A 565,206-nucleotide genomic window follows, 5' to 3' on the forward strand; every position below is an offset into this window, starting at 1 on the left:
ATACAAGATGTTGAATAATCAGGCTCTGTCTTACTTCCAGGCGGGACTACTGTAATTCATTATTATCAGGATGTCCTAAAAACTGCCTGAAAAGCCTTCAGCTAATCCAAAATGCTGCAGTGAGCGTACTGACGGGGACTAGAGAGAGCAGATTTTGACCACACTGGCTTCTCTTCCTTTTTGATAAAGCCCACAGGGCTGTGTTAGATGACCTTGAATTCTCCGTCAGTTACCCTGCAATAGGCCTATATTTATACACCACTCTGTATTTAACCATTAATCTGTGTCTTTGGTCCCGTCTCCGCCCCCTCAGCCCCTCGGCGGTCGGTCAGATTGAGCCTGGTTCCGGTGTTTCTGTTAACAGTGAGTTTTTCCGTTGTACTCTTGCCACGTATGTGCTCATAGGGACTTTTCTGATTATTGTGGGGTCTTAATAATATAAAGTTTTCTAAGGCAACTATATCAACTAACGGTGTGAGCATGTCGCGCGCTCCCTGTACGCACGAGCACTGGGCATGTCCCGTTGCCATAGCACCGCAGTAGGAAACCCACAACAGCAGGCGCACTGCAGCGATGTCTGCCACGGGGGGGAAAGAGGGAGGAAAGCGGCGATGCCCCCTGCTTCTGAGACCGTACGTTAAGTGTACTCTTTTCACTGCAGCTGTCTGCACGTACACGCAGCCACGGTCACTTGTTGTTTTGCTGCCTTCCAGCTCCTCTCGCACCACCTCAGTCTCACACGGAGGCCCACGCGGAGCTCACCAGCGTTCCAGACAAACCACGAGTGTGCTGGGCTGTCACAGCAGGCGGAGCCTCGGGGGCAGCAAAGTCCTGGAGAAGAACGTGGCTCAGACTCCCAGACAGGCTGTTCGGGTACCTGAACATCACAGGGACACTGTCCTCACAGTCTGTGGGTCCTCTGAACAGTTTGTAAACGAGAACACCAGTCACAGACTCGGTACTAGATTCAGATTAGACGCAGTTTCTCAGTTTCACAGAGTAAAGACCCGCGTCGTAGACTGTGTTTAATGCATTTATATACTGAAAGTTTAAAGAAGTAGGCTTACATCAAACTCAGGCTGTAGTCACAGTTTTATTTTGCAACCCAGACAAAAACACAAGACTTCATTTTGTGGATTTGTTTTCATGACTGATTATTCTGATGCCTCTAAAATTAATTACATTCAACTACCACTCACCAATTTTTTATAGCAGTTACCTGAGTGCTTTGTGAAAAAGGCAATAAAAGGAGAGATGCAGGTAGTGGAGTTAAATACCATGATGTAGCAAACATGTAGTGACGTAGAAGTACCTCCAGTGTGCCCTTGGGTGCAGTACCAAGTTAGCTGTAGCTGGCTTCTGTGTTTCTTGCAGGTGTTTGATGAAGTAAACAATGATGTCACTCCTCAGCCGCTGTACCAGGCTGATCCAGGAGCAGTGCAGCCCATGCTGTTTGTGGATGAAATCTCTGTGGGCTCAGCATCAGACCAGCCAACAGCCACGGGCAGCTTCACTCTGCCTTTCTCCAGGTACCAGAGTCTGAGGTGATGCAGCTGGAGCTGCTCTGTGTGGCTTGAATGTGTGGAGTGCAAATGTTAAAGCATTGCTTGAATTTGAATATGAGTTTTTTCTGCAGGCTTTTCCATGTATTATCTTTTCTAGTAGCCAAGTTCTCATCGGTACGTCGTTGTTCCGCCATACCTCACGTGGCTGTTATTAAGCTCGGTGACGTCCACGCCGGTGTGGCTTGTCCCTCGCTCGTGTTCTGAGGTTGGGCAGCATTGTGGTTGTAACCTGGGGACCCTTGAACCCTGACCTATCCTCTTTTCTTTTAAAATCTTTGATATGTGAACGTGATTGAATCAGTCGGGGAACTCCCAGTGATACAGGTTTGGGTGGAAACCATTACATTACATTTAAGCTCAGTAATTATAAAACAGTAGAAGTTTGAATTAACCAGGGCTGCTGAAGCACAGCTTCTTACTAACTTGTGCCACTAGTTAAGCAGGTCCATGGTGCAGGGAGACAGCCAAGCACTTCCTGGAGAGAGCGAGGACAAACTGTCTAAAGTGACTGCAGGTTACACACTTCACCCTGTAAAAATGTGCTCGCAATGTTTCCAGGTCAGTATTTGGCAGCAGCAGAATATCCAGCCAGTCCACCACAGAGTCCGTGGATGACGAGGACATGTTTTCTAAACGTGACATTCCCATCAGTTTTCCAGGTGTGTTTTTGAGTACAGCGTGCATTGTTTTTTTAAATGCACGCTGTATGTTTTCCCTTTATCCTTTTGATTACTGCGTTCATGGTGTTTGAGCTTGTGTGGTGGTTAATGAGCACAGTTAATGCAAACTAAATGTTTTTTTAAATCTCCACATATTACTGTGACTAAAGCTCTCAGTTCTCGGTCACACCTACAACGTATCTTTGTGGTGTTTATAAGAGTTTGTTCATATATTTTCTTGCTAGATGTGAAGGTAAAAAAGGACACGGAGAAAGAACAGGTGACAGAGGACATGTTGAAGGACATCACAGAGGTCTTTATCTCTGAGACAGACACCTTTTCACTGCTGGACATGCCCAGCACCTTTGTGTGTGTGGATGCTGATGAGGCAGAAGCTACCATGTGGGTGAAGTGTTTCCCATATCTGACTGGTTGAGACGCTTACATATGCACCTGAAATGTGCTACTGGCACGTTGTGATTTTACCTCGTTTTCACAGAGCAAGAAACCATCAGTACGAGGAGGTCTGCAGGAACAGAGTGAGCAAACATGTGGAGCGATCAGTGCAGACGCTGACCGCAACAACAAAAAACAAGCATGTCCAGAGTAACGGGCTGATGGTGGTGGATGCAGGTGAAGCTGTTATTCTAACGGCGACTTTTATAAAAGTTTTAAACACACCCAGGTCAGTGTACCTAAACATGAAGCTGGACTAACTTAATTTTTGGCAGCTTTATTTAGAACATGGCCTTCTTTCATCTCAAACTGTGCTTTTGGACTAAGTCTATTTAAAGTGTGATGAATATTTGGTTCCCAAACTTTGGTGTGTGGAAGTGCGTCGCTGTCTTAGATGTGTAGTGTTCACAGTGTGTTTGTTTTAACTCACTATGTTTATATCAGAGTAGTTCATTGTTACCTCTTCTCCATTTGAACTATTTATCTGCCATTTTTAGCCAAATGTTCTGGCTAAAAATGGCTAGCTAGAACATTAAGCTAGCCTCTTTCCCAACAATTTATGAACCGCAGATTAGCATTTACCTTTTTATCTGCATTAGTGTCTATTTATCTGATGCTGAAGGTGCTGCAGAGGTTTTGGTCTGCATTGACCTGATAGCTTAATGCAGTTGCTGCAGATTAGTCGGCTGCAGCTATCTGATTATCCACTCATGTCCCAAAGGCTTCCTTGTGACTGTGGAGACCACTGAAGTACACTCAATTCATTGGTATGATCAGGAAATTCTTTTCAGATTATTTGCAGTTATCAGAGGATGGGTAGGCTGTGGTCAGCAACAATATTCAGCTAAGCATTGAAATGATGCTTGGTGCGAAGGAGGCCCAAAGTGTGCTGGGAAATGATCCCCCACACCATCACACACCCACCACCAGCTTCACCTGTTGGTATCAGGCAGGATGGAGCTGTGCTTTCATATATGTTTACACCAAATTCTGACCCTACCCCACCCTTCTTTTTAGCTCTTTACACACTCTCAATAGTAGAACCCACCATTCACTATATCCCTATATTGTTCTACTTTCTACTTTAGTTCTACTTTCAGCAGTTCACTTCATCCATAAAACAGAGGATGGAGTGTTGAGCTTTTATAAATGCACAGTGTTTTCAGATGTTTGCATGTCCACAGCCACAAATGTTACCGTCTGCGACATGTATGAGCCTTTAAGTGATGCTGAGCAGGAGGAAACAGCAGGTATCTGTAACCCAGTGAAGACTGACCACTCAGAGGGTGTGATGGACTCCAGCAGAGGTGCAGACAGGAGTGTGTCAGTGGGCAGCACAGCCACTACAGGTAACAGCATCCACTGTTTCACTGTGCTTCATTCAAACAGGGCTCAGGGTTCGTCATCATTCAGAAGTTTTAACAGTTTCATTCTTTTTACAGTACAGAAACTGTTTTCTTGTATTTGTCTTCAGTCAGTGCCTCTGGTTCACTGAAAGAAGTGGAAGTGAAAGCTTTAAACGCTGAGACGCAGTGGAAGCTCATCATGCTGTCAGACAAGTTTCAGCTTTGCTTACAAACAGTGGAGAGAAGCATCCTGCAAAACAGCTTCCACCCTCAGCTGGCTGCTTACAGGCAGCTGCCTGTGCTGGGAGGTAGTGCTCACAGCACCGTCACAGCACCATCACAGCACCGTCACAGCACCATCACAGCACCGTCACAGCACCGTCATACCATCGTCACAGCACCATCACAGCACCATCACAGCACCGTCACAGCACCGTCACAGCACCATCACACCATCGTCACAGCACCGTCACACCACCGTCACACCACCGTCACACCATCGTCACAGCACCATCACAGCACCATCACAGCACCGTCACAGCACCGTCACAGCACCATCACAGCACCGTCACAGCACCGTCACAGCACCATCACAGCACCGTCACACCACCGTCACACCATCGTCACAGCACCGTCACAGCACCGTCACAGCACCATCACAGCACCGTCACAGCACCATCACAGCACCGTCACAGCGCCGTCACAGCGCCGTCACAGCGCCGTCACAGCGCCGTCACAGCACCATGGTAACATTACTACTAGATGAAGCGTTAAGATTGTAATGAGTGAAATCATTTTTTCAGACCCAGAGTGTCCAGTGAAGAATGAGATGGTGGAGCAGAGGACGGGGGGCACGGACGGCGGTCCGTCTCTGCAGTGTCTCTGGGTTTTCAGCTGTGAGCTCAGCAGAGGACGCAGCGTGAGCTGCATGACCTGGAACAGAAAGAATCCGGTAACAACAAAGATCAACTCCGACTCACAGAAACTGATTCAAGAGCAAAGGGCTTGAAGTTAGTGTACATTTCTGTGCAACACAAGTCTTTTGTCCTTGTGTCATTCATGTGTGCCACTAATGTTGCTGGACTGTTTCTCAGTCTGAACGGTGAAGTCAGAGTGAGCTGGGTTATAAAAATAATCTTTAAATATACAATTCAAAGGTAGTATAACCAAGTACAGTTAGCTAACTTTCAGACACACCTGCAGTGTGGAGAGAAGGCCGTACCTTTGCTCAGTTAAATGCTGAAGGAGCCTGGCTAATATTGGGTCTGTCTCTTCTGATAATATTGTATTGAAGCATGCTGATCACTTGAAAGAACTGAACATGATTTATTGAGATAGAGAAATGAATGTGTTTGGCGATTAGACTGTGGTGACCCATCAAAGCAGTGCCAGGGTTTAGGACAGGACCCCCCACAGCTGAGACTCTGGTGGTGATGATGATGAAGACGGCTCTGGCTGAGGGTGGGGAGGTGGAGGTTTGCACAAAGGAGAATCTGAAAGGAAGAATGACAGAGAGCACACATGTAAACCGTGCAAAGTGGAAGCTGATTGGTTCAAAGAAAGACAGCGTGGGAAAGCGGCAGTCGTGTAGGAAGCAGACTAACACCCAGGAAAGCAGGCAGACGACTGATTACAGATCCTCCTCGTGTCGCTGTCTTCTAGGACCTCCTGGCTGTGGGTCATGGCGAGTTTGACTCTGGGAACCAGAAACCAGGTCTGGTGAGCTGCTGGTCCATCAAAAACCTCAAGGTATGACTTTGCTTTGGACTGGATTTAGTCAGCTCCCCTCATCATCATTGTCGCACAGATTGTTGAGTGAGGATGTTCTTCCTCCTGCAGTGGCCGGAGCACGTTATCCACTGTGACAGCGCCGTGACCGCTCTGGATTTCTCTGCTAACAGCCCCAGTCAGCTGGCTGTGGGCACACATGACGGCAGCATAACAATCCACAGTGTGCACAGTCAGGACAACAGGCCACGTGGTGTCAGCAGCCGGTGAGGGGCGTGTGCAGTGGACAGTGCAGGTCGTTTACTACACACTGAAAGTAAACCATGCTACTGCTCTGTCTTTGTTTCATGTGCTCTGTGTAGGGAGAGTCCCAACAGACACCTGGGGCCAGTGTGGCAGCTCAGGTGGACCCAACAACAAGTGAGCTCGACGGGGGAAGAGAAGGTGGAGGCCCTCCTCTCTGTGGGTGCAGACGGCAGAATCAGCAAGTGGTTTTTCTTCAAAGATGGCCTCGACTGCATAGGTACTCAGCAGCCGGCTCAGTGCAGTCAGCTGAGACAGCATACAGGTCATCGTTGTCTCTCAGGATAGTTCCAGCCTTGGAGAACTTCACCTCTCTCTTTGGCCTTTAAGATTTTAGAAGAAATTCAGGAAAAATGTCCTTTTCTAAGTGAATCTTGGCAGTAATGTTAAACTCTAATGGGTGAGTATTTTGTCAAAGGTGTGCAGAGGAGAAGCAGAGCTTTTATTTCAATGGTCACAGGAAATGAAAAGTCCAATCTGACAGAAATACTCAACAGATGCTGTGCTAACTCCATAGATACTCTAAGCTAAGAAAAAGTACACAAAATCCAACAACAACCATGGACTAGAACATGAAGACATGCCTGGCACCACAGAGACGAACACAGTGCAACTCAGACTGACTGTTGCTCTGTGGTGGCTTCTGCATGCTCTTGCTCACAGACAAACAGACAACAGGCAATGATCAAATAACTCCTTCTCTGCTCTCACCTTGGTGTCAGGTAAATGATATAAAATGATCCATTTCTTGCCGTAGACTTGATGAAGCTAAGGCGGATTCAAAATACAGAGAAACAGACTGGAGGGAAGAGGACCGAGATGATGACAGAAACTGTCCTGACAGCACTGACTCCTGGGCTCTGCTTCGACTTTCATCCCACAGTAAGTTACTGTTGGGTCTTAAAGAGATAGACCCCGCTGACTCAGGGACCAATCACCAATCAAAGCAAGACGACCACAGCGCTCTTTGTCTTTTACTTGCCGCAAGGGGAGTCGTCAGGGTCTTAGATAAGATAAGATAAGATAAGATAAGATAAGATAAGATAAGATAAGATAAGATAAGATAAGATAAGATAAGATAAGATAAGATACCCTTATTAGTCCCACAAGGGGAAATTTCATGTTTCATGTTTCCCCTCACAGTCCTTTTATTGACAACAGAAGTTACACAAACATCTCGTTAGTCATGTGACAGATAAGGCACTCACACGTGAACATGTGATATGTGAACATGTGATATGTGACATTGTGTGCTACACCACACATCACTGTGACCTTTCACCAACATCTCCAGTCACCCCACATATGGCGTAACCTTTTAGCATTCTTGCTAAAGATCTAATCGTCTTGGCCTTCCTGCACAATGACGACCATATTGATCCACAGTTCTCTAACAGAGATTCATGAAATCCCTGAGATGTGACCAATGTATCCCACTGTGTTCCACTGTTCCTGCAGGACTCCAGTATCTACCTGACTGGGACATGGGAAGGTCTCATCCACCAGTGCTCCTGCTCCAACAGTCAGCAGTTCCTAGAAACCTACAGGAAACACTTTGTAAGTTCTTCAGAGTAAACGCTGCCAAAGACTTCTGGAAAAAACATCTGTTTACTCCCCAAAAGCCTTTTTATTCCAAACTGAAACTCCAACTGCAGTATAACGGCTCTGTAGGGACACTGCTCATTTGTCAGTTAACTTCATTTAAAGGAAAACAACAGATAAAGTAAACTGACACCTACCGGTCTGTCTCTGTAAGTCCTCCTGGACTGACTCAGCCATACTGGGATCAGGGGATTGGTTTTGGACTGGTTTGTAGTCACCTTCATAAATGGTATGAGTCTAATTTTAGGCTTAGGTAAAGTTTTGGACCTGATTTCAGAGTGGATGTGGTGTAATGTGAATTGGGTTGAGACTGGTTTATGTCTCATTGTGGTTTTAGAGTTTCTTTCTGAGGTTTATTGTTTAGATTTTGTGTCAGCATATTCCTTTATTCTTCAGTCAATTATGCTGCACACACAACTTGGAGTCATTTTCACCGATTCTTTGATTTGCAGTGTATTTTAAACATTACAGATTCTTCTCTGTGTGAATGTGATGTTAAGCCTTAAAACTTACTAAGTATTCTTGGTATGTGAAGGCAGCGCTACATTGTTACAGTAATGTATAAATGTTGTCCACATACCAAGAATCCTGATTCAGTCAATGAAATGAATTTCACTTAGATCTGTAAATAAAACACAAACTGGTTTGGAAATGAAAATGTGATATTGAGCCATTTGAGCAGGAGAACATATATACACACATATGCTGCGATCTTTGTAGAAAGATTCTGAGTGAGTGAAGTCTGGCAAAATAATAACTTCACTGTTTGTTACCAACTGCTGTTCTTATGGTGCTGAATCTTCTTCGTGGGTGTGTGATATACACTCAGACACCTCTTCTTCTTCTTCGTCAGTGTCCTGTAAACTGTGTTGCGTGGTCCCCTTTCAACCCTGATGTGTTCCTGAGCTGCTCATCTGATTGGACCATCCAGCTGTGGAAGCAGCACCACTTGAAGCCTGTGTTGGGTTTCACCTCCGCCCAGAAGGCCGTCTACGACATCAAATGGTCCCCAAAGTGGCCTACTGTATTCGGAGCTGTCACCGAAGGGCAGCTAGAAATCTGGGACCTGAGTTTGAGCATGTGGGTACCTTTGGGTGGCGCTGTCACTCGGTGTTCCTGTTCCAACACACAGTGGTGTGTTTGTGTAGCTTATCTGCCAGTTGAAAACCTTTAGATAACTTCTTATTTCATAGCAGTAATGATACATGTAATCAATGTAGCCTATTTGCAGCTCTGAGGGCCAGGATCACTGATTCACCCGTAGCTAGCCAGGCCCCTGTAGCTGCTGTAGCCGAAGATAGCGTAGGCCCCGCTAGCTGTTCCTCGGCAGACCCCAAGCAGCTGGGGAAAGAGGGTGGCTGGGTGACGGTGAGGAGGAAGCATAGTCTTAAACAGAAGCCCCAGGTACACCACCAACCATGTGTCTAACTGTTTTTCCCCACTTGGTGACACACCCGCCGGGGGTCAAACTCTGGTAATTGGCGATTCTGTTCTCAGACATGTGAAACCTTCTGGAGGAAACCTGGTCTTGTTAGGAGAGATGGCATCCATCCCACTTTGGATGGAGCAGCTCTCATTTCTAGAAATATGGACAAATTTATTAAACCCCCCAAAATATGACTATCCAGAGTTAGGACCAGGAAGCAAGGAACAAATCGATTTACTCTGCCTTACAGAAACCTGGTTGCAGCAGGATGATTATGTTAGTTTAAATAAATCAACACCCCCGAGTCATTCTAACTACCAGAAACCTCGAAGCACAGGCCGAAGACCCAGACAGACTTTTAATTCATTTGAAAGTCTGGTGCTTAGCCTCGTCCACCCCAGCTGTAAAACTGAGAAACCGGTCTTACTTGAAAACTAAGGTCTCTAATCAGAAGTACCTGACTCCGTGGTATAATTCTCAAACACATAGCCTAAAGCAGATGACTCGTAATCTGGAGAGGAAATGGCGTGTCACAAATTTAGAGGATCATCATTTAGCCTGGAGAAATAGTTTGTGCTTTATAAGAAAGCCCTCCGCAAAGCCAGAACATCTTACTATTCGTCAGTGCTAGGACCAATTCTGTTTACATTATACATGCTTCCCTTAGGTAGCATCATTTTCACTGAAAAACTAGGTCATGCATGTATTATTCTCAACTATTGTGATTCGTTACCATCAGGTTCTTTTAAAAACTCACTGAAAAGCCTTCAGTTAATCCAAAATGCTGCAGCAAGAGTACTGACAGGGACTAGAAAGAGAGAGCAGATTTCTCCTGTTTTGGCTTCCCTTCATTGGCTTCCTGTTAAATCCAGAATTCAATTCAAAATCTTGCTCCTCACATACAAGGTCTTAAATAATCAGGCTCCATCTTATCTTAATGACCTTGTAGTACCATATCACCCTATTAGAGCACTTCGCTCCCACTCTGCAGGCCTACTTGTTGTTCCTAGAGTATTTAAAAGTAGAATGGGAGGCAGAGCCTTCAGTTTTCAGGCCCCTCTTCTGTGGAACCAGCTTCCAGTTTGGATTCAGGAGACAGACACTATCTCTACTTTCAAGATTAGGCTTCAAACTTTCCTTTTTGCTAAAGCATACAGTTAGGGCTGGACCAGGTGACCCTGAATCCTCCCTTAGTTATGCTGCAATAGGTGTAGGCTGCCGGGGGATTCCCATGATGCACTGGGTGTTTCTTCTTCACTCACTATGTGTTAATAGACTTCTCTGCATTGAATCACACTTGTTATTAGTCTCTGTCTCTCTTCCACAGCATGTCTTTATGCTGTCTTCCTTCTCTTTACAGTATAAAGCACTTTGAGGCGACTGTTGTTGTGATTTGACGCTGTATAAATAAGATTTAACTGAATGTGAGTCAGACTCCACCTGTGCTGCTCTCTGTATCACCTGTGTCTTGTCCATATATTCATCTATTTCCTCCAGTCTGGACCCCGTCATTGTGCAGCCTGCAGCCCCTGGTGTGAGGATGACGTCCTTGCTGTTTTCCTCTCAGGCTGACTGTGTTGTGGTAGGAGACAGTGATGGTCATGTGACTGTCTACCAGCTGAAGAATCTCAGTTTAGGAGAGCAGAGCCAGGTAACATTAAGCTGGTAGAAAGGACGGGCTGATTGTAGTAGTGGGAAAGAAGCAGTAAGGGAGACGTCTCATTTGGAGTGCTGTCTGCCTGGTGTGTGTTCGATAGCAGAGACAATGACGTGGTTTTAAATTTTGTTCCGGATGTTTTCTTACAGGTGGATGTTCTGGAAGACCTCATCTGCTCTGCAGCATCTAGATAACTTTATGAAACAAACACATGTATGTCCAGTCAGCCTGAGGTTGGCGACAGAGTCGTCTGTAGAAATCTACATATGACACAAAGATAGCCACGGTCCTGTTTCCATTGGCTGCTGCTTCATGAGCAGCTGTAGAGGTAGACTAGCTTACAGATAAGACAGAAGAATCAACAGCTAGAAACACGTTCGTATGGCTGTTTATAGGTGAGACACCTGACCAGTGTTGGTCAAGTTACTTGAAAAAAGTAATCAGTAACTAATAACTGATTACTTATTTTCAAAAGTATTTAGTTACTTAGTTACTTAGTTACATTTTAAAACATGATTTATCCCCTAAATTGGTGACAAAGCAATAGATCTTTTAGCCCAATTCTACTTTTTCTGCATAATCCATCATATAAAATGTAATCAAATGGAAAAGTCTCTTTTTAAAACTTGTTTTATTAGTTTTAATCTTTTAACTTTATGCATCAAACAAACATTAAATTATATGCAACATTCTCTGACTGGAGGAAATTTGTTTAACATTTAAACCTATTTTCTGCACATTCCAGCACATAAAATAAAATTGTTTTTTGTGTTTACACTCAGTCTTTCAAATAGATGCAAGTGAAACACAACAAGTGAAAAAATAAAAAAAGACTAGCGGTCCTGTTGCTCTATTTTCACCTGTAAAGCAGGAGTGGGGCAGGCGGAGGTTTGCCCTGGTGCAGGTGTGCCGCAGCGGTCAGTGGAAGGATACGCCAGTTTCTCTGTGAATGTCACATTCCCGTGGCAGCGCACTGTCGGTGCTTGCTCGGACGTTTAGGGGTTTTTTCACTATTAAAAGAAGTTTTCTTCCCACGCAGTGAGCAGAGGACGCTAATGTTTTTGTCACTTTTTACGGAATCAAACTCAAAGTAAGGTCAGTACTTCCACGCTTTAAACGCTGCACGCTCTTACTCTCTGCCACACTCGTTATATTATCCATTTTTGATCTGCACACAGCTGTTGCCACGAACGCCGCACTCGCTTACGTCACTGTCACGAGACACTCTCGCAAAAAAAAAAATCACAGTTTTAGTAACGCAGCGTGCTTACGGGAAAGTAACAGTAATTTAATTACCTTTTTTGCAATAGTAATCCCTTACTTTACTCATTACTTGAAGAAAGTAATCAGATTAAAAGTAATCCCATCTCTGCACCTGACAGTACAATAAGTGTCCCAACCAGACAATGATTTGGATACTATAGAGGACCTATTTAACTTAACTACAGTGAGGCCTACATACAGCCAGGATTTTAATTTAAGAGGCCCTATTATGCTTTTCCTTATTTTGGTAATATACGTACAGTACTGTTTCAGACATGTAGTGTTTCATATACGTAGGTCAGTGTATGTGCAGGTAATCCATGTAACTCAGTTCCTTATACTTTTGACTCAGTACAGTGTCAACAGAAGGGATTCCCTTATAGAGTCGCCTCAGTTATTTCTGATGTTTTGGTCATTAAATTCCCAAAATCATACCAAGCACATGGAATCCACAGTCTCAGCATCCCACAGCAGTTTGTGTCAGGTGACTTTCAGTGAAGGTTATGAAACAATGACAGTGTGATGATAACAAAGAGAAGCATGAGTCATTATCTCGTCATTACTTGGACTTTATTGTTGATTTTAGCACTTCACACTACCGTTAGCCATCATCTCAAACTATGTGTCACCACTAGGCACCGGTTCTGTCATAAACGGTAGTAACCAGAACGAAAAGCAGCGCACATATCGGTGCTTTATTTCGGTGCTTTTTTTTCCCTGAGATGTCATACACTTTAGATTCTAGCCAATCATTTTACGTTTCCGAGGATAGTAGGCGGGCCCAGGTACGTACGTTCTTTTAGAGCAGAGCTACAGATTAAAAATGCCCAAGGTGAAGCGGTCAAAAGTCTGGCTGTACTTCACAGCAAAAGATGCAAACTCAGCAGCCTGCAACAAGTGCTTTAAGGTGATACTGTGCAAAGGAGGTAACACCTCAAATCCGATGAAACACCTGGCGACGCATAGCGTTTTTTTTAAAAGCCAAGAAATGCGCCGTGTGCATACGTGTGTGTGTGTGTGTGTTGTGATTATATCGTATGATATTTTATCGTGATGTGTTTACTGTTTTGGTTGTGCTGCATGAAAGACGTTGAGTGTGTATTAGGGAAGGTTAGTTACCGGAGCTGGAGAGTGAGTTATTCAGGCGAACTATCAACAGCATCAACTGCCCTGTTACTGTACCACCTTAATAAACCTCGGTGAAGCAAAATGTCTTGCGCTTAAGACTCTACATGAAAGTTAAAATATATATGTTCAGTGCACATAGATATATAGTGTATATAGTTATACATATCACACAAAAATCCACCTCAAACCTGTGAAATAAAGTGTGTGTGCGCCGTGTTCAGTCTGATACGTTTGACATGTATGAAACATCAGAATCTCTGTCTTCATTTAATTGATTTCCTCTAATGACTCTTTGTGTCTTTTATTGCTAGCATGTGTGCTCAGAGGTTTTCAAAGTGCATTATAAGCATGTCGTGGCTTTGTGTCCCTCGCTCTGCATTATTAGAACATTAAAAGACCAACAAATATAAGTTTGTCATACTTTATCGATGAAATAGTCTTGGAAAATATAAATAACATCTATAGCAGAAACAGTGTATCACTCTTGGTCTTGCAAGACAATTTTGTGTCCAGTTGTTAATTCTTGAACAATGTGCACCAATCTCTTACAAAAGATGTGGTTTGCTATGGTTCTCTAACCCAATCAGGTTACTAAAGTACTGAAAATGAGGAGACAACATTACAACAACTTCCCAAAGTTTAAGGCGTGGATTTTGGTACGACTTTTAAAGGTCTGTGTTTCCGCAACCAAGACGTTGCTTCAGGCCGTCTACATCCTGTGGTTCTGAACTTCGGATGGACAAATGGCAGCAGCCGTTTATCAGAAGCACCCAAACTGTTCTTGGCGATGGTCTGACTCAGTCCTCGGGCCACAACCTTTTATTCCCTGTTAGCGTTGTTTGGTCTTTGCACCTGCACGTGTCCTTTGCTTCCAGCAAAATGATTGTGACAACGGGACATTCAGCATCTAGCAGATGTTATATATGCAATATGCAGCAGCAGTTTTTTACAGTTACCTGCCTGCTATACCCAAGAGACGTGATGATTTATGGTGTCAGTCCTTTTATCACAGAATGGGCCACGTGACCAGTTAAAGTGGTGACAAACTGTTGGCTCTGTCAAAACGAAAAGTAGTTATTGGGGCTAAAAAAGGATTTACAGCCTATTAAACGTGCAAGAGAGCTGATCCAGTTTCCAGCGAGTCCATCATCAGCTGGGCTGATTCATAACCAGAACGTGCCAAGTGTGAAGTCAGTGAATCAGTGCTGGCCTGGTGCTGAACAAAGTGAGGCTGAAGGGACTGTGGAGACATCAGCACATCACATTTTATATTGGTTTTATTATAATGTTCTTCTAATAAGGAACAAAAGCACAGACACCAACCTCCTGATCTGCAGAGCAGTGGTGGTAGAGGAACTTGGTCTCAGCTTTTTAGTAGAAGAGGGGGTGAGGGAAAGGTGGACTTTGGAGGGCTTCGGGGGAGGGAGGATGGAGCAGTGTGAAGTCTTGGACAGGTTTAACCTGACACAGAAAACAAGAACACGTCATATTTGTGTGTATATGTGATCCAAGAGCAAATACTAACCTTGATCCTTCACAAAAACAACCACAACGAACAATTTCTCTAAAAATTCTTCTGATGATTTCTACGCTCACTGCAGGAATCAACATCTGCACATACACTCTGTACAAGAGACAAGAGACAAAATACAAATACGCTTCGACGTGTTGGAGGTACCTCGATTTAACTCCCGTGGAAGTAGCCCAGTTCTTGGTTGTGTCAGGTTAGCAGTTTAGTGATGTTAGTTTACAGGAGAAGCCGGAAGCACGTTGTGAGTTTGGTTCGTGGTCGTCCTTCACTTTTGTTTCTTTTTGCCGCAGCTCCCATATCACCGATTTGTAACTATTTACTTTTTATAAAATGTTTCTAGAACTATGGCAGCATCTTATATATCTTCTACATTTGGGCCGTGGATTCAGGGACCAAAACAAAAACTGTAATGAGCAGAGGTATTATCTACTGATTGTGTGTCTGGCGGCAGCCAAGGGTGGAGAGCAGAGGCAGCGGGCAGGCCAATCGAAACGCAGCTCAGGCCGCGGCTGCAGCAAAAACTTGGCCGTAGGAGGAGCGATTCTGGCAAACCGTCAGGAGGGGGAAGTGGTGCTCTACCAACACGGTGTACAGTAAAGATGGAGGCCTGCTGACTCCAACTGAGGACACTGTCAGGCAGTAGAAGGAATACTCTGACAACCTCCATAACCTTAATCTCACTCATAATTAACTAAAGTATCCAAAAGACAAAAACTTCTCTTGTTGCATTTAGGTTCCAGTTTAACCAAAGAACAAAAAAGGATACATGAGCTCGAGCAGGTTATACACAACATTTACACTGCACAGATGAGAACACAGCACGATTTCATTCAGTCCAGTCTGTCTGTCAGACAGCGTGCAAACAAAGCGTGTGTTCTTTGTAGCATTCAACAACAGAGTCACTTATGTACTTGTTTTCTGACATCCACAAAAACATATTGGTGTCTATTATATCTCCTTGTTAATAGAAACTTTGTTTCCAGCGTTTGAGATCATTCTCAACGTGTCTCTTGCACTGACCACAATAACCATTTATCATAAATTAAATTACAGCAATTGGTACCTTGAGCAGGATGACGCTGATCTTGGTGGGCGTTTTCCCTTCAGTGCTCTCAGTTTGTCTCCCTGTGTCAGACTGACTTCTTTGCAGTTATTCTGCACAGACACAGAAAAAAAGACACAATTAGCAGCATGAAAACACAACATTGTGATCATAACTCAGTAGCCTGTTTGAATTCTGCAGTAACCATTAAAAAAGGTCATGTTGATGCTATGAAGTCACACCGCTGACCTCATCCAAGCTATATGACTTGCAGAGCACGGTGTTGATTGACAGATCATCCATGCTGGAAAGCAGCGAGGACACTGCCTCCTGTTTCCCTCCCTGCACAGAGTCAGAGCGGTAAAGCTGCTGTTGCTGCAGCTGCTGCTGCAGCTGCTGCTGCCGACTCAGTCTCTGTTGGACCAGCTTCTGTTTAGACCGATGCACATCACCCTGAACCCACAAACTGTGCTGCTTCCTGCACACAAACATCAAACACACGCCACAAACTAACTGTGATATCATGTTTAGCAGGTATAACATTCAACATCCTAGTTTAGCGTGTAAGTAGACACACAAAGCTAGTAGCCATTAGCAACAGAGCACTACTGTGGCGTAAGGAGGAAGTGTGCGTCCGGAGCTGAGGAGAGAAACCAGCTGCAGCTGAACACTGACTGCAGTCTGCAGCAGTAACACAGTTTTCAGGCTTTTTTTTAAAATTACATTTGATTCATCATCCACCAGTTTCCCACTGCTGCAGTCACCACCACCACCAGCTGCACATGGGCACACTGGGGAATGCCCCACCCTGACCTCCACCTTTTGCTTCTCTTCTAACTTTTACTACATTTCCAGCATGCTCCAACCATGACCTCAGCATGGAGAAACATCTTGTGTGGTAACAGCAATACATGCCACAGCCTAAGGACAGACGGGCCTTGTTTGTCCAGCACATCTCACAGATGCTCGATGAGATTGAGATCTGCCGAAGTTGAAGGCCAAGGTGACACCTCAAACCCTTCCTGATCTACTTGTGCTTTGTGTGAAGACTCCAGCGACACTCGAAGTATTAGGGAACAGCTGTACTCATTGACCAACGTCTTTTGGGTCATTGCAAAATGTCAAACAGTTTGTGTTTAAATAAAAAAAACTGGAAACAGAAAAGATCCAAGTGGACCAATCACACCTTCACAGGTAAACGCAATGACCCTGATGAAGGCCACTAACACGTTATTGTTCCCTAATACTCTGTCACTGGAGTCTTCACCTCATCAGATCTTTGTCTTCTCCGTGCACCTTGGAGGTGAAGTTGCGGTCTGCTTGTGTTTTGTGACAGGGCACATTATCCTAATGAAGTGTTGCAGACGTGTCTGTGTGCACATCATTTGGAAAGCATTACTCCTGTACTTTCATAAACGGCACTAAAGGTTAATGATTGTCTCCGACTGATACCTTTGCCCTCCAAGGTGCTCAGGAACTTTTACTTGTGCACCATAGAGAGCATCCTGACGGGAAACATCTTAACCTGGTTTGGGAACAGCACCATGCAGGACAGACGAGCTCTACAGAGGGTTGTGCGACCAGCTGAGCTCCGCTCCGAGCTCCCTGACCTGCACTCAATCTACAGCAGGCGGTGCTGGACCAAGGCCAGGAAGATCGTGAAGGACCTCAGCCATCCCAACAACGGACTGTTCTCTCTGTTGAGGTCAGGAAAGCGATTCCGCTCCCTGAAGACCAACACAGAGAGACTGAGGAGGAGCTTCTTCCCGCAGGCGATACGGTCTCTCAATCACACCACCACATAATACTGACCCACACATATGGTTCTTACCTTTGCCCTCCAAGGTGTGTTCATAATGTTCATATTCTTCTGCACTGAACCTTTCAAAATCCAGGAAACCATGTTGTAATGCCTGCAGAGGAAAAGAGCAGAAACAGATTTTCACAACAAAAGCATTCAGAGCATACAACTCTGCAGTGGTTTCACAGATTCAGTTCAATTCAGTTTTTTTTAGCACCAAATCACAAAAAGGTCACCTAAGGGCAGTTAATATTGTATGGTAAAGACCCTACAGTTATACAGAGGAAACACAATCAGACCACCCCCTATGAGCAGGCACACTGGTGACAGTGGGAAGGAAAAACTCGTTTTTAACAGAAACACATGTTCACCAGAACCAGGCTCAGGGAGGGGCGGCAATTTGACTGCTGAGGGGCTGAGGGGACGGAGACAGGACCAAAGACACACTGTGAAGACAGTGTGAGATTAATAACAAGTATGATTCAGTGCAGAGAAGTGAGTGAAGAAGAAACACCCAGTGCATCATGGGAATCCCCCGGCAGCCTACACCTATTGCAGCATAACTAAGGGAGGATTCAGGGTCACCTGGTCCAGCCCTAACTATATGCTTTAGCAAAAAGGAAAGTTTGAAGCCTAATCTTAAAAGTAGAGATAGTGTCTGTCTCCCGAATCCAAACTGGAAGCTGGTTCCACAGAAGAGGGGCCTGAAAACTGAAGGCTCTCCCTCCCATTCTACTTTTAAATAATCTAGGAACAACAAGTAGGCCTGCAGAGCGGGAGCGAAGTGCTCTAATAGTGTGATACAGTACTACAAGGTCATTAAGATAAGATGGGGCCTGATTATTTAAGACCTTGTATGTGAGGAGCAGGATTTTGAATTCTGGATTTAACAGGAAGCCAATGAAGGGAAGCCAAAACAGGAGAAATATGCTCTCTCTTTCTAGTCCCTGTCAGTACTCTTGCTGCAGCATTTTGGATTAACTGAAGGCTTTTCAGTGAGTTTTTAGGACATTCTGATAATAATGAATTAGTCGTCCAGCCTGGAAGTAATAAATGCATGAACTAGTTTTTTAGCATCACTCTGAGACAGGATATTTCTAATTTTAGAGATGTTGCGCAAATGGAAGAACGCAGTCTTACATATTTGTTTAATATGTGCGTTGAAGGACATATCCTGGTCAAAAATGACTCCAAGGTTCCTCACAGTGTTACTGGAGGCTGAGGTAATGCCATCCAGAGTAAGAATCTGGTTAGATACCATATTTCTAAGATTTTCAGGGCCGAGTACAATGACCTCAGTTTTATCTGAATTAAGAAGCAGAAAGTTAGTGGCCATCCAGGTCTTTATGTCTTTAAGACATTCCTGCAGTTTAACTAATTGGTGTGTGTTATCTGGCTTCATGGACAGATAGAGCTGGGTGTCATCTGCATAGCAGTGAAAATGTATGCTATGTCTTCTAATGATGCTGCCTAAGGGAAGCATGTATAATGTAAACAGAATTGGTCCTAGCACTGAACCCTGTGGAACTCCATAATTAACCTCAGTGTGTGAAGAGGACTCTCCATTTACATGCACAAATTGGAGTCTATTAGATAGATATGATACAAACCACTGCAGCACACTACCTGTAATACCTACAGCATGTTCTAATTGCTCTAACAGGATATTATGGTCGACAGTAACGAACGCTGCACTGAGGTCTAGCAGGACAAGCACAGAAATGAGTCCACTGTCAGAGGCCATAAGAAGATCATTTGTAACCTTCACTAAAGCTGTTTCTGTGCTGTGATGAGCTAAAACCTGACTTCTTTGAGCAGTTTTGTAGGAATGGGGTCTAAAAGACACGTTGATGCACTGACTATTTCTTCTTTAGTCGTTTGTTTTCAATTCCTGTGTGTTTGTACATCACTGAAGTATTTAATCATTAGTAATTATTAAACTCCTTTGTAGTTCTCTCTGCTCTCTTCTCTTACCCCTCACTGCTAACCTGTCACAGTGAATTGCTGCCTCCTTAAACCTGGTTCTGTTGGAGGTTTCGTCCTGTTGAAAGGGAGTTTTTCCTTCCCACTGTTGCCAAGTGTATACTTCTAGTGCTGTAGGGTCTTTACCTTATAAGTTAAAGTACCCTGAAGTAACTGTTGCTTAGAATTAGTGCTATAAATAAAACTGAATTCAATTACTGTTGTTACAGAATAAGAGGGGAACAATGTCAAATGTGGCTCAAACAGGGATTTTTGCGTTAAAATGAGGTATGACCAAAATGAAAATTAATCAGTGTCATTTTAATTTTACTAAAATCATCTGTGTTAGACGTTGTTGCTACCTTGTGGATTCCTTGTAAGCAGTCTAGGACGGTGAGGTTAAATGAGCACTCTCCGACCGCTGCGTCTCTGTGGCACACACACACACGCGCACACACACACACACACACACACACACACGCACACGCACACACACACACACAGTGAAAGGAATACAGTAATAGTAGTGTAGTTATAAACAAAAGCTTTTGCAATAGGATAGGGTTCAGATCATATCTGTTCACATATGGTCTCAGACTTGTTTGCACTGTAAATAAACATAAACCATCACTAAGAGTGTAAAAACTAAGCAGCACCTGTTTAGCTGAGCTGAGCTCAGGACTGGGAATGGGGGGAAACACGTTCTTAGCTCAGTCTAGATGAATGAAATCAACCCACTGGCACCGCTAAAGCTCACTAAGAGCTCATAAACTGTTAACAATTCATTCAAATTTCTGAATTCAGTTTTATTTATATAGTGCCAAATCACAACAGCAGTAAAAACCCTACAATAATACAGGAAAATGTTCCCATCCCAAACTTAAAAGTGTGGGTTTGATGAGGTTTCCTGACTTCCTGGAACGTTCATGCCAAGGTCGCCAAATAATTTCCAGCTAGGTGGAGTTTCTTCTTGTTACCCCTGCTTCCAGTCTTTATGCTAAGCTAAGCTAAGCTAGATTTAACAGACAGAGAAGAATAGTGTCTCAGTAAATGTAATGACAACAGCCCCAGCATGAAGTGCTGTTTCATAGAAAGCAGCAGCCTGTACCTAAACGGCATGTAGCCTGTGTTGTTTCCTGCTATCAGAGTCCTGTAGGCATCTTCTGGGCTTCTCTTCAAATACATCACCTACAGGGCAGAGGTTAAACTACATAACTAATAATGGACAGACAGACGGGCAATCAGATGATGTGATGGACAAATGAAATGATATTTACAGCATAGGCACCAATGAGAACAGCAGCATTGGCTCTCTTCTTCTGGTCATAGCTGGTGTAGTGAACCAGTCTCTTTCTAGACATTGTGAAAGACTATAAACCAATAATGATAATCAATAATCAGTGAAAACAGCACATGTGCATTAATACATTTAAAATAAGCGTCTACTGTCAGAGGAGTGCACACACACCATCAGAGCAAAGACCTTTCAAAATAAGAGTGTAACGCATTTTCTAAATGATATCTATACAGCATACAAAGCCCTGAGTCTGAAGTACAGACCTTCATCTGCATTACCTTCAGCTTCTTGTTGAGTTTCCAGCAGTATCTGTACAGCATGGGCAGGTTGAGGGGCCCAAAGTCTGCATGAAAACTGCAACACACAGTGAGAGAAATGTCAAATAGGAGCTTTCAACAATTACAACACAAAAACAACACACACACAAATCAGCCACAAAACTAAACCCACTGACAGGTGAAGTCAGTGACATTGTTCATCTGGTTATAATAAAATGCTCCGTTAGAAAACCTTGGGACATTTATCTGGATGTTTGCACCCACACAATGCAGACATGGAGTCAGGTTAAAAACACATCTGTGAAAACATTACTGGCAAACTTCATGTAATATTACGTTAAAGCAAATGTAAATTTATTATCAAATCAAGAATGTTTCAATCTGACCACAAACTTTTGAGCAGTAGTGTGTATTGTGTACATGTGTCTGTATCTGATCAGGATTTTTTTTAGTTGTGTCTATCATCAAAAATTGAGTTGAAGTGTTTTAAGTCAGATGGCAAACTCTGCCTAACAAGTCCACTTTATTGCGTGCTCATTTTCTCCTATTACTGGCTCATAGAGATTGAAAATGTGACATCATTCTGGGGTAAAGGATTCTGGGAACTCGTGGCAAGAGGTACTAGCGTATGCAGGCTTTCAATTGAAATCAGTCACATAGCGATAAAAAGAAACACAAAAAATGGCAAGAAGCTGTTGTATTATTAACTGCAATAGCCGGTCGCACGACAGGCACGGGAAGCCGACGGGTAAAGAGATCGGTTGTTATCGGATTACGTCGTTGAAGAGAAATTGTTTGAGCCATGTTTCCGAAGTAACAGACGGACGGCCTGGATTGCAGCCATTCAAAGACCAAATATAACGTCCCAGAACACTCCAGCTCACATGTTAGTCTGCTCCAAGCATTTCCACAAAGGTCAGTCTTTTGTTGTAGTTATTACGTAATTTTTCTTAACATAATTGGTGATATAGGTTACAAGCAAGTCTGGCGCTGAACAGAAATTGTCGCGCTATGCTCCTTTGTTTATTGTGCATAAATAGTGAATTGTCCTGACAGAATATTGTGTTTCGCTTCTGTTATTACCATGGTACATTGACAAAAACATATACTTTATTCACAGGATAAAACAGTTGTTTTGTATCACTAATTGCCCAGTACGATTACAGCACACAATATTATTGCCACTGCTACATTTCTGTAATGCGAACCAGAAATTATTTCCACTACTAATTAATTACCGTTGAGCTCAAAGGTCCTATTAATAAACCGTTAACGAATGTGTATTTATGAAGACGATTTGTGAGACTGGTAAACTTATGATACGTACGATGGTCTTTCGTTCTACACGGTGCATTTCAAGGTCCTGTACCCATCCGTCGGTAAACTGTACCTGGGCTTGTTGCAGTGACCTGAAGTTACTAAACTTCACGAGTGTATGCACTCACTCCAAGAACCGTATAATTATAAATATGAGCGTGGTGAAAGTTGGGCAGCACGCTAACGTCTTTTGTCCACTCTGTGCTCATAAGGGTCTAACCCAGGGGTCTGCAACCTTTAACACCCAAAGAGCCATTTGGACGCGATTTCCATGCAAAAGAAAACACTGGGAGCCGCAAATACTTTTTGACATCTAAAATGAAGATAACACTGTATATATTGTTTGTTTTTTTTTACCATTATGCTTTGTGTAAACAACTAAGGCGTGTTGCTTGAATCCATGAAGTGCTACAGAGAAAATTACATTTTATTTATGTTATTAACACATTTTGAACTCTTAAAGAAATATAACAAAAGGAAAGACACCCAGCTGAACTAAAATGATCCATGTAGCAAACAAAAACTGTTGTGAGCCGCCACCTTTATATCGCCTTTGGGCTTTTGGAGCCTTGACCTGACTTTTAAAAAATATAATTGGAAAAAAAAGCACTATGCTGCTAAAAAATGAAAAATAGATGTTTCTGTTACAGGTACCGGGTGGCAGCACCTGTAGACAGCTATATATGTGTCCTGTAAACAGGAAAGAAATGATCAGACAGAGAGACGTGGCTTGCCGTTTCCTGAATACTCCGCCATTATTTATTCAAATTCACAATTATGCACTCCTTTTATTACTTTTACAGTATTACAACTGTGTATTTACTTATTCTTAACATAGCTCACACATTCTCCATATATGTTACCAACTGTTACCAACTAGACTAAAGGGAATTAACACATTCCAATGTCATAAACATGACCAATTTTCTTGTAAGACTTGGTTCAAAATGAATTTCAACAGGACAAATCTATAAATCTCAAATAGTTTGAAAGAATGGTGTAATCAGCACCATCTTGACATGTGCACTGAATTCACGGAAACACTTTATGGCAGAAAACAAGATACTAAAACAATACAGAATAACGGTGGAGCCGATCGCTAACATCACAGAGCATAGGAGGTGTGCGACCCAAACTAACATGCTAACCATAGCATGCTGCTAAAGCCGTAAGCAAATACTTACAAAAGTCTAATTTACTGTAATACACAATGTTGTACGCTTTCACTTTCCAACCGTAATGGTTAATCTATGCATGGATGTGATTGCTATTATATTCTGTTTTGGGCACGATACGAACCTGTAAACAGGAAAGAAATGATCAGACAGAGAGACGTGGCTTGCCGTTTCCTGAATACTCCGCCATTATGAGAAAACGGCGCGGAGCATGCGCCTCAGGCTGCTAACAACAGGCCAAACCATGGTCTCATACTGCCACCTACTGGTATAAAAATGGAGCGTCCGCTACAACTATCCCAGGGTAATTACCAAGTTTCCTGTTAAAATTACAGTAGTTATTTAGGGCATTCCCAAAAAGGAGATATCACTTACATTGAAAGTGAAATTACTTAAATTAATTCACATAAATGTGATCACACATTAGTGGGTATCACATTTGCAAAATTCAGCCTAAATATGTATTTTATCTGATTAATGTGTGTGGCGGGGCGTGGTCTGCAGCGCCGCTGCAGGGGAGGCGGACGCACCTGAGTCTGCCATACGGGCTGTACGAAGTCACTTTCATCTTCACGCAGGAGTGTAAGCTGTCATCTGTGAGGCGTGAGCGGCAGGGGCGATTTTAGCCCATTTTTGGGGGTGCTTCAGCACCCCCAAAATGAATCAAAGCACCCCCAAAGATTTCTTACTTTTTTTTGACAATATTTGCTGTTTGTGTGACACACTACTAAAAATATAAAAAGCATACAGTACTGTACTTGTTTGAGACGTAACATTTTAACAACAAAAGTATAGATAACCCCCCCTCCCAAAATGGTTTGTTCCAACTCTCCCCTGCTCTGGCTCTAGTGCTCTTGCTGCCAGCGCGATGGTGGCTGAGACACAGCGGAGAGGAGGTGTGAGTGCCTGGCTTAAAACAGGACATGTTAGCTGCATTTAACCTTCAGTTACTCTTTATATAGTTAGGTAGGAGTCGGACCATGTTTCTTTTTAGCTGAAAAACATTACACCAGGTAACCTGCAGTGTTGAAAACGTGTTTTCTGATGATGTTTGCTACCCTACAATCCGTCCTGCTCTGTAGTAAATTTCACATTCTGTCTGGTGTGACATTTCACCGTCCTGTTGCTAACATTGAAATGTATACAGCCTATTTAAAATCTGAAACTTTAAATTCTCCGTAGCCTACGGTTGTTACCACTGTCCTGTTTGTAATGAATACTAACTAGCTAACTGACTGGATGCCCATTAACCTTATAACTCCTGTTGTGTGTGTGTGTGTGTGTGTGTGTGTGTGTGTTTGTGTTTGTGTGTGTGTGTACAGAGAGACAGCCAAGTTCATAATGGATATGAGGAAGTTTTTTCAAAAAAAGGAGCCACATTCAGGTAAAAGTGTAAGATCAAATGATCCATCAATCAAGAATAATGTTGGATCAGTGTTTCAATATTTATATCTTTTATTAGATGTTCATGTGGTTTGGTTATTTGCCTTATGGTTGAAAGTAAATTGAGAGAGGACTTTTTTATTAGTGATCTTAATAGTATTTTTTCATATTAATTTAATTTTTCATCTAATTGAATCTATTTGTGTGTGATTGTCAGTCCAAAGAGGGAGAGAGGAAAGAGGGGAACGTGAGGAGAAAGTACAAGGTCAGGAAGAACCAGGTAAGAAAACAGACAGGGAACAGTGACAGGCACAACAGAAACTCACACAATCTGGAAGTTGTGTCCTCCCTATATTAAAGCTGTTATACAGAATCTGCAAAACAAACTGGGTTGAAACATTTTAACCCTCTTTAACAACATTCCAACATAACATTATCATTGATCGGGGAGATTAAAATTAATTATATATTTTTATGTGGTTCAGCCACAACTCTACTAAAACCTCAGCCAGTAATAGGTAGGCCAACTTTTGGACCATCCAGTTGTCTGTATGACTGCCGCAGTACGTACATCACATTTGCACACTATCAGTGCCAAACAGCCCTGGTGGAGTGAGGAGCTGTAAAGAGAAGCAGATGCTCTGTTTCTAAACATGTTTTAAGCTTGTTTCAAAGATTCTGTACAGCAGCTTTAAATGTTTTCCAAAAGCACACATACACTTATCAGTGTTTCTCAAACTTTTTACAGTGTGTACCACCTGATAAAATGTCAAGCTCTCCTAAGTACCACTATGAAAGCATGAAACTCATAAATCTTACAACACAAAATTAGTATTGTTAAATTAGTCAAATTAGTATCTGCAGTAAAGATGTTTTCATACATTGTATACATTCTACCACATGCAAGGTTGCGTCCATTTTTATAGTTTTTATTAATATTATGTAATAATTTATTTGTAATAATTTATTCTGTTGTGGGAGTGTTTTTGATGTATCTGTATTATATTATACATACACATTAAAAGTGAATCTCTGTCCAAAAAATGCACTCAGTTTACTTCTTACTCACTATGAGCATCATTCATTATTCTCCCCCAGTAATTAAGGTTAGGATATGTATTTATTTATTTTTATTCAAATCCATTCTTCTTTAGCAGCATTTAAATAACCTTGATCAGATTTGATGGTTTTGTTACAGACTTTTCAAAAAAGTGTTTTGCTTTTCTTTCACAAATGTGGGGATTAAATTGTGTTAAAATGTACAAAACAGTGATGTTATGTTTTGTGACGAGGACCCAGGCACAGAGAGACGTGATGAATTTAAGAATCTTATGATTTAATAAAGAAATTTGCAGACTTACACAGAGATGGTAAAATTATGATGACTGATAACGGAGATGAAGACAACAGACGATGAGGACAGGGAGGAACAGGGTTTAAATGCACCAAAGTGACAGAGAGAACTCGGGACAACATTTAAGGATGCAGGGACTGACAGAGACAGGTTTATCTTGCCTGGCTGGGCAGCTCTCTGGGTGCTCAGCACCCCCAAAGCTCTGATTCTAGAATCGCCCCTGGTGAGCGGTGTTTGTTTTTAACATAGTTCACGGTGGAAAACAGCTGCTGACATAATGTGGATCTGAAGATCCATAATTCGCTTACCTTGGGTTGAAAGTCTCGATAAAGGCACGGCGTTTCGGCGGGTATATCGGCTTCCGCAAGTGTGACGCTTATTTTGAACGATTAAAAAAATAATAGAATATAATTTTATTTTTATATTTCAATATCACAATAATCTTCCAATTTAGAACTACAAGTTAAAAAAAAGAGCTAACATAAATAAAATACACTTCAGCTAATTACTTAAAAAAAAAAAAATATTTTCCCAAACCACGCGGAGCCGCACTAAAAGGACTAAAGAGCCGCATGCGGCTCTGGAGCCGCAGGTTGCCGACCCCTGGTCTAACCCTTTCACTCGTTTGATTTTTTCCTCGTGTCTTTTCATCAAGTCTGTCTTTGTACGGACCGGCATTGTTCTCCTTCGTTTTGTACATAACTTTTTTGGTGGGCAAAGAAAAACCAAGAAGGCATTGGAACCAGAGAATGAACGTTTTGCGTTGCTGCAAATGCTTGCATTTGATGCTGTACTTGGATTGTTTTGCCACGAGTTCCCGGCATGCAATGCGCGAAAGTCACGTGGTCTGTCAATCTCTATAGGTGTCTAACTTTATGCATGCTTCCTAATCTGTCACGCTCATCAGTGGCTCATGGTTGACTGTTGTTGTGATTTGGCGCCAGGGGCGATTTTAGCCCAGTTTTGGAGGTGCTTCAGCACCCCAAAAATGAATCAAAGCACCCCCAAAGATGTCTTACTTTTTTTGAAAATATTTGCTGTTTGTGGGACACACTACTAAAAGTATAAAAAACATACAGTACTTAATTGAGATGGAACATTTTAACAACAAAAGTATAGATAACCCCTCCCCCCTCCCAAAATGGTTTGTTCCAGCTCGGCTCTCTCCTACTTGCTTTAGCGCCGTTGCTGCCAGAGCGATGGTGGCTGAGACGCAGCGGAGCAGAGGTGGAAGTGCCTGGTTTAAAACAGGACATATTAGCTGCATTTAACTTTCAGTTACTCTTTATATAGTTAGGTAGGAGTCAGACCATGTTTCTTTTTAACTGAAAAACATTACACTAGGTAACTTGAAAATAGGGCTGCCACGATTAGTCGACTAGTCACGATTACGTCGACTATCAAAATCATCCACGACTGATTTAATAGTCGACGTGTCGTTTGAAGCTTTGTAAGATCACAAAAGACGCAGGAACAAGTAGAATTTAAGAGTGTAATAACGGACTGAAACAGAAGATGGCAGCACTGCATGTACAAGGATGCCAGCTGCCGTTAAACCCCGAAGAAGAAGAAGGAGCTGTGTCCCAGAATTCATAGCGCAGCCCAGCTCAGTTTCCAACAATGGCGGCAGCTAGTTAGTTTTAATATTACTCTTATTATTCTTTCTGGGTCACAAAATAAACGTTTAGCATATTTTCAGGCGAGAATGTAGCTGTGTAAACCTCAAATATCTGCTCAGTTTATCAAGACACCACATATTTTCAAAAGCGCTCCGACGTTTTCGGAGGCGTCTGTTACCCACTAGCTTGATAGCTAGCCGGGGGCAAGGCTCACTAGAGCCCGTGAGAACACCGGACTCCGGCAAATCGTTTTCAAACCCACTGCGGTCTTTCGCTACTCAGGTTAAACATATATAAGTCACTTAGATAACTTAAAAATGTTATTGTTTGGCTTTTTTTAGTATTTTATTTGTTCCTGAGTAAATCGGTTAGGCTGAGATTAAAGTTATAGTTTTTACACAGCTGAATAAACGTCAAGCAGACAACTGATTATCAGAAGTGTGAGATTCTCGAGAATATACTCCGGTGTCCCGTTATATTTTAGATAACAATGAGTTTATTAAACTTCACCGAAACAATCTGCAAATTTCATTCAAATTTAATAAACTATCATCTTGTCTTTATTTTTAGTTAGCACATAACTTAAACACTTAGAGCTGTAAGATAATGATAGTTATATGAGAGCAGATGCATGCTGGTGCAATAAGCTGTACGCTGTACATCCAATGGATGCATGATCTGATTAGTCGACTAATTGCAAAAATAATCGGTGACTAGTCGACTATCAAAATAATTGTTTGTGGCAGCCCTAGTTGAAAACGTGTTTTCCGACGATGTTTGCTCTGTAGTAAAATTAGCGATATTTGACTGCCCTGTTGATCTCATTGAAATGTATACAGCCTATTTAAAATCTAAAATTTAACATTGTCCGTAGCCTGCTGTTGTTACCACTGTCCTGTTTGAAATGTAATGAGAGAAACTGGTTATTTTGCCACATGTGCATGTGCCGATATTGAACCCAAGGTACTAACTAACTAACTGACTGGATGCCCATTAACCTTATAACTCCTGTTGTGTGTGTGTGTGTGTGTGTGTGTGCGTGTGTGTGTGTGTGTGTGTGTGTACAGATTGTCAGTCCAAAGAGGGAGAGAGGAAAGAGGGGAACATGAGGACAAAGTACAAGATCAGGAAGTACCAGGTAAGAAAACAGACAGGGAGTACTAACAGGCAAAACAGTAACTGTTTAACTGGCAAAGAAAAAGAAAGACAAACAACTAATACAAACAACTCATACAATCTGGAAGTTGTGTTCTCCCTATATTAAAGCAGACTCCAGCACCTGGCTGTGATGTCAGTTGAGAAAGAGATGCGTGAGAGACTTGACCACCAAAATGTGATAGACAGATTTACCAACCTCAAGGTGAGGCGACATAGGTTAAAAGAAAAGAAAAAATCTGCAGAGCCATAGTAGTATCTGCAGTAAAGATATTTTCATACATTGTATACATTGTACCAAAGGCCAAGTGTCTCCATTTTCTAATAATATTTTGTATATTTCAAGGACTCTTCTATTTTTGGAGTGTATTTTTTATGTATCTGTATTGTATTATACATACACTTTAGAAGTGAATCTCTGTCCAAAAAATGCACACAGTTTACTTTTTACTCACTATGAGCATCATTTATCATTTTTCCCCAGTAATTAAGGTTAGGATATGTATTTTTTTTAAATTCCAATCCATTCTTCTTTGGCAGCATTTTAATAACCTTGATCAGATTTGATGGTTTTGTTACAGACTTTTCAAAAAAGTGTTTTGCTATTCTTTCAAAAATGTGGGGATTAAATTGTGTTAAAATGTACAAAACAGTGATGTCATGTTTTGTGACGAGGACCCAGGCACAGACAGACTTGATGAATTTAAGAATCTTATGATTTAATAAAGAAATTTGCAGACTTGCACAGAGATGGTAAAATTATGATGACTGATAATGGAGATGAAGACAACAGACGATGAGGACAGGGAGGAACAGGGGTTTAAATGCACCAAGGAGGCAGTCAGACAGAACTCGGGACAACTGGAGGCATTTAGGGATGCAGGGACTGACAGAGATGGGGAAGAAGTCTCATTGTGATGAGTAAAGTTTACCTTGCCTGGATGGGCAGCTCTCTGGGTGCTCAGCACCCCCAAAGCTCTGATCCTAGAATCGCCCCTGTTTGGCGCTATATATATTTGCTACCTTTTTTACTGTCATCAAGACAGACAGTCTTCAGCCTTTTGCATTGTCTCATTGTAGTCTTGGGGTAAACTTGCTGTGACTTCCACTCCTGGGAAGTGTGGCAACTGCCTTGAAGGTTTTCCATTTATGAATAATCTTTCTCGCTGTAGGATGATGGACTTCAAATTGTTTGAAAATGGTCTTAAACCTCTTCCCAAAGTAATGGGCAGCAGCAGTTGCTGCTGATGTCTTTCCTACTTGGCATTGTTGTGGAAGTTTTCCACTTAAATAAAGCCTGCAGACGAGCGGTGAGCGGTAGCTAACATTCTTTTAATTCATGCACACAAAGAACAGACAACCAAGCTTGTGGAGCCCTCCATGGCCGCGGGACAGACGGACAGCAGAGTTCTCCCTGAGCCAAAGTCAACCTCTCAGTTAAATACCTTCTCCAGGAACAAAGGCAGTACACAGCTGTTTCACACCTTAAAGTTCACACTCCCTTGCTACTTCCCAGAGTCCTCAAGAGACAAAAGACTGGTCCTCTGGAGTTCCTGTTTTCCCCCCAACATCCTGACTACACCCCCTACCATTTGTCTTAAGTATGAGTGTCAGACATGTTAATACAATAACATAATGTGATTAAATACCTAGGTAAAAGAAATTCCTCTACAATCCCACCCTTTGATTCTAAAATCAAGAATCACATTAAAACCAGAATTTCTTTCCTGACATTCTGTATATCACATCAACATTATTGTACACTTAAAAGGAGTTTCACACTGTGTATCCTCACTTCACTGTTCTCCCACCACCCTTTGTTCATCTTTAATCTTCCCCACAATCTAAGCTCTCACATGCAAATGGAAACAACAATGATACAGAGGAAAGGTCTTCTCCAGAGTGTCAAAGTACTTTGCATGGCAAAGTGGAACAGCATTAGGTGGTCAGTCTCAGTCACAGTCATGGCTCCTGGTGTCTGTGCCATTTACAGAGTCATAATTCCAACGCTGATCTTCCTTGCGCTGTCACTTTTGGAGCTTAGCACGCTCTCTCCATCCCTCGATTTCTGTTCCAACGCGGCTGTAGATTTAAGGCAGAGCACGTCGTACACCTTAGTTGTCTTCCTCAGCGTCAACGTCGAAACTCTTTCATTTTATTTTAAGATTTTGCTGTTCAAAATCTCCTCATGACAATCCTTTGGAAGCCCACTGTCGTTTGTCTGTTGTCCTGCAGATGGTCCCTGCTTCTCACTGGTCCACTTGAAGCGTTCTCTCTTAGTCATAGTTTGCATCTGCGCCTCAGTCAATCCTTCCATATCCCTCATGTCACGGTTCCTGCAATTTAAAAATGAAAACTTCCCCGGAAAAACACTCTTTTGCCCTATGTTAGCTTATCGCAATTAGACATACACAATAAAGTTGTGCGTTGTCTCTTAAAAATTCTCAGGGCTTCTCCCCTGAAGTAGCTTTACTCCAGGCCCTGTCGTAAGAAAAAAAAAAACATTAGCCAGTGGTGTGTCCTGCTGTAAATCACGTGATTAGATCATATGATTATGCTCTCTGCTGTGGAAAAAGTGATATAGATGTTAGCGCAGCGCGTCTGTATGCACACTTTCTCACAGTGACCTCTGCATTGTAAACAATACAAGGTCATGAATAACACACCGCTGGTAAATTCACAAAGACACAGAAAGTGGCAATTAAAAGGTTAAGTCAGCACGGCTCAAAAGCCAATGCAACCTGTTGCTGTCACCTTTCTGCTCCTGTAAAAAGAAACATACATATATACATCCACCCTTTTGTCTCTCTGGATGGAGGTGCAATCTTGCATATTGGTGTCAAGTCAGTCAGGTTTTTGTCAGTCCAGTCAATCCCCGTGTTTATTGCTGATAGCAGAACCTCTTGTGTCGCAATACGTTTCTACTGCCAGCAATGACGTCATTTCAAAAAGGAAAAAAAAGAATTTAGACTGGATTACCTCGCTGAATCCTTTTTGCCAGGGACTTGTTTTCTGATTGTCCCAAATAAGTGGCTTTCTCCCGAGCCCATTTTAATTTTGGAGAAGCTCACTTGCGATTGATCAACATGTTGTATAGCGCTTTCGATTCCGATCTTGCAGGCCTGCTTGAAAAAGAGAAAATTGCCAAACAAAAATCTCAGTGCACTGTTAAAAATCAAAAAATATGAAGGCCTCTTTTAGAAGTTGTCTAAGCATACTCCCTTAGAATGATAGATCAAAACAACTAATTGGCAGGTTCAAAGTGGTACCAAAAGAAAATGCATCAGCCAAGTAAATCCCCAAAACTTTCATCCATCAGTCACACACCTCACACAACAGCAATATTCTATTAGAAAATGAGTTTTTGTTTTCCCCATGTACCCAGATGTGTGTCATGATAAGACCTCCCTCACACATCAGAAACAAGAAACTCAATAATCTATTAGTCCCCACTCATCTGACCCTCCCGCAGCATTCTGTTCACCGCTGATTCAATCATCCTTCCCCAAAAATAACACTAGTTCACTAGTCTATGTATCATTTCTTAACCTACTAAGTGAACCGGACAGATGATGGTAACAGAAATGCTTAAAATGCTATTTGGTCTTCATGAGCTTCATTGCATGTGTGTTTGTGTTAGTAGGATTAATGCATTTTTCTGTTTGTGTTATTTTTTGTGTACCTCTCCTCTTTGCGGTGCTCCAGACACTTTTCAATTCTCCACGCAAGGCAATCGTTTTTCTTCCCAGTTTCCTAAACCCAAATTTTATTCCCACACTACAACAGCATTCCTCCATGTTGTCCCCTTCTCCTTTGACTGTGGTCTCATCTCATCTCTCCTCCTTGCAGCAGTCCAGTGAGAGTCAGTTGTCTTTCAGCTTTGTCCTGTGTTTTCCACTGTCTCATTTTGCCATTTTTTCGCCGAAAGTGGCAAATGTCCAACTCAGGCAGTCTTTTCAAAAGTCCATTCACACACAGTGAAGGTGCAGCTCGTTGGAAATGCACATCCATCCATCCAGTCATGATGATGCCATTTTTCTCCTTGCTGTCGCTGTCTTGCACAGCTGTTGCTGCTGGACCTTTTCTTCACTGCTCAGGATTTGCTGTGAGCTCTTGAGATCCATCTCGTTGTTCTGTAACTGCATTTCTTGTCTTCAGGGAGAGATTCTTGGAGCTTGTGTTCTCAGGGTGACAAACACATGGAAGTTAAGCTGTAAAACAATTCAGCCAAAACTTGGCTTGAGTGTTTCTAATGGTGTTAACCTATAATTTTCTTCCGACTGCTGCATGTGGAAAATTGATCCAGGTCTGCTCTTCACCTGCAAGTGACACACTGAGACATTTTGATCATTCTTCTCATTGCTTAAAACAACACATCTCCCCTCTCTGGTTCTGAACTCCCCTTTCTTAAAAACCCAGAGAGATTGTAGTTGTTTTACGTTGAAAAACAACCAAACCCTCTTCCTATTTTTGCTTATTTTTATCAACAATTCTGCTAAAAACAATTTTTTTACGTGTGTCCACCCTAGGGGAGCTGGTGGCCTGCAGTACCACCTTCTCCCTCTAGTTGGAAACAACTTTTACACACATTTCTACACTCCTCTCCTTTCTCTCTTTTTTTTTTTTTTTTTTCTTGTTTTTGTTCCCCATTTTCAACATTTTGTAACCCAATTTTTACTGTTTTTACACACACATCAACGTTTCCCACACAACCATTCTCTGCAATCTTACACACCACACATTTACTCAATTCTTACCATACAGTCACGTATTGAGTTTTGTCTCTGGCCGCCTGGTGGAACGTCTGCCGATCTACTGGATCTAGATCCCATTTTACTACACGAGGCGTCCCCCGTGAGGCCCTTGCCTTCTACGGACCAAGGAACGAACACCGCCACTCCGTGCACTATAGTACACGGAAATGGATTCCGACAGTGTACCCGAGTTGCTGTCCCTGTGACGTACTTGGACCGAACACAGGTCTGGGCCTGCTTCTCCCCAACAACGCGCTCGAGCCAATGTCCTTGTGATGAGCCGTACCCAACACAAGCCTGGGGCCTCAAACCACCAGGTTTTCCTCCCGGAGACTCGAACTCCGGGGTCGGCCAGCGTTCCCCCCCTCGGCCAGACAAAAAACTCTCCATGACTGTATACAAGTTAGCTACAACTCACCCATCTGCAGAAGTCCCCTCAAAATCGATGATCTCGGTGGTAACTGAAACACACGGCTCCGTGACTCCTCCATTTCCTTTGCTTCAACAGCTGGTAGGACAAAGGTACCTTTTCCCTCAGGGGTGATCAGCCCGTCCACGGAACCGTTGTTCAGCGACCACACGGACCACCCTGCTCGCAGCGCCATTTTGTTGTGGAAGTTTTCCACTTAAATAAAGCCTGCAGACGAGCGGTGAGCGGTAGCTAACATTCTTTTAATTCATGCACACAAAGAACAGACAACCAAGCTTGTGGAGCCCTCCATGGCCGCGGGACAGACGGACAGCAGAGTTCTCCCTGAGCCAAAGTCAACCTCTCAGTTAAATACCTTCTCCAGGAACAAAAGGCAGTACACAGCTGTTTCACACCTTAAAGTTCACACTCCCTTGCTACTTCCCAGAGTCCTCAAGAGACAAAAGACTGGTCCTCTGGAGTTCCTGTTTTCCCCCCAACATCCTGACTACACCCCCTACCATTTGTCTTAAGTATGAGTGTCAGACATGTTAATACAATAACATAATGCGATTAAATACCTAGGTAAAAGAAATTCCTCTACAGCATTGTGTTAACATGCACCTGAATTATGCAGACCAGCAAACTACCCAAATTTCTACTTTGATAGAGGAGCTCACACTTGTCGATAATCAATGAATCTAGTATATATGAGTGGATGCCAGATGGCTTCCCATTTTTGAGCCTAGTTCTGCACTTCGCACTGTTGCCATGTACTTGTTCTATGGGTGTTGGCTGATTGTTGAGGTCTTCTCTCTATTATTGTAGGGTCATTACCTTACAATATAAAGTGCCTTGAGTCAGCTATTGTGATTTGGAGCACAAAACCTGTGGCTATAGAAGTGGTTGGAACACCAGTATTCAATTATTTGGATGGATGAGTAAATACTTTTGGAAATATAGGGTATATAAATAAACTTAAATTAAAGTCAGGGGCAAGCAACCTGCTCCATGATCCTTGAGACTCTAGTTTATTTCTGCTTCTGTTTTATTGTTTGAGAAAGAAGTTTCAGAAAAAGCAGCAGAAATTTAAACCATTTAGGTTTCAGTAAATTAAAAAAAAACAACTGCCTTTTAACATGGTTAATTTTATGTTTTAGTTCTATGTGGATGCTGGCAACTTAGATTGGGTAGACTGTGTACAACTCTATATGCACATATACCATTTGACTTTGCACAAGCATCCCCCTTCGCATTTGTGTCTGTTTTGAGCTCTGTGTGCTCTGGAATTTAAAATGTCAACAAACCCTACCTTATTCCCTTTGTAACATGTACTGTATTTCCACACTTATTAATTGTTGACTGTGGTCTTTAAAACATTATTTAGATCATACTGAATGACAAAGTCTGTTGTGGTTACCCACATTAACATTAATATTTTATAGCTAATGAAAACATTACATAACTTTTTCTTGAGTTGTGTCTTGATTAGGATGTTCAATGTGTAAATTAGTGGCTTGTGTGTCTGATACCAACTAAAAAGACTGAAGTGCAGCTGTGTTAAAATGATGCAGATAGTTGACCCTGGTTTCGGTGAGGGCAGGAAAGACACTACTGTTGAGAAATATTGTGATAACGCTGCCCTTTGAAACTGCATTAAAGCCACAGTACACTCTTTGATGATTGCTTTAGATTAGCAGGGCTACTCCTTTCACCTAGATTCCCAACAGGATGGACTTTGAACACACACAAATCCAATCTGCTAATTCACTGAGGAATTCAAACAACTTATTCAGAGGAGCCTGCAGGTAGAGCAGCTTGATTCACAGCTGTAGAACTTAAAGCTCAGAGAAGGGGGTGTTTCCTTTGTCATTCCCCCAAAACTTTCTCTGTGCTCAATTCAGTTAGCGGTTGGTACACTGACGAGAGAACAATGAGGACAGCAGGAGTCTTTGTGTTTTTGCTGCTTAACGTGGTCACGGAAATAACTGGTGCTGTGGATAATACGAAGGGATCTAGTTCAGAAAAGTCCAGTCCCAAAAACAAGCTGAAGACAGAAGAGGCTGAACTTCCTCACACCAAGCCTGCAAGTTTTTCACAGTTTTTAGGCAAACTGCTCGTGGTGCCCATGGATGGGAGTCATTGGATAGGTCTTAAAGCCATTGCCCAGGAAATGGGTCGCCGTGGACACAGAGTTACGGTGGTGATGCCAGAGACCACCGTACGAATGGGTCCGGGGAAACACTATGACACTTTGACCTATCCTGTACCTTATGACAAGGCTTACATCGACTCTGTGATGTCCACACACAAAGACATCATGAAAAGATCTGCGCAGCCTTTCATGGAGAAGATCAAGAAACGGTTCACACAGTTCCAGGCCATTTCTGATTTTCTGCACATCACTGCAGAGAAGTTGCTCTTCAATGCCAGTCTCATATCACACTTGTCCCAGCAGGTGAGTACAAATACAGAAAAGGAAAACAACTTTGGTATCAGCTGCAAAACCAACATTGGAGCTTAAGCTTTGCAAATTGTACATGGAGGGTCTTTTGCTTATGCTGTGTAAGAGTGTTGGGATGGAGGTTCTCTTCTACAAGTTGGCAGTCCAAATTTCTCATCATGTTGTACATCTATTAATGTAACTGTAGTGGTCGACTGTGTATATTTCATAAATTTTTAATTGTATATTATTATTAATAGATCCATGGAAAATAAAATAAAAATAAAAAACATGCCACGCAGCCCACCCTGACACTGAGGTTTTACACATCAGGACATTAAAAGCTATATAGGCTTTATCAGGTCTCAAAATCGGGCCACTACAACTTCACATGAACTATAAAACATATTACACCATGTCATTGTTTATTTAAGACCTTTAAAACCTCTTAAGGACCAGATGATGTTTATTATGTCCTAATATGTGAAACCAAAGACAGGAAAACAGGTGCACTTTCTTTTTACCATATCTGTATGTGAACAGTGGTGGATGCTCATATTAAACTTAAAAGCTCAGGTCAGTACATGTGCAAGTAAACTGTAGACATCTAAATGCTCTGTTTCTGCAAGTGCTTTTTCTTCTCTTGACTTTGGATGAAGTCAGTGAGAGAAGATATGCCAAACATAAATGTACAACTCTGGCTGGCGTAGCATGCACCTGGTGTTCAAATCTTCTGGTTATGAGCAACAGCCAATGAGAAAAAAAAGTTTACTTAAAGGGGGAGGGGCTATAAAAAAAAGCTTCTGCTAGACTGATGATGAACTAGGGAGCTGCACAAAGGTCCAATAAAGGATAAAAACTGAACTGTGAATCATGCAATGCTGTCCTACTTTCAAAGGAGCATCATAGGTCCAGTTTAGCCACTTTATACCCACAATCTGTAAAATCCTCCATGTGTGAACCATGTATGCAAGAGACTGTAGTGCTGAAACACAGTGGAAGATTGACTCCTCTCTGCTTTTCCACCTTCTTCCTGTTTCACTTTATAGGACTTTGATGCCGTCTTGACAGATCCCATGGTTCCCACGGGCTCATTAATAGCTCGAAAATTAGGTGAGCTCCTCTGCACTCAGGTTATCTGTTTGCTTGTACACCTGCACATTTTCTCACCTATCATTACTCAATCACTTCCAGGTCTCCCTACTGTCAATCTGCTGAGAGGAATACCGTGTCACTTGGACATGAAGTCTGCTGGCTGTCCATCTCCGCCCTCATACGTTCCTCGCTTTTTCACTGGATACACGGATAAAATGAGTTTCAAGGAGAGACTTATCAACACTTTGGTGAGCCAGGCAGAAGTTAGCATATTCAAGCCTTAAAGCACAGCTTTTCCAGGAATGTTATTTGCATCTTCTTTCAGACAATGTATGGTCATGAACAAAACACTGGTGGTTTGTGACCATATTGCTCAGGAAATATGTGCTGTACCTTCAAATTATCTTTCCTAAATGACTCTTCATACTTTATACTCACCTCATTTGTGGTCATTAGAGTATTATTTATTCCCTACAACTAGTGCTGGTGAAGTTACTTGAAAATAATAATTAGTTACTAATTACTGATCACTTCTCCAAGAAGGTAATCCCATTACTTTACTGATTTGTTATTTTCAAAAGTAATGAGTTACTTTAGTACTACTTTTAGTTACTTTTAAAAACACGATACACAACAATACATTATAAAGCCTATGAGCCCCGTTCGATTTTTTCTGAATATTTCATTTTATAAAATTGAATCAAATGAAAAAGTCTCTTTTAAAACTTGTTTTATTCATTTTAATTTTTTAACTTTATGCACATTGCACCAAGCAAAAATTAAATTATATGCAAGAGTGTTTGACTTGAAGAAATGTGTTTAACTTTTAAACCTATTTTCTGTATATTCCAGCATGTAAAGTTTTAGTAACGCGGTAACACAGCGTGCTTATGGGAAAGTAAAAGTAATCTACTTTCTTTTTTTTTGCAATCGTACTGCTTTAATTTACTCAATACTTGAAAAAAGTCATCGGATTACAGTAACGCGTTACTGCCCATCTCTGCTTACAATGAGGTTAATTTGGGACAAACTAGCATGTCAGTGTTATTAGTATTACAGTATGTCTTGGATTTATGTCTTCAGTTTTGGTGCTGTATTACTGTCCTGTAATGCCTCTGACCCACAGGTGGCATTGGTGGAGCCGCTGTTTTGCAGACTGCTGTATTGGCGCTTTGACCACATAACCCGTGACTTCCTTGGAGAGAACGTGGGCGTGGCTGAAGTGCTTTCAGACTCTGATATCTGGCTGCTGAGGTAACACACGCAACGTCTGTGTATTGTTGACATTTGCTGCCTGTGTGAGTGTAAAAAAACAAAAAACTGTTGCTGTATTTAAACAGGAATGACTTCACGCTGGATTTCCCACGCCCACTCATGCCCAATATTGTACTGGTTGGTGGAATCAATTGCAATGTGAAACATCCTCTGCCCCCAGTAAGACTTTATGAGTTTTAGACTCTAAATGCATTTATGAACATTCTGGTTGACACCACTTACCGTAAGACTGTAAGACCAATCAGGTAAGAGTGATAAATGCAAAGTACTTAAGCAAGTTTGTGTTTTGTCAGGATCTAGATTCCTGGGTGTCTGGAGAGCACGGGTTTGTAGTGTTTACTCTGGGCTCCATGGTGTCAGATCTGCCAGAGGAAATCACCTCTGTCTTTCTGGAGGCCTTCAGACAGATTCCACAGAAGGTATATCAGCATACAGCTTATCTTGTGTTATAAATAAATACAGCTAATCTTAATCTACAATAAAACTATGACAGGTCATATGGAGATACACTGGAAAGGTTCCTGACAATGTCCCGGAAAATGTGAAGATGATGAAATGGGTCCCGCAGAATGACCTGCTAGGTGTGTGTCTGCAGCAGCACATCCTGAAATGTGAAACACGCTGATGTGTCATATATCAAAATATCTGATATTTCTGCATGTTTTGTGTCTTAGCTCACCCAGGAGCCCGTGCATTCATCACTCACGCTGGCTCACATGGTCTGTTTGAGGGACTGTGTCACGCCGTTCCCATGCTGATGGTGCCGCTGAACGGGGACCAGCCGGACAACGCTGCGAGGATGGCCAGCAGAGGTGTAGGAATTGTGTTGAACATTTTAGACATTAATACAGAAACTCTTCTGAAGGGACTGAAGGAGGTCATCAATGACAGCAGGTGAGGGAGTCAGCAGACAGCTCACAATGTCACGTTTGCAGATCTAAATGATTGTCATTCAACCAAAACTTTCCACTTTGGTCTACAAATTTTTATTTTTTTTTTCAAACTAGCACGTCTTTAGCAAGCAGGTGACAGTCATGGGCATTCTTTATGGAACATGAGGGGTTTCTATTTGCAGGACCACTGTGCACACCACAAACATCTGAAGGAAACTGAATGCAAAACCTTTCCAGGTGCCTGTGTATCATGTGGTTTTTAGACTCAGTGAGACTTTCTGACCTTAACCCAACGTACTTGCCCTCTCATTTCACAAATGACTATTCTATGTGTAGTGATGATTGCAGCTACATGAGGGTGACTCCTTGGTGGTCACGCACACCAAAGAGTGTAACACTGGCTCTGAATTTCCTGTATTAGCACAGTCTGACTTTTATCATTTTTTCCAGCCTCAGCATCAGAAACTCTTTTACTGATGTCCTCAGAAATGTCCTTTATTTGTGCCTCAGTGTATTTCTGAGTGAATATCAGATCCCTGTGCTTTAAACTAAAACAGGGTGCAGGCTTTTACTTTCCCCCTCACAGGTATACAATGAGTGACTTTTTCTTAAGTAAATAAAAGGTTCAATTGGGTCCACATCACATTATCTAATTTTAGGACTTGTGTTAAACTTGATGGTGGTCACATTAATTGCAAAAAATAAAAAACTCTAACAAACCTTCAAACACTGAACCACTGTACCATCTGTTCTTGAAAGAACTTTACATATGATCTAACTCAGCTGACTGTCATTTAAAAAAAAAACAACTGCCCATTTATCTGTGTTTTCAGGTATAAAGAGAACGTGAAGAAGCTGTCAGATCTTCATAATGATCGGCCGTCGGACCCGCTTGAGCTTTCAGTGTATTGGACAGAATTTGTGATGCGGCATAAAGGGGCGAAGCATCTCAAATCGGCTCTCCATGAACTCTACTGGTTCCAGTACTTCAGCCTGGATGTAATAGTGCTGCTAACTACTGTGGTGCTTGTCTTTGTAATGCTGACAGCAAAATGTATGAAGCTGTGCTTCCGTAAACTGAGACGAAAGTGGAAGCAGGAGTAAGGACAGTTTTTTTACTGGAAGTACTGTGATGTTGTAATTGTATTCTCATCACGGTTTAAAGGATGTTTTGATAAAACATCAGTATCGATAAAACCTTAATGCAAAATGTTGATTAATTCTAATTGAATACACTTAAGAAGCCTTGTGTGATCACAAAGATATTTAATCTAGAGAAAACACAGAATATAATTAGATTCCATTACATATGCTCTGGGGTTGAGGGGCAATGATGAACATTAGTGGCCACCCTTCTTTGGAGGGAACATGGTGTACTCTATAGCCAGAGCTACAGTAAAGGCAGCAAAGCCCCACTTGAATCCTCTCAGCAGAACTTCTGACAGAGTCACAGCACGAGCGAAGCCGCCTGAATACCTCCACGCCTCGTTGCTGCAGAGAAAGGGAAAGTGACAGAGAAGAAAGACGGGCAGCAGTGTCAGATCACACAGAATATAAGGAGATGTCAGAAATATATCATACGTGGGCAAAAATACTGACCGTGCCCATGGGTCCTTCAGACCCCGTGCAGCCAGCCTCTGCTGTGTGAACTCCAGCGGCGTTCCCTGTGTCTTCCACTGTCGCCAATCTGGCATGGAGAGCTTGCTGTGGCCGTGGTCACCTCCCATACTGGAAACATAAGCAAACAGGCCATTTTTTAAACCTTCACCTTACTGGCAGACTTTGTTTTGCTTCTTGTGTCATCTGTGTTTTACTTAATGAAACACGCTCACTTTCAGTAGGTTCAGCAAATGGCAGCAGCTCGCTTAATACAAACATGTTCAAACAGAGGAACTTTTATTTTAAAACAACAGGACGAAGTTCATTGTAGCCAAATCTGCAACTTATTTCTGGTATCTGGGTGTAATCATGCAAATGGCTAATGTATTCAAAGGATGATTACATGAAAGCCACAAATAAGCTTAAGGAAATGAGTCCTGTCATTCTCTGTGAAACTGTACAGTAACTCTTTCTGTCTGTGACAGGTGAACACGCCTGTCAGGAATAAAAATCCACTTAACCTAATTTTTTGTTATTGGTTTTTTTAATCACTGTTGTATAAATAAAATTTTACATAAAATCTCATACTATAAGGCTCACTGTGTGCTTGTGGCAGTGTTACTTTCCCTATGCTGTTTATTTATTGTAGACTTTACTATTTTTATTATATAACCTGCTGCTGTAACACAAACATGTCCCCTGTGGGATCAATAAAATATCTGTCTATCCATCCCCTTTAGGGTGCTTAGCTCTAGTTAAAAAGTTAGTCATAAAATTTAAGCTTTATTTACATTGCACACTAAAATTATTATGCACTATCGACTTATTTAACAAAGGAAACAAAAGCGCGAGAATCATCAGGATAAAATCTAGTGACTGTAACGACTATCGAGTAAATTCCGAATTATTAAAGATGTGTTTAAGTGCCGTGTCTTTATTCTGTCCCACAAGCCATATTTGCTGCTAGGCTAAACGACACAAACACAAAAATGTTAACCTCGCTATTTACACTTCCTCGAACAAAGTTATCAGCGATTAACTCCCTTTAAATAGTCAACATTATTACTGTGTAGCCTGTCTGGTTAAACCCACCGACCTATTAGAGGATAATATGTCAATTAAACGTCAACTTCACACATACAAGGAGGCTAGCATTACGTTAGCAATGCATTTCTGTTTGCAATTCTTCTAACATTTATTTTCAAACGCCTCTTTCCTGGTGAAAATATTGCTTTCCTATCACCTGGTGTGAGAAAGAAGCACAAACGACTGTAATACAGAAACACCGAAGATTTTAAAGAGGAATAAATCCGGTACCTGAACAATTGTTGTGACCTCTGCTGCTGAGATAATTGTTACGACAGTTGACGCAGGAATACGGCAAATTATGGCACGGCATTAGGGACAAAACTCCGTAACGCTTTTTTCACTTTTAAAGAACACGCTGTTTTTTTTAGTTCGGTGCCCGTGATCAACAAAATAACGTTATTTAATTATAAAGATATGATTGATTTTCAACATCAAACACAGAACAACTACATAAATTCACAATGTAAATATATTTACGCCTAATGACACTTATTATTATTAACATGCGGTGTTACCATGTTGAAACAATTACTATCGTCTGAATGTCTTTTTGTATTCCTGGCAGCCAGCTGCAAGATAGACATTTCATTTGCAAATGATTAGATGGTCTGAAACCACAGGAGAAAAAATGTCTGTACACACAAAGGCCAAAACTGTGAGAGCCGTTTGTAATCATATACATGCTATCTATATAGTGAGGATCACATTCTTTGGTTTCTCAAGTGCATTTAACACAATTAATCAAGAACAGATGCAGGAAACGTTTGATACCACATGCTGTAACCTTCTATAATACAAAATGTCTACCAGGCAGAAAATCAATTTCCATATATTATCATTATTAGTAGTAATATCATTTCATATTCCTGTCAACTGCTGTAAGAAAAGAATTTCCTAAATATGGCATAAAATATTTTTCCTTCCATCTGTTCAATATATGATCAGACATCTTTTTAGACTTTTTTATGAGATAATTAGTTCAAAACAGACACAGAGATGTTAAATGAAAAAAGAAAATTATATTGTTCTGTTTTACAGTTTTATTAAATTTTACTCACAGACTTGTTGACAAGAGAATTGGAGAGAAATATGATATGTACATTTCAAAAGTTTGCATGTTACAAATCTTTACCTCTGGACACTTCTCGTACTATTAATTACATACAATTATGTGCAAATTCTTAACAATCAGTCACACACTACATATACAGACTTTCTGTATATGGGGATTTTGTGCTCTTGAACGTCCCATGAGTGAATCAGAGTTTGCTTTTTGGGTTGACCAGTTCATTCAGAGCATCCAGGTTCTCCCCCTCTGGAGCTTCAGGCCATGCACTGTGGTCTGGAGACAAACACAAGAATTTAGCTCCTCGTACTAAATCTAATATATACTGGGAAGACTACAGTGCAGTTGTGTTAGAGAGCTATACGTACTCGGTATCTCCCACATGGACTTATACAAACTTTGTCCCGCATCGACCTTCAACGTGGCTCCAGAAATGTAGGAAGCAGCAGGAGAGAGCAGGAAACACACTGCAGATGACACCTGGACAAAGACGGCAATTCATAAATTGTTCAGTACAGTTGTGCTTTAACCTTTCTCCTTCTATTGTATGGCTTCATAACTACTTCTTTATATCCTCTAATATTGTTTATGGAGCACTGTGAGACCTTTGTGGTCTGACTTCATTTTTTTTTTTTTTAACAACACTAAGGGGAATTTTCAGGAGACTCTTTTTTCCTCTAACAAAACTGGGAACTGGGTTGCAAACCTCTTCGGGCACTCCCAGCCTCTTCGCAGGAGTGAATGGAACGGACATCTTGAAAAGATGTGGTCCGTACTCTTTATAGTTCTCCATCGCTGTTTTGGAAAAGATTGTACCCTGCAGCCAAACAGAGAGATGAAATTCATACGCATCTTGAAAAACTGAAACAAAACGGATTACGTGCTGAGCTGTACGCACAGGTGCAAGAGCGTTGATTCGGACCCCCGAGGCTGCCCACTCGATGGCGAGACTCTTAGTTAAGTTATCCACCGCTGCCCTCGCTGCTCCTGTGTGGCTGTCGGGGAGGAGGAGACACACCACGCAGCAGGCAATTTTTTAAAAAAAACCAACTATGTGCCTTTGCACATTCGTGTGTATATAATGGGGGAAACTGTTCTTACGCCATGCCCGGAAAGCCGTTCCACATGTTGGCAATGATGCTGACGATGGCGCCTCCGTGCTCCTTCATCCATGCTGTGTAGACTGGAGGGGAGAACAACGACGGTCACGCTGAGAGACCAAACCACAAACACCAAAGCCTGTGTTATCTGTGCCCGGCTCACCCTCCTTGCAGCAGTGGAAGGTTCCTGTCAGGTTGGTGTCTACCACAGCCTTCCAGCCCTTAGAGGACATGTCTTCTGCAGGGCTGCTGAACTGACCTCCTCCGTTGTTCACCAGAAAGTCTATACGGCCATATCGCTTCAGCACTGATGACACAAGAGCCTTCACCTTCAAATGACAGAAAGACAAAAAGAAAATCAGCCACTTACGCACTGAAACGAGCAGCAGATGCAGAGCTGCTCACCTCCTCCTCGCTGCGGATGTTACAGGGCAGAGCAGTGACACTTGCAGGACTGGAGGGAGGGATTTTCTGTCTCATCTCCCGAGCTGCTGCCTCCAGCCTGTCTGCCTTTCTGCTGGAGATCACCACACTGCAGCCTGAAGACCAACAAGTGAGCCACGAAAAACAATTACAGCACTTTCCGAAATAAAGCTTCGAGTCAATTTACTGTGAAACAACACTGACAGCCACCAGATGTTTGGTGTTTCCAGCTGTTAGCGAACACTCACAGCCACACTTTCACAGTGTCCCTGCGCGCACTTGACCGCGGTCACTGGTGCGACTCTTACAGACTTGTTTGTATCTGTGTCGAAGTTCACTTGCTGTCACTCAGCTGCTCCTCACTTCAGACTCTTTGCGCTACAACAACTATTAGAACTCACTCACCCAGCTCCAGCAGCTCCGCAGAGATAGCTTTACCGATCCCGGTGCCTCCACCCGTCACTATTGCAACTTTATGGTTGAACAAGCCTGGTCGGAAAACACTGGAAGCCGCCATGCTTGTTTCTGGTAGTGATGTGACGTTCTGTATGGAGGCTTCAAAGCTTGTGTCGAGTAATTTAGGGGGCGTTTCCGCGATGCGCGTATTGAGGCTTGCTTCATTTATGGGAGGAGCTGAAAATGATGACGTCCGAAGCCTCGCTGCCCGGTTGTACCATGTGACTGGTTCATGAAGCGGTTCGAACTTTGCCGCGAGCTATGACAGCGATATAAACCCCTCAGACTTCATTCAAAATATGGGTGTTTGATGGAGAGTTGCGGTTAGTGAGAGTTTGGAGACAGTTTGGAGGTTTATGAGAGTGAGGAGAGAAAGTCAGGAGAGAATGGAGCCAGCTAAGAAGAGGAGGATGTCCTCCCCTGTGTGGGAACATTTTGATTTTATTCCTCCCAACAAGGTATGTAAATTTCTACAGAAGATGTATTTTCATAATACTGATGGTGCAATAAAACTTATGTTAAGTTGTCTGTACTTTTGTACAAGGTGAAGTGTTTGCTATGTGCCAGGGAGCTGGGATATAACAACACCTCATCCATGCTTAGGCACTACAGAGCTTTGCATGAGAATAGGGGGAACACCGATTGTGGAGCAAGACCAGGTGAACCATCAAATGCCATGATAATATAGCATGCAGTAATGTTACTAAATGATATAACAATATTATACAACTGTAATAAGTTATGTGTGTGATATTTATATTTGTGCTTTGTTTTTGTTGTCTTTCCTCAGGAGAACAATCTCAAATAGATGAAGACCTGGTTAGCATGGTGATTGAGGACTCCCAGCCATTTAGCATTGTGGAGGACAAAGGATTTAAAAGATTTGTTAAATCATTAAATCCTAGCTATGTTCTCCCCACTAAAAAGGCCATAAAAGCAGTGGAAATTTAGTGTTTACAGAATAAAATGTGGGCAGGACTGAGGCTCAAAGCCTCAGTGTGTAGCTGTCCATACCTCAACGTTACAAAAGCACAACCACTGTCCACACCCCAACCACACCTCACCTCACAGTAAATGATCATTTCCATTTTAAGCATTTCCAAATAATCATTTTCTATACTGCCAGTATAAATATACACAGTATACTGCCATCACTACAACATACATGTTTTACACACTCCTTTTGTTGTTGATATTTACAGGCTGTGTGCAAAAGGCCACACTCTTCAAATTCATGCCAACTAATATTTTTACGTCCAGTAGGTGTCCTACTAGATCAAATGAAGCTTCAAGAAGCTTTGCGCTGGGGTGAACCAATTGGATGAAAAGCTTCAGTGCTTCATGAAGCTTCATCTGCTCATCACTAGTTTCTGGGCCCCGCTGAGGAAAACCGAGGGAGCGTAGCACCAGCAGCGCCCTCTTCTTGATGTGATTTTAATAGATTTGAAAGAATATTGATTCCTAATATTAAATGGTCAGAAGGCAAATACTGATGATTTCTTGAATCATCAGTATTTGATCAGTATTTGACAATGTCAAAACACATAAAGATTTCAAGTAATCAGTTGGAATACAGTTTGATAAAACATTGAAACATGGAGACGGATGATAATTTTTTTATAGTTTACCCCAGAGGACAAAAGGAGTATGGCAATCAGGAGGACATCACAAGGTTTAATTATTAAAAATAATGGGAACATGATGACTTACCTCAGTTTTCTTTTTCTTCAGTGGCAGTTCTGTCACTAACGGTGACATGTACACACCTTTTCATTTATTGCGTTTGTCTTTCCATTTCTCCATTTCCACGCAAAAAGACTTTTAAGATCATCTCTTAATTCTATAGTCATAGCCAAATGTTTTCACTTTTTCTTAGTTTCTTGTTCTTGTTGTATAAAACACAATTTTCATTATTAGGAAGTTATTCATACCTTTTGTCTTGATTTTTTCATGTCTGCATATTCAAGCAGGAGGGCATCGTGCACTTTTTGATAAATTTCCACAAAGTCATCGAGCCTTGTCAGTCTCCTTCTCTGGATACGGATTTTTTTTCAAATCCCACTGGCTTTTCTCCACGATTCCTTGGGTTCTGTTGTCTTGTGTAAAATTCTTAAATGCAATAGTACATTGTTTAAGCCAGTATCTATGTATTGTAAATTTATGTACAATTTATGTTTCTTCTTCACTTATTCTTCTCGCTATGATACCTGGTTCTTGGATTGCTGAATGTCACCATAGAGTTTACTGAGCTGCTGGTAAGCAGGACCAGTACCATGACGTCCAAGATCCCCTAAGGAGAATACAAGCAATTCAAAAACATAATTAAAATAGATAATTCAACATTTAGCACATTTACATTAATGAATAACTTACAATTTAAGATAGTAATACAACAAATAAAAAAACGTACCGAGCATCATTGATGACCACAAAGTTGCATGTGGTAGAAGGTGATTTACCAGACCGGCAATAAATTTGGGTGCATGAAAGATGTTTCTTTCGCCCTCACAGTCCAGTGTTGCATTGTCAACAATTGCCTGGGAATGGGTCTTCAAGGGGGCATTCTGAACATCAGTCTGTAAAACAGATATATATCTGTATTCAGCAAGTTATCAAACCAAAGAAAAATTAATTATGTAAAATGTTATTGTGGTTTAAAATATATATTTTTAAAATAATGTGAATTCATTAATTCATTTGGGACAGACACAAGTAAAAAAGTTATTAATATGGTTACTTAAAAAATAAATCTTAGCTAACCTTGTAATCTTCAGCAATCACAGTCTTTTCATCCAAATCCAGAGTCCCCCGTTTTTACATAAGGATTTTCAAGTTGTTGTAGTGTTTTGTTACGTTCCTTCCACTACAAGGACTGCAAAACACTATTGCTGCACTATGGACAACATCATCCATGTCTTTTAAGTTATCACAGCATGCAAGGAGCCCAAACACATGCATTCCAAGCCTGTAGTTCTCTGGGATGCTGGGAAAATGAATGAATGAAATCACTGTTAGTTTACATTACAAATCTTGTATTCTTTTTTAATTATTGATATAAATGTTTTTTTTACAAAGGTCCTTGGCATTTTTCATGACATGGCTCAAACATCGATGAAGAATGGGAATGTTGAATTGCTGGCCACTCAGTAAGACATAGTACTTCTGCAGCAGATCCTCTAGACTTGTTCTGCAGAATGTCATGGAAATGGATCGGAGGAGTACCAGGGATCCATCACACATGAACATGACAGGCCTGTTGTAGGCCCGATTACCAAATGCTCTTACCAGATCAGTCTGAAAGGCCTGCAAGAAGTATCACAGGGTGCAGAGTGGAGATGGCCAAGATTCAGAATCCAGTGAAAATATCCTCTTACAGTTTTTCTGTAATCTGAGGTCAAAGATGAGAATATGTAGAGTACAGTAGAGTAAATTGTGCAAAGTTTACGATCAATTTTCTGGAAAACCGTACAGTAATTTTGGCTGTGGATGACAGGGTGAAGAGTGGGGGTCACCCAGAGTCAGAATCCAGTGAAATATCTGCGTCACCTCTTACAGTTTTCCTGTAATCTGAGGTCAAAGATGAGGACATTAAAAGTACAGTAGAGTAAATTGTGTAAATTTTATTGTTAATTTTCTCTGAATCATACAGTAATTTGGGCTGTGGATCACAGGGGGGAAAGTGGAGATGAACCAAAACTGGGAGTGGATTGTGAAGCAAAATAGTGTCAGGACACAAAAGACTGCGTTTCTAAGCCAGTCGGCACCGATACCGTAATATGCGTAAGAGTAGTGCAACAACATTTTCGGTGCGGCTGGCGGTGCGGCTAGCTTGACTGTGACTTCATAAGCGAGGGCTCACTTGACCGCAGTATGGGGGAAAGGGGAGGCGGAGGTGGAGAGACCCAAGGCGGCTGCCAGTCCGACTGTCAGGTGAAATGAGCTTCAGGTACGAAGTTATGACCTGCAGTCTATCTGGGTCAGATATAAACCAAGTTTTGGTGTAGTTTATTTTCGTTGTGCTAACTTTTTAAAGTCAGTTACAATAACTCGTACTGTGTACTAGCTAGCATGACGGAGTTTCTATACAGTTGGGTGGGTGCTATGATGTTACTGGAGAACTTTATGGTTAGTTAGTAGAGTTGCCTACCATCCTGTAAAAAACGGAATCCTCTGGTATTCAGAGTTAATATTAAGCATTTCGTATTGAGCTGAAAATAAATACGATTTGTCCCGTACTTCAGCTACAATAAAGAAAAGGACAAAAAGCTGGAGTTATTCTGTGTCTTTACGCTGTCAGCTGCCTCTTCTTCTCTCATTCTCCCCCCTCCCTCTCCTGCCGCTACTTCAATCGTGAAACTGATCAATGATCAGCTGATCAGCGTTTCTGCCGCCTCTCTCCCGTCTCTCTTGCTTGTTTATCTCCCGCTTTGCGCCAGAAAGAGGAAACTAGCGGAGGTCGCGTTAAACAGCAGAAGCGCCTTTAAACTTGATCAGCTGTTGTTAGAATTTATTTAATATTACTTTCTAGTATCAGCTGATGTTTGTTGGAGCTGTAAAAGCTGCTGGTCATGATATCGGTTTGGTTATCTGGTGAGAGGGAAACATGAAGAAGAAACCAGGAGATGTCCTTACTGAATCACCAGAGCTGAACAGGTGATGGAGAAACAGGTTTACCTTTTAGGTGACATGAATGAGTTGAAGGGAAGCTATGAACTGTTTCTGATAGACAACTTACACCAGGATCCTTTTCTATGTAGCTGACAGCTGGTAACTGTGCAGGGGCAGGTCTAGCAAAGTTTTGCCATGGGGCCAGGTAGAGCATTAACAGGGAAAGGAGGGCAAAAAGAAATACTTTTCTTTCTTATTCTCATTTAAAATTTCTAGCTTTTAACAAATAATTATCTGAATCTTACAACCAAAGTTTTCATCTGATGTCAAATGTATAGAAATCCATTATTGTACATAGTAAGTTTTTTCAGGGTCCCAACATAATTCCTTCAGAAGAAAGTACTGTACATGATGCCAGTATTTTCCCACATTTTCTAGATACTGTACTAGTACTTTGTGTAAAATGCCATCAAAAAGTCAGTTAAGTTTTATTCTTTCTCACCTGTCTTTCTGTCTCCTTTCACGTTTTAAAGGTTGCCATGTTAGAAAACATATTTTGCCCTGCCATGCTGTTTATTGATGTGGTAAATAAATAGTTTATGAAAATATCACTAAATCTGTCATTTATTATTTTTAATATTCAGTAATGGTCATGTTTTACCTCTAGTCTGCTCTGTCTTAATTTCAGGTTTCCACCATATGTTGTAGATAGTTCAGGAAGTTAACTCAACCAAGCAGTCTTTGGGTTTCGGCTAAGTACTGTTTAGAATACCAGTATAGGGAGCCTCCAGCCTCCAGTCCCTCCTGCTCAGACTATGAAAACTTCCAGATGGTTCCCACTCTGGAGACCTCCTACCTTGCGCGGGCTGCAAAGAACGAGTTCCTCAACTTGGTTCCTGATATTGAAGAAATGCGACCAGGGTGAGTAATGCCATATTAACCTAAATACTGTCACTAAGACATGTGTCTCACAGACCAAATGTAAGTCGACACTCATGTTCTCTAGTTCAAGCAGAAATGATGTGGATTGATTCAAATTCCTGAGCCTGGATGATTTCAGCTGGAAACAAACCAACTCTGCTTCTTCCTCAGAAAAACAAGCGCTCTCTTAAAAAATAAATAAATGAATAAAATCACTTCTTTTCAGATCTGTTGTGTCCAAGAAGGGTTTTCTAAGCTTCATGGAGCCTCGCTCTAACTCATGGGTGAAGCATTTTGTGGTTGTTCGCCGGCCCTACGTCTTCATCTACAACAGCGACCAGGACCCCGTGGAGCGAGGCGTCCTCAACCTCTCCACAGCACAGGTGGAATACAGCGAAGACCAGCAGGCCATGCTTATGGTTTGAGGCAGGATAGGGAAAGGCTGGATGTAACACGCTTGTCTTTAATGAGAATTCATTCAAATTGTTTTGGTGCACGTTGGCCAGTTTTGGACACATTGATTGATGAAATGGCAAAGGGACTGGGATTTATCATTTGAATGAACATAAATATAATGTGATGTTTTCTTTTCAAACGCCCAACACATTTGCAGTGTGCACAAAACATGGAGGCATCCTCCTGCAGGCCAACAACGAGAATGACATGAACGACTGGCTGTACGCCTTTAATCCTCTGCTAGCAGGAACAATAAGGTACACACACACAGACACACATGCACCTCTCACACCACAGTCAAACGTACAGCTTCTGCACCCTTCAAAAACATTCCCTTCTCCTCACAACGTAAAACTCTCCCCACAGATCTAAGTTGGCGAGGAGGAACTGAGCGGGCGGAGCAGTACGCGGGAAAACCACCGCTTCCATCCTTTATGAAAAGCCTTTGAAAATACCAAGTGTTAAAACGTATTAATCATTGTGATTCTTGACGGTTTTCTCTTGTAAGTAGACTTGTGGCTTAAGTCTCTTTTCATGCGACTCAAACGTTTAAGTTCCACAGAACTTTTGCCTCCCCGCTTCCCTCCAGCAACCCCGCTGCCAACTTAGCTTTCCTCCTCTCTATTCCCTCCCCTCAGCTTTTTGTGTTTTTGTTTCGATGACAATGTTTGGGTCTAAATTTGTTCCGCTTGGTTGTCATTCCCAAACTCCCCTAACTAAGTAGCATGTTGTAGTAGTCTACTTGTGTGTGCACGACTCTTTAGAAACTTTCCGTTTGCCAATCATCTGTACAAAAAAATGTCTCTATTGTGGTGGACCACTGGAGGGCTCCACTCACACCCAGTTCTCAGGAAGTGTTGTTGCTGTGTTTTGGAGGGAAAAGAGTTCAGTTGTGTGGTGATAAGTAATAAACGAGCAGTGTCAATCGAGAGCTCTCGTGTCGTCTGTGTTTACCTCCACATTGGTGACCCCTGACTTGAACATGTTGCAGTCCGATGGTGGCACCGACTCCGCTCTGGATGCATCAGCAGCCGCCAGCCCTCTGCCTCCGGCTGCAGCTACGTTTGCTATGGCGCTCGAGCTGCCGGACTTTTGGCTTCACGATCCCCCGTCGTGGTTTGTGCACGTGGAGGCTCAGTTCGCCCTTCGTGGCATCTCGGCTGACGACACGAAATATCACCATGTAGTGGCTTCTCTCGACCCGCTAGCCACCCGTCGTGCGTTGACTCTCCTCCGGGACCCACCTACCCGAGGGAAGTACGCCGCCCTTAAGGAGCTGCTTCTTCGGCGCTATGCCCTCTCCGACGCAGAGCGAGCTGAGAAGCTCCTCTCCCTCTCAGGCCTGGGTGGCGGTACGGCTCTCGAACTGATGGAGCACATGCTATCCTTTCTCGGACCGGACGACGGGGGATTCCTCTTCGCCCACATATTCCTCCGACAGCTGCCGGCGCCCGTGAGAGCCGGCCTCGCCAACTCTCCGCTTCTGGGCACGAAGGATTATCGCTCCCTGGCTGAGGACGCGGATCGTATTCTCCTGGCTACCCGCACTTTCCACGATCACGACCTAGTTCCAGCTTCGCCGGCGACGCCTTCCACTCCCCCACTGACCTGCCCCGACGTCTCCGATCCTTCGCTGACGGCAAAGATCGTGGCACAGCGACACCACGGATGGGACCTCTGTTTCTACCATCAGCGTTTTGGCGCCAGAGCGCGCCGCTGCCTGCCGCCTTGTGCTTTTCCGACCCTGGGACATGGACCCCGCCAGCGCGCTGTAGCGGCCGCGACCGCTGGCGACAAAGAAAAACTGCTCTTCATAGAAGACTCGCGCTCTGGGAGACGTTTCCTGGTCGACTCCGGCTCCCAGAAGAGCCTCCTTCCCCCGTCCGGAGCCGACAGTTTAGCAGCGGGCTGCGGACCGCAGCTTATTGCGGCTAATGGCTCTCCCATCGCAACGTTCGGGGAAAGGTTCGTGACTGTTTGTTTTCATGGTCAGGATTTCCAATGGAACTTTGTTGTTGCCGCTAGCTCTGTACCTATTTTGGGCGCCGATTTTCTTTGTGCCCACGGACTGCTGGTCGATGTCGCTAACAGACGCTTAATCGATGCACTGTCTTTTTCTTCAATACCCTGTTTCACTCGCGCCATCGAGCCCCTGAATCGGGCTAATTTAGTGACTTCAGGGAATGTTTTTCAGCGTTTGCTCTTGGAGTTCCCTTCACTGACTGTTCCTAATTTCTCGAACACGGCAACGAAGCACGGGGTTGAACATTATATCCCGACGGTCGGTCCCCCGGTGTTCGCACGCGCGCGTCGCCTCGACCCGCGAAACTCTCCGTCGCTTGGGAAGAGTTTGCCGCAATGGAGCGCCTCGGCATAGTGCAGCGCTCGAATAGTGCCTGGGCTTCTCCGCTACACATGGTGCCCAAGTCAGGCGGTCGGTGGCGGCCGTGTGGGGATTTTCGCCGTTTGAATAATGTCACGGAGAACGACCGTTACCCCATTCCCCACATCCAGGATTTTTCCGCCCACCTCGCCGGCACCTCGATTTTTTCTAAAATTGACTTGGTGCGGGGGTATCACCAGGTTCCCGTGCGCGCCGAAGACGTCCCCAAAACTGCCGTTATTACCCCTTTCGGCCTGTTTGAATTTTTGCGCATGCCTTTCGGCCTGAAGGGTGCCGCCCAGACTTTTCAGCGGTTGATGGACTCTGTTTTGCGCGGGCTGCCCTTCGTCTTCGTGTACCTTGACAATATATTGGTGGCCAGCTGCTCTGAGAGTCAGCACGCGTCCCATCTACATCAGGTTTTCCAGCGCTTGGCGGCACACGGCCTGATCGTCAACCCCTCCAAGTGCCAGTTCGGCTTGACGGTTCTGGATTTCTTGGGCCACCGCATTTCCGCTGACGGTGTGGTTCCGTTGCCAGACAAGGTCCGGGCCGTTTCGGCTTTTCCGCGTCCTGCGTCCGTTAAAGCGCTGCAGGAGTTCTTGGGGATGGTCAATTTCTACAACCGCTTTCTCCCCAGAGCTGCGCACCTGCTGCAGCCTCTCTATGCTGCCTTGAAGGGTAAAACAGCTAATTGATTGGCTCCCTGAACGCATCCAGGCATTTTCTGGGGCCAAGACCGCGCTGGCAAACGCCGCCCTGCTGGCCCACCCGTTTCCGTTGGCGGAGATTGCGTTGACCTCCGACGCGTCGGACGTGGCAGTGGGCGCGGTGTTAGAACAGCGGGTCTCCGGTGTCTGGCAACCGCTCGTTTTTTTTAGTCGCACGCTTAGGGACAGTGAGTGCAAATATAGCGTTTTTGACAGGGAGTTGCTGGCCCTGCACCTCGCGACACGGCATTTTCGGTTTTTTCTCGAGGGTCGGAGCTTCACCGCATATGTCGATCATAAACCTTTGACATTCGCGATGTCCAAGGTCTCTGATCCGTGGAGCGGGCGCCAGCAGCGCCAGTTGGCAGCCATTTCAGAGTTCACAACTGACATTCAGCACGTGGCTGGTAAGTCCAACTGCGTGGCTGACTGTCTATCCCGTGTGCTGGTCTCTCCCGTTTATGTTGGCATAGACTTCGAGGCTATGGCCGCTGACCAACAGGCCGACCCGGACGTCCTTGCCCTTCGGTCTGCGCAAACGGGCCTTGTATTGGAGGACAGACCCGTGTGGAACGGTGGGCCCAGCCTGCTTTGCGATGTTTCCACCAGCCGTCCACGCCCTGTAGTCCCCCTTTCGTGGCGTCGTCGTGTTTTCGACTCCGTACACGCCCTCTCTCATCCAGGCGTCTGGGCCTCGGTCAAGCTGGTCAGCTCTAGGTTCGTTTGGCCGGGCCTTCGTAAATCAGTGAAAGAGTGGGCAGCCGCGTGCATCCCATGCCAACGTGCTAAGATCCATAGGCACACACAGGCGCCCCTCGAATCCTTCCGCGTTCCAGGGAGGCGTTTTGATCATGTGCATGTGGATCTGGTTGGTCCTCTGCCTCAGTCACAAGGTTTCACGCACCTTTTGACTGTAGTGGACCGCACAACCCGCTGGCCTGAGGCAGTGCCTCTGGCGTCCACTACAGCAGCAGCAGTGGCCAGGGCATTTTTGTCAACGTGGGTTTCGCGTTTCGGTCCCCCCGCCGACATCACCTCAGACAGGGGCCCCCAGTTCGTTTCCGAGCTTTGGTCTGCCATGGCTGACGGCCTGGGGGTCAAGGTCCACCGAACCACTGCGTACCACCCGCAGGCCAACGGGATGTGCGAACGTTTCCACCGGTCGCTTAAGGCCGCGTTCCGTGCTTCTCTCACAGATGGCAACTGGGTTGACCGCCTTCCATGGGTTTTACTGGGGTTGCGCTGCGCGGTTAAAGAAGACCTTGGGGTTTCCCCGGCTGAACTGGTCCTCGGTCAGCCCCTCCGGGTCACCGGGGAATTCTTGCCTGAGAGCCCACCCCCGTGCTTCGCTCCATCTGTGCTGTCTCTCCGTCCCCCAAGAGACTCGTTTTCTCTTCCTGGCCCAGTGTACCATTGTGTGCCCGACACCTTTGTTCCAAGGTCGTTGGACTCCTCACAGTTTGTTTTTGTCAGGCATGACGCTCATAGGCCTCCGCTGCGTCCACTGTATGATGGCCCCTTTAGGGTTATTCAACCGGGCCGGAAGTATTTCCTTTTGGATTTTGGGGGTCGACAGGAGGCTGTTTCTATTGACAGACTTAAACCAGCACATGTGCTTCGGGATGATCAGGTGGTGCCGGCTCAGGCCCCCCGCCGTGGCCGCCCGCCTTCCACTGGACCGGACAATCCTGCTTCTTCCTCTGGGAGCGCCCCCCACCTGGCGGGGCCCGAGCTGTCTTCAGTTTTTCCTGACCGCCCATGCCAGCCTGGCCCTCAGGCTCGTTTCCCCTCCACCAGCTCTCCACCTCCCCGGTTCAGCCGTTCTGGACGTTTAATTAAAGCGAGGGTTCTGGACTAGGGGATGACCCTACTGGGTGTTCGGGGGGGGGCATGTGTGGTGGACCACTGGAGGGCTCCACTCACACCCAGTTCTCAGGAAGTGTTGTTGCTGTGTTTTGGAGGGAAAAGAGTTCAGTTGTGTGGTGATAAGTAATAAACGAGCAGTGTCAATCGAGAGCTCTCGTGTCGTCTGTGTTTACCTCCACACTATCAGTTTTATTTGTCTCCTGAAATGAGTTTCATTCTATTTTGGGGGTTTTTGCTGTTGGTTTTTTATTAAATTAACATGCTCGCATGATACCTGCAGCAGTCCTCAGGAGAAGACCAGGTTTGCTCAGTTTCAAACAAAAAACAAAAATGAACCAAATCAACCAGCTTACATTTGAAACCATGAAGGGAAAGTCTACAGATATCTCCAAGTGACGTGTTAGTTTACGCTCTGCTACCTAAACTATAGCTGCTAATAGATTTATAGGGTATTTTTCTTCTCGCAGTGAATTTGCATCAGGCTGAACCGTCTCTGAAACAAAAACTCAAAATGGGAATGAACTTTGACAGGAGGGCCACGCCCAATTTCCTCTGTCATCCACGTCATACTTAGATCCTCCTCAATCTGTGTACATACGCCGCCTCTAACCCCCGATAGTGCCAGTCAGTTAGTGAGTCAGTAAAATACTGACTCACTAACAGGGTTACAAGGAGATGAGGAGGAGGACTAGGAGGATGAAAACGAACTAAGGAGAGAACTTGATTTGTACATGCAGTCTGTTCTGGGATGAGTGTGGTAGTTAACCCTCATTTAACACATCCCTCTCTGCTCCTCTAGCTTGCTCTATCTCACTGAGAATCAGAAAGCCTTGACATTTACTGCTATTAACTTTACACTCTTGTTGTAAAGATGCAAAGAAAACACAGTGAAAAGGTTAGAAGGACGTAAAGAAAAAGAATGAATGAATGGTTTAATAGAAGGAAAGAAGTTAAAGGGACTACATATTCAAAGGTCTTATTTCTGATACTACCCCATGAAAATATTTGCTATTTTAGTGTGAACTAAGAGAGGGTTTGAATGTAAGAGAGAGGAGGAAAAAGGAAAAGGAGACCTAAAATGTAACCCCCTGCAGCTCGACTGAGGAGGTGAGTTACATTAGTGCTTCCTCTTTATTAGAAAGCGGTTTAAGTGAATTAGAAGTCTGTTGTTTTTTTGGAGGAGATCTACTCATTAGTCATGCTAGACATCCATCTGAACTCTATCAAAATAAAGGTGTATTTTAACTCATTTTTATTTTTTCTAATATCAGAGGTCTAGGACTATACAAAGTAGCTGGTGAGATCTAAAACGACAGCAGACTTATTGTGTCTTTCTTCACCTCATCACTTTTTTCTGTGTGTGTTTTTCTGTCGATGCCTTTCAAACAAAACTAGCCATGATATTTTCCACCTTCCCCCTCTGACAATTAATATCAGTTAACCCCGCCCCCTTTCAGATTTGTTCACCAAATGAAAAGAAAAAAAAAATGTCATTAACGCTGTTTATTATTTGTCAGACCGGTTTTATTTTCATACTTTGTAAATATCTATGTTGTATGGAGCTTGAACTAAAATGTAAATATGTTTACTGTATTTGTAATAATTATAATCCATTCGCTGTACAGCATAGATGTGTCATGCAGATATCCTAATTCTGTGTATGGTAATCTTGCACCATTGAACTGTTAGTGAATGAGGCAACAATAAAAGTGGGAAACGTGCATTAGCAGATCAAGTGCTGCCTGCTTATTTCCTGCTTTATGTGAGCTTCTGCTGTAGTTTATTATGTGCTTTAGTCCCAAGAAACCACCCTTTTACTGTGGCGCACAATAAGATCTTCTGATGTTTGGTGTCATCTTCCTGTGATCTCCTGTGAACAGGTGGATTAATTCATTTCAAGTTTATGTATGTAGCACCAAATCACAGCAGGGGCTGACGACTGTAAAGACTCTAGAATAATTATGGAGGCACAACATTTAAAGCTCCCATCCTTCCATCCCACACACCTAAAAGTTAGTTATATGATAAACAGCCTCGTGTTTGTTTGCTTGATTTGTAAAATGCAAAGTGGTGACGTCCTCATATGGAGACAGCTTTTTTAATAGGCCAAAACAAGTCATTGTTTACAAAAATGTACATTTTATTGGGCAAAATGAGGTAAACAGTGAAGAAAAGTATGAGAAAACGGAGCATAGGATCTCCGGAGACTGTGGCAACTAGAATTATTGTATACATGTGTGTGTATTAAGGACTGACACAGACAAAGAATGAATCAGACAATGAAGCAATGTCCTTTTTAAATGTTTATTTATAAACAGGATAAAACCATTCAAGTATTGAGTCATGAATAAAACATCAACCTCTGATCTGCTAATTGGGAAACAGAGGATGTCAGTGTATTTTTCAGTGCTAGTCCAAATTGAGTGAGATGACTTTACATTTGAATAGATTCGATTACAAGTTATATTTGGTTTTAATTGAATGAGTTCAATTTGATTTAAATCAAGCCAATTCACAACATATAAACTTGAAATATTTGATAAAGATAAAGGTTGTGCAATAATACAGAGAAAGCCCCAACAATCAAATGACCCCCTATGAGCAAGAACTTGGCAACAGTGGGAAGGAAAAACCAGAATCAGGGAGGGGCCATCTGCCTCCACCGGTTGGGGTAAGAAAATGAAACTAAACTATAGGGAGACAAAGAGGAAAGATGTTCATGATATATATGAAACTTTCCACTAGCCTTGACTAAATTATTGTTTTTGACAGGAAAGTATTGTTTCATTCATGTTTATTCCACGAGGTGGACAGCAGGAATAAAACAAACCAGATACTAAGAAATAAAGTATACAATGAAATTTTCTCGATATGCTAAAATTCCCACTGAGACTGGATAAGATTATTCTAAAACTGGTCAAAATACAATTCTCTTCATGCACAGAAATCCCACCCAGTCCCACAACCCAGGACGAATATTCCTTGTGTGTTCTTGAGCTGGACAGAAATTCCTCTTGCTGAGCGGGGTCCACGCCAGCCTCGTGTCAGGCAGACGAGGAGCCTCCTGTCCCAGTCTCATCCGTCCACTGGGCCCATCACATCCCAGCCCAGTTCGCATTCTGCATTGGAGTCCGTCGCTCGATACCACCGCGGCTCCCCTCACATCATCACCTGTAAGTAAAAACAAATAGGAGCCAGAACCATCATCCCGGAAGCTGCCCTGGCTTATAGCCATGGCGACCCTCTCCCAACACGGCTGCACCCAGTGAACAACAGTGAGACGCTACTGACAAATGCAGGCAGTGGTATACATCTGCCCTGATGTCAATCACACACGTTGTCTCCTACTGTCGCCGTTCCTGCTGTCGGGACTGGGTCACCATATCACGCTGACCGGTCTCCAGAAAAGGCATCGCACCCCCCACGATCACGCAGCGGCTCCCTCTTTTCCACCTGGCCTTCATGCGTTCCTCTTCCAGTGCTCAGCTTGCTTCCTTTTAATACGACCTTTAAACAGCTGAAAGGACACCTCTGGATACACCCATGCCTCAACATGGTAAATGGTAAATGGACTGGTTCTTATATAGCGCTTTTCTACTCATCTGAGCACTCAAAGCGCTTTACACAACTTGTGCATTCACCCATTCAGACCCATTCGCACAAGCACATCTTTCTAAGTGCTTTATAGCTAACATTCACACACATTCATACTCCGATGGATGCATCGGAGAGCAATTTGGGGTTAGTATCTTGCCCAAGGATATTTGGCATGCAGACTAGGGGAAGCCAGGAATCGAACCACCAACCTTCCGATCAGTAGATGACCTGCTCTACCGCCTGAGCTACAGCCACCCACAAGTGTGATCACATGTGATCACTATCAGCTAATTTTTCCCATGCCCAGCTAATCCACAGTGGATTAAAACAACGTAAAATGACACACTAAAAACATGCGATACAAACAGAATAAAATCATGCAAATAAAAACTACACTCACAAATAGATACTAAAATCAGAAGAAAACCAAGATAAACGATGAATACAAAATTTCTACTGTGTGCAACTCTTTCAGTCTTTGATTATTTTTCATTTCTTACAATCAGAATTCTCCAATAGATTTGTAGAAGAAAATTATTTTCTTTCATGCATCACCAACTGAACCTGTTATGTTAACGTCTCAAGCTCCAGCCTAACCTCATTGAATTTTGCTTAGCAAAGTACTTTTCAACTCTAATAATTAGTAAGATTATATTTCTATCATCTGTTGGTCGTCTGACCTGATAAACTTCAATGAACATTATGACACAGGAGTGATTGTCTCTAAAAATGGGCTCCTGCACGCTTGCAGACATTTTTCCATCACAACTTATGGATGATGAAGGATTTGATTAAAAGCTGTGAAACATTACTGATAAACTGCATGTGATGTTACATTAAAGCCAATTTTCTATTAAAATCAGGGACTTTTCTAACTGACCTCTGACCTTTGAGCAGTAGTGTGTACTGTATGCTTGTATGTAACTGTATCTGACCTGGATTTTATCACCAGTTTCAAATAAGAATCTTCTTTAAAGTCTGTCTTTCAATACAAAATAAGTTAAACTTTATCGAGGCTGATGGTAAACTGTCCCTAACAAGTCCACTTTATTGCGTGCTCATTGACTTTCTCCTATCAGAGCTGTTTAACAAGCCCACTTTATACATGCTTATTAATCTATCACGCTTATCAGTGGCTCATGGTTGCTTAAAGCCTATGTCTGAACTTGACCACAGAGGCAGAGCATCATTCAATCTTGGCAGCAGCTCCAGGATGACAAACTCCACTTTCTCTGCATCAAGACAGCTCATAACTTTTTAACAGTCTCTCCTGATAGTCTCATATCATCTGCTCTAATCAATAACCATACACTATCATTACAATGTAGACTACAGCTCAAAAGTCTGAGGTGAATTAGAAATGTCTTGTTTTCAGAATAGACTCAAATTTGGTTTCAGATTGAATCACAGCAATTTATCAAAAATAATCATATAAATGCTTAATATTAACACTGATCACAAATCATGAATGATTTTTAATAGAATATCTACAGAGGTGTTCAGAGACCCATTTTCAGCAATAATCCCTCCTGTGTTCAGTGGTACATTGTCTTATCTAATGCAAGCTTAACACATTAAAGCCTAACTTATCACTCAAAACAGCTTTTTAAAGATCTTTGCACAAACTGAAACTATTGTGGTGATTAAAGAAACAATAAATGTGTCTGGATCATCCCAGTGTTTGTTTTTAACCTCATGAAACCAAGTTTCCATTTTCCTCTAAAGGGGCTGCAACACCCAGCTGCACAAAACCTTCACGTTTTTTAACAGTTTCACTCTTTGAATATTTTTCATTTCTTACAATCAGAATTCTCCAATAGATTTGTAGAAGAAAATTATTTTCTTTCAGGCATCACCAACTGAACCTGTTATGTTAACTTCTCAAGCTCCAGCCTAACCTCATTGAATTTTGCTTAGCAAAGTACTTTTCAGCTCTAATAATTAGTAAGATTATATTTCTTATCCCTCCCTGATCTGAACCCGAGCGGTGCTTTGTTATTGGACTTCTGTGCTAATCACAGTTTGGCCATAACGAACACCTTGTTCGAACATAAGAGTGTCCATAAGTGCACGTGGCACCAGGACGCTCTAGGCCGTAGGTCGATGATCGATTTTGTAATCGTATCACCAGACCTGCGACCATATGTCCTGGACACTCGGGTAAAGAGAGGGGCTGAGCTGTCAACTGATCACCACCTGGTGGTGAGTTGGATCAGGTGGCGGGGGAGGACACTGGACAGACCTGGTGCACCTAAACGCGTAGTGAGGGTGTGCTGGGAACGACTAGCAGAGGCCCCAGTCCGCGAGATCTTCAACGCACACCTCCGGCAGAGCTTCAACAGCATTCCGAGGGAGGCGGGGGACATTGAGTCCGAATGGACCATGTTCAGCGTCTCCATTGCCAAAGCTGCTGCATTGAGCTGCGGCCGCAAGGTGGTTGGTGCCTGCCGTGGTGGTAATCCCCGAACCAAATGGTGGACACCAGAGGTGAAGGGAGCCACCAGGCTGAAGAAGGAGTCCTATCGGGCTTGGTTAGCCTGTGGGACTCTGGAGGCAGCCGACAGGAATCGACAGGCCAAGCGGAATGCGGCTCGGGCAGTGGCTGAAGCAAAAACTCGGGTGTGGGAGGAGTTCGGAGAGGCCATGGAAAAAGACTTTCGGACTGCCTCGAAGAGGTTTTGTCAAACCGTCAGGCATCTCAGGAGGGGAAAGCGGTGCTCTACCTGCACTGTGTATAGTGCTGGCGGAGCGCTGCTGACGTCGACTGAGAAAATTGTCAGGCGGTGGAAGGAATACTTCGAGGACCTCCTTAATCCCACTGACGCGTCTTCCGAGGAGGAAGCAGAGTCTGGGGATGAGGGGAATGACCCGCCAATTTCCGGGGGCGAGGTCACTGAGGCAGTTAAACAACTCCTTGGTGGCAGAGCCCCTGGTGTTGATGAGGTCCGCCCCGAGTTCCTGAAGGCTCTGGACATTGTAGGGCTGTCCTGGTTGACACGCCTCTGCAATGTTGCGTGGAGATCAGGGGCAGTACCTGTGGACTGGCAGACTGGGGTGGTGGTCCCCATCTTTAAGAAGGGGGACCGGAGGGTGTGTTCCAACTACAGGGGGATCACACTCCTCAGCCTCCCCGGGAAAGTCTATGCCAGGGTGCTGGAAAGGAGAGTTCGTCCGCTAGTCGAACCTCGGATACAGGAGGAACAATGCGGTTTTCGTCCTGGTCGCGGAACACTGGACCAGCTCTTCATCCTCTCGAGGATACTTGAGGGTGCATTGGAGTTTGCCCAACCAGTCTACATGTGTTTTGTGGACTTGGAGAAGGCATTCGACCGTGTCCCTCGGGGTGTCCTGTGGGAGGTGTTGCGGGAGTATGGGGTGTCTGGCCCATTGCTACGGGCCATTCGATCCCTATACAACCGTTGCAAGAGCTTGGTTCGCATTGCCGGCAATAAGTCGGACTCGTTCCCGGTGGGTGATGGGCTCCGCCAGGGCTGCCCTTTGTCACCGGTTCTGTTCATAATTTTTATGGACAGGATTTCTAGGTGCAGCCAAGTGGCGGAGGGCTTTCGCTTTGGTGGCCTCAGAATCTCATCTCTGATCTTTGCGGATGATGTGGTTCTGTTGGCTTCATCGGGTGAGGGCCTCCAGCTCGCACTGGAGCGGTTCGCAGCCGAGTGTGAAGTAGCGGGAATGAGAATCAGCACCTCCAAATCTGAGGCCATGGTTCTCAGCCGGAAAAGGGTGGAGTGCCCACTCCGGGTCGGGGATGAGTTCCTGCCCCAAGTGGAGGAGTTCAAGTATCTCGGGGTCTTGTTCGCGAGTGATGGGAGAAGGGAGCCGGAGATCGACAGATGGATTGGGGCTGCAGCTGCAGTAATGCGGACGCTGCACCGGTCCGTCGTGGTGAAGAGGGAGCTGAGTGTAAAAGCGAAGCTCTCAATTTACCGGTCGATCTACGTCCCTATGGCCACGAGCTGTGGGTAGTGACCGAAAGAACGAGATCGCGGATACAAGCGGCGGAAATGAGCTTCCTCCGAAGGGTGGCTGGCCTCTCCCTTAGAGATAGGGTGAGAGGTTCGGCCATCCGGGAGGGGCTCAGAGTAGAGCCGCTGCTGCTCCACATTGAAAGGAGCCAGCTGAGGTGGTTTGGGCATCTGACAAGGATGCCTCCTGGGCGCCTCCTGGGTGAGGTGTTCCAGGCATGTCCCACCGGGAGGAGGCTCCGGGGCACACCCAGGACACGCTGGAGAGATTATATCTCTCGGCTGGCCTGGGAACGCCTTGGTGTTCCCCCGGATAAGCTGGAGGAGGTGGCTGGGGAGAGGGAGGTCTGGGCCTCTTTGCTTAGGCTGCTGCCCCCGCAACCCGGCCTCGGATAAAGCGGATGAAGATGGATGGATGGATGGATATTTCTTATTATCTGTTGGTCGTCTGACCTGATAAACTTCAATGAACATTATGACACAGGAGTGATTGTCTCTAAAAATGGGCTCCTGCACGCTTGTAGACATTTTTCCATCACAACTTATGGATGATGAAGGATTTGATTAAAAGCTGTGAAACATTACTGATAACCTTCATGTGATGTTACATTAAAGCCAATTTTCTATTAAAATCAGGGACTTTTCTAACTGACCTCTGACCTTTGAGCAGTAGTGTGTACTGTATGCTTGTATGTAACTGTATCTGACCTGGATTTTATCACCAGTTTCAAATAAGAATCTTATTTAAAGTTTGTCTTTCAATACAAATGAAGTTAAACTTTATCAAGGCTGATGGTAAACTGTCCCTAACAAGTCCACTTTATTGCGTGCTCATTGACTTTCTCCTATCAGAGCTGTTTAACAAGCCCACTTTATACATGCTTATTAATCTATCACGCTTATCAGTGGCTCATGGTTGCTTAAAGCCTATGTCTGAACTTGACCACAGAGGCAGAGCATCATTCAATCTTGGCAGCAGCTCCAGGATGACAAACTCCACTTTCTCTGCATCAAGACAGCTCATAACTTTTTAACAGTGTCTCCTGATAGTCTCATATCATCTGCTCTAATCAATAACCATAAACTATCATTACAATGTAGACTACAGCTCAAAAGTCTGAGGTGAATTAGAAATGTCTTGTTTTCAGAATAGACTCAAATTTGGTTTCAGATTGAATCACAGCAATTTATCAAAATAATCATATAAATGTTTAATATTAACACTGATCACAAATCATGAATGATTTTTAATAGAATATCTACAGAGGTGTTCAGAGACCCATTTTCAGCAATAATCCCTCCTGTGTTCAGTGGTACATTGTCTTATCTAATGCAAGCTTAACACATTAAAGCCTAACTTATCACTCAAAACAGCTTTTTAAAGATTTTTGCACAAACTGAAACTATTGTGGTGATTAAAGAAACAATAAATGTGTCTGGATCATCCCAGTGTTTGTTTTTAACCTCATGAAACCAAGTTTCCATTTTCCTCTAAAGGGGCTGCAACACCCAGCTGCACAAAACCTTCACTTTTTTTAACAGTTTCACTCTTTGAATATTTTTCATTTCTTACAATCAGAATTCTCCAATAGATTTGTAGAAGAAAATTATTTTCTTTCATGCATCACCAACTGAACCTGTTATGTTAACGTCTCAATCTCCAGCCTAACCTCATTGAATTTTGCTTAGCAAAGTACTTTTCAACTCTAATAATTGGTAAGATTATATTTCTTATCATCTGTTGGTCGTCTGACCTGATAAACTTCAATGAACATTATGACACAGGAGTGATTGTCTCTAAAAATGGGCTCCTGCACGCTTGCAGACATTTTTCCAACTTATGGATGATGAAGGATTTGATTAAAGCTGTGAAACATTACTGATAAACTTCATGTGATGTTACATTAAAGCCAATTTTCTATTAAAATCAGGGACTTTTCTAACTGACCTCTGACCTTTGAGCAGTAGTGTGTACTGTATGCTTGTATGTAACTGTATCTGACCTGGATTTTATCACCAGTTTCAAATAAGAATCTTCTTTAAAGTCTGTCTTTCAATACAAAATAAGTTCAACTTTATCGAGGCTGATGGTAAACTGTCCCTAACAAGTCCACTTTATTGCGTGCTCATTGACTTTCTCCTATCAGAGCTGTTTAACAAGCCCACTTTATACATGCTTATTAATCTATCACGCTTATCAGTGGCTCATGGTTGCTTAAAGCCTATGTCTGAACTTGACCACAGAGGCAGAGCATCATTCAATCTTGGCAGCAGCTCCAGGATGACAAACTCCACTTTCTCTGCATCGAGACAGCTCATAACTTTTTAACAGTCTCTCCTGATAGTCTCATATCATCTGCTCTAATCAATAACCATACACTATCATTACAATGTAGACTACAGCTCAAAAGTCTGAGGTGAAATAGAAATGTCTTGTTTTCAGAATAGACTCAAATTAGGTTTCAGATTGAATCACAGCAATTTATCAAAATAATCATATAAATGCTTAATATTAACACTGATCACAAATCATGAATGATTTTTAATAGAATATCTACAGAGGTGTTCAGAGACCCATTTTCAGCAATAATCCCTCCTGTGTTCAGTAGTGATGGGATTTCCGGCTCTTTTTAGAGATCCGGCTCTTTCGGCTCTGAACCGGTTCTTCAGCTTGTTTTGTTGCTTTAATTATTTAATCATTAACACTAATATAAAATTATGCAGAAAAGGAATTACTAATGTAAAAGAAAGTGGTTTTATTTATATATGTTTATATATAGCCCCTAGAGACAAAGCACGTACAAACTCCAAAACACATTTCTAGCGTTTACTGAACTTCCAAAACAGAGCTACCCAGATCACTTAAATTACACAATTGAAAGCATGTGTGTATCGTTTGTGTATTTATAGACAAGCACTCATATTTATTCAAATAATTAAAAAAAAAAAAAAAAAGTTCATTTACCTGTTACTACCACACACCAAATCCGGTTGTTGATACTTCCTGGCTTGTGTAGCCACTAGGTAACAAAAACTCAACACTGCGCCCTGCATCCTGGAGCACTTCTGTTGTCTTTTGTACGTGATTCTGAGATTGTACGTGTTTTGGAGTTTGTACATGCTTTGTCTCCAAGGGCCACCGTAAATATACTTTATTTATTCACTCCACATAAAATGTAATAAATAAATCATATAATACAAAAAACAACTATTTACATTTTAAACTTTTAACTATTTAAATTTTCAGCTTTTTCCTTTTAAACAAATTTAACGTGAAACAACACAAAACACTGCAAACCACAACACAATTAAATATAAATTAAAATATTAAAACAAAAAGAAGATGCACATTCTCTGTCATATGGGCCTGCATGATTTCTGAATCCTTTATCATCTGCAACTGAAAATAGTGGATGATTACTATACCTTTCTAATGTGAAGTTGTTGTCCCTGGCTCTCTTTCTCTCTGGCTCTGTTCCTGTGCTACTGCGAGTGTAACTAATGCCCCTCCTCCCTCTGCCCAGCGCAAAGTACAGGCCGCGCGCGGAGTTTAGTGGAAAAACGGGCGAGAGAGAGGGTGAGAGTATGGAAAAAAAAAAAACCCTCACGGCTCCCAATAAAGAGCCGGCTCTAAGAGCCATTTCGTTCGCGAACGACCCATCACTAGTGTTCAGTGGTTCATTGTCTTATCTAATGCAAGCTTAACACATCAAAGCCTAACTTATCACTCAAAACAGCTTATTAAAGATTTTTGCACAAACTGAAACTATTGTGGTGATTAAAGAAACAATAAATGTGTCTGGATCATCCCAGTGTTTGTTTTTAACCTCATGAAACCAAGTTTCCATTTTCCTCTAAAGGGGCTGCAACACCCAGCTGCACAAAACCTTCACTTTTTTTAACAGTTTTACTCTTTGAATATTTTTCATTTCTTACAATCAGAATTCTCCAATAGATTTGTAGAAGAAAATTATTTTCTTTCAGGCATCACCAACTGAACCTGTTATGTTAACGTCTCAATCTCCAGCCTAACCTCATTGAATTTTGCTTAGCAAAGTACTTTTCAGCTCTAATAATTAGTAAGATTATATTTCTTATCATCTGTTGGTCGTCTGACCTGATAAACTTCAATGAACATTATGACACAGGAGTGATTGTCTCTAAAAATGGGCTCCTGCACGCTTGCAGACATTTTTCCATCACAACTTATGGATGATGAAGGATTTGATTAAAGCTGTGAAACATTACTGATAAACTTCATGTGATGTTACATTAAAGCCAATTTTCTATTAAAATCAGGGACTTTTCTAACTGACCTCTGACCTTTGAGCAGTAGTGTGTACTGTATGCTTGTATGTAACTGTATCTGACCTGGATTTTATCACCAGTTTCAAATAAGAATCTTATTTAAAGACTGTCTTTCAATACAAATGAAGTTAAACTTTATCGAGGCTGATGGTAAACTGTCCCTAACAAGTCCACTTTATTGCGTGCTCATTGACTTTCTCCTATCAGAGCTGTTTAACAAGCCCACTTTATACATGCTTATTAATCTATCACGCTTATCAGTGGCTCATGGTTGCTTAAAGCCTATGTCTGAACTTGACCACAGAGGCAGAGCATCATTCAATCTTGGCAGCAGCTCCAGGATGACAAACTCCACTTTCTCTGCATCAAGACAGCTCATAACTTTTTAACAGTCTCTCCTGATAGTCTCATATCATCTGCTCTAATCAATAACCATACACTATCATTACAATGTAGACTACAGCTCAAAAGTCTGAGGTGAATTAGAAATGTCTTGTTTTCAGAATAGACTCAAATTTGGTTTCAGATTGAATCACAGCAATTTATCAAAATAATCATATAAATGTTTAATATTAACACTGATCACAAATCATGAATGATTTTTAATAGAATATCTACAGAGGTGTTCAGAGACCCATTTTCAGCAATAATCCCTCCTGTGTTCAGTGGTACATTGTCTTATCTAATGCAAGCTTAACACATTAAAGCCTAACTTATCACTCAAAACAGCTTTTTAAAGATTTTTGCACAAACTGAAACTATTGTGGTGATTAAAGAAACAATAAATGTGTCTGGATCATCCCAGTGTTTGTTTTTAACCTCATGAAACCAAGTTTCCATTTTCCTCTAAAGGGGCTGCAACACCCAGCTGCACAAAACCTTCACTTTTTTTAACAGTTTCACTCTTTGAATATTTTTCATTTCTTACAATCAGAATTCTCCAATAGATTTGTAGAAGAAAATTATTTTCTTTCAGGCATCACCAACTGAACCTGTTATGTTAACGTCTCAATCTCCAGCCTAACCTCATTGAATTTTGCTTAGCAAAGTACTTTTCAACTCTAATAATTGGTAAGATTATATTTCTTATCATCTGTTGGTCGTCTGACCTGATAAACTTCAATGAACATTATGACACAGGAGTGATTGTCTCTAAAAATGGGCTCCTGCACGCTTGCAGACATTTTTCCAACTTATGGATGATGAAGGATTTGATTAAAGCTGTGAAACATTACTGATAAACTTCATGTGATGTTACATTAAAGCCAATTTTCTATTAAAATCAGGGACTTTTCTAACTGACCTCTGACCTTTGAGCAGTAGTGTGTACTGTATGCTTGTATGTAACTGTATCTGACCTGGATTTTATCACCAGTTTCAAATAAGAATCTTCTTTAAAGTCTGTCTTTCAATACAAAATAAGTTAAACTTTATCAAGGCTGATGGTAAACTGTCCCTAACAAGTCCACTTTATTGCGTGCTCATTGACTTTCTCCTATCAGAGCTGTTTAACAAGCCCACTTTATACATGCTTATTAATCTATCACGCTTATCAGTGGCTCATGGTTGCTTAAAGCCTATGTCTGAACTTGACCACAGAGGCAGAGCATCATTCAATCTTGGCAGCAGCTCCAGGATGACAAACTCCACTTTCTCTGCATCAAGACAGCTCATAACTTTTTAACAGTGTCTCCTGATAGTCTCATATCATCTGCTCTAATCAATAACCATACACTATCATTACAATGTAGACTACAGCTCAAAAGTCTGAGGTGAATTAGAAATGTCTTGTTTTCAGAATAGACTCAAATTAGGTTTCAGATTGAATCACAGCAATTTATCAAAATAATCATATAAATGCTTAATATTAACACTGATCACAAATCATGAATGATTTTTAATAGAATATCTACAGAGGTGTTCAGAGACCCATTTTCAGCAATAATCCCTCCTGTGTTCAGTAGTGATGGGATTTCCGGCTCTTTTTAGAGATCCGGCTCTTTCGGCTCTGAACCGGTTCTTCAGCTTGTTTTGTTGCTTTAATTATTTAATCATTAACACTAATATAAAATTATGCAGAAAAGGAATTACTAATGTAAAAGAAAGTGGTTTTATTTATATATGTTTATATATAGCCCCTAGAGACAAAGCACGTACAAACTCCAAAACACATTTCTAGCGTTTACTGAACTTCCAAAACAGAGCTACCCAGATCACTTAAATTACACAATTGAAAGCATGTGTGTATCGTTTGTGTATTTATAGACAAGCACTCATATTTATTCAAATAATTAAAAAAAAAAAAAAAAAGTTCATTTACCTGTTACTACCACACACCAAATCCGGTTGTTGATACTTCCTGGCTTGTGTAGCCACTAGGTAACAAAAACTCAACACTGCGCCCTGCATCCTGGAGCACTTCTGTTGTCTTTTGTACGTGATTCTGAGATTGTACGTGTTTTGGAGTTTGTACATGCTTTGTCTCCAAGGGCCACCGTAAATATACTTTATTTATTCACTCCACATAAAATGTAATAAATAAATCATATAATACAAAAAACAACTATTTACATTTTAAACTTTTAACTATTTAAATTTTCAGCTTTTTCCTTTTAAACAAATTTAACGTGAAACAACACAAAACACTGCAAACCACAACACAATTAAATATAAATTAAAATATTAAAACAAAAAGAAGATGCACATTCTCTGTCATATGGGCCTGCATGATTTTTGAATCCTTTATCATCTGCAACTGAAACTAGTGGATGATTACTATACCTTTCTAATGTGAAGTTGTTGCCCCTCGCTCTCTTTCTCTCTGGCTCTGTTCCTGCCTACTGCGAGTGTAACTAATGCCCCTCCTCCCTCTGCCCAGCGCAAAGTACAGGCCGCGCGCGGAGTTTAGCGGAAAAAAGGGCGAGAGAGAGGGTGAGAGAAAGGAAAAAAAACCCCTCACGGCTCCCAATAAAGAGCCGGCTCGCGTGGTTCACTTCAAAGACCCGGCTCTAAGAGCCATTTCGTTCGCGAACGACCCATCACTAGTGTTCAGTGGTTCATTGTCTTATCTAATGCAAGCTTAACACATCAAAGCCTAACTTATCACTCAAAACAGCTTTTTAAAGATTTTTGCACAAACTGAAACTATTGTGGTGATTAAAGAAACAATAAATGTGTCTGGATCATCCCAGTGTTTGTTTTTAACCTCATGAAACCAAGTTTCCATTTTCCTCTAAAGGGGCTGCAACACCCAGCTGCACAAAACCTTCACTTTTTTTAACAGTTTTACTCTTTGAATATTTTTCATTTCTTACAATCAGAATTCTCCAATAGATTTGTAGAAGAAAATTATTTTCTTTCAGGCATCACCAACTGAACCTGTTATGTTAACGTCTCAATCTCCAGCCTAACCTCATTGAATTTTGCTTAGCAAAGTACTTTTCAACTCTAATAATTAGTAAGATTATATTTCTTATCATCTGTTGGTCGTCTGACCTGATAAACTTCAATGAACATTATGACACAGGAGTGATTGTCTCTAAAAATGGGCTCCTGCACGCTTGCAGACATTTTTCCATCACAACTTATGGATGATGAAGGATTTGATTAAAGCTGTGAAACATTACTGATAAACTTCATGTGATGTTACATTAAAGCCAATTTTCTATTAAAATCAGGGACTTTTCTAACTGACCTCTGACCTTTGAGCAGTAGTGTGTACTGTATGCTTGTATGTAACTGTATCTGACCTGGATTTTATCACCAGTTTCAAATAAGAATCTTCTTTAAAGTTTGTCTTTCAATACAAAATAAGTTAAACTTTATCAAGGCTGATGGTAAACTGTCCCTAACAAGTCCACTTTATTGCGTGCTCATTGACTTTCTCCTATCAGAGCTGTTTAACAAGCCCACTTTATACATGTTTATTAATCTATCACGCTTATCAGTGGCTCATGGTTGCTTAAAGCCTATGTCTGAACTTGACCACAGAGGCAGAGCATCATTCAATCTTGGCAGCAGCTCCAGGATGACAAACTCCACTTTCTCTGCATCAAGACAGCTCATAACTTTTTAACAGTGTCTCCTGATAGTCTCATATCATCTGCTCTAATCAATAACCATACACTATCATTACAATGTAGACTACAGCTCAAAAGTCTGAGGTGAATTAGAAATGTCTTGTTTTCAGAATAGACTCAAATTAGGTTTCAGATTGAATCACAGCAATTTATCAAAATAATCATATAAATGTTTAATATTAACACTGATCACAAATCATGAATGATTTTTAATAGAATATCTACAGAGGTGTTCAGAGACCCATTTTCAGCAATAGTCCCTCCTGTGCTCAGTAGTGATGGGATTTCCGGCTCTTTTTAGAGATCCGGCTCTTTCGGCTCTGAACCGGTTCTTCAGGTTGTTTTGTTGCTTTAATTATTTAATCATTAACAATAATATAAAATTATGCAGAAAAGGAATTACTAATGTAAAAGAAAGTGGTTTTATTTATATATGTTTATATATAGCCCCTAGAGACAAAGCACGTACAAACTCCAAAACACATTTCTAGCGTTTACTGAACTTCCAAAACAGAGCTACCCAGATCACTTAAATTACACAATTGAAAGCATGTGTGTATCGTTTGTGTATTTATAGACAAGCACTCATATTTATTCAAATAATTAAAAAAAAAAAAGTTCATTTACCTGTTACTACCACACACCAAATCCGGTTGTTGATACTTCCTGGCTTGTGTAGCCACTAGGTAACAAAAGCTCAACACTGCGCCCTAGCATCCTGGAGCACTTCTGTTGTCTTTTGTACGTGTTTTGGAGTTTGTACGTGTTTTGGAGTTTGTACGTGTTTTGGAGTTTGTACGTGCTTTGTCTCTAAGGGCCACCGTAAATATACTTTATTTATTCACTCCACATAAAATGTAATAAATAAATCATATAATACAAAAAACAACTATTTACATTTTAAACTTTTAACTATTTAAATTTTCAGCTTTTTCCTTTTAAACAAATTTAACGTGAAACAACACAAAACACTGCAAACCACAACACAATTAAATATAAATTAAAATATTAAAACAAAAAGAAGATGCACATTCTCTGTCATATGGGCCTGCATGATTTTTGAATCCTTTATCATCTGCAACTGAAACTAGTGGATGATTACTATACCTTTCTAATGTGAAGTTGTTGCCCCTCGCTCTCTTTCTCTCTGGCTCTGTTCCTGCCTACTGCGAGTGTAACTAATGCCCCTCCTCCCTCTGCCCAGCGCAAAGTACAGGCCGCGCGCGGAGTTTAGCGGAAAAAAGGGCGAGAGAGAGGGTGAGAGAAAGGAAAAAAAAACCCTCACGGCTCCCAATAAAGAGCCGGCTCGCGTGGTTCACTTCAAAGACCCGGCTCTAAGAGCCATTTCGTTCGCGAACGACCCATCACTAGTGTTCAATGGTTCATTGTCTTATCTAATGCAAGCTTAACACATTAAAGCCTAACTTATCACTCAAAACAGCTTTTTAAAGATTTTTGCACAAACTGAAACTATTGTGGTGATTAAAGAAACAATAAATGTGTCTGGATCATCCCAGTGTTTGTTTTTAACCTCATGAAACCAAGTTTCCATTTTCCTCTAAAGGGGCTGCAACACCCAGCTGCACAAAACCTTCACGTTTTTTAACAGTTTCACTCTTTGAATATTTTTCATTTCTTACAATCAGAATTCTCCAATAGATTTGTAGAAGAAAATTATTTTCTTTCAGGCATCACCAACTGAACCTGTTATGTTAACGTCTCAATCTCCAGCCTAACCTCATTGAATTTTGCTTAGCAAAGTACTTTTCAACTCTAATAATTAGTAAGATTATATTTCTTATCATCTGTTGGTCGTCTGACCTGATAAACTTCAATGAACATTATGACACAGGAGTGATTGTCTCTAAAAATGGGCTCCTGCACGCTTGCAGACATTTTTCCATCACAACTTATGGATGATGAAGGATTTGATTAAAGCTGTGAAACATTACTGATAAACTGCATGTGATGTTACATTAAAGCCAATTTTCTATTAAAATCAGGGACTTTTCTAACTGACCTCTGACCTTTGAGCAGTAGTGTGTACTGTATGCTTGTATGTAACTGTATCTGACCTGGATTTTATCACCAGTTTCAAATAAGAATCTTCTTTAAAGTCTGTCTTTCAACACAAATGAAGTTAAACTTTATCAAGGCTGATGGTAAACTGTCCCTAACAAGTCCACTTTATTGCGTGCTCATTGACTTTCTCCTATCAGAGCTGTTTAACAAGCCCACTTTATACATGCTTATTAATCTATCACGCTTATCAGTGGCTCATGGTTGCTTAAAGCCTATGTCTGAACTTGACCACAGAGGCAGAGCATCATTCAATCTTGGCAGCAGCTCCAGGATGACAAACTCCACTTTCTCTGCATCAAGACAGCTCATAACTTTTTAACAGTGTCTCTCTGTCCTCATACTTCTATACATTCTTCTGTAATAGATAATTATATGCTATCATTGTAATCAATCTACACTACAGCTCAAAAGTTTGAAGTCAGTTTTCACCTGGTTTATAATCATGTGATTCGTCCACACATTAGTGTCTAAAAAAACGCTCATTTTTATCTGTGTCTGTCATCAAAATTTGAGTTGATTGCAATCTCTCCCTAACAAGTTCACTTTATTGCGTGCTCATCAATCTCCTCTACAGCTCAGCTAACTGAAGTCAGTTAGAAACGTCTTTTTATCTAAAAAAAAAAACAAGATTCTTTTTTATATTTTGTAAATTGGTTTTGAATGCAAATAAATATAATTGCTTAAAACTTGCATTGATCACCAATTATGATTAATGTTTGATAAAATATTTGCTGGTGTGTGGATTACAACAATAATAGCGAGTGTGCAGATTATATTACCTTCCCTCAGTTTATCACATTAAATCTCATCTTACTAGTGACCCAGCAGTTTTTCCAAATACAGCTGCACTAACAACATCATTTTTTCAAGTAATATAAAAATCATTTTTATATATTACCTTTTTAAACATTCCAGTTTTTTCTTTCTAATGTCATTAAATCAAGTTTGCACATTTGTATAACAACATTTGGACGTCCAGATCTTTTTAGCTTTCAGTTTTTTCTCAGTGTCACACATGGATTAGTTTTCGTCTCTTTCAATAGGAAAGTCAAATTTTCAGACCTTAAAGCAATCTTTGTTTCTTTCAATCATTCTAATATTTTTAATCTCCTGTAATATAATTGCAGTTAACCAGAGCTTAGCTACTCTGATCTACAGTGATTTTGGGGGTTTGGATTTGTTTTTCACAGGTGCAGAGCCTTTTTCTACAAAATTCCGAATAAACTGCATTTTTTTAAAAATACCATTAACCATGTAGACTGACAAGTAACTAACCATGTAACATAGTGATCAGTAGAGAAGAAAGAAAATAACCCATTTCAACATTTCTAGTTCAGATCAAAATTATTGATCTGATTAAGGAAACAGTAAATTTGGCCACATTATTGTCCTGATCCTCCAGTTTTCCCTTTCCAATGTGACTAAATAAAATTCAACTGTTTTTTTAAATAAAAGCAGATGCACATCCATATATTTCTTACAGTAAGAATCTTCCAACAACCTTTCAAAAGAAACATTTTTAGTCTTTCCTCAATTTTGAGAGTAACTGAAGCCACAAACCTGAAGCTCGAGACCCCAAACTAACCAAATTTAATGTTTCCTTAATCAGCACAGTAATTTTTAACTCTTTGTGTGTTATGTTTACTCACAGTTTTGATGCTTGCTTCTTCGACTTGATCCACGATTAGCTCTTCACCATCGCTCTGCTGTTTTCTCTCTCCTCGTGCTTCTCCTTCATGCGTCCTGTCCTCAAATATAATCCAACCTGCCTCCTTGTTTCCTCCTTGACTTGTATTAGCAAAATTTCCAGTTAAATTAAGAGAAATCCAGAAAAGTTTTCCTGCTTCAAAAGCTCTTCCAGTTGCCTGTCTTCTTGTCCTCCTTTAAATGTGCATTTTTCTACATTTGTATTTATTTGACTTCATATTGCCATGACAACATAGCACAGAGCATCATGGTAGATTAAGGCAGGGGGTTCTGTCCTCTGCAGAAATGCTGGTGTTCCATAGTGATGTAAAAGTATGTTAATAATCTTTAAACAGACACTCACTGATCCTGTAAGAGCAGGAATTTAACTGCAAACCCTCACAGTCCCCATCAGCATAGCTGGACTGGCCATCGGGCATACCGGGCATTTGGCCGGTGGCCCGATGGTAATTTTTTGTTTTAAATGGGCCGATGTTTTGTTGTTGTTGTTGTCTTTTTTTTGTAACCGTGTAAACAGTGAAAGGTGGGGATTGGACAGGTGCTGGCAGACGTGTAAAAATAACTCAATTGTTTGGTAGTAGCTATGGTGGAGCTTTCGCAGATTCAGTAAAATTAGCAAGTGGTGGAGGCCAGCAGGTGGATGGGGGAAAGGGGAGGCGGACAGACCCAAGGCAGCCGCTGGTCCAACTGTCAGGTGAACTGAACTTCAGGTAAGAAGTTATGACCTGCAGTCTATCTGGGTCAGATATAAACCAAGTTTTGGTGTAGTTTATTTTCGTTGTACTAACTTTTTACAGTCAGTTACAATAACTCGTACTGTGTACTAGCTAGCATGACGGAGTTTCTATACAGTTGGGTGGGTGCTATGATGTTACTGGTGAACTTTATTTTATTCATATGGTTAGTTAGTAGAGTTGCCTACCATCCTGTAAAAAACGGGTATGGGGCGCCGTTTGTAAAGTGAAACATGCTGAAATTAACGGCAACATTTTTCCACATTTAGCTCAAAACAAGTCCTTTTTTTACAACATTTAGTAAAATATTTGTAACTTTTCATATTTAAAACAGAATTTTAAATGTTAAATATAAATGTTAAATATTCAATCTAAATGTTAAATGTTAAATCTAAATATTATATTTAAATCTAAATGTTAAATGTTAAATCTAAATATTATATTTAAATCTAAATCTAAATGTTAAATCTAAATGTTTAGGCTAACATGCAAATTTATCGCACGGATCAGCGGAAATACCAAAATAAAAGCTTTCCGAAAACCACTGGTGCAAAAGTGTGCCGGTAGTGGTAGTAATGATAACAGCAAATCCTTATTTGCCTAGTATCATGTTTTATGTTGTTAATACTCCTAGACTGTAGGGGGAGCTAGAAAGCCAGGGGAAGTTACCTCGGAGTAGACTGTGATGGCGAAGCTTTGTTTACATGTGAACCACAGTTCGATAAAATACCTTCTCTTCAAGTAATGGTGTCATTCTTAAGAACCCACAACAACATAAAGAAACAAGACAGTGGTCAGACACGTTCTCACTCCCTAAGCGTAATAATTTTAATTTTAATTTAATAATTGTCAACATTTTATGCTTTCGGGTACCCAACACGTTCCTAAATGACGGCATCGGAAAAAGGAGAGCACATGAGAACCGTTTGGACTCAATCTACACATGTTCGTTCATTTTCTAAAAAACTTTGGAAAACACTATTTTACGTCATTTAACTGCTAGTCAAGGTTAGGGATAAGGTTAGGTTTAGGGCTGGAACGTCTATTATGGCGGGACCGTCATTCCACTGGAATTCAGCCATAACCCGGAGCCGACCATGAGAAAGCACGTCCGGCGATTTAGCTAAAAAAACATCGGAAGATCCGTTTTGACGGCTATCCAAAGGTTCAGCAGTAGTGCACTCTTAGCAGCTGCAGTCTCCACTTCACAATCGCTGCAGCACATGTCCAGCAAAATCGCTGGACATGCTCGTAGGCAAGAAGTGAAGCAGCACATGGCGGGAAGAAGTGAGGGGGAGAGCAGACACAATTTTGCACCGGAGGTTTTCGGGAAGCTTTTATTTTGGTATTTCAGTTGATGCGTACAATAAATTTGCATGTTAGCCTAAATATTTAGTTTTCTGTAACATTTACATTTAACATTTAGATTTAAATATAATATTTAGATTTAACATTTAGATTTAAATATAATATTTAGATTTAACATTTAACATTTAGATTTAACTTTTAACATTTAGATTTAACATTTAACATTTAGATTTAAATATAATATTTAGATTTAATATTTAACATTTAGATTTAATATTTAACATTTAGATTTAAATATAATATTTAGATTTAATATTTAACATTTAGATTTAATATTTAACATTTGATGAAAAGTTACAAATATTTTACTAAATGTTGTAAAAAATTACTCGAAAAAACATGTTTTAGGTAAGGTTTTGAGCTAAATGTGGAAAAATGTTGCCTTTAATTTCAGCATGTTTCACTTTACAAACGGCGCCCCATATTTGTAGACCTGTTGACAGGGAAAGAACTGCGAGTGCGACTGCCTTTAGAAGAATTGGACATACTGCTGGAAAACTGAGCACACTCTTAATTCAAGTGTGTGTTCAAATTGTCAAATTTGATGGGAAGAAAAGGATAAGCACAAAGGCAAACTCGACACATATACAGCTGCAGTAATTTGAGCAAAGAGCTGGGTTTTGGTTTTTTGGAGGGGGTTTTGTATAAAGTGACACAAAATGCTTTAATTGCCACAACAAACCACGAAAACTGTATTCCCTTTTACTTGATATTGTCAATAAATACAAGATTGATCTATGTGACATGCCTTAAAAAAACGAGTAAAATTGACAGTGTTTATACCGGAAGTTGTTACATTCCAACTTATTAAGAAAAACTCTGTGGAAGTGAGAAAGGAAAACGCTGCCACTCGGCATATTACCATGTTGCCACCTCTTAAAGAGTTTTTAATATTTTTTTTAATCATAATAAATCAAGTAAGGATTATATTTTCTTTTCTTTGTTAAAACATACTGGACTGCGGAGTAAATGGGGACAATTTTGCAGGATAAAAAAAAGACGAACTCTGCTGTGTTTCCGAGTAACCGTGTTATGGAGAGAAAAAGAGCAACAAAATTCAAAGTGCGGCCGACATGACCGCAGCCGAACACGTGAGAGCTCACTGGACCAGTTTCTCATTGATTCACAAGTCCAAATATTTAGGAAGACATCCCTCTTTTTATGTATTCTCCTTTGAACTTGTACAGTATCTTAACTCAATTAAGAACTCCACTAACCCAAAAGCTATAAAAACTATTGGTGTTTGTGGAAAAAATTAAGATATTTCAATCACTTTATTCTTTGGCTTGATCAGTTACTTTCCCCCTAGCATATTTATATTGTTGTTTCTGAATACTGTTCTTGTATTTGTTTATCTATGCATACAATTCTTTTGTAAGTACAACACCATTATTGTGGTACTGTTTAATTCAATTTTGTATTGTACTGATGTTTAAATAAAGGTTTGAGAAAAAAACAGTTTTCTTCTGCCATGCGCACCCGAGTTACGAGCTTAACGCGGGCGTTTGCGCATGCGCGAATTCTCGTGCATTCGAACGACTTACCTCATAGAAGGTTTTGATGTGTTACGTCAAAGAAGTCCTTTAATGTGGTTTTCCTTTGATCCGGGAAAGTCCTTAAATAGGAGCCAAGCTCAGTCAAAAAGTTATCACTACCAGATACCCCCTCGACAGTAGTTACATGTCAAACTTACCACGCTCTTTCAATTCAGAAAGTTTAGCATTTCAGGAAGATTTTAACAGAGAGAATCCGTGTGAAATAACAATGTCTGCAACACAGGATTATAATACTCAAACCTCACTGGTCGTATCACCAGATGAGCTGTTACCGATTATCGATAACGCCTTCAACAAACTCGATGATGTACAGTGGACTTTAATAGAAAATGGAGCTTGGGATTCTGATATTCAAGCAGTTTTGGCTGATATGATTTCTGAAATCATACAGATCACCTCAGCCAACATTTTGAGACGTGCTCTTCCCGTCATTCAGAGCGATGCATCTGCAGAAATAGAAACAAATCCATCATTTGGTGACTCCATCTCAATCACTATTGCAAACCTGCTCAATATCCCAAAGCAGATATGTGGCAGTGCTAAAAAGCTGACAAAGATGGTTGAGGAGGAGATTTCAAATAAGGTCAAATATATAGTCGCCCTGGTCAGAGAGCACTTTAATTTACCATCAGACCCCGCTGTTTACGTCAGTGGGGCAATTCGGAATATTAGAAAACTGCGAGTCATGGTTTCTCATGCTCTCTCATGCTTGAAAAGATATGCAAGTAAACTGAAATGCCCGTGCATGGAAAAGGAAAGTGATTCAAGTAAGTCTGAGTCCAGCAAAGATAGCATTGAGTCCAGCATCTCAGTCAAATCAGCCACCCAGGAGGTTAGTGAGATTCTGACCAAATGGTGTCAAGATTCAGATTTTACAGATGATGAATTATCGGATGATGACAGCGATATGGAAATTGAGCCACCCGCTAAAATAGAGCAACTTTCAGAAAAGAAAGAAAGTTCAGAAAGTGGCGAATGTGCAGAAGCTGAAAGGCAGGCAGAAAGTATTCCACCTGAGACTCCAGTAGAAAAAATTGCAGCTGACATTGTCAATATTATACTTGACAATCTCCAGTGCACTGACACTGATTATTCGTGTCACAGTGAGAAATGTACCTCACCCAAATCTGGATTCAACGGGGGAATCATCTTTGATAAAGTGAGAGACTTTTTTACCTCACGTGCTCGTTCCGCACCGCAAAAATCACGCAAACTGCATTTTTCCAAGATTGCAGGAAAACATTTTGAAAAGATGAAAGGGGAGCTGAAAACAACAGTGAAGAAGAGCAAAGACTATTTTATTAGTCTGTCAAAGGTAACCCACTCCCCTGAAACTGAGAGAATGGGTTCCCACGACAGTATGAGTGTCAGCCTCCCAGGTTCAGCATGCGAAACTCCTCGTTCAAATTCTAGCATGTCTGTCCGTGCCCCTTCTAGAAGCTCATCTACTCTGGGAAACATGATAAAATCTGCTACTCCAACTAGCTTTAATGTCATCAAATCTGAAATTAGTGACATATACAGCGAGTTCACAAAAGAGAAAGAACATGACATTATCCAAGAAAGGCTTGAAAACATTAAAATAAGCGAGAAAGTGAAGAATTTCTCGAGAGAATTGACAGAGAAACTGTACGACCATTTAATGATAAGTCGTATATACCAAATTCCCACAACTGTTATGGGTAGAAGTCTATCAGACTCCGTCATCTCCAAGACACCACAGCAAGTAGCTGAATCGAGAGTTTTCTTTTCTCCTGAAGTCCTCTATGTAATCATAGAAGACGCAGTTGGAAAGTTTTTGCAAAAGATTCTGCTTTTGGTTGATGGTGAAACAATAGATGAAATTGTTCAGAGCGAAAAAGTGTCTGATGCTGTTGAAGAGATCCAAAAGGTCATTGCAAAGGGACAGAAACGGGCAAGAGACACAGAATCAGACTATTCTCAGAAAAGTGTCAGAGAATCTAAAAAACCCTGTCCTTCTAGACCAGCGTCTCTGGAAAAGCAGGTCAAGTCACCAGAGAAACGCTCAACATCCTCTTGTTCAAGTTCAACACCAGTTCTCGAGAGGATGGAGGAGGAAATGTCTGGAAAGTCAGAGGACAGATTCTCAGAGGACATACCCTCGGAAAAGTCTGAGGAGAAATTCTTGTCTGAGGAGCAAACCTCAGAAAAGTTAGAGGAAAAACTGTCTGAAATGTCTAAAGAGAAACCCTCAGAAAAGTTGGAGAAAAAGATCTCAGAAGTGTCAGTGTCATCTCAGGCAGCATCCGAGAACCTTGCCATGTGTCTTATAGCTAGACTCGTGGCTCAGTACAAAAAGAGCCTAAAAAAGCCGCTTTCATTACCTAACAAAACTTTAGGAGACATCATTGAACATCTCAACAACTTGGTACAACCTGAAATCAGCATTGAGGAGTCTATAACAAATCTGGACAAGAATGTGAGTCAATTGACCAAAAAAATGTTTAAAGGACTCGTCAAGGAGTTTGGCTCCACAGAACAGGTCATGAATGCTGCTTTTGCAAGTGATAGTTCATTTGATGAGGCTATTTTGAAGCATTTGAAAATCAATTTGGGTGTCCTCACAAGTCCTCCACAAAAGTCCAGAATTGCCAGGTTCTTTGCAGCAGTGGGAAGAGCTATTATGTATCCCTTCAGATGCTGTTTTAAGGGCAGCGATGACTAAAGACCTTGACTTTTCCACTGCCTTGCTTCAAATCAAAATTCCTAAAAGTCTTTACAGTTTTCCTAAAAAACCATTATATCTTCACTGTGTCTCCTTTGTGTTTTCCATCGTACCCAGCCAGCCGCAGCAGATGGCTGCCCCTACATGAGTCTGGTTCTGCTGGAGGTTTCTGCTTTTTAGAGCAGTTTTTCCTCCCCACTGTCGCCAAGTGCTTGCTCATAGGGGATCATTTGATTGCTGGAATTTTCTAAAGATGGTGTTTTGAACTGTAAGGTGGAGGTCCTACAGGCGGTCCTACAGGCCTTACAGTTCAAAACACCTTCGGGAGACTTTTTAGTTAATTGGCACTAAAATTAAATAAAAAAAACAAAACAAATTAAAAACAAGTTGACTTTTGTTGTCTTTTCTTGATGTCAACCACAAATTAAAAAAGTGTAGCATATGTGTACTCTGGTCATCAGTACTTGTATTTTAATGTATTACAGTATAATTTGATATAGTGATCATTCTGTGACAAAACCAAACCTTCTGCTCAACTGTTCACAATAGAAAAGTTTAACGTTTATAATGATTGCTGTAAATTTTAGCTTCATATATCAGATACTTTCCTGTTTTCAAATATTGGTTTAATGTTAAGAGATATATTCTAAAACACTTCTTCAGCTGAGAATCAGAGAGGAGAAACACACAGTTTTACTTGTTGCTTAGCAAGGGCAGCTCTGAGCTCTCGCACGAGAGTGAGGGCTCAGGGACTCGCAGCTCTGAGACTGCCCTGGTCTTTATTTTATACATCAGTGGGTGTTTGTTCCTTACATTGGAATGTGGATGTGTGTGTGTGTGTGTGTGTGTGTGTGTGTGTGTGTGTGTGTATGTGAGATCAGGGTTTGTATATGGACGCAGTGCAGCTGTTCCCTGATCACCTGCAGGAGTTTGTAGACCTGTTGACAGGGAAAGAACTGCGAGTGTGACTGCCTTTAGAAGAATTGGACATACTGCTGGAAAACTGAGCACACACACAATCTTAATTCAAGTGTGTGTTCAAATTGTCAAATTTGATGGGAAGAAAAGGATAAGCACAAAGGCAAACTCGACACATATACAGCTGCAGTAATTTGAGCAAAGATCTGGGTTTTGTTTTGTTTTTTTGTATAAAGTGACACAAAATGCTTTAATTGCCACAACAGTTGTAGGGACCCACCAGTTGTAGCATGGGAGGTAGCCCAATAGCTGTAATGTAGTTCCGCAACTACAGTTTTTCAGGGTCGCTGAGTAGCTTGTGCTGTCTGAATAGTCTTTCAGTACCCTGTTAAGGTGTTCCACACCTCCGTTCACCTGAGGATGGTACACACTTGTCGTCATGTGATTAATGCAACGTTCAGTCAGAAAATAAGTAAAGGCAGTGGATGTGAACTGTGGACCATTAATGGTGGTAATGGTGCAGGGGTTTCCTTCACAGGCAAAAACAGAAGTAAGGAATGCAAGCAGTTGCAGTTGTGGCATTTGGGGTGAATGCAACTTCAGGCCACTTACTAAAATAGTCAGTAACAAACCTGCAGTCATAGGTCCCATGTTCAAATGGACCAACAATGTCGACCACAACATGTTTAAATGGACCTTCTGGAAACTTGATGAGTTGCAGTGGAGCGGGTGAAACAGTAGCCGTTTTATAACAAGCCTGGCAGGACGTGCAGAATTGTGTGGACAGTTTCATCTATGTGTGGCCAACAGCGCAGTTCTCTAAGGCGTCGTTTAGTGCGAACTATGCTTTCATGCTCTTCTAGGCTCTTGACTTCGTGACTCTGCTGCCAGTTCATTTCGGAAGAGGAAGTAAGGTTTGACTTCATCTAGAAGGGACTTTTTCACTTTCGAAAGAACGGTCAGTCTCAGTTTTGTTAATTTGGGGCAATCCTCACATTCTGCTTTAAAATCAAAAAGTGGAAGTGATGTTAAGAGAGGAGAGATTTCAGCTAGCTCTGTGATGAAATCCTGTTCAGCATCTTCAGCTGTGGTGTGCAGGGGAACACGTGACAGGCTGTTTGCCATGATATTCTGGCTTCCAGGACGATACTCCATGTTGTACTGGAAAAACATCAGTCTAGTTGACCAATGTGCAATCCTCCTGCCAGCTCTGTTCATCTCTTTAGTACTTAGCAGAGTGGTGAGAGCTTGATGATCTGTTCTTAGGGTAAATCGGTGTCCCCATATCTACGTCTTTCATCTTTTAACTGCCCATACTCAGGCGAGGGCCTCTTTTTTTATTGTTGAATATTTCCTCTCAGCTGGAGACAGGGTGCGGGAACCAAAAGCAACGACGCGCTCCATCATGTTGGCAGCATTGGGTTGTAGATTGCAAGTGCTGGGCTTTTCAGGAGCATTTCTTTCAGCTTATTTAAGCTTTCATTTGCTGCATCGGTCCATTATAGTTTAGCTATGTTATTTGTTCAAAGTAGCTGTCGCAGTGGCTCTACTACTGTTGCATAGTTTGGTAGAAATTTTCTGAACCATGAAGTTAAGCCTGCACCTTTGGTGCAGAAGCTTCAGAGATGCCAGTCAGGTGGTCTGGGTGAGGGTGCAAGCCCTCCTTTGAAATGACATGTCCCAGGAACAGAATATGTATCTGCCCGAATGAACTTTTACTGGATTTGCAGTGATCTGCAGACCAACATTGGTTAGACGCTGGAGAACAGCCTGTAGATGTTCATCGTGTTCTTCCTTGGAATGCCCGTACACTATAATGTCATCCAAGTAGTTCTGCACTCCTGGTAGATGTTTCAGAGCTGTGTGCATCATCTTCTCGAAGGCAGAGGGTGCTGAAGCAAGTCCGTAACACTGCGACTGTCAGGGTGAAGAGGCAGTTGATAAGCTCAGGTTAAACATTCTGGCTATAGTGTGTAGCACCAGCCAGTTTTGTGGACAAATCCTCCATATGAGGAAGTGAATGACCGTCCATTATTTCACTTTTATTAGGGTTCTCGCAGATCCATGCCAGGTCCTCTTTTTTGTATGTAAATTTCTCATCTATATTGTTAATCTTAAGTGCTTTAATCAGGTCAAGCTCCAACAAAGTGGTGGCCTTCCAAAATCTGATTCACATCCAACTCCCTGCATTGATGACATAGTTGAGCACCTTGGGAAGGCAAGATATCTAACAATAATAGACCTCTGCAAGGGTTATTGGCAGGTACCACTGACTGGGCACTCAAAAGAGCTGATTGCTTTCCGGACCCCGCAGGACTTGTTCCAGTTTAAAGTCGTGCCTTTTGGACTGCATGGTGCCCCAGCAACGTTCCATACACTGATGGATCAGGTACTGTCTGACATATCTGATTTTGCTGCAGTTTACCTTGATGAAATAGTCATGCTATTCCTTTAAGTATTATCTTCTTGGATGGGAGTTCATATTGGAAACGGACCACAAGACTCTTCAATGGATAGAGAAGATGAAGGATCACGGGATGGTACCTTGGAATCTAGCCATTTGGATTCACCATCAACCACATCTCCTGCAAGGATAATTGCTCTGGATTTCTTTGTTTTCTAAGTTATCTTAGTAGCAGCTGCTCAAAGTCCCTTTTGTTGATGAGCTAAGAAGTTGAAAAGGGGCAAAGCAAGACTATATGGAGGTTATACCACAACTGCGGATCATTGCGGGGTGGAATTGAACTTTAGTTTCCGTTAGTTTCTTGCGTGTTCTACCTCTTGTGGGCTCGTTAGCCACTATTTAAGTTTCCCCTTTGTCTCATTTAAGTAGGTCCGTTTGTTTGAGTTGGTAGTAGTGTTTGCTGCCTGCTCTTGACTGTGTGTGTGTGTGTGAGTGTGTGTGTGTGTGTGTGTGTGTGTGTGTGTGTGTGTGTGTGTGTGTGTGTATTGGTGCTGTATTATTGTCCTGTAATGCCTCTGACCCACAGGTGGCATTGGTGGAGCCGCTGTTTTGCAGACTGCTGTATTGGTGCTTTGACCACATAACCCGTGACTTCCTTGGAGAGAACGTGGGCGTGGCTGAAGTGCTTTCAGACTCTGATATCTGGCTGCTGAGGTAACACATGCAACGTCTGTGTATTGTTGACATTTGCTGCCTGTGTGAGTGTAAAAAACCAAAAAACTGTTGCTGTATTTAAACAGATATGACTTCACGCTGGATTTCCCACGCCCACTCATGCCCAATATTGTACTGGTTGGTGGAATCAATTGCAATGTGAAACATCCTCTGCCGCCAGTAAGACTTTATGAGTTTTAGACTCTAAATGCATTTATGAACATTCTGGTTGACACCACTTACCGTAAGACTGTAAGACCAATCAGGTAAGAGTGATAAATGCAAAGTACTTAAGCAAGTTTGTGTTTTGTCAGGATCTAGATTCCTGGGTGTCTGGAGAGCACGGGTTTGTAGTGTTCACTCTGGGCTCCATGGTGTCAGATCTGCCAGAGGAAATCACCTCTGTCTTTCTGGAGGCCTTCAGACAGATTCCACAGAAGGTATATCAGCATACAGCTTATCTTGTGTTATAAATAAATACAGCTAATCTTAATCTACAATAAAACTATGACAGGTCATATGGAGATACACTGGAAAGGTTCCTGACAATGTCCCGGAAAATGTGAAGATGATGAAATGGGTCCCGCAGAATGACCTGCTAGGTGTGTGTCTGCAGCAGCACATCCTGAAATGTGAAACACGCTGATGTGTCATATATCAAAATATCTGATATTTCTGCATGTTTTGTGTCTTAGCTCACCCGGGAGCCCGTGCATTCATCACTCACGCTGGCTCACATGGTCTGTTTGAGGGACTGTGTCACGCCGTTCCCATGCTGATGGTGCCACTGAGCGGGGACCAGCCGGACAACGCTGCGAGGATGGCCAGCAGAGGTGTAGGAATTGTGTTGAACATTTTAGACATTAATACAGAAACTCTTCTGAAGGGACTGAAGGAGGTCATCAATGACAGCAGGTGAGGGAGTCAGCAGACAGCTCACAATGTGATGTCTGTAGCTCTACATGATTCTTGTAATTTACCCAAAACCTTCCACTTCGGTCTACGAAACATTTTTCTCAAACAAGCAAGTCTTTAGTAAACAGGTGACAGTCGTGGGTATTTTTTATGGGACGTCAGGTGGTTGGGTGGGGTTCTATTTGCAGGACCACCGTGCACACACAAACATCTGAAGACTATGGTGACTTTCTATTTGAAAGTACTTAAATTATACGATCAAAACTGTTTTACTTCAGTATCTTTAGTCATTTTATATTTTTGGTTCATTGTTTTAGATTTAGGTTCTTATAAGGATGCAGGCTGGAAATCATATTTAATTTCATATACATTATTGAAGTGTAGATGGCTTTTGGGGTGTCTCATTTCACAAATGACTATTCTATGTGTAGTGATGATTGCAGCTACATGAGGGTGACTCCTTGGTGGTCACGCACACCAAAGAGTGTAACACTGGTCCTGAATTTCCTGTATTAGCACAGTCTGACTTTCATCATTTTTTCAAGCCTGAGCATCAGATACTCTTTTACTGATGTCCTCAGAAATGTCCTTTATTTGTGCCTCAGTGTATTTCTGAGTGTTTTGAATATCAGACTTGGACAGATCCCTGTGCTTTAAACTAAAACATGGTGCAGGCTTTCATACTTTCTCTCCTGATATGCAATGAGTGACTTTTTTCCTAAATAAATTAAAGTCTGTCATTTGTTCAACTGGGTTCATGTATCTAATTTTAGGACTCGTGTTAAACTTAATGGTGGTCACATTAATTGCAGAAAATAAAAAACTCTAACAAACCTTCACTGTACCATTTGTTCTTGAAAGAGAATTACATATGATTTAACTCAGCTTTTTGTCATTTTTAAAAACCTGCCCATTTATCTGTGTTTTCAGGTATAAAGAGAACGTGAAGAAGCTGTCAGATCTTCATAATGATTGTGTTTGTGTGTGTGTATTTTTTACTGGGGTTGCTGTAATATATGTTGTAATTGTAAACGACACAAAAATGCTATTTTCACTTCCTCGAACAAAGTTAACAGCGATTAACTACCTTTAAATAATTAACACATATTATCCCCCAATTAGTGGATAATATGTCAATTAAACCTCAACTTCACACATACGAGGAGGCAAGCAATACGTTAGCAAGAGTCGTTTTTCTGTTTGCATTTGCTCTAAAAGTTATTTTCAAACGCCCTTTTCCTGGTGAAAATATTGCTTTTTTGTCGCCTGCTGTAAGAGCGAAACTAAAACGCACACAGGCCAAAACTACGAGTTTGCAATCATCTACAAGCTGTCGAGAGCTTACTCCCATTTATAATAGTGGGGATCACATTCTTTGGTTTCTCAAGTACATTTAACACAATTCCCCAAGAACAGATGCAGGAAACCTTTGATACTACATGCTGTAACCCTCTAAAGTACAAAATATCTGCCAGTCCAAGAATCACATCAGTAACTAATCAGTAATTAGTTACTGATTACTTTTTTCAAGTAACTTGACCAACACTGGTCAGTACTAATGTCATTTCATATTCCTGTCAACTGCTGTAACAAAAGAAGTGCTAAATATGATATTAAGTATTTCCCATCTGTTTAATGTAATCAGGAATCTTTTAGAGTCTTTTATGAGATAATGAGTTCAAAACAGACACGGAGATGTTAAATAAATAAAAACACCCACAAGTGATATTGTTCTGTTTTACAGTTTTATTAAATTTTGCTCATAGACTTACTGACAAGAGCATTGGAAAGAAAAACAATATGTACATTTCAGCAGCTGGAATGTTACAAATCTTTACCTCTGGACACTTGTAGTGCTATTAATTACATACAGTTATGTGCAGATTCTTAATAATCAGTCACACACTACAAATACAGTGCTTGATAATGCTTGTGGCTTAGAGTCCACGATGCCTTTTGGCGTGGGGATTTTGTGCTCTCGCACGTCCCATGAGTGAATCAGAGTTTGCTTTATGGGTCGACCAGTTCATTCAGAGCATCCAGGTTCTCCCCCTCTGGAGCTTCAGGCCATGCACTGTGGTCTGGAGACAAACACAAGAATTTAGCTCCTCGTACTAAATCTAATATATACTGGGAAGACTACAGTGCAGTTGTGTTAGCTGTACGTACTCGGTATCTCCCACATGGACTTATACAAACTTTGTCCGGCATCGACCTTCAACGTGGCTCCAGAAATGTAGGAAGCAGCAGGAGAGAGCAGGAAACACACTGCAGATGAGACCTGGACAAAGACGGCAATTCAAAAATTGTTCAGTACAGCTGTGATTTAACCTTTCTCCTTCTATTGTATGGCTTCACAACTTCTTTATATCCTAATGCTGTTTATGGAGCACTGTGAGACCTTTGGGGTCTGGGTTCTTTTTTCGTTTTTCAGAATTAGAATTACTCCGACTTATATGTTAAAGTGATTCTGTCACAGACTTTTTTCTCTCTAACAAACCTCTTCGGGCACTCCCAGCCTCTTCGAAGGAGTGAATGGGACGGACATCTTGAAAAGATCTGGTCTATTCCCTTTATAGTTCTCCATCGCTGTTTTGGAAAAGATTTTACCCTGCAGCCAAACAGAGAGATGAAATTCATACGCATCTTGAAAAACTGAAACAAAACTGATTACGTGCTGAGCTGTACGCACAGGTGCAAGAGCGTTGATTCGGACCCCCGAGGCTGCCCACTCGATGGCGAGACTCTTAGTTAAGTTATCCACCGCTGCCCTCGCTGCTCCTGTGTGGCTGTCGGGGAGGAGGAGACACACCACGCAGCAGGCAAATATAATATAATACAATACAATATTTTATTTATTTATTTATTTACTTTTAGTTTTTAACTGTGTGACTTTGCAGGTTTGTGTGTGAATAATGAAACTGTTCTTACGCCGCGTCTGGGAAGCCGTTCCACATGTTGGCGATGATGCTGACGATGGCGCCTCCGTGCTCCTTCATCCATGCTGTGTAGACTGGAGGGGAGAACAATGACGGTCACGCTGAGAGACCAAACCACAAACACCAAAGCCTGTGTTATCTGTGCCCGGCTCACCCTCCTTGCAGCAGTGGAAGGTTCCTGTCAGGTTGGTGTCTACCACAGCCTTCCAGCCCTTAGAGGACATGTCTTCTGCAGGGCTTCTGAACTGACCTCCTCCGTTGTTCACCAGAAAGTCTATACGGCCATATCGCTTCAGCACTGATGACACAAGAGCCTTCACCTTCAAATGACAGAAAGACAAAAAGAAAATCAGCCACTTACACACTGAAACGAGCAGCAGATGCAGAGCTGCTCACCTCCTCCTCGCTGCGGATGTTACAGGGCAGAGCAGTGACACTTGCAGGACTGGAGGGAGGGATTTTCTGTCTCATCTCCCGAGCTGCTGCCTCCAGCCTGTCTGCCTTTCTGCTGGAGATCACCACACTGCAGCCTGAAGACCAACGAGTGAGCCACGAAAAACAATTACAGCACCTTCCAAAATAAAGCTTCGAGTCATTTTATTGTGAAACAACACTGGCAGCCACCAGATGTTTGGTGTTTCCAGCTGTTAGCGAACACTCACAGTCACACTTTCACAGTGTCCCTGCGCGCACTTGACCGCGGTCACTGGTGCGACTCTTACAGACTTGTTTGTAACTGTGTCGAAGTTCACTTGCTGTCACTCAGCTGCTCCTCACTTCAGACTCTTTGCGCTACAACAACTATTAGAACTCACTCACCCAGCTCCAGCAGCTCCGCAGAGATAGCTTTACCGATCCCGGTGCCTCCACCCGTCACTATTGCAACTTTATGCTTGAACAAGCCCGGTCGGAAAACACTGGAAGCCCCCATGCTTGTTGCGTGGTACCGCTGAGGAAGGCCGAGGGAGTCAGAATTTGTGATGCGGCATAAAGGAGCAAAGCAAGTCAAATCGGCTCTCCGTGAGCTCTACTGGTTCCAGTACTTCAGCCTGGATGTAATAGCACTGATGACTACTGTGGTCCATGTTTTAGTAATGCTGACCGCAAAATGTATGAAGCTGTGCTTCCGTAAAGTGAGACGAAAGTGGAAGCGTGAATAGGGACAGTTTTTTGCTGGAATTACTGTGATGTTGTAATTGTAACAAACCCAAAAATGCTGACATTGACGATTTTCACTTCCTCGGACAAAGTTAACAGCGATTAACTACCTTTAACTAGTTAATTAACATTATCACTGCATTACCTGCCTGGTTAAAATCACCGACCAATTAGTGGATAATATGTCAATTAAACCTCAACTTCACACATACGAGGAGGCAAGCATTACGTCAGCAAGAGGCGTTTTTCTGTTTGCATTTTCTCTAACATTTATTTTCAAACGCCCCTTCCCTGTCGCCTGCTGTAAGAGCGAAACTAAAACGCACACAGGCCAAAACTGCGAGTTTGTAATAATCTACATGCTGTCGAGAGCTTACTCCCATTTATAATAGTGGGGATCACATTCTTTGGTTTCTCAAGTGCAATTTACACAATTCACCAAGAACAGATGCAGGAAACCTTTGATACCACATGCTGTAACCCTCTATAGTACAACATATCTGCCAGGCAGAGAATCCCTTTTCACATATTATCATTATTAGTACTAATGCCAATTCATATTCCTGTCAACTGCTGTAACAAAAGAAGTGCTAAATATGATATTAAGTATTTCCCATCTGTTTAATATATAATTAGACATCTTTTAAGACTCTCTTATGAGATAATGAGTTCAAAACAGACACGAAGAGGTTAAATAAAACAAATAAAAAATACAAGTGATATTGTTCTGTTTTACAGTTTTATTAAATTTTGTTCAAAGACTTACTGACAAGAGCATTGGAAAGAAAAACAATATGTACATTTCAGCAGCTGGAATGTTACAAATCTTTACCTCTGGACACTTGTAGTGCTATTAATTACATACAATTGTGTGTAGATTCTTAATAATCAGTCACACACTACTAATACAGACTTTCTAACCAGGCCAGCACGGTGTGCTTAACAGTGTTTGTGGCTCAGAGTCCACGATGCCTTTTGGCATGGGGATTTCGTGCTCTCGTGCGTCCCATGAGTGAATCAGAGTTTGCTTTTTGGGTCGACCAGTTCATTCAGAGCATCCACGTTCTCCCCCTCTGGAGCTTCAGGCCATGCACTGTGGTCTGGAGACAAACACAAGAATTTAGCTCCTCGTATTAAATCTACTGTGAAGACTACAGTGCAGTCGTGTTAGAGAGCTATGTTTGTGAAGGTTCTCAGTCATCCAGGTCATCGTAGTCAAAGGAGCTTGCAAAGAAAAGCGTCTGGACTTCTTTAAGTTACTTGAAGACGTCTCACCTCTCATCCGAGAAGCTTCTTCAGTTCTAAGGTCAAATGGTGGAGAGTCCCAGATTTAAACCTAGTGGGAGTGTCCCCCCACACAGGGACAAAAGGACCCCCTGATGATCCTCTAATCGCCTGAGCCAAGGTGTGAAACTGGGTGCGGGTCCCAATCAGCCAGAGTTTCGGGTGAGCTCATTGCTCTCTCCTCTTTCAAACCATCTGTCCTCTCTGTCCAAAATGTGAACATTGGCATCCTCGAAAGAGTGTCCTTTATCCTTAAGATGCAGATGGACAGCTGAATCTTGTCCTGTGGAGGTGGCTCTTCTGTGTTGTGCCATGCGCTTGTGAAGTGGCTGTTTGGTCTCTCCAATGTAGAGGTCTGGGCATTCCTCGCTGCACTGTACAGCAAACACCACATTGTTAAGTCTGTGTTTTGGAGTTTTGTCTTTCGGGTGAACCAGTTTTTGTCTGAGCGTGTTGCTGGGTCTGGATGTCATGCTTGGAGAAAACTCTCCTGAGTTTTTCTGATACACCGGCTACATAAGGGATGACAATGTTTTTGCGTCTGTCCTTCTTATCCTCCCTCGCTGGTGTCTGATCTTCTTTTCTGTGCCTCCAATCTTAGAAGAGGTTTGCAAGTTTGTGGACAAGGCTCAGCGGGGCCAACACTTTAAAGGAAAAGAAAGACAATGCAGGAAATTTCACACCTTGCTTTCAAAAACACACACTCCTCATGCAGATTTGTGTGTATATAATGAGGGAAACTGTTCTTACGTCGCGTCTGGGAAGCCGTTCCACATGTTGGCGATGATGCTGACGATGGCGCCTCCGTGCTCCTTCATCCATGCTGTGTAGACTGAAGGGGAGAACAATGACGGTCACGCTGAGAGACCAAACCACAAACACCAAAGCCTGTGTTGTTTCTGGGCCCAGCTGAGGAAAACCAAGGGAGCGTAGCACCAACAGCGCCCTCTTCTGGATCTCTTCCGGTAGCTTTTTGCTTTATCTCTGTAACCTTTGAAAATACTGCAGACCAAATACCAGTTTCCTTCACTTCACTGATGAGTCTTCTGAGGAGGAAATGGATATTGAGTCTAACAGAATGAGCCCCTCTTACTGCTCTAGCCACAATATTCTGAATTAGTCAGCCAGGGCTTGCACCTGGGTTTAGTACTTTCTCCCCAGTAAATGCATGGAAGATGTTCATGTCTGATAATTTAATAGAAGAGGTGTTGACATGCACAAACATAGAGGCACAAAGAGTAGCCACAGACAGGGGAAAAGAGTGGAAAAATGTAATCAAACATCCTGGCGTTCATTTGATTGACCATTCTTGCAGGAAGTGAGAAGAACTGGGATGTACCAGTCGGTGTGTTTTTTGGGAGTCCTCTGCATAACCAATTGTTCAAGGCCACTATGTCAATTCAAAGATTTAAACATATTGACCGTTTCTTGCACATTGATGACAAGAGGACCAGAGCCTACCGACTGAAAACAAACCACATGGCAGCTTTCTGCTACATATGGGGCCTGTTCCTGGTCAACTGCAGGCAGAAATTCATCCTCAGTGATTGTGTTACAGTGGATGAACAACTTGTGCCTTCCAGATGGAAGGCCCAGCTTCTGCAGTATATGCAGAGCAAGCATACAAAAGTGATACAAAAACTGCAATTTCTTAAAATTAATGAAAAAATAAATAAAAATGCAAAATGTTTTATGAGGAATACCTGGAATATGAAAATATAACAACTCTTCGTTTTAAGGATTTTGAAGAATAACAACCAAGTTTATAGCAAAACGCATTGTTTCTATTTGGGGTCATTTTTGACCCCACTCGTGGAAGAGTGTAGGTATTGGTAGGTTGTGCATCCAAGGGTTAAATACCCTTTCTTATGATTGGACACATCTGTATTTAAAGTTCAAGACTTAACAAGCTAATTTTGTTGTGTACCCGATTTTTTGCACAGCAGGTTTTTATATTAAATTTCATACAAGTAAATACTGCTTCACTAAAAATCTTTGTCTGGAAAACACAGCAGTACTCAGATATTGCTAGAAAATAAAAGACATACCACTGTCATCTTTTTTGGTGAAAACAGAGTGAATTATTATGATGCTGAGAGGGGTTACCAAATGTTTCCGTGAGTGTAAATACTATTTAATTCATTTAAATAAATGTTTCTGAGCTCCATGGAACAGGTTGGATCAGTGTTAGATTTTAGTTTTTTCCCCTTCCAGCCCAAAAAGTTTCGATTATTTTGGTTTATATTTACTGTTCATCATCTTATCAACAAATTTGTGTATATTTTCAACCTAACCATTTGATTCATTAAAACTGTATTTTTGAGCTATGTCATTTTTCTCAACAAAAGGGTCCTAATACAAGTCCCACAGCGATGGAGCAGTCAGCAATGTTGACTTGTCGCAATAAAACTTAAACCAGTTTGGCTGGGCTCTTTCTGCGTGGAGTTCACAGGTTGTATGTTTTCTCTCACAGCACCAAGACGTACAAGGTTAACTGGTATTATTCTAAAGCGATTTTACAAGGATGGATAAATTGACATCCTGCCTGGTAATCAAAGGTGTATGGGTGTAACACACATGTATTTGCAGCTGTTACAGATATAGATTAGTTATAATTTCACATCAATGTTTCCTTTAACTTTGCAGAGATATTCCCACGTGATGCTTCACTGAAACCAAAATGTTACCCATAGATCTCATAGACCCCCTGTGGTTTCTCATTTTACCCCCCACCCAAAAAGACCTGCTGTTTCAGAGGGTTTAGAGGTAACCTGAACTCCACCGAAGTATCCTCAATGAAGGGCTATTGATGAGTCTTCTTGCAGGTGACAACTCTCGCACTGTCTATTTTACAGCTGCACAGTAACAAACGTACAAAGACACAAACTCCGCTCCAGACTGTTTTATTTTTGGATGTTGAGGACATGTCCAGCTCGGTTAAATGATAGAAAACAAAGTCCCAAATCCACCAGCTATCATGGTCGCTGGTTTACTGGTCCTTCAACTCCTTCAGCCTCCTGATAGCGGACTTGACTGTGACAGCAGATGTTGTGCTGCAAGAGAAATATGGGGGAGGGGGGGCAAAGAAAATTATTAGCTTCTACAAACACAACATCTTAATGTTTTTGAAGGACGGACACGTTGCTCTGTAGTGAGAACCACTTTGGTTTTTGTGAACTCGCCGAGAACATGAACATTCACTTTTCTTTGAAGCCTTTTAGCATCAACACAGAAACAAGCATTTCCACTTAAGTTATTGTTTTGTTACTTATTAAACTGAATGCAGTGTTGCTGTAATTCATTTTTATTTTTTAAACTTGCTGCTATCTATCCAGCCTCTGCATTTACTACCTGCTGGTTTCTGTTCAGGTTACTACTGTGCCAGTTCTTGATATTAGTAAGCTCCTTCTCTAGAGAAGACCTTGGCCCACAGCCTGATGCACTCAAGCACCAAATTCTTGGACTCAAATTGTTAACAAGTCTTCCTCCTGCTATCTGGAATCTAACGAAACCATGTGGAGAACTGGTTCATGTGCCATAGTCGAGCAAAACGCCTACCATCACCAGCAGCAGGCCAAGATACGTAGAGCTGGAGTATCAGAAGCTCACCGGAGAGGGAGCTGGTTATATAGCTACATCACATTTGTCATGCACCATATAAATGCAAACTGCGTGTAAGAAAGTGTGTGCACAGCACAAAGCTGGACACATACCCTTTAAATGATCACTCAGGCTGAGCAGATTGAATTTCAAAGTTTAATTAGGTCTCTAAGATGACTGGAGACTTTTCAAAGTAATGTAGTGAGTGATATGAATGTTCACCGAGTCAACTCTGGCTTATTTATTTTAGATGGACACAATTAAATACACCTGATGACATTAAAGGCTTTAACACCAGCATCAAACGGGTTCTGAGTGTAGAGGGGCACAATCAATGCAGGTGGAGGGTGAGCAGAAAACAAACAAAGAATCCTGCTTTCTCCGTGGGCACACTGTCACCCAAGTTATAAAAACTTAATGATGGGAAGAAAAAAAAAAGACAAACAGCTGAGGGAATTTTTGAACCCCTTTTCTAATCATGACTTCAGCGTCTGCAGCAGTCGAATGACAGAATTAGACCAAAGAGGGAAAGTAACCTACTTGTAAGTCCAGGCACCTCCAGCCACTGTCTTTCTACAGGACCCACAGTGCCAGATTCCAACAGCCCTCCTCTTCATCTTGGTCTGTAAATACAAATTTGCATAGTGAGAACACAAAAGTGGAAACTGTCAACTTATCTGGACACAGATTGCTACTGTACATTATGTGGGTGGTCTCCACTGTTGTCCTTACCTTTCCGCAGAAAGAGCAGGTGTACTTAGCATGCTGGGAGATTTCAATTTTCTTCACCATCTTCCTCAGCGATGCGCCATAACGTGTGCCATATTTACCAACGATCCCCACCTTCTTGGTGCGCTTGGCCTGTGGATAACATGAACACACAGTGAGAAAATACAGTAACCATGGGATTTTGTGGTTTAAAACTACAGGCAAATGGCTTCAGCATTCTGACGTTACTACTACAGGAACAAGTGTCAGGAGAAGCGCCCAGGGTGGCCCCAGAAAGTGAAAAAAGTTACTTCTGACTATAATCCTGCAAAATCTGAGCAACAAGGGTGAAGAAGCTGCTGTCACCATTAGCCAGCCAACATAAGCTTCCTTTCAGCAGGTTAGCCAAAATGCTAACTAAAGTCAACTGAGCAGTTCTCGTTTAACTGTATCAAACGACCACTTTTTGGTGGGGCATTACACATTTCAGTTCAGACTTATTTAATTGTGGGCGCTCAATAGAGGACCGGGACTTAAGGAGCTAGTATCACTAGCCTGCCCGGTACTTGGAGCTCACACAGTTTAGCGATGGTGGCCGCCATTTCTGTCTCAATGGAGAATGAAAACATCGTTTTTACTGCTGATCCAATCCCAAAACGGACATAAATGAAGGCTAGGTATGGCAAAAAAGGTCAACACGAAACCTCCTAATAAGCGATTATATCATTTATAGCAGTGAAACTGTAAGATTGACAAGGATTAGGAACGGAACAAGCTCTGCTCACCATCGTTTCAGTGGGAGACGTAAGTCCAAAGAGGGATTGCTTAACGCGCAGGCGCGATTTACTCAGTCCGTTCACGCTGCATTCTGGGACTTTGAGTTTTCATACAACGCAGACGTTGTACAAAAACGTAAGAGTTCGCTTACGATAATATATATAAATATATTTTCTAGCTCTGGTATTATAGCTAAATTAGAATATTTGAGAAAACAGCGTATTTTACAGAAAACTATAAATAAAAGATATTAACCCGTTACTATGGACGCTTAAGCTGATATGCGCATGCGTATTAATGTGGCGTAGGACAACATCCCTGCGGCTGCGAGTTGAAGTGTTTGGTCAATTAGCTTGTCACGATGTGGCTTTTGTTGTTTGTGAATATTTAGCCCATTGAAAATATTATTAATTTAAAAGGAAGTTAAATGTTTTGCTATGAAGCTAACACGGAAACTGGTTCTTGCTAAAGCGAAGGCCTCCGACTTGGAGAGCGTGAAAAAACTGAACTGCTGGTAAGTGCATCCATTTTGGCATACCAGTAATTTTGTTGCCCTTTTAATTACATAGTGATCATTGACGTGAACAGGTACCATTTGTGTTGTGTCTCCTCCTGTGGTAACGTTAGGTTACATTTTATTTTTGCAGGGGATGCAACTTGACTGATGTGAGTAGCAAACTTGGATGTCATGTTTACTCTGACAATTAATTTAGTGTTCATACTTAATGAAAGTTGCATGGATTCATGTGTCTTCTCAGATTTCTATCTTCGCTCAGATGCCAAACATTGAAGTGCTGACACTGAGGTAGGTCCCTTTGCCACACACATAAAATCATATCACAGTCACAAATGCACAGACTCATTTGGGACGACCCAGTAACACCAGGCTATGATTCTCTCTCATCTGTCTGCAGTGTCAACAGCATCTCGTCTCTCTCTCCTCTGGCTGGCTGTCTGTCTCTGAGTGAACTCTACCTGAGAAGGAACATGATCCCCTCGCTCTCTGAGCTCTCTCACCTGAGACCGTTAACTCGTCTCAGAGTGCTTTGGCTAGCTGAGAACCCGTGCTGTGGAACTGATGCCACCCAGTATCGCCTCACAGTGCTTCGCTGCCTCCCTCGTCTCCAGAAACTCGATAACCAAGGTGACTGTGTGATGTTTTGGGGCCACACTACCCTCTGCTTACCTCGACTGTTTAAGCACTTTATTAGCAGCCACTCATCTTCCTCATGAAAAAGTTGAGGTTGAAAATCAGTGTCAAATCTAGGAAGTTGAATTGAAGTCTGACTCTTACTGTAGCTATTCTTCTATGTTTCCTGTGTACAGTAGTGACAGATGATGAAATTTCACTGGCTCTCATGGAAGGTGAAGAGGTCACAACACCCCCGGGTAGTATCCAGAACCAGCATACAACCAACGGACTTCAGGATGCAGAGACAGAGAACGACCCTCTAAACTACAACATGGAGGAGACAAAGTAGGTCTTGTGGCCTGAAACAACTTATAGTTTGCAGAAAATGCGGAAACTGTAAAGTAAAATTAACAGAAGAAGATATTTCTGTTAACTTTTGTTTCTAGCAAAATCAGAGAAGAGCTGGGAATGAAGCCACTTTCCAGAGACAAGTTCTCTTCCCTTTCCTCTCCATCAACCAGAGAAAGCAAACCAATCAAAAAGGTAGCTCCTCTCATCACTGTGTCCCTTAAAAGTTTTGCGGGCCTATTATGCTGATATCCAGCTCCATATGTTTTTTCCTGGACTCTACTAAAGTAGCTTTGTATGTCACAGTTCAAACAAACGCTCTTCTGTCTTAGGCTGTAGCTTAGTGCCGCCTTTCAGTTCACTGAATGTCTGAAACGAGCTGTTAAGCCAGCTTTCTTCTGATTGGCCACCCCTCATGATCAAAACGTTCAAGCATAGAAAGTGTATAAGAGATGTGTGTAACCGCCTCAGTTGTTTTCGGGACTCTGTATTTTGGAGCCTCCACTTTAGCTCTATGGCGATCTAGATTTTTCCACCATTTGGTTGGCATTATCAGCTGATGCTAGCAGCAGCATTTATAAGCTGTACATGTGTATCTCACAAAAACACATAACAAAAAACGAGCATTCAGTAACAGACTAAGAAAACTGTGCAATTTACTGTGCTAGCTATATCTTCACAGCAGACCATATCATTTTTTCAGACAATTTATTTAATTATGGCAACAACTGACCAATACAATAGAAATGTACAGTTTAGTGTCCCAAACTAGCAAAGTTGAAGTCTAACCAACCGAGTCCATGCCACTAACTTAAGGCCAAATGCAAATGGGTGAGTTACTGTTGGGTACTAGATTAGTCAATACTGCCATAACAGTACTACTGTGCCTTTGGAGCATATTACCCTCCTAAGACCCGAACTCTTCCACGGCATGCATTTTTAACTTCTCTTTGATATTCGGGCATATTGGGACACGATGAATATAAAAACAAAAAATTACCAGATTTTTTTTTTTTTTAACCTAATTTTTGTTTCTAAGTGAAATGAGAGCCACATATGAGGATATTTAAAAATATACGTTTAAAATTTCGATAGAACAGCAGCAGTATAATGTCCTCGTAAGTGGATATCAGGCCCTTGTAGAGCAAAATTGAGTATTTTGGTCTAAATAACCCAAAATGTGATGTCCACATATGTGGATGCCAGGTCCTAGGAGGTTAATGGTATTATCTAAGAAATAATATGACCTGGTGCATAGTTGCATAGCACTAATTAGCAGTTATGTGTTTCTTTGTGGTGCACTCATACTGTTTATGGATCCAGTTTGCTAACCAAGCTTGGTAGCATTAGATGATAACTTGGCACTCCATCCTGTTGGTGGAATAATATCACTTAGAGTAGTATGAAGGCTGAGCTTTAAGGTTATAGGACTGCATGCCCAATGCAGATGATTACTTGAAACTGACCTTGCCTAATATTAGCATCCAGCACTGCAGGTGTGTACATAGGACAGATGATGTGGAAAAGCATAATAGAGCCCATAGATCTATTTATATTGTGAAATTCATTCAAACCTGGAATGTTTGGTTTGTAATCTGCCAGCTAACAATAAAACTTGTGCTTTCAGTCGCACGCTCTTGATGCCGTTTTGCTGCTGCTGAAAGATTTGGATGAAGAGGAGCTTCATGTTGTACACACCGCCACACAGAACAGACTTCAGATGTACACACTGGACTCAGAAAGGCTTACAAAGACAGAGCAAACACAGAAAACAGCTGAAATCCAACATTGATACATTTCGCAGCATGCACTCAGGGCTAACCCCATCCTTCTACATTTAACACCAAGCTCAGGTTCATAAAAGGTGCCCACTTTGTCCCATTAACATCTGCCTGCAATATGCATGGCATATGACTACTTCAGTTCCAGCTTTCATGTGTGGACTCATCAGTTCCCCTGCTGTTTTTTTATAGCTGCATGCCTTATCGCTTTGTAAGAACAAAAGATTATGTTTTGCTAAATGTAAATCTATTTCTGTAAAGAAAATAAACAGCAATGCATTAACTTTAAATGTTTTTATTTACATAGATGTTGGCTGTATATGTGAATGTCAGAGGTACAAAAAAATACATTTAATCTATAATTTAAACTGTTCAGAACCCTGGGGCTCACATCTTATTCAAATGTAACTGTGCTGCTGCACATCTGCAGAGAAGAGATGATTCATAAGTCTGAAGTCTCGTCCACTCAGTCACCCTCTTCGTTCTCCAGGAAATCCATCAGTGTGCTTGCATCCACAGCAACAATCAGGTACTCTACTCCATCTGCTCCCTGAAGCAAAGCAAATAAATGTGATAAGCACCAGGTACTGCAGACACTTAATGAATGAGAGTTGGGGAATTCTAAAGTGGAAGTCCACCTTGCGTGTCCGTATCAGTTTGTGGTCTCTGAACTCGGTCAGCTGAGTCCTCAGCGTGAGGTCAGAGTTCACCAAGAATGCCTCTCGACATCGCTGGTAGAAATCCTGGAATGACAATCCTGCACAGAGGACAAACTGTGATTACAAACTGCACTAGAAAACGGAGACATAAAAGCCAAATGTGAATGCACCTGTGTATGAAGGATTATCTTTGTTTTCCAGCTGGAACTTGACCAGCAGTTTAAAGATTCCTCTGCAAAAAGAAAAACAAGCAGTTAAGTTTTTTTTCCCCCAACAGCTCTGTACATAACGAGAGACGTCAGACTCGAACAGAAATCGGAAATGAGTGAATAAAGTCACAGCAAAGACAATGGTTGTGCTGCCCTTAAGCCAAAAGAAACTATCATTCTCAACAACAAACAACCACATTCCCTATGAGTATATACTTACTATTTTTCTTGGCTTCAGTGTCCTGGTAGAAAAACACTTGCTGTGTTGTCACTCTTGAAATAAAAGCTTCATAAACTCTTTAAAAGCTTTGAAAAGCTAAAAGTTTTGAAGCACTTCTCACAATAAGATTTGACTGTTGAGTCTGTACATGCAGTTTTTTGAAACTGGTCTGGGCCCATCTAAGACCACAGATGAAAACACCTGTTGACCTTCTGCAGTTTGCACACAGACCAAGGCTGTATCCCAATTCAGGGTCTGCAGCCTTAAAGGCCGCATTTTAAGGCCGATTACGTCACAGCGACGCGACGAAGGCTGTCCCAATTCGAAGGCTGCTTGAAATGCGGCCCTCAAATGCGTCCTTCATTTCCCTGAATTTTAAGGATGTGGCGGTGTAGACTTCGTGGCCCAACACATCCCAGAATGCATAGCGCGGCGGTGGGTGTGGATAATTTTGCCGAAAAAAAACGGCGGATGAGGGGCGCCTGAAGAGTAAACTAAGTAAGTACTGAATATTATGTCACTTATTTATGTGCAAATGTTTACTAACGAAGAACATTAAAACATTCCTGTTGGCCACATGTCGGCAGTTATGTGACATTAGTGACGTTTGTACCAACTTGGTTTCAAAGCCTTTACTTTAAAATATACGCCGTTCAATAGCTGAGCTTAATCTTACAGAGAATGATCAAAGCTCATGTAGAAACAAACAAACAAATGAACAAAAGATTTTCTCCTTCATTTCTGTCAAACAAAGCTGTATGAAACGTTTCCAGCTGTTAGTATCATGGTTGCTAGGCAACCTGGGCAGCGCGACGGAGGCTAGACAGTCTCATTTCACAAGCCTTGCACTTAGCGGTCTTTGAGTACGCGGCCCTTGAGGACCGTTAAGGCTGCGTACTTTAAGGCTGAAGACCCTGAATTGGGATACAGCCCAAATCTGGGAGTGGATGAATGATTGCAATCATCTAGATTTACTCCCAACTAGATAATAACAGCTGCGTGGTGAAGATAACCTTTCTTTGATTTCTCAAGTGCCTTTAATATATTTCAGCCACTGCTACTCAGAGACAAGCTACAGGAAATGTCAGTAAACACGTTCATCTCATCCCAGCCTGTGACTGCTGACCGAGGCTTTGGTTCAATCATCTTTGCAGAATTGTTGTAAATTCAGCCAGGTAATTTCACAGCATCTGTATCGGATTCAGGTCAGTCTTCATTTTGTTTTTCTGAAGCCATTTGGATGTGGACTTGCTGGTGCGTTTTGGATCATTATCCTGCTGCAGATCCCAAGTGTTCTTCAGCTTGAGGTCATGAAAAGATGGCCGGACATTCTCCTTCAGTATGTTTTGGTACACAGCAGGATTTATGGTTCCATTTACCACAGTAAGTCTTTCAGGTCCTGAGGCAGCAAAACAGCCCCAGAGGATCACACTTCCACCACCATACTGTTGGTATGATTTTCCTTTTCTGATATGTTGTGTTACTTTTACACCAGATGTAATGGAACACACACCTTCCAGAAAAGTTAAACTTTTGTCTTTTGTCATGGACTGAACCACCACTCACAACCACTAGCCTCTGTAGAAATGATCCACATATCTCACTTATCTTAACTGCACTACTGTATAGCTCTGTGTAAATAATCATTCTGTACATACGATAATTTTTAATCCTACAACTGTTTATAACTTGCATAGTTCACATTTCTGTATAACTGTATATCTCAGATTTCTGTATAGTGTTTTTTTTTTTTCATATTTATATCCTGTTCATAACCTGTACATAGCTTGTACTCACTACAGCCTGTACATACTTATAGTTATAGAATATTCACAACATACTTCATACCGTGTACATTATAACATACCATAATAGACCCATTTCTGTAATATACTTACATATCTATATTATTGCTAATATATATTGTAATATATCTATATCACTAAAGCACTTCTGGATGGATGCAAACTGCATTTCGTTGCCCTGTACCTGTGCATGTGCAATGACAATAAAGTTGAATTCTATTCTATTCTATTTTCAGTCCACAGAGTATTTTTCCAAAAGTCTTGGGGATCATCTGGGAAAACTGAAACAAGCCTTTACGTTCCTTTTATTCAGCAGTGGTTTTCGTCTTGGAGCTCTGCCATGCAGCCCATTTTTGCCCAGTCTCTTCCTCATGGTGGAGTCATGAACACTGACCTTAACTGAGGCAAGTGAGGCCTGCAGTTCTTTGGATGTTGTTCTGGGATCTTTTGTGACCTCTTGGATGCGGTGCTCTTGGGGTAATTTTGGTAGGCCGGCCACTCCTGGGAGGGTTCACCACTGTTCCATGTTTTTTTGCCATTTGTGGATAACAGCTCTCACTGTGGTTTGCTGGAGTCCCACAGGTCCCACCTCTTCCAGACTGAGAGATCTGAATTATTTCATTTCTCATTTGTTCCTGAATTTCCTTGGATTGTGGCGTGATGACTGGCTTTTGAGGATCTTCTAGTCTGCTCCACATTGTCAGGAAGGTCCTATTTAAGTGGGATTGGATTTTTTTTCCCCTTAATAAAGAAAACCTTGATTTTGAAAGTGCATTTTGTATTCACCTGTTTTATCTTTGTCTAATATTGAAATTTGTTTTATGATCTGAAAACTTTAAGTGGGACAAACATATAAATAGGAAATTAGGAAGAGGGTAAACACTTTTTACACCACTGTATTAGTGATGGGCAGGAGTGCAAAACACTATTGGATGATTTTGTGGAGTGGACTGGGAGGAATCACAAGGAAGCTAATATGCGAGCTAATATTTCTCATCTGATATGTCATATTTAGATCCTAGTATTTCAATAACTCATTAGCACCTCATTAAGATCCTCCCATGGCTCTCTCCTTGTTCATTTAGACAGAAGATTAAAAACAGTAGGTCTTTGGAGTTACCTTGCATTGGGTGTTAAGCTGCGAAGCACATGTGTGAGGGAGGACAGAGCCAGAGCGCCAGTCTGCTGCACCAGGAGGGAGTTTTCATACGATGTCTCCTCCGAGTAGTGCTGGAATGTCACACATTCCCACCACAGCCAGTTAAACTGGCTCTGCTTAAACTGGTCCCACACTGAAAACAAGCAGGATGTATTCAGGATAGATTTCAACAGAATTACCACCTCAGTGCAGACTATTATGAACACCCACCCAGTGGAGCATTGATGTGGTCTAAAGAAGCCACCATGTGCAAGTTTGGCAGGGATGCCAGCTGCCCCAGTGCACTCTGGGTCTTCTCTCCTCGCAGCATGGGTCCGTCTATATTATGGATGAGCAGGTACACGTGCAGATCTGGGCCTGTGAGGACATTGGTGTAAAACATGCGGTACAACCACACATGCTTGGGATGCACAGGAGTTTGATGGGCTTACTGTCTTTTAAGGTCTGGGAGATAAACTGGATCTGGTCCGAGGGGGTTCGGAAAGTTCCCTGGTGATCCAGAACCTCACACGTCAGCGCGTTTAATATCTGTGAGAATTTAATTTTCATGATCAGGGATATTTATTTTATTATGCAATTTATGCAAAATATTTTCATGTGTGTGTGTATACTGACTGATTTAAGAGTAATGGAAGGGAAAAATCCATTAACCACAAGGTGAATTTCTTGCGACAGATGAGACTCCCTGAAGTCTTCCAGCAGAGCTTTTTTGCTCCCCAGACCGTAGACCAGCACGCTGAATCCCAGCCTACACACAGACAGGCACAGACACTTTGTACTGCTCTTAAAACACCAGAAAATTCACACAACTACGTTGCAACCTCACTTACTGTAACTGTAACATCCATTTGCTAAAGTGGATTCTGTGTTTGTCGTGCAGCTGCTGGATCTCTTTTGAGTAGCAGGATTGTTTCCCCTCCAGAAGTCGGACCAACGTTTCCTGCAAAAATAAAGATAAATTCACACTAAATCTATTAGGAAAGCAGCTCATTTACAATGTTTCAAAATGCAGTTAAAAACAAACCCTGTCAAGTTTAGGGGTGTTCAAACGCTCCAGAGTTCGGTCTGACGTCAACACTTTCGAGCTGCCGTGAGCTTCGAAGTACTCCTCAACCATACTGGGCTGGTTCTGAGGTTCAGGCGTGCTCTTGCTCTTCTTGGCAGGAGTCTTGTAGAGAGCTGCTGATAAACCTTTACTGGGAGTTCTCGGGGTGGTCACGTTCTCTTTATCCTCTTTCTTTCCTTTCTGCTCTTCCTCCAGCCCATCTTCATCATCGTCCTCACCCGAGTCAGAGGGTGAAAGCTCGCTGTCGCTGTCTGACCGCAAGCTTGGAGCTAAAAAACAAACAAACAAACAAAACATTTAGATTAGAGGAAAGGTGAAATTTTACTTAGAATGAATTGAATTATTCCCAGTCAGACTCACTTGCTATTCTCTTCCTGAGCCTGTGTGGTGTTGTAGAGACAAACTGGACCTTTTTGCTCTGCCGTTAAGTAAAAATAAAATAAAATTCTTAAGTTGGCACCAGAGGTTGCTGGCTTTGGACTTTAAGAAGTTTAAAGGTTTCTATGGTCTCACCTTCTGTGGTGTTCTGCTTTCACCTCTAAGGTCTGAAATAGAAGAAAAGAAAATACTTAACTGTGAGAAAATGAGCAAAAAGATGAGTATACGGAAAAGGTGATGAAAGTTTATTGTACTCACTCCGCCCCGTTCGACTGGGGGTTGAGGGTTCAAAGTTTGGAGTCGCGCTGAAGTTCACGCTTTTTCCAGGAGTCCGAGCCAGCTCACTTGCTGTTTATGAAAAGTGTGCAACAAAAAATGAGCATATACGGTGTCTAAAGAAAGAACTGGTAGGAGATGTATAATGTGCAAATGTTTTCCGATCTATGTGAGAAGAGAATGGAGGCTCTCACCGGTTTGGGCCATGCTGTGGCTGCGTTTGACTTTCTGAAAGGTAAAGATGGAGGATCCAGCCACTCTTGACAAGCCATCTTCATCTTCTGTAAATCCAAGAGAAAACTGGTCAATTTAAAATGAATTTAAAAAAGGAAGAAAGAAAAAGCCTCAGATATTTTTCATGCATTTATACAAAGCTAAAATTTCACAGCATTATGGATGTTCAAATTTCCCACCAAAAATTATTTTAGAAAGATTTTTAAACTCATGTAATCAAACAACCTATATGCCAGTATTGATAAGCATATAATATGTCAATATCAGCGATATAGTCACTCTTACAAACACACTTAATGTGTGCAATGGAGTGAAACTGAGGTGTACAGAAAGTCTCCTGCCATAATCATAAGTACCTCTGTGACATGAATATTTTTTACAAGGCTTTTGTAGGGATTTGAGCTAACTATATGCAATCTGTCACTAAATTGAATTTCAGCTGGTGAACCAGCACTTGCTAAATTCCACATTTGTACTTTGCTTGACTGTGTAGACTTAGAAAATCAGCCAACATCTGTGTGCATTTTTCCAAACGTATTTGGGTAAATCTACAAAGAGCAGTAAACCTGAGTCAGCAGCATCGTCAGCTGATCACGGTCTGTCTGCAAAGAAAACAAACCTCCCGGTGAAGAAAGTCATTACCGCTGCTCAGCACTCACCTTCTGCGTTATCTGTTCCTAAAGCTTGGACATAATCCTGCTCATCGTGGACTCCATTTTCATCTCCATCATGTTCCGCATCCTCTCTGCATCCCCGTCGTCCAGCCGGGCTCTTAAACTTTACCATCTTCTGAACGGACCCGGCGATGCTCTGCGCACCTTATGGAGGTACGCACAGTACGGAAAGCGGAGTCAGAGATACACAGAAGTGCTCGTAAACTAACATTTCTACAGTAGCAGAGCATCCATACCATCCTGCTTGTCCACGATGTGCTCCAGGACATCGCCATCCCCGATGAACTTCACCTCCAGCACACTCATGACTAAAGATAACAACGACAACCAGCGCGACTTTAGTTAGTTGCTCGTAACACTACAACATATAATTTGCTTTTCAGAGGTGTAGATGCTAACGCAGGTTTTCAGTCAGTCCGTTTCTATTCACGAACAGTGTGGGGCGGCCATTCTTCTCAAACAGCGAGAAGCAGCCCTGCTTCAATCAGCGGCCACACGCCGAAAGTCCAAATAAAAGTGGGAAATAAAAACAGAAACAAAAACGCGTCTAAAGCGACACAACTTACTGTACAGCGTCAGTACCGCCACACAAAAATGTAAACACAACTTTCACACAGTGACAGCACGGCAGTGTGCTGCTGGGACAAGTTTCCGCGCCATCCCGCAGAAGTTTTTAAACCACGTGACAAGTGAAAGGTCATTCAATGGCCAACTGGAACGCTGCTTCCAGCTAAAACCACATTTCCCAAAATGCACTTCGAACATCAGCTCAGTCTGTGCGGCTAAAACCCTACAGGGGAAGGGTTTTTACCGACTGATTAATTATTATATTTTCAATAAGTAATGTAGGTTACTATTAATGCGAATGATGTATTTTCTGTAATATTAAAAAAATAACATTTATCACAAAGATATTTTTTACGTGTCCGTTCAAACGCTGGCACTTATTTATTCATAGATTACAGAAAAATAGAAGATTAAAGGGGGCCAAGAAATTTTTTATTTTGATAGAAAAAATAAATCACAAAAGTTTGCAGTTGTATATAAAAGGTCATTCATACACATTTATTAGCATTGGTATTAATAGCTTATAGCACAAGTGATATGACTTTCTATGAAGTCATCACTAGGTAGGCAGTGAAAAAGTGACAAAACAGGTGCAGAACACAAAAATTAATTTTAAAGACATAACATTAGTGGAACATGGTTTCTGTTACAGTATGAAACTTCTGAAGCCCACAGTAAGAATATTTTCATTAATTATGTTTTACCATCAAGATGGCACATCTCACTAACAAAGAAGGAATCGCTGTATGTGTTTCTAATGTGTAAATAATTTGGAATGAGTCTCTATATATCTCATCTGTCCCAAAGAGACAAGAAGGGGGAGACATCGTCCAGCTCTTCACCACCCGCGAGTGGGCATCCACTTCCCTACCAGACGACCCTTGGAGTGTACATGGTACACAGGATGCATCGCTGCTGTTGCACATGACTGCAGAAAAAAGGCATTGTCTGACAACAGGAAAATGTACAATAAAACTGATGTGTCAATAAGATGTGCTATAAATCATTCAGTACTAACGTGGTAGGGAATCAGTGTGAGCAGAGAGCCCAGGGGGTATTTGCTGTAGTCCAGTTGTCCTGAGATGGGCTCCACTCGTCCATGCTCCTGGGTCATAGACAACAACCTGGAGGGACACGCCAGTCACATTTAACATTGGTACTGAGAGTAAAAGAGAAAAAAGATACTAAAATAGACTGAGTTTTTTTTATTTTTTCTAAAGCATTACTTGAGGTTTGGAAGCCCCTCGATCACAGCGTATCCAGTGGGAAGTTTTCCAGCTCCGTCCAAACTGAGAGAGACAAGCAAGAGTAGGTGAAAGGTTAAGTTACATGGTTGTTCCAAAACAGAGCTTACACTGATGATAGCAGTGATGAGTAAAACAAAAACAGAACTTAGGGGATAGGTATTAGCTCCCATTGAATGAAGTTGAACCCACCTAATTCCAGCCCATCCACAGTCAATCAGGAGCTGGTTCCTGTGTGGACAGTGACCGATGACTCTTGTGAGAACCCTCACAGCCACGTCCTCCAGACAGCATGAGCCAATCATAGACTGCTGCACATCTGCATGCCACAAACATACATTTAAAAGAAATTGTTATTTAAAGGCCCTTTTGAAAAATATATTTTAAGTGTGACATGTCTCCCGACTATTCCTCAGCTCAAAATAACAATAAGGTCATTTATCCTGCCATACCTATAGACTGTTTAATAAACCTCCGCTCCAAACAGGCTGTTTCACCGCCTGTAGCTTTAAACGTTGTCGGGTCCCGAAGTCAACTAGAAACATGTCGGGCAAGCAGACAAAACTAAGAGGCAGCTATATCATGACCTTAAGAGGACAGTACTGTCGGGGACTGTTTTTATAGGGCAAAGGGCTCTTTTGATTCTACGCTTCCCATCTGATGTGAAGTCAAAGGGCATGGTCTTTGTCACGTTTACTGAGTCACGCTGGGGATATTGAATATACACAACAAATAATGAAAAAGTGGATTTTACACGTCACCTTTAAACTAGCAAACAGTGGGTCTATGTGTACACACCATAGAAGACGTAGTTTCCTGGGTGGACCTCGCTCAGCTGCGCCATGTCTTTGACTGGGTGGCTACAGGAAGGGGTGGAGCCAATGCTCGACTTACAGGTGATGCCAACAGCCCTCAGTCTGACACAAAAAAATCCCAAAACAAACAAACAAAAAACCAGTTGAAATGCAGAATTATTCTCCCAGGTGGCTCCAAAAGAGAGTCAATCACACCCATGAGAAAATGCTCAAATTTAGAGCAGAAACATGTTTACAGTCTGGTGCAAAACATGGGATACATCATTTTTAGATATGATGTATGATTTATTTGTTGCTTCTGGAAACAAAGCTGCGTGACTCAATACAAAAAACCTGTGGGCTGTGAAACCAAAACAAAGATGTTAAAATTGCTCATAAAAACTAATTTTCAAGAGTATGAGCAACAGCTGTTATGTCGTGTGCGTTCTTAAATAGCCAGTGAGATAAAATTATTGATTAGAGCAGCTTTAATGAGTCAGTGTATTTTTTTAAGCTTTCAGCTTACTTTTCCATGAACTGCAGAGTCAGTTTGGTGGTTTCCTGGGCAACAGCTTGTATTTGCTCAACTCCTGTGCAGTAATAGGTATTCCCACAGTGGGCGTACACTCCTGTCAGTTCCACGCCCTCCGTCTTAGCGATGGCTTCAGCCAGTTTGAGCGCTCCTGGCTCCGAGTGCAGGACGCCAGCTATGACAAAGAGCCGACACATGATCAATCCTCGTGTTAACAGAGAAGTGAAGTGTAGCTCAGGCACTTATGATTAAATCTATTGCGGTTTCCCTGCACGTTTACCTCTCCCATTGCCACAGTCGAGTTTGAGCCAGACGTGCCACTGCCGGCCATCTTTCAGGGGTCTTTTTCGGAGCTGCTCCAAAGCATCAGGATGGTCCAATAAAATCTGGAAGAGATCCAGTCTCTCTGACAGGGCTGCACAACGCTCTACCTAAAGACACACAGAGACATACATTAGAAATGGCACAGAGAGCACAGCTGGGACATTAACAACTAACAAATATAAAAGTAATGAGAAATTATGTCAAAGTAATGGCATAGAACTGGAGCTATTTTACATGCAAGTGCTATGGCGATATACATGTATCATATATTTACATATATGTATTGTTGCTAGTGATAATATTACTAAGTATGATTCATAGTTGATACATTTTCAGCAGGCTCAGTTATTAATAATATATTTTTCCATTTCTAATGTTTTACAGCTTTTATGATTTCACAGAATATAAAACAAGGACACATTTAAAGTGTGAGCTGAGAGAACCTTATCAAAGGGAATAGAGTAGGCATAGAGGATGTCCTCGTATCCATGGTCAGCATAGAAAAAGGCCTCTGCCAGGGTGGAAACCACTATGCACCTCTGTGATCCACCCGTCATAATGTCAGCACACTCACTAGACACACACAGAGACCTCATCAGAATCCTGTATACACAGCAAGTCTGTAAGCACGTGCTGTGTGCGTGTCTATGCATGAGCGTATGAATCCATACAGGGTTTTGTGGGTCTTCATGTGTGGACGAAGCTGGACTCCCAGTTTCTGGCAGCGCTCGAGCATCCTCTGGGCATTCCTCTTCGCTTTGTCCACATCCACCACAAAAGCAGGAGTACACAGGGCTGAGAGAGGATCTCCCTCCATACTGGCAGCACTGGAGTGCACACACACACACACACACACACACACACACACACACACACACACACACACACACACACAAAGCACTTCAGATATTTCCCATGCAATTAAATTCTACTGCATGATTGACTCAACCAGCATATTTCAACAGTTATATTTATAAGTATCTGCTATACATGCATGAATCAGCAAGTAAACTTCATTACACTTGGGTGTAGTTTTGCAACGTCTGATTATGTAATGCAGCGCACTTTGAACTTTGACAACACTAACTTAAACACTAACATAACAAATGCACTGCAACTCATCAAATCGTATGTGATCCAATTCACTCTTTAAGCAGTTTTTTATTCCTCCTCTTTTTGGTACTATAAAGACCTTCCGATAATATTATCGTGCATCATAACGATAGATAGAATAAAATCATACTGCTTTCGAATCTGCATAATAGAGTTTGTGAAACAGTGAGGGAACCATCAGCACATTAACAAGCATCGGAAACAACAACAATAACAACAAAAAATGCAGACAAATGCAACACAAACCACAGTTTACCTTTTCAAAAGAGCGAATCTGTTTTTGCAATGAAGTTCCGATCACATTACTACGGTGTCCTCGAGGAGTCAAAAATAATGAAAAAAGTCCATTCAGGGAGAACCTTTTGCAAATCATAAAATAAATCATAGAAAAAACATCTAATATAGTAGCATAGTAGCATATAATACAGTAGCAGGAACAGAGCGGGAGGGAAATAGAGAGATAGCGAGCCAGGGACAACAACAAGAAACAACATCGTCACGTTGGAAAGGTATAGTCATCATCCACAACTATTTTCAGTTGCGGATGATAAAGGATTCAGAAAGTTTATCCATGCAGTGAATCCTATGTATGCGATTCCAAGCAGGAAAACACTCTCCCAAAAATCATCCCAGACCTATATGACAGAGAATGTGCATCTTCTTTTTGTTTTGCATATTTTCATTTATGTTTTATTGTGCTGTGGTTTGCAGTGTTTTGTGTTGTTTCACTTGAAATTTGTTTAAAAGGAAAAAGCAAAAATTTAAAAAGTTAAAAGTTGAAATGTAAATAGTTTTTTTGTATTTTATAATTTATTTATTAGATTTTATGTGGCGTGAATAAACAAAAGTATACTTACGGTGGCCCCTAGAGACAAAGCACGTACAAACTCCAAAACACAATGGAAATGCTCCAGGATCATAGTGGCTACACAAGCCAGGAAATACTAACGACCAGATTTGGTGTGGTAGTAACAGGTAAATGGACTTTTTTTTAAATCATTTGAATATATATGAGTGTTTGTGTATAAATACACAAACAATACACATATGTTTCACTTGTGTAATTTAAGGTAGCTCTGTTTTGAAAGTTCAGTTAATGCAAGCAACGTGTTTTGGAGCCTAAGGTCTGTTGATGGCTGCATCAAAGCATTTTTTTGTTTTTGATGCAAGCTACCCAGAGTCATGCGCCCAGCTTGGGAATTCCTTCACACTGTCATCTATCCCAGGAACAGATGAATCCCAGGACATGAACCAAATATGATCAAATGAATGAGGGCTCATTTAGCTATGATGTAAGTGTAAAATGTTGCTCATAAAGGTGCATGAAATGATCTTAGAGGGCGATTCCCTCTTGCCACTTTTCCAAAGTGTTGATGTATGTGCTGAGGTAATCATCAATTCATCATTTTTTTAAAGTTGAGATTTTTTTTTAAATTTGATTTGCTCTAAGAACAGAGCAGGCATTACATACCATGTCTTCATCTGTGTTTACATGCATTTGCATGTGCTGTAACCAAAAGACTGATTTGAAGTAATGGATATAATATAATGAATTATATACTTTTTTTAAAGTTGTATTTTACTTTCATTGATAGATTTTTATGAATTTGCTGTCTATGTTCAGGTATCATATGGCAATAAAAAGATTTTTTGAGAAAATCTGTTTTGAATCTAGTTTTTATAAATGTAATTTTATAATAAGAAGAAATCTTAACCCAAACATTAATGGTAATTTAACCCATGTGATGGGTTCTGACTTTCAACACAATTTTTGGTAACCTCAACTTTACAGATTGGTCAGTTTGGCAACATTTAGGAGATTATATACCAATATATGTGGATATATGTGGATTCTAAATATCACATTATAGTTTACATACAAATATCCTGTCATCCTGTATCAATGTGAGGTCAGAGGTCAAATTTACAAATGAATACCTGTTATCTGTGACCTACTCCTACAGAGGCTGTGTGTAATCAGAGTAAAACATCTGCCATATACAATAGTTGCTACTAAAATCTTTGATTGAATACAATGACACACACACGTGTTCAGTCTAGGCTGAAAATGTAGACATTTGTGTGACAATAAAAACAGGCAATATTCACAATATAATCTTTTTAGGATTTTATTAATTAAAAAAATCAATTTAGAGTGCCCAATAAGATAAGCTGTGTATTAGTTGACAAAAAACAAAACCCGATAATCTGACAATTCCCTCTGAGCAAGCACTCGGCGACAGTGGGGAGGAAAAACTTTCTTTTAAAGGAAAAACTTTCTTTTAAAAGAAAGAAACCTCCGGCAGAACCAGGCTCAGTGAGGGGCGGCCATCTGCCTCGGCCGGTCGTGGGGTTTATAAAATGACTTGTTAGCCAATTTAAAGAGTTTGATGTCAACTAATACACTTAAACTGTCCAAATACTTTTAAATAAATATTTACAGTCAATCCTGATGGATTGCTTACAGAACATTCATTTTGTTTTGTCTGTGTGCGAACCCGTAGCTTGAACCCACAGAGGAAAAGAAGCTTGTGATGAAAGGTTCACTTTCCAATATAGTTATGGCATGCTCTCTGAAGACCTGAATAATGAGATCATAAACGTATTTGTGTTCCGATGACATTAATATCAGAATCATAGCTGGGTCTTTCCATTTCTCTATGAGAGACTTGTAGACCATGTCACTGAGGAATGTCACATATTCAGCGGGGATTTGAATTTTTTTGATTCGCGGCCAAACTTTACCGAACAGCCGTTTGGAGATGGCATCGGCTTTTTCAGGAGAGCAGGGTATCTCGGCATATTCAACGACATGCTTCACCAAGTCCTCAATACAGACTTCCACAGAAGACCTGTATTTTTGAACTACTTCAGCAGCGCTAAGGGCTGGATTCTCCATCAACTCGATCAAGTGCTTTTTAATTATATCGATCGTCAAGTTTTGCAATACTGGGTCCCTGTCATTCAGTAATACGATCAAGTGCTTGTCTTCACAGAATGCTTTGTTGCGGAGCTCTTGGTAAATGGCCTCATCGAGACCTTTTAATTTTTTTTTATTAATATGCAGGTCTTTGATGCGGTAATCAGACATCACCTTGTCAAAGAGTAGTTTGTGAAGTTTAACTGAAGGTTTGTGGTGGGAAGGTTTTGCAGCATGTGAGAGCACAGCATGAATAAGTGTGCTCACAAGCTCTTTTTGGTCAGCATCATAAGAGCTGCTTCTAACACCAGATGGTGAGTTTTCCTCCGGTATTGGAAATATATTAGCTTTAAAGTCCTGTAAAAGTGTTTTGGCGATCTTCTTAGTTTCTGATGGCTGGTCTCCATCATCTTCAGTTTTTCCAAACCAAGCGAATAGCCTTCTAAGTAGGCTTCGCTTCTTTCGGAAGAGGTGATCTTTGAATACAGAAATGACCACTTCTTGAGCTAGTGGTAGCGCAATGATAACGAGATTAGGTGGAATATCCAAGACCTTTGTAATGTCTTTGAAAATTGCTTTTTCAAGACTTTTCACTCTATTTTGTTTGATGTTTAGAGTTTTTTCTTTAATTTGCGCCCACAGAGCCGGGAAGAGTTGCTGTTGAATTAAATCTGTTGGCGGCACCATTGCCTTTCTCGAGGCGCGTGCAATTACAGCATTTATGAGCTCTTTAACGAGCAGCTGTTGGTCCAAAAGTTGAGCTTTGGAGTCCTTGGTGGGCTCAGCCACTGGTCCATTTTTTGGCCCCTCTGCTAATTCTGAATCTGATACCAGATCAGCTAACTGTGGATCCTCCCGATTCATGTGCTGGGTGCACGAACTGGGGCAGCACGCACAGTGCGTCGATTTCTCCCCGACTCCCTGTAAACTCGTCTCCCCCAAGTTGACACTCTCCCCTGGGTCGACATCACACTCAAAGTCATTAATCATTGGCATGACTTCAGACATGGTGATATGAAACAATTCAGATGTAAACATGCCAAGTACCTGCTTGGTGTGTTCATCTGAGCTCCCTTTTTTCAGTGCATTCCACTGTTCTTCTGTGATCTTCATAAGGAAGTGTCTAATTCTGGATTTTATATTTTCGCTAACTTCAGTCAAAGGATTCATCTCTGTATTTGTATTCATGTTTTCTGTTAACTGATACGCTCGGCTGTGAAACGATGCTTCTTACTAAACTGAAAGGGTAACTAACCCCTACTTAAGGATTTTTCTAACGCAACGTCACATAAGACATCAAAGGATCAAAGAGATTCTAGCGCTAAGCTCCGCCCACATCCGGGATGACGGCGGAACTTAGCTCTAGCGTTACCTAGCAACCGCTATACACACAACGACGATCCTCTGTTGTTGTGATTCAGTGAAAGTTGTGTGGATGTGAAACGTATAGCCTACTGGTGCACTGCTTTAACCCACACCAAATAGTTTTAAAATCCTTCGTTTAAAGTTAGAATGTGAAGCGACCCCCCACTGTGTTGTTATCGGTTTTCCATGATGGCTGGTGAGCTATGCTAATTTAAATGGCACACAGCTATCAGAATGGTCACGTGTTCGTCTTATTAAAGAACATTACAGGTGATCACGCGCGGTGAGTTACAGCCAGCAAGGAGTCAGGCAGTTTTTGTGTGCATGTCTGTGCACGTGGACATTTTTATAGCTTTGTTTTGTCTTCACAGAGTCGTTTTATCATTCATCCAGTGCACCGCCCACCCTTTTTATTTATTTATTTATTCTTTAGCTTTTTTAAATGCTGATGGAAATAAAGCATTTGCCAGTTTCCCACAACTGCTTTTACTTTGAAAGCTGGGCCCGGAAGTATTATTTTATCCTGCAGTAATCCACAGGTCACATCGCTGCTTGGTGCCAGAATAATTATGCCGATGCACTAACCAAAAATGAAACTCAATGCTTTACAATCCCGTTGCCTCCATATATGAAAACAGCCCTTTAAGGTTAAATATTCAAATCTCAGACACGGATTCCCTGTCAGAATAAACATTTCAAGCTTTCAGTTAACCTGTCACCAAATTTACATTTTGAACATTTGATTTTCAGTATGATTGTTCAAATCTATAGATTTTGCATCTCTATCATAGATAGCTTGGCCAATAAAGGCCTGAAACTGTTCCCCAAGTGACTCCCCCCCCCCAAAAAAAAAAGCAGCACAGAGAAACCTGCAGCACCTTTGGCAGTAATCACACTGAACACTGGTGCACCACAGGGGTGTGTACTGAGCCCTCTCCTTTACTCACTCTACACCCATGACTGCACGGCCACTAACAACTCCAACATCATTGTGAAGTTTGCGGATGACACTACAGTGGTGGGTCTTATCACCAACGGTGATGAGACGGCTTACAGGGAGGAGGTCAGCGCCCTGACCCACTGGTGTCAAGACAACCATCTCACCCTCAATGTCGCAAAGACAAAGGAGTTGATAGTGGACTTCCGGAGGTGCAGAGAAGTACACACCCCCATCACCATCAACGGCGCTGCTGTGGAGAGAGTGAGCAGCTTCCGCTTCCTTGGTGTACATCTGGCTGAGGACCTTACGTGGTCAGTACACATAAACAAAACAGTGAAGAAGGCGCAGCAGCGCCTCTTCTTTCTCAGGAGACTGAAAAGATTCGGCATGAGCCCCCGCATCCTCAGGACCTTCTATCGCTGTGCCATTCAGAGCATCCTCACCGGATGCATCACCACCTGGTACGGCAACAGCACCGCTTACAACCGCAAAGCTCTCCAGAGAGTAGTGCGGTGCTCTGAGCTGATAATTGGAGGTGAGCTTCCCTCCCTCCAAGACATCTACAGGAAGCGGTGCCTGAGGAAAGCGTCGAGGATCATCAAGGACTCCAGTCACCCCAGCCATCAAATGTTCAGACTACTTCCATCAGGAAGGAGGTTTTGCAGTATCCGGTCCCGTACCAGCAGACTGAGAGACAGCTTTTTCCATCAGGCCATCAGACTGCTGAACACTTCATAGACACCTCACCTCCACTACTGGAACTTCAACATTATGCACTACATACTGTACATTAATGCCACTGTTTTGCACAATATCCAACTACAAACCTCTGTATATTTTATTTTATTGTTTACTCTATTTAATTTGTAAAATATGTATACACACACACACACGTAGAAAAACATATTTAGTATACACATCCAGTAATGCATATACTATTATATATTGTACATATATTTATTAGTCTCAGATTTAGCCATTCTTATATTTTGCTTGTTTTACGTTATTGTATTTTTGCACAACTCTGTTGCTTGTGAAGCTCGCACACAAGAATTTCACTCACATGTACTGTACCAGTGTACCTGCACATGTTACGTGACAATAAAAGTGATTTGATTTGATAACTTGAAGCAATGGTGTTCTGTATGATTTTATTGCTGTTTCATATCACTGTGGAGGAATTTCGGTCCACTCTTCTTTACAATGTTGCTTCAGTTTATTGAAGTTTGGGGGTATTTGTTTACGCACATCTCTCTTAAGGTCGCACCAACGGATTTCCATCAGGTTAAGGTCTGAACTTTGTCATTGCATTGAACTTCTGGAATACTCTTCCCCTGTCAGTGAGGGAAAGTGCAAGTCTCCTTATCTTTAAGAGTCACTTAGAAGGGTGGCTGAGGCACACGCAAACATGTGATCATGTTTAATTAATCATGCTTTATGTTGGACGTGAAAAAGAGTTAGTGTATTACAAAAAGGGAAACAACTATTAGTGTAATGGGTCAGTGCAATATCAGGACAGTCAGGGCATGTGTGGGGTTTGTGCAATATAACTGATGTGTTTCCGTTATTGTTATCTGTATTGTCCTCTGTTTTCCACTCTTCTTGTCATTGTTTGTTCTAATTTAATGTGATCACTGTTTTTGTCCTGTTATTGTTGTCTCTGTATGTTTTTACTAACTTGTGTGTAACACCAACCTGCCAGAGGGTCTGCAGATGGAAATTAGCCCAAGGCTATAATCTGTATTAAACTGATGAGAAGCTGTGTTCACCCTCTGCCAGGGTGGAAACCACTATGCACCTCTGTGATCCACCCGTCATAATGTCAGCACACTCACTAGACACACACAGAGACCTCATCAGAATCCTGTATACACAGCAAGTCTGTAAGCACGTGCTGTGTGCGTGTCTATGCATGAGCGTATGAATCCATACAGGGTTTTGTGGGTCTTCATGTGTGGACGAAGCTGGACTCCCAGTTTCTGGCAGCGCTCGATCATCCTCTGGGCATTCCTCTTCGCTTTGTCCACATCCACCACAAAAGCAGGAGTACACAGGGCTGAGAGAGGATCTCCCTCCATACTGGCAGCACTGGAGTGCACACACACGCACACACACACACACACACACACACAAAGCACTTCAGATATTTCCCATGCAATTAAATTCTATTGCATGATTGACTCAACCAGCATATTTCAATAGTTATATTTATAAGTATCTGCTATACATGTGTGACCCGTGGTAGGTCCCTATTTAAAATAGGACAGAGCCGTAGGCGCACAGTCAGTTAAAAAAAGAATTTAATTTTTAATACAAAATAAAAGTAACAGTGTAACAGCGGCACATAAAAACAATTAAAAACTTTACCTTATTAAAACCAATAAAACTGTATGATTGCCCGTGAGACGGGACAAGCGCTGCGGGGAACTGTTTAAGAACAAATCGACATAATACACTGGTTAATAAAGGACGGCAACTCACATCACCCCAAATGGGCAAAACTCTATAAAAAAAGACAAATCTTCAGTGCCGTCTTCACTCAGGCCCACCGCTGGGCATGCAAAAGCGGTGAGACAAAAAAAGGATTTGTTTTCCCTGCAGCGCCTTCACCGTCTGCGACAATATATATGTATAAAAAAAAGGGTTAAAATACTAAAAGAATCAATCTCTATGGTGCCTACTGATACAGAAAAATAAAACAAGAAACAAATAAAATCGACAGCCGCAGCAGTCAAAATTACATCAGAATAAAACAAATTAAAACACACTGATGTGTCGGGTCCTGTGCCCGCAGCCAGAAATCCACTGGGCAAAGCAGCAGCTCGGTACTCTGTCCACAAGTTCGCGTCACACCCTAATAAATGTGGGTCAGTGGCGGTGAAGTCCACTACACTGTTCTGACGGGAACGCAATGTTTCCCACCGTTCTGACAGAGTTTCATGGAAAGAAGTTAAAAACACAAACTTGCCCAACTGGGACCAAGCACTGGCAGCTTCAGGTTTGCTGAGGTATACCTAATTGCCCACACCTGAGCTTATAAAAGGAGCGAAGACCAGCTCCGCCCACCAGGGGCGGTTCCCAGACTAAGGTCACACCTGTCACACATGCATGAATCAGCAAGTAAACTTCATTACACTTGCAAGTGTAAAAAAAAATTCCGTAGAAAAACGGAAAATGTCCTGGTAATTTTCTGCCAGTACATTTTCTGTTTTTTTACGGATGTTTGACGGAGTTTTCTGTAAATGATAAAATGGAAGATTCTGTAGATTTACAGTATACTCTCTGTACTATTTACGGACATTTCCTTCAGCTATAAAATGGAAAATTCCGTTTATTCACAGTATATTTTCTGTATCATTAACTGATATTTTCCGTTAATAGAAAAATTGAAATTTCTGTTTATATTACTATTTCCAAGCACTCCTTTTCACTGTAACTCATTAAATATAGTTCTTTATATCCTTAAACGTATATTTCTATGCAATTACAACCTAGTACACCATGTACTTAAAAATTTACAAATTAAAACTTAAATTAATTTGTGCTTCGTGCACAACAACATTGGTACAATGAATGTTAAATATTCTTTTATTCTCCTTAACTCAAACACATTATAAAATATAATGACAGCATCCATCTTGTCATAAAACGACTAAACAGCTGATACATGAACAAAATAACTCACAAGTTTTCAAATTTGAGCATTTTTATTTCCTTGGAATCAGGTTGCCCTCATGTAAATGTGTTTATTTACATTCATTCAAGTGGCTACCAAGTGTTTTCTTCAAACAGGACACCTGACAAACAAAAAATGTCATATTTAACGATATGTTTATATTTAATAATATCCAGAGTACCTTTTAGTTAGGATCACTGCCTTGTGGTAGTTTTGCCTCAGCCAAATGGTTAAGGTGTGGTTTACATCCATGTCTGTCCACTTATGATACAGTATACACATGTAGTCAGTTATAGCCAAACACCTTTGATTACTGAATTACATTCACTTCATTAATGAACTGAATGTAATTCACATTTGTGTGAACATTTGTCTGAGATTAACTCTTTGGGGTCTTTACCTTACATACTATAACATACTTGAGTCAAAATTTGTTGACTGTTTAAGTGGTGCCAAAACTGAACAGATCTAAAGAAGATGTTCCTGAACTTTGGGTTTATTCGAACAGGACGGATGGATAACCACAGGACTTTTCCCCATATGATAACTAAAACACAAAATAAATTAAGACAGATTACTGTCCCAAACTTAAAGAGAAAAGTGTATTTGCTGGACTTGTTTTGTCAGTGAGGAGCAAAGTACAATTAGTAGTGCTTGTTCTGATGAAAAGTTAAACTGTAAACAGCAGCGTAGTGAATAAGGATCTGTGTCCACGAATCCTCAGCAATGACAACACTTAAACATCATAGTTCAAAATCCTTAATGCACACCTTTTTCTCCACAGTGTTCAAATGCTCTTAGCTGTTTAAGTAGAGGAAAAAGTCTGACATATTTCATGACCATTAGATGTTAGACAAGGCTCTGAAAACAAGGTTACGGTTACAAACAAAAACCTCTGCTTGTGCGCACAGACCCTAAATCACAACAAATAAGACAATAGTAAGACAAATTACTACAAAGTCTTGTTACCACTCTTCATATACCAGTGTGACAAAGTCCTGAATGCAGCCTGCATGTTAGTACATCAAGGTCCATCTGACCTTTAAATAAAATACACTCAGCTTTTCCTTGGATTTTCAGAGTTGCTCAGTTCATACAGAAACTGCAGCAGTCGGGGTTAACGTGTTGCTCCTCCATGTCAGCCATTGAGACTAGTTGCAATTTATTCTGAGGAAAAAAAGAGAAACAACAAGACATTTTTAAAAAGTTTGTATTTTTATATTTTTTTTTACCTAGAACATAAACAACATAAACAAAAAAGGATTAGGGCTGTGCGATATGACGATATATATCAGATGACGATATAAAAAATGTCTATTGTTTCATATTATACACTATTGTTTGTTTTGTGGTGTTGCAAAATAAACTCTTTACGGCAATATTTTTTTCATGATTTTGATGGTCACTGTAGTTGCTATATTATTTCTTAAAGTTCTCTCTTTCTCTTATACTTACAATAACCACACTATGGACGGACAAGTGACTGTTTTTACGCGTACTTTCGTTACAAACAATGACGGTAAAACCATTGTGTGGCTCCACTGTCCGCTTGTTTATTTTCCACATAAACCTTTCACAATAAAGCTCAAGTTTTTGTTGAGACTTTTCAAAATAAACTGAAATGATATACATTATTCTCAAACAAATTTTCAGAATATGCATCAAACAAATGACCTCAAATAAAAACATCAAGTAACTATAAATGGCGCTTACAGTCACCACGCAGATGAAGGCACAGAGAATACCAGCATGGCCAGCAAGGATGAGGCAGAACCAGCTAGCTCCAAACAGAAGGACCAGTCAAAACAAGTCGAGGACCTTATTGTTAAACGAGGGGCAATGGAAATGGTTTGGTTATGAAAAGTCTGACACACCCCAGAAAACTGTACTATGCAAATTATGCCACAAACTGGTCCCCACCACCACTCAAACACGACAAACCTGTTTAACCACCTACACAAGAATCACATGAAAGAGTTTTGAGAGAGTTTACGAATGAAAAGCAAAAAAGAGCTGTCAGGTGCTCAAAATAATCCTTAGACTCAAACGTTAGAACAGGCTTTTCCTCGCAGCACGCCGTGTAATAAATACTCGGAAAGAAAATGGCGGCCGTTTAAACTTATGTCTAAATATGTATAGTTTCACGCATCGGTCAAAACACTCAACTCCAGGTACACGACGCCCAACTGAAAACACTTCACATAAGTCGAGTTGCCCAAGAATCACAGAATTTACAGAAAATGCACTATTTTGTGATATATATCGTTATCAGGAGAGAAATGTCTTATATTGGGATATGAGATTTTGGTCATATCACACAGCCCTACAAAGGATTATAATTCACGTAGAGTTGCATACATATAACACCATTCGGTTGCAACAAAAGCAGTTTATAATTAAAGTAACATACATACCTTGAAAAACTAAATCAACCACAACATTAAACTCACCTTGTTTCTGTAGAGATGGTGATCAGGGTTTTTCTTCATTTCCTGAGACCAGCTGCTCTGGATCATCACCAGCTTGTATCTTCATCTTTTTTTTCCACTCGGGGAAGTCTTTCCTTTTCTTGGCCATTGCTCTGCACTGGAAAACCAAAGTGTGTGATCAAAGGTGAAATAAGGGATATTTTTCCACTGCAGGACTTAGAGTGCTTCAAGTAGTGATAGCTGTTGATCCATTTCTCAAATAATCTATAAGGATCTGGATTTTTAAGAAAGATACAAATATCTCTGCTTATATTTGGCTAAAAGCTTGATATAGACACAAAGGTTTATAATATGTCAGCATCCCCCACAAGGCATATAAATACCCTGCACACCAGCACTGCGCTTACATTATAGTTCAATCAAGAAATAGTTATTATTGATTTATTATTGAATTTTTTTTAGTAATAATTATTAGTATTTAATCACATTAGCACAGTGAGTGACAAAAATATTCCACATACTAGAAATGCTGCTCAGCATTTCATAAATGACATTTTCAACAAATGTTGGAGTAAAAACACAGTTACAGGGAAAATGTGTCTGTCTGTAAATATTAACTAAACATTTCTATGTGCTACAAAATAGACATAATTGTAAATGTGCTGAGGTGAAATTATACTTTCAATAATATTACCACTACAGTCTGTTAACCACCGAAATAATCTATGCTGGTCAGCTAGCTAAAAGTATTTACTTTAGCAGCCCAAATCAGAGGCTAACATTAGCATTTGCTAGCGTCAGCCAGGAAGGTCTGAGGCTTAAACTAGGGTTAATGTAACTTTGCCTGAAACCCTTTAAAGTGTACAGTAGAGCCAACTGTAAAACACAGGTATTGATACAGTACTTATTAGAGTCCTAGAATAATTTCTAGAACCATAAATTTCTCACTTTTCCCAGTTATCCACATCGCTGACTTTCGCTAATTAGCTAGTTAGCAGTCACAGCTGTGTAATACCCAGAGAGACACAGACAGCTAACTATAATATGAAAACTTGTTCAGCCACTGAAGGGAAAAACTGGCGGTATCACAGTAAAAATAATTTTAACATTAACTAAAATGGAAAGCTTAAGTCATGTTAAACCTAAATAACAATTATTTTAAAAAATGAGTCAGCAAAATATTCCTGACTTGTCTGGAGACAGCCGAAACCAGTTAACAAATAAATTAACATTTCTTTCTAAATAAAAACGTGGAGTCTTTTAAAAAACCTTATTTTAATAAAAGGAAACATGAGTTTTAATACTTACCACAGAAATTTGAAGGCAGTTTCTCCAACTTCAGAGTCCAAAATCCAGATGAAGCCTGAAAGAAGCCTAATGGTTGCTCTTGCGCTTACTTTTCCCTCCTTTTCGGGTTCTTTTTCCCACAATGCATTGCAGTAGTTGAGAAATACAGAAAAATACCTGTAAATTATTAATACGGAAAATTCCTTCACGTTTATACAGTAGATTGTACTGTATTTTTACGGATTTTTTTTACAGTGTGGGTGTAGTTTTGCAACGTCTGATTATGTAATGCAGCGCACTTTGAACTTTGACAACACTAACTTAAACTTAAACACTAACTTTACAAATGCACTGCAACTCATCAAATCGTATGTGATCCAATTCACTCTTTAAGCAGTTTTTTATTCCTCCTCTTTTTGGTACTATAAAGACCTTCCGATAATATTATCGTGCATCATAACGACAGATAGAATAAAATCATACTGCTTTCGAATCTGCATAATAGAGTTTGTGAAACAGTGAGGGAACCATCAGCACATTAACAAGCATTGGAAACAACAACAATAACAACAAAAAATGCAGACAAATGCAGCACAAACCACATTTTACCTTTTCAAAAGAGCGAATCTGTTTTTTCTATGGAAGTTCCGATCACATTACTACGGTGTCCTCGAGGAGTCAAAAATAATGAAAAAAGTACATTCAGGGAGAACCTTTTGCAAATCATAAAATAAATCATAGAAAAAACATCTAATATAGTAGCATAGTAGCATATAATACAGTAGCAGGAACAGAGCGGGAGGGAAATAGAGAGATAGCGAGCCAGGGACAACAACAAGAGACAACATCGTCACGTTGGAAAGGTATAGTCATCATCATCCACAACTATTTTCAGTTGTGGATGATAAAGGATTCAGAAAGTTTATCCATGCAGTGAATCCTATGTATGCGATTCCAAGCAGGAAAACACTCTCCCAAAAATCATCCCAGACCTATATGACAGAGAATGTGCATCTTCTTTTTGTTTTGCATATTTTAATTTATGTTTTATTGTGCTGTGGTTTGCAGTGTTTTGTGTTGTTTCACTTGAAATTTGTTTAAAAGGAAAAAGCAGAAAATTTAAAAAGTTAAAAGTTGAAATGTAAATAGTTTTTTTGTATTTTATAATTTATTTATTAGATTTTATGTGGCGTGAATAAACAAAAGTATACTTACGGTGGCCCCTAGAGACAAAGCACGTACAAACTCCAAAACACAATGGAAATGCTCCAGGATCATAGTGGCTACACAAGCCAGTAAGTACTAACGACCAGATCTGGTGTGGTAGTAACAGGTAAATGGACTTTTTTTTAAATCATTTGAATATATATGAGTGTTTGTGTATAAATACACAAACAATACACATATGTTTCAATTGTGTAATTTAAGGTAGCTCTGTTTTGAAAGTTCAGTTAATGCAAGCAACGTGTTTTGGAGTCTAAGGTCTGTTGATGGCTGCATCAAAGCATTTTTTTGTTTTTGATGCAAGCTACCCAGAGTCATGCGCCCAGCTTGGGAATTCCTTCACACTGTCATCTATCCCAGGAACAGATGAATCCCAGGACATGAACCAAATATGATCAAATGAATGAGGGCTCATTTAGCTATTATCTTAGAGGGCGATTCCCTCTTGCCACTTTTCCAAAGTGTTGATGTATGTGCGGAGGTAATCATCAATTCATCATTTTTTTAAAGTTGAGATTTTTTTTTAAATTTGATTTGCTCTAAGAACAGAGAAGGCATTACATACCATGTCTTCATCTGTGTTTACATGCATTTGCATGTGATGTAACCAAAAGACTGATTTGAAGTAATGGATATAATATAATAAATTATATACTTTTTTTAAAGTTGTATTTTACTTTCATTGATAGATTTTTATGAATTTGCTGTCTATGTTCAGGTATCTTATGGCAATAAAAAGATTTTTTGAGAAAATCTGTTTTGAATCTAGTTTTTATAAATGTAATTTTATAATAAGAAGAAATCTTAACCCAAACATTAATGGTAATTTAACCCATGTGATGGGTTCTGACTTTCAACACAATTTTTGGTAACCTCAACTTTACAGATTGGTCAGTTTGGCAACATTTAGGAGATTATATACCAATATATGTGGATATATGTGGATTCTAAATATCACATTATAGTTTACATACAAATATCCTGTCATCCTGTATCAATGTGAGGTCAGAGGTCAAATGTACAAATGAATACCTGTTATCTGTGACCTACTCCTACAGAGGCTGTGTGTAATCAGAGTAAAACATCTGCCATATACAATAGTTGCTACTAAAATCTTTGATTGAATACAATGACACACACACGTGTTCAGTCTAGGCTGAAAATGTAGACATTTGTGTGACAATAAAAACAGGCAATATTCACAATATAATCTTTTTAGGATTTTATTAATTAAAAAAATCAATTTAGAGTGCCCAATAAGATTAGCTGTGTATTAGTTGACAAAAAACAAAACCCCAATAATCTGACAATTCCCTCTGAGCAAGTGTAGCCCAGATGGAAAAAACAACACATTTACACCAATAATAGAGAAGAAAGAGTATTTATTCTCTTTATTTTAACTGTCCACACCAACAAAGCGTCATATTTCCTATGACCATTGAATGCACCTCTCAGTTCACCCCACGTGAGGGCAACTAGCTCAGCAACCAATCAGAGCCTACCCAGGCCGCATTGACCCTGTCAGCCAGGAAGTGAGGTGAAGGGGCATGGAGTTCCCGGGTTTTTTCTCATCTCAGCAAGAGGAGTGGAGGCATCTGCTACTTAAATCGAGAAATCCACGGACAAAAGAAAGGGAAAAACTCAGAATTGAGAGGAAAGGAAGCCAGCATACTTACCTGCTGGAAATCCGGAGTCGAGTGGCTGGATGAAGGAGAGAAGCAACGTCGGTAAGAGAAGTGTTATTCCGAAGGAAAAAAAAGTTGTAGAGACTTACCGTCGTGATCACGCTAATGCTAGCTTGGTGTCTCACAGGCTAACCACTCACCTTTCATCCGGAGAGCTGCTGCAATTCCGACACCAGTGTGTGTTGGGCTTTTGTGAAACAGAGCAACGGTGAGCAACATGTTCTTAGCCGCTCTAAAGCTAATTTTTGGCAGTTCACTGTGAGTTTAAAGTAACCTAGAGGGTAATTTTTAGTGCATTTCTCTCTCACGAATAGGCCTATAGTGTGGAGAAATTAAGCACACTGCTTTAATACCTCTGAACTGAACTCACATGTATATTTTGTTGCTTATTTGCACATAGTTCTGAATTTGTTATGGTGTATTGTATTTTGAATGTCAATGGTTACTTACCATAAGTATTGTTTAATTAATGTTTACGTGAATAGAGAAATTTGAGCAACTTAGATGTTTAGTTCTCATATTTGATATACTTGAAAATTGAATGTTGTACAACAGAACTGTGAGATTTGATAAGATTTAAGATGTTAATGCAATGAATATGAGGTTGATGCAATATTTTGATTTTGTATTTTAACCTTAAACAATGCATCTGAAACAGACTGATTAGAATGTACATTTTATGACCTGGATTATAGGTCAGGTTTTTTGGAGAGGACAGAAAAGTCCAAGGACCAGGACGATATTCCGGTTGTGATAGATGGCGAGCCAACCACTTTGAGGACGATCTACCCCAAAAGAAGATACACACCACACACTCATACATTCCAATTACACTCACAAGGACCTTTGAAGTCTGCTATCGCCAGCTTAACTCTAAATTCTTAAAGGGCCCCAACGAGTACTTTTATTTTGTTTGAGTGTGCACACTATTTATTTTATTTTATTTTATTTTTTTTCTTTATCTGTACAAATTGGACAAATATCTGTTATACCTTGTAACAATACAAGAGTGGCTACTCAAAAGTTAACATTGTGTCCAGGTCATTATTGCTGCTCAATACTTTGGCTCCATACGAATTTGGTGTCTTCTGATTCTGGCCAGGGTCTTATTACGAGCCCAAGTAATTATTGCGCTGTAATTCACCTTTATACCTTAAAGTTGGTTACAGAAGTGGCGAGCCAGCCAGGAGCCATTTGATTTGAGCATCAATATTGAGGCGATGACCAGCATGGATTTCATACAAAAGTCTGGTGTCAAAATACCTAATGCGGTTGTTGTCGCTGGGATAACACACGTATCTGAGAAAGATGAACACGTCATTGACTTTTTGAAACAGTATGGTAAAATCGCAAGAGTCCTTTTTGTTGATGATTCACTGTCCGACTTCTACCAAAACCTGATCGTTGAATACTCTAGCAGTTCAGCCTTAGAAGGTTTAGAACCTTGTTTGCCATACACGTACACAGCACAAGTTGATCCCAGCGTTGTCTATGAAATTAAAACACTCAGTAGCATGTACACTACCAAGGTTGGGAGTAATGTTACAAAGACCTACTTGGCTGAACTCAAGGAACTAGCCAAGCTGAGTGGCAAAGACTACGGTGAGGTGCTGAAGGAGATGATGTGTCAGATTGGGGAGGATGTTGAAGCCATGCGACCTACCACTGAAGAACCTTCTCCCACGTATGTCGAGACCACTGTTGTATCTCCGCCCGCTCCTAAAGAGCGACAGTGTCACACCTCACATTCAGATGTTACACCAAATGATATTGGTGCTACTGATCATGTTCCCCTCACTAATGGAAGGAGAGCAGCGTCCCTTTCAGTAAGTGACTTGAACCCACCTGACATTCAGAAGGTCGTGGTAGAGCATATCGTACGAAGGCAAGATGTGTTCCCACACATCCAGTCCCAGGTGAGACTCCGTTCCTTCTCCGGTAAGGTTCCCAGACCTAACAACGAAACTGATTATGACACATGGCGCACACAAATTGCACTGCTCCAAAATGATCCCAGCATGTCCCCCCTGCAAATATCCAGAAAGATCCATGAGAGCCTGCTCCCACCAGCAGCTGATATAGTTAAGAGTTTACGGCCCGAGTCACCACCTGCAACTTATTTGCAGCTTCTAGATTCTGCCTTTGGCACTGTAGAAGATGGGGAGGAGCTTTTCGCTCAATTCCTGAACACCCTTCAAGATCCAGGTGAGAAATCATCCACTTACCTTCACCGGCTACAGCTAGCATTAAACAGAGCCATGAAGAGGGGGGGAGTCGCATGTGAAGAAGTGGACAAACACCTACTTAAACAGTTCTGCAGGGGATGTTGGGACAACGACCTACTCAGCGCCCTGCAACTTGAACAAAAGAAGAGCAGCCCACCCCAATTCTCAGATCTGTTGTTAATGATTCGCTCTGAGGAAGATCGACAGCAAGCAAAAACTAGTCGTATGAGAAAACACATTGGCACCACAAAGCAGAGAACTCAGTTACAGTTCCAGGGTGCACATGTTTGTGAACCAGAGGAGAAACATGAGAGTGGCATTGCTGCTATTGAGGATCTGCGAAAGCAGGTGGCGAGTCTGCAAAGTCAACTGACTACATTTATGTCACAGAAAAAGACAAAATTTGCAAACAGCAAGGGATCTGTAGGGAAGCCGCAGAGTAAGATGTCAAAGCCACATGATGTAGATGGACGTATGCAAAGACAGACTTCAAAGAGGCAAACAGGCAGACCCAAGCCCTGGTATTGTTTCAACTGCGGTGAAGATGGACATATCGCTCCATGCTGTGTTGGCCCTGCTAACCCCAACCTAGTAGCAGAAAAAAAGAAGCAGTTGGAGGAGAAACAACGCCAGTGGGAAGCGCGACATTGTACAGTTTCACCTTTAAACGACTAACAGTTCCTGTTGTGGGACAAACAGGAGCTGAGGAGAGTCAACAACGTCCCTCAGACGTAAACAATGGCGACAAAATCACAGCTGAGGTTAACAAAGTAAGTACCCCAGAAAAGATTGTCAAAGCACAAACATGTTCTGGCTTAAACCATTCAGAGAAGAAACAATCTTTCCAACTCCCTAAACAGCTGATTGGTGCCAGAAGTACAGCTAAAGTGACTGTGAGAGGTGAAGAAGTCAACTGTCTTCTTGACTCAGGCTCCCAAGTTACCACTGTTCCTGAGTCATTTTACCAGCAGCACCTTTCAGAGCAGAAGATCAAGCCACTACATGACCTCTTAGAAGTGGAAGGTGCGAATGGCCAGCTAGTGCCTTACTTTGGCTATATAGAAATGACCATAACTTTTCCAAAGGACTTTACAGGTGTTCCAGTAGATGTAAACACACTTGCTTTAATCGTCCCTGACACTTCACAATCCCTCATGCTCATAGGCACAAACACCCTAGATGTACTGTTCGACATCTACTCAAAGACTGACTTAGCCAATCGTCAACCCTTCCCACATGGCTACAAAGTAGTTTTCAAAATCATTGAGTTGAGACGGAAGCAGACAAGTGACAACCATCAGGGAGTAGTGAAGCTACTAGGCAAAATGCCTCAAGTCATTCCAGCTGGTTCAACTGTAGTGGTGGAGGGAGTCGCCCTTGGCAAGGGCCTTCAGGATGAAAAATCAGTTGTCATTGAGTACCCGTCATCGTCCCCCTTGCCCGGTGGCCTGCTACTTAAAGCCGGTTTGGTTGACTTTCCCCAGCGGCGGCCCCACAAGTTGCCAGTTATTATAAGCAACGAGTCTGACCACGACATTGTCATCCCTGCCAAGTGTACTATTGCAGAGGTTAGTGCTTATCAGACCATCCTATTAAAGGAACACAACAAGACCAAACAGTCAGAACCACCCCAGAGAACTCCAGAGACTCCGTCTTTCCAAGAGCCCACCATAACTTTCAATTTTGGTGACTCCCCAGTTCCACTGGAATGGAAACAGCGCATCACTCAGCAGCTCAGTGGCATGCCTGAGGTGTTTGCACAGCATGACCTGGATTTTGGCCGGACGGACCAGGTGCGACATCATATAAAACTTTCAGATGACACGCCTTTCAAACTACGTGCCCGGCCAATCCACCCACGGGACATTGAGGCTGTCCGGAAGCACATTCAGGAACTCCTTGATGCAGGAGTTATTAGAGAGTCAGAGTCCCCATTTGCGTCACCCATAGTGGTAGTCCGGAAAAAGAACGGCCAAGTCCGGTTGTGCATTGATTATAGGCGTCTAAACCTCCAGACTATAAAAGATGCGTACAGCCTTCCGAAGCTAGAGGACACGTTCTCAGCCCTCAATGGTTCACAGTGGTTCTCTGTTCTTGATCTAAAATCAGGGTACTACCAGATCGAAGTCGAAGAAGCAGACAAACCGAAGACGGCCTTCGTGTGCCCTCTCGGCTTCTGGGAGTTCAACAGAATGCCTCAGGGTGTAACGAACGCCCCCAGCACGTTCCAGAGGTTAATGGAGCGGTGCATGGGGGATATGCATTTGAAGGATGCATTGGTCTTTCTTGATGACGTGATAATATTCTCCCGAACCCTTGAGGAACATGAAGAAAGACTCATGAAAGTGCTCACTCGTCTAAAAGAGTTTGGGTTAAAGCTGTCACCAGAGAAATGCGTCTTCTTCCAGACTTCAGTCCGTTATCTGGGACATGTGGTCTCCAGAAATGGTGTTCAGACTGACCCTGAGAAGATTTCGGCTCTTAAAACATGGCCTGTCCCAGAGACTCTGCGAGAGTTAAAGTCGTTTCTTGGTTTTGCTGGGTACTATAGAAGGTTCGTTAAGGGGTATTCCAGCATTGTGAAACCTCTCCACAACTTAACTTCAGGGTACCCACCTAGCCACAAGAAATCAAAAGTAAACACAAGACAAAATGCACATCAGTACCATGACCCAAAAGACCCTTTCGGAGGTCGCTGGACACCAGCTTGCCAGCAAGCCTTTGAGTCAGTCATCCAAAGTCTCACCACTGCCCCTGTACTTGCCTTCGCTGACCCCCAGAAACCCTATATACTGCACACCGATGCCAGTACCACCGGGCTCGGTGCTGTATTGTATCAGGAGCAAGAGGGACAACTTAGAGTCATAGGCTATGCAAGTAGAGGGCTGTCACGGAGCGAAAATCGCTATCCAGCGCACAAGTTGGAGTTTCTGGCGCTCAAGTGGTCAGTTACAGAAAAGTTCAGCGACTATCTCTATGGCAACCACTTCACCGTTGTAACGGATAGTAATCCGCTGACTTACATTTTGACTTCAGCAAAACTTGACGCAACTAGCTATAGGTGGCTAGCAGCACTGTCCACATTCTCTTTCAAACTCCTCTATCGTCCAGGGAAGCAGAATGGAGATGCAGATGGATTATCGCGCAGACCACACGGAGGGCTAGCGGACGATCTGAAATCACAAAAGGAGATTGAACGCATTCAACAGTTCACTCAAGATCACCTTTGTGATCCAGACAACATCAATGCCGTAAATCAGTCTGTGGTGAAAGCAATCTGTGAGAGGCAGTTCACCTACAGCGTCAGTCCTGACAATGAAAGAGAGGCAGATGCAGATTGTGTTGCCTTGGTGGAGGTGCTTGCTATGTCTCCTAGTGCTGTACCTGATAGCTATGGGCAAGAGGAACAGTTTGGAGGTCTGCCAACCATTCCCCATCTAACAGAGGCAGAGCTGGCAGACGAGCAAAGAGCCGATCAGTGTATAAAGCATGTTATTTCCCAGATCGAATATGGGGACACACCACCTCCAACCGTGCGTACACAGCTCCCTGAACTTCCACTGCTCCTCCGAGAGCTTAACCGTCTTGAGCTCCACAACAATGTCTTGTACCGGCGACGCCAAGAGGGGTCCCAGACAACCTACCAGCTTGTACTTCCAGCTGAGCTTCGCAACACAGTCCTCACCAGCCTGCATGACCATATGGGTCACATGGGAGTCGATCGTACACTGGACCTTGTAAGGACAAGATTTTATTGGCCAAGGATGGCTTTGGACGTGGAAAGGAAGGTGAAGACGTGTGGCAGGTGCGTGCGGAGGAAGGCACGGCCTGAAAGAGCGGCCCCCTTGGTCAACATTAATACGACACGACCTCTTGAACTCTTGTGCATGGACTTCTTGTCCCTGGAAGCTGACAAGAGTGGAACCAAGGATATATTGGTGATCACGGACCACTTCACTAAGTTTGCAGTTGCTATCCCAACACCTAATCAAAAGGCCCGCACAGTAGCAAGGTGTCTGTGGGAGAACTTTATGGTACACTATGGCATCCCAGAAAAATTGCATAGTGACCAGGGTCCCGATTTTGAGTCCCGCACAATCAAGGAACTCTGTCAGGTGGCTGGTATCCACAAGGTGAGGACAACCCCATACCATCCTAGGGGCAATCCTGTGGAACGATTTAATCGTACCTTGCTTGACATGTTGGGCACTCTCCGTGATCAAGATAAGTCCTGTTGGCGTGACCATGTAAGACCCCTGGTCCACGCTTATAACTGCACCAGGAATGAAGTGACTGGTTTCACCCCGTACGAACTGATGTTCGGACGCCAACCTCGGTTGCCAGTTGACCTTGCATTCAACTTACCAGTACAAGAGGAACAACACTCATCTCACTCTGAATATGTGCAAAAGCTCAAGTCACGTCTCAAAGAAAGCTACAAGTTAGCTATGGACAAGGCTGCAAAGATAGCTCACAAGAACAAAATGAGGTTTGACAGATATGTAATTGCCTCAGACTTGGAAGCTGGAGATCGGGTACTGGTCAGGAATGTCCGTATCCGGGGGAAACATAAGATTTCAGACAAGTGGGAACACACTGTGCATGTAGTGGTGAGAAGGGCAGGTAACCTCCCAGTATATACGGTTAAGCCTGAAAACAAAGACGGTCCCCTAAGAACACTACACCGGGATCTGTTGCTACCATGTGGCTACCTACCTGTGGAGGAAAGCAGTGAGCATGTACAGAAGCCAGTGTCACGCAGGCCAAGAACCCGTGCAAATCCGGAGCTAGAGGAAGAGAACCCCTCAGACGAAGAAGATGATCTGCTTATTCCTGTTTGGTTGAGTCCCCCTGTCCACACAGTGAGTGAGAGTCCTGTAAATGTTCCTGATATTGACAACCCACCTGTTTTTGACGGCCAATCTGATTTTGGCAACATACCTGATATGCCTAACAGTACTACAGATAATACTGAGTACTTATCTACCAATGGAGTCACACTGACCGAACAAGTGGATGAAACAACCTTAACTGAAAATGACTCACCTGTTGATGACCCAGACGTCCAAGAAAGGCAACTTCCATTTCAGGAGGCTGGCACCAGAGGTGTGAATCCTGAGGAGAGAATGGAGGAGACACTCCCAGTGGATACAAGGGAAAACGCCGATACAAATGATTCTGTAAGGAGATCTGAGAGAAACCGTCGTCCGCCACGACGGCTTGACTATACGGAACTAGGCAATCCTCTGATCACTGCAGCAAAATCATTCTTGCAAGGACTGTCTTCAGCTTGGGAAGATGTCATCAGTGATGGTGAAGAGCCTGTTCCGCCCTCTTCCTTGACCCGTCAAATAATCATCATTTAACTGTCTACCATGCACAGGGACGTGCATGAGTTCAGGAGGGGAGGGTGTAGCCCAGATGGAAAAAACAACACATTTACACCAATAATAGAGAAGAAAGAGTATTTATTCTCTTTATTTTAACTGTCCACACCAACAAAGCGTCATATTTCCTATGACCATTGAATGCACCTCTCAGTTCACCCCACGTGAGGGCAACTAGCTCAGCAACCAATCAGAGCCTACCCAGGCCGCATTGACCCTGTCAGCCAGGAAGTGAGGTGAAGGGGCATGGAGTTCCTGGGTTTTTTCTCATCTCAGCAAGAGGAGTGGAGGCATCTGCTACTTAAATCGAGAAATCCACGGACAAAAGAAAGGGAAAAACTCAGAATTGAGAGGAAAGGAAGCCAGCATACTTACCTGCTGGAAATCCGGAGTCGAGTGGCTGGATGAAGGAGAGAAGCAACGTCGGTAAGAGAAGTGTTATTCCGAAGGAAAAAAAAGTTGTAGAGACTTACCGTCGTGATCACGCTAATGCTAGCTTGGTGTCTCACAGGCTAACCACTCACCTTTCATCCGGAGAGCTGCTGCAATTCCGACACCAGTGTGTGTTGGGCTTTTGTGAAACAGAGCAACGGTGAGCAACATGTTCTTAGCCGCTCTAAAGCTAATTTTTGGCAGTTCACTGTGAGTTTAAAGTAACCTAGAGGGTAATTTTTAGTGCATTTCTCTCTCACGAATAGGCCTATAGTGTGGAGAAATTAAGCACACTGCTTTAATACCTCTGAACTGAACTCACATGTATATTTTGTTGCTTATTTGCACATAGTTCTGAATTTGTTATGGTGTATTGTATTTTGAATGTCAATGGTTACTTACCATAAGTATTGTTTAATTAATGTTTACGTGAATAGAGAAATTTGAGCAACTTAGATGTTTAGTTCTCATATTTGATATACTTGAAAATTGAATGTTGTACAACAGAACTGTGAGATTTGATAAGATTTAAGATGTTAATGCAATGAATATGAGGTTGATGCAATATTTTGATTTTGTATTTTAACCTTAAACAATGCATCTGAAACAGACTGATTAGAATGTACATTTTATGACCTGGATTATAGGTCAGGTTTTTTGGAGAGGACAGAAAAGTCCAAGGACCAGGACGATATTCCGGTTGTGATAGATGGCGAGCCAACCACTTTGAGGACGATCTACCCCAAAAGAAGATACACACCACACACTCATACATTCCAATTACACTCACAAGGACCTTTGAAGTCTGCTATCGCCAGCTTAACTCTAAATTCTTAAAGGGCCCCAACGAGTACTTTTATTTTGTTTGAGTGTGCACACTATTTATTTTATTTTATTTTATTTTTTTTCTTTATCTGTACAAATTGGACAAATATCTGTTATACCTTGTAACAATACAAGAGTGGCTACTCAAAAGTTAACATTGTGTCCAGGTCATTATTGCTGCTCAATACTTTGGCTCCATACGAATTTGGTGTCTTCTGATTCTGGCCAGGGTCTTATTACGAGCCCAAGTAATTATTGCGCTGTAATTCACCTTTATACCTTAAAGTTGGTTACACAAGCACTCGGCGACAGTGGGGAGGAAAAACTTTCTTTTAAAGGAAAAACTTTCTTTTAAAAGAAAGAAACCTCCGGCAGAACCAGGCTCAGTGAGGGACGGCCATCTGCCTCGGCCGGTCGTGGGGTTTATAAAATGACTTGTTAGCCATTTTAAAGAGTTTGATGTCAACTAATACACTTAAACTGTCCAAATAATTTTAAATAAATATTTACAGTCAATCCTGACGGATTGCTTACAGAACATTGATTTTGTTTTGTCTGTGTGCGAACCCGTAGCTTGAACCCACAGAGGAAAAGAAGCTTGTGATGAAAGGTTCACTTTCCAATACAGTTATGGTATGCTCTCTGAAGACCTGAATAATGAGATCATAAACGTATTTGTGTTCCGATGACATTAATATCAGAATCATAGCTGGGTCTTTCCATTTCTCTATGAGAGACTTGTAGACCATGTCACTGAGGAATGTCACATATTCAGTGGGGATTTGAATTTTTTTGATTCGCGGCCAAACTTTACCGAACAGCCGTTTGGAGATGGCATCGGCTTTTTCAGGAGAGCAGGGTATCTCGGCATATTCAACGACATGCTTCACCAAGTCCTCAATACAGACTTCCACAGAAGACCTGTATTTTTGAACTACTTCAGCAGCGCTAAGGGCTGGATTCTCCATCAACTCGATCAAGTGCTTTTTAATTATATCGATCGTCAAGTTTTGCAATACTGGGTCCCTGTCATTCAGTAATACGATCAAGTGCTTGTCTTCACAGAATGCTTTGTTGCGGAGCTCTTGGTAAATGGCTTCATCGAGACCTTTTAATTTTTTTTTATTAATATGCAGGTCTTTGATGCGGTAATCAGACATCACCTTGTCAAAGAGTAGTTTGTGAAGTTTAACTGAAGGTTTGTGGTGGGAAGGTTTTGCAGCATGTGAGAGCACAGCATGAATAAGTGTGCTCACACGCTCTTTTTGGTCAGCATCATAAGAGCTGCTTCTAACACCAGATGGTGAGTTTTCCTCCGGTATTGGAAATATATTAGCTTTAAAGTCCTGTAAAAGTGTTTTGGCGATCTTCTTAGTTTCTGATGGCTGGTCTCCATCATCTTCAGTTTTTCCAAACCAAGCGAATAGCCTTCTAAGTAGGCTTCGCTTCTTTCGGAAGAGGTGATCTTTGAATACAGAAATGACCACTTCTTGAGCTAGTGGTAGCGCAATGATAACGAGATTAGGTGGAATATCCAAGACCTTTGTAATGTCTTTGAAAATTGCTTTTTCAAGACTTTTCACTCTATTTTGTTTGATGTTTAGAGTTTTTTCTTTAATTTGCGCCCACAGAGCCGGGAAGAGTTGCTGTTGAATTAAATCTGTTGGCGGCACCTTTGCCTTTCTTGAGGCGCGTGCAATTACAGCATTTATGAGCTCTTTAACGAGCAGCTGTTGGTCCAAAAGTTGAGCTTTGGAGTCCTTGGTGGGCTCAGCCACTGGTCCATTTTTTGGCCCCTCTGCTAATTCTGAATCTGATACCAGATCAGCTAACTGTGGATCCTCCCGATTCATGTGCTGGGTGTACGAATGGGGGCAGCACGCACAGTGCGTCGATTTCTCCTCGACTCCCTGTAAACTCGTCTCCCCCAAGTTGACACTCTCCCCTGGGTCGACATCACACTCAAAGTCATTAATCATTGGCATGACTTCAGACATGGTGATATGAAACAATTCAGATGTAAACATGCCAAGTACCTGCTTGGTGTGTTCATCTGAGCTCCCTTTTTTCAGTGCATGCCACTGTTCTTCTGTGATGTTCATAAAGAAGTGTCTAATTCTGGATTTTATATTTTCGCTAACTTCAGTCAAAGGATTCATCTCTGTATTTGTATTCATGTTTTCTGTTAACTGATACGCTCGGCTGTGAAACGATGCTTCTTACTAAACTGAAAGGGTAACTAACCCCTACTTAAGGATTTTTCTAACGCAACGTCACATAAGACATCAAAGGATCAAAGAGATTCTAGCGCTAAGCTCCGCCCACATCCGGGATGACGGCGGAACTTAGCTCTAGCGTTACCTAGCAACCGCTATACACACAACGACGATCCTCTGTTGTTGTGATTCAGTGAAAGTTGTGTGGATGTGAAACGTATAGCCTACTGGTGCACTGCTTTAACCCACACCAAATAGTTTTAAAATCCTCCGTTTAAAGTTAGAATGTGAAGCGACCCCCCACTGTGTTGTTATCGGATTTCCATGATGGCTGGTGAGCTATGCTAATTTAAATGGCACACAGCTATCAGAATGGTCACGTGTTCGTCTTATTAAAGAACATTACAGGTGATCACGCGCGGTGAGTTACAGCCAGCAAGGAGTCAGGCAGTTTTTGTGTGCATGTCTGTGCACGTGGACATTTTTATAGCTTTGTTTTGTCTTCACAGAGTCGTTTTATCATTCATCCAGTGCACCGCCCACCCTTTTTATTTATTTATTTATTCTTTAGCTTTTTTAAATGCTGATGGAAATAAAGCATTTGCCAGTTTCCCACAACTGCTTTTACTTTGAAAGCTGGGCCCGGAAGTATTATTTTATCCTGCAGTAATCCACAGGTCACATCGCTGCTTGGTGCCAGAATAATTATGCCGACGCACTAACCAAAAATGAAACTCAATGCTTTACAATCCCGTTGCCTCCATATATGAAAACAGCCCTTTAAGGTTAAATATTCAAATCTCAGACACGGATTCCCTGTCAGAATAAATATTTCAAGCTTTCAGTTAACCTGTCACCAAATTTACATTTTGAACATTTGATTTTCAGTATGATTGTTCAAATCTATAGATTTTGCATCTCTATCATAGATAGCTTGGCCAATAAAGGCCTGAAACTGTTCCCCAAGTGACTCCCAAAAAAAAAAAAACAGCACAGAGAAACCTGCAGCACCTTTGGCAGTAATCACACTGAACACTGGTGCACCACAGGGGTGTGTACTGAGCCCTCTCCTTTACTCACTCTACACCCATGACTGCACGGCCACTAACAACTCCAACATCATTGTGAAGTTTGCGGATGACACTACAGTGGTGGGTCTTATCACCAACGGTGATGAGACGGCTTACAGGGAGGAGGTCAGCGCCCTGACCCACTGGTGTCAAGACAACCATCTCACCCTCAATGTCGCAAAGACAAAGGAGTTGATAGTGGACTTCCGGAGGTGCAGAGAAGTACGCACCCCCATCACCATCAACGGCGCTGCTGTGGAGAGAGTGAGCAGCTTCCGCTTCCTTGGTGTACATCTGGCTGAGGATCTTACGTGGTCAGTACACATAAACAAAACAGTGAAGAAGGTGCAGCAGCGCCTCTTCTTTCTCAGGAGACTGAAAAGATTCGGCATGAGCCCCCGCATCCTCAGGACCTTCTATCGCTGTGCCATTCAGAGCATCCTCACCGGATGCATCACCACCTGGTACGGCAACAGCACCGCTTACAACCGCAAAGCTCTCCAGAGAGTAGTGCGGTGCTCTGAGCTGATAATTGGAGGTGAGCTTCCCTCCCTCCAAGACATCTACAGGAAGCGGTGCCTGAGGAAAGCGTCGAGGATCATCAAGGACTCCAGTCACCCCAGCCATCAAATGTTCAGACTACTTCCATCAGGAAGGAGGTTTTGCAGTATCCGGTCCCGTACCAGCAGACTGAGAGACAGCTTTTTCCATCAGGCCATCAGACTGCTGAACACTTCATAGACACCTCACCTCCACTACTGGAACTTCAACATTATGCACTACATACTGTACATTAATGCCACTGTTTTGCACAATATCCAACTACAAACCTCTGTATATTTTATTTTATTGTTTACTCTATTTAATTTGTAAAATATGTATACACACACACACACGTAGAAAAAATATTTAGTATACACATCCAGTAATGTATATACTATTATATATTGTACATATATTTATTAGTCTCAGATTTAGCCATTCTTATATTTTGCTTGTTTTACGTTATTGTATTTTTGCACAACTCTGTTGCTTGTGAAGCTCGCACACAAGAATTTCACTCACATGTACTGTACCAGTGTACCTGCACATGTGACGTGACAATAAAAGTGATTTGATTTGATAACTTGAAGCAATGGTGTTTCTGTATGATTTTATTGCTGTTTCATATCACTGTGGAGGAATTTCGTTCCACTCTTCTTTACAATGTTGCTTCAGTTTATTGAAGTTTGGGGGTATTTGTTTACGCACATCTCTCTTAAGGTCGCACCAACGGATTTCCATCAGGTTAAGGTCTGAACTTTGTCATTGCATTGAACTTCTGGAATACTCTTCCCCTGTCAGTGAGGGAAAGTGCAAGTCTCCTTATCTTTAAGAGTCACTTAGAAGGGTGGCTGAGGCACACGCAAACATGTGATCATGTTTAATTAATCATGCTTTATGTTGGACGTGAAAAAGAGTTAGTGTATTACAAAAAGGGAAACAACTATTAGTGTAATGGGTCAGTGCAATATCAGGACAGTCAGGGCATGTGTGGGGTTTGTGCAATATAACTGATGTGTTTCCGTTATTGTTATCTGTATTGTCCTCTGTTTTCCACTCTTCTTGTCATTGTTTGTTCTAATTTAATGTGATCACTGTTTTTGTCCTGTTATTGTTGTCTCTGTATGTTTTTACTAACTTGTGTGTAACACCAACCTGCCAGAGGGTCTGCAGATGGAAATTAGCCCAAGGCTATAATCTGTATTAAACTGATGAGAAGCTGTGTTCACCCTCTGCCAGGGTGGAAACCACTATGCACCTCTGTGATCCACCCGTCATAATGTCAGCACACTCACTAGACACACACAGAGACCTCATCAGAATCCTGTATACACAGCAAGTCTGTAAGCACGTGCTGTGTGCGTGTCTATGCATGAGCGTATGAATCCATACAGGGTTTTGTGGGTCTTCATGTGTGGACGAAGCTGGACTCCCAGTTTCTGGCAGCGCTCGATCATCCTCTGGGCATTCCTCTTCGCTTTGTCCACATCCACCACAAAAGCAGGAGTACACAGGGCTGAGAGAGGATCTCCCTCCATACTGGCAGCACTGGAGTGCACACACACACACACACACACAAACACACACACACACACACACACACACACACACACACACACACACACACACACACACACAAAGCACTTCAGATATTTCCCATGCAATTAAATTCTATTGCATGATTGACTCAACCAGCATATTTCAACAGTTATATTTATAAGTATCTGCTATACATGCATGAATCAGCAAGTAAACTTCATTACACTTGGGTGTAGTTTTGCAACGTCTGATTATGTAATGCAGCGCACTTTGAACTTTGACAACACTAACTTAAACTTAAACACTAACTTTACAAATGCACTGCAACTCATCAAATTGTATGTGATCCAATTCACTCTTTAAGCAGTTTTTTATTCCTCCTCTTTTTGGTACTATAAAGACCTTCCGATAATATTATCGTGCATCATAACGATAGATAGAATAAAATCATACTGCTTTCGAATCTGCATAATAGCGTTTGTGAAACAGTGAGGGAACCACCAGCACATTAACAAGCATCGGAAACAACAACAATAACAACAAAAAATGCAGACAAATGCAGCACAAACCACATTTTACCTTTTCAAAACAGCGAATCTGCTTTTTCTATGGAAGTTCCGATCACATTACTACGGTGTCCTCGAGGAGTCAAAAATAATGAAAAAAGTACAATCAGGGATAACCTTTTGCAAATCATAAAATAAATCATAGAAAAAACATCTAATATAGTAGCATAGTAGCATATAATACAGTAGCAGGAACAGAGCGGGAGGGAAATAGAGAGATAGCGAGCCAGGGACAACAACAAGAGACAACATCGTCACGTTGGAAAGGTATAGTCATCATCCACAACTATTTTCAGTTGTGGATGATAAAGGATTCAGAAAGTTTATCCATGCAGTGAATCCTATGTATGCGATTCCAAGAAGGAAAACACTCTCCCAAAAATCATCCCAGACCTATATGACAGAGAATGTGCATCTTCTTTTTGTTTTGCATATTTTCATTTATGTTTTATTGTGCTGTGGTTTGCAGTGTTTTGTGTTGTTTTACTTGAAATTTGTTTAAAAGGAAAAAGCAGAAAATTTAAAAAGTTAAAAGTTGAAATGTAAATAGTTTTTTTGTATTTTATAATTTATTAATTAGATTTTATGTGGAGTGAATAAACAAAAGTATACTTACGGTGGCCCCTAGAGACAAAGCACGTACAAACTCCAAAACTCAATGGAAATGCTCCAGGATCATAGTGGCTACACAAGCCAGGAAGTACTAACGACCAGATTTGGTGTGGTAGTAACAGGTAAATGGACTTTTGTTTTTTAATCATTTGAATATATATGAGTGTTTGTGTATAAATACACAAACAATACACATATGTTTCAATTGTGTAATTTAAGGTAGCTCTGTTTTGAAAGTTCAGTTAATGCAAGCAACGTGTTTTGGAGTCTAAGGTCTGTTGATGGCTGCATCAAAGCATTTTTTTGTTTTTGATGCAAGCTACCCAGAGTCATGCGCCCAGCTTGGGAATTCCTTCACACTGTCATCTATCCCAGGAACAGATGAATCCCAGGACATGAACCAAATATGATCAAATGAATGAGGGCTCATTTAGCTATGATGTAAGTGTAAAATGTTGCTCATAAAGGTGCATGAAATTATCTTAGAGGGAGATTCCCTCTTGCCACTTTTCCAAAGTGTTGATGTATGTGCGGAGGTAATCATCAATTCATCATTTTTTTAAAGTTGAGATTTTTTTTTAAATGTGAATTGCTCTAAGAACAGAGCAGGCATTACATACCATGTCTTCATCTGTGTTTACATGCATTTGCATGTGATGTAACCAAAAGACTGATTTGAAGTAATGGATATAATATAATGAATTATATACTTTTTTTAAAGTTGTATTTTACTTTCATTGATAGATTTTTATGAATTTGCTGTCTATGTTCAGGTATCATATGGCAATAAAAAGATTTTTTGAGAAAATCTGTTTTGAATCTAGTTTTTATAAATGTAATTTTATAATAAGAAGAAATCTTAACCCAAACATTAATGGTAATTTAACCCATGTGATGGGTTCTGACTTTCAACACAATTTTTGGTAACCTCAACTTTACAGATTGGTCAGTTTGGCAACATTTAGGAGATTATATACCAATATATGTGGATATATGTGGATTCTAAATATCACATTATAGTTTACATACAAATATCCTGTCATCCTGTATCAATGTGAGGTCAGAGGTCAAATTTACAAATGAATACCTTTTATCTGTGACCTACTCCTACAGAGGCTGTGTGTAATCAGAGTAAAACATCTGCCATATACAATAGTTGCTACTAAAATCTTTGATTGAATACAATGACACACACACGTGTTCAGTCTAGGCTGAAAATGTAGACATTTGTGTGACAATAAAAACAGGCAATATTCACAATATAATCTTTTTAGGATTTTATTAATTAAAAAAATCAATTTAGAGTGCCCAATAAGATAAGCTGTGTATTAGTTGACAAAAAACAAAACCCCAATAATCTTACAATTCCCTCTGAGCAAGCACTCGGCGACAGTGGGGAGGAAAAACTTTCTTTTAAAGGAAAAACTTTCTTTTAAAAGAAAGAAACCTCCGGCAGAACCAGGCTCAGTGAGGGACGGCCATCTGCCTCGGCCGGTCGTGGGGTTTATAAAATGACTTGTTAGCCAATTTAAAGAGTTTGATGTCAACTAATACACTTAAACTGTCCAAATAATTTTAAATAAATATTTACAGTCAATCCTGACGGATTGCTTACAGAACATTCATTTTGTTTTGTCTGTGTGCGAACCCGTAGCTCGACCCACAGAGGAAAAGAAGCTTGTGATGAAAGGTTGACTTTCCAATATAGTTACGGTATGCTCTCTGAAGACCTGAATAATGAGATCATAAACGTATCTGTGTTCCGATGACATTAATATCAGAATCATAGCTGGGTCTTTCCATTTCTCTATGAGAGACTTGTAGACCATGTCACTGAGGAATGTCACATATTCAGCGGGGATTTGAATTTTTTTGATTCGCAGCCAAACTTTACCGAACAGCCGTTTGGAGATGGCATCGGCTTTTTCAGGAGAGCAGGGTATCTCGGCATATTCAACGACATGCTTCACCAAGTCCTCAATACAGACTTCCACAGAAGACCTGTATTTTTTAACTTCTTCAGCAGCGCTAAGGGCTGGATTCTCCATCACCTCGATCAAGTGCTTCCTAATTATATTGATCGTCAAGTTTTGCAATACTGGGTCCCTGTCATTCAGTAATACGATCAAGTGCTTGTCTTCACAGAATGCTTTGTTGCGGAGCTCTTGGTAAATGGCCTCATCGAGACCTTTTAATTTTTTCTCATCAATATGCACCCCTTTGATGCGGTAATCAGCCATCATCATGTCAAAGAGTAGTTTGTGAAGTTTAACTGAAGGTTTGTGGAGGGAAGGTTTTGCAGCATGTGAGAGCACAGCATGAATAAGTGTGCTCACAAGCTCTTTTTGGTCAGCGTCATAAGAGCTGCCTCTAACACCAGATGGCAATTTTTCCCCCGGTATTGGAAATATATTAGCTTTAAAGTCCTGTAAAAGTGTTTTGGAGATCTTCTTAGTTTCTGATGGCTGGTCTCCATCATCTTCAGTTTTTCCAAACCAAGCGAATAGCCTTCTAAGTAGGCTTCGCTTCTTTCGGAAGAGGTGATCTTTGAATACAGAAATGACCACTTCTTGAGCTAGTGGTAGCGCAATGATAACGAAATTAGGTGGAATATCCAGGAGCTTTGTAATGTCTTTGAAAATTGCTTTTTCAAGACTTTTCACTCTATTTTGTTTGATGTTTAGAGTTTTTTCTTTAATTTGCGCCCACAGAGCCGGGAAGAGTTGCTGTTGAATTAAATCTGTTGGCGGCACCATTGCCTTTCTCGAGGCGCGTGCAATTACAGCATTTATGAGCTCTTTAACGAGCAGCTGTTGGTCCAACAGTTGAGCTTTGGCGTCCTTGGTGGGCTCAGCCACTGGTCCATTTTTTGGCCCCTCTGCTAATTCTGAATCTGATACCAGATCAGCTAACTGTGGATCCTCCCGATTCATGTGCTGGGTGTACGAATTAGGGCAGCACGCACAGTGCGTCGATTTCTCCTCGACTCCCTGTAAACTCGTCTCCCCCAAGTTGACACTCTCCCCTGGGTCGACATCACACTCAAAGTCATTAATCATTGGCATGACTTCAGACATGGTGATATGAAACAATTCAGATGTAAACATGCCAAGTACCTGCTTGGTGTGTTCATCTGAGCTCCCTTTTTTCAGTGCATGCCACTGTTCTTCTGTGATGTTCATAAAGAAGTGTCTAATTCTGGATTTTATATTTTCGCTAACTTCAGTCAAAGGATTCATCTCTGTATTTGTATTCATGTTTTCTGTTAACTGATACGCTCGGCTGTGAAACGATGCTTCTTACTAAACTGAAAGGGTAACTAACCCCTACTTAAGGATTTTTCTAACGCAACGTCACATAAGACATCAAAGGATCAAAGAGATTCTAGCGCTAAGCTCCGCCTACATCCGGGATGACGGCGGAACTTAGCTCTAGCGTTACCTAGCAACCGCTATACACACAACGACGATCCTCTGTTGTTGTGATTCAGTGAAAGTTGTGTGGATGTGAAACGTATAGCCTACTGGTGCACTGCTTTAACCCACACCAAATAGTTTTAAAATCCTTGGTTTAAAGTTAGAATGTGAAGTGACCCCCCACTGTGTTGTTATCGGTTTTCCATGATGGCTGGTGAGCTATGCTAATTTAAATGGCACACGGCTATCAGAATGGTCACGTGTTTGGCTTTTTTAAATGCTGATGGAAATAAAGCATTTGCCAGTTTCCCACAACTGCTTTTACTTTGAAAGCTGGGCCCGGAAGTATTATTTTATCCTGCAGTAATCCACAGGTCACATCGTTGCTTGGTGCCAGAATAATTATGCCGATGCACTAACCAAAAATGAAACTCAATGCTTTACAATCCCGTTGCCTCCACATATGAAAACAGCCCTTTAAGGTTAAATATTCAAATCTCAGACACGGATTCCCTGTCAGAATAAATATTTCAAGCTTTCGGTTAACCTGTCACCAAATTTACATTTTGAACATTTGATTTTCAGTATGATTGTTCAAATCTATAGATTTTGCATCTCTATCATAGATAGCTTGGCCAATAAAGGCCTGAAACTGTTCCCCAAGTGACTCCAGTCACCCCAGCCATCAACTGTTCAGACTACTTCCATCAGGAAGGAGGTTTTGCAGTATCCGGTCCCGTACCAGCAGACTGAGAGACAGCTTTTTCCATCAGGCCATCAGACTGCTGAACACTTCATAGACACCTCACCTCCACTACTGGAACTTCAACATTATGCACTACATACTGTACATTAATGCCACTGTTTTGCACAATATCCAACTACAAACCTCTGTATATTTTATTTTATTGTTTACTCTATTTAATTTGTAAAATATGTATACACACACACACACACACGTAGAAAAAATATTTAGTATACACATCCAGTAATGTATATACTATTATATATTGTACATATATTTATTAGTCTCAGATTTAGCCATTCTTATATTTTGCTTGTTTTACGTTATTGTATTTTTGCACAACTCTGTTGCTTGTGAAGCTCGCACACAAGAATTTCACTCACATGTACTGTACCAGTGTACCTGCACATGTTACGTGACAATAAAAGTGATTTGATTTGATAACTTGAAGCAATGGTGTTCTGTATGATTTTATTGCTGTTTCATATCACTGTGGAGGAATTTCGTTCCACTCTTCTTTACAATGTTGCTTCAGTTTATTGAAGTTTGGGGGTATTTGTTTACGCACATCTCTCTTAAGGTCGCACCAACGGATTTCCATCAGGTTAAGGTCTGAACTTTGTCATTGCATTGAACTTCTGGAATACTCTTCCCCTGTCAGTGAGGGAAAGTGCAAGTCTCCTTATCTTTAAGAGTCACTTAGAAGGGTGGCTGAGGCACACGCAAACATGTGATCATGTTTAATTAATCATGCTTTATGTTGGACGTGAAAAAGAGTTAGTGTATTACAAAAAGGGAAACAACTATTAGTGTAATGGGTCAGTGCAATATCAGGACAGTCAGAGCATGTGTGGGGTTTGTGCAATATAACTGATGTGTTTCCGTTGTTGTTATCTGTATTGTCCTCTGTTTTCCACTCTTCTTGTCATTGTTTGTTCTAATTTAATGTGATCACTGTTTTTGTCCTGTTATTGTTGTCTCTGTATGTTTTTACTAACTTGTGTGTAACACCAACCTGCCAGAGGGTCTGCAGATGGAAATTAGCCCAAGGCTATAATCTGTATTAAACTGATGAGAAGCTGTGTTCACCCCAAAAAGCTCCCAGAAATTTGGGCAAATGTCTGCTGTGAAATTTTTAGCCAAACCAAATTGCAGGTCAGTTTCAAGCTGAAAAATATGCAAGTAGTCCAAACCGTTGCTGAGATGCAGAAATGTTTTCACATACACAAAATTCAACGATTGTGCCTCCAAACAAATTACACTTACAAATGCTTGTACCACAAACGATGAAAACAGTAACTGCAAAGTTGAGACTGAAAAGTGTTACAGTTAAAGTGATAATGTGACAGCTAGCCATTCAGCTGACTCATTGGTGACTGTAATAAATGCAGGTTTCATTATAGAAGAATATCGAGGAGAAGACAGATGGCAGGGAGTCAGAAACGGGGGATGAAAGTGCAAGATGTTGAGGACAACTTATGAGGTGGCACGCTCAGCACACTAGACATTTCTCAGGAGGGTTGAGGACCCTGTTGTGTGAGCGAGGCTTGGGTCTCAGACGGGGCTGCTGGTTCTTCAGGAATGTGTCATCAGGAAATGAGGAAGGCATGGGCTCAGGCTCTGAGGGTGCCAAGACAGCAGCGGCAGTGGCAGCGGTTGGCTCTTCCTTGGCTGGTGCATTGGCTGGTGGTGTTGTTTGTCTTTCGCCACAGGCTGGCTGGCTTTGGCTTTGTGAACTTGAGGAACTGAAACAAACACGCTGACATGTGATGTCAAATTGGATACAGCCATCGTGACCTCATCCCCTGGTTATTGCACTCTGTGTTGTGTGTAGTGTGACGGACACCACCATGTTGATTTTTTGGACACAGAGGTGATCATAATTAGGTGGACCAACCAGCAAAATATTTGGGCCTGCAGGCACTGCACCTGCCCAAAGTCAAGTCCAAGCCTACAAAAGATACAAAGTCCAAGCCTAAATGGAGGGACGCAGTTACTTGTAACTCTCACAACCCCGAATTCCAACATTGGTTTTGATTAAATGTAATCTTTTTTTAAATTAAACTACATATGCTGTATGCATTTTGTTCATTTCTAAGTTGCATCAGCCAAAATACTGTCTTTAGTTAATAACATTTGAAATGATGAAGGCACTTGAAAAGTAACACAAAATTAGCTGTCTTTTCAGAAAAATACAAAAAACTTTTTGTGAGGGCACAAAACCCTGTTTACTCTTTCCCTCCACACTACAGTACAGCTTACTTACTAGACCATTGCTATTGCCTAAGTTAAAGGCATTCATGAATATCTGGATAACATAAGGAACTTCCATTGGACAGAGACCTTCCATGTTTTTTGAAAAGTACTCACGAAGCTGCAAATATCGGTTAAAAATCATTTTTATCCAAACCATGTTTCTGACACAAGTCATCAAAACTACACAAATCCAACCCCTTGATAATTAAACATATGGAGATAAGACCTTATGTCTTATAATGGTGTCTTAAAACCAGGATCATAGGCAGCCCACCTTAATAATTTTATCTCTTTTTGCAGTTGTAATCATTGAGCATTTTAACCCACTGACTTACTGCTTTGGCTGTGTATTTCTCTGGCTGTGTATTTCTCTGGCTGTGTATTTTAGGGATTTCCCCCTCTTTTCTAATCAGCCAAGTACTGATTGTAATGTGTGCTCATTGAGGATAATTCTATTGTCTTCTATTGGAATGACACCACTGCACTTAGCTGGCCTGCTAAAAAGTAGTCCTTTATGGGAGGGTTGCAACAGGATTGGCTTCTGATGTAAAAACTTTGAAAGCCCTTTGTAACTATAAGAAACAGCCCAAACTACATTATTGGTAAAAAGGCATTACACTGTTATTGTGACAGCCATTCTACTGTTACAGTTGCTAACCAACTGCAAATATGAAAAACAAAAGAAATGGAAGAAATAATTAAGCTACTCCTGAAAACTCTAGGATATGGATGTAAATGTTGCTGGTGTGGTCCATACATTTTTTATTTTTTAAATCCACATGGAGTGCTAGAGAAGCTGACCCTGTCTTTTAATGTCTCACCTGCTCTGGGTGAATGGGGGAAAAAATACAACCCGTTGTTAGTTACTAGAGATGGGATTTCCGGCTCTTTTTAGAGATCTGGCTCTTTCGGCTCAGCTCACTAAAAAGAGCCGGCTCTTTCGGCTCCGAACCGGTTCTTCAGGTTGTTTTGTTGCTTTAATTATTTAATCATTAACAATAATATAAAATTATGCAGAAAAGGAATTACTAATGTAAAAAAAAGTGGTTTTATTTATATATGTTTATATATAGCCCCTACAGACAAAGCACGTACAAACTCCAAAACACATTTCTAGCGTTTACTGAACTTCCAAAACAGAGCTACCCAGATCACTTGAATTACACAATTGAAAGCATGTGTGTATTGTTTGTGTATTTATAGACAAGCACTCATATTTATTCAAATAATTAAAAAAAAAAGTTCATTTACCTGTTACAACCACACACCAAATCCGGTTGTTGCAGCACGGTGGCACGGTGGTTAGCACTGTTGCCGCACAGCAAGAAGGTCCTGAGTTCAATTCCACCATCAGGCCGGGGTCTTTCTGTGTGGAGTTTGCATGTTCTCCCTGTGTTTGCGTGGGTTCCCTCCGGGTACTCCGGCTTCCTCCCACCGTCCAAAGACATGCATCTTGTGGGGATAGGTTAATTGGATAATCCAAATTGCCACTAGGTGTGAATATGTGAGTGCAAATGGTTGTCTGTCCCTGTGTGTTGGCCCTGCGAAAGACTGGTGACCTGTCCAGGATGTACCCCGCCTCTCGCCCTATGACAGCTGGGATAGGCTCCAGCGCCCCCCGCGACCCTGAAAAGGATAAGCGGAAGCGAATGGAGGGATGGATGAAGTTTGTACGTGCTTCTGAGTTTTTACGTGTTTTGGAGTTTTTACGTGTTTTGGAGTTTGTACGTGCTTTGTCTCTAAGGGCCACCATAAATATACTTTAATTATTCACTCCACATAAAATGTAATAAATAAATCATATAATACAAAAAACAACTATTTACATTTTAAACTTTTAACTATTTAAATTTTCAGCTTTTTCCTTTTAAACAAATTTAAAGTGAAACAACACAAAACACTGCAAACCACAACACAATTAAATATAAATTAAAATATTAAAACAAAAAGAAGATGCACATTCTCTGTCATATGGACCTGCATGATTTCTGAATCCTTTATCATCTGCAACTGAAACTAGTGGATGATTACTATACCTTTCTAATGTGACGTTGTTGCCCCTGGCTCTCTTTCTCTCTGGCTCTGTTCCTGTGCTACTGCAAGTGTAACTAATGCCGCTCCCCCCTCTGCCCAGCGCAAAGTACAGGCCGCGCATGCGGAGTTTAGCGGAAAAAAGGGCAAGAGAGAGGGTGAGAGAAAGGAAAAAAAAAACCTCACGGCTCCCAATAAAGAGCCGGCTCGCGTCGTTCACTTCAAAGACCCGGCTCTAAGAGCCATTTCGTTCGCAAACGACCCATCACTATTAGTTACGGAGAGTTATGAGCATGAAAGCTTCCTGTTCTGCAGAGTGTCAGTCTGGCTAAGCAGTTTGTTTGTGAGTCAAAGCTGTCCTTCCTTTATACAGGCCTTTATAATTAAAATACATAAAGCAAAATACACAGCAAATGAGCAGTAGAAAATATATTTTCCTTTACAATATAAAGAACTACTTTATTGGTTTGAATCATTATCCAGCAGTTCCAGCAGGAGGCAAGCTGACTAACAGTTACTGCGTAAAGCTGAGGAAAGTCACTGGTGTCAAAGAAATTACAAACAGGCTGGCAGACACAACAGACAGTGCTGGGATCACAATATCAGGCTTTATTTGGACGTCAGGTTTACACATTTGGTTCATTTAGGCTTGCGTGTTAATCAGTGTGCAATTATCTACTGAATATGTGTTTGTGTGTAATTTGTGTTTGAAACATGTCTACATGTTTTTATGCCCTGATCAATCTACAATTACAGCATAACATGAAGTAAAAAACACATTCAATACCAAATAAAATGGCTTTGTCCTTGTTTTTCTACTTTAGCACCTTTTAAGTAAATACTGACTTCCTGGAAAAAAGGACTGTGTGTGTGCACACGTCTGTGAGAGAGGGAGGAAAAATGTGTTTCGGCAAACTAAAAATTAATACAAAATAAAGCCTACTAATAAAGTGGTACACATTCAGAAATCACATACCTCTCCTTTGGGAGGTCTTTGGCTGAAAATATAGATTTGAGATTAAAAGAAAAACTGTGATACAAATGATACTGCATATCTTTGTGTGTGTGTGTGTGTGTGTTGGTCCTGCATAGACTGCTTTTGCTTTTGGTAAATTAATTTTCTCCCATAATGACAGGATATGTAGCCCCCTCAGTGCCTTCCATCCAGTAATGATAGTGACCACAGAGGTGTGGTCTGTGAGGGTGTGTTTACATGTACGCTGAAGGAGCTGGTCCTTCTTTCCTCCCATGAATTCTCGTTCTAGCTTTACAGTTCCTTTCTAGCATATCCAGCGGATGAAGCGCTCAAAGAAGGCCGGCTTGTTCAGCATGGCGTAATCGTCTCCCCTAAAGATGGCTGACGTGTCTCCGAGCGCCACCTTCTTTAGCACCTCCTCATCAGTGTCGCTTCCCATGGCGATCACCGTGGGAACGCCTCCCTTTATCTTCATGGCGGTCACACCTTCATCCAGCTGCTCTCTGGCTGTGACGCCATCAGTGATGAACACGAAGGCCACCTCAGCATTGCGGCGTGACAAGCGACTGTTGCCCTACAAACACAACATAAAAACAATAATAATAATAATAAAGTCGCGTATCATTTGAGCATTTGTTGCTCCATACTTGCGACAGTAGTGATGCCATAAGATTGTCAGTTATTCAGTGAAAACTCCAGGGAGTCAAAAAGACAACCACTAGGATTGCAAAATAAAATAACACACCAAAATGCCAAAAACTGCAGTACCTCATCTGGCCACATGAGGCAGGCTCTAAAAGTGAGTCAATCCCCACAGACTCCCTTGTTAAAATGCTGAGCTTTACAACAGAGTTAACAATGCTACAACAGAGTAAAAAACAGTTTTGATCTCTCAAGCTGACTTCACTGACTTCATCCTTCAAAGTCTCTGTGTTTAGGTTCATTTTTAAGTAACACAACAATTTAGACATTAAGCACCTTCAGCCATTTACAGTTAGAAGCGGGTGTTGGCTAGCACACAAGCTGCGTGTCACCTCAAACAGCTGGAGGGAGTGGTCTGGACTTCTCAAATGAAAAAAAAAAAGTAAGATGTGTATATTTGTTATACCTTAAACACCAGATTGTTGACAGCATAGATGATAGCGTGGCCCAAAGCAGAGGAAGAATCCATGTAGGTGACGCCTGCTAGTGAATCGGAGATCACTGTGAGGTTATGCGTCAGTGCGAACTCCACCCTCTGCTCCGAGGGGCTGCCGTACTGTAACAAAGCCAGGCGGGCATTCCTATCGTCATCTTCGCCGGTAGCCAGGACAAGACGGCGAGCCACATTCTCAATGAACTCTTTGGCCCTGCGGTGGTTCTCCAGCCCCAACCTCTCAGAACCATCCAGGAGGAACACCATATCCACTGGCCGCTGAACACAAGCAGCCACAGCAGGCTCTGGAACAGACACACATACATACATAGCAGGGTGTTCGGTGAGCTACAGCTGGAAAACAGATGCTCAAGAGTCAAAGCCCGCAACAACAACAACAACAAAAATATATATACACATATCAACAACAACATGCTGTAATTCCATGCATGCCAGCTGCAGTCCGGCTCTTTCAGTATTTCTTTGAGTAGCCTTCCCAGATTCTGACCGGCCTTGTCAATAAAGCACTGTTTTAGTTTGCTCGTTGAGTTTATTCTCTTTAGACATTAAAATAAAATAAAAAAATGAATATATCCCATTTTACAGGAAACAAAGTGAACAACGTGAACAATGTTCACATCAGCAAGTTGCAGTCACAGAGCTAAAACAATAACATGACATTGGATTGAAGCCACTCTGTGGTCCTTTTCTTCTAGTCATCTTACTTTGCAAGCCAAGCCACATGCAAAAAAAATCCCCCCCCGAAAAACATGCACCAGTCAAGGGCACATACAATAGTTCCCTCACAGTCGGTGCCAATTCATTTAACCAAACATTAACATACACCATCCTCTGACTCACATACAGTATACTGTGAATTGTGTAAAACCAGATATTTCCCACATGTAACAGCCTTTCACCGACGTGATTCATTCACAGGGGAAAAAACATAAAGGCTGTAACCATGGATACGTGCAAAACAGCAAAAAAACTGTCATCGGAGTGATTCACAGTGAAAATGAGGCTCCATCAACTGTAACCGAATAACAAGAACGGCTCTGTAGACAAATCTGCCTCCAACAAATGCATGACATTCATTTTCCATTTCAATTGAAAATGTTCTGAAATACGTGATATGTACATATTACTAACAGACAGACTCAGGATGACTGTGCCATATCCATAAATGTTTATATTTATATTCTGAGGCCAGAAGGGATCATGAATCCACATTTTGACTGAAGTCAATTCACACAAAGGGTTCTCTGAAAGCTTAGTAAAAGACCAGTTTCATGCAGTTCAGCCCAGGTGTATATTTCACCTGCATAGTTTAAACAATAAAACAATGCCCACAGTTTGAATAAATTCTATTCTTTCTCCAGCAGTAAGCTTATTAGTCAATGGCATCCATAATGGCGAGGTAGCATGGTTAGCATATTAGCATTAGCAAAGTCCTATGGCTTTCGTTGGGTCCCCCATAATGTCCCCATAGACATATTTGAAGGAGTCGATGAACAGCTGGGTCCACTGCTGCCTGTCCGCTCCTTGGGCGAGTTTGGCTCTCTGGGCTGTGTACGCCATGGTCGCCACACCAATCCCATACTGTTGCTCGCTCAGGCCGTTCAGCAGGCTGGTCACACCCTCCAAAGAGGTGGGGACCAATGAGGGGCTGCCTTCCTCGGCTAGTGGCTTCCAGGGGGGTGGGGCTTGCCCCACAGAGATGCCCCCTCCTGCAACGAGTGGGCGGAATAACATTGTGGGCGTGGTCCCACAAACACGAGGCACCAACAGAGCCAACTGAGATGTCGGAGGTACACTGAGTTGCTTGAAAATTCTTAGATTGAGCCAAAAAATGTAATTGCACCAAAACAAAGGAGGTGTAATGATCTCTACTGACCTACTGCTCGCACGGTTTAACAAATTGCAACCAAATCCTAATGCAGTCTAACGGGGCAGCTTCAAAAAGAAGGCAAATCTATTGGTATTTAAGTTGTAAATGGCCACCACTGAAGTGAAATGCAGGGCGATTTGTATAAATAGGTAAAAGTACTTCGATGGAAGAACTTTCAATCAGGCAAAACAAAAAGTAACTTAATTTGAAGCATAGTATAAATGTTATAGGAATAAGTGAGGCTACAACAGGACACTTAGATTTATACAAAAAATCCTACCTGATTTACAAGGCAGATCAGGGCACACGATGAAAGGATCTAAAACAAAGATAGCGAATATGTCAAACCATGAAGAACAAAACAAGATGCTTAGTCCACTACATGCTGCACATAATGAATAATTCTGTGTATTTACCTGGGCAGAGCACGGTCTTGATCTCGTCAATGAACTCCTCTGCCACTAGGTCTGCAAAGCGTCTCATTCCCATTACTGTACCATTCTTCTGGCAGGTGATGCTCTTCAGACTCTCATTCTCCTCGATCTGCTCAAACATGTCTCCGATACCAATGGCGCGCACGTCAACGTTGGGATCTCTACTCACACGCATTGGTTCACACAAACACAATCGATGAGATAAAAATGATCCTTTTCACAAAAAACGAATCTCAAACCACAGCCCCAGTAGCACCTGCAGAGGTAGGGCAGCAAATTGTCGTCATCTCTGGGGTCAAAGCGTCCGTCGGTGATGACGACGACAGTGACGTTGGCTTTCGCTCTGTGGCTGTCCCTGATCAGGTTGTCGTAGGCGTACTTCAGAGCAGACGGCGTGAACGTACCTCCTGCGATCCACTCCAAACGCTTTACTGCATCCTGAGCGATGGAGATGACAGTATGAGAGTTGTTTGCCGCGGTGTATTATGTCACATCACCACCATTATTTTTACAAAGGCGCTTCATGTCTGACTACGGCCTTGTTCTATAAAAACAATTATGGTAATATGTGCTGAGGTGAAATTATAGGCTGTAATGACACCCAATGGTTTGTTGAATCCCTTTTTTTGTCAGTTACTGCCTTGGTTTTTTTTTTAAATGAAACAAGCAAAAGGATGGATGTCGGTAAGAAACTAAGCATTCTACCTTAATTATGGTTATAGAGGTTACAGTAGCTTGCAGATCAGAAAGGCACTATCCCTAAATTATACCCTGTTTTATTATCTTTTTCACTCTTAGTGGAACCATAAATTACAAAATGAACACTCTGTATTATTAAATAGGACTTGAAACTAGCACACAAGACCATGACTTTGACAGTGAAGTGATTTTCAAGGCTATGAGTCAATAGATAAGTGGATATATTTTCCCATAAACATCCATAGAGTCAGATTTGTTTTTGCAACCAGATGAGTCGCCCCCTTCTGGCCATTAGAAAGAATGCAGGTTTAAGGTACTGCTGCGTTGACATCACTGTTCAGATCCAGAAGTTATTTCCATTTTTTTCAGACACACCCTAATGTAATAAAATAGGATAAAGTTTGCACTGACCACATTCAAGTTCAAATTCTAAGCCTCAATTGTGAAGAGGTCTGGAAAAATTACTCTGCTTTTTTAAAATTCGATTTATGATGTCTGGAAAACACTTTCTTAACTAGTTTAAAATCTCAGTACTAAGTTTCAAATCTTCCATCCAACGTGCTGTTGGGTTTGTTGATTAAAGCTTTAATGAAAATGAAATAAATGAGGCGTGGTAGCCTTCTAACTTGCAAGTTGCTTCAGTATTAACTTGAAATCCAAGATCTGAGTCTGATCCATCCCTGGCCTGGGACATGTGCTTTTAAAAAACTGAAATAGCACTGTCTAAAATGTAAAACTGAAAGCTTTAAAATGAGAGCCCCCAAGTCAATGGATGACATCACAGTGGCTGATCAACCTGTTATATGCAGTGTATCATCGTTTTTATTGTTTTCTGATTTGTTTATAATAAGAAAAACATCATATGTGGGCAGACACTTGCTTTATGATGGTGAATTCCATCTTCTGCAGCTCAGACACTACTAAGCAACGTACTGAGAGGAACATGTGCAGACTGATCAGCCTAGTTCATTAAAAAAACATCTGGTGTAAAGAACAATCTCCTCTCTACTCTAAAAATAAACTGACACATGTGTTTGTGTCCGTCTGTGTGAGACCTTGAAAGCAGCCAATGAATCAATCTTGGGGTCGTTGAGCCGGATGGCCTGGAAGGTTCCATTGTGACTGTACTGAACCACTCCCACCCTAGTGCCTGGAAACAAGCGTGGCTATCTTATTAACAGGTGTAATTGGGAGTTGTCTTGTAAAGATGTGAACTTAAAGCCTGACAACTGTATCTACCTGTGGCTGACAGAGGATCTTTGGCAAATGATCCCAGTCTGCTGATGGTGTTGATGACAAAGTTCTTCTCCAGGGTGAAGTTGGTGAGACCCACGGACTCTGAGCTGTCGATAACAAACACGATGTCCAGCGGTCCGCAACGTTTCTCACAGTCTAGAGATGAAAACGCAGCACGCTGTGAAGGTCTGACAATCTGACAGAGCAGTCTGGTGTCATGAATGTTTAGAGAGGGGCAAACAAACTCACCACAGCAGCCACACGTCTCTCTGATGTAGTTCATGACGTCACATTCCTGCAGGAAAAGACAGGAAACATCATTAAATCACCATCATGTGTTTGTGCTGACAGAATAAAAGTGTAGTTGGTTGCAATATTCTCACAGTGAGGCCGGGATCCCCCTCAGGGCCAGGATCTCCCTGCAAAAAGACAATGCGAAATATCACACTGCGAATGCAACTACATTATGGATCTGTCTGTTTGTTTTTTTGTGTACTCACATCACGCCCAGCTTCTCCTCTTGGGCCTCTTGATCCAGGTTCACCCTGGGACCCTGGCTCGCCCTGTTGGAAGGAAATAAATCACACAGCTTTCCTTTGAGCGAAAGAGAAACTTCAAACTTCATCCGAGGTGCTACTTACTGGTTGTCCTGGAGTTCCTTTAAGTCCAGGTTCACCCTTTTGACCACAGTCACCTCTGGTGCCACGAGGTCCACGCTTACCCTTGTCTCCTCTGTCACCCTGCGTATTATCGGGGAAAATTTCATCACCTGGCCATGTCAGGCAGAAACTATAAGCAGTGTTAACGCATTGATTCTAAGTTACCGGTTCTCCTCTTGATCCCGCATAGCTAAAGCCAGCTCTTCCCTGGTCTCCCTGAGTAGCGATAAAACAAAGAGTCAAAACAAGGAACTGCAGCTATGAAGACAGCTAACACAGAAACAAACGTGGAGAGTCTAACCTTTGGTCCGAAGTTTCCAGGCTCTCCTCTAGGTCCAGCATCACCAGGGTCACCTCTGCTACCCTAAAATACAAGCAGAGTAAATGGAGAGTGGATTAACATATATGTCTTTAAGGGACTTTTTAAATATAGTTCTCAAATGTGACTTTTAACCCACGATTCTTCCTTTCTCTCCTAGTGGGCCTGCTGGTCCCCTAGGTCCTGGCAAGCCAATGTCACCCTGTTCAGAACAAAGAAAAGTGCACATGTAACAAACTCAAGTAGATTAAAGAGCTCAAGACTGTATAGTGTTCAATGACAATGAATCAATGAATGTGACACCGCAGTTCATATTACCTTTGCCCCATCGCTTCCTGTTTCACCGGGAAGTCCCCTCTGGCCCTCAGGCCCACTTTCACCCTGAAACACAGTAAAAAACGCCCTTCAGCCACCCAGTGGTGGAATAATAAAACCGATTTAAGAGCCAAATCATTTGAGGATATGCGAATAATTCATCACGTAGGTGATGTAAAAGTTAGTGGGACCTCAGACGATAAGACCAACCACAGCGCTGTCCTGGATGATTTAGTAGATGTCAGTGTGACATGTAAAAAAACAAAAAAATATTTACAAAAAAGTCTTGTAAAAATCTTGGAGCCTTTACTGACTGATTGGACTGTCATTTCTGAGGAAACTCTTTTTCCTTAGTCTATCCTTTTCCTTGTTGGCGCAGGTCAGATGCTTATTTGTAAGCAAAAAAAACCTCTCAGTTAAGTTGTTGACTGGTCTAAAAGGCTGATTGGTGAGCCACAGCTGAGGCCAGACAGTTCCAGCGGTCGGCTGCTTCGATCTTACTTTGACCACTCGCATCCTTTGCATACTGACTTTCAGTTTCTTCCTTCTTGATGAAGGCTGGCAGTGTTCAAAGTACAAAACAGCATTCATTTCTTTTGCTTATCTGTTGTTTTGTGTTTTGCATGTGCACCTTTAGCTACAAATAAAGGAACCTGAATCTGACATTTACGATTTGTGTCAGTGTGTACATAAAGACATACCTTCTCTCCCTTAGTGCCTGCAGGCCCTTGTGAACCCTTTGGACCATAGTCTCCTCTTCTACCCTACAAACAAAAAAAGGCATGGCAGCTGTGATGCCACATAAAGACAAAGCTCGCAGGAGAACGACTGTTGGCAAATGAAACAGGTGTTCTCACCTTCTCGCCTCGAACACCTGGGACTCCAGGGGTTCCCTAAAAACACACAACACAGCAATCAGCGCCTTGAAGCAGGTGAATGAGTGTGACTTTGTTATTTATGTGGGGATGCATCTTACAGTGTTTCCTTTCGCTCCAGGAATACCAGGTGATCCAGGACTTCCCCTCTCTCCCTGCAGATGAAACACCAGCGTTTAGTCTATCACCTCCAACAGTGATCATACTAATTTGACTTCTATGCTGCTATTCTGTCTGTTCGCTTAGTGCGATATGACCAAAATCTCATATCCCGATATAAGAATTCTATCGTCCCGATAACGATATAAATCACACATATGTAACATTTTCTGTAAATTCTGTGAATCTCGGGCAGCTCGACTTGCGGGAAGTGTTTCCAGCTGCGCGTTCTTTACCCGCAAGTCGAGTGTTTTAACAGATGCATGAAACTATACATTTTTAGACATAAGTTGTAACAGCCGCCGTTTTCTTTGTGAGTATTTATTATACGGCGTGCTGCAGGGAAAAGCCTGTTCTAACGTTTGAGTCTAAGGTTTATTTTTTAGCACCTGGCGGCTCTTTTTTACTTCTCCTCCGTAAATAGTGATGTGACATTCTGTATAGAGGCTTCAAAGCTTGTGTCGAGTAATTTAGGGGGCGTTTCCATGATGCGCGTATCGAGGCTTGCTTCATTTATGGGAGGAGCTGAAAATGATGACGTCCGAAGCCTCGCAGCCCGGCTGTACCACGTGACTGGTTCATGAAGTGGTTCGAACTTTGCCGCGAGCTATGACAGCGATATAAACCCCTCAGACTTCATTCAAAATATGGGTGTTTGATGGAGAGTTGTGGTTAGTGAGAGTTTGGAGACAGTTTGGAGGTTTATGAGAGTGAGGAGAGAAAGTCAGGAGAGAATGGAGCCAGCTAAGAAGAGGAGGATGTCCTCCCCAGTGTGGGAACATTTTGATTTTATTCCTCCCAACAAGGTATGTACATTTCTACAGAAGATGTATTTTTATAATACTGATGGTGCAATAAAACTTATGTTAAGCTGTCTGTACTTTTGTACAAGGTGAAGTGTTTGCTATGTGCCAGGGAGCTGGGATATAACAACAACACCTCATCCATGCTTAGGCACTACAGAGCTTTGCATGAGAATAAGGGGAACATCGATTGTGGAGCAAGACCAGGTGAGCCATCAAATGTCATGATAATATAGCATGCTGTAATGTTACTAAATGATATAACAATATTATACAATGCAATAAGTGACGTGTGTGATATTTATATTTGTGCTTTGTTTTTGTTGTCTTTCCTCAGGAGAACAATCTCAAATAGATGAAGACCTGGTTAGCATGGTGATTGAGGACTCCCAGCCATTTAGCATTGTGGAGGACAAAGGATTTAAAAGATTTGTTAAATCATTAAATCCTAGCTATGTTCTCCCCACTAAAAAGGCCATAAAAGCAGTGGAAATTTAGTGTTTACAGAATAAAATGTGGGCAGGACTGAGGCTCAAAGCCTCAGTGTGTAGCTGTCCATACCTCAACGTTACAAAAGCACAACCACTGTCCACACCCCAACCACACCTCACCTCACAGTAAATGATCATTTCCATTTTACGCATTTTCTATACTGCCAGTATAAATACACACAGTATACTGCCATCACTACAACATACATGTTTTACACACTCGTTTTGTTGTTGACATTTACAGGCTGTGTGCAAAAGGCCACACTCTTCAAATTCATGCCAACTAATATTTTTACGTCCAGTAGGTGTCCTACTACAGCAAATGAAGCTTCAAGACGCTTTGCGCTGGGGTGAACCAATCACCTTCATCTGCCCATCACTATCCGTAAATAATCTGCTCTTTCACGTGATTCAGTTTATTTTGAAAAGTCTCAACAGGATATTGAGCTTTATTGTGAAAGGTTTATGTGGAACATAAACAAGCGGACACGCGATGGTGTTACCGTCGTTGTTGCTAACGACAACGCATAAAAACAGGCGCTTGTCCGTCCATAGTGTGGTTATATTATATATAAGAGAAAGAGAGAACTTTAGGAAATGAATATAGCCACTACAGTGACCATCAAAACAAAAAATATTGCCGTAAACAGTTTATTTTGCGACACCACGAAACAAACGATAGCATAAAATGAAACGATAGACGTTTTTATATCATCATCCGATATATATCGAACAGCCCTATGTTCGCTGGTACAGAATTTACCTTTGGTCCACCATCTCCGTCTGGGCCAGGCGGACCAGATCTTCCAGGGCGCCCAGGATCTCCCTAAAGACAATTAAGCAGACTTTCATCACCTCTTGAACAAATTATAGATTTTTTAATTTTATTATTTTTACAGCAGGAGCGACCATCTACCTTGTCTCCATCAGATCCGGGAGGACCACGTTCACCGACATCTCCAGGGTGACCGTCAGGACCCTGCAAACCATCAAAAAACAGACCATAAATAGATAGCATGTAATAATAGTTTTGAATAGTAATCAGTGACGTGACATACCCTGTCGCCTGGGTCTCCTTTGCAGCCTGGAGCGCCGATTCGCCCAATTTTACCCTAAAGACAACGACACATACATCAGAAAAGCATCCCATGATCAAAAAGTGGGAGCTTCATTTCAAAATAAGAGCATTTAAGGAAAGACTGCTTGAGTCCTACCTTCTGCCCATCTGTCCCGTTGCGTCCTGTGACGCCAGCCACACCCTAATGAGAACAAAGAGGAAACAGATGAGAAAAGCAAATCACCTTCCAGCATTAATGATTATTTAGAGATGACGTTAGATTAGACATACCTTTTTCCCCTGAGTTCCAATCTCTCCCTGTAGTCAGACAAAAGTCAGTAGTCATTATATGTATAAGAAACACAGACGTTACTTTCATTCATTTTCAAACATCTCCATAGGCCATTTATAGTTGAAAAAATCCAAAAGCCAAACCTTCTCGCCTTTGAGACCTGGTTCTCCCTACAGAGACGAGACAAAGAAAACCATGTGTCATTATAAAGCCTAAATCAATGTTAAGAGTTGCACTGATGAAGTTGATGGGTAGGCGAAAGTGTGGCTTCTTACTTTGATACCGGGCTGACCGATTGGACCTTCGATACCGGGGTCTCCTTGGCGACCTCTTTCTCCTTTTATTCCTGGCTCGCCATTGTCTCCTTTAGCTCCCTGCAGTCATCGAGTTCAGACAAGAAAACATTTGTGAGGATCAAAGTCCCATAGGTGAAAGTGCTCTAAGCATGAGTGTTTGTGCGTGTGTTAAACTCACTTTTTGTCCCCTGTGGCCTTTTGGACCAGAAGGCCCTTTTGTCTCCAGACAGGACACATTGTAACACTGCGGTTCACAAGACACAAGGAGAGACAGTCAGTGAAAAGGAAGGCAGCTCATAAACTGATCCTCTTCTGATTCTCAGGTGTGTCTTACCTCTACATATGCCAGATGTTTCTGTGAAGACAAAGGAAACAAAACGTTAGCAGTAGCTGTCAGTAGCTGTGACTGTTTATGCGTGTGTGTTTGGAAGTTACCATTGTCTTGATGATTCGATCAATAGTTGGGGTATCTATCGTGACTCTGTTCTGGCTGAAGTTCACAGCTGCATATTCATTCCTGTAGAGGGACACTGGAGAGCTGGCGATCTCCCTCAGCCCAGTCTCCTCTATGTTATTCGATGCTGCCACAGCAAAGATATGGATGCCCTGGTCACGAGCCTCCTCTGCTGCCACCTTAATACCCCCACACGGGTTTCCAGTCACATGACCATCAGTGATGACAACAGCAAATCGGAGGGCCCTGGGGTATGAGGGTGAGCGCTGTATCTCCTTTGCCATTTCTCTGAGGGCACAATCGATGTAGGTCCCTTTACCCAAATAGCGGATTCCCCTCACACCCTGGAAACATAGAAAATCAGAGGCGTTATCATGAAGGATGAGTTACAAAATTTGTGTTATTTTATGTTATTTACAGTGCTTTCAGCAGAAACGTTAAAGGAGAAGCCTGATAGGATGAGGCTTACAACCTTCCTGTTTTAAATGTTCACAGTTAACGCTGGATCAGGTGACCCTGAATCCTTGCTTAGTTATGCTGCATTCGTCCGAGGCTGCTGGGGGCTTCCCATGATGCACTGAATGCTTCTTCTTCATTCACTTCTTTTCCCTCACTATGTGTTTATACACCACTCTGCATTTAATCATTAGTTATTATTATTAGTCGACTCTCTTCCACAATGTGGTTTTTGTCTTGCCTACCTCCCCTCAGCCCCAGACAGGGAGGGCAGACGGCTGTGCCTCCCCGAGCCTGGTACTGCTGGAGATTTCTTCCTGTTAAAAGGGAGTTTTTCCTTCCCAGATGCTTTCTCATGGGGAGGGGGTTCTTTATTGTTTTTCTCTGTATTATTGTAGGGTCTTTACCTTACAATATAAAGCACCTTGAGGTAACAGTTGTTTTGATTTGGTGCTAATACATAAAATGAACTTGAGCTGAATTGATCCGTCTCTGTGCCAATTAGGCCAGCTGGCTATTGGACAAAAAGTGAACAGGTGTATTTAAAAGACTCAAGGTTTTTGAGGTGTGCGTCACTCACTGTGATGAAATCATTCTTGGATGCAAACCGACTGAAAACCCTTTGCGTCTGGGAGAAGTGCAGTCCACCGATTTTCCAGGTGATCTGCACGACGTCCCTGAGCTCTTCATCGTCCAAACGCTGTGCAAACTGCTCCGTGAATAGCTACAGCATCAACAACATTACACAACACGGCTGTTACTTTTACTAAATCCAACAATAGGGATTGTTTTAAGCCACAGAGTTGTAAATAAATGAGCAACCTTGATACTCTCCACAAGTGCTCCAGGAGGCGGCTCCTGCAGGGCGATAGTCTCCGACGTGTCTATGGTGAAATACACGTCTATGGGACATTCGTTTTTTTCTAGAAGGGAAAAGATGAGAACACAAAAACACAAACTTAAACCTTCCTTCCTGTTACATCACAGAGTACTTGAATCAGACAAATGTTCCATGTTGTGTTAGTGAAACTGTGGCTGTTCAGCTTTGTCGTGCTCACTGCTGCAATCGGCTTTCTGGGCACGAGTCAGGGCTCCAAAGAGAAGAGCGAACAGGACGAACTCTAACCCCACCATCTTCTTCTTCTCCTGTCATTGAGACATTGAGACACACTTTTCAGTTATTGCAGTTGGGAAATTAATTCGGCAACTGCTGGATAAAACAGCAAAGAAAGGCAAAGACAAGCATGATGAGATTATTAAGATGAAAAAAGAAATGATGAGAGAATAGCCCTTAATATATAAAACATTATAAAAACCCTGAAAATGCACGCTTCACTATATGAATTTTTTGTATCTGGAGTGCTTTTTTCCTGCTTAAAACTGAACTTATTTTTTTTTTCATTTCTTCATCCAACATGAGTGTCAAACAAACACATGCAGGGACTGTTGTACAGTGAACAAAATGGCTGCCGTGCAGTTATGTAAGAGGTTTGAAAGCATCACATGAGTCAAACTTGTTTTTTGTGTGTCCAAAGACAGAAAAGAAAAGCTAAAAAATGTAATAACTGTATGACTGTGTCGCTGTAGAAACGTAACCCGCTGCTAAACCACAACCAGATTCCATCAAAGTTCAATGAGAACAACAAAACTTGTGCAGGAGTGAAGTAGTTCAGTTCAAGCTCAAAGCTACGAGGTATTGACCTGATTATATTCTCAAAACAAAAAGCACGAAACCTCAGCCTCAGTGAACATCAGGATCAGACTGGCTGCATCTGGAGACCAGAAACCAGGCTGTTGATTGGATAAAAAGAAAGGCACACATTTTTTATCACAAACCAAATTCTTTCAAAGGTCTCACTCTACTGCCATCAAGAGGATTTCTCCACTTTCACATAAAGCCAAAGCTGTCACACCAAGGTTAACCCATTGAGGGCAGGCTCAGTGACCTTATTTGCATCACACACTTTACAGCTTTGACAGGACATGTCTCTGCCAGTCAAAACAAATGTACAGAAACCAGTTGCACATTGGGCCTTGTGGGTGCTCTTATGATCTGGGCAGAAGCAAAATGAAAGAAGCTAAGAACTCTATTGTCCATCACTCCATTTAAACTAGGAACTCCAGCTAAAATAATGTCTACAAGAGCACAGTATGAAAAAACGCACACTAACGGCGCAAAACAGGAGAAAACAGCTTCCGTCTGAGAACAAAGAACTTTCAACACAATTTCCAATACTACATGTGTCATTCATATATGTCATTCTACACAGCTCAGCTGTTCTGCCGGTGGAGCTCGTATCTGTGAAACAAAAATGATTTTCCCCACCAGCGCTGCTGAGTGAGTTTTCATACAGGCCTACATTTTATTTTAATGCTGGAATATCAGCCAGAACCTCGTCAGCGACGCGCTTTGCTGCGGGTCCCTCTAGCGGACAAAAGGCTGTGAGCTGCGCAGGAGTCCTGCAGCTTCTGCAGATGTTCCTACTCCTCTTCCACTGCCCGGGCCACGAGCGAGTGCTCACAGCTCAGAGCTCAGTGCGGGTGAATATCGTGCAAAAAACCCAGAGATTACGCAAATATACAATCCACTCTCTGATATTTTTATTTGTTTGTTTAAAGTTTGTGAGTTCTCAGAGAAGGTTGACGCTCTGAGAACTCACAAACTTCTCGCCTGAGAGCTAGAGTTCGCACAACAGTTTTCGTCGGCTGAGAAAACACCGTCCTTTCAGCTCGTAGGACTAAATTACAAGACACAGAAGGAGAGAAGAGGGAGACAGGCAGGTTCACGAGAGAGACACGGGGGGAGAGCGAGAGAGAAACAGAGAAGCAAAAAGAGTCTGTGCGTAAAAGTGCAGCTTACCCAAACTCTATACAACTTCAGAACCTCGTCAGCAGCTTATCTTTTGATTATCTCCTCATTTCCACAGGGGGGGGAAGCCGAGAGAACGAGTGATACAGGAAAAGCGAGTGGGAAATGACACCCTGGATGCGCGTTTGCTTCCCGCAGAAGAACCGTCCGTTCGCCCGCCGATCCAACCCCAGCTACGAGCTCTTGAGCCCTCCTCCTTCTCCCAGCTCAGCTCAGTGCGCAACGCCGTCCGCTTGGAGGCGCCGTGGCTTCGCTGGAACCCGTGTGTGTGCGCGTGCGTGTACCAAGTGCCTGCCGTGCCAACAGGTGGTCGTTTGCCAGTGTTTATATGTGCTCTTTATTTCTAATGTATTTACTTATCCTGGTATAAAGTCTGCAGTCAGCATGTATTTATGAAGAACTCATATATAAAATAAAGAAATGACCTGATATGGAAATATTCTTATGATTCTGCATTATCATACAAGCTCCGTGTTCTACATTTTTGGCCACTTAAACGAATTAAATTCTCTTTACAGAAGTGTGATGTTATATTTGGGCTGATCAATCTTCTATCTTGTCATATGAATATTCTTCTGGCTCAAAATGACTTGATATCATTGATGAGAGATATATTTCCGATATGCTTGACAGATTATAGGCCAACAAGTCATTTACAGCATTCAAAATTCTTTCCCCAAGCACCAGTAATTTTGGATGCCAAGACTTGTTTCTGTCTTAAACGCCACAGATTTTTTTTATCATCACCATTCCACAGAACACATGGTGAAAACCTGAGGACACGCTGAGCTTTCAGGTCCTCAAGCTAAAGCATTTAGGAGGTATTTACAGTTTATCTCAGACATGTGGCAGGTCAGAATGAAATAAAACAGGATAAAGAGCAGACTCACCCCCCCTCCATACTCCTAACCCACCGTTTTGCCTGTTCCTGGTGATCTGCTTGCAATTAGTAGGCCAAGCTCTGTAGTTTATACCTGGTGTAAACACAGGCAGCCTGTGCATGACTTTGCGCACCATGTTTACATATTTTGAGGGACTTAAAGCGAACTATTTACCTACTTGTATGTATTAACGTAGTGGGAGTTCTCCCCTTTTTTAGTGAATTTACCCTGTCTGTGCACATCTGCACAAACACTTAGATTTACAGTGTGAATGGAAAGCATGTTAATTTACGTTATCATTGCAGATTATGCTGCTGGAGCTGCCTTTGCAGTGAAGACTAACACTGCCACTAATGTGTAATCCAGCACAGAACACAGGAGGCAAATCAGGAACAGAGTTGAACATCCTTTACATGGCAGAGCCAACAATGTGGAAATGAAGCAGTCATGTGAATTAACTCACTTTGGAAGGAAGATGCTGTAAAAAGTAAAAATGAAAATCTGGAGTTTTATTTTGAAGCTGTACAAGGATCAACATAAAATACCTCGTCAAACTTTAGACGGAGTGACACGAATGAACACGTAACGCATCTGTGAAAGGACATTTTTGAAGACGTTACTCTTAACTTTACCTCGCATACAGAGGTTTCTGGAGGTGAGGCAGGAATCAGCATTCTGCCGTGTGGGAAGATGAAAAGAGAAGTGCTGAGACAGAAAAGAGAATGACGAGGGGGAGAAGGCCAGCTGCTGACCAGAGTTATTACTATGTGAAGCTCTTCTCTCTGGATGGGGAAGGGTTTTTCCTTAAAAAGAGAAGAGTGGAGCAATGTTTGTGAGTGAGTGATGGAGAGATGGGGGTGTTCTGTTCTGGTCTCTCTTAAAACTGGGTGACTCACAGGATAGGAATGACCTTACACACACACACACACACGTTTTCATATTTTAATGAGGACATCTATTGCTTTCCGTAACCTAACCATCAAAAATTAATGCCGAACTCTGACTCTCAGCCTAAACCTAACCATGACCTAACTGTAGCCCTTAAACCACATTTTGAGCCTCAGAAATGCCTTTAAACCTGTACATTTTGTCCTCATAAGGGGTGTTGGTCCTCACAAGTATAGCTGCATGCAAATTTTCTGTCCTCACAAAGATATCTAAACATGGTACACACACACACACAAACACACACACACACACACACACACACATTAATTTTTGTCACATGGACTGAAAGAGAGTTCTGTAGAGGGATTTCTGTAGAAAAGTGTCCAGTAAACTATCATACTCAGACACTGCTGCAGCTTATTTTCTCACAGTTCCATGGAAAAGGTCACAAGGAACAATTTATTTGTGCCTGTTGCAAACAACTGCAAATGCACATGAAGGGTGTGTGAATGTGAGGCATTCTTTCAAGAGGTTTTCCAGAGCAGTTCTTGATATGTATATACATATGTGAACAAATGCCAGGATATTACATGTAAACATTACACAAGTTAACATTAACCCCCATTTTTTGCTTCTTTTGGCAGTCTCTCTCTTCATCCAGATGTGCTTTGTCTTTAGACAAAACAGTTGGTAGTTGTTACCTCTTTGCATCTCTCTCTCTCTCTCTCTCTCACACACACACACACACACTTAAATTTCTTCTTCTCTGTTTTTTTCTTTTTTTAATTTCTTTCACACTCTGAGGAGGTTTAATGCATAACCATTTCCAGAGTTTTAGAGAACTATAATAGACAAACACTTTTTTGCTGCTTTTTTGGACACATCTTGCACATTAATGATCAAAAAACATTTTCTGCACTTGCAGCGAATTTCCTTGGAAAAAGTCTGTACTGAGGTCTGAGGGCAGGACAGCACAGAAAGGTCCAGTCCCCTCAGAAAACAGAAGGAGCACGGGAAATTGCAGAAAAGCTGCAGAACAGCCAACACAAGCTATGTGCTTGGCACCACTGTGCAAGTGCATAGATGCATGCATGCAACAGATTTAAAAGGTGCATGCAAATGTAAATCATGCATGGCAACATGCAACTGGACACACCCATGCATATGTGCACAAAAGAACATGCACACTGGGGAAAGATCTGTGGAACAATCTGATAAGTACAGTTCGGGCTCAGGTCATTTTAAAATTACTTGGACACAGGAAGGGATGTACCAAACAGTACAGAGATACACACACCCCGAACAGAAGTGCATGTATGGTGCACACATAAATGCTGCACAGTCAAGATCTGAACAAAAAAATCAGGATCACTGGAGGGGAAAACAGCAGATTTAGTGAGGCAGTCTCAACGAATTTCTCCTGAATTCTGACTAAGGAGATTTAATTTAAAACATGTGCTTCGCATTGAGCAATAGAGAAGAAAAACAAAACATTTGTGTGTCTCTGGATACAGAGTGATGAAGAGGCAAATATTTTAAATAAATCATGGACAGTTTTTGCTAGACGAATTCCTTCTCTTGTCCTTTTCTGCAAAGAGGTCAGCAGTCCTGTATCTTGTCTTGCTAGGGGCATTTCAACAGGCTGATACATGCCGTCACAACGGGTAGCACTTTGGAAGCTGTACAAGACTACTGGCCTGTTACACTGAGAGATGGAACATTAAGCTGTCTTCAAATGGGAAATGGTGACATTAGCACTTGGACATTTAGCAGTGTAAAACAGGCTGAAAAATTCTCCCCACTCTTTCCTGATTATCTATCTAAATTGTTGTTTTATTAAAAAAAAAATTAAATATTGTTGCAAAGAACAGGTAAAAAAAAAGACATGTCTACAGCACAGCTAGCAACTCTTGGAGAATTTCCAGAGCTAATGGGAATGCTGCATGCTAATTTGCTAATCTCACAACCGCACTTTTATCTAAGTAAAGTTTCACAATATATTTTTTTAGTTTTGTATGAAATGAAGATTAAACTCTTATGCATGAAATTTTTCATGTTCCACCAGGAAGAGGCCTTAGGACACACCGAGGAGATTACATCTCTCAGTTGGCCAGGGAATTCCTCAGTGTTCCCTCAGATAAGCTTGAGAAGGTGAATGGGGAAGGTCTGTGCTTCTCTGCTTAGGCTTCTGCCTGGATAAGTGGATGAAAATAGATGGATAGGTAGATGGGTTTGTGTGGATGAAAATCCTTTGCACTCAGTAATTACTGATACATAACCCATAGATATCACCAAATGCTGGTTCCTCCTTTGAGATGCTCTTCAAGGCCTTTACCATAGTCACCTTCAGGTTGTTGTTTGTTTGTGAGTTTTTCTGCATTTAGATTTGTATTTAATAACTACAAGACACGCTCTGCTGAGTTGAGATCAGGTGACTGACGTAGCCATTAAAGAAGATCTAATTTCTTTGCTTTGAGAAACTCTTGGGTTGCTTTTGCAGCACTATTTGGATCATTATCCATTTGGACTATGAACTCCAGGGATTCTCGCAAGGATTTAAATTCCCGGTGAAGAATCTTCACCAAGGACAGCCTCGCATCGAAACTGGACAATCGTTGGTTGATTGACTCCAGTATGTCGGCAATATCTTTGCCGGCTGGCGATGTTCTCAGACTTGGCTGGGGAAGATGCACTCTGAGCCTTCTTCATTACGAGATCCTGGAAGCACTGATCGATGTAATCTTGGAGAACCTCTAAACTCTCCCCGTTGTTCTCCAGGGTGTTGGAGATGATTTAGACAAATGTTGTTAGTTATGAGACAATTGATAAGTGTATTTGGTAATACTGAAGCTTAAAGGAATTTGTTCAATTCTAAACTACCATTCGCTTTAATTTTCTGCCAAAATTTCCGGCGTCATGAGTCGCTTACCTTGTCCGTCACTTTCGTCACTTCCCTCCTGACACTACCCTGACACTTTGACACTCTTGTTTTTGTCTTTCTTTATTCTTTTCCCTTTTTCCCAGTACTCTCCAGACTCTTTTACATGTTTTCTGGCAAAATCGAATCTGGCCTACCTGTTTTCGAGTGCAGCCAGTAGTTTGCGTCTTGTTGCAAACCCTCTGTATTTCCATTCTTATTTTGTCTCATTTTCATTATTGATTGTATAAGATCTCTATCTCCTTGACAGCGTTGTACACTTGGTAGGATGTTATGAAGACATTCTTCTTAACCGTAGAAATAATTCTCTCAGTTGTCTGCAGTTTAGTTGTTTTCTGTCTTCCAGATGTTTTGGTGTTGCTGAGCTGACCAGTGCGTTGCCTGTTGATTTGACCACTCCCAAATATTTTTGCTATCTCCCTGATGCGTTTATGATGTTTTTTAAGCCCGATGATGGATTTGCCCACTGATATCTCTTTGGTCATCATCGTTACTGAAAATTACATTAATCAGCTATCTGCTTAATTTACCATAACCAGGAATAACAAGGAAACAGGCCTCACCTGTTAGTGGGAAAGGGGAACATTAAAAAGAGAAAAGAGAAATTAGAGCAAAATACAAACTCTCAGAAAGAGAAGACCGCAATTAAAGAGTAAAAAGAGAGGTACGAAAAAGACATCGTGGCGGAGGTGTGGTCCCGGGCGCGGCTGCAGGGGAGGGGTGGTGCGGTGAGCTCAACGGGGCGGTGCTGGAAACGCAGGTGAAAACAGCTGATGGCGTTTTGGACTGATGATGCTTTCCTTACCCTTTATAGTGAGACGGGAGAGGAGCGGAAGGGGGCCGAGAGATCAGCTGTGTCCGACAGCTGTCAGACTGTGGTCGGTCATCACGTATAACAAGAAATAAAGCTGGTGTCTGAAAACAAAGTCCTGTGCCTGTGTGTAGTGCATTCCACAGACATCTAGCAATCTGAGCTTAAAGCAGCATAGCTAAGGGAGGGTTAAAGGTCACCTGATCCAACCCTAACTATATGTTTTTATATATATAAAAAAGAAAGCTCTAAGCCTAATCTTAAAAGTAGTGAAGGTGTCTGTCTTCTGGATCCAACTCGGAAATTGGTTCCACAGGCCCGAAAGCTGCAGGCTCTGCCACTCATTCTACTTTTAAATATGGCCTGTAAATGGTAATGGTATAGCGCTTTACTAGTCCCTAAGGACCCCAAAGCGCTTTACACAGTCAGTCATCCACCCATTCACACACACATTCACACACTGGTGATGGCAAGCTACATTGTAGCCACAGCCACCGGCCACGATCAACATCCATAGTAAATACCATAGTAACCACAAGTGAGCCAGCAGTCTGAGAACAAAGTGCTCAGTTAGGATAATAAGGCACTATGGCATCTTTAAGTTATGATGGGGCCTGATTATTCAAGACCTTCTATATGAGAAGGATTTTAAATTTGATTCCCTGATTTAGCAGGGAGCAAATGGTGAGAATATAATATGGGAGAAATATGCATTTTGGATCAACAGAAGACTTTCCAGGGAACTTTGAAAACAGCCTGACAGTAATGAATCACAGTATTCCTGCCTATGAGTAACAAATAATGTGTATGCGTTAGTCCCCGTAGGGAAATTACTCCTCTGCATTTAACCAATTCACCCAGTGAAGCAGTGGGCAGCCACCAATGCAGCGCCCGGGGAGCAGTGTGTAGGGACGGTACCTTGCTCAGGGGTACCTCAGGGTAGCCGTTCAGTGGAGTCAAAACCCCCGACCTTCTGATTATGGGGCAACCACTCTACCTACTGAGCTATCCCTGCCCCAAATGGACTAGCTTTTCAAAAATGACTCCAAAATTCCTCACACTGTTAGAAGACATCAAGGTAATGCCATCCAGAGTAGAAACCTGGTTAGAAACCACGCTTTCCAAGATTTTTAGGACTCAGGTACAATAACCTCAATTTGTTGGAGTCTAGGTGAAGAGAAATTCAGTCAGGAAATTCAGTCATTTGTGTACTGTAGACTTGTCTGTAGTTTAACTAATTACTGGCTTCACAGATAAATATGATTGAGTATCATCTGCATAGCAATGTAAATGTATGCATTGTTTTATAACACTACCTAGAGATGTAAAAATTATTTTTTCTCCTCAATGTTTTAATCTGAACCAAAGAATTGTCAGTAGAGGTACATGAACATGTGTGAATGGATTTTTGTAAACTAGCTTTGCGAGTGTGTGTGTACAGGACAAAAACAATCACACTTAGGTGCAGCAACCTTTATTGAAGGAGCTCTTATGAAACTACTGCGGCTGTGCATCCCCACGGTAAAAATATCTTCTTTAACAAAAAGGGTAGAGGCTGATACACTGAAACTAGTAGCACCACAGATAACAACAACAGCTCAGTGACTCTGAGCCAATGAAGATAACAACAACTTTGAACTTCCACTTAAGGTGATCTAAAAAGCTGTGTGTATTTTTCTGTGTGTGGGTAGGTGTGAGAAGTGCCATGTTTATTTTCAAGGTTTCCACCATGGCAGATTCCAAGGTCACTGAACCAATGTATGCGTGTAAGCGTATGTGTGTGTGAAACGGAGGCTTTTCTGATCCACAGACAATAAACAACAGTTTTTTGTCATTACTCTATTATTTGAACCAGCGACCATAGCACAGCTGTTTATGGACCAACGCCCCGAGGCTCTGTGTAGAACACACATTTACATGTAAATGATGTCCACACACTGAGAGGGTTCACACATGCTCACAGACAGAACCACACAGGTAAGGTCCAGCTGGGGAGTTCTGGTGAAGCAGGCTATCTGATGTCACATCCTGTTTTGGTGATTTAATATAACTTTGACATAATGAACAGAGTGAGTTTTCTCCAATTGTGGACTAAGTTAACACTTAAAGATCATGGAGGTGGAGTTTAAAATAAATCATTTCACAGCTGTGATTGGTCACTTCATTTTGCGTTACTGTCACACAACAGATCTGACACCACTTGAAAGAGTGGCTAGAGCTATAATGAAAATAAGAAAAAAGAATCCACATTAGACTCTAAACACAATCCTTGAAAGGGAAGGAGGTCTGGTCCTGGAGAGGCAAGTAAGTGCCGTTTCAAAGAGCCTTGTTTAAAGCTGAAGTCAGAGCTGACAGTGATACAGGGATACCTGAGTAGAAATCAGCCTAATGCAGATGAAAGCTAGAAATAGACACGGGCTAATACTGATGGCTCTCCAGGACCGGAGTTACCCATTTATTTGGCACTTTTTTACCCTGAACTTTACCTCCAAGGCAGAAAGTTCTAAAAGTGGGTGGTTTAGGTCAAATACCTTCGTTTGGTTATGATCTCAGTGAAGGCACCGGGGTTTGTACACAGCCTAACATGGTCCGCCTTGGAGGATCAAGTTGGGTTAAAAAAAAAAAAAGTTTCTGGGTAATCTTTTGAAGAAATTTACATTTTTTCAGCCACACAATCATTAGTCGTTTTGCGACTTTCTTTTCTTTTTTAAACACAGTGTACTGTAAATGAGTGAGACTGAATAATCATTGGACTAAAAATGTAAAGCGTATTAGTCCTGTTGTATGGTGTATGCCCATTCAGGGCATGGACACCCTGCGGGAGACGGTTTGGTAAAAGACCCCACGGAGCAGAGATGGGTAGTCTGGGAGACGGAACAGATGGCGCTGAGCGTATGTGATGTCGGCCAGCCGTCCTCTGCTCACCAGAGTGCGCAGGTTAGCCTCGTTGACCTGGGTGCCAGCTGAGATGACATAGAGCTCAATACCAGCATCCGCCACCTCGCGAACACGCTTCTCCAGGACAGGCTGGGTGATGCCCTGAGACCTGCCGTCAGAGAAGAGCACCAGCTTCTTACTGCCTCCTGATACATTCTCCGGTGGGGTTAAAGTCTTGATTGCAAACTCCAAGGCCTGGGTCACGCTGGTGTCATTGTTTTGGAAGGTAGCTGCTTTGATTTTCTCAGACAACACCATCGAACTGTTATCCAGCGGCGCGTCCAAGCGAGCATTCCGACTATACTGGCCCACACCCACTCTAATCTGGGCACCACGCGGCTTGCTTGCGTTCAGGAAGCGATCAACCAAGTGGTGGACAAAGGTTTTGCTTATTTCAAAGTTCTTCTGGCCTACGCTGGCCGAGCTGTCCATCATCACCAAAATATCGGTACTTTGAGGAAAAGAGACTGCAATATAAGCAGAAATAATACACGCAACACATCTGGTCAGAGATTTACAACACAGGAGAGAGAAACACAGCATTTATTTATGATGTCTTTAACATCCAGATTCTAATTTATTGTTGGTCTGGGTTTTTTCGACTTTCATTCACTGAATAACGCGACTGTGTTGAGATGTATGTTTTTCAAACAATCCTTAAAATAATATAGAAAAGGTGAGGCAGAGGCAGAAGTAACTAAAACTAAATTTTAGCCTAAAGCTAAGAGACGGAAACAGAAAAAGGGAATTCGTTCAGAGTTACCTCTAGCCACTCTGATCTGAACGTCAGGGCTCATATGGGGTCTGTCACTTAATCTCCTTCCTTCTGCTTTAAATTGTGTGACCTTTTCTAGGTCTGAGTAACACAAAGAAACTGATAACATGCTTTTATGCCAACCAAGCTGGATAATTGTAATGCCCTGCTATCTGGTCGACTTAAAATGTGTTACATCAGCAGAAGTTAGATCATTTATTTGGAAATAAGAGAAAGATTATATTGATTCTGACGTCTATACTGGCTGCCTGTCAGTAGTGAATTCAAAATCATTTTACTTGTTTTTAAAGCACCTCGTGGCCTTATTCCAGTATCTATGTCTCACGTGCTGATGGCATATAAAGTATTTCAGGTCTTTTTCTTGTTCCAGTGTGGAGGAAGAAAATGTTTAGAGGCAGCCATGAGGTTTTACCCACATCGCTAAAACAGCAGGAGGTTTTTGAAATTGCTAAAAAGAAATTTAAATCCAATCTTTTATGCTGAAAAGATTGGATTTGGGGTTTTCTTACATGTCCTACTGATGTTTTATTTGATTTTTTAAAATAACTTTCTATGTTTTTAACTATATCTTTAACTTTGTATTTTTGTTGCTATTTTATTTGTGTTTATTTTTTTTTACATTTTTAATGTAATATTTTAATATCTATTTTTAAATTGATTTAAGCTTTATTTGACTTACTCTTATCTTACCTATAGGCCATTTCAAATTTAGATTTATTTCTTGTCTGGTGCATATTAATTTATTATATAATTTATTTGTTCCTCCTTATTATGTCTTTTTGACAGTTGTGAAGCACTTTGACCTGCACTAACCTGCACGAAAGGTGCTATACAAAAATAGCTTTGAACAACTGATTTCTGAATGAGGGACGTAAGACATTGTCAAACCCAGTAAAGTAGTACAAACATAATACAACCCAGTGTAACTGTGTATTGGAAAAGAATATCAGACTTACTGGGACATCTGTAGTCTGGGCATTTCTTCTCTGTAACAGAAAGCACATGATAAGTCAGTTTATTTCCAAATTACTGTTTCCAGCTGGTTAAATAACTGCAAGATCAGATACTGGCGTGTTGTTTTGTTACTACAAAGAAGTCTTTAATGTTTCTCTGTCACCGCAACTGACACAGACGCCTGGATATCGCTGTATATCGTGAATACGGTGTTGCTAAAACAACACTAATAACTAAATAAGAAGTGCATTCATAGGTTATTTAAATATGTGGAGCTGTGCTGTACCTTTACAGATTGTGTCTGTAAGGTTCTGCAGGAAATTGTCGTCGAGAAGTTCAGCAAAGTTATTCAGCACGCGGGAAAAGCCTGGTTTGGGGTCACTCTTACACGCCAAGTCGTCGAGCTGCTCTTTGTTGGGCTCACGGCCTGAGTAGTCCTTTACTCCTAAACCACCAACCTGGAGATGAAGCAGGGACCTTTTAGGTTTGCCTGTACAGGGATGTGATTTAACCTTCTACAGTGTGTGTTTCAAAGTGTGTCACACTTGCCTGGAGGCCTTTACCACAGAGTACGTTGAGGGGGGTCTTGTCTCTGTCGATATCAGAGCGTCCATCAGTGAGAACGAGAACGACTTTGTTCTCTTTCCTCATGACATTGATTGTCTTGCTCAAAGCAAAATCAAGGGCCTCGCCTGTGTACGTGGCCTCAGCTAGCCACTCCAATTCTCTCACTGCCCTACACACACACACACACACACACACAAACACACACACAAAGAAAACGTGCTTAACATTGAAACATAAGGCAAAATATACAACATGCTGTATTCAAAGGTTCTTTCATTTTATACATTTAAACAGTTATTTCTGTTTCCAGATAAGTAATTACCACTTAGAGTGTATTTAACTTAACAGCGACAGATCTATTTCTGATCAGATCTTTAGTGCTGTTTTTTAGGATAGAAAAGTCCCTCATTGTCCATTATTGCCATTGTTTGTATTGAGAGCATCATAAAGGCATACAGGGGACGTTACTTTGGACCTCTGACCTGTTCGTCAAACTTTCTAATTTTATCTTTAAAAACGCTTTAAAAACGACTTACATATATCCACTGCTTTTGTTTATATTGGCAGAATTTAGGGAATAATCCTGGTATATGGGGATTTGAAATATACTATTATCGTTTGCATCTATTTCTTTCAAGTTGACCCGAAAATGTCTTATAACTTTAAAGAAAATATTATCAAGAGAAAGAGAATGAGCGGCCTTGTTAGTTAGAAATCTAAGTTATACAGGAAAATCAATACCTATTATCTATTACCTGCTCCTGCATAATGTTTGTGTTATCAGCGTAAACATCTGCAATGCTACCCTTGTCTCATTTTTTACTGCACTGCAAAATTCTTAAAGTACATTTATAAAGAACAAAGAAAGCCAGAGACTCCTGCCGCACGGGTGTGTGAACTCACTGTTTGAATTCGATGAGGCTTGAGGCTAGTGTGACAACTTCTTGGGCTTTCGATCCACTGTACTGGACAACACTCACTGTGGACTCGTTGACGGCAAACTGGAAAGAAAAAAACCCCAAAGCACTGCATGGTGACTGTGTGTTTTGGTCTGTGTGTGTTTTCCTCTGTCAACATTTCTGTGTCCCACCCATCCTGACTAATTGCAACCAAACTGGGAGAGGAGAGTCACTGGAGACACGTAAAAGCATGTTCCAAACCCAAGAGAATATCTTTCATTCACACTTTTCTATTTTGAGGTTTGTTCTCGAGGCGAGTATTTCGTAACATCTCTGAAAAATAGCTTTAGCACCATTCTTGGAATGATTTTAAATAAACAACAAATCCCACAAAGGTCAAGCATGTGGCTGACAGGTGGTGGTAGAGGAAAAAGGTGAAGAATATGAAATGCTATGCTGTCAAAACAGAGGATAAATTAAAGGAGGATGTTACCTTGACTTGCTGGTCTTTTATCAGCCTGTCAATGACTGTGATGATAAAGTCTTTGGCAAGAGCAAAGTTTGTAGAACCGATACTCTCTGAGCTGTCCACGATGAACGCCAGGTCCACTGGTGCACACTTACACTCTGGAGACACACACATGAATAATTTCATAAAGGCTAATCGTCAAAGTAGCCACAGACAGTGGAGAACAATATAGGCAATGACTCCAAACTCACCACAACAAGCTGGGGGTGATTAGAAGAGCATGGGGGGGAAAAAACACAAATCAAAGTTAATGAATGTTAAATGTAGCATGATACAAGCTGCTTGGGTTTTCATTATGGTTAGCCTAGCACTGAGCTAAAGAAGGCCATCTGTTTAAAGTGGCCCTATTATATCAATTTCCTGCACCATATTTGTATTTTAAGACTGTGTAAGATCAGCTTTGCTTTGGTTCAGTTTTAGCTGTTCTTTTCTTAAACTAAAAACTTGAAGCTCTCAAAATGCAATAAATGCCATCTTCTATTAAAGCACTAGCTTAAAATACCTGAAATACTCTGTGAAAAAAAGTGAAACAATCCTCAATGTTTACTCCATATTATGACCTAAGGAAAGCTGCTGTTACTTTTTTTCCGGGATGATGATTTAAACTCAAACGCTATCATTACAAGTGTCTGTGCCACACTGCTCTGCATCTGGCTTTCCAGTTGAAAGGAAACAAAGGAAGCAATATTAGCCTTAACATCTTTCCTGTTGTGAAGAAACAGAGGGACTGTGGCTGTGTTTTGAGCACGTCTCTTATGATACTTTTGCTGCATTGATGGAATGAATATACCAATGGCGCAGCTGGTTATGAACAATGAATAAATCAAAAGGAATCAATGGTTTTGGACTTCATGTCAACAATGGTAAATATAAAATCCTCTCATGCTGGGCACAAAACTGTCCAATACATCCAACACTTACAACCTCCGAAAGCAAACATTTGGTCATGATCCTGTTCAAATAGGAAGATGACAACCGGCCAGTTCAATCAGCTCAGCAGTCCATAAGTGACCAGCAACCTCCAACTAAGACCAGTATGTCAGATGTCTGTCCATCATCCAGGTCATGGCAGTCTTAAGAGCTTGTCTTAACTTCTTTAGCTTGTCAAAACGTTTCACCTCCCATCATTTCAACAGCACAACCCTCAGGTGTACACTTGTACTTAAAGGACAATGACAATGTTCATATTTTGGACCGAGTAGACAGATGGTTTGTAAAACCAGTAAAGGAGGCCACCTATGTCCATTGCTACATTGTAGCCACTGTCTTGAGATCCCTTCCCCGTTGCTTCAACCCCCACTCACCTCACCTCAAGTGACATCAATAGGTCACATGAAAGAGGAGGGCAGGGTCTCACAGTAGTTTCAGTCTTAAACACCGCTGATGGCATTGACCAATAGTCAGTAGCAGGTCAAGTAGCAGAACAACAGCTCTCAGGATCATTTCCAAAGGAGACAACACTCAGTAGACATTAAATACCTGAGACTCTCCACCTTTCGTTTTTAGCGATGAAGAAGCGTCTCTAAGTCCAGTTGTGTTCTTTTTTTCAAGCTCTTAAGAATATTTCAGATACAGACCTATGATGGCCAGCAGATGTGCATAAACAGATGTTTGTGGACCATGTCTAACTGTTTAAACACAAAGTTTATTTGGATTTTTTTTTTTTTTTAAAAAAAGGAATGATGGTAGAGGACTATATTACCAGTAGATGCTTATTTCGTTAAACACTGTTAGTGGAGCAACATCCATTCATTCATTTTCCAACACTTTTCAGGGTCTGGGACACAGGGTCAGCAGTCTAACAGAGACTTGGACTGCCTCATCTTTGCAGTAGCCTAAGCAATGATGTGGTGGCAGCACTCTGCACCACTCCTGATGCTACACCAATCCATCTGTCCATTTCCCTGCGATACCTGAGCAGCAACTCCTTTGTGACCTGGAATGAGCACTCTACTCTTTTCCAGCTGAGAACCATGGCCTCAGGCTTGGAAATGCTAATTCTCATTCCTGCTGTTTCACACTGGGCTATAAACTGCAAAAGCAGAGGAGATCCCGAGGCCACAAAACCAGAAACCCTCCTCTGCTTGACAATAACCAAAAATTACCTATCCATAAAATTTATAACTAAAATCTGTGTGCAAACCTGCTGGTTCTTACCTAGCACTGGCAATGCAAACCAAGCTGTTACTAAGGTTGTATAGGCACAGAATGGCCCATGACAGCAGGGCAGACACTTCATACTACTAAAGCAATCCCAGAGGACACACTGAGGACACACTTATTGTTTTATTGTCCATAAAATACATGCAATATCCTTGAGAAGAAAAGGAGTTGGTCATATGTTCAACAACCAGGATGAAAATCAAATTGTTCCTCGTGGATCTGAGGTTCGACCAATGGACAGACTCTCCCAAAAGCACCCTAACAAAGAACATCCCAGAGAGCTGAGGTTTGCTGATTCTGCTAAAGTTGGACCACAACCTTGTTTTCCCTTCTTAAAAAGAAGAAACATCACCCCAGTTTGATAAACCAGAGGCACTATTGTTGAGTTCCATGCAGCTTTGCGTTGGTGTATCAACCTAGACAGCCCTCCAGTCGAGAAAGTTGCCCAGTCTACATGACATTGAACCCCACTGAAGTCTAGGTTCCTCAATTTTCTTTTTCAGTTTTTCACAAACCTACTTTTTCACAGTAGGTTTCTAAATTCCCCTCTGTAAAACATCACCATATCATGGTGGAGAGGATTAGATCCTATACTGGGATGGGAAATTAGTGCTGGATATGGATGTCCAGTTTGACTGATACCCAGTATGGTTTCCTCCTCAGTTACAGTACAATCAGCTTGAAAAGCATAAACAGAATAACTCCCTGTTTATCTTAATGTAAAGTCCAAGACTGTTCCAACTGTTCAACATCACTACCCAGACTGCACTGAGACTTTTTAAAAATCAGATTTAAATGGATGACGTTCGTTTTTAATCGAAGAGGCTATACACGTGTTTTTAGTTAGTCTAGACTTTAAGCCATCCTTTTTTCTGACTGGGTGATCCTGACAACCAGAAGCTTCGAACAGCAGGTCTTCTGTTCTCTTAGTCAGAGCTGTTTGCCTGAGATGACCACATTAGGGAGATCCCCTGTTTATGACATCATACAAACCAAGACTCTGAAACTGACAATCTGAGGTCTTAACTTTTGGCTCACAGGGATTACTTGTACATATGCTGACCTCATTATCTGAAACATCTGCAATGTTTAATATTCGCACTCACCACTGTAACTGTAATGTATATATATATATATATATATATATATATACATATATATATATATATATATATATATATATATATATATATATATATACATATACATACATATGAATGACAGAGAAAACTTTAACATAAAGAATTTAAATTCTGTGAGTGGGTGTTCAAGAATGCAAACCGTTAAGTCATAAAACTTACAGCAGAGCTTCATAATGATATCCAGAATTTCACAATCCTGAAGAGAGAGGCAGAGGATACATTACAATATGGCCGCAGACCTACATCACATTACATAATATACAAACACGACACACAGCCAGCTCCCTGACTGCTTTTGAGCCGCTCCAAAGGAGAAGAAAATGAAAACATGACTACGTGATATTTTACTTAGAAGCCAGTGAGCGGCTATGGGGTTTTGTGTTCAGGAAATTGGTTGTGTGGCTTTGGACTGAACATACAGTATCAGTTGCAGATGCAAAACTTGCACAGCCTCAAGGGGGAATTAAGTGTGTTAGCATTCTGGTGCTACGGCTAAATTGAGGGCGAAGGCTCACATTAATTGGATTGATTCAATTTTTATCTTGATACTCACATCGGCTCCTGGTGGTCCGGGAGGCCCTGGTGGTCCCTGAAAAGGAGATAGGGAGACTTGAGTGATTTATCCTCCTGAAAAATGTCTGGGTTTTTTTTGTTTTTTTGTTTTTTTTTAAATCTGTCCAAAGGTCTATCTGGTCTGGCTTCAAGATGACAGAGGAAAGTTTTTGTGTTTTAGTTGGAATTAAAAAATATGGGGGGCTTCTTTGAAAAAGACGTTACTCCTCTGACTGTACGCAAGGTTCTCACCATGACTGAACCCACAATCCGCGCCCACACATTTCGTGCTCGCCACTGTCGTTCTGCAAACATCTGAAACGTCCAAAAGTTCACTGCCACAGAATTTTGGGAGTTGTTTTTTTTTTTTTCTCGACTGTAGGAAAACCATCTGTTATGTTTTAGCCGACATTAAGCTCCGTTTAAGAGCACTCGTTTCTGCCTAAAAGACACCAGACTAGCACACACACATTAGAGAATGTGAAAGACAGGAAAAGAGAGCAAGGGAGAGAGACAGCCGTTAATTGTAGAGGAGAAGAACAGCACTCGGAGCACATGACGCAAACTTTTCATACAAAATATGCACAGAGACACAAGACAGAAAACGGAACCGGTGGAGAAGAAGACATAGAAGACATCATGGTGGAGAGGATTAGATCCTATACAATGTGTCCTGAGACATAATGTGTCCTGAGTAGTGGACATAATGTGTCCTGAGTAGTGGTTCCTCTCAGAGAGCGTGCGATCATTTAGATTAATGTCATATTTAGATTAAGCTTTGTTTATAGTTTCACATGAAGCAACACCACAAAGTTTAAGGTTTCAGGAAACAGCAATGATTTTTTTTCCATCTCTTAGCATGTGGTTTGGTGTTGTGGTGTCTGTCTGAAACATGGAAATGGACAGAGTTGACAGCTGGCTGTGCTCTTGTTAGCTCACTTTCTTAAAGGCCTGCTAAGTCTGTATTTCTTTCCTATTAAGAAGAATCAATGTTTTAATGAATTAACTAATCAAGTGCACAAATAACATTAACAGAAAAAATATTATGTCGGCATTGCTCATGAATCTATGTTTTACACATTCATTCACCACAAACATACGTGCACACTCAGTGGATATTCTTACCGGCCTGCCCTCGGGCCCTCTGTGACCTTTGGCCCCTTTTGGTCCTAGACGCCCTGGTTCGTTATTCTGTCAAAAAAGAGAAAATGAATGGAGATTAAAAGAAAGGGTCACACCTTTGTTTTGTTTTTCTCGTTTGAAATAAATGATTGTAAATCTTTTCAAATTACAGGATGAAAAGCTATTTAAAGAAACTAAGTTGATTTACACACTACCCATATGGAAAAGAAATAGTAAAAACTTATATGATTTACTCATGAAAGTGGCCACTTTCATGTATTGTTTTAGTAAGTATCCAAAACATACAAGTTTCATTATATAATTTTTCAATGGATCTTATATCTGTTTTCACTCTTGTATGCTTTTCATACAAGTTTCACACAAGACAAATACAAACTTTATAAGATTTATACATATCTTTTCCATATGGGTAATCACAATGAACGTGCAATGCTGTGTGGCAAAGCACTGCTAAACAATAACCACAGCTCATAGTTTTGTCCAAACTGGAAACAGCTGCAGTGGCACACACTTTTAAGATCCAGAGTCCAACTAAAACCTTCTTACTGACTTACTGTATAAGTGATTATCTGACTGCAAAACAACCTGATTAGTGTGTGTGTTCATTTGTTTACTTTTTTATGACTCTGTGCTTGACTATGGAAATAAGTAATAAATGTAAAACTTCAGAAGAGTTTTGTCTCTGAGTGTGGTAGTTTATATCATAGAAGTGGAGGAGAAGGAGAAAGTGGAGCACCGTCATTTATTTTTGTGTATACAAAGACAATGCATTCCTGCCTGCTCCACACACAGTTTCAGAAATTGTAAGCACGAGTTTGTTGCCTGATCTTGGAGATATCCACTGAAGTGCTGTGCCATGTCTCATCAGGGCCAGCTACCTAACTATGCAGCGGGATAAAGGAGCCAAAGCCCCTGCAGCTGCTGCACCCTGACCCACAGCTGATCGCTGTGAGATTGTGGCCCGGCCTGCAGAAGCGCAGAGAGCTAAACAAATTGATTTAGGACAATGACCACATCGTTCCCACAGATACTTTTACACACTTAAAAATTTGAGAATGATGGCAGGCAGCTGAAATGAATTTCACAATAATCCAAAACTGAAAGCAGACACCAAAATAAAAGAAGATTTAAAAAAAAAAAATCTTTCAAACACACGAGAAGAGCAGAAACTGTTTTAAAGTGGGTGCTTGTGTGCTTTAAAGGGATTTTGGATAAAAGTGTATTTACTCTCCTTTTTTTTTTAAACGACTGCATAAACAATGTGAATGAAAATATTACAGATCATTATTGGAGAAATGTCTGTCCTAGAAACACTCTGATTGGGAGTGACATGTAAGGCAGGAAGCAGTGTAAGCAAAAGGGACTAGCTCACAGTGTAAAGTCACAACCAGCAGATCTGCAGTCCTGCAACACAACCATCTACCTACAGTGGACAGATACAGCAGAGACACAAGGGCTGTTGGGGAGATGGTAATGACAACCATCTGGCTTTTTAACACACATGCCAACAGATGTGAGCCTTAAATAGGAACACACGTGTGCACACACACACGCATATATATCTCAACATACATGTGCGCACAATGCATGTGACTCCAATTACTGCTCAACTTCAAATGCTAGGATGTAATGAACATGAACTACATCATCCATAGTTACACAAACAGCCAGACAAATCATAGGCTTGATTTTATGGCGTTATATTTAGCGATCACATCCAGATGCGACTGTTTGTCATACCTTTTGCAGGATATGATCTTAAAAGTATGTTAGCCACAACTTTAAATAGGCGGGAAAGCCACACGCCGTTCACAGCCTTCCACCATCCAACAAAAAGCTTTTTTGTGAACAGCTGAGAATTTGTGGAAACAAGAAAGTCACTGTCTAGGAAGAAAGACATAAGAAGAAAACAGAAATGCATGCATGCCTCTGAGAATGAGTGGAACATAATAACTTCTTTCTGTTCACTGAGATATATAAAAAAAATGGCATCTAATTATTTTAACTATGTTTTTTTTTAGTCTACGATTTTGTCATGGACCGATACAGGGTGCGGTGTGGAAATTAAACCATTGTTAAATGGTGCACCATTTTGGTAACTAACTGGACTTGTTTTGCAAACCTATATGAGAGAACAGTCACCACTGGACCACTGTCCAAATACAAGGCTGCAGGCAACAACAGGTTAGCTTAGCAGTTAGCACCAATTCTGCTAAACTAATTCCTGTGTGTTCAATGACAGCATGCACCCACTAGCACTTCTAAAAGCTCATATATATCTATCTTTTGTGCAGAATGCTGATCTATGTACCAGGTTAGTCCCTAAAAACTATAAAATTTGAGCTCTTGTTGAACTTTTTGCATACCTCAAACAAGTATCATTGGGTTGAGTTAAGCTAGTCTTCATGCTTTATGCTAAGCTAACCAGATAATTTGGGTTGCCTCATGTATTCATTTAACAGAATATGCCCATTACTCTGCTGTCAGAGTGAATGTATCATGTACATTACTGACACATTACTACAGTACCAAGCAAATTTTAGTAAAATATTGGGTGACTGGGTGAATTGTACGGCATCTTATCCTGCCCTGGCTGCAGTAACAGAAAGCTTTGATGAGTGGTAAACTGATCTGGCACTGTAAATCCACAGCTCACAGAGTGTGACTGTTCTGCAGGAAAAGGTCAGGGTGCACCGACGTATGGATAGAAACTTTTAAGCTGTGAAACTCGAACCCTGGAAGTGAAATTATTTAAATGTAAACACGGCCAAGTTGAACCAAGGGTTACAGAGGACAGGAATAATCTCTCTCTCTCTCTCTCTCTCACACACACACACACACACACACACACAATCCAGAAAAAAAGTAATGCAGTCCCCTCATCATCTCTGCTCACTTCCTAGTAGCCTTGACAACGACATATACACAGCTGCATCAGCTCAAAGCCCTCATCCCCAATGTGTTCAAAAGCACTTAAAGCATTTCCAGCTGCTGAACAGGAGGAAAGTGTGGGAGAAAGACAGAAAAACAAGAGCAGCAAAATACTTCTAGACTACAAAAGAAAAAAATTATGAAAAGCAGAAAAGACAAAAAGTCACTTTGTAGTATGAGACGTGTTAAAAGACGGCAAAAAAATAAGGAGATATGAAAATATGTTTAAAATAGTAGCCGTGTGACTCATATCCTGTCAGCTCTCTGCGCCAAGAAAGGAATGGAGGAAAGATAAAATGAGATCAAGAGCGAGTAGCAACTCAAAAAGGGAAAAGAAGTCAGAGTTGGACTTACATCGGGGCCTGGATTTCCGGGCTCGCCATCATCTCCTTTGGGTCCAGGCGTCCCCCTGCCACCCTGATAAATGCACGGCAGATATAAACAGTTACAGGGGAGCACTGGCAAAGACAGATAATGATAATGATGATAAAAGGGCTAACAAAGCACATCAATTTTAGCTCAGTTAATCGCTGCCTCTAACAAACATGCATACCAAAATCTGATCTCAGATAAAAAAAAAAAAGTGCCCTGATTGTCTATGTAAAAAAAAAAAAAAAAAAAGAACCTACCGGCTCACCCGGGTCTCCACGGGGCCCAGGATAACCCTAAAAAATAAAACCACATAAGCATCAAAAATATACATAGTTACAGCGAGAAAGCTGCTCCACACTTGAGATGCCCTAACTACCTACCTGGAAACCATGACAACCTTCTGTGCCATTTCCTAGAGCGCCATCCTCTCCCTGAAAAGAAGAAAGAGAGACACTTACAGCTCCATCTGCACATACACATGACCGGAGTTATGATTGATAGCACACATCTGTCTCCGCCCTTTCTGACTCACCCTCCCTCCCATAGGGCCCCTGTCTCCTGGAGCTCCTTTGATTCCTCTCGGCCCTTTGGGTCCCTGAGAGAAGAAAGGAATGAGGAGATTAGAAACACATGAAATGCAACATGAAAACATTTGGATATTGCTGACAGATACTGAGTGTGTGTGTGTGTGTCTTTGAGTTAATGTGTGGACCAAGACTGTGAACCAGTTCTATTTCTTGAAATTTCCATCTGAAAAACACCCAAAAAACTCTCCCTGATCACATCAGTGGGATCAGACTGAAGTTCAAATTCTAAATCAGAAAGTAAATGGCAGCCTCTCGTGATGATAATAATCATGTGGCGATCGTGGCTCAAAGAGTTGGGAATTTGCCTTGTAATCGGAAGGTTGCCGGTTCAAGCCCCGGCTTGGACAGTCTCGGTCGTTGTGTCCTTGGGTAAGACACTTCACCCGTTGCCTACTGGTCGTGGTCAGAGGGCCCGGTGGCGCCAGTGTCCGGCAGCCTCTGTCAGTGTGCCCCAGGGTGGCTGTGGCTACAATGTAGCTTGCCATCACCAGTGTGTGAATGTGTGTGTGAATGGGTGGATGACTGGTTGTGTAAAAGCGCTTTGGGGTCCTTAGGGATTAGAAAAGCGCTATACAAATACAGGCCATTTACCATTTACCATGTGATTCAGTGAGCTCTAAAACCAAATGTGATTAATCAGAAAAGAAACACAAACAAAAGTGCAGCATCTGTCTGCCTAGACTGTGTGATAACGAGCATCAAACCACCAACAGACATGACAAATGAAAACAAAGCTGATTCACAAAATTTTTATGGATTTAAAGCTACATCAGCGGGTTTGTAGCACTTTAGCCTTTGCTATCTGAAAACACAGTGTCAAATCTTTACTATTACTTTGAATGACATAAAAGTATGAGACAGTCCCAGTTTGTTTCTGACGTTCGTCAACTTTAAACAAAAAGGCAGACCAAAAAAGTCTCTCATGTAAAATTACAGTTTTAATTTTGGCAGATAAAGGGCAGTTCAATTAGGAGCCTCTCGCTCATGGAGGAACAACAAACTCTTCAAACACTCCTGCACTTTCATTATAACCTGTACATTTGTTTTGTTGGACTCACTTCTGATCCGGCTTGGCCTTCATCTCCTCTGTACCCGGGAGGCCCGGGCTTGCCAGCTTCACCCTGGAAAACAACAACATTAATGACAAACTGTTTAAACACTTTTACTGTACATAACAAAAAGGGGGTTTTAAAAAAAATAAAGTTTTAACAGTGTCACCATTTAACAACTACACTTCCCATGAGTCTTTGCCTGAGGAAAAGTTTCACAATTTACTCAACTCTTCCCATCTCTGTGTCTATGTGAGCAGATAATCGCCTGGAGATCAGTGAAAAAAGAAATTATGTTCTCTGCATTGTAACATTATTCAGTAGGATGTGAAACAATTAAAAGTCACTGCTAAGATCTGGTAACATCTGGATCAATCTGAAATGCCGTATACGATATTTAGGTTTTGGACTTTCAAGCAATAAGACAAAGACACCACAGCGCTTCTTTATATTCTAGTTAACACACAAAAAATACTGTTAAACACTCCTGTAGAGTAATGCTATGCCGTTATTCCGGTTGTCCGTTATTCCATGTTTTCCATACTAATCATTTCCTTAGTGTTCACTGACAAGGAAAGTAGCACAGTCAGAAGCACAAAAGAGCCATTGAACGCTCTGACATCACTGAGGTTGCCACGGCTGATGCTTGTAACGTATTATTATTATTACACTGCCTGGTGCCTTATTAAGAAAAACCATGGTGAGGCTTTGGCTTGAGAGGACGGAGAGAAGAACTGAGTCAGAGGGGAAAGAGTGACTGTTGATGTTCCCAGGAGGAGTAAAACGGAGAATAAGAGGAGGGGAGTTGGGGTTAAAGCAGGGAGGAGTGGGCAGCACTGCGGGGACACAGCCAGGTCTTACTTCTGGAAAACCTGGCCAGTTTATCCCCACTTAACATGAAATATGCACAACTGCTCACATGTGCGCATGCACCCACTAACATGTTCCTACGAAAGGAAAAAAAGGATAATTCCAGAGAAAGAGCGAGTGGTTTATAGTTGGGGCTGTGCCGTGCTACACCACGCAGCATTGTAAGCAGGGCCGCTCACTGCTCGTGCCTGTTTGAATGCCTGCATGGTTGCTCATATTTGAGTGAGTGTTTCTGTCTTACGGGGGCGCCGTTGGGGCCAGTTGTGCCCTCCCTCCCTTGTTCTCCGCGGGGTCCTGGATCCCCCTGGCAAGGAAAAGAACAAATATATAAATTAGACTAAAGGCATTCAAGACAGTAACAAAACACAATGAACGCAGACAGAGCCAGGCTTTAAAAAACAGTCAGCTCAGTGGGAGTACATGAGGAATTACATAAAAACTGTTCCATTAAGGTCAGTGTGGTTACAGTGGACTCACTATACACGTGCCAAACTGAATTTCCCATGAATTTCTGAGGAGAAAATGCTGAACTGGGGAAGGCCCGTGAGGGACTGGGGCTAAACCTTTTATCAGCACTTACCGGTTCCCCTCTTGGGCCTCGGTTTCCACGGGAACCTTGCTCCCCCTTCTCTCCAGGTAGCCCCTACGAGAGATTTTCGAGACGGTAACGTGCATTTTGGTAGCTGTCACACACAAAAACACCATTTTAAAGTCAATATATTTACTTTCTCGCCCGCAGGTCCATCATTCCCTGGTAATCCCTGAAATGCAAACATAGCAGAAAGTTATAGAAGCTACAGTGAAAGTCATGAACTTCATTTTTTTTTTTGGTTTTATCCAGCTTTATCACTTACATCTTCGCCGCGCTCTCCTTTGTCCCCGTCAGGACCACGAGGGCCTGGATCACCCTGTCACGACAAACATGGTTAATTTTGTATCAAAGTTCCTGCTTTGTCATCTCTCGTCATTTCTGTGTTTCTCTGTACGCTGACTCACCTTTGGGCCCAATGGTCCATAGTTTCCAGGTCGTCCTGGTTCGCCGTCCCTCCCGGGATCTCCCTGGAATGAGCACACAGCACCTTAATACAGGGCGTTAAAGGCCACACAAAATTCCAGCACCCAGAACTCCTTCTCTCTTACTTTTCCTCCTTTAATTCCATAAGAGCCAGGGTCTCCCTTTGGTCCATGCTCTCCCTGCGAGCCCTGGAAACACACAACACAGAGACAGTTTCAATGCATGATCAGAAGCAGCTGAGGTAACACTCCATCTTGGAGGCTGCCGTACTTGTAAGCTCATGTATGTGTGTGTATGTTTACAGTACAGCTATATGGACTCATCCAAACAGTCTGACAGAAAAGAATGTAAACTAAGTCAAAGATTAAGTAGCACATGCTCTGGGTCTGCTGGCTTCAGAAGATACCAGGCAGAATTAGTGTTTGGACCAAATAAAAAGAAAGAGAGCGACATTCCTAGGCATGCACACAATAGCTAACGGCTAATCTGTAAACAAAGACGCTGAAAACAGCATTGGCTTATCTGAGGGTGTGTTAAAGTGTTCAAGAGTGTAATTGAGACAAAACATAAACTCTGTTTGTCCCAATATCTACACATCTGATTGCACATTTCCAACTTTTCTAATTAGTGTCATGGATCTCATGATTAGCTCCCATTTGCACTTGGCCATGAGTGTTAATGGTGCTCGATTAAAGGTCATAACAGGTTCAATGTATATATTTAAACTCACGTCTTGTCCAGGAGAGCCTTTACAGCCAGCAAGTCCAGGGAAACCAGATTCACCCTAAAGGAGAAAACACACAAAAACATCTAAAAAACGGATGCATCTGAGAGGAGAAAGATGGATGCATCAGATGGCCGGACTTTACTCACCTTGCGTCCGTCGATTCCATCCTTTCCCCTTTGACCTTTGTCTCCCTGAGAAGATGGAACAGATGGAAAGAATAGAAAGAATAAAAGCGACAGGAAACCATAAGATTGCAGGGCAATCGTCGGTACAACGGCCTCTCTCTCTGAAGACAAGAAGTCAATATTAGCTCACCTTGTAGCCTTTGTGTCCTCTGTCACCCTGCAGAAAACACACAAACACAGAGTCAGTCACTCGAGAATATTAAAGCACAGAACTGAATCTTATTAAAATATATATTTTGGGGTATCTGACAGTACCTTTCCTCCTCTCGGGCCACGGTCTCCCTAGAAACAGAAACACATACATCATTATTATTACACAGCATGGGGGATGAGGTGAATGATAAGGTGGGAAAACTGACTGGGGGTCAGCGGTCGTGACTAGACAAATATACACATACTCGAAGTTACCAGACAGCCTCCTCTTGAGAAATCAATATTAATTTACTTGGAGCAGGACTAATATCCTTCTAGTTTACTTCATAGTGCAGAAAATTTAAAAAAACAAGTAAATACTTTGCTTCAAAATATCATGAAGGCTCCCTTAGATCCCAGCTCCAATCTATCAGCATGTTTTATTAAGTGCACTGTACCTTCATTCCACTGTAACCGACAGGACCAGAGTCGCCAATCCTGCCCTGTAAGAAAGAAATGGGAAAAACAGACAGTTTTTTCAGCAGGTGCACCAAGTGTTGGATGTCACATACTTTTTATGCTTATTACTGGAGGAAGCCACCTACCACTTCACCAATATCTCCCTTCTCTCCTGGCATCCCTGGTCTACCTCTTTCTCCCTGTAGAGAGAAGGGGAGGATGGAGGTTAGTCAACAAAGTTTAAATGGGACGGTTGGAGATCTGTACATAACTACATCTCTCAATTTTCCCAACAGCTATCCCACCTCAGAGCCAGGTTCTCCATCTGGTCCTTTGTCCCCTCCAGGAGCCTGTAGGCAAACAAAAGTTAGCTCCAAAAATATAGTCCAAAGAGAAATCATGCTTGTGACTTATAAAATAAAAAAAGTAGTACTTACAACGCAGTCAAACGAGCAACACTGGAAAAAAAGAACAAAAGATCTTAAAAAATGAAAAGTGTGTCTGTGCGTTGACATTGGATATTTGTTTTGCTCAAATCAAAGTAAGACATGCTGTTAGGCAGGTGCAATCACACTGGAAATACAAAAAAACTGTTTTCTGGTGTCACCTGAACCTCTCACACACACAGCGGTAAAAACCAAAACAATTATAGTTTTAATAGTAATCGCAGTAATCTCAATTAGCTTTTGGATGTGGTGACTGTAGCATCTAGTGTGTGTCCTCAGTGACCTCTCCTAGTTTCCTGTTTAGTGAAGTTGTTTAGTGAAGTTTACATCTCAGTGAAGATACTATAAGCATCCAAACATCCAAACTTTAACCCTGGTTTTTAAACACTGCATTTTGACTCAAAATGAATCAGCAGAGCTCATCAGATACAAATAAGATGTCAGGCTGTTTCTTTAAAAGCAGAGTGCTTAATATTTACTCAGCCAAAAATATGTTTGAACAAACAAGAGCTTAACATTATTGGTGACATTTTTTTTTCTAGCCAGCCTTCCCAGCCCCAAACATGAGAAAACCCAGGCCGGCTTCTGCAGCAAAGCATGCAGCAATCAGTGAAGTTAACTTTATCTGAATAAAAATAAATAATTGGACATACCACATCCTTTGTTTCATTTGTCTGGAAAGAAGAGATAAACCAGGAGTTAGTTTGAAATCCAAATGTTTAAATGTTCAGAGAAGAGAAGAGAAGAGAAGAGAAGAGAAGAGAAGAGAAGAGAAGAGAAGAGAAGAGACGTACGATCATGTTAACGATGGTTTCAATGGTTGCCATCTTGCTGGTTTTGATGTCATCAGTTGCAGCAGTGAAGTTCTGTCTGTAGTTGCGGTCTGTGGCGATGAGAGACAGCCTGGCTTCCTGTAAATCAAACACAAACATCTTTATCTACAAGCCGGAAAGAAGCATCGATTTTCCCTTCTGGCCACACTAGTATCCGAATGATTAAGATTAACATCTGCCAACATGTTCTTCCTGACATTAGCCGGTAGAGGAAAATTGTGAAATCCACCACGCAGAGACATGGTATTAAGATTAATAATACTTGTTTTTAACTGACTGTGAACAGAACACATTTTAAAAAAGCATTTTCAATACAGTGCATGCAGAGTTTAATCTGTATATCTGTTTAATCTAAAGAAGCCATGGTGGAATCAAAAACATTTGGAAAGATAATAATTTGTTTTTCCAGAATTCTATTTTCTTCAATTCACTTTTTCTTAAACTGTTTCACTGTGCTGTGGGGTTTACACTTGAGTTATGCTGGATTTGTCTTTAAAGCAGACCTTTTATGCTCTTTTTTTTTTTTTTTTTTGCTCCACGTTTGCATGATTCATAGTCTAAACAAGCCTTGTTTATCTTTAACCGAGTCATCCTACAGCCCACCAATTCAATGACCTGTCTGAAATTAAGCATCCCTCCCGCCTCCTTACTGCCTGTTCTCTTCTTATTGGCTGGTGCTCAGAAACAGAAACAGGTGGGAGGAGCTTCTGTGCTTACAACTAGAGCCATGAGCCTGATATAACCATATTAGAAGTTTCATCTTTTACTGATATCCAGCAGAGCCTAGAGCTGCCTTAGCTAACACTCTGACCTCATTATCTGAACACTTGAGAAAAAGAGAAAAAGTGGAAAAAGTGGACTACGCTCTTTAGCTTCACATGGCATCAGAAAGCTGAGTTGACCAGATCATCCAAAGAAAAACATCTTCTTAGTATGACATTTCTGTCTTAATGCATTTGCAAACAGGATTTGGTTTATAATCATAAGACTTATCCCTTATATTTCACAATTTAAAAAAACAGAACAGATGTTTTCATCAGAGATCAAATAACCTTTATCATGTACACATGGCTATGTAAGTATAAACCTATGAAAAAAAGACTGAAACTGATTTTAGTGAAAATGAAAGGCCAAACCTTAACTCCCCCAAAATGTATTTGAGCAATGCACGGCTGTGCAAAGTTTAAAAAATTATCTGTGTGTGTGTGTGTGTGTGTGTGTGTGTGTGTGTGTGTGTGTGCGTTGTACCTCCTGGTCAGGTGAGATGGCGACAGCGAACACTTTGACCCCGTGTAGCTTGGCTTCGTTAGCTGCCTCCTGCACACCTCCACATGGCTCTTTGTAACCAGTAATAGGATGTCCATCAGTCACCACCACCAAATACTTGTTCTCATGGTAATGGGATCCCCTGAAAGCAGGTACACACGTATGCAAACACATTCAGAAATGTTGTCAGCGTCTTTATTATTTCAGGATGAAACTATGCGTGTGCTGTTATTACCCAATGAGCAGCTCAGCGAGGCCCCTCTTGATGGCACAGTCGGTGTACGTGCCCTTGCCGATGTACTTGATTTCGTCGATGGCTGTCTTCAGGGCATTGCGTTCGGTATTCAAGTCACTCAGCTCCTTTACCAGTATGACTTCGTCACTGTAGTGCAGCGCTCCTGAGTTCCATGTCAGGATGCGGTCACACCGGTGGCGCCTGGATAAGCAATGGTATTAAAATCAAACATGGTACAGACAGGCAGGGGTGGACCAGAACTATGCAGATTCAATCACAGTCATAGTCAGAGGGAAGTATTTCTTTTTCATTCTGCTTCACACTTTCATCCCATTATATTTCATATAAAAGTGATTGGCAGAGTTCTTTCATTTGATTAAAAAAAATCTAAGCCCAGGTGTTTAAAAGTTACTCTATGTTACATTTCCCCAACTGCAGCCACTGTAAGTGGTGGGTGTGGTGGGTAGGTCAAAAGGGCTCTGCACCTGTAGCCACGCCCACAGTGTATCCGAGTATGCTGTACAGTGCTCCTTACTGGTACCTGAACACTTCCTCCAGAACTGAAGGTAATTTGTGTGTGTGTGTGTGTGTGTGTGTGTGTGTGTGTGTGTGTGTGTGTGTGTGTGTGTGTGTGTGTGTTTCTTACATGTCTTTGAGTTGATCTATGAAGTCCTTGGTGAAACCTTTGATCTGGTCAATATAATAGGAATCTGGTGTCCTTCTGAGGGCAACACTCTCAGATGTATCCAGGACGAAGAACAGGTCAACAGGACACTCTGTTCACAAAGCAGATAATCAATGACTGTGATCACCAAATATAATCCCACGATTTAAAAAAAAAAATGAAGAAGAACGAAAAAATGATCCAACTAATGTGATTTCTAGCTGCTTAGATTTCTCTAAACGTGTTAACAATCAGCTTCAAGACTGGTGAAACCAGCAGAAGTCATTACTTCAGCACCAGAGGCCTACAGATCATTATAATGAGCAACATTAGATCATTTCATTGGCTGATCTTGTCATACAGGTAGGAAACCTCAGCAGACTATCTGCATCTATAACATGGCTGTTTGCACAAACACCTGTCCTATGACTCCTGTCACCTCGGTGGGGGAGCCGGCCTGAGGTTCTCAGCTACTCTGACATCACATATCAGTCTGCTTTACAGCCAACACCTCACATGACCATTAGGTAAAACGATAGCGGACTAGGATTCTATCATTTTAGTTGTTAGTGCACCAAAATACAGCAAACACACGACTTCATTGCATTCGACATAATAAACACACTTCAAGTGCAAAAGAATCGCACTAGAACATCTGCTTGGAAAGCACCAGATGTTTTCAGCAAACCTACCAGCAACTCTGCGCCGTTGGTCCTGCTGTAGTTGCGCTCCAGCCATGAAAACGCACAGCAGCGCGAGGAGACTTCTGAGAGTCTCCATGATTAAACTGTGAAAGAACAACTAAATCACGACACCCCAACCCCCGACAAAAAACAACTGCGGCCCCAAGCCCGACACCTCTAAACTGATTTGGTGAAGTTTTGGCGATCCAGAGCTCCGTCGGAGTTTCTCCGAGGCGAAACCCAAGAGCGCGCAGAGGAGGACCAGAGCGCACGGTGAGGGGAGAGGAGGAGGGAGCAGGAGGAGGAAGAGAAGGAGGAGGAGTTCGTAAAGCTTTCTCTAAGGAAGCTGATGAGAAGCAATGTACCAGAGCGCGCATGGACCAGCAGTTTACGCCAATTACCCAGATGTGCACGCTTCCTTAAAAGGGGTCAAACAATAAACTGGTGACTGTCAGCGAGACTTCAGCATTCACAGAGCTTATTCTTTTTATTTTGGCATAAAGAGAAAATGTGGAAACTGGACATTTAGTTTTTCAGTTTCACATCGTTTATAGAGAGCGCCCCTTTAATGTTATTTGGTCACTACGCGGCTGCCCCTTCATCAAACTGCCTACATGTCACCCACAAAAATCAAGAAATGCAAACCAGAATAGATGAAGCTGAAATCACTTCATGTTGCTTAATGAAAACCATGTGGCGCACATCTTGGAAGCATTTTGAGCTCTATTCCTGCAGAAATCTGCGGAAGATGGGGTGGGGGTTGGTGGGTGGAGCTTTAACACATCTGGTTCATTTTAAAAGTCCAGACCCAACCTGAACATAAAAGCAAGACGAGAAGGGCGTGGGAGCGCGCTGCGGTGGGGTGGTGTCTCTATTGACCCTTTGGAAGCAGCGCCATCTAGCGCTCGTTGAGGGCTGACCTTGGAAGCTACTTTGGAAAGAGGGGGCGTTCATTTGGCAAGGTGTTGATGGGGGGTGGGAGGTGGATGCTGCACAGTTGCTGCCGACATGTGTGTGTGTATGTGTGTTTGTGTGTGTGTGAAGGCATCGAAGGTCTGGCCTGGACTCAGATTTTCCACTGAGATCACCGAGTTAGGGAGAGAAGGAGAGCAAAGAAGGGAGAGGAGGAGGGACTAGGAAGAGAGAGGGGGACACATCTGGTTACGATCTGTATTTATTAGCAGGCTCTCATTGTAAATCTGTAGGATTTTTGGCAGATGTGGTGCTCAGCATGAAGCGTGATGCGTGCATTTCACAATTCGTGCCTTCATCAGGAATACATTATTCCATAATAAAACTCAGAGGAATGCACCAACAGAGCTCTGCAATAAACTTTGTTTTTGTGAGTTACACAACCCCCCGGAATTTATGAATCTGACAAGTTGGACTGAAATCTGTTTCATTCACTAGAAGCAAAAGATTAAGCTATACATGTGAAGAAAAAGGAGACGAGAGGCTCGGGGTGAAGCCCAATGTTCACAGGAAATCAGTAGGATTTTTTAGTGAGCTAGAATGAAGGCAGCCAACGTACCTCCAGCCAGAAGATGCTAACATCTTGCAACATTTAAATCATTACGACAGCCAACTTTGGTGGTTGCACCTCCCTGTGAATGGCAGAGAAGTGGGTTTGTTTTGAGAGAGAATAAAACTCAAAGGTTGCTATGGACGAGTGAGCATGGATGAGATGTAACTGGGATGGGGATTAAAAAAAAAAACTGAAGTTGAAAAAAGACAAACAGAGCTTCTTTTTTTTTCCCTCAAAGAAAAAAAAATCCCATAAAACTCAGCACAGATGGAAGAAATTAATGGTAATGCGTCTCTTACATAATGACACATCATGTTGGCCTGAATTTCAAGTTAAAACACAAAACTGGGAACAGAAGTGGTTCGAATCCAGCTTTTTTTAGCTGGACGCAAAGTAGAGAATTGAATTAAAAAGCTAGATAAAAATGTGGTGATGCTTTTTACGCCGCCTTTAAACACTTCAGAAATGGCGGGACCCCAGTGAGGAAATGAGGAAACGGGAAGAAACTGTGCTTTAATCAAACTTCCAAGCCGTGCCAAAGAAAGCAGATAAAGGAGACATGGGCCACAGCTGCAAAGCTGTATTTGTTTTCCTGACAAATAAATAATTTGATGATAGACAGTCATTATATCAGCTCTGCTGGTTAACTAACACACGTCAATGCATGGCAAACTGCTTAATAGTCACCTACTGCCATCTAGTGAAACTGAAGTCTAATACAGACTACCTTTTGTTTTTCTGAGAAAGAAAAAAACTTAACAGGCATAAGGAGTAACGAAGGGAATTTAATCTGAAATTCACAAACCTTTCAAACCACAGAGAGAATACAAAAGGCTTAAGGAGAAAAAAAACAAAACAACAAAAAGAAAATGGGCTTTTTAACTTTTACAAACTCACACTTATTTGTCATCCAGCATATTTACAGAGAACCTTTTTTTCCACCTCTGCAACTTTTACCTCCTTTTCCCAAAATATATCTTCATCCACTTCAGACATACAGCACATGCCCCCCACCCCAATCATCTCAGTGACAAAATATTCTCTGAACTCCTTTTATCCGTCTCCCCTGATCCATGTGAAGCAGAGCTGGTGTTTGTGTAGACCAGATATAATGCTTAAATGCTCTGGCAGCACCTGAGGTGACACTTCACATGGCACATTCTTAGCTGACTCTTAACATTAGCCAAGAAAGCACTGACAATCCACACAGGACCCGACTCTGCTGCAGCTCTGTTCAGTATTTACTCTAGCTTTTACTGCAAACATTTACTAAACAAATGAGCCTCGCCTTCTAAAAATTACACCCCTCGTACGACAAACTGCAATCTCAAATAATCACATTTGCCCTTTCGGTCTCTGGCATTCCTATGACTGCTTCTTATTAGACAACCAATATATATTAGACGTTGCGGTTACTCATGACTTAGGAAAGGGAGGAGAAGCTTCTGTGTGATTACAATTGTAAAAAAAGGCCAATTTAAACCCAAACCGCGCTGCTTATTTTAAAACTGAACCAAGCCGTTTTGGGTCTGACACTAACCAAGGTTTAAAAAAAAAAAAAAATCATAAAACTAAGTTAACAAATACAAAGGGCCAACATGTGAGTCAAATTTCCTGGCTTAAAGTCTTGTGGCTCCAGCTCCAAAGATGTATGCCTCTGTGCTCTCAAATGTGCAACGTAGCAACAAATCTCTGCTGAACCTTTTATATCTATGCTTTGTCATCCAACTTAACTGTCAGCTTAGCTGCAGGGGGATTGTGATGTTTAGGAGACAGCGTTGAATCTTATCATCATCAGAGCTGCAGTCTGCCCGGGTTAGTTAATCACAGTAACCTCATCATTTTCACAAGTGTGGTGATCGAGAGCTGGGTCTAACAACTGTCACAACCAACTGTAGCACGACACTAAGAATCAGGATCAATAATCAGAAGTTCAGACAAATATTTATCTCTGTAACTATTAGGGAGCTCTGGAAAAAGTAAGCTCCAACTAACATCTCATTGCATTCACGCATGAGAAACTGATGTACAGAAGAAAAAAAACAAAACAAAACAACCAAAGCCAGATGGGAAAAGAGGGAAGAATTTGTTTGTGCTGGTTGGAACAATCTCGAACTAATGGATGAAGAACAGGAGCCGAATCTCCTCGCCTCACTTTCTACAACAGCCAGTCGGCATCATTCCCGTATTGCTTGGTTTAGTTGGTCCATTGAAAGTTTCTTAGATAATGTCAGTTTTCCTTCATGCCTGCTTCAGCTCATGTTCGAGTGGCTTTTCAGGTGCCTCCTCAGGTGGTTCAGACAGGTGTAAGTCTTGGGGCAGATCTGGCAGTGATACGGTCGCACCCCCGAGTGGTTCAGCATGTGCTGCTTCAACACGCTTCCGTCTGAGAAGGCCTTCCCACACTGGGAGCACACGTACGGCCGCTCCCCCGTGTGCACGCGCATGTGAACTGTGACTTTGTGCGCCATTGTGAAACCTTTGCCACAGACCGTGCACTTGAACGGCCTCTCTCCCGTGTGAGTGAGCCTGTGCGTGCGCATCGCCCCCATCTGGGAGAAAGCCTTCCCGCAGTCTGGGCAAACGTGCGGTTTCTCGCCCGTGTGAACCCTGGTGTGACTCCTCAGTCCTCCGGCCGTGGAGAAGCACTGCGAGCAGTGAGTGCACTGGTAGGGCCGCTCTCCCGTGTGAGTGCGCATGTGCTGCTTCAAATCATAGCGGTTTCTGAAGCCGCGGCCGCACACCAGGCAGCTCTCCGGTCTGTCGTCGTTGTGGCGGAGCTCGTGATTGGCCAGGCATTTTTCGGAGAGGAAACATTTGCCGCATTCCTGACACTGATACGGTTTCTCGTGGTCGACCCTCTGATGGTACTTGAGCTCGCTGATCCCAGGAAAGGTCTCGTTACAGTATCTACACCTGAAGCGATGGTTGGGGCTGTAGGGGAGCTGATGTTCACTCATCTGATGGTTCCTCAACAGATGAGCCATCTTGAAGGTCTTCCCACAATGAGAGCATTCATATTTCGTCAGCAACTGGACACACTGGTGTCTGACACGCTCGTGCATGGACCTGAACTGGCACCCACACTTGGTGCAAATGTGGGCGGCGTTTTTACACTTCCTCTTCCTGTGCCCTGACAGGTGAGCCTCGGTGCGGAAGGCTTTTCCACACTGAGAGCATTTGTAAGGCTTCACAGCTGTGTGGAATCTCTGGTGTTCAAGAAACTCAAAGCGATATTTGAAGCTCCTGCCACACAGCGGACAGTTATGGGTGACTCTTCCTCGCTGGTAGACTGCTTTGACGGACCTCTTCCTGGAGGAAAGAGACACTGATGTCCGATGGCTCGAGCCACTTTTCCTGTGTTTATCTCCACTCATTAACTTGAGGGTGTCCATTTCACCAACCTCTTCATGCCTTTGTTGGTGTTTGTCCAGACTCTTTGAGGAGATGAAGCTCTTTCCACATTGCTTACACTGATAAGGCTTCTCATGATCAACTTGCTGATGGTACTTCAGGTCACCTATTCCTGAAAAACCAATCCCGCAGTGGCTACACTTGAAAAGGCGGCTTTGAACATGAGTTAGCAGATGTTCCTTCAGGCTGCTGGACTTTGGAAAACTCTTTCCACACTGCCCGCAGTCGTAGTTACGTCCCCGTTTCGGGCAGTGATGTCTGAATTTCTCCAGCGATGTTGGAAAACTGTTCCCGCATTTGATGCAAAGATATGCCGCATTTTTGCATTTCCGCAGCCTGTGTCCAGCAAGCAGAGTGGCTGTTCGGAAAGCCCTCCCGCACTCAGAGCAGTTGTAGGGCTGCAGCCCGCTGTGGACTCTCTGATGTTCAATGAGCACAGAGTGATGCTTGAAGCACTTGTCACACTCGGGGCATTTATGGATTCCTGACTGCTGTCTCCTGCGTGGAGACGAAGTAACATCGGCCCTTTTAGGAGATTCAGGAAAGTCAACTGAGGTGGAAGGGTTTGTGGACAGCTCTTCGTCAAACATGACAATCTGAGGGACGTCATTATTTTCATCATCACAAGCGCTCGGGTGGGAAGCGATGGCTACTTCCAGAGATGGAGGGAGAGACAGCGAGGGGATCAGAAGATCATCTGACTGAAATGGAGCTGCAGTAAAAGAAACAGGAAACAAATATTAATACAGTCCCACATCTTGAAATAAAAGAAGATGCACTGACTAGTATATGCATACCAACGCTGCTCTTTGCTAATTTCCCGTGGCACTGTTTACTCTGGAGAAGAAATTTAAGGTCCTCTCCGTTGGACACGCACTGCATATACTCCTCTAGGACTGAAGGGGCCGCGCTAATCCAGGATGCAGTCTGTGAGACACATGCACAAAAAAAGCACATTTAAAAGCGCTCCTTTATTTTATCATCTTAAAAAGATCCTCTCTGTACCTGTTTGAAATCTGGTATTGGCAGCAGCTCCTCGAGTCTTGTGAAAAACTCACAAACTAGGGTCTCGAGCGCCGTATCAAAGTCAGGGCCGTACTCCACAGGAAACACATTCTGCCACATGGGGGGAAAAAAAAAAAAAAAAAAAAAAAAAAAAAGGATCTGTACTGTCAACATACAACCTCGTCTTTTGACACATGTTATTATAATCACATTTTTAAATGTGATTCAAACACTGTCAGTCCCAACTTTACCTTGAGAAAGTGTTCTCTGCCATCCGTGTCTTCAATGAGGCCTTGCACCAACTTCATAAAGTTTGCCTCTGGTGCTTCAATTACAGGATCATTGGTCTAGATAACCACAGGACAGGTCATAGGTCAACAGCTAATAATTATTTTCATTATTACTGTTGAATTACTTCTTTAAAAAAAATCAATTTGTTTGAACAATCCTGAAAACAGTTATGTTTTCATCATTTTTTGATTTTTACAAATTAGCCATTTATATATTCCAAATTAAAATATGCTAACAGGCTCACCCACCTCCTCGATGCAGGAAGATTGGATTCGGTTAAGGTGGCTCTGAACAGCCTTGAGATCTTCAGGGTGTTCAGAACGCAGCAGTTCAAGAGTTGTCTAGAAGAAGCGTAGTTTATAATATTAACTTGTGCCTCGTGTCCTCGTCTCATTTGAATCCTTTTACACACATCATGCGATCCAGACATTTCACTTACCCTTGCTCTCAGACCCAGTGAGAGCAGCCTCCCTTCCCTCTTACTCATCAGTTCAGGAACTGCATCTGTTACCATGGACACAAACTCCTCCAGTTTCCCATAGTGCTTTATGTTCCGCTGGCGCACCACTTCCCACATCACAGCAGACATCAGCCGGAGTGGTGGGACCAGGAGAGCCAGCGAGGACAGGGGAACACTGAATTCTTTCGAGAGAAAACAGACTGGGTCAAACAGGCTGTCACTCAGGTTAATTAAGAACCTGGTACACCTCTGTGGACCCGAGTTTACACGAGAATATTTAATTTTGAGGCAGAACAGAGATCCCCTTCGTTGTTTCAAAGGCTAGATTAAATGTTATTAATGTAAACAGTTGACCGTGCCTTAAATATGTCAATAGGAAGAAGGTAAATGAGTGGGAGATGTTGTTTTTTGTACAATAAAACCACTTAAGTCAGCACCGTCTGTTCACCATCGCTACTGTCCATCCATGAGCTGCAGAAATACAGTACGACAGTCCGTCCTTAGCCTAAAGCACCAGGTTTGTGTGCATAAATAGGATAAGATTCAGTTGTTTTACACTAGATTAACCACAAAGACAAAGAGGCGATGTGCGTTTATTACGGAGGCATGAGCAGGTTAGATGGGTAAACAGCTAAGTGGTAGCTTAACGCTAGTTACTTTATTTAAAAGGAATCGCGTTATTAATGCCTATTAATAGACCGATATTTTAACCGCATTTGATACACTGAAGCAAGCCTTTTCATGCAAATAAAATGTTTGGAAACGCGGACAATCCCCACTGTTTCTTCCATGTCTAGAGCATCAGCTAACTTGCTGGCTACAGGGCATAACCCGGCTTAACAGGGAGCAAAACAATTCTTGTTCCAGAGATTAGTCGAGGCCTCCTCAGCTCCCAGTAATCCTTCTCTTTGGCTAGTCGGCTAACCACATAACAAGCGAAAATACAACATGTTGTTGCTCTCCACGAGGTAACACTTACCCATATCATTCATTGTAGAATTCATTAGCAACGATGGAAGGAAAACGCAACATGAACAGCTAATTCGTTCATAATATCGGCTAGTGTAGTAGCTAACCGAATATACGGCTTCAGGCGCCAACTTCTTCCTGAAGCACGCTGTTCATATCGCGAGGAGCGTTGGGCCAGTAGGGAGGTTCGTTTTGTTTTACGGGGCAGCCCGTACACGAGTCCCATTTACTTTTGTAAACGCACCACGCCTCCGAAAAATCTAAATAAAGGGTAGCGTAAAGACCTGGCTCAACTGTATTTTATTACACAGTTCGTACACTGTTGTTATGCTCATATTTTAAGTTCGGAACAGACGTTACAACGTAAAGTGTAAAACAAGAATCAACAACTAAAAAATAAAAACACAGTAAACAAAGTAATTAAAAAACTACTGCCATTTCAGCTTTGGAATAAGAGTTAGAAATTAACTTTTTACTTTCAACTAAACGTAATTTTTCATTTGTTTCGACGGTGTGACTTTATTATTTTAAACACAGAAACACATTAAACAAACCCACAGCAGGATGTTTAACCTCCTAAGACCCAAACTCTTTCATTGCATGTATTTTTAATTTCTCTTTGCCATTTGGGCTGATGAATGTAAAAACCTTATTTTTGTTTCAGAGGAAAATAAGATCCACATATGAAGATTTTTTTTAAAAAAATTTAAATAGAACGGTGACAGTATAAGGTCCTCATAAGTGGATATCAGGCAGTTGTAGAACAAATAGGACAAACAGGTGGCAATTATCTAGTTTATTCTGTGCTTACAATATTGAACAGTGTCACTGGTAAATAATGCTACTCCAGTAAGTGTTACCTCAAAGATGGAAAAAAATAATAATACAGGCACTAATAAACGCAGAAGGACACTGTTTTCTTGGATGATTTCAAAATCACATTTTAGGATATCAGAAAACAAATAAAACAAAAACAACACAACAAACAAAACATCTGTATGTCAGGAACAAAAGCTGCACTTGAGGGTGACATTTTAAATGGACGATAAGGAATGAGTCTGTAAAAAAAAGTCCAAATCCTATGATGCAGTGCATGAAGTCAGCAATAGTGTGTACAGAGTCACTGCACAGAGACATCATCAATGGCAAAACACCAATATGATAGTCTGTAGAATCAGGTCTGAGACTGGACTACACTGTGAGATTTTAAGTGTCTTTTCAGGTGACCGAGGCACGTGTACGTTTTTGCACACAGCTGACAGGCGTAGGGCCGGACTCCTGTATGGCTCATTGTGTGTTTTTTCAGTTCGCTGCCACGTGAAAAGCCTTTCCCGCATTCAGAGCACTCGTAGGGGCGTTCCCCAGTGTGAACACGCATGTGGAGCGTCACTTTGCTTGCCTTGATGAATCCTCTCCCGCACACCGAGCACTTGTACGGCTTTTCCCCCGTGTGGGTGCGCCTGTGTATCTGCAGCTCTCCGGCCGAAATGAAAGCCTTGCCACAGTCGGAGCACAGGTACGGTTTCTCTCCTGTGTGAATCCTTATGTGTATGTTCAAGTTTCCTGACACGGAGAAACGCTTCCCGCAGTAGGTGCACTGAAAGGGCCTCTCGCCTGTATGACTGCGCATGTGAAGGTTCAGCTCGTGCTTGAACTTGAAGGCTTTGCCGCAGCGTGTGCAAATCTGCGTTCTCTGCTGGGTGTGGCGCAGCTGGTGAGCAGTCAAACACGCAGCCGAGCTGAAAAACTTCCCGCACTGCTGGCACTCATTGGACAGCAGAGGAGGATGGGTCCTTTGATGTGATCTTAGCTCACTTATACCCGGGTATACCTCCCCGCACTGTCTGCATGTGAAAGTGTGGTTCTGGTTGTGAGTCAGCTTGTGCTTAGCCAGCAGGCACATTTTCTTAAAACCTTTCCCACAGTAAGGACAGTCAAACTTGTGGATGCTATGAACACACTGGTGTCTACATTTTTCCTGCATAGACTGAAAGCTTTTCCCGCATTTGATGCAAATGTACGCTGCTTTTCTGCACTGTGTTCGCCTGTGACTTGATAGATCAGAGCTCTGCCGAAAAGCTTTCCCACACTGAGAGCACTTGTAAGGGTTTTCTCCGGTGTGCAGCCGCTGATGCTCCAGGAGTTCATACCTGTAAATGAAGCACTTCCCACACTGAGTGCATTTCTGTGCAACTCTCTGTCTGAGAGAGCCGATCACAGAGCTGGATACCACATGACTCTCAGCAGATGAAGAGGGAGCTTGGCGAGTTGTTGTTGTAGCTTGGTCACCGCACTCCTCCACAACATGTGTGTCAGGAATGCTGTCGGTGTCTTTTCCTCCCGCCTCTTCTTCTGTATTGTGAGACTCTTCCTCATGTGGCCATCCTGTATCCAACATGTCACCATCTCTGGGCTCTTGAAAGGCAGCTGCTTCAGACACTCTTTGGTTTTTGAAAGTTTGTGCATTTGATTCCACATCTTTGGCGCTGTTGTCTATCAGGGAGACGGGGAGTGACAACGAGGAAAAAAGCCGCTGCTCTGAGGGAGATGGCACTGTTTGAAAGAGGAATTAAGAATTCAAAAAGAAAAGGGTCAATAAAAATAACTGCGTCCAATACCAATGCATTTTTATCTTTTTCAATTAACTGAACGTATTTGGCTATAGAAATCCAAAACACAGCTCCCAATGTCAATCACAGGACCAATAGAAATACTGCATCTGACAAATGCATAACTCTGATTAAGTGCACATATACACTTCAATTTTATTTATAGAGCATCAGTTCAGCAACAGCAGTGATTTCAAGGCATGTTATACTGTAAGTAGCATACATTATGAACCCATTACAGACTGTCAGGTAAAGATCCAGATCACTCTCTGTGTGCAAGCACTTGGAGATGCTGAGGAGGAAGAACCCTTTTAAACAGGAAACTGGCTTAAGCATCATTAGTCTGACTATGGTTGCGGGGTGATGTGAAAGAGAAAAGAAAGGCAGACAGACTCACCACTCGAATCTATCGTGGCCATTTCACTATTGCGAGGCCTGGTTCTGAGCAATACTTTGATGTCATCAGCTTCAGTTACACAGTGCATGTACTCCTCTACCTCAGCTGGTGTATCACTGATCCACAAAGCAGCCTTTATCAGATAAATAATATGATTTTAATGCACAGGCCTTAGACTGCTAATCTGTGAAAACACCCTAAAAATAGTTCTTTCTTACAGGTAAAAGACTGTGGACCTCTACCTGTTTAAAGTCTGGTACTGGCAGCAGCTCTTCCAGTTTGGAGAAGAAGTCACAGAGAAGCTTTTCCAGTGCTGTGTCAAAGTCGGGCCCATACGCCACAGGAAACACATTCTACCAGGCGAAAAATTATTATTAAACACCCTCACCTATTTATATTTAGACTAACTGTAAGACAAAAGCAGAGACACACTTTGAGGAAGTGTTCTCTCCCTTCTGAGTCGTCCAGGAGTCTCTGAACAATGGTGACAATGTTGGCTTCAAGAGGGTTACCTTCTGGATAGACCTGCAGAGTTAAATAAACACAGTTAAAGTCAAGCAGAGCTTCTAAATCAGCCAATAACCAACATCCAGGAACGTTAAGCGCTACACACCTGTCGTGAGCGAGTCTGCAGCAGGCAACCCAAGTGTGTTTTAATGCCTCCGAGATCCTCAGAGTTTAACATTTCCAATATCATCTGGAAGAGACATTAAGGCGAGTGCCTCACTCATGTTATTGCCTGGCCCTAGACGGGTCGTAACACCTCTGTATCTACAAATGTGACACTAAAGATTTAAGAAAAAGTATTATGTCTATTTGTTACTCATATCATCTTCAAGACAAAGTAAAGTCTTGGAGTTTGTGATCAATGCAATGCTTTTATTTTGTTGTTAGATTAACAACTGCACGAGCCAACATAATCCTTGCAAGTTAGTAAAATGAGAAATTCCACAGTCAGACAAATATGCAAATACCTAAGAAATTTTAACATGATAGAAATGTGACTAATATATGTGGAGACTGAATCCACAGTATGTTCCCTTACCTTTGCCCTCAACCCCAGCGTGAGCAGTGTCACCTGATGGCTTGTTAAGATGTCGGGAATGGCTTCAGATACCAAGGACACAAATTCCTCCACTTTCCCATATTGCTTGACGATTTTCAGATGAACCACCTTCCACATCACAGCCGACATCACCCGCAGTGGTGGAACCAAGAGCCTCAGCGATGATGGAGGCAAGGGCCCCTCTGTACGTGCTAGAACAGTACATTGATCCTGTCAATGAATCTGTAGAGATTCCTACAGCATCAATATTCTTCACACTTTGAAAAGTTGGAATGAGAAAACTATTCATAAAAACACAGTTCTGATAGGACGCAACCTATCTGCAAACAGTTGCAGTCTGATTTGGACAGACAGCAATCACTCAGAGAGATTATTGAAAGTTTCTAAATAATAAGTGTCAGATTGCCAACATGCTGCTATCAGTCTGAATGAGCCTTTGTCAGTGAGCACAACTCAAGGGGACCCGAGTCCACTGGCTGTCCGCTGATTGTATTCTGGTTATATTCCTACAGAGCAGGACGGTTGCTGATCGCAAAGGAAACACTTAAATGTAAATTTCCATCGATACAGTAAGCAACAGCTGTGATTTCCCCACAATTTATCACAGTTAATAGCTGTATTATCAGAAACTTAATTGCATGGAATTGTTTTAGGTTCAGTGTTGGGAAGGTTACTTTTAAAATGTATTCCAGTACAGATTACAGAATACATGCCCCAAAATGTATTCTGTAACGTATTCCGTTACGTTACTCAATGAGAGTAACGTATTCTGAATACTTTGGATTACTTAATATATTATCATGCTGTTTACAACTACATGAATGTACTATTGCTGTGATTTATTACTGTTACTGAAGGTCCGCGGCTCCGAACCGTAGTAAAGGGACCTCTGGCTAATACGGTGGGTTCTGTGTCGGGCTCGTAGCCGAAAAATAGCTTTACTTTATTGTCTGGGTCAACTTTGCTAGCGAGAGACAGAGAGAGGCGTTGAAAGGCTGCTCCAACGGAACTTATTGTTTTTGGAGGAAAACACGAACACGTGTACAGTCGAGTCTTAATAGCTTACTTACAACTGGGCTCGTCAGGCACTCTTCTTGGCTGCAGTGGTTATTATTATATTTACATGCTTCCAGCTCCCGTTTTTCCTCGATGAGAGCTCATACTTTTCCTTTTTCTCCCTCCCTCGCTCACAGACACATAACGGGTATGGCAGTCCATTCTCCCTGCAGCACGGACTACACTGCCTATGATGCTACATTCTTTAGAGCTATACCTGTAGCATTCTGCCTATTAGCTTAGCACAACAACAACAACAGGCGCTCTCTCACCCAGGAAACACGCAGAGAGAGAGCGTCACCCTGTAACCATGGCAACCGTAACGCTGCCGCCTGGAACAACAGAACGTAGCTGTCAAACAAAACCCAAACAGTCCTGACCCGCCACAATATGAAACAGGGAAGTACCGCCGTGTAATCCATTTATTTCAACAAAGTAACTATATTCTAAATACCACCTTTTTAAACGGTAACTGTAACGGAATACAGTTACTCATATTTTGTATTTTAAATACGTAACGGCGGTACATGTATTCCGTTACTCCCCAACACTGTTTAGGTTTTAGTGACAGTATTGGTACACTTGACAATCTTATTGTCATAAAAAAAATGAAGTGAAATATTTTTTTCTTCTCATTGGACAAAACAAATAATGACAAAGTTTAACTTTAAGAGCATAATTGGCAGTTGAAAAAAGGTGATAAGTGACAATATATGTCATTGCAATACCCAGCATATTGCAAAAATGTCAAAAATCACAATAATGTTGTTTTGTAAATTAAGTATCGATAATACTGTATTGTGGGGTGTCTGGTAAGTCCCACCTCGAGCTTCTAGCTTGTGTTATCTTTGTGATGTGTGATATGAATGTGTGCTTAGGATTGGTCCACCCTTTAATTTCTTATCTGTGTATGACACTACTACCTTTCTGTGTAATTAGGATCTATCTTATGTGTCATCTTTCATGTGAACAAAAAAAGACTGAAGGGGTACTACCGAGCAAAAACAAACCAAAAAACTTTCATCGTCTGTGATTTATCGGCAGGAAATTTACTGAAGATTTTTCAAAGTGCAGTTTAATTTCTTCAACTTTTTTTTCATAAGCTGTCGAAAACGAGTCAAAGAGAGGAAGTTAACGTTAGCGGAAAAAACGTTAGCATCAAGACAAAGATAACCGATAAAGAAAATTAACTTTTACCCATGTTGTTATCCTGAAGAGCTAAAGCTGTTCAGCGGACACTGAGGAAGGCTCCCTCATAAAATAATCTTCCCGCTGGGGTAACGCTGACAATAAGCGCTCGCTTCAACACACCTCACCGTTTCCAGTAGGCGGACAAACACAGCAGAGTAACTTCCGGACTCTTCTTCGTGGTGCATATGTTGGGCTGACAGCTCTAGCGCCCTCTACTGTCTGCTGCAAACAGCTCAATAACAGCAATTACACGCAGCCAGAGACGTTTCTGCCGGTTTATTCAAGCTGTAAATGAGTAATATTAAAACCCTCTCTGTTATACGTCTTTAGTGGTAGTTTATAGCCTAAATGACAGTAGTATGAAAATGATTAATAGCATAACATTTGGATAAACAAAAATAAATAAATTTATAAAGAGGAGGGCGAGAAGATAAGCAGAAGCGATCAGAAGGCCATAGTAAATCACCAAACCTTTATCACATGTTCTCTAGTTTTTCATTAATACAAGATGTTGATGGGCCTTGTCTCCTTTCCAAACTAAATCTGCTCATCCTTCAGACTCATGTGTAGTTGCATGAACCCCCTGGTGGTGGCAGTGAAGGATATGAAACAGTCATGGCTCAGTAAGTATTTTTCAGAGGCAGAGGATCCATGGGACAAGTAATTAGATAGTGCCTCATCAGAACATCTGGGCAGTATAAACCAACATGACTAAGTAAATACCCAGCAGCACATGTGGTGACTGACAGACGCAGTGCCTAAAAAGGCTATTTCCGCTCTTTTCTGTTTTTTGTTTTCTTTTGTTTGTTTGTGTTCTTTATGTGTCTCTCAGTCCTTTCAAAACAAAACACTAAATTAACCACAAAGACAAAGAGGCGATGTGAGTTTATTACGGAGGCATGAGCAGGTTAGATGGGTAAACAGCTAAGTGGTAGCTTAACGCTAGTTACTTTATTTAAAAGGAATCGCGTTATTAATGCCTGTTAATAGACCGATATTTTAACCGCATTTGATATACTGAAGCAAGCCTTTTCATGCAAATAAAATGTTTGGAAACGCGGACAATCCCCACTGTTTCTTCCATGTCTAGAGCATCAGCTAACTTGCTGGCTACAGGGCATAACCCGACTTAACAGGGAGCAAAACAATTCTTGTTCCAGAGATTAGTCGAGGCCTCCTCAGCTCCCAGTAATCCTTCTCTTTGGCTAGTCGGCTAACCACATAACAAGCGAAAATACAACATGTTGTTGCTCTCCACGAGGTAACACTTACCCATATCATTCATTATGGAATTCATTAGCAACGATCGAAGGAAAACGCAACATGAACAGCTAATTCGTTCATAATATCGGCTAGTGTAGTAGCTAACCGAATATACGGCTTCAGGCGCCAACTTCTTCCTGAAGCACGCTGTTCATATCGCGAGGAGCGTTGGGCCAGTAGGTTCATCAGGGAGGTTCGTTTTGTTTTACGGGGCAGCCCGTACACAACGAGTCCCATTTACTTTTGTAAACGCACCACGCCTCCGAAAAATCTAAATAAAGGGTAGCGTAAAGACCTGGCTCAACTGTATTTTATTACACAGTTCGTACACTGTTGTTATGCTCGTATTTTAAGTTCGGAACAGACGTTACAAAGTAAAGTGTAAAAAAAGAATCAACTAAAAATAAAAATACAGTAAACAAAGTAATTAAAAAACTACTGTCATTTCAGCTTTGGAATAAGAGTTAGAAATTAACTTTTTACTTTCAACTAAATGTAATTTTTCATTTGTTTCGACGATGTGACTTTATTATTTTAAACACAGAAACACATTAAACAAACCCACAGCAGGATGTTTAACCTCCTAAGACCCAAACTCTTTCATTGCATGTATTTTTAATTTCTCTTTGCCATTTCATTTGGGCTGATGAATGTAAAAACAAAGAATTACCAGTTTGTTTGTTTGTTTTACCTTATTTGTTTCAGAGGAAAATAAGATCCACATATGAAGATCTTCTTTTTAAATTTAAATAGAACGGTGACAGTATAAGGTCCTCATAAGTGGATATCAGGCCGTTGTAAAGCAAGAAATAGGACAAACAGGTGGCAATTATCTAGTTTATTCTGTGTTTACAATATTGAACAGTGTCACTGGTAAATAATGCTACTCCAGTAAGTGTTACCTCATAGAAGGAAAAATAATAATAATACAGGCACTAATAAACACAGAAGGACACTGTTTTCTTGGATGATTTCAAAATCACATTTTAGGATATCAGAAAACAAATAAAACAAAAACAACACAACAAACAAAACATCTGAATGTCAGGACCAAAAGCTGCACTTGAGGGTGACATTTTAAATGGACGATAAGGAATGAGTCTGTAAAAGAAAGTCCAAATCCTATGATGCAGTGCATGAAGTCAGCAATAGTGTGTACAGAGTCACTGCACAGAGACATCATCAATGGCAAAACACCATTTGATAGTCGGTAGAATCAGGTCTGAGACTGGACTACACTGTGAGATTTTAAGTGTCTTTTCAGGTGACTGAGGCACGTGTACGTTTTTGCACACAGCTGACAGGCGTAGGGCCGGACTCCTGTATGGCTCATTGTGTGTTTTTTCAGTTCGCTGCCACGTGAAAAGCCTTTCCCGCATTCAGAGCACTCGTAGGGGCGTTCCCCAGTGTGAACACGCATGTGGAGCGTCACTTTGCTCGCCATGGTGAATCCTCTCCCGCACACCGAGCACTTGTACGGCTTTTCCCCCGTGTGGGTGCGCCTGTGTATCTGCAGCTCTCCGGCCGAAATGAAAGCCTTGCCACAGTCGGAGCACAGGTACGGTTTCTCTCCTGTGTGAATCCTTATGTGTACGTTCAAGTTTCCTGACACGGAGAAACGCTTCCCGCAGTAGGTGCACTGAAAGGGCCTTTCGCCTGTATGACTGCGCATGTGAAGGTTCAGATCGTGCTTGCTCTTGAAGGCTTTGCCGCAGCGTGTGCAAATCTGCGTTCTCTGCTGGGTGTGGCGCAGCTGGTGAGCAGTCAAACACGCAGCCGAGCTGAAAAACTTCCCGCACTGCTGGCACTGATTGGACAGCTGAGGAGGATGGGTCCTTTGATGTGATCTTAGCTCACTTATACCCGGGTATACCTCCCCGCACTGTCTGCATGTGAAAGTGTGGTTCTGGTTGTGAGTCAGCTTGTGCTTAGCCAGCAGGTACATTTTCTTAAAACTTTTCCCACAGTAAGGACAGTCAAACTTGTGGATGCTATGAACACACTGGTGTCTACATTTTTCCTGCATAGACTGAAAGCTTTTCCCGCATTTGATGCAAATGTACGCTGCTTTTCTGCACTGTGTTCGCCTGTGACTTGATAGGTCAGAGCTCCGCCGAAAAGCTTTCCCACACTGAGAGCACTTGTAAGGGTTTTCTCCGGTGTGCAGCCGCTGATGCTCCAGGAGTTCATACCTGTAAATGAAGCACTTCCCACACTGAGTGCATTTCTGTGCAACTCTCTGTCTGAGAGAGCCGATCACAGAGCTGGATACCACATGACTCTCAGCAGATGAAGAGGGAGCTTGGCGAGTTGTTGTTGTAGCTTGGTCACCGCACTCCTCCACAACATGTGTGTCAGGAATGCTGTCGGTGTCTTTTCCTCCCGCCTCTTCTTCTGTATTGTGAGACTCTTCCTCATGTGGCCATCCTGTATCCAACATGTCACCATCTCTGGGCTCTTGAAAGGCAGCTGCTTCAGACACTCTTTGGTTTTTGAAAGTTTGTGCATTTGATTCCACATCTTTGGCGCTGTTGTCTATCAGGGAGACGGGGAGTGACAACGAGGAAAAAAGCCGCTGCTCTGAGGGAGATGGCACTGTTTGAAAGAGGAATTAAGAATTCAAAAAGAAAAGGGTCAATAAAAATAACTGCGTCCAATACCAATGCATTTTTATCTTTTTCAATTAACTGAACGTATTTGGCTATAGAAATCCAAAACACAGCTCCCAATGTCAATCACAGGACCAATAGAAATACTGCATCTGACAAATGCATAACTCTGATTAAGTGCACATATAAACTTCAATTTTATTTATAGAGCATCAGTTCAGCAACAGCAGTCATTTCAAGGCATGTTATACTGTAAGTAGCATACATTATGAACCCATTACAGACTGTCAGGTAAAGATCCAGATCACTCTCTGTGTGCAAGCATTTGGAGATGCTGAGGAGGAAGAACCCTTTTAAACAGGAAACTGGCTTAAGCATCATTAGTCTGACTATGGTTGCGGGGTGATGTGAAAGAGAAAAGAAAGGCAGACAGACTCACCACTCGAATCTATCTTGGCCATTTCACTATTGCGAGGCCTGGTTCTGAGCAATACTTTGATGTCATCAGCTTCAGTTACACAGTGCATGTACTCCTCTACCTCAGCTGGTGTATCACTGATCCACAAAGCAGCCTTTATCAGATAAATAATATGATTTTAATGCACAGGCCTTAGACTGCTAATCTGTGAAAACACCCTAAAAATAGTTCTTTCTTACAGGTAAAAGACTGTGGACCTCTACCTGTTTAAAGTCTGGTACTGGCAGCAGCTCTTCCAGTTTGGAGAAGAAGTCACAGAGAAGCTTTTCCAGTGCTGTGTCAAAGTCGGGCCCATACGCCACAGGAAACACATTCTACCAGGCGAAAAATTATTATTAAACACCCTCACCTATTTATATTTAGACTAACTGTAAGACAAAAGCAGAGACACACTTTGAGGAAGTGTTCTCTCCCTTCTGAGTCGTCCAGGAGTCTCTGAACAATGGTGACAATGTTGGCTTCAAGAGGGTTACCTTCTGGATAGACCTGCAGAGTTAAATAAACACAGTTAAAGTCAAGCAGAGCTTCTAAATCAGCAAATAACCAACATCCAGGAACGTTAAGCGCTACACACCTGTCGTGAGCGAGTCTGCAGCAGGCAACCCAAGTGTGTTTTAATGCCTCCGAGATCCTCAGAGTTTAACATTTGCAATATCATCTGGAAGAGACATTAAGGACAGACAAACAGTGAAAGCTACCTGCTGCCTCTTTCTCTTCTACTTACAGAAAGACTTGCCTTTAACTACCTCTGTATCTACAAATGTGACACTAAAGATTTAAGAAAAAGTATTATGTCTATTTCTTTTATCATTGTTTTAACATTATAGAAAGGTGACTAATATATGTGGAGACTGAATCCACAGTATGTTTCCTTACCTTTGCCCTCAACCCCAGCGTGAGCAGTGTCACCTCATGGCTTGTTAAGATGTCGGGAATGGCTTCAGATACCAAGGACACAAATTCCTCCACTTTCCCATATTGCTTGACGATTTTCAGATGAACCACCTTCCACATCACAGCCGACATCACCCGCAGTGGTGGAACCAAGAGCCTCAGCGATGATGGAGGCAAGGGCCCCTCTGTACGTGCTAGAACAGTACATTGATCCTGTCAATGAATCTGTAGAGATTCCTACAGCATCAATATTCTTCACACTTTGAAAAGTTGGAATGAGAAAACTATTCATAAAAACACAGTTCTGATAGGACGCAACCTATCTGCAAACAGTTGCAGTCTGATTTGGACTGACAGCAATCACTCAGAGAGATTATTGAAAGTTTCTAAATAATAAGTGTCAGATTGCCAACATGCTGCTATCAGTCTGAATGAGCCTTTGTCAGTGAGCACAACTCAAGGGGACCCGAGTCCACTGGCTGTCCGCTGATTGTATTCTGGTTATATTCCTACAGAGCAGGACGGTTGCTGATCGCAAAGGAAACACTTAAATGTAAATTTCCGTCTATACAGTAAGCAACAGCTGTGATTTCCCCACAATTTATCACAGTTAATAGCTGTATTATCAGAAACTTAATTGCATGGAATTGTTTTAGGTTTTAGTGACAGTATTGGTACACTTGACAATCTTATTGTCATAAAAAAATGAAGTGAAATAATTTTTTCTCATTGGAGAAAACAAATAATGACAAAGTTTAACTTTAATAACATAATTGGCAGTTGAAAAAAGGTGATAAGTGACAATATATGTCATTGCAATACCCAGCATATTGCAAAAATGTCAAAAATCACAATAATGTTGTTTTGTAAATTAAGTATCGATAATACTGTATTGTGGGGTGTCTGGTAAGTCCCACCTCGAGCTTCTAGCTTGTGTTATCTTTGTGATGTGTGATATGAATGTGTGCTTAGGATTGGTCCACCCTTTAATTTCTTATCTGTGTATGACACTACTACCTTTCTGTGTAATTAGGATCTCTCTTATGTGTTATCTTTCATGTGAACAAAAAAAGACTGAAGGGGTACTGCCGAGCAAAAACAAACCAAAAAACTTTCATCGTCTGTGATTTATCGGCAGGAAATTTACTGAAGATTTTTCAAAGTGCAGTTTAATTTCTTCAACTTTTTTTTCATAAGCTGTCGAAAACGAGTCAAAGAGAGGAAGTTAACGTTAGCGGAAAAAACGTTAGCATCAAGACAAAGATAACCGATAAAGAAAATTAACTTTTACCCATGTTGTTATCCTGAAGAGCTACAGCTGTTCAGCGGACACTGAGGAAGGCTCCCTCATAAAATAATCTTCCCGCTGGGGTAACGCTGACAATAAGCGCTCGCTTCAACACACCTCACCGTTTCCAGTAGGCGGACAAACACAGCAGAGTAACTTCCGGACTCTTCTTCGTGGTGCATATGTTGGGCTGACAGCTCTAGCGCCCTCTACTGTCTGCTGCAAACAGCTCAATAACAGCAATTACACGCAGCCAGAGACGTTTCTGCCAGTTTATTCAAGCTGTAAATGAGTAATATTAAAACCCTCTGTTATACGTCTTTAGTGAGAATTTATAGCCTTAATGACAGTAGTATGAAAATGATTAATAGCATAACATTTGGATAAACAAAAAAAATAAATTTATAAAGAGGTGGACGAGAAGATAAGCAGAAGCGATCAGAAGGCCATAGTAAATTACCAAACCTTTATCACATGTTCTCTAGTTTTTCATTAATACTGCATGTTGATGGGCCTTGTCTCCTTTCCAAACTAAATCTGCTCATCCTTCAGACTCATGTGTAGTTGCATGAACCCCCTGGTGGTGGCAGTGAAGGATATGAAACAGTCATGGCTCAGTAAGTATTTATCAGAGGCAGAGGATCCATGGGAGAAGTAATTAGATAGTGCCTCATCAGGCCATCTGGGCAGTATAAACCAACATGACTAAGTAAATACCCTGCAGCACATGTGGTGACTGACAGACGCAGCACCTAAAAAGGCTATTTCCGCTCTTTTCTGTTTTTGTTTTCTTTTGTTTGTTTGTGTTCTTTATGTGTCTCTCAGTCCTTTCAGTAAAGCCAGCCTTGGATTTTACTTTGCTGTCACCCACAGCCACTTGGTCCAGGACTAAAAAGTTACAACAACATGGAAGCTAGCTATAACTTTGTATTCCAATATCAATAAAACTGGGTGATAAACTACTAAAATACACGTGTTGCAGTGTGGACATCAAGTAAGAAAATCTAACTCACTGTGAACAGATTTCAGGTAAGAGGATCTTTATCAAAAAACCTGACCGTTTTAGTCCATAAAGTTTATTTTGTTTAGTTTTTTTAAGGCACCCAAAGTCTGTAGGATCATTAAAGAAGGCTTTAAAATCAACTTCACATGCAGAACAATTTGATCTATTTTCTTTTAGAAAGAAAGACAGTAATTTTAAATAATAATAATAATTATTATTATTTAAAGTATTTGAGGCTTAACATGAAAATACCAAAAGCAGTATATACACAATTTTAATTCCAGAGAAGTTGGAACAGATATTTAAACTGTTTCATGAAAAATATTAGCTCAATTTCAATTTGAAAGCAGCAACAAGTTTTAAAAACGATGGGATGGGGGCAACAAAAAGGCTGGGAAAATAATTAGTATTACAAATACATCTGCAATTGGCAGCCTGTCAGTAACATGATTGGGTATAAAAAGAGCATCTCACATATAAAGATGGGCAGAGGTTCACTGGTCTGTATAACAATGTGTTTACAAATGACACATGATACAAATCTGATTGTGTGTCATTTAAAATGGAATTTGGCAAAGTGGTCAGACAAGTCAGAGATTTCAATTCTTTTTGGTCCTTCAGACTAAAGAGGAGAGGGGCCATCCAGCTTATACTCAGTTCAAACGCCTCCATCTCTGATGGTCTAGATGTGATTAGTGTTTGTGAAATTGGCAGCTTGCGCATCTGGAAATGCACCGTCTATGCTGAAAGGCGTATACGGGTTTTAGAGCAACCACGCAGACCACATCTTCTTCATTGAAGGCCTTGCATATTTCAGCAAGACGAACTGCATACTACATCTATTACAACAGCATAGCTTTGTGGTAGAAGAGTCCAGTTATTTGCACAAATGAACAAATGAACTTTTGTTGAGCCTTTCACTTCCAAATAACTTTTTTTTTTCTTAAAATGGTGCATTTTCTTATGTAAACATTCATATCTTCTGTGTTCTACTGTGAATAAAATATGGGCTTATAAGATTTGGAAATCAATGTATTCTGTTTTACTTACATTTTACTGCACTGTCCCATTTTGGAGGGGGGGGATTTGGGTTGGATGTAGTTAACCACTGCAAAACTTTAGAAACTTCAGACTTTAGAAGGTCCATGCCAGGAAAAAAAGTGTTAAGCTTGATAAGTCGACCACCTATTTAAGATCTTTTGAAGTGACATTTTCCCATAACTATATAAAGCTTTAAGCTCATATTCTTCTCAATTTTTTGCTCACAGTGTATCAATTTTTCCAGTATAACAGCATAAGTTTTTCTTTTAATTTTTATTACTTTTTTCATTTTTCTTCTCTTTTTTTCTTTGGCAGAGACAGGCTTCCATAAGAACCACAAAACCAAGAAGTCAGAGATTCATTAAAAACAGCTGAAGTGTAAATGTTTGTACTCCAAGAGTGGAGAACCAAGATTGACCTTAAAGACTGGCGATGATGATGAGACACAACATGAATCATGACCTTTTTTAAATTTATTGTTATATATATGTATGTATGAATATACTGGTACCATATTCATCATATGTCCCTTGTATTAGGTGTTCACATCATATGCAGTCAGTGTTTTTAAAGCATTACGTTGACGTCGCTTCTTTTTTATTTATTTATTCTTACTGTGGCTGTGCATTTTGTAATTACACATAGTGCCTTTTTAATCTTTTAAAAAATATTTTAGTTTCTCTCCGTGATGAAGCTTTAATCTCCGCCACATGTCCCAACGCTTAAAAAAAATCAGATCAATTACCAAGTCACATCCAGTCACGTCACATTTTTTTCCCTTCACGCATAAAAACCCAAATTCAATTTAAAGCGAGCATCTGTCTGTTACCACGGTCGAAGGGTATAGTGTGCGTATGGCGGACATGTTAATGCATGTGTGCACGCAAGTGTGTAAGAGTGCGAAAGACAGGAAGAGAGAGAGAGGAAGACTGTGTGTGTGTTTGTGTGTCTGCGAGTGTGTAATTAAAACAAGTGAACCACCCCCCACCTTTTTTTCTTTTTTTTTACACACAGATTATCCCTCCATCCCAGCTGGTCAGAGTTGGATTTGACCACCCGACAACGAGAGAGAGGAAATCTCTTTGGAGCTAAATCCAAATTGGCACCCTTGATTTTTTTTTTTTTTTTTTTTTTTTTAGCAAACTGAAAATGTTGGCGTGTTTAAACAATGAATTTGACACTAATATCTAAAACATATTTAGTAGAAAAACACACTGACGTCTCGAGGTATGAAAACTGTAAAACTGGTTTTGTAGTTAGTTTTTGTGGCTCTTCAAAGTATTGCTAAATTCTTCGCATGTGTTATAAATCTCCCATCACTGTGTGATCACATCACATCACTGACACATGATTCTGTGTCAGAATGAAAAAACTAAAATAAACTAAAAAAAATAACAATGAATGGAAATGATCAGGCTGGTTGTTGAGGGGTTTTTGTGGTCATGTTGCTTTTGTGCTGCCATTATGAACAAATTTAAGCTGCAAAGGGCAATACGAGCACACTCACAAGGACAGCACAGTGATGCAAAGGTTTCTGCACATCTGTTTGGCTTTTTTTTTTTAAACACATGGACTGTGAGAGAGATTGAGAGAGAGAGAGAGATTTAATATCGCCCTGACTTGTAATGAGGTCAAATCAGTTAACTGGTTCCTCATGTGAAAATGAAGATGCTGGGATGCTGCTCGGTTCTGAGCGCAGCTTTAACCGTCCACTGTGTGGTCAGTAAAAATCCACAGGTCTGTAAAAGAGCTTTATTATCATTCAGTAAAACAACCGATAAAATGTTTAACCTAAGTGCATTACAGACAACCAGGTCCTCAAGGAAAGTCTTTTATATAAAAATGAAGATATTATATTTTTATAGTTTTAACATATCGTATAATGGCCACTATGAGAGTCACTGAAACGGTCTTTAAATATAAATATATCACAAAAAATATGTAAAAATTAGCTTTACACTCATTATACAGCCTAGAAGCTGTTTACGCGCTCAATTACAAAATGAGCTTTCAGTGCATGCATGCTCTTCAAACCCACATCAGTCAGATCAAATTAAACGGTCTAAAGAGATTCAGAGTGTGCGGACAATAATCAATATCAGGCACATGATTCAGGGATCATCAGTACACACAGCCCTTCTTAGTAACTGACACACAAGTTAAATGTGCAATGCAGTATACATGACAAAATAGCTGTAAAAGGTTTCATTGTAGTATATATATATTTTTTTTATAATGAATATGAAATACTGCTTGTTTTCTGTCATCTGAAAATGCATATATCACCTTCATTTAATCAAAAATGATATAAAAAGTAGTAAAATGAATGTCATTTTATGGGTTTGGCTTGGCTATGTTTTTCCTGCATTTGAGATGAGCAATTGCTAAAGTTGTAAGCTTTGGTTAAAACTGTAGTATGGTAGTATGCATTAACATATTAAAACCTGAATTAGCACATTAAAAGTGCCACAGTCAATTAAAACTAGAAACATTAGCCTGCAGGTGAGACTGACTGACATCAAAACATTTGGACATTTCTATCAAATTTGTATTTGTAGAAAATAACTTATTCAACAAATATATATTTTTAACTTCATGAAACTTTTAGCCAAATCTGTTTTTGATTGTATCGTCAGTTTGTTACTTAGATGCATTCTTTAATACCTTTCTTTAGTAATTTTTAATTTGCTGCATATATCTTGCATTTCTCAGTTTGAGAAACCAATTTCTTTTTTTGTCTGCTGTTCTCTCGGGGGTTTTGCTTGTCCATTTATTATGCAATCAGAGAGAAGCTTTTCACTGCAGGTAACAGTTCTTGGCCTTGAGGAGGGATGTGTTGTTTCAGACACTGGTTTTAGCAATAGAAATGTATTAGTGTAAACTACTGTTGTAAATTCCTTGAAGTCATGATGTTGTTTCATTGGCATCTATCAATGGATAGTTTTATTAATCTGCAAGTAAACACTCTGTTCTCTAATGGCTCAGTCACACTAAAGTAAAAGTAGGATGGCAACCTCCTTGTGACTAGGAAAAATCAGTGATTGCATTTCATTTTTTTTGGTTGTAAGGAGTTGTGGTGGCCAGTTGCTTGCCCAGAGGGTAAGAGATTGTGACTGCACAGTTTGCCTGGTGGGCAGCAACCTGTCTCCAAACAATTGTGGTTCAATTTAGACGGACTGCAGTCACTTTCAGACAGATTGTCGAAGGTTTGCAAATAAATGATTTATAAAGGCAGACAGACTGCATCAGTCACACCCGACTTTTGTGTGAGCGCAACTCATCTGTGAGCAATCTCTTTGCTATGGGGACTTGACTCAAATGTTTGCCAACTGGTTGCAGCAAGTGCAGTGTTTAGTTCCCTTATAAAGTGGTGGATAAACAAATCCATTCAACGGAAGACCTTATTCTAAATCTGATTAATCTGCTTCTAACAACTTGGTGCCAGATATCACAAATGACCTTTACAAGTCTTGTGGTTTCCTTACTTCAATGACTCAGAGTTGTATTTGCTGCACAGTGAGGACCAATATGATACAAGGGAGCTGGTTTTAATGTTGTGGCTTTGTCTTGATAGGTCTAGGTCGATATTAAAAAAGAGTGCGTGATTATGTCTGATGCCATATTGTGATATTTTTAAGATGACGTTTAACTTCAGAGCTGTCCATGGTACTCTTTTGAACGTTGTGACATAACTGACATCTTCCATTAAGAAAATAGAGGCCGAGTTACCTAAAAACATTGCATATTCCCTCCATATCTGTTAAAATATAAAAGCTTTTTTTTTTCTCTTAGACCGTGAGTCATTTCAATGCATATTCTCTGCTGTAAACAAAACAGACAAAAGCAATACAATCACCCTCCATTCAACTGACTCTCAAAGAAATGTTTCCTCATAGTTTTCCCCAGGCTCCCTGAGTTCAGAGTCTCTGGATACTGATCGGGTCACCTCAAAGAGGCTCAGAGAGGCTGCCCTGGTCACACTATCGTAAGATGGTGGGGAGGATGTTACAGTGTTGTCTGCTGTCTCTGCAGCCTCCACAGGCCCATAATGCTGGATCATGGTGGCTATTAGACCCTCTGTTTCTGGAGCATTCTCCACATCCACGACTGTCTCGTAGTTTATCTGTCTGTAGAGGTAGGACGCCTGCTTCATCTGCCGGCGCACAAGATGCCTCCTGTAACACCTCTGGATGACGATAGCGGACACCTCCTCGAGTTTGCGCCGCAGTGTGGAGGTGATGGGCTCGTGGGAAACTTTGGACGGGTTGGTCATCATGAACTTCTCCTCCATTTGCTGTTTCAGGGCATCCATTTCCCCCGACTCTCCCAGGACGCGCTTTGTGAAGGCAAACAAAATATCCAGGCAGTGGATTCTGTCCCCACTGACCATAGGGAGGTCCATGGAGATCAGGTGGATTTTATTGGGCTTTGGGATACGCAACGGTTCCGACAGAGTGTCAGCAAAGTTCGACAGCATGGAGAACTCAATGAACTGCGTGGCCTCTGAGTCAAACTTCTCCCAAACCTCGTAAAACATTTCAAAGTCATCCTCGCTCAGGGGCTCTGTGCTCTCCTCTGTGGCAACACTGAAGTTCTCCAGAATGATAGCTATGTACATATTTACCACAATGAGGAAAGAAATGATAATGTAACTGACAAAGAAAGCTATGCCCACCGAGGGGTTGCCGCAGTTTCCTCGGGTGTTGGTGCCTGTGTTGATGAAGTTGAGGTCACACTCATCTGGGGGGCTGGACATTATAGGGCTGAGCAGGTTGTCCCAGCCTGCCGAGGTGCTGATCTGGAAAAGGCAGATCATACTATTCCCAAAGGTCTCGAAGTTAAACATATCATCAATTCCATCTTGTTTCTTCACATAGGCAAAGTTTGCCATGCCAAAGATTGCATAGATGAACATGACAAGGAAAAGTAGGAGACCAATGTTGAACAGTGCTGGCATGGACATCATTAAGGCAAACAGTAAAGTCCTTATTCCTTTGGCTGCACGTATAAGTCGGAGTACACGTCCTATCCTTGCCAGTCTGATGACTCGAAACAGGGTCGGTGATACAAAGTATTTCTCAATAATGTCAGCAAGAACAATCCCTGAAATGAGAGCAGACAGGAAGTGATTTGTCTCATTGCACAATGACACACTCAAATTAACCTGCAGCACTGTAATTCACATATACTGTTCAAAAAACCCTTTTTAATCAGAGTATAACATCAAGTGAATTAAACTTGTGGGATATTGATGTGGTCAGCTGTAATTGCAGGAAAAGGTGGTTCTACAAAGTATTTACTCAGGGGACTGAATAATTACGCACACCTCACTTTTCAGTTATTTATTTGTAAAAAATGTTTGGAATCATGTATGATTTCCGTTCCACTTCTCACGTGTACGCCACTTTGTGGAACGTGGAATTCCAATAAAATTAATTCATGTTTGTGGCTGTAATGCGACAAAATGTGGAAAAGTTCAAGGGGGACGAATACGAAGCCACTGTATTATGCTAACCATAGCTCTGTGGCTAGCCACCACTAGCTGGTACATCATTATATACCAGCTAGTCCAACTTCAGTAATCCTACAAACGTCACTTCTGTTTAGTTTTCTGTCTTCATTTATTTTGGAACTGTATTTTGGAGCAGAGCTGTACATTTTAATTTTTTCAGAAATCCCTCAGTCACAACATGCTATATCATGTTTAGGTAGAAACTAGCGAGCTAACTCCCTGCTAACTTCTAACTCATTTCATAAATTCTGTTTTCATGGATGCCTGGATGTTAAACTCAATTGTTACTCCTGGTAGAGCAGCCACACAGATCATTTTATTAAAGATGAAAGAATTTAGACAGTGTTTAACTCTCAGCGATGTTAAAATGACTGTGGGACCTGAAGCAAAGTTTGGACCCGGAAATGGCTAATGTCAGACTTAAAGACTGGGTTGCTTAGATGTTAATGAAATAACAACAGGACAACAATGAGACAACACCCAAAACAGGTATGTTTTTACAGGTGGACACTCACAATTTTCCCTCCTACGGAGCCCCGCAGGGGACATGGGAGAAAAAAAAATTAAGACGGACTTTTGCGAGATCTCGCAAAAGTTTTGCGAGATCTCGCAAAACTAACTCGGGATCTCGCAAAACTTTTGCGAGAGCTCGCAAAACAAACTCGGGATCTCGCAAAACTTTTGCGAGAGCTCGCAAAACAAACTCGGGATCTCGCAAAACAAACTCGGGATCTCGCAAAACTTTTGCGAGATCTCGCAGAAGTTTTAGCCGCATTCTTCCCATTAGCTTGAAGCTAACGGGAGGTCGAGACGTCCCGTTAGCTTCGAGCTATCGGGAGGTCGAGACCTACTACAGCTGGGAGGAACACCGCTTTCCCGGCACATCGTGCCTCGACCTCCCGGTCGGCTTCGAGCCAGCGTCCGAAGAATGCGGCTAAAACGTTTGCGAGATCTCGCAAAAGTTTTGCGAGATCCCGAGTTTGTTTTGCGAGATCTCACAAAAGTTTTGCGAGATCCTGAGCTTGTTTTGCGAGCTCTCGCAAAAGTTTTGCGAGATCCCGAGTTAGTTTTGCGAGATCCCGAGTTTGTTTTGCGAGATCTCGCAAAACTTTTGCGAGATCCCGAGTTAGTTTTGCGAGATCTCGCAAAAGTCCGTCTTAATTTTTTTTTTCTCCCATGTCCCCTGCGGGGCTCCGTACCCTCCTTATCTTTTCTGACTGCTTTTTTCACTAGCTTGGCATTTACAAAAATTGTAAACGAAAAGATTTTTTTCACTTCTTACCGACAATAGAGAGAATTATCACCACGAAATCAAAAATGTTCCATGCAACGGTGAAGAAATAACAACGGAGGGCAAAGATCTTGATCAGGCATTCGGTGGTGAAGATCACAATAAAAGCCAGGTTGATCTTGTTGAGGATGGACTCCATTCGCTCTGACTGCTCATCGGTTTCCACCATCATGGTCACCATGTTGACAATGATGAGCATCATGATCATAATGTCGAAGGCTTGCTTAGACACCAGATCAAAGAAGAAGGCTTGGATAATGTTCTAGGATCAGGAAAGAACAAGCAAGAATACAATTTAATTTATATAATCCTTAACAAGGTTTGCAAGCTTAATGATACCACTTCAAAAAAATACAAAATATTTTAAATGTATATATATATATATATATATAAAGTGTACAGGTAAAAATCTGTATCTTAAAAATGTGCTACATTTGCAATTTACATAGCTTTACCGTGGGTCTGGGTATTGGCTTTTGAGGTTTTTTACTTCCTAACTTCTTCATAGCATTGTAGTACTTCTTCTGCTCTTCAGTCATGAAGATATCTTGTCCTCCTAAGTGGAAAAGAAAAATATCTCACGTTACTTTCTTTCCTAAAACAATGACAGGAGTTGTTTTCTTTTAAATGTTCAATCTGGGGGAATTAAGACCAAAAATCCTGCCACCTTATTATTACTATAGAAAATTTTCCTTTGTACTTTTATTGGACTATTCATGCATTTGTTTCTGCAGCTTCAAATAATAAGAACTGCACGCAAATATCAAGTGATCCCAGCCTGAAATCAGCATTTTTAATACTCATCTTTCTTTTCTGCTGATTGAAATTGTCAATGATGACACCGATGAAGAGATTGAGGGTGAAGAAGGAGCCAAATATGATGAAGACTACAAAGTAGATGTACATGTAGAGGTTGATTTCTTTTATCGGTTGTTCCTCCACCTAAAAACAAATGGGTTCATTAGTCAGTTAGTTAGTTAAAATTTTCATGGTATAGGTGTGGAAGAAAATAATATACTTACTCCTCTTGAATCAACAGCTGCATACATTATTTCCATCCATCCTTTAAATGTAGCCTGTAAATAAGAGAATATAGTACGATGTCATAGTCCAGGCGCTGCATTGTAATGTTATAGTAACAGCTGATTTCATTTTTAGAAAGAAAACAACAGTGAAATGTCTTTTATGATCTGCTGTAAATATCGCAACGAGAGAGAATGAGAGAGACTGATGTAAGTGTCTGGACAGAACAGGAGAGGAACAACACAACAATATGAGTAGTGAACAAGTTCTCGAGGTGTTTATTAGCAAAAACAGGCTGGCATCATGTTTGACAGGTTCAAAATAAAATCAACTTACCACTTGCAAAAGAGAAAGGTAGCCAAGCCCCACATTGTCAAAGTTGACCTTGACTTTGGTCCAGTAGAACTGGGTGTCATTCATGGTGAGGCAGTCTGACTTGTTGTTGACCAAAGAGACACTGTGGATGAACCCCGTTCGGTTCACGCACTTTCCAAATTTGCCGGCGAACAGATTGACTCCCATGATACTGAAGATGAGCCAGAAGATGAGACACACGAGCAGCACATTCATAATGGAGGGAATAGCTCCTATGAGGGCGTTCACCACGACCTGATGAGCAAACAAGAAATCAGGTCAGTCCCAGAGAAATAAAGTATAATCTATTGTTGTAAACAGCTTATCTTTGTGATCTCTGCAGTGCACACTAGTCTGGTAATCTTGTTTTCTACAGATGCTATGATGTGATAGTTGAAGTTTAGTTTCCCAATTCTAACTTGAAGCCAACCGGACAATTTTTCCCAGTGATTTACGTTATGACAATCCCTTGTATGATAATACATGTGCTGTGTGTTGATAATCAATTTCACTCTAAATCACATGTATGTTTTTTGAAAGTACAGGAAAAGTCAGTGGGATACATAACAGTGTCATACAAATTCAGAGTATATGGAGAGACACACGTTTATACACATGGCCACTTTATGAGCTACACCTTGCTAGTATTAGTGTGAGACCCCCTTTGTTTTCAGAGCCCAAATCAAAATCACTCAAATTATCTTCCCCCACATTCTGGTGCTTGCTTTGAACCTAAGCTGGTCCTTTTACCATGTCTCCATACCTAAATGAATTGGGTTGCTTCCATGTGATTAGGTGTTAGTAAGCAGGTAAAAAGATGTACCTAATAAAGTGGCAGTTAAATAAACGGGGTGGCTGTAGCTCAGGCGGTAGAGCAGGTCATCTACTGATCGGTAGGTTGGTGTTTCAATTCCTGACTTCCCCTAGTCTGCATGCCAAATATCCTTGGGCAAGATACTAACCCCAAATTGCCCTCCAATGCATCCATCGGAGCATCAGTGTGTGTGAATGTTACTTAGAAAGCACCTAGAAAAATGTGCTTGTGTGAATGGGTGAATGCACCAGTTGAGTGCTCAGAAGAGTAGAAAAGCGCTATATAAGAACCAGTCCATTTACCGTTTAAACATTAAATCACAATCACTAAAACAAAAGTATAACAGCTACTGTTATAAAAGTATAACAGTACTGTAAAGTTTACATTTAGTATGGCTCGGTACAGCATGTACCCTATAAAACACATATACTGCTGGAAAATCTAGTTGTCAGAACTTTACAGTAATTTACCAGGGACATTTTTTTACAATAAGACTGGAAACTATACATGTTTGCACAAAGTTTAGGGCTAATCTACCAAGAAGCTAAAGAGCTGCTGTCTTTCGCTGGATAAGTAAAGACTTTACATGTAACAAATCCCTGAAATACTACAAGTCATTCACGGTGACATCAGTTCCAAAGTTTTATCCACTCAGCAGCTGTTGAGACTTTTCTACCTTGTAGAAAACTACTAACCAATTAAGCTGTTGTGGTAGTCCCAATGCTAAAGTTGCTTTATAACTAAGGGTTTATCCATAAGTGAAAGTATATTAGTGAGATTAATCAGGATGTTAGTAGCCGACAGTGACAGCAAAGGACAGAAAACATATTTCTCACCCTCATGCCCTCAAATCTGGACAGAGCTCTGAGAGGTCTCAAAGCACGGAGGGTCCTCAGGGACTTGATGGCAGTAAAGTCAGAATATCCCAGTGAATTCGCTACCAGGCTTATCAAGGACACCTATGTGGAGTACAGAAAGGTGTATGAACTCTGAGAATCATAAAACAGATATCTGTGCTTAAACCTTTGAGAGGAAACAGCAAAAAGTACTGAAAAAAAAAACAATATCAACTGGTCTTATCAGCACATTTGCCAAGAAAGTGAGTATATTTTTAGCAACTGTTATAAAGAATCAAAAAAACGGAGGAGAGTCGTAAGAGACACATCAGAAACATTTAAAGAGCCATAGTCACATTTTTTGTGTGTATTTTGGGACATTCCACAGTTAGGAACACAAATATTGTATTTTTGAGGTTTAGATTTGGTTTTTGAATCATCGTTTCAGCAAATTTAGACTTCCACTCTATTCTACATCCAAAAGAGACAAAACAAAATGGTATTCCGCTGTTGAATGACCCTTGGATGACAGCTATGGATGAAAATGGCATGAAAGATATGTGAGAAAGTCATGTCATGAAGGATGATGAAAAAACACAGACAAGTATGCACATATGGTAAAAACTGTATCCATGCATGCATACTCAGCTATATATGCATATAAATATGTATATATATCAAATAGAGTGAGTTTTATAAAGAAGTTTAATCTTTCTTTGCCAAATTTGTTTCCCATTTTGTTCCAAATTGATCCAATAAGTTCATTCAAAACAATTTAGGGCTAATAAGGTCCCAATGATCTGTATTTCTTTATAAAAGTCCTTTTACAGATGCGTTTGGCCAATATATCTAAAGAAGATACTCAAAATCAATTTCAGGACTACAGAAGTCTTTGGCTCCACCACAATACAGACGAAAAAAAATACAAAAATAAAGCAAAAGTAGGAAAGAAAAGTTTGCTAGCACTTCCTTTAAACATAAAAAACAGAGAACGCTCGGTACCTGAGTTACACCAAACAGGTCACACATGAATTCAGCTGGTGCAGTTCGAAAACAAGACTTTACGTTCCACAGTAAACCAGATCTTCTGTAGATAAGCCTCAGATCACATGAAACTGAGTTTGTTTTTGATATAAAAGCCAAGGTCCTGTACCCAAGCGGTTCAAATGATGATTGCTGAGAGCGTTTTTTAAAATTATTATTTTAAATCTCATTTTATATGAAAAGCATTTGTTTGGAAACAAGACGGTGGCTTTTGATATCGCAACAAAAAGCGCTTACGAGTGAAGAAACACAGAAGCATTTGTGATGCGGATGCAAGTTTCCAGTCCCAGACTCCATACTCACCTGGGACCTGCTAACTACAACTTACCCTAACAATAGAGCGGTCTGTGGCAATCTGTGTAACAGCAGGTGAAATCAGAGGAAGTCAAGGGCTGCATGCCTCGGGCACTTTGAGTGACTAAACACTTACAGAACCGCATCCAGTTCCTCACAAATGTGTGGCAAAATCCTACTGGGGAACGGCCAAATCCTGACATGAGAGCAGCTGCAAAAATCTACACCGTATCTACTGTTTCAGTGTGAATTAGCGCTTAGTTCTGCAGCGAACAGGTTCAGGTATTGAAAATGTTGTCTAGAGCTAATTCACGTGCTCTCCTGTGAAAAGTCTGGCATCATTATAGCTATAAATCCCACAAGCACGGCATACATTCAGCTACTTCCTTTCACGTAATATGATTTGAAAACCAAAGCAGCAAAGGGTTAACTTACATCCACAATCAGAAAGTCGAGCCAGCACCAGTAGTTTGTAAAATACTTCTTGAAGCCGTATGCAATCCACTTGAGGAACATCTCCAGGACGAAGATGTAGGAGAAGACTTTGTCAGCGTACTCCAGCATCACCTTTATGACTTTTCTCTTTTCAATGTAAATGTCTTCAAATGCCTGCAGTACAAGAAAACGCAGCATTACATTTCCAGCTCAGCATAAAAAAAAAACATCTGTGATAAGTTTTTGTCTTTAAAACTACACAAAAGGCACAATTTGGACATCAGCCAGCTCAACGTCTCATCAAATCTACTGCTGACACTGTTGGTCAATCCAGACGTTAATAATTAATATTGGTATTGGATCAATATTAATCTTTCTAATTCCATCTAGGACCCTTACCAGAGCCCCACTGCTGAGCAGGATCATGAAGATGATGAATGTCTCAAACCAGCTGTGCTCCACAATCTGGTAGCAGGTCTTCCTCAGCCTCCACCAGGCCTGTCCTAGTCCACGGCTGGTGTTGATGTTACAGCACTGGCAGTGTCTCATGCAGACTGATGACCGTGTCAAAAAACAAAACAGGATTTATCACAGCATGAAGGAAAAAAGAAACATTTTAAATGAATGCACGTTAGCAGATTTAGTGAGGTTGCTACTTTCGCTCACATTCAGGAAAACATTCATCAGGCTCCATACTGTCTTCATCCAGCACTGACAAGTTATCCTCTTCCTCTCCGGGCTTCCTTAGATCCACTGTGCTGCCCTCTGACAGGCTTTTCTTCTCCTACAAAATAAAGTCTGAGTGTTTACAATCACGTGCCCTCGTATGGAAACAACCCTCAGCTCTTTGACATCTGCATGTGTAAATACAGAATATGAATCTATATTAAACTAGCAAACAGCGATCTGTTCTGGTTGTGTTCCCCAGCCTGTTGTGATACTGCTGATGCTGTTGTCATACATTCATGTCACACATTAAGAGTTTTTTTTAAGAAAAAGAAGTTGCAGCACATTTTCCTGCTCCACATGAGCCTGCGTGCATTCATCCCATCAGAGCCGGCGCACCTTGATGGACTTTCAATCTCCTGTGAGGCTTACTGCAATTTTGATGAGATTTTCATGTGTTGTAACAACAACATATTTCATATGATTTACAGGACAGAGGTGCAGCTTCAATCTCGTAAAATGGTACGAAATTTAATCCAGCATTAAAGGGCATGCACGGGATCTGGAAACCAAATTACCAGCATTGCTCATCTTAGAGTTTAAAGACAGTGAGAAACATAATGGACTGATGGCACATCAGAAAGTAGTAATTGATCCCATTTAAGCAAAGGCGATGTATTTACACTCTAGAGAAGACTCAAATACTTAACTATAGGATTTCTTTTTAACAATATTCTTACACATAATATGTTTATCACTTTTGTGTGTGTTTAAAGCTCTGCATATGCAGAGCAGCTGCAGATGCCCAGTTAAGCTGATGGACGATTGGAGGTCCCCCCGCCCCCGTTTTTCATGATGCCTAGTTCTAGTGTGGTGTGCAGCAGTGCATGGGAGGGAAAGAGGAAGAGAGAGCACCAGACTGCAGGCTGCCCAGTTCAGCTGTGTCAGTTTAATCTGCTCTACAGCGCCTGGCTCCACATCTGGCCTGCTCCTGTTTTTCTGCCAGACAGGACAGGAACGACACATCCTCCGCCTCAACAAACGCCCGATCTGCAGGACAGTCTGACTCTAAAGCTTTCGATTGAACACAGTCAAATCCAAATCTATACAAAAACTGAAGAGTGCTATTGCACTCTTACTGTTGCGTTTTCATGCAAATTAAAGCAGCTATACACACGCTGTTAGTTATTGTTGCTGAGTGCACGGTAAACTCATTTCATATGTACAGAAATGCAAACAAGAAACAAACTGTATCTCAGTCATTGCAGCTTCGTCCAGTGTTTGTGTGTAAGTTAGCTGTCTAATGCTGGGCAAATAATACTAATGCACCTACGGATCAGGGGTGAGCTTTTCAAGCTGCGATGCCTGACCCGTCGAATGCTCGGTGTGCTTCCCTAAGATTCCCTAAGAGGCTTTCAGAAGTGTGCTAAAGACATATCTGTTTAGGCAGGCATTTCAGCGATGCACCGTCTGCTGTATACGTCCCGCGTTTCAGACACTGAAGTCTTGAACTGCTTTAATCCCAGATTCTTTTGTTCAGTTGTTCATGTTTTTATCATTTTGATTTCTATAAACACATTCTGCTTTCCATTGCAATTTTCTTTCCTTTATATTTTAATGATTTCAATTATGTGTTCTTCCAATGTTTGTACTCTTAATAATCATATAATCTTACAGTACTCGTTAATGGGTGTAAAGAGTGCTGTGGACAAAAGTACAGGGAGACCTAAACATCAAACCTACAGGAGTTGCTCAGCCATCCAAACACATGAAGCTGCCATCACACAGTTTTTGTGCTGATGTTAATGCCAGAAGAGGTTTTGAGTCAGAAGAGCATTGGTGACTTTTACTCACTTTGCACCTTACCACTTGGCAACCTGATACTGTAACTTTAAGTGGGCTGTAACTCCATGGGTCATTGCTGTGGCTCCTAAAAGCTTTCCCTTTGTAATAATAGCACTTACAGTGGATCGTGGAATATCTAGAAGGGAAGAGATATCGAATGCTGACTTCTTGCTACAGTGACATCCTGTGACAGCGCCACCTTCAAATTCTGTGAGCACTTTGGAACGAGCCATTCTTTCTCAAATGTTTGTAAAGGCAGACTGTGTGGCTAGGACCCTGATTTTCTACACGTGTCTCAATGGGACTGAAAACCTAAATTCAAAGGATAAGATGTGTGGCTTAAATAGTAATGCCCTCATTTTCCTGTTAGTTAGGGATAATCAACCCCTTTAACATGTGTGTACTAAATATAGCTTTAAGCATAGCTCGGCACACATTCAACCACGTCTCATTAACATGTGTGTGGGTGTGCAGCACTCTATGACAGACTGATTCCATAGCATCATCATCATCGTCATCATCATCAGAATTAGAAAACACAGATGTTACTAATAATATTTAGGCTACCAGCACAAAACATATATGCTTAAACATACACACATATGTTAAACAGTATAAGCTCTGTTTTAGCCACAGCTAGTTTTGAAAGTGTGCAGCCCTTCTGTGTCCAGTCATTAAACATGATAAACTAATCCCACCATTTTGATATCATGTTCATTCTCATACAGATCCTTTGTAAAAATGAAAAGCTTCTGAAAAATCTTTGAAAAAACTTAAATTATTCCAGCACATCTCAATTTAATAGGTAGATCAGACAATAATTTCAAAATCATAATTTGTTGTCAACGTGGACTTCTGGAGTTTATCTCAGCATACAACCAGCAAAAAACCAAGTAATTATTAATTTATATGATAAGAAACACAAGCCAAACAATCAAGTTTCAGTGTTTCAAATGACAAGATGAGATTTCATTCTTAGCAAAAAGTATGCCGATAAAATCACATTCTCTAATGTAATGTAAGTTCAGAGAGCATTAAAGCCTAAGTTAAGCCCCAAACATGATTCTGGGCACGACATACTTACCAGTTTGTTTTCTTCATCCTCTGATGACTCTGAGATCTCCTCCTCCTCCAAAAACTCCACATCTGACTCCCCAGGCGCGATAGGAACAATGACAGTCAGGTTTGGGTTGGTCATGTAGCTGTCCTCCTCTGGTACGATGTACTTCTCTCCATAACGTCCAAAAATCCCCCCATTGCTCTCCATGTGATTTCCGACCGGCTTGAGGGCCTGACTGGTTTCCTTGGGTTTGTGTTTTCCACGCTTCAAGCTCCTGTTGCAGAGGTTGATGACGCTTGTGACAATCCAGGAAATGCCGGAATGGATGCGAGCGATGGCAATCTGAATGTTATTCAAGTCCCCGTCTTCGTCTGGAGCAGAGAGATTGTCTGAGCTGAAAGAGCTCAGCAGCAGGGCCAGAAAGAGATTCAGCACCTGTTGACATACCAAAAAATGTATGTTTACTTACATCTGAATGGATGAAACTATTAAACTCGTTTATAGCTATTTAGCCGTAACCACTTAAGCCCTTAGTCCCTTTCTCTCTTTTTTTTTGCATCTACATATAAAAAACACATTTCAACCAAATTTGCTTATGCACAGAAATGCTACATCCCATTTCCACACAGCCTCTTCAATATGTCACACTCCACAATAATAGGTGGTGGTGGGTAGTGTGTTAATATGGCCTGGAGCAAAGATCCTTGGTGTGAAAAGCAGGACATTGTATAGCCATATTATGCTTGTATCACCATCTGATGCGCAAAGCTCTGAATTGTTTAGTATGTATGTATGCTTTATCATTTCACCTAATGCCTGACATGATGTCCCATATATTTTGTCAACATTAGCAAATCCCACAAAGTTCTGCAACAATGACACGCTCAGGCACATATGGCTGATGTTTCAGGCCTCCTGAAGTCAAGGTTCAAAGCATCCAACTCCTAAGTAATCTGTCTGCTAGCTTAGAGAGCAGCAGCACGGGGGCATAACACTGCACATATGTGTGTGTGTCTGTGTGTGCGTTCCCTTCATGGGTGATGTGCACAGTTGGCAAGGATCATCTTTAGCCACTGAGCTAGTCAGAGATGGGGAGCATGAGCAGATGATTAGTGATGAATGCCCTCCGACCTTCTCACCCCTAAGCATCCTGGATAATCCCACAGATAAACTGCTTTCCCACGATTCATGTGCACAGACAGGTTTCTGTCCATTAAATTGCATCGGGAGCGCTGTTGTGATCTGATCTTTAGGCTAACAAGGCAATACAGTCAATGAAAGTGTCTCTATCCACTAATAGCATCTATGTGATACTTGAGAAACTGCTATCTACACCTAGAAATATCTAGTACCTTTCTTTTGACTGGGTTTGAATTATGCAAATCTCTTGCTAATTTTTTGTCAAAAGAATTTAAACTTATCCTAACTACAAAAGTCGAGGGGAGCAAGTGAACAAGTAAATAAAACTAGATTTTTACTGGGTTAAAATAGTGCTATACCAAAATACAAGTATTTCTGCATGTATTTCTATTACCAGGATCACCACTGGAACGACACCACATTCAAAGCAAAACAACGTTGACTATAAACAAATCCTGCAAATTCAGAGTGCTTTTGTATTCTTTAATATCAGCTCACAGGAAACCACAGGAGCAGTGAATGTGGGAGTGGGCGCATACAATTAAAACTGAATTAACTGCTGGTTTTTTTTACCGCTGCATGTGTTGGCTTGCAAAATGAGCAAAAATCAGAAACTTGGTGTTAAACGGGGTGAAAGCTCTGCGGTGTTTGTGCAACACTTGGGTCCCCATTTCACCCGTAAGGCTTAGCTCATTAGTGGTGGATAAAAGGGCAGTAAAGCTGCTCCAGCACTGAGTTTGTCTCTTGTCGCTTCAGTTTGCACGGCAACATGTGTAGATAATACACATATGATGCAGCACAAATAACAGAGGGTTTTTAAGTTGAGGTGATGTGTAAAATGCAAATGAAAATAGAACAAAATGATCTGCACATCTCATAAATCTATAATCTATTAAACTTGGTAGAAACTCTGCTAAATCTAATCTGACGCAAGACCATGACACTTTCATTTAATAGAGCATGCTGAAGAGTTGCTCATTTACAGATATACAAACTAATACAGCTTGCAAATTTTAACATAATTAACTTGAAGGATGGTCCATTCACATAATACACAATCAGCAGTCCTCTCTTGTGCCACGTAATCCCAGATTACTTGTGACATCACCAAGTGGATTTGGTAGCATTGAAACGCTACTGCGTCGCTCTTAGTCATCAAATACTGTTTAAAGGATAACTTTGCCTGTCCAATATCAAAAGCACTTCTTCTGTTAAAGACTCATACCCTCCACATATCCTCCATTTTTTAAATCTTTATTAAGGAGCAATGGATTCAATCATTTTGTAATGCTTACAAAAATCCAAACTTGATTTATAGGATTTCAATATTTTTAAATAGGCTGAGTAATTCCACGTACTGCCTGGACACCTTTTTTTTAACAAGTCTGTTTTCAGAGTAGTTCAGCCACTGACCTAAGTATTTAAGGTATGTTCAAAAATAACAAACTTTAATTTTCTCAGTCTCCCCTTCCAGGTAATTTCCTGGGGAAGTGCTGCCCCAGTTCCTGCACAGTTGGTAATTTAACTGCACAGTTGGAGGCAAATCTCAGGGTGGTGGGGAATGACTGCGTGGGTGTGGCTTGCTACCACGTGGTGATGTGACAGTAATTTCCACACTGAAAGTTTGACTTTGGGGTAGTTTATGGTGAACAACCATGTTGACTGTGCTCCTGACATGATGTGAGGATGCTCTCTGAGTTGGGTGGCTATGACTTTGAGATCACTGCTATGAGCAATGTGACGGTTGCGGCATGAAAGTTGGTCAGTTTGTAACAGAAGTTGATGTTTGCTCTCTATGCAAGCGCAGCTGATCAGAACAGGACTTCCAGTGAAAGCTTTCCAATGAAAGAACGTGAAGGAGGGATCAGACAGTTTAAATTAGGACTGGATTCAGTTTTCAGCTTTTTGACTGCACCTCGTGCCTGATCCTGTAGTTGGCATTTGCAGAAGCAATGTGGTGCATGTAGGACTGAGCTAAATGTCACTCAGTGCAACACTGTGGTTGACTCATTTCTACTGTCTGAACTTTGCAGCACAGAGGAACAGGGGAAAGGCCACACAGACACTTCTCAAAAGAAACTCTTGTTGAGTTTAATCTTTTTGTGAGCTTTGCCGGTACAAAAAATATAGACTATCACTCAACATAACCTTAAACAGGTTAGAGTTTAAATGCCAAGTCATAATAACTTACCACCAAGTTCCCTATGACCATGACCAACATGAAGACCAGGATGCAGAGGGGCTGGCCAGCCACTTCCATACAGTCCCACATGGTCTCGATCCACTCGCCGCACAAGACCCTGAACACAATCAGGAAGGAGTGGAAGAAGTCCTTCATGTGCCAGCGAGGCATCTGACAGTCAAAGGAGATCTTACAGACACAGTCCTGATAGTTCTTGCCGAATAGCTGCATTCCCACCACAGCGAAGATGAAAACAATGATGGCCAGCACCAGCGTCAGGTTTCCCAGGGCGCCCACCGAGTTGCCGATGATCTTGATGAGAGTGTTGAGAGTGGGCCAGGATTTTGCCAGCTTGAAGACTCGCAACTTATGATAAGAGAAATGTGAAGACAAATGATGCTGCATCTTCAGAATAGACTGACTATTACACTATACAAGTTGTACAAATTAACTAGACTTTAGAGTTAAAACCTTAAGAGACTTTTATGTTTTTAGATGTAGTCTGATTATTAGATATAATGTGAAACTCTGACAACACTGTTCCTAGGTATCATCATTTTTTAATGGACATATTTTGCTTTGTCCATACTTTTATCTTAGACTTCACCCATTTGAGGACCCTTAGTTCATCAGCTGTCTGTTTCCCATTGCAAATAGTTGAATCTGCTCCGTGTCTAGGTTTTGTCTTCTGTTCATCAGGAGCTGATCAATCGGAAATAATTACTAAATTTTCTTCAAAGTAACGCAGAGAATGAACAAGATTTCCCTCACCAATCTGAAAGATCGCAGGACGGACAGTCCCTCTACATTGGAGAGGCCCAGCTCCATTAAACTGAGGCAAACAATGATGCCGTCAAAGATGTTCCAGCCCTGTTGGAAGTAGTAATAGGGGTCCATGGCAATCAGCTTCAGTACCATCTCAGCTGTAAATATACCAGTGAACACCTAGAAAAAAACACAGTGACAAAAAGACATTTAGAGGTGAAAAATCCAGCAAAACAATAGGAATATTATAGCTACAGCTTAATTAGTAGAGCATTCATTGTCTTTTAGATGAGTTGTTTCTCTTTTGTTGACCACAAATAAACAATTTTACACAACCGCCTTCAAAAGATGTGTAATTTGAATTTTATTAATGAGAGAACTGAAAACATTTCAGTGAAGGTTTCTGCACACAAACCTTAGTTCAACAGAAAATATAACAATGTATTTCAATATGTTATTTCATTTTTGTTGTTGTTTTTAATTTATTCATATAAAGGTACATATAAAGTTATATAATTTTAAAATTACTTAATATATTAATGTATTTATTTATTTACCAAATCTCTGTCAGAGTCTAAAATTCACCGGTAGGAAGAGATTTCAAAACAGAACTACAGGAAATCAATTCCACCTCTTGCTAAAAATACTCCATGTTATTAAAGATAATCACAAATAGTCTAAAACAGAATCTTTGACAGCGGATCAGCATCACTGTATTTGACCTCCTGTCCTGCACCTGCTTTAAAAAACAACCTGTCTGCAAACAGAGACGGATTATCTGAATGCCGGCCAATTCAGTTTCCTCTCTGTTCTACTCTCCTCTCCTTATCTAGCACCCGACAGCACTTATAGAAAGTGTGTTAAAAGCTGGAAACATCCCTCTGGTATCATTAAAACCCTCTTACCAGATTGCCCACTGAGAGCATGGTGTTGAACTCATCAGTCATGGGGTAGTGTTCAAGTGCCATGAAGAGGGTGTTCAGCACAATGCATATGGTGATACCGAGATCCAGGAAAGGATCCATCACCATTAGCTTCACATACTCCTTCAGCTTCAGCCACCAGGGGCAGCAGTCCCATATCAGATACTTCTTGGCATACGTGTACCAGCAGGGATGGCACTTTTGCCTCGACTCCTGCAGCTCTGCAGAGACACCACACGGAAATGTTTCATATCTGCAGATAACTTTGATTTTTGATCATTTTTGAACAGCTAAAACCTGAAACCAGTGGCGATTCTAGGGGCCTTTGGCGCTCTAGGCAAACATCGCTCCAACAATCATAATGTTATATACATTAGGCTGCTCTGCTAAAGTTAACTAAAGTTAAATGTTATTTGGGCAGGTGGAGGGTTGGTTGAGAAAACCAGTTCTAATTTCTTCTACTATGCCTCCATTATAACAGCTGAGCATAAATACAGAAATCAGGGGGAAAGCTGGTATGGCTTTGTTTGGGAAGTAGCAAAATCCCCCTGCTGGGACCTTAAATATGTTAGGTGTCATCTGCTTAATGACACAAAACAGTACTAAAGAAATAATGGGAGATATATGCATTTGTTACACTATTTTTTGATGTAATAACTTCCTGGAGATGTTATTTAGCGACCTGTAGAGGATCTTGTAACCTTCAGACAAGACCAGGCTAGCTGTTTCCAACCCTTTTGCTAAGCTAGCTTTATATATCCCCAAAAAGTGATGTAATTTCTGAACACTTCCTTAAACAGTGAAATGGACGCACCGTCCATGGCATCACTATAAAAGCTGACAGAGCTCAGGCCCCTTTTCCTGCACACGGGGGATGGATCTGTCACTGTGGGGGAAGGTTGCAGGAGAGGCCTTGGAACTGTCTCCTCTGTGCTGGAGGGCTTCTGGCAAACAGAAAATATCTAAAAAAAAAACCAAACAAACAAGGCTGTATTGTCATGTTCTTATAAACTCATATTTAAACTTTTCACAACAGTCTCATAACAAAGACTCCGTCACTCACTGTGTCTTCCCTGACTCTCTCCATGCTGTGAGCTGGCATGGACGTAGGGGTGAGCAGACCCATAGTCATGACTCCATTGTGGTCGAGGGAGATGTTCAGTCGACCGTTGACATTGAGGCTGGGGGTGAAGATTTGGGAGCAGTGGCTTCTCACGCTGCCCGTTCTCCTCTTCCATGGCGTCGCTGTCGAACTGGTGCGACTCCTGAAGACGTCTCCGTGAACGCTGTACTCGTCGTCCGCGAAGTCGGCCTCTGAGTTGTTGCGAACACGGAAGGAGCTGAAGATGCTGTTCTGGCTTCCTCGTCTGGTGCTGAGTGGGTGAGAGGATAGCGTGGCCAGCAGAGGGTGGGCCGGCAGGGGGGACAGGGGAGGCTACAGAAATATGGAAGAACGCATTAGCTTCTGTGGTTTCAACCATTAACAACTCGACAGCGCGCTCCTTAAGGTTACATACCATTACTTCTTCCAGGGGCTCCATCTTCTGTTCTGCAGCTTCTTCTGCCATTTCTTCGGACAGCATCCTGTGAGATCTTCTTCTTCTGCTGCTGCTTCTTCGTATACTTCCTGTATACTTCACACAGAATGGAGACAGCTCCGGGGACAACACTGAGTCAGTCTCCTGTGCTTGTCTTTTTGCTGCCAGCTTCACATGGGATGAAATTGTTTGAAAGAGTTATGGTTGTGTCTGTCTTCAGCTGAAGGTGCAAAAGAAAATATGACAATGCACCGCACTTACTCTTTGCTCTCTTCTCAGTTGTTCCATGGCCATCTGAAACTCTCTCTCCTTCTGCCAGGCCTCAGCGATGGTTGCCTGATTCTGCTCCTCGTAGGCCATGGCCACCACAGCCAGGATAAGGTTGACCAGGTAGAAAGAGCCCATGAAGATCACTAGAACAAAGAAGATCATGTAGGTCTTCCCAGCTGAGCGCAGAGTCTGTGGGAATCAAAGAAAGTAAAGGCAATAAAAGCAAATTCACCAGAGTCACTGGTTCAGCACTGTGTATAGTTATAAGGCAGATCATATGCTAAAGCTAAACAACACAGTTCAGTACAGAAAGCAACACACAGTTAATTTATTAACACTTCACAGTTTCTCCCTGCTCATCCAAATATCTTATTTTGTATATTACAGTATGAACTACTAGTGAACATCTGACATGGCTGCAATTTTAAATCTTTGCTATATGTCAGCAATGTGAGCGCATGTCAGCGCATTTCAGCATGGCACCATAGCCTTCATATTGTTAAGGGATTGATTTAAGTGACTAAAATGAATGGAAAAACCTACATCACAGCCACGGTTTTAGCAGTTCAGCACATATTTATTAGCTGTGAAGTCAGCTGGCCTTCATTTGTTTTTAGGTTTCTGGCCACTTTGTGAAGTGACGTCTTATTCAATATCCGTTTAAGTATGTTAGTTGTGTTTCTCCACTATGTGACCCAGTTACTGATTCTTTGTGAAAGTGAAAACTACTTTGGCCCCAGAGAAGACCAGCAAATAGAAAAACGCTCCAAAAGCTCATAAAAAGACAACAGAAGTCGAATAAAGAACAAAGGACATGGGAAAAAAACTAAACAGAAGGAAAACAAAAGGAAGTAGAAAAGAACAAATCTGGGAGACAAAGTGGTAAAACATCTGGTTAAGTAACAGAAACCAGAACATGTGAAAGACTGAATGAGGCAGAAGATGCAGGTAATCTGTGTTTTAATAGCAAGACACTGTAAATACATGTTTGCTCGTACATTCAGTGTTAGCTCGTCACTTCCACAGCTGTTCTGTCCCCAAAAATGCTTCTGTTGTGTTTTCTAAGGGTCTTTTCTTTGTGAGCATTTGAGTTGTTTTTCTGTTTCTATTGTGTTTTATTCAACTTCTATTGTTTTTTTGTGAGCTTTGGTGACGTTTTTTTGTTTGTTGGTGTTTCCTTAAGTTGCAATGTGTTTGACCTCTTAGAGCCACTGCTGAAAACACTGAACCTATAAGAGGAAAATTGAACTTTTAAGTTGAAGGTTGTAACTACAGGATGCTGATAGATGAAAAACCAAAAGTAGAAAATTGCACCTGGTGAAACAGTTTTTCCCAGTAGTCCTGTGTCATGAGACGGAAAAGTGCCAGGAACGCCCAGCCGAAAGTGTCAAAGCTGGTGTAGCCGTAGTTTGGATTCCTCCCTACTTTTAGGCAGTCAAATCCTTCTGGACACTTCCTGTAATGTGCAAATGATTGAGAGGTAGAAGATAAACGATTAGAGGCCAGGACTGATAAACAAAGGCCGAACACAGGAAATTAAAAGCAGCTGTGGAGAGATATAGCCGTGCCGGTGTGCGTGCTGCTTTCCCAGAGTTAAAAACCTTCTACATGTGGCTCTGCGGCCTTTGACTCCACAGAGAAAACTGGGAGATGAGTCAGTAAGTACGTACTATCATCACCGTTATTTCAAAGAAGACGGCACTTGAAACCTGTTTCAGACAGGAGCACTAAAATGCACTGGAGCAAAAAGAGATTAGCCAGATGGATATCAAATTGCAGCAGGAAAAAAAAATCAGCTCGATTCCAGCGTCTCTGATCTTCATTGTCAACATAGTGGCATTACAGCAAATATTTAAGTCCAGCAGCTGAGAACAAGCTGGACTGCCATGTCAATCTCAGTGTGGAATAATTTCATAATGGCAGGCAAACAGCTGGGCGGAAAAGCGCTGCTGTAAGAACAGCTGTGGATCTCACCAACACGCCAGCTAAGCAGCAATGCTCACTAATATCCAGCAGCGAGGACAGAGGATGCTGTGTGAGGCCAGCGACATCTTCCTGTCAGGCTGGCCCTCTGCTACATCACTCACACCAATCTGTTCACCTCTGTTAATCAATGCACGTTTAGTTTATTTCACATCTCTCATTACTGAGCAAAATTAGCAAAAATCTTTCTGTCGTAAAAAGGGACGATTTAATCAACTCGGCATCTAAACAAATGTTGTGATTTAAAAATTTGACTTTTGTCAAAAGGAAAACTTTATTTTAAAAAAATGCACACTAACTGAAAACAGTATCATGCCTGTAAAAAATAACTGACTGTCTTTAGTTTTAGTCTTTGTCAAGTTTGTCAGCTTAAAGAGGCTTTCAGAGCACGTGCTAATGGAGACTGTGATTTCTACAAGACTCTGAGTGTACTCCCAACTGTAAAGTTTATCCAGGAAATTTCCACCTTGTGTTTGCTTGAAGAAGCAATTGATTTTCTATTGTCTCTGGTCACAACTGCAAATCACTTCCTATGTGCACTATGTGGAGCTTCCTATACACTGCAGCTTAATGCGTCTTCAAGCAAACATGCCAAGTATACTGCTGAGTTCCTGTCAACTAAAGCTGCTTCCTGACAGGAAGTGATATACGGCAATGTCCAATGAAAGACCATGTTGGGTCTAAACTCATACCCCGCTGAACAATTCACTTTAACAGACCATACAACCTCAATGACATTGAGCGACTAGCTGGTGATGTGACGAGGGCAGATCCGAGATAAATTTCTGAAAAACCACCAAGGAGAGTATAGGTTACTGATGATTGACATCCAGGTAAAGCGGCCCTGGTGTGCTGGTGATTAATTCTTATGTCTGAGATAATTTTCAGCACAGTACTTATAACTTGACTTTGGAACATTTTATATACTTTACACATGAAATGACTAGTCTGGAAAATAAACTGCAGCTTAATTAAAAATGTTAATAATAATAATACAATGGTAAACAATGCATGGAAGGTGTCATATCACTAAGTTTAGCTAACAATATTTCCTGTAATCATCACTATTCCATGTTTTCATCGTGTCATTCTGCAATCAAGTCTGAGCAACTTTCTGTAGGTGCTCAGACTAGGTGCCTCTGTATGCAGTTTATAAATGAATAAACTGCACTCAATGATATGCTTGTTAATCCACTGTTGTCCATTAAACAGCTACAAAAATGTGAGAGTCCTTTTGTACTTTTGTAATTGTGAACAAGGTGCCTGCAGAGTTCATGTCCCATTAGTCTCTATAGCAACTGCCCAATGGAGGGCTGCTGATACACACAGATATAACTCAGCTGTGCATCACATCTAAGTATTCTGCAAGTTTTTTTTTCATGCATTTTTACCACTTGCTATTAGTACTATTACTATATATATCTGTTCTCAGGCTCTAGGAAGTTATTTTTATATGAATGCTCTACCATAGTACACTGAGCAAAAATTCCCTTTTATTTTTTTACTTTATTGTTTGGGGGCTTTTGCCTTGATTAGATGGGAAAGCAGGGAATGAGTGAGTTGGGGAAGACAAAGGTAAAAGCACCTTGGGTCAGAGTTGAACCTGAGCTGAATTTAGCCTTGGGGCATATGGTCAGCTGCTCAAACTATGAGGTAAAGCAGTTACCCCCATTTCATTCTTTTAACCGCACGTCATTAAGAACAAACCCATGGCAACAGTGGCGGTCTACCCCAACTTCCTCAAGAGGCTTTGAGGAAAAAAAGAGCTAAAAAGGACAACAGTGATTGATTTTTTAAGTTAATCCAAAGAAGAAACCCAGGGAGCTGAAAATGAAGCCACTGCTGAGTGATGCAATCTGCAGTTCCTCCAGTTGAAAAGGCCTAATGACCTTATTAACCTGTTGCTTACTGGAATTATAGGAAGCATGGAGCCAAAAATCTAAAAAGCGACAGCATGTGAAAAGAAAGGCAAAATATGAATATTAATTGATTTTACAAGTCGTCTTGCACAATCATTGGAGCACAGCTAACACAGGGTCGGGTGTGTCAGATCTCTATTAAAGCCCTTTGCTACATGTTTGCTACATGTTTACAATGTTTGTTTTTAATATTATATATGTGAGGACAACATCAATTTCCTGCTGTTTGTATAACAGCAGGAAATAACATCTGTCAGTGGCAACAGTTTTTTTTCCTGGGTGGGGCTAAGGTGGTGAGTTTCCTGCCTGCATCGCTCCAGCTCAGGGCAAAAGTTGAAACTTTCAATACAATCAGTCATAATCCTTAATGCATAGTGGTTTTAAGATGTAAGGGGATAAGCACTTGCCTCGACTCTACAGTAGGCGTGATGGGGGCTAGTGCGCATGTGTGTGACTGTGTGTGTGTGTGTCATCATAACGTATCCAAAGCTTTAATTTGGAAATCTACTCAGGGATTACTTGTTGGAATACACTCAAAAGATTAAGCATCCTCTATGTTTTACGTCCTCCATCCTGACCTGCTTAATATCTTGCTCTCCTCCACAGCCAGCCTCAGAAAGTTCCATCTGAAAATGTCGCACAAGTTAAGAGGCCATCTCAGTTATCTGCCAGTAAAACCATAAGCTACCTTATGGTATCTTTAACCTGTCAAGCATGTCACGAATCTGTGCCGCTCTTGCTTTAGCTGCAGTTTAGCTGGAGAGAAAGTTTTTTAAAAATGCAGTAAGTGCAACAAAATGCATTTTCTTGATGATGATGTAGCAATGTTAAAATAAAAGGGGACAAAGACGCCATTAAAAACAACAAAAAGGTTCAAACTCTGCTGTATCGATTGCAGCGCTCTGTTAGAGCTCCACAAATGGCAGAAACACAAAAAGCGGGCAACAAAAGAAAGTTCACATGTAGTGACTTGTAGGTGGGACAGCTGGGTAGGTCATATCGGTACTGATCTTACTGACCCACTATTTAAGTGAGTTTAGTGACATCATTTCCCCCTCCAAATCTTTTGCTCTGACTTCAACACAAATTACTGAATCAGACGGTACTTCTTGGGAGATTAAGGTCCTGTGCTTTTGGAGGAGAGGTTACCAAAAGGGATTAAAAACTAAAGGGTGGCTGGATTCTGTTGCCACTAAAAATATGTGACTACACCCATAATAACTATAACTGGGAATGGGAAGGATTATAAGTTGCAAATTAAATATAAATAAATATATTTTTTTAATTGTTCTTTGAATTCTATATAAAATTTGGAGTTGTGGCAGTCAGATAGTGTTAGCTTATTCATACTGGTAGTTTTTGTCTTGGCTTCTTGATTATTCTAACAAAATATCTGCATGAATTAAATATATGCTAAAATGCTAGTTATTAATGTCGGCTACACATTAGGTCTGTATTCAAACATTAGCTGATCATTTATAGAAAACGTCAAACTCCTCAAACATTTTAACTCTAAATATTCTCTGCTTTTATTAAAATATATATTTTTTGTTTTTTAGTTCACTAGCCTGGTTAGCTGTAACAAACATTGTGCAAAGGGTTCGCTTTGAAGCAAGAGGAGCTATTTTTGGTACGCCCTTTTTTCAAGAATAAAAAGTTGATTTACTTTATTCTTAATGACAGTGTTTGAACAATTTGAACTGGTATCAACAAAAAAATGATAACAGCCATTGTAACAACATTTCTGGTTCTTTGAGGAAAAAAACTTCTGTCCACGCAAATGTCAAAAACAGCTATGACTCTAAAGCTACAATCACTGAGTTTACATAATCCAGCAGTACTATGCTGTAGAAGTGACGTGACCACCAGTGACTAACCAGAAGTTTGCTTCGAGTATGTGACTAGCTGAGGGTCACATAAGACCATTTAGATAAACTGTGGACAAACCATTTTTTTTATTTAAGTAACTAAAACGAAAAACTTGGCTATAATCTAAACAACACGTTCTCATCCCGTCTCTATGTTATGCGTTCGGGGGCATGAGAGCCGTTTGGAATGAATACAGTATATGCATGTAAATGTGTTTTACTTTCTGATCATTAATCACTTTGGAAAACACGATCTGATAGGGTTAAGGTTAGGCTGGAATGGACTGCTGGAGCCCCTGCTCAAAGCGTGTGTTACCACCACTAGCAGCATTCTGTTGGATTCAATTGAGAATCCAGAGCGTCTCATAAGGAGGCGGAAGGGTACCTTTCGCCATACTATTAGATGCCTCGGGCCGGGACAAATCGTCGGTATGTTGGAAATGAGAATGCTCTGAATCTAAAACCTAAAGGGTCAGGAGAGAAAAGCATACAAGACATGACTTAAATAGGGAAATAGCATGAGGGAAAAGACCACTACATTGTGTAACATCACTCTCAGTTACTACAGTGAGATGCACGTGGCTAAAACTGCTTAAAAGAATACAACATATGAAACTATAACCCACAACAACATCCGAGGTTGACCAGCAACATTTAAGCAGACAAATCGAGTTCAGGTTGGCCAAGTTTTTTCCCTTCATTGTATTACTCTGATTCCTCTTGATATAAAAGGAATCTGGCGTGCCTTCTACTGTAACATAAAGCTTCTGGTATGTTTAATTACAGAATCATATTCAACAATTTCTTCACCATAAAAGAGAAACATTGCAAATATGCTACATCATCTCCTGTTGTCTCTAGGTGCTTATCCATGCTACTCCAAAAACATGACAAGCTAATGGTACATGAAGTAAATGCATGACATAAACCTATAAGGTTTCATATAGAACCGCCTTTGTTTAACGTGCAAAAAAATTGAAAACATCTGCATCAAACTTCCCTGCAGAGGCTTTAACATCATCACCATGTTTTATTTGCTATCATCCATTATCTTGTATTATTAACAAGAGCACCTAATGGAAGCCATTTGTTGGAGCTACAGGATTTCAGATTCACACAGATGGGTATTTAGTTCACTATAACCCCTGAACTGGGCCTGGCATTGAGCAGAGTCATCCTGTTGTGCTTGTTTCAAAAGCATTTGGATTTACAGGATTATTCAGTGCGTAGGCTGAGTAGCAATATTTGGATGGTTTCAGACTGTGCCTTTGACTGGGAACAAAGTCCATCACCCATTTCACCTATGCATTTACATCTATATTTACTTACATCTAAGAGAGGGACAGCTAAAAATATTAGGACCTTATATTTAGCATTGTTTTGACTTATTTTAGCTCAGCAAGTTAGTTAAAAGCATCAGTACAGTTGAAATAAAAATATGATAACAAAATACCAATCCCAAAGTGTTCTAGTCTGCTCCAGTTACCCTAATCACAGCACAGAGCTTTTGAGATGATGAAATCTCCAAAGACCTCCCGCTCTCCAGCTGGCAATGCCATGTCTCTCTGTGAAGAGCTCCAGTGGAGCCGTGGTGATTATCCACGCCACATGTTGTCTTGTGCTCAGCCTCTCTCAGGCAAAACCTCTCCCTCCAATGGGATCAGTTACCTATATATTATACCTAAGTCACAGACTGAGAATCCTAAATGACAGGACATCATCTATCATTGAATCCTCCTTTTCTTGTGAGCCTTGAGCTACATGTAACTATACATATATATGATATATGATATTACATAAGAGCCAAACAGATGAACAGATTAAGAAGCAGTAAGAAAAGCGCATGTTTACTTACCCCGCATCACTTCCATATCCACATATTAAGGCATCCTTTGCTCCTTCAACTTTGTAAAAATTATCTGAGGAGAAGCCAGTTAAACATACAAAAAGTTGTAATATGTAAAGTATTAAATATTACAGTGTTAAGAGCACTGTACATCTGATGATCAATAGCAGGCTCTTCTATTTTTGGCTGACCTTCACTGCTGAGGAAGTCCTCCGTGGAGCTCCAGGTTCTGTTGTTGCAGATGAAGGATGTGTTGGGGCTAAACGAGGAGTTGACGCAGTGCGAGAGGCTGCGGATGCACTTTTGTCGCAGTAACCCCATAAAAAGCTGCAGGCCGATGAGGGCAAACACGCTGAGACAGAACACGGTCAAGATCATCACGTCTGCCAGCTTCTTCACAGACTGGATCAGGGCACCAACGATGGTCTTTAGACCTTGTGTGTGTGTGTGTGTGTGGGGAGGAAACAATATGTATTGGTTGTATGACACCATTACAGAAACCTTTGTGAATAACATTTAGACATTTTAGAGAGGACTAAAAGGAATCAAAGAAACCTGATTGTTCTCTTACCTGGGATAACTGAGATGGTTTTCAGTGCTCGCAGTACTCGGAAGGTTCTCAAGGCAGAGACATTTCCAAGGTCTACAAATTCAGTCAAATATCTGGAAATTCATACAACAAGTGAAGAGAAATCACATCTTTGTCTGGAATGTAGTGTTACAAGTTTATATTACAGCTTTTCAGCTGGTCAATGTTAATCTGACATTTTGTTGTCTTTTAGCTCATATTTTGGTCTCCACCAACCTCAAACAATATTGTGTTGAGCTGCTTAACGTTCCACTAAGTTCACTAGCTAGTCACTAACTTAGTCTGCATGGAGTTAGGTGCTGAGGATGCACAGTGAGTACAGGCTACAACAAAACATTTTTGTTTAAAGTCTCCTGTTTTTGCCCTTTGCTGTCAAAAACAATGCTGTAAGGGCTCACATCCATTCATATGCATGTCATGTGAAGCTTCAAGGATGAGATCCAGTAGAAGTGTTTGTTTTTTTGTAACAAAGCAAATGTTGTGTTTCAAATCACCACGGAGAATTATTGCTTCACTAAGTGAGGGAGGGGATTTTTGTTTTTATCAGATGATTGCATTACATTTTTCTTAAAAACTGTTCTTCACAAGAGAATATAAACACAGATTCAGAGAATCAGAAGACAGTGGTGATGTGTGCAATGGTGAAATGATATCTGTACTCACGCCATCATAATCACCGTGAAGTCCAGCCAGTTCCACGGATCTCTCAAAAATGTGAATGGCACTATACAGAAACCTCTCGCTAATATCTTTATTGCTGACTCGAATGTGTAAATGCCAGTGAAGGTATACCTGGAAAAGATCCATGGTAGGAGAACACAATGTAGCATTAGCACCAAGGACAACGTTACACTGAAACAAACCTGAGCTTTAAATACATCTCAACACTAAAAGTATTTATAGAAAGATAACAATGAAGAGTTGTGTTTGAGATATGACGCAGCATGCTGAAAGAGCTTGAAAAAGAAAAAAAAATACTACTTGTTTAATATTCGTCACCATTTTTAAAAAATCTACCAAGATTTGAAATCTAATTATAACTAAAATCATGATGAAGTCCAAATCTTAAAACATATATAGACTGACAGATATATATAAAAAAAGAAACTACATGTAGTGTGATGACAGCGTCATACAACTCATTTTCTCAGTTTGTGGTTTCGTGCTGTTTTACTGTATAAGTGCCAGGGGCAGTTTATCTGCTGATGGTGCAATTGTACAATTTATTATCCTGTTTGGTGATGTTTTTGTAACTACATGGTCTTTATAGAGCATATATACACTCACTGACCACTTTACAAGATACCCTTTAACTCCAGAGCTGCCTTAATTCCTCATGATTCCTCAAATTCAACCAGCTGCTGGAAACATTCCTCAGAGATCCCGTTCCATCACATCCACAAGTTGCTCTATTGGACTGAGGTCTGGTAATTGTGGAGCCCATTTGCACACAGTGAACTCACTTCCATGTTCAAGATATCAGTTTGAGATGATCTGAACTTTGTGACATGTGGCTAGGAAGAGCCATCAGAAGATGGGTACAGTGTCTAAAAACTGATACAAGGCAGGATGAATCCATGCTTTCATGTTTTTTTTTTACACCAGATTCTGATCCTACCATCCAAATTAAATGGAGACTCATCAGACCAGGTGACATTTTTCCATCCATCCATTCCACTTATGGATGGCGAGAGGCGGGATATACGGTCACTGTCACATGGCGCAACATTTTTCCAATCTTCTTTTTTCAATTTTGTGAATTTAGTTTCATTCTCTTAGGTGAGAAGGTGTCACCCCTGTGGTCTTCTGCTGCTGTAGGCTTCAATGATGGTAATGTTGGGTGTTCAGACATGCTCTTCTGCCTTCTTCTAGTTGTAACAAGTGGTTATTTGAGTTATTAGAAGTTCTCCTCTTACCTGGCATTAACAAGGCATTTTCAAACATTGTGAACTGTCATTCACTGGATGTTTTCTTTCTCAAACTGTTGTCTGTAAACCCCGGCGATGGTTGTGCAGAAAAATTTAGTGAAAATCCCGTTAGCTTCTGAAATACTCAGACTAGCCCATCTGACAACAACAATCACGCCACATTCAAAGTCTTTTAACCTCTTAAGCCCCAACGCCCCCTGATACGGGGGCAAAAAGCAGTAGATCAGGTAGGCTTTGGGCTTAAGAGGTTAATTCACCTATTCTGATACTCGGTTTGAAATTCAACAGGGCAAACTGAACATGTCTACATAGCAGAATGCTCTGGGTTGCTGTCATGTGATTGGCTGATTAGACATTTGTATTAAAGAGCAGTTCACTAGCTGGGCCCACGTCCTCATTTTAGGTTTGACAGTGTTTTAGTAGGTAAAGGTGAACGCTTGGACATGAATTGAGCTGCGGTTTGGGGAAGGCCTCGAAGGGGAGTGGTGACGGACCTGGCAGATCCCCATGTACTAAATACAAGTGAAGAAGTCAAAGAATTGAAAACAAGGAGGGAGGGAGGGTGGGGCACTTAAACGGGAATGAACAGCTTGCAGAACTGGAGGAACCTATATAGTTGACAACCGGAAGGAGTGTGTTTGGAGCCGTGGTCCCGCTCCTGAAATTCCGATACATAATCTCCAATTAAACAGGTATACCTAATGAAGTGATCAGTCAGTGTATGTAAGACCAACAATGCGGCAGACTGATTAAGACAAATGGAAAAACTATTGCAAAAAACAAAACTGCTTTTCTTCCCACATTAACTAAAAATGAATTCCTGATGTTGCAAAAAGTAAAAAAGTCTCTGTGAATGTGGACAGCCTGTTGCATGCTTCGCCACCTCTTTACAGCATGCACAACACATTATATTGCAAGATTCTTCTCTTGGTTCAACTTAACATGCAAATGTGGTGTTTTCAAGCATGGCGAATATATCACATGCATCATATACTTACATATGTCAATTGATTCTGCCAGTTGCCACTGACAAAGCAACAAACCCCAGCAAACTACACATTAGAACGTATGCAGACAATTTTGAATCAAGAAAACAACTTCAAGCTGCATTAACTTACTCCAGGTACTTGGTCCATGTTGGTGGATCAGACATGGCCATGAAGAAACAGTTGGTCAGGATAGTGAACATTATGAACAAGCTAAACAATGTGAAAAGAGAGTTAAGGAATGTGTACTGTAACGTGGCGATTTACAGTTACCCAATCAAATATGTTTTTCTGATAAGCAGACGATGTATTCAAATAAAACAACAAAGGTTTATTGTAATCCTGTGGAGTATATATACGAGGATGAACGGTCACTGTTTGTACCTGCAGACTACAGTAAATGCAGAATATTAAAATCAATGTAAACAAATTATATTTAATATCGACTTGGTAGAAAAACATAATCTCCCATATGGAGACATGGACTGAAATCCTAAAGGATCTACTGAATCTTTACAAATGATTGCAAAGATTAAAGTGTTTTAGCATAAAATGATAAGAAATTCACTGAAATGAACATTAAAGTTTTTCACTATAATTTAAATTATCTGATTGTTTATATTACATTATAAAATAAACCCATAGTTTGGGTATTGAGGGCTTTTAGCCTGCACTTCAGAACCGACTGCGGTAATCTGCATGTTTCAGAGAATCAGTAACAGAAGTGAAATCTATAACAGGGGAGAGTTGGAGGAAAATTTGGGAAAATTACAAATCATCTGTCTGACAACTAATAGGCAGCCATCACATGATGTGAAATCTCCTTGCTCTTATTTCATTTCAGAGATTAAAAGAGGGATATGAGGGGATTTAGTGTGCGATGCCAGAGAGAACCATCACAAAGATGTTTCAAAAATAGGACTGGAAAAATCCAATAGAAACCTACAGGGGGGAAATCAGTAAATATCACAAATTAGCTTATCTGTCAGCAGGAAGTGAAATCTGGACTTTTCATTGTAAAAATATATAAATTACAGTAGGAATGGTTCAAAGTAGTTTGTTCACAGCAAGACATCTGAGTCACAGTCTAATCCCCATGTTATCACATGTCAGGAAAATGACATTCATGTTTTTAGTTTAAAGAGAACACCCTTTTTTTTAGTGGTTTAAAAAGTCCTTTTTCAAGCGTAGCAGAGGAAGAGGAACACATGAGCCTTCAACAGATAAATAAAAGCAGGAAGAGGCACATGCAGAGAACCCAAAAAGGATATGAATGAACTAAAATCTTTATGGCAATCGCTCTGATGAGGTGAAATGGAGTAAATATGTAAAGTGCAGATGTGGCGCTGAATCTGAAGATGGCCTTCCCTTTGTTAAGTACTATAAAGGTCTGCAAGGGGGGAGAAAAAAAGAAAAATAGAACATTATTGACAGAAATCACATTTTTGAAAAGACATCACACCAAAAAAATAATTTCTTAAAATGATTTTCACTTTGTGCACAACAACAAACAGTGAATCGCAGCAGCAGCAGCTCTGAGCAGCAGTTCAGCTGTTGTCTTTACCAAGCAGGGATAACAATATAGCTACCATCTGTGTTAATATTCACCGTGAGTACTTATGGCTCCAAGAAGTGAGCGAGCAGTGAGTGCCCGTCCACACTGTTAGTGAGGCCGGCTGCGATAATGGAGACAACTCCAATGGGAGCTGACCCTTTCCCCAACAGATGTGGCATTTATTTAAATATTTTTCCGTCTTTGGATAATCCTCCCATCCAGCAGTGCGCCACATGCCAAAACAAAGAGACCCTGAGAATGACTGCCACATCCTTTTTTTTTTCATCTCTCCATAAACGGCCCATTAACGGGCAGCAGCAAATCAAAACTTACTAATCCTATTTCTGCATTCGCAAGAGATCTAAAGCGAAGCAGTCACAGAGGCCACGTCTCAGCTCGCTGCTCCAAATAACCACTTGCTAAGTTCTGTGAAAATGCCATTTTATTTATAGGCTCGCTATCATATCGTGTTCAAATTCAGATAAACATTCATCAGCGAACATGGCAGAAAATATAGCAGCAAAATTCTGCATTAGTAACCACAAACACTTTCATTTTCAAGCCCATTATTAATAAACGTGGTTAAATAGCGTTAACATTGCCAGGGATTCGCCATGGTTACAATCTCTTTAACGGTTGCCAAGAAATTGCCTCTATGAAGGAAACCCCAGAAAATGGTCATTTTGTGTCAAATATTTCTTTAACCAGTAAAAATTATATTGATTCAGTCTGTTAAAATAGGCTGAATTTCTCCCACTACTCCCACTGTAAAAGTGTTGATGTGCTCATTTTAATTTAAATGGTAAATAATATTTGGCAGATTTATCAATACTGATCATTTCATTGCAAACATGAATAAGTTTCTGCCCATAATGTCTGTGATTGCTGGAACCAATATATCTGTGACACGTTTCTTTAAGCAAAAGACAGTTAGCTTTGTTAATACAAAAGAATTTAAAAGGACTGCTATCATCATCATACATTAGTTTGGGCATACAAACCACTCAAATAAGGGCACCTTTGCAATGATTCTCTTTCTGGAACTCTAGTAGAGATATGGAAAACCATTCATCCAAAAGACATTTCCTTATTTGGTGTTTTGATGATGGCAGTGAAGAGAGCTAACACTGTAGTCTTAAAACTTCCACAGGTTTTTACGTAATCTGAGTTGAGATCAAGCTGTCAAGTCATAAAAGTCATATAACTACAAAAAAACCCAAACAACTCCTATTGGGAGTAGTATCCTATTCATCCTAGCACAACGGTCATCACTCAGAACAAACTTGTGCTGATTCACAGTAACCCTTTCTTCCACAAGACGACAAGCAAACCCAAACTCTTACCCTCTGGTTCTTGTAGTAAAATGGATCGATGTCTTCCAGAGGCACCCCAATAAGTTCTTGAGGGATTTCACCGAAGATGCGTGGCAGTTGCTTCCCTGCCTCCAGGTCGACCCTGGGTTTCGGTGGCTCTGTCTTCTTCTGAGCCCCCTTGGCATTCTTGGCCTGCTCCTCCGCAATCCGCTGCTCCAAGGCAGCCAAGGATTCGCGAGTGAACCGCCGCAAGCCATCAGGACCCGTTGGTAACAGCATGGTTGCCATCTTTTCATCCTGATTCTCCTGTACTAGAATTTACTTACAGCTACAGGGAGGGAAGTATAGATTGAACACAGAAAAACAGATTGAAGAAGGTGAGGATAAATACATAATCTACTGCATGAATCAGATCATCAGTAGTTTGGTAAAACAAATTAAAAAATGTCTAAAAGATGGATTGGAACTCATACTCAAACACTAAATGTAAATGTAAACAGTAAATGAACTGAATTGGTGTCAGAGAACACTGTTTCTCTGTCATCTGATTATTATATTATACTGATTAGATTATAATACTATTCAAAATTCTGCATCTATCCATCTATCTTTCTTGTAGAACAGTGCTGTCCTTCGGGTGGCGCTGTCACTTGGTGTTCGCTCTCTCTGCGGTAAAGTATCACTTCCTCTTCCTGTTCCAACACACAGTGGTGTTTTTGAGTAGTTTATCTGCATAGCAATTTAATTAAAAACTTTTAGATAACTTCTGTTTTCATAGTATAATCTTCACGCGCTTCATCCAAAGAACACTCTGCTCACACTACTGTTTGAAAAACTAGTTCATACATTTATTACTTCCAGGCTGGACTACTGTAATTAATTATTATCAGGACGTCCTAAAAACTCCCTGAAAAGCCTTCAGTTAATCCAAAATGCTGCAGCAAGAGTACTGACAGGGACTAGAAAGAGAGAGCATATTTCTCCTGTTTTGGCTTCCCTTCATTGGCTTCCTGTTAAATCCAGAATTGAATTCAAAATCCTGCTCCTCACATACAAGGTCTTAAATAATCAGGCCTCATCTTATCTTAATGACCTTGTAGTACCATATCACCCCATTAGAGGACTTCACTCTTGCACTGCAGGCCTACTTGTTGTTCCTAGAGTATTTAAAAGTAGAATGGGAGGGAGAGCCTTCAGTTTTCAGGCCCCTCTTCTGTGGAACCAGCTTCCAGTTTGGATTTAGGAGACAGACACTATCTCTACTTTTAAGATTAGGCTTCAAACTTTCCTTTTTGCTAAAGCATATAGTTAGGGCTGGACCAGGTGACCCTGAATTCTCCCTTAGTTATGCTGCATTGGGCATAAGCTGCTGGGGGACTCCCATGATTTATTGAGCTTTTCCTTTTCAGTCGCCCTTTTCACTCAGTATGTGTTAATAAACATCTCTGCATTGAACCGTGTTTGTTATTAATCTCCAGCTGTCTTCCACAGCATGTCTTTATCCTGTCTTCCTCCTCTCACCCCAACCAGTCCCAGCAGACAGCCCCGCCCCTCCCTCAGCCTGGTTCTGCCGGAGGTTTCTTCCTGTTAAAAGGGAGTTTTTCCTTCCCACTGTCACCAAAATGCTTGCTCATAGGGGTTCATTTGATTGTGGGGTTTTTCTCTGAATCTATTATTGTAGGATCTACTGTACAATATAAAGCGCCTTGAGGTGACTGTTGTTGTGATTTGGTGCTATATAAATAAAATTGAATTGAATATAGAAATAATTAAAGATTTTTTTTTTTTTTATTACAAAACCCATTTTATTTGTATCTAGAAAGACATATACAGCTATAACTTAAAAAACAAATCATTGCCTAATTTTAACTCTAAAAAAGGCTAACAGCATTGTTGTACAATTTTGGCAGAAGAAAGCAAAATGTTTTACTAAAAAACTAGACTTTGCGGATAGATATTAAAGCACTGAGTGGCTAAAGTGTCAGATCTCTTCTACAGCTTGGTGTGCTCTCTCCCATAATGCCCAGAAATCTGTTACTGACTGAATTTGAACATGTTTGACTCTCTGTGCTAGCATTCAAAATCTGAATCCAGTCTGAGGCCCATTTGCCGTATGATAAGTTTAACAGCCAGTCCAAAAACTCTGTCCTATATTTTTGAACTAATTACCAATTGTCTGTGCAATGCACTTATAACATAGCTATATGTAAAAGATGGACACAGGCAACATGAAGTTATATATTAATTTTTTAAGCCCTGTTTTCCATTTTGAAGGGTCAAGATTAGCATTTATCTGTGTGCCATGTTAGCTGGAGCTAGAAGTGAGCAAAAGTGTGTAGCTGTAAGTTATTAGCTAAGCCTGGTTAGCAAGGATGAATCCTAGCTATAGAACTATATAACTAGATAATAAAATACTAGAATTTCACTCACCACAACTTTAGCACAGGCCTCTGGATGGACTGTTAGTACAATTAACCACACAACAGGCTGCATATTTTGTTGGATAAAACTACAACTACTGATTATTCTAGTTAGCAGATGTGAATCCTAGCAAAGAGCTATTAGCAAAACCTGCATGTGCACTCACTTCTCTGTCAAAACTGCCGGACTACTAAATTAAGCTAAATGAAGTTTAAAAAGGCAAGTCATTAAAAAGTCTATCACTGTAAGGTTGTCATGAAAGGGAAAGGGACCAAAAACATTACCATGGGAGGTTTTCAACACTTCTGACTTGGCTTCCAGTCATGGAGGCTGTTCCTTGACTAATACAGCTGCTAAGCAACCTGCTAACACAGTGTTACTTAAAAACATCTTCGAGAACACTAAAATACTCAAACTGAGGCTTCAAAGCAAATCATATCATGGTGCCTGTGTCCAGCTTTCCTAGACAATTTATCATTTGTTTTTGTGTGGCATCCTGTTCGTCTTCCACTGCAATTCGACTGCACAACTTAACCGATAATGCTTGAACAACCACTACATCCCATTCCCCATTAGATAATTTAATTACCAGTATTGTACTACTGCTATGGTCGAACTACAGTACACACTCAGTTACTCCTAGTTTTGTTTAGGCTAGCAGCCCTGCTTTCGAGTCCAAAGAAGAAGAAGAAAAAACCCCAAAATCACAATGAAATATTTTGGGCCCCCATCTTGATATGAGGTTTGTAGCATTTATGAAGGAGACAGATATGCCACTGAAACCCTCACACGGTTTATTTCAAACATTGCATAACAGGATGAAGACTTCAGTCAAACGTGGGATTAGCTCTTATTCTTTTGATGGTAAGACTGTGCTAAAGGAGGTTAAGAGACATGATCTAAATTGTCAACTGTTACCACAAACCACCAGCTTTCTGTTTCTCAGCCAGACTAAGGCAGACATAGTTCTAAATCAGAGGGATTAGGAATCAGGATTAGGATGGCGATCATTTGCTGACTGCAACAGGTGACAGCAAGAAGAGAAAATGCAAAGCTTTGACATCAACCTATCAGTGCATTTACACATATTTAGCACACTTTGTTGTCACTACAGCATCACTAATGCCAAAATGAGCTCCTGAGGCTTAATTTAAACTGTATGCTTCTAAGTTTTCTAAATATTTAAAGCTCAGGGCAGAAATTATACAAGAGAAACAGCCTGCAATAATAAAATCCTAAGCGTAAATTGCCATTCTGTTGCCACTAAAACTGAAAACAAGAACTAGCTTCATAATTGTTATCACCAAATGTGACATCAAACGCTCCAGCATCAACTCCTTGTTTAGACCCAGGTCTCAACCAACTCTAAAGATATATCTGGTATTTTCACCACATTCTCATGCGTCAATAGTTAATGACTACCAAGAAAATATGAATATTTTTTGTCTTTCAGTCTACAGTGAGATCATTTATAAACCAACTAAATCTGCATTCGGACATTGAGGGCACGGTGGTGGTGCTTCTCAAACAAGCAAAGCAAGCAAGCTCATCTATCACACAGGGTTGTTTTCTATTTGCCACGTTTGCTTGGAAACAAGTTTGAAAGCCAGAAACTGTGAAATGTATGGACCACAGAAGCAGAACAAGTAAAGTGGACACTGGGATGAAAATGTCTGTTCACCATGAGCTTCTTCTTCCACATTATAAATAATTTGGATTTGAGAAATGCTCATTTGATCCGTGCTATAGCTTACTTGGGCTCTGCCATATATTATATAACTACAGTGTAATATTATTTACACTGTAAGTACTTCCTCCACTCTGTAAAACTTCATTAGACTAAAAAAAAGATTTGTATGACAACTGTTGTTAATTTTAGTCTTTCCCTTTGACAAATCAGAGGATAACAGGTTATTTTGACTCGAGAATTACAGATAAAGGCGGAACAGCTTGAAATCCTGCTCGTCGCAAACCCACAGTCTAGAAGAGTACATCCGCTTTGTTCTGATTGGCATAAGCATTAAGACAGGTTGCAGGTCATCGGTACTACACCGTTATTTTTACCAGAGAAGTAAATATAGCCTAAACAGCTCAAAATCCTACTTGTGGATGTTTACAAGCCCGGAAGCAGCACATCTGCTTTGTTCTTAATGGCAAATGTCGTTCCCATGGGATAAGCATTAAGACAGTTTTCAGGTCATCTGATCAGAGATAGAAACCAAAGTCTACTTGTAAATAAAGATAAATACTAAAGACACTATCGAAAACTCACTGCTACATGTTATCCATGACAGAGTCTGCTATTTTAATAACTCAAAAAGCTTTCCAACAGGAGGATTACATTTCGATGCCCTCCTTTTGAAAGAGAAATACCATTGTATCCTTTTCCTATTGACTAAGCTCTGCGAGTTTTGCATCTACTCCTGTTCTGAAATGCATTGATCCCTTCACACGTCCAGCCAGACGCTAGTTATCTGCTTTCACTTGATCTGCTTATTTGGCCCAGGTTGATCTCAGATCAGCTTGTCTCATACACAGAATCCAGTGCTCTCCCATTTACTGTCAAAATAAAGAGGTTAAGGCCCATTTACGACGTCATAAAGCAGATAAAAGGTTCAAAGCAATGATATTTCTGTCATGAGTCGACGGGATAGGATGTGACGAATCTTTCAGCGAAACACAGCCCCCAACATTCAGTCTATAAATCAAATGAATGAATGATACAAATTTAATGTGAATATTATTAAATGCATTAAATGACAACTGCCAGCATGCACAGTTTCACTTTGCATGCCAGCTTACTCATAGGAGGAAGTGGTTGTAAAGTATTTCACTCATTTTAGTTTGAATAAAATTTAATTCCCATAACAGCCAGATGTGCTGTGGTCATCAGCAGTGCAAATAATTAAGATAATTAGATTGAAAGCAGAGCAGAGCCGCACACTGGCAGTTTTCACATGCAAATGCACGCACATGCACGAACACATGCATTGTGACATGGATTCTCACATCAGCTAACGCCAGAATTTAGCTTCGTACAGCCATGCATTGAAAAAAATGGTTAAAGTAAAGACTCACAGTTCAATAACTGAATGAAGTCTGATGTGTTTCGATGTAAATTAATATGGAACATTATGATAGGACAGTGACAGAACAGTTTGGGCAGATTTGAGGTTCAAACCTGATAATTCAAAGGTAACAAAACGTGTTTTTAAAGCACCTGTTGACTTTATGAGAGTCTGATTCTGATGCTGAACTTACACTGAGGCATAAATCCAAACTTTCAGCTCTGTTAAGTATATAAACGGCTTTACTGACAATATTCTGTCCCTGCGACGACAATAACTGCAAAAAGAACCCTAAGCTTCAGTAACACTGTAACAAAGTCTGTGTCTGTTGCCAGATGTTTATATAAAGTCTTCTGTGACTCTCAGGAGTGTCACGGTTTACCAGTTATAATCATAGAATGGTAACTCCTGTTTTTTATGCCTCTCAGGGCCTCTGTGGATTAGTACAAATCGTATCCTCCTGTTTGGTCCCTAAAGTGCTCATAATTAACTAATTTTTCTCTCATTAAAAGTGAAACATTTTAGAACATATAAAATATCTAAACATATAAAATGTAGGCTTTTGGAATGTGTGGCTTAGCTAAAATAAATGGAAAATACTGTCTTATTCTATAGTTCATAAGCTGTGAATTTTCTCACAGCTTACTTGGTAATTGTAACTATATTCAAATTGTTCAGTTTCAGGTTTTTATGGCACAGTCTCTAAGTTGCTTAGACCAATGAAGAACTATTATTATGCGACAAATGTATTTAAATACATTTTATTGTTCTGTAATCCAGCCATTGTTTGTGATCTTAGATTGTAGCTCACAGTTTTGTCTAGTTGACTGATTTCCATATAAACCTTCTATATATGCCTTAACCAAGCCCTTTTTAAGCCTTCTTCCATTTTCTGAGTTCAGTTTTTAAAACCTTGAACCTGAACAGCAGAGTATGAATCACTACACTATAGTCAACAGCACAGTGTATTAGTGTCATCAATAGATGTTTTTTCAGATTCTTTCAGATTCTAACTTGTAGTCTTCAGCTCTTTAACCTATATGAATGGAGTAACATGACTATTAGACATGGCATAGTTCCTTATAGAGCCACAGAAGACTAGTGTCCCCCCCCCCCATCTTTTATGAGACTACAGTAGGACTTTGTACTGCTGCTATCTATTCCATCATCTTTTATTTTAAGATTGCTTTAACAGGTAAGAAAGTTGTTATCATGCGATAGCTCTCACTATCTGGTTGTTAACTCATTTCTAACTTAAGACTGCTTTCTTTGGATTTACTTTTTTTTAAACAATGCTGTGTGTTGCAATCGAAATATTAAAAACTACACTAAAAACATTATTAAAAAGTTTAGAAATGAGTCCAACTTTTTTTCATACTTCATACTTTCATACTACTTTTTCATGCTTCATACTGTGATCTGAGGTGCACAGCCTGAACTGATGACCTACTTCTTTGGCAGAAACCTTTCAATGTAATTGCAGAAGATAGCTTAAACGCCAAGCATGCAGAAAGTACACACATATAAAAATATAGACAGTGTAGACAGTGGTAAAATGATCCACTCATGAAACCAGTAGCTGATAATGAACTGGGTATGAATCCCAGTTGCCAGTGTTCAGATATTACTTTAAAAAAAAAAAACACCCAAAATATGAATATTACAACTTATCAAAAGTTACATGAGTCACATTAAACATGAAGATTGTTGAGATTTTGTTTTTTAAAAATGTGGTTTGTGATGTCATGAATGACATGTGTAATAATCATTTCATTAAGTGTCTTTTCACTTCATATGGAGATAAGAAGCCAAAGGAAACATTGACCTCGTTAAAGTGAATTTCCAAATGTAGCTTAACCCTAAAGCTTTTTGAAACTGAACACTTATTTTTGATGAAGTAATGAGAGCTTCTCCGTTAACATAAGGCCCTTAGGCGAATACAATAAAAAAAAATTAAAACAAAAGGAGAGAACAAACAGCCAACAAGTCGTGCCAATCATTTTCTGCTACATGTTTTTGCAGCCACATGAGGATTCCGTGCAGAATATACTTACATGTGAAACTGTGAGTTTTACAGCATCGTTTCCAGAATGAAGTTCTTCGGGTTTTAGAAGAAGAAACAACCAAACATTCCGTGCAAAATCCATGTTTTCTTTTCAAGGCTCACTTCGCCTCATCGTGGATCCAAACTCAAGCCCACGGGGAAGAAAAGTGTCACCAGAATCCAGAGAAAAGCGGTCAAAACTGACTTCTTGGTAAGCGCCAGAGGTCTGCAGTCACCCTATTTTGGACATTTTGAAAGCTGTCACAGGTGCGGTGTAAGTAAAACTTCGACCTCTTGCCTTCCATTCGTGAGGCCCGTCGGTTTTCATCCCATGAAGGAAAAGTCTCCGGCTGCTGAGCGTGGAGGATGCTGCGCTGTCTCGATTTGCCCTTGAGCAAGAGAGCAGCGAGGGTGGGGAGGGGTGTGTGTGTGTGTGTGTGGGGGGGGGATTGCTGGGACACAGAGGATTACCGCGCCATAGGCGTCCCATTGCGCTCTCAGGCATAGTGTGCGCTGTGCTTTTGCCACATCACCAAGTATGCCTTAGTTTCTATAAAGAAACTCAAAGTTTATTTCTGTAAAAAGTGTGTGTGGGAAACGCCCAGTCCCCACATTTCACGTGCCTCACCTTTCACACGGGGGTTTTCAACACTTGAAACACTTTTGTTTGCTTTAATGGCCAACCAAAGGCATGCACACCCGTGAAGAACAGCCAGAGCCCGAGTTCACAGCATGCACCCTACAGTGAGCTGATTTGGTTTGGAATCAAAACCTAATTCGCATGAGTGAATCCTTAAAAAGACGTGATTTCACACCACCGGTCCTCAGACTTTTATTCTGTCTTTCCGGGAGGTTTGGACTTCGTGTGCAGCTCATGATAGTGTATTACCCCCTCTAGTGTTCGGTAATAGACTTTCTTTTTGTATGGAGCAGCAAGAATTGTTATTTTCAAAACATTGCGCAGATTGATAGAACCAAATGCTGTCTCATCAGGATTCATACATCACATTTTGTGCATTAAGGTATAGAGGAAGGCGGGACATCATTTAAGCTTATTTCTAAGTCATTCTAATAAAAGATAAAAGGCCTGGTAAATAGTTTACCCAGATAATGTGAACATTGGACGATTGGACGGTCTTGTGTTAATCCTCCTCTGCCACCATATAAACAGATGTTTACATTTGCATATTATATAATAATAATACAGCCATAATGATTGTCCGGCGTGCATCACGGTAAACTGCGTTATCAATCACTGTGCCATATCAAGTATCAATCACTGTGCCATACAGGCGCTAGATCGATATAAATATTGATAGTTTCAATACCAAAGCTGGTATTGATATTGGCTCGAGACGGTTAGGGTCAATACTTTCTTTCTTTCCCCTATGTGCACCTCTGAATTATTTCATGAACAATTATAGCTATATCAAACACGCACTATGAAAAATGTCTCTGTACCTTTTTTGTGTTGACTGTCACATCTGTTTTAATTATGGTAGCACATTTGAACAATATAAGTTGACCCAAAATGCTTTAGAGAGAGACGTATTTAGATTCTAGGGCTTCAAAAAACCAAAACCAAAACCAAAAACTAGTTTTAAAATACATAAATTATGTTACATTGATTATTACATTTTTAAATTGATTGATACCCAAAGTGTACTATTACAAAACAGCACCACTGTGCCAGTGAACAAATCCCCAGGAGTGAGTGGTGGGTAAAGACAAATAAATAAATTAAATAAAATCCTTTTAAGTTAACATTTCAGGAAAGTGTAGAACAACATTACCCAGAAATCCCAGGTACATATGTTTTCTTTTTTCCGGATGTAGCATCACATGAATTCACTGTCAACATGCAAGATGGCCACGCATCACAGGCAAAATGCTGCTGGGCGGAGGAAAGTACAGGTAAATTAGAGGCGTTACATTATTGATAAATGTGTGACAACGGCGACATCGGGGCCTCCAGCTTAAATATGTTCTTCACAAACACCCGATAGGGAGTAAAAAACACATGCACAAGATAGCGTTGCAGTTAGGTGTCATGACTCAAACCAGCTAACCTATCTAGCTTAGCATACGAGAGGTGTTAGCGGCATGTGCTAACGGTCGCTTCCAAATGATTACATGCTTTTGCAAACATTTTTTTCATACGAGCAAGTGTAAAATACTTTATAAGATAACTACAGATATCGCCTGTCAGTACAAAATAATAACACCCCTCTTGGGTTGCCGTTTGAAGCTGTTACGGCGTTGACGGAAGCTAAGCTAGCTACTGTATCCGGGCTCCGTCTAATTGCTAGTGAAATGTACGCGTCCAGGCAGGTCTGTCGAGAACCATTGCCAGTATGCCCAGCTGCCCTAAAAATACACATTAAAGTTATGCACTTTCCTTGTTGTTAAACTGAAACCGGTTTGCATTATATGCCAGTGTGTGTGACATTTAGTTAAGCTCTGTGTTTGTCTCGTTAACTCTGCAGGTCCTTGCAGTGCAAGTTCACGTTATACAAGTGTTAGCGCGTTAGAGCTTAAAGGGTGGGTGTGTTGTGTGGGCCAAAACAAAACAGGTCGAGATTAGGAGTCTGAGCCCAGCGCCCATTCACCTCTCTGTGTTCCAGGTATCATATGTCATTAGAGATGAGGTGGAGAAGTACAATCGAAACGGGGTGAATGCACTCCAGCTCGACCCTGCTCTGAACCGGCTCTTCACTGCAGGGAGGGACTCCATCATCCGGATATGGAGCGTCTACCAGCACAAAGTACAGCTTCTTGCCCTGCTCCATTATGCTAAAACAGTCAACTCATTTTACATAAGGCAGCTGCTTTAGTATGCATTTCTCAAATCCCATGCCTAAGACTGTCTTAACCGTCCTTGTCCTCTCTTGTTATTGTAGCAGGACCCATACATTGCATCGATGGAGCATCATACAGACTGGGTTAATGACATAGTCCTCTGTTGCAATGGAAAAACTTGTGAGTTTTTTTTTTAAGCTGTTCAGTTCACCCAACATTTTATTTTGAAACCCCCGTTTCTGATTTAAAAATTTTTGCTTTCAGTGATATCTGCCTCATCGGATACGACAGTCAAAGTATGGAACGCACACAAAGGGTTTTGTATGTCAACGTTACGAACACATAAGGACTACGTGAAAGCGTTGGCTTACGCTAAGGACAAAGAGCTGGTAGCATCAGCAGGTCTGGACAGGCAGATCTTCCTTTGGGATGTGAACACACTAACAGCACTCACTGCTTCCAACAACACTGTCACCAGTAAGTAAAGATTTTGCAGTGTGACACTAGTATCCATTTCTGTGCTCTGGACAGAAGCTTAGATTAGATGTGAATTGTACTGAGTGTAATTTGTATTCAGCATGACCGATATGTTTATGTCAAAGTCAGTCTGTACCTTTGGACTTATTATAATTTGTCTCCAACAGCTTCATCGCTGAGTGGGAACAAGGACTCAATCTATAGTCTGGCTATGAACCAGATGGGCACGGTTATTGTATCAGGATCCACAGAAAAGGTTTGTGACACACAGATTTACACAGTGCCCAGTGTTTACACTAAGGAATAAATGCAAACTTTCAGTTGTGTTACATTTTCGAAAATACTGAGACATAAACAGCTTCACTGAGCAACAATCTGTTTCTCTAACTACAGTCACTTTTAAAAGGACTCTAAGCTTCAATAACTCAGCTCTCAGGAGCGTCACAGGTACTAATTATAATCACTCATTCAGTGATTAGAATTGCTTTTTAGGGTCTCTGTGGATTATTACATGTCTCTTTGGGTCCCTAAAATGCTCAGAATTGTCTTAGGGGTGATGTATAATTTGTTAAACTTCAGGTTTTTATGGCATGATCTCTAAGTTGCTTAGACCAGCGTCAAGATATAAAGAACAATTGTTATTGCCCTTTAAACCTCAAAGCATAGTTTAAGCGTTGCTCTGTAATCCAGGTATCATGTGTGATCTTAAATTGTAGCTTCACAGTTTTGTCTAGTTGACAGATTTCCAAATAAACCTCAGGCCTTAACAAAGCCTTTGTAGCCTTCTTCCATTCACTGAGTTCAGTTTTTTCAAAACCTTGAACCTGAGGAGTAGACAATGAATTACTACACTATAATCTAGTAATTGCCTTGTTAACTTATTTTTACTAATTTCTTAAAACGCAAAACCAGTAAAAAGTTCTTTCATATTCTAACTTGTAGTCTTCAGCTCTATGTAGGTAGGTTACATGGCTTTAGTAAAATGACTATTATAAGAAAACTTCTCTCTCTAACTTCTCTTAAGAATTTGTAAGCAAGTGATAACACAAGTTCTTCGCTGACCTTTGGTTTCTGTTCAGATATCCTTAAAGCATTTCCATTAGGCTGTGACAAATCTGTGGATATTATAAACTATAAAGACTGCTTCAAAAATGTAATATAAAGAAAATGCATGAATGGTGTAATTGAGTGCGTACCTTGCTTTGTTTTAGCCCAGTAAGATTATCATGCATGTAAACGCAGTGAAGTAGTGCCTGTTGTCATTACCCTTCTTGTGTCTTTCTTCAGGTTCTGAGAGTGTGGGATCCTCGAACATGCGCTAAGCTCATGAAGCTAAAAGGTCACACGGACAATGTCAAATCGTTGCTGCTGAATCGAGACGGCACTCAGGTGAGTTAAATAATCTAAAATACCGCGGCTGCCAAAGAGCAGAGTTTCAGAATCTAAAAGTCACTGGTCCTCCCCACAGTGCCTATCAGGCAGTTCAGATGGGACCATTCGCCTTTGGTCCCTCGGCCAGCAGAGGTGCATCGCCACCTACCGCGTGCACGACGAAGGGGTGTGGGCCCTGCAGGTCAATGAGGCCTTTACGCACGTATATTCTGGAGGCAGAGACAAAAAGATCTACTGTACGGACCTGCGTAACCCAGACATCCGTGTCCTTATCTGCGAGGAGAAGGCCCCAGTGCTCAAAGTAAGGGTCCAGCAAATAAGGGCTAGATTTTTGTAATAACTGCATAACAACCTGTGTAATAGTTAATTTTAGGATATATTTAACCATAATATTCAAAATATAAAAGGATGGGTCTCAGGGTCATTCAGCCTTTTTGCCTTTTCTTGCACAGATGGAACTGGACAGATCTGCGGACCCACCTCCAGCAATCTGGGTCTCCACCACCAAGTCATCTGTTAATAAATGGGTAAGAGTGCATGACACCTCTGAGATCAGTGATCCACTGTCAGTGTAGTGAAGTATAGATAGAGGGTTGTTCATGTGGCCACACCTAACTGTGTTCAGCCATAATTCATCTGCAGTTCATTTAAAGTTTAAAAGCAGCTTTGTAATTCTGTATTACAAAAGAGATGAACAAGGAGTGGAGAAGCAGTTATTAAAAGTTTTTGTTTTTTTGGTGTGTGTTTAGTCTCTAAAGGGAATGCACAACTTCAGATCATCCGGAGAGTATGACAACGACTGCACCACCCCTCTGACACCACTGTGTACTCAGCCAGAACAAGTCATCAAGGGTACTTTTGTTTTTTGTTTCTTTTTTATGTGAAATACAATCCTCCAAATCTCTTTTCCCTTTGTTAACTAACAGCGCTGTTGATGTTGCAGGAGGTGCCAGTATTATTCAGTGCCACATTCTGAATGACAAAAGACACATACTCACCAAAGACACTAACAACAATGTGGCTTTCTGGGACGTCCTAAAGGTAAACCACACACTCTGGCATTAATGATTAAGATATTACGATATTAGGATATGGGATGTGCTCTTATCTTGGTCTTTATTGGTCTTCATAGGTGGGAGGATAAGTGAAGGAGATTTCAGGGCGTGGCATCACTAAATGTCTGATTAGTCGAATATGTCAGAATTTTAAAGCCAAAATTAAAAAAATAAATAAAAAGCTGCTAATGCAAACAGTGTTTTTTGTTCACTGTTCTAAGACATGACAACATGGAGATACAGCAGAACTGGGTGGTGATGCCCAACAAGAATGAATGGTTTTATAGTTGTGTAAAATAAAGAAGAGCTGTTGTTTTTGGTTTGTGAAATGAATGATTTTGCCTTATTTTTTAATCTGGGGCTGCCGTCCAGGAAGAAGAACTGATGGACCCCGAATGAACCTTTAGTTCCTCTTAAAGTTTCCCAGGCGTGGGTGTTGGGGCGGAGAACACCACTGTGGTTAATTGGTGCTCATCCACCTGAATGAGCTGATGAATCTGTGTGAATTAAAGTGAACTTGTAGGGATGCACACCTGTCGATATCTGTAGTTTGAAATGACCTTTTGTGCTCACATTTGACCTGTAGGCATGTAAGGGCGAAGACTTGGGGAAGGTTGAATTTGACGAAGAGATTAAAAAGCGCTTCAAGATGGTCTATGTGCCAAATTGGTTCTCTGTTGATCTGAAAACTGGGGTGAGTTTCAAACCTGGTAATACATGAGTCCGTCACATGATTTGACATTCAGTGTTTTCTAGCTGAGTTCTAACTTCACCTGGTTGATTCCTGTCGTGGTTATGTGCTTGACAGATGCTCACTATCACTTTGGATGAGAGTGACTGCTTTGCTGCCTGGGTGTCTGCAAAGGACGCAGGGTTTTCAAATTCCGATGGATCGGATCCAAAGTGTAAGAGATTACATTTTCTATACTAATGAAGGTTACGTAATGCAGAGCCAGAGGTCTAAGTTAGCATTACACGACGCTGATTTCTCCCCTTTGCAGTGAACCTGGGCGGACTATTGCTTCAGGCTCTGCTGGAGTTCTGGCCCAGAACCCGAATCAACCCCATGGACGAGGAAGAGAACGAGGTGAACCACGGTGAGGAGACTGATTGACTGATTCAATTATCCAGTGAATGCACAAACTGCCAAATGTCTGCACCGAGGGGAGCGTCATCGGGGCATGTTTTTTCCTTTGTCTTGTTTCCCTCGTCTTTTTATCCACTTGGCCCAGTTTGCATGAATTGGCTGCAAACTGTGCCAGTGAGCGCTTTCAAAGCCAAGATGTCATCGAGTTTGTTGATTATGTTCTTGTTCCCTCAGTGAACGGAGAGCAAGAGAACAGGGTCCAGAAAGGGAACGGATATTTCCAGGTGCCACCACACACACCAGTTATCTTTGGAGAAGCGGGAGGCAGAACCCTTTTTAGGTAAGCTCTCACCAACAAACTTTCAAACTTTTAGATCGTCAGTTAAGGTCATGTTAGAAAGTCAAATCTTCTCCTTGTGATGTCATCACATGTCATTAGAAATGGTCGCACAAGTCCAGCGTTTCTTTTGATCTGCTTTATTTTTACGCTGCAGGTTGCTATGTAGAGATTCAGGCGGAGAGACTGAATCCATGCTGCTCAATGAGACAGTCCCACAGTGGGTTATTGATATAACTGTAGATGTGAGTATCTCTGCTGATTTTTTTTTTTTAATCTCCTTTCCGTTGATCTTTTATTAAAGTGTGCATGTTGTGCTTTTCATCTATCCTGTCATATGCAGCGTTCTACTGGTGGCTGATCATAGTGAACCTGGTCAAAGTTTCACATAATAAAATCAGTGGATAATAATCTCTGTGACACTATTGGCTGATCATAGGGTCATAACTTGAAAGAGAGGGGCTGTCCTGAATATAATCAAGCAGAGCACAGCACCTAATGTTTTACATTTCTTGTTTGCAAAGGGTAGCCAATCATCAGACAGTTGTCTGACAGTGAGTGTGAAGGAAACCTAAGCAGCTCATTTCATATATGTTCGACATGAGAGGCTGCTCCGAGACTCAGTATAAGATAAATAAGCATTATTTTTGAACTGTGGAGCATGCAAAGCTAGTCCAAGAATAAAAATATGGAACTGGAAATGAGCAGCTGGCTCCCTTTTTAAAGCCTTTCCCTTATTTGCCCTTTGTCCCGGGCATCATCCGTCATCTGCTCGTCTAACTTTGGTCTACATCGCTCTACATAATTTATTAAAATTAGAAAGCCCAAGTGCTCGTGTCTATATTTTATGCACACTTCATTCAAAAATTAAAAGAAGATTTTTTTTAAAAATGTGGCATGAGTAGTTGAAGCCCACTGGTTTGGAAGCTTGCAGGAAGAAAATCATGACTGCTTTTGTTGCTAAACACTACAAAGTGTTAATACGTATACTCTAGTTGGACGGCTTTAGTGTGGGAAGGAACTAAAAGCTGCATAAAACAGGCAAAAATAGCCCTGCGTTTGTATTTGAGATTCAGTACTTCTGAGTTTGTGTAACATGTTTTATACTTGGTACAGATGATGGTAATGAGTATTTCCTTGAGTTGCTTATAGACTAAAGCAGAATTGTGACTCCTATGATGATTCTCTCTCAGTCAGTAGTGGCCAGAATATACAGCACCTTAAAACCTGAAGCAGCAAAATGTTATTCATTTATCAGGTTACTGTTTACAAATGTGACCTGACCAACTGTCTGTTATTTCAAACTAAACACTCTGTTCTGTATAAAGAGACTAGACTTGCACAGCTTGCCTGCTCTAATAGTGATCCACTAACACTCAGTTGTTAGTGAATGAGTGAACATTAAGGCATTTAGAAACGACTATCACTAAAAATGTGTACTTGCCTTTCAAAAATTGCTCTATACTCAGTAGGGACTAAGGTATGACATTAAGGGCTATGACTGCGCACTTTATCACATGATACAAATGTGAAACCTGATTGCAGGAGATTTCTTGCAGTGAGAAAGCAGAGGGAACTCTGCAGCTTTACCGTTAAAAAAGTTCTTCAACCACTTTGTGATTTATTTACTCAAGTTTAATACATGTTATTTTTATCACACGGTCAGAACTCATTTGTGTCAAACAAGGTGACACAGAGTCATTGCTTTTAAAGTACACGGACCAGCTGTGCCTGGCTGCGTAATCACCGCACTGCTCGCCAACAGGCCTATTCTAAGCCAGAAAAAAGCTCAGCGGTGTTACAGATCCATCACTGTTCTTCCCTGGATGAAGCAATACAATTTTCTTGTATCTTTGTGATGCGACATTTGCACTTAAATTTTGTTCTCACGTTTGAGTTACATGTCTTTTTTTTTTTTTCATGACAGAAAAATATGCCCAAGTTCAACAAAATCCCGTTCTACCTCCAGCCCCATTCTTCCTCTGGTGCAAAAACTCTAAAAAAGTAAGTTTGTAATTTCTCGTATTTCAGCAAGCAAAGATCCGTGTCACGTGCAGTTCTGCAATGTTTAGAGGCGGTTTTTATACCTTCTTTGTCGCACAGGGACCGACTGTCGGCCAGTGACATGCTGCAGGTGAGAAAGGTCATGGAACATGTTTATGAGAAGATCATCAACTTGGACAACGAGTCACAGACCACCAGCTCCTCGGCCAACGATAAACCCGGGGAGCAGGAGAAGGAGGAGGACATGGCCATGCTAGCTGAAGAGAAGATTGAGCTAATGTGTCAAGACCAGGTGGGCACATCAACACGCTCTGTGAATGCACTGAACACAACTTCTCTTTCATGTTAGTAACCTTCTTTTGTTTTTGATTCGTCCAGGTGCTAGATCCCAACATGGACCTGCGAACAGTTAAACATTTTATCTGGAAGAGCGGAGGGGACTTGACACTTCACTATAGGCAGAAGTCCACGTGAAAGTCGTCATTTTTAAAAGCAGAACTCTTTGTCATTTGCCAATCACCACCCACTTCTGACATGTAGTACCCTAAAACCCCATTGTGTGGTCAAGAGTTGCAGTAACAGTGAGAATCCAGTAAAATTTGTGGGGACATGGCTCATGTTGTATTATAGGAAACTGAGAAGAACAGGCCGGCGCAGCCAACAGACACCTGGGAAATAAGTGGTCCATATTGGTTCTTTTTTTTTAAGTTTGGACTTAAATGTCTCCTCTCTGCATCCTTTTTTTTCCCCTTGTTCTTCTTCTTCTTCTTCTCCTCAGATCTTTGACTGTCCCTGCCCACCCTTTCCTGATTGGCATTTTATTTTTGAAGTGACTGAAGTTGCAGTACGTGTTTGTGTATGTATGCACACGGATGTAGTAGACTGTCTGTTCTAGTACATTCCAGGAAACTGTCCTTGTTCTACAGACACTCCAGTCCTGTCTCAGCAGTATCACCAGTTTAGGAGTACACTTGGTCTCTGGGTAGCCTCACAGTCCCTCAAAGACAAAAAACCCTCCTCTGTTCTGTAGTCGACGTCGTCTGCATTAACTTGAACTTAACCTCGGCTTAGACATCCAGTTAGTGCAGAGCTTGAACCTCATCGACAGAAGCAGTCCACGTTGTCTTTTGTTTTTAGCGGTGTTATCCTCAAAGGAATGAATGTTCTTTATTTTGTAAATATATGTACAACATTTTTCATTTAAATTACTTTTTCTTTTGTTTTTGTACAGTTTACTTAAAAAAGCAAAACACACAAAAATAATTTTTCCAAATCCCTGCAGCACATTCATGGTCATGAACGCTAAATGACTTGAATGGTAAGATTTGCATTTGTTGATTTCACTGCAATCTGAAACTTGCAGTTAGTATTTGTGTAGGTCATCTTAGCAATTGGGGAAATTATATATATAGGGTATATATCTTAAACAGTAATTCATGCTTGGATGCTCTGCGTTTGGTTCACGAGCATGGACTCTGATGACAGCGAGGGTTGTTCCTAATGTATATTTCATTTAGATTCAGTAGGAGTTCAGTGGAGCATAAATTTAACTTGAAGGGGAATCTCATCTGAGATAACATACGAACATTCAGCCACTGTGGGAACGTCACCAAAGTGTAATAAATGCTAACACATCTTGTCGCTTGGTGTGTCACCAAGCCACAACAACAGATCTTTTCATTGTAATTTCCTGGAGTTTAATTTTGCCACGAGTGTGTGTAATGCCATAGCAGGAGGGAGGATGCATTGAGTGAGCTCTAATTGGCCAAAAATAAAAATCCAAGATGGGTACAAATAATCAGGCCATAACTCTGCAATATCCATTATTGTAATCATTTGTGAAATATGTATATTTTAGGCATTCAAAGAAATAAATTGGAATGGTTTAACAATGACAGGTTTTACCGGGATTATAAATGGCTGTCTCGAGTTGTATTGTGTTGAGCTGATCCAAGTGAAATAAGAGAAACGAGGGACTCCTTTTTTTTTTTTTCTCCCAGTGATTGTTTAACCATCGAAGATTCACCCATTTCACATTCATCAAGACTTTGCACTCATTCCTAATAAAACAGACAATTCATTGATAAAAATATCTGCAAAAAATACTTTTTCTTATTTTACACACTAGCACCTACTTGACCAATGAAAACTATTAAGATGCCCCTAAAAATAAAACAACAAAAAAAAAAAATCAATTACTCAAGTATTACTAACTTGGCAGTCTTACATTTAATCAAATGCTTACTTTACATTAGCAATGTATTGTCTATGAAATGAAATGTGGGTATAATCTAGTGTTGCATAGGTCATGGAAATTAAAAGGGGGCATAAATCTGGCTATACAGCAGTAAACATCCATTTTAGACTTATTACAAAGTACATCACTGAACAAAATCTAATTAAATATTAGTGTTAAAAACAAAAGTAAAACCTGTGCTGACTGTTTCTATTCAGCATCGTCCCACAGTGAAAGCCCTTTATGTAGTGTGACCAATCTGGAGGATATAAAGTAAAATGTCCCATGTCTTATAATTAAAAGTGTTTCTTTGGGTAAGAGTTTAAACGACGTTGCTTCAAAACATTAAAGGTAACACTGCACCACCGCCAAAGACTATGGCGACTAATCCGAGTGGCCAACCGTCTAGTAACTTCAAAAAAATATTGATAATTGTCCTTGATATAAAGGTGCAGCTGTGCTTTGCAATGTCTGTCTTTGGAAAAATTCAAGTTTAGTCACATCGGCCTACCAGAAGCAGTCTCATTACCCGTATGATCCAAATTTGCACTCTGAAGGAAAAAGTTTGACCTTTAAAAACTGTTCTGGCTTACAACTGAGCAGTAACTAAATTCTCACATACAAAACACACAGAAGATTACTACAGTGCCTTTTCCTCACCCATCTTCTGCATTAATGCTGTAGCTGGTTTATGTAGTGTCACCAATCTGCTGACGCAGTCTTACATGCAAACAAGACAGACTGACGAGATAAAGTCTTCCCTCTGATGATCTATCCTAAAATCATTTCTTTAAAAACAAAACAAAACGATTGTCATCGACACTTTGCATTTGTCTGGCCTGACTTAAGTCTACTCAAAATGCGACTTCTTGGGTTCCTACTCATCATCGTGCTCATGGTCACAGTGGTGAGCAGAAGCCACATGCAGAGGCTCTGCGATCTCATCCACTGACCCGAGAGTGTCCTCGATGGCCTGAGGTGGAGACCTGTCTGCGGTGGACTCCTCGGTGACCAGAGATGGGATGAGATCGACAGGGGATGAGCGGGGAAGGTCTTCAGCGGGCACAGAAGGCTCAAGAGAAAAAGACAACGCACCTATAGTTGGACTTTGGTTATCACTAGACTCAATGAGAGAGCTCTGTGGCTCTGCACACTCTGTGAGCAGGTGGGAGAGTCCAGCTGGTGGGACGCTTGAATCAGCAGACAAGAGAGCAGGAGTGAGGTCTCTGGCTGCCTGGGAGATGTGCTCTTGTGGCTCGTTCTGGTGGTCTGCTGATGATGGGAGCACAACACTGTCCTCCAACTCTTCTGTAGTAAAACAAATATGGTTGAATTCAACAGAAGTGGATAAGAGAGCTACATTAACATACAACATATTTCAGTGGCAGATGGCTAGTTCTCACTGAGCCTGGTTATACTAGAGGTTTCTTCCTGTTAGAAGAGTTTTTCTTCCCACGGTCGCCAAGTGCTTGCTCATAAGAGATGTTTCATTGTTGGGGTTTTCTGTGTATTATTGTTAAGTTTTTCCCAAATTAAAAGGCGACCGTGGTTCAGGGGGTTGGGAGGCTCATCTTGTAACCGGATGGTTGCCGGTTCGATCCCCAGGCACACGTTGTTGTGTCCTTGGGCACAACAAGGGCAAGACATTGGGCAAGACATTTCACCTACTGGTAATGGCCAGAGGGGCCGATGGCGATGGCAACCTTGCTTCTGTCAGTCTGCCCCAGGGCAGCTGTGGCTACAACCGTGGCTCCACCAGTGTATGAATGTAAGAGTGAATGAATAGTGGTATTGTAAAGCGCTTAGAGGGTCTCAAAAAGCACTATATAAATGCAATCCATTATTATTATTATATAAAGCACTTTGAAGTGACTGTTGTTCTGATTTGAACCTATATAAATGAAACTGAATATATTTCTTAAAACTGATGCATGAAAGTCACTGGACACTGATGAACAGCTGCCATACTGACTTACCAACACCAGATATCTCGCTTTCCTTCTCCTCGTGCATCGCCAGCGAGGTGTATGTCATGTCAATGGATGACATGGACAGATCCAGCCTGTCCACCAAGTCTGAAGGATCGGGGTTCATCACTGCCATTTCAGAATCAGAAAAACCTGGAAAATTCCAACAATAAAACACACATGTTAAGAAGATTTTTTGCAAACACAGAATATGCTAAGGTGACCAGAATCTTAACTGACCAAGCTCGGTGACCCTTTGAATGGGTGGAGGTAGATAAGATTCCTCGAGGGTGACCTGCTCCAGGTTCAACTCTTCACTATTGCTTGAAGGTGCCATGAGAGGTGCCTGGAGACACACGCACACGGTAAAAGTTATTGACTGGTGTCAGCTTCTCAAATGTGAGATTTTGCTGTATTTTACTGTCACCTCTGTGTATCCATGCGCAGGCAGCTTTGGAGAGTGTTTCTCCTCAACATCAGGGGCAAAAGGCTCGACTGTTGATACTTCTGGATTAGCAGGGATTCGGTGCAGGTAGCCATAACCGATGCCGCAACCCAAACTGCGGACAAACATTTGCAGATGCTTTAAGATATAATACAACAACTGATTAGCAATTTACACTTTAAATCATAGTTGCAACATGCAAGACCATCACCAAGTAAGACCCTATTGTGGGAATGTCTTATTTTAGGGATGTGAGCCTGATAGCCCACAGTGGGCTGGACCATAAACTACATATATAATAAATGTGTAAATAATAAATATGAGAAAATATAGTGCAAGTTCAACAGTTTGTCTTTGTTTTTCTACACTATAATGAAATCTGTCAGCATGACTCTCTGGGCTTAAATTACAGAAAAAGTTTTACTAGCTTATTGCCCTGACTATCCTGTAATTTAAAAACTGAAAGTTCTTGTTATGTCACAAAAAATGTTCTTTTTCTGGTTTTCTAAGGAGCTTGGAAAGAAAAGTGTCTGGACTTCTTCAAGTGGCTTTAAGACGTTTCACCTCTCATCCGAGAAGCTTCTTCAGCTGCAGGGTCAAAAGGTGGAGAGTGCCCCCGAGAGGGACAATGGACCCCCTAATGATCCTTTACTTAATCACATGAACCAAGGTGTGAAAACGGGTGAAACCTTGACAATCAGTCAAGGTTTCGGGTGAGCTCATTGTGAAGCCCCGTTCTCACACCTTGGCTCATGTGATAAGGTAGAGGAAGTCCAGAAGTCTAGACAATTTTCTTTCCAAGCTCCTTAGACTACAATGACCTGGATGACTGAGAAAACTTCACAGACATTTTTCTGGTTTTGTTTTTGTTTAGTGTGGGCCCCTTGTAAAAAACCTGAAATTTCTATATCATAAAGTGAAAAAACAGGAACTTTTCTTTGATTGAAGCGTTTATTTATTACTTAATTATTAATTGGTTTAGTTAAAATTGCCATAAGTGAGATAGGAAAAGCTGTAAAACTTGTGAAAATACAGTTAAAAGTTTAAAATGTACACCTTCCAGTGGATCGGATCTGAGTCTTTGAAAAAAATATGGCCCCTGGGCCTTAGGGTGCATCTGCATCAAAGAAAAATCTAAAAATAGTGGGGGGGAAAACACTAACACGCGTTAGAATGTGGAGTCCAGAAACTAGTGGGTGACATGACAATGATTACATCCATCTTTTATATACTGTCAGCTGCATTTGGCCATACCTGCCCTCTCCTCCCCATGCTCCGTTTGGTGTGACCACCACCTCTCTGCATAAGTCCGTTTGTGTGTTGTACACCAGCAGCTTCAGAGGTTTTCCTTCATGGGCCTCAATCAGTGAGAAAAAGTCTTCTGACTGCAAAATGACAAACTCTGAATTAACTACTGGAGGTGCAAATTTGAAATTTTCATGCCACAAGTAATGTTACATGGTTCTAATAAGACATCTTACATCTTGCAAAACCTGATCTGCTCCCACAATATAGTCACTGTGGGGCTGAAGCCCTGCCAGTGCAGCCGGTGAACTGGCTTCCACATCCTTGGAGAAAACAGAAACAAAAGATGAAGCCATAATGGACTCACAGCTACAGAAGCTGAGACCACAGTGAAGCACAATGCGTTTTAGTAGTTCTTTGACGACGCGACTCACCAGGACATGCCAAACATTTTCATTGGCTCCCTGGTAGCTGCAGAAGCGAACACTAGCGCCCAGCAGACCCTGCCCTCCCCACATGCTACTGGGCACCACTTCCAGCTCACGAACCCTTGTGGTTTTAGTGCTGTACACCTCCATCTTCACTGCTCTCTCCATGTTGGCTTTCAGAACCTCCTTCAAAAGGTCATTTTCCTCATTCTGGTGTGGAATAATTAAAGAAGACAACAATTATAGCAACCAGCTGTGTTAACCTTCTTTTTTCATGTTCATCATATTTATCTACAGCTGCAGTGAATAACCAGTAAATGAAATTGTTATTATATGGCTGTAATTAAACTTACAAGTCTCTTGTTGTCAAGAGACAGGATGAAGTCGAAGAAGGGCTGCAGGCCAGCCTTCTCTGCAGGGGAATTTGGCTGCACCTGTCAAAATAAATACAAGCAAGTCTGCATTTAATCTTTGAAGAAAATGATTTACTGGAATGTTTTAATTCAAATTAATATATAAGCAAGCAAATGTACAGAAAAACTAAATATTGAATCATTATTTTAAATTTAAAAAAAATAACAGCGTCGCAAACGCACATCTTGATCAGTCGCATCGATTTATCAGTCAATCGACTAACAATTTAAGCATCACTGAACTATAATCCAAAGTACTGCTTTTATTTTTTGCTGAAGCATGAAATGGTTATAGGAAAGCGGTTCGTTCTAAGCCGGTAAACATTTATTTCCATTAATACTGTCGTCGCGCTAGTTCTACTTGTCAAAGCATCACTTCCGGGCACTTATTAAAACAGAAGCTCAGTGCACTCAGACTTCTTAAAAGACTTTCTTTGCGACAAGTTATATGTTGTGCTAACATTTTATTTCTTAATAACACCGTAAATAAATACGTCCTAATGCACAGCTGCGCCCGCAATAACACGTAAACTCCGTCTCTTCTGTCAGGTTTTTGAAACTACGAAGCTAGCTACCTGTTAGCATACAACACAGTTCATAAGCTGCTGTACATTCAGCTCCAGTTTCAGAGAAAAACAAGCCACGTTATAAGCCTTACACCGTGCACATGATATCCATACGTCCCTCCTTCGGATGCTTCTGAACTCTGAGATAAACCCATTTCTGCCGAGAACTCGTTTAAAAATTACTGTCATCAGAAAATACCGACAATTACCACAGTTGACAGTTCTCGGCCATCTTGTCCGCAGCCCAAACCAGTCGAACATCGCTGCTGTCGATCCTCGGACACCGTGCAGTGTCGCACATCATTGACAGTGTTTATTTACTGCCTCATACCTCAGATTCTGTTAAACCGGTTTCAAATATCAGTGCTATTTGATGTGACTCAGCTGTGACGCCTGCAAAGTTAGCAAATTTCATAAACCCGTATCTTATATGATTAGTACCCACAAAACATATTCAATTTTTAAAATAAGGACTTTTTCTATTCTAGAAAACTTAATGGCAGCAACACATATCAGACAAAGTCAGGACAGGGCATGTTTACCACTGTGTAGCATCCCCTCTATTTATAACAGCAGTCAGTAAACATCTGGGAACTGAGGAGACCAGCTGTTGGACTTTCAGAAGAGGAATGTTGTCCTATTCTCGTCTGATAGAGGATTCTAGCTGTTCAACAGTCCTGGGTCTTATTTTTCCTACTTTTTTGTTCCATGATGCTTTAACCTCCTAAGACCCGAACTCTTTCATGGCATGCATTTTTAATTTTTCTTTGCTATTTGGGTTGATTGGGACCTAAAGAATGTAAAAACAAAGAATTACCAGATTTTTGTTTTTTGAGAAAAATGAGATCCACATATGAGGACATTTGTTTCAAATTTTGATAGAACAGTGGGTGGCAGTATAATGTCCTCGTAAGTGGATATCAGGCCCTTGTAGAGAAAAATTAAGTATTTTGGTCTAGACGTCCCAAAACGTGATATCCACATATGTGGACGCCAGGTCCTAGGAGGTTAACTAGTGAAAGGTCTGGCCTGCAGGAAGGCCGGACTCTTCTACTCCAAAGCCATGCTGTTGTAGTAGCTGCTGATTGCAGTTAAGCATCATCTTTGTGAAATATGCAAGACTTTCCATGAAAAAGATGTCATGTCGATAAGTTTCTGTAAAACCTGTATATACTTTATGTCATTGATGGAGCCTTTCCAGATGTGCAAACTGCCATTTCCACAGATACTGCTGCTCCCCAATAACATGAGAGATGAAGGTTTTGTTTAGGTGCTGATGGAAAAAGAAAAAAGGAATTTAAATTGTGATTCCCGTGACCACAGAACAGCTTCCCACTTTGCTTCAATCCACTTTAAATGAGCTTTGACTCACAGGAGACAGAAACATGTTCACATATGGCTTCTTCTTTGCACATTAATCTGCATTTGTGGTAAACTGTGTTCACAGTCTTCACAATTTTACACTGAGGATCATTATGCTGAAATTATTCCAGAATTTGTAGACACAGTTTTAAATTGATTAGTGAATCTATGCTCATATTTACTTCTGAGAAGTTCTGCCTTTTTAAGATATTATTTTTTATAGTGTTTAGTTTCAAAATGTTGGTCCAGTTATTTCTTCTTAGTGCCACTTTTTTTTTTTTACATTTCTAACCTTTCATTGCTCCCGTCCTAACTTTTTTGAGACGTGCATTTTCATTAACTACTGAAATGTCTCACTTTGTTTCTCGCATTGATATGCTTTCTGTGTTCTATTATGAATACAGCGTGGCATTATGAAATTGGAAGATTGGTGCTTTCTATTTTTCTTTAGATTTTACTCAGCATAACATTTTTGGATTTTGGTTTGTAGTGTAAATACTGGGAGCACCTGGAACAACCACAAAAATAGAGACTTTCATACAAAAATTGCACCTCAAACAAAAAATTGCAATCAAATAAATAAAAATATTTTATTATTCCATCACAGACACACTCTGACCATACTGCTAAACACATAACAGATAATCCACAGTGACCCTGGCAGTTATTAAGAAAAAATATTCACATACTAGAGGCTGGAGTCATGAGTCACAGTGGATTAGCTCTATCCTGTCTTGGCCACCTTCCAGCAGTATACACGTGTTTCTATTCACATGGCACCTCTCTCTTCTTGCATACCCTCTAGGGTATGGGCACGATGACAAAATTAAATAACACATCAGATTTTTATTATATCGTTTTAGGAAATTAAAAAAGACATATATTCTAGGCAAATACTTCTTCAAATACTCAAGGCAAATATTTTTTCAGCAATAGAAAAATATCCAGCTACGAAAAATATGTCATCATCCATTAGTCTTTGTACATTACAATATTATTACAAATACATAAAAGCAGTGCTCAGGACATTACATTCTCTCACACATTTTCTTTTATCGTATCACAAGAATTCCTTAAATCTGCTTAAAAGAAAAAAAAGTTGGGTATCAGTGACTGAATAAATCTACTCTGTGGTCTGTTCAGTTAACCCGATCAGAGACTCCAGGAGCTGGGTGCTCGACTCGTACTGTGGCAAACTGACGGAGCTAAACAGCTGGAGGTGGCGAAAACTGTCTGGGTGTCTGTGCCCTTTGAAAGAGCTGTGCAGTGGTCCGCAGGGATAATCGCTGTCAAAGAACTCCAGGTCGGAGTCAGAGGACAGACTCAAGTCCATGTATCTGCTAAAGGAATAGTCCACAGTGGGAGAGGGCGTGTTTGGCAAGCCATCGAGAGAGTCGTCGTTGAAGACGTCTCTGGGTTGATTCGCATTTTCATCAAGATAATCTGTCACTGAGTTCCTGCTTATATTGTCAGCGAATGTGTCGACTGTGTGTGGTCCCGTACTGTCAGTAGTACTGCTGTGAGTGGCAGAGCCGCTGCCGCTGCTGCTGCTGTGCTGTGTTACTGGGTCTCTTTGAAGCCTCAGGTGGCTGTATGAGGAGTAGTTATTACTGTCCGAGTCACAGAGGCTAAGAGCACGGCTCAACCCTCCATCAACGTCAGGGAGACTGTGACCCCCGCTGCAGCCTCCTCCTGCATCACAGTCAGAGGAGGAGCAAGAGGATTCAGTCATATCGCTGCTGCAGCTGTTCTCCTCCACTACCAAGCGTTCTGGGATGAAATGGAATGAAGGGGTGGCAGGAATGGTGACAGGAAGGCCAGCCTCCTCTGAGGTAAAGCCAAAGGGACAGCTCTTGTCCTGTGCATTCTGCTCTGTGCAGACCTCCTCCTCCTCTTCATGCTGTTGAATCACCTCTGTAAGTCCAGCCCGGTCCTCAGGGCTCTGTTTTTCATCGTGCAAACGCCGCTCTAATTCCAGTCTCATGACGGTGTGGATGTAATGAGTCTGCACACGGCGGGAATCAAACTCGAAGCGTCCCTGAATGTTACCACAGCTGTCCTTACTGCAGCCACACGGGAAATTGGAGTGGTCCACCTGCATGTGACAAAAGCAAGGAAAGAAAATGGTGATTTACTCATAAACAGAACCTACTGACTCAGCTTAGTGATTCACGGATTCTCTGCATCAGCGAGTTACTAAGAAACAAACGTAGGTGAAATAATAACCAACCTTCAGCATCTGACTATATACAACCATACGTACCCACGGTAGACTACAATTTACATTCAAATCAGTCTGAATTACACATGTTGAAACTACCCTTTATGGAGGGAAGGTTTGGAGAAGAAATTCTGTGTATGTGGAGATGTACCTGACACTTAATGCCCGCCAGACTGCACGCGCAGGTCTCCGGCTCACAGAAGCCTCTGCAGTCACATCCACAGGTCTCTCTAGAGAGTCGCAAGGCATGAAGCTGCCTCTTCTCCTCCCTGTCGATGAACTTGACCCCTGCTGCTTGAAGGATGGCTTGGCGTTGTTTAGAGGAGAATGGCTGAAGGAAACCTCTGTCCTCCTGATCGCTATCACTGACGTCGCTGTCAGTATCTTCATCTGGGATTTGATCTGTAGTAAGCCTTTCTGCTTCCTGCTGGTCAATGGCCCCACTGGTAATCAGCTGGAGTGAGCACAACAGAAATAAGTCAGATGGGCGTCATGCAGACAGGCGCTGCAAACGTTTAGAAATGAAATGCACCTACTTTGTGTTTTAAAGCTTCTAACCGCTCTTTCCTCCGTCTCTCTCTGAGCCTCTGTCTGCGCCTGTGCCGTTGTTCCAGTGCATGCTCGGATATCGTGTACTGTTGAAGGCTGCTGTGCTTCCGCACCATGCCAAGGGTGGCACCTCCACGGCTGGGCACGCTGGTAAAGCCCTGGCACCGCGGGAAGCTGAACACTGTCACCTGGTCAAAGCGTACGGTGCACGGTCTGCTTGCAAGCTTAGGCCTCTTCAGGATGGAGTGAGCTGGTTGTGTTTAGAAAACAAACAGAATCATCACGTAAACTGAGGAACTATGGTAACTGGTTGTGGTGTAAAGTAAGCATCTGGTAAATGACACCATAAGTACACTGTAAAACACAAGCATGTTGGTCAGCAAAATCATATATCAGTCCATCCTGGCAAAAATAATTATCATGCAATAATATTTCCAACATACAGAAGTTTTGGGACTCCCCAAACAGGAAGATGTTCATTGTTAAAATAAACTGGTTATTTTTTTAAAACCAGTTTTTGCAAATTGGAGTTTCATTAACCCATGAATAGTACACACTTGTGTGTTATATAGCTAAAAATACCTCCTACAGTTCTGTCAAATAAGATATTTTTTGTAATTTTCTCCTCCCCAAAAGCAGGAGAGGCCAGGAAATAGAAATTCATTTTAGGTTTACTTCAGCATAAATAACTAAGACATGGATTTCAAAATGAAGTATTCCCAAAGAATAAGAAGAACATTAAAGCTGAACAGTGACAGAAAAAAAGGACTTTGTTAAATAAAAGGTCCTTAATGATGTGTACTTCTGAATATAGACTCATTCCCCTGAAATTAACCCCCATAATGATAATAAAAGACATGCATCTGTAAAGTTACTTCAAGCTATATTCTATTATTCCTTTCCTTATTATTAAAAATGACAAACGTTACAAATAATTGTCCATCAGTTGTTTGAACCTTATGTCTGTGAGGGGCATCCAATCAGAATAAAAGGAATGGGAGATAAAATGGCTTATTTCAGACAGTGGATTAAATCAGTGAATCATGCAAAGCTACTCTAGAGGAATCTTTGTATAAAGTGCTGTTTGATGTGTGTATAAAAGGGGCGCTTTAAAGAAATTAAGAAAAACGTTAACATTTGACTTTTCAACTTGGTCACCAAGGTGTACACACAGATCCTCAGGCTCTATTGTTTATGTTTCCGAATGATTACCATCAGAAAAAAGAAATCTATTTGGTCACTTTAATTCCTAATTTGCTCTTTCAAGAGCAATGCCACATTCTCACAGACAGAGTCCGCCTTGCTCGAAGTTAAGTGCTGCTTTGAAGTACTGTTCAAGTCCCTTTTCTCCTAATTTCACATGAAGCACAATTCCAGGAAAAGATTCCTTGATGCCTGATAAATACGGGCTGAGTTGTGACACAGGCTTTGCAGGTCTCAGCGTGGCCACTAGGGGACACACTACAGGTGCTTCACTACAGAGGCCAGGGTCAACAGTTGAACACATGTACAGAGGAAATACCAAGACGGGTCGATTGCAACAACAGGCTGATCAACAGAACAGAGCGGGGGAGAGACGTGAACTGCTTTGCTGCCTGCTGCTACTTGGGTGTTTATCACAGTATAATTAGGCACTGGCAGTTTAGTTTTCAATCCATTCATCGGGTTACTGCTTGATGTAACAGTTTGGCTTCAACAAATTGCCCGACCTTCACACATACAGTGGGGCAAAAAAGTATTTAGTCAGCCACCGATTGTGCAAGTTCCCCCACTTAAAATGATGACAGAGGTCAGTAATTTGCACCAGAGGTACACTTCAACTGTGAGAGACAGAATGTGAAAAAAAAATCCATGAATTCACATGGTAGGATTTGTAAAGAATTTATTCGTAAATCAGGGTGGAAAATAAGTATTTGGTCACCTCAAACAAGGAAAATCCCTGGCTCTCACAGACCTGTAACGTCTTCTGTAAGAAGCTTTTCTGTCCCCCACTCATTACCTGTATGAATGGCACCTGTTTGACCTCATCATCTGTATAAAAGACACCTGTCCACAGCCTCAACCAGTCAGACTCCAAACTCCGCCATGGCCAAGACCAAAGAGCTTTCGAAGGACACCAGGAAAAGAATTGTAGACCTGCACCAGACTGGGAAGAGTGAATCTACAATAGGCAAGCAGCTTGGTGTTAAAAAATCAACTGTGGGAGCAATCATCAGAAAATGGAAGACATACAAGACCACTGATAATCTCCCTCGATCTGGGGCTCCACGCAAGATCTCATCCCGTGGGGTCAAAATGATCATGAGAACGGTGAGCAAAGATCCCAGAACCACACGGGGGGACCTGGTGAATGACCTGCAGAGAGCTGGGACCACAGTAACAAAGGTCACCATCAGTAACACACTACAACGGCAGGGAATCAAATCCCGCAGTGCCAGACGTGTTCCGCTGCTGAAGCCAGTGCATGTCCAGGCCCGTCTGAAGTTTGCCAGAGAGCACATGGATGATACAGCAGAGGATTGGGAGAATGTCATGTGGTCAGATGAAACCAAAGTAGAACTTTTTGGTATAAACTCAACTCGTCGTGTTTGGAGGAAGAAGAATACTGAGTTGCATCCCAAGAACACCATACCTACTGTGAAGCATGGGGGTGGAAACATCATGCTATGGGGCTGTTTTTCTGCCAAGGGGACAGGACGACTGATCCGTGTTAAGGACAGAATGAATGGGGCCAAGTATCGTGAGATTTTGAGCCAAAACCTCCTTCCATCAGTGAGAACTTTGAAGATGAAATGAGGTTGGGTCTTCCAACATGACAATGATCCAAAACACACCGCCCGGGCAACAAAGGAGTGGCTCCGTAAGAAGCATTTGAAAGTCCTGGAGTGGCCTAGCCAGTCTCCAGACCTCAACCCCATAGAAAATCTGTGGCGGGAGTTGAAAGTCCGTGTTGCTCGGCGACAGCCCCAAAACATCACTGCTCTTGAGAAGATCTGCATGGAGGAATGGGCCAAAATACCAGCTACTGTGTGTGCAAACCTGGTAAAGACCTATAGTAAACGTTTGACCTCTGTTATTGCCAACAAAGGTTATGTTACAAAGTATTGAGTTGTATTTTTGTTATTGACCAAATACTTATTTTCCACCCTGATTTACGAATAAATTCTTTACAAATCCTACCATGTGAATTCATGGATTTTTTTTTCACATTCTGTCTCTCACAGTTGAAGTGTACCTCTGGTGCAAATTACTGACCTCTGTCATCATTTTAAGTGGGGGAACTTGCACAATCAGTGGCTGACTAAATACTTTTTTGCCCCACTGTAACTGAGGCTGAACTCCAGTTGCAAAAGTCAGTAAACAAGGGAGACCAGCTGATTAAGCTTGCCTCAGCTGCTGTTTGTCCAGGCAACTTCCACACCGAATCCGTCAAGTCTAGCAGACACCGTGTTTGTCCTGTCCAAGAGATTACTGTAAATATTCTGAAAACATTTCCCCCAAACCTTTGTTTATTTGGACATGACCCAAAGCATGTCTCTGTGTCTGTCTTTTCCCTCCTCCAGCTCGCTCTTCCTATTTTCACCTCTCGATCCTCTTATTTCCTCTGTGGCGAACCATCGGCCACCCACAGACCTCTCTGTGTCTCTCCTCCGGCTGCCGGTGCCTCATTACGAATCTTTGTCCTTTGGGACATTCAACTTCTCCTCTTGCCTCGCTCTCTAATGTGTGTGTGCTGTTGTTGTCTCTCAGTCCATCTGTGTGCCAGTTCCTTTCTCCTTTATGTGTGTGAAATGTGTGTTCTGTTAGTGCAGCTTGTTTCGCTTCTGAGGCTCAAGTATTTGTTTAGCGGCACCTGGATGTGGCTTGATATCCTCCTGTATCTACAGATCTATAATTGCGTCAGCCTGATTGCCCGCTTATTAACATCTCTGGCAATCCTGTTCTTTGATGCATCAAATTTTGTGACTATAAGCACTTCCAGTGATGATAGATGGGGTGTGCAGCCTCGTGACATTTGAATAAAGGCCATTCGATATGGCTTGTTTAAAGTGACCCTACTATTCAAATTGATTCCACAACTTCCTAGCACTCAGGCAAATGATCTTCTACACAACCAGCCAGGCAGTCCAGAGGCGAGCCATCGTGCCTCTGTGTTATCTAGAACAGCCCTAAGGTTAGCGTTTTCATATCAGTCAGTCATAACTGTGCTGCTGCGGGGCGATAAGAGACACTCCTATAAAAAGCTGATGGGAAAGTGGACAGATAAGGAAGACGTTTGCATTATTTGAAAGACAAGGAAAAAAAACAGCTGGTTTGAAGACTTACTGGGCAAACTGGTGGGTGAAGCAGGGCTGCAAGGTGTGAAATCTTGATTTTCAGAAGAGCCACGCTCTCCATCAGAGTCTGACTCTGAGGAGGCAGGAGAGGAGAGGGAGGGTGGAGGAGATGAGCAGGAGGAGGAGGATGAGTAGGCATTGTCATCAACCTCTGCAAACTTTCTCTTAAGGATGCCTCTCATTGTTGCACTGCAGTGGGTGATATGCATTCTGCAGAAACAAAAAGGAAGCAGGGGCATTAGTTTGAATCACACAAGAAGAAAAAGGCATGGATTTGAGTCATTTACAATTAGATCTTATGCAAATCAGCACTTTAATACTGGAACAACTATTCAAGACAGCTGAACGATACTGAGACAGCGCTGCGTGTATTGGAAACTGAGAACGCAAACAGCACGTTTCAAAAGCTAAGGGAAAGAACGATCTTCCTGCCGAAAGCTGCGTGTCAGCTGGTCGAGCCAGTTTCAGGCCACAAGTTTGTTTAGGCGAATTCAGTCTTGATAGTGATTATCCTACAAAGTCATGTTTCGTAAGTGGAACAATGTCAAGACAAATCTTTTGTTGACTAACAATAAGATGAGTTATATATTTTAAAAAAATATATATATATCAACATTTTTTTTTGTTCTTTTCCCCGCTGAGTAATTAACATTCCAGTGATTCCTCGAGTTTTTTGTGAAGAATTCGTGGAAACAGGCCGTCCAGTGGTTGTGCGCTAAGAGCTCGGGTGGGGTGGGGGATGTAATGGTTCAAGTGAATGCTATTTTTGGATGTGAACATGGAAATACAAACTCTGAGGGTTGCACACTTTGGCAAGACTTTCCTAAACTACTGAGAAAAAGTGAGTAGCAACAGAAAATAAAAGCTGTTAGGCACAAGCCCCATTTACTGCTTGCTTGTTTGAGGGCTGCAGCAGATGACCGCTTTTGTTCTGCTAAGTATTTTTAAATACCGACCGACCAGTTTGAGCCGTATAAGCTCTGAAAACACAAAGCACAATTTTCTCAAAGAAGAACTTGGTTTACATATGTTTATGTGGTTTTGCTTGAGAAACATTAGAAAAAACCCTCCAAAAATCCATGCGAGAATAATATTGTAGAAGTCAGTCAGTGGATATGCACGTTTCCTATTTTGCCCTGTTACACGAAGACATTTCAATGAAAAAACAATTAAAATGTAAAGCCTGGCATATAGCTCTTATTCTTCTTTGCCAACAGTTAGAAACATCTGCGCTGAGCATGCTATTGTGATCCAATAAGTAACAGGACTGGGATTTAGACTGAACTTAACACAAGCAACCGAAAACATACCACACAGACCCACAGTTACAACAGAAGCATTTCTTTTTCTTGTCAGAGAAAAGGAATGTAAACCACTGCACTGACAGTCTGTCACTGCCCTACACTAATACACAGTCAGCCAGGGTCCACACGGGGCTTCAGATAGTCTGCAGTAAGCAAATACCTTAAACCAGTGAGGCTGTGTGTGTGTGTGTGTGTGTGCACTCAGACTGAGCAACTTCCTGGATCCATCAGCAAATACGAGATGAAACAAGAGACTTAGCTCAGCTCCTACACTGTTTACACAAAAGGAGCCATTGCTACAAAGACAGCTGGAAAGAAATTAATCTCAGGTGAAAAGCATCTGCACAGTCATGCTCAAGGTTTCCAGAATCAGAGTGAGAGTTGTGTCTAATTAATACTGCAGAGCAGTGCTATTATAGCACCCTCTTGTTCCAGTTCTATCACATTTATTACATTTAATATCTGACAGAGCAGAAAAGCTTCGCAGTTCGCCTAGGTGTCCGCTGAGACCACATCAATAATTTAAAGGTTCAAAGCAGCAGCAGCAGCAACAACGGGGAGTGCGCGTGCGCGTTCACGTGTAACAGTAAGAGGGAGGTACTACACTGTGTTAACGCACATAAGTGATTAAGAAGAGGTTGCAGGACTTTTAATGGGACAAAAACTTCCACAACAATACAAGGATAGAATAAAGCGTCCAGACAATCATTAAATGCCTTAAGGAATGTTACACGGGGTTTTCACTGGAAGAGAGTAGGAGTCGTTTCCTGTTTGGCATAATAACAGTCATTAGGCAGCTGACCTCTTCACCTCGCGGAGGGAGACACACACACAGCGATCATATCAGCCACAATGACAACACTGTTCACCACTGCACGCTACAGGGCAAACACTTGCGGGCACGGTCCCATTTAAACCAGCGTAAGCGCAGCAGGACACACACATACACACAAACACATACAAGTTTTCTTCAACATTACTCTTATCCGTTAAGTGTTAAGGTGTGAAATATGAAGCAGAAAATCAGCATAACTGTAACTTACCACATTTCACAGAAATATGCTACACAGTTTTTATAAGCATAAAGAGAAGTGAAAAAAGCATGAAACAATTTAAGGTCACTCTATAGGCTAAAGTATTTACTGACAGAGAGGTTTTTTTAGTTACTCACCACAAAGTAACACACAGCATAGTAACAAAGGAGGAGCAGATAGACACAAAGTTACGTGTCTTGTCCGCCGTCCAGCCAGCTGAGCATTGTGTGTCCGCCTGTGTTTAAGTGAAGCGACACAGTAGTACCAGTGTGATCATGAGAGGACTGGCTGGGAGCTCCCAAAGACACGAAACACGGCAACAAGATAGTTCACCCCCTCCTCGAGACCTCAACTATGTTTCTTGGGAAATCACGCACACGGCAGTTTCGCCTCATAAGACAGCAACAGCATTTTCGTTTTCATTAACGCTGAGCTTTTTGTATCACTTACCATAGTACGTTGACATTTCAGCACAGGCTAAACCTCGCGCAGAAGAAAGTAATAATATGTAAGACGCTAGCATAACAATGCTATTAGCCTCGACGTAAACGTTTCAAGGGCTTAATATTTACTCGCTAGTAGTATAACAGCTTCCATCATTACTCTCTTATACTGTATCACTATTTTGTCCCATAGATTCATTAGCCAAAGCTCAATCGTTTAGCTTAATAATCCGGAAGTGTCGGGCAGGTAGTCCTCTTGCTTACCATCAGTCCTCTGTGGCTGCCCTGTCTGTCTTGACGCAGACGGTGACACACGTAGAGGCGGGAGACGCCTCTCACTCAGTGCTGCCCACAGATTCCTGTCTGTTGTGTTCACACTGTACTGTTCCTACTGGTGATGTGCTGGTAAATAACCTTTAAACCTCCAGCTGGTGATTATTATCAGAAGGCACTCAGCCACTGTTACAAACGAGTTAGGACACGTAGTGCCTTGGCAACGTTTATGTTTATTCCTATGTATGGTGTTTTTTCTTTTCTTTTTTTTTTTCTTTCTTTTTTTAGCAAATATCAGATCAACGCATTTGCAAATAAATAAATAGAAAACACAAACATAAAAGAACTGCAGAACTTACTTAAAGTAAAAGTAAAGTAAACATAATAGTCTTTCAATAGTATTCAGACTTCATTGGGGATTTAATCCTTTTATTTAAACAAGGCTTTCGCATCTTTGTAAGCCACCTTTAGACCTGTAGTAAAACTGTGATAAGAACATCATTAAACGTGAGATACAGCCCTTGGCGTTTGTGTTGTTTTCCTTTAATATATTTCCTGTTACATTGGTAGGAGTGGTGGTTCCAGTCAGGCACTTTAAGAAACAGTTTGCAGTGCAGAAGAGCCGAAGATGGCCAGGATTATGGATTTGGATGTAAAGCCTCTGCCCGTTTAACGCAAAGAAAAATCCTCTTTCTTGCTTTCACGTCACACTCCTCACAAGCAGATGTTGTCATAAATTAAAGCCTATAACATGTATACACACACGCTCGTTATGGGCTATCCAAACAGAGCTTTTCTTACACCGTGAACCTTGTGGCTGAGTGAAGGTAAAGCGGCTGGATTTAAGATTCCAGTGCCTCTGCTTTTAAAGATAATCATAGGCTGTGCTCTGCGTCCCCGACTGGGAGGAAAATGAAGCTCAGGGGAGACAGACAAAACAGATGGACAGACAGATGAACGGAAAGATGGACATGCCCAAAATACTCCTGGGCTCAAGCTTTGACCCCCTTGTGTTGATACAGATCTGTGCAGCAGTAAAGAGTTGAAAGGGTTAAATAATAGCTGCACTAATGCCTAAATATCTGCTGGTCCAAATCCTCTGGTCAGAGGAAGGGCCGCTCATCCCGACTTCAGCACTCTGTGGAAGTGTGTTACGAGAGAGTGACCCACTTCGGCTGGGATCACTGTAGTGCAGCATGTGTGTGTGTGACCTGCGTGGGGAGTAAACACAGAGAGACAGTGCAGCAGGAAAAGATTATAGTGCAGAGAAATGGCACGTAAAAGAAATGATGTCTGTTCTTGGCTGCTAAAATTAGAACCTGGATATTTGACTCAAGGTAGATTTTGCAGCTTGAAGGATCCGCTCAGAGAGATTGCTACAACTTACTCATAACACATCATCAAAGTGCTATGTGAGGCTTCATGTGGCTATTTATAGCACAATCATTGCCTGGACAAAAATACATTTGAGCAAATACAGTTGGAGTTTCCTGTTCCTTTTTGCAGGCTGTTACCACGCATGGTGTGACTGTGTCGCATGCTGTGTGCCTCAGATGTGTCAGGCGGATGATCCTTTTCACACACGTGCAGCAGAGAAAGTCAGAGTTTTTGTTCCTACGTTCGTTAATATTCAGCCATTCTTTCACAACTGCCTGTATTTACTCACTGTATCCATGCAGCCATCGCAGTGCAAACTGACCCAGACTCCTGACCTCATTCTTTTACACTTTTCAGATTTAAAGCCACTCGTATGTGGCTGCTCAGTATCAGTTCAGTTTTTTTGAGCTGCTTTCCTCACCATTGTCATGCACCCATATTCTGCGAATATTGCCTGTCAGAAGAGAGTCAGAGCACAAACATTGCTGCTCTTTCACTTCACACTCCAGGTTACATAACCTAAGTTAACCTACATTCTGGCAGCCTCTCAGGTTGCTGCCACAGGCTTCAGTCAAGCTGTGCCAGCGATGGCCCACATACAGCAGTAATAATGCTGGTGAATTCTGACAAAAGCTTCAGGCGTGTAGAAGTCTGCCCCAGTTTCTCCTTCCTTGTTGCTTGTGGTTATTATCTCAAGGATTTACCTGTGTTTTAGGAGACTGCACTCAGTTTTCCAGGGTATAAGAGGAAGTATCAGATAGTCACAGGGCGAGTGTTGTTGCTTCCAGTCAGGTAGTAAAGCAAGATGGATTGAAGCCAAATGCTGCCAGGAGATTGTTTATTCTTTTCTTAGAGTTACTTCCTTGATAGATAGATAGATAGATAGATAGATAGATAGATAGATAGATAGATAGATAGATAGATAGATAGATAGATAGATAGATAGATAGATAGATAGATAGATAGATAGATTCTCCAACTTTCTTTCTCTCTCTTTCAAATGTAAACATGACTCCTTTTTTACACAGCCTCTGATGGCATTTCCTTTCGTCACCATGGTCACAAGGGCAAATATAGCTCATGCGTTTTTATTTTAGAGGACAGTCAGTGAATCACTATGCTTGCCTTCATCAGCAGCAGCATCAACACTGTCAGAATCATGAGTCTCTCTTTTTTTTTTTTTTTACGTCAGTGGTGTTCTTAGCTTACTACGTGATCTTTTTTTCCTTTTTTACTTCAGGTTTACTCATCTCATATAATTGGTATTTGTGTCTGACGCAATCACATCAGAATTTTAGTCTCTAGAAGTTCAAAAGGATTTTCTACTACAGCCCCTAAAACTTGGTTTTAATTATTAGAGGGCTTATTCTGCTCATTTCTAGCTCTAACTTTTTAAATTATGAGATTTTATCAGAGTATCTCTGCATGATTTACAGGTTAAAAATAACTGATCTTACACTGGTCCCTTGTGCAGCCTCACAGTCTGAAACCAGCTATTTTTTCCATGAACTGCTGTTGACTCACTGATTATCTAGCTATTTATCTTTATGAAATTGATTTTTTAGTAAAACTGTAAGCCCCAAATAAACTAGTAAATTATGTCATATTTGGGTACCCAGTGGTATTTCAAAATAGCAATAAACAAAGTTGTAAAAGAGCACAGAGTGGAATCTCACAGTTCATGGAAAAAAAAGAAGAAATGAAAGTCTCACCTTCTCCACTGAAGATACAGATAAAGAGTACCGGTAAAATTTCGCAACTGTTACACCTTAAGTGATGGGTCAACTCCCATCCTTTTGTCTGTGCAGAACTATCAGTTCGGGGGGTGACACCAGAGAGCTTCCTGTGTCTCTGTGGCCACAGAGGGTGATATGTTATCTCTGAGGTAGTGTTAGAGTGTGCTCTACACGCTTAAGCTCTACAGTTGATATGGAAAAAGTGTCATGGTTGTGTGTAATGATAAAATGTTTATGTAAAAATAAAATGATGTTTGCAATAAAGTGCATTTACTTACTATCACTGCAGCATTAGCTGCGGCAATAGTGGACGTAAACACATTATTTTATGTGATAACACGAGTATATTTCCACACTTATTTCCCAAACACCATCCACTACAGTACTGTTTTTTAATGCGAGTCAAGCTGCAGCTCAGAGTGCAAAGTAGGTTGCACAACAATTTGCTAGAGAAGTGATCTTATCTGTAGCTTCATGTGAGCGACTCAAGCTGTAACAGCAAAGCAGCTGTATGATTGGGTTTGACATCTCCCCCCCCCTCCCCTTCAACAATGAGCCTTTTGTCAACAAGAGAGCTGTGGTGACCTTTCTCACAAAACTTAAAAACTTGCCTGAGTGATGCACCGTGCACCCACAAGGCATTTTCCACCAGGGTACATAGTAAAACGCATCACTGAGTAGAGATATATTTCCTTGTGTCTGTGCTGCAGCAGCTTCATTATGCATTCACAATTAGAGACTACCAAAGTTGTGTGAGTGCACAAAGCGTGTCTGTGTGTGTGCATGTGTGTGTTCCCTTTCTTATGTCGCCCCAGCTGATTGTGCCTGGCTGTCAGCCCTGCAGTGGGAGCTCCCGTGCTCGCTGAGTCCCAGCACAGTGTGCTCTGCTGTTGGTGTTGCCTGTCACATGTGGCTCCATGTGAGGCTTTTGCAGGAGCATGCAGGAGGAAGGAGACCTGCTCTGTTCACAGCTGTTCAGGCCAGTACTGACTGTTCTGTGGAAGTGTGTGGGTGAGACTGTCTGACTCCCCCCTCCCTCCTCTACACGCTCACTGATTGCCTCTCTCTTCTTCCATTACAGCTGGCAAAACACATGCTAAAGGCTAACACTGTTAGAACCACAAATCTTTAATTCTCTTCGTGATTTCTGACCACAGTGTTCCTGCTATGCATTGTAGTGTTTGTGCACAGCAGACAATAAAGTATTAAATGTGCAATAAATATATGTTTGTGTGTGTGTGTGTGTGTGCTTGTGTGACCACACACATTTTTTCCTTTTGCAAAACTGGTGTGATTTATACATGAGCACATGGTCAACTGTAAAATATGACAACAATTTTCCATAAACAAGGAAGTAACTATGATGCCCTTTAAACTCATCTACTGCATTGTAAATGGGGAGAAGGATGCCACTCTGGCTCCATCTACTGGTGTCTCTTTTCTTTGTCCACAGATGACGTTAAAGGAACCACTTTCCTCACTCAGGTCGGCTCAGGCCTTACAACTTTCATATTGGAAACATCTTTTTTGTGTACAGAATGACACCTGACAGCAAGCCTTCGGGTCTATTTTGTAAAGTTGTGGGGAGTCGGAAGGTGTTTTTCTTTGTTTCTTTTCCTGAACCTCCACAACAAATTTATTTCTTTTTACTCATATAGTTTGTACATATATGACCATTGTAGAGCTCTACAAGCAGATCTGCTCTGACACTAAATACAGTTCTGTTCAAAAGCATTGAACTACCCCTGATTTCATGCCTCAAGGCCTTAAGGCGCTCGTAAAGTGCCTTGAGGGAACTTTTGTTGTGATTTGGCGCTATATAAATAAAATTGAATTGAATTGAATTTCTTTATATTTTGTTAAGCCATTTAACACTGATCTATCAATCGGCCACGCATAAAAAAGGCACTTAACTCAAGGAATGAACCAGTATTGTATCTACACATAACAGATAACAAAGAACCAGTTTTAAATTGTATCTTAATGCAAGTTGTTGCTGGTCGCCTGTCACAAAAACACACAATTTTTTCTCATTTCGTTCACTGAATTTACAAAGAATACCAAAGGTAACACAGTTTGACAGACATAAAACTGTCCTTTTGCACCAACAATGTGATTCCTAAATACTACATTACAATTTGGTACTTAACCATAAATCATGAAGACCATAAATTGTTTGGCAGGTTGCTCTTTTCTTGTTTATTGATGTTGTTGTCTCAGAGCCTTTAATAATGAATACTTTGAAACTGTCTGAAACTACAACAAAATACATATGAAGGTAAATATGTTGCAAAATGTGAGATCTTGTAGAATAAAAAGTGAAATGCCTCCTATTTTATAAACTGTCAGTAAGTCTACAAAATGAGCTCACAGTTCCTGTTTTTGGCCAGATAGGGGCAGCAAAGATAAGTAGCAAACATCTCTTTTCAGTTTGGGATTGCTGTTTGTTGGCCAGCAGTTACCAATTTACAAATTTATCTCATATGGAAAATATTTAGGTTTGTTTATTTATTTATTAATCATTTGTCCACCCACTGATAAATTTGAGTACTTTCTTTATAGCTTTGTTTTTGCTAGAAAACAACTCCTGCGGTAACGTGTTACCTCTATCAAATGCTCCCCTAGCTGTCAGCTAACTGTGCATTTTCTTTTATACAGGCTACAGAAAGCTTGATCACTATTACAAACAAGAAGTGCGACTACAAGCAACAAAGTTATTGCTGTGAATTTGTCCTAAAAGATAAGTAAATATTTATTTAACTCATTTTAAACAAGATAAAAAGTGAAAAAACACAGCTCATGGAGAAGCTTGTGTTGCACCTCCCTTTGCTTTTACAATTGTCTTAATTCTTTATAACATGGTTTCATTTGTAGCACGTGCTGTAAACATTCCTCAGAGATTTTGATTCAATATGGACATGACAGGATCAAACAGTTCCTGCAGATTTGTCAGGTGCACATCCCTGATGAGAATCTCGGTTACATCAAATCCCAAAGGTGGTCTGTTGGATTCAGATCTGGTCATCTGTAAGAAACCAGTGTGAGATTATTTAGGGTTTGTGACATGGTGCATTATCCTGCTGGAAGCAGCCATAAGACGATGGGCACATTGTGGTTATAAATAGATAAACACAGGGAGACTGTGACATTTAAACAATCCTCAGTTACTATGCGGCCAAAAATGTGTTAAACAAATATCCCAACACCATCCCCACCATGCTGTGCTGTTGATAAAAGGCAGGATGGATCCATGCTTTCATGTTGTTTATGCCAAATTCTGATGCTACCATCCGAATCTTGCAGCAGAAATCGAGACTCAGCAGACAAGGTAACCATTTTTTTTCCTTCTGTTGGCCAATTTTGAGCCAGTGTAAAATGTAACCTCAGTTTTCTGTTTGTAGCTGACAGGAGTGTCACCCAGTGTGGTCTTCTGCTGCTGTAGCCCTTCCGCTTCATCGTAGTTTGATGTCCATTCAGAGTAGCACTTCTGCATCTCTTGGTTCTAACCAGTGGTTATTTGAGTTACCGATGCTTCCTGTCACTGCAAAGCAGTCCATGCTCCTCTGACCTCTAGCATCTACAATGCACTAATGGGATATTTTCTATTTTTCAGACCATTTCAGACCAAAAGCAGTTTTTAAAAAAATACTCAGACCAGCCCCTCTGGCATGTTCAAAGTAATTTAAATCACTTTTCTTGCCCATTCTGATGGTCAGTTCAAACTTCAGCACCTCATATGGACCATGTCTACCGGCCTGAAAGCAATGAATAGATGCCATATGATTGGCTGATTAGACATTTGTAATAATTAGAAGCTGAACAGATGTACCTAATAAAGTGGCTGGTGGATATGTATGTCATCACATTCACTTGTAAACACAGAAAAGCAGTTGCAGGTGAATGCAGGCCTCGGCTCTCTCCTATTGTGACAGAGCCACTCTGTGAGTCCTTTGCAGGTTGTAGGCATCATAAAACTGTAAACCTCTGCGAACTATAAAATTCCTTTGGGATAATTAGGGTGTAAAATTGTATGTGCCAACAATTTTGAAATATAATATCACCCTTTGAGTACTGGCAGACTGTAATCATCAACAGAAATGGGTTCATCATTAACTTACGAGCACCGTCAGCGTTTCTGGTACTGGTATCAGCAGAATCAGCTAAACATGTTATCTGTTTGAGCACACTGAGGAACAGTAGATGGGTGAATGTGGCCCTTGCTGCTGCTAACACAGTGTCTAGGGTAAGGCGTGAGAGGTGCAGATAAAATGCTGCCGCTCTGGGTTTTGGTTTGGAATCCAGTAACAGAGCGGCTATGCCAGGCATTTCAGCACGGACATCTGACTGGACCAGCTGTCACGCAGGTCGGCTCTCTGGCTTCTCACTGTTTTGAATGCCTCAAGCTGTCAGCATGGTCATTAGTGTTTAAAGTATCAAATAGAAAGCATTACAATTTACAGACACATGGATACTAAAAATGTGTTTTGGTGATATGTTTAGCGTAATAAAGACCAACAGAATTTTGGGAAATGTGACTTTTTACTCGGCGTACATGTCTCCTCATTTATAAATATCAGAGTTTTATTGCTCCATCAGACAAATTCATCAGGTGATTCTATCATGGCAGATATCACATCCGGAAGACTTGAATCACAAGGTGTTTAAGGACTTTGACCACCAGAAATTGCCGTGTCTTGTGAGAGATGCTCCTAAACCACGAGTAAGACGGAAAGACAGAAATGCAGTGGTGACAACTTCTTCTTCTTTTCAGGTTTGGAGCTGAATAATTATTAGATTATTTTAGGTAAAAAAAACATTATTTGCATCATTATTATTGCAACGTTATTGTAACTGCTTTGTAGCTGATGGAGCGGCATCTCATATGTGAGTCAGACAGAATATATATATGTGAATATGAATTCTCTGTCCAGAATTAAGATGTCATTCTTTCTTTCTTTCTTATTTGAAAGCATTAAATGTCCTTTCAGCTACAGCAGTCGTGTATGTATCACACTGTTATAGACGGCATCTCGAGCCAGGACTCTGGGTTTGCTGCTTGAGTGCATGAATTCATAAACATTAACAGAGTCAGATGACTGTCAGTGTCTGTTGTATAATAACTCAAAAGAAGTTAAACCTCAGTTATGTACTTGAATTTAAGAACGTCAGATTTAGAGTTTATTGATGAGTCAAAGGAAAACATTTGTGGATTTGATCTATTCTGATTTAAATGACAGCCTGGTTTTAAAAGCTTGCAGCTTGGTGAAAAAATGCTGTTGCTTTAAATTGCAGCTGTTGTTTAAAAGAATACAATGGAGGTTTTTGGCCTGAGGAGGACCCAGTCCTTGAAGAGTCTTTCTGGGATTCAGGAAAAGTCGTGGGTCAATGCAGTTTCCCCCGGCTGGAAGAGAAAGTCTGTCTCTCAATTGGTGCAACAGTAAGTTCTACTGAGGCACAAACATGTGACATTTACAGTTTATTTACATTATTCACAGGTGCTGGCAATGTTTACTGACTGTGTATTGTCTTCATTCACTCATCTGTTAATATTGGTATTAAATTTGTCCTAATAGTTACCAAAGCTGCTCTGACCTAAGGAATCCTGATAGAGCAGAGCAGAATCTTGAGGTAGGTGTCTACACTTGTGTTTGTTAAATGGAAATACTGCTAAAACTGAAAAACACATAAAAATCAGCTACTCTCTTTAGCTGTCGGAAAGCTGGGTGGATGGCGGATGGAGAAGAGGGGACAGCAGAGAGAATGTGGTCCTCTGGGGCTCAGGAAGGCGCTCTAATCTTTCCAGGAGTCGCTCCATGGAGTTCCTTCCTCAGAAGGAGGCTACGGGCACCAAAGCTCTGTGCGCCCTGTTCGAGTCCAAAGCTACCCTGCAGCAGGGCTTCAGCAGCAGCCCTCGGCTGAACATGGCGTCTGAAACTGACAGTGTCACAGTGAGAGACTACCCTCTGCAGGACAGGAGAAGTCATAACACTTTTCTTAAGGACACAGCTACACAGGTGTGTCAGCTGCCTACTTGAGCAGTTACAAGTAGTGTTACAATACAGTGCTGGTCATCCAAATGACACAAGCACGTGATGTGAGCCTGGTTCTGCTAAAGGTTTCTTCCTGTCAAAAGGGAGTTTTTCCTTCCCACTGTCGCCAAGTGCTTGCTCACATGGGGTCATCTTAATGTTGGAGTTTTCTCTGTATTATTGTAGGGTCTTAAAGCACCTTGAGGTGACTGTTGTTGTGATTTGGTGCTATACAAATAAAAGTGAATTGAATTAAATTGAATTTTGCTGAAACATTAGTCCTATGCTTGGAATTGGTAGCCTGTTTGGCAGTTAGCAATTTATTTGATGAAATACAGTATAGGTAGCAGTGAAACGCTAGTATTTTCATACTTTTTAAAGGAACCACTCTCCTGATATGTTTGCACTTTACATCCAGAACCAGGTAGTTAGTCTGTTTGTGTAAAAAAAAAAAAGAAAAAATCTGGACCAGTTAATAGTGAAGCTTACTAATCCTGCATATCTTTCCTGACTGAAAGTGACATGAGTGTCATCCAACTCTTAACCCAGCTATCATGGATTTTAAGCTCCCTCTATTTTAAGTCTCGACAGCCCGACTCCACACCCACCAAAATGAGACACAAAACAATCATATATTGTCTGTTATAATTCTCTTGACAACATAATGTGCTGTTTATCCACAGAAAGCCACTCAAGTGGGTGGAAGAAGGGCTGTGAATGGGCTTCCAGAGTTTCATGACAGAGCACGCAGACACTTGCCTGGTGAGCAGTGGTACTTTATTTCATATTTACTACAATCACTGACATCTAGGACGGGATAAGGGATGGGTGCCAGAGTTTCCTTGAAGCTTTGAGGTTCATTGTCTTGTAAGGTCGAGTGGACACTTCTTAAGCTGTTTAATATATATGTTCCTGACAGTTCTTTGAAATATGAATGTAGGCACATTCATCTTTGCATGTCAAACAACAGTTCTCAAGCATATCAAATGAATCTATATTAGGTTGCCACAGAGCAAACAGTTCAGGATCAAGGCCTAGTATTTAAAGTGTCACCATGTAAATCCTGACCGAGTTTACAAAGCAGTGGCAACCCATGTGGTGTTTGGTGGTGAGAGGAAAAAGAAGCTAAATAAAGACCAGGATGTAGTGTTGTAAATGCATAACTATGTGCCCGGCACTCATGCTTAAGATAGAACTGAGAGTGTCACCACCAGTTCTGACCGTGACGCAGGCCTTGGCCCTCTGAGCCATGCCTGTCTGCGACCCATTACTGATATTGCTTCAGCAATACTGACGTCCTTACCCTATGATGAACCTGGTATAAGTAAGGAACAACCAGTAATGTCAGCTGTGTTTGTTCCAAAATAAAGCTGAAATATTTGGTAGCGTTTCATAATACAGCCCATGGCTTATGGTGTAATTTCCCAGCATTCGCCATCTAATTCTGTTGAATTTAGGGTGAGATTTTGTCCTAGTGATACTTAAAGTGTAGGTAGTGTGGAAAAAGAGAGTAAGAATTAGCATTTTAAAAGACTGGACTGAGATCAGGGCAGTTTGGAGGCCAGATCAGTTCCTTTGGACCTGTGTCATGTTCCTTGAGCTGTTCATGAGTACGTTTGGCAGTGCGGGGGGTGTACATTGGTCTGTCCAATGGGACACTTGAAGGTGCATGTTGGCCGAAAACACCGTTTAGGCGTGTGAGTGACATCCTCATGAATGCCAGGACCCAAGTAGAACTTACCAAAATAGGACCACTTGTCTGTGTTTTTTCTTTCAATATATTGGCTGCCGAGCACCCACTGACACACATACTATTGGTCCCACCCAGTTCCTGTTATAGCAGGTGACAATGTATCTGTGGAAATGAGGGGTGTCCCAATCCAACAGTGACTAACAGAGGTGATTGACTCAGGCGAGTAGCAGCAGCCAGCCCACCATCCCAAAATAGCCAAAGTCTTCCACTGGGACAGGCACTGATAAAAATCAGCTGTCACCAAGGCCACGGGACTAGAAAGAGTTCAGTCACAGAGAGCACTGAAAGAGGAGACAGGCTCTACTACACATCACACATCACAGGGGTCCTGGGAGTGAACACAGCAGAAATACACAGGGAAACAACGCTGGATGGTGTTTTAGTGAGTATTTATTAACTTTCTTCACATGAGGCCAAATAGCGTGACTGTGCCGCTACAGTAAAATGACAATAGCATTATATAATGACAGAGAAAGGTTTCTGGATGTACATGTTTTGTATTATTGGACTTTATTTTGTCAAATTTCATGCTGTCATTGTTGAGACAAGATGAAGTTGTACTCGAGAAACTGATTTTTTCAACAGCAATCACAAAGTATAGAAAATTCAGAAATTTGCAATTTTGCTCCTGTCTTTTTATGACTGAGCTATAAAGGCAGTAATTTATGAATATAATGCTCTCTTCATTAAGTATTAAGTGCTCATCAACCGTCAGACCCCATCGGTACGCTATCCCTCAAGTTTCAAACAAATGGTTGAAACTGGAAGTCATATGTTAGACAGTCAGTCTGTTTCCTTCTCTATATCTTCAGAAACATTGGAAAAGGAAAATCAAATGAAGGGAAAAAAATGAACTCCTAGAAGTAGGCAAATGGTGTAACAGACAGTGCTATATGGGGGATCTGGGACCCTATAATACAATTTGTCCTTTGGGATGTTGGTTTTCATTACAGTCTATGAATGTAGCTACAATTGCCAACAGCTGATGGAGGTAAAAGGCGGCGGTGGTGGTGAAGAACAAATGCCAGCTGCATTTAACCATCATTTGTACAGCTGCCAGCATCCCAAAATTTCCTCCCATTAGCATGCTGCTAATAGCTCCTCTTCATTCCTGAAGAATTAACCCAGATCAAAGAGATGTCGGCAGACATCGCTCAGAAAACGTTGGAATCACTGAAAAAGGTTTCCAGTTGTGTCATTGAAGCTTAATTTCATTTTCGAGTCTGTAAGAATGAGTCTTTTCATTATTTCCTCTGTCGAGACAAGTTTGCGTGGATGTTTGTGAACACACGTCGATGATGAGTGACAGTTGACCTCTCGGTTTACTGGGTGAGGACTTTCATGGGGGGGGGCATGGCAGTCGGTTGCATGATTCTGTCTGCTCACCCATCTGTGAAAATGCTTTAAGTCCAGACTCGTGAGAGGCGCCGGCTCGCCAGGCCATCCTTTTGTCCCGTCAGGGCTTAGTGCGTGAAAAGGGAGGTGTGTTTAAATCTGGCCATTAGTTACAGCTGGATGGCCTGTGCAGCATACTGTGCTGTTGACCACTGAACATATTTTTCATGATGCTGCTGTTGAATTTTTTTCTAAACTCATTATATTTACTTAACTCCAGCTGAGGAACAAATTCCAGCTAATACAGTCTGATTGCAGGGTGTTTTTGTTGCATAAACAAAAATCAGTTTCAGAACACATGCATGTGGTTTACTGGGCTGGGCTGTCGCATTCTTTTGGTCAGGTGTTGATGGTTTGATGGGAGAGAGCCCATTCAAACAATGTGCAAACAATCTGTGTCCCTCAAGCTGAGCTAGCAGTTGCTGTTTTTTCTTCTTCTTGGGTGTCATGGTCAATCCGTGGAATGCATTTTGATGATAGTCCTGTGCAGCAGGGAGGGCTGCGTGGGCCTATTTATCTACCGGGATCAAAGCTCGTAATCTGACTTGTTTGTTACAATATCTCTCTTTACTAAAACATATGCTGTTTCATGGCATAATGCATGTGAACTAGAATCCATGAGGTAACAGGAAGCTACAACAGTGATAAGACAGATTCCACCATAACTAAAAATACACAGACACGGCGTTATCATTCAACTTGTTGCTGACACTGGACACGCACGGCTTTGCTTATTTTAGGATACAGCAGTATCCTGTTGTTCCACTTTTATGCATGTGTGTGCCACTAGGTTTAAACTAGAAATCCCAACACTCCAGATGTTTTATTGGGCAAATCTAATAAAGAAGTCAACATTAATTTGATGTCGGATCTTGTTCTTGCAGAGAACAAATACAGCTCTTCACTGACTAAAGGGGGCACCCCAGCAAGACAAACCAGAGACAGAACATCTACTTCCTTCTCAGTGAGAGACAGATCAACTCTCTATCTGTCAAGAACAGCAGCCACTGACACCACAGGAGGCCCAACACAACCAGTGAGTTCCTGACATGCTTCTCATTCCTCCTCACAAAGTGAGGTCAAAGGCTTCAATGGGGAATTTTCTGTGTGCTAGGTCACAACAGGAGCGCCTCAACACTTTAGAGCATGTTTGAAATGTATGGAACACAGTGCTAACGTATATATGTAACAAATAATAAAGTTCTGTGTGATTCAAACTGATTTAAATCACTCTTTGCTTTTGTTTAACAGGAATTCATTGGTACACTAGGAAAAGGGGCTAAAAACAGTAAGGTACAGTATACGTCATTTAGAAACCTTTACAGGAGAATGTGGTTTCTCAGTATTGTGTGCTGTGCATCTAAGTCTTTGCTTCCACCATCAAACACACAGTAAACCTACAGGCTCACATTAAATGCAACATTCAGGATGTTACTTTTTCACAAATGGTCAGGTATGTTTAAATCATTTAGATAATTTACTTTTGTTTAGGTTTTTCTGGTTTGTAATTAATTGTAGTTGTATGTAGTTATGTTGGTATGTAGGTATGTTATGTTGAGAAACTAAGAATGACCACAAGGTGGTGCCTCCATCCTTTCTGTTGAGCTGAGCTCCAGCACAGAATTGAACACAGACACAGAGTATCTCCATCAGAATAGTACAAGATCAAGGGTAATCATTAAGCAGTGTTGACCTTGTTCTGCTGCTGAGAATAAATAATAATTATATTAGTAATGTATTAGTGAGGTGACCTGGCACCGTCATGAGCTAATAAGATTTATACCAGTGAGTTGCTGGTTCTCCATGGACACCAACAACTCAAAATGTAGCTTTTGTTATTTTTTCTGAATGTTTATTTTGGGATTGAAAGTGAATCATCTCTATTAGGTGTTTTTGTATTCTGTTTTTTTGTTTTTGTTTTCCCGTTTCAACAAGCGTCTCTATCAGTGCATGTGGCATATCTCTGTGAACATATCAACAGTAGCTGGTTGACTGATGGCAGCCTGTCCGAAACTTAACAATGCCCAACCCTAGTTTACACTGCAACAACGTAGCCAGAAAAAAAAAACTTAATGCAGATTTAAATTTTCACTTTTTTCACCTAAAAAAGTTAAAAACAACTAGCCACACTAGCAGCCTCGGCGGGGTGTATGTGTGATATTTGCCTACTAACAGCTGTGAAGTGTTTTTGGTAACCCTGGTGTGACTGAGGATGGTTTGGGTTGAAAAAGCATAAAAGAAGCGAAGCGAGCATAAAAGAAGGTAAAGTATGGCTTTCCTTGCTATGCATGTCATTCTAATATTTGCATGTATTTTTTTTAATGCTCTTTTTGTTGACTAGATCACTAGATCCTGATAATATTCTTGAATTTCTTTTATTGTTTCAAGATGGCTGACCAGACCAGAAAAGTCACAGTTTTACAATCATCTCCTGAAGAAGATGACTTGCCCCTCCCCCCACCTCCCCCTGTACCACCTAGACCTCTCAACTATGAAGGGCCTTCATCGTTAAGTAGCCTTCCCCTGCCTCCACCTAAAGAAACCTTCTCCACATTCTACCAGCAACGGCAGAAAAATGAGCTGAAGAGGCTCTTTAAACACATCCACCCAGACTTACGGGCAAGTCTTGATGATGCAGTGGATGATGAGATCATGAAGGCAGTGCAGTCAGAAAATACTGAGGCAGCAGATGCAGATTATCAGGGGGAAGTGCAATCCATGAGGTGGATCTTTGAGAACTGGACTCTGGACAGTATTGGAGATCCTCATTCAACCAAAAAGCTGATGGATAATGAGGAGTTAAAGGGTGGAGATGTAAGAAGCACCTCCTCGATGTTTGAACATATTGACAGCACCCAACTCCAGTCTGCCAAAAGGCAGATTTCTGTCAGGGGGGATGTGAGAACATCAATGTGGTTGTTTGAGACCCAGCCCTTGGATTCCTTAAATAGATCCGTAAATGAAGAGGGTGAACTAGTTGAGGCAGTGCTGAAAGAACCTGTACAGCCTGGGGATGTAAGAGGGACTCGTCTGCTTTTTGAGTCTAAAGCACTGAGTGACTTGGGGCGCTGCAACTCTATTGAAGATTATAGTTTCCTGAAACTGAGGTCTGAGCTTCAGGAGCTGAAAGGTGATGTCCAAAAGACCGTGAAACTGTTTCAGGCAGAACCTTGCTGTGCTATCAGAGACAACAGTGGCAATATGCACAAGATTAAATCCATCTGCAGGGAGGAGATCGACAGTAGTGGTGTTTGCACTGCCCGCTGGCTTTTTGAAACCCAGCCTTTGGACCTGATCAGTAAGGGAACTGATGTCGTGAAAATAATTCGGGGCATATCGCTAGAGGAGGGTCAACGAGGAGGTGTTGACCGGAAGAGGTGGATGTTTGAAACTGAGTCATTTGACAGAATACCTGAGGTTGTAGGAGAGAACACATTTGAAGGAGCCATAGCTGAGTGCACAGGAGAGGTTGATGTCATCAACAAGAAGAAATTCTTTGAAATGAAACCACTGGCAGCAGGAAACATGGCAGAAAAGTCTTTGGAAAAGGGAGACGTAATTGGGGGAGATGTCAAGACCTCCCTTTGGCTGTTTGAAACGCAGCCCATGGAGACGCTTAGTGATAGCTATGAAGTCGGGAGCCTGAAGAAAATTACCCTTTCAGCTGAAGAACAAGGTGAAGTAAAAGACAAAAAACAGTTATTTGAAAGCTGCAGCATTCAAAAGAGCACTTCATTAAAAGAACAAGTGATTGAAAAAGGTGACGTGAAGGGATTCAAAGAACTTTTTGAAAAAATTCCTTTGAGCAAAATCGCTCCTTCTGGGGAGGAGATTACCGAGAACGAAGAGTCTATTGCAGTTGGAAATGTAAAAGGTAACAGAGACATATTTGAAACAACTCCATTATATGCAATAAAAGACAGCTCTGGAAACCTTCATAAGGTTACAACAGTCAGCCGAGAGGAATTCACTCAAGGGAAAGTCAAAAACTATAAGTGGATGTTTGAGACGAAGCCGTTAGACCAACTGGTAGAAGGAAAAGCAAATGTGGAGGTAATCAAAGGCATCACAAGACAGGAAGACAACACAGGTGATGTCAAAACGGCAAAGTGGCTTTTTGAAACACAGACAATTGATGGGATTCATTCAAAGTTCAATCAGACAAAGCAAAACTCTTCTTTGGAGGAGGAACCGCATAAAGGTGACGTGAAGACCTGTAAATGGTTGTTTGAAACACAGCCAATGGACATTTTGTATGACAAATCCGAAAAAGCAAAAGATAAAGAAGCCATTGAAGATACCAATGTCAAGTCCATTACATGGCTTTTTGAGTCACAGCCTCTAGATAGCATCAAAGATGGGGAAAAGTACAATTTGAAGCTATGCAGCACCATACGAGATTCAGTCCAATCAGAGGTTGGTGTTCAAACTGTGAAACATCTTTTTGAAACAGAGGCCTTGGACAGAATAAGGAAGGATACAAATTCAGAACAAAATCTGAGATGTGTCAGCCAAGTGAACTTTCAGTCAGGGGAAGTTTCGCGAGTCAAAGAACTCTTTGAATCCCAGTCTCTTGACGAAATAGGATCAGAAATCGTGGCAGCATCTGATCAGCAGAACCAAGGTGAACAAATCGAGAAAGGTTCTGTAAATAAATTTACTTGGATGTTTGAGAACTGCCCCATGAGCCAGATCAACAAGGACAACAATGACACAAATACGCCAAGGGTTGAGAGTATTGAAAGTGGTGATGTCCAGAAACAAAAGTTTATATTTGAAACATCGTCACTGGATAAAATTCACGATGAACCCGTTGAGCAGAATTGGGTCAATGTGGAGCAGCCTGTGAGCAATATAGACGTGAAGTCAAGCACTATGATGTTTGAGTCCCTGCCACTGTATGCCATCAGAGACAAAGAGGGCCAGTTTCATGAAGTTACAACTCTAAAAAAGGAAGAGGTAATGAGTGGTGACGTAAGAGGAGCAAGGTGGATGTTTGAGACAAAACCACTCGATGCCATCAAGGCGGAGAATGAAGTTTATGTCATACGAGCTGTCACCCAGGAGGACGTCAAGAAAGGAGACGTTAAATCAGCCAGGTGGAAATTTGAGACACAACCTCTTGACTCTCTTACGAGTCGAGATGAGCTCTCAGTCAGGGTGACTGAAGACTTCGGAAGCAGTAACGTGCAGCTGAATAAACAGTTATTTGAATCTGAGCAGCAGTGCAAGAAGTTTGTGAGAATGGTTAGTGTCACTGATGTGCAGCGTGGCGATGTCAGGACCTCCACCTGGCTCTTTGAGAATCAAACAATTGACAGCCTGAAAGGGGAGCCTGAGGAGCAGGGTCCAGTAAAAGCAGTCCACAGGGAAGATAGCCAGAAGGGAGATGTGAAACGCTGCACCTGGCTCTTTGAATCGCAGCCCCTGGACAAAATTAAGGAGCCAGAAGAAACCTCAGTGCAAAGTGCTAAAGATATCCCAAAAGCTGATGTGAAGTGCACCACCTGGCTCTTTGAGACCACTCCACTAGACAAAATCACCGCCAACAGTTTGGCTGATACCCTTTCGTATTTGAATGAAAATGCTTTTGTTCACTCAAGCGGCATCATAATAGAGGCAGATGGCAGCAGAAATGTTAACATGGCAAAATATTTGTTTGAAAACAAAGAAGGGGTGCAGATTGAGAAAGAGGATGTTGTTGAGGGTAACATCAGGAACATCATGCTACAGCTCTTGGTCAGACCGACTCTCAAACCACAAGTAACTCTTCTGAGAGAAACTGAAAAAGGTAAAGTTAACATAACAGTAGTCGAGCTTCCAGTCTCCCAGGCGACCGGCACAGTCAACATCGAACACGATCAAAGACTACAAAACATTGCCCAGGTAATTGATGACTTGCTCATTCCACAAAATAATCTGAAAAAGGGAATCATAATGCAAGAGACTGCAGCGGGACAAGCAGAGATGTCCGTTTATTCACTCATCTGCAATTACGAAATCAAAACCGAGAGTCTGGTTACAGAGAGGGGAGATGTTAAGTCTACAATTGGAAATTTGTTAGCTACTGCCAGTTGTCAGAGGATAGCAGCGTCGTGCAGAGTGGACGAAACAGAGAAGGGAAATGTGAATTTGTACAAAAGCTGCATTGAAAAGGGAGATCTGCATTACCTCAAAAGTCTTCACACCGAGGCATCTGAAGACGAAGCTGATCAGAGCCTTCTGACTAAGGAACAGATTGAAACAGTTCAGGGGGGTGTGAGGGAAGCAAAGAGAAGCCTCTATCAGCAAAAAGAACAGGCAGAACGATCAATTTCTGATGTTTTACCAGGGGACGTAAAGAACACCAAAAAGGTTTTTTCATCAGAGTGCTCTGTCAGTGTTGACAGCTGTGTACCAAAGGAGGAAATTGTCCCTGGAGATGTCAAGGCAACAATGCAATCATTAGAACGTGCAAAGCAACGGAGCATGTGTGTGGAGCGGGAGGTCATTACACCTGGAACTATTTATGACATGGACCTGTCAGCTCAAGGTCCTGAAAGCGAAGGAAACCAAGCACAAAAAGAAGTCATTATATCTGGAGACGTAAAAGCAGCTAAAAGGTCTCTTGAAATGGCAAAGCAGCAAAGCATGCAAGTAGAGCGGGAAGTCATCATTCCTGGAAAAATATACAACCTGAATATGTCCGCACAAGAGGAAAGCTCATCAACAGTGGCACAATCAACATGTTCGTCCTCCTCAAGATGCCAGCAAATCAGGACTTCTCCGAAGGTCAGTGATACAGAGAAAGCTCAGGAAAGCCATATCTCCTTTGAGGCTTGTCAACAGAGTGCAGCTATAGACAGTAATAGTGCCCCAGAATCACTGCCACCTTTTGTAAGTTGCGAGTTTAATAGTCAGACAACTAAAGATGAGACAGAACAAGTTATCAGAGGAGATGTGAAAGCAGCTATTAGAGCTCTGCAGAGTGCAGCGACAGAGCAGAAGCTCCTAGATAAGGAAAATATTATAAGCGGTAATGTGCAGTTGGCTCTCAAATCTCTTGAGAAGTCTAGCGTAAATGTATCCAAAGGAGACTATAAAGCTGCCATGATATACAGAAATTCAGGCAGGGCTTGTTCAGAGAGGAGCAAGACTGTTCACAAGCAGTGTGTTGTGGTGCCTGTGCCTCGATCTGATGCAAAATTATCTCCTTCAATTTCAGTAACCTGTGAAGGACAACCATCTATTACAACACAGAATTCAGCTCCCAACCCTGTAGCAAACGGAACCTCTAAATCACCCCGCTCTGAAAGGCCAAGTCCACCTCCACTGCCTCAAAAGACTGAGAAACCACAGGAGCAGAAGCCAGCTTTACCACCAAAGCCACAATGGATAAAATCTGTAGTTGTGGAAGAACCAAATACATCACCTAACAAAGTTTCCTGTCCTGTTAAAGAAAATACAAAAAGTGTAGTAATTCGTCCAAAGCAAAGCCAGTTGTTTTGCTCTGTGGGTAGCCAAGAAACTACAACACATGGAAATCTCAGTAAACAATGCTCACATGAAACATACCAACAACAAAAATGTGTTAGTGAAGAAATGCAAGTCTCAAATCAAGCAAATGTATATCTGCCAATCAAGCCAAAGGCTCAGGAAAGCAGCAAGAAACAGGAAGCAGCACAACTCACAGAGAGGAAATCAGACTGCAAAATGACCGTGTCAAACAGCAGTGAAGTGAAAACAGAGAAAAATGTGAAACAGAAAATCAATGCAGCTGAGGAGATACAGATACGTATGAGGGGTTATGAAGATGGTGAGCATGAAATCAACTCAAGCTTGAAGGCAGCACTAAATAACTTTGAAGGAAAGGACAGAGACACTTCCAAGAAGGCAGCAATCACAGATGATAATGGTAGAGGTCATAAAAAGACAGAAAAGACTTCTGTCCAAGAATACAAATCAAATCTCAAACCTCAAGAAAAACAGCACGAGCCCGGACTGCAGACATCAGTCACTACAGGCCATGTGCAGGAAAACAACCCGGACCAAAAGCAACCAACATTTGAGGATAAAGTTGTTTTAAGAGAGAAGAAGGCAAGAGAGACAGAGGATGAAAGACGACAAAGGCTCTCTGTACACATGGAAGACATCGTAAAAGGAAATGTAAAGGCAGCCATGGAAATCTTTGAAAACTTTAGGAAAAGAGAGGAACTCAAGGGGATCCTGTCTCAAGTGCAAGAAATCGAGGGAGAGGCCAGCAGTGTAGATGACACTTCACTGAATACATTATACCAGAATGTCCCTACTTGGATGGGTACATCAAGGAGAAACGCTAAGCAAAGTAAAATAGAGGGAAAGAAAGTTGAAGCAGAAACCCAGGATGATGATCTGGAAAGCATCTCCTCAGTTGAGACGGCATTTGAAGATCTGGAAAAAGCAAGCAAGGAAATAATGAACCTGAAGGAACAGACTTTAGCAAAGCTGCTTGAAATCGAAGAGACGATTAAAAAGGCTCTGTACTCCGTGTCTAATCTGAAATCTGAGGCCGACATTGCAGGGTTGTCGGGGCTGTTCGATGAGTCTTTGAAATCTGAGCAAAACTTTCAACCTGCCAACAACATCAGGAAGATAAGCATTGTTTCAAGCAAGGCCAAATCAGGTCAGACAAAAGAGACAAGCGATGTAAATCTCCAGACAGATTTGGATTCAAGTCTTTCCAAAGAGGAAGTGTCGAGAAAAGGGCACAATAAGCCCCTTATTAGACAGTCTTCCTCTCAGTCTTCACCATCGTTCATCTCCATTCACTCAGCTGCCAGAAAACCAAGTGATCAACCAAAGCCAACCATGTCAACATTTAAACCAAAAACTAATAGCTGCTCTGACAGTTGTCAAAATGTAAAGAGCGATCTGGAGTCCGCAGCTGCCAAGTCTTCAAAAAATGGCCCACAGCGCAAGGTCAGTGTTCTTGAAGTGCAAACCGCAGAGCAACCCGCAGGAATAATTGGCACGAAGACTGTCAGTGAAACTTATGAAGAGAGCGACAGCTTTGGCAATGTATTTGTTTCCTCCAGGACTTCAACATTCGTCACCAAACAGTCTGACAGTAAAACATCGGCCCTGTTTGAAATTAGTCCAACCAGATACGAAGTCGTGACATCCCCACTGATGCGAAGATCCGGACGCTTTTTTGAAGATAAAGTGTCGAGGAGCACCAAGGACGACGGGACGGTATTTGTAACATTCGGCCCACCAAAGGAAACGCACTGAACGAGCCACTTATTAGTGCGTTCCACGGTCCTTTAACTTTAGGAAAGCAGTTTTATTTACGTGTGTTTTCATCCCATTTTTGTTTTTTTTAGTGAAACTGTTTTGTTAGTCTTTAAACTGAACTCATGAAATCATGAAAATGTTACCTTTAAAAACTTTTTGTCTTATAGATTTTATACTGTAACCACATGATAAAGTGTTAGGATCTTTTAACAAGGCTAAACACAATTAGCACTGTTTATTCTTCTGTTTTAAACAACTGTCAAATAAATGACAGGTTAGAAGATGTGACTGTTATCTGTGATTTTTTTCTTTATTCTCATTCCTTGAATTATAAATATAACAAATGACCACAGAGCAGCCATATCATTATCACCAACCACTGATGCTACTTTTCAGCATACTATAAGTAGATTACCTCACACACAGAATTTACAATAACTCATTTTCGTGTATATCGACTTTGCTTGGCCCGAAATCAAAGTGATGATAATAAAATGTAGAATCTCTAAAGTTAAATGTCAAAATGCAATTCAGTAATGACAATTTTTGTTTAAAGGGGTAAAAAGAAAATCAAGCAAAAACTTAAATTAATCCAAAAGCTTTGTGTAGCTGAGACATGGCTTGATTATTCTACAACTCTTAATTTGTTGTTTAAATATTTTGCCCAGCAAAATTGTCACTTAACTGTATATAAACAGAGATGAAATGGCGCAGCCACGTCGCCTTGCTGCCATTTTTTTTAACAGAGATTACGGCAATGGAAGATGTTCCCGTGGCTCCCAAAGCCCAGTAACTTGTAAACCACAAATATAAAATTGACTCCTTTTTAAAAATCCAGTGGTATTTAGTTTGAATGAATATCCAATCTCTAGGCTAATATATGAAACAGCAGTACATTGGTGCAAAACCAATAATTCACACAATACTCCTAAGTTACTTAAAAAAATTCTACAAAGAGTATTTCTTCACCAAATTACTTCATAAATTGCTTTTTAAAGGAAACCTGGAGTCAGATGTTGCACAGCTGTAATGATGATGAGATTTCACACCTCCGCTATACTTTTTAAAATGTCAGTTTCTGTTTTGGTCACGTTTTCTCTACTTTTGCCTGCAGCTATCCCCCAGACCTTCATTTCAAAATACCTCTCTTTCTTCTCCCGTTGTTAGTTAGTTTGAAAATACAGGATTTTGCAAACATCAAACACACCTGAAAGCCTCACTGTTGCTGTTTTTGCCTAAAGTTGAATACCTCATAAATGTGACATTATCTAGTTATGTAACTGCTAAATACCAGGAATCAAACTTGTCATGCGACATTAGGAGTACACCTTAAAACATCTTAGATGTGAGTTGTAAGCAGTGTTGGGAAGGTTACTTTTAAAATGTATTCCATTACAGAATACAGATTACATGCCCCAAAATGTATTCTGTAACGTATTCCGTTACGTTACTCAATGAGAGTAACGTATTCTGAATACTTTGGATTACTTAATATATTATCATGCTGTTTACAACTACATGAATGTACTATTGCTGTGATTTAATACTGTTACTGGAGGTCCGCGGCTCCGAACCGTAGTAAAGGGACCTCTGGCTAATACGGTGGGTTCTGTGTCGGGCTCGTAGCTGAAAACTAGCTTTACTTTGTTGTCTGGGTCAACTTTGCTAGCAGAGACAGAGAGAGGCGTTGAAAGGCTGCTCCAACAAACTTATTGTTTTTGGAGGAAAACACGAACACGGTGTACAGTCGAGTCTTAATAGCTTACTTACAACTGGGCTCATCAGGCACTCTTCTTGGCTGCAGTGGTTATTATTATATTTACATGCTTCCAGCTCCCGTTTTTGCTCGATGACAGCTCGTACTTTTCTTTTTTCTCCCTCCCTTGCTCACAGACACATAACGGGTATGGCAGTCCATTCTCCCTGCAGCACGGACTACACTGCCCATGATGCTACATTCTTTAGAGCTATACCTGTAGCATTCTGCCTATTAGCTTAGCACAACAACAACAACAAAAAGGCCTCTCTCACCCAGGAAACACGCAGAGAGAGCGTCACCCTGTAACCATGGCAACCGTAACGCTGCTGCCTGGAACAACAGAACGTAGCTGTCAAACAAAACCCAAACAGTCCTGACCCGCCACAATATGAAACAGGGAAGTACGTGTAATCCATTTATTTCAACAAAGTAACTGTATTCTAAATACCACCTTTTTAAACGGTAACTGTAACGGAATACAGTTACTCATATTTTGTATTTTAAATACGTAACGGCGGTACATGTATTCCGTTACTCCCCAACACTGGTTGTAAGTAGTTCCTGTGCGTTTCTTCTAACTTATTATTTTAAAAAAGTACACATAATTGTAGATTATAGATCTCTCCACTACAGGTGGCTGCATTTGTAAAACATTACAGAAAAGATCCTGTCATGTCAAACCTACAAGACAAATTAACCTTAAACTAAGTTTGTTTTCATCATCGTAGTTCCAGCCGCCTGCCAAGGAAATGTGTTCTGCCTGTTTGACACCAGTCTACCCAATGGAGAAAATGGTGGCTAATAAACTTATTCTGCACTACAACTGTTTCTGCTGTAAACACTGTAAGAAGAAGCTCAGGTGAGATGTTAGAACAAAATTATAGAAATTGGAAAATTTATCATATAGAACCCAATCAAAACGACCAAGATGAAAAGATTTAGTATTTGCATTAATAAATGAAACACATAAATCAAATAAATCCTCAATATCAATGAATAAATCATTCACACAAGCTGATCTAGCACAACAAATCAATAATGTGAGAGAAATAAAATTAGATCTGATTTTATATTTGGGCTTTTTCATTTCATTGCAGCACACACAACTATTCGTCTCTTTATGGCGAATTCTACTGCATTTCTCACTACAATCAGCTTTTTAAAAGAAAAGGAAATTATGACGAGGGCTTCGGTCACAAGCAACACAAAGACCGCTGGCTTGATAAAAATAAAGGGACAGATGAGCCAGATGCTAAGCCCACTCCCAAAATGTCAAAGAACAAGTTAAACATTTCTAATGGCTGCAGAGAGGCTTCTGCTGAAGCATTTGCCACAAAGTCATCCCTGAGAGCGTCGGGAGACAAAAGTGTTGCTGATGTTAAAGGTAAACTAAAAATGAGCTGGCCGCCAGAGAAGAAGAATTCTCCGCAGCGAACATATGAACCAGCTCTGAAAAATAAAATCTCTGACATCAGCAGAGCAGGTGCAGTTAGCATGAGCTTTTCAGAGCATTGGAAAAGCGACCGGTTCAGTAACAGAGAAGGAATGAGAGATAAGAGGGGGAAGGAACAGTCTACAACAGCAAGCTTTATCTCAGCTGAGAAGTTTCCCTCAGAGAGTCCTGTCCAAACTAACCACTCAGAAACGAGAATTTCTGTCACAAATCAAAAAACAGTTCACACAAATGTGGCCCCCACCTCAGAAGCAAACCACAGCCCAGTGACCAACAAGCTGGACAGTTCTCCAAATAAAGCTCGGAAATCTGTAAGGTTTGCCCCAAATATTGATGTCGCTCGATACGACCGATCCTCTCAGCTGAGCTCAGGTACAGAAAATGAAATGGTCGCAGATCAGTCTGAACAAATAAATAAAACCAATGATGGAACAGACGTGAGTGAAAACACTATACTTGACGATTTGGCATCTGAATCCAGCGAAGAAAATAGAAAAAGTGAGATGTACCTTGAAATCCCTGAATATAAGCACCGTGAAGAAACAGCCAATATGTCAAACCAAGAGCATGATGCGAACGTAGGGAACAGTTTCAAAACTCCGCAGAATGATATTGAAACTCTGAACGGGGATGTGCAGAAGGTTAATGACTCACTCAACACCCAAAGTCTTACTGAAGCTTTCACTTCAACTACAGACATCATGACACAAAAAGAGCCTTCTGAGAAACTGGATGTCAGTCCAGGGAACCCTGTTAGCGAGCATGAATCAGAAAATGTTGACACAGCACAAAGTCCTGCAGGACCCGTGAATGGAGAGGAAGTCAGTCTTGAAAAAAGTAAAAATCAGCCTGAAAAGCTTCATGTGACTCTTGGACAAGAAGAAGGTGGTGATCAGAAGAAGCCTGTTGGGAGAACAAATTCTCTGAAAGGCTCTGACAAACAGGCTGAAAAGGCCAAAGGCAAACTGGGATCGTGGTCAAAAGGAAAGAGCCCCTTGTCAAAACTCTTCACATCGAGTGGAAATGACAAAACAAACAAAGCAGAACAAAAGGATGCCAGGAAAGCAGATGTCAAACCTAGCAGTGGACTCTTAGGAAGGCTACTTCAGTCATCCTCAGAGAAGGCTGAGGACGTCACAAAATCAGCTGCTCAGGACAAGCGAAGGGATGAAACTCATGTTGATGACAAAAAAACAGAGAATGAAAAAGGCTCTGTTACAAAAGATGCACAAAAAGAAGAAGACCCATCTAAAGTCGCTCCTCAAGAACAAGCGCTTCAGAGCGACATCACGGACAAGTTACAGTCCTCCGAGCCTGATGCACTTAATAATGACTGTAGATCTTCAGAACCTTCCAGCCTGTCCATGATAAGTAGTGAGACAGGTGATGATTTAACATCCATAGCGCAAACGGATGCAATTCTAACTGATGATCAAGAATCTCATTCACAGAGCAGTGAGGCTACAAACCTGCCTGTCTCTGATCTAGAAATAGAGTCTAAAGATCTTGACCCTGCAGCACAATTACTGAGCACACCGCATGGGCAATCAAACAGTGAGTTAATACCTGAGAAAGGTGATGATGCATTAAATGACGTTTTTGGAGATAGCGTCACGTCACCCTTTGCTGACCCACTGGCCACAGAGATAAAAACAGATGAATCTGCCCAACAGCTGAACAAACATGACCCACCGGCTGAAGGAGGAGGGAGCTTGAGCAGTGGAATGCTTTTTGATCTCAACCACAACGGTGCACAAGATTCCTCTGATTTCTTTGGTCTGCCTGACACCCCCAGCACATTTTCAACTTCTATGACTGACACAGCTTTGCTTGAACCTGCTTCTACTCAAAGCTCCAGCCTGGTTGACTCTGGACCAATATCATTTGAAAATGAAGCAATCATTGGCATGTCAGGTCAACTCACCATCCCTGACTCAACACCTATAAGCCAAGATGTTAGTCAACCCTTGGATCCTTTTGGCAGCGAGAAGCAGACAAGTGAACAGGGCTTTGACATATTCAGCTCTAATGATGATCTCTTCAATCAGCCTCCTCCTGTTAATGTGCTCGATCATGGAGGAACTGCTTTCCCTGATGACATCTTTGGAAGCAGCAATGTCTCAAACAGTGCAGATGTGTTTACAGGTCTACCAAGCGGTCAGGCTGCTCAGAGTTCACTGGATGATTTGTTTGGCTCTGAAGCATCCTCTGTTGTTGCACCTTCAGCTCAGATGGACCTTTTTGCTGATGACATTTTTGGATCAGAAGCACAACTACTGCCAGTGTCTGAGCCAGGTGGTGCAAATGTATTAGCTGATAGCTTGTTAGCATCTGAAGAAAACAATACTGAGCAAAAATCAGAGAACAGTAGCTGGATGGATGATTTGTTGGGTTAAAGAGATGACTGTTATAATAACTCCAGCTCAGCCTACCTTTGCATATGTGGATGTCTTACTTTGTCTCTCTTCAGCATTGGGTACCACCCTTTTATGGAGCTGGTTGTACTTGGCATTCAGGCCAGAACAATTAAGCTCAGGGAGAGGAGGGTGTTCAGATTGGTTAACCTGTTTCAACTTATTCTTTTGTTGATGTTGTTGTTGTTTTAATTTGCTCTTACAACTACCACCGCTACTACTAATAGAAATAAAATAAACACTTTTTCACACACATGTATATAATTAAGCACTTGACAATTAAAAAAATAAACAGTATAACTGATTATGTTTAAATTCAAATTGCATTTTATTCAGAAAACTGCATCAAATATTGTAAAAGTTAAAGCTTTATGGTAAATAGCACATCTTCACATTACATCTGCAAAATGCATGCATTTTATTACATTTTACAAGGGCAAAAACTATATTTAATGAATAAATTGATGTGCAGTGACATGTTTTATTAATAAATACTGTATGAAAAGTATAATATAACATTTAAAGAAGATTGTAGAATGTGAAGTAAATGAGATTTTCTGTTGTCTGTAGTGAGTGTTGTCAATATGCTAATGTGAAAATTTCATTCTGAATTATTAAAATTAATAAAACAACCTTTTTAATGTTTTCTCAGGATGACACTTAAATACAATGTGATTCATTAATAAATGTAAATAACCTAAAAATGTTTTCTTGAGCTGTGTCTTGGGTCTCTTTCTGCTTTGTGTGTTCTACACTCACAGCCACTTCACTGGGTACACCTGTTGAGTTCCTCATTATCTGATAAGCCAATCACATGACAACAACTCAATGCATTTAGTCACATAGGCTGAGACGTCCTGCTGAAGTTCAAACTGAGAATCAGGATGGGAAACATTTGAGTGATTTTACACACAACACGGTTGTTGGCGCCAGACAGTTTTCTGTGTATTTCAAACTGCTACAAAATCATCTCTAGGATTTACAGAAAACGGTCTGACAGAGAGAGTTTTCATTTCTGCTGTGACAGGGTCAGAGCTTGGTGTAAACAGCATGAAAGCATGGATCCATCCTGCCTTCCAGCAACAGTTCAAGCTGCTGGTGTTAAAATCGCACCCCTTAGTAACACTTGAGCATTGTTGAAATCCTGCAGCCTAACTGTGTATGGAACATTGTCCATGCCCATCCCTTTATGATCGTAATATGGTAATAAAGGGCGTCAGGGGTGGAGAGCTATAAATACAGCTCTTGCCCTTCATGCTTGACGGTGGGAACAAACACTCATGTGTGCTTGGAATTCTATATCATCGATTAAAAAACTAAGATAGTCAAATTGATGATTTGAGAAAGTGTCCTTGTTAAAATGACATATTGTTTTGAACCTAAAGTTCTATGCAAATGTAACATTTCTGTAAAAACTGGCACTTCCATAGAGCAGCTCTTAAAATAATTTATCTGAAAATCAAATCTTTTGGAAAGCTACGAGAATGTGTGTCTTTTCCGATACCAACTTCTGCATAGTTCTCCTTGCTTTCATATTTTCAAATATCTGCAATTACCCAACCAGGTACTCCGTTTTCCCTATTTGAAGATTTTGATTTTACAGATTTTTACTTTGGATGAAATAATGCACTCACTGAAATATATTGTGACTCCATAACAGGCATCTGTTTCACGCGTTCTGTACAATGACTAACCATTAATGAATAAAACTTTATAAGTTATAAAACATGAATCTTTAGCTAAAATGGCAGTTTTTGTAATGAATCCCTTAATGCTGACAGTTTTATGTCTGACCAGTACAGCTCTGTTCCTAAACAGACTGCTGAGGATCAGCTCAGAGTGTAGCTGCTCCCCTACTCACTTGAACACTGCGGTCCTGTTGTGAGCTGATTTTTTTCTTGATCCTAACAAAACAAAGAATTTCCAGAGTAGCAGACATGAAGCAACGTGAATCTTTATTGAAAACTCTTTGTTCTTGTTTGCTTTTTGATACAGAGAAAAAATAAAGAGAAGGGGTGATAGGAGTCTTAAAGACAATCAGTCAGTTGCTGGGAGACTGACGCAGAAACAGAAACAGCACAGAGCTTTGAAGAGTTTTTGGAGGAAACCTTTTTCTTTCTTCTTGGTTTTAAGGTCTTCACAGCTCTCTGCAGTATTGGTAACTGGTATAAGTGGTTCACACGTGGATGATGTTTCTGAAGGGTGTTCCTCACTGGCTTGAACCTCAGACAAAAATGGAGATTCAGCAGAGGCTGATAGAGAACCTGGTGTTACCATATCATCGTTAATTTCTGGACTTGTTGATTCTTCCTCAGTTCCAGTAATGTTTAAGTCGTTCTGATCTCTTGTTGGGCATTGAGCAGCTTGTGTGTGATGAACTGGCTCGTTGGGGATCTGGGGCTGCAAGATCTTACAAATGTGGTTTGTTGCTACACCAGCGATTGTAGTGAGCAGGGTAGTGTGGTTTGCAGTGTTGTTGAGCACAGTGTCGTCTGGGTGTTTCTCTCTAATTTCTGCCAAGATGGTTTGGACCATGTCATCTCGCATGGAGCGGGAGAAGATGGCCTTGCTTTCCGTTGCTCTGGGAGTGTTGGAGACTTGATCCAGAGTGGCTTTTGTAACACAGGTGGAGAGTTCGCTCAGACTCTGAGAGGCCAGGTTCAAAAGGGGGTAAGGAGGATGCTCCCAGAAGCCTTGCAGGACTCTGGGAACTACCTCTATCCCTACTTCTTGGGGGCTTAGCAGTCTGGAGGTCTGTGTTTCCTGCTGCTTCTCTTTAAGGATCTCAAGGTATTTGTTGAACATGCTGAGGAGTTTAGGCGTTCTGTAGGTTAAAGTTATAAGTATTCAGATATATTGAGACACTGTAGCTGAATTTTCCATAATTGTATGTCAAATGGGACTCACTGAAATTTGGGAGGTATGGCCTCTGGATATTTGAGGAGCAGCCGAGCCTGTAGCTCAATGTCCTTCATTTTATTAATAATGTTCACTGCCCACACCTGAAACAAATCAAATCAAAACAAAACAAAAGAAGAATACACATATAAAGTGCATTTCTGTTGTTAATGAAAATTCTTTTTAAAAATCTACAAATTACTATAAGGTCCATCGGTTTTCTTGTCTTACCAGTTTCAGAAGACCTTTGGTTTCATTTTCTTCAAATTTCTCAATGTCAAACTCCCAAAGTCTTAAAATGGACACAAAGCAGGTTTTTATCTCAGCATCATCACAAACAGACGTTCATCTATGGTCTGTTGGTGTCACGGTAACTCACTGCTCTCTCAGTGTTTTTTTGTTCTCCTCCATTAAAAGGTTGATCATATCTTCAGCAGTTATATGAGATGGTATCTGATTTTCCTGCTGATGTCCAAGGAATGCCATCATCACTGCAATCTAAAAATAAAGAGACATTTAATCATGAGCACTAAAAATAAATCAAAATTTACCAGATATTTTACGTCAGTTTTGACTTGGATGGATTGTGGTTCTTACCTGAGTCTTGTAGCTTTGAAGGTGCCAGCAGGTCTTTAAAGCTGTGTTGTACTCAGGTGTGTCAAACAACACCTGTCAAAGAAACAAGAAGTTACTCATTATTAGTTAACTTGATTCATTGTATTTTTTTAAAAATACACCAAATTCTTCATACTGTTTAAATGCAGTAAAATTAAAGACTCTCACATACCCCAGTAGGTTTGCAGACTCCAATACTTTCCTCCATTAAAATGTTGTTGCTGCGTATAGCAAAAATGGTCAAATACAACGTGAGCACTTAGCTAAAAGGTCAAGATGAAAATGGTTGTTTCTCCTGCACAAATGAAGTTTGTTATTATTGAAGCAGAATTCTAGAACTGTCTTATGATTGATTACACATCGCAGCAGGTCACTATGGTGACACCATGCAACTTTCATGTTGTTAAGTACTATCATATTTGTATTTATTTTACTACACTTTGTTTTCTGAATAAATAAAGTGTAGGCTATAGCTATCCTTAAGTTGCTGCAGTGAAAAGATGCATGCAAGTCGTCATTCAGAAAAAAAGGAAGGAAAAACAACCTGAACAATCATGTTAATTCATATTATTTGCCTGTTTATCTCCATTTTCTCATTGTAGATGTCAACTTACAAGGTTTCTTTAAAACACTGGGTTATGAGTTGTGGAGAGGAATGATGCATGCATTTGAAGTGTGACAGCACCGGCCCTTTAAACAGCCAAGAGGGAGAGATCTCTGTGTGTTCTGTAGTGGGATTGTAGGATGCTAAAATACGAATTACCAGGTAAATTATACCATTTTTGATACCACTGGAAAAAGTTTTACCCCATCCCACAACAACAAAAGTTATGGTGAAGAAGTCATATTTAAAACAAGTTGTTAATTTTCAACTAATGTTCGAAGTTACACGTTAGATTTAATAAAATAATAATTTAAGATTAGTTAAGTTTAGATGGTCTTGATGCACGCTCAATCATCCAGGTAAGTAAATCTCCAAAAGTTGATTCTGTTCATCCGGATGTAGCGTTTTGTGGGAGAAACGTTTAGATGGTTTATACATTTTACATATTATTTAGACAATTTCATTAATGACTATTAGTTATAGTGATATAAAGACATCACTATAGATGACATTTTAATAAATTACTGTGAAAGGAGAAAAGTTAAAGTTCATTTTCCACATTCCACATTCTTTTCTCATCTCACACGGCTCCGCCTCAGTCTCCAGCTCTTCTAATTCTTCTAAGCAGGTCTAATTCTGCTCTGGATTTCACTTTTTATTTGCTTGGATTATGTCTTCACACTCTGGGCTCTCAGTTTCTGTGGCTGCTCTGCACAGCCACAAACCTGCTGGGTTCTTCACCCGTACTGAATCTGCTCTACGACATCTCAATATCTCATAAGCATCCCACAGTCTGGCAGCTGCTATGTTAGTGACAGGTTGATAATGTGCCTATTGGTTAATTCCTAATAGTTAAAGGTCTACTATTAGCGTGTGCGACAGCCAGATTAACATTCTTGATAATTGTTTAATGCTTGAATGTTGTTGAGACGGGAGCTTTACTGACACCTGAAATTCCTACTAAAGTGCTGTTTCGTGTTATTGTCACAGTCCTGGGTCAGTTGACCCAGTGTTTTGAGATTTTGGGGGCTTTCCAGTTTTTCTTTATGTATTATGAGATATTTGGGATGTGTAATGTTTGTATTATTTCTTCTACTCATCCCATTTATGTGTTTAGTCTTGTTCTCTCTCGCAAATTGCTCTAGAGCTCAGCTCTCCCCCAGTGTTCAATCCTCGTGTCTGTTGCTCTTTTGTCTGTCAAGTTTGTGTGTCACATCCTGGTTTCAGTATTCTGTCACCTCCTGTTTTATTGTGACAGTCCCCCATCTCGTGTGCGTTATGATCTGTTTTACTTACCATGTCTCATTAAAATAAACATCTCCCCTAATGACCTTTTTGTGAATGTATTGTTTTTTCCCCCATGTTCACTGTCAGGATGTTGAGTCTGCTGAGTGTGTCTGCATTTGGCCCCTCTCGTTCCTCGTACACCCTTATACATGACAGTTCTGAATGTTAACTACTTCAGATGTTAGTGAGGGGAGGAGCTGTGTTCCTGTCTGTGAAGCTGTGCTAGTTTGGTTTCTTCGTGCCTATGAAGCAGACCATTTTTCAAACCAGGATCTAGTGCTGAGACGGTGAGGTCTGCAGCTGTGCCAGCCATGCTCCAGCTTCCCCCCACAGTCCAAAAATATGCATGTTAGGTTCATGCCTATGGTGTGAATGGTTATCTGTCTCTATGTATTGCTCTTGTAATAGACTGGTGAACTTTTCAGAGTGCGCTATAACAGCCCCCCTGCTAGTCTAAATTGAAAAAGTGGTTAAGAAAATGCATGTATGGATAATATATTGTGTATACCACACTCTGCCACTGTGGGCTGTATCAGGGACAGGAGGAGTGTGGTGGACAGCTTTGTTGAGTGGTGTGAGCTAAACCATCTACAACTTAACATCACAAAGACAAAGGAACTGATCATGGACTTCAGGAGGTATGCTCCTCCTCCTACCCCTGTCACCATCAGAGGGGCTGACGTGGTGGGTACACATTGACTGTAAACTGGACTGGTCCAAGAACACCAGTGCTGTGTTTAAGAAAGGGCAGAGTCGGCTTTTCCTACTGAGGTGGCTCAGGTCTTTCAACGTTTGTGGGAAATGCTGACCATGTTCTATCACTCTGTGGTAAAGAGCGCTGTGTTCTTTGCAGCCGTGTGCCAGGGCAATGGGGTGAAGACAGCTGATGCCAACAGGCTGAACAAGCTGATTATAAAGGCTGGTTCTGTCCTGGGTGTCAGACTGGAGAACCCGGTGGAGGTGTCTGAGAGGAGAATGCTAAAAAGGCTTCTCTGTGTCATGGACAACCCCTTCCATCCCATGCACGCCTCCATGATGGACCATCGGAGCACACACAGCAAAAGACTCATCGCCCCTAAATGCAGAACTGACCGCCACAGGAAATCCTTTCTACCCATGGCTATAAGGCTGTCCAACTCTTCCTCGCTCTGTAGATGATTTTCTTAGGATTACTATCAATGTCTTTTTGTTCTCATTAAGATTAAGATTACTTAACAGTATGTTACTGAATATATTATTGTATATCTTTATTCTCTTGCTTTATTGAGCTAAGATAAGACAAGACACATGTCTTGTCTTATCTTATCTTGTCTTATATAACAAAGTAAAATATTTCAAAGCAAAAACAGAAAAGGCTCAGTATTACACTATAAAATGTATTACACAGTATTGTGCACTAAAGTAACTTAGTGTGTGTGAAGAGTTGCGATAGTCAGTGCAGGTTGAAATAAACTCGATGTGAAAGAACAAATTGGAGGTATGGAGAGAGAGCAGTCGACCGCTTTTACTTTATTTTATTTTATCACATTTGAAAAAAAGTATTTACAGTTTCTTTGTATCATTTCTTTTATTTGTGGGAAACGACTGGATTTGTGTTATATAACATGCAGCCCATGAAATTTAAATTTGGTGTTAAATCTTTTTTATATTTAGATTTAAATTACATCAGAATGAAATTATGACTTTGCACGAAAGTGCCAGATGGTTTAGGTGCCAGTATCAAGTGATGGTTGTCATCACACTCTACTTTCACTAAAGAGTATTTTTGGATTTAATGTTAAACTGTTTGCAAACAATGCCTTTAAAGAAAAGATTGAAAGTGAATCATTTATCACTAAATTATAGCGTACAAAACATGTAGTGCTTAGAAAAAATTAATTTATAATTATGATGAATAAAGGTATAATAAAGTAAGTCCATAAACTGATGCCAAATCATTAAAAAGCTCATATAAGACTGTATCTAAATGCTTGCATTATATAAAACTAAGAGATCTCTTATATCAAAAATCATTAATACAATAACGGTATTGTTTCACAATTGGTCCATACAATACAACTCTGTGGAGGTACGGAGAAACATACAAAGCAAACACTAATACAGTGTCTCTGCTGCAGAATAAAGCAAGGAATTATAAAGTGATCAGATTATTATGAACCATGGATTAATTAGTAGAATATGTGTCTTCAAATTTGAGGATTTTGATGATCTCGACAGTGCAGTGATGCTCTACAGAGCACAAAATCATTTCTTTCATAATCTCATATCATAATCTCACTCCCTAGTTTAGTTATCCATGGTTCTAATTCTTAGTCCCTCTCCTGATTTAGTTAGTCCCCTTTCGTGTCCAGTTGTTCCCTGTCTCATCTGTGTGTATGTCTGTCTCCTGTATGTTGTCAGTCTGGTTTTCATGTCTTTCCCTGTTTGTCTGTGTCAAGCTCACATCTTGTTTTTTGTTCTTTGTCTCTGTTCCGTGTTTGTCACTTCCTGTTTTATTTTGTTAGTCGTGGTCTCGTCTGCATTATGTTGAGTTTTGCTTCCTCTGCCTCCTCAAGCCTAATTTGTTCCTAGTGTGTTCCCCAGCTGTTTCCACTACCCTTATCACCCACCTGTGTATATATGTCCCAGCCTTGTTTGTCTATGGTTGTGATTTCTCTTATCTGTCTGTGTCCTGTCTTTTTGGAGTTTCCTGTGTTAGAATCCCCACATATTTGAATTCAAAACATATCATAATTATTTTGGTATATTTGTAGAAAGAGTTAAAAACTCAATACAAAACAACGTCAGTACACAAACATCTACATCTTGGTTGAATATAAATGTAGACTGGTAGTTGTTCTTCTTGTGGAACTAACTTGTCTGAAAGATATAAAACAGAAACAGATGAAAAAAATGATGACTGACAAAATAACATGTTTGAGATGCTGCAGTAGTTAAACACTGATACCCATTGCGCTCAGCCTCTTCAGTCGTCTCAGGAAGCTCTTTTCTTTTGGTTTCGGGAAGCAAGAAGCCGAGAAATCCACCTATCAACGTAAGGCAGCTGAAGACTGTGATAGGTATGACCGAGTGGTACGTGGCCAACAAGTTCAGCAGTGGAGCCAGTAATCCACCTAATCTTCCTGACATGGATCCTAAAGCTGTGGCTGTTTGTCTGAAACAGGAGGACAAAAAATACTTTGCTAAGTTGGTTTTGCCTTCTGTTCTTTTTTTGTTTTAACATTTTTAAACAAGTCAAGCAATTTTGATAAACATGAATAAAAACTGTGACTGCTTACCTAACTGATGTTGGAAACAACTCCTGCATAAAGACCATACAAATAGAGCCAGCCCATATCAAGAAAAAACGAGACGCAACAGCTAAAGATGTGACAGCAATGGCGTAACCTGACATAAAGGAAATTAATTAATTAATTAATTACTTAATAAAAGTGAACATATACATGATACGCAGATAATTAAAAATGTATTTTGCGATATAACAAAGCTTTTACCATCAGGAACAGCGAGGATAAGTATGGAAGAGAGTCCTCCAATCAGAAGGGTTGCTATGAATAATATTTTCCTCCCAAAAATCTCCAGCAGCCACATGGAGAGTAAAACAGATGGTATTGAAAAAACACCAAAAAGGAGTTGAATTAAAAAGATGCTCAAACCAAAGTTTTCCGTGTCTAAGTACAAACTGTAGACGGAAAGGTTCACTGAAAACCTTTAAAACAGGAGAAAAACACATTTAATCACACAGAAAAGTATCATGAACCATTTATGACACATTTAAGAAAGGCCATTTAATCATCAAAACATTAAATTACCAATCTTACTGTCTGAAAAAAGTTACAGTTTATTAAGTTTTTTTTAAATAAAGATTTGTGTGAACCTAAAGTGATTACAAATATAGTATATTTCCCTTTTCATTTATTAACCTCACTATAGATCTTGAACTTACCATGATAGTATTATAATAAAGAAATATCTGGTCAACAGTGATGATCCAAAGATGATTTTTATTCCTCCATTATTCACAGTGTTATTCACTTCAATCTGTGGGAGAAGTAATACCTAATGTAAGTAATGCTTACAATAACAAATTTGAAAATAATTTGTAGCATTTTATTGTGTCATACCTTCACTAGTATTATTATGATTTTAAGTTAGAACATTTTTTAACTAAGTTCATTTTTAAATGCAGAAATAGAGAATAGTAGAGTAAAAGGAAAATGTCCTTGTCTTTTAACAATCTCTCAGGTTCTTTCAGTATGCACAAATTGTAACAATTTTGTTTTTGTTTTAATTTCCTGTCTTTGATTTTTTTTAAGTGAAGAATTTACTATAAAGCCTTAAAAAGAGTCAACCAACTTTTTTGTTTAGTTTTTAAATTTTTAAATGCATTTCTTCTAATAAAGATTTGACTAATGAGGTAATTAGTCTTTGGTACTTGTTTGCAGTTGTTGGCAGGATCGAAGACTCTTTGAAATCCCAGACACCTGGCTGTAAAGTGGCTTTGCATTCTTAAGTGTAAAACATTACCAGTATTATATCACAGTAAGTATTCTAATTTTCTTTAGATTTCTGTTTTTCCTAGCCATTTTGGTAAGCCAGTGTGTCAGCAAAGAAATTCTCATTTAGTTGCACCGTTAGCTAGCAGCTAATAAGCTAACACTTAGCGAAGCGACTGTGTTAGCTTGTTAAGTTAGCTGACCGTGTTTGTTCACCGTGATAGCTGAGACAGACCACTAAGTTTTTAAACTATAGAAAACGTGTAATTTTAAACAGCTATTTAATTGTTTCCCTTTTTTTAATGTAATACTCTCCAGACATATATACAGACAGTATAACAAAGAATGATCTTTAAAATTTAAAGCGATGGACTTGAATGAAGTAAGAACGATCAGGAGCAAATGTAATGTAATGGTAATGGACATCGTGAGTGACAGGAGCTGGTTAAAGTCTTTATTTAGAGATATGACAATGTAGAGAAATGGCTGAACGTTTTAGGGGGAATATGTTGCTGCATGGCTGTTCAATTAAAGCAAAAGATAGTAGCAATATAGAATTATTCTTTTTCTGCTAAAAAAAAAATTCTTGCTATTTTTTTGTTTAGGCAAATTTAAACAGCCCTTTGAAAGTTAAGATTCTTGTTTTGGACGTCTTATTAAATTGGTGCTTTGAAAATATGTGCTATTACTAGAAACTGAATGTGCTATCCACTTCTTTCACCTTGGTTAACAATTTAGATCCTTGTTGTCAACACAGCAGAGGTGCTGGAAAACTTGAAGTATCCCTTTACACTTGTATGGAGGAACAAATATCACTGTATGGAGAATAGCCATAACTATCACTTTACCATAGTTCAATTACCTTTGCTCTTTTTTAATGTAGGTATACACAGAGTTCTAACATTGAAAGGAGTTAAAACAGAGCATGCCCAACACGTTCTGCACCAAACTTGACAGGTGTCTTAACTTTAATTGACTTTATTGAAGTAGAAGACTCACAAAACAAGTAAGTCTTTCGTGGTTCCACGGTCATTGACCAAGTGTTTTGAGTTTGTATGGGTTTATGATGCATTTCTGAATTTATTATGCGTTCTACTAGGGCTGGGCGATATATCGAGTTTTTTTAAAAATATCGATATATTTTTATACGAGATATAAGATGTGACAATATCTTTTATATCGATATAGTCTATGTTACGTTATAATTATAGTTGTGGAGCCACAAGTTTGCCTCTCTTTCGTCCACTTTTGTCTTTACGCAACGTTACTCGGCCTCGCCTCTCCTTCACTGAACACAACTCCCCCTCCCTCCCCCATTGCTTCACCTGCAGGCAGCGACAAGATGGACACGGCAAATCTCCGTTAACGAGGTACTGCGCATCGCCCCGTGCGTGGGGCTGGACGGCGTCAACGTGTTAACGAGCTAACCACGCTAACGAGCTAACCACGCTAACGCCATGTACGGCCTAAAATCCTTTCATTCTCTCAAAAATCGACAGCGCGCCTTATGTATGAATTCTGGTTGTGCTTGATGACCGCGAACCGATTTTATGTGGTACACAGCGTTCAGCAATCTGTCAAAAAAATGTTTTAGTACGACTTTGGTAAGCTACGGAGCAGCACCGCTTGATGGATTGTCAGAGCATTACGGCTACCGAGGAGCCTCGCGGAGTGATACGTACTGTGCTTCAACGTAATATTACCGTATTGTGTGTGTATAAGGACCATAAATGGCACCTGTTAAGAGACATGGTTACAAAGAGGATTTCAAACTCCAGGCTGTCAGTCACACAGTAGAAGTTGGGAACAGAGCAGCTGTGAAATCTGCCTTTGTTATTATGCTCAGCGTCTGTTAGTTTACATTTTGACAGCACAATTGCGAGCTCTTTGTTATGCACAAAAACAACATAGCTTTCTTTTATTTATGGAGCATTATTATTTAATAAATGCTCATAATTTATTTTTGAGTAGTTTTTTTCATGCTTTTCGTGTCATGCTTTGACTAAGAACTCTCTTTTTGTTCTTACCTTGTGGCTTTAAAAAAAATATCGAGATATATATCTTATATCGCCGTCCAGGTAAAAAATATCGAGATATGAATTTTGGGTCATATCGCCCAGCCCTACGTTCTACATCGTTTAGACTTGTAGCCTCACATTATTTCCCTGTGCTTCCTAGTTTAGTCATCCATGTTTCTAGTTCTTCTGTGTCAAGCTCACATCTTTTGTTCTTCGTCTCTGTGTTCCGTGTTTTTTACTTTCTGTTTTATTTTGTTAGTCGTGGTCTCGTCAGCATTATGTTCAGTTTTGCTTCCTCTGTCTCGTCAAACCTAATCTGTTCCTTCTGTGTCCCCCAGCTGTTTCTACTACCCTCATCACCCTCCTGTATATATGTGTCTCAGCCTTGTTTGTCTATGGTTGTGACCTCCCTCATCCCTCTAGCTGTGTGTCCTGTCTATTTGGAATGTCCTGTGTTAGAGGCCTCAAGTATTTGCCAGTTTAAGTTAGTTATATTCAGTTCCCTGAATTTCCTGCAGTAAAGTTGACTCTAAGTTAGTCCTGCATTCGAGTCCTGCATATAGGGTTCAACTCAAATGACTATTTGACATGAAACTCAAACCGAGATTTTGACTTTTTTTTCATTTTTGTCTTATTTGTATTAACATGATCAATTTGTTTTTGTATATATGTTTGATTGGCCTGGTGACCTGTCCAGGATGCACCATTCTTCTTGTCTTATGTCAATTGAAATATACCCCTACCACAAACATTATGTACTTTTATTTGTTTCTTTCCTTATAGTTCTGTTCTTTGGCCTTTCCCATGTATGGATGACTCGGGGTTTTTCAGAATCTGCACAGTAAGTCTTGAACACTACACTGTACTTCTCTATAACAGGTAAACAGCTCACAAAATACTAACATGCTTTTAACATACCTTTATTTAGCTGGTCTAGTGTTTTGGAGAGGTTTGCTGATTTTTTTTCTTCACTTTTTTTCTTTTACTTCTTTAAAGCTATAAAGAAAGTTAGTGTCATCTTCTACTTTCGGCTGCACCCTTTAGAGGTGCCTGCCTCTGCCTCCAGCTCACCTTATCTCTAGCATCCTCCCCTGCCACACTAGCCCGCTGCTCCTCCTTCACTACATCCATGAATACTCTTAAAGGTCTTCTTCTTCTCCTGCCTTTCAGCTAATGTCCAAACCATCTTAGCATTGCCTCTCTACTTGTCACTTGGGTTAGGTGGCCTTAGAAGTGATTAGTGTCCAGAACGCAGGTCATCTGTTTTAAGCTATCCATAATTAATTTTTTCTCAAAACAACTATAAAAATACAGAGTTGTTACTAAAATAATGGATAGTTCTCAAACAGAACTCATACACACATCAAGGGTTACTAGGTGAGGCTTAAATACAAAAAGGTATGATGATAATTTGCAGAATCCTCTGGCTCATAAGTGGAAACCATCTCTGATAAATTAGAGAGATGATTTCTCTCATTCATTCAAGAAAAGTATAATGAGCAAGATACAGATACTACAAGGGCCCTCGTTATAGTAATCCATGCTGATAACCCAGGTTATTATCAGCCTGTGAAAGTCTGTCATCATTCAAAGTAACTAAACTAAAAAAGTAACTATTGTACTTATTTCTTTTAAGTTATGTCAACTTATTCCAGTGGGACAACATGATTGAAAACTTGAGGTAGGAGTTATTGAATGTTTTTTAATTTAATTACTAAACATGTTAGTTTTATTGTAGTCAAAAGATATATGTCAAATGTAATGAAAAAATTCCGTTATAAACTTTAACCTTTAAATTCATCAACTTAAAAAGTTTAAGGCAATTATTTAAAGTTTAAACTTTTTGGGCTTTACAGATAAACATTTTGCTTTCAGGTATTTTACAGGTGCCATCGATGTTCTTGAAAACTCCTCCCCTATTGAATGTGATTCACTACCTTGTCCAGAAGAGACTCTGACACAGGGTGTTTGTTAATGGCTGCTGCTTTGACAATGAGCTGTTTGGCTTCTTCTTTTCTGCCTCTGCTTAACAGCCACCTGGCTGACTCTGGAATAAACCTGATAGAACAAAATGGCACTTCAAACAAACAGACATTTTTAAATGTATAAATGGCTCAATAAATAGAGTGAAATGCACACCATATGTAGATAATAAGCACTGCAAGTGGAACTGCTGTGATCAGCTGAGCCAGTCTCCAGTTTCGGATGCCATAGATCATACCAGCGAGGACGCACTGTCCAATTGCACTAAACAGCTGAGTCACACAAGTTCCCCATGATCTTTTGGACGCCCCAATCCATTCAGTGGCTGCAATAAAGAAAACATATTAATTGCTATTTTAATTGAGATACAAAGAATACAAAAAAATATAAATTACAAAGAACAAACCTTCAAAGGTACACAATCAGCTGTTATAAATATCTCGGCTGACTGTACATATATTTTTCTATTACTGTTTTACACCTGATCAGACAGAACATCATCAACTCCATCAACAAGGCCAAACAAAGCTTCTACTCTGGTATTATCACTTCTTGTGAGGGCAACTTTAAGACTATGTTTTCACTTCTCAACAAAACTCTTCAGCGCCCTAATGCTTTACCACCACACTTCTATTCTTCTGAAACCTATAACTCCTTGATGTTGTTCTTCACTACAAAAATTAATAACATTCGCCAGCAACTCAAATGCTGTGTCTACCCCCTCTCCACAAACTTTTCTCCATTTTGAGCCCTTTTCCACCTTTCATCTTCCTGATTTATCTGATATTACTGAGATCATATGTAAATCAAAGCCCACCACATGCTTCCTATGCCTACAGGGCTTGTGAAATCTTGCCTCTCTTCCGTACTCCCACTCATCTCTGCTATCATTCACTCTTCACTCGCCACCGGCATCGTTCCCTCCGTACTCAAGATTGTTTCAGTCACTCGAGTACAGAAAAAACCTTCTTTAGACCTTTACAACTTTAACAACCTCTGTCCGATTTCTAATCTACCCTTCATTTCTAAAATAATTGAAAAAGTAGTTGCAGCTCAACGTCATTTACACCTGGTTAATAATAACATCTATGAGAGATTTCAATCTGTTTTTTTGCTCATGTCACAGTACAGAAACTGCTTTACTTAAAGTCACTGATGATCTTTTACTTGGAGCTGACTCTGGTCTTCTCAACATTCTCATTTTGGATCTGAGCTCAGCCTTCGACACCATCTCTCACTCCATCCTTCTAAGCAGACTTTCCTCTCTTGGTATCTCCGACACACCCCTAGCCCGGTTCAAATTATATCTCCTTGACCCCTCCCAGTTTATTCAACTCAAATCATTCCGCTCTCGTCTCTTCCCGGTCACTTCTGGTGTACCCCAAGGTTCAGTCTTAGGCCCTCTTCTCTTCATAATTTACATCCTCCCTCTTGATACCCTTTTCCGTAAATTTGATCTTCATTTTCACTGTTTTGCAGATGACACCCAGTTATATCTCTCCTGCAGGCCTGATTCCTCTCTCTCACCTTCTTCTCTTACAAAATGCTTATCCCAGTTAAAATCCTGCTTCAGCTCTAATTTACTTAATGAGGATAAAACTGAAATCCTCCTTATTGGAACTAAATCAAACCTACTGAAGGCTAATCATTTCTTACTCACTATTAATAACTCCACAGTTTTCCCCTCTCCTCGGGTTAAGAGCCTTGGTGTCATCCTAGATAGTTCACTATCCTTTAAATCTGACATCAATAATCTCACCCGTTCTGCCTATTTCCATCTACACAACATTAACAGATTTTGTCCTTCTCTTTCCACCCAGTCTACGTCCATTCTTGTCCACAGTCTCGTTACCTCCCGGCTTGACTATTGTAATTCTCTCTTGCATGGTTTCCCCCAAAAGTTAGAAGTTGAAAATCTCCATTTCAATCACATCTTGATTGTCTGTGGTTTACAGATGCAAAATTACATAAATGTGTCTTTGTCCTTTGTCCATCCTCTTTTTGTTTAGAAACTGAATATATTTTGCCTCTTATGTAAATTTAAATATGTAAAACGGTCACAAAGGCAACAGTAAGATAAAAGTAACAATACGAATAATAAATGGGAAGAGGTGGAAGTAGAAAGTGTAAATGGAAAATATCAGATCAGTACAGCCTTGTTGGACCTAAAAAACATTATAAGAACATCATCTTAGCCATTGAGAGTACAAGTGGCAATTATTTTACAGTTAAAATGATTGTTAGTTGCAAAGTTTGTGCAAAGGTAGTTTACTCTTCATACACAGTATGATGCTGTTGACTCGATATCCTCCAACTCCAAATCCCACTAGAAACAGAGATACTATATATAAGTAGACGTTGGGACAGAGAGCTGTTGTCACGGTGAATACAGACAACAGAACTGCTGGAATCTGAGTTGCTCGTTTGCGGCCGAACCTGAAACACCAAGAGAAACACGCAGGGATACATTAGCTTCTGTTATGATACTAAGCACACTAAATCACAAGAGCTGCTGGTTAATGTTGTGCCATTAAAGAGATAACAATGCAGTCATCGAAAATCTTAACGAGTGTGTGCGGCACACTCTTGACAAGAAAGCAAAGAAACGGGTCTGAAAATTTCAAACAATTTCTTTTTTAAGTTATGAAAAATATTTAAAAATTATTTGGATAGCTGTTGCTAAGATAGGAAAGTATTTCTGTAGTCAGATAATGTCCAAAAGGAACCATGAACTACTGCAAGGAGCACACTTACGATTCAGCAAAAGGTCCAAATACGAGGGAACCAACAAGAACTCCAGCCATGTACATTGCTTGAATCACTTCCACCAAGCTGGCCTGGCCACACACTAGATCAAACTGTGAGTATTTGTAAAAATAATAATAATAATAATAATAAAACAGACAAACAAAATAATTAATGTAATGTTTCATGGAGGTGAGAGATCTACTGAACAACGAATTTCACTTACATCAGTGACTATGGTGGCTTTGTAGAGCATGTTCCCATACACCCATCCATCCTGGCACCCTGTGGTCTCATTGAGTCCGTACTCTCTGATAGTATCAATGTCCCAGCTCACTGGGACAAACATCTCACACTTGCTGAAGGTCCCATCCTCCTCTCGAGGCACGGTCAGGTTGAGCTGCTCCTCTGAGGTCAGGTTAGGAGCAGCACTGAGGATCCAGTCTGTGTTGCAGTGTCTGTCTGGATCTGATTGGATGAAAACAAAACTGGCAAAGAAAAAAGGCTGAACAAAGTTTGGATAGCAAAGTGCAATTAGAGTGATCTTCTGGAATAATCCAAATTCCCCAATGTTCCTTAGAATCTCTCCAAAGTCTGTCATTTTGAGCTTGATGGTGAAGGTCTGAAAAACAAAAAGCTGCAGCACAGACTCATACAGTGACTGTTAATGTTTAACCCAGCTATATTATCGTTTTAGCACACATATGACCCTTTATTTTAATTGTTCTTACTTGATGGTACTGAACTGCTGTTATGTCAGCACATTCATATATCCTCTATACAACTGTGTAAAAACTCTCTTATCACTTATCTTTATGCTTACAGTCTGATCATTTCTTTCAGTGCTGTTTCAAAAGTCCTCACACACACACACACACACACACACACACACACACACACACACACACACACACACACACACAAACCCAACCTATTGTTGATTTCAAGTCTGCTGCTGTAAATATGTACGTTCATTAGGCTGCAGAACATCTGAGTCGGCAATAAGCAGTAAACAGAGCTACGTCTCTTAGTGGTGTGTAATCAAAAAAGCTGACACAAAAAAGCAGAGAAAGAGAGACAAGTAACACTGCAACTCCAAAGAGATGATGTAACAATGTTTGCCTGCAATCGAGAAAGATCATATAGTTTATAATTGATGTCTGAACAGTAAAGGGATTAATGGGTAAAAATGTAACTAAGGAAAAACTAAAGGATTGTTTGCTTTTCGCAGTGTTAGCACACTCAAGGTATAAACTCCAGTTGTATACATTACTCAATAGCAGCTATAAACATTCTCGGTTTATCCAGGAATACATTTGCAAAACAGACATTTAAATGTAAATGGACTGATTCTTATATAGCGCTTTTCTACTCTCCCGGAGTACTCAAAGCGCTCTATACAACATGCCACATTCACCCAGTCACACCCATTCTCACAAGCACTTTATCTATACTTAGTGCTTTTTCTAACTACATTCACACACATTCATACTCCGATGGATGCATCGGAGAGCAACTTGGGGTTAGTATCTTGCCCAAGGATACTTGGCATGCAGACTGGAGAAGCCTGGGATCGAACCTCCAACCTTCCGATCAGTAGGTGACCTGCTCTACCTCCTGAGCTACAGCCACCCCCAAATGTGTAATGGATGTGTTTCTAATGGAGGTGTTTCTACAGTTCTTGTGGATATATTCATATACATCTATCTATCTATCTATATATATAGATATATATATTAGGGGTGCAACGATACACAAAATTCACGGTTCGGTTCGGTTCGATACTTTGGTGTCACGGTTCGATATTTTTTCGATACAAAAAAAATGTTCATGCCTTTTTAATTTGTCATTTATTAAATTTTCACGGCACATTCTGCACCACATCTCTGTACGTTCATCATTTGTTTGAAGCCAGCTCACCTCCTGCAACCACTTTTCCGAGAATACGCGCTTCTTTTGTGGTTCGGACTCCTGACATTTCTTTGGAGGTGGAGGAACACCAAAGTAATTGCTTAAAGGAGCTTCTTCGACATCTTTAAGAGTTCTAAACAAATGTCTGTCCTCCTCCTGAAAATCTTATGTACGCAAACACGTGTTGCAACTTCTTATCTTGGGCGGTTGTTTACTTTGACAGCGAATGCGCACCTGCGGACCACTTATGTGCAGCCCTGGTTATTTAGCTCGTCATATTGCAGCCACAGAAATTATTTTGTCCATGAAACCATAAAGCTGCACTTTCTTTTTGCCTTATAGTCTGATTTGTCATAATTTTTCCGTTTTCTGGTAAGCTTTTCTTTGGCTGTCACTTCTTCACGCTGACCTGTCTTATTTGGCTCAGCAGAACTAAAATATATATCCTGCTGCTTTTACACACGCACTCACATAACGCTCAGCGATTCTCTGCGCAATCAACCTCTCACATGTTTAAGCTTGCTGCGGGAGATTTCACTTGTCATGTTTGCATAGTAAGCTAACGATTGATAAGACGATGTCAGAGGAATTGGTGCGCAAATTATCATCACTCACCAATCAGTGCTGTCGCTCTCTATACACAGTTCGCGCGATTGCAAAGTGAAAGCAAAAAACAAGCGCAAATTCAAACGCGATTTCAATATGTCACATATTGACAGTGGCTCACCGATGCCAATGACATAATTACCCAGCTACATTTCCGAAAGAATGCAAAAGCATTGACATATATTTTTCCTTCCTACGATGGGCCGACGGGCAGGGCAGAGATAGATTTTGGTAGCCCGACTGGAAAAATCGATAGCCCGGCTAGCGATTTTGCGAGCCCTGTATCTAATCGAGAAATCACTCATCTTTGGAAAAGAGAGTTTATTACAGAGAAATGGCTCTTTCCAAAATAAAAGCTATACTATACGCTTCTTCTGGGCTATATTCTCAGCAGCATATTAAACATATCAGGTCCCCATAAGGAGAATCATGTGCTAACGGCTGTCTAAATGACTCGGGTAAAGTTTGTAGCATGCTGCTTGTTGTTTTTGTCTGCTTCCACTTGTCTTTGCACTAGGACAGGGGTCGGCAACCTGCGGCTCTTTTGTCCTTATACTGCGGCTCCGGGTGGTTTGGGAAAATAAATGAGAAGTATTTAGCTGAAGTGTATTTTTTTTATTTAGTTCTTTTTTTAACTTGTAGTTCTAAATTGGAAGATTATTGTGATTTTGAAATAAAAAAATAAAATTATATCTTATTATTTTTTCACCGCTCAAAATAAGCGTCACACTTGCGGAAGCCGGTATACCCGCTGAAACGCCGTGCATTTATCAAGACTTTCGACCCCAGGTAGGCCAGATATGGATCTTCGGATCCACATTATGTCAGCAGCTCCACCGCGAACTATGTTAAAACAAACACCGCTCACGCCTCACAGATGACAGCTTACAGTCCTGCGTAAAGATGAAAGCCCCGATTTGCAGGTTCGGGACGATAAGTCTTATTGTAAACATATCACGACAGACCCGACGATGTTTGCATGAACACGCTTTTCAGCATCTCTTTACTGACCATTTTTCACACACGGTTGCTGTACGCATACAGCCGGCTGTAGCTTTTCAGCTCACAGCCCGACAACACAACAGCAGAGAGAGCACATACTTTAAGGTGGCGAGGCGTGATTGCGGGTGCCGCTCAGGTGTGACCGACTCCCATGCAGCGGCGCTGCAGACCACGCCCGCCACACACATTAACCTGGCAAAATACATATTTAGGCAGAATTTTGCAAATATATATTTTTCCTTTTTTAGCAGCATAGTGCTTTTTTCCAATTACTTTTTACTTAAGTCAGGTCAAGGCTCCAAAAGCCCAAAGGCGATATAAGGGTGGCGGCTCACAACAGTTTTTGTTTGCTACATGGATCATTTTAGTTCAGCTGGGTGTCTTTCCTTTTGTTATAGTTCTTTAAGAGTTCAAAATGTGTTAATTACATAAATAAAATGTAATTTTCTCTGTAGCACTTCATGGATTTCATAAGCAACACACCTTAGTTGCTCTGTGGATTCTTTTAAAAAGCAGTTAATAACTTTTCTGTTCAAACAAGCCTTTTGTTGATCTACATATTTTATATTCTTTACATTATTTACATTTGATCCTTTACATTGTGAATAATGTCTATTGATTGTATTGTTTATTTTAATATTTGTGTACAGCGCTTTGTGACTGCCTGTCTGTGAAAAGCGCTTAATAAATAAACTTTACTTACTTACTTTAGTTGTTCACACAAAGCATAAAGGTAAAAAACAATATATGCAGTGTTATCTTCATTTTAGATTTCAAAAAGTATTTGCGGCTCCCAGTGTTTTCTTTTGCGTGGAAACCGGGTCCAAGTGGCTCTTTGGGTGTTAAAGGTTGCAGACCCCTGCACTAGGATGATGTCGCGTAAATGTGCAGTCATATTCGTTGTGTTCCCACTAGTGCTGTCAGCGTTAATCTCGTTGAAATGACGTTAACGCCACAACAGGCAAATCTCCGTTAATGAGCTACCGCGGATTGCCCCGTGCGTGGGGCTGGACGGCCAACACGTTCACGAGCTAACTGCGCTAACACACTAGTTCCCACCCATGTAATTGAGCATTGCGTGGCACATCCAACATACTGTTTTACTTTAGTCCATGACGTGCTTACCTTCAGGGCCATACGTCACATAAAAACCAAAATAGTTCCAAACGCCAGATCTGAATGAGGGTGGGGGAGGTTCAATTTGCCATGTTGCAATGAGAGCTTAACTTCTGTCTGCTAGCTTGCCCTGCGCTCAGTGAATCTGCGTTCGACTACTCTGCCTAGGCTGCACTGTCGAGCGCAGATCCACTGAGCGCTCAACACAGACAGCATCGTCAGAAGGAAAGTTGATAAAATAAATTAAAATTTTTGTATTGTTCAATACATATGCGTACCGAACCGAAAGCACTGTATCGAACGGTTCAATATCGATACGAGTATCGTTGCACCCCTAATATATATATATATTGTTGATTTCAAGTCTGCTGCTTTAAATACAAGTTCATTAGGCTGCAGAATCTCTGTGTCAGTAATAAGCAGTAAACAGAGCTACGTCTCTTAGTGGTGGGTCAAATTAAGAATCCTAAAGTGCAGCTTTGCACTTTAGGATTTGTACTTTGTACTTGTCTTGGACAACATCCGCCTCTCAGACACCACCCTAAGGGAGTCCAGCTAAATCCCCACAACATTACTGGCCTTGTGGATGAGTTTAATGAGTCTGTTGGCATCTGCGACCCTCAACCTGCTGCCCCAGCATGCAACAGCATAGAGGATAGCACTGACCACAACAGACTCGTAAATCCTGAGCATTGTCCGACAGATGTTGAAAGACCTCAGTCACCTCAGAAAATAGAGATGACTCTGGCCCTTCCTGTAGAGTGCGGTAGTCGCCTATCAAAACTTTGCTAGACCCGCCCCTGTACAGTTACCAGCTGTCAGGGAGATCTTGGTGTTATTTGTCTCGCAGAAACAGTTCATAACTTCCTTTCAACTCATTCATGTCACCTAAGAGGTAAACCTGTTTCTCCATCACCTGTTCAGCTCTGATGATTCAGTAAGGACATGTCAAGGCTCAGAGGCCCGTGGCGTGGAATGGACTCAGGCGCAGAACCAAAGACCGGAAGCTCGAAGTGATTTGCGAAAACAAAAACTTTTATTTACAAGTGTTCCTAACATAAATATTCAAGACAAAAAACAAGATTAAGCTTTGTGCAAAAGCGTGGTGTCTGTGAGGTGCGGGGCTAGGGCGAGCATGGAACAGTCAGGTCACTAAACTGCTGAGACTGGAGTGGGGCTGGTGGAAACTGTGGCAGACCAGGGCACTGAAACGTAGGAGAGGAAAATCAGAACAGTCCAAGGAGTTGTGAGTGTTTCTCCATTTGACAAGCTGGGGGGCTTACGTGTTTGCAGGCGGGGATTCATTGGAGGTGGGGCGAGGCGAGGTCCAGGCGAGTGCTGAGTCCAATACAGGTGTGCAGGGAGGCAGGCAGGTGAGAATGGCAGTTTGTCTGAAAAGGATTAAGCAGCAGCTGACCGGAATCCAGAAGCAAGGCTATGGCAGGGTTTGGAATGACGAGTCCAGGTACCAACTAGGAGACAGGAAGAGAGAGGTAAGTAATGCACACTGATAAATACACAGGAACATGAGGCTGTGAACTAACTGAGGTTACCAGACGATCTGGCGAAGACTCATTGTGTGCACTGCTCCTAAATACTGCCAGAATAATTGCCTGCAGCTGAGGAACGGGGAAGGGCAGGAAGGGCTCCACCCAGAGGAGGAGAGCTGATGCTGTGGAAAGTTACTCAGGCTCGCCCAGACCATGACAGGACATCTCCTGGTTTCATCTTCATGTTTCCCTCATGTATCCAAACCGATATCATGACCAGCAGCTTTTACAGCTGTGGCTCCAGCAAACATCAGCTGATACTAGAAAGTAATATTAAATAAATTCTAACAACAGCTGATCAAGCTTAAATGTGCTGCTGTTGTTTAGCGCAACCTCCGCTGGTTTCCTCTTTCTGGCGCAGAGAGAAAAGCTGATCAGCTGATCATTGATCAGTTTCATGATTGAATTAGCAACTTTCTAGCTGAAGAGGAACGGGACAAATCGCGTTCCTTTTCACCTCAACTTTAAAGTTCGACCTCCTTGGCTGTAATTGGTCCAGCCCAGAGTCGATCATGACCAACTGGCCAATCCACCACTATTCATTTATACCGCTAAAAACAGAAAAGAAATAAAACCCCATTGGCCCATAAAAATGAAAAATCACGAGCGGCCCACCGGGCAAATGCCCGGTATGCCCGATGGCCAGTCCAGCCCTGGGTAGGCTCTTACACCGAGGGCAAGAGGGGTCTACATAAGAATACATGGCTGCCAGCTTTCCATTGGTGAGCTCTTAAGACTCCTATCAACTGTATCAAACCATGACATCTAAGGATGGCCTCCCACGAGACATCACTAATTGCTGAACTTATGTCCAGTTCCCATTGCCTTCTTATTTCCTCAAAAGAGGTGGGACAGATTAATTAGCCTATACAGGGTGGAAATTACTCTGTTCTTTGCAGGTGACAGTGATAGAATATGTTGTCCACTGGTTATAACTGTTGCCACTGGGTTAGAATAAAGTAACTTTATCCACGAAATGAAACCTCTTGTTACTGTTTTTGACCATGATATGTGCCTCAGTCTGCATATTAAACAAGTATGTAGCGCTGCTTTCTTGCATTTTGGATGGTTGTTGGTGCCAGACAGGCTGGTCTGAGTATTTCAGAAACTACTGATTTATTTAATTTCCCCACATAGCACATCTGTAGGATTTGCAGAAGACGTTAAAAAGAAGGGAAAATATCCTGTGACAGGAATTGCTGCGTTAATATCAGAGATCAGAGGAGAATGACCAGAGAGGAAGGCCAGAAAAAAAATCAAATGACCACAACCAAAGTATGCAGAAGAGTGTCTTTGAATGCACAACATGTCGTACTTTGACACAGATTTGCCACAGCAGCTGAAGACCACGCCAGATGTCACTACAGTTTAATTGGAAAGGATTTAAAAAATGTTGCCTGGTCTGATTAGTCTTGATTTGCAGTGACATTCAGATGGTAGGGTCAGAATTGGATGTAAACAACGTGAAGGCATGGATCCATCCTATTTGTGTCAACAGGGCAACCGTGGCTCAGGGGGTTGGGAAGCGTATCTGTAACCGGAAGGTCGCCGGTTCGATCCCCGGGCTCTCTGTCCTGGTCGTTGTGTCCTTGGGCAAGACACTTTACCCTACCGCCAGAGGGGCCGATGGCGCGATATGGCAGCCCCAGGGCAGCTGTGGCTACAACTGTAGCTTGCCTCCACCAGTGTGTGAATGTGAGAGTGAATTGTAAAGCGCTTTGGCTGCCTTGAAAAGCGCTATATAAATCCAATCCAATCCATTATAACAGTTTAGGTTGGTGATGGTGGTAAAATGTGCGGGAGATAATTTGTCAGCACACTTGGCCCTTTGTACTGCCTGGGCATCATTTAAACACCATAGCCTACTTGAGTTTTATTGCTGACTGTGGCCATCCCTTTATGACCATATTGCACCCAGTTTCTAATGGCTCCAGCAGGATGTGGCGTGTTGCAAAACACAGATCACTTCAGTGGACCAGTATCTCAGAGAAATGTTTCCAGCACTATGTTGAATCAATGCATGAATTAATGAATTAAAACTCTTCTGAAGGCAAAATGAGGTCCAACCTGGTACTAGCAAGTTGTGCCTCATAAGGTCATAAGTATGTAAAATATACACTGACTGTCCTTACTGTTTTATGAGATACACATTGTACAAACCTGGTCATATCCAACATCATAATACATTCAGTGTACTTAAAACCTTTTCAACTGTTCATCAGCAAAGACTAGACGAAAAACTGTTTTCAGATTTTGCCTGTCCAGCCTTTTTGTATCCAGTTCCTGCACATGTTTCTGCATTATGAGTCAGTTGTAAAGCTGGTAAATTATCATTACCAAAGGTATTTTTATGAGTAAGTAGATAAAACTAACTTTAATGTAGCATGAAAGACAATACAAAAATGATCCCAGTTGTGCCAAACTAAAATAATCACCCCCAAAAAGTTTCTAATGGTGAGCATTATTATGTACGCAGACTACTTGGTGACATTTATGAAGAGATCATGGTTTGGATTAAGATTTGATGTTATTTTTGGTGTCATTGTGAAAAAGCCGTATCTTAAGGTTAATTTTATATTCAGGTGTGATGAAGTGTTGAATAAATTGTTGATAAATTAAAAACTAAGACTATTAAAGAAATTATAGAAATCACTATGCCACGTGGGGGGTGTGAGAGGTGGACCCAAGTTGGGACACAGACGGAGGAAAAACTGGGGTTTACAAAAGGCGTGCCGTTTTGTTTAGGCTGAAAAACATGAATACAGCATAAAGCAAAGTGTATTGGGTGACAAACTAAACTAAAACCTAGACTGGGAAAACTAAATAACTAACAAGCAAAGAAGCGACTGTGGAACAACTATGATTAGTATGATACAGTGATAGTATGGAACGCAGGGCACACGACAAGATGAGGAACATCCTGACAAAGACTGAATGACAATACGTAGACTAAATACACACATGAGGTGATCGGGGAAAGTGGAAACACATGTGGACACAGCTGACACAAATGAACATCATGACACCACAGGGAAAATGAAACAAAAACAATGAACATAGAACACGAGACCCCTTCAAAATAAAACAGGAAACATAACAGGACACAGACATGACGCAAGCATGATAACATAGGAAACACAGACATGAAATATGACAGACTAACATATGCAGACTCAACAGGACGAACCTATAAGGGAGACTTAAACACAGGCATAACTGAAAGTAAGACACTGAGGACAAGACCATATAGTGAACAGGAAAAGACTCGTAACTAAGAGGACACAGAATAACCTAAACTAGACCTAAAACTCAAGGCAACTGATAATAATACTAAAATTTAACATTCTTTCAATGTAACATAAGAATTCACAAATACAACAATAAACTCAAAATGCTGACACACTACTTGTACTTGTACTACTTGGCTAACCTTTTTTAAATTCTCAAAGGCTTTATTAATTTCTTAAAACTAATAAATTCACACTAAATTATAACAAAACAAACGTTTAGGACTTTATGCAGGGATACTGTATAAAGCCCAAATTAATCTCAGAGAGATACAGTGTAAACTCATAGGAAATGCTATTTTTAAAGAAGCAGGGGTCAGAGCAAATATTAAAGGAGGGGTAATCACGTGGGATAGCAAGATTCTATTGTTCACTATTTAAATTAAGTGTAATTAAACCAGTTAACAATGTAATTATGTATTTTTTAAAAACATGTCAGAATTAGTCGGGTTGCACCTATAGGCAGTTAATTGTAGAGTAAGGGCTCACAATTCTGTATGGAATACAATGATTTATACGACATGACAATAGGATTCCTCTATGGGCAAAAAGAGAATTTGATTGCAGCAGTTAATGGGAAACAGGTGATGGAAACAGTGTTTATTTAATCACTTATTATTACAGTTGGTTCTTTGTACTGCAGAAAGTTAGCCAAAGTTACACTGAAAACCAAAGTGTTAACAAAATGATAACTTATTAAGACTGCGGTCTCCTCAGATGTATCTTCAGACCCTGAGTCCAGAACCAGGGACGTCTATAGTACATGATGACTGAGGTTGTGGTTAATTTAAATACATCACATATTTGTAAAGATGAAATCCATACAAAAACATCTACATCTTGGTTGAATACGAATGTAGACTGGTAGTTGTTCTTTTTGTGGGACTAACATGTCTGAAAGACATAAAACAGAAACAGATGAAAAAAACAATCATTGACAAAATAACATGTTTGAGATGCTGCAGTAGTTAAACACTGATACCCATTGCGCTCAGCCTCTTCAGTCGTCTCAGGAAGCTCTTTTCTTTTGGTTTCGGGAAGCAAGAAGCCGAGAAATCCACCTATTAACGTAAGGCAGCTGAAGACTGTGATGGGTATGACCGAGTGGTACATGGCCAACAAGTTCAGCAGTGGAGCCAGTAATCCACCTAATCTTCCTGATATGGATCCTAAAGCTGTGGCTGTTTGTCTGAAACAGGAGGACAAATGGTATACTCACTAATATCCCCCATGTGTTCTTTTCACACAAGTCAGGGTATTGTTCACAAACATGAATAAAAACTGTGACTGCTTACCTAACGGATGTTGGAAACAACTCCTGCATAAAGACCATACAAACAGAGCCAGACCATATCAAGAAAAAACGAGACGCAACAGCTAAAGATGTGACAGCAATGGCATAACCTGACATAAAGGAAATAAATAATTAATAAAAGTGAACATAAACATGATAAGCAGACAATTAAAAATGTATTTTGCGATATAACAAAGCTTTCACCATCAGGAACAGCGAGGATAAGTATGGAAGAGACTCCTCCGATCAGAAGGGTTGCTATGAATAATATTTTTCTCCCCAAAATCTCCAGCAGCCACATGGAGAGTAAAACAGATGGTACTTCAAAAACACCATAAAGCAGTTGGGTTACAAAGATGCTCAAACCAAAGTTTTGCATGTCTAAGTACAAACTGTAGATGGAAAGGTTCACGGAAAACCTTTAAAAGAGAAGAGAAACACATTTAATCAGACACAAAAGTCCCGTATCATGAACCATTTATAACACATTTATGAATGGCCATTTAATCATCAAAACATCAAATTGCCAATCTTAGTATTTAAAAACAGCAACATGTTTTTGTATTAACATATTTCCCTTTAATGTATTAACCTCACTATAGATGTTGAACTTACCATGATAGTATTATAATAAAGAAATATCTGGTCAGCAGTGATGATCTGAAGAGGATTTTTATTCCTCCGTTATTCACAGTGTTATTCACTTCAATCTGTGGGAGAAGTCACGCTTGCTGTAACACCATCATAGCAAATTAAGAAAAATGACGTGAAATGAATCCATCAGTCTAGTTTTTTCCAGTTCCAGTTCAGGGTTGACATTACATACAATGAGAGACACCCTGAGCAGGTCCCCATTCTATTGCAGGGCTAATACATAGATACATCTCTTGTCATGAATATGTTGAATAGTAAACATAACAAATAAACAGCTATTTTACAGGTGCCATTGATGTTCTTGAAAACTTCTCCCCTGTTGAATGTGATTCACTACCTTGTCCAGAAGAGACTCTGACACAGGGTGTTTGTTAATGGCTGCTGCTTTGACAATGAGCTGTTTGGCTTCTTCTTTTCTGCCTCTGCTTAACAGCCACCTGGCTGACTCTGGAATAAACCTGATAGGAAGAAAATGGCACTTCAAACAAACAGACATTTTTAAATTTATAAATGGCTCAATAAATAGAGTGAAATTCACACCATATGTAGATAATAAGCACTGCAAGCGGAACTGCTGTGATCAGCTGAGCCAGTCTCCAGTTTCGGATGCCATAGATCACACCAGCGAGGACGCACTCTCCAATTGCACTAAACAGCTGAGTCACACAAGCTCCCCATGATCTTTTGGACATCCCAATCCATTCAGTGGCTGCAATAAGGAAATATGTTAATTGTTTGTTTATTTTAGATTAAGACCTCAGCTCAGATGGAACAAAATAAATACATAACAACAAAAATAAGTAAAAACATTGCACATCAGCTGCTATGAATATCTCGGCTGACTGTACATATATTTTTCTATTACTATTTTATACCTAATCAGACAGAACATCTCAGTGTGAATGGATAATGACCCAAACCAACCAACAACAACCCAAGAGTTTCTCAAGTATGTGTTTAGTTGAAGACAAAACTCACTGTCGAAAGATGGACACAAAATTACATAAATGTGTCTTTGTCCTTTGTCCAACATCTTTATGTTTAGAAACTGATTATCTTTTGTCTCTTATGTAAATGTAAATATGTAAAACGGTCACAAAGGCAACAGTAAGATAAAAGTAACAATAAAATGGGAAGAGGTGGGAAGTAGAAGGTTTGAATGGAAAATATCAGATCAGTACAGCCTTGTTGGACCTGTAAAACATTATAAGAACATCATCTTAGCCATTGAAAGAACAACTGGCAGATTATTTTACAATGAAAACTAGTTAGTTGTAGCCTTGTCCAGAAGATCTAAAAAGTTGGTGTACTCTTCATACACAGTATGATGCTGTTGACTCGATATCCTCCAGCTCCAAATCCCACCAGAAACAGAGATACTATATATAAGTAGACGTTGGGACAGAGAGCTGTTGTCGCGGTGAATACAGACAACAGAACTGCTGGAATCTGAGTTGCTCGTTTGCGGCCGAACCTGAAACACCAAGACAAACACACAGAGATTCATTAGCTTCTGTTATGTAAATCACAAGCAGTGTTGGGGAGTAACGGAATACATGACCTGCTGTTACGTATTTAAAATACAAAATATGTATTGTAGTATTCTGTTACAGTTACCGTTTAAAAATGTGGTATTCCAAATACAGTTACTTTGTTGAAATAAAGGGCTTACATGGCAGTCTTTTCGTGTTTCATATGTTAGGCTGTCCCCTCTCTTTTGTTGGTAACTCCACGCCGGTGGAAACCCAAACAAAACACGCATTAAGAGGCTCTAATGCCTGCGACTCAATCTCGCGGCCCATGTCACCTCTACATGCAGCCCGCATAATGATGTGAAAGAAATATTTTTTAAAATTAGGTGTTTGTATGGCAAATAACCTTCAGTAATAGTAATAAATCACACAGCAATAGGACATTCATGTAGTTGTAAAACGCTTGATAATATATTAAGTAATCCAAAGTATTCAGAATACGTTACTCTCATTGACTAACGTAACGGAAAATGTTACAAAATACATTTTGGGGCATGTATTCTGTAATCTGTAGTGGAATACATTTTAAAAGTAACCTTCCCAACACTGATCACAAGAGCTGCTGGTTAATGTTGTGCCATTAAAGAGATAACAGTAATGCAATCATGTAAAAATAGAGTTTTTCACGGGCAGTCCTGTGAAAAGCTACACCCCATGTTTCAGTAACACTGAGGAGGGTAAATAGCAAGCGCTGTTAATCAACTGCACTATCACATAGAGACAGACAACCATTTACACAAGAAGCACCAGTTAATGTGACCCTAATAACTGCATGAGTTTCAACTGTGGGAGGAAACCAGAGTACCCAGGCAGAACCCACTGCAAACTTGACCAGATAGTGGTTTTGAACCCAGGACCTTCTTGCTGTGTGAGGCAACAGTGTTAATCACTGCGCCACCAAGCTGTCAAGTGAGACTTAAAAAAATAGGAAGGTTATGATTACAAGGCTTGATACAGAATTTTCTGTACGTTTTTGTCCTCGACAGGTTAAACCACAATAAATAGCAACAGCACATATGTGGTGTGTGTATGATTGTCTGCCTCTTATTACCCCAGTGGTTTTCCTGTGGTTTGAAATCGTGTATGATCTTGTGAATTTTGTTAGTTCAGTCAACTAACCACTCTAACTAGATTGTATTATGTCATCTCAACAAGAATAAATTAAGTTGCTGAATTTCATGCAAACCCTGCATGATTTAATCATTTACCATAGAAACATGAAATTATTTTGTTCAAATTACAAGTTTGAATCTTGTTAATGTAACAACCACCCAGTTTCATTTTTTTGAGTGTACCTATATTTCCCTCAGCATCAATCTGGGGAATTGTTGCCAAAGCAAGTTATTTTTTTTCACAGGACTGCACAGAGACTACACAAGAGTCCTCTAAAAACTCTCTTTTCAGATGACTGGATTTGCAGTTTTGTTATATATGTAGGGAAGCAACCCTTTAACATACTACATTAAAGATCTAGAGAAACGCATATGGAATACTGACTTCATACAGATTTCATTGTAAGTCTAATTTAACATCAGCACATCAGGAAAATATGGGTTTATCTGAAAAATATTCCATTCTGTTTCTACTCAGATTTTACACACTGTCCCAACTCTTTGGAATTGGGTTTGTAGAAACATAGTTTTATATTTTGAGATACATATATCTTTAATGCTGACTAATTATTAGGCAACATTTAGTTTGTTGAAATCTTGAAGTGTGTGTACAGCAAACTCTTCACACGTCTATTTGTTGTTAAACTTGTGAAAAATGTTAAAAATTATTTGGTTAGCTGTTGCTAAGATAGAGAAGCAAACATTTGTTTTGTAAAGGTGCTGAAAGACAAAAGTTATTCATTCCCTGTGAAATTATATTAAAGTATTTCTGTATTTTGGAACCATAAACTACTGCAAGAAGCACACTTACGATTCAGCAAAAGGTCCAAATACGAGGGAACCAACAAGAACTCCAGCCATGAACATTGCTTGAATCACTTCCACCAAGCTGGCCTGGCCACACACTAGATCAAACTGTGAGTATTCGTAAAAATAATAATGATAAAACAGACAAACAAAATAATTAATGTAATGTTTCATGGAGGTGAGAGATCTACTGAACAATGAATTTCACTTACATCAGTGACTATGGTGGCTTTGTAGAGCATGTTCCCATACACCCATCCATCCTGGCACCCTGTGGTCTCATTGAGTCCGTACTCTCTGATAGTATCAATGTCCCAGTTCACTGGGACAAACATCTCACACTTGCTGAAGGTCCCATCCTCCTCTCGAGGCACGGTCAGGTTGAGCTGCTCCTCTGAGGTCAGGTTAGGAGCAGCACTGAGGATCCAGTCTGTGTTGCAGTGTCTGTCTGGATCTGATTGGATGAAAACAAAACTGGCAAAGAGAAAAGTCTGAACAAAGTTTGGAAAGCAAAGTGCAATTAGAGTGATCTTCTGGAATAATCCAAATTCCCCAATGTTCCTCAGAATCTCTCCAAAGTCTGTCATTTTGAGCTTGATGGTGAAGGTCTGAAAAACAAAAAGCTGCAGCACAGACTCATACAGTGACTGTTAATCTTTAATCCAGCTATATTATCTTTTTAGCACACAAGACCCTTTATTTCAACTGTGTAAAAACTCTCTTATCACTTATCTATATGCTTACAGTCTGATCATTTCTTTTTAGTGCTGTTTCAAAAGTCATCACACACACACACACACACACACACACACACACACACACACAAACCAAACCTATTGTTGATTTCAAGTCTGCTGCTGTAAATATGTACGTTCATTAGGCTGCAGAACATCTGAGTCGGCAATGAGCAGTAAACATAGCTAAGTCTCTTAGTGGTGTGTAATCAAAAAAGCTGACACAAAAAAGCAGAGAAAGAGAGACAAGTAATACTGCAACTCAAAAGAGATGATGTAACAATGTTTGCCTGCAATCGAGAAAGATCATATAGTTTATAATTTATGTCTGAACAGTAAAGGGATTAATGAGTAAAAATGTAACTAAGGAAAAACTAAAGGATTGTTCGCTTTTCGCAGTGTTAGCACACTCAAGGTATAAACTCCAGTTGTATACATTACTCAATAGCAGCTATAAACATTCTCGGTTTATCCAGGAATACATTTGCAAAACAGACATTTAAATGTGTAATGGATGTGTTTCTAATGGAGGTGTTTCTACAGTTCTTGTGGATATATTCACAAAAATGTGACTGATTTATACCCAATTAAAAGATTCAGAACTCCCTCTTGTTTCAGTCTTGCATAATATGCAGAACATAAACACTCAATGACCACTTTATTATGTACGCTTACTCAGCTTCTTGTTAAGACACATTGGCAAATGGGCTAGATATCACATTAGGGATGGATGATATGGCCCAAACATAATATCACGATATTTCAGAGTATTCTCATGATAACAATACATTTGACAATATGACAAAATACATAAAAAGTTATTAATTTGACAAATTAATCATAACAGGTATATTTTTATATTCTATAAAAAGAAAAACATAGCTAAATTACACAGGTAACTTTTATGTATTCAGTCTTAAAGTATAAAAATAAAAATTCTCCTTCTGTTCTTTGGATTGAAAAAGTTTGTATAATAGAATAGAATAGAATAATCCTTTAATTGTCCCACAAGGGGAAATTTGGTTGTAACAGCAGCCAAAAAGACAAATATACAAACAAACAGTACACAGGACACGGAACAGAAACATACACAATTTTTCTTACATATTTACATTAAGGACAGTGGTTACTATATACAGAGATTACTGTACAGTTATTAAATTAAATAAAAATAATTACAGGTAAGAGGCAAACCAGGTTGTAGTGTGAATCGGTTAATTAGCTTATTGCAGTTACAGCATTGATGTAAACATCTATGTTTGTTGGGAGCAGTTCTGATTGTACAGTCTGACAGCTGCAGGGAGGAAGGACCTGCGGAAACGCTCCTTCATGCATCGAGGATGCAGCAGTCTGTCACTGAAGCAGCTCTGCAGTTCAGCAACATTTACATGCATGGGGTGGGAGACTCTGTCCATCAGAGATGTTATTTTGGCCAGAGTCAATTCAATTCAATTCAATTCAATTCAATTTTATTTATATAGCGCCAAATCACAACAAATGTCGCCTCAAAGCGCTTCATAGATACAGAGAAAAGCCCAACAATCATATGACCCCCTATGAGCAAGCACTTTGGCGACAGTGGGAAGGAAAAACTCCCTTTTAACAGGAAGAAACCTCCGGCAGAACCAGGCTCAGGGAGGGGCGGCCATCTGCTGCGACCGGTTGGGGTGAGAGAAGGAAGACAGGATAAAAGACATGCTGTGGAAGAGAGACAGAGGTTAATAACAGATATGATTCAATACAGAGAGGTCTGTTAACACATAGTGAGTGAGAAAGGTGACTGGAAAGGAAAAACTCAATGCATCATGGGAATCCCCCGGCAGCCTACATCTATTGCAGCATAACTAAGGGAGGATTCAGGGTCACCTGGTCCAGCCCTAACTATATGCTTTAGCAAAAAGGAAAGTTTTAAGCCTAATCTTAAAAGTAGAGATAGTGTCTGTCTCCCGAATCCAAACTGGAAGCTGGTTCCACAGAAGAGGGGCCTGAAAACTGAAGGCTCTCCCTCCCATTCTACTTTTAAATACTCTAGGAACAACAAGTAGGCCTGCAGAGCGAGAGCGAAGTGCTCTAATAGGGTGATATGGTACTACAAGGTCATTAAGATAAGATGGGGCCTGATTATTTAAGACCTTGTATGTGAGGAGCAGGATTTTGAATTCAATTCTGGATTTAACAGGAGGAGTCCTTCTGTCTCCCACCACCTGCACTGGGTCCAGGGTGCATCCCAGAACAGAGCTGGCCTTTCTGATGAGTTTATCCAACCTCTTCCTCTCAGCTGCCGATAAACTGCTGCTCCAACATACAGCACTGTAAAAAATGACAGATGCCACCACAGAGTCATAGAAGGTCTTTAAAAGCGCTCCCTGTACTCCAAATGACCTCAGCCGCCTCAGCAGGTAGAGTCTGCTCTGACCCTTCCTGTAAAGAGCATCAGTGTTGTGGCTCCAGTTCAGTTTATTATTCAGGTGAACACCCAGGTACCTCTAAGAGTCCACTATCTCAATGTCCACTCCCTGGATGTTCACCAGTGTCAGTGTGGTGGGTCTGCGTCTCCGGAAGTCCACCACCAACTCCTTCGTTTTCCCGGCGTTGATCAGCAGGTGGTTCTGCTGACACCAGTCAACAAAGTCCAGAGTCCACTGTCTGTACTCTGAGTCGTCCTCACCTGTGATGAGGCCGACTATGGCAGAGTCGTCAGAGAACTTCTGTAGGTGGCAGCATGGGGAGTTGATGGAGAAGTCTGCAGTGTAGAGGGTGAAGAGGAATGGTGCCAGCACAGTTCCCTGTGGGGCCCCCGTACTGCAGACCAGCGTGTCAGAGACACAGCCCTGTGACCTCACATACTGTGGACGTTCTGTGAGGTAGTCCAGTATCCACTGGGACATGTGGTGGTCCACTCCTGATAGCTCCAGCTTGTCTCTCAGAAGTCGTGGCTGGATGGTGTTAAAAGCACTGGAGAAATCAAAGAACATGATCCTCACAGTGCTTCCAGGCTTCTCCAGGTGAGTCAGAGCTCGGTGCAGGAGGTAGATGATGGCGTCCTCCACCCCAATGCCAGGCTGGTAAGCAAACTGCAGCGGATCCAATGAAGACCTCACCAGGGGGCGCAGATGGTTTAGAACCAACCTCTCGAGGGTCTTCATCAGATGCGATGTCAGGGCTACTGGCCTGTAGCTGCTGAGGTCCTTGGGATGGGAGGTCTTTGGTACCGGTGCCACACAGGAGGTCTTCCACAGCTGTGGTACTTTCCCCAGTGACAGGCTCAGGTTAAACAGATACCCTAGGATGCCACACAGTTCATCTGCGCAGCATCTCAGGAGCCTGGAGCTGACGCCATCTGGACCTGCAGCCTTCCGCACCTTGATCTTGCGAAGCTCATTCCTCACTTGAAGTGCTGAGATAGAAAGAGTGGATTTTGGGGGAGGGGTGTGTATGTTGGAGTCCACAGAAGCCGGGGGTGGGTGTAATGACTGGGAGCTGGGAGGTGTGAAGCTGAGAGGTGTGAAGTCCTGAGATGAAGGAGATTGCGGCAGGGGGGACGATGCTGTGGGAGGAGTGGGTGTTTGATCAAACCTATTAAAATATTTATTTAGGTCATTCACCCACCCCAAGTCTCCTGCAGCCTGGGGGGTTGGTTTTTGTCCTGAGATTGTCTTCAGGCTGTTCCAAACCCCTCTGATGTTGTCCTGTTGCAGCTGCTCTTCCATCTTCCTCCTATAGTTATCCTTTCCTTGCCTTATCTTCCATTTCAGCTTCTTCTGAACAACTCTCAGCTCCTGTTTGTCTCTGGATCTAAAGACTCTCTTCTTCTCCTTGAGGAGAGCCTTAATTTCAGGATTTATCCATGGCTTGTTGTTAGAAAAACAACGTACCTTTTTGATGGGTACGGTGTTGTCCACACAGAAGTTCATGTAATCCGTAATGCAGTCTGTGATGCTGTTGAGGTCATCCTCCAGGGGGCTGCAGAGGTTGTCCCACACAGTAGAACGGAAACAGTCCCTCAGGGCCTCTTCAGTCTCTGCCGACCATTTCCTTACTGTGCGTTTCACAACTGGTTCTCTGTGTACTAGAGGTTTATACACAGGCTGGAGATGAACCAGATTGTGATCTGAGCCCCCCAGGGGAGGAAGAGGTGATGAGCTGTATGCCTCCTTGGTGTTGGCATACAGTAAGTCCAATGTTTTATTGTCTCTGGTGTAGCAGGTGACATATTGGGTGAAGGTGGGGAGAGTGGAGGACAGGGAGATGTGATTAAAGTCCCCAGAGATCAGGAAAAGGGCCTGAGTTTGGAGTCTGCTGGTTACAGTGTGCAGGACCTCACAGGCTGCTGCAGCGTTAGCAGAGGGCGGGACATACACAGCTATCATAATCACGTGTGTAAACTCTCGCGGTAGATAGTACGGTCTCATGCTAACCGCTAGCAGCTCAATGTCCTTACAGCATAGCGTCTCTTTGATAGATAAGAGACGCTATGCTGTAAGGACATAAGGTATAAAAGGTATAAAACATAAATACTGTAAGGTATAAAACATAAATACTAAAAAAAATAAAATAAAATCCACCACAAAATCTAAAGTGCCGTTTAGAAAAATAAAATGAATAATTCTCAAATCTTTTGAGCATAAACAATCAAACAAAAAATAAGTTGCTTTTAAATGAAGTATAACTTCACTATACTATAACTATAAATGAAGTATACGTTTCAAAACATACAACATCCATTTCATATGTAAACTCAAAAAAACAACGCTGCCAATCAGTGGCAAACCGTAGTTATCACAGTTAATACTTATTCAAGAACACAAGCCTATTAACTGACGCAGGCTTCAGTGCAGGCCTATTACAGGTGACAATGTTCTCTCCTGTGTTGAACAACCTATCAGAGGCTGCAATTTGTGGCTTGGATACACAAATACTTTTTTGCCAAATGACTGACCTGAGGACAGTTAACCTCGTGCACTTTCCACCATTTGAGGGGATCATTGTCACCATCTGCTGGGGGACAATCCAGGTCGTTTTTAACTCTGCCTGTCCCTTGGAGATGGTCCTAGTCCTTGCTGCTACCCTCTTAAAAAAGCTTCCAAGGCTGTTCTTTGGCAACTTTGCGCTTTGGCCCAGGTTGTCTTCAGCTGATCTTGAAGCTTGTGGTGGTGTTTCTGATTCTACTGACCACACAGTAATGATACAGTTTCGCTGACTGCTCATTCTTTGATTGCCTGGCTCTTTACTAGAATCAGGTGTTGATGCTTGAGATTGTGAAATAAATTAGAGGGATTTCCCCCTTTAGATATTATAGCCTTCTTGCACTCCTTACATATTATTGTAGTTTGTTCTGTAGCTCCTAGTTTGTATCCAAAATAATTAAACAACGCTGAAGAGCTGCGCTTTTATGAATTAAATCTTCAGCCATAACGTTTTCTTCACCTTAACAACTTTAATAACTTCATGCTGCGTGACCCACGTGACTGTAATCCACTGTGTGATGGGGTGATGTGTTTACACCATGAAATATCATGATATCAAAAAAAAAAATTACCTGTATTTTTGTGAATGATATGACATGGCCCACCCTCATACCAATGGCATTGAGGGTGTCATTAATTAAACCGTTGCTTAAAAACGCATCACGTGCCCCAGCTGTCTTAGATAATTATAGGTTAATCTCCAACGTTTTGTTTTTTTATCTCAAATTCTTCCTCACATTATGGAGTTCCACGGGATTCTGTGCAGTTCTGTTTATATTATACATGTTTCACTTAGGAAGTATTATTAGAAGACATAATTTACATTTTCATTATTATGCCAATGATACCAGCTTTACATATCCATGAATCCAGATTACACACACCAATTAGTTTAAACTGCAGTAATGTCTTTATGTCAAAGAATAAAGATCTAGATGACTAATTTCCTGCTTCGAATTCATATAAAACTGAGTTTATTGTACTCTGCCCTAAAAGAAGTATGATGGCTAACCAGATACTTACTCTGGATGATATTACCTTGGTCTTGACACTGTGGGGAGTTTTGATGTTGTTGTTGACCATGCCATATCCTTCAATCTGCACATTAAACAAGTATGCAGTAATTTGTGCAATATCTCTAAAATTAGAAAGATCCTCTTTAAGAGTGATGATGAAAAACTAGTTCATTAATGTATTACTTCTAGGCTGGACTAGAAGTAACTTACATCAGTAAGTTATCAGGTTCTCCTAAAAAGCCATCAGTTGGCTTCGGGAAACAAAGTGCTGCAGTGAGCAGTGAGAGTACTGACAGGGACTAGAGAATCGAATATATATACAAGGTCTTAAGTAATCTTAAAGACCCCATACTACCATACCACCCCAATAGAGCACTTTGCCCTCATACTACTGGCCTATTGTGGCTCCTAAGACATAAAGCAGAATGGGAGGCAGTGCCTTTAGCTTTCAGGCTGCTATTCTGTGGAACCAGCTCCCAGTTTGCATTCAGCAGACACACACCCTCTCTACTTAGCATTAAAACATTCCTTTTTGATACCTTATAGTTAAGGCTGGATCAGGTGACACGGAGCCTTCCCTTAGCTATGATGCAGTAGGGCTAGGTTGCTGGGACCTGCCCATCATGTAGTGAGCGACGAGTGACTGTTGCTCACTCACGTCTTTTCACTGGTGATGTGTTTGTGTTACACCCCTGAAAACAGGGGGAAAAGAATCACGAGAGTGATTATGACTTGCGTCTGTCATGCAGTAGTTTATTGCAGTGAGGAGAACGCGCTAAAGCCCCCTAGTGGAGAATAGAGACCCTACTAATCGATCCCAGAAAAGGCTTACTAGCAGATCAGAGATGTATAGATTGTAGTTCTCTTAAGTAACAAGAAAGCCATTAATATAACATGAAAAATAATAAACTCTTAACCATTTTCTTACCATATTTACATTATTTTCGTCCTTATATCAACTGATATGAATTAGTATTAACTGAACAGTTTTATATGCAGTAGTCCTTCAACCTGACACATTTGCACAATATTTCAAAATAATCACCCAAAATAGTTTCTAATGCTGAGAATGATTATTATAATTACAATTATGCACACAAACTACTTGGTGACATTTATGAAAAGATCATAGTTTGGATTAAGATTCACCTTCACAAAGTTAAACACATGATAGAATAACAGCAGGGTTGCTTTCAGAATGTGATGCTGCAGCAGTTAATGGGAAACAAGTAGTGGGAATAGTGTTTAATTCTTTCAAGGTGATGGAAACAGTGTTCATTTAATCACTTATTATTACAGTTGGTTCTTTGTACTGCAGAAAGTTAGCCAAAGTTACACTGTCTAAAAACTAAAGTGTTAACAAAATGATAACTTATTAAGACTGCGGTCTCCTCAGATGTATCTTCAGACCCTGAGTCCAGAACCAGGGACGTCTATAGTACATGATGACTGAGGTTGTGGTTCATTTAAATACATCACATATTTGTAAAGATGAAATCCGTACAAAAACATCTACATCTTGGTTGAATACGAATGTAGACTGGTAGTTGTTCTTCTTGTGGGACTAACATGTCTGAAAGACATAAAACAGAAACAGATGAAAAAAACGATCATTGACAAAATAACATGTTTGAGATGCTGCAGTAGTTAAACACTGATACCCATTGCGCTCAGCCTCTTCAGTCGTCTCAGGAAGCTCTTTTCTTTTGGTTTCGGGAAGCAAGAAGCCGAGAAATCCACCTATCAACGTAAGGCAGCTGAAGACTGTGATGGGTATGACCGAGTGGTACATGGCCAACAAGTTCAGCAGTGGAGCCAGTAATCCACCTAATCTTGCTGATATGGATCCTAAAGCTGTGGCTGTTTGTCTGAAACAGGAGGACAAAAGGTATACTCACTAAGTTGGTCTTTTTTTTTCCAGCGTTCTTTTCACACAAGTTGTTCACAACATGAATAAAAACTGTGACTGCTTACCTAACCGATGTTGGAAACAACTCCTGCATAAAGACCATACAAATAGAGCCAGCCCATATCAAGAAAAAACGAGACGCAACAGCTAAAGATGTGACAGAAATGGCATAACCTGACATAAAGAAAATTAATAAATATCAAAAGTGAACATAAAATTGATAATGAGACAAAAAAAATGCATTTTACAATATAACAAAGCTTTTACTATCAGGAACAGCGAGGATAAGTATGGAAGAGACTCCTCCGATCAGAAGGGTTGCTATGAATAATATTTTCCTCCCCAAAATATCCAGCAGCCACATGGAGAGTAAAACAGATGGTATTGAAAAAACACCATACAGCAGTTGGGTTACAAAGATGCTCAAACCAAAGCTTTCCATGTCTAAGTACAAACTGTAGATGGAAAGGTTCACGGAAAACCTTTAAAAGAGAAGAGAAACACATTTAATCAGACACAACTGTATCATGAACCATTTATAACACATTTATGAATGGCCATTTAATCAGCAAAACATCAAATTCAAAAGTCAAAATCTTACGATTTAAAAACAGCAACATGTTTTTACATTGAAATATTTCCCTTTAATGTATTAACCTCACTATAGATGTTGAACTTACCATGATAGTATTATGATAAAGAAATATCCGGTCAGCAGTGATGATCTGAAGATGATTTTTAGTCCTTCGTTATTCACAGTGTTATTCACTTCAATCTGTGGGAGACATAATGTTTATCGTAACACCATTTTAATACTATTGATAATAATGGAGATTTGTTATGCCTCCAGTGGTATTATTTTGAATCAAGGTAGAATTTCTTTTAGCAAATTTAGCACAAAAAAAACAAATACACATTGATCAGGTCTCCACTCTAGGCCTAACCCATATCAACACCGTTTACACCTTCTGCAAATTTAGAGTGAGCAATTACCCTAACATGCATGTCTTTAGACTGTGGGAGGAAGTCAAACAGACACGGGCAGAACATACAGACTCACTGTGTTGCCTAAGTCCATATCTCTTGTCCTGAATATGTTGAAGATTGAACATAATGTCTTCTCTATTCATGACTCTACTTTCCTTACTTAATTTGTTTATTTGATTAGCAACATTACGCAAAAAACACCAGGGACAGTTTAATGTCACTGGGTGGAGGGGCAGAGGCAGAGCTTAAGCAAAGGACAAAACCTTTAGACACCCCACCACCACCACCATTTGCATGAGTAATAGTGGAGGACTGACTCTTTAGTAGTCAGAGGTTATTGCCATCTTGATGAAAACGGGCATAAAAATCCATTATAAGAAAGCCTGTGAAAACTTTATTGAAAAATAATTAAAAGGATACCAGGCATGGTACCAAATCTAACCAGTGTTGGTCAAGTTACTTGAAAATAGTAATTAGTTACTAATTACTGACTACTTCTCCAAGAAAGTAATTCTGTTACTTTATTGGTTACTTATTTTCAAAAGTAATTAGTTACTCTATTACTTAGTTACTTGTTAAAAACATGATACACAATCTCAATACATTATAAAGCAATAGACCTTTCGGCCCTGTTCTACTTTTTCTGCATAATCCATCATAAAAAATGGAATCTCTTTTTAAAACTTGTTTTATTAGTTTTAATCTTTTAACTTTATGCACATTGCATCAAGCAAAAATTAAATTATATGCAACCGTCTTTGACTTGAAGAAATTGTTTAACTTTTAAACCTATTTTCTGCATATTCCAGCATGTAAAATGAAATAATTGTTTGTGTTTACACTTACTCTTTCAAATAGATGCAAGGAAAAACCAGCAATAAATAAATAAAATCGAAGATTCAGCAGCACTAAGTCCTGTCGTTCTTAAATCGATTGTCACCTCTTTAGCAGGAGTGGGGCCGGTGCTGCAGCGGTGAGGTCAGTGGGGGGATCCGGGGATTTCTCTGTGAATTTCACACTCCTGTGGCAGGGTGCTCGGTGCTTGCACAGATTTGAAGTTTAATTTTTCGCTGTAGAAAGAAGTTTTCTTCTCACGCAGAGTGAACAGTGGTCGCTCATGTTTTTGTCATTTTTAATGGAATGAAGCTAAAAGTAATGTCAGGACTTCCACGCTTTAAACGCTGCACGGTCGTACTCTAGCCCGCATTGTTGATCTACACATGTCTGTTGCTGCAACGGACGTCGTACGCTCACACGTCAATGTCGTGAGACACTCTCACAAATAAAATCACTGTTTAGTAACGCAGTAATGCAGCGTGCTTACGGGAAAGTAACAGAAATTGAATTACTTTTTTTGCAATAGAAATCCCTTTTTTTACTTATTACTGGAAAAAGTAATCAGATTACAGTAACCCGTTACTGCCCATCTCTGAATATAACACACTTATTTTCAGGTATTTTACAGGTGCCATCGATGTTCTTGAAAACTCCCCTGATGAATGTGATTCACTACCTTGTCCAGAAGAGACTCTGACACAGGGTGTTTGTTAATGGCTGCTGCTTTGACAATGAGCTGTTTGGCTTCTTCTTTTCTGCCTCTGCTTAACAGCCACCTGGCTGACTCTGGAATAAACCTGATAGGAAGAAAATTGAACTTCAAACAAACAGACATTTTGAAATGTATAAATAACTCAATAAATAGAGTGAAATTCAAACCATATGTAGATAATAAGCACTACAAGCGGAAGTGCTGTGATCAGCTGAGCCAGTCTCCAGTTTCGGATACCATAGATCACACCAGCAAGGATGCACTCTCCAATTGCACTAAACAGTTGAGTCACACAAGCTCCCCATGATCTTTTGGACATCCCAATCCATTCAGTGGCTGCAATAAGGAAAATATGTTAATTGCTATTTGTTTATTTTAGATTAAGACCTCAGCTCAAATGGAACAAAATAAATAAATAACAACAAAAATAAAATAAAAACATTGCACATCAGCTGCTATGAATATCTCGGCTAACTGTACATATATTTTTCTATTACTATTTTATACCTAATCAGACAGAACATCTCAGTGTGAATGGATAATGACCCAAACCAACCAACAACAACCCAAGAGTTTCTCAAGTATGTGTTTAGTTGAAGACAAAACTGACTGTAGAAAGATGGACACAAAATTACATAAACGTGTCTTTGTCCTTTGTCCAACATCTTTATGTTTAGAAACTGATTATGATGATGAGATGAGATAGCCTTTATTTGTCAGTTGCAGGTCTTTTACCCACAACCGAGATGACAGACCTTGCTGACCGTACATACAATACACAAATATCACATTGGGGAGACAGGTCAGGCTAGGTAGTGAGGAAAAAAACATCGAAATGTGTAACACAAAAGGATAATACAGGAATGCACAGATATCAACACACCATAGCACAATAAACACAGACAAGCAACATGGGAAAGAGTTCCAGTGTGTACATCTGATCTGGGACCGCTGCAATCTTTAACTGCGCCTCCAGCTGACCCGATGTCCACATCAGAGGGGAGGTAAGCGTTGGAGGTGGCGTTGGATCCGGGGTAGGGAGGGTGATGCGTCAGTGAGTGCTTATCAGTATATGTATGTGTGTGCGTGTCCATAGTTCATCTGAGACAGTGTCCTTCGCCTTGCCAGGCTAAGTAAACAGTCTTCCAGCCAACCCAGGTGGCCTTGTAGGGAATGGGAAGGAACAGACTAAACACAGTCATTATCAGTGTGTTTTTGTTCAGCTCCAGCCTTGAGCCCACAGCTGGCGCCGAAGGGGTAGCCGGATTATGATGGTAATTTTTCTTTTGCAACAACTCATGAGAATTTCAAGCTGTTCTTTAACACTCTGACACTGGTCTCTCAATCTCCCGTTGGATAGCTGCGAGTTTCTCCATGATGTTATTAACCTTCAGTTCCCTGGTCTTGTCATTCTTTTGCTCAAAGAGCAGATTCTGAGAACTCACGACTGCAGTGAGCTGTTCCAAGATGTAATCCAACTTCCACTCAGAGGTGTTGTTCTGAGTATTCACGGCAGCCGTAAGCTTCTCCAAGATCTCATCCATGCTGCACCCAGTGAGCCCATTCTGAGAAGTCGCGCCTCGCCCCATCGTTTCAATCCCAGCGGGCAGCCTTGGGGGGGTTTGAACAGCTGGTTCCGCTCTCTTAATTCTCCGATAAGTCAGGGCCAAGCCAGCTCCGATCAGCAAGAACCCTGTTATCATGGTTCCGAATAGGTGGATATCTTCAGCGTCCTCGATCGACAGTCCCGCCAGGCACACCATCCTCCATGTCTGCCACCCGTCCATCGTGTGTTCGGCAGGGAAAGTCCCTCCAGAGACCAGTTGATCAAATCCATAATTCTCTTTTAGGTTTTAGAAGCAGACTGTGAGAGAGTGTTCCAGGGAAAGTAATACACACGAGACTAGACAAGGACATAAGAACTAAGCAGGGAAGATAAGGGAGAGGAGAAAAAGTGCGTCCGCCTCCTCCGAGAGCCAGCAGAGTGCATCTTTTGTCTCGCATGTAAATTCAAATATGTAAAACGGTCACAAAGGCAACAGTAAGATAAAAGTAACAATAAAAATAATAAATGGGAAGAGGTGGAAGTAGAAAGTGTAAATGGAAAATTTGAGAAAATTGGAAAAAAATTGGAAAATATCAGATCAGTACAGCCTTGGTGGACCTGTAAAACATTATAAGAACATCATCTTAGCTATTGAGAGAACAAGTGGCAGATTATTTTACAGTTACAACGATTGTTAGTTGCAAAGTTTGTGCAAAGTTAGTTTACTCTTCATACACAGTATGATGCTGTTGACTCGATATCCTCCAGCTCCAAATCCCACCAGAAACAGAGATGCTAAATATAAGTAGACGTTGGGACAGAGAGCTGTTGTCACGGTGAATACAGACAACAGAACTGCTGGAATCTGAGTTGCTCGTTTGCGGCCGAACCTGAAACACCAAGACAAACACACAGTGATACATTAGCTTCTGTTATGATACTAAGCACACTAAATCACAAGAGCTGCTGGTTAATGTAGCATCATTACAAAGATAACAGTAATGCAATCATGTAAAAATAGTTTTTTATGGGACTCTGTGCAGTCATGTTGGAGTCTCTCCCTGTACTGGCCACATCTCAAGTTTTTTACTGGCCTATAGAGGTACAAGACATTCCTTTAATTGGAGAGGGTCATGAGTGACTAGAATAAAACCATGCAAACAACACAAACATGCAACATATAAAAACAAACTAATAAATTACACATAAAACACACAGAACACAACATTAAATTACTTAAACTGCTTGACAGGGGCAGCTGAATGAAGAAATAAAACCACTATGGTAGGGAACCAGAGCTAAGAGATAAGCTTCTTATATTTGCAAAGTTACATTTGAATAAAACTACAAGACCTTTGAAACAGGAGGCAGTTTAGCACACTGGTTGTCTTATGGCTACAAATACAGCAGCCTGGGTTTGAGGGTGACCTTCGAGGGTGACCTTGCTGCATGTCTTCCCCTTTTCCCCTTCTCTCTTTCCCCTTCTATCCTGTCTACTGTCTACCCCCCCCCCCCCCCCCCCCACAAAAAAAAACAAAAAACAAAAAACAAAAAACAAAACAAAATAAAAACAGCACACATGCACAAACACCTCGTACGAACTGTCAATTACAGCGGTGGAGGAGTGACGATGATTGTTTTGTAGCCACAGCATTTGGCCAATCATTGATACAACCATGAACCTTTCTCTATACCAAAGCATTCTTGAGTCAAATGGGAGGGCAACAGCTGTCCAACAACTAAAGCTTGGCTGAAATAGAGTCATGCAACACAACAATGATCCCAAGCACAGAAGCAAATCTACAACAGAATGACTGAAAAAGAAAAGAATCAAGATGCTGCAATGGCCCAGACCAGACCTCAACCTGATGTTTGACCTCTCTTCTTCAGTTCTAAGAGCGATTGGTGGAGAGTCCCAGATTTTAGGCCTTAGTGGGAGTTGTCAATTAAGGGGATCGTTGACCCATTATTGATCACGTGCCTCATCAAATAAGCCGAGGTGTAAAAAATAGAGTGTGGTGTCATTATGAAACCATGTGAGACCTTGCCTCATCCTATCATGTGACCTATTGAGATCAACTGACGCAAGATTTGAGTGGGCATTAAGGCGCCTGGGAAGGGATCTCAAAACTGGATTGTAGGTTGCAGAGAATTGGTGCAGTAAGCCACCCCCTCTGTTCAAAGATGGTCATTCACAGTGGACATAGATGGCTTCATTCACTCCTCGTTCAAACCATGTGTCTTGGTCCTTTAGATCAGCGGTTCCCAACCTTTTTTGCGCCACGGACCGGTTTATGCCCGACAATATTTTCACGGACCGGCCTTTAAGGTGTCACGGATAAATACAACAAAATAAAACTAGTACCGGTACCGAAAAAAAGAAGATTTATTCATAACACACGTGAAAAGACCCAGGAAGACCGAGTTAAAGATAAAAACGATAACAAAATAACGCTGAAAACCGATAAAAACCCTGAAAACCATACATTTCACACCTGAGTCTCAACTCTCGCGGCCCGGTACCAAACGACTCACGGACCGGTACCAGTCTGAGGCCCGGGGGTTGGGGACCGCTGCTTTAGATGCAGATGTACATCTCAGTCTCGTCCAGTAGAGGTGGCTCTTCTATGTTGTGCCATGGGTTTGTGAAGTGGCTCTGTGGTTTTTCCTGTGTAGAGGTCTGAGCACTCCTTGCTGCACTCCTTGCCTAACACTAAGTTGTTTAGTTTGTGTTTGGGAGTTTTGTCCTTGGGATGGACCAGTTTTTGTGTGAGTGTGTGCATGGGTCTGAAGGACACTGGGATGTGCACTTCTTGAGAATCTTCTATAAGCACGACATCTCAGAGCACTTTAAACCCAGCCGCAATAAAAATAAATAGGTCACTAAGATAAAGGTCACTATGATTACTATGTTACTATGAGCTGGATGGCTGGAAACCTACACAGACATTTCTTCAAATTATCTCCTCAAGATGGTTCTGCAGGCTGCTGAATCATCGGGCGCACACAGAACTGCACAGAGTCCCCTCAAACTTATTTACATGATTGTATTTGCAGTTTTGATATATATGCAGGGAAGCGGCATTTTAACGGACTGCATTAAAGTATTAACATAAGACAATAGAGTACATACTTAAATTATTTATTGATTTATGAAATACACATACTAGATTCCATTCTAAGTCTAATCCAACACAATTGTGGAACATTCATGTTATAGAAACGTTATAATATTTATTTGGTAACTGTCAGCTCATTGTCAGAATGTAAGATTCAGAGAATCTGGAGATATCTCTGTGCAATGCCGAAAATACGTTTTTCAAATGTGTTGTTGCAGTCAACAGTGTTGGTCAAGTTACTTGAAAAAAGTAATCAGTAATTAATTACTGATTACTTCCCCAAAAAAGTAATCCCGTTACTTTACTGATTACTTATTTTCAAAAGTATTTAATTACTTAGTTACTTAGTTACTTAGTTACTTTTTAAAAACATGATTTACAACCTGAATAGGCGATAAAGCGATAGATCTTTCAGCCCAATTCTACTTTTTCTACATAATCCATCATACAAAATGTAATCAAATGGAAAAGTCTCTTTTTAAAACTTGTTTTGTTAGTTTTAATCTTTTAACTTTATGCATGAAGCAAAATTTTAATTATATGCACCATTCTCTGACTGGAAGAAATTAGTTTAACATTTAAACCTATTTTCTGCACATTCCAGCACATACATACATATATATATATATATATATATGTATATATATATATATATATATATATATATATATGTGTGTGTGTGTGTGTGTGTTTACACTCACTCTTTCAGATGCAAGTAAAACACAGCAGAAAATAAACAAAGTCAAAGACTAGCGGTCCTTTTGCTCTATTTTCACCTGTAAAGCAGGACTAGGGTAGGCGGAGGGTTATCCTGGTGCAGGTGTGCCGCAGCGGTCAGTGGAAGGATACGGCAGTTTCTTTCTGAGTTTCCTATTACGTCGTAGCGCACTCGTTGCTTGCTTGGAAGTTTAGGGGGTTTTTTTCGCTGTAAAAAGAAGTTTTCTTCCCACGCACAACGGACACTAATGTTTTTGTCACTTTTTACGGAATCAAACTCAAAATAAGGTCAGTACTTCCACGCTTTAAACGCTGCACGCTCATACTCTCTCCCGCACTCGATATATGATCCATTGTTGATCTGCACACAGCTGTTGTCACACACGTTGCACTCGCTTATGTCACTGTCATGAGACATTCTCGCAAGAAAATCACGATTTTAGTAACGCAGTAACGCAGCGTTCCTACGGGAAAGTAACGGTAATCTAATTACCGTTTTTGCAATAGTAATCCCTTACTTTACTCGTTACTTGAAAAAAGTAATCGGATTACAGTAAGGCGTTACAAGTAACGCGTTACTGCCCATCTCTGGCAGTCAAATGCAAAATGAGCAAATATTTTCTTTAAAATAGCATTAATTTAATATATTTTCTGTGTTCCATTGGGAAAAAATATAGGTTTATTAGATTCGCAAATCAAAGCATATGACTCAAAATTAGTATTTATTTTTGAAGTTAGTGAAAATATTTATTTGATTAGCTGTTGCTAAGGTATCAAACCTAACAAATTAAAAGAGACATTTGTTTTGTGAATGTGTTAACAGACAAAAGTTATTCATTCAGTGTAAAATTATATTAAAGCAGTGATGTACTGTCAGGACAAGCAAGGCAAGCTCTGCTTGTCCTAAAAATAGACATAAATAAAATGTACCAAAATAAAGCAGTCACTCTCCTTTCATCTCAGGTCCAGCTATGCACGTGTGCAATGTGGATAAACAGCTGGTCTGACAGTAACCTGATGAAAAACCAGCATGTGAGGCAAGCTGCTGCTGGCTCTGCTGTTACTGCTTTGAGGTCAATTACAATTTACACTTTGTATGGAAACACAGTAAGCATTACCAAGCAAATGAGCTTCAGTGCTTTATCTGTGTAACAGGTGGGTTTCTGTTTGCGAACGTGACCAACACATGTGATGTACAGAATACAGAGCGTGGAAATTTTAATATACTTTTTTGAAAAGGCCTGTGTTTTTAAACTCATCCATTTAATGCAGTTTTCTGCAGAATAAATATGAATAATTATTTTGACCTGTAATATTTTATGCACAATTATACAGTAATAAAGTTTTATGTGTACTGAGGTATTTTCAAGATTTGCTTCTTTTCCTAAAGGAATGGTTTGAACCATTTCTCAGCCACTCATCTTTTTCAGCTAATAGTAAATTATTTTTGGTAATATAGCAAATATTTATTTAACTGTAGAAGTATTAATATTTTACAATTTTTCAGCCAGGAAGGAGTGCAGAAAGATGAAGATGTTTATGTACAGTGTAGACTGTTAGTGCAAACAATATCTTTTAATCTGATATGACTGAGCTTGTGAAGTTGCAAAATAATGGAGGAAGATGTTTTCATATGTGTGTGTATTGGAGTGGAGGGACTGTATTCGCTTGACTTTCTGTAAAAAGTTACCATATTTCTGTATTTCGGTGCAAAAGGAACCATGAACTACTGCAAGGAGCACACTTACGATTCAGCAAAAGGTCCAAATACGAGGGAGCCAACAAGAACTCCAGCCATGAATACTGCTTGAATCACTTCCACCAAGCTGGCCTGGCCACACACTAGATCAAACTGTGAAAAAAATTAATATACTAATAATAATAATAACAATAATAAAAATAATTAATGTAATGTTTCATGGAGGTGAGAAATCTACTGAACAACGAATTTCACTTACATCAGTGACTATGGTGGCTTTGTAGAGCATGTTCCCATACACCCATCCATCCTGGCACCCTGTGGTCTCATTGAGTCCGTACTCTCTGATATTATCAATGTCCCAGCTCACTGGGACAAACATCTCACACTTGCTGAAGGTCCCATCCTCCTCTCGAGGCACGGTCAGGTTGAGCTGCTCCTCTGAGGTCAGGTTAGGAGCAGCACTGAGGATCCAGTCTGTGTTGCAGTGTCTGTCTGGATCTGATTGGATGAAAACAAAACTGGCAAAGAGAAAAGTCTGAACAAAGTTTGGAAAGCAAAGTGCAATTAGAGTGATCTTCTGGAATAATCCAAATTCCCCAATGTTCCTTAGAATCTCTCCAAAGTCTGTCATTTTGAGCTTGATGGTGAAGGTCTGAAAAACAAAAGAGCTGCAGCGCAGACTCATACAGTGACTGTTAATCTTTAACCCAGCTATATTATCTTTTTAGCACACAGAGCTCATTATTTAAATTTTTCTGACCTGAACATACTGAACTGCTGTCATGTCACCACATTTAGGGCTCTTTCAAAAGTCATTACACACACACATAAACACAATTTCTGATTTTAAATCTGCTGCTTTAAAGCTAAAATCATCAGGCTAAAGCATCTCTGAGTTAGTAGTAAGCACTGAACAGAGCGGAGTGATAAAGTGGTGCCCTCATTTGCAGTTTATTTACATTTTTTAAGTTAACAGACCTAAGTTTCTCTCAAACCAGCAGTTTGAACCGCATGAGTCAGACTTTTCTGTTTAAATCTATCCAGAACACTGAAGCTGACCTCTGTCAACATACCTAATTAGAGGTGAAAATGTGCTTTTTCTCCTTTACTTCTTATATGTGTTCAGGGCCTAATGTGCATTTTCTAGTTTTATTTTAGGAAATCTAATTCTCATTGTGTCTGTAATGAGAATTTAGTGCAGTGTGATCAAGGGAATGAATCCCAAAGTGCATCTTTGGAATAAACTCAATAAAAAAATATACGATGACTGCGTGACATAATTAATGTATAGCATGTATCACAATTACTTTGTGTGTGTTATAGGAGACACTGTACTAGCTGCAAAAGTAAAACAGTGAAGGAAAGCAAAAATTATACAGTAAATAAAGGCTTAAGCATTCGCTGGGTGCTGGTCTTTAATCTGGGGAAGCTCTGCTCTTTCTCCTCACTCCAGTAAAAAAGCTGACCCAAAAAAGCAGAGAAAGAGTAATGCTCTGGTTCAGAATGTATTTTTGAAGAGGTGTTGTTGGGTAATGTAATAAAGAGTGTTTGCTTGTAATCAGGAATGATCATACAGTTTATAACGTATGTATGAACACTGAAGAGGTCAGTGAATAAAACTGTAACTAAGGTGAAACTAAAGGATTGTTCGCTTTATGCCGTGTCAGCACACTTAAGGTTTACTCAAGTTGGATACACTGCTCCACTGCAGCTGTTACATACATTTGCAAAACCTACATTTAAATATGCAATGGCCATATTCAAATTGTAGTTTTCAATACTATGTATGGCTATTACTCCCAAGAATTGACAGAATTATACCCAGTTAACAGATTCAGAAGACTGTCTATCTATTTGCAGTCTTCTACGTGTAGAGTAAGTACACCTACCCAACTGATTGTAACACAAATGTCAAATCAGCCAATCACATGGCAACAACATGGCAAAGACGGGCTGCTAAAGTTCAAATCACGAATTAGAATGGTGAAGACAGGAGCAGTAAGTGACTAAATATTCTGCATAGATGTTGGTCCATCCCTTTATGACCATAGTGTACCCAGTTTCCGATAGCTGCTTCCAGCAAGATAATGTGCCATGTCACAAAACTGATATATATGTGGTCATATATATCAGAGGAATGTTTCCTTGTTGAATCAATGCCATCAAGAATTAAAAGTGTTTGAAGGCAAGATGCTCCAGCCTGGTACTAGTAACTTGTTCCTCATAAAGTGGCTGGAGAGTGTGTAAAATCAACACTGACTTGAAGTCTATAGATTTTATGTGTACATGGTATATCCTCCTTCTTTAAGATGTAATGAGTTATGCATTCAGAGATGCTCTTCTACCTTGTTTGTAATAAATGGATATTCCAGTTATTGTTCGCTTCCTACCAGCTCAAATAGGGATGCACCGATACCGGTATCGGGTATCGGCCTCGATACCACACTTTCTAAAGTACTCGTACTCGTTAAAAGTCCCCCGATACCGGGGACTGATACCACGGTCTGAGACCTGTTTATGTTTGAGCGGCATGTAAGGGGTTAATCACAGGCGCCGAGTGCCCGCCCCCAGGCCCCGGCTGCAGCTCAGAGCTCAGAGAAGGGCAGGCGAGACAAGTCAGCCCTGTGGAACTGTTTCAAAGTGAATGAAGACGCGAAAACAAAGGCGGACTGCAAATTGTGCTCAGCAAACTTGTCCAGAGGAGGCTCAAAAGGTAGCGCATTTAACACAAGTAATTTAATCAAGCACCAAAATCCCAACACGACAACGAGTACAAAGAGTTTACCCACGCTTATTTACCCATGCTTATTAGCACAGAGGAGCATAGCTGATGCTATAGCAGTGGGACGGAAAATAGTTGGGCATTTTAAACATTCCGCCTTAGCCTACTCCCGCCTCGAGGACATTCAGGGACAGCTCAACCAGCCAATAAAGAGACTGCAGCAGGACGTACAGACGCGCTGGAACAGCACGTATTACATGCTCCAGTCCCTCATTGAGCAAAAGCGAGGGCTGGGCGTGTCCGAGCATGAACTCCGTGACTATCTCACCGCTCACCAATGGGCTCTTAAGGAGACGACTGTTGCCATCCTCGCCCCCTTTGAGGAACTAACTAAAAAAGTGAGCAGCTACGACGCACTTGTTAGTTTATTCAAATATTGTGCACTAAATAGCAAAGATGTTTATTAATGCCCCTTGTGTTGTCCAAAGCGGCAGAGTTTACAATAAACTGAAAACAATACTTGAGTTGCACTGTCACTGTTTAAATTTTTTTTTCATAATAATTTATTCTGTAATATGTTGCATACAACATGCTTTTCATTTTAAATAAATGTTCTTAATTCCAAACCAGTCCCTTGTTTGTTTGTTTTTGTTAAATTATAGGACTAAAGCTGTTACCTGTAAATTTAAATCATGTTTTTATTAAGTACTCGGTATCGGCGAGTACTGAAATGCAAGTACTCGTACTCGTACTCATTTCCAAAAAAGTGGTATCGGTGCATCCCTAAGCTCAAAGCAGTTTGACCATTCTCCTCAGACCTCTGACATTAACATAGGAGAACAAACCTCTTGATTTTGTTTTTGAACTGAAGAAGCCTCCTGGATGAGAGGTGAAGCATCGTCATTAAACTTAATGAAATCCAGACACTTCCTTTCCATCCAGCCTTATGTTAGAAGGGGCACCTGGGCCAGTAAAGTATCATTACTAAAAGTATTTTTATGAATATGGGTTATAGTTGTGCTAGAATCTAATTTTCATTCAGTAAAATGACTGGATGTTACAATCCCTGATAATCCATTGCTTTAAATGGAGAAAATCTTGAGGGATGGCTGTTATGAGGAAGGGCAGCCCAGAAACTTTACCAGCGGCACACATCGTTGTGTGCCTCAACCTTTGGTCTTTTACCCAAGCTAATCTGCCATTTTTCCTATATAATATTTGCATAATGAGTGACACTAACACCACTGACTAACAGTGCCCCCATAATCATTAATATGCAAATTGTCATGACCATTGATCAATGACCAGGAGTACCATTTACAGAGAGACCTGGAGAATAGCTGCAATCACAGCATTGTAGGATGATGAAACATGTGCCCTTAGGCCCCCTCCTTGATTCAGAAATGGTCTTTCCCATTTGACATAAATGGCTTCCATGACTCCCCACTCAAATCAGTAGGTGTAAATATACTGCAGAGTCCTGGCCTGACGAGGTAGCTCTTCTGTGTTGTGCCATCCGCTTCGCCAGAGGTTGTTTGGTTTGTCCGATGTATAAATCCTGGCAATCCTCCTGGCACTTAACAGCGTACACTATGTTACTCTGTTTGTGGGTGGACCAACTTTTGAAGCAGCACATTTTGGGGTTTGAAAGCCACAGAGACCTGGTGTTTAGAGAAAATGTGTCTCAGCTGTTCTGATACTCCTGACAAAGGGATCACTAGAGTTTTTTGCTTAGGCAGCAGTTGTCCTCTCTCCTGGATCACTTGGAGCATTCTCTATGAGCTTTCCCAGCTTTGACAAATGCCCAGCTGGGATAACCACATTTACTCAGGGTCTTATTGATATGATGTTTTTCGGCTTTGCTGGCCGCTGTATCTGTGGGGATGGTGTTCGCTCTGTGTTGTAGCATCCTGATGACACCCGGTTTGTGCTCCAGTGGATGATGAGAGTCAAACCTTAAATACTGATCCGTATGCATCGGTACACATCAACTTTAAATGTCCCCCATTACTGACGGGGTAGCCCAGGGGTCAGCAACCTTTAAGACCCAAAGAGCCACTTGGACCCGGTTTCCACGCAAAAGAAAACACTGGAAGAAAACACTGGGAGCTGCAAATACTTTTTGACATTGACATACTTTTGGAGCCTTGACCTGACTTTTAAAAAAATAATTGGAAAAAAAGCACTATGCTGCTAAAAGATGAAAAATTCTGCCTAAATATGCATTTTACCTGGTTAATGTGTGTGGTCGGGTGCGGTCTGCAGCACCGCTGCAGGGGAGGCGGACGCACCTGAGCGGCACCCGCAATCACGCCTCGCCGCCTTAACGTCTGTGCTCTCTATGCTGTTGTTGGTATATGTCGGGCTGTGAGCTGAAAAGCTACAGCCGGCTGTATGCGTACACCAACCGTGTGTGAAAAGTGTTCAATAAAGAGATGCTGAAAAGCTTGTTCATGCAAACATCGTCGGGTCTGCCTTAATATGTTTACAATGGGACTTCTGCTCCTGAACTTCTGCACACAGCGTCTGCAAATCAGGGCTGTACTTTCATCTTTACTCAGGACTGTAAGCTGTCATCTGTGAGGCGTGAGCAGTGTTTGTTTTTAACATAGTTCACATAGTTCAATTTAGAACTACAAGTTTAAAAAAATAACTAACATAAATAAAATACACTTCAGCTAATTACTTCTAATTTATTTTCCCAAACCACGCGGAGCCACACTATAAGGACTAAAGAGCCGAAGGTTGCTGACCCCTGGGATAGCCTGTCATTTTTCATATCCTCCCTGGTGAACTTGATGCGTTTGTCCACTGATTATTTACTTGTGGCACATCCTGAGATTTGATTTTTAACCCAGATGTCAAGTTCAAGTTCAAGTTCAAATTTTATTCGCCACATGCAGTGGCAGGTTGCCCTGCAGTGGAATGAACCCGCCCCCCAACCATACACACACAACACAGACATCACATGGGGATACAAGTCAGAGAACGGTTGCATTACAGAAAAAACACTGAAATGTACACTACAATGGGAAAGTACAAGAGGAAAAAAAGAGACCTCTACTCATGCTGGGCTATAGGAGGACAGCATGAGAACAGGAAACAAAAAAACTCCTCTGCACAGAAAGCACATAAATGTCCACAGTACAACATTATAGAGCACGTGACCAGCAACAGGGTTGGGTAGGGGATGAGGAGTAATCCCAGGCACCGCGAGCTTCTCCATGATGTTATCAAACTTGCGCTCCGTGGTCTTGTCATTCTTGTGCTCAGAGAGCCGATTCTGAGAACTCACGACTGCAGTGAGCTGTTCCACGATGTAATCCAACTTTCGCTCAGAGGTGTTATTCTGAGCGGACTTTTCCTTGATGTAACCCAATATGCGCTCAGAGGTGTTGTTCTGAGTATTCACTGCAGCCGTAAGCTCCTCCAAGCTCTAACCGTGCTGCACTCAGTGAGCCCATTCTGAGAAGTCGCGCCTTGTCCCATCGTTTCAATCCCAGCGGGCAGCCTTGGGGGGGGTTTGAACAGCCGGTTCCGCTTTCTTAATTCTCTGATAAGCCAGGGCCAAGCCAGCTCCGATCAGCAAGAACCCTGTTATCATGGTTCCGAATAGGTAGATATCTTCAGCGTCCTAGATCGACAGTCCCGCCAGGCACACGATCCTCCATGTCTGCCACCCGTCCATCATGTATCCGGCAGGGAAAGTCCCTCCAGGGCACTCGGGCTCTCCCAAGCCCAGACTTCTCGTTGAGAAAAGGGTGTCAATAGCATTCAGAGACCAGTTGATCAAATCCATAATTCTCTTTTAGGTTTTAGAGAACAGACTGTGAGAGAGTGTTCCAGGGAAAGTAATACACACGAGACAAGACAAGGACACAAGAGGCTAAGCAGGGAAGATAAGGGGAAGGTAACTTAATGAAGTCCAGACGCTTTTCTTTGCAAGCTCCTTTGACAAGGGGAAGGAGAGGAGAAAAGTGCGACTGCCTTCGCCGAGAGCCAAACGAATACCTGAACCAATAACTTGGTGTTCCCAGGTAGGATAACAGAGCCCTCTTTTCCACTTTTTCCATGTAAGTGTTGGCCACAATGGATGAAACTGGGAAACCCATGGCACACCCATCTTTCTGCCTGTAGTACTCACCCTTGTATGTGAAATATGTGGAATGAACACAGTTCCAAGAGCAAACAAACTTGGTCAGTGCTGAGAGTGGTCTTGTTGCTGAGGTTGGGGTCATCCTGTAATCTCATACGAACTACCGGCCTAGTCTATCCCAACCCCACCCTGTGACCACCTGGACCACTTTGAACTTAAAGTGCTGGTGAGCCAGATACCACCATGTGATCCCAGCGTTAGCATCCATGCGGTTGAGCCATTGCAGCAAGGCATGATCCGAAAAGAGGATGAAAGGGTAAGAGGTAATAACAAAGATAGTTGACTGACAGTGGATGGCCAGGCCTTCCTTCTCTACAGTGCTGTACCTGCCCCCCGGCTCTGACAGGTTTCATGCTGATGTACACCACTGGAACAAAACGCCCCCCAGCCCTGTGTTTGGGGCATCAGTCTGAAGAATAAAAAAAGAGGGATAAGTTAGGCATCTGGGTTCCCCACAGAGATCCTCCTTCCCCTGCGCAAATGCCACCTGGCACTACTTTGTCCACTGGGGCACCCTCCCAGGTGAGGTCGGTTAAGGCTCCACAAAGCCTTTATGGTGAAATAATGTTCTTTCCACTTCAGGATTATGGCTCCAACAGTGCAAATTCTTCTGTAACCTTTGACATCAGTATATTTTGCAGCAATAAGGTTGCAAATATCTCGAGGGAGCTTATTGGTTTTACGCATCAAGAGACAAGACATCTTGGTAATGAGACACCTTTTTATATCATTTGGGACTGAACCAGCTGATATAAATGTGCACTAAGTGGCAGGGTTACTTTCTAATTTCTAATAGATTTCAGCTGGTGTCATGCCTTTTCCCATCTCCCTTTCTTTGTGTGTTCAATACTTTTTTCCCGTGTGATTTCTCATTATTAAACATAACTTAGTTTATGGATATCTGTGGTTTGATTTCTTTACTTGTGTGGATTGGATGGGTCTTACCAACATCTGGTGAGAATGTCATGTCAATGGCACCTTAAGAAATATGTTTACTTAAAAAATTGTGGCATGTTCAATACTTATTTTACCCACTGTATCTTTTGATAACAGCTTGCACCAATGACCCAATCACTGCTCATTACTATTCAGAATTAACCTCAGACATCACTCTGAAAAGTTTGAATGAATATACATTTATTTGTATATCTCTTTCTCTCTTTATTTAATCAACTTGTTACTATTCAACATAAAAGCATTTGAGAATGAAATAAACAATTCAGTCTAAAGTAGCAGATATAAAGTTATTGCTTAATTGCTTATTCAATTAATAATTAAGTAAAAACATAGGACATCTGAACAAACCACAAAGCTTCTAAAACAACGTCCTTTGGACAGGTGAGACCAAAGTGGAGATGTTTGACCGTAATGCTCAGCACCATGTTTTGTGAAAATCAAACACAGCATATCAGCACAAAAATCTCATACCAGTTTTCACCCACGTTGGTGGAGGGGTGATGATTTGGGCTTGATTTGCAAATTTGTAGGAACTTGCCTTGAGTCTCTTCTATACTAAAATATTCTAGAGTCAAATGTGAGGCCGTCTGTCTGACAGCAAAACCTTGTCTAAAGTTGGGTCTCACAATCAAGTCAAAGTTAAAACTTGAACTTGACAGAAATGCTGTTCTGGCCTATGAAGCAATGATGTCAAGAAGAGTGGGCATACATAATAAAACCATACAGAAAATGATTACTTCACGTTATTGCTGCTAAGGTATATGAGAAAACAGTAACACTATCAAGAGAGACTAAAACTTTACCCTTTTAAAATCAAGTTTTCAATCAAGTGTTTGCCAGCTTGTGTGTTTGTTGTGTGCTGCAACAAAACAGGAAGCAACTGGAATATTCAGATTACAGCTTAGTTGATTTGCTTTGTGGAGGTAAGTTTGATCCACTTTGGTTCCTCTCCATAGTCTTCGTCCTGCAGGGAAAAGGAAAACAGAGAGGTTAAAACTATAGAAATTGTTCGACGATTTTGCCGCCTCACTTGCAGCTTAATTACCCATTAGCTTCAGCTTCATCGGTTGAGTCTGGAAGCTCTTTTCTTCTGGTCTCAGGAAGCAAGAAGGCAAGAGCTCCACTGATGAGTGTAAGGCTGCTGTAGACTATGATTGGTATGGACCAGTGGTAGACGGCCAACATGTTGATTGGTGGAGATATCAGACCACCAGTTCGATACACAATAGAGCCCAAACCCGAAGCTGTTTGTCTGGAACAAGAATGTATATTTTAAGGACTACAGAGTTTGAGAGCCACAATAACATTATGTCTGCAATGGCATGGAGAGAGAGAGAGAGACTCACCGAAAAGATGTTGGAAACAGCTCCTGAACATACACATTGCATACGGAGCCTGCCCAGTTAGTGAGAAAACGTCCACAGGTTGCTAACGCAGTAACAGCAACAGCATAACCTGAAACAGACTGACAGATTAAGTTTACTGCTTTCAGAAGCAGCTAATTCATATTTCCTTCATCATTCACATAATCATTTTAGAGAAATTTAAGAACCCACAGGTCTGTCTGTAAATCAGCAAAAAGGGTCCAGGCCCATTTCTTGGAATCTGTGACTTAGAAATTCACTTGTCCCCCATCTCTTTCACAGTTTTGTAACTGTATTGGGTTTCCACAGCTGTAAGTTTGCACTCAATGATCTTCCAAAGATTTCAGGATGGAGCTCATGATAGCTGCTTCATTATTTCCATTTTATCAGGTCTGTGTGTTGCTGCAGGAGTTTCATCCCCCTCAGCATATTTTAGTTTAGGCTTTACCACAGAGACCCACTTATGGTTTAACAGATGACTTTTGTTGGTTGCAAAGTTACACCTGTATTTTGTCATGACAGTTAGAAGCCCTTTAGTGTTTAGTATCGTTAGATGACTGAATGGCACTGCCATCTAAAAACAGACAATATCAGAGGAAAACAAATAAACAAATATATATAGCTTGGACCATGTATTGATGGGCCAGCATTATTAGCTATGAGTCGATTTATAGATATCAGCATTTATAACAGCCAGTGAGTGAAAATTAAACAAGTAAAGAAGAGACACAAGAAACACCCTTCTGCCATGTTGTGGTTTAGAGGTACAGTGGGGCAAAAAAGTATTTAGTCAGCCACCGATTGTGCAAGTTCCCCCACTTAAAATGATGACAGAGGTCAGTAATTTGCACCAGAGGTACACTTCAACTGTGAGAGACAGAATGTGAAAAAAAATCCATGAATTCACATGGTAGGATTTGTAAAGAATTTATTCGTAAATCAGGGTGGAAAATAAGTATTTGGTCACCTCAAACAAGGAAAATCCCTGGCTCTCACAGACCTGTAACGTCTTCTGTAAGAAGCTTTTCTGTCCCCCACTCGTTACCTGTATGAATGGCACCTGTTTGACCTCATCATCTGCATAAAAGACACCTGTCCACAGCCTCAACCAGTCAGACTCCAAACTCCGCCATGGCCAAGACCAAAGAGCTTTCGAAGGACACCAGGAAAAGAATTGTAGACCTGCACCAGACTGGGAAGAGTGAATCTACAATAGGCAAGCAGCTTGGTGTGAAAAAATCAACTGTGGGAGCAATCATCAGAAAATGGAAGACATACAAGACCACTGATAATCTCCCTCGATCTGGGGCTCCACGCAAGATCTCATCCCGTGGGGTCAAAATGATCATGAGAACGGTGAGCAAAGATCCCAGAACCACACGGGGGGACCTGGTGAATGACCTGCAGAGAGCTGGGACCAAAGTAACAAAGGTCACCATCAGTAACACACTACAACGGCAGGGAATCAAATCCCGCAGTGCCAGACGTGTTCCGCTGCTGAAGCCAGTGCATGTCCAGGCCCGTCTGAAGTTTGCCAGAGAGCACATGGATGATACAGCAGAGGATTGGGAGAATGTCATGTGGTCAGATGAAACCAAAGTAGAACTTTTTGGTATAAACTCAACTCGTCGTGTTTGGAGGAAGAAGAATACTGAGTTGCATCCCAAGAACACCATACCTACTGTGAAGCATGGGGGTGGAAACATCATGCTATGGGGCTGTTTTTCTGCCAAGGGGACAGGACGACTGATCCGTGTTAAGGACAGAATGAATGGGGCCAAGTATCGTGAGATTTTGAGCCAAAACCTCCTTCCATCAGTGAGAACTTTGAAGATGAAACGAGGCTGGGTCTTCCAATATGACAATGATCCAAAACACACCGCCCGGGCAACAAAGGAGTGGCTCCGTAAGAAGCATTTGAAAGTCCTGGAGTGGCCTAGCCAGTCTCCAGACCTCAACCCCATAGAAAATCTGTGGCGGGAGTTGAAAGTCCGTGTTGCTCGGCGACAGCCCCAAAACATCACTGCTCTTGAGAAGATCTGCATGGAGGAATGGGCCAAAATACCAGCTACTGTGTGTGCAAACCTGGTAAAGACCTATAGTAAACGTTTGACCTCTGTTATTGCCAACAAAGGTTATGTTACAAAGTATTGAGTTGTATTTTTGTTATTGACCAAATACTTATTTTCCACCCTGATTTACGAATAAATTCTTTACAAATCCTACCATGTGAATTCATGGATTTTTTTTTCACATTCTGTCTCTCACAGTTGAAGTGTACCTCTGGTGCAAATTACTGACCTCTGTCATCATTTTAAGTGGGGGAACTTGCACAATCGGTGGCTGACTAAATACTTTTTTGCCCCACTGTATTTGCGGGGAATATTGACATTTCATAGACTGTCCACCAGAGAGCAACCTGCAACTTCCTTTTTGGCAACACAGGTGCTTTTTAAGCAGCTAACACAACAACCAGCTGATCTGAGCAGAGTCGGGACAGACCAAACAAACCAACAACACAACAGTTCTGAGTGAATACATCTGAGGAGCTCTACCTTGAGGAACCGCTAGCATTAAGAGACACAACAATCCTCCAATTAGAAGTGTTGCCATGAGAGATGGTTTTCTTCCCACTGCTTCCAGCAGCCAGATGCTCAGAATATGAGCTGGTATTTCAGACAGGCCAAATATTGCCTGAGTCACGAAGATGTTCAAGCCAAGTTTTCCCACATTGAATGAAAGGCAGAAGTAGGCAACATTCAGCGAGAACCTGGGGAAAGACAGAGATGGATTTCAAATACAAATTGCACAACTTGATCTTACACTTAAAGGCTCAGTAGAGCAGATAGGTGTAAAATATAACTTACCATGCCAATGTTATGGTAAAGAAATATTTCCTAAGCACAGCTGATTGGATAAGAGTTTTTATGCCTCCCTTTTTCTCAGGGTCTTTCACAATAATCTGTAATGCACAGGGGTGAGCACAACATCATGCTAACATTGCTCATGTTAGCAATCATTTAATCCTACAGCCTTACAAATGTAAGTCTGACTTACTGCGTCACAGTCCATTAAATTATTATCCTTCTAATGCATCTTTGGCCTCAGAAGTTGACACGGTGTCCTTGTGGTTCTAGTATTCTTACTTTATTAGAGTCCATCATTACCCATCATTTGCTCATTATTCTGCTAATATTTTATTACATAGCAGCTTTTATTATTGCTGCATGTAATATTCCTTTCAAGCCTCGATACAAAGGGAAGTGAATGTTGTGAAGGGTACCTGGTCCAGCAGATAGTTTGGAACCGCGCGCTTGTTGATGGCTGCAGCTTTTTTGATTAGCTGTTTTGCCTCCATTGTCCTTCCAGTGCCCAGCAACCACCTGGCTGACTCCGGGATGAACCTGTCCAAAACAGGCCAGTGGCACTTAATAAATTCAAATGTACCAGTCATAAGGGATGGCGTAATAGAGAGAGTTAATGCACACCATATGTAAATAGCAACCAATGCAAGTGGAGCTGCCGTGATCAGCTGAGCCAGTCTCCAGTTTCGTACAAAGTAGATCATTCCAGCGAGGATGCACTGTCCAACCGCACCACATAGCTGAGTCACACATGCCCCCCATGAACGATTGGACACCCCGATCCATTCAGTGGCTATAACATTTTTTTATTTTATTTTTTTAAAAAAAGGTCAAAAGACAATGTTGACAGGAATTACAGAGCCCTGAATGCAGACAAAAGGTAAAATGCTGTCAAATAATGTTTTAAAAAATCATTAATTGAAAAAAGAATGAATAACAAATTATTACCAGTACTATAGAACTCAAGTCAGAAAACAACTTTCAAACCGATAAAAAGGGACCATATAAGAAACATACAGCTGATTGTGTAAGCCTTTCAATCATTCGCTTGATGTTTAAATGCTATCGATAATAAACGACACTACTCCATCCGAAGGTTAAGGGCTATACTAAAACTTTGATGTTTTATGCTGATGTTAGCATTGGTGAGATGGAAATCTACTGCAGTTGTCATGGTTGGGCGACCGTGGCTCAGGGGTTTGGGAAGCGTATCTGTAACCGGAAGGTCGCCGGTTCGATCCCTGGGCTCTCTGTCCTGGTCGTTGTGTCTTTGGGCAAGACACTTTACCCTACTGGTGTTGGCCAGAGGGGCCGATGGCGCGATATGGCAGCCTCGCTTCTGTGGCTACAAGTGGCTACAACTGTAGCTGCCTCCACCAGTGTGTCAATGTAAGAGTGAATGAATAGTGGCATTGTAAAGCACTTTGGGTGCTTTGAAAAGCGCTATATAAATCCAATCCATTATTTTTATGGTACTTGGTCTTTGACCCTGTTTTTGAGTTTTCTTATAGATGTATTTATTTCTTTAAAAGTATAAGATAATTAGGTTGTAATTATTTTCCAATGCCTCTCAGTTTGTTATTTATAGTTCTGTTCTTGTTTGCCCTTTGTTTTGCTATCCTTCCTGTCTGGTCTGTCTGGTTTCTATGTGTTCCGTCTCCATAGCTGGCTGTGTTCCCTGTAATGTGTAGTTATACAATTGTAGCCTTATGTTCCTTATGTTTTCTCTCTTCCTTTGCCTTTGTCTCCCCAGTCTGTTCATCTCCAGTCCTAATGTCAAGTTCACGTCTTAGTCTGAATCTAACTGTGTGTCTAGGTCTCACTTCCTGTTTTATTATGATAGTCTCCCATCTCATGTGTGTTATGTTCAGTTTTGTTTTATATATATATATATATATAGTAAATAGTCTCCCATCTCATGTGTGTTATGTTCATGTTCATGTTCATAAGTGACTTTTACTTTTAAAAGTCATGTAATGTTGTATTGGAAAAAAATGTTTTAAAGGGCTAAAAAAAAAGTACTTATCAAGATTCAAGATTTACCTGTTGTCATTTAGCACTACCTCAAAGATGCAATGCAGAACGAAATTACGTTGCAAGCTCACATAAAGATGTATAAAAAACATCAGTACAGTTTAAAAAGAGGGAAGTCTAATAAATTAATGAATATAAAGTCAGTGATACATTTTTTTAAACAATAAAAACCATTCAATTATTGCACAAGAGAAATGTTGACTGCACTTATGTCCCCCAATGACTAATATATTACTTGAAAGTTTGGAGATGATCAGCTTTTTCCCAATGTGTATGACCCTGACCTTTGACCTATGACCTTGAAGCATTACATACTAAAATGGTGTATTTTATTATCTTTATCAGTATTAATGGAGAAGAACTGACTGAAACATATGGTTTCTACAGGCTGTAAAAACTTGAGATTTTAATATAAATTCCTGCAGTATGGGATTTTTCTAAACAAGCATCATTGTGAGGTTGTTGGGTGCTATATTGAAAAAGTAAAAAAAGTGGTGTACAACTCTCTCTATGCCCTTTGATATGATCTATTACTCAATCTGGTTTATTTTATTTTCTTTCAAGATAAACTTTCACCGTGCGCAGTAACAATGAAGACCTCCCCAAAATTAATGAGAAGTCAACAAATTTTCTGTTTCAATTTTTAGCGAGGAAAAATGTTTTTTTATCTGTTATCGTATACTACTTTTATAATATGCAGTGATAACAACGTTTAATTTAGACATATTTAAGACAATTACCAACTCAAATTGCTTCCAAAGCTGGTGCTTTGCAACCGGGGAGCTTCTCAACTACCTGTTATGACATAATCTTTTCATTCTGAATATAAGCATTATAAATATTTTTTCTTAAACATGTATTGCTATCAAACAACAGCTAAGATATAAGTCTGTGAGTTTCAATATAAATTCAGACTTATATACCTGTTTGACACAAAGTATGATAAGAAAGGGATAATACTTTACCCAGGATAACGCCATTAAGTCGATATCCCCCATAGCAAACTCCCGCCATGAACTGGGATGCCAGATAAAAGTAGAAGTTAGGAGATAATCCAGTCGTGACAGTAAATATCACCATTACAACAGCTGGGATTTGACATGCTCTTTTTCGACCAAACCTGGAACAGATAAGATCCCTTAAGTCACTTTGGCTCCTCTGGACAAATTAAATATTAAACTAAAAAACAAACAAACAAAGCAAACAAAACAAAAACAAAAAACAAAAAAATCCAAATGTTAACACTACAAGTATTCACTTACGATTCTGCAAAAGGTCCAAATAAGAGACAGCCAACAAGGATGCCAGCCATTAGGACAGTTTGTGCTGTCTCCAACAAACTAGCCCGGTCACAGACTAGATCAAACTGGGGAGAAAAATAACCCATATTACTGACATTCATTCATAAAAGTTCACATTATTTACATTATAAAAGACCAAGACCTACATCAGTGACTATGGTGGCTTCATACAGCATGTTCCCATACACCCATCCACTCTGGCACCTTGTAGTCTCATTGAGCCCGTACTCCCTGATGGCACTGATGTCCCAGTCCACTGGGACGAACATCCGACATCTGCTGAAGGTCCCATCGTCTTCCCGAGGCACGGTCAGGTTAAGCTGCTCCTCTGTGGTCAGGTTAGGAGCAGCACTGAGTATCCAGTCTGTGTTGCAGCATCTGTCTGGATCTGACTGGATAAAAAGTACACTGGCAAAGTGGAAAGGCAGAATAACATTAGGGAAGCTGAGAGCAAAAAGGGTGATCTTCTGAAATAACCCAAACTCCCCGATACTCCGCAGAATCTCCCCGAAATCAGCCATTATCAGGGCACCTTCTTTCACTTTAGAGATGCTGGCCAACGACGACCTTTAAACAGTGCCTATTAATGTTTAAACCCTGGATCGTGTATTTCAGGAAGGATGAGACAGCATTTCACCAGACATTTCATTTTATAGAGAAAACACCTCTCACTGATCGAGATGATAGGTTAACCTGACCTGAGCCTTTTGTTCATTTCATTTGATTTAATTAGTTACCTCTGAGTGTGGTCACCAAAAACCAGCAATTACAAGAGCTTTGGCAATGTGGCAAATTTCAATAACAGACCCAATCACGACGCCTTAATTCAGTTTAATTTGCTATTTCCAACAATCCAATTCAATTCCATTCAAATTTATTTATATAGAGCCAATTCACAACAATAGTCGCTTCAAGGTGCTGTATGTTGTAGGGAAAGACCCTGCGAGTTAGAAACATAAGTAACAGTGCAGTATATAACTTACAGTGAGACACCTTGTAGATAGCTTAATAGATCATCTGCTAAGTTTTATAATATTCCTTCTTATAAAATCTGACCCAGTGCTCTTACATAAAAAACAAGCAGATGTATTATGTAAGGTGGAGATGCTGTAAAAGTTATTGTACACTCGATAATAAAATGGTCTTATCATGCCGTGGTCTGCAGAAACATTCAAAAGATCACATTGAGCAATAGAAGTTTCTATATGCTTCCCTTTCTTTTTTTTAAAATGCATTTTTTGTCTTTTCAGTCTCATCTCCATCTCTTTTGACTGTCCTTCCCTTTAATTTGGCGCGATATGGCAGCCTCGCTTCTGTCAGTCTGCCCCAGGGCAGCTGTGGCTACAACCGTAGCTGCCTCCACCAGTGTGTGAATGCGAGAGTGAATGAATAGTGGCATTGTAAAGTGCTTTGGGTGCCTTGAAAAGCGCTATATAAATCCAATCCATTATTAAAAAGTTATGACATGTACAAAAAGGAGGACCTTGCACTGTTGTTGGCAATTAAATGCAAACATATTTAGGGGCACTAATCTAGACAACAGATCACACTTCCTTTAAGATGCTGTTTGAGGAACACACAGATGGATCAGTTCAAATAAATCGAACTTCAGCCATTGTTCCAAACCCTGGGAAGAATCTAGGACACACTTCCTTTATAGAAAGGATAACACTGGCTGTTAGCTAGCTAACTGCACATTTAAAACACAGAGATAACTGCTGAACATAAAACTCAGCAGACTACATCAGTCCACATGTAAATGTGTAACTTCCATGGTAAATAGAGCAGTGACAGCCCATTCAAAGTATTATTGGCTTGTTTACCACCTGATAAGAAGCTGTCAAAGGGCTCCTGGAGGAAACAACTCACATTTCTAAAACTGAAAATATTTTCAGAAAACTCATTAAATGCAGACATTGTTGATGGTTTTTAAAGGAACATTTGTTCTACACTTGCTTTGGGTATCACACTTTTGCATAAAGAAATTAACTGATAAAGAAAAGTAATGTATGATGTTTATTCGTTTCTTCATGAGACCAGTTTCTAGAAACACCTGCAGTCAGGAAACAATTACTCAAAGAATCATTTATGAAACTCTTAAGTGTTCAAATTTTTCTAGTTCCAAGTTAGAAACGACAAAAACACCTAAAAACAAAAACAACAAAAACAAAACAGCATTTTAACGAGTTTGGTTTTTTTTGTTTTCAGTCATACTCCTGTGACAAATATGTAATGATAATAATAATTATTATTATTATTATCATTATTATTATCATTATTATCACTAATGGTCTCTTTATATGATTAAAACATGGGAATCAGAAAAACACACTAAATTCATTGTTTTGTTATTATTTTTTTATATGAATGTGGATCACCTAATAATTACTTTCTACATTTTTTTTAATTTAGCAGTGTTTAATATTTTTGTTTCATTTCTATGTATCGTGTCTAAAGGTTTTGAACTGTGACAAGCTGCTGCATGAAGGAAATGCACCAAAGAGATAATAAAATATGAAAACGATAGAACACCTGCTGAAGGTCCCATCCTCACATCGAACGGCTCCTCTGTGGTCGGGTTACGACCCGCACTCGGGATCCAGTCTGTGCTGCAGTGACTCTGGATCTGACTGGATAAAATGAAAACTACAATACAAAACTTCATGTAACCAAAAAGAGTAAGCGTTTGAAAGAGACCAGCTTTCACATTTAAAGAATTGAAGAAAACAAAACAAAACAAAAAGCTGGAAAGAAAGAAAATTTCGTTTTACTTGAAAAAAATAAAATAAAATAAAAAATGCTGGGAATGCTCAGAATTAGGTGTCTGACAGCACCATTGTACCAATCTTATTTTGCTTTTCCAAGACATGCTCTATAAATTCTCTATAGGCTCTTGTTCATGTGTTTATCTGTTTATTTAATCATTTCTATTAGTGTTGTTTCAGTCACTACATTATATGAAACATATAACATGGCAATGTCTAAGTTGGTGTGTGAAACAGGGGTGTAGGAACTCATCCCCTCCCCCCACTCATTGTTAACAGTTCTATTTTGGTGGGTGTGACTGCATGAAAACCCAGTGCTACTAAAACACAGGACACTTTAAATAAAAGCATCAACACTCATTGAATACCATCATGTAACTTTATTCAACAACTAAAATTAAAAAAACAAAAAACAATCAGCTTGCATGTGCTGAAATTTACTGACAATGTATCAAACTGGTAAATCACCATTGCTCTCATCACAAATACTCTTCAAACTAAGCATGGGTGGATATACACATTTTATGATTAAGCGTATATATTTTTTTAAAAATATAGGTACTGATCTGTAAAACAAAGTTCATACATACTTGCCAATCAATTGATTAAAAATAATACTAATCACTGAGTGCCCTCATAAGAGGCAGAATGACTTTTTAAAAGTAAACAATAAGGAAGATGTTTAGAAAGTCTTTGATAAGCAACCATTTAATGACCAAATCACACACACACACACAGAGGGTAGGGTAACCTGTGCCACTCATCGTCTAGTTAAAATTATCGATCAGCCTGTAACTGGCTTCCGTGAGGAAACACTACATATCATGACATCAAAGCAGAGTGTGACTTCAAGCCCAATGTAATTAAAAGAAATCTGCATGTTAACATATGAACCAACTGAATAATCCACACATGATTAGTGATGCTCCGGCAAAGGCCAACAGTGGAAAACACTACAAAACAAACTGAATTCTGCGTGCTGAACATGACGAGTCTCAATCTGTTTGCCTTTAATCAATATTTACAAGTAATATGTTCCTTTAATCTGACATGTACACTTCAACAGTCAATGCAACGACATCATTACATACAAACCTCATGTTTGTGCAACAGTGCGTGGAGTTGCCATCATATGTACAGTTACAACATGTTAACATACACCATTTACATCAGTCCTTGAACTAAGAGCTGTGTCAGCCCTCTGCACATGGTACAAAACCACCACAGAGCTACACTGGGAGTGATGAGTGACTTGGTGTTCATAAAGCAAAGACACTACAGCACTGAAACAACTTGCCCAGTGACGACAAAAGCTTCCAATGATTTTTAAAAGGTTGCTAGCTTTAAAGAAATTTGTGGGGGGAACAAAACAAAACAAAAACAAACCAAGATAATGCTGTCATTGATTTATTGTGTTTTGGCAAATGAGTAAGACTCAAAATACGAGTGTAGGGAAGTAGAAAGAATCTGCAAAATAACTGAGCAAAGCTGCAATTATTTACATCACAAGTGTGTATTATTAAAACATTTGTAACATCGTCATTACCAGTATTATGGTGACACCTTTACCGCACATTCTAACATGTTTTTAACAAGTGTATCAACCATGCTCACCTCAGTGTGTTTGTGATGAGCGTTCGTGTTAAAACATTAAGTACCAGACAAACTGAAATTTGGACCAGATAGTGAAACAAGAGGAAAAGACTGGGAGCAAAGCGGACAAGGAGTCCTTAATACCTGTGCCAAATTTAGTGACAAAACAAGAATGCCAAGCAGCTGCTTTGTAAACTCTCGTGCCAATCGAGTTGATGCCAAAACATTTGACCAAGAAAATAAAAACTTTGAGGACCACGAGTGTGTACAGACTATATAAGTATATACATGTAGTAAATTTCATGCCAGCCACTGATGAAGCAGCAATGCCATCAATCAGTGCTTGAAAGCAGAATCCCATTCATCTCCACTGTACTGGGGTGGAGGCAAATAAGCCAATAGCTATCTGCATGGCTAGCTGTCTTCCCCTTCTAAGCTTCATATGAGTATGCGCACCTTTACAGAAGTTCATCAGCACTCCAGCATCTGGGAATTGTAAGAGCTGTTAAATCAGCTATTGTGAGATTCGATGACAACTTAAAGGGGAATAAAAAAAAAAAAAGAAGCAGTCATTACCCGTGTTTGTGGATATGAATGTTAAATCTTACAATGGGCTTTTAGCGATGTCAGTTTGGCTGGTTGACTCGTTATGAACTCCTTATGAGGTACAAAAAAAAGAAAGAAAATGTATCCAACAGAAATGAAATGATTAGTAACCAGTGACCACATACCGTGAAAAGAAAACAGCTATTGCATAGTACAAGAATATCAGGCATTCCCTCAACCTGTGAAAATAATGTGTCTTTAATACCTTGGGATAAATGCCAACTGACCGAGTGTGGCACTGTGAGTGTTGGTGTGGGACAGAGGGGCTACAGTTGATTTAAGCAGTGCAGTTAGAGCTTAAAATCCTTGGTTATGTTTTGACAAAACCACCACAGATGCTGCGGAGGAGAGAACTGATCACACTGCCTCGGGCTGGATCCTTTTTGACATAATAGGTAAAAGTTCATCAAAATTTATGGACTTTCATAAAAAACAAAAAACCTATGCTACGACATATCTGTATCGATATTACGGGGGTTTTCTTAGGCGTACATGTGAAATACACAGTGTACACAAACTACCACCAGTTACACTGGTAAAGTCTAAAGTAACTAAGGCTGAACTTGCTTTTTAATTTCAATGTATCATAAAGTGCCACACAAAGGTGGCACGACACTTCAGAGTTTTGTGGCACAGTTAATTGTTTGCTTTTTTTTTTTTATAAAACAATAAAAGGCAATCGTTTCCAGTACTGGCAGGAGACGGCTTGGATTGTGCTTGTGTATGAAGACAAAGAATGGAAACCGAAAGAAAATAGGAACTGATATCTGATTGCATCTCTTCCCCCTCGTATAAGCGCACTGTAAACTTTTCAAGAGTGACTCCTGTGATGAACTGAACCCCCTCAATGTGGTCCTCGTGCATGCTGCAGTAGTGTTACACTCCTACCAGGCTTATGCCTCCTTCTCTTCATCATTTCCTCCTCCTCCTCCTCCCTTTGGCAGAAGTGGTTTTTGGAATTGACTACAATGCAGCTGTGCCATACCATTTATTTCTGTCCTTTGTATCTGCCTCTGGTTGGACTTAACTGATACTGAGCTGCGCAAATCCAATGAGTTTAATATCATCGGGAATTTCAGACTCTTCCACTCCAGACGCCTGGAAAAAGAAAAAGAAAAAAAAAATCACTAACTGTTGCTACTAAATATTTGAGAAGAAATACTGACCACATACATACAAACTGTGATAATCAATGAATATGCAACATATCTGCACCAGAAAGTCACAGCATTACTTCATAAATAACTCGGTTTGTGTGCTCACCAGTTTAAAGGTCACATTTTTGTTACTGTGTGGATCGTCAACAATCTTTTGCAAATTGGCAGCAACTGTAAAGACAGGAAAGTTAGAAAGCTGTGAGCAGACTGAGGCTACATTCACACTGCAGACCTCAATTCTGATTTATTGCTCAGCTCAGATTTTCCTTAAGGATGTGGCTAATGTCCTTTACCCACGTGTGCAAAGGAACAGCAAAGACATCATACAGATCATTCTGCTGCATCGAAGGAAACACACGTGGGTCGCCGGAACCAGCTTTCACAATTTAATTTGGATGTGTAATAGAAGCCTATGAAGTTGTGAGAAGATGACAACGATGACGAGCATAAAGACAGACACCCTACAAATGTTAACGGCGTTTGTGATTAATGGAAGTAGTTAGATTGTTTCCTAAATGCTGATTTTATTAAAAAGACCCAAAAGGATGTGAGCAACCGATCTGGAACAATATGAAAAAACTCAACAGATTTGCATCGAGCTGCTGTGATGCACTAAACCTAACCTGAGAACTCAACACTGAGGCTGCAAGAAGCTTTACAATACTGATGAGCATTAAAACGCTTTCGGTTAATTGCAAGATTTGATACCATGTTTAAAGAAAGAATTGAAAGAATTGAATGCAAAACAATCAGAAATATTGACATATTATCTTAGCAATAGCAATAATATCACAACATGCAGGGCTCTCTGTCGTACTCACCGATGACTAAGTCCCTTCCATCAACCAGACCAGCTGAGACCAACTCCTGAGAAACTCCATCAGCAGAGTCTGAGGACACGAGTGAAAAGATAAACCACAAACAGACTTCAGAGACTGGAGTGGAAGAGCATGAGAGAGAAGAAAGAGCTTTGGGAATATTTCTACCTCTGCCAGGCATGAACTCAAATCTGATGTCATTGAGCTCCTTCTTGGAATTCCTCAATCTCAGGACGAGACTGATGGGAACGTTGGATGAGGCAGCTGGATCCTATCGAAGGAAAATAGTAAAGGACTTACGTTTGGGAACACGTGTCTTTGTTCTCGAGTTATCGTGAGTTGGGGGAAACAAAACAACCTATGCTTCTAACAGGGAACTCATTCTTGAGAATTTAAGTGTAATTACTTCATGAACAAGTACTGTTGTGGATGCCTTCCCCACAAATACGCCACCAAAAATTCATTTGTCATTTCCCAAAAGCTCTGTGTGTAACTTTTTAGGTAACTGTTACCTGAACAGCAGGCCCGTGTGAAGGGCTCGCTGTCTGAGCCGGAGCCTGTGGTGCCACTTCTTCTCCTGTTGCACCTGCATCTGCAGATCTCTCATGTGCCACGCCAGGTGGCTGCAGATGTGCACTGGAGCCATCTGCTGGTGGGAAAAGCTACGAAACACCAATTTCAAAATTAATCAGTGGTCAATTTTACATAAATGCAAATCAAATGAGACAAATAAGACAGTCATGCAGATTGCTCTATAAAACCGTTACAATAAATCAAGATTTGCAGGTCATGTCCACTACAAGAGGACTTACCTCCATATTCTGGGGCCCGTCCTTCACTCTTGGGGACTGCAGAATGGACATGACAGATTATCAGGATTAAACACATGCAATTCTCCAAAAATGCCCCATGGACACATGCCATTTAGCATGAATTGTGATATGCCAATTATAATTCCAGCTCCTTTTATTTTTATTAATTTGTCATTTTGGGGGGTAAAAATCAGAATCAGTAATTAGATTAAAAAAAACCCCAACACAAACTACAGTTCTACACAATAATTGCATCTTTACTTGCTGAAAGTTGGAACACTATGGACTAAGAAAACCCCGCTATTCTTAGGTCGAATCAAGTTCTGAAATCTGGAGTTTCTGAGCTCTAATCTCAACATGAATTAAGTAAGCAGAGGAGCTCACTAGTACTGCATTCCTGCTTGGCTAAACATATGCTCAAACTAACAGTAAAGCAGCACCATCTGCTGGCCAAAGGACGCTGTGCACTGAGAAATAGCAGCCGTATAAAATAACCTGGACTATCAGATGGCGCAGGCATGCAGGGCCTTACCCGCAGAGCTGCTACAGCAGCTTTGCCCTCCTCGCTCTCTTCATCCAGCTCGTCATCGCTCCACTCCCAGCCACCATCCTCCGTTTTGTGGAGACGGCCGCTTGAGCCAGGCACACGACGCACCTACACAGCGCAGTGAAGAGAAGCAACAGTGACTCATTCGTCCTCTCTAGGAATTTCCCAGCAATCATTAGGCAGAGCGTTAGGAAAACTGGGACACGCCCTGGACGAGACGGCACACCTTGTCTTGAGAGCAATGCACAGAAATACTGGTGAGCGTGGATTCAGTGCTTGAGTAAATTATGTACCTTTTTAGATCGCTCTGTTATTGTTGGACCCTTATACAGGAGCTTCTCATGTAGGAACTCATTGTTCTGGAACACAAAGGCAACCATTTCTTACAGGATCTATAAATACTCTCTTTGAAACCTACAGCAATATTTTCAGCTTATTTTTATATCAGTGATGCATGGCTCACCTTGGCTTTTGTGAAGAATTTGTGCTTCAGCAACTCTGCAGCAGTTGGCCTAAATAGGAAAGAAACACAAGGCTTTTCATTATATTTGTTCAGCAACACTGGAATCTAATAAGCAGAAAAAATAGCACAAATGGGGTCTGGAAGTTTGCTCAAAAAAAAAAAGGTTTTGCAGAGTAACCTTTTTTCAGGATCTTTCTGTAAACACAGACACAGCATCTTCCTGAACGATTTTCCGTACTTCTTCACCATTTCCTTATCTGTAATACCCGTCTCCAGGCAGGGAGGGTCGTTTTGCAAGGTCAGCATCAACACCTACAGACAGACAGAGATCAATCTGAGCTGGTGAACAGACTAAAAAGTGAAGATATCCTTACAATGGTGACGTTAAATGCAGTTTACACAGAATCAAACCTCTCCACGCTATAAATGGTCTGAGCTTTGAGCTTTTTACCGTGGAACAAAGAAGCCGTTTGGATCACTTTAAACTCTGCACATATTTACCTTCATCGGTGGGTATTTGTGATATGGTGCTGCCCCAGTGGCCAGTTCAATAGCAGTTATCCCAAAACTCCAGATGTCAGCTTTGAAGTCATAGCCACGGACCTGCAGATTGAAAACAGAGCCGAGTGAACAAAGCGCTCGAGTTGTCCTTTTATATCCAAGCTTGAAGCACTGCAGAGAAACTGGAGAGAGGGAAAGAAAAGGGATAAAGCAAGCGAGGCTTATACCTGCTCCATGACTTCTGGGGCCATCCAGCACGGCGTCCCCACAAACGTCTTCCGAACCTTGTTCCTCGTCATGTCTCCACCTGTTGCTAGAAAGGCACTCACACCAAAGTCTGGTGTTTTGAGTGCATGAAACACAACAAATAGGAGATGATGAAAAACTGCCTCAAGTGCCACAAACCACAGTAAATGCAGACAAAGCAGAAACACTTTACCAGCTATCTGCACAGAGCCATCATCCCCGAGAAGAATATTTCCAGCCTTTAGATCACTGTGCATGAAGCAAAGGAGGATTAAACCACAGACTACAATTAGAAGGCCACAAAGGGTGGCTGTGCTCCGACACAGACGTGGCTCGGCTCCAGAAATGAACAACACTCCGAATATTTTACTATTCCACAGAAACACGATAAAGCTTCACCTTTGATCAGGTTCATTTTAATCCACCTGTTTTCTGTTTGTATGCTTTACACCCAGTGGAAATATGCGCAAACAACTTGAATGGGTCACCCTGAGCCCAGCCTCTCCGCTGCCATTATTTTGTCTACTCACAGAAATCATTAATGACTGAATAATCATTCACTCTTAAAATATCAGAAAATCTAATCTCTCATGATTATTATTATTAGATTTATCTAATTAAATACATAATAGATTGCTGGAAATGCTCCTTTGACATTTATTTTTTTTTTGTGAATGGGACTGTTAATTTACAACAAGTACAGTAGTCACACAACCAGGATACAGAGGCCTTTCTTTTCACTGGTGGTCCACAGTGTTCCTGGGAGGAACTTTTATGTAAAACAAACCTCCTCAATTATGCAGCTTCACTGTATTAAATATTGAAGGAGTGAGGTCTAGTTCAAACCGCACACTCATATGCAGAGATGAAAGGCCCAGAGCCTGACTGAGTTGAGATGGCAGTGTACGATGGGACATGTGAGCTACAGAGAGTGCAAACACTGTGTACAGTAATCACAACCTACCGATGAATCTGCCCGTTTTTGTGGAGGTACTCGAGCCCCTCCAAGACTTCTTTCAGAATGGTGGCAATGCAGGCCTCATCCAACACACCGGTCTTATGCTCACCGCGAGAGATGATGTGCTTGATGATGTCCAGCACCGAGCCTGAGAAAGAGCGAGTGAGCGAGCGAGGAAGAGGGAAAGACAGGCAGAGGCTTGTCACAAGACATGCTCGCAGCACATGGAGAGAGTTTCCAAGGAGGCAGTTGGTTAAAAGTACATCAAGTGGAATTCAACCGAGGCTTATACTGTAAACAAACCCCGCAGCTGTGCCCTGTTCCCAAACTAAACAAAATACAACCTGCCAGAACCCCGCAGAGTACAGCAGCAACATGCACAACCACCAGTGGAATAAAGTAGTGGAAAATTTGTTGCCACTTGGTGGAATAGATGTGCAAACATTTACATATGCAAAAGACAACAGTGGCAAAAACTGTAGACAGTAAATCCCTGACAACATAGTGCAATATGAAATTATGAACTTGTACAAAAGAGGGCGTAACCTCGATGGGTAAACCATCAATCAGTCGGTTAAAGCTGGATTTAGACTCCACAGAGAAGCACATATTTTAGCAAAAATATGAACAAAATAAGACCGACAGCCAGTCTGCACACAGACTTACTCACCATTACTATCAACACAGTGTGGTGTAACATTGCTACAATCTCCCTCTCTATGCTAAATGATGGAGCATGTGTTCTGCAGAAAAGATGCAGAACACATTAAGGTTTAAACAGAGGGTGTTAAATCAGTAAAATCAGTAGTGGATATATCACATAAGTGTGTTCTCACAGAAATGATCGTGAAATTAAAGAAGCCCATAAAATAAATCTCAAGAACTGGTTTTGTGGGAAGTTAATCTCAATATTCATTCTAAGTTCAAACTTGAGCTTATTAGTAATACAAGAAGACAGGTTAGCCAAGAGCAGGTCAAATTAGGAACAGGTTTCATCAGTGTAACAACACTTACCACCACTGAGCAGCTTCATCACCAGCCACAGCTCATCCTTCACCACAAAGGAGGTATAATAAGACACAATGTTTGGATGGTGGCACTGGCTCATAGCCTGAATCTCTTTCTGCACACAGAAGAAAAACGTGGGATAAAAGGTCACCCAGGAGGCATCAACTGTGGCCTATCAAGCCAAGCACAAACTGAATCTTTATGTTAAACTTAAAAAGACAAACTCGATCTCAGTCACAGGATTTGATCTTTTTGAATATTTAATGAGAGCTGGCTCAAGTGAGATGGAAATGCAACAGCTTAATGTGTGCTCTTCCTCAAAGACAAAATCTCCCCTATTAAAAAAAGCAAAACCTGAAAACTTCAGCTTCAACATGATTACAAAACCACCAAGCAAAGACATTTTTAACCCAGCATTTAGAGATAAGAGGATTCAGGAGCTTGACATTATATAAGAACTGAGTAGGATAATAGTGAAATCAAATCAAATATTTACAGCAGACAGCATACACTGCTATGATGGTCCTTAAGAAGAAATAATCAACTGGGGATAAAAATGAAAAGACTGCGACAGAGCCAAGTAATCTCTGGTGTTTTACTCCAACATCTCATGATTATGGTCTTTAAATTCAACAAAATAAATGCTCTAAAACACTTTAAAGTGGTTGACAAAGGTACTAAGATGTATTATGTGTGACAGATCCAGCTGATAAAATGTTGAGAGTCTATTTAAGATCCTGGATGAATTCTTACTTTAAGGTAAGTGATTAATCCAACAAGCAAACCTGTTACATGGCACTAACAGCTTTTACTGGAGTTTGCACTACTGCTATTGATTCAGTAAATATAAATTAATAGCAATAGTGAGGTATTGACTTATGATGTATTGAACTCACTGGATTAAACTAAAGCTAACTTTCACTGATTATTTTTGTCTATTATTCCTCCTCTCAAAGGAATGTTATTACATACATCTTTCCAACTTTTTCTCAGATAACTGCTTAATCAATCTCTCGTGCGGATTGTATGGAAAACATTCTCAGCAAAACACAAACATGAATTTCTGCACCACCTTCCGCTGTAGTTTCTTACCAGAAGCTCATCCATGCTAGTCTGACACTTTTCCAGGTTGATTCGTTTGATGGCCACCTTCTCCTTTCTCGGCTTGCAGTAAGCTGCCTGGACAACTGCAGTGGCTCCACTTCCTGAAGAGACCAATAAAAAAATAGTCCAGCTATCCCACTGTGGAGCGGTCTCTGATACTCAGTCAGCATATGACCGCTGTACTGGGTCTTACAAGTACAGAGTAAAGACATGTTTCTCACACTGGAGACTAGTCTCTCTCTGTAGACTGTAGTTCTTGTTGCTCTTTAAAAAAAAAAGTAACGGACATAAGAAAGCTACATTCAGTGCACACGTTTTTGGAAACTTTTTATCATTTTCTTAGTTATACTTAATTCTCACTGTAAATATGTTTCTTCATCTTTGTTTTGGGTTTTTTTTTTTTTTTGCATATATTGATCTTTGTGTTTTTATTCATGTTCTTAACCGGGACCTGAGTGCAAATTTAGTTTCACCTCATGTGAATACATGCCAATAAAAGCCTCGAATAAGCCTTGAATAAAGTCATTAACTGTAAGAAGCAGGATCAAGCCAAATTCAACAGCGTTGTGAAAATTACCCTAACTCTCTAACTCTTCTGATCAAAGTCATGTTCCAGTTATTTGAACTTGTGTAAAGTATGACTGGTTCACTACATGCCATATCACACCTTGGGCAAAAGAGCACCACCCATTCTAACAACGGACGAATCTGGACGTACTTAAAGCTAAACTGCTTTAGCTAGCCGTTTAGCTTCGTGCCGGATAGCAGGAATACAACCTTACTTTATGTCTCCTGCTAGCAGAGACAGTTAATCAGTTTGCCCTTCTACGGGAAAACTTCTGAGCTGTTAGCGTTACTGCAGTGTAGCTATGGGTCGTAATTGTACTTCTGCTAGCTGCAAACATACAATGCTACTTGGCTAATAGCAGCTGACAGCCGACGACAGTGTAAGCCAGGGAAGGCTACAATGCTAACATTAGCAAGCTAAGCTTCTCACCTATCACCTCATTGAGTTCATAGTCATCCTTGTCGATGGACCAGGGCTGAGAGGACTGGTCATCTGCCATGGTCGTGGTCTAAATGGGTTAAACAGCGCTTCTGAATTTAAAAAGAGACGCCTGTTTGATGTTAGCTTTGTGATTACTCCATTCGATGAAGCTTGCTACTGCTCCGCTGACAACTCCTGCTGCCGCTCCTGTCAACACAACTTTACGCGCGACTGACGAATGGCGTGACGTATGAAGAGAGAGGAGGGACGAAGAAGGCGCCATCTTGAGTGCGGCAAGCTATAAAACTTTAAGGACGTTTAGTTAAACAAAGGCAAAGGGTATAGTTTTCTTTAATAGATTTTAAGTGAAAATTGGTTTAGTATGCTTATGGATATTATAGTTCTTTCATTCAATTTTACCCGCACATTCAGAATAGTTTTCAGTTATGGGCGGCAGGGGGTGCTAATGAGGGGAATGTGACTCACTCCCATTGTCGTGATGAAGTCGCGACAAATAGCAGAACGTAGGGTGTGTTTTGTTTCGTTTTTTAGGTTACTTGAGTAATTTATGTTATTTCAGTGAAATGCAGTGCAGTAAAAAGTGTTTTTTTTTTACTTTAAAAAGTTGTATCAAGTTGTTCCACCAAACTGTGCTAATAACTCCTAAAGAACTGACCATGTTTTTTCCTAAAACGCTGAACTGACTCAGCAAAAAGCCATTAAATAAACCCGCCAAAACACAATAACATCACAAATGACTCAAATAAATTTAAGCTGTTACTTGGAGAACGACTTTACATATCTTCTTTAAGTAAATTAAAAAGAATTTAGCATGCCACTGAACCTTGGTGAGAAGATAATCCCATCTCATAATTTATACAAAAGCACCATTCTGTTAATGACAGCAGTTTACTGTATGTGCTGTTTCCATTTCTATAACCTGCTATATTTTGAATTTTCAATAACAGCTCACAGTTAAAGTATTACACAACTGGAGAGGGAAACATGATTTATATAAGCCATGCAAATTCAGATTATTATTGTATTAACTTTTTACGAATGTCTATTTGTGTATTGCGAACCTAGGATTATAATGCCTTTTTTTAACTTCAGTTCACAGAAATCCTAAACAGGGAGGAGACAATGAGTTCCTCTTGCTCATCTCTCTAGCAGTAAATTAATAATAATAGGATTTCCACTTTATTGGCTACATCTTTGTTTTTAATTTGACCTGCATCGAACAACACAGTAAGAGCACACTGGGTTGAAGTAAGACGCACATTTTGTAGTCCATTGTCTCGATATTGTAGTCTAAACAAAGCACACATTCAAGTCAAGTTAAGTCAGCTTTATTTGTATAGCACATTTACAGAGGCACAATGTAATCAAATAGAAGAAAATTAAGATAAATGAGGTAAAAAAAAAAACTTTACAAAACATCCATATGTATACACACAAGCAAACTCTTATATACACATGTCTATACAAGTATATATGTATATACAAACACACACACAGGACATGAATACATGCATATACATACACATCATCAAATGAGATAAAAGACCAAAATAACTAAGACCGAATAAACGCGGTTTCAAAGAGATCCAAAGGCCTTTGAAAATAGGTTGGTCTTCAAATTTCATTTGAAGGTTTCCAAAGAAGAAGAGAATTTTATAAATGAGGGAAGACTGTTTGACATTCAGAGTCAGATTTTCTCTTACAGAGGTCTCCTTTCCTAAGTCCTTATTAACTCCCCTTCAAACCTTTCCTTGACCTTGTGATGTTTTCAACCAAGCTCAAGTCAAAGTGATTAAAAAAAAGGATGCAGGCATTTTAGATACTTTATCACAGGTTGGGTTTCAGTGACATTCCACAGTCATGTTTTTGTAAGTGCCACAAGTAAATAATGATGTAGTGAGTGGCCAGGTGGCATTAATTTAAAGTGATTTGCAAAAAGCAGGGTTGTTCAGTTGACATCAATGGGCTATCTTTGTAAACTCCTACATGTTAAATGTTGATTAATTTTGGTCTAAAACCTTCTTGGAATAAAGTTGAAGTAAAATACTTTAAATTAATTACAGTTCTTATGTAGCTGTATAATCTAATGGCCAATACTGAACCCCAAAAATACCATAGACTGTGTTTAAAAGACAACCTGTTTGAGGTATTTAGCAGTTTATAACATCCATATGTTGAAACACTGCAGGGATAATGAGAACCAGGTGTGCTGTGTGCTGTGCTGTGGAACTGTAAACAGATAAAGGTGACTTTTAAACTATGCACTGCAGGTAAAACATTAGACAAACTTCTCTTTCTGTAGTTCTGTCATTCTTTCTTTCATACAAATTGTTTCCTGTCTGGATTCCTGCTGCTGACTATGTCCTCTGGTAACACCAGGCATTGCACGGTCTGTGAGTAAAGCAGCAACCGTACTGCACAGGGGGTGTTTGGGGAAAAGCAAAACTATGGATGGTATCAATGGTATTTGAGGAAACAGCTGGGCCTGTTCCTGCTTGTTTTGCAAGCACAGACACTAAGCAGATACAGTTTGTACCACTGAAAGAAGCCTCATGATATCTGCTTCGTTTGTTTTCGTTGGGTTTTGTTTTTTTGTTGATTTTCATTATCTGGTTAAAGTGATTTTCTTGGAAAGTTTCATTTTGCTTGGTTTCACACTTGGTACTTTATCGCCCACCTTTGATGCAATGACTTAAGTTAAATATTAAAGTAAACGCTAAAGAACTCACTGTCTTGTCTTTTACAGTAATAGCAGTGTGGAGGTCATTAGTAACCATAAATCTGGACCTCTGAAAATCTAGTCACGTTATTTATTTATTTAATTTTTATTTTTAATCTTGTCTCCCCTCCCCACACCGCCTGTTTTCCCGACCCCCGCTCCCTGCGTAGATTTTGGAGGTGTCATCCCCTCCCCTTGTGATGGTGCATGAAAGCTCACTCATCCTAATGCTGACAGTGCGTTGAGTCTAAGCCAGGCCTGAAAGGGAAGTGCTGAGAGCCACAAGAGCCCCAGCACACCAGTGATTGCAGGGCTTTTATCTCTCCAAAGGAAAGCTGTGCATGAACAGAAAAGGGCGAAAACTTTATCTGCCCCATTCAGTGCAACGAATATGCTCAAAGTCACAGTTAAAAAAAAAAAAAAAAAAAAGGAAAAGAAAGAAAAGAAAACTAGGCTATGCGCAGTGGCAGTTAGCCAAATTTGCTATTCAGCCTCTTGGTGGAGTTTCAAAAGAGGAACAGGTGTCCATAAAAAAAGAGAAAAAAAACACTGCAAAGGGCTTTAGCAGAAGTTGATTATATTTCCACGGGTTATCTAAGCTTGCATGCTTCTCAAATGAACGACCCCTCCCTGTTTATTCACATGCAGAATTACCTTTTGGTGAGGAATAGACTCCGAGGCTCAGGGAGTGGTAGCTTAAGTCTTGTGTACATACAACAGAATTAGAAAAGGTATGCGGGATTGTTTCCCCCAATTTTTGGCTGCAGGTGCGCGGAAACCTTTCAGCTAATAACGACGTAAGCTCTGCATGCTGGCTACAAGGTCACGCTAACCAGTCCCATCGATGCAGGATGGCAGAAGCTTGCCTAAGGGTCTAACCTGCTGTGACATCAGCACCGAGGCTTGAATGGCAGGCTCGTCAAACCGGTGTTGAAGCCCGCGGGAGTCACTGACACCGTTCAGACTGCAAGGAGAAACCCACGCGTGTGCCCGCGTTCGCTCGCCTTGTACCCAAACTTGGCAGAAGCCTCCTTATAAAAAATAAAAACAGGTTTGCGTTCAGTGTATATGGAAGAAAGAAGCGGCAACTTTTCACGAGAAGCTGCATGAAGTGAGTGGAATATCGGGCTGCGTAAAGTGGAGTGAACTCAAGACGGGATGGAAACGAACGGGCTCGAAAATAAACTTAAAGGTAGGATGCATTTCGGATTAAATGTTAAAATATACTGTGCCTTTCTTGGATTTTGCCAACTTCCACTGTTTTCCAAATCCGATAACCCCTAAGGCAAAGATTACATGTCAGCAAAGGGTTTTTTTTATACCTTACATTTAAAATCTAATTTGTATATTTATTTTACTCTTATTGTTATTTGTTTTTTGCCACTTAATCGAGTGAAAAATTCCAAGACAATCAACTGTGTGCATTTAAACACTGAAAAAGGTGTGGCACCTTTCATTCAGCTCGGTTTCACCTTGCTGCAGGCTCAAGGAAATGTTACCAAACTAAGGCGGTGGACGTACTGCTTGTAGAGTCAAATCAGCCTTTCACATCCAACTAAAGAGGCTAGGGACGAGGAAATATTACAGGACAACGGCTTGTTGTCCTGTAATCGCAGGCCTGTTTGCTTGTTTTATTTTCTTTTTAAAAATGAGAAGTTTAGTAATGTGGCGTTAAATCACGGCGCTTAGCAGTACCGCCTTGTCACCACTAGATGGAGCCCATACCCATAAGATAACTAATGCAGAAGTCAACACTAGGCAGGCTCCAGTGCAGGTATCAAACTTATGTTTGTAGTAATAATAATGATGATGTTATATTCTTGGACTCTGATATTACAAGCCTCCTATTAGTTCAGCATAAAATAAATAAATAAATGAATAAAAATCTCCGCCTATTTACAGCTTCCTAGCAGAAAGCCACTGACCACCTCAGGGAGAAGCAATAATAGCGCTGCAATTTCACAAGAAATATGCATCACATACCCATTTGAGCCTCGGGTGGTTCTGACCAACACCAAACAAAATGTTCCTTTTAATTGTATGGAAGTACTTTAAACCCTCCAACAGCACCATAAAATGAAAGGCAGTGTGTATTACTGAAAAACACCTGTCATTAATGATGTCACTGCATTTGTCACATTTTGCAAAGCCATCACGGTGGTCGGATTGAGGGCCGGAGCCGCATGTTTGACATCACTCCTCTGCTCAAAGTCAAATCTTTTGTAAACTAGCGTATGCGAGGCATTTGACGCTAATTATGCCCTGTGGCTGCTTTTATTTGCTAGCAGGTAACTTACGCTAATTAAAACGTCTGAAGTTAACAGTGAGTATGGGAATGCTGATCAAATCCTGAAAAATGAACACAGGAGCAATATTCAAACAGACGAGTACGGAGTCGCTTCCTTTTCCGCGGCAGTGTTCCTGCACGAGCAAGCTGTCAGCTGACTGTAAACTCAAGGGGACGTGACGGAGCTGAGTGAACTTTGAGTGGGAATGGTACACGCCCTTCTCCTCCACACAGTGCCTTGTGAACACAGACAGTGTTGGCAGCTCCGGGCGGCACCATGTCGTGCATACGAAAAGAACCCGAGAAAAGCAGGTCTGAGGAGTTACTCCAGTATGCCAGGGGCCAGAAGGTGATACAGATGAACGTAAAGCTCCTAGGTAGGCTGCGCTGCCAAGCGGACGAAACCAAACTGTTATCCAGGGTCAGACTGCTGCTGCGTTGTTGTCACAGCGTAAAACCTTTTGTGTGCGCGTGTGTTTGCAAAGCCATGAACTTTTATGACTTTCTAATGATGGCCTGCTTGTGATTTCTGAGCGTTTGCACTTTTCCTGCAGTTTCTCCAAAGTGGTCTTCTGTTCCCTGCTTCCTCAGGTTTGGAGGGTGATCCCGACCTCCAGTTTCTCCTGAAGGGGGGAGACCTCCTGAAGGTCCTCTCCCCAAGCTGGAAGAAGACTCGTTACTTCAGGCTCCAGGAGGACTGCAAGACTATGTGGCGCGAATCCAAGAAGACCTTCAAGAAAAATGATACCTGTGAGTGCTGCCCTGTCTTCCCAGCAGAATATGTGTGACACGGGCAAACCCCTGGCACACATCTGTCTAATCGCACACCGTCTCTTTACTTTACACTTTTTATTACTTTGCATTACCAAACACTTTTGGAGTTCCACTCCCGCCACAACCAAAACTTTGTGGATTATAAAAGGATTGGATTGATCACAAAGCTACACAAAGTCCTTGGTATTATCATACACATCTGGGTTGCTCCTGATAGGGGTGTGGGTTTGTTTGTAGAGATAGTGTGTTGTGGAGTGGGAGTGGTTAGAAATAGCTGTCATTGTACTTTCAGCTTGGATGACACCCAAACTGCTGTCACATAGTCATGTACATCCAACGTCTCCGCTCATTACTGACTTCAGTGGGAGGCAGGGGAAATTGCAAACATCCGGCTTGTGCGTGTGCTTGAAGATAAAGTGTTGCTTTTCAGCAGTGTGCCACATGCTACATGTTTGAATGACAGGAAGTGGATTTTTAAAAAATAAATGAATGTTGAATAAAATTCGTTCTGTCTTCAGTTTCGCTTGATGACATCTCGGCGGTGCAAATGGGCCGTCAGTCGGAGGGCTTGAAGAAGAACACGGAGGAGCAGGTGGAGGACCGCTGCTTCTCCATCGTTTTCAAGAGCCGCCGCAAGAACCTGGACCTCATCTCCAGCTCGGAGGAGGAGGGAAAGCAGTGGGTTAAAAGCCTGCAGAAAGTGGTCTCCAACCTAAACAACCTGAGTCGAAAGCAGAAGACAGAGCAGTATCCTTTTACACGACAGTGGAAGCTGTACTGTGAGCAAGCTGAAGCTGAGCTCAAACAGGTGGCTGTTTGTTAATAACCTGTTATTAAGACTTCATTGGTCATCACCTATCGCATAAGATGTTCCTGCACCTTATTTTTACCTTTTGGCTCCGCTAGAATGACTTTGTCTTGTTGATAGTTTAATATAACCCTTATTTATTTTGTGCCGGGCCATGGTGCGTGTAAGTTTGAAGCCGCTTTAGCGCTGCTCCCTTTAAGTCCACCTTCCATGGTTGCTGTCTTTTTTCTTCTTGTTTGGCTGTCCGACAGAGCCGTGGGAAAACAAATTTTCAGTGTTTAGAGTGCTCAGAGATTATTTCACATATTCTGATTTATTATTTAAAACTGTGACCATGTGTAATATGAGCATCTCATCCACTACTATAACAGTATATATGACAGAAAAAAGGACAAAAGCACTCCAGGTCCTCTTTAATCTATCCTGAGCTTAGCTAAGCAAAGGTGGTATAAGTAAATAAATCACATTCAGTTGGACAGCGCTGAGTGACAGGTACCTGTTTATCTCCTCCTTAAATCACAAACCTTCCAGCTGGATCTTCAGCTGCTTGAGGAAAGCAGACAAGAACAAAGATGAAAACCTGAGTCCGTCAGAGGTCAAGAGTTTCATGCATCTGATCAACATCGAAGTGGATGATGAATACGTGGAAATGCTTTTCAAGGTTGTTTCCTCAGAGCTTCTTAATGTTTCCTAATGGCAGAAACTGTTTTAATGCATATTCTTGGAGCCTTCCTAGCTAAGCTGTAGTAATCCATTGAAACTCTAATGAAATGCTCCAAGAGGAAATCAGTGCAACTTGATATTTTAGCCCACATATTTTTTTCTTTATTGTTAATAGCAAATCCAGCTTTTAACAGTTTTATAGTGCATTATTTTCAACTTTAAATGTTGACTAATCTTTGTGTTACTTTCCCCCAATGCAGAAATGTGACAGGTCCCAGTCTGGAACCCTGGCAGGAGAGGAGATCAAACACTTTTATGATCTGTTGACCCAACGGGATGAAATTGATGTTATCTATGGGGAGTACGCCAAAACCACTGGCTTTATGAGCGCTCAGAACCTGGTGGATTTCCTGCTGAAAGAACAGAGGGAGAAAGCAACGCTGGCTGATGCGCACAGAATCATCGAGACGTATGAGCCGGATGAAAACGGTCAGTACACAGCCCTCTTTCAGGTCTTCTCAGGACCGCAGCTCTGCTGGTTTTCGTCCTTTAAAAATCAGTGAGCTGTATCTCGTGAGTGGTCTAACTGCATATGGTTACCAGGGTTAAAAACCACTGTTTTCAAGCTCGTGGTTTCCAGCTGTGTATTATTCTGCGTTCTGTTCCTCTGGAATTGCAGTCTATGGCAGCCCGAGTCTAAGGCTCCAACACACTGCGACCTTTTGGTAATCTTGTAAGTTCATTCATGTCAGGTCCATGTGGCTTCCAATCTAATAAACTTGGAATATGCACAAACTTTGATGGACAAAGACTGAACATGGATAGTGGCTGTTGAAAGAGATTCAATTCAATTCAATTCAATTTTATTTATATAGCGCCAAATCACAACAAATGTCGCCTCAAGGCGCTTACGCTGAACGGTGTGTTGTTAAGGTTATGGAGAGCGAATGGTGGGGCCAGCTGGGAGATGTCTGACTAGAAACCTGCATTATTTTTCCGAAACGAACAGCTTTAAAAACCCGTGTTGACGATGGGACAGTGTGGCATCACATCGTCGAAGACGGTGTTGGTCTTTCTTAAACCTGATTTTTTGGGCCGCTGCTGGCATCCTTTGCTATGTTGGAGCCTATGTCTTCATTACATATGATGATTATGATCACTTCTTTGATCACTTCTTTGAAAGAGATGCTACGATGTATGTTCCTCTGCTTCTCTCAAAGCTTTGTCTTCCTTGGTATGTGCCCCACAGCTGGAGGACTAGTTTTTCTTCTTTGTTGGAATTTCAAACATTTCATTTTTGCTATCTGGGTTTGTTTTGTCTTTTTCATGAGTGTCAGTGTATCACTACTTCGTACCTTCATATCTGCATTCCCAGTAGATGTAGATATAGCTGCAATCATGCTGTGAGATGGCAATCATAAATTTCAGATTTTGGTCACATGACTGCTACTACGTAGTAATTGTACAGATTTTGGATTTCCAGAGGTTTTCTTCTGCAAAGCTGGTTTAGGAACAGGAAGTGTGAATATGCATCTAAGCAACAGTTTCATGTAATGTCAAACCTGGATTGTAGCCACAATATAAGCAGAAGTAACCTTCATTCAGTTGATTAGTCTGTATTCTTCTCAATAAGGTAGTCTTACCTTCGACCTCAGTATGAAATATTAACAAGGGAAATATAATTTTCTCAAGCTGGTCTCACACCTGCAAGAACATCCTAAAACAAGTGTGCCAAACATAAGGTCCGAGAGCCTGAATTAGCCCAGTAAAGACCCCAATCCAGCCCAGTGGATGGCTTTGGAAAATGTGAACTGTATTTTGTTGTTAGTATAGTTTCTCCTAATGATAAAGACCTCAACCAGTCATAAGTAACCAGTAAGTAAATTAATTAACCAATCCACAAACAATGAAGCAACAGAAATCTTGTTGTTTTTTGACTCCACTGTAGAACAGTCTGGCCGATGTGCTACCAGAACTTGTTTTTTGATTTTACGGTCCTGCTGACAAATGTGTTTCCTTTTTTTACAACATTTCTTTATCATGTAGAAAAACTCAGATCTATTATTGAAATTGCGCTTCTTTCTGTCCAAGATGTCTCTGGGATTAAGAGTCTCATGGAGTTTGTCCACAGATAAATTACTGACCTCTTGTTGTTGTGTTTTTTTTTTAATGCACTGTAGACTGATCTGCTGCATTTGGTGTGTATGTGTGTCTTTTCAGCCAAGGAGAAGAAGCTGCTGTCCAAAGATGGCTTCCTCATGTACCTGAATCACCCAGATGCCATGATTCTGAATCCAGACCACAAGGATGTGTACCAGGATATGAGCCAGCCCCTCAACCACTACTTCATCTCCTCCTCTCACAACACCTACCTCATGGAGGATCAGCTCAAAGGCCCCAGCAGCACAGAGGCGTACATTAGGTAACACATCCTGAGATTCAGTAATTTGTCCTTGATGAAAGTTTTTGGCTGATCTTTAGTCATCTTCCTATCGGTGTGCAAAGGAACCACAGAGATGTAATCTCATTTTTCAACCCCAGATCAGCTAAATAATAACTGTTGGAAGCACTCAGCTGCACCATCAAAACAAACAACCCAAAACATTAACTCACAGTGCAGTCACTAACATGAAATAGGCATCAAAAGCAGCACTGTTTTTGTCAGTAGGAAGTCCATCACTTTTACTGACTTTAAACAGGACCTTTCATACTTGTTCTCGTTTTTTAGTTCTATAGTTGTTATTACAATGGTGGAAGCTCAGCATTAAACATGGCCAACACTTAAAATAACGAGAACAAAGGTCAGACATCAGATTTCTCTGATCTGTTGATATATATCTGTCTTAGAGAAGGGGTCTTCCAAATACCCCACCCATCTGTTCAAATCCTGCATTTGTGAGGGGAAGAAATTTACCTTAAACGGAAGGGAACTAAAATGGCATGTTTCATTTAAGACAAAAAAAGCTCATTTTGAACTGCAAGTCATGCGAAGTTAGTCTACTAGAGTCAAAGACTAAAAATGATGATGTCCTTTAACGTCTTGGTTAATTGTGCTAAGCGGGCAGTGAGGGTAGTATGTGTTTATGTGCCATAAAATCTGTCAGTTCTTGAATCACTGAGACCAATTCATTAAACTTGGATTTTTAAATAGTTTCTTGTAACCATCTCTCGCCACGTTGCGCCGTTTCACTGATTGAACTGTTAGTTTAAACAGCATATTTGGTCACTAATGCTCACTCCAACACTCTCAGGGCTCTGCAGAAAGGCTGCCGCTGTGTGGAGCTGGACTGCTGGGACGGATCGGATAATGAGCCCGTGATCTACCACGGCTACACTCTCACCTCCAAGATCCTCTTTAAAGATGTGATCAAAGCCATCAGTGAGCATGCCTTCAAGGTATGTTTAGCATCTGTTGGTATCCAGCATGTCTTCACACAACATCCAGCAACACACGTATTTATATATGTGTTTGTTTTGGGGGGGTTGCCTGCTTTTCCTCAGACATCCCAATATCCAGTGATTCTCTCCTTGGAGAACCACTGCAGCGTGGAACAGCAGGAAGTCATGGCCCGCCAAATGAGCTCCATCCTTGGCAGTGCACTCATCACCTCTCCTCTGGGTGATGGCATGCCCACAAATTTCCCATCTCCTGAGGTTAGCATCCGTTTCACTAGTTTCATCAGGAGGATTGTCGAGTCTGAACCGATCATAGGAGATAAATGGTTTGTGTGTGTGCTTGTACCGACCCTCAGGAGCTAAAGGGGAAGTTCCTGATCAAAGGGAAACGTTTAAACAAACTGGAAGACACTTTTGCTGAGGCAGCTGCAGATGACACCGATGTGACGGAGGAGGAAGAGTCGAATGATGAGGATATGCAAAAGGAGAAGAATACAAAGGTAGTCGAGCCCATGAAAATAAGCACATTACCACACATGTGATGTTTACTCACCCTTAAATTCTGCGCAATATTTCAAAGAAAAAGCTGACGCTAGCGAAGGAGCTGTCCGACATGGTCATCTACCTTAAGAGCGTCCACTTCCACGGCTTCGAAGATGCCCAAAAAAACCTGAGCTTTTATGAAATGGCATCTTTCAAGGAGGGGAAGGCCATGAAGCTGGCAGAGGAGTCGGGTAAAGGAAGAGAAACCATGAGGAACTCACAAACTTTGATTAAGCACTGTCAATAAATCTTGTGTCCTCCCCCCCCCACAGCAAACGCCTACGTGCGCCATAATGTGGAAAAGTTTAGTCGCATCTATCCAGCTGGCTCCAGGACCGACTCCTCAAACTACAACCCGGTGCCTCTGTGGAACGCTGGCTGCCAAATTGGTAATGGCTAACAGAGGAAGTAAACACTGATAATTATACAGCAATGGCCAAGAGCTCGTGTTCACTTTATTCTCTTTTTGTTTTTTTTAAGTGGCCTTAAACTTCCAGACTCCCTGTACAGACATGGATATGAACCAGGGCAGATTCCTGGTTAACGGCAAAAGCGGCTACATCCTGAAACCAGCCTTCATGAGGGACGTAGCCACAGAGTTTGACCCCATCACCCTGACCCGAGGAGACTGGCTGAAGCACAAGACCCTGCATGTCATGGTGAGGTCTTCATTGTGCAGACACACACTGAAGTTATTTGATTTCCTTTGAGTCCCGTTGAGATCATTCTTCACCTGCCAATAGGTCATATCAGCCCAGCAGCTTCCCAAAGTGAACCAGAAGAAGTCCTCCATAGTAGACCCGCTGGTTAAAGTGGAAATCTATGGAGTGCCAGCTGATGTCGCAGAGAGAGAGACCGAACCTTTTGATAACAACGGTACCTCACGTTCACGTCCTTTGTTTTATTTTAATGTGTCCGCGATGAATCGAGACAATACAAAATTTTCTGTTTTGAAGGCTTTAACCCTTCCTGGAATGAGAACTTCCAGTTTGACGTGTATGTGCCGGAACTAGCATTGGTCCGCTTCAGCATCGAAGACTATGACTCCAGTTCTGATAATGACTTTGTCGGGCAGTACACAATTCCCTTCAACAGCTTGAAAATGGGTGAGTTTTGCTGTATTTGTCAAGTCCTTTTTTTTTTTCTTCTTACTATAATCCAGTGTTGTGAAACCACTGATAGTCAGTTATTCATTTATGAAGTGTGAAAACAGAGATGGGGAAGTGTCCCTTCTCTGTGGTGTGACATAGAGAACCCAATTCATCCGCTCCACAAGGAGCACTTCATGTTGTCCTGTGCCATCACTGACCGCAGCCCCTTTGTGCTCCCACACAGGATACAGACACGTGCCGCTGTTCAATAAGAACGGAGACCTACTCCCCTCAGCCGGACTTTTTGTACACATTATGGTCCTGGATGCCGAATAAGAAGTCTCCAACTCTAGGACCTCCTTTCTACAGCCATGTTTTAAAATTTTAGCTTTCGTTTTGGCTTCACAGTTTTAGCTCATGATTAACTTATTGCTTTAATTCTAGTCAAAGTCGAATTGCGACTTTTCTCTCTTCAGTCTAGAGATTCTGATTTGCAGCTGGATGTTGGTTGTATTGGGAGGTGGGTACACACGCACACACTCTAGGGCTCCCTAGACTTTATAACACTCCCTGTATATATGACACTTCACTTTTACAAATTGGGTTAATTTGTACAAGCAGCACTCACTACATACCAACTTCAGTTTGCATTAGGATGAAACTTTTTAAACTGCTTTTGTCCCTTATTTTTAGTCTGTTCAATGTCTCTTTTTTTAAACCTTTTCATCCAAATGACAGTTTTGACTTTTAGAGAAGCACAGGCCAACGTGAAAGCTATGGTCTTTGTTTTCATCAGTAATTTTAGTCATCCATTATGATTATTTCTCATGTAACATCTTGACTTTGCTTCTTTTTGTAAATCAATATGAACACATAAAAATGTTAAACACAATCATCATAAAGCACTGTATTCATCCATGACTTAACAGTCCTCATCCAGTGGAGCGACAATGAATGATACAGCATTATAGTGCTTATAAACCTCCCAAATTTGTGACAGCGACGATACCTGTATGTACCTGTCTCCGGCTGAAATATCTCCATGAACTATTTAATTTTATGTAAACAATACTAGAAACCAGTTTGCAGTGAGCCACATCTGCCTTTCCCTAGAAGGAATCTACCTTGTGATCTTTGGATACACCCTATGTAAACAGTAACAGCAACGATGCACACAAACGGAGAGCTCCTGTTGAATGAAAACCTTTAGGAGTTATTTTACATCTTAATTATGTAAAGTTGCTCAAAAATAGTTTGTACAAAAACGCATCGCAGGACTTCTTCCAACAGACAGCTACCTTTTCCACCGTCATCAACTTCACAAGAGCGTTTGGTTGTTGCCAGACTGGCAGTTTTGTTAGTCAAAGCTCTAAATATCCACCGTACACTACCAAACAAAGAGTTAACCATGCAGTGTTGGGAAGGTTACTTTTAAAATGTATTCCATTACAGAATACAGATTACATGCCCCAAAATGTATTCTGTAACGTATTCCGTTACGTTACTCAATGAGAGTAACGTATTCTGAATACTTTGGATTACTTATTATCATGCTGTTTACAACTACATGAATGTACTATTGCTGTGATTTATTACTGTTACTGAAGGTCCGCGGCTCCGAACCGTAGTAAAGGGACCTCTGGCTAATACGTCAGGCTCGTAGCCGAAAACTAGCTTTACTTTGTTGTCTGGGTCAACTTTGCTAGCGAGAGACAGAGAGAGGCGTTGAAAGGCTGCTCCAACAGAACTTATTGTTTTTGGAGGAAAACACGAACACGGTGTACAGTCGAGTCTTAATAGCTTACTTACAACTGGGCTCGTCAGGCACTCTTCTTGGCTGCAGTGGTTATTATTATATTTACATGCTTCCAGCTCCCGTTTTTGCTCATGACAGCTCGTACTTTTCCTTTTTCTCCCTCCCTCGCTCACAGACACATAACGTGTATGGCAGTCCATTCTCCCTGCAGCACGGACTACACTGCCCATGATGCTACATTCTTTAGAGCTATACCGGTAGCATTCTGCCTATTAGCTTAGCACAACAACAACAAAAAGGCCTCTCTCACCCAGGAAACACGCAGAGAGAGAGAGCGTCACCCTGTAACCATGGCAACCGTAACGCTGCCGCCTGGAACAACAGAACGTAGCTGTCAAACAAAACCCAAACAGTCCTGACCCGCCACAATATGAAACAGGAAAGTACCGCCGTGTAATCCATTTATTTCAACAAAGTAACTGTATTCTAAATACCACCTTTTTAAACGGTAACTGTAACGGAATACAGTTACTCATATTTTGTATTTTAAATACGTAACGGCGGTACATGTATTCCGTTACTCCCCAACACTGTAACCATGTAGTACCTAAACAAGGTTAGCAAGCCCAAAGGTTAATCACGCCGTTGCCATTTTTCAGCTTGTTATAAGAAAACATGAACCCACCGCTGCCAGCTCACTAAGACAAAACAGAAACAGATGGTGTTAGTCTGATAACAGAAGACAGGCAACAATCCTCCAAAAATGTGCTTTTATTGTGACATGTCTGAAAGGAACGGTAAAAATAAATCAGGTCGACTGTAAAAGACAGAAAACGGTGACATTCTCTCTCAACTTTCAGTAAACATACCATATGAGGTACATCAGAGACGGTGGAAACCGCAGTCACGCCAGACTGAAGTGAGGATCTTTGGCCTTAATTCATGAACCACAGCAGATGTGTGACGGGGGACAGAGGAAGAAAAAAAAAGACATGACAAAATTGTTTCAATGAAGCCATTTATTAAAGAAAATAAAGGGAGAAGGTGATGCTCAGAATGACATGCTGCCAAAGTAGGAAAAAAAAAACAAAACAAAGTGAGGAAATTGATTTAAAAAAAATAAAATAAATCAAGTGTTTTAGAACTTTGGTGTTAACTTAATACAAAATGAAGAATGTGTGATTATGAGTGAAGTGACAAAAGGAAAAGTGAAAGGCAGCACACATGAACGAACATACACGCACACATGCTCACAATCGTCCCGATAGGTGGGACGAGACCTGACTTATTTTTCTTACCAAAGGCAAGAGAGCAGGACAATACCGATCTGAAAGGATATAGGAACAAAAAGCTGGATATAATGGGTAATATGCAACTTTTCAAACCCAAATACTGACAACATGTAGGTAGAAAAATATATCACAATGATACAAACAACATTTTCAGAGAAAGGTCATCATTGAGAGGTTGAGAAGACCAAACGCTCCTTATTTAAAAACAAAAACATTGCACTGAAACCATCGTGAGCTGCACACTCGCAACACAAATGCTTATGCGAAGAGAATGAAAATGTCTGAAGGAGCAGCAGCCTTTTAACTGGGGGCGTAAAGTTGGAAATTATTAGTGTCTCTTAAATATAAACCCCATGACCCACAAACCAAGCAGTAAAGGTTTGTTGGAGGCAAACAATCCCTAGATGGCACCATAGAGCTTTTCACATGCTCCATTTTACTGTTACACAACCCACCAGAGCCAAATATGCTCTACATATATGGCTGATCGCTTTTCACACTCCATAAGAAAATACTAGAGAGATGATGCTAAAACATGGAGGTGTAACCTTGGAAATAATGAAGAAACATTGCTTTGTGCCTCCACAGGCAGTAAGGCATTAATGCCATGATGAGGTTGTTCACAGTCCTGATGCAGTGCCCCAGTAGTGTTTCATTTAGAGCTGGACCCAAACATTGTTTTTGGAGGAGGGGGCTGTCTGGATGGGCCCGGACTGAGCACCCATCTGCAGGCTTGGAAGGCGTCCTTTTGCTCCACAACAGGGGTTTCTTACTATAGAGACACAGGTAACCACATGTTTGGCTACTGTTTCTGAGATAAACCAATCAAAATTCAAGTTGTTTCAGCACTGCAACACTTACATGTCACCAGACCAAAAAACAAACTAGTAGATCTAAATATTACATGGATGTCCGGTTTCTGGATCCACTCATATGGACAGTGAATGTTAGAGTGGTCTTACTTTAACAAACCCTCACTGGTTAATTTATTCAAGTGCTCTAACCCAAGTGCCCAAACCACCCTCCCCCTCCAAAATAAAAGCGGTTATTGCCATGGAAGCTAATGTTGCAGCATTCAGTTTGCTGGGCTCCTCTCATATGTAGGCACTGAGGTGAAGAGCAGTTTAAAAAAGGAAGGGGGAAAAAAGGAGTCTGGGAAAATAAACGCCGCAGGTGGCATTTCCATTAGATTTTTTTTTTTTTTAAATTACGAGGGCTGGACAAGGGCAGGCCACCACTGTACATCAGGGGAATGGTGTGATTTAAACACTGTCCAGACTCTGACACTCAACTCTATTCTGTAAAGACACTGATGACATGGAAAAACTGAAAACATGGCACTCGACCAATTTGCTGTAAGATCCTGGACCAGTTTAAAAAACTAAAGAACACCTTTGCAAATGTGTACAATTTCAGAGGAAGTTCTGCCCTCTGAGGGTGAAGCTGCACCACTTGTGTGCATGCACACACACAAGAGTTGTTTTTTAAAAAAAGTAATTAAAAGCTAGCCATCTGATCTTGTAATATTAAAACAAACAAATTTGACATCTATTTGTCAAAATAATAAAACCTATCATGTTATTCTTACAACTAATAGACTAACAGTTGTAACTCAACCCTGGTACGGATATGAAGCCTGTTTAAAAAAAGAAAAAGAAAAGAAAAGAAAAGAAAGAAAAGTTCCTTATTTGGCAAATTATTTAAAAAAAAAAAAAAAAAAAAAGACAAGGAAATGGCACATTTTTAGCCGAGCTTTCGGATGAAATTAAGCGCAAAGAACTACTGGACTTGCTGCAGGTGGGGCGTGAATGTCGCAACTGCATACATCCTCAGTTTCCTAAAACAAAATCAACCATTTCTACTTATAATGAAAGCTGAAAGAAACAAAGTCACATCTATATAATGGCACAAGCTTACTGGGAAAACAGAAGAACACTATGAGACAACTGCCCAGCGTTTGATGACCAAAAAAACAAAATAGTGAATTCAAACTTTCATATAAAGATATTTGTGTGTCCACTTTAAAGCATATCTGTATGTGAAAAGACCAGAGTACTCTGGAAATATGCCATGTAGAAAATATCTCCCCATATAAACAACAGTCACACAAGGCACTTCATTAAGTATGAAAAGAGAATCACAGTCCTTTCTACTACCAGAAATTGCCTGCATAGCAACAATATGAGGACAAAATCTTTTCAGACTTTTGTGTGGTACCACAAAAGAAGTCTTAGACAGAAAGTTGTTTTTGTTGTCGTTTTTTTTTTTTCTTTGCGTTTAAAATAAGCACTTCACCAAATAGTAAAACTTGGTTGATTTGAAAATAAAGATTAAAGTTCGTTCCTCTTAGTATTTTGTCCCCGATATTATCAGCTTAGGACACTCTACATACTTTCTGGTGTGGTTTTTATTATTTTTGTGAGACACAGTGCTCCTGGGATTTTGAATGTTTTTGTTTTTCTGATGGCACTCAGAAGGCAGCCGGTCGCCAGGAGATGAGATCAGAGACAGGGTTATGATGTTTTCCACAGTGAGACTCCAAGGCGTCCCCTTAGGGGGCGTTTGGGAGGATCTGCCCGAGTCTGAGAGATACGGTCGTAGAAAGGAACAGAGATCAATACAGGAGACTGGTGGGCACAGGCGGTAGTGTGGGCTGTCCTGCTACCTGCTCCTTAGATTCTGCAGGACTCCGTAAACCTCTTCTTCTTTGCTGAGTCCCTCAAAGAAAGGCAGCAGGTCCAGGAGTTCTGTGTCATTCATATCGTCAAACCAGGACTGAACTGGGACCTGAGGAGAGGCACAAACCACTGAAAGTTAGCCTTAAGATGTAGAGCTGAATGACTACTGTGCTCAACCATGACATCAGATCAACAGGAAAAGTTAGAATAGATCTTAGACTAGAAAACTAAACTCAAAAACTACAATTACAGCGTAAAAATGGAGAAAATGAATTCTAGTGCTCTTAATAAATTATTCTGATCCTGATTGATAAATACCACAAGAAACCAGAGAAATTATGTAACCGCTCAATAACATGATTATTTTAAAGACGAGAAGCAAGTACTTTAAAACAGAAATTAATCCCTGACACACAAGTCAGAAACACAAAACTAATAAAAACAAAACAAAAACAATGTATGAACATTGTTATAAAATGATCTATGAGCACAAGAACTTTCTTAGTGTCTGCCCTGCCTCACAGCCAGAGGAAATGTGATGGTGAGACAAAGCTGGAAAATGGTGGGGAAAATCAGTGACCAACTCAGCATGAGTCCAAAACACAGCTGCTCAAAAATCAGGAGGAACACAAAGAGTCATAGTGCTGTTAAGAAAGGCTGCAGAGGCCATCCTCCTAAAATGATACCACAGGCAGTGAAATACCTACAGATACAGGTATTTTGCATAAAATCACACTCTATGGAAGGGCTTCGGGAAGAAAATAAAACCTAAAGGCTTAAGACTGTCACGTCTGGCTCAGTGAAATGTATCTGGTGGCCAGGATCACCAGAGACAGTGAAAACCAGAGGTGTGAGTGTGATGATGTGAAGCAGCATGAGAGCAAAAGGTGTTGGGCAGACAAAGACACAAATGACATTTAATAGGCGGCACTGTGAATGCCTGAGGCTACACCAAAATACTAACTGCAGATGTTTGACAAAAGAGAGGATTATTCCAGCCAGGTGACGTTTCAAAGCACACTGCTAAAATTACACGAGATTCTAAAGAGAAAAGAAAAAAGAAAAAACTATGTCCTGTACAAGTATGAGGCTTATTTAAATCCAAAAGATCACTGCTGGGATATTTTCAAGAACCCCAGAGCAACTCAGCTTCTGCAGCAAAGAGCAGCTGAAGGAACCTGCCTTTTTTTCCCTCCTCTTTCTAACTTCTGTTGTTTTCCATCATCATATTCAGCATGCAACAGAAGGCTACTTTGTGGCAAGAAAATTTCAGAGTCTAACAGATGCAGTGCTGAATGTAACAAATATATTGGAGGATTGGGAACTCACAGCATTTTCTGGATGGAAAATATAAGAAGCAGGTGAATTATCAACAATGATAACATTGCGGAGCTCTCGCCCCAGCCGGCTGAGATCTTTGACGTAGTTGCCTCGGTGAAAAACACAGGATTCTCTGAAGAGCCGCGCTTGAAACACGCCCCACTGGTCTAGCAGGTCTGCCACAGGGTCTGCATACTATCCAAGCAAAACAAACAGAGGAGAAGCAAACTGTTTTTAAAACAAGGAATATAATAAGACTAATATGAGTTGTGAATGTTGGGATGATATACATCACATCTTTATGATCACATGTTTCAACTAGAAACAAAAACAACTCACAAAAGCTAAACGCTACACTAGGTTTCCAAAAGGAAGCAAAGCATGGTGTCCCTCATAACAGCACTTGATTAACAGGGAAGGTGCCACTATGCCATAACACAGAAAAAACGCATTCTAGCTTTTAAGGAATATCTGTTTCTAGAGAGGAATTATTCCCACAGCACAGTTTCTTTTGCCTCATTCATTACACTTACCCATGCATTACTGGCTAACATGACGGAGTGACAGATGCAGAGCATAATAACGGAGATGTAAAATTCAGAAAGCAGAAAATTAACAATGTTCACAGTTCCACAGGTACCACTGGCTTGTAACCAAAACACACGTCAAAACAGAAAACATGTCCACATTTGAACATACCTTGGCAAGACTGGCTGTGAAGAGCACACATTCAAATAGTTCTCCCATCTTTTGAAGGAACTCATCCACGTGTGGTCTTTTCAGCACATACACCTGCAAGATAGATCGCTTTTAAGACCAGGTTTCAAAACAACAACAACAACAACAAAACAAGCCGTGGTGTGACAGGAGTGTCAGACACTACACGTACATTATCTGTACTGAGTACACTTTAGGTGAACAGTGTCATTTATAAGAAAATATATGAGAAAACTTCAGGATTGGTACAAAATAATTCCTGTTACTCATTTCTGAAATTATTCAAAATGATCAGACTGTTTACCATGTCACATAACTTTAGATGCCCCCCACATCCCCTTTGCACAGTGGCTGCCACCCAGTGCAAGTAATCATGAATAGGCCATCCAGGATACACACAGCCTATCCTGGATTACTTGAACTGGATAACAGCCTTTTCTTCAGGATCTTCACATCAGAACCAAATGGAATCCCCCCTATTAAAGAGACAAACTTCAATACAATTGATTAGTTTTTAAAATAAATCTACAATACCTGATGAACTGTACCATCGATCTCTACTGGGACAATGAAATCAGCGTTGCTGATAGGCTGTGGGAAGAAAATACAATTACTTATGTTGTACTACCCCAACTGACCCCCAGAGGTCGTACTATTAACACAAACTCAATTTGCAGACTGTCTAATCTCTGAGGGCAAAAAAAAAGTATGTTTTGCTAAAACAACCTTTATCATCACTGCCCTCCTTTAACCTCTGTAGTAATTTAAGACAGCAGACAGAGCATTTGACCTAAGAAAGAAGTGGACAGCTTGAAGATTAAAAAAAAAAAAGAAGAAGAAAGTGCACAGAAAGTATTCTTCAGTGCAAAAAATGTTTTATCGAATGGAGATGGTTGCCAACACAGCCTGGTTGTCTGCATTCCCCTGTTACAATCATGTACCCATTATGAGCCACAATCAGTACTGTAATATTACGCTCGCTCACATCCTCTGCCACCTGCTCATCTCGTTCTTTTGTGTACACAGTGATGTCATGGATTCAAACAGCTTCAACTTCCTGTGTATCATTAGCGGAACTTTGGAAATAATGACAATGTATAGACATAAACTAAACAATGGTTTGCAGAAATATAGGCAAACCTAATATTAGCTTTTAGTTAAATCTGGTAGTAAAAGTGCTCATACTGTGCAGAATTTCAACAGTAGTTTTAGCCCCTTCTTACCTTAAATGAACTGTGGACAAGTGTTTCATCCAAGTCAATCACCACACACTTTTTGCCATAGTCAGATATTTTCATCTCTGGTAGGAGGTATTTGGCTGGCGGCTATAGGGAGCACAAGTCAGATAATGTCAGAGAGCAGTACATGAGAGAGAAGGACAGGCAGAGCCAAAGAGAGAACATGAATGCTGTACACTTTGCATTAAGTAAGGTTTAAGCCAACAAAAAGCCAAAACCATGTTAGAGGAGATAGTTTTTTGAAAAACCAACTGAGATCAGTGACACTACAGAATTCAAGCCAAAACAAACAAACAAAAAACCCTTTCATCTCTTTACATCTTTATTAGGTCAAGTTAGATTTCACAAATCTGTATCATGCATGAAGCTGTCTGCTGCTGTTAGGCCATCCTAATTTTGCTGGGATCAATCAAACTTAACTGTGTTAAGTTTGGAAATGCCAGTACACTATATGAGAGTGTGAAGTGAAGTGAGAACTATGGCTCAGAGCTGGAATTGACTGGATGCTCTTTTAGAATGAAATTATATCAAATCACTGTTGGTTATTCTCACCAACTTTTCCTTGGATGGGTCACAGATCACCGAATCACATCTCAGTCCTTCCTTGAGTGTAGGGCTGTGCGATATGACCAAAATCTCATATCCCGATATAAGAATTCTATCATCCCGATAACGATATAAATCACAAAAATGTAACATTTTCTGTAAATTATGTGAATTTTCTCATCCGTAAATAATCAGCTCTTTCACGTGATTCAGTTTATTTTGAAAAGTCTCAACAGGATCTTGAGCTTTATTGTGAAAGGTTTATGTGGAACATAAACAAGCGGACACGCGATGGTGTTACCGTCGTTGTTGCTAACCACAACGCATAAAAGCAGGCGCTTGTCCGTCCGTAGTGTGGTTATATTAAATAAAAGAGAAAGAGAGAACTTTAAGAAATTAATATAGCCACTACAGTGACCATCAAAACGATGAAAAAATATTACTGCAAACAGTTTATTTTGCGACACCACGAAACAAACGATAGCGTAAAATGAAACAATAGACGTTTTTATATCGTCATCCGATATATATCGTTATATCGAACAGCCCTACTTGAGTGACAGGATTAATTACTTTAAGTCTGTAGCTGAGTAGCCAAACTGAAAGACTAAGAGCTAATGTTAATTCTCACTCTCAAAATTACTAAACTGCATAGATAAGTAGCACAATAAATGGTTTAATGCCTTGCGTAGAAGCTCCGGAGGCAATTAACAGAAACAGGTTTGCACTTAAAAATGTTAGCTGGTTAGTGTTACAGTGTTTCTGAGAGCATACAAACCACAAAATGTCACTAATGCAGATGAAGCACTGAGACATTAAAACCCAAAGGTGCACGTACACCTTCTACACAGCCAGACAGCGCTACGATCGGCTGAGAGTGAACTGCGGTACGGTAGCAGAGCTAGAGCTCTCTGAGGAGCAGTGGAGCCCACACAGACAGGATGTGCCACCAGCCCACTCACCCTGCATGCAAAGGAAAAGAAAAAAAAGGCAATACATACACTAGGGACAGGGATGACCTCGACCTGGTCACACTACAACACATACAAAAACAGGGTGAGGGGTAGGAAGTAAAACAAAGGAGAAACTCCCCCAAAAAACAATGACACATTGACAGAGATAACACAAAGAGAAAATACTACTCACAAAAACAGACAGTTTACAACAGATGGAAAAGACTTGCAAACTGATATTTCTAGAGTCCTCAACAGGACAACAAGCAACAGTTTAGTGGTGGAACAGCTCACCTTGGGAGGCGATCCGTTCTCCTCAACTGGTGGAGGCGGGGAGCTGGCGTTGGTGTTGGTGGCTGGAGAGTCCACATTGTAGTTGCGGAAGCAGCAGAAAAACGTGCTGAAGATGCCTCGGCTCCTCTGCTTCTTTAGGCTGCTGTTTGACTGGGACGCTGGCAAAAATAACAAGAAGGGGGTGGAAGAATAGAGGATGAACAAGCGGATATGCAAACTGACGCTCTACGATAAAAACGCAGCAGGATGAAACTGTGTACCCTTTACATCTGAATATTTGCATACCGGGGTGTAGATCCTGTTTTAATAAAACGGCCATGTGTTAGCCACAAATCTTCCTAAGTGGCCACAGTGGTGTGAGCCATGCTGAATGACAACAATAGGTGAGACCTTTACAGTCTGATTAAATGGCATTAGGTTTTGTTTTGGCTGAACCACTGATCAGAAAATAACTTAGCTGGCCGGGTGACCTCATCAGTCACACTCAGTGACAGTTCAGAGCATGCTCTGCTCCGATTCCAAATCGCCTCTCATTCCTGAACCACGAAGCGTGGCCTAAATGAGATACTGAGCTTTTATTAATAGTGACAAGTCGGAGGGTGTACCCACTTCACTCTTTTGTTCTCTCTCTCCTTTATTTTTTCATATTTGCTTTTGTGGCTACCACCATTTTAAAAACTTGACTTGATTCCCTCCAACATTTCAACTGGCAGGTGAGTGACTGAAGCAGCCCGATCATGCACAAGAGAAGCAGAGAAGGAGGAGGTGAGAGGCCCTCAGACCCCTCAGAGCCTATACAAGGCTGCATTCCTCTCCACCCATTCCCCCGCCCAGCCCACCAGAATGCTTTTGCAACTGAGGACTGTGAAGAGTGAATAGCATTATGTCATGTCTTTTGGTATCTTGATATCGTGCCACTTTGTACTACGGACCTTAAACAAATGTGTAAATGTCTAAACAAAAAACAAAAAAAACACATTCGGAGCAAAATATTTCTGCAACTTGCCATCTCTGTTTAGTGCTTTATTATAAAACAGTTTTGTGCATCACAGGATCTTGAGGCCACAAAAGCAACAACAATCTCTTAACATGTTAGGATGTGGAGCAAGAACATAATGTATTTCAACAGATTAATAGCTCGCTCTTACAGTAAAGCTATCAGAAGCTGACTAACAGCATGTCACAGCTACATTAAACACTTTCTGCACTCCCGAGCTTCTCTGTCATTTCCCTCTATCACTGTCTTCCAGTAATGTTAATTACAGCCTTTCAAGCAAGCGCATATTTTACTGGGTATCTAAGTTGTATCTTATCAGTGCCATAAGCTCTTCCAAGTCGAGTGGACTATAATCTGCAGCCATCGACAAGGAAAAGAAACAACAACAACAACAACAGATTTATTGCGTCTTCTAAGAAAGCCGAAGCATGCGGATATCTTGCTACAACCCAATGTTTCAATCCAGAGAGACCCAAACCAGCAAAAACAACATTGTAACAACCACGAAATACCAAGGCAGCAAACACATTTAGAAATTTGTTTGGAAAATTACCAGCTTGAAAATGAAGAATGTTTTCTTCAGAAGTTTTCAAATTACTCTGAATCAACATTGCCCACATTGTTCTCTGCGTTTTACAGGCTTAAGTTAAAAATACTCAAAGTGGCTACACTGAGCTCAGTTTTTATCTGGCCATAATCAGCAGCACAAAACATTTTTATTTATTTTTTTGCTTAAACAGGGCTTTATGTTTTCATTTCAGCTCTGTAAAACTGGGACAGAGAGGCAGTTGTCAGCTCCCTGTGACTCATCACTACAACCATTCGTGGTACTGATTCCTGCACAAAGACCCTTAGCAAATTCACAGGACTACTGAGTCAGGCACAGAGCACAACTTTGTCTCAAATATATCACTCACCTGGCATAAAAGCAGAGCTGTAGTTCCCTAATGAGGTGGTGAACTTCACAAGCACAAGTACCTTTACTCACAACACATTCCAGAAAAACAAACCAAACACATTTTGGAAAGAGCAAAAACATTCCCAGTGTTGTTTGACTTTTCTCTAAGCTCAGGTAAGAGTCAGACCAAGAGACATGACCTCTCATTCTACTTGATAATTCTTTTGTTGTTTCCTAAACTGTTTCCATCAGATCACACTGAATCAGGAGAATGCCATGTAGATATTTTACACAATTGTCATTTCATAACAGTAGTGTGCTTCAAAGACATTGACAGTACTGGAAATACTGTGTGGTATAAGCGAGACAGCTGCATGGGTGCATGTATACAACATTCAGGAGACAGCACCACGCACTGAATGCTCCAAATTATTAACTGCATTATTCCCCACACTGACACATGGACATTATACTAGGGGGCTGCAGGTTAAAGACTGCCTAATGTCCGATCTGACTAATGTGGTAATTTGCTTCCATACATGCATCTCAGCTGAGTAATGAAAAAAAGGTCAGCCATCCAGCGCACATGTGACAAAATCTACCGACTCCTGGGTGGGTTTGTGACTGTTGACACAGTCTACAGATTTGACTAAGGATTAGTCAAAGAGAAGCTTAACCAATTCCACACCACCTCCTGTAAGCAGTGCAATCTCCAAGTTTCCACGGCAAGAGATGTTTTTCTAAACAACACCTTTCAACTCTTTCAGTACTGAGTAGCGCGGATACCTTTTTTTCTGCTCCGTTTCTGTGTTTTTAGACTGTTTTTAGAAACAAGTAATAAAACTGTTACATTGACTGTGAAAACCTATGCAGAACTGTTTTTTGGCCAGGCAGAAAACTGATCAGTAACCCATGAGAGAACCGATAGTCAGACTTCTGACCAGAACTGATAGTGCTATTAGGACTTTATTGATAGCCAACCCCAGTCCTGTGCTGTTTTTTGTTGTTGTTGCTTTTTTTTTTTTCTTTTCCTTTATTGAACTTTTCTTAGCGCGGAAAGGGGTCTTCTTTTAGTAGTTCCCTAAATGAAGTCTTTTAGTAGCTTAAGTGAGGATATGTGGATACTCCACTGCCGTGAGTTTGCTATCACTCTTTTGTAATGTGCAGCCCACTTTAAAGCAAACAAAAAGATCCTGGCATTGGCAACTGATAAGCTTGTAGGCTTATAAATCCCATGGATTGGAAAATGTGGAACTGGCTGAGAACTAAATGGGACCAAAAGAATTAAGACAGTATTTTAAACTACAACTAAAAAATGTATTCCTGCAATTTTTCCACTAAATTTTGATTCCATTAGTAACCACAGAAAAACAAAAACTTATTAAAAGTTGAATACATAGTACAAAATATAAGTAATTTCCAATAGATACATATATTTTGGTGCTTTTCTAAAATATTAATATTAATCTTGACAAGTTTAATGCTTGGGAAATATTTATATCCTATTTTGCTAATCGAGGACTTAATTAAAGCTAAATCTGTAGCATATTTGAATGTATTTAGTGCTTCCTTCTTTTTATTTAAATTCAATGTGTTCATGAGGTTAAACAAATATAGACAGGAAACCCCAGAACTTAATAGCAGAAGAGGGCTCAGTCAAGGTCACCCCATATGAATCAATCTTCCAACACTATTAGCAAGGAATTTATCGTAACAGTAAATGGATCATGTGTAACACTCCATCCATCTCACAGACGTATTAATAAGATCTCATTGCAACAATCTCAGCAGAGTGGCAAGTTTAAATTGTTGAAATCAACAAGACTCTCCAAATTCAAGAAAAAGACCCACAGAAATCACTGCTCTGATGGCCTCTGTTTGGAAATGAAGAGCTGTTTTGTTTTTTTCCCCTTTCAAAGTATGTCTGTGACAACACAGAAAATGATCACTTTCATCTTACAAGTAGTTACACTAGGCTCTGGGGTTAGTGCCCTTCCCAGCAAGACTGTAGGTCTATATATAGGCTGCTGCTGCTGCTTGGGAGCCAAACCAGTGTGAGAGGCAGGCACATGTTGTAAGACAGCCAGCAGAGGAACATTAAGAGCAAAGGTGGTCAGTTTTTGCCCAGACAGTTTGGCGCCTGTTCAGGCTATTGGAAGACTACCTATTTAATTCCTTTAAGACAGATGGCCACACGGGCTACATGTTAGGTGATCTCCAATAGATAGATGACAATCTGACTTTGTATTTACATCAGAAAATGTGTATAGAAATAATGCTGTTAAATATTTATAGACTTTAAATTATGTAATTATAAACTTCCACCAAGTGCCAAATGTGGACAGTTTTGTTTGGCAAAATAAATCTCTAAATTCTATTCACAAAGCTGGCTGCTAATTAGGAAAGAAAAAAAAAGAGAGACTGAAATAAAAAACAAAAAAACAAGTGCTGTTACCACATGTTTGTTGTAATTTATATGCACAGTCCTTCTGTCCTGCCATCTGTTTTGCCCCACCTGTATCTTGTGAAGACCCACCTGCACCCTGACATTTTTTTTTGGCAGATTCTGAAATTGAATTGCCATTTTTCCAGATTAAGAACAAAGGGGAGAAAGGACAAAGACTTATACAATCTTTATACTGATTATATTATTTGTTGTGAGAAGCGAGCATCCACGTCACTGCTCTATTTCATCCTGTAACTCAACTGTGTCTTGTTACACGCACACTCTCGCACCTAGTCTTATGTTATTTCACGCAGCAACCCAAAACGCAAACAATGAATTCTAGCAGAGTGAATGCTTGTACTCGACCACCTCTGTTGGCAAACACACTGAAATCATACTAAAATACTACCTGGGTGCAGTAAAGTGCATGTCTTCAGAAGCAGACCAACTATCTGTAACAGGCTTGCTAAACATGGTATATGCTTACCGAACTAGCAAGCTGTCTTAACACTGTTATATCACCGTAGTGGCATATGATTAGTTTAATTGCCATATAACTCCACCTTAAGTGTTAAACTCCAGCACACATGCAAGAATAACCTCCCACCAAGACACCCACGTATATTCAAGTGACACAGAATCCACAGCATTACTCTGGGTCACTTTTATAGCTTACAGGCAAATGCATTGTTGTGCTTCAAAGACTCAAGTTCTCACATTACTGATGGTCTGAGAAGAGAAGTTTGAGATGTGATATTGATACACACCCTATGCACCAGGGTGACCCGGTGCATAGGTAAAGTGTCAAAGGGCGCCAGGAATGAGAATCACTGGATATTAGGAGCTATTGGCTTGTGGAGAAGTCATTCACGTTGAAGCAGCACTTAAAAAACCAAAAAAAACCAAACCCATCTATTACAGAGGAGAGAATATTGTTTAGAAGTGATACATATAGGAAAAGACCTAAAACTGGAGGTTAATTTCACTGCATAACACACAAACCTCACAAGAAACAATAAGCGCGGATAAAACAGTTTCACTGTTTACATCTCAGACAAACCGAATAAGTTTCCCATAAGCTGCACAGAAAGCTTTGCTATGTGCATGAAGTAAAACTGAATCGATACACAACACCAGCAGCACGGTTCTCTTTAGTCCGCGTATTAGCTTCGTCCTTAGGAACTTCTTGCTAACCTCAATCCAAACCACCGAGAACCCGATCCATACATGAATCAACTGTCAGAGCTGTCAGATCATATGGTCCAATTATATAGTCCAAACGCATAAAGAGAAGTGTACTTTCCAGATGTATTATTGCAAATACTTTTACAAAATGTGCTTTAATTTGATGCAGACAGCGAATTGTCGTAAATGTTAAAGGGAAAAAACGCGCTGGAGCGCTCTTCATTTTGAAAACGCAATGAACAAACGTTATCCTAGTTGGAGAACTTACCCGGGCAAGGCCCCACTGATAAACTTGTTGCGTAGTTGAGTTTTTTTTCTTTTTCAACAAAAGACGTGTTTCCATCTTTTCACACAAAGGAAACTGAGGTCTTTAACTACTACAACAGCTAGCAAGTGCGAATAAAAGCTAACGTCAACAGAGAAAAGTAGTCAGCCAGCTAGCATTAGTTATGTACCATAAATTGACTTTTTCCTTACCTTTTTCCTGGTTAAATGATATTATTTCCTCCTCCTTGGGGTTAGAAACTTGGGTTATTATGGACATGTGGTCCATTTAGACGATTGATTATTCCTGTTTTAGTTCCCACAATGTCAATAGTACAAGCGCGCTTGCTTCCTTTGCTAGCTACTGTTAGCTAGCTGTTTAAGATGAAGGTAACCAGCTAGCCCACGAAGCCAGGAAAGCGTCCGAGGCGAAGGGGTTGTGGCAGCGGTGGTAGCCAGCCAGCTAGCACAGTGGTGAATGGAAGCCAGATAATGTCTGTCATTTATGGCTTTCCGAAAACTACCATCGCTACAAACAACTATGTTTGTGGGCAACACGAGGAGCGTGCGTGACTATAAAAAACAAATAAATAGAAAAGACGCTGAAATTGCTAACTAACTGAAGTTAGCAAGTAGCTTAGGTTAGCGAGTTAGCCGCAAACCTTCGATTATCCAAAATGCAAGGCCGTGTCTGGAGCACCGCTGAAAATACTTGGAAGCCCAGATGGTTGTTCTAGTTCAAAAAAACATGCAACGACCGCAGGTTGTTCGGCGTTAAAGTTACCAGACACTTTTAGGCAGTCGGTTCATGTGTGCTGGCCCTACATTCCCTGTGCAACATGGAGGCTTTATGTATTTTGAGTTGCATCTGAAGCGGGGGCACCGTGAGTGGGAGGGGGCGGTTTGTTTCTGTGATGGATTCTCTCAGGCAGGCAGCACAAACTCGCCGCACTACATTGCTCAAACCATGCAGCTGGCTGGACGCGGCTTTCTTGGGCTGTAATTACTGCTGTCCGCAGGCAACAGACTGTGGCTCTTTACTATTAGGATTGGGGGGGACTCTCCCAAACAGAATATGCTTAATGGGGCCGTTTATAGTGACACTAAGCTATAGATTTAACACCGCTCCCAGGCAAACAACAAACCGAGCAAATACTTGACGTTGATCCAAAAACCCCTGGTATTTAGGCACCCTTGTCATTTTTAATAAACCGGGAGCGACACCTAGTGTCTAAATGACAACAATGCTGCCTTAGTAACTATGAAACAGCGCCTGCACGCATTCAATCCCATCAGTCGCAGTGTGATTTGGAGTGGGTGGTTTCTTGACAAATTACATTTTATGTTGTGAGTGATTAAAAATAGAAAGACGCAGATGTGATGTGTGTGTGCTGAAACGGGAAAGCATTGACTAATATATGAAAATTCCCCAAATTCCTTAGGCATTTAATGCGTTTTATAATGTGGCGGTCTTCGACGATATCACAGAGTACAGACAATTATTTTTAAAAACAGAAAAAACCCAATTTCTTTCAAATTGTAGAAACACTGCCTTTGTTGCATCTAACCGGAAAACGTGAAAGACTTGGGTCTGTAACAGTAAGTGCAATCATATTTCATTGCACTTTTAACATCCGCATATGATTTATCAAGTCAGATCCATTCTATCTTTGATTGGCTCTCAATTAGGCTAATTGCTACTGATTTACTTTCTTTTTTCGTCGTTATAAACCATGTTTGTGAGTAAGATCCGATGGACACGGTGTGGACCACCCCTCATTGCGGTGCAGTAGTGGTGGATAAATATATCCCCCCTCCTCCTCCTCCTCTTCCTCCTCCTTTCGTTGGGTCCGCAACATCCTGACTGCCAGAGGCTGGTGATCAGAGGCAGCGGCAAAGCCCCCGCAAGACGAATGAAATGAAATCTGCTTTTGCCGCCACCTGCTTTCCCCCAATTTCTTTGGTCTATTGAAGAACTGGCTGTAAACACTGCTGCCCTCATCCTGACAGTGTAAAGCGGATATAAGGTTAGTAAAACAAGTCTTGTATTAATGCAAAGTGATAAATATGACGGAAACCACCAGGGGGGGAACAATCAGAACAAACAGCCGGTGTGTTATCGACTCTGTGCGCACGGAGCATTGAAAAAGTAAGCCTCAATTTGTATGCATGCCGCTTTGCGGGGGATCGGCATAGCCATGGTTACATCTTGGCACTGGCATGCCACACTTGTTCGTCCAACTCCTTTAAGTTCAACTCAAAGTGCGCCACATGAGCATGAAACACACGCACTAACACAGCCAGGAACCCGGGCTGTCCACCTGAAAACTAACGGTTTTCCCACTCCAGTGCGCCATTCTTGGCCATTCCAGTTAGGGCTAATTATTCTGTGAAGTGAGTCCCCAGCGCCTCTCAGATCACATAGCACTGCAGCTGCCCTGCTGTACAGCAAACCAACTGCAAGACAGTACTATAATAGGAAGGAGAGGTAGGGTTGCGCAGCTGACGGTGCTGATTCCGAGGAGCCAGAGCTCTGAAGTCCTATTTAAGTCACTGGGCTGTCGATCCGGGAAGCTTATTAGTAAAATACACCCCGGTCTGTCTCAGACCAGTCAGGAACTTGTGTTATTACTGTGCTGACCCGTTTTTGTGGGTGTATAGTTTCTATAGGCACAGGCTGATTTTCACAGGGTAACACTGCCAAGGACATCTACCATAAAAATAAACTGTACTGGGTGTCTCCTCATGTTTTGTCCGGTTAATCCTGCGGAGCATTTTATTTATCGAGGAACCTGCCAAAGTGCATGGTTTCATACTGACATGTCACAGCAAACTACAATGTAACAATTTCCAAAGAATAACCTGGTTCAGTAAAATAAACCTTTTAACCCTGCTATCGCATTTCTCTCAGAGTTTTCCTTTTTGTTTTGTTTTGTTTTCTGTTCATTTATACTGGTTCCCTTCACTTAGGTCTAACATTATGTGGCTGATTGCTTTTCAACCCATTAGGCTTCAAGTGTGCAGATTCACCATGGGGATCAAGACTGCCCTCCCTAGATATGAGCTGTATCTCTACACAGCTGTACTTGCTGTGGCCTTGATATGGGCAGGCAGTTGGATATTTGAAGCTTCAAGTGGTGAGTGCACAACATGTCAAGAGATGTCCGGAGTGCATGCATGCGCACGCACACACACACACACACACACACACACACACACACACACACACACAGGCTGTCGGTGTAACTGAGAAAGTCCAAAAAAAAAAAAAAAATCAATATCACAGTGCTTTAACATTTATAGAGGTTAATTGAAATCCACTAATATTCCCTAAAGTCGGAGTGAATGGACACTTTTATGCACCTACTATCAGCTTCAGGAGCACAATTTTCACTCATGATCTGATAAATGTCACTGAAAGCCAAGTGACAATGCAATTCAATTCCAATGCAATTTAAAAACTGCCTCAAAAAGCACCGTCCTACATCCTACAACAGTGCTCCATTTAACCTAAAACAGGGCAGAACAAAGTTCATTTAGTAGATGAAAAGAGACTGCTTCCCCCCAAGGAACTCCTGCGTGTTCTTATTATGTGAAGACAATTTGAAAAAATGGTCCACTTATTTCCCAGATGGAGATTTTTCTGACTAAGTTACACTGAGCCAACTAATTCCAAACCCTTCATCCTGAAACAACACCAAATGTTTGCATGTATTCAGACTATGACATGCTTCAACCAGCCTCTTCACAAACTGATCTGAGTGGACTGAGTACAATCGGGTGACTGGTGCTGTCTGTCGCCGTCTGTGCTGTCATACAGTCTAGATGTCAATCATCATTTTAGTCCAGATATTTTTTCTCCTTCAGTCTCTGTCTCTTAAAATGGTCATTTGTAATACTCAGGTCTACACGCTACAGTAGCACTGTATACTGGCAATAGTAGTTTGGCTGTGTTCCCAGAAGGCTTTCCCCGAATGACCCTTACATTTTGAGGCTTCCCCAGCTTTGGCTGGAAAAACCTACTCCCCACTGTGGTGGTGGTGTAGGTTGATCACATTTGTTGCTACACTGATTGCTTCAACTATGTTCACCACTGCAATTGTTTTTGGTGTTGTGTTTGTCATTTATGTGTTAGCACTTTGTTATATAGAAAACTACTCTCCTGCAACAAGATTATGTCTACATGAGACTAGATGTCAGCCTCAGAATAAAACGCTCTGCAGTGAGTGCATTATGTAATATTTGGTGTTATAAAATAGACCAGAAGTGCTTTCAGGCCCTTAAATTTGCAATAATCCAATGAACACACCAAAGCTATTCAAGCTGTGACTACCTGCACGACTGTTTTCTTACAGAGGAATAACCAGCTCATATAAAAATGCCCAAAACAAAGCTGCTCAAAGCCTGGATTCCCCAACACAGAGGCTTTACAGTGTCCTGCCATTACTTAAAGCTGTTTTGCATTATTAATAAATCACCTCAGCATGCACAAATGGAGATTATCGTTTTTTTTGTTTGTTTGTTTTTTCAGAAAATGCAAACAGAAAGTCCTTCAAAGAAAGCGTCAAACCAGGATGGCATTATTTTGGCAGGAAAATGGTAAGTCCCTCTTCTTCATGTATTCTCTATACGGCTGCACAGCGCCATGTTAAGTGAGCAGTTGTTATTTGATCCTAATGCATTTTTCCTTGCTGTAGGATGCTGCGGACTTCGAATGGGTGATGTGGTTCACGACATTCCGCAATCATATCCTTTTTGCTCTCGTTGGTCATGTGATCTTTGCCAAGATATTTTCCCTGGTGGCTCCAAAGGTGCGCGGGTGTGAATGCTCACGACATACTCCTGGGTTTTGAATAAATACATGTGCAGGCTCATGGTGCTTTTCTCTGTAAATATGTATGAAATACATATTTGTGTGTGCTCAAGTGTGAAGAAAGATATTACAGTAAATGCAAAGCTGCATTCTGCTGATGTGAACAGAAGGCCTTGAAGTGATTAATTAAATGTAGTTTTATTCCATTTTTATTCAATGAGATGTTTTTCTGTTCCAGAACAAAAATGTTTCTCGTGGCTTTTATTTGAACCTCAAGGCCTGACAGATTGACTCAACACAGCATGAGCTGCTTTCTTTGATACCAAGTTCCCATCTGTTGCGTCTCTGCTGTGAATATCTGGACATATTTAAAACAGTTCATCGTGTTTTAAACATGTTTTCTGTCTTGTTTCATGTTTACAATGAAGATTGGTATAAATGGATGTAAGGTAACATTAAAAGATCTTAGAATTTTAACAACATTTGCCATGCATTTCATTTAAATTGTGCATATGTGGACTGTAGATTTGTTTTCATTGCCCTGTAATTTAATCTTCCCATCCTTAGGTATTTTTTATTTTTTGCAGCTTCATGAGTGTTATCATACTAACACCACTCTTCATGTGTGTTCCTGAATTCTGAACTATATCCTGATATCTTGACTAATTCTGGCTCCTTCTTATCCACAGCACAGATCCTTGGTCTTTGGGGTGTATGGAGGTTTGGCAGTCCTGGTTACCATGGGCTGGACTTTCTTGGCTCTGGTTCTTTCTCATTGCATCATACTATACAGCGTGGCTATATTCAAAAGTAAATGGATGTGCTTCGCTGCAGGCTTGTGTACACTGGCCTCCATCAAGCTGGAGCCCTTTAACTCCTGGCAGGTGAGGGAATGGTAGCAAAGTAGAAGTTTAACAACTTCACCTACTTCCAAAGTCCAGCGACGCATGTAATAAATACTACAACATTTGTGCTCGACCACCACATTTCTTCCCAATGATCCTAATGGAAATTCTTTCTGCCCGTCCCTGAGCCTGGTTCTGCTGGAGGTTGCTTCCTGTTAAAAGGGAGTTTTTCCTTCCCACTTTCTCTCAGTGCTTGCTCATAAGGGGTCATTTGATTGTTTGGGTTGTCTCTGTATTATTGTAGGGTCTTTACCTTACAATATAAAACGCCTTAAGACGATTTCATTTGTGATTTGGTGCTATATAAATAAAACTGAACTGCAACTTTTCTGGAGTTTAGCTGAGTTTGTAGGGGTGTTTCCAGGATTTTCCAAAATGTGGTGATTCAGACTCAGAAGCAGTTATTGAAGCCCACTGGAAATAAGTGAGGTTTATTAGAAAGAAACAACCAATAAAACCATTTGAAAATTGGTTGAATTTAAATGCAGACAGACCTCCAGCCTCCCTAAACATGCACTAGAAAACGTGAATGTCCTGTAGCATCATAGTGTTCACATTGCTACACACAGTTTTTGTTGGCCCCCCTTTATCCACACCCCTGTGAAAGGTTTCAGCTGTAGGTGATCTTATAAGCGTTACCAAACCGGACAACGATCCCGAAACACTATAGATAACATTACAAATTATAGTATTTGGTCTAATATGTAATGTATGGGCACATGATTACAGTACTGACAGCATACAGCTTCTGCCAGATTGTTATTGTCGTCCTTATGCAGACTGGTGTTTGAGGCTCAGAATAACTTTTATCCCCCCAACAGGAAGCCTTGGTAACTGGTTCCTTCAACCTCCAAGATATCCTGTTCTATGGCGGTTGTGGCTTCAGCATCATGCGCTGTATGAGTTTTGCTTTAGAGAACTGCGAGAAGAAGGAAGGCAACTACACGTTTTCAGACCTGGTGAAATACAACTTCTACCTCCCATTCTTCTTCTTTGGACCGATAATGACATTCGACCGGTTTCATGCTCAGGTGAGGATTGAAATCAAACGGAATATAAAGATAAACTGGTGTTTTTTAAAAAAAGAAACCCTAATATTTCTTTTAATCAACAGTAGGTACATCTATTCTTTAATTAACTATTTTATTAATGTGAATAATTAATTGGTCCAAAAATAGTTACAAATCTGTAACTCTGCTATTCTGAATGGTGTAATCATCAAATATTCAACTTTCTATGGGATATGAATGCAGAAAGAGTAATTTCCCCACAGGGATCAATAAAGTATACATTATTATATAATTCCAACAACAGCATGTGATATGTGGGTTTAGTGGAAGCTTTTGTTCTGCAGGCAAATAACACTCAGCTGATCCGTAAAGAGAGGGAGATGTGGAACATCACCATCAAGGCCTTGTTGCACCTGGGAGGTATTCTCGTGGTGGATGTCTTCTTCCACTACCTTTACATTCTGACGATACCCAGTGACATGAAGCTGGTCGCTAAGCTTTCTGACTGGTCTCTGGGTGAGTAATTAAATCCAAAGCTTTTTCCTTTCTTTCGCACTTGCACTGAAGTTTTCTTGCTTCAGTCATTTGACTTTTTGTGGTTTGAAATAACATTGTTATTGTTATTCCCTAAAATCATACTATTTCCAAGGAAAATCAGTGAAAAAATGAATAATCTAAAATTGTAATGAGACATCATTTCAAGTTAATCTGCTACTGGAGGTTTTCTCAGAGGCAGGACTTTAAATAAATGCCTGAAAAGACTGTGGGATATGTTCTAATTAGGAAAGATTCAGATTTGTTTTTATGTGATCCACAGCTGGACTGGCTTATTCCAACTTGGTGTATGACTGGGTGAAAGCGGCTGTAATGTTCGGCGTCATCAACACCGTGGCAATGCTGGATCACCTGGACCCTCCTCAGCCTCCCAAGTGTATCACCATGCTTTACGTCTTCGCTGAGACGTATGTGCGACTTGCATCAGCAGTGTGAAACCACAGTGTAGCTTTTTGGTTCGCTCTGCAAAGTGTATTCAAGTATTCATGAAACTTTGTGTCTTTTGTAGGCACTTTGACAGAGGCATCAATGACTGGCTGTGCAAGTGAGTGCATGGATGATTTAAATTCATGGGCATAAAGAACCGAACGCGGTATAGACGAGATGATTTTGACTCATCGTTGTGTCGCGTGCAGGTATGTTTACGACTACATTGGTGGAAATCACGATCAAATCTTCAAAGAACTTCTTGCAACCATCTGCACTTTTGCCGTCACCACCCTGTGGCTGGGCCCATGTGAACTGGTTTATATCTGGTCCTTTTTCAACTGCTTTGGTCTCAACTTTGAGCTGTGGGTGGCCAAGTTATTCTCCTTTCCACCACTTTCTACCATAGAGGTGAGAAACGATAAGGCAAATAGTAAGGCCCCTAGGCATGTCTGAGCATGGATGAAAATTCTTGCCTTGAATAACAATTTGTGTCTGATACATTTAAAGAAAAAAATTAAATTACTTGGTAAAAGAAATTCTTTAGAATCTTGACACAAACACAGGAATCTATCAACATTTTGTCATCACATTTAGTCACTGGATACAGGACCTCTTCTTCATCACTGATAGTCTATTCTTGGTATTTAATGAGCACTGATTTTAAGTCACTCTGTCACACTTTGTGGAAGCTGTGTAATGGACTGAGACAGCATAGTGTGTATTTGGTCCTTGTTTCCCCGTGCCCTTCTTGTTTCTCTCCTCTTTCCCCCAACACCCCAACTGGTCACGGCAGATTTCTGTCGCTCCCTGAGTCTGGCTCTACCAGAGTTCTCTTCCTGTCTAAAGGAAGTTCTTCCTTCTCACTGTTGCCAAGTGATCCTCAGGGGCTATTATCTAATTCTCTTTAATGTTGTACCTTACATTATAAAGGGGAGTGAACTGGCAGTTAATAAATAAAACTGGTGGTTATCAACTTCACAGATCCATTTCTTAGTTTGATGGGCCTTAATACAGTACTGACCTGAGAGCAACAGGATCAAAAGTAAGCTGAGCGATACGATTTTGAGGTGTGGAACTATTTTTATTCATTTAAAAAGCCATTATTAAAAGAAGTGGATCTACTATATTTGCCCCAAAAATATAATAGACAAGAGAAAAGCAAAACAGATCCTAATTTAAAGATGGACTAAGCATCTATCAAACATATCACAGGTCTGCAGGATGGCAGCAGAATTACATTTTTTCTTTTTCTATGTTAGTTGTAATTTTGTGCTCTGTTGTGTTTTCTGTTAGAGTGCCATGGGTGAAGCCATGTCACGCAGGATCCGCGGTTTGTTCAATGCGGCCAACTTCTGGGCTATCGTCCTCTACAATGTTCTCTCCCTGAACAGTTTGGAGTTTGCCAAAATGGTGGGAAGGAGACTGATTTTTAAAGGTGGGGAACAACATCAGTATGAATAAAAAAACAGGGTTTTTTTCTCAGTTCCAAAAGCACAGAAAAACAAGAAAAGGAAAAACTTGAGGGGCTTAATGCTCCACAGATCATTTGACTTCAGCATCGCTTCTGTTTTCTTCATAGCATTAAACATTCTGTGACACAACTCTGACAGGACTTGTTCACTGGATTATCTGCAGTATTTCCTTTAAAGTTGTGCTTTAATGTTCTCATCTCCCCCCCCCCCCCCCCCTCCTTCTTCTTTGTCCTATTGTTAGGTTTTCCTCTGTCGACCCTCTCTGTGTTACTCGTGACCTACTGTGGTGTGCAGCTGGTGAAGGAACGAGAGAGACAACAAGCCTTGCTGGAAGATCCAGAGCCAGTGAAGCCAGTAGATGGTGGCAAAGACAAAGCAGAATAACCTGGCAGAGAAACAGTTTCACAGACTTAATGGTCAATGGGCGCTCACGTGGTTCTATCCTCGGCCTTGCAAGCTGTAACAGAACCATGCTGGTTAACAGCCATTCAGCACCTATATTGTTCACAAGCCGGTGTTTTTCCTTTTGTTTGTCGGAAGCGAGGCAATGATTCGAACTGTGAAAAATCCGCAAGTGCACTTGCTGTTGATAATCAACACGTACTTTGGCACAAACCCACCGACAGTGCATTTAGTATTTGTATCGATCTGGACTAAAGATTGTTAAAAAATAAATAAATAAAAATTATATATATATATATATATATATATATATATATATAAACATGTATATATATATATACATACATATCTACATATATATATATATATATATATATATGTAGATATGTATGTATATATATATATATATATATATATATATATATATACATATATATACATATATATATATATATATATATATATATATATATATATATATACATATATATATATATATATATATACATATATATATATATATATATATATATATATATATATATATATATATATATATATATACATATATATATATATATATAAACTAACTAAAACTATGTTTAAAAGTACTTAAGGACATATAGTATTGTAAAGGAAGAATTACTTTTGGTCCGTGTGGTTCTGTTCTCCTTCACTTTTATTTCTTCTTCCTTTTTTATCACCATCTTTGTTTTTTATTTCATTGAGATGGTTGAGATCCAATCTTATTGATCTGTAATCAAGCTAAAAGGGTAAAACTTGAAGAAAACTTGAAATCAGGGCGTCATAAATGGAGTGCAATAAAGAAAATAAAAAAGGTGCTATGGAGGTCCTCCACATAGCTTGCAGCTGATTGTAATGTACAGTATAATTGTTTTACTCTTACTAAGAAAAATATATATGACGGTAAAGCACTGGTATTTTAGTTTGATTATGTATCAGATCTCCTGTGATACTGAGTACTGAATGTAGCTAAGTCACTGGAAACCATTCAAAGAATGACTGCCTTACTCTACTACTGTCCACAGGAGATTACTGTAGGTGTGGCATTTTGGTCCATCTCTCCTCGGCCCTCACTCACATAATAAAGACCCCCACTTGAAAGGCCAGAAGCCCAGCAGGGGACATGGGTCAGTGTTTTGCTGCCTGTCAACAAAACCTGCTGTGTGTCTTCAGTGCAGCAGTCAGAGAGAGAGAGAGAAAAAAACTCGATGCAATGCTTTTTCCCAGTTTTGGGTATTCATTAAACATGTTCATTTCAAATGTTTGACTTGTAATAAAGTCGTGTTTCGTCCAGAAGGGACACTCCTGCTGTGAGTTTGTTTGGTTGCTATTTGCAGTGAGATTGCTGTGTATACATGTATGCACCTATGAGCTGTTCAGGACGGTCTGCATTAAAACATTTGAACAAATTCATTCTCTTTGAATGGACGAAAAAGGCTTTCCTGCTGATTTGTGAGACACTGCCATTCATCACCACCAGATGGCCCAGTTTGTCCAAAGTTAATTTTTGCTATTTCCTTTGTGGTTACAGCATGGATGATTAAAAACATCCAATGTTTGCTAAACTTTTCTTTTGCCCTGTCCAACAGTGTAGCAATTGTTGTCTGAAGGCCAAAAAATGCCACACAGATTTACTTTCCCACGTGGACCATTACCGTATTTGCTATAATGGTCCACTTGATAGTTATGTTTCATTAGAATTTTATCAGGATTTTTAATTTTGAGTTATTATAATCACAACGGACAAAACAAAGAAAGAGAAGTTGGGAAGAAAGAAAGGGACAGAGAAAAAAACACATCAACAACAGAAGTGGGACAAAACCACTTTGCCAACAGGCTACACTACATGTCAGGATGGTTAAAACATGCCCTCTTAGAAAAGCCCGGGCCAAATTAAGTAATTCACTTGTATCTATTGATGAGTGTCCCTTTTATGAAACCAGTTTGGCCAGGCCGTATTATGAGGTGGGTTATCTTCTCTAATCTTTTAGAGTTTTGTGATGTCAGTAACCACTACAGTGTGACACCCAAAAAGCATTGTTGGCTTCATGTTGAGGTTTACTGGCACAGTGCACAGAGAATTATTTAACACAATTACTTAAACTTTTGTTATTTTTTTTAATGCTGCTGACAACCCAAAACGTCCGCTATGCTGAAGCTTTATGCAGCTACAATGTGTCGTCTTAGTTTATTTGTATAGTGACAAAAAAAAAAGAAGAAGTTTGGCAAAGAATAAGGCTATGTGAGATTTTAAACTTTGAACTGTTTTGAGTTTGAGGTTCATAAATCAGATGCTGATGCTATAGTGGTGTAAACCTTTATATGGCCCGGGCATGTCAAATCTCTTTTACCTTGTGGGCCGAGCAAGCACACTTCGAGCTTGGACCAGTGAAACTCCCCTTTCTATCATTCAATTACACGTTTATTCCCTGGGAATGTCACGGCTGGGGCGGCAGTCGTGTGGAGGGTGAGAAAGGAGGATCCAATAGCAGACAATGGCGGAGGTTTTATTTACAGTGCACAAAACCAAGGTGTGGGCAGAACTGAACATAAACCTAAACTGGGAAAACTAATACAAAATGAAGGACATGGAGCGAGGTGGAGAGAGACACAAAGAAACATGGAATAATGTAGACTACACAGGAGGTTCACAGAGAAACACAGGGCTTAAATACACAGGGGAGTAATTAGGAAATGGACAACAGGAGGGAGACACAGCTGGGAGAAATTAGGCTAACGAGACAGGACAAAGGTAAAACTGAACACATTGACATGAGACATGAACTTTCAGAATAAAACAGGAAACTAACAGACACAGAGAAGCATGGACAGACAGAGGGAACACAGGCAGGCATGCAACAAACACACTGACACATGGCAAACCTAAACAAAAGACAAGGCAGAATAAACAAGAATATAGAAGAATATAAAGAAACACAAAACACCAAGTCCTCAGACTCAGGACCATGACAGGGAAGGATTAATGTGGGGGAAAAAAGGTGCATTTACGACAGTATTTCTTAGTTTTTCAACATGAGAAATGGATTATATTACATAAAAGTTTAGGTTTCATTGCCTAGACAAATGTTTTAGTGCATATCTGTATGGTAGGTGGTGAAAAACAGGAATCTTGTTTTTGTATGGTATGGGGTGTCATGTGGGAGGTCTTTAACAATAAGAAAAACTGTAAAAGCTGTGAAATTATAGATAAAACGTTTATATCCTCCTTCACATTTTCCAAAGCCTTTCAGACTGTAGTCTTTGCTGGGCTGATTCTGGTACCCGGGGCTTTTGTTAGACATCGCTGATCATGACTTTTTATTCTATACCAGGGTTAGGCCACTCCAGGCCTCGAGGGCCGGTGTCCTGCAGATTTTAAATCTCACCGTGGGTAAACACACCTGAATCAGATGATTAGTTCATTATCAGGCCTCTGGAGAACTTCAAGAGATGTTGAGGAGGTCATTTAGCCATTTGAATCAGCTGTATTGGATCAACGACACATCTAAAACCCGCAGGACACTGACATTCGAGGCCTGGAGTTGCCCACCCCTGTTCTATACCTTCTACATATATGTGATGCACTGGTCACATTTCTCAGACTCGCTTTCAACCACTAGATGCCAGTACTGTTTGTCACTTAGTATACATCATTGTTCCAAATCACTTAATGTTGGCACATGTATACATACATACATATGGAATAAGTAAAATGTGGGATATCAGATAATAATAATAATCTTCATTTATACCAGATGTATAAAATATTAAAACCTTTGCTTGTTTTTTGTAATTGTGGCTGGAACAGGTTGAAAAATATTTTAATCACAATGTGCTGGAACTAACCCCGGCACTGTTTTTATACACCAACTGTGAAGATTTCAGTTGAAGGAACAACTACAGACTGATGATCTGGAAGGGATCTGTCAGAGGCGAGAATTAGGAAAACACAGTACAGGTATTACGATAAAAAAGAGAACACAAAGCAGTTGACCCACAGTCCATCAAAGCCTCATCAGGCGAGTCATATTAATTTTTTAAACTAACAAATATTAAAACTTCGGATATTTCCTCCCTCTGTATATATTTGTTTTATGATATGAGTTGGCACTACTCATATACTTCTATACCTCTATTAATATACTTACAATATGATAAACTGACTCTGTGTGAGACCAGTGTGATCACAAATTAAATCAATATTTGATTACGTGTGTGTGTGAAAGTGTCGCTGTGATCAGACCCAGCGAAGCTGCTCGATGAGTTGTTCTTCTGGATTTAACAGCCCCCGTCATTCAGCTGTTTGTGGGGGTCTGTGTGGTGCAGCAGAGGATAGGTCCCCCTGTCCACCAAGTCCTGTCCTGTCTATAAATACCCCTGACTTGCGTAGTGGCTGACAGCCACAGACAGCTGCAGCCACAAGCCATCCAACTACACGAGACTATTCAGGGCAAACTGAGCCACCCTGTGAGCACTGAAAGTCTCGCTCTGTTGTGGGGAGCAAGTAGGGAGCCCACGAAACCCAACCCGGACACGGCAACAGAACAAAATGTCTGCCATGACTATAGATCCAGTGGAGCAACCTCGGATGTACCAGCAGACCCTGCTTCAGGATGGACTGTGTGACCTCTTAGAAAATGACAGATTTGTGGATTGCGTCCTCAAAATCCAGGACAAGGAGTTCCCCTGCCACCGCTTGGTTCTGGCAGCTAGCAGCCCCTTCTTCAAGGCTATGTTCCTGTCTAACTTGGAGGAGAGCAAGAAGAAGGAGGTTGTCCTCAAAAATGTGGAGCCTGGGGTTATGGAGATGATCCTGCGGTACTTGTATACATCTGACATTAATCTGACAGAACAGAATGTCCAAGATATATTCATGGTCGCCAACATGTACCAGATCCCCTCCATCTTCTCTGTGTGTGTGTCCTATCTCCAAGAAAAGTTGGTGCTCGGGAATTGCTTGGCTATCTTCAGACTGGGGCTGCTTCTGGACAGTCCCAAGCTTGCTCTTGCCGCGAGAGACTTCATCTGCGAGCGCTACCAGGTTGTTGTCAGGGACCAAGACTTTCTGCAGCTAGCTCCCAGCGAGGTGGCCATCATCATCACCTCAGACGCCCTTAATGTTGAGCGGGAGGAGCAGGTGTTTGAATCCCTGATGGACTGGGTCAAGCATGACGAGACCAATCGGGTCAAAGATCTGCCCGAGCTGTTGCACTGTGTTCGCTTCAGACTCATGCCTTTGGATTACTTCAAAGAAAAAGTGGAGCGTCACCAGTACATCCGCTTCAGCCAAGACATCAAGAAGGAGCTGGATCTCGTCAAGGACGCTCACAGAGGGCGGCTCCCTAAGCCGAAGAAGCCTGCAATAGATGGGGCAAAGGGGGGTGAAGGCAGTGAGGATGAGGAAGATGATGAGGACGGTTACCTGCCAGGCATACTCAACAACAATCCTCGTTTTGGGATGTTTGAGATGGACCTCATACTTATGATCAGCGACAAAGGGACTGTGGCCTATGACCCGGCAGGAAACGAGTGCTTTGTTGTGTCAGAATCCACTGAAATTCCCAAGAATCACTGCAGCCTGGTGACAAGAGAGAACCAAGTGTTTGTTGTGGGAGGACTTCTCTACAATGAAGAGGACAAAGATGAACCATTCAGCTCCTACTTCCTGCAGGTAGTGTGTAATCTATGAAAACCATCTGTAGCTCTTTACAACCTGAACTCTGACGATGGCTCCTTTTCAAATCTTAAGCTATTTTAAAAATATTTCTGGACTCTTTTGTATTTAATTCCTCTCACATCACTTTTTTTTATCCCCAGTTTGACCCAGTCAGTTCAGACTGGTTAGGGATGCCTTCACAACCCAACCCACGCTGTCTGTTTGGCCTGACTGAAGCTGAAAACTCAATCTTTGTTGTTGGAGGAAAGGAACTGAAGGACGGCGAGCACGCACTGAGCTCAGTCATGATCTATGACAGACAGTAAGTTTAATATGCTCTAGTGCAATGGAAAATGCACATCTTATCTAAATTATGGCCATCTCTCTTGAAAATATAATTGCATACGATAGTAAATACAATTTGTTTAAACTTTGACCTTAAAATTCAAAATCATCAAGTCCGGAAATGTGTGTTTTCCTTATAAAAGGAACAAAACAGCAACTCCCAAGCCTCGTTTCTTCTTAGAATCACAGTTTGCATGAGTCACTCACTTCATCATGATGGTACATGTTCCTCTTCATTTGCACATCTGCACAGGTCTTTCAAATGGGGAGAATCTGATCCCCTGCCTTATGAGGTGTATGGCCATGGAACTGTATCACACAAAGGGCTCGTCTACGTCATTGGAGGAAAGTCTGAAAGCAGGTAAGTGCACTACAGGCTTTAAAAGCCCACGTTTTTATGAAAATGTCGGTAGGTAAAAAAAGAAAAATCATTATTAAACCTCATTCATCATCAGTCTCACAGTTTTATTTTATTATTTTTTAATTATTTTGTGTTCTGCGGATTTTGTAACTCAGTGTATAACTTTGGCTAAACAGAACTTTTAAAGTCTGCAGTGGCTGAGCACAATTTTTCATTTTTTATTTTAATGGGGATCAGACCAAAAACCAACCAACTTAAAAAACAAATAAATAAACAGTCCTGGCTCCTGCAAATTCAAAAACATCAGAAATGAACAGGATTAGAACATATATGCCAAAAGTTATGCATGAACTCAAATAATCTGTTTAAAAAAGCCTATTTTGTCTGTTTGTTTGCACATGCGTGTTTGCGCTCGTGTGTGTGTAGGAAGTGCATGAGAAGAGTGTGTGTCTACAATCCCACTAAGTTTGAATGGAAGGACCTGGCCCCTCTGAAAACAGCCCGCTCTCTGTTTGGTATCACCGTCCACAACGACCAGATCTTTGTGGTAACAGGAGTCACAGACTCAGGCCTCACCAGCTCTGTGGAGGTCTACGACATTGCCAGCAACAAGTGAGACAATGTTTTATTATATATATATATGACTCGCTTTATTACATATATATAACCCGCTTTATCTACTCGTAACAAAGGGAAGCATCTGTTCGCATTAGTGAAATGACTCACTGAGCACAAACAAGAGATCATTAGATCATAAAACTCCACTCGTGCTACTGGTACGGGTGTCATTCAGTATTATTGAAGCTTGTTTAACACCATCACGTCCCCGTGTGTGTTTGTGTCCTTATTCCAGGTGGTCTGAGTTCACAGAGTTCCCTCAGAAGCGCAGTTCCCTTAATCTGATCTCAATGGGGGGGTTCCTGTATGCTGTGGGCGGCTTTGCCATGATGCCCAGTGAAACCAGTGAGGAGCCCGTCCCAACAGAGATGACTGACATTTGGAGGTGAGAGCCTACTAGACATAACAACTGAATGTAAGGTCACAGAAAAACAAAAAAGGAGGAGAATCACTTTATACACACAAATTATCATTTTGGTGATGAAGGGATTTTAGTGAACGGATTTTACTGAATAATTTCATCCAACAGTAAAGTTTTATTCAGACTCCTTGTAAGAGTTTCAGAGTGAAAGACTGTCTTTAAAGTTTATAAAGTCTGCTGTTACAAAGGCTTATATTAAACATGTCCAAAGTATAAATAATGAAGTCATGTACAAACAATCCTTATGAGCCAAAACTAGGGATTCGGGCTGCTCTAAACACTCAAATCCAATTGTTTTGTTTTTTCCTTTTCACTCTGCACGATGACGAGAGACGCACAGCCTGATCAGTTTCAATCAACCTGATTGGTTGTAAGCACAGAGGCCCCACTGTCCTGCTGTTCAAAACCTCTGCTTAGGAGGGGCAGCTGATGTCAGACAGGGGAAAGGACACCGAAGGAGCTTGTTTTACATAGTGGATGAACTGAAAGGCGACACCAAGGTTCACTATGGGATAAACAAGACCTATACAAATACAACAATTCTGAACAATGCAAAGTTAAAATACAAGAATAATATTCTGGAGTTGTAAATGAGCACAATAGGTTTACGTTAAATTCTTATGGTAGTCCGAGAAGCTCGCTGCTGTTACAGGGTCCCAGTGCTCCTGTTTTTCTGTATTTCAGTAGCATTAACAGACACTTCAGTTAATAGTAAAATGGACATTTCAGTTTATGTTACCATTAGCGTTCACTGTAACTCGTTAAATTAACCTCTTTATGTCTTTAAGCATACATGTCTATGCAATTACAGCTTATCTGGTATTTGCTCAAAGATTCTTCATCTTTTTTATAATCTGTACTTATTACTAGGACATTTAATTGCTGGTACTTATCAGCAAGTGCTTGCTCACAGGGGGTCGACTGATTGTTGAGGTTTTCTCTGTGTCATTATGACACATCTGAGTCTTTATAATATAAAGCACCTTAAAGTAACTGTTTTGATTTAGTGCTAAATGAACAAAACTGAATTGAAAGCAATTTTCAACCAACACTCACAGTGAAGATTATTATTTTAGTGATGTAGGAGAAATCTAAACATACTCCATATTCATGGATTATTTTCCAGGGAATTTTGGTAAATTATAGCAAAGAAATTAATTTTACAATATTTGGACCATTTTATATGTTTTTAAACATTTCTTGAGGTAAGATTTCCGCAACAAAGCACAATCTGAGGCCGCAAATCAAATAAGAGCAGAATAGCAGGAAAATCACTGAATAATTAGTAACCTTCATTTATGTTAAAAATAAAAACATTTGACCTAAACTACAATTTTAACATGTTTTAAAGATTTGCATCTAAAGCTGAAGGACTTGGACTTGCTAATAGGCATTGATTAGGATCTTTTCAAAACATTTGTTGTGAGGTATAATAATGGCTGCTGTCTACGGTGCTGTTAATAATAGCTTCATTTGATACACAGCTGTCAGGAATTCCTTTTGTGCCTAATCATTCTGTCTAGATGAAAAATATTGAGATTGCATTTGTTATTACTGTATGCTTTCCTAAGATGCTATGAGGGGAACTCAGCTGACTTATTTATCTTCTCTACAGACACGATGAGTCAGACAAGTGCTGGACTGGGATACTGCGTGAGATTAGCTATGCGGAGGGATCCACTATTCTTTCGGTGCGTCTCAACACTCTGCGACTCACCAAGTTATAACTGTACCAAACTGTTGGCGCCATGAGGTGAATCGTAACTTTAGCGCTGTGTTAAGCGGATGCACTGATTAGCTGAGGGTCAGAGAATGTTTCAGGGTAAGGAGTGAACGTGGTGCCCGGGGATGAAAAAGAGTGTTATGAAATAAGCATCAAAAGAGTTTTATCTCTCTTTTGCAGTAGGGGGAGACATATACATGCTGTAGCAGGACACGAGTTAGAACATCGCACAAAAATGTATTTTCTAAAATGCTACAGTGTTCCTTTGTACATGTTTTTGTAATATCATTTCTTGATGTTTATTCTCTGTAATGCTTCATTTTAATGGTAATAAAATATCAGATTGTTATCTTGCTTTCAGTGCATGAACAATGCTGGAGCCGTTCTCACAGTGCAAATGATTTTATTCAACTTCATTAAACATTTTGTTCAATAACGTCTTTACATGGCAACACAAGAGAGACACTGTCAACTCTACACTGACAGTAAGCAAATATCACGAGTAAGGAAGTACTTTCAAATGTAAACACTTATTTCCAGTTGACACCTGAGCACTAAAGAGCATCACCGTAAAACTCACGAGAAACCAACTCTTTATCCACATCACTAGCTCCCTGTCTGAGGTACTTTTAGGTTAGCTTTACCTCAGTTTCAGTTTACAACACACACACCACAAAAACCAAAAACTGGAACTAAAATAAGCACCAGCATGACTCTGACGGAATCTGAAGCCGAACATGTGAGCGTACAAAACTATTCTGCAGAAAACGCGTTGCATTGTTAACATGACGCCAACAACTGTGATGTCTTTTAGCTTTATAAATTGTCAGTGAGCTCCAAAGCCAGGCAGGCGGTGCTCAGTGCTAGCATTTATGTAAACGTGCTCCCCGTAACAGCAAGTGAAATGTTTACCATGTTAGTCTCACATCTCTCAATTAGCACTAAACAGAAAGCTGAAGCTATAAGTGTTGCCTATATTTGGCCACAAATTAACTAATTTGGCAAAATAAATACTTTGACCTGATTATGAAGAACGCTGAGTAATCATGTTGTTACAACCTGAGGGAAACGCGAATGTCTCAACTAATTTTGATGTACAAGGGGTGATTTTGTTTTTCTAAAATTCCTCGCTCATTTACATTGTATAAATCTCTGTTTTAATACATTATTAGGACCGTAGTCAGCTGAGTGGCAGGTCGGTGCCAACAAACTCTCTGCCAGGCCTCACCTCAGCGCATTCAAGTCACTGAAGTGGACGTCTACACCGTGTCTGTGCTGTTGCATAAAGTTCTAACAGACAGTTCAAGAAGTTTCGGTGTATGATATCCTGTTATTATATTTGTATGCCTAACATTCATTTTTATGCATCTCTCTGTGTTATGCATCCACGCGTTTTACAAATGCAACTTGCTAGCAATGCTTGCTTGCATTCGTTAATAATCCTTGTGTAAATATGGTCACTTCTAGCTTCAAAAACCCAACATTGCAACAGCCACAGTTAGAACAGGAGTTCACAAACCCACAGGCGATGTCACGGTGGCCCCCTCCATCTTTTATATACAGACTATTGTGTGGGACCAGTGGGAAAAGTCTGGGATCTGTGAGCATGCCAATTCATGTTGTAAGTAACAAGATATTTTACAGCTAATGAAAACTTTGACCTGCTTGTCTTACTAGAGAATTAAAATAGATGAATACATTTAAAATAAATGCAGCGGAATAAACTATCCATGCAATCCAGTTAATGGAAGTAAGTTGTTGTTACTGCGTATTTATTTACAGTCTTGTAGGTTGTGGATTAATAGAATACAGCTGGTCCATCTAGTATCTGACTGCGCACTCAGACAAAAACTAAAAACCTCTGTAATCTGAACTGAATTTCACAAGCAGGAGGTTCAGTCTCTCCTCTGGAATGTTAGCCAGCAGTAATTCAGCAGAGTATCCCCTGAATAAAACTGTCATAGGCAGCATTAGGAACCTCCACTGCACTGCCTGTGCTTTAGATTCATCCTCTGACGGTTCACAGCAGCCTGACACAGTCAATAAAGCTGCTTCCATTGTTCCCTTAAGCAACATGGGCCATTAGTGGTTGGAGACCTCTTCTGTCACACCCTTTTGATAAACATCTTGCAGCTTGTCTCTGGTGTTATTGGTCAGAGGACATTGAATTCACTTCAGTGTCCATGAGGGTTAAGAAGAGCTTTCTCTCCGCACGTTACTGTCATTATTGTTACACCGAGGACCGACTTTTTATAACTTGCCTGTAGCCTTTTCCAGTTCCAGATATCAACAAAGCACTAATATGCAGTATGAGCCCATCTGTACATATTTCCACATGACATTGGCTTTCATACAAATATCAGAAACCAGATTGTTGGTGCAGACCTCCCTGACCAAAGGCCTCTCATTACAGCGGTTTTACCTTTCAATTCTGGCAAGAAAAATTCAGTCTCACTCAATTTTTGACAAGCAATCGCTAAAAATACTCAGTAACCAATATCGATCCTGTGGCAACAGCGTATGCGAGCCACACATTCGGTGCCTAAGGATTTAAATCAAAGCGCGACAGTAACTTTAACTGGATGTCAGATGGACGAGAGGCGCTCCTGACACGCAGATGTCCGGCGTGTTGTGGGGCTGCATTTGGTCATCATGGTGATCTGGGTGCTGAAGTTGTTGCCGTTGCTGCCCATGGAGGGCTGCTGGTACTTTGTATCAGCACCCAGAAACCTCTGCAGCATCCACCTGCGCCACTTACGCTTAATCTCCGACTGCACCTGCAGGACAAGCAGAGAGGTAGACAAACAGAACGAGGAGCATCGTTAAGCAGGCATGAAACACAGGATTTAGCTAATTTATCTTAGAGAGCTTTGTTTTGTTAGAATTTACTCACCTCTCCATTTAGAAAGCAGTACAAGACAGCAACCACAAAACCCTGTTGAAGAGATGGAAAACACACACACACACACACACACCGCCCTGTAAGAGCTGGTGTTGCACAGAAATACAAGTATGATCGCACAGCTGGGGAAACACTCAAAATACTTGCGTATGAATAATGATGGTAAAATGACGACCAACTTCAGGCTCAGACAGCAAGTTTATCATCCAGATCCCCTGGGAAATGTTCCCAGGAGATATCACTTTGAACTACAACGGTTATAAATTGAGAATACTTTCCATTGCACAGCTTCCATCATTGCACTTTGCTCTAAGAGTTTACTTTCAATTTAATGCTCAGCAAACGAGCAAACTCATTAGCATCAAGCGTACAAAGTTAAACATGTCAGAAAAACCAAGCATTCATTTGCTCCATCTGACAAACTATCTTCATAAAACTTTGCAATCAAATGAAAGGATGTCCACTTGCGGCAGCGGTTCCGTCTAAAACGCAATATTTCAAGCCTAAAATCCACACATTCATCTATAAGTAGTGCTGCCTGCTTCTGTGCACCATTTGGAAAGTGTTGCGGACTTAATGCAGGGACGTTACCTGAAATGACCCGAGAATAAGATCGAACACCATCCTCACTTGTGGGTGAATGTCATCGGGGATGAACGCAAAAAGAATGTAGTTTATGCCAAAGAGAGGAATCAACAACAGAGTTGATTTAGCCAGTCTCCTAAAAACATGAGATGGGAGGAAAAAGAAGTAAAGAGAAAGCTCGTGTTCAGCCGTGTTAACGTCCACAAAGGCCAGAGTCGAGTATCTGTCACTGTGCAAGAGCTTAGTCAAAATAAAAACCTAACAGCAGCAAAATTCACTAAATTAGCATCACCTGATAAGAAATGACTGCAACCTGCACTATGATCAAGATGCTGACATTTTGCACTGAATACCTACGAGTATTGATTGGACTCCTTTCTTCCAATGTCTGGGCAATTCATCTTCTGGCGTAAAATCCGGATAATACAAATGAAGAGGAAAAAGTTCACCTGCCACGAAAGTAGCAGACTGGTTAATTTTGCATTAAGCTGAGATTGGAATGTTACTCACAAAGAGCTGCACTGACTCACAAGTATGGTGATTAAAATGGGGGTTTTGATGATCCACCAAGGGCTGTCATCAATTGTCTCCCAGCATCTGACAGGAAAAAAGGAAATGCAAACAAGAAGTTCTCAAAAAGAGATCATAAAAAAACATCACTGGACTGTAAATAGAGGCAGCGAAAATGCTCCGAAGACCAGCTGTTAATCTTTGTAATGGATGAAAGAAGAGGAGCTTTGACGGTTCCTTTACTTTTCATGAAGACTTCTTAAAGAAATTACATGAAAGTTTGTTCATACCAAATATTGAAAATCATGACAATGATACAAACTCTGGTTTCTTCTTATATTTCCATGTATGTATGCACGCTTCAAAAAGTCGCTGCACTTATTTTCAGAGCAAAATCTAAAGTAATGAGGCATGGCTCAAGACTTTTGCACAGAACTGTAATTCTAATATCTGCATTAGTATTGGCTAAGACTTTCACAATCAGTGCATCCCAAATGATAACTTCACTTTAATCAACAAGAAAACATGATGAAGATGAACTCACCCAGGGTGATCTAAAAAAGCCTTCGTCATCGCCCACGCTGAGATAAAGATGGTCGGAGCCCCTGCAGACAAATTACAACACAAACAGAATTACCTCTAAGTTATTTCAACATTAAAATGATCTCTGTTTCTCAGAGAGAAATGATCAGCTCTGTGATTTATTTTATAGATTATATAAGTACTATATAATATAGTATTATATAAGTACTTATTTATTTATCTGTACCACATTTAGGCATGAGCACACTGTTAATCTTATGAATGGGTTTAAAGCTGAAGCAATATTGCTTTTTAGCTATGCTTATCATTCTTAACATGACTCATGTGTGCTCTGTGCCGATACTGATTCATCCTGGGTATCTGTGGGAAAGGCTTGTTTCCATTTTCCTGCTTGCAGACACAACATTTCAAGCCTATTTCTAGATTTATTTTCACTGTGAAGGGAAAATAAATATTGTTGAATATATACGTCAAAGGCAACTGAAGGATCAAAAGGTAAAATATTTTCAGATTTTAACTGAAATTAAGATGAAACTCCTCAAAGGTTCCACCTAGCACCTTTTTATGAATATATGAATTTTGATGAAAGCAGGGACCATATTGCTGTTGAAATTGAAATATAGCGGTTCGGGTCTACTTGTTTGATCTCTAAGTTCGGCGAAGAATTTAATTTATTTATATGTTACGTTTGCCATACATACATGAAGCTATTTGCCTTCCAAAAGCATTGCGGGACTCGTTGACTGAATTATAACAATGAGGACGGGTGCCAGCCGCCTGCTGCTGCTAAACTAAGGAAAACTCATTCATGTGCAGATTGAAAGTTCAATATTTCTCTGAAGCAGCTGCATGTATTAAACCTCTTTTACATAAAATAATATATACTCCAGTTCCCTCCCATAGTCCCATGATATGCATGTTAGGGTAACTGATGAGTCTAAGTTGGCTGCAAGTATGAAAGTGTGAATGATTTCTGTCTTGGCCCTGTGAAGGCCCAACCACCAGTCCAGGAAGTATCCAGCCTCTTGCCTTATGCCAGCTGCAATAGGCTTCAGTGTCCCGTATATCTCTCCATGTAAAGCAGATATAAGTAATGGATGGACATATCCAGTGGTTGTAGTAAAGACTAATAAACGCATTCAGGTTGCCTGATGGCTGCACTGACACTACAGACAAATGGACACATCCGATCCCCTTGCAAATGAGATTCTGTGCTGTAAGCCTACTCATCAATAACTGGCATGAGAGCTAACACTTACCCCACCCAATGAGGATGTACCACCAGAAGTACTTTCTCTCAGAGAAGAAGGACACAGCTAACAAAGCATGAAGATAGAGGCCCTCCACAAGCAGCCAGAAGTAACTGGCCATGACCCCGTAGTGGAACAAAACCATCACTGCCTTGCAGCCCACCTAAAAAACATTAACATGTTATTGGCTTTACCAGAAATGTGCAAATGAATGTAGATACATATATAAATCTATTTTCATTTAAATGATTCACAAGGTTACTTGAGGACGTTTTTTAGCAAACTAATCCCAAGGGCACAAAAAATAACAATTAAAGGTCAATACACATGTGCTATCTTGTAGTTGGGCTGATTATACTGACAGAGTATTTGACCATTTAGATCTGTAATCTGCAGTAAATGTAACTGAAATCCAAGTTTAAAGCTCCTTGCTGCAATATTAGGAGAAACCACTGCTGATAGATCGGTAGGTTTAACATAGTCCACACTGACCCACTGCAATGTCTGCGTCATAACTTAGAATGCCAAATGGGAAAATGCTTTCAGGCAAATATTGTTATTGAATTAGCCAACCTGAGTTGAACAGAACTAGAAGAAGCCTAAAATTCACTCTCACTATCAAGACGGCCTAAAGCTGTTAATCAGCTGAGCTAAGCAAACAACTTAGGGTTAGAGTTCCAGGGCTGACAAATAAACTGGGCCTGGGGCAGTCGAGAACTTGGTAAGCAACAAAATTAGACAGATATGTAAAATATGCTTGAGTTATATGTTCCAGTCAGAAGTCTAACTTCAGCACTTTGAACCAACAGTAACTTGAAAATGAGCGACTTTCACAGTACAACATTATAACAAGTTCCAGCGTCGTGTGTCATTAACTTCTGTTTATTGTCGCTTATTGTTCTTTGTTTTGTTTTATTTGCTGTTCAAGATCTGTGTGTGGTCCTCTTTTCTCTTGTTTCTTTCTCCTCACCCTCAGATGTCTGCCTCTCCCTGGAGCCTTGAGGTGTCTAACTGTTAAAAGGGAGTTCTTCCTTCCCACTCTCACCAAGTGCTGCACATAGAGGACTGTTATACTGGAGATGTGAGCAGGACAGACGGAACAACTGACGGAAAAAGTGTGGACTTTATACCAGTTTTTAAATTGTGTTGATAGGCCATGTAAAACCAGAGTTATGATAAAAATATCTGCAATGTTTGGTTTTCTTCCTGAATAATATCATTGTTTATATTTACTGCTGGAAGAAACGGTAAAAACAGCGTTTTATAAGGAAAACGTTTGAAAGCACTCTCCGCCTGTGAGCAAAAATAAAACCAAAAAAAACTCCACCTTTTCCTATTGGTGGAAAAATGTACCATGTCGACCAATCAAAAAATGATATGGCAACATGGCATTTTTTTGTTTAGGAAGGGGGGAAGTTTTAGGAGTGACGGCGGCGTTTTGAGATGTGAGAGATTTGCAACGTTTAGCGCAAATCTTGTGTAGTTAGTGTGTAGTGTAGTCAATAGTTTTGTTGTGTGTGTCAGAACAACGAGGCGACTGCTGAATGTTACAAGTGTTACAGGACTGATACATCTCCTGTTGTCAGGCCTGAAGGTATCAGGCTGTTGTTCTCCTTTATCTCATAGTGGACAGAAATTATTTTTTGGAGTGGCACAAATAATTTGTGTGGCATCAAATTTGACTGCATTTTTAAGTAAACAGCTGCAAAAACTTTGTTTGCATAACTGAGTTACTTTTTTGAAGAAGTAACTATATAATTAATTGCCCAACATTTGTCATTATTTACTGTATTTTGCAGACAGAGAGTTACAGGACTCTCTCCCAGACCACAGACTCATAATATAAGTCAGAGCTTTATTTTAAAAAAAAAGAAAAGAAAAAAAGAAAGTTTTGTTTTCAAGATTTTCATTTTTTTTAAATTTTCATTTCAAGTGGGCTAAAGCAGTTAATTAAAAGTAGTCTAACATAAATGTAAATGCTGTAATTTGATTATTTTAATAAACCATGTAACTTGGATGGATTCGATGCTGGTGTGACCACAGTGCACACATCTAATGTTGCTCACAGTGGTCCAAGGGAGGAGGTTTGTGTGTTCGCTCAGACACATGAAAAATTAGAGGGAACATTGGTTATACCTCACAACATAAAGCACTTTCAGCTAATGATTGTGAATTGCAGCTATTGCTAAAAGCATATAATTCAGCAGGTGGCAGAGTGGAGTACCCACACAAGAAAGATGACATCACAACAAGATTTGTAAGCCGATCCACAATGTGTTAGATTCGCTTTTGAGACGAATAAACAGGAAGCACACGTGGGTGTCTCAGTTTTGTCCTGCTGTATGCACACTTGAACAAGGTTTCAAAACTAAAACCAGCTTTGTTTGCAGAAGTGTCCTAAGATGCTTTTATTAGATATCATGTTTAAAATAAATCCTTTTTACTGTGGAATTTGCCTTATTGTACAGCAGCAACATATGGTTCAATTCTGATGGCATTATTTACTTAACTTGTCGTTCATATCACGTTAAACACGGCTACAGAGATGTATTTTTTACCTAAAACATTCACACTTTAAAGGCATATCCAGAGGAAATGCATTGACCTTTAAAAAGATGAGGACGACATAACAGACTAGACATTTTAAACTAGCCAGGCCAGTTTTAGTCCCCGTGGGCCAAGCTAATAAAAAATAGGACTTGTTTTCTTGTTCAGAACAATGTGAATATTTAACATATTTAACAGACAAAGTGCAGTCAGTGTAAAACATTACACAGAACCAGCCTCTCTAACACTGTCAGGGAGCTTCTGTTCCACTAACATCAGGTTCATTCTCGCTTATCTAAGATAAACAATCACACTTGATACACATTAAATGCATTTGTTTGCAACTTAGTTTTATTTCAGTGTTATCAAACAATACTGTTGTTCTATTATTTTTCCATCTTCTTCATTGTTATCAAATGTAACATTGCTTGGTACTCTCTGTCCTGCTGGGTTGACGTTATTGACGCACTCTTCTGTGCAACATTGCTTCAGTTCATTGAAGTTTGCAGGCATTCATTTATGCACAGCTCTCTTAAGGGCCTAGTAGTGCTGTCAGGGTCCTGGGTTGGTGACCCAGTGTTTAGATTTTTTTATTATTATACACTGGTAGGATCACGAGAGGATGGGGATTAGTAATCTTTGGTTTCATCCTGGTGTATGACCACTAGTGTTTCGGTTTCTGTTTTGCATTTGTAGCTCTCTAGTTCTTCTGGGTTTGTGATTTCTAGTTCTTAGATTTAGTTCTGCCCTCAGGTTTATTCTCTTGTTCCCCAGTCAGTCATGTGTCTGAGTGTACGCGTCGTATTTCCTGTTTTATTTTCATAGTCTGTGTCCTACGTCAGTGTATCTAGTTTTGCCTTCCCCCGTCTCATTATGTCTGATTTGCCCCAGCTGTGTTTCCTTCCTGCTCCCCATCCTCTTGTCATCCTCTTGTGTATTTTAGTCCTCAGTCTTCCCCTGCTTGTTGTCACGTCGTTAACCTTCACACACCTCCTCAGTGCTGTGCGTTTCCTCTGTGTTCCTAGTCTCCGTAGCTCCTGATTTTTAGTTTCTTGTTTTCCAGTTCCTTGAGTCCTGAGTTTGTTAGCTCTAGTTATTATGCTTCGCTTTTTGTTTTCTGTACTCAAGATTTTTCCCAGGAATAAAGCTGCGCTTTAAGTTTAACCCTCTGTCTGTGAGTCCTGCATTTGGGCCCTCCTTCCTGCCTGCCCCACAGCACTAACCATGACAAGTGCATTTCAGTCAGGTTGAGATCTGGACTGTAATTATTGAAACCTTTTCTTTTTCTGCCATTCTGTTGTAGATTTGTTGCTCTGCTTGGGATCATCATCCTGTTACTTGGTCCAGTTTCAGCCAGGCTTCAGCTGTTGGCCTCACATCTGAGTCTAGAATACTTTGGCATGGTTCATGGTTCATGGAGTTCATGGTTGACTCACAAGTCCTGTGGCTGCAAAGCGAGCCGAAATCACGATGCTTCCTCCACCGTGCTTGACAGTTGGTTTTTAAAAGAAAGAGGCTTTGTCCTGACAATACTTGAACCCTGGTTCAGTCCTTTTCTAAATATACTGTCATGAACTTTAACATTTAACACACTAACTGAGGTCTATTGAGTTTAAAATGTAGCCCTTGGATTTTTCGCAGTTTCTCTGAGCATTGAACAGTCTACCTATCCATGTAATTCCTTCCTTAATTGGAAGCAGTAAGGGTGTAGTTAATTTTTACACACTGCATCTTGGATTTTGGTTTAAATTGTATTTAATATGTCATGTTTCATATTTCTTCTTAGGTTGTTTTTTAAGACCTTCTAAAGACCAGGTTTTTATAATGTCCTGAAATGACATTATTATTAAACAGGACATATTTTCATTTTATCAGGTCTGTCAATAGTTATTTTGTTAGCCACATAAATGAAGTGGTGACACAACATTTGATTTGTTTCCAGGGTTATATTAAAACTAGGAATGTGTGTTCTTGCAACTCTCTGTGTGATTTTGCACGAGGTTTTCCGCTTTCACCCCAACTGTATTTTTACAAGCTAAGTAGTGTGCCTTACACCAAGTAAACAAAAGTTTACTCCTTTTGTTTTTGCTTTTTCACTGAGGAGTTTAGAAATCTGTGAGATATTTAGCAGCTGTGTTTAGGTCAGGACAGCCGGTGTACCCTGAAGGAGAAATGAATGTCTAAACTCAGCCATTAAGCAGCAGCACTTAGCGATATAGTAAAGCGGGTGATTTACAGCGAGTTGATCCAGTCCTCTCTGGTAATAAAGTGGCAAGAAAACAGCACTAACGTTGGTGACTTGATCAATCACATAACAGGGAGCAATGCCACATCTAGGAGCTTATCTAAATACTTAACTTATCAGTTATGACGTTGTGGCATGTTGTGGTAATAAAGTCAATACAGCACTCTGAATGTGATTTATTGACAAAGCTGTCTGTACTTCAGGCTTAATGTTCAAGTTCAGGCTTAATGTTTGGCAAACAGGAACTCTCACAACATCCTGGTGCACAGATGAAAAGGGAAACATCATTTTAAGAGCAGAAGTGCCTCGGCAAACACTGCTACACCCAGAACGCTGAGTAAACTTTGAGACAAAGCATTAAAGTCAGAGTGGGAAAGCGGCTGCTGAGCAACGATGCCGAACTTCAGTTAGGCAGAGAGGGAAATCAATTCACGCAACCAGTCCAATAATAGAAAAATCATCCTGCAGAGCTTTCAGCAGCAAAGAGAAAGGACGGTGAACGGCGTACTCACAGATGCTTGGCAATCTGTCTCGCCGACTTCGTACAGAACCACGTCCTTGATGAAAACAGTCACAGCTTTCAGTATGAAAGACACAAACAGATGCATGTGGATGTAGTTTCTTGTGCACTGCAGCTTCCTGAAGAAGAATACAAATACACAGAAAATGAACAGACAAAGTACTCCTAATGCATCCTGACTGGTTACAATGAGTGAGCTCCTCATGTGTCTCGGAAATCATCAGAAAAAAAGCATATCAAGAAAATATGCACTAGAAACTTCACTGACTTAGTTCAGAGGAGCACAGAACAGATGTGCTTTTCAGCTCAGGACAGCAGCTATTCTAAGCACTTAGTGTACATGATTATCGCCTTGTCATTTCCTACCACCGTGCTCTGCTGTGCTGCTATCTAAAAGTCACAATTCATTTAAATTGTCATTAAAGGCTTTCTGCATGTCTCTCACTTTGGATGTAGCTTTTTCAGGGACATAATATTTATCAGGGATGCGGAGCAAGGAAACAAACAAGAACAAATCGGTGTGTAGGGGGAGAGAAGCAGGGGGTGCTGAGAAAATGTCACTAATGTAAATTCTCTCTTTTGCCTGCTTTCAAACAAATACCTTCCCCGTGACACGATGACCTGGGGTGAGTTGCGTAAACGCAGCAGGACAGTCGAGCTGAGATGAAGTATCGCTCAGCTGCATGTACGCCGCATCTGCACCCCGACATAAACAGCAGGCGCTGCCAACATCCTGCGTCTCCGCTCCAGAATGCAAACCCGATCGCATGTCAGAAAACCCAAAGAGTAAACACAGCGCTTGCTGTTTAGCCCGCGACACACAAACAGCCTGAAATGCAAGCACAGCCAGCTGATGTTTATTAGACGCTACACACACTTGTCGCTTAAACCTGTTCTAATGATCCACGCCAACAATCTCTCACATGCGTTTTTCTCCACGACCTTGTGACCTTAAGGTCAGGACAGTAGAATGGGAGGGAGAGCCTTCAGTTTTCAGGCCCCTCTTCTGTGGAACCAGCTTCCAGTTTGGATTCGGGAGACAGACACTATCTCTACTTTTAAGATTAGGCTTAAAACTTTCCTTTTTGCTAAAGCATATAGTTAGGGCTGGACCAGGTGACCCTGAATCCTCCCTTAGTTATGCTGCAATAGACGTAGGCTGCCGGGGATTCCCATGATGCATTGAGTTTTTCCTTTCCAGTCACCTTTCTCACTCACTATGTATTAATAGACCTCTCTGCATTGAATCATATCTGTTATTAATCTCTGTCTCTCTTCCACAGCATGTCTTTTATCCTGTCTTCCTTCTCTCACCCCAACCGGTCGCAGCAGATGGCCGCCCCTCCCTGAGCCTGGTTCTGCCGGAGGTTTCTTCCTGTTAAAAGGGAGTTTTTCCTTCCCACTGTCGCCAAAGTGCTTGCTCATAGGGGGTCATATGATTGTTGGGCTTTTCTCTGTATCTATGAAGCGCCTTGAGGCGACTTTTGTTGTGATTTGGCGCTATATAAATAAAATTGAATTGAATTGAATTGACAGAGCATACAGTGAATAACAGATGCTCATCTAAGTGATCTGACTTCACGGTTTGACTTAGTGACTGCTTGCAGCCACCCACATTTGGACGACTTCTCCCACTTAATCCGGTTACATTGCTGTGTGAAAAGACTGTAAGACCTCAATAAAATGCAGGAAGCATGGTAGGAAATGAGAGATCGACGGCGTTTTCTTGCTTTAATAGGTGTTTGATTGTCTTTATGTGGGAACATTGAGCAGTGTTACGATGGATCACCTTACCGGAAGAGACACAATATGACGATAGCGACTGTCAGAGAGATGAGCGACACGCTGTGACCGATGGTGTATCCCACTTTGATGGCGTGGAAGAATACCTCCTGTAACAATACGTTTCAGTACACAGTTCATCAGGTATGGGACATTTCACTTAAAGTTCCAGTTGCCACACTCACTTCATGGCTATCCATGGTGGTGTTGGGATTATATCCACAGTCTGCTATGTAGGAGTCCATGCTGACTGAGGTCCAACCATCCGCGGTGCAGGTCTTTGACAGGTTACCTAATGAGCAAAGGGACAGAGGAACAACACTGGAAATTATTCGTATTACTTTACGCCGCTCTTCCTGCTATCCTTTAACAGAACAATAAAGTGCTTGTTGAGATGGGAGTTGTAAGAGCTGCAGGGCAGACATACCACTGCATTTAATTAAAACATGCTGAGACTCATGTCTCCCTGGAATACACCCAAATAATCAAAGGAAGCAGAATGAATGACTGAAGGGGCTTAGCCGCCCAACTGGCTCAGAGATGCTGAGGCAATTCCCATGTGCACTTGCTTCCATCTGTTTCTTAATTACGTGAAGGGTGTACACACAAACACCAGGTGGTCATCAGTCAAGCAGGGATATTATGGTCTGTTCTGCCCACAGAGGGCAGAGGTGAAAGGTGCATTTAGACTGACAATTAAGAAACTGCATGACCAAAATGCAGTGTTGCAGATTTGCGGTAACAAAAGATAGAACTTTTTAAAATTAAGTGTAGAGTCAAACTTTCGAGAACAATGAAGTAAATGAGATTACAGCAAGATAAAGTAAGGCTTTTTGGGTTAAAGCTGAGCCCAGTAGTTGTCCGGAGTAGCGTACAGCAGGCCAGAGATTTACTGTATTGGAAGTGCTGAAGATTAGATATGTCTGTAGATCTTTAATCTTGAGTGAAGTGCTGTTCAGCAGAGTCCTGCTCTACAGGAGAATGGAGCTTAGCTTCGTCACTGCGAGCCTCCAAACATCAAACCGATTTGAACCTAAACAGAAACACATGAAAGGCAGTCCTGCTTGTGTATTAATCACCAGGAGATGTGGTATAAAACAGATGAAAGAGGCAAAGGTGTGGGCCATAGTCAGGGGTTAAAGTGGGCCTGCATTTTTATTTATTTTTTTTATTTTTTTATTTTTTTATTTTTTGGAACAACTGCAGGTGTCCATAAGTTATGTTTGTGGTACTTCAGCATCTAGCTAGCCCCACAGAAGGAATCTTTTTTAATTCTCAGGTAATTTCAAATCCAACGCTTCTATCAGCTCAACAAACATCAGCAAACACATAATTGTATTGGTGTATTTTACAGGAAGAGAAAAGAAAGAGCTAACTTCACTCAGAGATGGAGAAAGATAAGTAAGACAGAACAGGAAAGGAAGAAGAGGGGTTAAAGATAAGGACTGATCAGTGGTGTTTGATAAACTGGAAATTTAAAGCTTACGTGTAAGTTCTCACATTTTTAAATCAGATATCTGGTCTGTACACATGACATTATGTTTTTTCATATTGTGAAACCTGCTGCTAAACAAACTGACGTAGACTCGCTGTGTTATTTAAAGGTTGCATGAAAATCCTCTGCAGAATAAACAGGTTAGTTTGCTGTGAGGTGTTTAAAGTAAAGAACTGTGTGTGACTGGTGCACAGTGGCTGTGGTTTCATGGTCAGAGTTAGGTTACATAAAGTGTAGCAGAGATGAATCTGAAGTTAAGCTGATGATGCTGAGTTTCATTCAGCGAATTTCACCTTCATAACAATTTTATACCTTCTAGAAAAAAGACAGAATACACACTGTACTGTCAGTGTCGAGGATGGAAATCAGCCAAGACAGCTCATAAAACATCTGCTGACATCTGGTTGAATTAAGTTGTGTACATCCACAAAGAGCAGCAGGTCAGCTGGTCACAGCCTTTACACTAAGAAAATCTACTGGAGCTCTCAATAGAAATTATTGTGATCTATAATTTGTTTCCCCACACTGAGCCAACTGATTTCAGGGTTCCCCACATGCTGAATCCTCCCATTTAACCTCTTTCATGTTTAGAGGCAACGTCACCCTCTACAATGTAAGAAACACAAAATAGAGCTGTTTTTTCATTTTCTTTAATTTTCTCTGCTCATGTTCTACTTACCTGATTCAAGCTTTATTGGAATTCAACTTTAGACCGGAATAAAGTTTATATTCACATCTACTAATATTATTTTATTTTTACAATGATAGAGCACAAGGTTCAGATAGTGTTGCACAAAAATAGGTGGTAGAAATGTTCTTCAAGGAGCTACTTTTCACTTTCTTACTTTGAGTACATTTAAGAGCCTTTCTGGAGTATTTTTAACACTAGTATCTGTACTTCTACGTAAGTATAGAATGTCTATACTTTTGTAAATCTGCTTAGCTGAGTGCAGGACCCTGCACAGATAAGTGGAGCTCTGTACAGTACAGGTCAGACCTCAGTGCTAGGCAGATTACAGCAGAAAGTTTCTATTTCCAAAGTTTTGTGGAAAAACAAAAGCAAAAACAATTGAAAAGGCCTCTTTTTGGGTCCTATTTACATCCTCTACACTTGTTGCATATGTAACGGAAAGGCAGAATATGTGGCATATGGTATAGAGAGGATTTAGATTTTTACAGTGTGACGAAAGCTAGAAATGGATCCATGAACTAATTAGACCTGAAAACTCATGTCCCTCCCTTCATGAGCATCTAATCTTGAAGCATGGATTGACTGCTCTGTGCTTTTTGTTCAGTCTCTTATTGTGTCATACTTCTTTCCTCATCTCCCTTCCTACCAGTAAAGAATGGAAGCTCCGTGATCTGGTGACAAATGAATCCACGTCCTGAATGCTGCTGTGGAAATCAAAATGTAGGACATTCCACACATTGCGCAATCGTATCACTCCGCAGCCACTATCGAATCAGCACCGAGTTGGGAAATGACCAACAAGCCAAAGTCTTAGAATGTATTTGGCACCAAAATTTGGTTCGCTCACAAATACCTGAGCAGCGTAACGCAGAGAAGACGGAGGCTTAGCTTCCTCAAACAACATGACAAGACACAAAGGCGAAGCTAAGCCCCTGCTGTTTCAGCCCATGCCACCACTGGATTTAGCCTGTTTGAGGGATTGCCAGAAGAATGCTTTCATCATTCCCCAAAACATGACTGCAAGGATTTTCAGTGTTCAAGTTCATCACCCCATAATCATTTTTATTTTCTTTTTACTTCTTGGCTTTTCCCGCCAGTATTGTACAGTCAAAGCCTTATCCTATCGAAGTATATCCAAATGTTTGATCCATAGTATTATTATAAATCCACTTCATGTCAAATTCACATTGCAGCATGTAGGTGAACCTGTTGACAGCTGGGCACTCTGTCATTCTCAGCCTGTAGAGAGGGTGAGCGCTATTAAAAGAGATGAATGGCTACATGTTTGTGTTAGATCTGCTAGGTAAAGAGTTCATGAGAATGGCAACTCTGTCTCAACTAAATTTATGACCCCGAATTTCTATGGCGCCATGTTTCGCAATGCTTGTTTTTGTGTGTGAGGCTTATAAAATGAATAGCCCGGGATGTGTCAATACCTTCAGTCTTTTGCAACGATTCTCAGGAGTGAGGTTAAATTAGACTTCATGACATTCTGTGAAACACGCTTACAAAGAAGAAAGTATGCATCGTGTGTCTGTAACCTGCCAAGGCCTTAAAGAGCTTTCGACAACTAAATAACAGGAAAAATACACAGTGGTTCAATGACTTAAACGTTTTTTTTTTCCTGCTTTCTTGCACAGATATCTGGACCGTTCATCACCACTTCATTAGTCCTTCTTTCATGACCTGAATGTAGACCAGGTTTAACCATCAGAGACCTGTGCTGATAAGGTGATTTGCTGCATAATTGATATGGTCCACATCAATGCAGCACAACACTGCACAGAGGGGGCTGTTGATCCTGTAAACCTCCTGACATGTCTGTGAAATATGCCTCCTCTGACCTCAACCCCAAAGATCCAGTGATTCTTCATCTGCCCCGTCTTTTCCCTGGAGTGCTATCCGCTCTCATATCATACTATCTCCCATCTGGGCCACATAACAGCTTCCCACACAACCTTTCTTCCCCTTACTGAGTGTTCATGTAGCTGATATTTACTCGATGGTACAAAATGTTCTAATGTACCCTGCATAATCCGCAAGTACTGGCTAGATTACGGCTATAGGACCTCCTTTCCAGGTTCAGTATATGATACAAGCAGTGTTTTCATTAACAAGTACAAGTGCAGGTGCGCTACACCTGTAGCAGCTCATTTTGCTCTCCGCCTTTTTTAAATGTCAGGGGTTATATATATATTTACAGTATATGCAGCTGCTGACAGGGTAAGACTTTTGGCACACCCATCAAATATTAGCAAACATACCTCAACGTCTGTTCCAGACTGTTGGACAACATTTGAGGAAACCTATAATTCAACACGGAGATGGTAGCAAGACATCGCACGCCATTATCCGGTTATAGAACCGGATAATGGCTCTGGGGTTAAATGTGGGCGTAGAAAATATGCTGTACTGAAAAGTGTCCTGTACATTCCCAAAGACAAGCAGTGCACATAGAACAGAGCTCAGGCTATGTACCACTATGAAAGTGGGTAATACATGGGTGGATTCACATGTGTTGTTCAGTCTTGATTTTCATTATTTGACCCTGTTGACCCAAAAAAATTCACTTTTATGATATTATTATTACAGCTATACATCTATCTATACAAAATATCCAAAAGTGCTATTAGTCAAATTCATCTTTGATTAACGACTGAAGTGCACTCGGAGCAGGGGAGTCAGGATATTATGGGTAGTACTAACATGATATCAAATTTGAATTTTCAAATATTATGTTTACTGGTGTAGACTGACCATGCATAACATTATGAGCACTGACATCATCATTCATAAAGTGAATAACACTGGTCATCTATTCTTCATGGCTCCTGTTAGTAGGTGGGATATATTAGGGAGCAAGAGAACATTTTGTCCTTAAATCGTAAGGATTTGAGTGAGTTTGACAAGGGCCAGATTATGATGGCTACACGACTGAACGTCAGAACATCTCCAAAAGTGCAGCTCTTGTGAGGTGTTCCTGGTCTGCGGTGGTTAGTCTCTTTCACAAGTGGTCCAAGGAAGAAACAGTGGTGAACCTGCGACAGGGTCATGGATGACCAAGGGTTATTGATGCACGTGGGCACCGGTACAACAGATGACCTACGGAAGCTCAAACTGCCCAAAAAGTTTATGTTGGTTATGATAGAAAGGTGTCAGACTACACAGACATCAGTCGTTGTGTATAGGCTGTAAACTGCCAACAATGGCCACGCGAGCACCACATCTGGACCATGGAGCAATGGAAGAAGGTGACCTTAACTGAATAACTTTCTTTTACATCACGTGGATGACTGATATGTGTGCGTCGCTTACCTGGAGAACACCTGGAACCAGGATGCATTATGGGAAGAAGGCAAGCCAGCAGACGCAGTATGATGGTTTGGGCAATGTTCTGCTGGGAAACTTTGGGTCCTGCCATCCATTTGGATGCTACTTTGACACGTACTACCTATCAAACCATTGTTGGAGACCATGTGCACCCTTTCATGGAAACTGTATTTCCTGATAGCTGTGGCTAAAAGCAAAAATGGTTCAGGAACGGTTTGAGGAGCACAACATGTTTGAGGTGTTGACTTGGCCAGTTCTCAATCCAAACTAACATCTTTGGGATGCGCTGGACAAACAAGTCTGATTCATGGAGGCTCCACCTCACAACTTACAGGACTTAAAGGATCGGTTGCTAACGTCGATGGTTCAGGGTTGTTTTGGCAGCGTAAGGGGGACCAACACAATACTAGACCGGTGGTCATAATGTTATGTCTGATCGGTGTATAGCGTCTCCTTTAGTGCTACAACTTGGCCACTATGTTCAAAATATAGAAGAGAGAGGTTTATTCATATGTTTTCACTGTCTTATCAGCAGCAGGAGCTGAGCTAACGGACCAACCGCAACTTTACAAACACGAATAAATCAAGAAAATATTATTTTTGAAAACAAACAGCTCAAACATGCAGCTTTGTTGTCACCGCCAATAAATATTACACAAAGCGTGGTAAATTTAGCCACTGCAAACTTCTTCTTTTTTTATGATTAGCATAGCTTTATAAAGAGCCACACCTGGGATTTTACAGCTATGGCTGTTTGTTCCTGTTACATTTCTCAAGGCTCCAATTTTAAATTAAAGCCCCTTTGCCAGTCAACTACAAATAAACATCTCCATCAACTCTTACTTCATGATTAACTGAGGAGACGCTACGTGGCAATTATTGACAAATGGAGATGTTGAGGAAACTCGAAGGGGTACATTCCCAGGAACTACTGTACAGACATGGTGCAATTCAGCCAGAAAATTCCCAGGAAAGTGTTTTCCTTTACAGATAATTAGCACAACTTCCCTGTTAGGCTTTCACCAAATAAAGAACAAATAACCAGTGTGGCTCTTTAATAAGTGTATGGCGTCTACATGGGAAGTTGTTATCTTGTTTCCTGCTACTGTTTTGAATTTATTGTATTATTTATGATATTCAAGATGTGGTGGTAGAAAAGATAAGAGATTGTAGGGCCAAAATAGCATCATGGGTATGAGCCACTAGGACACTCCATAATTTCTATTTCTGGTCTCAGATATGGAGCGTGATGATACTGGCACAGGCTCAATAGCAGGGATATTTGGAACAATAACAACAAAATGGAAATTAAGGAGGGATCGAGATGAGCAGCACGCCAGCATCTCTCTGATTCATTTTAATATCCCATGCTTAACTCATGTTTCCATGAATACGCATTTAACTTCAGGTTAATCTCAGACTCAGGGATACAGACATAAAAAAGAAAAATGGCATTACGAGGCTTAGTAATCATGTGATGTACTATTTATAGGCTGTTTAAGACTGAAATTGTTTTTATTATGTTGAATGTGGCAAGTTTGCCAAACTACATTAAAATTCTCAGATAGATTTGTTATTTTTTAGAGACTTTAAGGCATCTTAGCAACTAAGTGACTATTCACAGGCCACTTTATTAGATACACCTTGCTAGTACCAGGCCGGACCCCCTTTTCCCTTCAGAACTGCTTTAATTGTCAGTGGCACAAGCTGAACAAGATGCTGGAAACATTCCTGAATTCACTGTCATGTTCAAGAAACCAGTTTGAAATGAGCTGAGCTTTGTGACGGGCCAAGAAAATGTCCTCCATCCCACTGTACCATCACCAGCCTGAACTGTTGACTTGCATGTTGTCTACACCAATTTCTGACCCTGCCATCTGAATGCTGCAGCAAAAATCAAAGCTTTATCAGACCAGGCAACATTTTTACAATCTTCTGTTGTCCAATTTTTTTCAAGCCTGTGCAAAGTGTAGTCTCAGTTTCCTGTTCTTAGCTGACAGAAGTGGCACCGAGTCTTCTCCTGCATTAGCCCATCTGCTTTCCAGAGCAGCAATTTGTGCATTCTGAGATTCTCATATGCACACCTTGGTTACAACAATAGTGCCATGGTGGTGGGGTGGAAAGTGCTGTTCTCTCACAGAAAAGAGGTCAAAAGTTCAAAGCCATTAACCTCTTGGGGCCTTTCTGTGTGTACCTGCAAGGATACTTTCTGGCTTCCTCCCACAGCCCCAAAACATGGTAGTTTAGTTGGAGATTCTAAATTACAATCAAGAACATTAAGAGTAAACTGGATGAGATGAAGGCAAATTATTCTTTAGCCTGAGGCTACCCTGACAACAGCCAGAAATACAAAACATAAGGCTTTGAAATTCAAATGGTCAACTGGTTTGTGGCCCTGTAACATCAACCACTGCAATAAAGATCATTGACATATTACTACGTTATACACAAAGTTAGCGAATGTTAGCAAACCACTGCATTCTGCAGATACTGAGTTCTGTTTCCGTCTGCATGACGAAAGTAAGACCAATATTTTCTGTCCTCTGAGCTTGATTTTGGTCACCTGCAATTCTGGGGGAAATTTCCTCAGACTGTTTCTACGTTCTGCTACTGGGGACTGAATGGATGATAAATCTGTGCATTCATTTGCTACAGGTAACGTTTTTTACTTTTATGACTTGATATTAGATTTGTTGTTTATATCAAAAGATGACTTAGAGCAGCTTTAACTCTGCTTGTAAATATTTTTTAAGTCACACATATATTTAAAAAATCACTGAGGTGCATGTTCAGTGTTGTCCGTCTGTCTGTCTGCAAGATTACTCATTCATGAAGCTTGATGGAGAGAAGAAGCAAGTATAAAGAAACTGCCCTTTAATTTAGTGCTGATGCTGATACCTTTGCAAAAATGGGCATTTTAAGATCTTCTATAATTTCTCTATGTATTTACCAATAGGTGTCAGTGACTTTCCACTACAAATGTATGGATTCTACCCTGTGCTTTCACTTTTTCTAGTCAAATAACTAAATACTAATTTATTACTGTAACCTTCTAAGAGTAAAATTAACTAATATGCCTTTTCTCTTCTAACTCTCTTTAAAACACACACCTATATGCAATGTATATTGCAAGCTTGATTCTTACGTTCACGATCATCCTCGGAGTGAAAGAAGAGAAATTTGGGGCAAAGGATGGTTACCACCTCTCCCACATCAGCACTGGGCCAGCAGGTGATTTTGTCCCAAATCCTACTGCAACCTAGAGAAGAAGGAGAGGGACCAAAAACAAGTATGTTACCTAAACTCACATGCCCAAAGATAGAGAGAAACTTAATTTTGCTCACATTTTGCTCAGTTTTTCACATATGAATCCCCTCAAGTGGGAAACAGCAGCCTGTTTAAGGTGAAGGCGGAGCACTGGCGTTCCCATGGCAGCCAAAACGTGTGAGTTTAGGTCAGCTGGCATTACAGCCATGCTGGGCCCATAACAGCAGATGACCTGAGTTAACATGCTGTCACGATGACTAATAAAAAAGCTCTGTGCCCTTCGTTACACGCTGTTATTTGAATTCAACAGATCTCCGTGTCTTTCCACAGTGTGTATCCTCCCAGGATGCACAATCGGCTCACGCCACTTTCACAGCGCACCTGCTCAACAGTTTGTCACAATGAAAAATCTCCTTACCAGTGTACATTTGCATGATTACCCTGAAGATCTGACAACATTTAAACCTATTGCAAATTTAAATTAAAAACATAATGAGAGTTTAATTACTTTTGCATTGCGTGGAAACAAACAGAGTCCCATAATGCCTCCAACAGTGTTTCAGTGACTCACAGAGGCTCTATGAAACACAATTATCTTCATGTACACAGTGTATTAACATTAGGACAACATTAGCATTTCTTATAAATGAAAAACGGGATCAGTTTTCTCTGTAACTGAACCTGCATATGTGACAAGGGGCTGACATTAGGTGGAAAACAGTGTTCAATCATGCAAGGTGTAATCTAAAGCCAGACGGGAGGCTTGGACAGCTTTTGTTGTCTTTGGAGTTCACTGTGTCACTTCAATCAGAGCTCACTTGTATCATTAGTGAGTTAAGATGAGACAGAATAAGTAGCTCGTGGTAAACACATACGAAGCATCTGACATACCAGTTGTTCTGTTTTCAATCTGAGACTCGCATATGATCCTCTCCTTATCGATTTCATTCATCATGTCGCACATCTGTGTGGCCACTGCAAACACCTGTGAAGAGAGTATTTGCATGTATTTTACGTACTTCTCTTTGGCCAGTGGTCGCCTTTTAAAAAGTGTTAGCAGCACTGAAAGGGTGCAGGTGCATGCAAAAAAAAAACTTTGGCACCATTTGACAAATCGTTAATCTTTAAAGCAAATGTTGTTGCAAAGATTTTTTTCATGAACTTTGACGCCTGAGATGACCCGTTCCATTATATTCCTCATTCCTCATGATGTACTGGGAATTATGAAGTGATTCGGGGTGAAATATGAGGATTTACCATTGGGACGTATACAGACCATCTGCAGGAGCAGAAGATTTACTGCTCTTACTTGAATATATGAGTCTCCTCTCTATCTCATTAATCAGTCGGTATTCTGTGGCTATCGTTAGCCATGAAATGAGCCCATAGGAATCCAGTTTCTCTCCATACAGAAGATGACTTCCTCATTTAGATTACGATTTATCTTGCACCTGCAGGCTCTGCAGCATCGCTTCACCCATGATGATGGCCAGACAACAGGTTGTCATTAACCAATCAGTGCAGCCTTAAGCAAGTTGGAGAGGGGGAAACTTTCATCAGCCTAATCATCGTTCTTATTATCAAACTCATGTGCTAAAGAGCCCAACAGTCTGTGAGTTTGCACAGATGATGATGTGCTGGTGTTCTATTGTAGGGTTTTTATCTAAATTCCAGTATGATTCATACATGCTTCTCTACATTAGACAGTTTGAAGAGAATCATGGTGAGGACCAGAGAGGCTGCAGAGGCAGACAAATGGGGCCGTTACCATGGTGTCCTGAAGGAAAACCAAGTTCATTGTTTCGCCTGGTAATGCATCTTAACCTTGGTCATAAAAGGACAATGAATGTCGCCGAATAACGATCCCAGTCAAGGACCACCGTTTTGTTTGTGCTGAAAAGAGAAACCTGGAGCGAAGAACTATCTGAACTTGAACTTCGTTCCATAAATTTAGGTTTAAAAAGAAAGAAAAAATAAACCCTTAAAAAAAAACCACCCAAATTAGTCCCGTCATCCACACATGCTAAACGGAATTAAGTTGCACACGGGGGCACAGCGGTGCGCCCTGCATCCACACCTCTGGAGGACCGCATGCGTATCAGCCCTGAACCCGTTTGCTGGCTTATCGCAGTGACCTGCGTGGTCAAGCTTACGCTGCTAAATCAGGCAAGCAGCTGTGGCACTGTTGACAGCGAGCCCAAGATCAGGTCATGAGAAAAAGTCAAGTTTTTAAGCGGAGTGTACTCACGGGTTCCAGCAACACGCAGGAGAACAGGAGGAAAATGCCATTTGAAAATCCCACCAACATATCCAGTGAAATATATAAACCATTAAAAAATAGTTTTAGGAAGAAAAAAAATTGGTGACAGTACAATGATAATCCGTCCCAGGACTGCAAGAGTGCACCGGCTGACTTTGTGCGGTCTTGCGCTCTGAGCGGCGTGAACTGCTCCGCTCCTGAAGTCTCCCTCCTCCTCCTCCTGCTCCCCCACCCCCTCCCACACAGGATTTACCTTGAACAGCCAACGAGTAACCAATGAAACATCACCTGTGAACGTCAGTACACGAGGGCGTTGACGCCTACAAAGAAAAAAGATTCAATTTACTGTATTTGTCGATTCAAATGAAGAAAACAATAAAAGCACTATGAAAATGTGGCTGAACTCTCAATGCTACCGTAAAAACGGGATATGACAGAAAGAGCTTTATCCCACTTAAGAACTGTAGACTTTTGAGAGACTTGTACTTTAGTTTTATTTATATTTTTGTTTTGTCTTTTAGACTACGTCATACAGATTGGGGGCAGTCAGGGGCAGTCATTATTTAGCAGGAAGATTTTGTCAGAGGTGGGGATCCCATAGAAACTGCATCCATGGAGAAGTTAAAATACAGCAGCTTGCATAGTACTGAATGTTTTCCTTCTGCTCTCATGATTTTTTTTTTTTGCATAAACTAACTAACCTGACCTTTAGGGCATCGCCAGCTGGAGGGATGGCAAAGAACTGGTAGAACTACTGTAGCAGGTGAATCCAGGCAATTTGAAACTCATATATATTTTCCACATTGCACAAGTCACAGTGACAGAGCTGCACAAAAGGATCTGTAAGGACCAATAAACAAGACTCACCAGCCTGTAATCTAACTCTGACCAAACTTAACACCAATTAAAATTGCGTTGCATGTTTGTAGCTTTCAAAGTGTTTCCTCTGACTTTAGTAAAGTAAGAGAGCTGCATGCAATTACCCATGTTGCATGGTTGCAGTAACTTCATTAATTATTAATGACCATTAATTATTCCCAGCATGAAGACAAAAATTAGCATATCAAAAACCAGTGCCTCCATACTTTGTTGTCATGTTTGAAAGCGGGTTTCCAACCACAACCAGCATTTTCCATTAACTTGTTTTTAACTCGATTGAGTTTGGTTGTGGTAGTTTTGAGAAAGTAAAGGATAGTAACTGATGGTCCATCAAAAATGAATAGTAAAATTATTGTCATTAAGGTGACTAACAACACTGTGACACAGTCATAGAATGGGTCACTAGTTTCACTGCATTAGGACGTCACATCTGTAGCCCAACTAAGGGCATGCTAGAGTCATCCACCCATCCATCCATCCAATCATCCATCCATCTTCTCCTGTTTATCCAATTCAGGGACCTGAAGCTTGTGGAAGGGGCAATTCTGCACTGTCACCGCTCTATCATAGGTCATTTTAGAACCATCCATGCATGTTTTCTTTAAAAAACAAACAGAAGAGCATAAAGAAATTCACATGACCTCTTTATTTACACACATAAAAATTATTTTGTTAGTTCCTGGAAATGAAGCCTGTCATAGCCAGCACACTGTTCCTAGATAAGATTCAGTAAACAGTCAAAGAATAGAGCTCATATGCACATGAATGTGATTACAGCATGTTGTATTGAATGTCCTCAAAGGATTGCAGATGAACGGTGCAGACTGAAAACACGAAGAATACTCACTGCTGGTATCAAAACCGAGACCAAGGCCTTACTTTAAATGTGCAGACTCTTCCAGTGGCACCACATGCTTTACTGTGTTTTTTAGAGTGTCCTTTACTTGTCTGGTTTTACTATCAGGAGGTGACTCACAAAGGCTTATGAAAGCTTTGATTGATGCCAGAATAACCTTCCTCTGGAAGAAAAGCAACATTTTGGGGCTTTTGAGTTCTGATAGGTAAGGCCTGTGGAATTTTAGAGACGATAGAAAGCTTTTTTGATTTTGAGCCTTTGGTGTTTATCAGGTTTGGGCTACGTGTACAGTCATGTTGCTAAACAGAAAGCTTTTCAGATAGCTCATTTGTCAGAAATGTGATGAATTATTAATACCTCTCTCATCGTAGTGACAAGTGGTTTCATTAGAGCAGTCATTTTGCCACTTTCCTAAACATGCTGACAGCAGTCGTCTTTCGTTGCTATTGTCTTGCAAATTAAAAGCACCTTTTGTCATAAGCCCCGATTCTCTGTTTCTTTTTGTTGGCTCACAGTAAAATAAGAGACATTGTACAGGTTTGTGCTATCAAGCAGTCCAACAGCATCTTGTGCAAAACCTAAACGTGATGTCAGGGTGAAATATGATGACAATCAGAATCCTCATTTGCTGCCATGAAAGCAACAACTGCTCCAAATTAAAGTGGGAGTTGCTTACTGCAGATAATTGCTATGTAAACTGCTGGCTTTAACACACAAGCTGAAACATAACTCCTCACAAGCAGCCTGTGAGGTTCATTTAATACAGACTTAAGCTGTCAGTTAACACCTTGAATTTTTAACACAGTCAGTGATGGTAATTATAAAGATACACCAGAGTCATTAGGTTGAAATTATGATTGGCAGCAGGGAAACTAAAAGCAATGTAAATCTGTTTATGAGTGCAGTATGAAGGAACTTTATTAATTAATCATCAGAAAGTGTGAGCACCTCTATGAAAGAAGTTTTGGCAATTAGTTGATCGGGAGCATTCAGGTGTATGTTAACACAGTGCCAAGGAAGAAAGACGTTAGCAATGATCCCAGAGAAGCAACCTCGGAAGGATTATAAAGCCACTTCCAAACAATCTAAAGTCTCTAATTCTACAGTGAACAGAGTATTCACATGTGAAAACAGACAGCTGTTAATCTACCCAAGAACCTCACAGCAAATTCACAGAAATGTCAAAAAACCCAAGAGCTCCATCTCAGACTCTCCATCCATCCATCCATCTTCATCCGCTTTATCCTGGGCCGGGTCGCGGGTCGGGGCAGCAGCCTGAGCAAAGAGGCCCAGACCTCCCTCTCCCCAGCCACCTCCTCCAGCTCATCCGGGGGAACACCAAGGCGTTCCCAGGCCAGCCGAGAGATATAATCTCTCCAGCGTGTCCTGGGTCTGCCCCGGGGCCTCCTCCCGGTGGGACATGCCTGGAACACCTCACCCAGGAGGCGCCCAGGGGGCATCCTTGTCAGATGCCCAAACCACCTCAACTGGCTCCTTTCGATGTGGAGCAGCAGCGGCTCTACTCTGAGCCCCTCCCGGATAGCCGAACTTCTCACCCTATCTCTAAGGGAGAGGCCAGCCACCCTTCGGAGGAAGCTCATTTCCGCCGCTTGTATCCGCGATCTCGTCCTTTCGGTCACTACCCACAGCTCGTGGCCATAGGTGAGGGTAGGGACGTAGATCGACCGGTAAATTGAGAGCTTCGCTTTTACACTCAGCTCCCTCTTCACCACGACGGACCGGTGCAGCGTCTGCATTACTGCAGCCGCAGCCCCAATCCGTCTGTCGATCTCCGGCTCCCTTCTCCCATCACTCGCGAACAAGACCCCGAGATACTTGAACTCCTCCACTTGGGGCAGGACCTCATCCCCGACCCGGAGTGGGCAGTCCACCCTTTTCCGGCTGAGAACCATGGCCTCAGATTTGGAGGTGCTGATCCTCATTCCCGCTGCTTCACACTCGGCTGCGAACCGCTCCAGTGCGAGCTGGAGGCCCTCACCCATCTCAGACTCTCTAAATGGTAAATGTCCTTTATTTGTATAGTGCTTTACTAGTCCCTAAGGACCTCAAAGCGCTTTACACATTCAGTCATCCACCCATTCACACACTGGTGTGTGAAAGTTTCTTGCCCAAGGACACAACGACCGAGACTGTCCAAGCCGGGGCTCAAACCGGCAACCTTCCGATTACAAGGCGAACTCCCAATCCCAATCCAAGCCACGATCGCCCCACACTCTAGGCCTCAGTTAGTAGCTTAAATGTTAAATGTCATGACAGCACAATTACAAAAAGACTGAAAGAGTGTGGCTTGTTTGGGATGGTTGCCAGGACAAAGTCTCATTTCTCTAAAAAGATAGCACAGTGGTGGAAAGGTGATGACTGACCTTGAGGGAACCTTGCAGTTCTTGAGCTGACCATCAACTCATCTCTGTACCAAAGTATTCTAGAGTCAAATGTGAGGACATCTGCACAAGAGCTAAAGCTTGACTGAAATTGGATCATGAAACATGACAAAGATCTCAAGCACAGCAGCAAGTCTACAAGAGACTGGCTGAAAGAGAAAACAATCAAGGTGCTGCAATGGCTATAGTCAAAGACCAGACCTCAATCTGACTGAAATGCTTGGAGAGCTGTGTATAAATCAAATCCTGTAAAATTCTGCAAAATGAAGCCGAGAAGTGGGCCAAATTTCCTTCATCATGATGTGAGAGTCATGTTATTTCTGCTAAAAGTGTCTGTACAAGCCACTGAAGCAATGTGTAAAAAACTAAGGACAGTTTTTTACACATTGCTTCAGATTTGTTTTCATTAAGGTCAAAGAGTTTGATATTTGTTTTATTAGACCGGTTATTTTGTTTCTCATGGTTTGAGAGTCCTTCAGGTGCCTTTTGACTACCTCAGGTGGACTGTTATGTGCCTTTTACTGAGCAGTGACTTCTGTCTGGCCAATGTACCATGGTCGTCCTTGGTCGACCTTCTGGAAGGTGTTCCTCTGTCCAGAGAACAATGCTGGAGCTCTGTCAGAGAGACCATCAAGTTCTTGGTCACTTCCCCGAAGAAGGTCCTTCTCTCCAATCACTCAGATTGGCTCGACGGCCAGCTCTAGGAAGAGACCTGGTGACTCCTAACTTCCTCCATTAACAGATGATAGAGGCCACTGTGCTCATTGAGAAGTCTGTAATAATCTTGTTTTGACTAATGAATTCTGAAAGTTCCAAAGCTACGTCCATCAAAAATCCAGCTGAAGGCCTAACAAGGGCATTGTGAGCAACACTGACGTCAGCATGCAACTGAAAGCATCACCAAGACATACAACAGCTTTGCAGAGCTCTTGCATGACTGGGAATTTTTATCACTACAAAACTGATATCACATAATTTCTGGTTATTTTAAGCAGAAATATTATAAATAGTAACAGCAGGAAATAAACAACCACACCAGCTGCCATGAAACAGTGTGTCTTCTACCAGTTCTCACTTTCCAGTGAAAGGAAAAGCCAAAGGGTGTGTGCAACTTTAAAACAAATATTAGAGGATTTAGTGATATGAAAGTAAGATAGCAGAATTCTGGAATACTTTCTGCTCTTTAAACAAGAACTGCAACTAATCATTAGCCAAAGGCGAGATTATGTCTGACTTTTTATTTTGACTGGACTGCACCATTCCTTTTTTTAAACGTCTTCATTCCCACAGAGCAGGGAATGCAAAGCAGTTCAGGTTCACAGTTTTCATCCAGTTTCGTAACTTAATCAGTTATCTGTGCCCACTGCTGCCATGAGAGCGGTGCGGCGGTGCCACTACATCCATTTGATTGGTGTTCCAACAATGTCAAAATTGACGTCACTACTGCGAGACGAATGCCATTTTCCTGCTTTCAGTGGGCAGTCAAGGACAGAAATACTGAAGAGGAAGCAACACCTGAATCAGGATGAGTATTAAGTACACAAATAAAGATACAAAAGAAGCTTTAAATGAAGAAATTCTTCTGCTGTATGTCATCTCTCGCCTCTCCTTGCTCTCTTTCCTCTAGCTTTTTCTGCACTGCTCTCTCCCTCTGTCTATGTGTGTGAAACTGAATGCAGAGAAAATACTTCTGTCTCGAGGAGACACATTTTCAGTTCTCTTTTCATTAACCGACAAATAGTCTGGTCACAATGCAGGAATGTGAGAAACAAATGGCATGAGAAAATATGAGTGTGTATTTAAAACAGGTGTGTATTCAGAGACAAATGTTGTTTACCAAAAGAGGATGTAGTGTTGTAATTAGCATTATGCAAAAGTGGAGAAAAAGGAAGCTGGCTCTTTGGCTGATAATTCATTTGTGGATCGGAGTGTGAATGAAGCACAGTCAGAGGCTTATCTGCTGCAGACAGGTGACCTGGCCCTCTCCAGGAAACACAAGATAAATCTGAGATCATTGACAGGTTAGAGAAGAACATGACCAAGAGAGAACAAGAGTGACTTTTCCCACCCAGAACACAGAATAGACAGTTAATAAACTTAGCACAACAGTAAGGAAACTTGTGTTTGTTTGGTTGATTCTTTCTTTGTTGTAACAACGCTTCTTGGCAATAAATCTTATACCACTTCAAAGCCTGTTTATTTCCTCTTAAATTGTTGCAGATTTGTAAGGAAAATGCATTTGAGTTTAGCAGCAGAGTTGAATATATGGTTTGTGCCCATGAAAAACTTGACATATTTTCAGTGCTAATGCCAAACAGCTTATTCTACTGTCTCACTTCTGGTTCTGGTACCCCAGGTGCTGACCTTCAGGTGTCTGATTAGCAGTGTTGGGGAGTAACGAAATACATGTACCGCCGTTACGTATTTAAAATACAAAATATGAGTAACTGTATTCCGTTACAGTTACAGTTTAAAAAGGTGGTATTTAGAATACAGTTACTTTGTTGAAATAAATGGATTACACGGCGGTACTTCCGTGTTTCATGTTGTCGTGGGTCAGGCCTGTTTGGGTTTTGTTTGACAGCTACGTTCTGTTGTTCCAGGTGGCAGCGTTACGGTTGCCATGGTTACACGGTGACGCGCTCTCTCTCTCTCTGCGTGTTTCCTGGGTGAGAGAGGCCTTTTTGTTGTTGTTGTGCTAAGCTAATAGGCAGAATGCTACAGCTCTAAAGAATGTAGCATCATAGGCAGTGTAGTCCGTGCTGCAGGGAGAATGGACTGCCATACACGTTATGTGTCTGTGAGCGAGGGAGGGAGAAAAAGGAAAAGTACGAGCTGTCATGAGCAAAAACGGGAGCTGGAAGCATGTAAATATAATAATAACCACTGCAGCCAAGAAGAGTGCCTGACGAGCCCAGTTGTAAGTAAGCTATTAAGACTCGACTGTACACCGTGTTCGTGTTTTCCTCCAAAAACAATAAGTTCTGTTGGAGCAGCCTTTCAACGCCTCTCTCTGTCTCTCGCTAGCAAAGTTGACCCAGACAACAAAGTAAAGCTAGTTTTCGGCTACGAGCCCGACACAGAACCCACCGTATTAGCCAGAGGTCCCTTTACTACGGTTCGGAGCCGCGGACCTTCAGTAACAGTAATAAATCACAACAATAGTACATTCATGTAGTTGTAAACAGCATGATAATATATTAAGTAATCCAAAGTATTCAGAATACGTTACTCTCATTGAGTAACGTAACGGAATACGTTACAGAATACATTTTGGGGCATGTATTCTGTATTCTGTAATGGAATACATTTTAAAAGTAACCTTCCCAACACTGCTGATTAGCAGCATCTGTGAAAATGGACCCTGCTATAGTGGACAGTGGGTGCCACATCTAACTGATCTGGATAGAGCCTAGAGCAGGGGTCTCCAACTCCAGTCCTTGAGAGCTACTGCGCTGCAGCTTTTAGCTACAGCCCAACTCGAACACAGCTGAATCAAATGGCTGAATTATCTCTTCAGTGTGCCATCAAGTTTGGTAAAGGCCTGGTAAGAAGCCATTCATTTGATACAGGTTTGTTGGAACAAGGATGCATCTGAAAGCTGCCAGACAGTAGCTCTCGAGGACAGAAATTGGAAACCTGGCCTAGAGCCATCTTTAAACTGAAGGCCAACAGGGGGTGACAGATACAGGCTGCAAAGTGGGCATCCCAAGAAAAAGTCACCACAAGAAGTTTCCTCACCCTGTCAGCCCTTGGGAATTTTAGGCAGCTGTCTATAGATTTGCAGTCAAGGTTTGCAGAATGATATGGCTCTCTATCCAGACAATCTCCGGTCTCATAGGCCCATCAGGTGTCGACAACATGAGCACTGGAACCTGATGGGCCAGATTCTGCCTATGGTGTTAGAACCATAGGGTCAAAGTGTGGAGAAGAAGTGGAGAATGCTTTTCTGATGGATACAATGATAAAGTGCAGACTTGTCACAAACAAAGCCTGTCATCATTGGAGGCAATCTAAATCCAGAGAATTATCGAAAACGAGATTCTGCAACTAGCAGTAACCCCACATCTCCACAGTCTGTGTCTGAACTCTATCCTTCAAGATGAAAATGCTCGCCCCCCCACAGACTGGGGTTTATCAGAGACTACTTCCAGAATTTGGGAGTGGGGAGGACGTTAATGACCTTAACCATGCTGAACAGTGGTTGGATCAGCTTGGGCGTGCTGTTTCTACCAGATTAACCAACACAAACACAGAAAGAAGCCATCTATGTTCACTGTGAACGACCATCTTTGAATAGACGGAGTGGCTTATGACACCAACTCTCTGCCACTTACAATCCAGGTTTGAGATCCCTTCCCAGGCGCCTTAATGCCCACTCATATCTTACATCAGTTGATCTCAGTGGATCACATGGTAGGGTGAGGCAATGTCTCACAAAGGTTTCACCCCAAACCTCTGCTGATAATGACCCACACCCTCTTTCACACCTTGGCTCATGTGATGAGGCACATGATCAACAGTGGGGCAACGACCCTATTAAGGGACAACTTCCACCAGGGTTAAAATCTGTGACTTTCATCCTAGAACTGAAGAAGCTTCTGAGATGAGAGGTCAAACGTCTCCAAGAAACTTTAAAAAGTCAGGTTGCTTTTCTTTCCAACCTCCTTATATAAGCATGATCTGGATGACTGAGAACTCACACAGACATAGTGCCCAAACACAAACTTGATTCATTTTTCTACCACGTTTATGAATATGCAACCAGTAATGAGAAGAGGTACAGTGTTTCAGCTTCCCAAATCCATCATGGCTCATGTCTGCAAATCACCAGGCATGACTGCATCATTGAGATTGGCAGCATTAATCAGTATAACACCACCACAACAAGCAGTAGTAAACATTTGAAGTTGTGTGAAGGACAAGCTGTCTTCTCAGAGAACAAGGCATGAAAAAAACACAGCAGGGCTTTTACAGGAAATGTAACTGATAAAAAGTAGTGGGATGCACGGGAACAAGTTGTACATTTTGAATTTGCAGTTAAAGGGGATTTTTGTCTTTATGTTTGATTTGAACCCAAAACAAGTAGGTCCAAGCTGTTATCCACAAAGTCAAAATTGTCTTATTTCGTGCCTGTTGATAATCTTGACCTCTCCTAGTCCTGCTGCAAGTCTGTAAAACCCACTGACAGACTCTGTGTCCATCAGTATTTGGTCATATAAATAAACCTGACTTTACATGACTAATTATGGGCATTTCATTATCCATCAACAGATTTGAGTTAATGTCACTATATAGTAGAATTATTATCAGTACTAATTGGACACTTTATTAGGTACACCTTACTAGCACTAGTTGAACCGCATTTTGCCTTCAGAACTGCCTTAATTCTTAATAGAAAAAAGATTGAACAAGCTTCAAACATAAAAACATAATGACAATACAAGGATTCTTCTTCTTCTTCTCATTTGTTGGGGTGGGGGGTAGTTTTAATGTTTTATTCTGTGTGTGTATTCTGCATGGCAAGGGAGTTGGACCCAGTAAGGCCTTTCCCAGCAAGCTATAACTGATGAAAAAAGTGATTTCTGTGATGGTTGGTGCTAGGGCATCTATTTCAAGACTGTTGCACCTGCACCTATGCATGTGATATATAAGTGGGACTTGTAGCCTGGGTTTAGTTTTTAGCTTTTAAAATCCCCTGGGATTGTCTTATTGTAAATAAATGATGTTATTTGCTAGTCTCGACTCATTGCCTACCACCGCCCTTTGATTTTTTCTAAACTTCTATCAGCCCGATGGAAAAGGACCTCCCTCTTCTTTCTCCTTTTCCTTGATTACACATCTGGTCCATATTTACATGACAGAATCAATCACACAATTCCTGCAGATTTATCAGCTGTGTATAATCTGAATCTCCTGTTCCACCACATCCCAAAGATGCTCGATTGGATTGAGATCTAGTGACTGTGGAGCCGCTGTCATGTTCAAGAAACCAGCTTGAGATCATGTGATATGGTGTGTTATCCTATTTATCTTACCTATCAGAAGATGGGAACACTGTGGTAAAAAAGAGATGAACATGACCAGCAACAATACTCAGGTAGGCTGTGTGCTCTCTTGGTAATTAGGGGCCCAAAGTGTGCCAAGAAAATATCTCTCACACCATTGCACCACGACCAGCAGCCTAAACCACTGATTCAAAGCAGGATGGATCTGCCTTTTCGTGTCGTTTACTTTTCACCCCCATGAAATTCTGACCCTACCATCCAAATGTCATCAGGCAACATTTTTCCAATCCCATGTGAACTGCAGCCTCCGTTTCCTGAGTGGTGCCCGATGTGGTCTTCTGCTGCTGTACCTCATCGGCTTCATGGTTCAACAAGTGTGTTCAGAGATGCTTTTCTTCATACCTCATACTTGGTAAAAGTACAGACATTCTGTCTTCATGTCCCACCGGGACGGGGCGGACCCAGGACACGCTGGAGAGATTATATCTCTCGGCTGGCCTGGGAACACCTTGTGTTCCCCCGGATAAGCTGGAGGAGGTGGCTGGGGAGAGGGAGGTCTGGGCTTCTCTGCTTAGGCTGCTGCCCCCACGACCCGCCCCCGGATAAAGCGGAAGAAGATGAATGGATCATTTTAGAGGGTGACTTTGCCTATAAACAGAAAAGTGTGTACAGTCAGGGGTTAAAGAGGGCTTTATCAGCTCTGTTCTAGGATGCCCTCTGGACCCAGTGGAGGTGGTGAGTGACAGGAGAATGGCGGCTAAGCTGTCATCCCTGTTGGACAACATCTCCCACCCCATGCAGGAGACTCTGACTGAACAGCTCCTTCAGTGGGAGACTGCAGCACCCACAGTGTGGGACGGAGAGATTTCGCAGGTCTTTCCTCCCCACTGCTGTCAGACTGTACAACAAAGACTCCAACTGATCAAACACACACATCCACAAATGTGCAATAACACTAATGTGCAATAATCTTTTCTGGCATCGTTGTATTTTTACTCAGTTGTATATAGCATTTGTATTCTATTTTTATCTTATTGTATATTTTATTCTACTGTATATAGTATTTTATTTTATTCTATTCTGTACAGTTGTGTACTGTATTTATTCTTATTGTATTCTAATTTTTGCTTCATAACTTTTGCACTGTCCACTTCCTGCTGTGACAAAACAAATTTCCCACGTGTGGGACTAATAAAGGTTATCTTATCTTATCTTATCTTATCTTATCTTATCTTATCTTATCTTATCTTATCTTATCTTATCTTATCAGGTGGGGAACCTTAAAATCGGTTGTAATGGCTCAGTGTGGGAAAAGAATCATATGTCACAATAATTTTTACTGAGAGCTCCAGTAGATTTTCTTAGTTTACAGGCTCTGATGAGCTGACCTACCGCTCTCTGTGCATGTACACAACTTAATTCAGCCAGATGTGAGCAGATGCTTCATGTGTTGTCCTGGCTGATTTCCATCTTCTACAGTGACAGTACACCGTTTATGTTGGTTTTTTTTAGAACATATAAAGTTGGTATGAAGACGAAATCTAAGCGTCATCAGCTAAAATCTATATGAATCTCTGCTACAGTTCATGTAACCTAACTCTGTTCTTTACTTTAAACCCATCATAGTACAGCAAACTAACCTGTTTATACTGCACTAACCTCCTGAGGATTTTCATGCAGCCTTTAGATAACACATCAGTCTACCTTAGTTTGTTTTGCAGCAGGTTTCACAACATAAAAAACAGACCCAATCTTGATTTATAAACATGAGGACTTAGAGCTTATTTAGTGCCTTACTTATGTAAGCTTAGCTTAAATTTTCCAGTTAATCAAACACCACTGATCAGTCCTTATCTTTAAATCGAACCTCTCCTCTTCCTCTCCTGCCCCCTTTTCTTATCTTTCTCCATCTCTGAGTGAAGTTAGTTTTCTGTCTTTTCTCTCCCAGCGAAATACAGCTAGCAACACACTGAGACAAACCACACACAGTTTATGTGTTTTCTGATGTTTGTTGATTTCTATGTTGCACATAGAATTATAACATTTGAAATTACACTTGAAACAAGTAATCAGAAAAAACACTACCCAAGTACAGATACCTGAAAACTGCACTTAAGACCGGTAAGTATTTGTAATTCATTACGTCCCACCTCTGTTCCTTGGTTGGTTACAAGTGGTTATTTGAGTTACTATTTCCTTCTCAACTCAAAGCAGTCTGGCCATTCTCCACTGAGGGTCTTTTTCCAGTACTTAAAACACCTTTCCTCCCCACTCTGATGCTTGGTATCAACTTCAGCAGGTGATCTTAACCATGTCTGCACACCTAAATCCATTGGGTTGCTGCTATGTGTTTGGCTGATGTTAATGAGCACAGTACAACTGTGAATAGCAAAATGTAGTTTTAATGACACAGGAGAGCTTCGATAGGTGCATCTGATTTTCTTTTTTTCAAAGCTCTCAACAATAACGACATAGAACAAAATATAAATCATACAAGCAACAGTACAAATTCTCAGAAGGTACATAAGTAATAAGTAAATAAAAACTATATAATAAACCTTTCAGTCAGAGGTGAAGCTGTTACATGTATCTGTGTACAGCTTTAACACTGCAAGGTTTTTTGGACCCCAGGAAGAATGATGCTGAGTTTAACTAATATGATTACATGTACATTTTCCACAACGGTTTGAAAAACGTTAAATTTAATGGAATCTGGTCAAATTACATTTACCTGATTGGTAAGTTTATACCAGGCACACCAATCATTTGATTTTCTATATTTCAGGTTTTTTGTTTTGTTTTGTTTTGTTTTTTTTAGCCTAATAAACTAACCACATATGTCGTGCTGCCACGAAGCGGTCAAACGGCATGATTGCAAAAAAATCCGCTCACGTTCTATTGGTTAATTAAACGTGACGTAACCCGGTAAAAACGGAAGTGTAGACGAAGTAACTAACAGCTTTTGTTTTCTGTTGCTTCAATAGGCAAGTGTGGCTCTTTTACTTGGTAGTTTTAACAGGTAAGCTTTGTGTTACTTCTCCGCAATTTTTTGTAATGACAGTGCAGCATTATAAGATGTTTATAGGCACACTGCGAAGGCAGAGACGTCATAAAAGAGAGACATGACAGTCAACCAGCACTGAACTGAACTCTATGGAGTAATCCTGTAGCAGTAAAGATGCTGATAAAATGATATCTCGCAGTGGTGCTTTAAAGGGGTTTTAAAACCAAAGTCACCGAACATTTTCAGAGGTTTTGACAGGTGGTTCTGTACGTGCTGTTTATTTTTTCTGTGTTAACGAACTTTACAACCTGGAAATAACTTCCTGGACCCGTTTCGTTAAGGTCGGGGTTGCCAGGTGCAACAGTGACACTGCTCGTCACTGGTTCACTGGATCCTGTTTCCTTTCCACTCAGCTGTGTGTGATTTCTCCTCACAGCTACAGATATGAGCGACCTTCCCGTGAACCCTCTGGTTCTGATTGGTATCGGGTCCAGCTTTGCCTTCTCCGGCCTGTTTTATCACCTGTACAAAGAGAAGGAGAGAGAGTTGAAAGCGCTAAAGGCAAGTGACATGTCTGCTGTAAACCTTACATACAGTCTGGCCTTTACCATTCAAATCAATCTTCTCCATTTTTAGGAAATCCCTGTTTTCAGACCAGATGAAGATTTGGTCAGGGTGCTGAATGCCACTCCCCACAGGCGGCTCCAGTATGTTGCTGTTGAAGGTAGAAATATGTCAACACACTGAATGAGCTCAGTCCTGGAGAGATAGTTTTAAGAAGACTTATGATTTCCTACATATCTGGTTTAAGGTCAGGTCCAGGCAGATGGGGAGCCTCTGACCAGCCAGTTCATCCCACGATGCTACGGTGTGATTCAGAAGATTGTTACAGTGGAGCATTGGAAATACTGGGACCCCAGTGCTGCGAAATGGTGAATACCACTAAATAATACACCACAAATGTCTGTTTATTAATCTTCTGCTCTACTGAGAACGCATTCTCTTACAGGAACTCCCGGATAGGGTTTAAAAAAGAGAGCAACAACTCTGTGCCCTTCAGTCTGATCAGCCAAGACGCCTACATCTCTGATGCAAGTGTGAGGGTGCACAACCCTTTAGAGGCCTCCGGCTGCTTTCTGAAAAGGGTTTATTACAGAATGAGAAATGCTGAGGAGGACCTTGTGAACGCATTGCTGCAAACCGTGGGTGGGGAGAAACCAGTGTCGAAGGAGGAGACGGAGGAAATGCTGCACGTGGGGACCACCATGACGGGGTTCGGCGAGGTGGTGCTGGAGCGAGGCCAGGTGATGAGGCTACAGGCCCCGAGGGGTGGCCGCAAATACATCCTAGTGCCCACTGACCACAATAGCTTTTTGGACAGCCACAGGTCGTCAGCCACCATGTGGAAGGTGCTGTCTGCCTTTACTGGGATAACTGGAACTGTAGTTCTGGCCTGTGTCATTCGTAGCTTGATGGATAAGCGAGACGAACGATCAAATTAGGGCAGAAGACGATGGGTTTGGTGCGGGTTTTACCGGTTGCTAAAGTTGTGTCACAGCCTTTTCAATGCCTTTGGTGTTCTTTCATAGATTCTTTAACAAACTATCAGTGCTGACATAATTCTCTTGCATATTTTGAGTAGTTACAACGCTCATGGGCAGTTTCCTGTCATGTTCCAAGGCAAGCTTAGGGATTTCCAATCATGACCATGGGTGTGAAAAATTAGAAACACTGGTGCGAATTAAACTTTTCTTAATACACATAAACAAAACTGTAAATGTAACATCAGTAAAACAAAAGAAGCCAAATTCATAATAGTTCTGCATTTTAAAACGCATTTTGAAGTATTTTGTCCCTCTCAGCCACCGTACTGAGCTGAATACTTCAGATCTGCTAAATGAAAATTGTAATAAGTGTTCTCTAAGTTAATTAGATAAAGATTCAGTTCAGAAGCATGTAAACATGCTTAAAGAGGAGTTAGACTGGTTTGGTTTGTTACAGGCAGGCTGAAACCTGTGCGCTACTGTGATTTTTTTGTTTTGTTTTGTTTTGTTTTGGTGACATTTCATGTAACATTATCTTAATCAAAACTGACGTTTTATTTTTGTCATAAAATTGTATTTTTCTAATTAATTGAGATTAAAGTAAGTGTAATTTTACTCTTGGGTTGTTAACACACACACTGTACATTCAAGCTGTTATTTGTAATGATTGCAGTTTATGCTTTACTTTTACTGTTGGTGCATTCCTTATGCAAACTCTGTCCTCTGCTGACCATGAAATCATTCCACCTCCACCATAAAGAGGCTTCAAGTATCTTTAATACAGCTTATGGTCAAAAGTAAAGAGGTGTATCCTTCCATGCACCTCCTACATCCTTGCATAGAGTAGCCAAGATGGAAGGAAGCATGTTCGCATAAAGAGAAGCGTTCTCTGAATCTGCCCAGAGAATTAATGAAATGTTGTTTCATTTTTGTCAAATGTTGACAGGTGAGACAGGGAGGCTTGAAATCTTATTATACTACAATCTCCTACCTCTTGGATACTTTCCTTCTGTTCTGTTTTTAAAGTGAACAATCAGTTTCATTAAATAAATAAAAAATGACACAGTTGTCTGTTAAAACTTTTATTCCAAGCAGACCACAGGTCCTTTATTTGGATATTGACATTCACACCAGCCTTTACACGGCGTGGCATAATGTGATTAAAATATGTCCACTTCAGCTGCATAGAGCACGTCCAGATGGTAACTAGATGCAGAAGGGTAAAACAAGGGTCATATTTGACCCCATGGGTTCTCCAGGGTTAAACTGCTCGTCATTACTCTCCATCCTCCTCTGAAGACTCCTCAGCCTCTTCCAACCACTGGATGAACTTCTGCAGCTGTTGGAGATAAATAGATAAATTGTTGTTAGAAACCATGAAACTGCTGCAGAGGCCGTGAATGTAAAGCTATACTCAGGCTCAGGTGTGAGTAAATGAGGAAAGAATATATATATCAGTTTATAGGCTGTTTTCTCAAACATACATACAGCACCCTTTGTTCTGTTTTCTATCAAGATGATCCCACACAGCTTCAATAATGTTAGATCCGGGCTCTGGGGAGGCCAGTCCATCATAATGATAGTGTTTCACTACATGTTTTTGTATCCAGGTCTGGATACACAATTGTCGCAGGTGTGTTTTTGCTGCTTTGGTCGTGTATTTGAGATCATTATCATGGTGAAAGATTAAGTTGTTGCCAATCAGATGCTACTGCATTAGAAATCAAAATCTGAGAGTACCAATTTTGACAAGATCCCCAACACCACTGGGAGCAATGCATCTCCAAACCACGAATGAGCCTCCACACTGTAATACAGATGGCTGCAGACACTGTTGTACCTCCATACATACTGTCAACAACGTGAACCAGAAAGTTTCAAATTTGCATTCATCAGTCTATAAGATCTGTCACCAATAATTTTCAGAGCACTTCTTGTGTAGTTTGGCAAACCTCAGCCTTGTCTCCCTGTTTCACTTCCTTAAGAGTGGCTTCTTGACAGCCACTTTTCTACTGACAGTTTCTTATGAGGCTTCATGAACAGTAGATGGATCGACTAAAGGTTCTCTCAGTCACATCTTTGCAGGATATATATCTATATAAATTTAAAATGGGTTCTTTGGTCTGCTATGTTTAAACAGCACTGGTTTATAGTTAGATGCCTTCACAGGTTATAGGTTGGTGTTAAGTGGCTTAACAGACAAAACGGATTCCTCTGAAAAAGATCAGTTACAAGGACTGGACTACAAGTGAGTGAAAAAGCAGCCAATGTCTGAAGAAAAACAAAGAGTTTCAGAAAGCCTGGAGAATTAAAATATTACAGGAATGTCTGGGCCTCTTCGAAAGACAATATAAAAAATTGGGGGGTAGCTCGACTGTACATTTGCACAGTACTGTAATTCCTTTCTTTGCATATACATACATTTACACTAAACTTGTTCATAACGTGAATACTGAGCTTAAACTTTGTTGCTGCTCTGTGCTGTCTCCTGTAGTTCACACTGTACTTACCCCTTGGTTTTTGCGGAGCTGTCTGCTTTTGTCACTGGTGGCTCCCTGAGAGAACCAGCGCAGTATCATTTCCTCCTCCAAGATTTCCAGCTCGTACATATTCATGAGGACCTGAGTTACAAACAAAGCAGCATATTCATCCTCATCCTAACAGGCTGGATAAAGACACAGCAAACAATTCAAACCATTAATTTTAACAATGCAGTTTTGCACGTATCAGTGCTCATTGCTCCTGACCTTGACCATAGCAGCCCAGTGGCTCTCCTGCTCCAGGAAGTGTTCCTCAAAGGCAGACAGGCAGTCTAGATGGTCCTGTGCTCTCTTCACATAATTCTTAAACACTGGCGCCCATTTCTTCAGTAGCTGACAGCAGCACAAAGAAAAAGAAGAAAAAAAGAAATGGAAAATAATTAAGAGTTTTTTGGGGGTTTTCTGAGCTTCTGTTTTGTCATATTAAAAGTAATAGACTTGTATCTTATTCACCGGCAGAAGCAGAGTAACGTATTGTGAAGGGGTGAGATCTGGGCCCTGCTGCTGGAAAGGGTACTCCAGTACCACTCGGGTTAAAATCTGCATCACCTCTTTCAGACTGATATTGTAGGCATACCTGGAAAATGAGGGGTTGAAGGGGGAGTGGGAAATGTCAAACTAAGCAACAATCAATGCAAAGACGAGCAACACAGGTGTGAGTCAGTTCCCCCTTACTTTAGAGAGTTGATCTCAAGTACGAGGTTGTCACAGCTGATGTTCTCCTCCAAACCTCTCTGCAGGGTCCCGAGCACCTCCATGTGGAAGACTACATAAGGAAAAAAAACATGTATTAGTATCATTATTCGTTTTGCAGTTTGTGTTGTCATTTTCCAGCCAGTAGGGGGCAGTATTATAGTTCCACATGCAGGCTAGCTAAATGAGACATGCCCTCTCACCTTTGACATCGTCCATCTCAGGGGAAGGAATCACCGGGTCATCGGGGTCATCAGTGTCGCTGTCTTCACTGTCACTCTCAGGGTCTGGGTTCAACACCAAGCCTGGGAACACACGAAAACAAGCATGCTGGGACTTCAGCTGAAGCATCATGGGAAATGCCAGTTCCATGACGATGAACTGCTGCTCTACCCCAGAGGCACTGCGACAGCTCCTCTTCCTCTGTGTCATCCAGACTGCTGGCCTTCCAGATGTAGCCTTTTCCTTCTGCTCCAACTTCTGCAGGATTGAAAACTGGAAGACAGGAGAACATTCACATCAAGCAGCTTGATAACATATAAACATATAAACGGATCTAATACACACCTTTCTGTTTGGTTTTGTCCGATCTTTGGCCAACCTCAGCGTCATCACTGAGGAATTCATCGTCATCCTCCTCTTCCTCCTCTGGATGGTGCATAGACACCACGGTGCCTTCTGGTAGAGAGATGTTTGGTCCAATTACCACCTGTAAAACAGTTCATAGAAACATTCAAATACGCAGATACTGCAAATCTGACTTTATATCTGATGATGGTTTACAAGACGATCACTGAATGCACGTCCCTGCTTTCATGCATTGAACTAAGCGCGTGTACAAATAGCTATATATTTGTACTACTACTGTGAGTAATTACTTAGCTTTTGCAGCAGGAAGGTGCAAAGGAGCAACAGCAAGCAGACTGTAAGCCAAATCTGAAACCCTGTTTCCAGTTTGATTAAGACTAGTAAAATCATTCTCTTTTAGCGTAAATCAAAGCTACTTTTGGACATAAAAAAAGAACACAGAAGACTAAATATGAAGGACACGGGCAACCAACTGATTGGCTGAACTTTGCACAGACGCTAAAACCAAAATTCCTCTATCAGTACTGCTCAATATCTGACATAGTGTGGCATTGCAGTGGATATATGTCAGATTATTTTTTTGCCCATTTGCCCAGATTTGTGGCATCTCTACTAGACTCCAGAGTGTCACAGCTACTACACTAAATCCAGTTAAGAACCAGATATTTGCTGTGGTTATATTTCTGCAATAACAAGCCATTTTAGATCCTTTCAAAGTTTTTGTCAAATCTGCTGATGTTTTCTCTAAAAAGGAGCAAAAAAAATGTCAAGAAAAATGGAAAATTTGCCAGTCTTGATGGCAAAATGCAATATCCTTAAACGCCTTTAAAATGCAACATCACTTTGCCACCAGACAGTTTGCTTTGCAATCAGATATAAAAGATGATGTGGAGCTTACATCATATGCTAGAACACACTGTTTCTTAAGAGTCACGCCCTCTTTGACCTCAGCCTTGTTGCAGATGACAGACTGGATGATCTCCACATTACTGGCAATGTGAACATGATTCCAGATGTAGGCATGATCCAGGACTACATTGTCACCTATTGCAGTGAACCAATAAAAAAAGAAAAATGTTAACTACACTTCTATAACTTAAAAATTGAAGCACTGAGTTTGAGTGGTGCTGGCCAGAGAGCTCACCTATGATGCAGTTGTCACCGATGACACTGTTCGAGATGTAACAGTTGGCACCGATGCTGGTATCACAGCCGATAAGAACGTTCTCCTCCATCTGGCTGCCATGGCCCAGGCTGACACCAGATGCCCTGTAGACATTGTGGCGAGAGTATGTGCAGCTATGTCCCTCCTGGTCTGTGAAGTTGGCCTCGGGGGTCAGGGGATAGACCCACCGCCGCACAAGGTCAGACGACACTGAGTCATACATTAGAAGGTTCGACACTCGGACACCATATCCGTCCTGTGTGACATGCACGTGGATCTGGTTGCCCAGAATCTAAACAAAGAAAATGAACAAGGGTCAGAAATGCTCTAAATATTTTTTGTGGCATTATTCAAATTTCAACATAATAATGCTTCCATAGTACCTCTTCATTGACCAAAAGCCCTCTAACAAAGTCATCTCTAGTTTGGTAGTCAAAATTGTCAGTGAAAAGCTCAGCAACCTGAAAAAATGACATCAAAAACAAAAATGTTACTGCAGCCAACAATGACAGTTAAATAATTCCCCTGTGTGGACCAAAACCGACCTGCGGGGAGCAGATACTGATGTGGCTGTCCAGGAGGTCATGTCTGATTTCAAATTCCTCACTTCCACTGTGGAAAATATTCTGCAAGTACGACAAAGACTCAAAAAGTCAATCGAACCCCAAAATGCATCAAAGATATAACAGACTGCCAAAGATACAACCGTTTACCATTGGAAACTGTAGCTTCTTGAGCCCTTGTGTCTTCTGATAGTGTAAAATCTGCTGGCTCTTGCTGTCCACTGCCACAATGACATCGTCTTCCTCACAACGAGACCTGTGACCCGGCGACGACTCTTTAAAGATCATGGTCATCACTGAGATGTTCTTGTCCATCTTTCGGCGATGCCTTAAGTGCACAAAAACACAGCCTTGTGGAAACACTTAGATCAACACCATTTCTCATGTAGAAAAAGGCTGGCCGGTGGACTTTTACCTGTGCTCCTGCAGAGCCTGGCTGGTATCAATATTGGATACCACATCTCCGTAAACCAATATAAAGTCTGAGCGCACCAGGGACTTTGCATCAACATCCCGTAGCACATCCCCAAGGGAGCGGTACAGGTCCGAAGTAATGATGTGGACTGTGTTTGGAGAACTGGGTCGACACCACTTTGATTTCCTGTCAGACACAATATTCATAAGTTTTAATACAATAAGCTTCAGAAAACAAAAGCTCACACACACAGTAGCAGGGAACTCACTGCAAGTGCGCCTTGATTTTACTGGCCATCCAGCAGCAGAATACAAATGTTTCCTGCACTCCAGTAGAAGTGAGGAACTCCAAGGTGTAGTCGATCATGGCAACGTTACCCAGCGGCAGCAGCGCCTGTCATCAATGAAAATGTGACAGTTAACTGGAGCTAAACAATCCGAGACTCGCGTGATTCTCTCATTTTAGCAACTACTGTACAGACAGCAACAAGCACGAGTTCAAATTTTGGTTGATTAAATGCTTTCATCATCCGTGTGAGTGATGCCCTGTCACTGTTTACAGCATGGACACAAGCTAGCCTCCATTAGCATTCTGGTTAGCTTAGCTCACTGCCTACCCGCGGCTGGTCTTTGGTCACTGGGAAAAACCTGCGGTTGAAGCTGTCAGCGACTAAAACCGCCTGCAGCGGCTGTTCCTCTTCCTCCTGGTCTCCTGCACCTTTTCTACATGAAAGACCAGACGCCGATCGACTTTGTTTCCCCCCCTTACTAGCCATGTTTGACTCCCAGGTAGTAGGTACCAAACGCTTTCGTCAGACACAGCTACGGCAGCTGTAGCGGATCAATTCTATTGTCGAGGTAGACGATCCCCGCGAGAGCGCGTGTGTGAAGAAAATTACAGTTTACAGTGGGTCACATACACATGTGGCCGCACATGTATGAATAACGCATGTATGATAACAGTGCCAAACCGCAAAGTTGAAACAACTCCACTTCCATATATATATATATATATATATATATATATATATATATATATATATATATATATATATATATATATATATATATATATATATATATATATATATATATGTGTGTGTGTGTGTGTGTGTGTGTGTGTGTGTGTTAGATTTAATGTGTGTGTGTGATGTATATGTGAAATAAATATAGCACCGACATCACCACACCAGGGATATCAGCGCATACTTACTGATTTCAATCAGGCCTGTCCACGGTGCTCACCGCTTCTCGCCCTAAAGTAGCAGAGTTCCGTTGATGAGGTGGGACCAAGTCATTGTTTTGCAAGTCTCAAGTAAGTCTCAAGTCTTTATCCTCAAGTCACAAGTCAAGTCTCAAGTAATGTCAGGCAAGTCAGAGTCGAGTCTCAAGTCACTGGTGTAAAAGTCCGAGTAAAGTCACAAGTCTGAAACTTTGAATTTCAGGTCCTTTCGAGTCTTTAAAAAAAATGAAAGAAGAATGCTGCAGTTATATGCTAAATGTAAATATTAGACCATGTAATTTTAAAATCGGTGTTTTTCTCAACACATGACGAAATAGTGAACTTAGAAAATATACACAAATTGTGAAATTGCACCTTTATAAAATGCAGCTCAATTAAACTTAGCTCCAAGAATAATTTTCACGACAGTTCTGAGATAAGCTGCATGTTATTCTTGGATGCGCTTGTAGGGCCGGCTTTAAAATCTCATGACAAAGATATCATACACATTAAAAAAAACTGTATCACCAACGGAGCCTGGACAACATTTGCTAGTTAGCTGAAGTCAGCTATCTCATCGTAGCAAAAGAGAAGGACCACCTACCGTTCTTTATGCAACTTCAACTGTCGGAGAAAGTTGGAAGTTGTTCCACCTCTATCTGTAATTCTCTTCTTGCATGTTTTGTATATTGAATTTCGGTTTTTTGTTGACTACTTCATAGTTTATGTACCTGAAAAAAATAACTCCTTGCAGCATTTTTGAGGGTTTTTTTTTTTTTTTTTTTTTTTTAATCTGGCTAATTTGATTGGCTGTGCTACAGCTCACGCACACATACGTACGGAGTGTGGTTTGAATAAATGAATTGAATTAATGGTGCACACTTACTATATAATATGCGTGTTAAATTTTATATTTGGGGTGAAATATCAAGTCTCTTCAAGTAAACCGGTTCAAGTACAATTCAAGTCCCAGGTCATTGTTGTAAAAGTCCAAGTCAAGTCACAAGTCTTAGAACATTTTTTCAAGTCAAGTCTAAAGTCATAAAATTAATGTGACTCGAGTCCACACCTCTGGGAACCAGATGTGCAGCCTACCAGTTCCAGATGCACTAATGCACCCTCATAGACCTGATCAGAAAAATCAGGTTTGTGAACTGAGTACTGATGTTTTCTTTTCCAAAAATAACTTTGAAATCTCGATTAGTCTGACCACAAAACAGGTTTTTTTTTACTATGTCTCACTCAATTTCAAAGGAGCTGTGGCCCCAAGAAGATTATAGCATTTTCACCTGTGTTTGTGGATGGTACAGTGAGCTGTGTTCACAGTGATTTCCATGACAGAATCATGCCTGTTTTTAATGCAGTCCCACAATTCTCTGTTTCTTGATATTATGTGTTGTAGATGATGCGATATTCAAAGCCATTAGGATGAAAATTATTATGAAACTGTTTCACAATTTATAGTTGTTTTTTTTACATAGTGGTGAACCTCTGCCAACCTTTACTTGAGAAGCTTTGCTCCTCTAAGATACTGTTTTTATTTCCAGTCCTGTTAATGACCTGTTCCCAGCTAACTTAATTAGTTCCAAAATGTTCCTCTACCTGTTTCTTTTCAGTGCCACCTACTTTTCCAGTCTTTTGTTGTCCTCATGCCTACCCTTTTTTGAGACATGCTGCTGTCATCAAATTTAAAACCTTATTTTTGTCTTAAAATGGCACATCCTCTCAGTTTAAACATTTCATATGTTCTTTGTGTTCTGTGAATAAAATGTGGGTTTATGCAGTTTTCAAATCAGTGCGTTCTGTGTTTAAATACATTTCACACAGCGTCCTGTTTTATTAACTAATTTGGTGTGGTTAGAGATTTTAAAAGAGATTACAAAATATTCATCTGGTGTAAATGAAATCCACGCTCGAGCTGCTGAAATTTTTTAAATTACATAAAAGAAAAATGTGACCTCCATGTGGAACATGGAATCTCAGTATACTCATACAATCAGCTCCTGTTAATGTTTTATTAATTTTATGATACTGGCACTGGAAGGCTAAGTACAGCAGTTTATTTCAGCTTCAAAGGAAATTTTCATTCAATACTAAAAGGAACAGATATGTGAGTTATAAAAGCACACTGTAAAATAAATAAAGGAAGGTATTATTTGTGTTTTTATTGATGGCCTTTACATCTCTGATGTGCTTCCTGCAGTTTATGGGCTCTTCATGCAACTTGTGGCTTTACATAAATGCAGTATTGAATATTGGAAAAACAATTTGCAAAAACTGTGGTGCATGGACTCTTTTTCTCTAAACTCCTATATTTTGTGTTGGACCATAAATCGCACTGTCAATATGAATAATGCTTAAATGACACATATATAGCCCAGAAATAGTAGTTTAAACAGTAATTCATTTTTATAATAATGATCTTTACCATATCTTCTCACAGAACATGTGAACCAACCCGTTTTACTTCAACAGAAACAAAAACATCTGGCTCCTGCCATCCAGACATTTAAACAGGAACCATCATTCGCTGTTCTGTCAAAGCTCGACAGTTTGTCACACCGTTTTCTCTAAGCCTTCTTAAAAGGCATTACACTGACAAGTGTTTGGTTATCTTCTTGGCATGCTCCAACACCAAGTCGTATTGCAGGGTCTTGGACTTCCAGGACTCCGGGATTCCTTCAAGTCCGACCTAGAAAAATGAGAACAGAACATTTCATAAATCAGACTTAAAATATGTGCACGTGAATATATTAGATTAGCAGACAGCCCCACCTGAGCGCCAAGACAGGCTCCTATGAAGGATCCTCTGCTGCAGGTGCATCCCCCGCAGCTCATGGTGTCTCTGACAGCCGTCTCATAGCGAGTGGCTGTCAGGACTCCGTGCAGCGCGGCTTGGAACGCACCCGGCAAACCTGAAACATCAGAGGCAGATGTGAATGACATGAAGGCATTTTTCCTGGTTTGTCTCACAGCTATCCAAATTACACATACTGCTTTTTTTACCACGTTACTGTTAAGGACTACACTGATGGCAGAGGTTGAAGGAACTCATCAAAGATACCTCATGCATTTGTGAAGACAGAGGGGATCAGCTCTTGCGGAGTTTTGGATAAATTCTCCTTCACCTGGTGGATGTGTCCTGAAATCAGGCAGAGAGGGTGCAGTAGTGAGTCACACATAAGATGAGATGTTAACTAAAATACTAAACATAACTCTCTGCATATCTCTTTATCCTATCATCGGTATGTCACATTGGAACTGAACCTTCAGAGAATAAGGTAAAATAAACTCCTTGATCACATGAGTCGGTCTCATGACTTTAACACAGGGAAGGAAATATGCTGCTGGCCTCACGTACCAATGACTGCTTTGTCTAAATCTTGAGGCTGCTTTCTGTTTGGGTCATTCAGCTGATTGAGCACCGCGTCCAAGGCTTTTGGATCTGGACCATTCAGGATGAAATGTTCCAGAAACCTGGGAAAAGAAGTCAGTGTGGAGCATTTCCATTTAATGTTTTTCTTTATACATCTTTGTAGAACAGTATTAAATATGTGTTCTGATTTTGCCTCACTACAGAGAACGGTGTAATCAACCATGCAGCCAAACTGGAATGATCTTTAGAGACGCTCAGCTTTCATGTGGCTGATCAGTTTATTAAATTGTGAAATGTGTTCTCTTCCCTATTTTTATACTCTCTGCTCCAAATACTTCTTATTATGCCCAATTTTAATTACCAGATCTAATAGTCTATTGTGGTTTCCAGGTTAAAAACAACGTTTTATTATTAACCCTTAATTAGCCAATTCTAATCCAACATGTGTAAATAAGTGAAACTGGTGTGCTGGAAGATGTCCTGACCTCGCTGCTGCTAGAGTCTCTGCCACACATTCATCATTGTTCTGGGTGACACGGATAGCCTGTTCCACCTTCTCCAGCATATCGGGCTGTCCTGCATAAAAAGCCACTATAGGAGCCAGTTTGGCTATTCCATCAATCTGACAGTCGTTCTCACAACCTGAAGGAAACCAGCACATATTTAGGTTAGAGATGTTTGTCTTCATAACGTCAAACTGTGAATAATTTCAGAAGCTTTACCCGTCTCCTCTTTGCCTGCATCCACATTCTTCAGGAAGCTCTTTAAACTTGCATGTCTCCACGGCCCATCGATGGGCAGCTGAGGTCTTGGCCCTGCAGAAGTCCAAATTGCATATTTTGTCAAAAAGGTAACGGACCTCAGGGATATCTCCAAGATTTCTCTTACCTCCCCTCTCTCTGTAAGGATCATTGACGGGCGTGTCATACTCTGATCCTGGCCCAAAAACCTTCAGTGTGCGCTGCTTCAGGTCATCAATGTTTAGACCTGGTCAGAGAGATCAGGCATCTTAGACAGTGTGTGAAAATTCCCTACACACTGCACGAACCGAGTCCCTGCATGCAGAATATGTGGATCTAGAGTAATGCGTAATATTTCTTTGAGGACAGCCCACTTTCTTATATTTTCCTTATATCACTTGTACAGATATGAGGCAATTTCATGTGTCCAGTTCTAGTTAATCCCTTTTATGTTGGACCAAGTGCTACTTCTGGTAGAATTTAAAGCAAATCCATCCATAACTTTATCAATAATTCTACTGACAAACAGAAAAAACAAACTGAATCAACTGCCTAACTTCGCTTGCTGTAGATAGTAGTAATCTGAAACCTACTATGACCTATAGAAATGTAAGTTTAGTTTAATTTTAGGGATAAAGTCAGCAGCACTACCTCCACATTCAGACAGGGACTCCAGCAGGACATATGCCTGGTCTCCATAGCAACTCTGCTTGCCAGTCTCCCTCCTGTAAAAAGGGTTAGCGGACTCAGGGTGGAATTCTGGGTTTGGATTCAGAGCCAGGATCCCCTTTAACTTCTGGAGGTCGTACACCCAGTGGAGAGGCTGTGCTGCAAGAGACAAGATAATTACACTCTGAATCTTGACATTACTCAAACCCTAAGGAGATGTGTTAAAAATAAGAAAGGACTGAAAATCCACTTCCACTCGTACAACCTGAAGATCTGAGTACAACTCAAACCAGGAAACTCTCAGCTCAGCTGAAAGATACCTGCTAACCTTATGACAGCTCAAAAGTTATAGTCTTGACAGATTTGACAGGCGACAGAGTTTATCAGTCTCTTACATTGCTGTGGAAGAAATCTGGCCCACTCTTCTTTACAAAATTGATTTAGTTCATTGATGTCTGTTTTCATTTATGCACAGTTCTCTTAAGGTCCCATAATCGAATGGCAATTGGGGTGAGGTCTGGACTTTGACTGGCCCATCGCAGCACGTGGATTCTTTTATTTTTCCAGCGATTTCTTTTTTAAGAGATTTGCTGCTGTCCTTGGATCATTGTCTTGTTGCATGATCCAATTTTGAGGTGCCTGAGGTGCTCACACTTGTGATGATCAATTAATCAGGTGCACCACTAAACTAACCCTGCCATGGAAGTAGTATGGTGATATTGAGTGTTTCACAGGACGGCATTTCAGTCCCCTATAAAAACTGTCTTTCCAGTTATTAAACACAAGCATGATTACTTTCATAGATCATCAATGTAAAACAAGTGAGACACTATTAATACCTGCAGCATCTGCCACTGCTGATCCCATGATGGCTCCTATTGCCCTGTTTGCCAGAGCTGAAGCCATCTGCACAAATGTACAAAGAATTAAATACATTCAAAAAAAGAAATTTTAAATAAAATGAACAGTTAATTTCATTATTTTGGCAGAGTGGACTGTTTAAATTTTCTTAAAATTAACAGCTCTTAAAATTAACATTTCCTGTTTCCCACTTTTGCAATGTGGCTAAAAATTATTTTCTATTGCTCACTATTTTATAATGACAAACCATTAATCCGTTATTCAAAAGCTTAAGCTTTGAGCAAACATAAGAGAGTTAGTGACCGCTTACAGGGCATTTCTCTTACTATATTTCCCAGCAGTCGGTTTTCTACTGTAACAAAACTCTCCAGCTGATAAGCGGTCATATCGATTTCATCTGCGCTCGACTACCTTTCCTAATCATCTGACTAATCGAGCACAGCTTGGCGGAGCTTTCACCAACTTGTAGCCTGCTAAATGATTAGAAGCTTGGTAGCTACTCACAGAAATATAGCACTTGCTGTTTGTACTCGTTTAAGCTACAGCCAGGACCCTAGCAACCATGACAGCAGAGTGCTAGCTAACATACTCTTAGCTAGCATAAACTAGCGAGTTGTTGAGGCATAAATAAAAGTTCATAAAGAAAAGTCTGACCTTAGCCTGCGTTATATGTAGTCCACAGCGTACCGTAATTCGTTTAAAACCTTTTACACCAGCAGTACCACGACACACTTTGATTCTGAAACTTGTTATGAAAGCTTCTTTCTTTCTTTCTTACAGTTGTATTGGCGGTTGGCAAACAATTGAAAGGTGCATTACCGCCACCAACTGGTATGGAGTATGGTCTGGAACGACGCTCAAAAAAAAAAAAAAAATTAAAAAAAATCCTCAAATCCTTCCAAACAGGTTCCCCTCTTTTAAAAACTGAAATAAGGCCTGATAACTTTTACTTCCCGATTCCTTTCGCAACAAATCAACCAGATCCAGTTTGATTTTTAGGTTACTAAGATTTTGAATCAAATGTCTCCTCTCAACCTGATACCTCTGACACTGCAACATGACATGTTCTATTCCTCCACCCCACAGTAATCACATTTTCCAGTACTATGTTTCCTTATCATGAATAACGTATTATTCAAGCCAGCATGTCCAAATCTCAGTCTGGATATGATCACCTCCTCCCTCCTAGTCCCTTCCTTTCCTCCACCCACTGCTTTTGCCATCTTGCTCTCATATCTTGCCTTACCATACTCCTTATCTCTGCTTGGCCAAAACTAACAGCCATGTCAACCACCCCATGTTTTACGGCCTCCTTTGCTACTCTATCTGCCTTTTCATTTGCCCACACGCCATAGTGTGCTGGCACCCACAAAAACACGACTGCAAGTCCCATCATGCGTATCCGGAAAAGTGACTGCTGAATTTCCACCAAAACATCTGCTCTACTGTCTGAGTGACTATGCTGTAGACTGACCAATGATGAACTTGAATCTGAACAAATGACAGCATGTAATGGTCTCACGTCCTCCACCCACTGAACAGCTAATAATATTGCGATCATTTACCCAGTGTACACAGAAAGCCCATCACTAATCCTTTTACCCATTTCCACCGAAAACTCTGGGACCACGACTGCAACACCGGTTTGACCGGTTGTGTTCTTTGAGTTACGAAAGCTTCGGCACCACCCACAATGAAATGTCTCAATAACCCGGGCCCTCCTCCTGCGGACTGAATGGAGATTATGTGGAGATTGCAACAATTAAATAATAATTGTGCTGCATATTAGAGAGAATGTATAGAGAAGGTCAGAAAGAGTTGCACGGTGTCATTGTGGATCCAGAGAAAGCGTATGAGAGGAACTGTGGTCCTGCATGAGGAAGTCAGAAGTAAAAGAGAAGAGTGTGAGGGTGATGAAAGACATGAATGATGACAGCAAGACAGTAGTGAGGTCGTCTGTCGTAGGAGCTACTGGTAGAAGGTTCAAGCATGATGTGTCATTACATAAGGGGCCCTGAGCCCCTTCTTGTTTGCAGTGGTGATGGACAAATGAGGAAATGAGGATCACAGGTTAAAGGTGAGTATGGGGCAGATGATCTGCTGTGGTGACCTCCAACAGGAACAGGCAAAAGAAAGAGATTAAATATTCTTACGGTTTGAGGAATCTATCCAGAAACTGGAAGCTGCAGATTCTACAGTACACAATCTGTAGTTACAGTAGATCAGAGAGTGCCATCTCCTGGCCAGCAGCGGTAACTGCTGCAGACATGAAGAAACTGGATGAACGTCATTCTCCCTTTGTCAAAATATTACATTATTAGTATTAGAAATGTTCTATTACAAATTAGCAAATAAGCAAATAGTAATTCAGAAAAAGAAAAAAAAAACACCAGCTAGCTATTGTTTGGACTGCAAACAAATAAACAACAAGTAAAAGTCTTTATTTAACCAGGTTCCAGGAGACCAGCACAGAACAGAAGAAGCTTAATTATTTAGCAGTATGCCTAAAGTCCATGAGACAGTGTATCATACACACTATACATCAGTTCTACAGTAGATAAACTAGAAGTTTCAAAACTTACAAGTTATAAGCTTTTGATTGCATATGTGTGTCATAAAATGAATAGTAGTATGAATTTAACAGTCTTGCATGTGTCCTGTCCATCAAAGGATAAATGATCTATAAAATAGAGGACTAAATGATGGCAAATTGGTTTTGCTTTTTCGAGCATACCTTAATCCAGGATTGGGCGATTCATTTTCCCAAGGGGCTACATGAGAAACTGGAACACACAGGCACAGCACCACAGTTCCAGTTTCTCATGTGGCCTCTCGGGAAAATTAATGTTCCAACTCTGCCTTAATCAGTGCTGGCACAGTGCATGCTCTTATCACCATTGTCAATAAAAGACTGAAAGTGATATCACTGACTGAATTATGGCCAGAGGAGTGAAATGCTGAAAGCAGAGGTGCAGGTGTTTGTGAATGAAGAACTTAATGACAGTTATGTGCTGTGAAGCAAAGTAGTTTGTAGGCTGAGTTGACACTAGTAACCATAGGCATACAGCACATTGTATGCCTCTGTTCACAGGTGTGGATTTGGAGTAGGGCCCACAAAATTGGTTGAGATCTAAGCAGAACACCTGCTTAGATCTCAACTTAATGTGCTCAAACATTAGACGCACCCAAGCCACGCATGCTCGAGCTGACTGTCACTTTTTCACGTTTAAGGCTATTAATGTAATCAGGACTTCAAACTGTTATGCAAGCTGTCGCTGCATGGTTTGCAAAGGAAGCACACTTGAAACCAACCCTCGCATATCCTTTTATTAGGTGTTTACAGTAACACAGCTGACCACAGTTCAGCTCCATGTTCTACAGTTAAGCCACACGCAGACGCGCATGGTGCACCTTTTAAGCCGTTTGCTTAGACCAAAAAAAATGTCTGCGTTAATGCTGTAAGCTTGCATGTCTTGTTACAGAAAAGAAGGGATGTGTTACCTAAGTGTGAGTGTTGAGAGCTGGATGAAGTATTATGATAGCCTGTATTTATTTATAGCTTACCTCTTCCCTCTCAATTCGTAAAGTAATATGACATGGCAACCATCTCAAGCATACATGCAAACGCTGCACAGGACACATGTGTTCAGTGTGTATCAGGGTCAGATTCACAAGGATTCCAATAAAGCTTCCACATGCATGCCCAGCCCCTGTAAAACGCTATGTTTCACTTTCTTCTTGAGTCAGGGCTAAGTGACCCCTGTGCACTGACTCCTCAGCAAGTGCACCGCCCTCTCCTCGTCTCCTCTCCTCTCTCACTCCAGCTTCATGTCCCCGAGTGACCCTGCTTCACATTCTAGCACTGCACGGGTGCCAGCAGCAGCAAATTAGACACCAGCACCCGCTCCTGATATGTACTTCTCTGTCCTACATCCATTATTTTTAGCTGGGATCCAAGCCTTCATCTTCACTTAATAAGGGAAAAGAATCCCTCATATTTGTACCCACCCCTAAATCCATCATATCAAAGTTCTCCTTCATCTGGCACAAAACGGACACACTCACACACCTATGTCCTATTCTATATGATGCCTTCTCTCTTTGCCCACACACCTCCTTCCATCTCCACAGCTGTCTGTGTATGTTCTGTGTTGCATGCAGAGAGCAGGTTGGTCATCTCCCCCTCACTCCACCCTCTTTCACTGGTTCCTAACATACACTCACGCACGCACACACACACAGAAAGCTGTCACCCCAGCCCTGCCTCATCTTCTCCATGCTTAATTACGTGCCACATAGGACCATGGTCACACCTATGTCAGACTAAGCCCAACCCCTCTTGCACCCTGAGCCCACTGCCAGTTGCCCATGTGGGGTTTTTAATAAGGCGGATGCAGGAGGCTGTCTTGCTCTCTTCTGGGTGACGCGGATTGGAAGGGGTTCTCCATACTTTCACCAAACTTTTTTTTTTCAATATTTTTCGCCGCTTTCATTTACTTTCTGAAACTGTAAATACATCCACATTAGAGAGGAGCCATGAAGTGGACCTGGGTGCTTGTAGTAGTCTTGCTGTCCTTTGGGAGCATTTCACTGGGCAAGGAGAGCTTGGACTTCCCTGACTACGATGGCAAGGACCGCGTTCACGACCTCAACGCCAAGAACTATAAGTCCGTGATGAAGAAGTATGACATTATGGTGGTGTACTACCATGACCATCCCGGATCCAGCCGCGCCGCCCAGAGACAGTTCGATATCGAGGAGTTGGCCCTTGAGGTGGGTTAAGATAAGAACTGTGGATAGATGGTGATGAGGAAGCTGTAATATTGGTACTTTATTCATGAGCACATATATGTGCTTTCAGCATATTTAACTGTGGTTTTAAAAAAATGGACTGAATAAACTCATTTCCTGTCAGTGACTTGCAAAGAGGAAGTTTTTATGGAGAAAAGGAGATAAGGCGGTAGAAAATAGCTTTGCTGGATTCAGAAATGCTGAGAAGTGAAGTCCCAAAAATGTGTCACAAGCCTACGGTGTGTCGTCATGTCGACCACCCTGAGGCAAAGAGCTGAGCTGTGAGGACCCAAGGTATCATTTATTTTGGCAAAGGCTGAGCCTGTGTAGAGGATGTGTGTCTGTTTGTGTGCGTCTTTGTGTGTTACTGTGTGTGAGGCAAGCAGTTGATGCACTTAACACTCCCTCATCCGATTGCTCATCAGGCCTCACGCCAGCCTGGTTCACATTCCCTATAAAAACACACTACATCCCTTTCCACACAAACTTTTCTGTTCACTTGTTTACTTATAGTTTACTTATAGTAAACAAGTAAACAAGTGAAAACCACATTCCATTTTCCAAGAAAAGTTCAATTTGTCACTTCAAGCAGCTGACTCCATGTTTGCAGACATGCTGATTATTTATACAGAGAGCAAAATTCATTTTTACACTATAACGATCACAGACACAATGCAGAACTAAGAGGTGCCCAGAGAACATTTGAAGACACACTTGATATTGTTTAAAGAAGCAGTTATTTGAGAACTGCACTGAACATTGCAGTTCTGAGAAACCAGGTTGATTTCTGATTTATGGCCTGCACTAGATCACGTAGCAACAGTATTATATGGCATTTGGCATGGCTAATGTACAGTGTAATGTCAAGGCTGCTACCCCATATGCTTGTTGCATTATTGTAATTTGCAAGCCTGGTTTGTTGACTCCTGTTTAATTTTTTTTTTTTTATGACAACTCTAGGCCAAAAAGGATCATATAAGGAACTCTCAACAGCCCCTAAAAATAAAAACTGTGACAAATATTCTAACTTTGCCTAAACAAATATAGCAGAAATTGTGTGCAACAGATCTCATCAGTAACCAAATCTCATGTGAACAAGACAAATGAAAAAGGATGAAGGGCTAAAAAAAATAGTAATGAATAGCAGTAATGAGGAAAATATTAATAGCAAATCAGACAGAGAGAGCAGGAGAGTGAGAGATACGAGAGGCTGCTCTCCTTGGCGAATCACATCAAGACCCTCTGGTGTCTGCGTATAGGGCACTGTTGCTCAGCCTTGGGGCTCCAGGCCAGCGCTTGAGGTACTGGCTCCAGTAGTGCCGGCTCAGCTCTGCGCTGTGATTGACACTTGCAGTACTGTACTTGTCAGCGGATCCCAGAGTACTGAGCATCACTGCCATCTCACCAAAATAGTCCCTGGGGCTGGTGTTGCTTCTGGTGCTATATTTATCCTGAGCTGCTTTTGTGGTGGGTTGAGCTCCAAAGGCTTGTGTTTCTCCTTCTGAATGTATTATGATTTACACTTAATGAAGCTTTATTTATGGTAAGAGGCAACTGCAAAAGGTGCAAACATTTCAGAGGTCAAGGAGCCCTGTGGGGGTTAGTGAAAGTCAAAACATGACATTGTGATGGTGATAATTAAGTGCTTTCGTCCATGCCGTTTGAACTTAGTTGATTTTGTTATTAAAGTGACCTCTCAGGTCTGTTACGAATGCTCTGTCAAGGGAAGCGCTGTAGACCAATGTAAGGAAAAGCACCTGCATTCTCCAGACAGATTGCAGGTGCTTTTACACTTAGACACTGACGGGGTGTCAGCAGGTCAGCCGCTAATCAGAAGGTCGGTGGTTCGATCCCAGGCTGCCTCCTGGCTGCATGCCAAATATCCTTGGGCAAGATACTAACCCCATGTTTGCCTACTGGTGGTGGTCAGAGGGCCCAATGGGCCCAGTGTCCGGCAGCCTCGCTCAAAATGAGCAGATACAGTCAGGTGCTGCACCAGCTGAATATCACTACAGTCTGTAACATCTCAGCCAAGAACAAAAACTGAAAGAAATGTACAGCTGCAGTGCACGCAGACATGAAGCTATGAAATCCCACCCCAGATACTGAGCCTGCTGGTTTAACTTTACATGTAGTTGGGGAGGTTCAATTACTCTGAGCAAATGATCTCACCCATGTCACATCAAATACACATTCAGAACACCCAAGCTCCAAAAACAACTTTGCATGTTTCAGATTAGGAGGAGCAGGCAGACATAGTTTGTTTTTGCTTTACATACTACATACTACTACTAACTAATTTAATTTTACATACTTTAAAGACATTTGCAAAAAAAAAATTATCTGGGTAAAAATAATGTGCTTTATTCAAATGGACATTTAGTGAAATTCACTACTAGGTACTACCAAAAGAATGTATACATGTATATATTTTTTGGGGGGCTAAATATGTTTATAGACTAAATATAGCCTGTAAATATATGCCACAAAGTAAATGTGATATATACAACGATGAAGCATTAATCCATTTGCCTGTAAGAAGTTTTATTTTAGTCTGTGTAAATGCCAAAAGGGCACAGTCTGCAAAAAAGGTATAGTGCAATGAAGGGAATAAGTCTGTATGATGTGTAACTTAAAACTAAGCTGCAAAATTTAAACTATTTCACTGTGCTCCACTCATCCAAAACTCCAGTCAGGTTAAAAGAAATTCAGAGAATTATCTGCACAACAAACTGCAGGACAGCCTGGTTGGGCTAACTATTTATGCCAGTAAAGCAGCTGCTCAAGATTTCAGACACCAGTGTGCATGTATGTGCGCGTGTGTGTCTGCGAGAGTTTGTGTGCACTGTTTACCCTTCAAATGGACTGAGACAGCTCTCAAACAACTTCCTCAATGCAGCTGAGCTGCAAGTGTGATGCTGTCATTGGTGGACCCAACTGTCAGTCACAAGGTTCAAGTTTCATACAGATTTAGAAAGTGCATAAGCGGCGCTCTGAAAAGCAGGCTTTTATGGTAATGAAACTACTGAGTGAGACAACTTTGTCAAAAGGTGTAAATAATAGTGTAGGGGTGTAATAGTGTAGCCTTCCAAATGAGTAAAACACACTATCCCACCACCCCACCCTTTTTTGTGTTGAACTAATAAATTGTTTAATTATTTATGTGCAATGTTTTACAGCTTGCAGCCCAGGTCCTGGATGAGTTTGAAGATGAAGATATTGGAGTTGGTCTCATTGATGCAAAGCACGACAAGGCTGTTGCAAAGAAATTAGGTAAATACAGCTGCAGGCAGTTGGTACATGGCTTATTGTGCAAAAGTCAGACTAGCCAAACTATCACAGTTAAGTTACTGTAACAGAAGTTAGCTGAAATATAATCTGAGCTAACCTGTCCAAAAGCCGCATGGTTAAACACAAAATGTTCTTTCCCCTTAGGCCTTGACGAGTCTGACAGCATCTTCGTCTTCGTAGACGATGAAGTCATAGAATATGATGGCGAGCTTGCAGCTGACACTCTTGTGGAGTTCATCTATGATGTTCGTGAGGATATAATCTCCCAGTTAATAGCCTGCCTTATTTTAGCAATAAAATCTCTAAATACTCATTTTGCTTCCTTTGAAGATGACCCACAGAGCTTTATTCCAGTTTATTCTCCTGTCTGTCATCTCTGTTGTCTCTCCCTTTTCTCCTTTTCCACAGGTTCTCGAGGACCCTGTGGAAATAATTGACAACAGTAAGGAACTAAAAGGCTTTAAAAACATCGAAGAGGACATCAAATTGGTGGGCTACTTTAAGAGTCACAAGTCAGAACGTAAGAATCCTGTGATACTGTAATGTCATGATAGCCTGTATTGTTTTTAGATAATTCCACATCAAGCAAATTAAACAGCATCCTAACTCTAGGATAATTATCAGAGTGTTTTCATTGCAGTTGCTACTATTTGATTTAAGTGAGCACACAAAAACACCAGTAATGATGAGAACAAGAAGTCTACATTCTTAGATATTTCATACATATAGCAATCTACTGAAACAACTTGATGGATGCCTTTAAATTTCAGATTTTGACGCTTTTGCTGATGCTGCTGAAGAGTTCCATCCACACATCCTGTTCTATGCCACATTCAATCCCAAGGTGAGTAATCAAAGTAAGTTACTTGAGGCTACTATGTGATTAGTCTAGTTTCAGCTTTTGTAATAGCACAACTGATAAAGCTAAAGTCTTTTGAGCACTACGGATATGGGGATTGTTTTTGTAAGGATGATCAGACTCAAAAATTTAACTCAAACATAGAAACATTAAAATGAATTTCTTGGAAGCTGTATATTTGCTTGCGTGTTTTAATTAGCTGAAAACTTTTTTTTTTTTTAAAGTGGCAGAGGGCCCAAGATTGAACTCTGAGGCACTCCATATTTTTATGTATCCAGTTTTTATGTGCAACTATAAATACAAAAGCTTTCTAAAAGAAAAATCTGAAAAATATTTTAAACAAGAATTTTAGATTGCCCCTCCCTTTTTTTCCTCCCAATCCTCGGCTGCCTCCCTCTTCCCGCTCCAACACACCCACCCACACAAGTAGGGCATTGGGGTGCGAGTGTGTCACCAGGGTGCAGGGGAGGGTATAGAGTTTGTTTGGGGAGTGTGATTGTGTGTACAGTGTCCATGTATGTCTATCCCTACGTTGGGTGAGTGCTGAGTATTTGTATATGTGTGCATGAGGGTGGGAATGCATGTTTGTGCTTGTGTGTGCCTGTTTGTCTGTGTCTATATGTCAGGTTGGATCTTACACTCCACCTCTCTGGGAACTCCCAGGCCCTCCAAAGGCCTATCTCCCCTCACCACACTCCCTGCCGGTAACTGATGCCCTCAGGGGTCGGTGCGTTGGTGGTTCTTGGTGTCCGGGGCTGGGCGCTCAGGTATGTACCAGCTCACTCCCGGTGACTACTTGGCGGGGCCTGGTGCCTGTTGCTTGGTCAGGCCTCTTCCGGGGCAAAGGGGGCCCTCGGGCCTCCGGCCTCTGGGCCTGCGGCTCAGTACACTCTGGCACAGCTGGCTGCCGGCAGAGCCGGCGGGCACGCCACTGCAGCCCCCTCTGGCTTCTGCTCCATGGCTACTGGGTGACCCCTCATCTGGGGCTCTCCTCAGCTCTCCCCAGGAGGGTGGCACAGATGCCCCTCCGATGCCCCTCCGATGGTCCTCCTTGGGCTCTCGCACTCTGGGGCCTGGATCTCCTCCATGCCTGCTTCATGCCCTGGGGGATGGGGCTATGGCTCTCTACATCCTCTAGCAGACCCATACATGGGAAAACCTTTTGAATACAAGCACCTGATCCACACAGGTGTGCACACGGGTGTTCACTGTTCATAGACATAAACTACACCTTTATTGGCTGCTATTTCCAAGCACATTGTGCGCTGTCGGTCCTGCTTGCTACACAACAACATTCAATATTTAGTATTTACTGCTGTTTACACTTAGCTAGATTAACGTGATGGTGTTGTGTTTAGTATGTTGCTCTGTTTTTTTGCTTGTTTTCTCTTCTTTTTCTCTCAACAGGTGATCCAGGAGATTTTTTTTCTCTTCTTTCTCTTTTTAAGTGCCCTTTCTCACTGCCCCTCTTCCCTTCTGTTTTTCTTTTCCTTCCTCTTTCTTTCTCCCTTTCCTATCCCTCAGTCATGTCTGTCCCGTCTGTAACAACGGAAAATAAAATAAAATAAATAATAACAACAAAGGTCGATCAAATGGACCAATACGGCAAGGCCATGATGATCCATTTGGCAAAGTAAATCCATTGGGTATCCTTGTTGGTCTTCAGACAACAATTCTGACGGCTAAAGAACCAAATGGGAGACGCAAAAAGAAAAAAAAAATTAAGCTCTTGTGACGGTCGTATAGGGATCGAATGGCCCGTTGCAATGGGCCAGACACCCCATACTCCCGCAACACCTCCCACAGGACACCCCGAGGGACACAGTCGAATGCCTTCTCCAAGTCCACAAAACACATGTACACTGGTTGGGCAAACTCCCATGCACCCTCAAGTATCCTTGAGAGGACAAAGAGCTGGTCCAGTGTTCTGCAACCAGGACGAAAACCGCATTGTTCCTCCTGTATCCGAGGTTCGACTAACGGACGAACTCTCCTCTCCAGCACCCTGGCATAGACTTTCCCAGGGAGGCTGAGATGTGTGATCCCCCTGTAGTTGGAACACACCCTCCGGTCCCCCTTCTTAAAGATGGGGACCACCACCCCGGTCTGCCAGTCCAGGGGTACTGCCCCTGATCTCCACGCAACATTGTATAGGCGTGTCAACCAGGACAGCCCTACAACGTCCAGAGCCTTCAAGAACTCGGGGCGGACCTCATCAACACCAGGGGCTCTGCCACCAAGGAGTTGTTTAACTGCCTCAGTGACCTCGCCTCCGGAAATTGGCGGGTCATCCCCCTAATCCCCAGACTTGGCTTCCTCCTCGGAAGACGTATCAGTGGGATTAAGGAGTTCCTCGAAGTATTCCTTCCACCGCCTGACAATTTTCTCAGTCGAAGTCAGCAGCGCTCCGCCAGCACTATACACAGTGCAGGTAGAGCACCGCTTTCCCCTCCTGAGATGCCTGACGGTTTGCCAGAATCTCTTCGAGGTAGTCCGAAAGTCTTTTTCCATGGCCTCTCCGAACTCCTCCCACACCCGAGTTTTTGCTTCAGCCACTGCCCGAGCCGCATTCCACTTGGCCGGTCGATGCCTGTCAGCTGCCTCCGGAGTCCCACAGGCTAACCAAGCCCCATAGGACTCCTTCTTCAGCCTGGTGGCTCCCTTCACCTCTGGTGTCCACCATTTGGTTCGGGGATTACCACCACGGCAGGCACCAACCACCTTGCGGCCACAGCTCAATGCAGCAGCTTCAGCAATGGAGGTGCTGAACATGGTCCATTCGGACTCAATGACCCCAGTCTCCCTCGGAATGCTGTTGAAGCTCTGCCGGAGGTGTGCGTTGAAGATCTCACAGACTGGGGCCTCTGCTAGACGTTCCCAGCACACCCTCACTACACGTTTAGGTGCACCAGGTCTGTCCAGCGTCCTCCCCCGCCACCTGATCCAACTCACCACCAGGTGGTGATCAGTTGACAGCTCAGCCCCTCTTCGATTTGTCACCAATTCTGTTCATAATTTTTATGGACAGGATTTCTAGGCGCAGCCAAGTGGTGGAGGGCTTTCACTTCGGTGGCCTCAGAATCTCATCTCTGCTTTTCACGGATGATGTGGTTCTGTTGGCTTCATCGGGTGATGGCCTCCAGCTCGCACTGGAACGGTTCGCAGCCGAGTGTGAAGCAGCGGGAATGAGGATCAGCACCTCCAAATCTGAGGCCATGGTTCTCAGCCGGAAAAGGGTGGAGTGCCCACTCCGGGTCGGGGATAAGTTCCTGCGCCAAGTGGAGGAGTTTACGTATCTCGGGGTCTTGTTCGCGAGTGATGGGAGAAGGGAGCCGGAGATCGACAGACGGATTGGTGCTGCAGCTGCAGTAATGCGGACGCTGCACCGGTCCGTCGTGGTGAAGAGGGAGCTGAGTGTAAAAGCGAAGCTCTCAATTTACCAGTTGATCTACGTCCCTACCCTCACCTATGGCCACGAGATGTGGGTAGTGACCGAAAGAACAAGATCGTGGATACAAGCGGCAGAAATTAGCTTCCTCTGAAGGGTGGCTGGCCTCTCCCTTAGAGATAGGGTGAGAAGTTCAGCCATCCGGGAGGGGCTCAGAGTAGAGCCGCTGCTCCTCCACATCGAAAGGAGCAAGCTGAGGTGGTTTGGGCATCTGACAAGGATGCCTCCTGGGCACCTCCTGGGTGAGGTGTTCCGGGCATGTCCCACCAGGAGGAGGCCCCGGGGCAGACCCAGGACACGCTGGAGAGATTATGGAGAGACCCTGGATAAGCTGGAGGAGGTGGCTGGAGAGAGGGAGGTCTGGGCTTCTCTGCTTAAGCTGCTGCCCCCGCGACCCAGCCCCGGATAAATCGGATAAAGATGGATGAATGGATGGAAGAATTTTAGATGCATCTTAAATTGCATCGTTTTGAAGATTAAAGTTATGGTTACATAATTATTTGTCCATCATGTGATCATCACGCAAGAAATAAAAACACTGTGTGATTACCAGTATTTGTGAAGCCATTGAATCAGGGGGCGAGCCTTTCCAAGGTATCCTTAATCAATTCATTCAAGTTAGTGAGGCCTAAGTGATCTTTCATATATCTAAATATCAGACAGATCTTCCACTAAGATGTTAAGTATATGTTAAGTAAAGCATTTTACACTGTTGTTTCTCTTCCACCCATTGTACACTCACAGATCAGTGGTGGTGAAAAGCGCAGAGTAAGGTACTAGCTGAACTGCTAAATGGAGTGACTTAGGCTTGCAGTGTTTTGCTCAAGTACATTTTAACATATGGATTGAAACATCAACCCTGCAATTAGTCACAAATCTTGGCTAACTTACTAAACACAAATATACAAAAAAAAAACAAAAACAAAGTTAATAACACTTTTCTTTTTTGTTAAGCAAAAACAAATAATAAATAATAAACCATCAATATATCCTTTATGGTCAGATGAGGCTTTGAGTTCTTTGGCCCTGTCTTACAGGTCGCCAAGGCTCTGGACCTGAAGCTCAATGAGGTGGACTTCTATGAACCATTTATGGATGAACCAATTGTTGTCCCAGGAAAACCTTACTCTGAGAAGGAACTGGTGAAATTCATTGAAGCTCACGACAGGTAAGTCCTATTTTTGCCACATTAGAAGGATCTCGAGAGGTACAAGCTTCATGATCTGAGTTCCAAGTAAAGGGCATTAAGATTTGAGTAATCTTTGCTTGTTAGACCAACCCTGAGGAAGCTGCAGCCCCACAACATGTACGAGATCTGGGTGAGAAATTATAAACTTGAATTATATTTCCTAGACATAACTTTAATAAGATTGCAACCTACTGTTTTACAGTTTCCCTGAAATTCCGGCCTTTTTTCCCACAGGAAGATGATGTTGGTGGTGAACATATTATTGCCTTTGCAGAGGAGTCTGACCCAGGTAAAGGAATCTTAAATGAAGTATAAAAACATATATGAGCATCTGTAATGACAGTTGTTTCTGATCATCCTGTAATGCTGTTTAGTTTTTGTTATTTAGATAGCTGTTTAGCTTAGACTGCGATGTACTTTTCCACTACTCAGACGGTTTCGAGTTCCTGGAGATTCTAAAGGACGTTGCCGAGGATAACACTGACAACCCCAACCTCAGCATTGTCTGGATCGACCCTGATGACTTCCCTCTGGTAACAATATGAAGCAGTGTAATATGCTCTTTAGAAACAAGAGGCTGTGAGGCACTCTGCACAGTTTTACTAACAGCAGTTGGGTTGATAACAGCAACTAATATTTTGCTTACTTTCCCCTGCAGCTCCTGCCACACTGGGAAAAGACTTTTGGAATTGACCTGTCACACCCACAGATTGGTGTTGTTGAAGCTGATGATGTAAGTAATATTTTGAGTATGACCTTATTACCAAATTCAAAACATTTCTTTGTATTGTTCCTCTGATGTACTGTTATAGGGGAGACCGGGGATAGTTGTAACGTGGGTCAGTTGTAACACTTCCAATATCTCCAATCAGGGCTAAGTTTCAAATGATGTGACTCATCCTGTGCATGCCCAATTCATTTCTGCTATCACATGTGAAAAATCAGCACATTTTGTCAAACACAGACAATTTAACACGAAAAAAAGTAATTTGTATACCAAAAAGTAAGTTTTTCTACTTTATTTCAATTTCTAATAGCATTATCTGCTTTGCAGTTAAACTCATCAAACTTAAATTATGTTATTTGTATGTCTACGGGGATATATTCTGTGTAGGTCTTTAGTGCTAATGTTTTAGCCGTTGGCTGTAATGTTAGCTAGTTCATGGCTATAGGAGTCTGGGTCAGTTGTAACAGCAACAGTCTGGGTTAGTTGTAACAATAATGCAGATGTTACAACTTACCACACTATTACTTTAACTTATATTAAACAAGTTGGGGCAACGACATCAGCAGAGAGAGGTTCACTGGTCGCTTTTGTATATGCGGTTAATGCCATTGGCAACACAATTCCTCCACTGTTTGTGTTCCCACACATTCGTTATGCAGACCACTGTGTCAGAGATGGACCAGTAGGAAGTATTGGTAGTGGAAATAAATCAGGATGGGTGCAAGAAACAGATTTCCTCATCTTTCTAAAGCACTTTGCAAACCACACCAAGGACAGCCATGATAAAAAGTAATGGAATTGCGATGCTGGTGAACAACTACATTTTTTCAGCTTCATTGTTATGTTCATTGGTGCAAGAGTTGTAGGTTATAATGCCCACTGAGCCAATGAGGCCAAACTCAAGGAAGACCAACCAAAATTAATGAAATATTCAGTTGCAGAAAATTCCATAATTTGTCTTTTTTGGGGGGTTGGAATATGTTCAAAAGCTAGATTTCTGCATTCTGTCACACACACACACAGCTACATAAATGGCTCTAAGTGCATTCATGTGTTGAATAAACAAAAATTACATGTTAATGTTTTGTTAGTACCCTTATTTCATTGTGTTACATTTCACCCCAGGATATGTTACAACTAACCCAGACTATGGGGTTAATTGTAACATTTCACTCTTTGTGTTTGAGACCATACCATGCAATGGGTAATTGTGCTGCAGAGAAAATAGCTGCACTATTTAATAGCCGAGACATGTAAATACTTTGCATTACATTTTGAATCCACTACCTTAAAAGAGCTCTAATTTACAGACAGAAATGTCAAAAATGTTACAACTATCCCCGGTCTCCCCTACATTCTTTTTATAGTTCAATTCAATTCAGATCGAATTCAGATTTCTTTATACAGCACCAAATCACAATAACTGTCGCCTATTATTAAAGGTTACGCCCCTAGTCTAGGCGTGTAGAGACGCACATAAGATTGGAGGAGAGAGAGACAAATAGCCGCCCTGGTTCCCAAGCCAAACATTCAAAACCAGTTGTGAGTAAAAAAGGTGATTTTATTGAAGGTAATGAAGCATAGCTCCAGGGTGAACTTAGGCCAAAATAATAAACAAAACCAACTAAGTCCCACCAGAGAAAACTAACTAAACCCTAAGAAAGAAACAGAACAAACAAATGACAATACTAACCCTCGCTCCCTAACCCGGGAAACAGGAGAAAACTGTTCCAAAGAAAAAGGCGGCTCACCCCTTCCGCTTCAGCCTAAGGGTGCCTAAGCACTAATACAGCAGGAGCGGCTCTCACAGATCACGCTCACACAAATACACAGCAAAAGTATAGGCTGGAAACCAGGGTCAGGACCGCATTGGCTGTCAAACTACTCGCTCGCTCGCTCCACTCTCTCTCTCCGGCGGGAGCTGTCAGAGCGGCTTTTTGAACGCGACCACGTGTTCCACGGTCCAATCAGCTGCTCCCTACTCTTCATTAGGGGAGGGACCTGCAAAGAGTCTTAAGCACAGTAAAGAGACACAGAACAAAACAGTGTTCTTATGGGCACAGCCGTAACAGCTTTATATTGTAAGTTAACGACCCTAAAGTAATATAGAGAAAACCCCATCAAACCACCCCCTATGAGCAAGCACTTGGCAACAGTGGGAAGAAAAAACTCCCTTTTAACAGGAAGAAACTTCCAACACTACCAGGCTAGGGGAAGTGCAGCCATCTGCCATGACCAATGAGGAGAGATTAGTTATTAATTTGTAATAATTTGTTCATTTTCAATGTAATATTTTTATTCTTAGACTCTAGATCATCCTTATGTCAGATACACTTTAACTATGAACTTTCTCAGTTAATGGTGTATCTGATACAAGCTATTTTAGTTTCATTTTTGGAAAAGTTAGTATTTATTAAACCTTTTGACATTAAAAAAATGTATCAACTTATTGCTTTATAATGTTTATTAATGTTTTGTGGGAGAAAATTACAATGATGATGAAGAAGTCTCAAAAATTTTCAAAAACTCACGTATCAAATAAGCTGCACTTGGCATTAAGGCCACCAACCTAAGCTTGCTTTGTTTGGCTCTCACAAAGAGAAAGACCTGAGAGCCGGTGGGAGGGGTTGTGGTCAGAGCCAGTGGTATCTGTCTCAGATAACCAAATAAGCAAATCCTCTCTTTGACATCACACAGAGCCAAGACTAGAAAGAAATGTTTGAAACTGAGGGAGTATGAAGCTGGGATTTTGGCTTACATGGATTACAACAGTCATTTTTATTGTTAGTGTCCACTGTGGCACACCAATGCTGTACCTGACCACATAGTTCACTCAGTACACTTTTTATTTGGTTCGTGGTTCTTTCTGCACACGGCCACAGCTTTTCAGTTGTGTCCCACACACACACAACAACCCCACCCTCAGGTCCCGGCACGTGTCATGCAGGGGAGGCATGATGAACTGATGGAGCTCTGGTGTGTCAGCCTCCCCTGCAGCCGCACCACAAACCACGCCCAGCCACATCCACTAATGTAACAGCTTACACTTGACAGAAAAAAGGGAGGCATATGGCCATGGTTCATTCAAGTTTAGGCTCATCGTGTCTAGGTACCCTGAACAACAGCGTTCCATTGGACCATAAAACCAGTGGTTCGCAGACTTTCACCTTTTCAGAGAATCCACAACAGAGCAGTTATTGTTGGTTTTTTGCTCCCAGGCTGACAGCGTGTGGCTGGACATGGATGACGGTGAGGACCTGCCCTCTGCAGATGAGCTGGAGGACTGGCTCGAGGATGTTCTGTCAGGTGAAATCGATCCTGATGACGATGATGACGATGACGATGATGACGACGATGATGACGACGATGACGATGACGACGACGATGACGACGATGATGATGACGACGACGATGATGACGACGACGACGATGATGACGACGACGATGATGACGACGATGATGACGACGATGATGATGATGACGACGACGACGATGATGACGACGACGATGATGATGACGACGACGATGATGATGACGACGATGATGACGACGACGACGACGATGATGACGATGACGATGACGATGACGACGATGATGATGATGACGACGACGATGATGATTATTAAACAATTAAGTCATAAATTACTTTTCAAGTCTGACCAATGCAGTTTCAAGACTCAGCGTCACTAACTCTGTCATATCATCCTTTCTTGAAACCAGTTATCATGTTGATATCTCATCTTCTCATCACCCTCCCTCTGCATCACATCAGAACATTATTCCAGTAATCATTTGACCCTCTCACCTCCATATCCTCTAATCCTCCATGTAACAAAGTACTAAGATGCCACAGTGCCTTTATCCCCACATGTAAAAATTTAAAAAAATTATTTGAAACCTTGCAATCTACTTCTATTGATTTTTATACTATTAAAGTGTTTATTTTCCTAATACTGGAAGGGTTGCATTGTTTTATGCATTATGTCTGAATCCATCTGTGGAGTCTGTTGCCGTCTGAATGTGTATTATTTATGTTCACTTCGTTTCTTGTTTTCCCCACAACCGAAACGACTGAGGTCAGATCCTAGGGTGCTAACAAGCTTTTGTTACAGGTCTTGAATATCACCAGCCTACTCTGTAAAATCAATGTAATGCTGTACACTGAATGTGCTGTACATCATATGGATGTTTTCTACGATGATGAATTATGACAACAGCCATATTCTATTTTTGTAACAAGAGGAATTTAACGTACTGTGAAGTCTTAAATAAATGACAGCTTGGACGGAAACCTCACTACTGTATAGTTTTTAAAGATGTGTATGCGTGTGTGCATGTGTGAAATATACACGATAGCAAGTCATGAATTCTCATCCTCATCATGAAAACAATCTGAGGAGTTCTTCATCTCATCAAGTGTGCTTAGACTAAATAGGTACAAAGAAATCACTCTCAGCACTTAAAGCTACAGTGTTAAAATATTACTAAAGAAGATACAGTTTTGATAGTTGCCACTTCATTAGGTACACTTCAATGTTGACATGATAGCATCATGCAGTTGCTGGTGTTACGGATTCCAATATTGGGGATGGATACAAGAGGAAAACCAAAATAACAACACTGGTCCGGCCAGGTCAAGTCAAACGATGATTTAATGAACACACGCGTGGGAGATGGACACCATACAGCATCAGATCTCAAAATGGTGGAGCCTTGGTCAAACTCTTATAGCCTCTAGTGGCCCCCACCTAATCATAAAAGCCTAAACATTCACATTCTTTCTCACACAGCGCCCAAGCTACGACCTTGGCTCCCTGTTTATCTGCTCCTGCTGAGATGGGGCAGAATGCTCTGTTCTCTTCTAACCATACAAATAAGGCGATGACTTTCTGCAAACAGTATTTCTTATAACTCAGCAGTATAATGCATCATAAAACAATATCATTCATTCACAATAAATCAGCAGTCTAATGTAATGCAGATCAGTTTAACAAATGTAATAGTTATCACCTTCTTCTAATTCAGGAGAATAATGCAAACTAAAACTACATAATAATTCACAATCTTTAATTAGGGGTCTAACATGGCATAAAATAATATTATAATCCAACACTGGAGATTTGTTGACTGCACATCCATGATCCAAATCTACCACTCCTCTACATTGCAGAGGTGCTCTACTGGACTGAAATCTAGTGACTGTGGCCATTTGAGTACAATGAACTCACTGTCATGTTCAAAGAACCAGTTTGAAATGACCTGAGCTTTGTGACATGGCACATTATTCTCGAAGCAACCTTCAGATGAGTACACTGTGGTCATAATATGGTTACCACCAATACTCAGGTAGGTTGTCATGTTTAAATGATTCTCAGCTGGTACCAAGGGGCAGAAAATTTGCCATGATGATACTAGACCTTCCTCTAGTCAGCCACCTCCTCCAGCTTGTCCAGCCGAGAGATATAATCTCACCAGCGTACCCTGGGTCTGCCCAGGACACACTGGTGGTGGGACATGCCCAGAACACCTCACCCAGGAGGCGCCCAGGAGGCATCCTTGTCAGATGCCCGAACCACCTCAATTGGCTCCTTTTGATGTGGAGGAGCAGCGGCTCTACTCTGAGCCCTTCCTCAATGGCTGAACCTCTCACCCTATCTCTAAGGGAGAGGCCAGCCACCCTTCGGAGGAAGTTCATTTCTGCCTTCGAACAGCCTGTAGCAATGGGCAAGACACCCCATACTACCGAAGCACCTCCCACAGGAGACTCCGAGGGACACGGTCTAATATCTTCTTCAAGTCCACAAAACACATGTAGACTGGTCGGGCAATCTCCCATGCACCCTCAAGTATCCTTGAGAGGACAAAGAGCTGGTCTGTTGTTCCACAACCAGGATGAAAACCGCATTGTTCCTCCTGTATCCGAGGTTTGACTAACGGATGGACTCTTCTTTCCAGCACCCTGGCTGAGACTTTCCCAGGGAGGCTGAGGATTGTGATCCCTGTATGGTTGGAACACACACTCCAGTCCCCTTCTTAAAGCTGGTAACCACCACCCGGTCTACCAATCCAGAGGTACCGCCCCTGATCTCGTGTTCAGATCCGAGAGGTCATTCCTTCCAATCACACCCCTCCAGCTCTCACTGTCATTGCCCACATGAGCATTGAAGTCTCCCAGTAGGACAACAGAGTCCCCAGGCGGAGCACCCTCAAGCAACCTGACCGGGGACTCCAAGAAGGCTGGGTACTCTGAACGGTCACTCGGAGCATAAGCGCAGATGACAGTCAGGACCCATTCCCCGACCCAAAAGGCACAGGGAACAAATCCTAATCCTAGGGAACAAACCCCAGTGTACAGTCAGTGAGCCGAGGGGATACTAGGATACCCAGCCCCTCCAGACTGAGATAGAGTCCCTCCCCTCTGCAGGAGACTGGTTCCAGAGCCCAAGCAGTGTATTGAGGTGACCCCAACTATATCTAGTGGGTACCTCTCGACCTTACGCACTAACTTGGGCTCCTTCCCCACCAGAGAAGTGACATTCCATGTCCCAATTGCTAGTCTTGGTACCTGGGGATCGCTCTGCCAGGGCCTCCGCTTCTGGCCACCGCCCACCAGACAATGCACCCGACCCCTACGCCGCCTTCTGCGGGTGTTGGGCGCCTGCAGGAGGATGGACCCACAGCCCGAAAAAGGGAGATGCATACCCTCAGTCACCCTCCCCAGTCCCAGCTCCAGGGCGGGGCCCCCGTAAACCCTATCCCAGGTGGCATGAACTGTTCCCTTGATGTTCTACTCATGGGGGTCTTCTGAATCACTCCTTGTCTGGTCCCTCACCCAGGACCAGGACACAGCCCCTGGGATCCCTGGGACACACAAAACTCCTCCACCACGATAAGGTAGTGATTTACAGAGGTGGGATAGAAAAATATTTTGGGGGAATTCAAAGGGTTTAGGGCAGGGGTCCCCAATCCCAGTCCATGAGGGCCGGTGTCCCTAAAGGTTTTAGATGTGTCCTTGATCCATCACAGCTGATTTAAATGGATAAATTACCTTCTCAACATGTCTTGAAGTTCTCCAGAGGCCTGGTAATGAACTAATCATGTGATTCAGGTGTGTTGACCCAGGGTGAGATCTAAAACCTGCAGGGACCTGGCCCTCGTGGACTGGGATCGGGGACCCCTGGTTTAGGGGATTAAATTCTCTTTGAGGATTTTCAGCTTGATTCCCTGTGGGAGTATTAGAGGTCAAGCTACTAAAAAGATATCTCCAGTGATGAAGAGGTAGACTTGATAAGTTAAAATATATTGATGGACTCTATTTTGCCCCCTTCTGTTTTGTATTTCCTGTGTGCTTCTGTGCAGAGTCAGTGTGAACTTGAAAAAGCTTTCTTTCAAGAATGAAAACATAGCGTTACTCTGGGATGGTGGCTGTACTAAAAGATAAAACCAGAGTGAATTATGTTTATGATGAGCACTAATTACACTGTGGCAACGAACCAGAAACATTGCCATAATATTTTCATACTCCAGCCTACCTGTTTGTGCAAGGGCACGAGGTCTTTAAGAGCATACACCCTGTGTATCCTGTTTTGACTGGCGGGAGGGATAACGGTGGGACAGAAAAATTACATTTTTGTTTATATGAGAGTCCTGGGTGTGTCTAAAATCTGTAATAAAACTCTGATTTCAGTTTATTTCTGAAATTCCTCTTACAGGAACACCATGGAGAGCCACTTTAAAACTATAAGCGCTAAGCCACAATGTTATAACCACCTACCAATCAATGTTAAGGTCCCTAAAGTGCAGTGAATCCTTTGGACCAGGCTTATTTTGTCACGTCCCACAGAAGCAGAATCAGGTCAGAACATGAGGAGTTTTGAAGCATGGGCGAACACTTCATGTTCTTTTTCAGGTTCCTCGAGCCATTCCTAAACAGTTATTGTCTTGTGTTAGCAGTATCCTGTTGCCAGAAGCCACATTGACACAATGAATGTTGACCTTTTAGTGGCTTTAATCTTGTGGCTGATCAATGTATATATTAGAGCTGATCAGAAGCTGATTATGGATAGTCACTTTATTAAACACCATCAAAAAGAAGAAGCAAGAAGGTTGGACATAATCCAGGAGGAAGTTTTGAGATGTGATGTACTGACAAAGCTGTTCCAGAATTCTTTATTTCTAAGTTTTATTTAACTAAGTAAAATTTTGGTTATCAAAACTGTCCATTATCTGTCAGTCACCTCTCTTTTGTCTGAGCTTAACTCATGGAAACAGTATATGCAAATCATATTAACAAGTAAGGCAATGTTGAGATTCAAAATAAAAATGAAACTGCACATGGACACAAAAAACAGAAAAGGGTGGGATAATTAGGGAAAATGAGGAACATTTAATATAGAATTAAAACAAATGAGAGGAATACAGATATAGGAATACAGAATAGATATACCAGGGGAAGATTGCAGTATTTTCACATTACATCCGCAAAAAAGGCAGATGCTCAGATATTTTTAGGGGAAATTGCATATTACAGTTTTCAGCAATTGTTTACACACTTTCCTGAAAGAATGCCTCGTATTGTCAGAGCTCTACACACAAATAAAAAACACACACACACAAAACGGGCAAAACCCTTCAATTCTCCTGTAAATGAAACGCTACATTCAAAACGATATAATTTCTTGTCAAAATGGCATTTTGTTTTCAAATGACACACACAAACATCACATGAATAGACATTTATTAGAACCAATTGAACACTGATGTGCTTAATGTAAAACACTATGACCATTCTTCTACCAGTCATCATAATGACTTGCTGTACACCTTTTTTTGTTCAGAGTATGATTACTGTACAGTACTGTAATTCATACAGTGTTGAGAGTATGCATCAATTGTGGGATTGTGTGGGACTTACTTGCATACAGTTGCATTGCAATTCTTTGACTCTTTCTGAATTGCGTTCAAATGGCACCCTGGTTCATCCTCAGATTATTTCTGTGCAAGAGATTGTCCAGTGTTGATAAGCTGACCCTATCAATATTTTGAAATATGTCGTTGTCTTCTATTATTTTTCTTTATATTTGTTATGAGGGTTTTTTTCTAGAAACCATGTTTATCATTTCAGTCTCCTGTTCAGGAGACCACCTCATGTTGGTAAGCTTTCAGCTCTGCAATAAAAACAGTATACTGTAAAATACTGCGACGTGACGTCAACTCCAAAGCCCTATTACTGTACTTGTACTTCAAACACAATGGCTACGACATGTAACTGATGCACTAATCCCCTGAACCAATTCTGCTACACTGCAAGCACGATTCCTACTTTTTTAAAACACACTTAAAAAAACAGAAAATACTGTAAAGTATGTGGAAAATGTACTCCTACTTTGTATTCCTACATAGTAGTGAGTAAACAATTGGGATTAACTAACATAGATTATAGAAGTAGGGCTTCGACAGTAACCACGCTAATCCACAAGGTGGCGGTAATGCACCTTAAAGGTCTTTGCCGGCTGCCAATTAGCAAACTGAAAGAAGAGGAAGGCCATTCCTTTGGCCACTCCTCCCCCACTAGTAGACACGCCTCTTCCCTCTGTAAACCATGTGGCTATACGGTTGGTAAATAAATACTTCTTCTAAATTTTAACTTCCTTTACGGTGTGAACTTCTGCACTGCAGGAACAGGCAGCATGTCGACGGTGGCCGTGAGCCTCCAGGCGCAGGTGGAGTCGGTGCTAGGCTCGCTGGTTAAAGCGGCCTCGGTGGAGTTGATCAAACTGTTCGAGAGCAGATACCGAGCAACCGAGGTGGACCTGGGCCGCGGTGAGGACGAGAAGGGAAGTGAAACCTCGGATGTTTTATCGAGCGGGGACACAAAACGGAGCATCGGAGTGCAAGTGGGCGACAGCTCGGAGGAGCCGTCGTTGCTTCATGGTTCGTGTTTCTGAGGCTTTAAACGCCGTTACTTCCTGTTTGTGTTCACAGCTCTGCTGCAGCTCCTGGTGCACGAGTGGGGCTTTAAGCGCCAGTAAAAAATAAATAAATAAATAAAAAACATGTTTGAAAGTTATTCCAACAGAGTTCTGTGACGTCGATAAAGAAATAGTTTGATGCATGTTTGCATATCACAAAGCAATCTTGCACGAAGCTGAAGTGTAGTTGCCAGCGTTAACCCTCCCCCTCCTCTACTCTGTAGGGCTCACTTTTGTCTCGGATAGCGATTATGTGAGAGAGTGCAAGGAGGTGGTGATGGAGGGTTGCCTCATTCCGCCAGAAATCCCCTTGGCTGAAGATAATGGGCCTGCTGACCCCGAGTGGTCATCCCTGAAGGATCCGGTCAGTAAGAATTTACAGGGGCTGTAAATCACCTGTGGAATGAAGAACAGGCATTTTATGAAGCCTGGTCTGCTTTTCTCTGTTGCCCGTTTTTTTTTTATTACTGCGATGCTTCAGGTGCGGTATGCATTGCACTTGTCATGATGCATGCATGCAAATGTGTCTTGTTCCTTCTTTGGTCAGGTTGTGGATACGGTGGAGTTGAGCGTCCGTGGAGCAGAGTCTCCATTGGACTGTGGTGCTCAGACAGAAGTTGATTTGCATGGTAAGAACTTTGTGTTATACTGACACAGTGGAAGCATGAACACATTATGCATGCTAGATACACACCATGCATACTACATAAAAAAAGACAGATTAAATAGAATGCTCCAGGACCAACAAGGTGTCAGCATACAAATGATCTGGCTGCATAACTCATTTGTTTTGTTTTTTGTTGTTTTCTTTTATCTTGAAAAGGGGCAAGGGACATGGGGCTAGCTTCTGAATGTGCGAGGACCCGCAAATGCTGTAAAATAATTCATAAATAATTGATGCAGTATTCTGATCTACCCCATGCACAGCTCTGTTTGGAAATGATCCATTCATCATAAGCAATAGGATTAAGTTATTAAAGTTATTTTTTGTAACTTTCATATTCCCTCCACACATCATAGCAACTCGCCCATGCATGAGTTGCTTTGATGCTACTTTCCAATAGACAGTGCCTGCAGGTACATATACACACATACCAGATAAATACTATGACAAGTACCTGGATTTCTGTCTGATGTTAAGTGTCATCAGTAAAGCTGTGGCTTTTTGCTCCCTCAGACCAGTAAACCGCAACATTGAGAAACCTGTGTGTTCCTCTATGATGCAGGATGTGTATCGCACCCAAGTTGTAATGCGGCATTATTCTTGCAAATATCGATTTTTAGCACCACGCGATAGTTTAATAATGTGGTGGAGCAAGTAGGCTTAGGCTGAATGCTTTTTTTATACGCAGAGTAGCAATACAAACGTTTGACTGAATTTTATTTATACAGCGCCAAATAACAACAACAGTTGCCTCAAGGTGCTTTATATTGTAAGGTAGACCCTACAATAATACAACAGTGTATCATGAGAGTGTGCTGTGCTAACACTTGGAAACACTTTGTTGTGTTGCTGCCGTGTCGTGCTAACAGCAGCGATACTTGACCATTTCACTTCACAGCTACATGAATTAGCAAGAACACTAGCTCCGCTCGTCACTCACTGCACTCTGTCGCCTGTCTTTAATAATTACCGTGGTTAAAGTTTGTTAAATTTCAGAACGTTGTGCTTCCATCATTGCATTCCCATGAAGCACATCGTGCACTCACTGATGTAGTCCAAGAATTTGGACGGGGTAGAGCTTAGATCACAAACTGCAAAGTTTGAGTGCCAGTGTCACGCTGTTGCATTTTGTGAGCATTTTTACATTTTATGGTTTCAAATAATGTCAAATTCTTCAGTTGTGGGGATTATTTAACATACATACAAACATACAAAAACAAGGTGAGGACACGTGTAATGACAGTGTTTTAAATACCGTATCTGCCCCTGTTATTTGATGGCTCCTCTTCTATTATTTTGCATGCATAGCATCCACTGAGAGATGCAGAGCCATTTTTGTAAGAGTGTAAAGGGGTTTGGGAAGCTTCATGAAAGGATGGTGAAAATGTTCAGTGTCATTAAAGATGCATGTGATCTGTTTCAGTCTCCACAGAGACACGGACAGAGACGTCAGCTGATCAGAAGCCTCTTGTAATTCAGCCTGACACGAACAACTCTGCTTCTGGGGAGAAGGTGAAGTTTGTTTGCCCGCTGATCCTTAAGCTGGAGTCTCCAACACCCAAAGTTGATCAATCGGAGAAGCCTGCTCAAGCCGAGCCTCAGCAGGCCAGGGTCAGCACAGCTAAAGGCACTGCCTACAGTCCATCCCCATCTGATGGCGCTGCGACTCCTGCACACACTGGAGTGTGGGAGTGGGTCCACGCTCAGAAGGAAGCAAAGAACCATCTCCAGATGAAACTGAAGCTCACATCTCCAGATCCAAAGCTGCTGCGTCCCTGCGCAGTGCAGCTGGTAAATGTTCTCACGTTGCCTGAATCAGAGAGTCAGGGCGACGCTGCCAAAGCTCACGGCGTTGACCTCAAAAACGGTTGGCCTGTGCCAAAAGATCTCCGCCGTCATCAAGGTCTTCACACTGGCCATCGCCTGTGCTGCTTCACCAGATGCGCAAATGACATTTGGCGCCTCCAAACGGTCATCAGTCGCTCCCGAGATGGATACTCTTGCAGTATCTGCGGGAAAACATTCAGCCGGAGGAAGATCCTCCGGCGGCACAAGCGCTTCCACACCGGAGAAAAGCCGTACCCGTGTTCTGTGTGCTCTAAAACGTTTGCCCTGCGTAAGAGTCTCCGACGCCACTCGAGGTTCCACACGGGGGAGAGGCCGCACACCTGCACGCAGTGCGGTAAAAGCTTTCGGCTGCGAGACAACCTAAAAGCGCACTTGAGGTTTCACTCCGGAGAGAAGCCTTTCAGCTGTGCCACGTGCGGCAAGACGTTCAGGATCATGAGGAATCTAGAGAAGCACAAAGCGAACCACTGTGAGCTCTTCGTTCCTTCATTCAGAACGATCGCCGGCTTAAAGCTGTAGGAACAGCTGTGAGCAGCCGCACGGATGTCTACCTCACACTGAAGACACTATAAACAGAAGCTGTCCCGAGAAACTTAAAGAAGAGACGTGAAAGTCATAAGATTGCTTGTGTTGATTGTTTATTTGGAGTTGTCCTAAAATAACTGGGGTTGTAATTGGATCTTAGGAGCTTGAGAAAAGAAGGCAGCTGGACTTCTTTAGGTTTGGAAAGACGTTTCTCATCCAAGAAGATGTCCCGGGTATTGAAACCATAGTGGGGGTTGTTGCTGACGTGGGACATTAAGGGTGAAACCACCTCCCAGGGCCAATAACCCCACTAAGGTTTACCTGAGGCTCTCCACCTTCTTGTTTTTGAAACCAAAGCATCTTTCCAAACTTAAAGAAGTCCAGCTGCCTTCTTTTTTTCTTCTGTCTTACCTCCTATGACGACCAATGACCTGAATGACTGGCTTTTTTTTTTTTTTGGGGGGGGGGGGGGGGGGGTTGTACTACTAATTCTTTGTTGTTGTTGTTTTTTTTCTGCTGTAATTTGTGTGTTTAGTTCATGCCATAGTTTTACTTTTTGTGATTGTGGGTTATTAATGGGGCTGCAAGACTGCGAGAGTACTACTACACATTACTACGCGTTTTGGCATTAAACCTCCTGAGAAACGCACGATCAAATTGCAGGGAAACCCACCCGCCACTGCGCAGTTAACCAGCTTACAAATGCTCTGGTGCTCCTTGGAGATGTTATAAATGTCTTGAAACACAGCATTAATGGGTAGACCTGAGATATCTGGTGGTTGTCTGTATTGGAAAGCCTACGGTTCTCCACCTCTCAACATTTCACGTTAAATGATGTGCTTTTATACACTCTTACCTTTTATAGATTTGTTTTTCAAGTCTTTGTTTTTGTTTTAATTAACACTTATCTCACTTATTACTGACTCTTTGACTTTGTAGCACGTTACGATTATTCGCCGTCTGTAGATGTCTTGCTCTCCATGACCTGTATGTTTCATGGTGACTTTATAAGTTAAAATGTAACAAATGTGCTCTCGTCTTCATTTAAGAGACGAGGTTTTTTTTATAACTACATGTTAAAACACTTGTTTTCAGTGTTTTTAATAACTTTTTCTGATGAACATTTGTCTCTTGGATCAATAAAAAAAATTAAAAAGAAGTTTATTTTGTGTGTGAAGATCAAAGCATTCAAACCAATGTAAATACAAAATGCTGATTTTAATGCTGATTTCATTTATTATTGGGAAAGACAGCTATTTAAACCCACTTTATGAAAAACTAATTGCCCCATAAACCTAATAACTAGTTGTTCCACTCTTGGCAGCAAGAACTGCAATCAAGCCTTTGTGACAGCAGGCAATGAGGTTTTTAGATGACAGTGGAGGAACTCTTGTTTGTATAATTAATTTAATTCAGCCACATTGGAGGAGTTTTGAGTATGAACAGACTGTTTAAGGTCAAAACATCGCAAACTGATGCTTTTTAATATTTGGGTCATTCAGAGGTGGACTTGCTGATGTGTTTTCCTGGTAGAGAGCAGAATTCATTGTTCCATTAATTACAGCAAAGCAGCCCCAGACCGTCACACTACCACCACCATGTTTGGTATGATGTTATCTTTATGATGTCCTGTGCTTGTTTTATGCTGGATGTAAAGGGACTTAAACCTTCCAAAACCTCTTGTCAGTCCACAGAATATTTTGCTGTTGACAGATGTAAGACGATCCTTTGTGTTCTTTTTAGTCAGCAGCGGTTTTCTCCTTGGAGCTCTCCAATGGATGCCATTTTTGCCGAGTCTGTTTCTTATTGCATCGTGAACACTGACCTGCACTGACACTGTAATTCTCTCATCACCCACAATCAGTCATGACACATGGTCGCCTCTCCCTGAGCTTGGATCTGCTGGAGGTTTCTTCCTGTTAAATTTGAGTTTTTCTTTCCCACTGTTGCCAAGTGTTTGCTCATAGGGTTTTTTTTTTTTATTGTTGAGGTCTCTATTATCTGAGGGTCTTTACCTTACAATATAAAGTGCCTTAAGGTGACCTGTGATTTGGCAGTACATAAATAGAATAGAATGGAGCTCAATGAAAGTGAGGTTTGCAGTTCTTTTTGTGTTTTTTGTGACCACCTGGAAAAGTCATTGATGTGTTTGTGGAGTAATTTTGGAAGGCCACCACTGTTCCAAGTTTTCTCCATTTGTGGATAATGTCTCTTGCCCTGATTCACTGGAGTCCCAAAGCATTAGAAGCAGCTTTGCAACCCTTTCCAGATTTATTGTCACTGAGTTTGCTTCTCAGGAAAAAAAAATAAAATAAAAAAAAATTAGGAAGTGTGAAATTTCTTTTTCCACCGCATCTTATCTCAGTTATAAGGCACTTTTAGGTCACAGGGTTATTACTGGGAGAGGTTATCTGCGTGTTTAACCGGCATGTTCTCTACAGAGTTTTCCTGACAGCGGAGGAGAAGCGCTGACATGAACCGGACGAGTAGATCAAAGTGGAGGAAGGACATGTCTTTCAAAGAAAGCACCAGGACCCTGTCCTTCAGTGTGCACGGTTTAATCTTAATATATACTCCCTTTTATTAATCAGTTAGAGGTAACGTGAAATTACCTATGACCACTATTTCAGTTCATTCAGCGGGTTTCGTTAGTAAAATGTACCATTTTCTTTATTTTCTTGTTCGTGCTTTTTTTTCTTCCCACTAAGTGTAACTGAGCTCATGTCGGTAATTAACTGAGTCGGCACAACTGACTGACGCTTTTAGTTTGACTGGGTTAATTATCTGAAAAGTGTAAAAACACGATGGTAAGTTAGGGATAAGTAGGCACACCTGGAAATCTTTGACTGACAGTTTAAAATCTAGCAACGACATTAACAGAGTGTGACTCGGTATTTTGGTATTCTGGACTGGAGCCACAACACTGATGCTCTTTACAAGAAGGGTCAGAGCAGACTCTACCTGTTGAGGCGACTGAGGTCATTTGGAGTACAGGGGGCGCTTTTAAAGACCTTCTATGACTCTGTGGTGGCATCTGTCATTTTTTACAGTGCTGTATGTTGGAGCAGCGGTTTATCGGCAGCTGAGAGGAAGAGGTTGGATAAACTTATCAGGAAGGCCAGCTCTGTTCTGGGATGCACCCTGGACCCAGTGCAGGTGGTGGGAGACAGAAGGACTCTGGCCAAAATGACATCTCTGATGGACAGAGTCTCCCACCCCATGCATGTAAATGTTGCTGAACTGCAGAGCTCCTTCAGTGACAGACTGCTGCATCCTCGATGCATGAAGGAGCGTTTCCGCAGGTCCTTCCTCCCTGCAGCTGTCAGACTGTACAATCAGAACTGCTCCCAACAAACAAAGATGTTTACATCTGCGCTGTAACTGCAATAAGCTAATTAACCGATTCGCACTACAACCTGGTTTGCTTCTTATCTGTAGTTATTTTTATTTAATTTAATAACTGTACAGTACTCTCTGTATATAGTAACCACTGTCCTTAATGTAAATATGTAAGAAAAATTGTGGATGTTTCTGTTCCGTGTCCTGTGTACTGTTTGTTTGTATATGTGTCTTTTTGGCTGCTGTTACAACCAAATTTCCCCTTGTGGGACAATTAAAGGATTATTCTATTCTATTCTATTTTAAAAAATAAGGCTACGTTGACGCAACCGGAAACACGTAACGAATAGTCCACGTAAGCCACGCCCACCAGGAAGTATGAAACATAACACTGAGGTGCTTTCACTTTTAGCAATGTATGTAGCGAAGACAGAAAACGAATAATACCGACAAGCCTCCGACACCTTTTGGATAACGAGGTGGGGATTAAATCTTCGAGTGCCTTCATGCTGAGGTTGATGGTTTATTCAAAACAAACTCAACAGGAAGTGTTTAGACCCACAGTAGTGTGACGCTGGAAAAAGTTTGCATGTCACGCCTTCCTTCTTGCTCTTTCCACGCTCGCTGTCACTCTTATTCTTTCTTTTCAGAGATGGAAGATGCAGAAGAAAGCCGGATGGAGGAGATGCTCATGTGTCCAGTGTGCCAGGACATATTCAAGGATCCTCGGCAGCTGCCCTGTGGACACAGCATGTGTATGACGTGCCTGGAAGGCCTGATGGATCACTCCTCAGACGTCCCATTCAAGTGCCCAGACTGCAGGGCGCATTTTGGTCAGGTTGTTACTGTGCAGAAGAGCTACGCGCTGGCCAGCATCGCAGAGGACTTCAGGCTGAGCAGGAGGACCAGGGTGCTCACTAGATGCACTTTTTAAAATCTCAAATCTGTTTGGCAGTCTTAAAAACTGTAAACAACTCTGCGTGACTGCAATACATCATTCTTCATGTCAATATCTGACATTTTCTCCCCAGGAAAAGCAGACAAAATGTGTGTACTGCGACTACTGCCCAGAGAAAAACATCTTGGCTGTCAAGACATGTACGAAGTGTGAGGTGTCGCTGTGCAAAGAGCACGTCAAGGACCACCAGGAGCTGCCAGTGTTCACTGGGCACCCTCTGGTGGGACCGCTGAGCGACCTCGCAGAGAGGAGGTGCCCACAGCATGAGGATGAGGTGCTGAGGTACTACTGCAAGTCATCCAGACGCTACATCTGCAGCATTTGCACACTGGAGGGCAAGCAGCTTAACGTGGCCACTGAGACCTCCACTGTCCTACGGAGACAACTTACCGTGAGTTTAACAACCATCTTGGACTCAATGTTGCACAATCAGGTTATCTTGATTCATTCATTGACCTCTTAAAATCCACCTGGTCACGGGCAACCAGTCTAGGGTTAGGGGTAGGATCATTTCCAGCCAGACAGCTGTACTGCTAAAATGAATGTATGAGACTAACAACTTCATATCTGCAAATATATCTGTTTAATATGTGAGTAAAAGAAAATGAAAATCTGAATCACAGCCTAAGACTGATTGCTATTTATAGATGTTAAGGCAATTTAAGGTAATATTGTGTGTGCATTTAACAGGAATACATGGACCAGCACTTTAAAACGCTCATGGATCAAATCACAGAATCCAGCAACACTGTAAGAAAACTGCAAGAAGACATTCATCATAACGTGAGTCCTGTTTCCTGACATCTTAATATCTCATTTCAAGGTGTTTACAGTTTGTTCCTGTGGCTAATGTCCTTTTCTTTGAACCCAGAAACAGAAAATGAACCCCGCTAGCTCCATCAACGGCGTCACCATAGTCCTGCTCTTTCTCTGGTTCATAGTTCTCTATTACGGTAATAGAACCCCGAGCCCCTTGTTCTTGTGTTACTTTTGTGTCTATGTGTAAACTCGCTCACGTCTGCCTTTTCTTTCTTTCAACCAGCCTACAACTTCTCTGTGGAGAACCAGACGCTAACAGAAGCGCTGGACGAGCAACAGAACCGCGTGCATGACATCTATTCAACCATCGCAGGTAAGGAGGGTTCAAGTGTCCATTTCACTGATGGAGATATGCAGTGCAAATCTTTCTTTGTCAGCCCTGCATTGTTTGCTGCGTGCTAATCTAGACGCTACCCCTGCTTCCAGTCTTTATACTAAGCCAGGCTAACTTTCTTCTGAGTCTTTTTTATGTATCATACAGACACACAGCAGCTTTCATATCCATCTCCTGGCAAGATAGTGAATACCGTATTTCTTAAAGTCAAAACGTTCATGTCTGTGTGGTAATGCAGGGCTTTTATCTGCTTTTTTGTCAACTATAATTATTAAACTCTAATTCTGTTCCACTCAGAAGTCTGAATAACATTTATGTATCCCTCCATAGAAAGTTTGGTTTATCATCCCATGAAAAGCTACAGACCTAAAGAAACAGAAGATCAAGGTAGGACTGGCACGAGCTTATTTTTTTTGGTAGCATTTGCGTGTGTGTGATTCTGTCTGTTAAGTTTGATAGCTTGAAAAGTTTTGAATGAATTCTGGTAAAGCTTTACAGGGGTGTACAATTTGTTTGGCTTACATCCATCAAGGTTTTCAGGGTCAACTGATTTATTGGATGAAAACTAACAAAACGTGTTATAACTTAGAAACTGTGTACAATGTGGTGTGTATTCTCAAGATATATAAAGTACCATATAATGATTTAAAGTCATTCAATTCAGTTTCACTTATATGGTGCAAAATCACAACAACTGTCACATTTGACCTCTGACCTCACTTTTACATTTGCACTGTATTGCTTGTGTTGAGACAACCGTGAGTGTGGCAGAATTAGGAGAAACAAGAATATTGAGATTGAGTGATTGAAAGTAAGACTGCAACATTTATTGGACGGAAAACAAGATTGAGAATTAGGAAAAGCGCAGGTAGGTCATTTGGTGACCTCCTAATGGTTAGCTAGCTTTAGCTACAAAGCTAAGGTAATTGCTTTAAAGTCTTAATAGACTTTGATTTTGTCTTATTTGTTCTGTAAAGTGTCCTTGAGTGTTTTGAAAGGCACTTCTAAATAAAATGTATCATTATTATTATTATTATTTTAAAATTGGTGTAGCAACAAAACGCTGTATGTAAATGTACTTATAGTCGTGTGTCTGTTTGTCAGGAGCTCTCATGTTGGACCTCAACACTGTCAATCACGTCCTTGGAGTCTCTGCTGATCTCAAAACAGCTGAGAGAGTGAACGCAAAGCTGGATTATCCCAACAGTAACAGCCGTTTCGATGAAGCCCCGCAGGTCCTCTCCTCCCAGTGCTTCTCCTCTGGTGTCCATGTCTGGGAGGTGGAGGCTGAGGGGCACTGGGACATTGCTGTATCCTACAAGAGCATCCAACGAAAGTGCAAGAAAACCAGCGCCTTCGGAAACAACACCGAGTCCTGGAGTCTTGTGCACAAAGGCAAAGGGAACCTGTTTGCCTGCCATAACAAAACCAAAACTCCTGTACCTCGTGCCTTGCAGAGCAGCCGAATAGCAGTGGTGGTTAATTTCGAGGAGGGCAGCATCTCATTCAGTGCTGTAGATTCCACCGTCACACAGCTGTACGAATTCAAGGCTGAACTAAGTCAGCCAGTGTGTCTGGGTTTGGGGCTTCATCACGTGGATCCACCCAGCCGAGTGTCCATTGTCAAAGCTTCCTGAATAATACCGCACACTGACCCAACATTCAGACAACACTGTGTGCACACTGCCTCCAGTTCAGTGGCCTGAACCAAAGAGAAGATGCCTCAAAGCCAAATCACACCTCAGGAATTTATTTTTATATTGTGAAGCTTTATATGACGTGCAAAGTGTGTTAAATATTTGATTTTCTGGTTGTAGATACTTATTTTTAATATAAATCTTGTTACAAGTCTTGAATAGCTTCCAGATATACAAATTGTAAGAATTTTAACAACTGACAATTCATCGTGCCACTTTTGCAACAAATATGCACCTTAACCCCGTCAGTTTTAAGTACTGGATTATCGCTATATTTAAAAATACACTAAATTAAAGCAAATATAGCTGCAAGAATATGATTTAAAACCTTTGAACTGATTACTTGTAAAATGCAGTTTGATCCATATCTGAGAGATATAGGGGAACCAGAATAGATGACTTCTTAGACAACTGCAAGAAATCCATAAGTTTCGATCTCAGCCTTCCTTCTCTTCACGTCAAATGTGTCAGCTCACACATGCACTGAACATGCACGATGAAGAGTTTTGCAGCTTTTGCTGAGAAAATAATTAGCCCAAAACAACCTGAATCTGTAACCTTTTCTGAATAAAAGCCATGAAGGGAATAACTGTGAAAGCCAAAGTGTAGTTTTGTCTTGGCACAATTCGATCAGAGTGAAAAGTCAATAAATTCACTAAAGATTTGCCAACACAAGCTAGAACAGTCAAGTTAGGGCAACAGCACCAAAAACTGCATGTGTGGTTAAGTCAGCCGTGTATTTTTGCCTGCTCCCTTTAGGGGTCGCCACAGCAGATCCTTTCCCTAGCATCCTTACCTGCCACACCACATCCATGAAGCTCCTCTGAGGTCTTCCTCTTTTCCTCCTGCCCTGCAGCCATGGTGTGCAATTTACAAGCAGGACAGTTAAAAAGCCTTTGTGAGCTGGCATTGGGGGAAAATATGGACAGAAACAGAAGTTTGAGCGATTTGTCTCATTTATTAACAAAACATGGAGCTTGAACAACTGTCTGATTATTTTTGAAGAAAAAAAAAAAGGCAACAATCAGTCTGGCAGGCCTCCGTACAAAACAGGTTATTACAGTGATACAAACGTTTTCTGCTAACAAAACAAGATTCCATTCAGTTACAGTTTCTCTCTCTTCATACAAAAGGAATTAACACTTAAAAATGCCAAACCATTGATTTTAAACCTTGATGTAGAAAATCAGTGAGCACCGAACGAGTTGTTTTTGTCCTCTTTTGATCGTCAACAACTTGTAATAAACAACTAGAAACTAAGAGAGAGAATATTATTGTCTTGACCGTATCACACACTAGCTGCCGTAAGGCCCCTTGGTGCCTCACTAAAAATGGCACACATACTCATATCACACATTTATCTACACTGCATACATGCCTTTAGTAACAAGGTTAACACTACTGGGCTGTTCCATTACAGCAATACCAGCTGTCCTGAAAAACAACTGTCAGACCTATGTTTCGTATACAAATCGTGAAATGCATTTCTCTAACGCACCAGTTCTGCATCCACCCTACAGCTATCAACACATGTTCCTTGCGAAAACGAAGAAGTCTGTTGATGTGATGGACAGCAGCAGCTGTGTTACTTCACTGTTCCCATGTTCTGATTCTTTATGGAGCACCACGCCTTAAATACATCTCTGAAAGACAGAAAATATCATGTAAAAGAAAGTTTCTCTACATGTTGCTGAAAACAAAACGACTTCAGCTTTCACCTCTACACACCTGCAGTGAGTGGCCACACATTCATTACTGCAGTATTCTTTGTCCCAGTCTTCACTCTCTACTGCTGGGTTGTTGCAGCCTGCCCTTACGCACACAGTCTTCACTGCAGCGGTGTCCTGCGACGCACTCACCTCCATCTCCTGAAGAAAAGGATTAAAATCAGCAGATTTTACACAAGTCTAGGTTTGCCGCAGCTGTTTTTTCTCCATGTTACAATATGTTAAAATCAGAAGTGAGAATAAATCTTTAATTTTGTTAGTTTTATTAAGAAAACTCTTGTGTCAAAGTCAGCAAACTCGCTGATATACACTACCAGTCAAAAGTTCTCATTTAATGGTTTTTCTTTCTTTTCATGACTATTTACATTGTAGTTTCTCTCTGAAGGCCTCAAAAACTATGAATGAACACATAGGATGCTGTGGTAGCCATGCTGGTCTAGTTTTGAATAAATCCCCAACAAAGTTGCCAGCAAAGCACCCCCACACCATCACACCTCCTCCTCCATGCTTCACGGTGGAAACCATAAAGCTTGGAGACCATCCATTCACCTTTTCTGTATCGTGGGCAGAACCAATGATCTCAGATTTGGACTCATCAGACCAAAGCACAGATTTCCACGGGTCAAATGCCCATCCCTTGTGTTTCTTGGCCCAAACAAATCTCGTCTGCTTGTTGCTTTTCCTTAATAGTGGTTTCTTAGCAGCTGTCTGATCATAAAGGCCTGATTTGCGCAGTCTCCTCTGAACAGTTGATGTAGAGATGTGTCTGCTACTGGAGCTCTGTGTGCCATTTATCTGGGCTCTAATCTGAGGTGATGTTAACTTCACTGGCTGGTGACTCGGATGAATTTATCCTCAGCAGCAGAGGTGACTCTTGCTATTCCTTTCCTGGGACGGTCCTCATGTCAGCCAGTTTCATCATAGTGCTTGATGGTTTTTGTGCCTGAACTTGGAGACCCATTCATAGTTTTAACAATTTTCCAGACTGACTGACCTTCAGTTCTAAAAGTAATGGTGTACTGTCGTTTCTCTTTACTTAGCTGGTTGTTTCTTGCCATAATATGAATTCTAACAGTTGTCAAATAGTGCTGTCAGCTGTGTGCTAAACTGACTTCTGCACAACACAACTGATGGTCCCAACCCCATTAAGAAGGCAAGAAACTCCACAAATGAACCCTGATAAGGATCACCTGTGAAGTCATCTCAGGTGACTACATCATAAAACTCATTGAGAGAAGGCCGAGGGTTTGTCAACAAAGCAAAGGGTGGCTACTTTAAGAAATATAAAATATAAGACATATTTAGAGTTATCATTTTTTTTTGCTTCATACATTTGATGTAGATACACCCCCCGAAAAATTTTATGAAATTACTCAAGCAATGCAAATCTGCATAGACTGATAAATCAAGCAGGAATTTGTACTTTCCCCAAGTTGTATATGCTGTACTACAGAGGAGGTGAAAATCAGCAAACAGTTGTTGAAGAGTCTTCCACTGTTCTTCTCCAAATATGGACGGGAACGCTCCATTATTTACATTTTTTATTCATTCATTTAAAAACATGTCCAACTCAATTTCTGTGTGAAACACTCTGCAGAGTTTTAATTATTTTTGGAATTCCCTGCGTTTTGTCGAGTATTTCGATCAATTTGTAATAATAATAATAATAATAATAATGATATTTAGATAGATATTTAATCAGAGTAAAAAAATGCAAAAACCTATGATGAAATCTCTGCTGTCTGCAGAAACTTGTAGGCAAAACAATAGGCAGAATAAATGATTGTTAGAATATTTGATATTAAAACATTAATTACAGTATTTGTTCTTCATTGGAATGAACTATACTCACTGAAGGGATATTATACCCTTAAAAAACTGAAACATACCTGTTAATTAAATCAACACAAATTGGTCAGATGTGCTAACACCTGTAAAAGAGGATAAACCCCAAATTTACTGAATCTTAAAAAGAACTAGCTTTACCTCTTCTGAAGGCAGCACTTCTGTAACATCGTCGTCGTCATCGTCGTCTGCGTGGCCTGACGTCTCAGCAGAATCGTCCTCTTGCAGCAGTGACACGACAGGTGGAGCCTGGGCAGATGTGGTTTCAGTAGATGATGAGGCTGCTGTGCTAGGGACAATAATTGGCAGCGCCTGTTTGCCCTGAATGGGGGCAGGAACGATTTTTATCTGAAGTGGAGGAGGCGGTGTAGCTGTCACGGACACAGGGTGGCCTGGTGTTCCCTCGCGGGGTTTGGCCTGTAAAGGTGGGGGCGCTGGTGCCATCTGCTGGAGCCGAGGTGGAGGCGGGGCATTCTGCATCTGCAGCAATGGAGGCGGCTGACGCGAGGCGTTCGATACCACGAGGGTAGGCTGCAAGGCACGGACCCCTCCAGGCAACACGGTCACCACCTGCCCGCCTCCCTGCAGTATGTGCTTGGGGATTATGATCTTGGTGATGGTCTGTGTCGGAGCGACTGAAGCTGCTGGAGCAGAAACTTTGTTTGCCCCCGTGCGGGAACGTGTGGTCACCTCTGGGACGTCCAGGATGATGTTGGAGGCACAGATGTTAGTAATGGTGTTCTCTTCCATGGTGCTGTTTGCCACACGGGCTCCCTGGTGACCGGCAGAGGGAAGGGCAGCAGGAGTCGAGTTAACCACAGGTGGAGGTGGCGAGGGGGCAGTTTCCATCTCCTCGGTAACAGGCTAGAATGAGGCCATATTAAATACATGAGAAAAGTAAGTCCCAAGAAGCACAGCGATGGACTGGTTTTCTTTCAGAGACAACATGACGTTACCTGAGAGAGCTGGTTGGCTCTGTAAGCTGCGAGTGCTTTCAAATACTCTTTTTTGGCTGCTTCTGTCTTTCTCTTGTACACCTTATAAGAAAGAAAAAGAAGTTTGCTTGTGTTATATTGATGCAGTTTTTTCTAAATTATTATAATAAATGCTGACATGCTAAAAAGGAATCATTTTAAAAGGGGGATTCTACATATTCCTTCTTTGTTTGTCAGTGAAGGCATAACTATACGCACACACCTGTTTCTGTTCCTCAGCCAGGCTGTCCCACATGGAGGCCACGATCTTCGACACCTCCCCGAAAGAAGCATTGGGGTTCTGGCCTTTAATCGCTGCCTGGGTGTCTCTGAAGAAGAGTGCGTACGCTGAAACCGGCTTTTGGGGCTCATTGGGGTCTTTCTTCTTCCTTCCTTTTTTCGCTCCAGCAACCACATTCGCTGATGCTAGTGTGGCAGGTTTACCCCCACCCCTCCGGGCTGTAGCAGGAGAAATGGATGATGGAAGAGCCAGGTGAGACGAAATGTTGGGGAGACCAGAGGAAGAGGAGAGAGACAATGGAGAGTCCACCAGAACACTCTTCTGAGAAGGGAGAGATTCAGTTGGAGAGATGGGAGAGCAGGCATTAGCTTCATCATCTCCAACACAGCAGTGGCTGTTATTCACAGTGCAGGTAAAGTTTTCCACCTTCTCTCAATTTCTTCATGTAACTCTTACTATATGTACTGTGTCAGATGTTCAAAGAAATTAAGTGATAAATGTATGTCAAGAAAAAAAAACGTACATCACTGAAGCTAAGGAGTAATTGCCAGCCCCCAAACGTATGAGCAAAATGTGGCACATTAAGCATCAACAACAGCAATCAAATGCTTTCAATAACTACAGATCAGTCTGACATTGTTACTCTTCTTTGCATGATTGCATTATTGAAGCCACATTGGAGAGTGTGTCAGTCTGAGCTGCTCTTCTCAGGTCAGAAACTAACTGTAGGTATTGTTCCGGTGTGAAACCAGTAGAGGTGGGAATCACCATACATCCCACGATACGATATTATCACAATACTTAACGCACGATACGATATTATTGCAATTTTTAAAAATATTTTGCGATATTCAGATTCTGTGCATAAAGGTAAACTTTATCAATATTCATTTTATCTAATATCAAAGTCTCACACTCAGTCTTTCTCTCATTTCAGTTTTATTGTTGACAAACTGAACGGTTTGTATTACAGTCTAGTCCAACTTAACTGAACGCAACCATCTGGTACAATTATAGCTATTCTGAACTATGCAATTTGTGAAAACTATGCAGCCCCTTCAGCAAGTGAAGAATTTGAAAGTAAATTAAAACAAAATATAATTTTACATTAAATAAAAAAGTTTTAAACTTAATCAAAATAAAACATGTCTTAAATTAAAATAAGTAAACTGTCATGTTTATTGCTGCCAAAAAAAAGTTAAACACATTTGGACAGTGAAGGAATGTCAGGATTCTTGCTCAGAAAAAGGATCAACATGCTCTGAAGTCAGAGCACAAAAACCTTTTTTGTAACAAAACATCGATTTTTGCTGTCCCTGTATCGATACATTATTAGCAAACAAAATATCACGATACTACACAGTATCGATTTTTCCCCCACCCCTAGAAACCAGTATATAAAGAATTAATTTAGCATTACCTATTATTTTCAATCTTAAAGAAAATCAGATGGAGTTTATTCAGGTTAAAAGTAAATTAAAAATATATATATATTAGTCGCGTTTAAGAAGATTTGATTTCCATTAAAACACAACTTTCCACAACATCCTCCTGAGAACCAAGGAAAAAAGAATATTCCCATTTAACTTTTTTTTTTTGTGATTTCCTTCCTCTTTGGTGCTGAAAGAGGCCCCCCAAACATATGAGATACCAATGGAAAGCCCAGGATGTCCTCTACTTAGTATATCAGGACTTAAATGGGGGCTGAAATAAGTCAAAAGATATAGACCAAAAAACCGAGGAGATAAATGATTAGGCTGGTTCTCAGGAGGATATAACAAGCCTCTCTGGCAGATGAACTTCTCTTACGTACGGTCTTTTTTGCAAAGTTGTGAAGCCATAGCATCATTAAAAGGTGATCGGTTCATTCCAAGAATGGTCCTGGAGCAGTACTGATTATGATTGTTTATGTTACCAACAGGCCAAGATCATATTTTGCACCACCTTCTTATCCCGGAGTGCTACTAGCAACATCTGCTTCTGGAAACAGATTAATCAAGTGCTAGGCAGGCCTGGGTGTTTTTATTCTAGCTGCAACCAATTATCTCAACATATTTTTGTTTATTAGGACTTATTAATGGGACACTTTTTGTTCTTTTAAACTGGACGCAGTGTTTACTCAAGTTACCTTGTTTAATTTTGTGTTAAGATAAACACAAAATTTTATATGTTTACTTCACTGTAAAAGTTGGATTATAACTAATATGCAAATAGTTTGTAATCTAAACTACAGTTCCAATAATACGTTGAAAAACGATCCAGGTGTTTCTTATTACCTTGAAGTCATCCATGTCCTCGTCCTGTAAGGAACCTGCTGGGGATGGTGTTGCTGACAGAGGCTGCTTGGGCGCCTCTGAAGGGTGGCCAATGTTTTCACCTCCCAGGCCCAGTGAAAGCTCAGACTGGTTAATAGTAGTAAGGTGACCACTTCCCAAAAGACTATGACCAATGTCACAGAGCTGAACATCGATGGTCATGGGGGAAGAACTGCTGAAATGAGAACCACCAGAGTTGCCCAGTTCCTGTGGAGACACAAAATACAAAATGTAAATAAACCTTTACAGCACTCAACAAACAGTATCGTGCGTGCGAGTCCACAGGTGAGGTACTTACCAGGGCTGAAGAGCTCATCAGGGCTCCTCCTCCTGACTGGCCCATTCCCCCGAGGCTCTGCTGCTCCAGGCCTTGAGAGCCAGAGTTTACAAAGGTGGAAGCAAAGGAAGGGTCATTGGCTTCTACCACAAGGTTGCTAACAAGGCTACGGGAGCCCGAAGGTCCCCCGGTTCCCTCTGACCCATCTGACAGCTCAAAGTGGGCCACCGCATCACTGATACCCAGCGATGGATCTGGATCAAGGGAAATCGGGGGGATCTCGAAAACTTCATCCCCCAGACTAGGAGTATGAAATGTCTGCTGTATGTGCAGGAGAAGAGGTAACGAGTTAGTAACTAATAGACTGACGAAGGTTCGGTAAAACCAAAACGTGTGACACTGTACCATCATGCAGTTTCATGCAACCCACTCACCTCTGAGGACAAAAACGGGTGTCCTGCTCCACTGATGGTGAGATAACTGTCACTGCCTTCCGAAAACTTAAAAAACAAACAAGCCAAAAAACCCCACAGATAGTTAGCTCTAAACTGCCGGTTCGATACCGTTAGTCTAAGAGACCTTTCATAAAAACACCGGTGTCGGTAAGTTACCTTATTTCCTTGGGAGTATCCACCATATGCTTGGGAGTCCAAAAACTCTGAGTCAACATTTTGAGCACAACCATCCGAGAGCTCAGAGTAGAAATTGAGATCCATTGTGAAATAAATTATTAGGTAAAACTACCCCACACACTGTTCAATTTGTTTAAAATGGGATATTTCTTTTAAACTCACACCAATTTAGAGCAGCTACGCGTGTAGTAACTAAAGGTGCTAGCCGCTAGCTAGCTAAACACTGCTGACTACCATCACGTTGAGTTCGAAGAGATGTACCTTCGTCGTGAAGCTCGGTGGAAACTAGGATAAGGGGAGTGATTCAAGGTTCGTAGGAACCAAAAACTCCCATATTAGTTAAATATTATGTGTTATATCATAGCCTCGCAAGGCAGAGTTTATCGGAGGCCCAAAACACACCCATTCAAACACCGGAGACCTACTGCTACTGCTGTGACTAGCGCCCCCTCCTAACCGACAGCAGTATGTCGTGCTAGATTCACGGGCCGTGGGAAAAATTGTAACTGTCACGTGTAGCGGTGCCTGTGTTTTGTGTTTTGTTTTGTTGCAACCTGACAGCTATGAACGAATACCACATGAGCTTGTTTAGAAAACGAAAGAACAGGTGTTTCGCTTTTTTTTGTTCTGCGTATAGATTTTTTGGTCTAGAGGAAAGCACTCAAATGTCCAATGAGTCTTTAACCATACCTCACACCCGATGTCCCTAATCAGACTATTCCAATATAAAAATGATATATCAGGATTATTATAAGGTAGTATTTTGTAGGTATTACATGTAGTGATTTAAAATTAGTTCAAAAGTCACTTCCAAACAACCAGTGATCCACTTCATTAACTAGTTCAGTGCTTGTTTGCTTTCATTTTATTGGCTCGGTTGTAATATTCATGAGCCCTTTATTTCATGTCTGTATTTCACCTTTCTTTACAAATTTAGAAAAAGACCAATTCAGACTGAAGTCATCACAAATGTAAAATCTGTCTAAAACAAATGCATGTTTCCCAATATTATTTTTAGAGATGCAATTGTCTGCTCTAAACACAAAACCTACATTTACTGTCTTGGTGCTATTGCTCATCTTTAATTCTTTGTGAATATCAATATACTTCTCAATTCTAGCCTACTTATAAAACTATGGTACATATCCCAACATAATGGACAGTAACAGTAATTTGAGAAATGCAGGAAGTTTTAATCACCCCTCACCTATTTTGTAGTTTTTCTCAAAGTCAGCAGCAACAGCTTGAAAGATCCCCATTAACCACTTTAAACATTACTGACGTTGGCTAAACTTATGTGATTTCTATATGCAAAAAATATGTCCTTAAAGCAGCTAATCTAATTTGGATATTTGCTCGATTCCAAGTTCTTTTATGTGTGAGTCATATAGGTGGGAATCACCCGACAGCCCACAATATGATATCACAAACATGTAACTCAGGATACAATACCGCAGTTGTTAGCATTTTGCAATATGCCAAGTGTTGCGCTAACATATATTGCAATCTATCACTTTTTTTGAAATTGCAAATTATGTCCTCAAAGTTAAACTTTGTCAATATCTATTTTATCCACTAGGATAAATTTCAGTTATTTTTTTGACTGTCAAACGTTCCAACACGGTCACTAAAACCGGCCATAAACGTTGCCATAAGCCAGAGTCAGCCTGCAGTTAGAGCGGCAATTACATGCCATCTGTTTCTGATAATACAACAATTAACTGTGAGAAATCAAGGAAATATTACAGTTGTCTAAATAGACAGAAATTCACATTTAACCACTACATTTTTACTCAGCAACCTTCCTGTTTTATAGAAATATAACCAGCTGAGTTGAGTTCACTTGAGTTGTCTTTGTTGACAAAGACTCATTCAGACTGATGGCAACACGTTGGCAATCAGTCTGCATTTATCAAATCAAACAGTAATTATGTGCAATCCTTTAACAATCTGAGTGTGACAGTAGCCAGTGCAAGTCACACTGTGACCGTTTGCATAAAAGTTGCATCCTATCAGGCGAGATGAGGCCTCGTTTGTAATGTTCCCAGAGTATTTTAATGTATTTTACAAAACATTACCGTATTGATACAATATTACGATACCACGCTGTATCGACTCTTTTCCCTTCCACCAGTGAATAGTATGTACGATCACACTACGGGGACCAAAAAAAAAAACAAAAACAACTTAACCATTAATCTCTCTTTCCTCCACTATCAGCATTTACTGAATGTAATTATTCCCCTTTTAGCGAAGGATTTTAATGAACCAATTTTATCAAATCCGAGTTATTTCTCAGGCTTCCTGTCCCAACTTAAGGATTTCCTCAAGCTGCTCTGTAATGTAAACCTTAATCGCAGCCCAATCCTCAGGAACACCTGTATCCTAAAAACACACTAAGCTCAAGTTGCACCAAATATAGTGTTTGCACATCCATGTTACATCATTATTTTCACACATTTAGCCTTGAGACAGAGTAAACTTCACAATAAATACTACTTTAGTTTCCAATATAGCTTAATAACTGCATAACATATCTCGGTTTAGGGAAAACGGGAATATTTGGAGCTCTCATACATCGTCTGCTGTAATCAGGGCATGACTATTAAACAGGAGGACATTATGTGTACAGACAGCAAACTTCCTTATTGCTTCAGCTGAGTGGAAATCGCAATAACACACACAAACGTGCTTTCACTGTAGATTGCTGTTATTCATATCACAGATACAGTCAGGTCATAAAACAAGAATAGTAACTCAATGCCGTCATCTTTGCACCATAGTACACAATTGACCAGCTCTACATTGTACAATACACCCATCCTCCTATTACGTTTCAGTAACTAATAACGCCACTTTCCCCTCTCCCTCCCTCCCTCTCTACCCCTAACCCTCCCATAGAGTGAAAACACTAACAGTACATCCATAAACTGGATCCCCTTTAAAGTTCACAGACTCGTCTGGACAGAACGAGATCCAGGGGAGATTGTGGGATCTGGCTCTGCTCAGTACACGTCCAGTTCCATGTAGCGCTAGAGGACCAGCTTTGAGGTTCTTAGATAAGAAAAGTGTATCTGTACAGCAGGGGTCCCCTTTTGGTCACGGCTGGGAATGTGATGGGAATTCGTAGGTTTTAGAAGGAAGTAGAGGACAATGACCAGTTGACAGGTAAGAAAGCTCAGCTTTTTGCCGTTTTATCAGAGGTTAGAGAGGAAGATTGAGGAGAATAAGGACTGGACACGATTGTGGGGGGGAAAACAAAAACAAACAAACAAAAAATAAATTGAAGGGTGCAAATCTGCTCCTCACATGGAAAAAAAATCCTATGTAAAACAAATGAAAAGATGTAGCAACAAATAAACCCCGGAACAAATTTATCCATAATTTGATACATAATGATAAAAATAAATGATTAGGAATAACATGATTTGTTTTGGAAAAGGGGACTAAGTCAGATGTGTTTGGAGAGGAGGGTTCAGTCAATCCTCTGAGCTTGATGAGGAGTCAGAGTCTTTCTGTGCTATGATAACATCGTCCAATAGCGCTTCCTGATCCGAGCTGTCATAGTCCCCCTGGGAAAGGCTGTCTCCTCCTTCCATTTTAACATCAAAGTCTGGACTGGTGAGGAAGTGATGAGAGGACTCCAGGTCCTCCTCGTCCATCATGTAGGCTCCATCTGACACCAGAGTCTCCTCTTCAACTCCGTCCAGGTTGGGGTCTTCGGGGGTAGGCTCTGGAGTGTGGTGATGGTGGTGGTGGTGGTGATGGTGGTGGTGGTGATGATGACGGCGACGGCTTTTCTTCGGGATCTCCGAGTGCTCCGTTAGCAGTCGGTGGAACAGGGTCTCCGGCAGAAAGCCCTGTGAGAAAAAGCAAAGAATCAATATTATCTGAATTAATATGAATAATTCATCGAGTCGGCACAAAAATCAGAGTGAAAAATGATCTGAATCATTGAAATTTATCAAACAACTGTTGTGAAAGGCAATTTACTGCCATCTGGGTCATCATCTGACGCCATCATTTGTGCATAATTATAGCATCAAGATCATTTTAAGCACAGCACTGCTGCATGTCCACAGCTGCGAGTGTGGTGCAAAAGCTTTGGCTTTGTCCTGTAGGTGGTCAGCAAAATCAAATGTGCATGCTTTAGCCTTAGACTGCTTTATTTCCGACAAGCTGTGCCTGTGATGCTAGTAGATGACTCGCACTCTCTGGTTTGCTCATTTGCAGTGCTTTTCATAGATTACATTTGTTATTACTCTAACAAAATGACTGAATTCATCTTCATAAATTGGCACAATGAGCACAAAGCTTTCCACCTCCATTGAATAATTAATAATGACGTCGACCCAATGAAGTATTAGAATTATCAATAAAGATGTAATCTAATCACAAGAGTCATGTAAAATTATAGCATCTTTAATACATACAGAATTCCGAACAGTTTCGGACCACTCCGGTGCTACAGCGTTGTCGGGATTCTCCTCCAGATATTCTCTCAGGTCTTGCAACATTGGACAGAAAGCGGCTCCAATCTACAGAGAAACATTTGAATGCTTGTTAGCGAGGGGCATCATAAAGCCTAAACGTAAACATCACCAGTCTACGCTTGTGTGCAACTGCGCCCCACCTTCTTCCCTGTCCTCATGTTGATGAGTTTGACCTTCTCATTGCCTGTGATGGCTTTATCTGCCCTCCTCCTTCTCTTCCTCTTGCTCCGGTTCACAAGAAGCTGAAGAAACAAGATATGATGAAACATAGTCCCGTACCCGTTTCGCCACAAACTGTCACCAGGCTTTGTTTATGAACCAGGACATGAATAAGAGTCATGAATTTACCTCCAGCATGTCTCCCTCCACTTCATAATCTGGGTTTTCCTTCAGCCACGTGGGCGGGTCCCTGCGACGAGGCATCCGCTCCAACGGATCGTGGAGTCCATCCATGTCAGAAAACTAAAAAGAAAGGAAGAGATATGATGATAAGATTATCAAGTGATATCAAACACTGCTTGGTTTCTGTTGCAGAGGAACATGTAAACCTGACTCTTGTACCTCTTGGTCCTTGCGCTTCTTCCGGCCACTGGCTTCTCCTCCTGACCCATTGGGCATCAAGGCCTGCTTGGAGAATGTGAGCTTCAGGCCCTCCTCCTGGCAGAGTGAGAGGAGGTGGTTTGTATTTTTAACCACAGACTACACATCACAGTCAACAATATTTTAGCAACTTGCATTAACAGTCAACAGACTGCTTCAGGTAAGCTGAACAGAATTTGCCCGTGTATCCCTACAACAATTCTAATGTCTCAACACTATTCTCACCTTGAGGAGTTTTACAGTAAATTCGCCATCTTCTCCATCTGCCCCTGGGACAGCAGGCATGATGGGGGGTTTACGCATCACCCGTGTGTAAGCCATCTCATCTCCCACCAGCTCCGAGTTCGGGTTGAGCTGAGCTTCAGACACGTAACGCCGGCCCGAGGGCCACTGACCGGTCAGCACGAGGGTGCACAAACTGTCCAGGCGGTTGATCAACACACGGTCCTGAAACAAAAATAATCCCATGAGTGAGTCTTTTACGGTGACAAAACCCCACACATGTATGGATTAAGTGGGCATAAATTACCTTGGGCCAGTCAACTCTGAGGGGATCAGGAGGAGGAATGCCATCCTGAGACGTAGTCATGGAGAGTAAACTATTATCTTCATCCACATCGCACACCTTCATTCCTGTATAGATTGAAAAGAGTAACTTAGCACAGATCATTTCTATCTCCCGCCCCACTCAGCATTTTTTCTTTTAACTACCAGCTCACCTCCTTCTACCTCCGCCTCACTCTCTCCACTGTCATCGCTGCTACTCGATCGATCTGAGGACGACGAGCCCGAATCAGAGTCTGAATCCGAGTCAGACGCTCCCTCCCCCTTCCTTCCCCCTTCCGTTTTCTCTCCCCGCACCTTGCTCCTCTTGAAGCTCCAGCCCTGACCTCGCATTTTGCCGTCATGGTGACTCAAGGGCGTACTCTGCAATCCAGAGGCGATTTCACCTGCGAGCAAACCAATATTCTCATCGGTTCCCTCCTCTTTCACCCCAAGCATGTGCTCCTCAGTCTTGGGCTGGCTGAGTGTCATAATAGGTGGTGCCTGGGGTGGTGGAGGTGGAGGAGGAGGGGGTGGTGGAGGAGGTGGGGCCTGCTGGTTCTGGATGAACTCATCACGGGCCTGGCTGAAAGTGAACTGTGGGTCTGCGAAGATGGAGAGCTCAGTGCGGCTGACGCCGTGCAGTGATGCGCCCAGCATTAGCTGGCGATCGTGCTCTGGAATATTCCACCAAGCAGGAAGCTCGGAGGTGGGTGGAGCCAGAGCGAGACGCTCCTCCAGGCAGGGGTGCGGGAGGACTCGCTCACGAAGGCGACGCAGGAGGCTGATACGGTAAAGAGTACGGGAAGCACGTTCTTCAGTGATTGGAGCCACAGTCTGGTTAACCTCTGCTGGATCTGAATAAGATGAGCGTGAAATATGTTAAATCATGTGGTAGATATGGTAGGACACTGACTACAACGAAGCCAAGCATCAATCAATTAGTAATTACCTTCACGGCCTGGACGCAGGTGGCACACCCTCCGGCACATAGCGACAAAGGAACGGAAGTATCGACTGAGGCTCTCATCGGTTTTTTTATCTAGACGGGCAAAAGTACGGAAACGGGTCCAGTCAAATTCTGGCTCTCCTCCTTCAGGAACACCGGGCTCCTTTTTGATCTTCTCCACACCGAAAGTTGACACCACGCGGTAGAAATCACATTCTTCCCTACGTGTCCACCTGGAAGAAACAGAAGAGAAAGGGGTCAGGATGAGGACGGTATTTTGTATAACTGATTCTGAACTAAAATGGAAAATACTTAAATCTCTTTACGTGTTTATAATGTGACGTGGTAACTCAGCATTTCTCCTGTAAAAGGTAATATTTCCAAAATCTTAAGCAAGATTTACAAAATAGTGATTTGGTGGGATTAAAGCTTTTTCTACGGTGTGTTGAGACAGTAATATAGCACCTTTGCTGTCGCTCCTGCCGTGCAATCTCCTTCAGCTTGCTGGCCTGTTCGCACCGCCTGCGCCTGCGGTCACCCTTCGCTTCGGCTTCAATCTTCAGCTGCTCTTGTCTGTAGCTGCGCTGGTAAGCTGTGATCAACCGCCGCAGCCGTGCTGTGAGCGATGAGCTTGAGGGCCATTCGCAGACACCGCTATGGCTAGCTGAATTTTCTATGATCACTGGTGGAGGTGCCTTATCTTCCACAGAAATCTCCTCGTCCACATTCATGGACTGGAGGACAAAATAAAAATTTGTTAGTGCTATCATCCAAATCAATGACATTAGAACAGTGCTGCCACATCCAAATGTGATGGGTCTGATATGTACCTCCTCAAAAAGATCTTTGGTGTGTCTTGATGCAGGCTTAAATTCTGGGTCTTCCGAGTACTTATCGTAGTCACCCCTGCATTTAAAAAAAAGAAAGAAAGAAAAAGTAAACAATGCAATTATGCAGTAATCTAATTTAACTTAAACACAGACATTTGAAACTTTTCAAAACTGACAGAAATGTGAAACTGTAAAAGCTCACAGTTAACTTGAAAATCTGCTACAAATCTATAAGCAAATAACTTCTAAAATCATCCCAGTTTGCCAACGACACTCACTCGTCTCCCAGTTCAGCATCACCAGTGTGCTGCTCGGCATCAATGGCCTTGTCGTCAGGCCGGCCGACTCTCTCCAGGAAGCAGAGGCAAGGATCAGCGCGCATGGTGGTGTACATCTCATAACCTAAGAGCAGGGAAAAGTCGAGGCTGTTAAACGCTAAATCTAAGACCACCACAGAGCAAGAACTGAGGCTGTCTTTAAACCACAATAAGATCCTCACACTGAACCCACCGTGCTTGAATACACCAGCCAGCAGTGAGCGGTCCGCGTCAGAGTCCCACCATCCTGCTGGGACCTCTTGCTGCTCCATCTCAGGCATCCAGATATCAACATCCCTGTGAAGAAGAAGAAAACAATGTATAGTATATGGCCAGGACTGGGTGCTGTTTGTGTGCGCACTTGTCTACATATTTTAAATACCTGATATCAGCTCCTTTCAGGACAGAATCAGAATGTTCACCAATAACTTCCTGTTTCAGGTAGTATAGCATACGCACCCTCAGCAACACCCTGACATGGGAGAATAGAGGTTTAGATCCATGGTGAATAATCTACACAAATATACATACACACAGCTGACTGGTTCACTAACTTGTTGCACTGATGCTTGAGGTGCTTGCGGTAGCTGTCGTCAAGCAGCAGGGTATCAGGGTTGTACTTGCGGATCCACTCCACCTTCTGAACATCAAATGTACTCTGGGCTTTTACCCTCTTGCCCTTTCTGCCTCTTGGGACAGGAATAGAAAGGCCTAGACACACACAAAAGAATAAATACTGCTATTCAGCTTTTACACAGATTTGCTCATTAACAAGCTAAGAACCACAGTTAGGTCCATAAATATTTTATACAGAAAACTTTGTTTGGTTCTGTTCATTACCACAATGATGAAACAACTCAGATGCAGGTGAAGTGCATCTGAGTTGAAGTTTAGCTTTAATTCAGTGAACAAAAAGATTGCATAAAAATGTGAGGAGCTAAAGCATTTTTTTAATAACACAATCCCTTCATTTCAGTAAAAAGTAATGGGCAAATTAAAAAATTGGAAATAAAATGTTCATTTCTAATAATTGGTTGAAAACGCTTTGTTGGCAATGACAGCCTGAAGTCTTGAACTCATGGACATGACCAGATGCTGGGTTTCCTCTGTTTTAATACTCCACCAGGCCTTTACTGAAGCAGCTTTCAGTTGCTGTTTGTTTGCTTTCTGTCTCAAGTTTAGTCTTCAGCAAGTGAAATGCATGTTCAATTGGGTTGAGGACAGGTGAGTGACTTGTCCATTCAAGAATATTCCACTTCTTTGCTTTAATAAACTCCTGGGTTACTTTGGCTGTATGTTTTGGGTAATTGCCCACTTATATTATAAAATACCACACAATTAATTTGACAGCATTTAGCTGGATTTGAGCAAACAGTAAGTCTTTGAACACCTCAGAATTCATTCGGCTACACCAGCGCCTTCTTTCTTTCTCAGGATGCAACAAACTGTAAAATCTTCTATTTGTAATATTGTATCAACGTCTCTGATGTTTTTTCCCCCCCAGCAGCTTTAGGATAGTTCATTTCTCCTGCACAGAGAGCTTCTTTGACTTCATGTTGTCTGTTCACAGCAAAATCTTCCAAATGCAAGCGCCACACCTCAAATCAACTCCAGGCCTTTTATTGATAATGATTTAATGAAGGAGTTGCCCAAACCTGCTCATGAAAGTCTTTGAGTCAATTGTCCAATGACTTTTTGTACCTTTAAAAAGAGGGCGCATGTTAAGGAACTAAACTCCTAAAGCCTTGTGGGAAGTTGAGTCTACACATTATGTCCATTATATACTATAACTGGAATATGTTCCAATAAATGGGTAAAAAAACAAAACAAAACCTGTGTCAGTGTTCAAATATATATATGCACTTAACTGTATGAGGGATAAATGGGAATGCTAAGTGCAGCTCCATACCCGAGTGGTTGAGTAGCGTTTGTGGTTCACGCCCATTCTCTGGCGGCGTGATGAGCTCCCAGATGAAACTCTTGATGTTCTCGTCTCCACGATAGTGAAGCAGACAGAAGACCAGAATAACGCGACAGATCGTCTCCACATCACGCTCGCTCAGACGCCGCTTACACCTGGCATGGGATAAGATGTCCCTCCAGCGACCCCAACTAAAAAAGACGAACAAAGAAAAGACTGAAAATCAAGGACAAAACCCAATTAAAAAGAAAAAAAAATACAGGAAATGCACTCTTCGCACCCATAGACGAGAAGGTGTTTCTCCACCCGGAAACAGTCAGTGCGGCCGTAACCACCTCCGCTGTGGCGGTCAGACCGCCGAGAAGCACGTGAGTGTCTGGAATTGGAAGGTGGGTACTCTTCATCACTGTCTAGATCGGACAGGTCTCCACCTTCACCTCGTAGACTGGAGAACTGTCGGGTCTGCTTACGAACTCTTGGAGTGTCGATCACAAGAGTGTTCTGTGAAGAGAAACACTTTGTATTAAGATGAACGCAATAAACAACTCAAACTTGGTGTATGAGAGGATAGGTGCTTTTAAATAAATCTAATACAAGTTGACACCATTTAGCTCTACAATTCTCATATGAATTTCTTTACCAAAGAAATAAAACCGCATAGCTTTACCTTCCTATTGATTGTGTCCATGTCTATGTCTGCTTTCTTGGCCCACTTCTGCCAGAACTCAGGGTCATCGAGGGCGATGTCAGTACGGTTCTCAGAGGCCACAAAGCTGGCTTTGGAGAAAGTGGAACCTTTTCCCTCGCTCTCAATGGTGATGGTAGTGGCTCTTCGCTGAAGGATCTGGTCAATATCTTCCTCACAGAACCGACTACCCTCGTCGTTCTCATCCATGATGGCAGCATAAGCCCCCTTCCTAAGCAGATCTTCTATCTCCTTCTTGGAGAACTGCTGGATCTGTCGAAAGGCATCGAATGACATTTACAAGTTACCCAGACTGGATTTCAAAAGGCTAGTTTTGGGGGGAAAAAAAAAATGCACAAAATATACTACAACTGATCATTAATGTGGCACGGCAGTCTGAGTCTGTGACTTTTCTTACCCCATTGACGTTGCTGTCTTTGTTGCCACTCATGCTTTGCAGGACTGCACGGTCTAGACCTAGCTTCAGACTTGCTTTATCAAGCATCTCCCGCTCATAGGAATTTCTAGTGATGAGTCGGTAGACCTTGACAGCCTTTGACTGGCCAATACGATGACATCGGGCTTGGGCCTAAAATAGCCATTTAAAAAACAAATAAAAAACAAACAAACAAACAAACAAAGGGGTCAAGAGAGCAGAACTTGCACAAAATGAGGAGAAAGTACAAAGTTTGACCCAAATATTTTAAGATTGTTTGATCTTTTGGTGATATTCATGATATTCTTGTACCTGCAGGTCATTTTGAGGGTTCCAGTCAGAGTCAAATATAACACAAGTGTCAGCAGCAGTTAGGTTAATACCCAGGCCACCGGCGCGGGTACACAGCAGGAAGACAAAGCGGTCTGAGTCGGGTTTGCTGAAACGATCGATGGCAGCCTGTCGCAAGTTCCCACGCACTCTACCATCAATTCGCTCATAAAGGTATCTGTAAAAACAAGTTACATTAACCTACCACACAGCATTCTGCAAGCACTAACAAATATTTCAAAAAGGTTTTTAATGATCGCTGACTTAGCATGCATTTGACATTTATTTATCATTTTAGAAAAACTGCAACATATACACTGCGGTCATCATACCTCTTGTTGATGAGGTAGTCCTCCAGAATGTCTAAGCAGCGCACCATCTGGGAGAAGATGAGCACTTTGTGGCCACCAGCCTTGAGGCGAGGCAGCAGCTTGTCCAGTAGCACCAGCTTACCAGCCGACCGAATCAGAGCCTGCAAATGGAAGTCAGGGGCCAGGGGGTCGTACACCTCCCGCAACTCCGCTACGATCTTCTCCTCCGCACCTGAACATAACATCGAGAACATTTTGGTTTTAAATAAATATGGTACCTGCTGGCAAAACCTGCAGTGCTGCCGCTGTATTTTAGAAACATCACATGCTAATAACATCTGCCAAATATCAAATGATTATATGAACTACATGGCACAATTTAGGTCTGTGAGCCTGAGTGTACCAAAGGTACAAAGAGCTAAAAAAAAACAAACTTCGACCTAATGTTGTTTATCAATGCCAGAGGATAAACAAGCTGTCTCCACTAGACGGGGGAAAAAAAACTCGTTAAGAGTCATGTAGTACCATTGATGAGGTAGGGGTGGTTGCAGCACTTGCGGAGCTCCATCATAGTGTTGAGCAGGTTGGGGACATTGCTGTTACTGCTTGCTCCTAAACTGAGGAAACTGAAGTTTCTCTCCAGAATGGCCCGGTAGTACTTCTTCTGGATATCTGTCAGTTCAACCTGAGAGGAAACAATTGCACGTTATGTTTTTTCTCCCTTTAAGCTCACCGGTGATGTTATGACAATCATCAATTGAGATCCTTGTTTTTTTTTTTTTGTTGTTTTTTTTTGGGGGGGGGGGTTGTGAAAAGAAAAGGTCTCGCATTAAGATTTTATTCCATCTAACCTCAATGATGGTCTCCTGTTTGGGTGCCAAGTTCTTCTCTACATCCTCCTTGAGCCTTCGAAGCATCATGGGTTTCAAGATTGCTTGTAGCTTCTGAACCTAAAGGACCAAAACAAATAATCAGCTCAATAGCGGGCAAGGGAGCAGATGCGTATAGGTAACGGCGACAAACAGAATAGGGTTATCGATGCTAACACCAATATTTAGGCATGTCGCACCTGTTCCTCTGTTTTCAAGTCTCCAAAGTCTCTGAGAAATTCCGTTTCAGAGGGGAACTGGGCAGGCTCCAGGAAATGAAGCAGACTAAAGAGCTCCTCCACAGTGTTCTGGAGGGGAGTGCCAGTCAACAACACTTTGTGTTCCTGAAAGAACCACAAGACACAAAATGTGAGATGGAAGAAAAAAGAAGGGCGAGTGTAAAACCGTGTGGTGATAAATCAGGGACGATGCAGAAGGAACAAGATCCCAAAAAAACAGATTAGCTGAAGTCTGAAAGTTTTTTAAAACCATTTGGGGTGCACTTCTGTGTAAATGAAAACAATTTTAATTCAATTAAAACTGTGCTGGACACCATTATGTCAGTATTCCTGTTATTCAGCAACATTAGCTGTGGGCCACTCACCAGGTCCAGCATCTTTAAGCTATCCAAAAGCTTGCAATTACGATTTTTGAGACGGTGAGCCTCGTCAATGATGACGCAACGCCAGGCGATCTCCCTCAACTCTGGGCAGTCAGATAGCACCATCTCAAAGGTTGTGATGAGAGCATCGAACTTGTACGCACCCGGGATTAAATGCTCCTGCACACAAAATCATAATTTTCATTATACATGTTATGAACACATTACAAAAAACACACAACAAATCGCTGGCGATCATAACCAATAACTTTACCTTCTCATCTTTGCAGTACATCTCATACTGCTGTATCATCTGTCGGCTGGCCAGGCTGCCGTGATAGACGATGGCATTCATGTTGGTCCACGTAGAGAACTCCCGCTCCCAGTTGGTGATGGTGGAGAGGGGAGCAATGACCAGAAAGGGGCCCTGGACACCAGCAGCATAAACCTCAGATAGGAGTGCAATAGACTGGATGGTCTTCCCCAGACCCATCTCATCTGCCAGGATACAGTTCTGCCTAAAATAAAGAAACATCATTTGAGTGCAAAATGCAGTGGTATGTTCACACTGTCTGAAACTAGTTTGAAGATTAAAATATGTTTCTGACCATGGTGTTAAGCAAGAGAGTGTGTGGGATAAATACCTGTTGTACCAGTTAAAGAGCAGCCAGTTGACTCCTTCCAGCTGGTACTCTCTGAGTGTGTTACCATTCTTGTACTCTCTCGTCTCCTCTAACTTTTTCCAAGAACTGGCAGGAGGCCGTGCCTAAATAGAAGAGAAAAAATAGATGAAAAACTCACAAGAAACATCGTTGTTCCCTTACGCAAGTTCTCATTTTTTCCATTAAGCCAAGTTTTGAAGGAAGGAAGGAGACAAAAGTAAAAAAAAAAAAAGAAAAAAAGAAGAAACTCAAAGAAGCATTTTTGCATCTTGATGCAGAGCAGATTAGTTCTGTTGGAAAAACTGAGGATTTTCTAAAGTTTGGTTCACAGTGAATGGTAACCTGCACTGAACATGCTTTGATTTGTGCACTGGGGGTTGTGTCAGTTTGCTTCTGTTACACACAAAGTGTCTCTCTAAACTGTTTACGTTAAACATTTAACAGAGAAACACAGGGACAAACTTAAAGTTACATCTTCCTCCCACCATTGTTTAATTAAAGTGTAGTTTGGGATTCTAAAACACGGATGCTGGATACACATCTTCATCCAAGCCAGCATCTTCACAGTCACGTACTCTTCCAAATTTACAGTCACCAATAGTATTTCTGGACTTATGGCCTGACAATTTCACATCAGTGGCTGTGGTCATCACTGTAATGTTGTGTTGAAAAGAATACACGGTTGTACTATCAGACGTCACAACATAAATACACACAGATACATTACTATATCTTTTACATGACTGCTCACCGCTCTCTTAAGGCGAGGTTGTCTGTTTTGGATCTTGCTGAATTCTTCAACCTTGCCTTCGTCCACATCCTCCTTCAGCTCCCAAGTAGCATCTTCATATGGCAGAGAGCACCACTTCACCAAGTAGTAGATTACAGGCTGACAGGACGAGAGAGAATGGGAATTAACACAAGCAATTTGCAATTTTGCAAAGGGAGGTCAAAAGAACCATGTCCAAAATTAGGCCACATAGCCAAAGGTTAATGCCTCATCTCTCACCTCGCCGTTGTCCTTGTCCACACTGTGGGACACATCGAGGATCCTGTCCACCTCCACGTAGTCTGGATTAAAAGGCTCCTCGTCCTAAAGAAAACAATAGCATTAGCCACAGACAGCATAAGGATAAGTGCATCTAACTGAGATACACCCGAACTGTGTGCTTCCCGCTCACCTCCTGGAACAAGTGCCTCATCTGAGCTTGCTTGGTCTTGAACCTCTTAATCTTTTGATGGATCCTCTTGTCTTTCTCCAGCTGCTCCAAAGTGGCCCACTCGCAGTGCAAGTATGAACTGAAAACAAGAGTGTGCAGTTGTACTCATTTTTACTCACTCACCCATCCCCTCAAGCAATAAACAAAAAACAAACAAAAAAGTGTCACGTGCCAGAGTCAAAGATGCTCAGAGAGACACTGCAACTTACTAGTTTTTGTATTTCACAAAGAATTCTTCTATATTTGTATACTGGCCTGGAAACACCTTAAAAATAAAAGAGCAAATTTGAAGCCATTACGCCCGCAACAACTTAAATTATTTTAAGTAATTTAAAGATTATAATTAAGTGAACATACTTCCTTCTTGGTTAATCTCATGGAGAGAATTTTGTCTACAATGGCAGCATCTTCTTCACTTGGGTTTTCCTGTAAAATAAATACGTGTCAGAAACGTACACTACAAACATCACAAATAGCCACACATAAATGTGAATAAAAACAAACACCCCAAAATACACACAACCAGCATCCGTCTCAGCGTGACAATAAGAAGAAATGATATCGTTCCACACTGACCACAAAGAACTGCATACTGGGCAATCCATCACCATCCAGCTCCACTTCCTGTTTGAGCTGCACTGGTGCCCCACTGCTGATGGAAGCCACAGCTGCCGCGGTTGTAGTAACATCTACGTCTTCCTGCTCGTCTTCATCATCCGTTATCTTGATATCTAGATCCTCAGTGTACTTCTTTCTCTTCACCACACGATTGGAGCGTCTCTTCTGAGGAGAGAGGGGCGCAATTTAAACGTGTGTATTCTGTGCAGCAGGAGCCGAGTGTTATTAGACAGTTCATTCAGAATTCATTATATTTCTGTGGTATCTTGACTTATATGCCCCCTTTTTCCAAATCGGTTCATAACTGGGACGTCCCAGCACATAACTGGATGTGTGTCAACCACCTGAGACAGGAAGGGAGGCTACTCATCTGCAACTATCAGGTGGTTTTATTAGGACAAGTCTTTACTGTGGAAGTACTCCACATACTCCTAATCTTCTGTTTATTTTATGTCACAATTATTATCACAAAGACATCAAATCAGAGCAATGTACTGTCAACAATTGCTACCAACAAACAGTATGATTATGAAGTGTTCACAGTGGGGCAAAAAAAGAAAAGAAAGGATGGCTCAACACTATTTGTTGCGTCTACTCGTATGATTTTATGAGCATGCATGTGCTTGTACCGTAATCATGTCATCCTCCAGCGCAGCAGGTGACGCAGGACTCAACTCCCCGTCAGAGTGGTCTGAGGACGCATTCCTTTTTCTTTTCTTTGCTCCAACTAGAGTGATAGTACTGTAGGATGGAGGAGGGGGGGGGTTAAATATGGTTTTCTTCAAAGCTGCATTTCTAAATGTACAGAAATAAGCTGTGCATTTAAATGTCTTCATTTGCTTACTTCGCCTTAGCTTTGCTTTTGCTCTTGTTCGCAGCACTGGGTATTACTGTGCCTCCTGCCACTATAGTTGTTCCTCCCGGTGCCTTGACTTTTCCCTTTTTGTCAGGCCCTCCTGCGGTTTTGGGTGCCGTTCCTCCACATACAGGGCTTTTCTTCTTACTTCCTCCACCGCTGGTTTTCTTCTTAGCACTAGACACCACCGTCACGGTACCCCCCATTTCTGGGGAAGACTGCGTAGCTGGAAGCTCATCCTGGTTAAGGACTCTGGGTAGGTTCTTCTCACCACGAGCTTTGGCCCGAGCTATAGCCTCAGCCACTATACGGTTAGCTTTCTCTTGCTTGCACAGAATCTCCACTCGCCGCACAGAGGCAGGCTCTCCGGGCGCCTTGGTAATGCGGATGGCCTGCGATGGAGTGGTAGTTGTAGAAGACGGTCCTGCTGCTGAAGTGTTGATGACCTTCACAACAGAGACGGTGCCGCCAGCGGACGAAGCTGCGCTTGTCTGAGTTAAAGAGAAGGTTAAAAATACATAACATTTTTACAAAATTACAATACATTCTGTAATTTCTCTCAGTTCACATTAAAAGCCCCACTCTAATGTAGGGAATAAATAAAATCTGCAGATTAGAGGTCTACCTGTGGCTGCAGAAGCATTTTGAGTGGTACTGCCACTCGCTGCCCTCCTTGGCCTTGGGATATTTGCAACACCTGAGGGCCGCCGGTATTCCCAGCTCCTGAAACCAGCTGGTACTGCACTCATGAAAGAGACACATCAAGTTACAGATTGATCAGATTGATTTAAAAAAAAAAAAAAATCTTGTTAATTTTTAGGAAGTCCTTCAGACAGGGTTTGTTATGTTTTTTTGTTTTTTAAACTAATACTCTTTTTTTTTTTTTTTTTTTTTAAATCAGAGTATTAGTTTAAAAAACAAAAAAACATAACAAACCTTGTCTGAAGGACTTCCTAAAAATTAACAAGATTTTTTTTTTTTTTTTAAATGCAAGTTTCCGAGAATAAGTTGTATTTACAAGTTTTTAAAACTGGATGGCATACGACTTGTAAAAGCAACCTCTAGCACATGGATGAGACTTCCTTCTGACTCCAAAATTTGCTTTAAACTAGGTGGTGTTCCCACCCATACAGACTTTGAGTGGGCTACATCATAAATACACGCACACACGCCTGAAAAATAAAAATAAATAAACAATGCCTTTATGTTATCAGTTTACTAGTAGACAGTTTGGGCGATCGTGGCTCAAGAGTTGGAAGTTCGCCTTGTAATCAGAAGGTTGCCGGTTCAAGCCCCGGCTTGGACAGTCTCGATCGTTGTGTCCTTGGGCAAGACACTTCACCTGTTGCCTACTGGTGGTCAGAGGGCCCGGTGGCGCCAGTGTCCGGCAGCCTCGCCTCTGTCAGTGCGCCCCAGGGTGGCTGTGGCTACAATGTAGCTTGTGAATGTGTGTGTGAATGGGTGGATGACAGGTTGTGTAAAGCGCTTTGGGGTCCTTATGGACTAGAAAAGCGCTATACAAATACAGGCCATTTACCATTTTACAGTTTGCTCTGTCTTATTGCGAAAGTTCAAATGCTTGAAATAAACTAGCATGAGTCCTTCCTGTTTCATGGTTTGTCTGTTGGGTTGCTACTGTAGTTATTGTTCACACTGCCCCCCCAACACACACACACACAGCAAAGGTATTTCAAAATTTTGCTGTCATGTTGCTTTAAACTGGTTTAAAAAAAACACAAAACAAAAAACAAACAAACACAAAAACCCCACAATGACCATGTAAAATTGTTATCAACTTGACAGAAAGACGAACACATTGATTAGACACAGATTATTTGGAGTAATAATAAACTTAACATTCTTATTAAAAGACCTAAATTTGCTGGTTTTTCAACCTGAAGCCATTAAATATCACGTAACAAAGGCACGGGGAGAATGTCAATATATTTAAAATGCACCGTCCTTTATCTCCAAGCTTGCCAGTCCTTCCACATCACATACCACAAAGTGCGTTTCAAAACAATCAATGCTCTTCAGCTGATCAGAGAAACTACCTCTGAATACTAACTGATACCGCTCAGTGGAGCCAAGATGGTAATTAATCTGGTCTGATCTGTCCTGGCTAAAAGACATTGCCAAAGCCAAGGTGTTTTGCCATGTCACCTCATATTACACAGAATATTACATTTGTACATCTGAAGCACTGTGTACTCTGGTACACATGTTGAACTAAAATATTAGTTACACAGTGACACCTCTGAGGAGGAGCAAACTTTCACAGATTTCAGAACTATAGTACTTGCGAATGGTGGAAATTAAAAGCAGACCAGTATTCAAGATGATTGACAAGGGAACAACAACAACAACAACAACAACAACAACAACAAGACTTTCAAGGCCCCACGTACTTGAAACAACAGAAATTAAGAGCAATTTGAATGATTTTCCCAAAAACATGCCATCAAAACTCATCGTAACTTATTAACACTGTTAAACAAGCCGAGACCTCTAACTCCTACAGCACTCGTTTCTCACCTTTACACCACCTTGCTGATTGGGCTGTTGTTGCACCTGTAGCTGAATTGTGAGAACTTTGGGCTGCCCTCCAGCCTGGCCTGCTGCTCGTGCCTGGGTCAGGGCTGCTAGCTGGCTCCCCTGGAGCACCAGTTTTCCCCCGGGGAGCTGCCCCAGAACCAGTTTAGCTGGGGCCTGGGTCTGCTGAGGTTGGCCTCCTTGTGCCGTCTGAACCTGCTGGACTTGGGTGACCTGCTGTTGGGCTGCAAGAGTTTGACCTGCTTGAGTTGCAGAGCCAGCCTGGGATGGCTGCTGAAGAACCAAGGTGATGCGTTTTGCTTCTCCACCCTAGAATGAGAAATGCAGAAGGACATTTATAACTGAACTAATTAAAAAACATGAAATCAGCAGTTATCCTGATGGTCACCTGCTGACACTTTGTGGTCTGCTTACCTGCGTCTGCATAGCTGGCTGGAGCTGCACTTGGCCCTGTGCCTGGACCTGGATCTGAGCTGCCTGGGGTTGAACTTGGATCTGAGCAGCTTGGTTTTGGAGCTGCACTTGGCCCTGTGCCTGGACCTGGATCTGGGCAGCCTGGGGTTGAGTTATCTGTGCTGTTGCTGGAATCTGCACTTGAACTGGCTGGCCTTGTGTCTGCTGCACCTGCTGGGGCATGGACGTGAGCAACACCTGTTTCACTGGTCCATTAGGAGACTGCAGCAGCCTCTGCACGCCTGCACCACCCACCTTCACTTGTGTTTGTCCTGGGCCTGCCTGATTCAATACTGTTCCGCCCTGCAGGATGGACATGCCAGGTTTGAGTGGTGTGCCAGACACTACACGGATGACCTTTCCACCAGTCTGACCCGTGGCTCCTGATACAGTCTGTAGCACCTGTGCTTGACCCTGGGGACCTTTGAGAATGACAATTTTGCCACCAGCCTGTTGTGTAATGGCAGCTAACTGCTGGGGAGTAAGCTGGTGGGTTATCTGTGTGAGCTGGGTGGTGGCGGTGGTTGTAGCTGGAGAGCTAGAAACAGTCAGAGGTGAGCTCAACAGGACAGTGCTACTGGTGACCCCACTGGCATTGCTGGCAATTGGTATGGTGGTCTGGGCCTGTATCTGATTCACAGTATCAGTAGGAGTAGGGGCAGGGGTCACAGGAGGCGCTACAGCTATGGAAATGGTCTGAGGAGTTGCCACTTGCACTGGCTGCTGTGTGGGGACTTGAACAGGGGCTGGATCCGGAACGGCTGGAGCTTCTACAGGAACACAGAGGCTCATGTTAGACGCGAGCTCAGGAGCAGGCTCAGACTCTGGTGGTGGATCCACCTGGCCCAGAGCGAGCTTGAACGCTTCCTCAACCGGGTCCGAGGACCCCTGAGAAAAGGAGTCGTCCGGTAGGGCATCCAAGTTAAACAGGGGTGTGTCCTCAAAGAGGTCCATAATGGGATCTGCCATCTTGCCCACTCCACACAGGGAGATGGGCACAATGTTAAAAAGACTCCGAGATGGAAGCTAAATAGTTGTTATCCAGATCTTCTCAATTTTTAGATAATCAGCTGTGAAGGGAAAGAAAACAACAGTTAGACACAATTTTCTTACTGACTTTGTTCAAAGAAATGCTGCACTATTACAGCATAACGTCTCTCAGACCTGGACATCAAACTGTGAAGTGACAGCTCTAATGGTTAGTACAAGAGTCCTTAAGTAAAGGAAGGGAGAAGCAAAGAAATATAATCACTGTACTTTTTATTTTGGTTTGCTGGTGGCTATGAAGATCATAATCAGTGGAAATGTCTTAAGGGTTAACAGGACATGAACAGTTTACTAAAACAATGATCACTTTACGTAAACAAGCTTTTATTTATCTTAGTGGCTGTGGTGGAAATTATCCGGTTAATACAGTTAATGGGCCGCATAAAAAATAAAATAATGTTAGAAGGATGTAGCAGCTTGTAAACTAGAGACAAAACAAGTATAGTTTTTGAATCCATCCTCCAACTCGTGGCCACACCGTCCAGAAACGCTTTCAAAGTGAAATTAAAAGCTTTGAAAACACACAAAAACAGTGCTCGTCGGCTTAAGTGTTAACATATAAAGAGAAAGTACGCGGATAACATTTAGTGAATGAAAATAACGAGGAGTGAAGTCATACGATTAGGTCAGTGATGCTGGAAAGACGGGATGCTTTCCTCTCAGGTCGTATTGCAGTCTTTCTCTCAAAACCGTCGGCTAGCATTAGCTTCTACCGCTACAAAAATGTGCCTGTTACAAAGGCGTGTGTGGCACCGTAAACACATTTAGACTCAAAAACACGATGAATTGTGTCCTCTTCGCCGTTAGTTCGCTTTCCAGTCATTTACTATCAACCATTCAGTCCACCGGACTCCTTCAATATCGTCAACAAACCGGACCAAACCAAAGCAACGTGCCACAATAACCATTGCCCGTCAACGTTCAGACACAGGTTAGGCCGCATTGCTGTTTCGGCTGGCCTGCGTCTATTTTCGGCAAAAATACGTGAAAATAACCATCATATCTACTGCCCCAACTCTCACAGTAATAATTTCAGGGTGCTAAATTTACCTTTGCGTCGACACACATGGCTTTCTGAGTCTCACAACACTGTACGATTACAGGAAACGGCCAGGAGAGAGCAGGAACTAACATTCTTGCCAGAGAAAGCTCAGAAAGCGTGCCCCTCTGGTGCCGTGAAGCGATCATTGGTTAGCCTCCTCCCAAGCCGGCAGCATACGGCAATTTCATTGGCTCGACTAGCTGTCCATCAGACGTTCTGTCGCTACCGAGCGGGATGAGAGTCATAGTTTGGTTGAAGTAACACTAAATGCGGCCTAGTTGGGATCGTTTGGCTCGGTGATCTTCAACATTGCTGTCTCGCTGTTGTAGATGCTCGAAATAGGAAGCGCAGCAGTTTTAGAGCTGGCTGGAAAAAAATAGATATCGTTTTAATAAACTGAAGTGTTCATGGACTACACGGCCAAAAGACCTGTTTCTGAATGGCACACCATCATTTTTTTCAGCGGTTTATTACACTGGCCATAGCCCAGAAATCAGCCTACATCATTAAATGAATGAAGACCTGTTGTCATATCGGTCTATTAGTTTCTAGATATATATAACCAGACGACGAGGGCGTATTATATATTTCCCAAGGTTACTAGTACACCTGGAACATTAATATTAGCTTCCTCTGGGTATTAATGTAATGGTCTGGCGCTTCCATAAGCGATTCCGTTTTTTAATTAGGCTTTGGTGCCCTCTAGTGGCCTAACATTAAAATATAATCACTAGCTTTCAGTCTGTTATGTGGGCAGTTTTCAGGGCACTGGGACAGAAAAGGGCTCTTATTGCCCCAGATTCATTTTTCCTTTTTCTTTTTTCTTTTGGTCAGTTTCCTTAATCACAAATTAATTAGACAATATAAGTGTAAACTAATCTTAAATAATCTCATACTTAGATTTCTACATAGGACCCTCTGAGGTCAGATCACAGGAATGCCACACCCTGTCAGATACGGTTGTATTAAAGTGGAGCAAATCTTGAAGTAAATAAACTGCCAATGGCTTTGAAGCTTGTTGTATTTGCAGGTCCTTGTGGGGCTCGGGGCACAACGGAGGTTACCCACTCTACGTGGCTGAAGAGTGAACCAATCAGTACAGTGGCACTTAGGTGTAAAGTATAAAAAAGAAAAACATTGTAACATTTGCGTGAACACTGCAAGATTTCATTGTGTTTTCTGAGATTTATTTAGAAAGGCCATCATTTCCTGCCTAGGACTTGAGGTTAATTTTATAAGATATTCTTCTTTGGGAGCATTAATATGACATCGTGAATTCATATCTAGGCTTTTTCCATTTTTATGAATTTTTTACTCGTCATCCTAATTTCATAAATGTATAATTATGGTAACGGAAGGATGAAAATGACAAAGGAAGTCAGAGAGAGAGAGGAAGATGGTGGGCATGAACCACGGAAGCGTAAGTGACTACATGTGACAGCACACCACACTTTATCCACGGCAGCCCTGCAGAGATGAACCTGCCTGTTCGACAGAGCCTCCATCTGTCTGCGGCCCTGTACGGAGCATCCACCGTACACCACACTTCATACCGGGTCCCACGCTGGTCCCTTCGGTCCATGCCAACGCCAACTCTGCTGGTGGGATCTATATTTACAAACAGCTGCCATGGCACTGGGTAGGGTACAATGGAAGGGATGAGAAATACTGCCTTGTATAAGCAGATTAAACAGTCGCAGTCTTGGTGATTCATCAGATATTGTCTGAAATCAATCCCGCTCGCATACTCAAAGTGAAATACTGACCCAGATTTAGACTATTTTATTTGGTCTTTGATAGAAATTTCTTTGTAAATAAACATTTGTTGCGTTATACTAACAGGCATATAGAGGAACAGCAGTCATACAGCACACTAGAATAAAGAGATTTTTTAAACATAGACAGGATGGCATGTGGAGCACAGCAGTGTTGAAACACTTAAGAACAGAAGCTTTTAGGTACTCTAGCACAGAAGCCCATGTTTTAAATGGCTACTTTAGAATTTTGCCACAAAGTATCTTCTATAACAAGCATTTAAACATTAAAAAAAAAAACCCAAACAAAACAGAGCCAATGAATTCCTCAGAGAAATTATCTTTGCCATCTACTCTCATTTTCTTTTTGGTCCATTTGAACAATCATCTCATTTTTGCATAAAAGCCATCTTTTCATGCACTATATAAGGTTACAGATTGAAGCCTTTCTTTTCTCCCACCACCTCTTCCCCTTTTTTCTCTCAATCATTCTCACTTTGCGGCGCTTCAACCCTCTATCTTTCTCACAAGGGGAAAACCAGGAAGCCTGAGAATGTGGAGTACTTCCAGCCTCCCATCAGGTTGCCTCTCTCCAGTCTGAGGTAGGCCTTGTCGCCCTTCTCCATAATCACCAGGCCGGCATTGGTGGCGGCTTCTCTGGTCACGTCCTGGTCCCCGGCGAATGCCGAAATCATTGGCCAGCCGTTCACCATCAGGCTAACCTAAGAGATGGGAACCAGTGAGATTAAGAGAGTGATCCACTGGAACGAGAGCTATGAGTCTCAGAGTCGAGTGGGCGTACCTGAATAGTTTGTCTATTGTAGGCCTTCACCACATGGAAGTTGAAGCTGTACACCCCCCTCCTTGGTGCCAGGAACACACTACTTTCTTGGTCAAAATGAGTGCCCACGTTAACCAAAATCTGAACAGACAGCAGGAAAAAGACGGGGGATGATAAAGTCACGACATGGGTCATTCTTTTCGTCTGTTCAGATTGCTTACTTCCAAACTACTGAGACCTATTTTCATACATCCCTCCCTCCCTCTAAAATGTCCATGGACATGCAGCTTGTGCAGCATAATCCAACCATGTTTTCATTATGTGGCTTCACTACAGGTTCAAAAGTTTAGCAATCAGCTCATTATCACATCCAATGGGAGAAGACACCTGACTACAAAATGATAGCACAGAGCCTTTTGTGTGTTTGCCCATTCTGTAATGTAAAAAATAAACCTGTCACAATTTGCTACAAATGGGCATAATAAACATAGATATCTGATAACTCACATTATCAAAGTAGATGATCATGGTGCGGTTGCTCATGTCTGTCGGCTCGTGGTTGGTCTGGCGGCTGGCAGAGAAGGCCACCCGACCCGAGCCAGAGCGCACCGACATGCCCAGGGCGTTTCCGGCAGGCTCGGACGAAGGCGTGGAGTCACACACTACCAAACATTTCCCCTCAAGGATGATGGGCTCTGTGTCATTCTGGCCCCTGGATCCCAAAGGTCCCCACAACAGGAGCATGCCCAGGAGGAGCAGGATGTCAGGGTGGACTGACCCGAGGTGCATGACTGAACCTGAGTTTTGTTTTTTAAGTCAAATATCTCTAATTTCTAAGGACAATAGTCACTCTGGGCAATCTGCAAAATAAATAAACATGCTACGGCTAAAGAAACACTCTATATCAGAACAGAAAGAAAACCTGTTTTGTGTTGTTTTTTTAATTTAGTTTATGTTTTCAAGGCGGTTTTGACTCAGATTGGTTTGCTGGTCATATCTGTCAGTCTTTTCTTTCGAGTTTCCCCCTTTTTGACCCCCACACAAATCCCCAAATCTCTTCAGTGTCCTTTGTGCTGTGTCAACAGGGTCCAGAATGACACTCAGAAAAAAAAAGCTCTTGATATTTTCAAGTTGATGTCGTCAGCAAAAAATAAGCGGAGATGTAGCTGAGGAGGGGAAGAGAGGGAGAGACAGAGAAAAGATAAGGGGCGGCACGGTGAGTGAGGATCCAAGTCCGGGCTTAACCGATGAAGACGAGGGCGGAAAAGGTGTGGAAGAGAGGGAAAAAAAAGATGAGGTAAGACTTTGGAGAGGTGACAAAGGGGGAGGATGTAGGACCCAGAAGGGAATCAGAGAGAGAGAGAGATGGGGAACAACTCCACTGAGTGACCATCTGTCTGCCACACACGCTCGCTGTTTCTCCCACTTGTGCCTCTTGTTGCGCACACTCACACACGCTGCAGCCGCACGTACACACATTCATCTTCTCTGCAGGTTCGAAAGACTTTCTGTTGGTTCGGCTCGCTGAAATGAGTAAAATGCAAAGCCCTCCCCCCCCCCCCCCCACGCCTCCTATGGCATTTCAAAGTGTAGCATTTTTGAAATAACCTTCATTTATCTGTGCAAAATCAGCAACAGGGTGAAAACATTTCCTTCTAAGCTTCAACAAAGTTATTCAGAGACAAATGCATCATGCTTCCTCATTCAAAGAATAACACAATTCATTGTGCTATTCATCAACAGTGACTAAACATGATCTGACTACAAAATTATGAGATTATGAGAATAATAAAAGTAATAAACAGAGGATCACCTGTTCCCATGCAAAGGATCGTGTATTCCATATCTGAAGGACTGAAATATCCTTGTTGTCCCGCTCCTCTGTCACATTAATTCACAGCATGGCTGATCACAACCAAGATAGAGACTGCTCTGATCTCTCTGTCTATCTCCCTGTTCCCTCTCTCTCTCTCTCTCTCTCTCTCTCTCTCTCTCTCTCTCTCCCTCCTTTCCATCTGCTTCGTTCTCACCCTTTATGCTGCATCCGCCCACTCACGTTTACAGTAACATAAAAGATAAATAAGTGTGAGCAGCTTCAAAGAGCAAAGTTAGCAAGTGAGTGGCAATTTTCTCCCCTTCCCCCCCCCCTGTAATTCCCAAACAAAACATTGATCTCCTCACAAGAATCAAAAGATCCTTCGTCATCTTCAAGACAGCGAGATTTATTTCAAGGTCTTTATCCATGTGGTAAATAGAGCTGGATTTCTCGATCCGCAGCATCGTTTGATCCATAAAGATGCTGCTTTTGTGTTTTTCTTTGATCGTGCACTTAATGTCTAGACACTCTTAGATACAAACAGGAAATCACAAAACAGAGGTAGAGCTTCAGAGATGTTTAAGAAAGGCTGGAGTGAGAAAAAGGTTCAAGTTTATCTTATTAATATCAGCCAAACAAATTTCCAGCTTTTCTATAACTACATTACTTTATAAACAAAGACCATCCTTATTTCTAATTGCTGTGGAATCAAGGTGCTGAACAATGTAACTAAAGTAACGAATTACTTTTAGAATATTGTAACACAGTTACTTTTTTGAAGTAACTAGTAACTATAATTAATTACTTTTTCAAAGTAACTTGCCCAACACTGGAAATGAACATAATTGGTCCCTTTTAAAATGAGCCTTTCCATCTAGTGTTTAGGGAAGTATCAAATTCCCTTTGGGTGTCTTCTGGAAATGTTTTCACATGCCAGCTGATCGCAGCTTTAGAAGACACAGTTTTGTCTCTTT

At 41.3% G+C, this 565,206-nt stretch overlaps 46 protein-coding genes, 2 long non-coding RNA genes and 2 pseudogenes across 63 annotated transcripts; 17 read left to right on the forward strand and 33 right to left on the reverse strand.

The window, feature by feature from the left end:
* Nucleotides 1–416: 416 nt before the first annotated feature.
* dnai4 (dynein axonemal intermediate chain 4) lies at nt 417–11,481 on the forward strand. 2 transcript variants are annotated; one of them, XM_087831566.1, is made up of 17 exons: nt 417–632; nt 714–873; nt 1,375–1,529; nt 2,124–2,224; nt 2,470–2,626; nt 2,724–2,857; nt 3,865–4,029; nt 4,155–4,334; nt 4,830–4,978; nt 5,689–5,775; nt 5,866–6,020; nt 6,117–6,277; nt 6,815–6,939; nt 7,516–7,614; nt 8,513–8,739; nt 10,583–10,736; nt 10,892–11,481. In XM_087831566.1, exons 1-17 carry the CDS (start codon nt 574–576, stop codon nt 10,934–10,936), a joined length of 2,313 nt encoding a protein of 770 aa, XP_087687692.1. In that variant the 5' UTR covers nt 417–573; the 3' UTR covers nt 10,937–11,481. The 2 variants fall into 2 exon arrangements, with proteins under 2 accessions (XP_087687692.1, XP_087687691.1); XM_087831565.1 differs by having other exon boundaries at nt 417–873.
* Nucleotides 11,482–13,028: 1,547 nt separating this feature from the next.
* On the reverse strand, nt 13,029–23,106 carry LOC148097806 (uncharacterized). Its single transcript, XM_087831344.1, has 11 exons — nt 23,052–23,106; nt 21,045–21,120; nt 20,747–20,839; nt 20,578–20,657; nt 19,832–19,898; nt 17,538–17,619; nt 16,974–17,025; nt 15,956–16,184; nt 15,728–15,819; nt 14,457–14,594; nt 13,029–14,373 (listed from the first exon to the last, which is right to left on the reverse strand). The coding sequence occupies exons 2-11, from the start codon at nt 21,084–21,086 to the stop codon at nt 14,325–14,327; spliced, it is 924 nt and encodes a 307-aa protein (XP_087687470.1). The 5' UTR covers nt 21,087–21,120; nt 23,052–23,106; the 3' UTR covers nt 13,029–14,324.
* A 12,841-nt stretch (nt 23,107–35,947) lies between these two features.
* LOC102785819 (UDP-glucuronosyltransferase 1A1-like) lies at nt 35,948–42,040 on the forward strand. The gene is made up of 9 exons (XM_006802683.3): nt 35,948–36,668; nt 37,703–37,766; nt 37,848–37,996; nt 38,875–39,002; nt 39,089–39,182; nt 39,317–39,442; nt 39,517–39,604; nt 39,698–39,917; nt 40,750–42,040. Exons 1-9 carry the CDS (start codon nt 36,144–36,146, stop codon nt 41,018–41,020), a joined length of 1,665 nt encoding a protein of 554 aa, XP_006802746.2. The 5' UTR covers nt 35,948–36,143; the 3' UTR covers nt 41,021–42,040.
* ndufb3 (NADH:ubiquinone oxidoreductase subunit B3) lies at nt 41,163–42,911 on the reverse strand. The gene is made up of 3 exons (XM_006802684.3): nt 42,833–42,911; nt 41,516–41,644; nt 41,163–41,407 (listed from the first exon to the last, which is right to left on the reverse strand). Exons 2-3 carry the CDS (start codon nt 41,641–41,643, stop codon nt 41,257–41,259), a joined length of 279 nt encoding a protein of 92 aa, XP_006802747.1. The 5' UTR covers nt 41,644; nt 42,833–42,911; the 3' UTR covers nt 41,163–41,256.
* Nucleotides 42,912–43,621: 710 nt separating this feature from the next.
* On the reverse strand, nt 43,622–45,775 carry LOC102786394 (peroxisomal trans-2-enoyl-CoA reductase-like). The gene is made up of 8 exons (XM_006802685.3): nt 45,599–45,775; nt 45,176–45,309; nt 44,934–45,099; nt 44,772–44,853; nt 44,569–44,665; nt 44,377–44,487; nt 44,039–44,150; nt 43,622–43,946 (listed from the first exon to the last, which is right to left on the reverse strand). Exons 1-8 carry the CDS (start codon nt 45,708–45,710, stop codon nt 43,864–43,866), a joined length of 897 nt encoding a protein of 298 aa, XP_006802748.2. The 5' UTR covers nt 45,711–45,775; the 3' UTR covers nt 43,622–43,863.
* A 5,240-nt stretch (nt 45,776–51,015) lies between these two features.
* Nucleotides 51,016–52,006, forward strand: LOC148097807 (kinesin-like protein KIF1B). The gene is made up of 3 exons (XM_087832074.1): nt 51,016–51,178; nt 51,405–51,595; nt 51,771–52,006. The coding sequence occupies exons 1-3, from the start codon at nt 51,087–51,089 to the stop codon at nt 52,004–52,006; spliced, it is 519 nt and encodes a 172-aa protein (XP_087688200.1). The 5' UTR covers nt 51,016–51,086.
* A 28,081-nt stretch (nt 52,007–80,087) lies between these two features.
* Nucleotides 80,088–82,964, forward strand: LOC148097808 (uncharacterized). The gene has a single exon (XM_087831765.1). The coding sequence runs from the start codon at nt 80,132–80,134 to the stop codon at nt 82,691–82,693; it is 2,562 nt and encodes an 853-aa protein (XP_087687891.1). The 5' UTR covers nt 80,088–80,131; the 3' UTR covers nt 82,694–82,964.
* A 3,169-nt stretch (nt 82,965–86,133) lies between these two features.
* Nucleotides 86,134–91,743, forward strand: LOC102784752 (UDP-glucuronosyltransferase 1A1-like). The gene is made up of 8 exons (XM_087831345.1): nt 86,134–86,151; nt 86,602–86,729; nt 86,816–86,909; nt 87,044–87,169; nt 87,244–87,331; nt 87,425–87,644; nt 88,575–88,598; nt 91,542–91,743. The coding sequence occupies exons 1-8, from the start codon at nt 86,134–86,136 to the stop codon at nt 91,741–91,743; spliced, it is 900 nt and encodes a 299-aa protein (XP_087687471.1).
* Nucleotides 89,613–91,669, reverse strand: LOC102786900 (peroxisomal trans-2-enoyl-CoA reductase-like). The gene is made up of 8 exons (XM_035912991.2): nt 91,403–91,669; nt 90,980–91,113; nt 90,738–90,903; nt 90,576–90,657; nt 90,337–90,433; nt 90,145–90,255; nt 89,814–89,925; nt 89,613–89,725 (listed from the first exon to the last, which is right to left on the reverse strand). The coding sequence occupies exons 1-8, from the start codon at nt 91,512–91,514 to the stop codon at nt 89,655–89,657; spliced, it is 885 nt and encodes a 294-aa protein (XP_035768884.1). The 5' UTR covers nt 91,515–91,669; the 3' UTR covers nt 89,613–89,654.
* A 4,169-nt stretch (nt 91,744–95,912) lies between the features above and the next one.
* Nucleotides 95,913–98,181, reverse strand: rpl37a (ribosomal protein L37a). The gene is made up of 4 exons (XM_006802687.2): nt 98,119–98,181; nt 97,358–97,486; nt 97,166–97,248; nt 95,913–96,078 (listed from the first exon to the last, which is right to left on the reverse strand). Exons 1-4 carry the CDS (start codon nt 98,119–98,121, stop codon nt 96,015–96,017), a joined length of 279 nt encoding a protein of 92 aa, XP_006802750.1. The 5' UTR covers nt 98,122–98,181; the 3' UTR covers nt 95,913–96,014.
* A 199-nt stretch (nt 98,182–98,380) lies between these two features.
* On the forward strand, nt 98,381–101,654 carry cfap410 (cilia and flagella associated protein 410). The gene is made up of 7 exons (XM_006802691.3): nt 98,381–98,624; nt 98,758–98,776; nt 98,869–98,915; nt 99,025–99,254; nt 99,437–99,587; nt 99,689–99,785; nt 101,218–101,654. The coding sequence occupies exons 1-7, from the start codon at nt 98,548–98,550 to the stop codon at nt 101,380–101,382; spliced, it is 786 nt and encodes a 261-aa protein (XP_006802754.1). The 5' UTR covers nt 98,381–98,547; the 3' UTR covers nt 101,383–101,654.
* Nucleotides 101,655–101,668: 14 nt separating this feature from the next.
* Nucleotides 101,669–108,730, reverse strand: orc2 (origin recognition complex, subunit 2). Of its 2 annotated transcripts, none has more exons than XM_006802689.3 (16): nt 108,618–108,730; nt 108,288–108,359; nt 108,037–108,195; nt 107,338–107,424; nt 107,126–107,215; nt 107,003–107,034; nt 106,850–106,907; nt 106,448–106,758; nt 106,254–106,363; nt 106,039–106,171; nt 105,855–105,951; nt 105,634–105,780; nt 105,385–105,556; nt 102,201–102,262; nt 102,010–102,128; nt 101,669–101,921 (listed from the first exon to the last, which is right to left on the reverse strand). In XM_006802689.3, the coding sequence occupies exons 2-16, from the start codon at nt 108,355–108,357 to the stop codon at nt 101,838–101,840; spliced, it is 1,731 nt and encodes a 576-aa protein (XP_006802752.1). In that variant the 5' UTR covers nt 108,358–108,359; nt 108,618–108,730; the 3' UTR covers nt 101,669–101,837. The 2 variants fall into 2 exon arrangements, with proteins under 2 accessions (XP_006802752.1, XP_006802751.1); XM_006802688.3 differs by having other exon boundaries at nt 108,451–108,719.
* Nucleotides 108,731–109,028: 298 nt separating this feature from the next.
* Nucleotides 109,029–112,946, reverse strand: zgc:162816 (D-serine dehydratase). The gene is made up of 10 exons (XM_087831613.1): nt 112,882–112,946; nt 112,184–112,339; nt 111,956–112,085; nt 111,469–111,619; nt 111,183–111,363; nt 110,661–110,779; nt 110,055–110,181; nt 109,845–109,907; nt 109,637–109,742; nt 109,029–109,546 (listed from the first exon to the last, which is right to left on the reverse strand). The coding sequence occupies exons 2-10, from the start codon at nt 112,327–112,329 to the stop codon at nt 109,457–109,459; spliced, it is 1,113 nt and encodes a 370-aa protein (XP_087687739.1). The 5' UTR covers nt 112,330–112,339; nt 112,882–112,946; the 3' UTR covers nt 109,029–109,456.
* A 1,792-nt stretch (nt 112,947–114,738) lies between these two features.
* Nucleotides 114,739–116,810, reverse strand: LOC148097809 (uncharacterized; annotated as a pseudogene).
* Nucleotides 116,811–121,538: 4,728 nt separating this feature from the next.
* LOC148097810 (uncharacterized) lies at nt 121,539–125,909 on the reverse strand. 2 transcript variants are annotated; one of them, XR_015716830.1, is made up of 4 exons: nt 125,852–125,909; nt 125,264–125,372; nt 123,977–124,112; nt 121,539–122,693 (listed from the first exon to the last, which is right to left on the reverse strand). It is a non-coding gene; the product is annotated as an uncharacterized LOC148097810 (long non-coding RNA). The 2 variants fall into 2 exon arrangements; XR_015716829.1 differs by having other exon boundaries at nt 125,264–125,419; nt 125,852–125,893.
* An 11,486-nt stretch (nt 125,910–137,395) lies between these two features.
* LOC148097811 (uncharacterized) lies at nt 137,396–139,276 on the reverse strand. Its single transcript, XM_087832015.1, has one exon. The coding sequence runs from the start codon at nt 139,195–139,197 to the stop codon at nt 137,551–137,553; it is 1,647 nt and encodes a 548-aa protein (XP_087688141.1). The 5' UTR covers nt 139,198–139,276; the 3' UTR covers nt 137,396–137,550.
* A 5,600-nt stretch (nt 139,277–144,876) lies between these two features.
* On the reverse strand, nt 144,877–146,881 carry LOC148097812 (uncharacterized). The gene has a single exon (XM_087832025.1). The coding sequence runs from the start codon at nt 146,821–146,823 to the stop codon at nt 145,189–145,191; it is 1,635 nt and encodes a 544-aa protein (XP_087688151.1). The 5' UTR covers nt 146,824–146,881; the 3' UTR covers nt 144,877–145,188.
* Nucleotides 146,882–152,603: 5,722 nt separating this feature from the next.
* On the reverse strand, nt 152,604–167,613 carry col6a2 (collagen, type VI, alpha 2). The gene is made up of 32 exons (XM_087831280.1): nt 167,422–167,613; nt 165,620–165,707; nt 165,384–165,484; nt 165,142–165,285; nt 164,087–164,449; nt 163,986–164,006; nt 163,830–163,895; nt 163,631–163,729; nt 163,499–163,525; nt 163,355–163,381; nt 163,221–163,265; nt 163,065–163,118; nt 162,923–162,985; nt 162,770–162,832; nt 160,655–160,708; nt 160,536–160,571; nt 160,380–160,442; nt 159,682–159,744; nt 159,503–159,565; nt 159,346–159,408; nt 159,210–159,260; nt 159,027–159,125; nt 158,886–158,948; nt 158,769–158,804; nt 158,635–158,680; nt 158,389–158,541; nt 158,205–158,299; nt 156,707–156,888; nt 156,433–156,611; nt 156,297–156,335; nt 154,099–154,430; nt 152,604–153,564 (listed from the first exon to the last, which is right to left on the reverse strand). Exons 2-32 carry the CDS (start codon nt 165,693–165,695, stop codon nt 153,295–153,297), a joined length of 3,036 nt encoding a protein of 1,011 aa, XP_087687406.1. The 5' UTR covers nt 165,696–165,707; nt 167,422–167,613; the 3' UTR covers nt 152,604–153,294.
* Nucleotides 167,614–174,406: 6,793 nt separating this feature from the next.
* col6a1 (collagen, type VI, alpha 1) lies at nt 174,407–197,360 on the reverse strand. Its single transcript, XM_087831788.1, has 35 exons — nt 197,073–197,360; nt 196,363–196,492; nt 195,717–195,917; nt 195,464–195,623; nt 194,177–194,293; nt 194,036–194,056; nt 193,374–193,394; nt 193,242–193,286; nt 193,083–193,136; nt 192,936–192,980; nt 192,601–192,627; nt 192,476–192,502; nt 192,307–192,351; nt 192,164–192,217; nt 191,559–191,621; nt 191,415–191,477; nt 191,273–191,326; nt 191,144–191,179; nt 190,999–191,061; nt 190,660–190,722; nt 189,558–189,620; nt 188,445–188,507; nt 188,293–188,343; nt 188,170–188,205; nt 187,895–187,957; nt 184,592–184,657; nt 183,468–183,503; nt 183,074–183,110; nt 179,801–179,809; nt 179,574–179,707; nt 179,085–179,182; nt 178,164–178,350; nt 177,901–178,072; nt 177,617–177,646; nt 174,407–176,352 (listed from the first exon to the last, which is right to left on the reverse strand). Exons 1-35 carry the CDS (start codon nt 197,158–197,160, stop codon nt 175,748–175,750), a joined length of 3,027 nt encoding a protein of 1,008 aa, XP_087687914.1. The 5' UTR covers nt 197,161–197,360; the 3' UTR covers nt 174,407–175,747.
* Nucleotides 197,361–199,335: 1,975 nt separating this feature from the next.
* LOC102785916 (uncharacterized) lies at nt 199,336–204,888 on the reverse strand. The gene is made up of 7 exons (XM_087831789.1): nt 204,738–204,888; nt 203,738–203,940; nt 203,547–203,639; nt 203,259–203,354; nt 203,008–203,118; nt 202,800–202,929; nt 199,336–202,714 (listed from the first exon to the last, which is right to left on the reverse strand). The coding sequence occupies exons 1-7, from the start codon at nt 204,760–204,762 to the stop codon at nt 200,841–200,843; spliced, it is 2,532 nt and encodes an 843-aa protein (XP_087687915.1). The 5' UTR covers nt 204,763–204,888; the 3' UTR covers nt 199,336–200,840.
* A 561-nt stretch (nt 204,889–205,449) lies between these two features.
* LOC148097813 (uncharacterized) lies at nt 205,450–212,451 on the reverse strand. 3 transcript variants are annotated; one of them, XM_087831790.1, is made up of 7 exons: nt 212,319–212,451; nt 208,779–208,990; nt 208,347–208,430; nt 208,166–208,258; nt 207,976–208,086; nt 207,734–207,866; nt 205,450–207,280 (listed from the first exon to the last, which is right to left on the reverse strand). In XM_087831790.1, exons 1-7 carry the CDS (start codon nt 212,341–212,343, stop codon nt 205,902–205,904), a joined length of 2,037 nt encoding a protein of 678 aa, XP_087687916.1. In that variant the 5' UTR covers nt 212,344–212,451; the 3' UTR covers nt 205,450–205,901. The 3 variants fall into 3 exon arrangements, with proteins under 3 accessions (XP_087687916.1, XP_087687918.1, XP_087687917.1); XM_087831792.1 differs by lacking the exon at nt 212,319–212,451 and adding an exon at nt 211,167–212,309; XM_087831791.1 differs by lacking the exon at nt 212,319–212,451 and adding an exon at nt 211,053–212,309.
* Nucleotides 212,452–213,138: 687 nt separating this feature from the next.
* Nucleotides 213,139–217,763, reverse strand: LOC102786214 (uncharacterized). Of its 2 annotated transcripts, none has more exons than XM_087831793.1 (7): nt 217,582–217,763; nt 216,273–216,484; nt 215,971–216,054; nt 215,790–215,882; nt 215,600–215,710; nt 215,358–215,490; nt 213,139–214,904 (listed from the first exon to the last, which is right to left on the reverse strand). In XM_087831793.1, exons 1-7 carry the CDS (start codon nt 217,583–217,585, stop codon nt 213,526–213,528), a joined length of 2,016 nt encoding a protein of 671 aa, XP_087687919.1. In that variant the 5' UTR covers nt 217,586–217,763; the 3' UTR covers nt 213,139–213,525. The 2 variants fall into 2 exon arrangements, with proteins under 2 accessions (XP_087687919.1, XP_087687920.1); XM_087831794.1 differs by having other exon boundaries at nt 217,696–217,758.
* A 3,612-nt stretch (nt 217,764–221,375) lies between these two features.
* On the reverse strand, nt 221,376–255,890 carry LOC102788469 (sodium channel protein type 2 subunit alpha-like). The gene is made up of 26 exons (XM_006802692.2): nt 255,632–255,890; nt 254,005–254,123; nt 252,866–252,955; nt 250,483–250,611; nt 249,802–249,893; nt 249,422–249,664; nt 249,240–249,303; nt 242,929–243,070; nt 241,606–241,803; nt 241,324–241,512; nt 240,870–241,241; nt 240,621–240,768; nt 239,789–240,027; nt 238,890–239,063; nt 238,128–238,484; nt 234,821–235,231; nt 231,892–232,009; nt 231,625–231,779; nt 231,226–231,399; nt 229,453–229,575; nt 227,785–228,057; nt 227,448–227,501; nt 227,226–227,367; nt 226,881–226,981; nt 226,417–226,687; nt 221,376–224,725 (listed from the first exon to the last, which is right to left on the reverse strand). Exons 1-26 carry the CDS (start codon nt 255,887–255,889, stop codon nt 223,497–223,499), a joined length of 5,865 nt encoding a protein of 1,954 aa, XP_006802755.1. The 5' UTR covers nt 255,890; the 3' UTR covers nt 221,376–223,496.
* A 9,086-nt stretch (nt 255,891–264,976) lies between these two features.
* LOC102786499 (WD repeat-containing protein 48) lies at nt 264,977–274,397 on the forward strand. Of its 2 annotated transcripts, none has more exons than XM_087831459.1 (18): nt 264,977–265,048; nt 265,759–265,899; nt 266,035–266,113; nt 266,198–266,410; nt 266,578–266,666; nt 267,698–267,799; nt 267,879–268,103; nt 268,255–268,329; nt 268,552–268,654; nt 268,746–268,843; nt 269,444–269,551; nt 269,666–269,762; nt 269,859–269,954; nt 270,179–270,284; nt 270,439–270,526; nt 272,209–272,285; nt 272,385–272,577; nt 272,664–274,396. In XM_087831459.1, the coding sequence occupies exons 1-18, from the start codon at nt 264,977–264,979 to the stop codon at nt 272,757–272,759; spliced, it is 2,058 nt and encodes a 685-aa protein (XP_087687585.1). In that variant the 3' UTR covers nt 272,760–274,396. The 2 variants fall into 2 exon arrangements, with proteins under 2 accessions (XP_087687585.1, XP_087687586.1); XM_087831460.1 differs by having other exon boundaries at nt 264,982–265,048; nt 266,038–266,113; nt 272,664–274,397.
* On the reverse strand, nt 273,428–279,823 carry gorasp1a (golgi reassembly stacking protein 1a). Its single transcript, XM_087831461.1, has 9 exons — nt 279,678–279,823; nt 278,960–279,040; nt 278,613–278,816; nt 278,415–278,501; nt 278,188–278,318; nt 276,916–277,048; nt 276,729–276,834; nt 276,498–276,641; nt 273,428–275,829 (listed from the first exon to the last, which is right to left on the reverse strand). The coding sequence occupies exons 1-9, from the start codon at nt 279,738–279,740 to the stop codon at nt 275,399–275,401; spliced, it is 1,380 nt and encodes a 459-aa protein (XP_087687587.1). The 5' UTR covers nt 279,741–279,823; the 3' UTR covers nt 273,428–275,398.
* A 1,689-nt stretch (nt 279,824–281,512) lies between these two features.
* Nucleotides 281,513–290,653, reverse strand: LOC102789040 (cysteine/serine-rich nuclear protein 1-like). The gene is made up of 5 exons (XM_006802694.3): nt 290,530–290,653; nt 288,044–288,264; nt 283,705–283,967; nt 283,320–283,622; nt 281,513–283,042 (listed from the first exon to the last, which is right to left on the reverse strand). Exons 2-5 carry the CDS (start codon nt 288,261–288,263, stop codon nt 282,071–282,073), a joined length of 1,758 nt encoding a protein of 585 aa, XP_006802757.2. The 5' UTR covers nt 288,264; nt 290,530–290,653; the 3' UTR covers nt 281,513–282,070.
* Nucleotides 290,654–304,379: 13,726 nt separating this feature from the next.
* Nucleotides 304,380–312,898, forward strand: xirp1 (xin actin binding repeat containing 1). Its single transcript, XM_087831603.1, has 3 exons — nt 304,380–304,434; nt 304,650–304,691; nt 305,787–312,898. The coding sequence occupies exon 3, from the start codon at nt 305,787–305,789 to the stop codon at nt 312,645–312,647; it is 6,861 nt and encodes a 2,286-aa protein (XP_087687729.1). The 5' UTR covers nt 304,380–304,434; nt 304,650–304,691; the 3' UTR covers nt 312,648–312,898.
* Nucleotides 312,899–315,140: 2,242 nt separating this feature from the next.
* Nucleotides 315,141–318,745, forward strand: LOC118455097 (uncharacterized). Its single transcript, XM_087831834.1, has 2 exons — nt 315,141–315,268; nt 315,507–318,745. Exons 1-2 carry the CDS (start codon nt 315,159–315,161, stop codon nt 318,256–318,258), a joined length of 2,862 nt encoding a protein of 953 aa, XP_087687960.1. The 5' UTR covers nt 315,141–315,158; the 3' UTR covers nt 318,259–318,745.
* A 1,484-nt stretch (nt 318,746–320,229) lies between these two features.
* On the reverse strand, nt 320,230–322,116 carry LOC102789635 (uncharacterized). The gene is made up of 6 exons (XM_006802696.2): nt 321,962–322,116; nt 321,772–321,843; nt 321,554–321,672; nt 321,406–321,466; nt 321,184–321,278; nt 320,230–321,100 (listed from the first exon to the last, which is right to left on the reverse strand). Exons 1-6 carry the CDS (start codon nt 321,995–321,997, stop codon nt 320,314–320,316), a joined length of 1,170 nt encoding a protein of 389 aa, XP_006802759.2. The 5' UTR covers nt 321,998–322,116; the 3' UTR covers nt 320,230–320,313.
* A 4,362-nt stretch (nt 322,117–326,478) lies between these two features.
* On the reverse strand, nt 326,479–335,523 carry LOC102786799 (solute carrier family 22 member 13-like). Its single transcript, XM_035912949.2, has 10 exons — nt 335,149–335,523; nt 334,932–335,035; nt 334,459–334,613; nt 332,334–332,502; nt 332,132–332,252; nt 327,627–327,721; nt 327,175–327,389; nt 326,959–327,067; nt 326,628–326,834; nt 326,479–326,539 (listed from the first exon to the last, which is right to left on the reverse strand). Exons 1-10 carry the CDS (start codon nt 335,521–335,523, stop codon nt 326,479–326,481), a joined length of 1,611 nt encoding a protein of 536 aa, XP_035768842.2.
* A 5,335-nt stretch (nt 335,524–340,858) lies between these two features.
* LOC118455098 (solute carrier family 22 member 13-like) lies at nt 340,859–350,380 on the reverse strand. Its single transcript, XM_087831346.1, has 11 exons — nt 350,006–350,380; nt 349,798–349,901; nt 347,662–347,816; nt 346,883–347,051; nt 346,680–346,800; nt 346,304–346,398; nt 345,893–346,107; nt 345,690–345,798; nt 345,377–345,583; nt 345,285–345,288; nt 340,859–341,029 (listed from the first exon to the last, which is right to left on the reverse strand). The coding sequence occupies exons 1-11, from the start codon at nt 350,378–350,380 to the stop codon at nt 340,859–340,861; spliced, it is 1,725 nt and encodes a 574-aa protein (XP_087687472.1).
* A 7,589-nt stretch (nt 350,381–357,969) lies between these two features.
* On the reverse strand, nt 357,970–368,670 carry LOC102787109 (solute carrier family 22 member 13-like). Its single transcript, XM_006802776.3, has 10 exons — nt 368,296–368,670; nt 368,086–368,189; nt 363,237–363,391; nt 361,123–361,291; nt 360,920–361,040; nt 359,100–359,194; nt 358,687–358,901; nt 358,485–358,593; nt 358,172–358,378; nt 357,970–358,083 (listed from the first exon to the last, which is right to left on the reverse strand). Exons 1-10 carry the CDS (start codon nt 368,668–368,670, stop codon nt 358,023–358,025), a joined length of 1,611 nt encoding a protein of 536 aa, XP_006802839.2. The 3' UTR covers nt 357,970–358,022.
* A 3,822-nt stretch (nt 368,671–372,492) lies between these two features.
* Nucleotides 372,493–374,560, reverse strand: LOC148097814 (uncharacterized; annotated as a pseudogene).
* A 1,700-nt stretch (nt 374,561–376,260) lies between these two features.
* On the reverse strand, nt 376,261–383,958 carry LOC102789926 (solute carrier family 22 member 13-like). The gene is made up of 9 exons (XM_087831818.1): nt 383,584–383,958; nt 383,399–383,502; nt 383,102–383,256; nt 380,522–380,895; nt 380,106–380,200; nt 379,794–380,008; nt 377,221–377,329; nt 376,920–377,126; nt 376,261–376,838 (listed from the first exon to the last, which is right to left on the reverse strand). Exons 1-9 carry the CDS (start codon nt 383,956–383,958, stop codon nt 376,769–376,771), a joined length of 1,704 nt encoding a protein of 567 aa, XP_087687944.1. The 3' UTR covers nt 376,261–376,768.
* Nucleotides 383,959–386,567: 2,609 nt separating this feature from the next.
* On the reverse strand, nt 386,568–397,244 carry oxsr1a (oxidative stress responsive kinase 1a). Of its 2 annotated transcripts, XM_006802699.3 has the most exons (17): nt 397,013–397,243; nt 396,004–396,116; nt 394,918–395,026; nt 393,910–394,051; nt 393,139–393,194; nt 392,927–393,036; nt 392,700–392,801; nt 392,377–392,510; nt 392,199–392,247; nt 392,029–392,094; nt 391,721–391,843; nt 391,189–391,224; nt 390,889–391,038; nt 390,545–390,647; nt 390,380–390,448; nt 389,665–389,729; nt 386,568–389,499 (listed from the first exon to the last, which is right to left on the reverse strand). In XM_006802699.3, exons 1-17 carry the CDS (start codon nt 397,080–397,082, stop codon nt 389,425–389,427), a joined length of 1,572 nt encoding a protein of 523 aa, XP_006802762.1. In that variant the 5' UTR covers nt 397,083–397,243; the 3' UTR covers nt 386,568–389,424. The 2 variants fall into 2 exon arrangements, with proteins under 2 accessions (XP_006802762.1, XP_006802761.1); XM_006802698.3 differs by having other exon boundaries at nt 392,927–393,194; nt 397,013–397,244.
* A 3,255-nt stretch (nt 397,245–400,499) lies between these two features.
* LOC102790699 (1-phosphatidylinositol 4,5-bisphosphate phosphodiesterase delta-1-like) lies at nt 400,500–410,191 on the forward strand. Of its 2 annotated transcripts, none has more exons than XM_035912987.2 (15): nt 400,500–400,935; nt 402,622–402,780; nt 403,323–403,551; nt 404,144–404,273; nt 404,536–404,764; nt 406,496–406,697; nt 407,527–407,671; nt 407,777–407,929; nt 408,028–408,171; nt 408,252–408,405; nt 408,487–408,603; nt 408,695–408,873; nt 408,958–409,090; nt 409,171–409,320; nt 409,550–410,191. In XM_035912987.2, exons 1-15 carry the CDS (start codon nt 400,902–400,904, stop codon nt 409,639–409,641), a joined length of 2,250 nt encoding a protein of 749 aa, XP_035768880.2. In that variant the 5' UTR covers nt 400,500–400,901; the 3' UTR covers nt 409,642–410,191. The 2 variants fall into 2 exon arrangements, with proteins under 2 accessions (XP_035768880.2, XP_006802763.2); XM_006802700.3 differs by lacking the exon at nt 400,500–400,935 and adding an exon at nt 402,270–402,407.
* A 1,631-nt stretch (nt 410,192–411,822) lies between these two features.
* On the reverse strand, nt 411,823–426,778 carry ctdsplb (CTD (carboxy-terminal domain, RNA polymerase II, polypeptide A) small phosphatase-like b). Of its 3 annotated transcripts, XM_006802701.3 has the most exons (9): nt 426,103–426,778; nt 420,100–420,257; nt 419,854–419,886; nt 418,292–418,393; nt 417,603–417,659; nt 417,051–417,143; nt 416,361–416,546; nt 415,019–415,140; nt 411,823–414,935 (listed from the first exon to the last, which is right to left on the reverse strand). In XM_006802701.3, the coding sequence occupies exons 1-9, from the start codon at nt 426,176–426,178 to the stop codon at nt 414,905–414,907; spliced, it is 858 nt and encodes a 285-aa protein (XP_006802764.1). In that variant the 5' UTR covers nt 426,179–426,778; the 3' UTR covers nt 411,823–414,904. The 3 variants fall into 3 exon arrangements, with proteins under 3 accessions (XP_006802764.1, XP_006802766.1, XP_006802767.1); XM_006802703.3 differs by lacking the exon at nt 419,854–419,886; XM_006802704.3 differs by lacking the exon at nt 419,854–419,886 and having other exon boundaries at nt 411,823–415,140.
* Nucleotides 426,779–427,710: 932 nt separating this feature from the next.
* On the forward strand, nt 427,711–435,745 carry hhatla (hedgehog acyltransferase like, a). Of its 2 annotated transcripts, XM_087831483.1 has the most exons (13): nt 427,711–427,916; nt 428,899–429,026; nt 430,421–430,488; nt 430,587–430,700; nt 431,131–431,151; nt 431,392–431,586; nt 432,429–432,638; nt 432,962–433,133; nt 433,435–433,579; nt 433,681–433,716; nt 433,808–434,009; nt 434,895–435,036; nt 435,315–435,745. In XM_087831483.1, exons 2-13 carry the CDS (start codon nt 428,921–428,923, stop codon nt 435,455–435,457), a joined length of 1,554 nt encoding a protein of 517 aa, XP_087687609.1. In that variant the 5' UTR covers nt 427,711–427,916; nt 428,899–428,920; the 3' UTR covers nt 435,458–435,745. The 2 variants fall into 2 exon arrangements, with proteins under 2 accessions (XP_087687609.1, XP_087687610.1); XM_087831484.1 differs by lacking the exon at nt 431,131–431,151.
* Nucleotides 435,746–439,958: 4,213 nt separating this feature from the next.
* klhl40a (kelch-like family member 40a) lies at nt 439,959–444,972 on the forward strand. Its single transcript, XM_087831485.1, has 6 exons — nt 439,959–441,170; nt 441,317–441,477; nt 441,754–441,861; nt 442,288–442,473; nt 442,715–442,864; nt 444,516–444,972. The coding sequence occupies exons 1-6, from the start codon at nt 440,049–440,051 to the stop codon at nt 444,625–444,627; spliced, it is 1,839 nt and encodes a 612-aa protein (XP_087687611.1). The 5' UTR covers nt 439,959–440,048; the 3' UTR covers nt 444,628–444,972.
* Nucleotides 444,973–445,016: 44 nt separating this feature from the next.
* On the reverse strand, nt 445,017–468,744 carry LOC102792119 (vasoactive intestinal polypeptide receptor-like). The gene is made up of 13 exons (XM_006802706.3): nt 468,539–468,744; nt 467,182–467,275; nt 466,169–466,282; nt 457,693–457,799; nt 457,520–457,617; nt 455,718–455,844; nt 450,423–450,576; nt 449,165–449,225; nt 448,641–448,707; nt 448,468–448,559; nt 448,117–448,246; nt 447,517–447,558; nt 445,017–447,400 (listed from the first exon to the last, which is right to left on the reverse strand). Exons 1-13 carry the CDS (start codon nt 468,596–468,598, stop codon nt 447,209–447,211), a joined length of 1,338 nt encoding a protein of 445 aa, XP_006802769.1. The 5' UTR covers nt 468,599–468,744; the 3' UTR covers nt 445,017–447,208.
* A 12,881-nt stretch (nt 468,745–481,625) lies between these two features.
* On the forward strand, nt 481,626–484,301 carry mul3 (mitochondrial E3 ubiquitin protein ligase 3). Of its 2 annotated transcripts, none has more exons than XM_006802707.3 (5): nt 481,626–481,714; nt 482,136–482,260; nt 482,336–482,423; nt 482,511–482,631; nt 482,709–484,301. In XM_006802707.3, the coding sequence occupies exons 2-5, from the start codon at nt 482,144–482,146 to the stop codon at nt 483,199–483,201; spliced, it is 819 nt and encodes a 272-aa protein (XP_006802770.2). In that variant the 5' UTR covers nt 481,626–481,714; nt 482,136–482,143; the 3' UTR covers nt 483,202–484,301. The 2 variants fall into 2 exon arrangements, with proteins under 2 accessions (XP_006802770.2, XP_035768866.2); XM_035912973.2 differs by lacking the exon at nt 481,626–481,714 and adding an exon at nt 481,773–481,965.
* A 14-nt stretch (nt 484,302–484,315) lies between these two features.
* eif2b5 (eukaryotic translation initiation factor 2B, subunit 5 epsilon) lies at nt 484,316–490,029 on the reverse strand. The gene is made up of 16 exons (XM_006802709.3): nt 489,824–490,029; nt 489,476–489,600; nt 489,208–489,393; nt 488,943–489,120; nt 488,775–488,855; nt 488,613–488,690; nt 488,209–488,521; nt 487,963–488,108; nt 487,044–487,185; nt 486,870–486,971; nt 486,680–486,781; nt 486,459–486,549; nt 486,237–486,360; nt 485,991–486,116; nt 485,754–485,864; nt 484,316–484,582 (listed from the first exon to the last, which is right to left on the reverse strand). The coding sequence occupies exons 1-16, from the start codon at nt 489,980–489,982 to the stop codon at nt 484,520–484,522; spliced, it is 2,127 nt and encodes a 708-aa protein (XP_006802772.1). The 5' UTR covers nt 489,983–490,029; the 3' UTR covers nt 484,316–484,519.
* Nucleotides 490,030–492,429: 2,400 nt separating this feature from the next.
* On the reverse strand, nt 492,430–496,908 carry LOC102793202 (crystallin J1A-like). 2 transcript variants are annotated; one of them, XM_087832252.1, is made up of 10 exons: nt 496,729–496,908; nt 496,053–496,119; nt 495,196–495,372; nt 494,693–494,791; nt 494,527–494,619; nt 494,290–494,446; nt 493,790–493,905; nt 493,493–493,570; nt 493,204–493,343; nt 492,430–493,120 (listed from the first exon to the last, which is right to left on the reverse strand). In XM_087832252.1, the coding sequence occupies exons 2-10, from the start codon at nt 496,117–496,119 to the stop codon at nt 493,019–493,021; spliced, it is 1,029 nt and encodes a 342-aa protein (XP_087688378.1). In that variant the 5' UTR covers nt 496,729–496,908; the 3' UTR covers nt 492,430–493,018. The 2 variants fall into 2 exon arrangements, with proteins under 2 accessions (XP_087688378.1, XP_087688379.1); XM_087832253.1 differs by lacking the exon at nt 496,729–496,908 and adding an exon at nt 496,579–496,597.
* Nucleotides 496,909–500,318: 3,410 nt separating this feature from the next.
* casq1a (calsequestrin 1a) lies at nt 500,319–514,670 on the forward strand. Its single transcript, XM_087831549.1, has 11 exons — nt 500,319–500,847; nt 504,045–504,138; nt 504,301–504,401; nt 504,565–504,676; nt 504,927–505,000; nt 509,501–509,631; nt 509,737–509,782; nt 509,887–509,941; nt 510,085–510,185; nt 510,311–510,385; nt 513,598–514,670. The coding sequence occupies exons 1-11, from the start codon at nt 500,611–500,613 to the stop codon at nt 514,003–514,005; spliced, it is 1,434 nt and encodes a 477-aa protein (XP_087687675.1). The 5' UTR covers nt 500,319–500,610; the 3' UTR covers nt 514,006–514,670.
* A 5,276-nt stretch (nt 514,671–519,946) lies between these two features.
* On the forward strand, nt 519,947–523,851 carry si:rp71-1g18.1 (uncharacterized). The gene is made up of 4 exons (XM_006802711.3): nt 519,947–520,312; nt 520,575–520,714; nt 520,898–520,979; nt 522,438–523,851. Exons 1-4 carry the CDS (start codon nt 520,069–520,071, stop codon nt 523,379–523,381), a joined length of 1,410 nt encoding a protein of 469 aa, XP_006802774.2. The 5' UTR covers nt 519,947–520,068; the 3' UTR covers nt 523,382–523,851.
* Nucleotides 523,852–527,091: 3,240 nt separating this feature from the next.
* Nucleotides 527,092–531,873, forward strand: LOC102794367 (E3 ubiquitin/ISG15 ligase TRIM25-like). The gene is made up of 8 exons (XM_087832010.1): nt 527,092–527,205; nt 527,377–527,636; nt 527,758–528,075; nt 528,375–528,467; nt 528,556–528,637; nt 528,727–528,816; nt 529,168–529,224; nt 529,942–531,873. The coding sequence occupies exons 2-8, from the start codon at nt 527,379–527,381 to the stop codon at nt 530,472–530,474; spliced, it is 1,431 nt and encodes a 476-aa protein (XP_087688136.1). The 5' UTR covers nt 527,092–527,205; nt 527,377–527,378; the 3' UTR covers nt 530,475–531,873.
* Nucleotides 531,473–538,998, reverse strand: tox4a (TOX high mobility group box family member 4 a). 2 transcript variants are annotated; one of them, XM_035912980.2, is made up of 9 exons: nt 538,525–538,998; nt 538,348–538,413; nt 537,935–538,231; nt 537,598–537,843; nt 535,304–535,642; nt 535,063–535,143; nt 534,248–534,970; nt 532,263–532,402; nt 531,473–532,177 (listed from the first exon to the last, which is right to left on the reverse strand). In XM_035912980.2, the coding sequence occupies exons 1-9, from the start codon at nt 538,627–538,629 to the stop codon at nt 532,120–532,122; spliced, it is 2,055 nt and encodes a 684-aa protein (XP_035768873.1). In that variant the 5' UTR covers nt 538,630–538,998; the 3' UTR covers nt 531,473–532,119. The 2 variants fall into 2 exon arrangements, with proteins under 2 accessions (XP_035768873.1, XP_006802776.1); XM_006802713.2 differs by having other exon boundaries at nt 537,935–538,234.
* On the forward strand, nt 538,097–550,300 carry LOC118455102 (uncharacterized). The gene is made up of 3 exons (XR_004844014.2): nt 538,097–538,254; nt 549,638–549,823; nt 549,948–550,300. It is a non-coding gene; the product is annotated as an uncharacterized LOC118455102 (long non-coding RNA).
* On the reverse strand, nt 540,501–559,993 carry chd8 (chromodomain helicase DNA binding protein 8). The gene is made up of 39 exons (XM_006802712.3): nt 559,890–559,993; nt 557,754–558,862; nt 557,322–557,648; nt 555,412–555,525; nt 554,775–555,277; nt 554,560–554,671; nt 553,889–554,095; nt 553,670–553,738; nt 553,522–553,577; nt 553,274–553,391; nt 553,102–553,185; nt 552,844–552,981; nt 552,075–552,196; nt 551,705–551,948; nt 551,434–551,610; nt 551,030–551,173; nt 550,812–550,910; nt 550,486–550,645; nt 549,982–550,192; nt 549,632–549,827; nt 549,302–549,472; nt 548,866–549,156; nt 548,479–548,699; nt 548,187–548,389; nt 546,832–546,988; nt 546,660–546,749; nt 546,471–546,574; nt 546,239–546,362; nt 545,961–546,036; nt 545,596–545,864; nt 545,134–545,363; nt 544,358–545,038; nt 544,168–544,271; nt 543,864–544,085; nt 543,600–543,695; nt 543,387–543,500; nt 543,179–543,280; nt 542,979–543,083; nt 540,501–542,405 (listed from the first exon to the last, which is right to left on the reverse strand). Exons 2-39 carry the CDS (start codon nt 558,759–558,761, stop codon nt 542,025–542,027), a joined length of 7,830 nt encoding a protein of 2,609 aa, XP_006802775.2. The 5' UTR covers nt 558,762–558,862; nt 559,890–559,993; the 3' UTR covers nt 540,501–542,024.
* Nucleotides 559,994–561,635: 1,642 nt separating this feature from the next.
* Nucleotides 561,636–564,368, reverse strand: cbln12 (cerebellin 12). Its single transcript, XM_006802715.2, has 4 exons — nt 564,230–564,368; nt 562,924–563,582; nt 562,438–562,557; nt 561,636–562,357 (listed from the first exon to the last, which is right to left on the reverse strand). Exons 2-4 carry the CDS (start codon nt 563,203–563,205, stop codon nt 562,160–562,162), a joined length of 600 nt encoding a protein of 199 aa, XP_006802778.1. The 5' UTR covers nt 563,206–563,582; nt 564,230–564,368; the 3' UTR covers nt 561,636–562,159.
* Between the last annotated feature and the right edge of the window lie 838 nt (nt 564,369–565,206).

The sequence above is a fragment of the Neolamprologus brichardi genome, chromosome 18 (assembly GCF_056152115.1).
Source record: "Neolamprologus brichardi isolate AB-2024 chromosome 18, ASM5615211v1, whole genome shotgun sequence".
Taxonomy (NCBI): domain Eukaryota; kingdom Metazoa; phylum Chordata; class Actinopteri; order Cichliformes; family Cichlidae; genus Neolamprologus; species Neolamprologus brichardi.

Coding starts and splice junctions, on each gene's coding strand:
- dnai4 (XM_087831565.1), top strand. CDS start 574: ATGTCTGCCACGGGGGGGAAAGAGGGAGGAAAGCGGCGATGCCCCCTG. Junction 6,021..6,116: donor CCACGTGGTGTCAGCAGCCG/GTGAGGGGCGTG, acceptor TGCTCTGTGTAG/GGAGAGTCCCAACAGACACC. Junction 7,615..8,512: donor AAACCTACAGGAAACACTTT/GTAAGTTCTTCA, acceptor CTTCTTCGTCAG/TGTCCTGTAAACTGTGTTGC.
- LOC148097806 (XM_087831344.1), bottom strand. CDS start 21,086: ATGCTGTACAGATACTGCTGGAAACTCAACAAGAAGCTGAAG. Junction 17,620..19,831: donor GCTTACAAGGAATCCACAAG/GTAGCAACAACG, acceptor TTTCCTCTGCAG/GCATTACAACATGGTTTCCT. Junction 15,820..15,955: donor AGTCATATAGCTTGGATGAG/GTCAGCGGTGTG, acceptor GTGTCTGTGCAG/AATAACTGCAAAGAAGTCAG.
- LOC102785819 (XM_006802683.3), top strand. CDS start 36,144: ATGAGGACAGCAGGAGTCTTTGTGTTTTTGCTGCTTAACGTGGTCACG. Junction 37,767..37,847: donor ATTAATAGCTCGAAAATTAG/GTGAGCTCCTCT, acceptor AATCACTTCCAG/GTCTCCCTACTGTCAATCTG. Junction 39,605..39,697: donor CCCGCAGAATGACCTGCTAG/GTGTGTGTCTGC, acceptor TTTGTGTCTTAG/CTCACCCAGGAGCCCGTGCA.
- ndufb3 (XM_006802684.3), bottom strand. CDS start 41,643: ATGGGAGGTGACCACGGCCACAGCAAGCTCTCCATGCCAGATTGGCGA. Junction 41,408..41,515: donor CTGAAGGACCCATGGGCACG/GTCAGTATTTTT, acceptor CTTTCTCTGCAG/CAACGAGGCGTGGAGGTATT.
- LOC102786394 (XM_006802685.3), bottom strand. CDS start 45,710: ATGGCGGCTTCCAGTGTTTTCCGACCAGGCTTGTTCAACCATAAAGTT. Junction 45,100..45,175: donor ACATCCGCAGCGAGGAGGAG/GTGAGCAGCTCT, acceptor TGTCATTTGAAG/GTGAAGGCTCTTGTGTCATC. Junction 44,151..44,376: donor GGCTGGGAGTGCCCGAAGAG/GTTTGCAACCCA, acceptor GTCTTTGTCCAG/GTGTCATCTGCAGTGTGTTT.
- LOC148097807 (XM_087832074.1), top strand. CDS start 51,087: ATGGTTCCCACTCTGGAGACCTCCTACCTTGCGCGGGCTGCAAAGAAC. Junction 51,179..51,404: donor ATTGAAGAAATGCGACCAGG/GTGAGTAATGCC, acceptor ACTTCTTTTCAG/ATCTGTTGTGTCCAAGAAGG. Junction 51,596..51,770: donor AGACCAGCAGGCCATGCTTA/TGGTTTGAGGCA, acceptor TGTTTTCTTTTC/AAACGCCCAACACATTTGCA.
- LOC148097808 (XM_087831765.1), top strand. CDS start 80,132: ATGTCAAACTTACCACGCTCTTTCAATTCAGAAAGTTTAGCATTTCAG.
- LOC102784752 (XM_087831345.1), top strand. Junction 86,730..86,815: donor TCTGATATCTGGCTGCTGAG/GTAACACATGCA, acceptor GTATTTAAACAG/ATATGACTTCACGCTGGATT. Junction 87,332..87,424: donor CCCGCAGAATGACCTGCTAG/GTGTGTGTCTGC, acceptor TTTGTGTCTTAG/CTCACCCGGGAGCCCGTGCA.
- LOC102786900 (XM_035912991.2), bottom strand. CDS start 91,514: ATGGGGGCTTCCAGTGTTTTCCGACCGGGCTTGTTCAAGCATAAAGTT. Junction 90,256..90,336: donor GAATCAACGCTCTTGCACCT/GTGCGTACAGCT, acceptor GTTTGGCTGCAG/GGTAAAATCTTTTCCAAAAC. Junction 89,926..90,144: donor GGCTGGGAGTGCCCGAAGAG/GTTTGTTAGAGA, acceptor GTCTTTGTCCAG/GTCTCATCTGCAGTGTGTTT.
- rpl37a (XM_006802687.2), bottom strand. Junction 97,249..97,357: donor CCTGCTCTTTCTGCGGAAAG/GTAAGGACAACA, acceptor TTGTATTTACAG/ACCAAGATGAAGAGGAGGGC. Junction 96,079..97,165: donor GGAGGTGCCTGGACTTACAA/GTAGGTTACTTT, acceptor TTTCTCTTGCAG/CACAACATCTGCTGTCACAG.
- cfap410 (XM_006802691.3), top strand. CDS start 98,548: ATGAAGCTAACACGGAAACTGGTTCTTGCTAAAGCGAAGGCCTCCGAC. Junction 98,916..99,024: donor ATTGAAGTGCTGACACTGAG/GTAGGTCCCTTT, acceptor ATCTGTCTGCAG/TGTCAACAGCATCTCGTCTC. Junction 99,786..101,217: donor AAAGCAAACCAATCAAAAAG/GTAGCTCCTCTC, acceptor TTGTGCTTTCAG/TCGCACGCTCTTGATGCCGT.
- orc2 (XM_006802689.3), bottom strand. CDS start 108,357: ATGAGTGTGCTGGAGGTGAAGTTCATCGGGGATGGCGATGTCCTGGAG. Junction 106,759..106,849: donor GCTCAGGAAGAGAATAGCAA/GTGAGTCTGACT, acceptor TTTGTTTTTTAG/CTCCAAGCTTGCGGTCAGAC. Junction 105,781..105,854: donor CTCCCAGACCTTAAAAGACA/GTAAGCCCATCA, acceptor ATGTCCTCACAG/GCCCAGATCTGCACGTGTAC.
- zgc:162816 (XM_087831613.1), bottom strand. CDS start 112,329: ATGGAGGGAGATCCTCTCTCAGCCCTGTGTACTCCTGCTTTTGTGGTG. Junction 111,364..111,468: donor CGACTGTGGCAATGGGAGAG/GTAAACGTGCAG, acceptor TCTTTGTCATAG/CTGGCGTCCTGCACTCGGAG. Junction 110,780..111,182: donor ACTCTGCAGTTCATGGAAAA/GTAAGCTGAAAG, acceptor TTTTTGTGTCAG/ACTGAGGGCTGTTGGCATCA.
- LOC148097811 (XM_087832015.1), bottom strand. CDS start 139,197: ATGAATACAAATACAGAGATGAATCCTTTGACTGAAGTTAGCGAAAAT.
- LOC148097812 (XM_087832025.1), bottom strand. CDS start 146,823: ATGAATACAAATACAGAGATGAATCCTTTGACTGAAGTTAGCGAAAAT.
- col6a2 (XM_087831280.1), bottom strand. CDS start 165,695: ATGGTGGGGTTAGAGTTCGTCCTGTTCGCTCTTCTCTTTGGAGCCCTG. Junction 164,450..165,141: donor CCAAGAATGATTTCATCACA/GTGAGTGACGCA, acceptor CTATGTTTCCAG/GGTGTGAGGGGAATCCGCTA. Junction 156,612..156,706: donor TTGCTGCCCTACCTCTGCAG/GTGCTACTGGGG, acceptor GCGTGTGAGTAG/AGATCCCAACGTTGACGTGC.
- col6a1 (XM_087831788.1), bottom strand. CDS start 197,160: ATGGAGACTCTCAGAAGTCTCCTCGCGCTGCTGTGCGTTTTCATGGCT. Junction 192,981..193,082: donor AGGGAGATATTGGTGAAGTG/GTAGGTGGCTTC, acceptor TCTTTCTTACAG/GGCAGGATTGGCGACTCTGG. Junction 177,647..177,900: donor TACAGACACAATCTGTAAAG/GTACAGCACAGC, acceptor TTTCTGTTACAG/AGAAGAAATGCCCAGACTAC.
- LOC102785916 (XM_087831789.1), bottom strand. CDS start 204,762: ATGAATTCTACAATGAATGATATGG. Junction 202,930..203,007: donor CAATACCAGATTTCAAACAG/GTACAGAGAGGA, acceptor TGTGTCTCACAG/ACTGCATCCTGGATTAGCGC. Junction 202,715..202,799: donor ATTAGCAAAGAGCAGCGTTG/GTATGCATATAC, acceptor CTTTTACTGCAG/CTCCATTTCAGTCAGATGAT.
- LOC148097813 (XM_087831790.1), bottom strand. CDS start 212,343: ATGAATTCCATAATGAATGATATGG. Junction 208,431..208,778: donor CGCTGGGGTTGAGGGCAAAG/GTAAGGGAACAT, acceptor TGTCTCTTCCAG/ATGATATTGGAAATGTTAAA. Junction 208,087..208,165: donor GGAGAGAACACTTCCTCAAA/GTGTGTCTCTGC, acceptor TTCGCCTGGTAG/AATGTGTTTCCTGTGGCGTA.
- LOC102786214 (XM_087831793.1), bottom strand. Junction 216,055..216,272: donor CGCTGGGGTTGAGGGCAAAG/GTAAGGAAACAT, acceptor TGTCTCTTCCAG/ATGATATTGCAAATGTTAAA. Junction 215,491..215,599: donor CAGTACCAGACTTTAAACAG/GTAGAGGTCCAC, acceptor TATCTGATAAAG/GCTGCTTTGTGGATCAGTGA.
- LOC102788469 (XM_006802692.2), bottom strand. CDS start 255,889: ATGGCAACCATGCTGTTACCAACGGGTCCTGATGGCTTGCGGCGGTTC. Junction 249,665..249,801: donor AACCATCTCAGTTATCCCAG/GTAAGAGAACAA, acceptor CACACACACAAG/GTCTAAAGACCATCGTTGGT. Junction 232,010..234,820: donor AGGATGAAGAAAACAAACTG/GTAAGTATGTCG, acceptor TTTATTTTGTAG/GAGAAGAAAAGCCTGTCAGA.
- LOC102786499 (XM_087831459.1), top strand. CDS start 264,977: ATGAATTCACTGTCAACATGCAAGATGGCCACGCATCACAGGCAAAAT. Junction 265,900..266,034: donor GGAGCGTCTACCAGCACAAA/GTACAGCTTCTT, acceptor TTGTTATTGTAG/CAGGACCCATACATTGCATC. Junction 266,411..266,577: donor TTCCAACAACACTGTCACCA/GTAAGTAAAGAT, acceptor TGTCTCCAACAG/CTTCATCGCTGAGTGGGAAC.
- gorasp1a (XM_087831461.1), bottom strand. CDS start 279,740: ATGGGTTTATCTCAGAGTTCAGAAGCATCCGAAGGAGGGACGTATGGA. Junction 278,817..278,959: donor CTCTTGACAACAAGAGACTT/GTAAGTTTAATT, acceptor ATTCCACACCAG/AATGAGGAAAATGACCTTTT. Junction 276,642..276,728: donor TCAAAGGGTCACCGAGCTTG/GTCAGTTAAGAT, acceptor GGAATTTTCCAG/GTTTTTCTGATTCTGAAATG.
- LOC102789040 (XM_006802694.3), bottom strand. CDS start 288,263: ATGCATATCACCCACTGCAGTGCAACAATGAGAGGCATCCTTAAGAGA. Junction 283,968..288,043: donor TTCACCCACCAGTTTGCCCA/GTAAGTCTTCAA, acceptor AAACACAACCAG/CTCACTCCATCCTGAAGAGG. Junction 283,623..283,704: donor TAGAAGCTTTAAAACACAAA/GTAGGTGCATTT, acceptor TGCTCACTCCAG/CTGATTACCAGTGGGGCCAT.
- xirp1 (XM_087831603.1), top strand. CDS start 305,787: ATGGCTGACCAGACCAGAAAAGTCACAGTTTTACAATCATCTCCTGAA.
- LOC118455097 (XM_087831834.1), top strand. CDS start 315,159: ATGTGTTCTGCCTGTTTGACACCAGTCTACCCAATGGAGAAAATGGTG. Junction 315,269..315,506: donor CACTGTAAGAAGAAGCTCAG/GTGAGATGTTAG, acceptor ATTTCATTGCAG/CACACACAACTATTCGTCTC.
- LOC102789635 (XM_006802696.2), bottom strand. CDS start 321,997: ATGGAGGAAAGTATTGGAGTCTGCAAACCTACTGGG. Junction 321,673..321,771: donor TTCAAAGCTACAAGACTCAG/GTAAGAACCACA, acceptor CTTTATTTTTAG/ATTGCAGTGATGATGGCATT. Junction 321,467..321,553: donor AAAAAAACACTGAGAGAGCA/GTGAGTTACCGT, acceptor GTCCATTTTAAG/ACTTTGGGAGTTTGACATTG.
- LOC102786799 (XM_035912949.2), bottom strand. CDS start 335,523: ATGACAGACTTTGGAGAGATTCTAAGGAACATTGGGGAATTTGGATTA. Junction 335,036..335,148: donor AAGCCACCATAGTCACTGAT/GTAAGTGAAATT, acceptor AAATACTCACAG/TTTGATCTAGTGTGTGGCCA. Junction 326,540..326,627: donor GAAGAGGCTGAGCGCAATGG/GTATCAGTGTTT, acceptor TATATCTTTCAG/ACAAGTTAGTTCCACAAGAA.
- LOC118455098 (XM_087831346.1), bottom strand. CDS start 350,380: ATGACAGACTTTGGAGAGATTCTGAGGAACATTGGGGAATTTGGATTA. Junction 349,902..350,005: donor AAGCCACCATAGTCACTGAT/GTAAGTGAAATT, acceptor GAATACTCACAG/TTTGATCTAGTGTGTGGCCA. Junction 345,799..345,892: donor TATCCTCGCTGTTCCTGATG/GTGAAAGCTTTG, acceptor CCTTTATGTCAG/GTTATGCCATTGCTGTCACA.
- LOC102787109 (XM_006802776.3), bottom strand. CDS start 368,670: ATGACAGACTTTGGAGAGATTCTAAGGAACATTGGGGAATTTGGATTA. Junction 361,041..361,122: donor GTGCTTATTATCTACATATG/GTTTGAATTTCA, acceptor TCTTCCTATCAG/GTTTATTCCAGAGTCAGCCA. Junction 358,379..358,484: donor TTGTTTCCAACATCGGTTAG/GTAAGCAGTCAC, acceptor CTCCTGTTTCAG/ACAAACAGCCACAGCTTTAG.
- LOC102789926 (XM_087831818.1), bottom strand. CDS start 383,958: ATGGCTGATTTCGGGGAGATTCTGCGGAGTATCGGGGAGTTTGGGTTA. Junction 380,896..383,101: donor ACTTAATGGCGTTATCCTGG/GTAAAGTATTAT, acceptor AAAATGTTATAG/CCACTGAATGGATCGGGGTG. Junction 377,127..377,220: donor CTGTTTCCAACATCTTTTCG/GTGAGTCTCTCT, acceptor TTCTTGTTCCAG/ACAAACAGCTTCGGGTTTGG.
- oxsr1a (XM_006802698.3), bottom strand. CDS start 397,082: ATGGCAGATGACCAGTCCTCTCAGCCCTGGTCCATCGACAAGGATGAC. Junction 391,225..391,720: donor CTGCTGTAGCAGCTCTGCGG/GTAAGGCCCTGC, acceptor TCCATTCTGCAG/TCCCCAAGAGTGAAGGACGG. Junction 389,500..389,664: donor AAAATGTGACCTTTAAACTG/GTGAGCACACAA, acceptor TTCTTTTTCCAG/GCGTCTGGAGTGGAAGAGTC.
- LOC102790699 (XM_006802700.3), top strand. CDS start 402,308: ATGTCGTGCATACGAAAAGAACCCGAGAAAAGCAGGTCTGAGGAGTTA. Junction 402,781..403,322: donor CTTCAAGAAAAATGATACCT/GTGAGTGCTGCC, acceptor TTCTGTCTTCAG/TTTCGCTTGATGACATCTCG. Junction 409,321..409,549: donor CTTCAACAGCTTGAAAATGG/GTGAGTTTTGCT, acceptor GCTCCCACACAG/GATACAGACACGTGCCGCTG.
- ctdsplb (XM_006802701.3), bottom strand. CDS start 426,178: ATGGACCACATGTCCATAATAACCCAAGTTTCTAACCCCAAGGAGGAG. Junction 417,660..418,291: donor TTGTCCACAGTTCATTTAAG/GTAAGAAGGGGC, acceptor TTCTTCCCACAG/CCTATCAGCAACGCTGATTT. Junction 415,141..416,360: donor TTTTCCATCCAGAAAATGCT/GTGAGTTCCCAA, acceptor GCCTCTCCTCAG/GTCCCAGTTCAGTCCTGGTT.
- hhatla (XM_087831483.1), top strand. CDS start 428,921: ATGGGGATCAAGACTGCCCTCCCTAGATATGAGCTGTATCTCTACACA. Junction 431,587..432,428: donor AGCCCTTTAACTCCTGGCAG/GTGAGGGAATGG, acceptor TCCCCCCAACAG/GAAGCCTTGGTAACTGGTTC. Junction 433,717..433,807: donor ATCAATGACTGGCTGTGCAA/GTGAGTGCATGG, acceptor TGTCGCGTGCAG/GTATGTTTACGACTACATTG.
- klhl40a (XM_087831485.1), top strand. CDS start 440,049: ATGTCTGCCATGACTATAGATCCAGTGGAGCAACCTCGGATGTACCAG. Junction 441,171..441,316: donor TCAGCTCCTACTTCCTGCAG/GTAGTGTGTAAT, acceptor TTTTATCCCCAG/TTTGACCCAGTCAGTTCAGA. Junction 441,862..442,287: donor GGAGGAAAGTCTGAAAGCAG/GTAAGTGCACTA, acceptor GTGTGTGTGTAG/GAAGTGCATGAGAAGAGTGT.
- LOC102792119 (XM_006802706.3), bottom strand. CDS start 468,598: ATGTTGGTGGGATTTTCAAATGGCATTTTCCTCCTGTTCTCCTGCGTG. Junction 457,618..457,692: donor CCACCATGGATAGCCATGAA/GTGAGTGTGGCA, acceptor GTATTGTTACAG/GAGGTATTCTTCCACGCCAT. Junction 447,401..447,516: donor ACTGCTTTCTAAATGGAGAG/GTGAGTAAATTC, acceptor CTTGTCCTGCAG/GTGCAGTCGGAGATTAAGCG.
- mul3 (XM_006802707.3), top strand. CDS start 482,144: ATGAGCGACCTTCCCGTGAACCCTCTGGTTCTGATTGGTATCGGGTCC. Junction 482,261..482,335: donor GAGAGTTGAAAGCGCTAAAG/GCAAGTGACATG, acceptor CTCCATTTTTAG/GAAATCCCTGTTTTCAGACC. Junction 482,424..482,510: donor CCAGTATGTTGCTGTTGAAG/GTAGAAATATGT, acceptor ATCTGGTTTAAG/GTCAGGTCCAGGCAGATGGG.
- eif2b5 (XM_006802709.3), bottom strand. CDS start 489,982: ATGGCTAGTAAGGGGGGGAAACAAAGTCGATCGGCGTCTGGTCTTTCA. Junction 489,394..489,475: donor AAAATCAAGGCGCACTTGCA/GTGAGTTCCCTG, acceptor TGTGTCTGACAG/GAAATCAAAGTGGTGTCGAC. Junction 485,865..485,990: donor ACTGGGCTGCTATGGTCAAG/GTCAGGAGCAAT, acceptor TTTGTAACTCAG/GTCCTCATGAATATGTACGA.
- casq1a (XM_087831549.1), top strand. CDS start 500,611: ATGAAGTGGACCTGGGTGCTTGTAGTAGTCTTGCTGTCCTTTGGGAGC. Junction 504,677..504,926: donor TAAGAGTCACAAGTCAGAAC/GTAAGAATCCTG, acceptor TTTAAATTTCAG/ATTTTGACGCTTTTGCTGAT. Junction 509,783..509,886: donor ACAACATGTACGAGATCTGG/GTGAGAAATTAT, acceptor TTTTTCCCACAG/GAAGATGATGTTGGTGGTGA.
- si:rp71-1g18.1 (XM_006802711.3), top strand. CDS start 520,069: ATGTCGACGGTGGCCGTGAGCCTCCAGGCGCAGGTGGAGTCGGTGCTA. Junction 520,313..520,574: donor GGAGCCGTCGTTGCTTCATG/GTTCGTGTTTCT, acceptor TCTACTCTGTAG/GGCTCACTTTTGTCTCGGAT. Junction 520,715..520,897: donor GGTCATCCCTGAAGGATCCG/GTCAGTAAGAAT, acceptor TTCTTTGGTCAG/GTTGTGGATACGGTGGAGTT.
- LOC102794367 (XM_087832010.1), top strand. CDS start 527,379: ATGGAAGATGCAGAAGAAAGCCGGATGGAGGAGATGCTCATGTGTCCA. Junction 527,637..527,757: donor GGCTGAGCAGGAGGACCAGG/GTGCTCACTAGA, acceptor TTTTCTCCCCAG/GAAAAGCAGACAAAATGTGT. Junction 528,817..529,167: donor CATCTATTCAACCATCGCAG/GTAAGGAGGGTT, acceptor ATCCCTCCATAG/AAAGTTTGGTTTATCATCCC.
- tox4a (XM_006802713.2), bottom strand. CDS start 538,629: ATGGATCTCAATTTCTACTCTGAGCTCTCGGATGGTTGTGCTCAAAAT. Junction 535,144..535,303: donor TGGCTGAGGAACAGAAACAG/GTGTGTGCGTAT, acceptor CTTTCTTATAAG/GTGTACAAGAGAAAGACAGA. Junction 532,403..534,247: donor AAGTGCTGCCTTCAGAAGAG/GTAAAGCTAGTT, acceptor CCTTTTCTTCAG/GAGATGGAGGTGAGTGCGTC.
- chd8 (XM_006802712.3), bottom strand. CDS start 558,761: ATGGCAGATCCCATTATGGACCTCTTTGAGGACACACCCCTGTTTAAC. Junction 553,392..553,521: donor TTTGTGAAATACAAAAACTA/GTAAGTTGCAGT, acceptor TCTTGTTTTCAG/TTCATACTTGCACTGCGAGT. Junction 546,750..546,831: donor CTCAAGCATCAGTGCAACAA/GTTAGTGAACCA, acceptor CTCCCATGTCAG/GGTGTTGCTGAGGGTGCGTA.
- cbln12 (XM_006802715.2), bottom strand. CDS start 563,205: ATGCACCTCGGGTCAGTCCACCCTGACATCCTGCTCCTCCTGGGCATG. Junction 562,558..562,923: donor TGATCATCTACTTTGATAAT/GTGAGTTATCAG, acceptor CTGTCTGTTCAG/ATTTTGGTTAACGTGGGCAC. Junction 562,358..562,437: donor ACAATAGACAAACTATTCAG/GTACGCCCACTC, acceptor CCCATCTCTTAG/GTTAGCCTGATGGTGAACGG.